Here is a 437,883-nt window from a genome sequence, read left to right on the forward strand (position 1 = left end):
TTTGCAAAAAAATGTCACATCCCTGATCAATGACTTTCAAATGCCACCGTCCATGCATTCAAATAATAATTCTTTGAATGTTTAATGAATAAATACATTGACAAACAGATTACTTTCTAATCATTTCTCCCATGTTGCCACTTCTCCCAGACACTCAGACCCAAAACAAGCCCATCTGTACTGGAAAATCGCTCCCGTCTCCATCAAGCAGGTGCTGTGAACATCGTCCTGCTCCTGGCCAGTGCGAGAGGCTCCCGGGACGGTCCCTCATTCTACGGAGCATCAAAACGCTCGCGCTTTCATGAGCATTCAAAAGGCTTCTCGTCAGCTGCGATATCGTGCTTTCCTCTGGGCTTCAAGTGTGTGTGTTTTTACCTTACCCATATGTTGCCGGGACATGAAAGACAAAAGCAACTGACACATGTGTCCTGAGAAATCGTCTGCATTCCTTACGCAATTTGCACAGATTGCAAATGCAACAGAGCAGCTGCCGCGGGCTGGCGACTAGCTACCTCCGCGGAAAGGACCCCACACGTCCCCTCCGTCTTGCATTTCAGGCAGATAAACTTTGCACGCCCACAAGCCCAGAACAGGAACTGGCCCGAAGGAGTTTTGTTCGAATCCCATTGACGTTGGGGGGACTCCCCCCCCCCAAATTAGGAGATGCCACATCTTATTTTTTAGGTTGACCAAAGTCCAAAGGACCAGACTTTAGAGTCTGGTCTGGGTCGGGAGGGGCTGTGGGGACACAAGGTCACTCACCCCTGGCAGGAATAAAACTGATAATTTGGAAAACCCATCCAAAACTAATGTGCACATGGCCCAGGATTGAGTTGGCACCACATGTCAGGATTTATCCCACTGATATGCCCGCACGCGTGTGAAATGACACAAGGCCCTTCTTGGAGGTGAGTGAACCAGCCTGTGTGCCAGGCACTGTCTAAGCGCCCTCCGTGTGCTAGCTCATTCCAGACTCTCCAGACTCTCCGTAGATGGAAGAAGGCATTGCTGCCCTCAGCCCCCCTGAAAGACTAGGGGACTGCGAGGCACGGGGAAGCGAAGTCATTTGCCCAAGCACTTCTGTAGTGACCGAAGCCTGGAACCAAGCCAGGTGCCCATCAGGAGAGCAGTGACCACGTCGGTCGTGAGCCATCACACGATAGAACGTGAAATGGCGTCATGTGAGAGACACCGATCTCCACGATGGCCCCCGTGTGGAGTGAGAAACAAGGTGCCAACAGTCTTCGTCGTTTACCACGATTTGAGAGGGAAAACGCAAAGTATATGCAGCACTTTTTTACCCATAGAAAAATACAGTGACATGTTTTTGCAAGCGTGAGGTCTCTCTCAACACCTGGGGGTGGGGATGGGGGGGTGGGGGGGCACCTATGGGCTGCCTGCACAAAAGGAAAGTGGATTACTGGATTGCCAAAAGGTAGGGTGGGATTTTTTTTTTATTATTACAACCGTTACAATCACTTTTTGTTTTCATCAGAATCATTCTGAGAACGTACCTCGCCTTCCCCTATTTGAACAGTTTCGTTGAGGCATACTTTGCCTACCCTAAAATGCACCCATTTGAAGTGTACGATTCGACGTGAGTTTATACGGTGGTGCAACCATCCCGGCCATCATCCCCTTTTAGAACGCTTCCGTCACCCCCAAAGAGTTCGTCGGCAGCCGACCCCCACTCCCACCCGCAGCCCCGGGCAACTGCCAATCTGCAGTGTCTCTGGAGTCCGGCCTGTTCTAGAAATGCCTGCACATATGTAGTCACCCGATACACAGACTTCTGTGTCTGGCTTGTTCACTCAGCACGATTGTAGGCAAGTCAACCACGTCACTGAGGCAGAAGCACCACCTTCTCTTTTCTCCCACGGTCTACACTGGCCCTACAACTAGGCTGCTTCCTGTTTGGGGCAACGATGAATAAAGGTGTTGTGAACGTCTATACCCAAGTCTGTTTCTCTTAGGTAGACACCTAAGGCCGGAAGAGCTGAGTCATAAAATGGGGGTATGCTTAACCGTTTCCCAAAGCGACCACACTGCCAACAGCCGTGTGAGCAGGTTCCAGTCTCTCCACGTCCTCACCAACACTTGGTTTCGTCAGCCTTTTCTTTTTTTTTTTTTATTCTAGCTATTCCATTGCTCGTGTAACCGTAACCCGCTAGGGTTTTCATTTGCATTTCCCCAGTGACTCATCATGTTGAGGATATGTTCTGCCACCGGGAAAACTAACTTTCAAAAAAGTCTGAGGGGCACCTGGGCGGCTCCGTCGGTTAACGTCCAACTCTTGACTTCAGCTCAGGTCATGATCTCATGGTTCATGAGTTCAAGCCCTGCATCAGGCTCTGCACTGACAGTCCAGAGCCTGCTTGGGATTCTTTCTTCTTCTCTCTCTGCCCCTCACCTCTCTCTCTCTCTCTCTCTCAAAATAAACAAACTTTTTTTTTTAAAAAAAGTGTGAATCCGAAATCAACATATAGAAACTGAGAAATCTCACATAAAAATCAGGAACTCTGGTTTCTCTCCCCAAAATCAGAAAAATCTGACAATCCTGGGTGGGCATTCCATGCAGACCCCACACCTCTCGTCCAGAACTCCTGGCTTCTGACTCTTCTGACTTAGAAAGGCAATACAGAGCATACGATGCCTATGAGCAAAATCCTTAGTGGGGTCTGGGGTGCCTTTAATCAAACACGTCAATGGTTCTAAAGTCAAAGATGTGAACATTCGGGGCGCCTGGGTGGCTCAGTCAGTTACGGGTCCAACTCTTGATTTCAGTTCAGGTCATGATCTCACGGTTCATGATCTCCAGCCCCACACTGGGCTCTGTGCCAACAGCACGGAGCCTGCTTGGATTCTCTCTCTCCCTCTCTCTCTGCCCCTCCCCTGCTCTTGCTTTCTCTCTGTCTCTCAAGATCAATAAATAAATTTTAAAAATAAGAAGATATGAAATTCATCCTTAGTGGAATAAAGTTATTAAATGAGTTCAGGTAAGTTCTATCACCAAACGAGTCTGTTGAAAGTTTACCCAAAACATGCTAGTTTTTAGCGCTTTTAGGATGTGGAGTTGCAAATAAGAAACGATGGGTTGAAATGCCTGCTCTCCCCCCAGCGGGGGTGTGCCATCCAGTCCCCAAAACCATGGGTTTTCTCATGTCCCACCGAGGCACACCGTGTTATTCAAGCAGGCTTGTGATTCGTTCGCGCACATCTATTTTCTATTTACGTTGGTCAGAGATGCCGAGATCCGCTCAGCTCCCGGGAGTCGGAACATTCCCTGAACTTGAAGCCAGGAAGGAGAACACGCCCGAACTCTTTACAGAGCAAACACACCCGTCCCCTTTCCTGGCTGAGCTCACCCTGGCAATCCCGCCCGGACCCCCTCGCCTCCTATCCAGCCCCACAGGCGGCTCCACGCGCTAATGAAAGCTGACTGCTTCAAAGCCTACTGGCAAATCTTATTAAAGTAATCCCCCTCCCTGAACCCAGATTATTACAGCCACCTTTATGGTAGAATAAAAATTAATTTTCTCAGCTATAATAAGAACGATAAGAATGAATCACTTGGGACCAAATAAAGATTACAATTAGCTCAACAGAATAAATCTAAATTTAACACAGGCCAGCGATTTCTCTGCTCCTATCTCCTCTACGGCGCCTGTATGAATGAGACCGTGGGGTTAGACTCCCTCACCGGCTGAGCCGTTGTCGATACGGTTCCAGCGCGGGGCTCCAGGAGGAAGGCCAGGACCCAAGTTCTGGAGGCTGAGTTCAGGACTCAGACGGAAACAATGAGTTGTGCTGCCCCAAGACCAGGAGCTCCCTTCTGGACCGCTGCGGACAGGTGGGATTATCAGCCCCTCGGTATCCATACCCCATCTGGTAACCACACTCCGGTTTTCTGTAGGGAAATACCTCCTCCCTCGTCCCCCCTTTCAGGTAGTGACAATTCCACTGTCTTGGCATTTGACCCACGCCTGGACGATCAGAGAGCCAGGGCAGGCCAGAGCTAATGAGGCACAGGACTTCTGTTTTAAATATTTGGCAAGGACTCTTTCTTCTCTCCAGGCTTGAGTGAGGCCATCTCACGCCTAGAAGGATGCATAGAATAAAGCCCATTCTCAGAGGACACCCAAGACAAGGAGAGATATTAGGTCCTGGGAACACTATTTGAACTGCTGAATCAAGCCGTACCTGAAGCTTGACCCCTCTGCTTTTCAGCTACATGAGCCAATGCATTCCTCCTGTCCCTGTTTAATGATGTCTTGAACCCCAAAGATGTTCTTACTGATATCATCACTTCCCAGTACTGCATAGGAAAATGAGCCCATCATTAAACTGGGCCCTCTGTGATAATAAAGAGGGCCTTCTGTGCATCCTCAGAGGGCTGGGGGAAACAGGATTTCACCCACCAGGACACACACCCAGATCTAGGTCCCAGGCAAACGAGAAAGCAAGGGAGCCTGGCTGTCCGCTGGACACGGTGGGTGGGCACTCAGGGCTACCTAGACAGTAAGCCCGGCCTCCTGCCGGACCAGGGGTTCTGCTCTCCGGCAGAAGGGAGCCCCAGCTTCCCAGGTGTGGGCTGTTGGCATTCCCAGGCAATTCTGATCAACATCTGGCACTCCAGGGCCACCCTACCTGGTACCAAACAGCCTGACGATTCCCCCACTAACAAGGCTTCCCTCTCCGACCAGCAAACCTGGGCAGCATCCCTCCATGCGATGCAAACCCCACACTGCCTGATGGCCAGGACCCTGCACATCCCGCCACAGGACCCACGGGAAGACGGGGCCTGGTCTTTATCTCCCTTCTTCCTCTCCAGCTTTTAAGTCTCCTCTTTCCCCCAAAAACCCTGTGACCTTGGAGAACTCATCTTATACCCTAGTGGACAACAGGTGGCCAGACAGACAGATCCAGCCTGAGTGACGAAGAACACACGAGGTTCTGAAAGCCCTTCCTCTGGGGAATCTCAGGCCCAGGCTGTTCCAGTGGACAACAATCCCACCCTCCTGCTCTTTTGTGGCTTGAACAGAGCTCCTGTCTCAGGGTCCAGCCTCTCTGCCTTCAGAGAGAAAGCCCACCCGCGAGCAGTGGTGAACAGGAGGGCAGCCCAGCCCCACCCTGGGTGGCACAGGGTGAGTGCCATCTTGGCAGGAAGAGAGGTCTGAGGTCCCCAGTAGCCGCAGGATCTATGATGGGTCAAGGTCAGCCTGTGGCCAGGAGAAAAGAGGCAGGGAGTGTGACCAAACCAGAAGAGAAGCAGTGTGATTCAGAACCAAATGGTCCTCATGGGGCTTTGGACCTCAGACGGCAGCCTCTTCAACAGGGAAGAGTTAGGAACTACGAAAGCAGAGGGGTCTATTGGGGGGCCTCATTATTTCCCCCTTTCCTTCCCTCCACCGTCCTTCTCGCTTTGTGGATGGCACTGCCTGTCGTCGCCATCACTAACGGCCCCTACTGCGCGCTGCTGTCCCCATGCACCCAGCTGAGCCAAATCCTCACCGCCTCGGCAGAGTCTGCATCAACCCGGGAGGTTCGGTCATGGGAACTGAACTCTCCCCAGCTGACAGGTGAGGACACCGACACCAGAGAGGGGCTGGCTCTTGTCCAAGGTCATCAGCTGTCAGATTCCCTAGCCCGCGCCCCTCCCCGACTGCCTGGAAAACCAGGGTCACTGATGGCCGCTGGGGACACTCAGGGGGCCCTGGAGGGTCAGGGCCGGGGGGGACGTCAAGGACGTCCCGCCCAGTGCCGTTCCGGCATTCCCTTCTTGACCCCAGAAGCAACCCCTTTCCTGAACTTGGGAGTTAATCAGAGCTGCTGCGTCTGTCTTTACTTGGATTACAGGATATAATGTCTCCTTACGCTGGGATATGTTGTCCCACATCCAGAATTTTAAGCTTCGTATAAATAATATCATGCTCTGCTCCTTTCCCATCTGCATCATCCTCACAATACATTCGTGAAGTTCACATGCACTGATGCACGTTGCGTCACCCACCCACTCGGCTACAATATAGCATTCCATTGTATGGAAATGCCATATGGACCCATTCTCCTGCGGGATATTTAAGTCGGTTCCAAGTTTCTGCGATGATACACATTGTTTTCAGAAACAATTCTTGTAGATGTCTCCTTGTTTACCTCTGCATTTCCACTTCCTGGAAGGGGTGTTCTGAGTTGTTTAGGGAAAGAACAACTTCCTCACAGGGAAAGCCAATGACGCGAACCACTAAGAACTCTCTAGGTCAGCCAGGCAGACTGCAGCCCTTGTGTCACGCCTACCCACCCCTCTCAGCAGCCCCAGAAGGTCAAGGCTCCCAGGGCACAGCCGGCAGGCGAGGTGACTGGCCAACAGCCATCCCGGAAATGTGAGGACCCGGACACAAACCCAGTGCCCTGCTCTCAGCCCAAGGAAGGCAAGGGCGAGGGCTGAGAGAGAACGTTACCCACTTGGTTCCTGCCAGCCAGCAAGCCCCGTGAGTGCTTCTGCACATCAGTGACTCATGGGAGGAGGAGACAGGGAGCCTGTTTCCGCGCAGGTACATGCGAGGCGATGGAACATTCCAGAAGAATTTGAGTATATAAGCATTGAATATTCACCTGGCGCTCACTCTGTGCTAGGTTCCATTCCTGCACCCATCCCTACAGCCTGAGGTTCATGGCCAAGTCCGATGCGGGAGGAAACGCAGACACAGAGAGGTAAAGGCCACACAGCGGGCAGGGGTGGAGCCAGAATCTAAACCCCGGCAGGTGTAGGACACACATGCTCTAAGCCTCCACTGGCTTCTGTGAGATGTGGTTTGAGAACCACGTCTGGGACTCCCCCTGGGGGGGGACAGAAAACAACCCAGGGATAACTGGGAAGCAGGGACCGCAAACCCAGGCAGGAGCCGGGCCGGTAGGCGGTACAGAGTTAAGTGAGCAGAGGGCAAGGGGGAGGGGCTTGGTCACGGCCAGGGCGCCAACCCCACCTGCAAACACAGCGCCCACCCGTGCCCACGCCGCCCGTGTCACCTCTCCCAGAGCCGTGTCCCCTCGCTGGCTCTGCAGACCTCCCAGCCAGCACCGAGCCACGGAGAAGCCACTTCGCACAAAGATGTTTCTCAGTTCATTTTGATTCTAATCTAATGAAAGGACAGGCGGGCGACCTAGTCATTAGCGCCGAAGAAAGAAAAGTTCATCCCAACTCCTAACCCCTCGGACTGAGCTGAAAAATGGCAACAGCCTCTGGCAATTCCGCTAATTTGGGCTGGAAGAAGAGATCTTTGTGCCTCCCTTGCAAGGGTTCGCGACCCCGCTGTTCCCAGCTTCGAGAATTTGCTGGCTCAGGCGCCCGCAGGAAGAGGCTGAGACCCCGTGAGCCTGTGTGCAGGAGGCACCCACTCAGTGCAGGCAGTGTGGAGCCAGACGCCCACAGAGAGGGCGAGCAGTCCCACCCACAGGGTCACCGGTGCCCTGCCCCCGCCACCAGGGCAGAGGCAGGGTCTACACAAGGAGGGAGCCTTCCCCCCTCCGCCGACCCCACCGCTGTCCAGGGTGGGTACCAGACTGTAGCAAAGCCTCCAGTTACACTGAGGCTGCTGATTCTTGTCAAAATACGGGGGTCCCAAGAACGCAAGCCCCCCGGGACTGCTTCAAATGCCCACCTGGCACGTGCAGGCAGCTTCACAAAGGGCCGGAGGCCGCCAACTGGAGGAAAACTCGGAGAAACAGGAGAATCGAGTCCCCTCGGCAGGCTGGGACAAAGTCCTCTGTGCACCATCCCGCACAGGCTCACACACTGCCTAGGCCGATGCTGGATGAAGAGACGGAGAGGACAACAGATGCCCGGGTCTCGGTGGGTGAGAATTCCACGCAATCAGCATTTACTCAGGATGCACCATGCGTTAGGAGACGGAGAAACAGAGACACCCCAGCGACCAGCAACACCTTGGTGACCAGCCACACACTTGGCGGGGACTAGTACAGAGTGAAAATACAGGAGTCCTTGTTCAAAAACTAAGAGTTTCAAGACAGTGACAACAAAGCATTACAGAAAGCGTGAGATCCTTCTGTTGTGTCTCTACAACTGCACAGGCCCCCGGCCATGAAGCCAGCCCGGGCTCCGAATGGCGGAAAGATACTTCTAACTAACGGAAGAAGGGAGGGGGGGGACTCAAAAAAGAGAGGAAAGCCAAGAAGAAAGGAAAGGGGGAAAGAGGAATGTATACCGGCCCCTGCACCTCACCATCCAGGAACCGTCTACGCCTGCCTAGACACAGAGATTCCAATAAGCGTAAATGTCAATGTTTATTGAGCCTCGCTGTGTTTTCGGCCGCCGTTGCAAGGGACTTACATGCATTAACGCGTTTGTGCGTCATTGCAACCCTGTGCGGTAGATGCTCCTACCGTCTCCACCTTCAAGGGAAGGAAACCGAGGCACCGGAAGGCGAGGCAGCTTGCCCGAGCTTCCCGGTCCGGTGCGTAGCCAAGCCAGGACTACAGCACGCCGGCGATCTGACCTCGAGCTCGCACTGCAGGTGGAAGAGAGAAACCATACGTGGCCTTCGTGCCCACAGCATGGACAGTCTTCTCGATAAACACAGGAAGCACCAGAGGCTCGTGTGGCCGAGAGACGGGCAGTGGCTGCCAGGAGACACAGAGGGTTTAGAGGAAGATGTCTCTGTCAATTGAAGGTCTAATTGGGGACGACCCCTTCCAGACACATAGCTCCATGATGGTGGACAATGGGATGGGGAGACCAACACGGTCCGCGGAACCTGCACCCGGCCTCGGAATCCACACCTGAGTCTTGGCAGATTTCAAGATGAAGCCTGTGAGGGCAGCTCCCCGGGAAAGTGCATTTCAGACAGTTTTTGGGTGGTTGCCCCGAGCAGAATGCAACCGTCCGGACGCATTAGCTGGGCTGTTCATCAGCCCCGCAGGCCCCGGGAGCAGGGGCCAGTCTCTCCGGAGATGGTGGCATTCAGCCTGGGGCTCTCCCCATGGTACCGAAACAGCGACCTGGAGACCGCGGAGGGCCACCCCCGGGAACAGAGCAGGCTGTGGCCGCACTTTCATCCTGAACGGGGGCTTACCGCCAGCCTTTAAAAACAGAGCTCAAATCCAGGCTTCTCGGAGAAATGGTTGGCTCCCCTTCCGGAGCAGGAAATGTACCAGATAAACCTGGCGTAGCTTGTGCCAGGAACCGGGAAAGCACTCCAGAACTGACAGGGACGTGTCAAAAGGACACATGAGCCAGCCTGAAGGCGTGCTTGCTGGCCAAAGCTGCGGATCTGGGATGACTGAGAGCATCCAAACAACGGATGGCAACAGCTGAACCACGTCACGTCCGTTAAAACCCATGAGCTCATCGGGTTACGCAAAACCAAAAGCAGGCAGCGGCCACGAGGCGGGACTGCTGGCTTCTCTTGAGAAAACCGCCGATCTGGAAGCATCAGACCTGCACTGTCATGTGACCACACTGGGCTGGGGCCAGGTTGTCTCTTACAGACAGAGCACACGGTCCTCCTTTGCCACACTCCCTACCGCTCCCTATTACCTGACCCAGAGAGCACGCCAGGGGCCCTTTCGTTTCCATATAAGCACCCGTTTCACTCCTTTACGCCATGTGCCTGTCACTCCAGTCTGAAATGGCTGCGGGCACCTGCGGGCTCAGTCGGGTAAGCGTCCAACTTCGACTCGGGTCATGATCTCGCGGTCCGTGGGTTCGAGCCCCGTGTCGGGCTCTGTGCTGACAGCTCAGAGCCTGGAGCCTGCTTCGGGTTCTGTGTCTCCCCCTCTGTCTGCCCCTCCCCTGCTCGCGCTCTGTCTCTCTCTCTCAAAAATAAACAAACGTTTCCCAGCTGTAATGGTGGCCCAGATCCCCTGTGACTCACGCACAGAGATGCCACACAGGGTAACATCCTCATGTAAGAACTTCCCTTTCAAAGGGCCCCCGGCTACAGAACTCTTCTGCGAACACAAACACACACACACACCCCTTTTGATGCTCAATTCTGTCTAAGAAAATGTGAGTATGCCTTATCCCATCGTCCCGAGATAGCCCAGAAGAGAAAGCAAGAAAAAATTCCACCCTGAAAGGTCTTTTATTGATGAGTTTGGAAGCCCTGGAAACAGGTGTAGATAATTGAATGGTCTCAGACACCGGAACTTGGTGATGGGCCGCCTGACATGACATCGTATTTCATGTTTATAATTGCCCAGCCTGTGCCTTGAGTCAAGGAGACATCCTAAGACCATTTCTCAAATCAACAAGCCCATCAGTGGGCGGATAGGAGGTGCCCTTCTGAAGCCTCTAAATGCATCGCGTCCCTCTGTCCGCTAAGAGCCAGAACCTCCGAGTGTGGGGGGTGGGGGAAAGGAAGAAAGGTCAAAAGTGTCTCTCCGTGTGTGCGGCCACCGTCACCATGGTAACCAGAGGCCTAGCAGACCAAGTGGCCACTGAGAGACGGCCCCACGGAGCCCCACGACGGAGAGCTTCCTGAGCAAACAGAAGCCTTACCTCCCTGGAGGGAGGGGACGGTGATGCTGACGGAGACAGGGAGCCTCGCAAGCGTCTGGGTTCCAACCCAAGCTTCCCTGCTCCTTAACTGTGTGGATTCTGGAGCTGGCTCACGTCTCCGGGCCTCAGTGTCCTCATCCCCAGTGAAATGAGAGGGACGGCGGATGTTGTGGGGAGTTAACTGGATGCATCCAGTCGGCCTCCAAGATTCTGCTGCAATCCCAACCAGTGTCCACACAGCCTCCTCCGTGCGGGTCTCACACAAGCCAGGCCACCTCCCACTGGAAGTTGGGGCCGACCACGTGTACTGGACTAAGGACAGCTTTGCACAGCTTGCGTGGATGGTATTTTCCAGTGCACAAATGTACCCATCCCACGTGCCCTTTTTTTTTTTATTTTTTTAATGTTTATTTATTTTTGAGAGAGAGAGAGAGTGAGAGACAGAGTATGAGCAGGGGAGGGGCAGAGAGAGAGGAAGACACAGAATCCGAAGCAGGCTCCAGGCTCCCAGCGGTCAGCACAGGGCCCAATGGGGGACTCGAACCCACAAACTGAGAGATCACGACCTGAGCCAAAGTCAGAAATGCAACCGACTGAGCCACCCAGGCGCTCCCCACGTGCCCTTCTTACAGAGGACATCAACACACCTCCATGGATAGGAGGTCCCCCACCGTTGAGTCTCCTCAGCAGTAGTGACTCCGTGGGACTTCTGAGACTGAGTCATACAAGGCACCGCAGCTCCTGACTGGCCCCCTGGGATGCTCAGCCTTGCAACCTGCCACGCTACTGTAAGGAACTCGGGCAGGCACACTGGAAGGCCACATGGAGGCCACATGGAAGCATTCCGGCCACAGGGGAGCTGAGGTCCCAGTGACAGCCAGCGTCAACCGCCAGACACGCGAATAATTGATTCTTCAGAGGGTTCCTCCCACCTGCCCCAGGTGATGGCAAACGTTGCAGAGAAAGCTGTCCCTGCCAAGCCCCATCGCAACTGTAGATCAGCAAGCAAAAAAAAAAAAAAAAAAAAAAAAAAAATGCCATCACTGTTTTAAGCCACTGCGTTTTGGGGTGGTTTGTTATGCAGCGATAGATAATCAGAACACGACTCTTGGAAATTTTGGGTTTAGTCCTGCTCCAACCACTCACTATAAATCACCTTGAGGGCTGAGCCAGGGAGCAGACCTTGCCAAAGAAACACACCTCCTTTGCTCTTCAGTAATGAACTCTGGAACGGGAAAAGAAGATGCTGACTTGTGCCTGTTGTATTGTCCATTTCCCCCCAGAATGGAAATCCGTGATGAAAAGGACCACCGAGAACGGTGCCTGGCAGACGAGGTACTCCTCAAGTCCCGGTTGAATGAAGAATGTCCAACAGGAAAAGATTCAAATAATTAAGATCCTAGAGTGTAAAAGTTTTCCATCTTTTTTTTAATGTTTATTTATTTTTGAGAGACAGAGAGACAAGAGTGCGAGCAGGGGAAGGGCAGAGAGAGAGGGAGACACAGAATCCGAAGCAGGCTCCAGGCTCTGAGCTGTCAGCACAGAGCCCAACACAGGGCTCGAACCCACAAACTGAGAGATCATGACTTGAGCCGAAGTCGGACGCTTAACCGACTGAGCCACCCAGGAGCCCCTAGAAATTTTCCATCTTGAGGTACATTAGTAACAACAATAACCAAACTAATCCTGCAAGCTACAAATAGCCAACCTTCCCATCCTTGAAAGAACAGGCATCTGACACGTAGGAAAAAAAGATAGAATTGTATTTTTCTTTTCAAGGTTGTTTCTGTGTCTATGAAAAGATAACACCTCGTCCTGTATAGTATACAAAACCAAAATGTTATAAAAATACATAAAGAAGAATCTGGATGTTTCCTGACTAGGATGTTGATCTCAGCACTGGCTCATGGCGGACCACTGGAATTCAGCCTAAATGCCCATCATTTGGAGAAGAGCTAAGTAAACTGAGACCCGATGGAATATTACATAGCAGGTAAAAAGACCGAGGCAGGTCTACAAAATGTACTGTTGGCTGAAAGAAAGCAAGTTGCAGAATCCTATGGCCAGTACAACACTTAGATAGAAAAATTTTAAACACTCAAAAATAGTATGTTGTTCAGACTTCTACAGATAAGCAAAATATGTAAGTGGCTTGCAAGGATGCATGATAAATTCATAACAGTGATTGCCTCTAGGGAAAGGGATGAAATTGTGCAAAGGAGAACTTTGCCCGTAATGTTCGGACATTTGTTAAGTTACATTACAAAAGATTTGTGGCAAATGTGATGAAATGTTAAAAGCTGACATTTCTAGGTGCTAAGTACACTGATATTTGTTATGTTATTATACTTTGTACTTTTCATATTTTTTTTTTATTTCTCCAAATAAAAATTACAATTCGAAAAAAAGAAAGTAAAGGCTTTTCACATCCCGCTGGCGAGAACCGTAAGCGGCAACACCACTGGAGAGGGCGACATGCGGTCTCTGTTAAACTGGCAGGTGCAGAATAAACCCCTGAATACAACCTCATGCCCTGGGGACCGCCCTGAAGAAGGGCGTAAGTCCTCATGGGGCAGATACCCAGATACTGCGGGAGCACTGTCCGTGGTAGCAGAACCTTGGAAAGAGGTTAGCGGTCCGCCCGTGGGGAATAGCCACAGAATCGAGAGCGGTTCCATAGCCTGGAGCCACACAGAGCAGCGGCAAAGGATAAAGTCAACCATCTCCACAATGTATTGTTGAGAGAGAGAGAGAGAGAGAAAAAAAGCAACTTGCCAAAAATTTACGTGGTGTACTATTCATTTTTTTAAGTACTATATTTTTCTATGGGTTTATATATTTATACTTAACTGCACAGAAGGGATCTGAAATAAAGAAAAAAGGGTAATAACCAGTTACCTCTGAGGAGAACGTGGGGAGAAGCGTGGTTGGTGGTGTTGATCACAATAGACGTTAGCCCCATTTGTAATATTTTAATTTTTGGATAAATAGTCACAATAATCGTAGTACAAACCTTTATGTAGTGTTTCCTATTTGCCAGATACTGTTCTAAGTGCTTTTCATATGTTAATCCATTTAATCCAACCACAGCCCTGTGAGGCTGGGTGCTATCATTATCCCTGTTATACAGGAAGGATCCCAAGGTACAGAGGTTAAGAAGCTTACCTAAATCAAAAAGAGTAACAAATGTGATAGACTGAAACATATTAACTACATATAAATCCGGGAGTTTGTAATAATAATGCACAAAACCTCTCTAAATCTACACCATTCATTCACTCTTTAAAAATGAGCCCTGGGGTGGCTCAGTCGTTTAAGTGTCTGACTTCGGCTCAGGTCATGATCTCGCGGTCCGTGAGTTCGAGCCCCGCGTCGGGCTCTGTGCTGACAGCTCGGAGCCGGGAGCCTGCTTCGGATTCTGTGTCTCCCTCTCTCTCTGCCCCTCCCCCGTTCATGCTCTGTCTCTCTCTGTCTCAGAAATAAATTTTAAAAATGTTTAAAAAAAAAAATTTTAAATAAGAATGGTGAGGGGTGCCTGGGTGGCTCCGTCGGTTGAGGGTCCGACTTCGGCTCAGGTCATGATCTCCCGGTTCGTGGGTTCGAGCCCCGTGTCGGGCTCTGTGCTGACAGCTCAGAGCCGGGAGCCTGCTTCGGATTCTGTGTCTCCCTCTCTCTGCCCCTCTCCCACTCATGCTTTGTCTCTCTCTCTCTCAAAAATAAACATTTAAAAAAATTTTTTTAATTTTTTTAAATTTTTCAAAATAAAAAACATTTAAAAATGAGCCCTCTCTAGATGCCAGGCAGAAATCCCTGGGCCCGTAGAGCTGACATTTTAGTGGGAAAAATGAAGGGCGCCACAGGATAAAGAAACGAAATGTGTAGCATGTTTGCAGCAACAAGTGCCAGGAGGAGAAACAAAGATGGGGAGGGGGACATAGAACGTCAGCAGGAGTGATACGAGTGGTCACAGTCTTGGATGGGATGGCCAGGAACCTTCTCTGAGCAAGGGCCATTGGGATCAAAGTCTGAGGCGGTGAGAAAGCAGGAGGAAAGAGGTTCCAGGCAGACAGAGCAGCAGGTACAAATGTCCTGAGGTAGGAGCGTGCCTAAAAGTGCCAAGGACAGCAAGAGTGAGGAGGTCACAGAGGTAATGGGGAAGCCTGCTTATTTAGGACTTTCTGGCCCATTTTAACAACATCGGCTTTTACTTGGAAGGAGATGACAGCCATTGAAACAATTTGAGCGAGGGGGCAGGGGGTCCGATTCACCTTTAGCAGGGCTGCTCTGGTTGCTGCGGGGAGAAAGGATGAGGGAGAAGTGAGGGCAGGGAGCAGGGAGGCCGGAGAGGAAGCTCCTGTAATAGTCCAGGCAAGAATGAGGGCAGCCGGGAGCACAGTGGGGCAGTAGAGGTGGGAAGAAGGGCCCAGATTCTGGAGAGACTTGGAAGGTAGAACCTCAACGTTTGCTGACGGCTTGGTTATGACAGAACCAGAGGAATTAAGGAGGGTCCCAGGCCCTTCCACCTAATGGAGTTGCCATCCTCAGCAACAGGGAAGGGCTGCCAGGAGAACAGGGTCAGGGCACAGACCAGGGAAGTAGGAGATGCCCCAGAGACACCCAGGGAGAGATGTCACGTGGACCATCAGAGAAGTCTCAAGCCCTGGGGAGTCCCGACTGCAGATCCAATGAATAAGCCTCACGTACCGTCCGCTAAAACCTAAGCTTCCAAAAGCCAATGAGGCTTACAGGTGTGTTTTCCTAAGCCTGCAGAGTATGTTTTCATCTAGACTTATTTCCTCTATCTCTCCAAAGAGTCCATATTTCCAACCCCAGTGGAAAAATCGGAAGTTCTGCCACGGCAGTTCCCCCATCGCCACTGGCCACAGCCCCCGGGGGGCCAGCCGGCCTCCTGGCCTCACCTGCCTGGCCACCCCCCACCAGGCATCTGAGTTTACACGCCCGGCACCAGACTCTAAGAAATGACTCTCCATGGAGTCGACAGCTGTGGCACAAAGCTAGGGAAGCCTAGAACTTTTGACTTTTTCTCCTTCTCTGTCCCAAAAGCCCATTATGAGGCTCTCTCACACCAAACAGCCTAGCATGAGCCCTAACGTCAGTGCAACTGTTAAATACGGCAACAGCAGACGACAGAAACTCAGCCCCGGCCAGCTACGAATAAACACAAACAGCCCGTCGGTCCCCATGTGCCTCTTCTAGATTGCCTCCTCTCTGCGGCTTGAGATCCTCACCAGAGCAACAAGCAGGCCCGCAAAGTGTCAGGAAGTTGTCTGCCGTCCCACAGCACGGAGATTCCCATTACCTGTCCCGGATTAGCCAAATGGAGATCAATGTATCTATAAAATGCAATGACATGTTAACGCAAACCTTAAAAAGGATAAAACGCTTTTTATCTCAGTCTTAGGAAAACCTAATAAAGAATTAACTGTCCGCAACACCATGGAATTTCACTCAAGGTTTTACTTTATATCAGGACTTCTTACATCATTAACTTTTAACAGACAAGCTTCCCTCGGCTTTGGGACATGTGGCTGCCATCACGCACCGCGCAGATAAGTCATTAAAATGGGACTCCTGCTTCCCGTCAGGTCTTGCGACGGCTCCCGCTGGTGCTTCCGCACAAAGACAAATCCCAGACTCGGTATGGCATGCTGAGGTTCAGAGGTGTCGGTGACATCCCATCACACGGGCCTTGAAGAAATGTAGCGGCACTCCTGGGTCCTACCCGTGCCTGACCACCAAGACAGTGAGTTCCGGGACAAAGTCGGAGGATGGACTGAAAAGTGGGCAAGTGACGCTTGTGAGGCTTCAGAAGCACCCACCATATTCGCAGCCCTGGGGAGTTCTCCAACCCCATGAAGAGGGCTGTCTAGCCTCTCCCGGAGCTGCCAGAAAAAAGCAACAGGTCCCACATCCTGCAACAGCAAAGCCTATGTCCTACTTCCAAAAAGGCGACAGTTCCCACGGGGTGGCGGTCACAGAGACAATGACTTACAATACTGTGTTCTCAAGTGTGATAAGCATACCAAGTAACTGTAGGCGATACATGAATGAACTTCAACAGATTTTGTAGCAGTATTTATCTTAACGTCTATTAGAAAAATATATAACCAGCCTATTGCAAAAAATATATAACCACCCTACTGCGATTGAAACTACCAAATATCTCCCCTCTCTCCCCTTCCTGGATATCAACAGAAGCCCCAAAATTTAGCCTCCCCAAATCCATGCTTCCCTTGCAGCTAGGTATGGCCATGTGATTGAGTTCTGGCCAAAGGAATGTGAACAGAAGTGATGGCAAGAGAGGGTGTGCCCTCATATTCTCCTTGTGCCTTCCCATTGGCTGGACTGACACGGAGGCGGGCCATCTTGGACTGCGTGGTTGAGGGCACTACTTAGCGATGGGAGAATAAGATAAGAGCATAGGTCCCTGGCTGCCCACCAACGATGGACTGCCTCCACCAGACTTTCACATAAGAGAAAAGTAAGTGCCTGTATTTATTTAAGCCATCGTTAACAGTAGAGCTATTTGGGACAACGTCTCTCTGACTGCAGTCAACCTATAGTCTAACTGAAGTCATGATTTCACAGAGATGACTGCTTAGGGTGGAGAAGGATTCGGTTATCAATAAAAAAGTGACTTGAGGGGCACCCGGGTGGCTGAGTAGGTTAAGCGTCCGACTTTGGCTCAGGTCATGATCTTACAGATAGTGAGTTCGAGCCCCACGTCGGGCTCTGTGCCGACAACTCAGAGCCTGGAACCTACTTTGGATTCTGTGTCTCCCTCTCTCTCTGGCCCTCCCCTGCTTGTACTCTATCTCTGTCTCTCAAAAATAAATAAACATTAAAAAAAAACACTTTAAAATAAAGTGAGTTGAGTTGCTTTAAAGAAATATACAGAAAAGACTGGCCTCGGATTAGCAGGTGTGCTGTCCCAGATTCACTGAGCACAATGTGGGAACAGCATCCTTCACTGGGAGGATTCCCAAAAGCTACCACAGATGTAAATTTTGTCATCAACAGAAACATGACCCAAAAATACTGTACTTTTAGGAGTTGGAAGTTTTCTTAAAGCATTCCTAGATATCAAGGTCATTTTAACTTTTAAACAGAAAGTGACTGCCTGCATTTTTAGGTCATTCTAGAATGATGCTGTAGCTATGAAATATTCCACACCAGGTCTTATCTCTTGGTGAATAGAGTGCAAAGGAGCTAGGAAATCTCATGACGGCCCTAAGTAAACCATAAGTACACGTAGTGTTTGGATAAAGTGGAAATCATGATGGGAGATACAACAGTCATCAGCTGGATGTTTTGGGGGTGCAGAAGAATCCCCCACTCCCAAATAGCTTCTACTTTCAGGAGGCTTAGTGTGTATGCCCCAACATCACTGGCTTTAGCATTGCCCTCTGCAGCCTTTTAAAGATGCAAATACAGGGGCGCCTGGGTGGCGCAGTCAGTTAAGCGTCCGACTTCAGCCAGGTCACGATCTTGCGGTCCGTGAGTTCGAGCCCCACGTCAGGCTCTGGGCTGATGGCTCGGAGCCTGGAGCCTGTTTCCAATTCTGTGTCTCCCTCTCTCTCTGCCCCTCCCCCGTTCATCCTCTGTCTCTCTCTGTCCCAAAAATAAATAAACTTTGAAAAAAAAAATAAAGATGCAAATACACAAAGCACTCTCCTTAAAGTCGGCTGTCATTGGGTTGAACAAATGACCTCCTCAACCACCAGAAAGATGTAGAAAGCAGTGAGAACTGTGGGCATTGGGAGAAGGAACACTTGAAAGATGGGAAGACCATCAGACAGGTAAGGGGGGCTTCTTGGAGAGACACGTCTGCCCCAGGAGTTTGCTGGAAAGAGTCTCGGGGGCCCAGCAGAAACAGGAACGGAGCAGAACAGAGAGGCATCATGGTTGGAAGTGAAATGTATTCTCTCTACTGCCAGGACCATGGGGTGACACTGTGGCTTCTGTGAACTTTCCTCCATGTCCCCATCCTCAACTGCTAGATCCCAGGATGGACACTCCAACTCTCAGAACCAAGCTCCTCCATGCTGTGGCTCTGGACACAAGGCTGGGGTTCAGATCCCAGCCTGGCCCCTCCCCGCTGTGTGACCTTGAGCAAGTACCCTCACCTCTCTGCGCCTTACTGTCCTCGTCTGTACCTCCTCCTACCTCGTGGAGTTGCCGTGAGGATTTAATGAGCCTTAAGTGCTTAGAACGAGTCGTGATGTACACAAATCACTCCATAAATGATAGTTTATGTGGATTTTGTTGTTACAGAGATTATTCCCTTTGTTGTAAAGAGTCTCGGCGTCACATAGGATGGGGACAAGGAGTGGGTAATGGAATCCCTGGGTCACTCCTCTTGGACCACACATGGGGGTCAAGGTGCTGTCTGATGCCAGCTGGGGGCTGACTCAGCTTCCCCACAGCTCCTGGCTCTGGAAGGGTATCAGGCTATTGGGCTTGACAAGGGACAGGAAGGAAACAGAGCAGGCTAAGAGAGGGAGCATGGCTGGGGAAGGAAGGGGGGCACTCTGGGGGGCGTGGCCAACGAAGTCCTCCTAGAGAGGGTGACATCCGAGCAGAGATGTAAAAAAGAGAGGGAGGGAGTCATGCCAATATCCAGAGGAAAGGTGTTCCTGGCAGAGAAATAGCAAGCTCAGACCCTGAGGTGGGGACACGCCTGTCACGCTGGAGGAACAGGCAGACGAGAGGCCAGACCCTGCAGGGCCTCGAGGGCCTTGACCAGGGCTTGGGCTCCTGGCTCTGAGCGAGACCAGAAGCCAGCAGGGAGTTGGGAGAGGGCCTCCCGACACGATGTGACTGGCAACTAACAAGACACTCTCCTCTTGAAGAATCTAACTGCCCCCGTCCCGGGGTGGGAGGCGTCACCTAGGCCCCGGGGAGAAGACGCTGCATCCTGCACGTATTTTGGAAGCAGAGAGGCAGATGTGCTGGCGGACTGCACCCGACGTGTGCTCATGAGGCTGGAGTGGCGACGGGGGCTTGGAAGAGAGACGCTGAGAATGACCCCAGGGTCTGGGGTGAAGGTGAAGGTGCCACCTTCGGAGACGGAGAAGGCCAAAGGGAGAGGAGGTGGCGGAGAGTTAGAGGCGGCTCCAGGAAGCCTCCGAGGGGCTGCTGAGCAGGTACATGGTGGGTGCACAGGTCAGGGAAGGGCAAGGGCCCTGGGGATAAACGGGCGTCAGCAGCACCGAGCGCACCTATAGCCCCTCGGCTGGAAGACACGGCCTGGGGTGGGAGCGTGGACAAGGCAGGCTCGAGCACCAGGGGCTGGGCTGCTCCCAGATCCGGGGGTCGGGAGATGAACAGAGAGCTACAAGGAGACTGGGGATGGGCGGCCAGGGGAAGAACGTGACCGGGAGGCAGGGAGCTGGTGACCGAGTCGAATGTTAGAGAAATGGCAACGGACAGCTTCAGGTGAGCTTGACGGGAGCTGCTCCATGTAGCAAGAGAAAAAGTGAGACCAAAGTGGGTTCGGGAGAGAACGAGATCAAAGAAATGAGGGCCGAAAAGTATGGGAAGAGCCCAAATATCCATCGACGGGTGAACGGAGTAAGAAGACGTGGTATATACATACGATGGAGTATTACTCGGCAGTCAAAAAGAATGCAACCTTGCCATTTGCAACTACGTGGATGGAACCAGAGGGTATTATGCTAAGTGAAATTAGATAGACAAAGACAAATTATCATGCAACTTCACTCATATGAGGAATTTAAGACACAAAACAGATGAACATAAGGGAAAGGAAGAAAAAATAATATAAAAACAGGGAGGGGGACAAAACATAAGAGACTCTTAAATATAGAGAACACACTGAGGGTTGCTGGAAGGGTTATGGATGGGGGGGGGCTAAATGAGTGACAGGCATTAAGGAATCTACTCCCGAAATCACTGTTGCACTATATGCTAACTAACTTGGATGTAAATTAAAAAGAAGTAAATAAATAAACAGACAAATGAGGGCCGAGAGAAGAGGCGACATTGTCATGGAATGTTTCCTATGACACGGAGTAGAGCAATTCAGGCAGTAGCTGGTTGGGGGTGGGGGTGGCCCTAGCTAGGTATTTCTTTAAGATGGAGCCTGTTGGCTGCTGGGGATCAATAACGTAGGAGAAAGAACTAATGAGAAGGATCACCGGATACGTGGGAGGGGATGGGAGCCAACACGTGAGACTTGCTTGACACTCACCACATTGGTGAGTCTGACCGCCTCTGGAAGACCTCATCCCTAGCCCTTCCAGGGCTCACATTCCTGAAACCACACTAGGTGCTTAAGGACACGTCATTCTGATAGGCTAGTGCCCAGGCTGAACTGGTTGCTAAACATTTTGGATCTCACCATTGAGCATCTCGATTCCTGATCCTACATCTGGCAGCACTAAGTGAGGGCAGAAACTACAACTGGGCCATCTGGTAAGCCCGGCGGCGAGCACAATGCATGATGCGTGGCAGGTGTCCCTACTTGCTGATGTGATGAATAGCCAGCACAGGTGACCACCAAACGGTCCTGCTCTGCTTCTTAAGATGTGGAGGATGGACAGATGGGGCAGCAGCCAAGCTGAAAGGCTGGCCGTCCCCCCAGCCCACTGCTCTGCATGCCGAGGATCCCGGCAGAAGGCCATCTAGTGACAGCAGACCAAGGAAAGTACTCAGAGGAGGGACCTCATCAACGCCTTGGCACATGTCAGCTCTACATCTGTGGCAGGAAGCCTGAAACAACAATGCCATCCATGCACCTGCTCAAGACAGGAAATAATCCCCTTCCAAGGGGAGGCAGGTCCCCCCTCCCATCCACCCTGTGATAGAAGGATGCTTGCTCCATTGGCTGAGAAAAGCCATCCAGCACTGACCCAGGCGGCACTGAAGAGGGGACCCAAATGTTCTGAGTTGTTTCTAGCACAGCGACGTCCAGCCCCACCACCCTCTTTTCAAACCCCTCCAATGGGTCGACATCACAGAGACCAAGTAAGGCCCTTCCTCCCGCTCCTCCCGCTCCCCATCCCCAGAAGAGCTGAACAACAGTCAGGCCAATCACAAGGACCAAGGAGGGACAAACGCACATTCTCCACAGCAGCTGGTAATCTGTGGGGCCTCCTGTGCACAGTTAAGAGACTTCCCAGCCCAGAGTGCCAGCTTAACGCCTTTCCTTGGCTCCTTTTGCTCTGATTCCTGCCTTAGCACAGGGCCCTGGTGAGTCTTGGTGTCCTCCAAACAGCCTGGTCCTGATTCTATGATTCTTGGCACAGTACTAAAGGATGTGTTTACAAAGACACTTTGCAGCCAATACTCACCTGTGTGCTCATTCATTTGACAAACAGCTATGAGCACCTGCGAAGGGTCAGGTTCGGGGCCAAGTATTGGGGACACAACAGAGAACAAGACCCACACTGTCCCTGCCTCGTGGGGTGAACATTCACATGTGGGGAGATGGACAGCATACCATACACACAGCAAGGAAATTACATAGGTTGTCAGAAGGTGGCATGAGCAATGGAGAAAATAGGGGAGGATCAAGAAAGATCCATGCAGTTAAGGGGCAGGTTGTGTGGCCATGTGGAGAGAGAGGTCACCAAAGGCCATACTTGAGTGGCAGGATCTGAGCAAAGGCTGGAAGGGGGTGAGGGAGTTGGCCAAACAAATATCTGGAAGGAGCCCTCCTGGTGGAGGGAATAGGTAGATCAAAGGCTTGGAGATAGGAGGTGCCTTGTAGTTTTGAAGAAAAGCAAGGAGGCCAGTGTGACTACAGCAAGAAGGCAGAGGGAGGAGATGCTCTCAGAGAGGTCCAGAGCCAGATGGTAAGGAATTGAGCCTGCCAGAAGGACTTTCATCTGAGTGCGATGTGGGTTCTGAGCAGAAGGAGATGATCTGACTTTGGCTTTAAAAGGCTCCTTCTGAGTTGGAGTGGCTAGAACTTAGATTTCAAACTCAAAGGCAACCACAAAGTAAAAAAAACACTATGACTGATCTCTAAGGAGAAAAACTGGAATCATATAAAATGTTCAAGTAAAACAAGAGAAACAGAAAAGAGTGGATGACCAACATAAACAAACAAAAAACAAGGGCAACAAATAGAAACAGTAACAAATATGGTAGATGCTACCAAACTTGAAAGCAACCAACATGTCCTTCAGTGGGTAAATGATAAACAAACTGTGGTATGCCCACAAAATGGAATATTACTCATCAATAAAAATGAGCTGGAGAAAAAAAGACATGGAGAAACCTTAAATGCACCCTGCTAAGTGAAAGAACCAACCCAAGAAGGCTACATACAGTATGCCATTCTGAAAAATGCAGAACTATGGAGATAACAAAAAGATCAGTGGTTGCAGTTTGGCAGGAAGGAGGTCTGAATAGGCAGAGCACAGAGGATCTGTGCATGAAACCATTCTGTAAGACACTGTCACGATGGATACCGGACATTATGCATTTGTCAAAACCCACAAAATGCACAACACAAAGAGCAAACTCTGAACTATGAACTTCAGTTAATAATAAGGTTTCACCATTGGTTCACCAATTGTAACAAATGTTCCACTAATGCAAGGTGTTAGTAATAGCGCAAGGATGCATGGGAATTCTCTGTGCTTTCTGCTCATTTGTCTGTAAACACGAAACAAGATCTAAAAAAAAATTAAGTATGTTAATTTCTTTCCCAAGTATTCCTCTGGCTGCTGTGTTGAGAACAGGCCAGGGGACACAGAGGAAGCAGGAGGCAGTTGGGGGAGAAATAAAGGATTCTGGACATATTTTGAAGGTACAGCCAAGAAGATGTGGGATAAAAGATCAAGAGAGGTCGCAGATGACTGCAGGATTCTGGGGGATAGAACTGGCACCGCGATGAGAATGTCTGGGACAGACTGTAGGCCAGGAAGCCTGTGCTGTCACGGACAATGAGGCAAAAGGGAGTAGCGAGGACTGTGGTTAATAGCAGATCTCACCTCCCCCCATCAAGGTGGGGCAGCTCATCAGCTCCAGCCCATTGTTGCCAAGTGGAAAGACCAGCCCCAGCTGGCTTACACTCATGATATTTCAAGAGAAATCCTAGAAATCTGGATTTTTACTCGATATCTCTCTTACTTTTAAAGTTCGGCAACTAGTTCCACTTTTCATTCTCTGTGGGCCAAACAGGAAGCAAGCGACACAAATCACATCCACAGGCAGAATTAGGCACATTCCCACCCATTGCAACTTCGTTCTAAAGGTTCCAAAGAGGGGCGCCTGGGTGGCTCAGGCGGTTCAGTGTCTGACTTCAGCTCAGGTCATGATCTAGAGGTCTGTGAGTTCGAGCCCCGTGTCGTGCTCTGCGCTAACGGCTCGGATCCTGGAGCCTGCTTCGGATTCTGTGTGTGTGTGTCTCTCTCTCTGCCCCTCCCCGACTCATGCTCGCCCCTCTCTCTCTCTCAAAAATAAACATTAAAAAAAAATTAAAAATAAATACATAAAGGTTCCAAAGACTGTTGTGGTTCTAAAGGGCTTCGTATCTGAATTACCTCATTATCTGAATAGTAATAGGTTGAGAGAATGACTTTTGATAATAGTATAAACAATGAAGCCACAGTATATACAACATCTCCCAGGTACCAGGTGTTGACATGTATGTTCCCTTAAATCTTCCGCAATCAGCTAGCCCCATTTTACAAATGAAGATCAAGACACAGAGATTATGTCCCCAGGGTCACACCGATATTAAGTAGCAAAGCAGGGATCGGAACACTGAAAACCCAGGTCTACAATCTGTGCCCTTAGTCACTATACTGCGCTGCCCTAGACACAGCTGCTGTCTGTAGATCTATGAACACTGGCTCTTTTTGGTACTTAAAAACTAAGTCAAAGCTGGGCCCGGGGGTGCCTGTGCAGCTCAGTCAAGCCTCTGACCCTTTATCTCGGCTCAGGTCGTGATCTCATGTTTCCGTGGGTTTGAGCCTAGTGTCAGGCTCTAAGCACTGGCCAGCCGCATGCAACCTGCTTGGGATTCCCTCTCTCTCTCTCTCTCTCTCTCTCTCTCTCTTTCTCTCTCTCTCTCTCTCTCTCTCTCTCTCCCCCTCCCCCACTTGCACTCTGTCTCCCTCAAAATAAATAAACTTAATTTAAAAAAAAAAGCTAGACCAATATTTGACCCATTCAATTTGACCCATATTTTGCAACATACTGGTGCAGCCCAGCTAATAAACAACATATTCTGATTGAATCGTGTGTCAGGCACCGCTCCTAGGGCTGATGTTCAGGAATTATTGTCATGATCCCCATTTGACAGATAGGAAACAGGCACAGACAGGTTAAGTAACTCGCCCACAACCACACAGCTGGAAAGTGGTACAGACTGGAAGCCAGGCAGACTGGTTTCACGCAGGGGTAATCTGCACCCGTGTGCTGTCTGACACGGTCCCCACCAGCCACACGGGGGTTCAGGAAACCCAAACTTGTGGCTGCTACAGCGAAGGGGCTGAAATTTTAATTTTATTTCATTTCAGCTAATTCAAATCTACAACCCAATACCCGATTCAGTTACTGGAGCTGCTTGGGTGGAAATCTCTTTTTTCAATGACACATTTTATGAAATCTAAACAGAGATCAAGCATTTCCGATGAAAACCGAACGTCCAAATTGAGAGGTTCTATAAATGTAAAATCCTCACCAGAGTTCAAACACAGAGTCCGTGAAATATCTCATAAATAGGATGTTTATATTGACTACATGCTGGAAAAATAACGCTTTGGATAGATTGGGTTAATAAAATTTCACCTGTTTCTTTTTACTTTTTTAATGTGGCTACAAGAAAACATTAAACTACACGCACAGGTCTCGGGGAGTGTTAGTTTCTTATCGGACCACGCTGCTCCGGGTGACTGCCGCCATCTGCAATCATAATCATCATAACTCTCAGTGCCGACATCCGCACAGGGCTGAGTGCCTCCCGCCTGGATGATGCATCATTTGATTTCACCCCAGAGATGAACCCAGAAGAAGGCACCATTCTTGTTCCCACTTCACAGAAGGCAAAACTAAAGCTCTATCTTGCCCAAGGCCAAGCCACTGATTTGTGATGGAGTCAAGTCTCAGATTCAAATCTAAGCTGTACACATAATGCAGACTGGCCTCCTATACTTTGCGCCTTACCGGCAACTCCTGGGCCTCTATTAAGAATCAATCCGGGATGGGGCGCCTGGGTGGCGCAGTCGGTTAAGCGTCCGACTTCAGTTAGGTCACGATCTCGCGGTCCGTGGGTTCGAGCCCCGCATCGGGCTCTGGGCTGATGGCTCAGAGCCTGGAGCTTGTTTCCGATTCTGTGTGTCTCCCTCTCTCTCTGCCCCTCCCCCGTTCATGCTCTGTCTCTCTCTGTCCCAAAAATAAATAAAAAACGTTGAAAAAAAAATTTTGTAAAAAAAGAATCAATCCGGGGGTGGCCTGGGTGGTTCAGGGGGTTGGGCATCCGACTTCAACTCAGGTCTCGATCTCGCATTTCATGGGTTCGAGCCCCGTGTCAGGCTCTGTGCTGACAGCTTGGAGCCTGGAGACTGCTTCGGATTCTGTGTCTTCCTCTCTCTTTGCCCCTCCCCTGCTCATGCTCTGTCTGTCTCTCTCTCTCTCTCTCTCTCAAAAATAAACATTTTTTTAATTTAAAAAAATAAGGCTCAGTCAATTAAGCACCTGGCTCTTGATTTCAGCTCAAGTAATGACCTCCTGGTTCATGAGTTCGAGCCCTGCATTGGACTCTGTGCTGACAGAGCAGAGCCTGTTAAGAATTCTCTCTCTCACTCTCTCTCTCTGTCCCTCCCCTGCTCATGCACTTTCTCTCTAAATAAATAAACTTTAAAAAAGACAGAAGTAATCGAATGGAGAAGTCTAAAGAGACACAGACACTAAATGAGCACATCAGCCTGTCCGAAACACCCAGGTCTGTCCCTAACACACACGTGCACAAGGCCCATGACCAGGATCTGCTCAGACCCCCTCCTCCGGCAATCCGCGATGCGTGTTTCTGTTCTATTATCTCATCACTTCCCTCCCAGCTCCTGTCCGGACGAGCTGGATCCCCGCCTGAGTCACGGCAGGCAATACCAGCGAACGTCCCGCGTGGAACCCCGGCTGGGGAACGTGACTCTGCCCAGCCACTAAGAGCGCCCCCAGGTGACTTATCAGAACGGAGCACAATAACTGTCAGCGTAGGGGGCCTTTTTTTTTTTTTTAAACTAACAAGCAACTTTAGTTCTCTTTTGTCATTTCATTGTTTAATTATGCTTGACTATGGTTGCCTTCGGTTCACTTCCTTTTTGTGTATTTTTCTTCTGCAGCATTTGCTTATGGTAGAAAAGCTGAAAATGCAGAAAGGCTCAGGGTGGCCCATACATCCACAATGCTCCCACACACGGCTCACGCTTTGCACGCTTCTTTTTTTTCTGTGCCTGGCTTTAATCAGCCGATAATCTTATTGTATATGCAGCTTTCTTGCTGCATTTTCCTCCCACTTACTTAGCAAAAACACTTTCTCCTATTATTAAGAATTCCTGACACACGTCACTTACAAAGACTACCTGATACGCTGCCGAATGGCTCCGCCACAGACTTCTTTAAATCATTCTCCTGCCTTCAATCAGATCACATCTAGTTTGAACAGCATGGCTCTTGGGTCAGCAGGGCGGCTCCTTGCAAACTTGGGCAAGTGACAAGCTTTCTAAGCCTCACTTTCTGCTTTCGTACGGTGAGGCGATTGGAATCGTGATTCCTACCTCAAAGATTGCTGGAAGGATGAAGAGATGATATACGGGCAGCCCTTCCACACAGACCATCGTGTACCAAACGCTCAGTGGTAACCGTGATTATTTTATCAAGGAATCCTATCCCCTTCGTTGGAAAATAGGTTGTTTTAAATTTCTTCTTCTTATAGATAGCACTGTCATAAACATGTCTGTGTATATAGTGTTGGATCTGTGCTCCACATCTGAGATTATTTCCTTTTGATACGTTCCCAGCAGAACTACTGGGTCAGACGGTACACGGGTAACACTTAGATCTCTGCCATTTCTGGCTTGCTTTGTCCAACAGATCTTGCCAGCAACGCGAGCATGACTGTTCCACTTATCTGCTGTGTAAGGAAGAACCCCACATTCCGTGCTGCGGACTGACATCATTTTATGATAGTTCACGGGTTCTGTGGACCGGGAATTCGGACCAGGCACAGAGGGGATGGCTGTCGGCTCCAAAGAGCAAGCCTCGGTCGGGAGACTTGAATGGCTGGGCTGACCTCCAGATTTGGACTCGATGCATCTGGAGGCTTGTAGTCACATGTCTACAACCTGGCTTGGATGGCTGGGTGACTGGGCTCAGCTGACAACCAGTGCCCCTGTACGTGGCCTCTCCACGCAGCCCGGGCATCCTCACTGCCTGGCGACGAGGCTCGGAGAGGAAAGAGTCTTGCGAGGGAAGTTTCAACGAGACTCAAGAGTGTGGCCTTCGAGGACCCAGCCTCAGAAGTCACACAGTGTCACTAGCACCACACTCTAGAGGTCAGAGCGGACACAGGTCAGCTCAGACTCAAGGGGAGGAGACACAGACCCCACACCCCCCAGTGGAAGGAATATCAAGAACTTGTGGCCAGTTTTTAAACAGCTGCACTATCGTTGACTGTGAAATGGCTCAATAAAGAAATACAAGGCAAACGTCTCTCATCCATGATGAGCAGCCAAAGGGCAGTCTGGCAGATCTGGCCAGTAGCGAGGAAGAGTCTCCCCACCACCTTCACCTTCTCCCCCTCTCTCCATCGCAGCGATGCGTGTTCATAAGAAGGCTGGCCCAGCCAGAGTCCAGCTGGAGGCCTCAGTGCAGAGCTCCCCAGCTCTCCAAAGAAGCAAACCCATGACCTTGGCTTAAGAACCTACGGCTCAATCACACACCTGTTGTCCTCGCCCCTTGCCCAGGAACCAACCCCCGGACATTCATGAGCAACACCTCAGTCTTCCTTTGATTTGGTTGGGCATGGGACCCAGACCTGGCCAATCAGCATCGTCTAAACTTCCGTCCACAGTAATGAGCCCCCAAAATCCATTCAGAGTCAGTCCTGTGACTTCCGCTAAAATAACTGGACGACAGAAGCTATCTTCCCACCAGCAGCTGTAAGGATGACATGAACCTTCACTCCCACAGGCTACTCCTTGAAGGAGCAACTGAGAAAGAGACCAATAGAGAGTCAATGGATGGAAAGGGACCAAGTCCTGATGGCCTCATTTGAGCCCCTGGATCCAGCCATGCCTGAAGCTGTTCCTCCCAGATACTACAGTTTTCTGAGCCAATGTTCTTCTTTCCTTAGGACAGTTTTGTGTTGAGTCTCTGTCACTTGCCGACAAAAGATTCCTAGCTACTACACTGAGTGTCTCATAGTCATTTTCTTGACCCTGCTCTTATGCCCGGAGCCCACTGGTTCCAAAACAAGAGAAACGGAAACATTTCACATTTGTTCCAGTTCATAAAACCTTTCAAGCTAACACCTAACATCTCCTTCCCATACGCTCTATTACAGAAATTTAAAAAATAAATGGGGAATAAAAGCGTTTCTAAGCAACAAATTATATATGTAATGGGGGAGGGGGAGGAGAATTAGAAGGTTTAATCTAGTTGGGAACTATTTCCATTTCTTCCTGAAGTCACTACCTGCGTGAAACCTCCACCGGAGAATGAAACAGAGGTGAAGCTATTTCAGTTCTTTGATACAACGGGAATAAATGCACCCTGTGCATTTAGATATTCAGATATTCAAAATATCTGAATAGTGATACTCAGCATACGCAAATGAGTGACACTTCACGGATAAAATGCTTTCTTTTTTTTTTATTTTTTTCATGTTTTTATTTATTTTTGAGAGGGAGGGACGGAGCAGGGAGCAGGGGAGGGGCAGAGAGAGGGAGACACAGAATCTGAAGCAGGCTCCAGGCTCTGAGCTCTCAGCACAGAGCCCAACACGGGGCTTGAACCCATAAGACATGAGATCATGACCTGAGCCGAAGTCAGAGGCTCAACCGACTGAGCCACGCAGGTGCCCCTGATAAAATGCTTTCTGTTAAAAAACAAAAAAAGAAACAAAACACTATGGCTTTGGATTGTATTCATTTTGTGTGGCTGTTTACCAATTACCACAAACACAGCAACCGAAAACAGTGCACATTTTAATAGGTCCAGGATCTCGGTCTGGAAGGATGAAAAAGTTCTGGTGACGGACGGTGACGGCGGTTGTACAACCATGTGAATGTACTTGATGTCCCTGAACCGGACGCCCGCAAACAGCCCGTTTTGCCGCCATTCAAAAATGCAGATGGACTTTACGGTTTCTGTAGGGCAGACGTCCAGGCGTGGCACGTCTGGGTTCCCTACTCGGGCTCTCAGCTCTCACAAGGATGGGATCAAGGTGTCCTCTGGCTTTGTCTGGGGCTCAAGATCTTTCGCACGTCCACTCGGGCTGCTGGCAGAGTCCAGCTCTGTGCAACAGTGGGACTCGGGTCCCCACGTCCTTGCTGGTGGTGAGCCAGGCCCCGCAAGGCCAGCCGGGTTACTTCCTACGTGCCCCCCCCCCCCCCGCCATTTTCAAACCAGCAAGAGGGAATCTCCCTGCTAGGAAACCCCTCTGACACCTCAAATCTCTCAAACCTCTCAGTCTCTCACCCACAGACCTTGGTTTAGAGGGTTCACTCTTTAGATCACGCCCACCTGGATCCACACTTGGCACTTCTTAGCTGTGTGACCTTGATCAAGTTCCTTCGCCTCTCTGAGCCTTGGGTTCTCTGTCTGCAAAATGCGGACGATGAAAGTAACTGCTTCGCAGGGCTGCTCGGGGCTTGAACGTGTTAACACGCGTATAGCACCTGGAAGAGTCCCGGCCTGTGGCGGACACGTGTGGGTGCCAGCCTCTGCTACTGTCTGTCCGAGGTTCCTTGTAAAACAGTGTAGTCCTCACCCAATGACTGAGGGCAGTGGCGCCAGAGCCAGACTCCTTGGGCTCAAAGGGGCCCAGGGCAAATCGCCTGCCCTCTCGAGCCTCAGTTACTCCCCTGTAACTAGGGATGGTGATTAACAGCAGGATTAAATAAATTAGTACAAGTAAAGCCCACACAAGGGTGCCTAGTGCCACTGCTTTTGGGAGCTCTAGTCTATCCTGATCTCAAAAAGGAGGAAAAAAAAAAAAAAAACCCCTCTCAAAGGGCCTAGCTTTATCATGTTTGTTTGGGGTTGTTTATTACATAAAGCTAGTATACAAATACATCAAGTTCAGAGGGGCTCGGCTGGGGCAGGTGGAGAGAAGGTGGATTCCTGAGCTGGGAGTGTGGGAAACATCACCCACAGAACATTCCAGATCAAGCCAGACACAGTCTGAACAAATTCTCTCGGGAACAGGCAAGGTGCCAGTAACTGCCTGTCTCCCGGCAGCCAGGTGAAAGAGGCTCAGCATCATACCCCCGGCAACTCCAAGCAGATCTCCCTTCCAAACTTCCTGCTGACTCTGAACGGCCCCACCTGCCCTGTGGGCTCGCCCACCTGGCCACCTGCCGTCCGCAGCTTGGGGCAGGTTTACGACACTGACTCCCCTCTAGCACCCTCTTGGAGGAATGCCCGCCCCTAAGACAGCGGTTCTCAAAGGGGGTGACTTCTGCCCAGGAGACAGTGGCACTCAATGTCAGAGACATCTTTAGTTGTCACAGTGGGGGGGAAGGGGGGGCAATGCTACTGGTCCTGGTGAGTTCAGTCCAGGGATGTTGCTTAACACCCTCCAAAGCCCAGGACGGTCCCTGCAACCGAGAAGTATCCTGCCCCAACAGCTGAGAAACCCGAAATGCTAAAAATATAATCACAGACGTCGTCTTAGATGTGGGATTCAAAGATCCTCATACAGCATCGTCTGTATTAACAGGCCAGGACGAGCCAAAGTAACCAACGATAGGGGACTCGTTACAAAAACGATAAATAAATACATTTTATGATTAATGAATTACTTAATTAATTAATGGGGCTCTGTCCCTCCAGGGAAATGCCGAGAATTCTTTCGAAGAGAAAGAAGCCGTACGTGCTGGGACGAAAGGATCTCAAAGGTAGCAAAGCCTGTAAAAAGGGAGAAACGTTGATGGTGTGAATAATGTAGTCTGTTCATTCTGGTTTGTGCGTTTGTGGTGTTTTTCTGGAAGGACTCCTCTAGAACTGTGAGGGGCTTGGTTACCTGGGGGAGGAGGGAGGACAGTGTTACTTCGTATCCTGCATGGTTCCGTCATTCACACCCTCTACCCTTCTACTAACATAACCTGCATTTTGTTCAAATGTCAAAACAGGAGCGGGGCGCCTGGGTGGCGGAGTCGGTTGGGCGTCCGACTTCAGCCAGGTCACGATCTCGCGAGATCTCGCGAGATCTCGCGTGATCTCGCGTGAGTTCGAGCCCCGCGTCGGGCTCTGGGCTGATGGCTCGGAGCCTGGAGCCCGTTTCCGATTCTGTGTCTCCCTCTCTCTCTGCCCCTCCCCCGTTCATGCTCTGTCTCTCTCTGTCCCAAAAATAAATAAACGTTGAAAAAAAAAAATTTTTTTTTAAATAAATGTCAAAACAGGAGAAATTATCCCCTGGGGTTATCTGGGCAGGGAGATGAAGGCCTGTTTTTGTTTTCTTCTGAGTATCAATCTACATGTGTCTTAAAAGCCTGAAAAATGGTACACTTGGATGACACATGGACCAGACAATGATATAATTGAGATTAGCAAGTGTCCCGTGGTAAACAGAATAAAATGCCTCTCGAAGTTGTCCACATCCTTATCCCCAGAACCTGTGAATATTTTCATGGCAAAGGGGGCTTTGCAGGCATGATTAAATTAAATTAAGAAAAGGTTCCCCTGCCAAATACTTCACTTGATTCTTAAAGAACCTTGGGTCCGGCTGACACCCGACTCTGCATGTGTGGAAACTGAGGCACCAGACTATTAAAGAGAGAGAGAGGTCAGTAGCCATGCAGCTTGGCACCACGGCCAGCACCGGAGCTCAATCCCCTGCCTACAGCCCTCTCCCCGATACACAGACTGGAACAGAGACAGAGCACGGCTATATGCGCGGGACGGTTCCAGGGCCAGACCGCCTGGGCTCGTGTGCTGGCTCTGCCCCTCACGGGCTGTGTGATCTTGGACAAGTTAATTAATCTCTCTGTGGCTCTTTTCGCCTCCAAAAATGAATTCATGCCTGTGAAGTCCCAGCACTAAAATGATCTCAATAAAAGTGAATAGCATTACTATAATTAATTTCAGGTAATGCAGCCTTTTAGCGTGGTCTTTTCCCGTGACTGCTACCCCATAAATGGGTGCCGAAGGGAATATTCTTGGCATAAGCAAGTGTGAATAATGGTGAATGCACCCAAGGAGATGGACGAGAACACCCCGAGACTCCCCTTCCAGGATGTTTATCGTCTGTAAGGTCTAAGGATCCCCAATCCCGGCCTTCTCCACCTCCCTAGGCCCCACACAATAAGCAGAAAAGGCCTGGTCTGAGCTCCTGTGCAGAGACACAGCGCTGGCTTCTCCCCCTTCTGGCTCTCTTTGTGGGGTTTCAGCCGTCTTTGCATATTATCTGCCACTGCGGCGAACATGGTACCCCGCCCCGGGAAAGTACTGCCCTCCTTCTGATAACCGAGCCTCTTTGCTTCGAGGAACCCGCTGCCCAGGCCCAGTCCACATGGTCTCTCCTGAACAGAACTCCAGCCCCTCTCTCCCAGAGCCAGGCCTGGCCAATCACTGTGTTCCACCCACCCCAGCCAATAGGATTGGGCTAGAAACTGTCACATGACACAAACCGGTCCAATGAGATTTGATCCTGATACTTGTTCCTGTTGGAAGGAAGGAGGTTTCTTCTTCCAACACGTGGGAGAATAGAAACTTTTGATGGTGGCGGAGTATCTTGGCGATATCAGCTCCCTAAGGCTGGGATGTCAGTGTTTTCTTCCCTGCTGTATCCCCAGGGCCTAGGACACCTGGAGGCGTGCAACTGACACTACTGAATAAAAATTTCACAAGGCTTATTTCCGAGGATGAAGCGTCAACTTAAGCAGAGAAGACCGAGAGAACAGCTCCAAACGGTCTGCGCACCTGGGTTTAGCCGTGCCTGAATACCAACCCCTTGGGACATTATGGCCACATCGGTCGATAAATTGCCAGATGTGCTCCCACATGTGCAAATCGAAACACGTGTACAAGGACTCTACCGTACTGCTTACAGTAGCGAAAAAACAACAGAGGCCACGTAAATGTCTCAATCAGGGGCGGACTGAAAAAAGTACCATAAATCCATAGGATGAAATGCAACACCATGGTTAAAAAGAGGGAGATAACTTGCCATGAACCGGTATGGAATACGCTCTTTTTTTTTTTTTTTTAACATTTATTTATTATTGAGAGACAGAGAGAGACAGAGCATGAGCATGGGAGGGGCAGACAGAGAGGGAGACATAGAGTCTGAAGCAGGCTCCAGGCTCTGAGCTGTCAGCACAGAGCCCGACGCGGGGCTCGAACTCAAGAACTGTGAGATCACGACCTGAGCCGAAATCGGACGCTCAGCCGACTGAGCCACCCAGGCGCCCCTAATATGGAATACTCTCAAAGCTATAAAGTTACGGGGTAATAAAAGCACAGAACTCTGTGTACATGTGTATGCTACAATGAGCGAGACGGCAGGGCAGGGGTGGCAGGGGGCGCGGACATTTTGAGGTCTAGTGTCAGCATCATGGCAACAAAGTCTTTGTTTGAGGCTGCAGCCTGGCACGTGGAAGGTACTCACGAGATACCTGTTGAATGAGTGAATGAACCAGCCAACATGCGTGTGTCCATATATGCAACAGAAAGTCTCAGAAAGGATACATAAAACATCTGATCATACTCGCTGCCTCTGAGAAGGGGACCGGGCTGGCTGGGCAACAGAGATGGGAGCGAGGGAGACCCAATTTTCAACATACACCTTTCTTTCGACTTTTGAACCATGTCCATGGACATCTAGCCAGAGAAATTAGCTAAGGAAATAACGAGACAAAATGCCATCTATTCGTGGAAGGGAAAAATCCCGTCTCTCCCTAGAGATCGACGTCCCCTAGGAAACGGGGTTGTGAGCCAAGCTTGGTCTGGGCTCCGCATCCTTGGGAGGAGGGTGGAACAGTGCGGGCGGTGCAGGCAAACCACAGCCAAAGGAGGGGAGTTCGGGACCAACGGTGGCTGCTGACTCCCTGGGAGATGTTGGCAGTTCCACCCCCCTCTGTAGGCCTCAGTTTCCTCATCCGTAAAATGAGACAGACCGTGATCTCAGGGTCTGTCCTAAAAACCTAGCATCTCCCCGGAAGGGAGCAGCAGTCTGGGTGGGCTCCCTGGGAGGTGGGGAGCTCTGAATCTCTGCATTGTGACGCTGGCCTTGGTCTGCACCGGGCGCATTACAGGACTGCTGTCGGGAGCTAGTCAGAGGCTAAATCGTTGTCCTTGACGTATTACCTCGCCCCCTTCCCCGGGAACTTGGGCTCTGGACTGGGCCCTATCAATGCTTCATTATGGAGACTGACACTCGTGGTAATTATGTGTTTCCTCAGCCAGATTATTCATCCACAGCCTCTTCCTGGGTTGTTTTGTTTTTTTTTATCGCCCCTGCTCCTTTATCAAGGACAGCCAAGCATCTGCCAGTAATGCCCCAGCGAGAGTCAGCACATAGCGGGGACGCAAGACGAACCCTGCTAACTCTAGTTTTCTCACTTAATTTTCCTGAGTTGGAAATATCTTTCCGGAATATACATATTCAACGGGTCGAAATAAATACTAATTTTGACTGCTGAAGCTCAAAAACTTGGCTGGAATTCGATAAGGAAGCTTTGCTGCTAAAACGGTACCTGCACTAAGAAAAACCTAATACATACGAATCCAGGATCACAAAGCAGAACAATGTGTCGACTCTGGAGTTTACAAAAGGACCTGTCAGACAAGTCTCTAATTGGCAAGTCGGAAAAGGGGCTCATGGTGAAGCCAGTCAAACCGAAACTGCACACGGTTGTCCGAGAACACAGTGCAGCTGCTGCCCACGGCAGGGGACGCCAGTGCCCTGGACTTGGGGACAAAACATCCTCCTTCTCCCGCACCAAGCCCCCCATGACACCCAGGCTGTACCAGCTGGACTCCGGCGATGCCCAAGCGATCCTTGCAGGACCAGCCGCACAGAAGATGAAAAGACCACATTCAAATGGTTGTCCTAGAACAGGGCTCAGGAGGGAGCAGAGGGAAGGCGAGAGACGAGAGAAGAGCCGTGGCTGATACCATTAGGCAGGCACCTGCTACGTGCCCAGAAGGGAGAAAGCACCAGACACACAGGATCTCACCGAACGCTCCTGACGACGCTCAGTGTTATTAGAAGAGGAAGCTGAGGGGGCGCCTGGGCGGCTCAGTCGGCGAAGCATCTGACTCTTGATTTCGGCCCAGGTCGTGATCTCACGGTTCACAAGTTCGAGCCCTACGTGGGGTTCTGCGCTGACGGTGAGGAAGCCCGCTTAGGATTCTCTCCCTCGCTCTCTGCCCCTCCCCCACTTCTCTCTGTCTCAAAATAAATAAACTTAAAAGAAAAAAAAGGGGGAGCTGAGGCTGAGAGAGGTCAAGGAACTTCTCTAAGGTCACACAGCCCTAAAGTAGCAGTGCTCAGAGTCCTCACCAGAATCTCTGACGGCCAAACCCGGGTCCTCCTATACTTCCAGACTCTGCCAGCGCAATGGCCCAAATCGCATCCCCTGAACAGGGAGGGGAAGGGAGTCCGTGGGCGTGGGGCATGGGGATGAGGGAGGACCAGCAACAACGGGGTTGCCCTGGGGGGCTTACAGTCAAGAGGGGCCAGCCACACTCACGAGGAAAGGACAGCACTGCCCACATGGGAGGCTGTGAGGGTGTCTGTGCACAGACCAAGGAAGAGGCGAGCGTTAACACGAACGTGTTGGTCCTGGGATGACTAGAGCAGGGGTTGGGTGGGAAAAAGCTTCCCTGGGGAGGAGTCTGAGCTGATCCTTGAAGGGAAGGACACCTCGGGATGGGATGGGGAGGAAGAGAGAGTGGCTCCAGGCCAGAGAAGGCAGGGGCACCAGGGCCCGGAGGCCAGGAGTCAGTCGGCACACAGCTTGCTGGGGGGCAGGGGGGCACCGAGTGGCCCACCGCCCACTTTGCGGCACAGGGTGCGTGGAAGGAGGCGGTGAGGATAAGGCTCAGAGGGAGAGGCAGCTAAACCAAGGACGGCGACTCCGCGGCACACAGGCCACCATCTCCCGTCCCCGGTGCCCGAGAGGGACATCAACACTGGTGCCCCCTCTCCCAGCGAGCTTCATTGTCCTGCCGAACACAGGCTCCGGGGAGCCCACTACTGAAGGGTGGGAGCCTGCACCGGAGTCGGGATCTCTCCGACGTCACCCCCCATCAAAGAGAGGGAAGCAGGCGCACGGCACACACGGGACCTACTGTGCGCCTGGGCATCATCCTACTAACAGGCATATTTAGCTCAGAGGATTAGGCTCAGGAGCTTGACGTCCAACACAGAAAGCAAAAGAAAACGCGGATTCCACACCGCAAGGGTGGGACTGATTGCAAAGCACGGTTCTTCCCACCCCAGCCTGGGGCCTCGTTCGCTTTCCCCCACCCCACCCCCGAGTCTGAATTTTAATTCTATGGGGAAACATTTCAACACCTATTCTGCAACCCTCCCAGCCCAGCCATATGCCGGAGCCACCCCACTTTTCGTCAAAAGCGAAACGCAGGTGACCCCCCCCCAGTCGCCCACCCCTCCCAGCCCTCTCCGCCCCCCTCCTTCTCGCCCCCTCTCCCATTTGCTTCTTTTGGCCAACGCCCCTCCCCTCTCCCTCGGAGCGCCCGGGCCTCTTCCTCGGTGACGGTGACGGGGGTGGCTTCCCAAAGAAGGGGTGGGGGCGGGGAGGGGGGGGGCGTGTCCCGCATCCGGGACCCTGGGGGGGGAACCCTGCTGGGGCCCTTTCTCTCCCCACTCCACCCCCAGGGTTCATTGTGGCGATAATTCCTCCGTGTTCCCTTACAGAGGAGAACTTCACGTCGCTCTCTAATTGAATTGTTGTCATGGAAATCACTTTCATTTGCTCTCAAAGGACTTAACTATCTGGCCCCCTGTTTTCTCACTTCTGCCTTTGACAATACCCAGCTTCCTCCCACCCCTCTGCTCTCAACTCTGGCTCTCCCTTCGGTGAGTAATGTTCCCCCAACCCGGTGGCAGGGGGAAGAGCCTCTCTCGGGCTCGCTGGAGTCTGGCACGTGCTGTTTGTTGCTCACCAAACGCTTCTTTCTGCCTCCGGGTCCGGGCAGGACTCACTTCCTGGCTCCCTTGCGTGGGGGCAGCATCCTGGGCCTCGTCCGGCCAGTGGGGCAGGAGCGGTCCCTGCTGGCCTGGAGCAGCCTGGCAGATGGGAGACCTTCTTTCTGCCAGGGCACCGGCAGCGAGGGAGGACGGCACGCGCTCCAGCAGCCTGGGTCCCTGAGTGACGGCGGCCCACGGCAGAGTCCCCAGCCAGCCCCGGGACGGACAGACAACCTCAGCGCTGCCGTTTTATACCACTGAAATTCTGAGATGCCTGGTTATCCCAGCTTGTCCCCACCGATACGTCCCCCACCCCCAATCAAAGAAGGAAGAGAAAAAGGTATTTAGTCCCCTTAGACTGGGGCTTGCTTCCAAGGAGGCACTGGCCCCAGGTACCATGCCGAGGAGGGTCCTGTGTTTCCGGGGGCTCCCAAGCGATCTGCCAAACACCGTCTGGGGGCTTTAGGCTGAGCTCTGCCACTTATGAGCTAGGTGATAAAGGGCAGGCTGCTTAGCCCCTCTGTGCCGCACACCTCCCATCTGTCAACTGGGGAGAAAAGGCGTTATCTACAGTCTGAGGATGATTCAGTTAACCTGTGGCTCCAACAGCAGCTGGCACCCTGTGACGTTACGTAAGTATTGGCTATTAGGATAATCACTGGTCCTTCTCATCATTATCGTTATCATCGAGGCATGCACTAAGTTTTGTTTTTTCATCCTGCACCGACTTCACAATGAGACACCCTGTTTGGGAGAACACACGTACATTTCGCGATACGCTAGAGGGACTCGCGGGACTCGGCCTATCACCGCACTGGTGGCCAAGGTTTATTATACAGCAGGACGGGCAAGGGGAAAAGACACAGGCAGGGTCTGCAGGCATTTCCTCAAACTCTCTCCCTCCAGCGGGCATCACACACCGCACCCTTCTCTAGCCGCAAAAACACAGCCTGACACACGTGATGCTTTGCCCACAGTAGTCCCCTGGAGACTCAGGACCTCAGGTTTTGGCTGGGCGCTGGGCCCGGAGGCACTCTGCCTAGCACGCGCCCAAATTCCAGATGCTCGCAAGGAAAGCAAGCGTCCACCACAACTCCGTTGTCTGTGTGGTCTAGGATCACGACCACACTTAGCACTTAGGGAACAGCTCAAGTGCCAAGTTCCCTGAGGCCGGCCAACGGCCCAACCTGCAAGCAGGCCCTTCTAAGGATATGGCCTCAGGTCTGCAGTGCTGGCCCTTGTCTGCTGGCACTCACACCCTCTCAACAGCCACACAGCCTGGAGTGGACCTAACTGGCCTTGTACAGAGGGACGGAGCCAGCCGACCAAGGTGAGGAGCCCAGAGGTCAGAAGGACACGGCCTCCGCTGAGCTAGCCGCTACCCTCCAATCAAAGGACGCCGTGACGGCATGCCCGGATGTTCCCACCTCCAGTGACCCGGGTCTCTAACCGGCGCGGCTCTCCCTCCTGGTGGGCGAGTCAAGCCGCAGCCTTCTGCCCGGTGCTGGGCTGCTGGCAGCCTTCTGTGCCAACCACACCTTCCAGCCTTGGGCTCTATCCAGACTGGACAGAGCTCTCTCGTCTTAGAAGGTCTCCAGAGAGGGGCGCCTGGGTGGCCCAGTCGGTTAAGCATCCGACTCCTGACTCAGGGCACGATCTCAGGGTTCGTGAGGTCGAGCCCCACGTGGGGCTCTGTGCTGACAGCATGGAGCCTGGCTCCATGCCAGCAGGCTCCAGGCTCCGAGCTGTCAGCACAGAGCCTGATGCTGGGCTCGAACTCATGAACCGCGAGATCATGACCTGAGCCAAAGTCAGACGCTCAACCGACTGAGCCACCCAGGCACCCCCAGAAATCCCACTTTTTACATGAAATCTCTGCTTTCAAATTAGTCCAATTTTTTTTAAAACCACTGTATTTGTTTCCTAAGGGCGACCACAAAAAATCACCACAAACTGGGTGAAAACAACCGGCATTCGTTTTCTCGGTGTTCTGGAAGTCCCAAAGCAAGATGGCAGCAGGACCTTCTGCCTCTGAAGGCTGCAGGGGAGAATCTGTCCCGTGCTTTTCTCTGACTCCCCGCGGTGCTCCTGGTCTTGTGGCCGCGTCATTCCAACCGAGCTCTGTCTCCTTCAGACTTCCTCCCTGTGCTTCTGTCCTCTTCCTATAAGGAGCCCAGCCGTATGGATCAGGGCCACCCTAACGATCGCACGGCAACCTGACCACATCTGCAAAAACCCCATTTCCAAAGAGGGTCGCATTTCCAGGTACCGGGGATTAGGGCTTGGACGCAGCTCTTTGGGGGAGACACAATTCAACTCACAACGCCTGCAAACCTAGTTCAGGGTTTTCCAGTTTGCAACCTCTACATTAAAATCTAGGGGCGCCTGGGTGGCTCACTCGGTTAAGCAACCGACTCTTGACCTCGGCTCAGGTCATGATCTCATGGTTGATGGGGCTGATGGTTGATCTCACGGTTGATGGTCGCGCCGGGCTCTGTGCTGACCGCTCAGAGCCTGCAGCCTGCTTCGGAATCTTTGTCGTCCTCTCTCTGCCCCTCCCCCACTTGCCCTCTGTCTCTCTTTCTCTCTCTCTCTCCCCCTCGAAAATGAATAAATGTTTTTAAAAAGTAATAAATTTTTAAAAATCTAATGTGGGAAGCCAGACTTTACTAGAACCCTAAATTGTGCCCAGATTGCACCTGCACCCCTGCCTGCTCTCCACCAGTCCAATCCCTCAGTCGGTCCTGTTTCCAGATTTAAACACCACACGAGCCTTTTAGAAGGCAAGCCGACGTCCCCAGCTCTCTGACAGTCGTTACTGCGCCAGCTGTCAGGGGACATGCCGGTGCTTCTATTTATTTGACTGACAGCTGCACCAAGGGTCAGGTCAAGGCCAAGGACGCAGCAAGCCCTGCTTCACAGACAGGCAGCCCCCAAAGGCCTGAGGGACTCAACACCCATCCAGACGTTCTCTCGAAGCTTCCCCGCTGAGAAAAAACCTCTCCTTCCCAACTCCTGCCCAGCCGTTCAGGCTTGACTAACACCCCCAAAGAGCCTTGGGACGCCCAGAACCAAGCACAGCCCAGGGCCAGCTCATCAGAAATCCTGTCTAATGATCATTAGAACAAAGTCTGGGACAAGTAGTTCATTTCACCTGATGGTTTCATTCTAATTAGCCAAACGCCCAGAATGACTGTGTGCAATCCCGGCCACTGCAATCAGACCCACAGTCTGATCTAAATGGCTGCAAATGCTGGGAGAAGCCACCTCGGTGGTGACAGCTGCCACCACCGGCTGGAGTCATCGGACCCCAGTGAGGTCAGAGCAGAAGCGGGAGCACTCACAGTTCTGAGAATGTGGTTCCTTCTCTTTTCCTTGATCTTTTTTTTTCCTAATGTTTATTTATTTTTTTGAGAGAGAGACAGAGTGCGAGTGGGAGAGAGGCAGAAAGGGAGACACAGAATCAGAAGTGGGCTTCAGGTTCTGAGCTGTCAGCACAGAGCCCGACGCGGGGCTCGAACTCATGGACAGAGAGATCATGACCTGAGCCGAAGTCGGACACCTAACCGACTGAGCCACCCAGGCGCCCCTCTTTTCCTTGATCTTTTATTCAAACATGCAACAGATGCAAAGTCTGCATTCAGGTAAAGGAATGAGTGAATGAAAGTCACCACCAGCAACCGATTTCTTACCTCATTTCCGTTGCATTAATGGCCAGAGTCAAGACCCCACGGATCCTGAAAGGACAGCCTTCCGTTTTCATTAATATTTATCTTTAAAAGGACTTTCCAGCCAAAGGTTTTCAAGGGTGCAAAGTCACAGAACCACGATAATCCCCAAAGCTGGGGAGGCGGGACATGCTTAACTTACCAATGCAGATTCCTGCCAGCTATCTGGCCATCTGTTCAACTCCCACTCATCCTTCAAAACCTACTTCCGAGTTCCCCTTCATCTGGGAAACTTCACCCAACTTCTCTGGGCAACGTAAGAGTCTCCTTAATAATCTGGATACTCCTCCTGCCCAAAGTCACATCATATTGCCCCAGTTTGTTTCTTTCATTTCTTCTGGAAAGCATGTCCCTGACAAGGGCAAGGAATTCAGTTGCTTTATCTTTGACCACTTAGCCACCGTCAGCAGCACACAGCGGGCTGTGCCAAACATTTCCTAGAAGAATGAGCCTGGACAAAACACTGTGTGAGTCTCAGAGGGAAGTGTCAAGACAAGGAAAACTTAGGAAGACCTCAAATTAGGGAAGAGCAGCCCACAAAGGGCCAACAGAGCATGATGAAATAGGACAAACAAGTCCACAAACGAGTCCTACAAATGCAGAGTGCAGGGTCCGCTTTGTGAGTTGGAGTAGCTGGAGTCCACGAAGCCCCACGCAGGGGGTGAAGACGCCAGCTGGAGCTCCAGGCCAGCTAGGTCTGGGACAGGTGGCTCAGAGGCACGGGAAAATTTTAGTGACAAGAGACAGTGCTCTTAGTTGTGTGTGGTGTCTCTGGGACACCTGCGACGTCATCTACAATAAGATATATACATTTGGTCTTCTTCCCCATTTCTGGTACGAAGCTCCTAAAGTCCTTGTAACTTTTTTAAGTATATTTATTTATTTTGAGATGGAGATAGAGTATAAGTGGGAGAGGGCAGAGAGACAGCTCCAAGCAGGCTCCGCACTGTCACGGCAGAGCCCGACACGGGGCTCGAACCCACGCACCGTGAGATCATGACCTGAGCTGAAGTCGGACGCTTAACCCACTGAGCCACCCGGGCGCCCCGAGCCCTTGGAATTCTTGAGCGCTAAGAGCATCAAGGTGAGAGTCTTGGTAAAGAAGACAAGCCCCTTTCAGCCACACCTGAGTTTATGTTAATGAGGTGGAAAGCTCTAGAACCACCACTGGATGGGGGCCGGTTGCCAAGGGAACCAACCAAGTGATCAGAGGGTTGGATCTTGCAGCCCCACCGCTGACCCCCAGGGAGGAGAGGGGGCTGGAGGGTGAATTCACCTCCAGTGGCCAATGATTTCATCTGCATCTACACAATGAAGCCTCCATAAAAATGCAAAAGGACAGGGTTCCGGGAACTCCTGGGGGGGGGGGGGGGCGGGTGGCATGCCCAGCACAGGTCGGGAAGCTCCTCGCCCCTTCCCACAGACCCTGGCCTCTGCATCTCTGCATCCGGCTGTTCGTGAGCCATTTTACAACTGGCAGGCTAATCGCCAAACTGGCTCCCTGGGTTCCGGGAGCCATTCCAGCCGACAGCGGAACCCAAGGAGGGGCTCGGGGGACCCTCCAATCAGTCAGTCAGAAGCACGGGGGACCATCTGAGTTTGTGACTGGAACCTGCAGTGGGGACAGTCTTGTGGGGCTGAGTCCTTAACCTGTGGGATCTGACGCCATCCCTGGTGGCCAGGGTCAGAACGGAGTTCAAGTGCAGGATACCCAGAGCGTGTCAGAGAGGCGGTTAGCAGGAAAAAGTCCCAAACATCAGATGTCAGAAGTGCTCTGAAAGTAGGGGCGCCTGGGGGGCTCAGTCGGTCGAGCGGCCGACTTCGGCTCAGGTCATGATCTCGCGGTTCGTGGGTTCGAGCCCCGCATCGGGCTCTGTGCTGACAGCTCGGAGCCTGGAGCTGCGTCGGATTCTGTGTCTCCCTCTCTCTCCGCCCCTCCCCTCCCCTCTCAAAAATATATAACTACAGTAAAAAAAATTTAGAAGTGCTCTGGGAGTATGAAGGAAAAGAAAAACGAAAGCTTTTCCTTCTCAACACCTGTAAACGCACCCCCCTTTCCCACCCATGTTTTCAAGAGTAAAGCTGGTTAGATCCAAACAACTTCACTGCTATAAAGGTAACATTGGAGAATGCTGGGCTCCTATTTACAGGAGGGCGAACGTTGTCATCGGAACCCCGGAGCTGGGCAAGCTGGCGACAGCTTGTACTCGTGCTGGAGATGTAAACGCACAACGAGACACCACTTTGCACCCACGAGAACGGGAAAAGTTGCCCAGGCCGGAGCCAAGCACAGAGCAACCGCCACACCTCCACGTGGACGGCGGGGACACAAACCCATGCAGCCACTTGGGAAAACAGTTCGGCGTCACCCAGGCAAGTTGAAGAAGCGGCAAACACACGACGCGGCAATTCTGGACACGGAGCCGAGAAGAGGCGCACAGGAGTGCCCGAGGACTCGCGCACAAAAACGGTCACAGCGGCTTTGTTCACCGGAGCAAAACGCGAGAAGCCACCAGAACGACTGCCAGCAGCAAAATGGACGAGTTGGGCTGCGTCAGTACCCGTGGAGTAGTACACGGCTGTACACGCGGATGAGCTACCGTTACCCATGGCCACGTGGGTGAATCTCCCAAGCGCGAGGGCTCAGTGAGCGAGAAGTGACACGAGAGAACACGCGGGGTACGACACAGTAACGCGTCCGTGAGGGATGCAAACACAGAACGGCAAAGGAAGGAGAAAGCAACACTTGGCAGGTAGAGAGGTTCTTTGTGGGGGGGAAAGAGGGAACAAGACTGGGGGGAAACACAGAGGAGGCTTCAAAGGACAGCAGACGCACATTCTATCACCCCAAGTTGAATACGCTTTTTGAGGGCGCAAAGGGCTGTAATCAAGGAGTCTGGTAAGACCAGAGAGAGCTGGGAGTGCCTGGGGGAATCAAGAGACAGTCACTCTTCTACCCTGTGAGGTAGGAATGGTTGTATTTCTTGCAAATAATTTGCACATATGATTCCGTATGTATTCCAGTGCACCAAGAAACGCGCACGCGCGCACAAACGCATCGAGAATGACATCTTCCCAAATGTTCTTTGGCAGAGAGCATCTCCCGATGAGGTCGCTGGTGACCCACCTGACCCGGAGCATCTGGCCGCATCTGAGCTAAGAGTGACATTCAAATGCAAACAGATGAGCCACACTCTGTTCAGAACACTCTGGAAATAGAAATGCCAACATCTGCAGCAGGGACGGGTAACGACCCACCAGGCAAGGCCACGACGTTAAATTGATCCTTAATGTGTTGGAGGGCTTTTTTTCCTTTCATTGGGTCATTTAATAATGTGGCGAATGACTTCTTCCCTCAGCCTTCGGCTCCCCCATTGCCATGGAGACACGATCATGAATCAGCTGTCACAAATAAAAATAATCCAAGTGCACACACCCTTGCCACATGCCACTGGCACGGGGTGCCAACTCGCTTCTGTTCTTTTTTTTTCGGAGCTCAAGCAACATGGGACACCTCCAGCGGAACGGATGCTATCTGGTGCCTGTTTGAAGACAGGTGTACGTCCATCGGGCGGGCCTTCCTCTCACCAACCGCTGGACCAAAGGGGGAGCCATCTGCCAGAATGGGAACATCCCCACCGTGGGACAGGGGAGCCTTATCCATCGATAATGTGGTATTGAAACAAACTACTCCCGTGCCCCCACACGATCCCCCAAAAGTATCCCAGAAGACTCTGTGCCAGCACCCCACTCTCTTTTGGCTTGGCTTCCAATGTCCTCCCCAATCTGCCCTCCCCGGCCCTTACCAAGGCCCCTCCACCAGTGCAGAGGGCTACTTATCAAATGTTTTCAGGAACAGGGAACCCCACAATTAGAAAGTCACTCCCTCCTTCATTCTGCAACCCTTCCCCTAAAGAGAGAAAGCCTCGTGCTAATGAGTCTCTAACACGTGGCTTATCGCCCTTGTCAGCCAAGAGACAGCACGCCTCTGTCTGAGCTGAAAGCTTTTGACAAGCAACCATATCTAGTTGGAATTTACGACCATTGTTTTGTTGTCATTGTCATTGTTTTGAAGGTTTTCATCTGTTTATGGCCAGTCACACTGGCTTTCTGCTTGTGTGAGTGATAGAGACTGCTTTTTAAAAGACACGTATTTAAGTAAAATCCGTGCGTCCAGTTTAGGATGACACGTTAAACTTAAAAATAGCACAGGACTACCCCAACCAACAACAAGAAGAAAAATCACAAAGGTAATACATCAAAGACCAAAGTTGGAGAAACAGAGCCTCCTCGGTGCACCCTCTGTCCTTTCTACCTACCCCCGTGCCGACTGTGCACACAGTAGGTCTGCAGCTCAAGACTTGAAAATATAAAGGAGGACCAGAGACATTAGAAAAAAGAGGTACAGCTCGGGGTCTCTTACCACTTCACTCTGACCAATTTTGTAAACTTTCTTCACTCCAAGCTGATGAGCTGTGAGTGGCTGCATTCGGCCACGGGCACCACCAGCAGACTCTCCACACAACCTTTACCCCCCACCCCCACCCCCACCCCCAACGGCCACACCTGTGGCAGACATTGCCAATCAATCACGGAGCCCCTTCCCACACCAGCCACCCATCACACCAGCGTGTATGTGACTATTTCTCACACCCCGAAACGTTTTCATAAAATGTGAAGTGAACCATCATGCCATAGCTCTGTATTTTTGCTGTGGACTACTGTCCCTCCTGTTTTGGAAACAGGTGACATACAAGCACTTTAATAAGGAGAGAAAACAGCCTTATTCACAACTGATCAGAGCTCCATGGAAACCCATCCAATCCTGGAGGTTTAGAAGGTAATTTGGAGACTATCAAGTTGACTTTGTTTTCAATTTATAATAATCACTATTGCTGAAGGTGCAGTTTTAAAGAAGAAAAAACACATTGTTGGTGGATGTCAACAGATAATCCTTCTAAAGATTAATTTGGCAACATGAATCGAAAGACTGAAAAATAATTATACCCTTAACCTAGGAACTATATTCTTAAGCATCTATAAGAAACACTCAGAGATAACGAGACAATTCGTCACAATCAAGCCACGGCAGTGAGGGAAAGCCCACAGCAACCTAACTGCTCAAAAACACAGGGTGGTTAAGTTTTGAAGGGTATGTCCCTACACAGAAGTACTCTGCAATCTTCAAAAGTCATTCCTGAAGGAAAGAAGTCATTCTTGAAGAATATTTCAAAATCTCATGAAAAGCGAAAAAAAAAATCAAGGTATAAACCTCTACATTTAGGATAATCATCTCAGGGTGTGTGAGTAAGTGTGTGTGTGTGTGTGTGTGTGTGTGTGTGTGTTTACATGAGATTGGAGAAGTACATTAATGGTGACTTTCCCTGGATGACTTTTATTTTTACTCCAGATTTTTCTGTATTCTCTACATTTTCTTTTTTCTTTTCTTCCTTTTATTCTTTATTTATTTTGAGAGAGAGAGACAGAATGACTGGGGGAGAGGGGCGACAGGGGAGAGGGGGGAGAGGGGAGAGAGGGAGAGGGAGAGGGAGAGGGAGACGGAGAGGGAGAGAGGGAGAGAGGGGGAGAGGGAGAGAGAGAGAGAGAGAGAGAGAGAGAGAGAGAGAGAGAGAGAATCTCAAGCAGGTCTCATGCCCAACACAGGGCCCAACTCGGGGCTCAATCAAACAGCTGTGAGATCATGACCTGAGCCGAAATCAAGGCTCAGACACTTAACTGACTAGCCACCCAGGTGCCCCTCTCTAAATTTTCAATACTAGTTTCGAAACCAGGATTGAGAGGAAGAATGTTTTCTACAAATTTTAGCTTTAATATTCACCGGGCTTGTTTTCTATTTGGGGGGAAATAGCTTAAGTTTGTGGATATTTTTAAATGAAAGCAAACGAAATGGCAGTAAGAACTGAAGAAACCCCGCTTTGCAAACGCCCAGCACCTTGGTCGCCAACACGCCCAAGAGCCAGTAGGAGGCAGTGTCCCACTTTGAGTCCCACTGACTTGCTAGGTAATTGACTCCTGCTCTGAGCTCCCTCTTGTGTCAATCTGTGTGGAGCCCTGGGTACCAGGAGCAACTAAGGACAGTTCCAACAGAGAGCCACACACTGGCCTTTCAGCGCCCCCCCCCACCCCACCCCCGCAATAAAGCATGAGCTCAGAATGGCACCCCAACAGTAGGAGAGGCTTGGCATGAACTCTAACACCCTCTGTCACCCAGGAATCAAGGGCACACACTGGAAAGAGATATAGTGTGTTTCCATCCACTCCACAGAGACTCACGGGCACCAACTGTGTGCAGGGTCCTGGAAATACAGCAATGAACAGGACAGACACAGCTTCATCCCTGCCTTCACAGAGCACACAGTCCAGCCGAGTGGAAAGACCACTGAACAAGAAATAATGATTGAGTATGTGCCATCAGAGCCTGTGCTGGAAGGGCCTAGCCGATCTAATTCTCAGCAGAAAACTGAAGGATGATATGGAGTGGCCAGGGGGCAGGATGGGGAAGAAGAGTCTGGACAAGAGGAAACGCGACGTGCGGAGGGCAGTGGAAGACGTGAAATTCTGCACGGAGCGTGGCTCCAAGGGAGAAAGACAAGAGAGCGGAGACGGCAAGCACCCAAGGGCACTGAGAAGTTTTCAAGGAAGAAGTGACACCTGCCATTCTAGAAGTCACAAAGGACGGAGAGGAGCTGGAGGGAGATGCTAGCGTCCCTCCGCGGACAGACCCCCAGGAAGCTGCCCGAGTCAATCCGCTCCCACGTGCTGCCCCCGGGCAGACAGACCACGATGCCCGTCAGAACTGTGTCCGAAGTAAGAATAGGCCTCAAGCAGGGTCTGGGAGGCCACCCTGTGAACACGTGCATCAGAACCTGGACGGCTACGCTGGCCACTCGGGGCTTCTGTCTACCCCCAGCTGAGTTCCCGACCACTGAGAATGACAAATCCCTAACTCACGGACAAATACAGATCGCGGTGCGCTGGCTTCTACTGCTTATTCTCCAACACCCTCTCGACAATAATCACCCCCCCCCCCCCCGTTGCTGGGGTCGGGTGGAGGCTCGTGACCACTACGAGCAAAAACTACATTTCCCAGGTTCCTCTGCAGCTGAGGGAGGCACATACACCCCGTCACGCATCCGCGCGGCCACAGGTGAGCACACAGGTAGCGTGACAGACCCCAGTGGCATCGCGGATCCCTCGCTGGCCAGTGTCTCAGGAGAGGCTCTTTCCAGGCATTCTGCACGTGCATGGAACTGCGGGTACAAGGGAATCAGCCATCTGGGAGCAGCCCTCCACCAGGGGGGTAAATATTCTCCTCCACTGCATCTCAGGCAAACAGCCCAAGGTGTCCCCCACGCGGCTCTCAGAAGCCATCTCCACAGGGCCGAGCCCCACCTGCTCAGGTGGTGAGCAGCTAAGTAGGGGGCCCTGCCTCGGTTGTCCCCGCCTTCCCTGTTTCCTCTTCCCAGGTACCGCATGGCGCTTCCCCCCGAATCCATTCCCAAAATAGGTCACCTGCTCCTCAGCCCTTCTATCAGGTTCTACTTTCAAGGGGAAGCCAAGTTAACATAACTAAGTTCTGGAAAGGGGACACGAGGAAGGGTCTGCCAGCAAGTTCCGAAAAAGTGACGGGCGTACGGCCTTTCCCTGTCCTGCTGCCCGGAATATGGGAGGGATGGCTGGGGCTCGGACCATGCAGAGAGACCCATCCCTCAGGAAGGGTGAACAGAAGGGAACTTGAACTTGACGGCTGTACCAGTTCTGGATGCTTATTTATGCCCTTTTATATGAGAGAGAAATACGCTTCTATTGTGTTTAAACCACTGCTATTTAAGGCCCCAGTTATTTGTGGCCAAACTCATATTCTAGCTAACGCACACAATGTGAGTGATCAATCATGCTCCACGCTGGGTCCCAGCGCACTAGGGAAATTTAAGGTGACAGTACATCCCCAGACACCTGGATTTCTCGCTTTGTTTAAACAAGAAGTACATTCTAATTCATGTTGGGTCAGAACACAATACATCCTCTCCCCAGATCCCCTGACAAGCGACTGGGCTGAGAATCCTCAGGACACAGGTAAGGAGCTAATTAGCAGGCTCCGGTCCCAATGCAGCTCCCAACATCTCTCTCTAATCTCCGAGACACATGTCACTTAAACCGCGCCCCTACCAGGAACCAGCAAGGCTGCCCGCCTCACTTCACAAAGGCCCTGCATTTGTCCCCCCGCCTTCCGCGGCCGAGAAATCACTCTTTTTCCTGGCACCACTGGAAGAAGGTGAAGGGGCAGAGAGAGACCCTCCAAGGTACTGGAATTCTAACACTCAGCGGCGCCCGACCCCCTAGTCGGCTGCTACGGCGGCTGGCACTCGGGTGGTGAAGGCAACACAGAGACCCTGGCTCAGGTCTGTTCTGTGAACGGCAGAGTAGCTGTGGATAAAATCTGAGGGGTTCCTGGGAGCCCGAGATCCTGAAGAAGACAGTCTTGCTTCAAGACTGTTCTTATGGAGGCAGAGGCAAAGAGCAGCTCCAGCACAGAACCAAATGAATTATATAGACTGGCGAACAAAACTGCAACTTGCTAGTTAATACGGTAGAGATTCTTCTGAACAGCCTGGAAGGGCAGGAACCAGCAGCTTGGGAAGATTGCCAGGGAAACAAGACACATGTGGAGAGACATAGAAATGGATGCAGATTCCAAGTCCAACCTGCTGTCGTCTGCGTGACATTCGGCACATTGTCTCGCCCTCCCTGGGCCCCACTAATCTTGCTGGTTTGGCGATCTTAGCTTTTTTTTATTGATTAACTAAGTAAAACATTTACTTGGTTCAAACTTCAAAAGGTCCGAGATTCTCGAGTGAAACATCTCCCTCCACTGCTGTCTGACAGCCTTTCGAATTTCCAGTTTCTAATGAAACTTCCAGAAATATTTTATACATACAGAAGCATGCACGTACAACACACACATCCCTGTATTTTTTTTTTTTACACAAATAGCAGCATACTATACCTCCCTGCTGAGTCTTGTTCTGTTTTGGTCTTCACTTAGCAATATCCCATGGTTACAGCCAATGTAGAGCGTTTTCACTCTTTTGTTTTTTAATGTTTTTATTTATTTTTGAGAGAGAGAGAGAGACAGAGCATGAGCAGGGGAGGGGCAGAGAGAGAGGGAGATACAGAATCGGAAGCAGGCTCCAGGCTCCAACCTGTCAGCACAGAGCACGACGTGGGGCTTGAACTCGTGAACTGCGAGATCATGACCTGAGCCGAAGTAGGAGGCTCAATCGACTGAGCCACCCAGGCGCCCCGCGCTCTTTTTTATGCTGCATATCACTCCATCGTACGCATGCACCGACATTTACTTAACCAGTCCCTCCTGATGGACATTCGGGTAGCTTCCAGCCCATTTGCTACTGCAGGATTGCAATGAATCACCTCGTACGTAAGTTCATGTACATATGTACAGTCTCCCTGAATGATATGTTCCCAGGAGAGGAACTGATCGGTCCAAGAGTATGCACATGTGTAATTTTGATAGACAATATCAAATTGCCCTTTCTTAGAAAGTGAACCAGCACGGCCATCACTGGCGTGTAAAAGTCTCAACTTCCCCACTTATGGAGCTGAGAGTCCTAGGGCATCCCCAGGTTCTGCCGGTCCAGATGACCGTACTGTCTGGACTTGGCATAGTTGGGGCAGAAATCCTAAATCGGAGGTCCGGAGGCCAAATGTGTCTCACATACCTATATTGATTGGTCAACACAGCATTTCTTAAATGGAACTAAGATTGAAAAATCAAGCAACTTCTCATTTAAAAACAAAAGTCCGATGTCTGGCGTCTCTTGAAAAATCAAACCTGTTAACTCTAAACTTGCATTCCCGCAGGGCAAAAAGCAGCAGAGGCTGGTTGGCAGAGGCCAGCCCCCACCCCATGCTCAAGCTCTCCGAGGAGATACAACGGCCACCGCTCCCAACTGCGTCCCTAACTACAAGTGCAAGTTTCAGTAACCTCTCATCACCCCACCTGTAGAGCTACTTTCCTTACAGAAACACTCCTCTATACCTGTGTGCCTATCAGAAAGAGCGAAAAAGAGAGAGGATAGGGCAGAAAATGGCTAATGCCAGTTTCCTGTCTCCCCTTCTTCCTTGTGGTGATAGAACCCCTGAAGCTTGGGCTGTGCACGAGGCCAGAAGTTACTTTCCCCAGTCTCCCAACCGAGGCCACGTGACTCAGGTCCAAGCTCTGGGACATAAGGGACATAAGCTGACGGGATGTGCGTAATTCCTACGCCACAACCTTGAAAAGGAAATTTCCCACACTCCACTTCCGATTTCTTTTCCCCTCCCTACATGGAATGTTGGTGGGGGGGAGGGATGGCAAACTCCACCATGAGATACAGACACCATCCTGGCAGATGACGGAACAGGGATAGGAAATCCTTGGATCGTAGGATGACCTCAGAGACCAGAGCAACTGTCTACCCAGGACCTCCCGCCTACATCAGGATGGTTAAATGAAAAGAAAAAACTCCATCTTGTTTGAGCCACTGGACTTGAAGTCTCCATGATTTGGCAGCTTTTCCTATTCCCAAAGACAGAGAGAAAGCATGCTTCTGGGAACAGGTAGAATATTCCAGAGCACTGAACCTGCGAATACCCAGCCTGCTTCACCGTTTAGGTTGCCTGCCTGGCCTCTGCAGGCCCCTGGGTTTGTAGGGCGTCTGTCCATCCCCAGGCCTGATTACAGACTTCCTCGCCAGTGTGGGCCTCACGAGGTAGCTCATTCCAAGTGCCGTGTGCACATTCAACTGCAGATTAAATGACCAATTCGAAACAGAAAAGGCTGATTTGATCATTCACATTGACACAACTGATGAGCTATAGGGATTCAGACATGGAGCCCTGCCTAATTCACCCTAACACTAAAATAAATTCCAAATATCAAATATGTTAATAAGAAACCATAGAGGGGCACCTAGGTGGCTCATTCGGTTAAGTGTCCGACTCTTGGTTTGGGCTCAGGTCATGATCTCATGGTTTGTGGGTTCGGGCCCCACACTGGGCTCTGTGCTGACAGTGCAGAGCCTGCTTGGAATTCTCTCTCTCCCTCTCTCTCTGCCCCCCCCCCCCCCATTCTCTCTCTCTCTCTCTCAAAATAAATAAAGTAAAAGCCAGGGCAACTGGCTCAGTGGGTTGAGCATCCAACTTCGGCTCAGGTCATGATCTCACAGCTCGTTTGAACAAGCCTTGCGTCAGGCTCTGGGCTGACAGCTCAGAGCCTGGAGCCTGCTTCGGATTCTGTGTCTCCCTCCCTCTCTGCCCCTCCCTCACTTGCACTGTCTCACTCTGTCTCAAAAATAAATATACATTTAATAAATTTAAAAATAATAAAAACAAATTAAAAAGTAAAAGCCATTCTTAGCTCACAAGGTCATAGTTTGCAAACCTCTGTTCTGTAGCAGAGAGAATGAATGGACCACAGCTATAATGGGTAACGCTGTGGACAGGTCCCACAGACATAAAGTTGAGCAAAAGAGGCCCTACTGCATGATTTCATGTATATGAAGTTCAAAAACAGGCAAAAGCAATCAATGCTGTTAGAAATCAGAATAGTGGTCACCTGGGGTTGGAGTCACCGGGGCTTGGGGACAGGGCATTGTAGTGGTTAGGAGCAGGCTGCAGAGGATTCTAGGGAGGTGGACACATCTATGTGTCACTTTGTACAAGCTATAGAGAGAGCCACGTGCTTTTGATCTGTGTATTCTGTATACATATTAGAGTTCAGCAAAAATAATAAGAAGAATCAATGCACTTCACAGGGAAAGATGTGAGTTCATTATGTGCATATGCATGTGGGTACATGCATTCACACAGGACAAAAGGATCAGAAAGGACAAAGACACCATAAGTGGTTATCTCTAGGATTTTGAGTGTTGGATGACTTTTATTTTCTTCTTTCTACTTTGCTGCAGTTTCTAAATTTCTACAATGGATGCAGATGGCCTTTACAATCAAAGGGGGAAAAACAGACTGGAAGATGAATTAGGCCGTTTAACACCATGTTTTGAGAATAAGGTGTGCAGCTTTTATTAAAAATGTGCTTGGCACCCATCAAGTTTGCCCTGGCTGTCACTGCTTCCCTTTCCTTGTTCCTCAGACCCCCGCAGACCCGGGCTGGGAATGACCGACGACCTTCCGCCTGCCCAAGATAGCTCACCCCCTGCGTGCTTCTGCACCACTCGCTCGGGCAGTGCGTGCAGAGGGTGAACATTCCCCGGCTTGGGGAAAGGTGCTGCGTCAGGACTCCTACGCCAGCAGCCACCATCGGAGCCCTCACCTGGCACCTGTGGATGTGCACCCGGATCCTGGGCCTGGCACCCCACCTGCAAGAATGGTCCCCCTGGCTTTGCATGGGCCCCTCCTGACTGCAACAACTCCACCAGAGCACCATACCCTCACTAACTCCCCAGGGCCCCATCTAGCATGGCAGACAGAATAATGGCCCCCAAAATGCCCACATTCTAACCTGTGAATGTTACTATATAGGACAAAAGGGATTTTGCAGATGTGGTTAAAGTTAAGGATTTTTGAGATGGAAAGATTATCCTGGATTACCAGGAGCGCCCAATGTAGTCACAAGGGTCCTTCCAAGAGGGAGGCAGGGGGGTCAGAGTCAGAGAGATTTGAGAGTGATGTGCCCTCAAGTTGGAGGAATGAGCCACGAACCAAGGAAAATGCAGGTGTCTCTGGAAGTGGAAAAGGCAGGGAAACAGATTCTTCCCCAGAGCCTGTCAGCGGGTAGAAGAAACTAATACACGAGACTAGGGTCCCCAAACATCAGCACTCAGGGCCACGTCTGGGGCAAACCTACCCCACAATTTTCTGGAAAAAGTCCCATCTCCCCATAAAACATGAATACACCCAAATTCGCATCCAAATTATATGTCCCTGGCCACCTCTTGTATCTGGAAGGGACATCCAAATCCCTTTTGGTCTGACTTCTGGTTTGGAGGCTGTGTCTTGGTACCCATATCTCAGATGCACACTGGCTTCAAAAACTATCCTGAAACCATGCATCCATTCTTTCTTGTGGTAGTTATTGATGGACCAGGAACCAAGGGTTGGGAACTGTTCAAGGTGCTGAAGTTACACAGAGAACAAAGCGCTCCGAGTGCCAGGGTTACCGCCGCGAACCGTGTTCTTGCTGAGCACCAGGCACTTAAGTACTTTACACGTAAGAACTTACCACCGATCTTAGGAAGGCAAGTGTCGCCATTATTACGCCTACACACATGAGGGAAACTGAGGCCCAGAAAGGTTAGAGAGCTTGCCTAATGTCCCGAGCAGTCTGCCTTCATTCCCCTCTCTACACAGTCCGGCAGGAAAGGACCTGCTCACATCAGCTTCTCGTTCCTCTCTGTGCTGCCTTCTGCATTAGGTGAAGCAGAGGGTACAGAGACATGATGGAAGGAAAATCTGACTTCAAACTGGGGAGATGAGTGTCCCCACAGACGTAAAACTAACACCTCCAATACCACGGGATAATATACAAAAGCAAGCTCAGTTGTTTAGCTGAGGAGAGAAGGAAAGAATAGTTCTAAGTGGAAAACTGCTGGGTAAAAGCTTCCCCCTGCTGTGAGCTATTCAATTCACTCATTAAGGATGAAACAGACTCCAATCCGCTCCATCCCCAAGGGGCACGGAGACCAGTTTACTGCATGTGGGGGCACCAGACACTGCAAGGGGCTTCCCAACAGACTGTCTGCCTCCAAGGGCTCCTCCCTGACCCCTTGGCTGGATGCAGGGGTCAGAAAGTCAAATGCCTGCAGGGACCAGCCAGCAACAGTAAATGAACAGAGGCGGCCAATGCCACTTTGCTTGTGTATTAAGTATGCAGGAATGCTCTCCACTTCTGCAAAGATGTTCTCTTCTATTGTTCTCGAAACACACAAACAACCCTCTGGGATTATCTCCCATTTTTTACAGTGTCTGAGAATTACTGTCCACCCTAAGAAAAACTATAGTTCCAGGAGGATTATAAATGGTCACTGACAGCCTTGGTGTGTGTGTACAAGAGGAGAGATGGTACCTATGGCAAAGTGGCCTTGTCTAAAGGGGGCATGCACTCATCGGCCTCATTCCAAGAGTCTATGCCCAAGTGGGAATCCAGGGCCAACATCTCCAGCCACTTCTGTTTTCAAGACAGACCAAAAATCCAGCTGCTTATAAGCAACCGTCCAATATTTTATGGTGGCCCCCATTTTTCCCAAGTGCTCCTTGAGCAAAACAAAATATATCTATCTGCTGGCCAGATTCAGCCCAAGAAGCATCATTTTGCATCCTTTGCCTGGGAGAAATAGGAGCTATGATGACAGAAACAAATTTCAGTGTCTAGGAGCACACAGGACCCTCCCTCCCTGGCCTCCTGGTTTGACAAATCCTCCATTCGGTCTACATTCAGAATATACATTCTGAATGTACATTACATTTTCGTGTAATGTCATGCTTCCAATAAAATCCATTGGTTAAAGCACACAGCTGATGATGATTTGGTTTTCCAACTGTCATGGGGCATTACATGCTAATAAATTCAGATAATAAACCCTGAAAATATCACGGGTCTGTCTAGAAAACATAGCCATGATGTATACTAGTTCACGTCTTCACCAAATATCACCAGTAAGCAGCATTTCTACCTTTCAGTTGACTATTAGTCTGCTCCCCCAGACCTTTAAATCGGACAATGATATTAGAGCAACAAAGACCATCTAGTACACGGTCCCATTCTAAGCACTAGGAAAGAAGCATGAAGAAGGTAATACTGCATCTCGGGTCCATGAAAACCGATCTGTCATTTGGGAAGAATCACTCTGAATTTTCTGGAGGTCAGTAGTCAGCACTGACCTGAGAAGGTATTTCTTTTATATGCCCTTCCGTCGTTTTGCAGAAAAAGAAACAGAAAACGGGCAATGAAAACCATCACATAACTTAAGGCCTATCCTTGCCCCAAAACACCTTGGGCCACAAACCTCACTGGGGATAGGTATTAGTGTTCTCCAGAGAAACAGAACCAGAAGGAAACAAACAGATATACAGAAAGGGATTTATCATAAGAAATTGGCTCGCATGATTATTGAGACTGAGCCATCACAATCTGCCACCAGCAAGCCAGAGGCCCGGGGAAGTTGGTGGTAGGGTTCTGGTCCAAGCCCAAAGGCCTGGGAACCAGGAGAGCCAACACTGTAAGTCCCAGTCTGATCTAAACACCTGAGAACCATCCATGTCCCAGAGCAGAAAAAGCTGGATGTCCCAGCTCAAGCAGAGAGGGAGGATTCACCCTTCCTCCACCTTCTGTCCTATTCAGGCCCTCAATGGATGAAATGATGCCTGCCCACACTGGGAAGGGCAAAATCTTTACTCAGTTCACCCAATCAAATGTTAACTTCTTCTAGAAACACCCTCACAGACACATCTGAAAATAATGTTTTACCACCTATCGGGACATCCCATAGCCTCAGTCAAGGTGATGCATAAAATCAGCCATCCCAGGAAACAAAGGGTAGAAGTTACACGTTTCACGGAGTTGCCAAAAATAAGACATTCAGCCAAAGCAAACATTTTGTTTCTGGAAGTGAGGTATGCAAACTACCCTCACTAGGGAAGGTTGGCTAGGTGAGACACAACATCTTAGGTGGGAAACAAGGGAAATTTTTAACACTTACATTTATTGTAATAGGAGCTAGAAAGAAATAGACCTGACAGAACAGACTGTGTGAACAAACCAGTAGGATCTGCAACTTTGGACAAAGCTAAACGTGGCACTTACGTTTCCAAACAGGTAGGTCAACTTAAAGGTAAATGTTAAGAAGTCACAGTAACGTGAGTACTTGCTGCCAAGGCGGCTGGGAAGTAACAGCAGTTTGGGGAATCGCCAGACGCAATCTGAGGAAGGAGGCACTCCCCAGACCCAAACAGGACTTCCGGCTCCCTCCATCTTGACCTCAAACTTTTTATTGGGCTCTTCTTCCCAACTTGTCTCTTGGTCGAGACAGAAGACCTTGAGGGCAAAGCATTCCCTGATGGTTTGAGCCAAAACTACTCCCTCAAGCAACAAGGAGCTCTCCGAGCCAGCAAGACCCCGCCCGTGATGGACTCCAAGACGGGGACAGATTTGAGCTTCACGTACCCACCTTTGTCCCACATTTTCCTTATGGAAACCTGGAGGTATCTGCAGCATTCTGGAGACAGTCTTTGAGACGCTAGTCCGCCGTCTTCCCAGGGTTGGCCTCCCTGAAATAAATGCCTTTTTTGTTTTGCCAGCACTCATTTCTCTGTCTTTGGGTTTTATCAGAGGCGCGTGGCCGAGTCTGGTCTGTTTGCGACCCCCGGACTCAGGGGCTCCTGCGTGTGTCTCAGCTACAAGACCAACACCCACTCTAAAGGAACTGTAGCATCCGGCATGAGGCTTGCGCAGAGCAGGAATTCAGTAAATACCGATCGGCATGTAAATGTGTGATGGCTGATGACCAAACAAAACACGTCCCCGGACACCCACATCCACTCTGATCCCTATCACAGCTCCGTCCTGATTAACACCGTGTCTTCCATGGGTATCCACAGCTCTACCAAATTAGCCTGCATCCACGGCTCACTCACAAGCAAAACGTAATTCCTGTGGCTCCAAGAAGTCCTTCCTAAGGACAGAGGCGCCGCAGAGAACTCGGACTGAAGCCACCAGAGTGGCTGGACACGCCCATCCTTTCTTGTAACATTCCAAGTCTCCGCTCCTACCAGTCTGCGTGTTCTCATAAATCGAAAGGAACCTGGATCACAGTGACACGTCTTCGTGGGTTGCCTTCCCCCATAAACAAGCGAGATTTATACCTTCCCAGGGCTATTATCCAGCCACATTTATCTTTATTTCTGTGCGTAAGTAATGGACGCGATGCTATTGCCGACGAGTCCCAGGGGATTAATTACAGGAACCGTTTATGAGGGGCTCCTTAGGCTGGGTTCACTCCCGATTCTTGGAGTATTTTTCAAACCAAGGAAAGAGAATTTCATTTAAAAGACCAATGGCCCATACAAGTAGCATCATTACTGGCTCCAATTCGACCCAATGACAAATTTCCATTGTCCAGAAGGTTGATGACATTCTCGGGCTTTTCTCTAATTACTTAATCTTGAGACAATTACTGCAGCTACCGACATCAAAACCAAGGAGACACTCTGTGCCAGGCAGCCCGTGCCTAGGAGATGAGCCCCCTCTGAAACACGCCATTCACTCAACGAGTTTTTACCTGACACCTTATTTTTGCCACGCACTCAGGTCCCAAGACGGACAAGGAATCCATTCTCATGGAGCTTTAATTTAGTGGGGAAAACAAAGCATCGACAAGACGAAAATTAAGATAATTTCAGCGGAGCCTGGCTGGCTCAGTGGTAGAGCATGTGACGACTCTTGACCTCAGGGTCGTGAGTTCAAGCCCCATGTTGGGTGTGACGCCTTCCTAAAAAGCGCAAAAATAAATACTATCGGGAAGTGGATAATTTCAGAAAGTGGACTGCGTAGACGGCAATCACAACAGGACGACAGAGGTGATTAGGTAGAGCGAGGGGGAGCAGAGCTCATCGCCATGGCAGGGACTTTGCCTGTGGTCTTCTCTCTGCATGGGACACTGTCTGCAGTCACCCTACAGCACACGGCGGGCGTCCAATCCAAATGGCCAAGGTGTTCCTGCCGATTGGCCAATGCCCATACCATACCATACCTTTGGCAAGGGTACGAATATGTCCCCTGGCCGGGACAAGTCCTCCTCCTGGACCCTGCCAAGGCTGGTTCCTTCTCCCCATTCGGAACTCAAGCTAAACATCACCTTCTAGAGAGGCTGAAGTGCTGACCATCCAACAATCTACAGCAGCCCCCACATCCCAGCCACTATTTTTCCCATTTCCTGTTTTATCACCTACACATTGTTTTCCAAAGATGGCAGCAACACCATTTCCCCACATGCTCGCCTACAATGTAATCTTGTCACTCCTTCTATGTCCGCCCCTCCCCTTCAAGCTGGGTGGGCTCGTATCTGCTTCGACCACACAGTGCAGGACAAGTGACGCTGTGTGACTTTGGAGGCAGGGTCCTCAAAGGCCATTCATGCAGCTTCTCACGCATGGACGCTGGAGGCTGCCATGTCGTAAGGAGGCCCCGTCACAGGCAGAGGCCGCATGACTATGTTCTGTCCAGCAGTCCTGGTCTTCAGGTTATTGCAGCCCAGGGGCCAGACGTGTGACTGAGCGAGCCGTCGGTGACTCCTGCCCAGCCAGAGTCACCCACAACCTTTGAGCCTCCTCCCCTGAGGCCACAGACACTGTGGGACAGAGCGGTCACCCCCACTGCGCTCTGCGCAAGTTCCCAACCTGCAGAAGCTGCTAACGTAACGAAACGGTTGTTGCTAAGGCACGGAGTGTGGGGCAATTTCTTATGCAGCAACGTCCCTGGAACACGGCACTTACCGCTATGCGAAATCACCTCATTTATTTGTTGATTCTCTGCCTTGTGCACTGGGTGCAGCATTCCACAAAACAGGAACTGTGCACTTAGTACACGCCCCTTGAACAGTGCTTGGCACACACAGGGCTCTCAGTGCCTATTTCTCGAACAACTAGAGAGGGAAGCAATGGCCAACACAGGCCATTTCAAACACAGTTTGAAAACCATAGTATTAATGTCCTACGGCCGCTGGGACAAACTGTGGCAAGACAAACTTAAAATAACACACATTTATTCTCCTAATTCCAAAGGCCAAAAGCCCCAAATTAGCATCACTACACCGAAATCGAGGTATCAGCAGAGCCCCACTCTCTCCAGAAGCTCTTGGGGGAAAGTCCATCCAATTTCAGACGGCTGCCTGCATTCCTTGGCTTGTGGCCACACCACCCCAGGCTCTGCTTCCGGGGTCACACTGCCTTCTCTTCTATGTCCAACCTCTCTCGGCCTCCCTCTTCTAAGGACGCTTGTGCTGGGATTGAGGGCCCACCCACATGACCCAGGATAATCTCACCACGTCAAAATCCTTCACTGCATCACATCTCTAAAGTCTCCGTTGGGTAAAGGAACGTTCACAGGTCCCAAGAGCTAGAATCACCTCGGGAGGGAGGGGGATCATTCAGCCCGCCACAACACCCAAGGAAGCAGATCCAGACCCCCGGCAACACAGCGCCCCCGGAGCACCCCCACGCGACCACCAGCACCACACCTGCTGGCAGATACCACACCCAGAAACACGGAACCCCTGGTGTTTGCAGAAGCAGGGCGGGGACTAAATAGCGCAGAGAAAGCCAGCTCGGAGGCTTATTCTCCCTCCACCCACCTCTGGCAAAAATGGGAGCCTCTAGGTATAAAATGCACAAGCATAAGCTCGAACCATGTGAAAAGGCTGCTATCTGACCAATTTTTTTACCTACAAATACCGCACTTTCTCATCGACCCCAGGCCCGACGACCACAAAGACGTCCAACGTCTGCCCCAGACGCTTCTTGTCAGAACCGCTACCAAGAAGCAGAAATCCCTGTAAAAGAGTGTCCCGTTTTGTCACCTGCTCCCCCCTTGGGAGAAGAGAAAAGTTGCCCGAAGAGGTGAAACAAAGGTAAGTGAGCAGGTCCTCATCAGCCCTGGGCGGACTGCACCACCTAACTGCCGCTGCCTTCATTTTCACCTTGGGGAAGGTTCGCGCATGTGAATCCCCTAACAGAGGGGAGGGTGAACGTTTTGCGGTTGAGTACCAGGTAGGAAGTATTGTAGCCTTTGCATGTCGCATCCATTTAACTCTGCCCCGGGGTTAACTGGAAAGCAACTGCAGATAATATGTAAATGATGGGCATGGCTGTGTTCCAATAAAACTTTATTTACAAACCCAGGCTGGGGGCCAGATTTGAGTCTGCCAACCTCAGCCCTAAGTCAAAGTTTTTGTCTTCCAACCTAACTGACAGACAATAAAACCTAAAAACAAGTTCTGCGGCAACCCCACACGCTGACGCTTCTGCATTTCCTTCGAGAGGTTGTATTAAATATTCGTGAATCCTGGGGGTCGACACACCCCCTCTTTTACAGACGCTACTGTGATTTCAAACCACCTCTGTTTCCTAGCAGGGCTGTTGGGAGAAAAAAGAGCAGCGAATTCCTGAAACTGGCCTCTGCCTCCTTGCACAGGAAGCTCATCATTTTTCAGCTGCAGGAAGATCTTCAGGGTTTGATGACAGGTGCCAGGACATGAATGAACCGACTGACCCAGAATCACTTCTGTGAAATCCAAGAGAGGAGAAATTCAAACGCAGCTTTAAACACACACACACACACACACACACACACACACACACACACACAACCCCGGATGACTTAAAACTCAGTGATTAAGGTCGACAACAGACGCCTGAAACAGAGCCCAGGTGAATCTGCTAATTGTTCCCCAGCATTAGACACGAGTCCCATCAAATTCACCATCAGCCTCTGTGACAACTTCAACCAGAACATGTGCTATCACAGCCGTCTTTTCATCTTTACTTGTTGAAAGATGTTATTTTTCCCTCAGATAGATCTACTCTCGAGAACATCTCAGCTCACCTGCATTCAGACCGCTTTGTAAGATAAAATAAAAAAAAATAAATGAAACAAAAAAGGGAAAGGAAGAAACAGGGCGAGACCTCACTCCAGGCCCCCAGTCCCCGCCGGCCAACCTCCAAAATCCAGACTCCAGAAAGCACATGAGGTGGACTGTTTCCACTAATTGTCGAACAAGAAAAGACCCTTTAATATCATGAAGCTGAACCTCGGGGAACAATTATTAGGAGATAAAAAGAAAAGGCATCTGTATGCAGGAGGATAAATTTGCACACTTTTCCATTTCATTAGGAGAGTCTTCTGTGGCTTTCTGACAGTCACCTTGAACAGAATTAGAGAGAGAACTGGTAATTGCCTAAAGCATACAGCACAGCCATGCCGCCCCCGTGGGCAACTGTGGCTTGACTACCTACGCGCACACGCTCACACACTCACAATCCCACACCCAATCACAAACCCCCCCACACGCGCGCTCAAGCTGCCGGCCCTCTCCGCGGCCGCCCCCGCGGTTCTGAGCCGGGGCTGGGGGTGGCCAGGGTCTCCCCAAGACGCCCCCTGGTGTCGCCCGCCAGCTTTGGGTCTTGCCCTTCCTCCCAAAGTGACTTCTGCTTCCCCTTGCTCCTCCCCTTCACCTACTTCCCTCCGGCGCCTCCTTGTGGCCCAAGACCCACAGCAACGAGGACGAACACAAAGTGGCAGGAGAGCCACCCGCGCCAGGAGCACACGCCCGAGTCAGACCCGGGTTCAAATCCCAGCCCCACCACTCCCTGGCTGGGTGACCTGGAGTGCATTCTTTTATCTTTCTGGGGCTCTAGAATGGAGAGAGTAATTCAACCCCGGGAGGTTACCGCGAGGGGAGAGAAAATGAAGTGACGTGAGAAATGCGCTTGGCACCGTGTTCGAAAAATTGTCGCTCTTGCTACAAATATCTGATTAGCACATTTTGGCCAAGAAACCAGCCACTCCTTGAGAGGGACAGAGCACGGGGCCCGGCTCACGGTGAACGCTCCATAACCGTGACCGCGAACGGCCACGCTTCCACGGGATCACAGCTACCCTAACACGGGGTTCATTCTGCCTGGGGAGGAGAGGGTCAGAGATGGCCTCCGCCAGAGGGTCACTTCCTCTGCCAAGCTCCTTGGCGATGACAGATGGGTTCTTCAGACTCGGCTCACATTCCCAGCTCGCAGGGGAGGCAGGCGGCTCCCTCCTAGCTCCACAGGCTCCAGACACAGAGCAGGGGATTTTTTTTTTTTTTTTTTTTTTTGAGCTGCTTTCATCTACTGGTTACCCCTCTGAGTTCTTAGGAATCTTGCTATTTTTACAACTGTACCCGGGGCTGGAATGGGACAACACAGTTGAAGAAAATTTGGGGGGGAGGGGGGCTGGTGGCTCAGTTGGTTAAGCATCTGACTTCGGCTCAGGTCATGATCTCAGCGTTCGTGGGTTCGAGCCCCACATCGGGCTCTGTGCTGACAGCTTGGAGCCCGGAGCCTGCTTCGGATTCTGTGTCGCCCTCTCTCTCTTCCCCTTCCCCACTCGCACTCTGTCTCTCTCTCTCTCAAAAATAAATAATAAACATTTTTTTAAAGAAAAGACTGTTTTGACCAATGAAAGCTTTTCCTGAGGGGGCGCCCAGGGCAGAGGAGGACCTTGGGACCTCACTGGGGCACAGGTGGAAAGGCCACGAACATCAAGCCAGGAGGCAAACATTCGGGGGAGACGCGGGTCCTCGGCAACAGGCAGGTGCATCTCTGGGAGCCTACCTGGGAGGCGGTACTAAGAAGATCACCCCGAAACTAAGTTCAGCTCCACAGAATCATATGGACACGTTCTGGGCCTCCTGGCCATTCTGAAAAGCAGCTCTATGAGGCTTGAAACCATCCTGGCCATTCTGGGAGTCACAAATATGATCCCGCCATGGAGTTGGCCAGCTCTGTGCCGGAGCCTTCTTTGTTCTGTGCCACCTGGCCCTGCCCATAGCTGATGGGACCAGCACCGGACAGCTGACTCCAGGCGGGCCAATCAGATTCCCTCGCCCAGGCCTGCGGCACTGAGAAGCGGAGATTGTGTGGGTCTCTACAGAAGGCTGGAACAGGAGTGCCTAAGAGAAGAAGCTAGGAGGCGACCACATCGCACCATGGGGACTGCAGAGCGTTCCCCAGAGAGAAGAGAAGAGGAAAGCAAGTGTGGAGAGAAGTAAGGCAAAGAGACAAGGGATTCTGAGGATTTCCCATTTCCTGACTCCAGTCCCTTCCGGCTGGCTGCATTCTACCCTGTGGTTTTCCAAGACTCGTTTTGGTTTGCCTTGGTTTCCATTCCTTTCCACCCAAGAGAATTTCTTCCAACTCTGGCCAGGCAATGGGGGGAAATCACATCTCATTAGGCGGTGGGTCCACCAGGAGTCAGAACACCTCTGTGTAAGAAGGCCACACAAATAATTCTCCTCCATTAGGTGGGAGGTTGAATTCAGTGTGCCTTAGAAACCCTCCCCTTTCAAAGTTTAGAAAACTTGAGATCATATATAGAGACCTTAGATCAGGGGCCCCTGGCTGGCTCGGTCAGTACGGCATGTGGTTCTTGAGCCTGGGGCCCTGAGTTCAAGTCCCACACGGGGCATAGAGATCACACACAGACATGCACACATACAGGTCTCAGATCAGATGTGGTATACAGATGTGTTCCGAATGTTGTTGCTATTCCTTTGTTTTGCCCACCTATTTTTTTTTTTTTTACATTTTGGAACTGTTAATATTATGTATCATTAGGAAGTTCCTCCTGAAAACCCAAAGGCAGGGCCATTCTCGGAAAATCAGGTCTGACAACATCGGGCCCTTATGTCCACGTGAATCCAATCAGCTAGGGCTGACCTGTCACCATCTCCCTTGTCTGGAGCATGTAGACTGCAGTTTGCCACAATCCTCTCTACTCCCTGTTGCCCCATCGACCCTGCCTCTGGGTATCAGTTGCCGAGTCACGCTGGCAATGTTGTTCTTCCTCTGGCAATCGTTCCCTGCACCCAAGCCCCGAGCAAAAGAAGAATTAAAAGATACGCAGAGTATAGCAAATGTCTTACACTGAGCTTCATTCCCTCCAGCGAACCCTTCTTCTCTAAGCCCTGCAGGTTCTACTGTTGCAATTCCTGGTTTAAAGGCTCACAGAACCACTTCCAGCAAGGGACCCAGGCCCATCCCTGACCAAAAACTCTCAAGTCCCTCCTCTGTGTCACTGAATCCTGATTCTTCCAGGCCAGGCCCAGGAAGACACCTCCGCCCGAGTGAAATCCGTTGAAACCGGCAATGTGGAATTAAAGAAATCAAAGGGGGCCCCCTCACTCCTGAGCATTGCCGCTTTACTTAGTACTAAATTAGCAGTAGTTGGAAATGATCTCTTCTTCGTAGATGGAGAAATCTCATTAAATGTCACTACAAAATCAAATAAGGGTATGGAGGCGTTCAAGTAGGAAATGCTGAAGGTCACCCTGGGAGTTGCTGGCAAGTGTGGGCTTCTCAGGGGAACGGATGGAGACCCAGATTTCCAGGAAGGAAGGGGTGAGGACAGCCACCCAGCAGACGCTCTCCCAGCAGACCTCAGGCAGGGTCCTTCCGGATCATGAGTGCAGGTGGGTTTAACTCAGATCCTGTCTCTGTCTACTTGGCATCCATTTCATTACAGAGCCACTGATATTAACTACCTTTTCCTATATTCTAGATTTTTCATGCTCTGGATTTGGGAGTCCTACAGACCCAGGGAGAGGCTGTCCTCCCCAGGACTAGCTGATTCCTAAAGAGAACCACAGCCTGCCCAGCAGCACCCCTTTCACACCCAAAGCAACCAATCCCTGATCCATAACCCCAGCCACCTCATCATCTGCCTCCCACACACCCAGCCAATGCCGTCCCTGCCCTAAGTAATCCCAGGACCATGTGCCAGGCCATGAGAGCCCCCCCTGGAGTTCGTCAAACTAGCCAGTGCTAAGCTGTTTACTGGTTCACCTTGCCCTTTCCCACGGAAATCCTAATAAAGGCTTGGCCTAGGCCCTCTCCCTGCTCCTGACTGCCTCCTGAGCACCCTGGTCTCCCCCACACACACACCCCCACCCCCTGGCCCCGCAAGGCATGAGGTGAGCCCCTCTCTGGAGCCTGTGAGCATTTCCAAGCCTCGTCCTTGTCTCTTCCCATGGCCCCAATTTTGATATTACCACGCCACACCCAACACCTACATTCCTAGGAAAAGCTGGGATGGTATTTTTGAAATGGAAATCATGCGCTCACCAGGCCCAGCGCGTTCTCTGCGCTCTCAGCCCCTCTCCCATCCAGTCCTCTGGGCCTTCTGTGTTCACTGCCTCGGGGAAGGAGGGACCCAGAGAGAGCTGAAAAAAGAATGGAGGCTTGGCTTCTGAGTTTCAAAGCCTGAGCCTCGGGGGGCGCACTAAGTACTCCTGCATTTAGACAGGAGATTTGAAGGAATAGGTAATGAGCAGGAGCGAAGCTTCCCTCCCGGAGACGGCACAAGGTCCCCAGACGTGGGGACAAGAGAGGGGGAGGGCGCAGGACGAGGGCGGAGGCGAGCCGGGCCCAAGACCAGCGCATCAGAGGGTCCAGAGAAGGTCTGATGAGCACAAGACAGAACTTCCAGGTAACTATTTCCATCTAAAGCAGAGGAACTTGACGTTTTCCTTATCCAGTGGGGAGTCACTGCAGGCAAATGAGCCAGTTTCCTGCAGGCTTCTGAAATATCAAGACCAGCTCATCAAAGACCTCGTCTAAGGCTCTCACATGGGAATGCACCACCCGGGTGCCCCCCTCTGTATGGGCCCTGTTGCCCCAGCTGCTGTGCATGTGGGGTGCGCACTCCATTAGGCCAAAGAGCCTGAGGTCATGCCCACTCTCGGGGTGGGCCCCTGCCAACGACTGATGGAGTTCAGGGAGTGAAGGCCCAGCCATCCCGGCCCAAAGGGAGACGCTCCCAACCAGACATCCCATACTCTAACCTCGACCTCCAAGAGTCTTCCTCCTAAGAACCCAACCTCAACACCTCCCGTTTTCACAAACTGAATGTCTGTGTCTCCCCGAAATTCATATGCTGAAATCCGAACTCCCAGTGTGCTATTAGGCGGCGGGGCTTTGGGAGGTGATCGCACCATGGGGTGGAGCCGTCCCGAATGGGATCAGCATGCATAGAAGAGCTTGCCTCTTCCCTCTGCTCACCATCCTCTGAGGATAAATGAGAAGGTGGCCCTCTGCAAGCCAGAAGGGCCTTCGCCAAGAACCCGGCTGTGCTGGCACACTGACCTTAGGCACCCAGTCTCCACGAGTGTGAGAAATGCATGTTTGCTGTTGGAGCCAACAGCAGCCTGAGCTGAAGACATCTCCCTCTTAGGGGCGCCTGGGTGGCTCAGTCGGTTAAGCATCCGACTTCGGCTCAGGTCCTGACCTCTCAGTTCGTGGGTTCAAGCCCTGTGTCAGGCTCTGTGCTGACAGCTCGGAGCCCGGAGCCTGCTTCGGATTCTGTGTCTCCCTCTCTCTCTCTCTCTCTCTGCCCCTTCCCCGCCTGTGCTCTGTCTCTCTTTCGCTCAAAAATAAATGTTAAAAAAAAAAAAAAAAAAAAAAAGATTAAACAAAAAGAGATCTCCCTCTTATTAACCACTGGCCTGGCCCCCAGACTGGTAACCACTGGTTTAGGGCAAGGGTGAGGTCTGGGTGCTAATGAGCTCCCTATGAGCTGTGTGGCCCAGGGCCAGGGGGTCCCCCGCAACCTCTCTGGTTTGTTTCTCTAATTGTGACATGGGCATCATGGCACCTGTCCCACTTCTTCCTGTTTTCAGGCCACAGGGTGTGAGGGGTTCTTGCAGGTTCCTGACCCGATAAACCAGTCGCCCAATGCTTGAAGACAGCGGTCAAACTGCCTCAAAACGTCAGGGACAGTTCCGTTTGGAAAAGCAAGTCTGAAAGACCTCGAAATCATTACACCCTCTTTCGTCTCCATCACCATCTCACAGCAAAAGGAGCCTCTTGTGGCATCTGGCTGACGGTGACGTGGCAGAGCATTCTGTGGCCCCTCCCAACCGCATCACGTTCAATGGGTCAACCTTCTAGACAATTCCTCAACAACACGGTTCAAAGAAAGGCCAAACAGCTCCTGCCCTTGTGTGGATCTTCCTTCTGTTTAACTCAGTGGTTCTCCATGGATGGTCCTCAAACCAGCAGCATCTGGGAACTTGCCAGAAATGCAGATTCTCAGGTCTACCCCAGACCCACTGAATCCGAACGCCTAGGGCGGGGCCCAGCAGATGCGCTTTGACGAGCCCCCCAGGTGACTCTGATGCCAGTGTGAGAACCACTGAGCTGATGGAGGCCTCACCGCTGTCCCTTACCTGCTAAGACCCTTTCAGATCCTGGGGTCCGAGGATGGGAAAGGGTGGGCACGTATATTAATCCCCACGGTACCAGAAACACAGCTGTGAGGGGTTATGGACCCCCCCCCCTCCCTTTGCTCTACCTCGAAGGCACGCAGCTCAAGGGACTCAGTGGCGCCCAGACCTCACCTCTGCCCTAAACCAGTGATTACCAGTCTGGGGGCTAAGCAGGTGGTTAACAAGAGGGAGGTGTCCCAGGAAGGAGGCAGAGGCAGACATGGGAGTACAGGACATTTGCACACACCCTTGGCACAGCGCTGGGGAAGGAAGGGAGGGAGGGAGGGAGGGGAAGCAGGAACGGGCAGAGGCAGGGGTGAATGGCAGTACAAGCCCACGACCACCTATAACTTCTGCAGATGTTCCCCTACTTCAGCAGCCCCCCCCACAGTCAGATGCCTTCCCACAAAACAACAGTCTAGAGCACAAGCCAACACATAAATAAAGCAGCCTGAGTCAACTGGGTTTATAACTTTAAGCGGAATTGATAGATTGCTTTATAATTTATCGGCCCTTCCACGGGGCACACTCAGATACAAAGCTGTGAACACATTCAAATGTTTTTTATGCATCTGGCGATATAAACTCTATCAAACGCTATATAAACCCAGATAAAGGTAATAAAGTTAGTATAGTAAAAGGACCAAAGGCGATGTAATAATTGCTGCCCCCTGGTAACCCACCTAAAATATTACAGTAACTCAGGTTTCCACACAGAGAGTTCATTCTCTTTTTCTCCCCTGAGATAAACCTGTTCTGAGCTTTAAGATATTTAAATAAGGCTAGATTGAATTAATCTGGTTTACACTCATAAAGATGCTTCTTCAGGCGTTTCTAAGGCTCCGTCTTCCTGGATGTGTCTCTCACGGCTTCTAATCCCCCCCCCCCCCGCCCCCCGGTGGAAGATAAGATCGGGAGACCCTGGAACTCCAAAATCCTTGCTCAAACTAGCAGCGAGTATCAATCAGCACGCCCGCGGGGGGTAGTTACATTCTCCTTCCGGATCCCCTTCCCTGGCCACCACCTCCAAGATGTGCCTCTGGGAATCCAAATCATGCTGGTTGGGATTTTATTTAAAGTCTTCTGCTGTGCGTCTCGGCTGCACAGAGTCTATGTGCAAATCCAAAGTAACTCTGAAGGATGTGCCCTGAAGCATTAAGTGTCTCAGGATGTTTCTTAGTTACAAATCTCAGAAAACTAACTCGAGGTGGCTTATGTGGAAAAGGGGAGTTTCTTGGCTGAAGGAAATGAGAAGGTAAGGGGGAGGTCCTACATGATGCCCCCTGGAGGCGGAGGACCACATTCTCACATCGTCCCAGCAACAGTGGGGAGATTAGGACCAACGTCAGTCAGGCCCGTCCCAGACACAGCCAAGGACAGCAAGAGGAGACGATGCTCTGATTGGCCAGGATGTTCTCTCTGACTGGTCACCTGCCTCTCTGGGGCTAAAGGTAGGTCAGCAGCCCCTGAACCAAAAAATGAGAGCTGGGGAGGGGGCCAAGTGTATCAGGGCTGGGACCCAACCATATGGCAAAATCTTAAAGGAATGTCTATTAACAGAGTGCAGACAGGAGGGAACTGGCCGAGGCACAGAAGATTAGCTCCTATCCCACCTTCTGTGAACAGGCAGGATTCTGAAGGGATCCCCCAAAACCTATCTCTGAGAAGGTTCTGGACTAGTTAAAGCCTTTGGTATGACATGACCCTGGCAAGCTGTCATCAAACTACAGGCAGAAGGAACAGAGAATGTTTAGCCTGAAGACGTAACGTAGTATTTGTTTGTCAGACAGGTGAGCATACTTAGACTTGTGGGTGAGAAGAGACACAAAGGAAGCAGAAAAAAACTCTTAACAATCAGACCTGAGCTTTGATGCAATGGGTTACCTTTTTAAGTAGTGAGTGCCTCATCACCGGGAGTAATCAAACAGCACACAGAAGGCACATCGCTGCACAGGGGGAGGGTCACTCGTATTTCTTTCACTGGATTTAATGCGTCCTAAAAACACGCATCCTTGGGGTGCCTGGGTGGCTCAGTCAGTGAAGCATCTGACTCTCGATTTCAGCTCAGGTCATGATCTCATGGTTCATGAGATCGAGCCCCACAGCGGGCTCTGTGCTGACAGTGTGGAGCCTGCTTGGGATTCTCTTTCTCCCTCTCTCTCTGCCCCTCCCCCCTGCTCATGCGCGCACTCTCTCGCAAAATAAATAAATAAAACCTTTAAAAATAATAAAATAAATAAATAAAATTATGCATCCCAAGCCCAAGACTGTAATAACTTTAAACACGTGGAAAATCCTGCCCCCTTTGTCTTGCCATCCAGCCAGGCTCTCCCAGTGGGAGCCGTGATGAAACGCTAAAACCCCAGTGTCACGTCAGAGACCCTGGCGACGCCTTAACAAGCAGATGGAGCGAAAGTGACAGACAGACCACTCCAGACGGACTCCCCCAGACTGCAAAATCCATCACTCCTACCCACGAACAAAGGGCAAGATGCAGCACGCCTGGGCCATCTCTGGTTTAAGAATCAAAGGGCTCCAACGTGTCACAAAAGGGTCCAAAATGCAAAAATCAGGATGCACACCAAGGAATGGAATCTGGGGCTTCCTCCTCCAGTGTGACACTGGAGACACTGTGTCCTAACGTCCCCAGTGTTGTGGGTTCATGCCGAGGTAATTGGGAATCACTTAATAAGAATCATCCAAATGCCGTACAAATAATAACAGCAATCACAACTGTAACACTGGCGTCCTGTTTCGAAACACGGCATCCGAGCTGGTGTGGCGTCGTTCATAAACAGGGCACGAGACGCAGCCCAGGAAGCAGGCTTCCTCACGAATCTAATGAGCCCTAATCCTATCCGTAACCCTACACACTGTCCACACGGACCAACTTTCTCCCTAACTCCAAACCGCTCTCAGCCCCTGTGGGGGGCAAGGGCAGGGGGTGGGGTACCTACCGCCCAGGCTCGTGCTGACAGCCGCACATGCTTCATGGTATATATAACACGGTCGACGTTCCATTCGGCACAGAGCAATTTCCAATCGATACTGAGCTATCGCCTGTTGCCAAGCAGAAAGCCACAAGGATCACAGGAGAGGGGCCGCTGGTCACTGCCAGGAGCAGGGGCCCCCCGCCGGCCAGCGCCCTTGCCTGTGGTCAGTGGGATGCCTGGCCCGCCTCGCGGAGGAAGCACTCAAGCATCCTACTTGGTATTACCTCGATCACTGTTATGGCTACCCCAAGCTGCGTCGGGTTGCAGAGGGGTCTGGGTGAGTCGACTCAGGCACCCCGGGGCAGGCCTGGACCCGGAGCCGATGACCCCCCATCAGAGCCGAGACCTTGAGGTGCAGCTGGGGGGCAGGGCAGTGGGATGGACACGACGTGGAACGAGCCAGAGGCTGAGCTGGTCCGTGGCACACTGCCCACCGTCCCCAGGCCCGCCGCCGGAGCCGTCCACGCACCTGGCGAAGCAACATTAAGGCCGCGTCCCCCAGACATCCCGAGTAAGCAGGATGCCAGTGCACTTGAACTCACAAGCTCGGACCAGCCAATCAGATGCTGGCCTTTCACGCTGCGGGGCCGGTTACCACCCTCCAAGTCTGGTCACACAGACCTGCACCAGCTCCCAGTAAGGCCCCCGTCCAGGCCCAGAGACCGGCCTCGGGCAGCGAGCTGCCAGGGGGTCCCTAGCTGTGCCCCGGGCCCATGCCTTCCTGGGGAGAACTCCGACAGACCCCGGTTCTTGCCACGGCCTCCCGTAACCAGGATTAACCTGCAGACAGGAGGCAAGGGCCAGGGGTGGCTCGGGGGGCTGTGGGGAGGGGCCTTTCCCTGGCAAGCACGTGGGGGGTAAGAGGAGCAAGGCTTCCGCCCGCATAACTGCACGGTGGCCCAGCTGGGGGAGGGGCAGGGCTCCTGGGAATAAGAAAGGGTCCGCTCCCTCTTTCCATCCTCTTCCCAGGGCCTAGATTTTCAACATTGTTCGTCCGTAACAGGATTCTGCAGAGAAGTCAACAAAATGAGAGGATAAAAATGAAATCCAGCGAAACAAAAGGAAGCCAACAAAAGGACTGTAGTGGCTGCCTTTGAATCATTTCGGGGGGGGACTCGTTTTCCATCAGTGCTGGCACCGTAAGTTGTTGTTGTCAGTAAATACATTTAAGTGAAAAACTGGTCGGGACAGCTGGCGCTCACTGTTGTTTGGGAAACACTGATCTCGCTCCACCCCCTCGCTGCACAAACGGGGAAACTGAGGGAGGAGCCCCGAGAGGGCAGAAACTTGGTGCGGACGTCAGGCGCGAGCCTGGGTTGGCAGCTGGCTGGCGGGGCATTTGGGGGCTCCCCGGAGCCTCCCTCAGCAGTTTAGGAGCTGTAGCCAGCGCTCTCATCCAGGAAGGGAGCCCCCAGTCTAAAGCCATCCCGCAGTCCCTGCGGCGTTGAACGTGTTCTTCAAGGGGGGCTCAACGGCGATCCTGGATGGCCTGACCTCTGTTCAGGGAGGTGGGGGAGGGAGGTCTTCAGCGGCCCCAGGCTGGCGGAGAGGACGCACAGCGCTGGGGACAGATGCGGCCTGGGACCGGGAGCCAGCCCACCGACTCAGCGCCCGAGGGAGCTCGCCGGGCAAGAGCGGCTGGCGGGCAGACCAGGGCTTCGAAGGCCTCTCACCTTCTAGAGACCGAAGCCACCTCGGCCCACACCCGCCCTCACCTCGGAGGCAGGCGGCGCCCCCGGGGAAGTTCAGCGGCTCTGTGCCTGCGTACGCGCCCCGAGGAACCGTGGTCCGTCAGTACAAGAGAACACGGTCCGGCCACGCAGAGAACCGATACGCCACGGATAAACCTTGGAAACGTGACGCTCGGTGAGAGAACCCAGAGGACAAGGGACTGACTGACACTCTGTAGGAAAGCCCAGAAGAGGCGGATCCACAGCGAGCAGATGGCTGTCAAGAGGCCGGGCGGAGCGGGGGACGACGAGGGAGTCCTTGATGGCCTCTGGGGCGATGAGAAATTCTGGACCTGGACGGTGGCGATGGTTACGCAACAAGTGAGGATGCAGTGTCGCTAGTGTTAAATTTTGTTACGTATATTTTGCCATGATTTTTTTTTTTTAAAGCACGTTGACAGGGTGGAGCGTTGGAAAGGCCTCTGGGACAGGCAGCAGAGGACCAGGGCCTTTTGGTGGCACCTGGGACCACCTACCCGGGAACGCTGAAGGACAAAGAAGCTGCTGGAGGTCCCTCTGATGCCTCCCCTGTCCGGTGCAGATGCCCCAGACAGACACCCTCCCATGCTCTGAGTTCTTCCTCAAAGTGAGGGCAGGGGGAGGAAGGAGACGGGAGACCCCAGCCCTGGCGTGGCCTTAGACTTTACGTCTCCACCAAAACGGAGCTGGGTTCCGCAGCTGACCTAACCAGGCCGAGCTCTGACATCTACCGGCTGTGTGATTTGGGGCAAATTACTCAGCCTCTCTGGGCCTCCGTCTCCTGAAGAGTCAAGTGGGGACGATAACAGAACCGACTTGGCCAGGTTGTTATGAGGATTAAAAGAGGAAATTCTTGGGCACCCGGGTGGTTCAGCTGGTTAAGCGTCCGACTCTTGGTTTTGGCTCAGGTCATGACCTCATAGTTAGTGACTTCGAGTGCCGCGTCGGGCTCAGCACTGACAGCGCAGAGCCTGCTTGGGATTCTCTCTCTCTCACTCTCTCTCTCTCTCTGTCCTCTCAAAATAAATAAATAAACTTAAAAAAAAAAAGAGGGAATTCTTGTAGAACCCAGCACTGCACTTGGCATCTAACGGTATCTCAACAAACGTCTGTTGTCGCTATGTTCACGGACAATGAATATCGTGAGGACCTACTGCACGTTAAAGAGAAGGTCACACTGGAGCTTGTAGACCTTCTGATGCTCCTCACACGTCTGCCCTCTAGTTCAGTCTCGTGTTCTGTTTTGTTTTTAATGTTTATTGAGAGACAGACACAGAGCATGAGCAGGGGAGGGGCAGAGACAGAGGGAGACACAGAATCTGAAACAGGCTCCAGGCTCTGGGCTGTCAGCACAGAGCCCGATGTGGGGCTTGAACTCACGGACGGTGAGATCATGACCTGAGCCGAAGTCGGATCCTTAACCGACTGAGCCACCCAGGCTCCCCGAGTCTCATGTTTCAGGAAGGAGATTGACAGGCCACAGATAGGCCCAAGTGCAGCCAACTTTAGAAAAGCGTGCAAGCCTCAGTCATCAATCTCTGCTCGTCAACGCTGAGAGCCAGAAGGACCTGGAGATGGCAAGTCCCCTGGGGCGGCCGCGGCAAGTCCCCTGGGGCGGCCGCAGCAAATCACCAGGAACTGGGTGGCTCCGAACAGAAAGGCGTCCTCTCCTGATGCTGAGGGCAGAAGTCCAAGATCCGCGTGTGGGCAGGCCGGGCTCCCTGCAGAGACTCTGGGGAGCCGTCCTGCCCCTTCCAGCTCCCCGGCACACGGTTCCTGGGCTCGTAGGTGTTACCCCAGTCTCTGCCTCTGTCCTCGCACGGCCTCCTCCCGAGCCTTCACATCTTCTTCCCTCCGTGTGTCTCTGTGTCCAAATCTCACTCTTTTTTTTTTTAATGTTTATTTTTGAGAGCAAGAACGAACAGGGGAGCAGAGGACAAGGGGAACAGAAGATCCGAAGCAGGCTCAGCACTGATGGCAGGGAGCCGATGTGGGACTTGAACCTACAAACCTCGAGATCATGACCAGAGCTGAAGTCAGACACTCAACCGACTGAGCTACCCAGGTGCCCCCAAATCTCGCTTTTATAAGGACACTTGTCACAGGATTCGGGGCCACCCTGTTCCACAAAAGCCTCATCCATTCGTCCAAATAAGGTCGCACTCTCAGGTTCCTGGTAGACATGAATTTTCCGGGGGGCTGGGGACAACCCAGTACAGAGATCATCCAGTGCCCAGGTGGGCAGGTGGGAACACTGACACCCAGAGGAGCCCCCTCCCTCGGGAAACAGGCATCATCCCCGGATGACTGGGTCCACAGCAGTGACTTTTAACTATTCGGTTTAGCAGCAAATTCTTTTCATCAAACTAACTCTTAGGAACCGCCCCCCATTTATCAAAGAGATCAGGGGAGAGGGGTGCACGCAGACGCCTCCCAGCAGCCCCTGGAACAGCCTCCAGAGAAGAGACTGAGCGGGAAGGGTAGGTCCAGGCAACGTCCCTGCAGACAGGGAGAGCAGGGCGGGGTGCATGGATGGACACAGAGCCAGGAACACGGCTGGGAAAACCTCACAGCACGCGAAGCCCCAACGGAAACAGAGCACCACCATCCACCATGACGTACGTGACGGAGCCCACGTGCCCCTGCCCCCGAGAGAGTCACAGGGATTTCCAAACGGTGTCCCCACGATCCCGAAGTATCATTTACGCGTCCACTGACTTCAGAAGTATGGTACATATTACATCCGCACTTCAGTATTTAACATGTCAGAGAGGCAAAGTACCAGAACACAAAAGTCTTTGCCCTTATATTTTGGTATCTGGATTTCAATAAAACTGGTTCCTTTGTGTTCGCGTCTATTTTATTATGTGTGTTTATAAAACGTTCTCCTTCTTTAAGTTTATTTATTTATTTTGAAAGAGAGGGAGAGGGAGGGAGGGGCGGAGGGAGGGAGAGACAGAATCCCAAGCAGGCTCCGCGCTGTCAGCACAGAGCCCTACGTGGGGCTCGAGCTCACAAACCGTCAGAAGGTGACCGAAGCCCAAACCAAGAGTCGAACGCTTAACCCACGGAGCCACCCGGGCGCCCCTATTGTGTGCACTTAAAGAGACTGTCCTGGGACAGCTCTGACAAGCCACTGATGGGTTAAGACATCCTGCTTTAAAGGAAGGGCCACCCCATCCAGCCCACCACCACCCGCCTGCTTCTGGGGCTCTGCACAGGTTCGCACCCACCCGTTCGCTCGTGTGATCACTCGTTCGACAAACATGCACACACTCTGCCTCGAGTCAGCATCAAGGGCCTGGCAATTCAGAGCCTCCAGCCCGGTGGGAGTGGCAGACATTTACCAAGCCATCCCACTAAGCGCTCCCTAATTGCGAACTACAGTGAGCGTATGAATACAAAGTACAGAGGGGCCAAGGGAGATTGCCGTATAGAAACCGAACGCAGTCTGGGAGAGGGATGATGGACAGTCCAGGATGTGGCTTCTGAACTGAAAAGATCTGCCTTCAGTTTCCCGGGAACACGCCTTTATAAAAGTGAGGCACAAGGGCACCCGGGCGGCTCGGTTGGTTGAGCGTCCCAATCTTGATTTGGGCTTGTGGGATCAAACCCCCGCATCAGGCTCTGCGCGGAGTGTGGAGCCTGCTTGGGATTTTCTCTCTCTCGCTCTGCCCCTCTCCCCTGCTGGTTCTCTCTCTATATATAAAAGGTAAAACAAAATAAATAAGTCAGCCTGAGGTGCAAGTGCTTTGTTTTCTTTTCTTTTTTAAGGGGTGGGGAGGAGCAGAGAAAGGGAGAATCTTAGCGGGGCTGGATCCCTGGGATCATGACCTGAGCCGAAGTCAAGAGTTTTGGCTCAACCGACTGAGCCACCCAGGCGCCCCGAGCTGGAGCCCTTACACGGGAAGCAAAGGGCTGGGGGATCACTTGGGAGGCTGGAGAAACAAGCTCCATAGGTAAATATTTCATAACGGGTCGTCCGGGTGCCGTGCACAGCCAGGCCACAAAGGACCGGTTGTCTCCGGCGGGATCGGGAAGCCGCCAGCTGAACTGGGAAGCTGCCATCACAGCTGCTGACTCCACACCATCTGGAAGGCAGCGCCGTAGGAAAGCCACCACCATCCACGGAAAGCCACCATCTACGCGCCTCCTCTAAGGTGCCACGCCTGCCACAGTCCACCCCATCCGAGCCGGTACTCCACGGCCCGCCCCTCCACCCCGCAAAGCCACAAGCAGGACAGCAGCAGACTCCGCCCCTAAAACCCAGCACCTCCACAACAGAAACGGCAGTAGGGGGGCCAGGCCTCACCTCCACTTTCCAAATGTGTGTGTGTGAACCTGGGCCAACTCGCTCTCAATGCTGGGGCTTTGGCACCATCGAGGAAGAGGAATGCCGTTCTGTTGGGCCTATGGAAACGCAAGAACGTGAGCTCAGACTGCTGACAACCGTCCTGCCACTGTGAGAAGAACAAAGGGAAAAGCACAGCCAAGAGACTAAAACAAAGAAACTAAGCTCCAACGGAAGGCCCTGAGCTCCTGGATCCAACTGTGCCTGAAGCCAGAACTCTGAACTTCTCCTTTAAATACACCCAAAAGGAAAGACTTTGTTTTTCTTTTTTTCAATTTTTTTTTTAACGTTTATTTATTTTTGAGACAGAGAGAGAGCATGAATGGGGGAGGGTCAGAGAGAGAGGGAGACACAGAATCGGAAGCAGGCTCCAGGCTCTGAGCCATCAGCACAGAGCCCAATGCGGGGCTCCAACTCGTGAGCTGCAAGATCATGACCTGAGCCGAAGTTGGACGCCCAACCGACTGAACCAAGCAGATGCCCCACACTCAGCACTTTTAAATGTAAGCAGCCTGAGGTTTGAGAGGAAACCAATCAATTCTGGCCTGTGAAACCGTAAAGCCCCCACGTGGGCCCAGCCCTGCGTCTCTCTTAACCGTCTCCGTCACCTTTCCTCATCCCTTCCTTCCAGTCATTTCTCTGACTTTCAGAGCTTCCCAAACAAAAATCTTTGTCAAAAATGAGGCCCAGAAAACAGAACCACCAGACTCCACCAGACTTATAAAAATAGCTCTTTGAATGCACTGTAATAAATGAACAAATACAAAATCAACACCTAATGCTCCTGAGAATTAACTCCGGCGGTACAGCCCGGAGCTTGAAGGAGAAAGAACAGGGAGAGAAAACCAAATTGCGTGAAGCAGAGAAAGCAAAAGCTTGAATCTGAGATGGTTTTGACAAACACAGGCGGCCGCGTGAGAGAAAACATGTAATAACCTCCCAGAAATTCCCCCGCGTCGTTCCTCTTAGACCTGTCGTTCCTCCACCAGCCCCTTCAGGAGAAACAAGAAGATGAACAAAATCCAAACACGATCAAGTCTGGTTTCGAAAAATAAACACGAGCAGTCGCTCTATGGTCTTTGCATCTCAGCCTCTTGTGGCATCCTCGGGTGAACGGCGCCCAAGAGGTGGCCCTCGGGGCCCCCACACTCCTGGAGCCACGCCCTCCCGGAGAACTGAAGGGGGAGGGCAACGGGCAGGTGCAGCACGGGTTCGTCCACCAGACAGGACACGCTGAGCATCTTCCGTGCGCACGACGGTGGCAAAGCCTCACCGGCAAACGGTGGGCACCGCCCTGCAAGGGTGAAGTTCACCACGCGGGACGTGAGGTGAACTTGAAGGAAGTGCGCCAGCTTTGCACTGACAAGCTGAGATGATGTCTGTGCAGGAGATGGACAGGGTCCTCAGAGAGAGAACGTCCGGGTGGCCCAAGAAAGCCTGTCTGAAATGGGGACATCGAAGAAAAGCCCCATCCCCTGGGTGCCCCCGGAGGTCACCTGCAGCATTGATGGCCGGCTCCTGGACACGGACAACTTCCACGGGAAGCTGCACCTCTCTCTCTCTGCCCGAGGCGCTCCCTCGCCACTGGAGCAAGCCCTACCTGATGCAGGCACTGCCAGAGAGTCAGCGCCACCGAGAGGGGCCGACAGGCGGTGATGAAGACCCCCGCTTCCTCGTGCCTGTGGGACTGTGTGGAGATGCGTTCCAGCCAGCCACTCAGGGGCAGTGAGCCCCAGGGACCTGCCCTCTGACACGGCTGTGACTGCTGTTCTCACCTCCCTTCTCTGTGCCCCCACTGCCTGCCACCTACCCACACCCAAACCTTTGTCTTGGGTCGGCTCTGGGGGGACCCAAACCCGGGCAGCCATGCAAAGAAGAGCGGAAAGGAACAGCCTATCCAAAGGCCTCTAGGGCGGAGAGCTCACCTTTTCAAAGGACAGAAAGGCCACATGCAGACAAGGAGTGAGCCGGGGTGGTGGCACAAGGGGGACTTAGATGGGTCACCTGGGGTCAGGCTGGTCAGGCTTCTTGGCGAAGGATCAGGACAATGGAGGAGAGCACCGTGGTAACATGAGGGGGGTGGGGCAGGGAGGGGGACACGATCCAACTACCTCTTCAAACTATCCCAATGCAGGGGGCGCCTGGGTGGCTCAGTCGGTTGAGCGACCGACTTCGGCTCAGGTCACGATCTCACGAACTCTGTGAGTTCGAGCCCCGCGTCGGGCTCTGTGCCGACAGCTCGGAGCCTGGAGCCCGCTTCGGATTCTGTGTCTCCCTCTCTCTCTCTGCCCCTCCCTCACTCGTGCTCTCTCTCTCTCTTTCTCACAGATAAATAAACATTAAAAAAAAAATTAATAAAAAAAGTTTTTAAATGCCCCACTGGCCCCAGGTCTGCATCCACAGACAGATGGGCAGAAAGGGGCCCGTCCACACAATGAAATGCTATTCGGCCAAAAGAAGGAACAAGGCTCACACACGCTACAACATGGACCTCGAAACCCGTGACGTCAGCTGAAAGAACAAAGAGCCACTTATCTGTAGGACCCCTCGCGTGAAAGGTCCAGGGCAGGCAAATCCACGGCGACAGAGAGCAGACGGTGGCCGCCCGCAACCGGGGGGAGGGAACAGGGAGGGACAGCTAACAGGTACGGGGTTTCCTTTTGGACTGATGACAGCGTTTGGAACGAGACGGAGGTGGTGGCCGCACAATGCTGCGCACGAATCAAACGCCACTGAGTTGTTCAGTGTGACATGTTTAGCCTCACGTGGATTTCAGAGGAGGAGGAGGAGGAGGAGGAGGGCACGGGGGCCCCGCTGGCTCCCCGGTGGACGAGGGAAGCGGGGAGGCAGGGACAGGAGCTCCAGGCCCGACATGGTGCCAGCCGGGGTGCAGCCGGCAGCCGGGAACCGGCGAACGGGCCACCGAGATGCGCCGCGCCAGTGCCGGGCCAGCCTCGGACGTGGGCAGAACGCGGGTGAGGGGGCAGGGCGCTCTCTCCCAAGCCGAACTTCCTGTTAACTCCTTACCATTAACTCCTTACCGGGCGGGGGAGAGACCCAACGTCCCCGCCCCCGGGGGCACCACCGCTGCCACTGTCGCGCGGCTGCAGCCTCCCGGGAGCCCGGGGGCTCGGAATGAGGCCGCGTCCGTCACCGTAACAGCCCACACCCCGTGATACAGCAACGGGAACCCATAACATCAAGACTCCAAGGGGAGCCTCGTCTCCCACGGAGCGGGAAAGTCTCCCCAGAGGCCGCCTTTCGGGGGATCCTGGCATCACGCAGCTCGTGGAACCCTCTCCTGAACGTCGCAGGGGTCCGTATGATCCCTCCTCAAGACCAAAGACTCCACCGGGATAGGTGTCCCTCGGGCTGTCGGCCGCCAGACCACCTGCGTCAGAATCACCTGTGCTGCTGCTTGAAAATACAGATTCCCGGGCCTAACCCTTCCGAGTCAGACGGGCTGGCCCCCCAGAATCTGCATTTTTTTTTTAATATTTTTTTTTCAACGTTTATTTATTTTTGGGACAGAGAGAGACAGAGCATGAACGGGGGAGGGGCAGAGAGAGGGAGACACAGAATCGGAAACAGGCTCCAGGCTCCGAGCCATCAGCCCAGAGCCTGACGCGGGGCTCGAACTCACGGACCACGAGATCGTGACCTGGCTGAAGTCGGACGCTCGACCGACTGCGCCACCCAGGCGCCCCGTGAGAATCTGCATTTTTTAGCAGGTACCTCAGAGAAGACACTGCACAACAAAGCTTGAGAACCACAGGCCTGATCACAAAGCTCCCTCCCCGATGTGCAGATTCAGCAGCTGAGGCAAGACCAAAACGATACAAATCCACGGATTTATTATGAGAACGATGCAAATAATCCCAGCTCCGAGCCAAAAGGGAAGCACTGTTGTCACCTGTCCACAAATGTTGCCCAACGGTGGAAATTCTTGCCCGGGAGTACCCGGGCAGGGGAGCACAGATCAGCACTGCTTGAAAAACAGCCTGCTGGCCACGCTCGTCCCCTAAACAGCTCATCAGTGCCCACATCCCGCTGCCAGGCTCCCAGAGTGACAGGTGGTCCTAGAAGCCATCCAGTTCTCACACCTGAGCACCAGAATCCCCTGAAGGTCTTGTTACAACACTCGTCGCTGGGTCCCAGCCCCAGCGTTCCTGATTCAGCAGGTGGGGCCCGAGATTCTGCATTTCTAATAGGCTCCCCAGAGAAGCTAAAGCTGCTGGCTTTGGAGGGCAGCGCTTTGAGAAAGCCCTGTGCTATATTATCAGGAGTCGGAACCAGCAGGAGGCGGAGGGGGTGGGGGCTGGGGGCTGCGGAGAGGGGAGGGGAAGGCCCTGGGCAGGGGGGGGGGGGGGGGGGGAACCCACCTTCTCCTATTCACACGGATGAAGTCATCGGGTTGATGTAATCGGGTTGGTGAGTGAGCTCCACAGAATACAGAGTGTTGGTCCTCTGGAGTGAAGACACAGAATGAAGTATTTCTTTCTTTTTTTTTTTAAATGTTTATTTATTTTTGAAAGCGAGCGAGAGAGAGAGAGAGAGAGAGAGAGAGCATGAGCAGGGGAGGGGGGGTTGGACAGAAGATCAGAAGCGGGCTCTGTGCTGACAGCAGAGAGCCCGATGTGGGGCTCGAACTCACGAGCTGTGAAATCATGACCTCAGCCATAGTCGGAAGCTCAACCGCCTGGGGCCCCCAGGCCTCCCAGAATGCAGGATTTCAACTAGAGCAGCACGAATCGCGTGATCAGGAGAAGCAAAGCAATGGAGGTAGCAAAGGCTGAGATCCAAGAGGAGGGCACACAAGACACGTCACCCACTTGACAGGTGGCCCAGACTGTCCCTGATCACAGTCATTCACCCCAAACAGAATCCAATCCGAGCAATTTTTACAAAGGACTCGCCATGGGCCGGGAACTGTGCTAAGGGATTGCCGGGGAAAGGGTCCACATCCCTGACTACAAAGATCCTTTGGTCTCCCGTGAGTGAAAAGACCCTTCCACATACTTCTGCGACAATGTCAGTAAAAGACGTTCCTAGCCACTGTAACACGAGCAGAAATTCAATTATCGAACCATAAGTGCTCCCTACATGGCTGCTGCTGGCCAGCACCGTGCCTAATTCTGTAGGGAGACCATTGTTCCCTGACCTGGAGATACGAGCTTATGTCTGCTTGAAGACGATCCTTAGCATTAAACGCAATCAGCTCAGGGTGACGCTTCTCAGAACTCAAAGAGAGTTCAAACAGCTAGTGGGGACACCTGCTTCCCACAGCTGCCGCCTGGAAGGTGGAGGTGACAGCTGGAGCTGGGGGAGCCACCTGGGACCACGAGGTGACCATATGGACAGAGGTCACAAGCTGAGGAAGGCAAAGCAAAAACACAGAGGAGCCCCTGGTTTTTTGACAGATGGAGTCACTACACCAGTGGTAAGAGACGAAAATGAACTGCTGTCTCGTTTAGCCCCCTTTCTTTGTCTTCTCTGTTCTACATAGCCAAGCCTACTCCTGGATGACTCCTGAGGGCCAATTAACCAATTTTAGCAGACACTCTGGTTAAGTAAGAATCCCAGTCCTGGCCTGGATAAGTCTCCTTTCCCAAGATTAACACGCTGACCCAACAGAGACAAAAAACACCTAAAGCTGGTGATATCACAGACACGTACTAGCGAGGGGGATCCCCAAAGAGCTATGGAATTGGAAAAGTCTTGCAGACGTTCTGATCCTAGCAACTCATTTGACAGATGAGGAAGAAGTCGAGACCCTCAGCAGGAAAAGAGTTCTTCCCAACCTCTCCAGGCGAGGACTTTTTATACTAATGTAACTTTCATCAGAAAGATCTGCTCACTGACTAAAGGAGTCCACCTCGTACTTTCGCCAGATCTAAAAACAGAAAAGAACAACAAAACAATTTCACAGAACATCTCAATTCATTAATTGCCCAAAGAAGTCAAGCTCGGGTCCTTAGGAACAACATGGAATCTATTTATATATTTATGAGAAGGGAAAAAAGGCATAATGTGACTTTGCACATTTAACCCTGTCCCAATATTTACAGCGTGCTCCTGTCTGTCTTGGCAAGCAGGTGTCAATTCTATATTTGTGCCTAAAACTTTCTCCTACAGCCAATTTATCATTCACCTAATCAGGAGATGTTTATTGGCTGGGAATTCATCAGGAAAATTCCATGACCAGGGGTAGTCTATTGCAGGCAGCTGTCTAGAAAAAAAAAAAAAGTTAGAAGTTTAAAAAGCAAGTTGGGTTTTTTTGTTTGTTTGTTTGTTTGTTTGTTTTTGTTTTTGAGAAGACATCCTTGGAAGAGGAAATTTTTCAAAAATCAAGTGCCTGGACTCTTTCCAATTCCCATCCCCTTCTAACGGGAAACACCCTTATGGGGAAGCCCCAGACAGAATTAAGACAGGATCTAGGCAAGGGACTGTGGAGATGATAATGCATGAGAAATGCAAATACGTTCACACCAGCATTGTTTATAATGGACCAACAAAATGGAAACATAATTACCCATCCACAGGGAGAATTTTTAGTAAATTATGATCTATGCAGGCAGTGGAATATGACGTAGCTACGCCGAAGGATGGGGCAGATCTTTATGTGCATTCGTGGAAAGAGCCCTAGAATATAAACCAATTTTTTTAATCAAAGTACAAAAGAGTGTATTGCATGCACTATGCCTTCCTCCACATAGTTAAAAAGAAGACACACACAGAGAGTAGGATGTGCACATAAGATCTTTCTGGCAAGACAGACAGCTGGTATCTTTAGAGGGAAAGACCAAGTTTCGGTTGAGGGAGGGGGACACAAAAGACGTTTCATTTTGTAACTTTACGGACTATTTGAACTGTTTTTACCAAACACATGTATTTTTTTTTAAGCATGAACAGGGTTTGGTGCAAGAGTTATAAGCCTTTTTTCTTTGAACTTGTTTTTTGAGGGAAAAAAATGTATCAGCAACTGCTTTCAAACTCTGTTCTCTGGAATCCTAGAATTTTAAAAATATGTCGGGCAAGGCGTGGGCAGGACTGCTAACCTGGTTCCAGTTGGAGCAGCTGTGTTTTACAGCCTATGTTCCTGAGCAATATATCTTGCAGGAATAAAAGAGTTCCACCACTAAAAAATACATTTCAAAAACCACTGGGACAAGGGCAGCGTTAACGTGCAAGGTTATTTACATTGTTTTTATTGAGAAAAATGTGCCCAAGTTTTCCAGCACAGACTTCAAATAAGGCTGTTTATTCAATTCTCAGGAACTGCTGTCCACATATCTGAAATCCACATGGCTAGAATCACCGAGGTTTATCCAGTAGTAAGACGAACAGCGTCTCTCCCTCGCACGCATGCATTCGCGAGCACACACACACCCTTCATGTGTACCTGGAACCTCGGAACGTGGCCTTGTTTGGATATATGGCCTTTGCAGATGCAATTGGTTACGATGAGGTCCTACGGGATGAGCGTGGACCCTGAACGTAAGGACCTCACGAGAAGAGGAGAGGACACGACCCAGAAACACACAAAGGGAGAAAGCCAGGTGACAACAGAGGCAGAGATGGGGGCCATGCGTCAACAAGTGAAGAGACCCCAGTTTTAGAGGCACCAGATTTGTCACAACTGGTTGTGTTGGAAGCGAAGCCGCTCGCGAGGGGAAGAGGGAAGGAAAAGAACCATGCGGACGGGCCACGAACCGACGTCCAAACCAAAAGAGGTTTCCACCTTTACGTTCTCTATCGCAGAGTTGTCAAAGAGTCACCTGGAGGGCTTGTTAACACACAGATTCCTGGGCCCCACCTGCAGGGTTTCTGCTTGCCTGGGTGTGGGGAGGGGGCCCGAGACCCTGCACGGGTCTCCAGGGGCATAAGCTGCAGGCCCAGGCCCCTTTAAGAGGCCCAGCTCTGTGGCTGCAAACAGATGAGAGCCCAGGGCGACCCTCCCGGAAGCTGCCGCCTGAGAATCGCCACTTCCTTCTCCTTTACAGGTTAGCCTCACGTGCAAGGTTTTTTTTTTTTAACAAAAGGTTCTACAACCAGCAATTTAAAAAAGAAACCTCAGGAAATCTACAGTGTCTCCTCTCCTCCCAAAATACCTTAGACTGCGTAGGAGACATCTGTTGTTTTTGCCTGCACGGGCTCCAGGCCTCCTTCTGTTCATCTCTCCCGGCTTTCCTTTGGGCTGCCTTCCTCCCTCCACCCCTACCCCACGGGGGACGATGGATGCCACCTAGCACGTGATCCGGGCCAACAGAACAGAGCGACTGGTTCCAGGATGGGCACTTGGTGAGCCCCTGAGATGAGACTCTGGGAGAAAGATGACACTTTTGAAAAAAAGCAGTTCTCTTTCCCCTAGGATTGCAACGCTGGGCAGACGGGAGTATAGCAAGCTGGGGACAGCAGCAGCTTCTGTGACACCTCATGAGGGAAGCCTGCCCAGGAACGCCGTCAACACAGGACAGCAAAGCCAGGAGCCGTGGAGGAAATTCCCAGGGCTGCCGTCTGAGCCCCTGGATGCAGCTACACCTGAAGCTGCATCCTAGAAAATCTGTGCCCTGATTTTTCCATGGCAGACCCAGTCAAATCTTTTGATTCCTAGACAGACAGACAGGGAATTTACTTCACTGGTTGGACTGGCGTTTCTCTCCATGGCAACCACAGGATTCCGAATACAGATTTCAACACGGTCTTCCAAGAAGCAGGGGACCTCAAGAGGGGTGATGAACCAAGTGACATCAAGGGCCCTTTAGGTCAGGGCTCCATGCACTTACACATCACAGGAGCAAAGTGTTAAGTAAGTTCTTACTTGGAAAAGTCGTCAGAATTCAAAAGCAGGTCCTGGATCGGGAGTTAAAATAGCAAAGGCTTTTCGGACACGGCGACCTTCATGCCTCCGGCTGAAATAACAGAAGTCCACCTGCAAGGGGCTTGAGCCAGCAGGACACGTGTTCCTACGAGAGGCCGAGGCGCGGGCGGCAGCGGGGCTGCCTCGGAGGGCCACTCGCGTCATCTGGGCCCCGATGGCCACTCCTCGAGTCCTCACGCGACTGCGTCCCAAGCGGGAGAGAAGCGAGGGCACAAGGATTTTCTCCACCACACTGCTCTCCTCTCGCGGGAACATTTCTAAAAACACCACTCTTTCGTCTCATTGGCCAGACCCTTGTCACATGGCCGCGTCTAGGCCAATCGCTGGCAAAGATGGAGCTGATTGACATCCGCGAGAACCAATCACCGCTGGAGCCAGGCCCGGCGCCTCCAGGACGAATGTAGTTACTTTAGCGAAGCCGCCACCTGGCTGCTGGGCGGGGGGACCAGTGACGGCTGCTGTCGAGAATGTTCCTTCTGTCCTTCCATCCCTCCGCGCACCGCGTACCCACCACAGATTTCCCACCACGGAAGTGATCCTTCCGAGCTCGAAACGGTTCCGCCCTGACCACGAGCCCGGTTGCAAAAGCAGCTGAGCTCCATTCCGCCTGAGCGGCAGCGGTGGACACGGGAGATGTCAGAAATGCTGAGGTCGGGAGGGCGTCGTGACCCAAACTGTTCGACTTTTCCCCCAGATCTCTTCGGGGTCAGCAGCTGAGAGAGCTGCCGCTGCCTTCCCGCCCCAGGGGTGCCCACCTCCACAACTCTCCATTAATCACGATCCAGAAGCAAAATCCCTCCTCAACCCGCCGACCATCTGCAGTTGTTCGCACACACGTGTTCCGGTCCCGGGAGCCCCCGACGCGCTAATGAAGGCAGCAGGCCGGGGACAGGGCCGTGCAAATCCTGGCCAGTCCGGCTCAACGAAGTTTCACAGTCCGTGTCATGAGGCTCAGAAACCAAGGGCAGGGAGAAGTGGGCCTCCTGTGTCCCTGGCTCCAGATGACCAGGTGGCAGATCCCAGACGAGGAGGGGGGGGGGGGGGGGGGAGGGGGCCAGAAACAGATCTGAAAAGAACTAGAGTGCAGGTAACTGATTTGGGAGGTGACCCCAGGAAACATCAGGCAGGGAGTGGAGGAGAGAAGCAGGCAAGGAGTCCACAGAGGGTGTGTGATCAAGCCAGGGCACCCCTGCGGCACACAACACGGGGGGGCCACCCCGTTTCATCCTGCCGGACAGCCCCGGGACCGGTGGACAAAACATGGGGAGTTATCCCACCCCAAGGAGAAGTCAAGGACTCCTGGAATTCCTGTCACTTTAGTTCAGCCCTGCACACAAGCACGGTGGCTCCAATGGCCCACAGGTGTCAGCAGTGGGACGCTGGGCAGCACAGAAACGGCGAGGGGTGGGGGCAGGGCATAGAGTGCCTTCTACACTCGCGGAATCTGCCTTGGTGCCCAAGCTGCTGACTCTGCATGATCCTGTGAGAAGGGCACCATGGGATCAAGAAGAACCCACCGTGGAAGGGGCCCCCGCAGCACCCACAACGCCACTTGCACTGGCCTAGAAGGAGTTTGCCCTTTGCTGCCTGGAAGCCATCTCTGACCCTCCCCCAGGGATGGGGTCCCGGCATCTCCGGCCCCATCACAGGAGCCCCACAGAGCAACGATTAAAAACACACGCTCTAGGGGCGCCTGGGTGGCTCAGTCGGTTAAGCATGCGACTCTTGATTACAGCAATTTTGGCTCAGGTCATGATCTCACGGCTCATGAGTTGGAGCCCTGCATGGGGCTCTGAGCTGACAGCAAGGAGCCTGCCTGGGAGTCTCTCTCCTCTCTCTCTGCCCCTCCCCCATGCCCTCTCACGTGCTCACGCTCTCTCTCTCTCTCTCTCTCGCTCTCTCTCTCTCTCTCAAATAAAATTTTTTTAAATGTTAAACAGAATTAAAAAAAACACAAGCTCTAGATGAGGCGCCTGGGTGATCAGTTGGTTAAGCATCCGACCCTTGATTTCGGCTCAGGTCATGATTTCACGGTTTGTGAGTTTGGGCCCCGCGTCAGGCTCTAACAGTTTACGATGCATATGATGATCCATTATTATGACTACCAGTCCCCAAAGGCCTGCAGAGCACTGGGCACAGTCAGGCATCAAACACACGTTCACTCTAACCCTAGAGAACCTTCCCTCTAGACTGGACCCTGAGAGCCAGGACCTTGTTGGAATGATTCTCCATGACCTTCCAACGCTAAATGGAGTGTAGGACTGGCTAAATAAATAGAGGAATGACTAATCCAAGGAACCCGAATAGGTAGGTCTCACTCCCATTTTACAGAGGGGAAAACTGAGACTGGGGGAAGGGCAGACCTGATTCCAAAGTCTGGCTGTTCCTACTGCACCCATGTGGCCTTCTTACGGGACCCTCCCAATCACCCTACCAGATAGAGAGCACTTTCACTAACTACATAATCTCAGGCGAGTTGCTGAGCTTTTCTGTGACTGTCTCCTTATCTGCAAAATGTCAGGGACGACAGCGCCTCCCTCAGGACGTGGTTCCGAGGGTTTAATGCGTGGATGTGCACCAGAGCTTCAAGCAGAGCCTGACGCAGCAGGTATAAGAAACGTCAGCTCATGTTCCATCGATCCCATTAAACGTGAAGAGGTTAAGTAGCTGGTCTAAGGAGGAGCTGGTTCTGGAAGCCAGGGCATGAACTCCCAGGTCTGGGCCCTTTATGTGGTCCGACAGAACTCTGTGGGACTCCACGGTCACGTGCAACTTTGACACCCTGAGCTGGGAGCAAGCTACGAAACGGGTGGAGAGTTGACCCTATTGCGTTACAATCAAAACCAAATAGGTATATTTGAACTTGCACACAGAGATGCACATACTAGGACTCTCACACTGCTACATTTTTTCCCATAAGGCAAAGACTAGAAACCGCCCAAATGTCCATCACAGGATAAAGTGGGATCTTTGGACTGACAGCAAGCTAAGAGCAGAAATATTGTACTGGAGGGGTGCCTGGCTGGCTCAGTCGGTAGAGTATGCAACTCTTGATCTTGGGGTTGTGAGTTCAAGCCCCACACTGGGTGTAGAGATCACTTAAAAACAAAATCTAGGGGCACCTGGGTGGCTCAGTCAGTTGAGCGTCCGACTTTGGCTCAGGTCATGATCTCACAGTCTGTGAGTTCAAGCCCCGCGTCGGGCTCTGTGCTGACAGCTCAGAGCCTGGAGCCTGATTCAGAGTCTGTGTCTCCCTCTCTCTCTGCCCCTCCCCTGCTCATGCTCTGTCTCTCTCTCTCTCTGTCAAAAATAAATAAGCATTAAAAAATTTTTTAAGAAATAAAATTAATAAAAACAAAATCTATATTGTACTGGAAAACCCAGACCCTGTGTGCATTTTCTCCCCCGAGATGGGGATTTGGCCACACGAACCCTGAGTCTGGTGTAAAACCAGGGGAGCCCAGTCTTTGTAGGCATCGCCCGAGAAAAAAGTGCATAGTGCTACTGTAATTTTGCTATAGATAAGCTAGCTGTTCCCTGCTGCGTTGGTCCTTTGTGCTGGGTCCACAGCTGGACTACATTTCCCAGCCTCCCCTGCAGCTAGGAGTGGCCACATGACTGAATTCCAGCTAATAATATACCAGTAGAAGAGAGGTGAGTTCCCGCCAGGGCTTGCCCCCTAAAAACTCCCTGTGATGGTCTCGTGCTCTCTTTTCCCCGTTGCGGAGACTGAGGGTGGTAAATGAGCCATAGGTTGTAATCGCCACATGGAAGGCCGGCTTCGTACCTGGCTGAACCCTCACACAGGAAAGAGATCAAGTTCTACTGGCCTAAGCCCACCCTAATAGAGTAAGTTCTTCCGGAAACGTGATAGAAATCCAAAATATAGGGGCGCCGGGGTGGCTCAGTCGGTTAAGCACCCAACTTCGGCTCAAGTCACGATCTCGCGGTCCGTGGGTTCGAGCCCCGCGTCGGGCTCTGCGCTGACAGCTCGGAGTCTGGAGCCTGCTTCGGATTCTGTGTCTCCCTCTCTCTCTGCCCCTCCCCCACTCATGCTCTGTCTCTCTGTCTCTCAAAAATAAAGATTTTTTAAAAATTCCTTTTTTAAAAATAAAGAAATCCAAAATATAAAAAAGGCATAGCACAGCCAGAAGGCATGGGGGAAGTAGGAGTCAAGGATTGGAGGAAGAACCTACCTTCTGGTAAATACCTCTTTTATACATTTGGCCTATTAAAATTTTGTTATTATTTATTTATTTTTGAGAGAGAGAGAGGCAGACAGACACAGACATGAGCAGGGGTGGGGATGGGGGCAGAGGGAGAGGGAGACACAGAATCCGAGGCAGGCTCCAGGCTCCGAGCTGTCAGCACAGAGCCCGACGTGGGGCTCGAACCCACGAACCGTGAGATCATGACCTGGGCCGAAGTCGGACGCCCAACCGACTGAGCCTCCCAGGCGCCCCGACCACAGTTTTAAAAAGGCAACACTTAGGGGCGCCTGGGGGGCTCAGTCGGTTGAGTGTCCGACTCCTGATTTCAGCTCCCGTCATGATCCCAGGATTGTGGGATCAAGCCTCGCGTCAGGCTCCACGCTGAGCCTGCTTGGGATTTTCTCTCCCCTCTCACACACTCTCACCTCTCCCCTCTCACACACTCTCTCTCTCTCAAATAAATAAAATGGGGGAAAAAAACTTTTTAAAGGCATGACTTAGAATTATTGTAGCCTCACCCCATTATAATAAACACACAGTTAACACAGCACATGATTCACAAAGAGTTACTATATGACCCAGCAACTCTTCTCCTAGGGATACGCCCAAGAGAAGTGAAAACAAGTGTTTACACAAAACATTGTGCACAAATGTTCCTGGCAACATTGACCGCAATGGCCGAAAAGGTAGAAACAACTCAAATGTCTGTCAACGGATGAATGAATAAATAAGGCTATGGTCCGTCCATGGAATGGGATATTATTCAGCCACAGAAAGGAATGAAGCTCTGACCCACGTTACAACATGAATCAACTTGCAAACACACTGAGTGAAGGAAGCTTGTCACAAAAGACTACATAGCGTATGATCTCAGCCATATGAAATATGGAACAGGCGAATCTAGAGAGACAGAAAGTCTAGAGACTAGTGGTTGCCTGGGGCTGGAGGGAAGGGGAAATATGGGTATGGTCTTATTTTGGGGGTGATGAGAATGTTTTGGTGACCATAGATAGAGGTGACGTTGCACGACAGGGTAAATCTAAATGCCACTGAACTGTATGCTTTAAAATGATTTAAATGGTGAATTTTAGGTTATGTGAATTTTACCACCAAAAAAAAATTTTTTTGTTAATAAAGGCACAACGAGGATTTGATCTAGAAAAGTAAAATAAAAATTTTGCAAATAAGACTTGCTTACCGTTCACAAAACACAAATTAGAGCCGTGACTGTATCCCAATCCTTAGATGAAAGGCGAATAAAATGTTGGGGCGCCTGGGTGGCGCAGTCGGTTAAGCGTCCGACTTCAGCCAGGTCACGATCTCGCGGTCCGTGAGTTCGAGCCCCGCGTCGGGCTCTGGGCTGATGGCTCAGAGCCTGGAGCCTGTTTCCGATTCTGTGTCTCCGTCTCTCTCTGCCCCTCCCCCATTCATGCTCTGTCTCTCTCTGTCCCAAAAATAAATAAACGTTGAAAGGCGAATAAAATGTTGAGAGTAACCATGTAATTCATCCAACAAAATCATTAGGAACAGGAAGCAATGTCCTTCCCTCCTCGTCTGACTTCAGGAACATGACCATAAAGATGCACAGTTTTTGCTAAAATATATCAGGGCATCATTGATTTCGCCAAGGTCATCTCCTAATCCTTTGATATTCAAATCATTCTATTTTGAGGCATCCATTAAATTAGCAGTGTGGTCGATTTCCTTTTCCTCAAGTGCTAACTGCTCTAACTCTAGAGAGGCCGTCCTCGGTCAATGGTCTTGCCGTGGGTCCGGCAGGTTGCCAACATCACTTTCATTGACTTCCCGAAACCCTACATTTCTTGCAAGACCCGCGATTTCGCTTTATGATCTGCACTGAAGTTACAGTTCGTTATAATTTATTGAATCCACGGTTCCTGCCCGGTCTTTCAAAAATATCAATAAAATGGGATGGACAGGGATAGACATTACCTTTCACTGTGGTTCTCAAATGGGGACTAATTTTGCCCCCCAGGAAACCCTGGTCACCGTCTGGAGACATTTTTAGCTGTCACAGCTTGGGGGGTCGGGGCAGCGGGAGATCACGGCTGGCCTCTGGAAGACAGAGTCCCCGGATGCCGCGAACATCTTCCGGTGCAAAGAACGGACCCCCCAACAAAGAATTATCCAGCTCGCGATGTCAGCAGCACCGAGGCTGAGAAACACTCCTACAAGGACGGTGGGGTGGGAACCAAATATACAGATGGTCAGTTCGTTGGAGAGCACTTCATGTTGCGACAATTTTGAATTTCCAGACGGCCACATAACACCAGGAATTCGATAACGAATATTCCCATGTCATGGGACCCCCAAGTTGCTCTACTGGCTCGCCATCTATGGAAAGCCTGGTTGCTGTGACACTTTCCTTACTTGCTCTGGCTGCCAGGATGCCCGGGGCCAAATTTACAGTCAGTCCCTTGGAATACGGTCCTGACATGGCCCCACCCCACCATTACACTAACTATGCAACGGTCCCTTGTTTTCCTTTCTCCCCAGTTGTTTTCACCTTATTCGTGTGCACCGCCTTGAGACCACGATGGAGGAAAGCGGGATACGTAAACAACGAGAAGCAGCTCGGAATAAGAGAAGCACATTCCCCCTTGGAATCACAAACACCAGCGCCCCCTTCACCCCCACCCCGGTAGAGGCTGTGTGCTGTGGCTTCCTCCCCCTCTGCCCGAAAGAGCAGGTGCCCGGTTACAGAATAACAGCGAGGCTTTGGCAACAGTCCGGTTTTTCTTACACAGCTGTTCAGAGGGAAGGTGTTAGGGGGGTCCACCTCAAGGCAGTTTCACTCACCTCAAAAGACTGCGTCGCCCCGTAAGCCCGAGCCACAGCCCTTGGTGGACTCAGTGAGCTCTCAGGGAGGGCCCCATGTTCCCAACCTCCCTGGATTGCTCCCAGGATCGTACCATAGTCAGGAAACCGAGCCTTCTTTCCAGTCTCCCCTCCCACCGCAAGTTTCCAAATTCTACCAGACTTCCGTGGCCCAAATCAAGTCACACCTCCTCCAGGAAGTCTTCCCAGAATTGCCCACGGCTCTCCCTTCTCTGAATCGCTACTGTTCCCCCTCCTGTGGAATCGCCTTGTTTCTGGCAATCCAGTCTTGTCCACATCAGTGTTAGGAGCTTCCCAGGTCCCGGGCAATCTTCCTTTTACAGGCTTCCACGCTACCAAACATATAGAAACGCTCCTACCATTCACATGACATCGAATTATTTTATAAGAGAGTTAAGGCAAATTGAGGTTGGCTGGTCAACATTATATTTTATTGTGCGGTTTCCTGAACACTAGTCTCGGGATTACCACTTTCTTTCACTGTTTGGGAACTAATAACTTTCTCAGATCTCAAACTTTTTTTTTCTCTTTACTTTTTTAACTGCAATTTTTGTTAATGTTTATTTATATTTGAGAGAAACAGTATGAGTGGGGGAGGGGCAGAGAGAGGGAGAGACAGATAGTGAAGCAGGCACCAGGCTCCGAGCCGTCGGCACAGAGCCCGACGCGGGGCTCGAACCCACCAACCGTGAGATCACGACCTGAGCCGAAGTCGGACGCTCAACCGACTGAGCCACCCAGGCGCCCCATGTGGCTCTTTATTTCTAATTTATCTCCAGGCAGTTATTTCCAGCTCTGCATGCAGGATAGCAGAAAGTTGGAAAGAACCTTGATGTCCACCGATTCATTAAATGAAGGAGGGTGGATTACAAGGACAACGCGTCTACCAAGGGTAAGATTTGAATACGCACTTTGCAAGATTTTTTCTCCAGCTTTACTGAGGTATAATCTCAGATACACTCACGGGCCCTAAACACTATACCTTGAAAACCTAATGGACAAAATGACCTCATTCGTCTCTCCGAGTAGATCTGGTGCTTCTTGAAGAGAGGGAACATGCCTTATTCTCCCTGAATCCCTATGTGCCAAGTACAGAACAGAGTAAGTGCTCATTAAACATTCACCCAACTGGCATTTAATGAGCACTTCCTCTGTGCCAGGCAGCGTACCAGGCCCTGGGGACACATCCATGAATCAGCCAAAGGAGACCACTGCTCTTCCTGAAGCTAATATTCCAGGGCAAAACACAGATAAGCGGATAATTATATCCCTACGTGAGGTGGCCGTCGATGCTATGAGAAAAAACAAAGCAGGGACAAAGGCAGAAAGGGTGTTGGGTGCTATGACAGGCAGGATGGCCAGAAACGCCCTCTGGTGTGACGACAGATGGTGACAATCATGTTGCCTTGAGGAAGTGAGCCATACAAACCTCAGGGAAGAGCATTCCAGACATATGGAATAGCACGTGCAAAGGCCTTGTGGTAGGTGTGTGCTCGGCCTCTCAGGGCCAGGAAGGAAGCCAGGGGGACCAGGTAAGGGGATTTTTACTCTGAATGATCTGAATGAGCTGGGAGCCACGGGAGGGCCTAGAGCCGAGGAGGGACAGGAGCGGGTTTAATATCTTAAAAGGCTCACTCTGGCTATATCCTGAAAAACAGATACAGGAGGACAAGGGAAAAGGCATGGAGACCCACTAGGAGACTGCTGCAGCTTCCAGAACCTGCTGATCGACCAGTCAACCAAGAAAACATCAAAGCCGGGAGCCCAGTGGTGCCCCCGCCCACTGTCAGAAAACACGAGCCCGGGCAGCTTTGACTCCTAGACCTCTCGGAGGTGCCGGGACTGAAGAGTCTGCGTCCCCATCGTGGCCTTCTCCAAGACTGGCAGGACGCCCAGACCGAATCGATACTGAACGCACAGGGATTTGCTCTGCACTTGTTTAAGCAGCGGCTGGGCCTCCATGAAACAGCGTCATCGTGGGCGCGTGGGAAAGGTTCACTGCCAAACAAAATCCCACAGACTTCTTTCCGTACCTCCAGGCGGTGAGGCTGGGTCACCCCTGGTGCCCACACCGACCTGGTCTAGCGCAAAGAGCGGCCTCCGTCCCTAACAGGTGATCTGAGGAAGGAAGGAGGCCGCTTCCCGAACCTTGATGCAAAACACCGCCATCTGCCAAGACGTATGGCTAAGCACGCCAAGGACAACGCGTAAAGTCTACTGCTTTTCCTAGAAGAAAAGTAAATAAAAATATGCATCAGTAGCTGCTTGGATGGGCATAAACGCTACGGGGAAACAGAAGTGACAAACACCCTCGACCACATACGACGGAGCAAAGACTGTAACGTGCTGCCAAGGCCATCCAGGACATTTGTTCCAACTCTGAGAATGTGTTTCACATCGGTGCTACAAGTCCCTGGGACATTGCTGGAAACCTCACCATTCACGACACGTATTTAAAAAGAAAAAAGGGGGGGGGCGGTGCCAGGGTGGCTCAGTCAGTTGAGCGTCCAACTTCGGCTCAGGTCATGATCTCACAGTCTGTGGGTTCGAGCCCCGCGTCGGGCTCTGTGCTGACGGCTCAGAGCCTGGAGCCTGTTTCAGATTCTGTGTCTCCCTCTCTCTCCACCCCTCTCCCGCTCATGCTCTCTCTCTCTCTCTCAAAAATAAGTAAACATTAAAAAAAAAAATTTTTTTACAGTTCAATTTATCACAACATGCCAAATATTGATCTCTTGAACAATGACTGAATAATCAAAAGGGTCAGGACCTGTCACTACAGATGGCTTTCGGTTTTTTTTAATTGAGGTGAAATGCACATTACATACAGTTAAGCATTTTAAAGTGAACATTTCAGTGTCATTTAGTGCGTCCAGTGTCTTGGAATCACCAGGGCATTTTCATCAGCCCGAAAGTAAACCCCACGCCCATTCGCTGTCGCTCCCCACGTAGCTGCCCCCCCCCCAGCCCCTGGCACCCCCCGCCCCCCGCCCCGATCTAGGTTCTGGCTCTAGAGATTTGCCTGTCGTGGACGTTTCATATAAATGAAATTCTACAGTATGTGGCCTTTTGGCTCTGGCTTCTTTCACTCGGTGATATGCTTCCGAGGTTCATCCGTGGCATAACGTGCGTCTACTTCATTCTTCTTAAGGCTCAGTAATATTGCTTTGTGTGGACAGACCACGATTTGTTTATCTATCCATCGGCTGATGGACACCTGGGTCGTTTCCGACTTTGGACGTTGTGAGTGGTGCCACTGTGACTATCCACAGACAGGGTTCTGTTTAAGCACCTGTTTGCAATTCTCTTGGGTATAAACCTACACGTGGAAATGCTGAGTAATTCTAATTTTAAAAAAAAAGCTCTGTAGAGCGTCGCCCTGGTCCTCAGGGACCCAGCTGCACAGGCTGATGCAAAAGGTCAGGATGAGCTTTCGATAATCACGGTCTCAGTCTCTGCCCAAATCCAGGGCACAGCCGACCAGGAGGGACACGGTCAGGGCGAGGGCTCCTTCTCTCCCGCCCCAGAACGCCATGGCGTGGGTGCTTGAGATTTCTAGACTTCATTTCTGCACCAGAAATCTAGAAGCCAGCTACAAAATGCCACAACAGCCCAGCAGAGAAAAATCACTCTAGAAGCTCTCAGTCACAAGGTCTACATGAGAAAGAATTTATACAAAGTGCGACACCAGGCTCTTTTTTCCCCTTTTTTAAGGGTGGGTAAGGTGGGTGGGGCGGCTGCCTTTTTTATTGTTCTTTTCAAAGATTTTGAAGGGAGTCTCAGTGGCTCAGTCGGTTGATCATCCAACTCTTGATTTCAGCTCAGGTCATGATCCCAGGGCTGTGGGATCGAGCCCCACATCAGGCTCTGCAGTGAGTATGGAAACTGCTTAAGACTCTCCCTCTCCTGAGGCACCTGGGGGGCTCAGTCAGTTGAGCATCCGACTTCCGCTCAGGTCATGATCTCCTGGTTCATGGATTCGAGCCCCGCGTCGGGCTCTGTGCAGACGGCTCAGAGCCTGGAGCCTGCTTCAGATTCCGTGTCTCCCTGTCTCTCTGCCCCTCCCCTGCTCACACTCTGTCTCTGACTCTCTCCAAAAAGTAAACATTAAAAAAAAATTTTTTTTTAATTCTCTCTCTCCCTCCCTCTGCCCCTCATCCTCCTCAATCTCTCCCTCTCTCTAAGCTAATTAATTAAAAAATAAAACTTTTTTTTAAGTTTATTTATTTTGAGAGAGAGACAGAGCAACCACAAGCGGGGTAGAGGCAGAGACAGAGAAGGAGAGAGAGAGAGAGAGAGAGAGAGAGAGAGAGAGAGAGAGAGGGAATCCCAAGCAGGCACCACACTGTCCACGCGCAGAGCCTGGTGCAGGGCTCCAACTCACAAACCGTGAGATCATGACCTGAGCCAAAATCAAGAGTCGGACCCTTCACCGACTGAGTCACCCAGATGCCCCTAAACAATAAGATATTTTTAAGTTAAACTATTTAAATAAATAATAAACGCACGTGGCACAAAACGAGAAAGGCACAAATGACCACCCCCATCCTGTCCCCCAGCCAAGAGGACCTGCCAGGGTCACAGGAACCCCTGACGGCACATCTGCAAACAGACAGATGTTTTCTCCTTTTGTCCACACACCCCTTGTGCTCCATTTCTTTATCCACCTACCAGCTCACCCTTAGGGCTTTATCACTATAAATAGATCTGCCTCTTTTGTTTTTTTGTTTTTTTTTTTTTACCAGCTGCAAAATATTTCCTTACTTGAATACATCATAATTTATGTAATCAGCTTAGACCTATCCCAAATCTCTCCTAGTAGGAACAATGACTGCACTGGCACATTTTGCACACATGGAAAATGTATTTAGATGATAAATATCTCCGGGTGGGATCCTGGGTCAAAGGTATGTATGGGGTTAGTTATAATAGATAATAACCTTCAGTGCATTTTGTGTTTTTTGTTTGTTTTTTAATTAGAGAGAGAGAGACTCAGGGAGGGGAGCAGAGGGAGGGAGAGAGGGAGAGAGAGAGAGAGAAAGAGAACTTCACGCAGGCTATTCGCTGAGCTCAGAGCCTGACGCGGGGCTCGATCCCACTACCCGGGGATCATGTCCTGAGCCAAAATCAAGAGTCGGACGCTCGATTGAGCCATCCAGGCACCCCTTCAGCCCACTTTGGAATTAAGGGAAGGGAATGGAGAGCCTGTGGGGGAAAGAGATTAACTACATGTAAAATATATCCCCAGCACTGAAACTCAGAACCATCTGAGAGGCAAGTGCTGATACCCCCATTTTCAGGACAGGGAAACTGAGGTTCAGAGATGTCGGCGAGTAACCCAGTCGGGTACCCGACCCCCAGGCTGGGCTCTCCTCTCCATCCCAGCGGCCCAGCCAGGATGCACAGAAGTCAGACAGCGCCGGGCCGGGCCACAGCTGGCAGCCTGCCTTCCAGCCCATGAACTCCAAGTGCCCAGAATCTGTTGATTTATGGTTCTGCTCTGATACCCGTATTAATCACCATAACTTTTAATTGCGCTAATACAAGCATCATATGTTGCTAATTACACAATGCGGATGAAAAACTCTTCCAGATGAACTTCACCACTCAATCTAATCAGAATGGCAAGTCATGTTTTAATTACAAACCGGAGCGCACAGGGAAGGCATCTGCATGGCGGCTCAGGGGCCCGATGGCTGCAGCTTGTGAAATGCCAGGACCACAGCCAGCGGCCACGCCAGGACCACAGCCAGCGGCCACGGCGCCGAGGCAGGCCCCTGTGGGTGATGGGGCAGGGAGGGTGGGCAGGCGATGGCTCCCGTGGGCTCCGGGCTGGGGGTGGCCCAGCTGGGCCGCCCCTGTGCAGACACCTGTGCGGTCCCCGGGCCGCACCCTTCATTCCCGTCCAGGGAAGGAATCACCGGCTCCTTTTCGCGGGAACTAATCAAAGAAAGGCGTGTTACCGGTGACCTTTTCTGGAACATCCTTTAACATCCTGTCAATTTGCCCACACTCACAGAGCAGAGAGAATCCGGCTGCGATAATAGAGTAATTTCGGGGGCGACGCAGGACGGAGAAAAGGATCTCAGCTCTCGTCTTCTCGGCAAAGACACAAAGAGGCCTTCGAGACTGAGGGCTAGAGAAGGAAGCCGGGGGGTGGGGGGTGCTAAGAGCTGACTTCTGTGTCCCCAAAATCCAGATGTGGGAGCCCCAGCCCCAGTGTTAAGCATTTGGCGACAACAGCTTTTACACCGCCGCTTAGGGGGGATGACGCTGAAAGGGTGGGATGCGAGCGAACAGGACGCGTGTCCTTGTAAGAGGATGCACTGCAGCTCTTCTGTGTCTCACTCTCTCTCCCCCGTACGAGGGATGGAGGGCAAGTGTCCGCCCGCAGGCCAGAGAGAGTCCTCACCGCAAACCAGACCTTGATCTCTAACACCCGGCTTCCAGAAGGGAACGTCTGCGGCTTAAACCACCCTCCGTGGTGTTTTGTTAAGGCGGCCCAAGTCGACTAACGGGGCAGGCAGGTGGCATCAGGCTTCCAGGGAAGCCCAAGGTCAGAGGTCAGAGAGGTCTTTAAGAAGTGGACGAGGGGGGGGTGCGGCGTGCAGAGTGATCGCCTCCCGCAACGACGTCCACCCCTCCTCCCTGGGACCGGGGAACGTGACCTCATGGAGGGAAAGGGATCCTGAGGTGGGGAGAATGTCCCGGATTATCAGGGTGGCCGTGTGACCACAGGGGTCCCTGTTAGAGGGAGGCAGGAGGTCAGCCAGAGAATGGAGATGCAAGGACAGAAGCAGAGGTCGGAAGGGGCTGCCTCTGAAGGTGGAGGACAGCGCCTCCGGCCACGGAACGCGGGCTCCAGTGCAGGGCAGAGGAGACGAGGAAGCTCCCCCAGAGAACCCCCCGGCGCCTCCGGAAGGAACACAGAGCGGCCCACACCTCGACCCTAGCCCAGCAGGACCCACCTTGGCCTTCTGACCTCCGGAACCATGAGCTAGTAAATCCGTGTTGGGCCAAACCACTAGGCTGGTGCTCAGCAGTTGCCGAGGCAATAAAGAGACCAACGCAGTGGCAAACGTGGCCTCTGTGGCAGGAAGGGCCGTGGCAGGACGGAGCATTCGCCCTCCAGGGTGGTTCCCCTGGAGAGACTTCAATGGGCGGGAGGAGGGGGCGGCAAGGAAGGCCGAAGAATGGTTCTGGGTGGAAGAAAAGTGACAACTCCCCAGCACATCCTCCTTTAGACACAATAAGCTCTTTCAGGCTCTTTGCTCCTCGAGGGGGCACCCGTGGGTTGGGCCTGACGGGCAATCGTTGCCCCTTCCCCCGGTCGCCCATGCCCCCAGCCCCGCTTTCCTTGGCGGGACCCCCCTCCCCCCTCTGGCCCGGTGGCACGGGCACAGCGATTACACCCCCTTCTCACCCCAGAAGCAGTGGGACTCAGACCTGGCCAGGCAGAGACAGGCAGCAGAGCCACGTGTTGTCACGTGACCCAATCCTAGCCAGTGAGAGCCGGACCCGAGCACTTTGAAAAAGCACCCAGGGTGGGTGGGGGGGGAGGGGGCCCCAAAATAATCGAAAACGGGGAAACAGCCCGGCTGTCTGGCAACAGATGAATGGATACACCAACGGGGGTCTGGCATCGGCCGGAGTAGGGAGTCAGCCGTAAGAAGGAACCCTGGGCACCTGCTCCAACGTGGATGCGCCTCAGGGACGTTGTGTCAGTGAAAGAGGCCAGACACGAAGGGTTACACAGCGTACGATTCTCTTTATAGGAAAAGTCCAGAATAGAGGCAAAGAGGAGACGGCGGGGGGGGGGGGGGGGGGGGGGCGGGGGGGGGGAACCGGGAAAACGTTCTGGAACTAGACAGAAGCTGTGGATGCACGCCACTGTGCGTGTCCTGGGAAACACAGGATTGTAATGTATACTTTGAAATGGTTAATCTTGCGCGACGTGAATTTCACCTCGATTTTAAGAACAATAGTGGAGGAAGAGCGCCTTGGGGAGGGGCTTCCCCCGAGAGGAAGAGGGAGGACCAAATCCGTGAATCCGCTCTCCTGTTGAAACGAGCGAGTGATTCGCGCGTTCCTCTGTGCGTCGTTACTGGCCGTGAATGAAGGAAGCGGCCGCATTTCACCGAGGCGCCCCCACCCCCGGGGCTCGCTTTGCAGGGGAACCCAGCTCGCTCAGATTCCCAGAGACGATGGTGACCTAAAGCGGGACGGGGGCCGGCACAGGAAAGAGAGAGGCCATCCCTCACGCATCCCCGCCGGCTAGAAGCCAGGAAAACAAGACGTTGGTTCATAGTTGGAGACAGAGGAAGCCAGGCCGAGCGCTCAGAAGGTGGATAGTGCGGGGCAGTTTCAAGGGAGGGCCGAGGGTGGAGTGCATGCTGCCCTCCTGTTTTTTGGATCCCCTGGTTTCCCATCCTGTTCCTCAGAGTTCTCCCAGCAGGACTCAGCCTCCAGGCCACTGGACCAACGGGCTGTGCACTGGCGGCAGCTCGGAAACCCAGACAAGAGGAACTTCAGGGAACAGGTCTTCAGGGAACAGGTGCACTCCCGGGGGCTGGGATGGGCACACGGAATGCTGAGCTCAGGGAAGTCTGGGGAGTTTGAGGCTGTCTTTGGGGAAGGGGCAGGGGACAGGAACACGGTGGACAGCTGATTGGGGACGAATATTTGGAGCAGGAGGCATTTGAAATTCCCAACAAAGACCCAGAAATCCAGCCGGGCACTTGAGATCCCCACTGAAAGCAAGCGTCGCAAGTCAAACATGCCCTCGCACCCGTTCTTGGGCCACCCCGGAAGGGCTGGTGCAAATCAGCCCTTCTAAGAGCTCAGGCCAAAATTCTGGCCCCTCCCTCCTCCCCACCTCCACCGCCCCAGATCCAAGTCCCCAGCACTGGCCTGGCCTCCTCTCTGGTCTCTACCCTGACCCCCCATCCTACCCCACCAGGCACTGCTCTGTCTTCGACACTATGGGAAATGAACCTTTTAGAATGGGAATCGGTCCAGACCACTCGCTGCTCAACCCCTCCGGTGGTCATTCTACTCACGGTAAAAGCCAAAAGCAGTGCAGCGACCCACTGAGCCCTTTGTGATCTGCCCTCATCACCAACAGGGTCTCCTCGGCCCGAGTGTGTCCTCCTCAGGCCACACCAGCTTCTCTGCTGTTCCATTAACACACCCCTGTTCCCACCCCAGGGCCTTTGCACTTGCTGCTGCCACAGCCTAGAGCACCCCTCCCCCTAGGAAGCCTCGAGATTTGCTCCTGGGATCTCTGCTCAAGCACCGTCTTCTCAGCCAGCTCTCCTCTGACCATGACCACCCTCCGTACAAAGTCAGCTCCCCGACCCAGAATTCCCAACACCCTCCCTGTCTAATCTTCCCTCACAGCACTCGCTTCCTCCATGAGAATCTCTACCCCGCAAGAGAGCCAAGATTTCTGTCTACGTCATTCACTGATATGTCCCCAGAGCCTAGAACGGTGCCTGACATGGATAGGAGACACTCAGTAAATTACTACGTGTTGAATGAAAAAAATGGGTGTTCAAACAAGCGAGCAGGTACAGATTAAATCCACAGAAAGAAGTCTGGAAAGACCCTCACGACAGTTCTAGGGGTAGTTCGCTCCAGGGAAGGAGAGGAGAATTCAGTACTGGGGAACGTTTCAATTTTCTACTAGGAGAGAATATATATGTACAACGTGTATCATTACATTTTTTTAAATAAAATCAATAGCCGTTGTATTCCATAGTATAAAAGAGGAAAGAAAACCCGTGGAACAAAGAGCTGCCACAAAACAGAAGCCTGTCTGAGTCACTGGGACTCAGCTCTGCCAAATGGTTCAGGCCAATGACCGACAGGGCTTGAGAAACAAGGGACGAGTGTCTCCACGCTCCCGGGCGTGTCCGGAACAGTGGTGGCCGGGAGGAGCAGGCTACGAGAGGGGCCCCAGAGGAGATGGCCGTCCTTGCTCCTGGCCCTGCGGTCAGACCCTGGAGCACAGCACAGCAAACCAAGTAAATGCCCCTCCCGGGGCCACCCACAGCATAGGTGACAAGGGACAGAAACAGGACAGCCTCCCATACCCTGGGCAGCACTGCCCCAGTGACCAGGCTGCTCTTCTGCCTGGCCGGCACCTGCTGTCCAGGCTGGGACAACAGAGCCCAGCTGGCCACTGGGCCAACCCCCTGCCCCGGAGACAAGCAGTCCCCGAGCCCGGACCCTGCTGAGAGATGGCCGCTGCCCTGAGCGAGCCAGCCTGGCACTGAGTCAGACAGAGACGCTGCAGCCTGGACGGGGATCCTCCCCCCAGAGACCAAATTAATTCGGAGGGTGCTCACGGCCATGGCAGGCAGGGGCATCGAGTACCTGGTGCGGCAGGTGGGGCAGCCGGCGCCCTGAACCCCCACACGAAGCCGAAAAACAGCTTTGTGGCAGCCAGAGGAGGAGACCCTGTTTACCACTGGGCTGCGGAAGGGGGCCTTCCTTCCAGCGACGCTCAGAAAGGAGACCCTGCACGGCTCCCCACTGCTCTTAGGTACGATCCAAAGTCCTGATGCGTGCCGTGGAATACAATTCAGCCATGAAAAAGGGAAGAGCCACGGACACCTGCTACAACATGGGCGAACCTCAAAACACCATGCGGGGTGAAAGCCAGACATAGAAGGCCACGAAGGGTATGATTCCATTATGGGAAATGTCCAGAACGGGCAACCCACAGGCAGAAAGTAAACCAGAGGTGGCCAGGGAATGGGCGGGGGGGGGGGGGGGGCCTGCATAATGGGTACGGGGTCTCCTTTGGGGGATGAAAATGTTCTGCCATTCAACAGGGGTGTGGTTGCGCGGCACTGAATGTGCGAAATGCCACTGACTTGTGAAGATGGTTCATCTGTGTGTGAATCTCACCTCCGTTCATTTTTTCTTAAGTTTATTTAATTTTGAGAGAGCGCGCAAGTGGGGGAGGGGCAGAGAGAGAGAGAAGAGAGAGAATCCCAAGCAGGCTCCACACTGCCAGCACAGAGCCCGACGCGGGGCTTGAACCCACGAAACCGCGAGATCACGACCTGAGCCGAAGTCAGACGCTCAACCGACCGAGCCACCCAGGCGCCCCATAGGTTTGTTTTAATCCAAATTCCTTCCCTCGGTCTGCGAGGCCCTGCATAACCCGAGCCCTGTCCATCTCTCCGGCCACATCTAACGTCACCTCGGCCCATTTGCTCCCTCGCTGATATTGGTTACACTGGACATCCCAGGTGAGCCATCAAGGAGTTCCAGTCCTGGGTCTGCACAATGCACATACCTCAGTTTCCCCAACTGTTCAATGAGGGCATTGGCTTAGCTGGTACATGGGAGATGCAGATTCACGTATCTTGATCTCCCCTGTCCAACACTTTAGCTAGTAGCCACGTGTAGCTGTGGCTGCAAATATAAACTGAAACTTATATTTCAATATACATGGGGGCACCTGGGTGGCTCAGTCTGTTGAACATCCGACTTCGGCTCAGGTCATGATCTCGCGGTCCGTGAGTTCGAGCCCCGCGTCGGGCTCTGTGCTGACAGCTCGGAGCCTGGAGCCTGCTTCGGGTTCTGTCTCTCTCTCTCTCTCTCTCTTCCCTCCCCCGCTCATGCTCTGTCTCTCGCTCTGTCAAAAATAAATAAACATTAAAAATAATAATAATAAATGAAACAAACAAAGAAACAAACAAACCTGAATCAGGGGCACCCGGCTGGCTCAGTCAACCGGTTCAGCACCAGACTCTTGATTTCGGCTCAGCCCACGATCTCACAGTTCATGAATTTGAGCCCCGCATCAGGCTCTGCTCGGGCAGTACGGAGCCTGCTTGGGATTCTCCCTCCCTCTCTCTCTCTCACCCTCCCCCACTTGCTCTCTCCCTGAAAATAAACAAAAACTTTTAAAAAATTAAATATATGTGAATCAAAATGAATTGGAATCGTAAGTTCAGATCCTTAGTTTCGCTGGCCACATCTCAGATGCTCCACAGTAGCCTGTGGCTAGTGGCTACCCCAGTGAAGAACACACATAGCAAACGTCCCCGTGGTCATAGAAAGTTGGACAGCGCTGGTCCGGAGGGCTGGACAGGCAACACGTTCTAGATGGAATGTTGTAAGCCCCTTGACAGGAAGGGCTATAAACTCAGGCCCTACAACAGCACCGGGCACATAGTGGGCGCTCACTGACTATCTTATGCATAAACTAGAGATCACGTCGCTGCAAACCAGTGGTCCCAGCCCTGCGGTTCTTCAAGAAGAAGCCACACCCCCAAATTATAACACTAAATCTTCTATATCTCTGGAATATGAGCTCAAAAATTATCACGGCACTGCGCTGGCCAAACGGGTCTGCGTGGGCAGGATATGGCCACGAGACAGGTGCTGGTTGTCAACCACTGCATTAGGAGGTGGCCAAGGTCCCCTCCCTCCACCTGTGCGCATCAGGAGAGGGGCTCGCGGGCACAGAGAACCCAGCAGGTCACAGAAACTCTAAAACTTCCCACTGACCTCCCCAGGAGCATCCAGAAGAGACACGGGAGGAAGAAGCCAGCGCAGAAACAATGTGCCCAAGCCCCGGGTGAAATTAACATTCTAATTCCAGTGTCTCACATCTCATATCGATGAAGGCAGCCACTGCCGCTGTCCTGGAATGCTGACTCCCCGCGATGACCCTTTTCAAGGGAGTAAAGGAGCAAATACACGGAGGCGGGGGCTGTGGGTAAGGAGTATCCGGGTACCAAGGCCAGTGGCAGGACCCGATGCCAGGAGGAGCCCACGTCGAACCTGCTGTCCAGGAGTCAGGTCGGACTGTGTGACAGACCACGTTTAAACCATAGGGCCCCAGGGGCGCCTGGGTGGTTCCATCAGCTGAACATCCGACTTTGGCTCAGATCGTGATCTCACGGTTTGTCGGTTCAAGTCCCACATCAGGCTCTGTGCTGACAGCTCAGAGCCTGGAGCCTGCTTCAGATTCTGTGTGCGTGTGTGTGTGTGTGTGTGCCCCTCCCCCACTCACACTCAGTCTCTCTCTCTCTCTCTCTCTCTCTCTCTCTCTCTCAAAAATAAACATTAAAAAACATTTTTTTAAATCCTTGGGCCCTGGGGCACCTGGGTGGCCCAGTCGGTCGAACATCCAACTCTTGGTTTCGCTCAAGTCATGACCTCACAGTTCGTGGGTTCAAGCCCTGTGTCAGGCTCTGTGTGCAAAGTCTGCTTGAGATTCTCTCTCTCTCTCAAAATAAATCACTTCTTTAAAAAGCCACAGGGCCCCAAGGCCAGGCACCAGAAAAGGGCCTGGGGCATCCGGTGCCCCTGAGGAAGACAAGTAGGAAGGACATCACTACATTTGGAAGAAACTAAAGGGAAAGTGAACCAGGCCCACGAGACCCCCACCTGCCAGCTGGGGGGTCGGCCATCCTTCACCAGCATTCACAGCCTTCCTGACGAATCCTGGAGCCAAGAAGCTCCTCCCTCCCCACCCCCTCCACTCTGTCCTTGGTCAGAGGACCTTGAAAACATGTCTGCAAATTCTTTGACACTTCTCTGATCAAGAGAGGGAGTCAAATTCCCCTTCCCTTGATTATGGGCTGACATCTGATGAATAAAATGCAGTGAAGTCACCCCAAGTGACTTCGGAGGCTAGGTCATTGCAGGCGACTGAATGCATTAATGAAAAGCGTTTTAAAGTGGCTTGGTGGAGAAAACTTTTTTTTTTTTTTTTTCCGGTACATATTGGCGTCCGAGAGATCATAAGTTCCGGAGAAGCAACAAAACTCCACTAAGCCTAGAAAAAAACTATAAAGCCCTGTCACCAAAGAGAAATATGTTGGTCTCAGCAAATGCTTCCAAAGGGCAGGGCTGTCATAGAAGTGTTGGATTAAAATCGAGAATGTTAAGGCAATTAGGCCAGCACCACCTCCGATCAGGTCTGTCGCTTGTGACCCGTCGTTTCTGTTAGGATGACCCCCACCCAACGTTGTGGAATGCACCCTTCGGCTAAGATTTCTGTGCGCAGCTGTGTGCTACCTCTCGTGGGTGGCATCGACGTTTTCGTCTTTGACATTCAGCGTTCCAACCCTACGCCAGGTGCAGGAGATTGAGATCATTTTTGAAACACTTTTGATTGGCAAGGGGAGGGGGAGACGGAGGCACAAGGAAGAACCTCTCATACCAGTAATTACTGGCAGATGGCATCTACTGTGTCTGACGGCATTCTAGGCACTGTAAGGAAAGCAAGGAAGGAAGGTTTAAAAAAATATGTATCCATACAACTCTGTCCTCGATGAGCTCAGTCTGGAGGGGGAGGTGAGGTATGTGCAGACTTTCTAGAGCACACAGAATGCCAAAGGCTTTCCAAGGAGGACGGTCACTGCCAGGCAAGGGAATCTGAGAAGCCTCCGCGGGACTTCCGTTGGGACGCTTCCGGTTGGAAGCGAGAAAAACCCGACTCAAAGTAGCTTAAGGGGAAAAAAAGTACCCTGGGTCACGTACCGGGGAAGTTCAAGATCAAGCTCATCTCAGAAATAGCTACTTCTAGGCACTCGGCTATGGCCCCCAGGAAAGCTTCCTGCTCTGTCTCTCGGTTTCATCTCTGCCCTGTGGCGCCTCATTCCCACGCAGATCCAGAACAGTCGGTAGCTTCTAAGACGGCCTGCTGGCATGCACAGCTTTGTACAGTCCTCTCCCCTTGAGTAAATGCCTTCTGACCGATAGAATACTTCCATGATTAGGCTTCAAGAGATGGTCATGTAGTGGCTTTGATAAAGCAAACTGCCATATGGAGAGAGGGCCACGTGGCAAGGAACTGAGGACCAGGGTCCAAGAACCCACAAAAAGTGAATCCTGCCAACAACCATGTGAACATGGAAACAGGACACTGCCCCCGCCCCAGGCAAGCTTTCAGATGAGACCCCAGCCCTGGCCAACATCTTACCTGCAGCCTTGCGACAGATCTGGAGGCAGAAGAGACCCCACACGCAGGTCCCTAACCAATAATAAAGGTGTATTGTTTTGAACCACTAGCTTACGATAATTTGTTACACAGCAATACTAACCGATACCGCCAGGCTCACCTCCTACGAGCTTAGCAACTGCAGCAGAAAAGAAGGACCTCTTACCCAAACATCCCAGGGCCAGCCCTCATTGGCCCAGCTTGGGTCATGTGCCCAAGCGTGATCCAATCCATGAGGCCTTGCTGAGATGCTCTGATGGGTCAGAAAGTCAGAAGCCAGCCCCTGAAGGAGGAGGAGGAAATTGGCAGGATCCAAACCACATGGCCTCAAAGCAGGGAAGCCATAGTTTTTCCCAAATGAAAACCAGGGTGTTCTAACAAATTGGACAACCTAGAAAAATGGATACATTCCTCAAAAGCATACAATCTTCCGAGATTAAGTCATGTACAGAAATAGAATATCTGAACAGACTGATTACTAGCAATGAAATTAAATCGGCAATTAAAATAAAACTCCCCGTGGGGCACATGGGTGCCTCAATCAGTTAAACATCCAACCTCAGCTCAGGTCACAGTCTCACGGTTCTTGAGTTCAGGTCCCGCATCGGGCTCTCTGCTCTCAGCACAGAGCCCGCTTCTGTCCTCTGTCCCCCTCTCTCTCTGCACCTCTCCCGCTCATGTTCATACTCTCTCTCAAAAATAAATAAACATTAAAAAAAATTAAAATAAAATAAAATAAAAATGACTTGAACTGAGTTAAATTAAGTAAAATTTAATTTAATTTAATTATTTAATTTAATTTAAAAAAACAAAACTCCAAACAAACAGAAGTCCAGGACAAGATAGCTTCACAGGTAAATTCTACCAAATATTTACTTACTTACTTATTTTTATTGAAATACAGTTGGCACAGTGTGACATTAGCTTCAGGTTGCACAACCTAGAAATTCAACACGTCTATACATTATGCTATACTCGCAAGAGTAACCATCTGTCACCCTACAATGCTATCACGATACTATTAACTCTGTTTCCTATGTTGTACCTTTCACCCCTGTGACTTATTCATTCCACAGCCAGGAGCCTGTACCTGCCACTTCCCCTCACCCATTTTGCTCATCCCCCCAGCCCTCCTCCCCTCTAGCAACTATCAGTTTGTTCCCTGTATTTACGGGTCTGTTTCTGCTTTGGGTTTGTCTTGATTGGTTTTCCAGTCTACCAGACATTTAAAGAATAGTTAATACCTATCCTTCTCAAGTTACTCTAAACAAAATTGAAGGCATATGAATGCTTCCAGATTCGTTCTACAAGGCTAGCATTACCCTGATACTAAAACCAGACAAAGACACCACACAAAAAAAAAAAAAAAAGAAAGAAAGAAAGAAAATTACAGGTCAGTATCTCCGATGAACATAGATGCAAAAATCCTCACCAAAGTATTAGCAACCCAAATTCAACAAGACATTAAAAAGATCATACACCATGATCAACTGGGATATATTGCAGGGATATGAGGTTGGTTTAACATCTGCAAATCAATCAACATATAATACACCACATTAACAAAACAAAGGATAAAAATCATATGATTAGGGGTACCTGGGTGGCTCAGTCAGTTGAGCGGCGACGACTTTGGCTCAGGTCATGATCTCGCGGTTTGTGAGTTCAAGTCCCACATCGGGCTAGCTGCTGTTAGCACAAAGCCCACTTCAGATCCTTGTCCCCCTCTCACTGCCCCTCCCCCACTTGTACTCTCTCAAAAATAAATAAAACATTTAAAAAAATCATATGATCATCTCAACAGATGCAGAAAAAGCATCTGACAAGGTTCAACATCTATTTGTGATAAAACTCTCAACAAACTCAGTGCAGAGGAAACACACATACCTCAACATAATAGAGGCCATATATGACAAACCCAGAGCTAACATCTTACTCAACAGTGAAAAGCTGAACATTTTTCCTATAAAATCTGGAACAAGACAAGGATCTCCACTCCTCCCACTTTCACTCAACGTAGTCGTAGAAGTCCCCGCCACAGCAATTAGGCAAGAAAAAGAAATAAAAGGGATCCAAATTGGAAAGGAAGAAATAAACTGCCACTATCTGCGGATGACACGGTACAATAAATAGAAAACCCAAAAGACCCCACCGAACAACGATTGGAATAAGTGTGAATTCAATAAAGTTGCAAGATACAAACTTAGTATACAGAAATGTGTTGCGTTTCTACACACAAATAGTGAACTGTCAGAAAGAGAAATTTTAAGATAAAATTTACAACTGCATCAAAAAGAATAAAACACCTAGGAATAAATTTAACCAAGGAGGTGACAGATCTGTGCTCTGAAAACTAGATATGACATTGATGAAAGAAATCGAAGACAACACAAATAAACAGAAAGATACACTGTGCTCGTGATTTAGAAGAATAAATAGCGTCAGGGTGCATGGGTGGCTCAGTCGGTTAAGCGTCCAACTTCGGCTCAGGTCATGATCTAGCTGTTTGAGAGTTCGAGCCCCGCGTTGGGCTCTGTGCTGACAGCTCGGAGCCTGGAGCCTGCTTCAGATTCTGTGTCTCCTCTTCTCTCTGCCCCTCCCATGCTCGTGCTCTCTCTCTGTCTCTCAGTAATAAATAAACGTTAAAAAATTAAAAAAAAAAAGAATAAATAGCATCAAAATGTCCATAGTACCCAAAGCAACCTACAGATTCAAGGCAATCTCTATCAAAATACCACTGGTATTTTTCATAGAACTAGAACAAATAATCCTAAAATTTGTATGGAACCTCTAAAGACCCCAAATAACCAAAGCAATCTTGAGAAATTAGAACAAAGTCGGGGGTATCATGTTCCCAGAGTTCACGCTATGCTTCAAAATTATAGTAATCAAAACAGTACGGAACTGGCCCCAAAACAGACATATAGAGGGGCGCCTGGGTGGCGCAGTCGGTTAAGCGTCCGACTTCAGCCAGGTCACGATCTCGCCGTCCGTGAGTTCGAGCCCCGCGTCAGGCTCAGGGCTGATGGCTCAGAGCCTGGAGCCTGTTTCGGATTCTGTGTCTCCCTCTCTCTCTGCCCCTCCCCCGTTCATGCTCCGTCTCTCTCTGTCCCCAAAATAAATAAACGTTGAAAAAAAAATTTTTTTAAAAAAAAAACAGACATATAGATCAATGGAACAGAGCAGAGATCCCAGAAACAAACCCACACTTATACGGTCACTTAATCTATAGCAAAGGAGGCAAGAACATACAATGGGGAAAAGACAGTCCTTTCCATAAATGGTGCTGTAAAACTAGACAGCTACACGCATCTGAATGAAAGTGGACCACTTCCTTACATCAAGGATATTCAACGTGGATTAAAGACTTAAAGATACGACCTGACACCATAAAAATCCTAGAAGAAAACATAGGTGGTAAGCTCTTTGGTACTGGTCTTAGCAATAATTTTTTAGATCTGTCTCCTCAGGCACGGATAACTAAAGCAAAAATAAACTCCTGAGGTTACACCAATATACAAAGCCTCTGCACAGCAAAGGAAACCACCAACAACATGAAATGGCAATCTACTGGATGAGATAAGATATTTGCAAATGACATATACGCTAAGGGGTTAACATCCAGAACATATAAAGAACTCCTACCACTCGGTATCAAAAAACCAAAGATCCGATTTCAAAATGGGCAGAGGACCTGAATTGATGTTTCTCCAAAGAAGACATACAGATGGCCAGTAGACACACAAGAAGATGCTCAACATCTTCATTCATCATCAAATAAATTCAAGTAAAAACCACAATGAGATATCAACTCCCACCTGTCAGCATGGCTACTATCAGAAAGACAAGAAATAATGACATGTTGGCGAGGACGTGGAGGAAAGGAAACCCCCATGCACGGCTGGCTGTAATGTAAATGGGTGGAGGCCACTGTTAGAAACAGTACAGAGGGTCCTCTGAAAATTAAAAATAGAAATACCATATGATCCAGCAATCCCACTTCTGGGTATTTATCCAAAGAAAACAAAAACACTAATTGGAAAAGATATATATGCGCCCCTATGTTCACTGTAGCATTATTTACGATAGCCAAGGTGTGGAAGCAACTTAAGGGTCCATTGATAGATGAATAGATGGATGTGGTATGCACACACACACACACACACACACACACACTGGAATATTACTCGACAATCAGAGTGAAATCTTACCACTTACAGCAACATGGGTGGGGCTAAGAGGTGCTGTGCTAAGTGAAATAAGTCAAAGACCAACACCATACGATTTCACCCATCTGCGGAATCTTCACTTCTACGTGGAATCTAAAAAAAGGAAACAAACAAACAAAACAGAAACAGGCTCACAGATACAGAGAACAAACTGATGGTGGCCAGAGGGGAGAGGGACAGAGGGTGGACCAAATAGGTGAAGGGCATTACGAGGTACAATCCCCTATAAAATAAATAAGACACATGTACACCATACACAGCATAGAGAAGACAGTCGATAATGTTGTGAAAACTTTGCACGGTGACAGATGGTAACTGCAGCGGTCATGGCGATCGTTTCATGATGTATATAAATAAGGAATCGCTATGCTGTACACCTGAAACTAATATAATATTGTTTGCCAATTACATCTTAATTTTTCAAAATAAATTTGAAAAGATGGGTGTTATTCTCCGAGGAAGGCAAAGATAGCAGACCACCACTCTCACGCGACAGGATTCGGAGATGAAATGATGTCGGAGCAGAGATGAGCCAAACCACAAAAAGGAGCACCAGAGCACATAGTAGGTGTTCAATTAAACATTCAGTAAATGGAGAGACAAGTAAAGCCGTGCGAACATTCGTTAAGGAATCCTGGGAATTCAAGCACTGTGTCGAGTTCTTACGCAACATCTCTCTTCGTCTTCACAGCAGCATAAGGAGTAGGAGCCCCTGCCTCCCATTTCACGGAAGAGAATGTTATATAGCACAGAGAGGCTAAGCAACCAACCCAAGGTCACAGAGCTATCAAGTGGTGGGGCTGGGATTCAAACCCAGGCAGTGAGTCTGCGTGAGCTCATGCCCTAAGTTTCGGTGAGGTACTTTGAAACGGTTAGCAAGAAGAAAGCAGCTGGGAAAGCCACAAACGGTACATAACTAAGCAGTGAAAGACGTGATACACGTCCACCCCCTGATTCGAACACGTATTAAAAACTCACAAAGCGAGATGCCGAACGAGAGGAGGGAGGGACCCTCGAGGGACGGGAAATATTGGGAAAAGAATCCCAGCACCTTCCTCCCTCACGGTGTCCCTATGCCACGGTGACAGAGAAGCAGAATGCAGTCGCCCTCCCAAAACGATCTGAGCTGACAGGCAAATTGGTCCAGTGGGAAGACGAGGCCACTTCAGAGCTTGCGTGAGTGAGGCTGGTGCGAACAGCAAGGCTGACACCTCCTCCCCCGATACCTTTCCTCCTGAAACACGCAGACCCTCCCAACAGCTCAGCCCATAAACTTAAGAGAAAAACACTTCAACGGCCTGGGCGTAGGGGGTGGTGGGTGGAAAGAGAAGAAGATATCGTAAGGAAATAAAAATCTCATCATAAATCCATGGGGCTTTCTCAAGAGCCTTTCCCATTAGAGACAAATGGCTCTGCATCACGGGCCGCAGAGGCAGACACCAGAGAACGGGAGGACGTCCCTCTTCTGAGACTGAAGCTCCCAGGACCTGGAGAAATGCCGTGAGTAGATGGGCTGGCATTCCAAGTCCTCGGGAATCACCCACAGTGGGAGCCACTGGGAACAGGACGCTGGGAAGCTTCGGCAGGTCTCCAACAACCAGTCCCCCACCGTCCCCATTGCTGTGTTAACTCCACTTCCTCAGGTGTCAGCTCTTTTGTCTGCTCTCCCCCAGTCCCACCCTGGCTTTGTTTGAATGTCTGCAGATCCTGATTGGGTGCTGATCACTGCACAGTGTTGTTCCTGGTGGGTGAACGCCTACTTTCTCACCCCCTTTTCTGTGTTTGGAGACTCCCCATTTCATGAGGCAGCGGGAAATCACCAAATACTCCTTGATATTTCTATACCATGGACTACTGTGCAACAATTCAAAAAAATAGTTCTATATGCAGGTCAATATTGGGGAAGAGACAAAGAAGTAGATGTTTTTAAAATTTTTTAATGTTTATTTATTTTGGGAGGGGGCAGGGGCAGAGAGAGAGGGAGACAGAGGATCTGAAGCAGGCTCCGTGCTGATAGCAGACAGCCTGATGCAGGGCTCGAACTCACAAACCGCGAGATCATGACCCGAGCCAAAGTTGGATGCTTAACCGACTGAGCCACCCAGGCGCCCCAGAAGTATGTTTTCAAAACAAACTTAAAACTATGTTATAACATATTTATTTCTGGGGTGCCTGGGTAGCTCAGTAGGTTGTGAATCTGACTCTTGATTTCAGCTCACAGTTCGTGGGATTGAGCCACGTCGGGGCTCTGCTTGGGGATTCTCTCCCATCTCTCTCTGCCCCTCCCCGACGCGTGTGTATTCTTTCTCCCTCTCTCTCTCAAAATAAATAAACATTTAAGTGTGTGTGTGTGTGTGTGTGTGTGTGTGTGTGTGTGTATTTCCTACAGGAAAAATACACAGCAAACTGATATGGATGGTCACCTTTGGGGAGGATATGAAATTGTTCAAAAGACACTTCAGATTTATCCGTAATATTTCTTCAAGCCATATTTATATCTTTGACAGAGATGGTGTTACACACTCATCAAACTGCTTTCTTTTCCTCCTGGCACCCAGAAAAACTATGTCTCCCAGGCCCCCCCTTAAGAGGCAGAATAAAATCAATCTCTCTCTCTCTCTCTCTCTCTCTCTCACACACACACACACACACACACACACGATTATAAAGGATCCTGATGCTTCATGCCTTCTCTCCAAACACTGTGTTATCCCTGCTAAGGTATTTATCACCAACTACTAATTATTCCCCTGGCATCCATTCTGTCCTTCCACAGTAACAGAACTCTTGATTTTTGGCGATCTAAAATGAAGACTTCCCAGATTCTCTCGCAGCGAGATGGGGCCATGTGATTTAGTCACAGCCAATGGGACACAAGCGGAGGCATCGTGGGACGACCAGGACTCTTCCACAAAAGACAACTGATCCTTTACCCTCTCTTTGTCTGCACCCCCATACTCGTGCCTGGAATGGAGACGAAACTGCTGTACCCACAGCTGCCATCTTGGGCCATGAGGACAAAGACCACAAACTGGAAATGGCAGAAGAGAGCAAAGGGCCATGGGGACTCCACGGAACAGAGCCAGCCTACAGTCCTGAAGTACAGAGCACCAGAATCTGATTTGGGACAGAAACCATCTCCTACTTTTTAAGCCACCGCCACGTAAGGGTGTGCTACTCAGTGATGAACCCATTCTCCACAGATGCCCATCACACCACACAGCCAGGATTCCCTTCCCCCAGTGAACCACAAAGCAGCTTCCGTCCCGGGTGACCCGAGTTCCATGCACCACAGCCCCCGGCACCAGAAAAGCCCAGCAGCAAATTCAGAGGATCCCCACTAAGGCACTCTCACCAGCCCCAACAGGGCCCCAGAAACCCTACAGGAAAGAGTGGGGCTCTCTACATAAGACTCTGCATTGGTGTGGCTAAAATACCTCGAACATTCCAGATGTCCTGCCTTTCCTGCCCCCTCCTTTCCCACCACCCACCACCCCACCCCCTTCACTCCTTCATTCAGGTCATGTAACTCTGGTTAACCTCTCAGTGCCTCGATGTTCCTTTCTTTAAAAGGGGTATAGTAATAACACCCACACACCCAGACTCGTAAGTATTAGGTGAGCTGACACACGCAAATTACTTAAAGTTGTGACTGGCACATAGAAAGCACCATGTAAGTACTAACTATTTTATACACAGAGGGGACTTTTCGTTCATTGTTGTTGTTGTTTTAATGTTTCTTTTTATTTTTGAGAGAGAGAGAGAGAGAGAGAGGAGGGGCAGAGAGAGAGGGAGACACAGAATCCCAAGCAGGCTCCAGGCTCCGAGCTGTCAGCACAGAGCCTGATGCGGGGCTCGAACTCACGAGCCACGAGATCGCTACCCGAGCCGAAGTCGGACGCCAAACCGACTGAGCCCCCCAGGCGCCCCAGGTTCACGGTTGTTATTGAAATGGCATCGCACAGCGTAAGTTACCACGCAACTCACTCTTCTCTCTTGGCGAGCCCACGTCATCCTTCCAGGGGAAGAGAATATACGTCCAAGCTGCTCTCTTTAACAGTTACACGGTCGTGCGCGTGGAAATACCACGCAGTCAAGAGCTACTTTACCGATGGGGCAGTCGGGCCGCTCGGTTCTCTTTTTTGACGCTAGCGAAGACGCTGCTATAAACGCCCCTGAACCTACAACCTTGTACGGTGGTGCTCTCACTTCGAAAACCACTGGTGGTCCAGAAGTGGGATGGCTGGGTCAGAGACCCGCTTCTCTCTTCAGAGCTATGCGCAGAGCACACCCCAAATGTTCCGTGTTTTCGATCAAAGCAACCGGAAGACGCGTGAAATCACCGGCCTGAAATCACAAGGACGCAGCCCAGCGGTTCCAGCGGCGGCCAAGGGCACGCACAAGGATGCCAGGGAGTGTTCGGCTCCCTGCGGGACAGGCACCAGAGGTCTCAGCCCACAGGTGAGGGCTCTCCCGGCCTGGGAGGCTTCTCCCCACGTCCCTTGCTTGGTAGGCTGCTGAGGCAATTCTTTCTTCTTCCTGGTGGGAGCACCAGGATTCTCCTTGGGGAAATCATCTCCTGTCTCTCTCTGGCAACGTGCTTCCAATTCCAACTCCAGAGACGAGCTTCTGCCTTAAGTGTGGCTCATCACATAAAGGATTCCATCCACAGTCACAGTCCCTGGGTGAGGGCTCCGTACGTGATGCAAGTGAGTGCAGGGGTCCTTGCTGGTACAATGAGAGAAGAGACAAGCGATTTTGGAGGAAAGCCTGGGGCTGACGGTGGCCAGATTTGCCATCAGGTGGAGAAAGGCTGTCTGAGAATTAAATGAACACAGAGGGAAAGAGAACCAAGAGACAGAGTGAGAGAGCAGAAGCGCTCACTCATTGGGAGTGTCAAGCACCTGGATCTAGCCATGCCTGAAGGCGTTGCTTCCTTGAACTTCCTAGCTCCAGAGTCCAGCAAATGCCCAGTTTTGTCCCTTGCGATGATAAGAATCCAGACGACTATAGGGACATACACGCTGCGCTGCATTTGGCACATTCATCTCCGTAAGTGAACTCAAAATCTTAGCATTGAAAACTTAATGCATCACGGACCTGAGTGTCACAAGTAAATATACAGAAGGTTATGTTCATCTTTTTGTTTTAATTTTTGTTAACGTTTATTTATTTTTGAGAGGCAGAGAGAAACGGAGCGTGAGTGTGGGAGGGATAGAGAGAGAGGGAGACACAGAATCCGAAGCAGGCTCTGGGCTCTGAGCTGTCAGCACAGAGCCCGACACGGGGCTCGAATTCACAGACCGTGAGATCATGACCTGAGCCGAAGTCGGACGCCCAACCGACTGAGCCATCCAGGCGCCCCCTTTTGGACTGTTTTAAAGATGAACTTCTGACTTCGGCTCAGGTCATGATCTCATGATCCCTGAGTTCGAGCCCCGTGTCGGGCTCTGTGCCATCAGTTCAGAGCCTAGAGCTTGCATCGGATTCTATGCCTCCCTCTCTCTCTCTCTGCCCCTCCCCCACTCACTCCCTGTCTGCCTCTCAAAAAATGAATAAACGTTAAAAAAAAAAATTTTTTTTTTACAACCCAAAAAGAAAAAACACAAGGCCACAAAAGAGATCCACTGATCAGCACCATTCCAAGTATAAAATAATTAACCAGTGGGCTCCTTTAATCCTGGCTATCTCCAACAGCATCCCTACAAGGGTCTCCTGAGCTGTAAGCTACCCAGCTTTGTCTACAGAGTAAAAATATCTTGCACACACATGTGCTACTATTTTTAAAATGTTACATAAATGCTACTGTAATTACCCAAACCCACTCGTTCAAAAGCATCACTGAATTGATGGCAATTTTCAATCAATATGTTTTGTGTCGTTTTTTCCAACCAAGAGATACCATACCCACAACTCTTCTCGTTCAGATGAGCTGGACAATTTCCCTGACATGACGAAGGGATACTTGTTCTTGACCACAAATGTGTGCTATTAACACACACTTACGGAGCGTTCCCTGCTTGACCTTCATTTAAGGCAAGCTTTGTCTGCAAAAGGACTAGGTGGTGCATCGTTGATTTCAGCTTTGCAGGCAAGATGATCTCTGACAGCACTCAATTCTCACTGTCGTGAGAAAGCAGCCACGAGCAGTAGGTAAACAAATGGACGCAGCCCTGTTGTAATAAAACTTTATTTACAAACACAAGTGGAGGGCCAGATTTAGCCCACGGGCCATAGTTTGGCGATGCCGCTTTAAGGGCTGCAGAAACCAGCCAGCAACCTGCCAGGAGCCAAAGCCAGCCCGGGGTCGGATCGAGCTTCAACACATCTCCAAACTGCAGCGGACGTGGATGAAGAAGACAGAATTTGACTGACACACGTTTCACCTACACATCACCAGGTAAAGCGAGTGTACCCATACTGGCCACGGACAATAAACTGTGCCAGAAGGAAACTTTTTTTCTTTTAATGTTGCTGGTTCCGGAAGGAAAGATGAACACCAAAGTGGCTCTGATAGATCATAGGTCAAATCCAACCTCCACCAACTGTCCTAACGGCGTTCTTAATAACTGCCGCCATTTACTGAGCGTTCAGTAAAACTGTGCTGTAAGCATTTTGCATCCAGGGTCGTCCTCGGATCCCCTTAACTGTATTCTCGCCAGTCGTGTGCATCATCTCACACGTGCAGGAACACGGGGTCGTCCACCCCAACCTTCTTCCCCGGGGCCGTCGGGGAAGAACTCACAAAAGGCAAAGGCCCAACCCACAGATGTAAGTTCTGTTTGTTAATTTCATCGCTGACAAATACTGATTTGGCCCCAGTTCCAAGAACAGTGTTACGCATGGAGTCGGCACCCAGTAAATATTTACCGAACGAATCTATCAGTCAGCCGGTCCTGCGGCATAACTTTCCAACTGCACCCGAATCCCACTTCCGACCTCGTCTACAGCCACCACTCGTGATCCAAGCCCGGACTAGTGCAGTAGACCTTCTCAGCTCTCCCTGCTTCTGCTCCTGGGAGTCAGAGCACAGCCCTCTTCTGTCAAACCTGGACCAGCTGCCTCCTCATGCAGAGGAAACAGTCCTTAGCACCTCAGGGCCTTTGCACTGGCTGTTCCCTCTGCTCGGAACACCCTTCCCCAAGAAAGCCACCCAATAGCTTACTCCTTTACTTGCTCAGGTCTTTGCTCAAATGTCACCTTTCCAGATGCTGCTATTGAGAATTGCAGGGGCGCCTGGCTGGCTGTTGATGGAGCGTGAGACTCTTGATCTCGGGGCTGTGAGTTCGAGCCCCACGCTGGGTGTAGAGATTACTTAATAAAGAAAAAATATTTGAAAAACTAAGATAAAACAAAACTGCAAAACACCCCTTCCCGACGCTCCCTCTCTGCTGCCCTGTTCCGTGCTTCTCTGTAGCACTCACTACCATTTAAGAAACTGCATTTCGATTATTTGTTTACTTCAGGATTTGTCTGTCTCCACCTTAACGCTGATCCCACGAGGACGGGGACCTTTGTCTGTCTTGTCCTTGCTGTGTCACCAGCTCTGAGAACAGTGCCATCGCAGCACAGGCGCACAAGAAAAATGTGTTAGAATAAGCAAAGGCAGGCAAGGAGGAAGGAAGCAGACTGGGGTGGAGTTTCCAGGAAGGAAATCGGCAGGAGGGGGGATGGAGACCTGTTTCACACGTGGGGAAACAGAGTCTCAGAGAGCTCAAGGAGCTAGACGGGGGTCCCGGACCTCCCGATTTCTTGCGAGGAGCCAGAAACCTGGATACTGACATCTGCTACTTTTTAAACGCTGGCAACGAACGAGACGAGTCCGCAGGCCAGTTATGGCCCAAAGGCAGCCAGAGGCTCCCTGCTGGCCTGGAAAAGTTCCGAGTCACCGCCACCCCAGAAAACTCATTTGGCGAAATGGCATTTTCCACGCACACCGTGCCCCTCCCCTTCCACTGCCCCTGCCCCATATTTCGGCCCGAGGACAGGGTCCCCTCCCGCCTGGCCACCCCCTCCAGCCTCATCTCCCGCAGAGCCCCCATCCCTGTGCCCGGGCGCCCCCCAGCCCCCCCAACCTGGCCCCCCGGCTCCCCCGGGGGAACCGGCAACGGCGGACGGCACAACCACAGAAGGGGAAAATACCGAGCCAAGGATATAAATACGTCGACAGCACACAACACGAAGAGAACCAGGCAAACAAAGGAAGCCACGGAATCCGAGAGCCGGGGGACCAGGCAGAGCCAGCCTGCCGCTCCGGAGTTCTGGAAGGAACGACAGGACCCTGCAGCAGGCCCGCGGGGTCGGCCCCGGGAGCGCTGGCTGCAGCCACAGCGCTATTTTTATGTGTCCATTTGTCCGGTGCGTTAGGAGCCCTGGTGGGAGACATTCCGAGCACAGAGCAGACGTTAGAGGTGCGTTATTTACTGAGTCACCCTTCCTGGGCGCTGCGTTCTGGGCACCAAAGCACAGCCACGATGAGTTAGGTCCCCCAACGGGTTAATTTAGGTTAACACCGCAAAACAACCACGCTCAGAAGCACCAGGAGGCTCCAGACACTCCATCACCCTCGGTAATAAAATACAGCAAATCAAATTGGACTCTATTGATTTTTTATGTAACTATTTTGGGACTGGAGTGTAAGGAGAGGGTATTGATCAGGTAAGGAGCCAGGTGTCAGGGAAGGGAGTTCGGAGCAGCCTGACTGCGGACCCAGGTGGTTTAAGCAAGGGAGGACGTCGGAATTCAAGTCCAAAGAACCTAGGCTTTTTTCTCTCCTTCCCTTGGCAGGCAGCGGGCATCACGGGTCCATCCTGCACTCAAGTAGCAAAACAAGTGTGTGGATGGGGAAAAGGGGACAAGGGCGGCTCTGTCTCTCCCCTTGGCACCTATCACCGCCTGCCATTAAATTATGTATTTGTTTGTCTGTTGTTTTCCTACTGTCTCACGCCACCCGAATGACAGTCCTCGGAATGGGGAATGTGTCTCCTTTGTTCCATGCTGTGTCCCCAGAGCTTAGAGCTGAGGAACAGATGTTTGCTGAATGAATGAATGAACGAATGAAGAACGAGTGAATGAACAAGTGGTCCGTGAGCACCTGCTGTGTGCCAGGCACTGAGCAAACCACCTTGCAAGTATTCCCACTCCCGCCTGGAACACCCTTCTCCAGGTGGGCTCCTTCTGATCATGTAGGTCTTTGGACAAGATGACTGCCACCTCCTCCAGGAAGTCTTCCTGGATCACCCAGTCACTCCCCATCCCATAGCCTTGTGTTGAACATGAGGGGCACAAATTAGTGGCTAGGACTTTCCTGTTTGTGAATTTGCTGGCTCCCTGTCTCTCCATCACACGAACCTGTCCGAGAATGCAAGCCCCTGAGATCGCAGGTACCTAAGCCGGAGAGATTGGGAAATGAGAGAAAACTCCAGGGTAAGTAGGCACCGTAGAGGCAGGAAAGACAGGAGTCAGGCTCGTTGGGGAGGAGACCCCACCCTGCCACTCACAATCTGCATTGTCTTGATCGGGTCCCTGCGTTCCTCTGAACCTTAGTATCCCCACCGGGGATACATCTGAGCCCCTAACCTCTCCCTGGGCAGCCGCCCAAGAATCCAGGGAAATCCGAAGTGAGTAGCCACATGGTAAGCACCAAGGCTCCGTTAACCTTCACTTCACAGCTTTGACTGTTACAGCCAAGAGCCCATCTGGCCTTCCTAGGTTGAAACCGCACCCCCGATGTGATATCAGGAGGTGGGGCCTTTGGGAGGTGATGAGGTCACGATGGGGGAGCCTCAGGAGTGGAGTGGGTGCCCTCATAGAAGAGACCCCCCTCCCCCCGCGCCCGCCGCGGGCTCCTGCATCCTTCCACCACACGAGAACACGGGGAGAGGAGAAGAGGGCTCTCACCAGAACGTGGCCATGCCGGGGCCTTGGTCTTGGACTTCCCAGCTTCCAGAACTGCGAGAAACAGAGGTCTGTTGTTCACAAAGCACCCATCCTGGGGTCTTTGGCTACAGCAGCCCGAGTGGACTGAGACAGGGCCCATTTTACAGATGGGGAGACTGAGTCTCAGAGCGGTCAAGGGTTAGACGAGATCCCCCAATTTCTTGAGAGAAGCCAGAAACCTGGATCGTGATACTGACACGTCCCACTTTTTAAATGCTGGCAACTAACGAGGGAAGTCTGCAGGCCAGACGTGCCACAAGGGCGACAGAAGTCGTCCTCCACTGGATTTCCACGCAGGCTCAGTTACCCAAAACGCCAAACCCTCCCTGCAGATACACCCCAGGGCTCCTGACTGAGCGGGGCAGCTTTAGAGCTGCCAACACTTCCCAGAACGATTTTCTCAAAAAAGAACCAAATCCCTGAATCCCCTGGGCCCAAATGAGCCTCAAAATCCAATCCATCGCCCACAAACCCTGGTGCCAGGAACACGCAGAAGGTAACAGTTTCAAGAGCACTGACTCTGAACCAGGCCCGCTGTGGGTTCACATCCGTCCCCCTTCCCTCTGTGTGACCTCACATAAGCCACGGCCTCAGTCTCCTCATCTGTAAAATGGGACAAGTACCAGTCCTTACCCCCACGGGGTTGTTGAGGGTCAATGAAGCAAAATCCGCGAAGGGCTCAGAACACACAGACAGCTGTCGACCGGGGTTAGTTACGGAGCTGTTCCAGACTCCCAGGTTCACTGAAATGGAAGGACCAGGGCAGGAGACCAAAGGGAAAAGAGGGGGAGTCTCTCTGCCCAAGTCTCGGCCTTGAACGTAACCATCCAATCCCTCGAGGGCACCAAACGTAAAGGATTCCCAGGCGCCTGCAGAGTTGACCCCCCAGTCTGGTCGATTCCTACGGCTCGCAACCTTAGTTCCCCTTCACAGACACATGTGTTGCAGGACAGAAGTGCAAGCCCCCAGCAGAGGCTGGCACTTGGACGGGGCTCGATCACCACCCCCCAGCTTGGCCCGCGGAGGCCCGTCCACACCACTCTGTGTGAGCCTGCGCGGGGGAACCTGGTTGCATCAGGTGGTAGGTAAGGCACAGACCAGCACCTGGGCTACAATCTGACGCTGTGTGGCCTCAGGCAAGTTACTTGGCATCTCTGGATCTCGATATCCTCACCTATAAACGGTGAATAGTGAGAGTGTCCACCTCCCTGGCGGGAGGTGGGTGTCTCCCACTGTGTTCACACAAGGCAAGGCCTGGGCCGGGGCCTGCAACACGGGGGGGGCGCCTTCAGAAGCTCTCCCTTCTATCACCCCGTCCCCATCAGCACCACTGGGATGATTCACTGCTTTTGTGAGCATCACCAAACCGCTGTCTTCTCCTGACCTTGGGCTCCTTAAATGGAGCCACAGTCCCTCAAAGGCCCATCCAGTAGGGCTAAGCCTCCCCTGAGCACAGTGAGAAACCCCCGGGGCACGTTCTTTACAAAGAACAATTGTGTGAGCCCCGCGCCTGACCTGACACCAATTCACTCCCCTCCCCTGGTCTGGGTCTCCTTTTTCCCATCTGCACAGGGGGCGGTTGGGCCAGGTGCTCCGAGACGCCTTCTTGCTCTGCGAGACCACTCACTTACTCCAAGAAAGATCTGGGGGGACCAAGCTCCCCACGAAGCCGTCCATGGCGCCCGGGTGCCTCCACATCCCCAAGGGGACGGGCCGCGTGCATTTGCTCAACCCCACAGCAACAAAGGGAAAGTCCCGCCTCTGTGCCCATTCGATGTCAGACCCAGGAGAGAAGAAAGGAGCCCCCCAGCCGCGTACAACCGGGGGGGGGGGGGGCTCATCCAGGAACAAGGCCGCTGGAAGGGCTCCGCCAGCCCAGAGACCACCCTCCTGGACTTCACATCGACAAGCGAGGGGTTCCTTTTGCTCCCTTGGGTCATGGCAATCACTGTGCTCATTGTTGGCTGTGACTGCCGCAGCTCACACAGAAGCCTCCCGCCTCCCAAGTCCCCCGCATCCGGTAGTGGGGGGGGGGGGGGTGCTGAAATGATTTACTCTGGGAACCTCCACCGTACCGCCACTAAATCACTCAGGGGAGGTGACAGCAGTTGCATCCCACCCCCACCACCTCCGGACGACACTTCTCTGCAGAGCAACACCATAGACAGGCAAGCCCCCCCCCCCAAATCACTATTGTCATGAGAAAGAAATATACCACATTGCATGCCAAGGTGCCAGGCAGGGCGAAGAGTATCTCCGCTTTGGGGCCAAAGCCACCCCACACACACACACACACAAGTCACTGCCAGTCACAAGGCCCCTCTGTTGGGGGCTCTCCACCCACCCCAATTTTATAGACCCTGAGCACAATGGGTCAATGAAGCAAGGCGCGTCCATTTTCCCCAGCAGGGACTGTAACAGCGCTGCTAATTTGCAAAGCCGTAGCTCGCACAAAAGTGCCTTGAATAATGGGGGCCCCCTAGTCGCCAAGCTGGGGGATTTGTGCTGACTCTTACCAAGTGCAGGTCCATATGTTTAAGCGCTTACAAGGCTGAGTACGCCCACCACGCTCTTTACCATGGCAGCTGCCCACACGGGGGGGGGCGGGGGGGGCACAGAGCAGAAAGTCCCTGCGTGTGACGGGGGAGAGGGCGTCCTTCCTTCCCTCAGCACCCTTCCAGCCCCTCTCCCAAACCTCAGCCACATGCGATCGCTAAATCATGCCAGAAATGACCCAGAAGATCCAACCAGCTCCGAAGGAAACTGTAGCTAATTCCTCTGAACCTTTCAACCGACAGTAGGCAGCTAAGTATCTTTCAAGAATCGCAGCCTTGTTTTTTTCCTAGCTCTCCTAACTGGTGCTAAATATAGAGTTATCAAACTGTCTCTCTTTATGTCCCTGGTAGGGACCGGTGAAAAGACTTACATGTGCTCCCAAGAACCTGACGATGGCACGGGGGGTGGGGGTGGGGGGGTCCTCTGCCTCATGGCACCTGCATTAGGAATTGCCCAGCTGAGACCCTCGGGGAGCGGCAGGGACAGCACGGCTAGGAGCCGGGGCCAACAGCAGGTTTCAGAGGTGGTACACCTTCCCTGCCAGGACCCGGCCTCCTCCCAGAGCCAGGCACAAGCTCTTCCGTTGCTAGGGGATGGGAGGGGGGGCGGGGGGGGGGGGTTTCCATGTTCTCCTACAAGCGACAGGCAGGCAGCTTCTCTGAGAGACTTCCAACACCGGCTTCCGAGCACATCCAGGCAAAGGCTGACCCCCGTGGAGAAACAAAATAGAGACAAAACTGTAATTTTCAAGTCCAGGGAACTGCACTTTGGGGAACAGGTCCTCAGGAGGGCTTCAGCTAAGAGGAAACAGCCCTGACCCTGGCAACAGCCCCCCCCTTATGAACCACGGAAGGACACCGAGAGCAGGCGACACGGCCGGTATAGCTGCTCATTAGCCCAGCAGAGGGAAGACCCATCCACACGCGAAGCCAAAGCTGAACGCCGATGGGGATCTCTGGCACCAGGTTTTTTCCGAGTGGAAGGTTTTATGAAATATTCTGGGTCACTTCAGGGCATCTCGAAGGCAGACAATGTTTACTTTTTCCACGCAAATACATCACCCGTTAAGTTGGCGTACAAGGTTTGTTCCTAAATGCAACCTCCCTGAGGCAGTTGCAGCTGAAAAGTTAAAGTTCTATTTTTCTCCTGCATTCTGGGTGTCTGTGCGGTTTGTTTGTTAAGAAAAGGAGCAGAATTTTTCTCTAAAGAGAACGCTCTCTGCTCCCCCAATCATGGGTCCTGATTTTGAAAGGGCTGGAGGAGAACCGAGCTCTCCAAATGCACACGCAGGTTGCTCGTGACGGTTCCGGGTTCATCGGAGCCTTCAGGACGGTCTCTACTGCTTGGGGTGGGGGAAGGGGAGGGGACGGACTGGCATTTTAGGGTGGCCTTCCTCTAGAACCAACATGTAGCCACGCCAAGGCGGTAAAAGCGTTCCAAACTCCAGCAGAGAGAGAAAATACATGACTGTTCTGCCTTTCCCACTCACTAGGTTTTGGCGACAGCTGCACCGGTGCCAGCAGGGAGCCCGGCTCCATGGTACCCAGGCAATGGCTCTGGGCATCACCACGTTCCAGGCGGCCCTGCGCGCGCGGGGCTGCCCGGCCGCCTTGGGGTCAGGGCGCTGGGGCAGCACGCGTCTCCAGAAAGCGAGCAGCAGGCTGCGCCTGGGCTAAGGGGAGGCCACTCGGGGAGGGGACATGTTCGGGGAAGGGGGGGTGGGGTGTAAAAGCAGGAGGGTGCGGCGGGGAGCGGGGAGAGGCTGCGGACGAGCCAGACAGACTGCGCCGACCGAGACGACCTCAAGGCTGGGGCCCCGCAGGTGTCCTGGGAACGCGCGGCCGTGCGTCGTCCGCGGGCAGCAGGAGACGGGGAGAAGGGGGTCCACCGACGCCCCGTCACAGCGAAACCCCGGGGAAACCAGGACCAGGCGGGGTGGCGGGGGGGTGGGGGGGGGCTAGATTCCTGGAGGCGCGCCCCCACCCGCCTCGAGACGCTGAGCGCCTCCGGTCTGTTGCCCCCGTGCGCCCTGCAGGGATCCGCAGGGGAGCTGGCGCGGAAGGCTGGCGGGCTCTCGCGCCGGGCAGAGAGGTACGTGCCGGGGACCCCTGGGTTCCCGGGGTCTCCCCAGACCCGAGTCCGGGAGGTGCGAGCTGCCGGGGACTTGCGAAGGAGGTGGCCGCCCCGCGCGGGAGCCAACTTTGTGCGCCGCGGCCGGGGTCGGGGATGGGGTCCGGGGACGCGTTACCTGGGCACTGGAGCGCAGTCAGCGCCAGCAGGAGCCCGAGCGGCGGCGCCCGGCCCGGGGGCGGCATGGTCCTCGGCGCGCGGTGGGCGCGGCGCGGGGCTGCTCCTGTCGCGCGCCCGGCCCGGCCCGCGGCTCCCGGGGGCGGGGGTGGGGGGCAGCCCCCGGCGGCTACGCTCGGGCGCCGGGCATGGCTCGCCCCCGGGGCGCCGCTCTTCCCCAGACGCAGGCGGCCGGCGCTGGCGGCGCTTCCTCCGCTCGCCCCTGCGCGCTCTCCGGGGCTCGGCAGTGCGCGGCCCGGGAGCTGGGGGCCGCGGGGGGCTCAGCGCCCCGCGCCCGCGCCGGCGGCCCAGCACTTGGCCCGAGTTGCGCGGGCCCCGCCGCCGCCGCCGCCGCCGCCGCCGCCGCCGCGGCTCCTGCGCCCCAGCGCCCGTCCCATCGCCGTGGCGCCGCCGCCGCCGCCGCCGCCGCCGCCTCTGCCCGCGCCAGCTGCCGGCCGCCCCGCAGCCCGCGAGAGAGTGAGCGAGCGGCGAGCGCCGGGCGGAGGGCGGGGCGGCGGCGGGAGGGCGGGGCCGGGGAGGGGGCGGGCCCGCCGCGGAGACGGGGCCCCAGGCGGCCGCCCAGCCATAGGCGGCGGGACGTGCCACTCCCGGGCGTCCCTGGGGGAGGGCGCCCGGCGGCACAGGCCCAGAGAGCCCCGCGGGGGCGGTCTGGGGCGGGCGCGCGGACGGGGCCGCGGGAGGGGGCACCTGCCGGCCGAAAGCAGATAGATGGGGCGGATTCGGGCCAAGTGGCGGGAGTTCCCAAGGTCGCGCGCGGGGGGGGGCGGGGGGGGAATGGATGGTCCTCGGAATGGGGGGAGGGGTGTCCGCGGGGGACAGGGACGGCGAGGCTGAGTGCGGACGAGAGGTCCTGGGATACTTTCGGCCCAGCTTGGGGGTCCCCGTGGGGTCGCCTCGGGGAGTCGGGGGGGAGGGGGGGCTACCTGAGGAATTTCCACCAAGCACTGGGACAGGGATGGGGGTGCCCTGGCTGGGCGCGGTCAGGGGCCCTGAAAGAAAGCGAAGGCGTCTTGGGGTTGTCTACCCAGGTGTGAGGCGGGGGCCCTTATTTACTTGAGCGGGAGGACGCCCAGGCGTCAGGCATACACGACCAGGCCCAGGCGAGGGACGGCTCTGGGGGCAGGGTCACAGCGACTGCGCCAGGGTGTAATGGAGGCAGGGACAGGGACTGGGTGGGGACTGGGTGGGCGGTCGGATTCCTCCAGCCTGGGAGACGGGCCTCACTGGGGGGTCACAGTAGCTATTATCCCCCCGGGGGCACCTCTCACCCCAACCCCGGGGCCGGGCGACGGGGGCTCAGCAAACTGAATGAATCAGGCTGGGGTCACGTGGGGGCTCCTGCAGTCGTCAGATGCCCGGACACTTGCCCTACACAGCTGGGGGGGCCGGTGGGGAGGCACCTGAGATGGGAGTCCCCACCCACCCACCCCCGGTCCCAGCTCCCATATACCAGCCACTGGCTCCAGTGTCTAGGTTTCCCATAAAAAAAAGTGGGTCAAACTATTTAGAAACGTCAATAAGGCAGCAGTGGGGTGAGCAAACCGAGTCCCAGAGTCTTGGCTGAGAACCCGGCCCGGCCACCCCAGTTGTGCCACCTGGGCCCCGTCATTTAGGCTCCACAGCCTCAGTGTCCCCATCTGACAAATGGAAGCCACCTCACCGTCCCCTTGGGGGCCCGTATAAGGCGTATAAAGCCCCTGACCTATGAAGGGAGAGCTCATTTAAAGGGATCCACTGTCCACATGATCATTCTCATCATTATGGTCATTATTCTCATGTATCTGATTTTCCTCTGTGGGCCCAGAGCTCACATCTGAAGAACAGCCCTCCCCCTCCCAGCTGGCGAGGGGGGCCGGCGGGGGACAGGGCACCTGCTTCATTAGTACAGACAAGCTCATTAGCAGAGGCAGCGCTCAGCTCTTCTTAGATAAAGGAAGGAAGAAGGAGCCGGGGGCAGGTGACGAGTCTCTAGGCCAGGTTAATTGCGAGACAGAAAGGGAATTTCCCGTCGCAACTAACAGCTTCCTTTTCAAGGGACCCAAGTGCTGGCCAAACCCCTTTGGGCTCCCCGGCAAGGCCTGCGATCCAAACGTGGAGAACCAAATACCAGGATGGACAAGGGGTGGTCTCCTCGGGTCTGGGGTGGCCCTTGGGAAGGGCCCCTCTGCCCGCCCCATGACGGTTCCCCCGACTGGGAGCATGATCCCCAGATGCTGTCAGCATGGCCTGAGATCCTCTGAGCCCAGATGCGTCCTCTGTGTCTTCTCTTTCCCACTCACTCATTCGTAAGTGTTTGCTGAGCTGAGCACCTACTATGTGCCAGGCCTTGGGGACTGGGGAGGGAGATGCGGAAACAAAAAATGAATGGAATGCAGGTCCTGCCCGCCCCCAAAAGGAGGAAAAGGAGGAAATGCATACAGAGCTGATCTCTGGGGAGCTCACAGCAGGGAGACCTGGGGTGTTCTAGGCAAGGTGCCCACGTGTTTGGCTGCTGACAGGTGGGGGGGGGGGGGGGAGTGGGGGATGGTCTGTGACCAAAGACAACAAGTCATTTTCTGGCCGGGATGCACGGGGAGGGGGTGAGTAGGTCTGGTGAGTCCCTCACATCCTCAGAGAGGCCTTCCCAGACCAGACCAGCCATCTAAAACAGACCCCCTCCCCGGGGCGCCTGGCCGGCTCCATTGGAAGAGCAGGAGACTCTAGATCTCGGGGTCCTGAGTTCGAGCCCCATGTTGGGTGTAGAGGTTACTTTAAAAAGTAAATTTAAAAAACTTCTAGAAGTAATTAAAAATTATTGAAAAATAAAATGGACCCCTCCCTAGCTCTCCATTCTGGTCATATATCGTTCTAAGTACTGCTGTTACAAAGCTAAAGTAGAGACAGGCATAGTTCTGTTCCCCCCCCCCCCCAGCGGATCGCTGCTAATGATGGCTGTGGAGAGGGATCTGTTTTTGGAGGGTGGCTTTTCCACACGGCTGTGTGACTTTGGACAAGCCCCTAAACCCCTCTGAGGTCCTTATGTGAGATGAGAATTCCAGCCCTCCCTCAACCTGTCCTGTGGCTGGGTAAGGACTCCCGCATATTAACCAGGCCCCAGAGTCTATATTATAATCGGTGTATTTCCAGCATTATTCTGGGCACGGAAAGGGACTTCCTGAAGGGGTCAGAGAAGGTAGGAGGGACCCGCAGCAGTGACCTAGAAGACCACTGCCCCCCCCCCAGCTCGGCAGAGCCCTCCTCTCAAGCCTACCCCACAGCCCCACTCAGCAAACCTAGAATCTCACCCCCAGTCTGCTGGCCTCAGAGCCTGGGACAAGATCGTAAGAATTACGCAGCCAAACCCCCGCCCCCACGCCCCCACCCCCCGCCGTGTGCAGATGGGGAAACTGAGGCCAATCCAATTAAAAGCGAGCCCAAGGCCCTCTGCTCCGAGCTAGCTTCGCCCAGGTCCCGCACCCCCTACCCGCCAGGCAGGTGCCCCCACGCGGGCCCTCTCGCGCGCTTCCCCGCCCCCATCTCTGCTAAACTCAGCCCACGCGCCCGCCCGGCCGCAAGCGTAGAGCGACACTGCCATCTCGTGGCTATGCTGGCACTGCGGGCCTGGCCCGAACCGCAGAAGGAAGGGGGATACGAGGGGCCCTGGGCAGAGGGGCTTCCCCACCCCTGCCCCGGCTTTGGAACGCCACCCCCCCTTATCCTTGGCACCGCCAACGTTTCCAGCACCCATGCAGCGACCCCCGTCGTGACCCATCCATCGTCAGTTAAGATGTTCTTGGCCAAGACGGACTGTCCTTTTCCAATGCAAATACTCGCGTTCAGCTGGGATGGTCCGGGGAACACCCTCAAAGCCACCCTCCCGTTTCCACCACCTCGGGCCGCGTGGTGGGTGAGGAGGGCCTCTCAGAATAGCAGCTGGGCTCCCTTGAATAGGAAGTCAAGAAGAATACAATTGCTAGCACACCTCGATATATGGACAAGTGACGGAAGGAAGGGGGTCCCTTTCCCGGGACCCCCCCCCCCATGCAAGTACCTCGCATCTCTCTGTCCCATTTCCGTATTTTCTGCACAGCAGCTGTTACTACCTGGCATCATGCGTCCAGGAGGACGAACTCCATTAGTGCTGGTCTCCCCCACTGGAAGGTCAGCCCCTGTCTTGTTCACCAAATGGCTGGTGACAGAACAGGGCTGGGCACAAGGGGAGAAAGTCCAGGAAATGGTGGTGAAATTGGTGAGCGAGTGAAAGGGCACCCAATTAAGAGCTGAGCCCTCGGGAGGCGGCAGAAACCCCAAAAAGCCGGTGAAAATTGAGGACGGAAGGGGCTCGAGTCCACTTTCAGATAGAGCCCCAATGGGTGGGGAGGCCCCGGGGAAGAGTGGCTTCCAGGGGTGGTTCGGCCCCCCCCCCTCCCCGAGCCGCCCTCCCCCACCCCCCAGCAGGGGATTTTGGAACAAGTTTTAACCGCTCTGGGGCAGAACAAACATTTAACACACACCAGGCAGGCACTGCTCTAAGGGCTTTCCACAGTTCGGGTTTTTTAATTTATTTTTTATTTGCTTATATTTATTGCTGTAAAGTAAATGTTTTCTAATTTATAGCTGTGAAGTACACATAACATAAAACTGACCCTTTTGACCATTTCAAAACGTACAATTCCACGGCATTTCGGACATTCGTGGTGCTGTGCACCCATCACCCATATCCGGTTCCAGAACTTTCTCGTCACCCCAAAGCGAAACCCTGTGCCCAGCTACTCCCCCGCTCCCCTCAGCCTCCGGCCAGCACGGAACTACTTTCTGCCTTTATGGCTTTGCCCCTTCTGGACATCTCATCCAAGCGGGATCTCACCACGCGCCGTCTTTCGCGCCCGGCTTCCGCACCCAGAGCAGGCCCATCCACCGTTGTGGCATGAATCAGTACCTCACTCCTTGTTTCTAACTGAAGAATGCTCCATTGTGTGGGTAGGACACATTTTTGTATCCATTCATCCGCTGTTGGGCGTTTGGGTTGTCGGCACCTTTTGCTACTGTGAATAGAGCTAGGCTGAACACTTGTCTACAACCTTTTGTCACCTTTTTCAGTCCAGGTTTGGGCTGAAACCCATTTTTAGTTCATCGGACCCTCACAACCATCTGCTCCACAAACCATAAAAGGCTGAGGAAACTGAGGCACGGAAAGCTTAAGCAATTTACCTGTGGGCACACTGCCGGCCAGCTAGGGGCACGATCAGATTTGACCCAGTCTGACTCTGGGGTCTGTTAGCCGCCAGGGTGGGTGGGATGTGTCTTTCCCACCCACTGTTGCCTCAGCACAGCCCAAGACCCCCAGAACTGCCAGACGCAGCCTACTCTCCTTCCCAGCAAGCTCCCAACTGGCTTAAGTGGCAACCTCAGCCCTTTGGGGGGGGGGGGGGGGGGAGTCCTGATAGGTGTCAGCCAATCACCTTCGCTCCTGGCAAGGGACCACGCTAGAGGAGGCCTGTGACCCAGTGCCGACCAATGCGATCCATGTAGAAGGTAGTTGTGGGAAGCTTGCTTTCCTAGAACAGATGAGAGAGGCAAAGGGCCTGTTTTGCCCTCCACCCCTTCCTTCTTGCCATCTTAGAAAGTGAAGGTGCGATAGGAGGGCCCTGGCAGCCTCTTTTGGCCTTGAGGCACCACAGGACTACAGATGGCGGAACAGAAAGAGAGCTCCTGACAACATCTTTGAGCCATAGCGCCAGCCTCCAGGCCAGGCTTTCTGTTCACTGAGGTGATAAGCTGAATTGTTTAAACACAGCACCTCGGATATTAACTACCGGTAACCAAAAGCAGCCTCATGGATAGAAGTAGGTCTGGGAAAAGCCCTGAGTGGACCGTGATATGTATTTAGCACTCAACAAAATATCTCAAGTCAACAGGTGGAAAATGCAAATATATAAATATATATATAATTAAATATTAGAATATTATAAATATAAATATAAATTATATAAAATATATAAATATATTATATATATTTATATATAATATATATTTTTATATATTTATATAATATATAAATATATATTATATATATATAAATATATAAATATATATATATAAAACACATTGGGTGTTAGACATCACCTAACAAAATAAACCCTTTTTTCAAAAAGCAACAGTCTTGTCCCTGCACCTTCATACGTGTAGTTCTTCAAGGTAGGTCCCTGAAGAACGGATCACCAAGTGAAAGCAGGTACAATTCAGGAATTTTCGCATCAAGGGCCTCTCGGAAAAGTTGTGCCAATTCAAATTCCTGGGAGTGCGTAGCGGTTCGCGCAAATCTTAACTTGAGGTCTATGAATTCAACCTCATTTGTTTTATTCATTTTTAATATACAATCTGGTTTATGCAATTAATAAAAGATTTCCCATTTGGGTTAGTCCATTATACATTATGAATTTGTAAATATCCAGGAGACTGTCACAATGAAATTTAGAAATTCAATGAAATCGTCACTAGTTATAATCTTTTCGTCACTTACTGTAATTGTTTGGCCCTTCGGTAAACCAGGGGTGTGAGGGATGGCATTGTGCCATTGTCAGCAAAACGGGGGGGGGGGGGGGGGCTTTTCCCATCTGCAGAGCGCTTTCTCCTGAGCACATCTGCCTTTACAGTTTTAAATGTTTTTTATTTATCTCACAAATTACATTTATTCTTTGGTCTTTGTTTAGGGGAGCTTCCTGTGGGAAAATGGGGGGGCATTCCAGATCACGCTGGGATTAGTGTGCATTAGCTTCTCCGCTTTTGCAAAGCTCCTGAGGAGGTACAGAAAATGATAAAACACGGGACAGGGTGAGGTACCCAAGCTGGAGTTGATCACTTGTTAAATCACTGCATTTAGCTACAAAGGACCAAGAGATGTCTGTCTTCTTGTCTGGAACCACAGGGCTCAGAACAGTGTTATAGTTGATAATGACAAAAACCAAAGCCAAGAGGGATGATTGGTTTGCATGACCGCAGTGTTTGTGGCTTCAGGCTTGGCTGCTTCCAGGAACCCAATGTCCTCAGGACTCCGTGTCAGAAGAAGAACGGCAGGGGCGCCTGGGTGGCTCAGTCTCAGTCGGTTGAACTTGAACGTCCGACTTCAGCTCAGGTCATCTCGCAGTTCGTGGGTTTGAGCCCCACGTTGGGGTCTGTGCTGAGAGCCCGGAGCCTGCTTTGGAATCTGTGACTCCCCCTCCCTCTCTGTCCCCTCCCCCACTCATACTCGCTCGCTCGCTCTCTCTCTCTCTCTCTCTCTCTGTCAAAAATAAACATTAAAAACATTTTTTTAAAGAATGTCAGAAAGAAAGTATTACTGGCCTCGGAGAGGTCATATGCCCATCCCTGAACCAATCACTGGGCTCAAGGGATGGGATAAGCTAATTGGCCAGGCTGGAGTCACGTGCCCAACCCCAGCGCGGGGAGAGCATCAGCCCTGCCCAAACTGCACAGCCTGAGAGCCGGGTACACGGGGAGTCAAGGGCAGACTCCAGGGTAAGTGGATTCAATGTTAAGAACAGACCCAGAAAGAACACTGCTCCACCGGTGAGAGAGCGCCCTCCTCGCCCTTGGACATTCCCAAAACACACTTTTTTTTTTTTAATGTTTATTTATTTTTGACAGAGAGAGACACAGAGCATGAGCGGGGGAGGGGCAGAGAGAGAGGGAGACACAGGATCGGAAGCAGACTCCAGGCTCCAAGCTGTCCGCACAGAGCCCAATGCGGGGCTCGAACTCACAGACTGTGAGATCATGACCTGAGCCGAAGTCGGACGCTCAAGCTCAACCGACTGAGCCACCCAGGAGCCCCAAAACACACTTTCATTCAGCAAGCAGAAGATACAGATGATGCTTATGCCTTTAAGAATGTAAATTAGGGCTCCTGGGTGGCTCAGTCGGACTTCGGCTCAGGTCACGATCTCACGGTTTGTGGGTTCGAGCCCCGCGTCGGGCTCTGTGCCGACAGCTGGGAGCCTGGAGCTGCTTTGGATTCTGTGTCTCCCTCTCTCTCTGCCCCTCCCCTGCTTGCACGCTCTCTCTCTCTCTCTCTCTCTCTCTCAAAAATAAAAACATTTTTAAAAAAGAATATAAATTAAAATTTTTCATGCAATCACGTTTCCTCAAGCATGTTTGCACTGAACGAATCCCTGCACTTTGGACCCTAGAGCCGGGGCACCCCAGCATCTCACCGTCGACACCTCTAAGTAAGGCGGCAGAAGCCCAACGCGGAGCATCACTAATGGGTCCTCAGCATGTCCAGGCGCCGACGTTACGCTCCCGCCTTAGAGAAGGACACGCCGCGGCGTCCACTCCGGTCCCCGGCTACGGGCGCCCCTGAACACCTGATCGACTGAATGTGAGCCTCTTTCTCCTACTGCTTAAGACCCTCCGGTGTGTGATGGGCCACTGAACCATCCCAGTAAAATCAGAGGGGGTGCTTTCACCCCCATTTCACAAATGAGGAGACTGAGGCTCAGGGGGTGAATCCACGTGCTTTAAATCACGAAAAATGGCACCGCTGGGGTTGGAGGCAAGACTACCTGTCCCCAAAGCCCTCTCCGAGTTCTTCCTCGGGCCCCTCAGAGGGCCATTCCTGACGGAGAGATGCCGAGCTGCCTGCCACTGGGAAGCCGCGGCCTCTGTCACATCCTCCCCGGAGAGGCTGCTCCCAGACGAGGGGCCTGGCTGGCACGGCCACACGGCTGTGGGGACAACCAACTGCCCGGCTTCTCCCACCAGCGCCGGGCTGGAACTTGGGGGTGAGACCTGGGCTCTCAGGACCAGCAGACAGAGCCTCCCGTACAGAAACCCACTGTCTGGGAGGGCAGGGGCCCCAAAGCATTCGGATCCCTGCCATGGAAATTCATGTGCGGTCGAGATGCCACAGTGCTGAGCTCCGCGGCAGCCCCCAGGCAGCCCGCACCTGTTCGGGGGGGGGGGGGGGGGGGGGCAGGGGTACCGCTGAGCTTATTAAATGCAGCGGTTAAAGGCCCCCTGGGTATCGCCGCCTTGGAACCACACCATCTAAATTTCACCGTGATCGTCTTGACATTTGCAAATTCATAACGTATAATGAGCTCACCTGAAGTGGAAATCTTTTATTAATTGGAGACTATATAATAACAGTGAATAAATACAACAAACCAGGCTGACTTTGTGGCCGACCTCCAAGAAACTTGGGCCGCGGAGGCAGGCTTCGCACTCGTGACCCTTGGGGCCTGAGGACCGGGCGGGCGGCTGAGGCCAGCGCCCACCCTCCTGCCCGGGTGGGTCCCCAGGCAGGGTGCACGCGTTCCCCACCGAGACAGAAGGCGCTTTTCGGCGGGATGCTGTGCTACCTGAATCCCCTAGGGGCGCTGGGACACTTTGGGACGCGTGGCTCACAGGTGGCAGAGCCCAGAGGGCAACGCTTGTCAGTCTCTTTCTGCGCCCACCCTCGGCTTCTCCTCTCTCTGTGATTTACGGAACAAAGCTACGCTTCCGTCCCGAGACGTGGGTGCCCAGAGCGGGACACCGGCCACGGGCCCACCCTGAGGTCCACCGCCGCCCGCAGGTGCCCCATCGGCCCCGGGGGCCTCCTCACGCCGTGTCAGGACCCCTCTGTCCCATCTGAAGCGAGGCCTTATTTCCAGGGCTCTTCTGGAGAGCTTGCGCACGCAGCTAAGAGGAGAAGCTATAAACACTAAGTAAAACCGTTTGAAGCTGTGCTGACAGCTCCTTGCAGAACGAAGGCCTTGGTTATGTAACGAGGCCGCCTGGGGAAGGAACGCTTGTGCCTGCTCAGGGTTTGCAAAAAAAAGAAAAACAGGTTAAAAAAAAAAAAAAAAAGGTAAACCTGCCCTCCTCAAGCCTCACTCATTCGTTATTCTCTGGACGGATCTTTCCTGAGCCCCTCGTAGGCGCCAGGCACCGCCATACGTTCCGGGGCTGTGCCAGAGAACCAGACCAAATTCTGGAAAGCGCGTGGAAAAGTGGACATTCTAGTGTGGGGAGAAAGATCGTAAACCGAGTAAGCAGGCAAAACCTATAAGCGGGTCAGACGAAACTCGGTGCGAAGAAAAGTAAAACAAAAGTTGTTTGTGTTTTTTTTGTAATGTGTTGTTTTGATTGTTTTTTTAATTAAAAATTTTTAAAGTAAACTCTACCCCCAATGTGGGGCCCAAACTCACGACCCTGTGATCAAGAGATGCGTGTTCTACTGACTGAGCCCTAACAAAGTATCTTTAAAGGTTTTTGTGGGGTTTTTTTTAATGTTTATTTATTTTTGAGAGAGAGAGCCTGAGCTGGGGAGGGGCAGAGAGAGAGGAAGACAGACTCTGTGCCGTCAGCATAGAGCCCACTGCAGGACTTGAACTCCCAAATCACGAGATCATGGCCTGAGCCAACATCAGATGCTTAACTGACTAAAGTTATCTAGGTACCCCCGAAGAAAATATGTTTAGAGTGGAAGAAAAAAGAGTCAGAAAAGGCTCCCCTGAAAAGGCTCCATTTCTCTCAGCCTGAAAGGATGAGAGAAAGAGCCACACCGGGGAGACAGACAGTAAGAACAGCAAGTGCAAAGGCCCTGGGGTTGGATGGTGCCACAGGCAGAAAGGCATAAATGGAGACCCACGACCCGGACTGGGAACTTCGCAGACTCCGTGGCCAGAAGACAACAGCTCCTGACGACAGGAAGCAAACTAAGCAGCTGCCAGGAAGCAGATGTGCTGGGCTGGCAGGGCAGGGAGACAGCTTCCGGGGGAGGAGGGATGGGGGTGAGAGCGGATTCATCCCTGCAGTGTCTGGCAGGCAGAATTCTCAGATGGCCGGAGATTCCCACCCTGCACAGTCCCAGGCCTGTGAATATGGTGGGTTTTGTTCCTGGACAGGTTATGTTACATAGTGCCCTTGACGTTAAGAAAGGCACGTGGTATCACGTGATCCCTTGGAAGAGACTGGGCTCTTCCCAGAGTCAGATATTTGAAACAAGAGCCGTTCTCCATCGCCGGCTGTGAAGCTGGACGGGGTGGCCCCAGAAGGGATGCGGGTGGTCTCTAACCGCCACGAGCTGCTCCCAGGTAACGGTCAGCCAGGAAGGGGGATCTCAGGCCTACCGCCGCTGGAACTGAACTTCACCACCACCGCTTAAGCTTGGAAGAGGGTCCGAGGTCCCGATGCGCACCCAGGCATGTTGTGTCTGGTTCCTGACCTGCAGAGCTGTGAGTGAGGAAGTCATTTGAGCCCTAAGTCTGGGGTAATTTGTAATGCGGCAACAGGAGACCAAGGAACACTCATGAAATGTTTTTGAGGACCCACCTACTATGTGCTGGAGACACGGGCATGGACAAGACAGATAAGGTCCCTCCCCAGATGGGGCTTATATTCAAATTAGGGAAACAGACGGCGAGCAAGGAAACAAACCAGATGATGTCGGATGGCGGCAACGCTGATCCCTGAAAGATGGGGGGCCCTGGGACCCGGACCGTGGGCGAGGCTTCCAGCCAGTGGGGCCCGTGCCACAAACCAGCCCCCACCAGGCAGAAGCCTTAGCCACGTGGCCGCTCCAAAGCCCTGTGGGATTGGCCCGCCCCTCCAGCCTCGTCTCCCGCCGCTCTCTTCCTCTCTCCTTGTGCGGAAGCCTCTAGCCCTCCTCTTCCGCCAACACACCACGCTTGGTCCCACCTCAGGGCCTTTGCACCTGCTACTTCCTTCATCACACGCCTGGCCTCTCATGTATCCAGTTTCTCCCGCAGGATCGCCTCCTCAGAGCCCTCTGCCAGCCACCCCCCCCCCCCAAGAAGCCCACCCCACCCGCACGTCTATTTGCCCGCCATGTTTTATTGCCTTCTTCGCAGGTATCGCTCTCAAAAATTATCTCCCTTATTAATTTACGTGTCGCCGGTCTCCCCCACCGGAATGTAAGCTCCAATACTGCAGACACCATGCCTTTCGCTGCCATTTCCCAGAACCGAAAACAGCTCCCGGTACGTAAGAGACGTTCAATAAATATCCACTGACTGAATGATTGGAAAATTCCTCTGATCAGTCAGAGGTTGTTTTTATTTCTTCCCAGAGATGGGGGGGGGGGGGGGGGGGGAGGAGGGTGGAAAGCAGCGAAGAAGGAATAATTCATAGAAAAATGAAAATCCTAAGCTATAGCGAGACATCCATTTGCATAATGACAAGCATCTGATTTTTAATATAATTCCACCTCCAAAGTAAATGCGAGCTATTCATTCAAATGGAGCTGGGCCCCAGGAAAGGGCTCAGCTAAACAGGGGGCAGCAGTCACAGGGGCGCAGATCAAAACCTCCCTGGAGGTTTCGGGGGTTGCTCTGCAACCCTCCGTTGCAGAACAATCTCCGTTTGTGCCCGGCCTAACCCAACACTCATTATTACCAGCTTCCCTCTGCCTTGCCGCCTCACCGCCTACAGACGGGAAGGCTGAACACTTATTTTCCCGGCCCTTCTTGAAGACCTACTTCTGTCCGGTGAGACGAATGGTCTGGAAATGGTCTGGGAGTGCCTCTGCCTACCAGAAAGGGAACGGGGGAGCCTAATCGGGCCCCAGCCCTTCTTCTGGCCTTAACCAGTGCTGTGATGGCTGGAGTTACGGCAGCCATCTTGTGACTGTGAAGAGAAGACCAGGAGAGTCACAGAGACTTTTGGCCCTTCCTTGAGCAGCTTTATCATCACCCAAAGATGACCACTTCTGGAATACACATTGTGGTGGGTGTGTGTGTATACATATATATGTGTGTGTATGTGTATATATATATATACGTATATATGTGTGTGTGTGTATATATATATGTGTGTGTATATATATATATATATATATATATATATTCTTTTTTTTTTTAAGTAAATCCTTCTTAAGCCACAAGAGTGAAGTTTCCTGTTACCTGCAAGCAAAAACCATTTCGTACCAATAGGTATGGTTTCAGGTAGCGCAACAGAACCGAACAAAGTTTTGTCTCTTGTCAAAGCAACTTCATGGCCGCGACCTCATCTCATCGACTCAACAGCCCTGAGAGACTGGATGGGCAGACTTCAGTTTCCCCACTTGTCAGATGAGAACTCTGAGACTCAGAGAGAGGTCAAGGGGCCTGCCGAGCCTCACACGGCTTTGTGGCGACAGCTGGAACTCAGGACTAAAACTGGGCTTCCAGATTCCCAGTCCGACACACGGAAAGACAAGAACCCGTGATATAAAACAGGCTCCCTACAACAACAACAACAACAAGCACAAAACAAACCAGAGAACCCCAGCCATCATTACAAACCTCTATTCTATGGCTTTAGACTAAGAGAAAACCGTTGGGATTCACGTACCGACCCGGGATCCGGTGGCCCGGGCTCAGAAACGAGCGGGACCCCAGCGCGGAAAGCCAGCAGCAGCTCTCGACGACCGCAGACGGTGTGAGCCCGTCTGCCACACAGAGCAGCGGGACGTGCCTTGGTCTGCAGGGGTCTTTGGCAGGGACAAATCGTCCCAGGGCCCCTGGGAATCACATAGATGGGAAGCCTGCCGGAGTACAGCTTAGCACCTCAGTTCACAGCAAAGGAGAGGCAGCCCAAGGCATTCGCTGCAAGGACGAGGAAAACGTCAGCGGCCCCGAGAGGGGCAGAGACAAGAAACCGGTGGCAGAGACAACGGCGGCCATGACCGCGCGGGGCCCACGGAGCCAACCCCACGCCCTGCATTCGGGGCCCAGGAGAGGCCCCTGTATCCACAGGGGGCTGGATGGTTCTGCGTACTTGCCTTACCCTCTCCGCCCCACCTAACAGACCGTAGTCCCTGGGTCTACAATTTCAGGGCGGAACGTGCCTTCCATGAAAAGAGAGGCAAAAGTGTGAACTTTTCATGTTTTGTCTTCCTAAACCCCCGGCTCTATGGTTCTGGGATCATAAACACAGATGTCCACGGGGGCCAAGCTAAGTCGCGTAAAGGAGGGAGACAGGGCAGGTGTGGGGCAGCAGGGAGTGGTGCAGACTGCAGCCAAATGGAAGAACACACACACACACTATATACAGACACTCAGGTTTCTTTTTTTTTTTTTTTTTAATGTTTCTCAACGTTTTCTTTATTTTTGAGAGAGAGACAGACAGAGAGACAGAGCGCAAGCTGGGGAGGGGCAGAGAGAAAGGAAGACCCAGAATCTAAAGCAGGCTCCAGGCTCTGAGCTGTCAGCACAGAGCCCCCAATGCAGGGCTCGAACCCACGAACCGTGAGATCATGACCCGAGCCGAAGTCGGACGCTTAAACGACCGAGCCACGCGGGCACCCCCAGGTTTCATTTTTAAGAAGTGGTCCTGGCGAGCAGGCGGGTGCATCCCAGGACTGAACGAGATTTCGGGAAACCACAGGGGAATCGGGGCTCCGGTCAAAAGGAAATTTGAGTAGAAAGAGGCACGTGAATTGTCGTGGTAGACGCCTGTCCTGTGAGCCCCCCGTGCGCATGTGGGGGATTCCCCGCTGGGTGCATCCTCACGAAAAACAGCAGCTGCCTCACCCCAATAAATGCTAATTGATCGTTTTATTTTATTTTTTAAGTTTTGTTAATCTAAGCAATCTCTACACCCAACGTGGGGCTCGAACTCACAACCCTGAGATCAAGTCACGCATTCCGCCAACAGAGCCAGCCAGGTGCCCCGTGATCAGTTTAAAATAAGAATGGTGAGGGGCGCCTGGGTGGCGCAGTCGGTTAAGCGTCCGACTTCGGCTCGGGTCATGATCTCGCGGTCCGTGAGTTCGAGCCCCGTGTCGGGCTCTGGGCTGATGATGGCTCAGAGCCTGGAGCCTGCTTCCGATTCTGTGTCTCCCCGTCTCTCTGCCCCTCCCCCGTTCATGCTCTGTCTCTCTCTGTCTCAAAAATAAATTTTAAAAATGTTAAAAAAAAAATTTTAGGGGCGCCTGGGTGGCGCAGTCGGTTAAGCGTCCGACTTCAGCCAGGTCACGATCTCGCGGTCCGGGAGTTCGAGCCCCGCGTCGGGCTCTGGGCTGATGGCTCGGAGCCTGGAGCCTGTTTCCGATTCTGTGTCTCCCTCTCTCTCTGCCCCTCCCCCGTTCATGCTCTGTCTCTCTCTGTCCCAAAAATAAATAAATGTTTTAAAAAAAAAAAAATTTTTAAATAAGAATGGTGAGGGGTGCCTGGGCGGCTCAGTCGGTTGAGCGTCCGACTTCGGCTCAGGTCATGATCTCCCGGTTCGTGGGTTCGAGCCCCGTGTCGGGCTCTGTGCTGACAGGTGGGAGCCTGGAGCCTGCTTGGGATTCTGTCTCCCTCTCTCTCTGCTTCTCCTCCGCTCACTCTCTGTCTGTCTGTCTGTCTCTCTCTCTCTCTCTCAAAAATAAACGTTAAAAAACTTTTTTAAACAAAGAATGGTGAGAGCTAAAACTCGGAATGCTTGAGCTCCTTCAACATGTTTCGCACATACTGTCATTTACACAGCCCTGCAGGGGTGGACACAGTTGTGTTAATGCAACTGAGCAAACTGGGGCACACGTGTTGCCCCAGGTCGCACAGACACTGCCCGGCCGAGCCGGGGGTCGAGGCCACGCGGTCTGGCTCTGGAGCCCGCGGGCTGAATCCCCCGCCTCCCCTCCCCGCCCCCCATGGCAAGGGCGTGACAGTGCTGGGCACCTGGGCCGACCTGACGGCAGAGAGACAGGGAGACGCGACCCCGGGGACGGAGCCGTGTCCGCTGTCCGGGGATTCAGGGGCCGGCGGCCTCAGCAGGCTAATTCTGTGCCTGCTTCTCCGTCTGGACGTCCTCCATCTACCGGTTCGGGGAGCGTCTTTTTTTGCCACTTCCCAACGGCACCGTCATCACCCCCGGTATCGTTTCCGTAAAGCCCTTTTCGGCCTGAGGCCACGACTCGGTCTCTTCGTGCACGTCCGGGCGTCCTGGTGGACACAGCTCTGTCCGAGGCACCGCTGCATCTGTGACCCGAGCCCTCCGGCCACTGTGCTGACAATAAGCTAGCTCCCTTGTGACTTGATCCCTAAGATCCGGGGGGTCTGGTCTTCGCAACTCGCCAGTCCTGGATTCAGATAACCCTGGCTTTCTGAAGTCTGAGGCCTTACCGGGAGGGGACCAAGGCCGCAGCTAAACCCCCGTTCCGCAATGATCGCACCCGTCCTGGTGACAGCGGCCAGGACCGCAGCAGGCAGTACGGTCTGACCAGGGATCTCGATCTGACCCAGACGCAGGTTTTACTGCCTTTCATCATTATTAAGAATTAGCTCTGTGTCATTAGCACACCGAGCCATCAACTTAAACCTGTCCGGCCATCTGGACAAGGCTCTTGCTAACAGCACGGAGCCCAGATGGACGCTGTTAGGAGAGCTGTGAGCGGAGACCAGCTAAGAGGAAGAGAGAGAAAGACACAAAGGCGGAGCGACAGAGACAGAATGAGATCCGCGTGCCATATGCCCATTTCCCAGATGTGGACACTGAGTCCCACGGGACAAGCTGGCTAAGGGCCAGGCCCTCTGAACTCACGGCCTTCCAAGGCAGGTCTGCTATCTGAGCCCGACCAGAAGCGTTTCCCCTTCCCTTCCGCGCAGAGGGCCCAGGCTTTCCTCGGGGGAGCTACATTCTCTCCTGGAGTCAAGCTGCAGACCCACAAGGGGCCACATGACCCGAGCCTGGCCAATCCTCCACAGGGAGGGCTCCCGCAATATCAAGCCCTGGGAGTCAGGCCCACGGACTTTGCTGGAACTCTTGGGAAAGGCCCTGCGAAGACCAGCTTCCTAGATAACAAGGATGCACGTCGGGCGACCCGGGAATCGGGCGCTGACATGAAATCAGGCGTTTCCACATGACTTGATGGAAAGCAAGAGATTGACTGGGGGGCCCCTGCGGAAGGTATGGGGGGAGAGGCGGAGCTGGGTGGGGGCTTCGAGCCCCCCATGTGGACATGACTGCACAAGACACCTGCACAGGTGCTGAGCAGAGGTGCCCACACCCCGACCACCCTCCCCTCTGCTGCCCCATCCTGTCCAAGTCCCGGTCCCTGGCGGGCTGCAGCTCAGAGGCACAGGGAGACCCCACAGGTTGCCCACTGACCTGTCGCTTGCCACGGAAGGTCTCCTCGCAGAGAGCCACAGCAGTGGCCCCAGGGCAGGGCACACGGAACATCGGTGGCCTCTTGCTACCTGGCAAGGACAGTGGCCTGACAGTGACTGGACACAGAGGGCGGCAGCACCCTTGGTAGGACAGAGGAGATGCACCCAGGACCTGGTCTGAGGTCCCGGATACAGCCATGCTTGAAATCCATACCCAGACTTCTTGGTGGCATTAGCCAATAGAGCATCCCTTGTTTGTGTTTGTTTGTTTGTTTGTTTGTTTGTTTTGAGAGTGCATGAGCAGAGGAGGGGCAGGGACAGAGAGAATCCCAAGCAGGCTCTGCACTGCCAGCACAGTGCCCAACGCAGGGCTCAATCTCAGGAACCATGAGATCCTGACCCACCTGATCCGAAACCAAGAGTCGGATACTTAACCGCTTAGCCGACTGAGCCGCCCAGGCTCCCCAGATCTTCCCTTTTCTAAAGCCAGATGGGTTGGGTGTTTTCACTTGCTCTCCAAAGAATCTAAAGTTCTTGGTCAAGCCCGCTCCTTTAAGTTTGATAAGTGAATATTTTAGTTAATGGAATCCTGTGGAAACTTTCACAGGTCAAAGTGAGCAGGGGACAGAGGCTGCAGACACAGCCCGGTCCATCCCCTCAGCCACAGCCGCTGGGTCAAGGGCAGCTACGGGAGACAGCGTGCGACTCGTTCTAGGACACACGGTAGAGGGCTGCATTCATATTCCTCTAAAATACACTCAGACATTAACAATTATGCGGCTAAAATTCAGTGTCGCTTTTTTTCTCGCTGATGGTCTCCTATCGGAGAAAGTGGGTAACCAACATTTTTCCAAGTATACGATTTTTTCTGAGACTCAATAACCAATAGAAAGTCGTCGTCAAGACTACAGACCCTGGAGCTGGAGGCACTTCCCGGCTGTGTGACCTCGGGCAAGTGGCCCAGACTCTGTGCCTCGATTTCACCATCTGTGTAATGGGGAAATCACAGCACTCACCCTCAGGCACCTGACAGGAAGATTCGACGAATTCTTGAATATAGACGTGCCTAAAACAGTGACTGCCACGTAATGTCATATAAAGCTCGTCATCGATGATATAATCATCATCGATAACGTAATATAATAGAACGTTCTCTGGAACATTTTGAGCACCGTCCCTATACATCGCCGTTTTCCCAAACTTGACCTTTGTACAAAAGAAAAGGCCGCTCCCACCCCTGACAGCTTGGACGAAGCTGATGAGCGGACAGACGGCCACCCATCACCTTCCGTCAGTCTGTCTTCCCCTGGGGAGAAAACACACAGGCAAAAACAACGCTCTATAACCCAATTTGAGTGCCTCGTTACAATTATATAATGCTAATTGCCGGCTTTGTGTTCCATTTGGCAACTTGTTAAAGTAATTGAACAAAATATAACTAATGAACAATTATAATGAAGTTCATAATTAGGTCCTTGAAGCACTTGATATGGAAAATAGTTCAGATGCTTTTAAAAAAAAAAAAAAACTGTACTCAAGTGAGGTGAGGCAGATTGAGAAATCGGGGAAGCTGTGAATGGTTTCTCTGGTTCTCGAAATGAATCAAGCCCCCCCCCCCCATCACTACTCAGTACCAGCCCTTAGAGCTGAGATGCTAATCTCAACGAGAGAGTGGATGTGAGCGCCTCACCCAAAGTGTGGCCCATAGTAGGTGTGCAAGAAATATTAGCTCCCTCCCTCCCATGGGGTCTTGCCCAGGAGACTGCCACACAGTAGGTCCTCAGAAGCGTAGCTAAGAGGAGAGAACGTAACTCTGCGTCTCCTGAGGACCTCCTTCCTCCCCGTCAACTCAAGATCCGCAATGACTGGGGGGGGGTGGGGGGGGGGCAGTTCACAAAGTCAGACGCGCAAGACCGTGGTCATCTCACGCGCTGGCCACCCCCACACCCATTCCCACTCTCGAGGTGGAAAGCCTACCGCTACAAGAGCACGTTCATAGCGGGGCCCCCTGGCAGACCCAGCCTCACACTGGGCCAAAGGCTAACGCTGCCAGAAATGGGACCAGTCCACAGCACGCGGCCCCAGATACGACGCGGCAAGAAGCGTCCAGCATCACCTCCATGCGGTCCTGCTGCAAGCTCCCGACCGAATCACACCAGGCAGCTCCATCCAAGGGGCCCCGCTGCCAAGCGGCTGGCCTGGCCTCTTCAACGGACGAGTGTCGCGGAAGGCAAAGGAAGTTTCCGGCAGTGCGTGCAATTAACAGAGGCTCAGGAGGCATGACAACTGCGTGTGAGGTGTGATACGGGGTTTTGTTCTGCCGTGAAGGACATTACGGGGACAACGGGCGAAATCTGCAAAAAGGTCGACAGATTGGATCATAGCATTGTTTCTATGTTAATTCCCCGAGTTTGATCATGGCGCCGCAGTTACGTAAGAGAATGCCTTTGTTTTTCGGAAACACACAATGGAGTATTTAGGGATAAAGGGACATTATGTCTGCAACTGACTCACGCAATTCAGAAGAAATACACGTGTGTGTGTGTGTGTGTGTGTGTGTGTGTGTGTGTGTGTGCATGTGCGCGCGCGCCCACGTGAGGGGAGAGAAAAAAGAGAGGATAAAGCAAAGGTTAACATTTGGAGAATGTGAGTCGAGGATATGGGTATTTTTTGTGTGTGCAATGCTTGCAACTCTTCTTCTGGTGAGATTATGTCAAAGCAAAAATGAGGGGAGAAAAGAAGGATTGCAGTACCTGCTTCCCAGCCTCCTTCGTAGCTGGGGGTGGCCCTGAGAAACGGCCCTGGCCGATGAATTAGAGGGGAAGACTGCTGGGGAACTTTCTGGGGAAAACATTCCCACAGGGAGGGCCACGAACATTCTTCTCGCTGCACTGGCCGCCCCACAGCCCCGCATCCTGCCATTGACACAGATGTGTGAGGACGTGATGCCGACGCCATGGCAGCCACCTTGTGACCGCGAGGAGAAGGCCAAGTAACTCGCAAAGACGGTGCCCAGAGAGCCTCATAGTGATCCCGGCTTAGGAGGTTACAGGAGATCATTAAATGCCTGTGCTCGTTAAATCCCTACTCTCGGGGCGTTCTGTTCCTTGCTGCCGAAGCATCCCAGCTCTCCTACCGCTTGCTACCCACCCAGGCCGTCCCTCAGGAAACCAGAGCCCCTCTGCTCTTAGAACCAATGAGGAATCTGGGGACTTTGCTGCCAGAGGAGTCGCCCGGGGAGCCAGGCTCCCCTCACCCCATGCCCAGCAATGTCTCCTCTCTCGGCTTCTCCTCCAGTCCAGAGAATCTTCTGGTCTGCTGGGGGTGGGGCAGGGAAACCCCGCTCCTCATCATGCTTTTTTTCCCTATTTTTTGTCTGTCTTCCTGTACACCCAGCTCTAGACTTCAAAAAGTAAAAGCTATAGGGGCGCCTGGGTGGCTCAGTCGGTTGGGCGTCCGACTTCAGCTCAGGTCATGATCTCGCGGTCCGTGAGTTCGAGCCCCGCGTCGGGCTCTGTGCTGACAGCTCGGAGCCCGGAGCCGGCTTCGGATTCTGTCTCCCTCTCTCTGCCCCTCCCCTGCTCACACTCTGTGTCTGTCTGTCTCTCAAAAATAAAAAAAGATTAAAAAAAAACATAAAGAGTAAAAGCTATAAAAATTAAAAAAGTAAAAGCTATAAAAAATTTAAATAGTAAAAAAATTTTAAGTAAAAGTTATAAAATAACGCTTCTCTCTGCCCCCCGCCCCCCAAGCTCCCTTTCCCTTTCTGCCTCTCTCCTTCTTCGTTCACCGTTCTGGTTCACACAGACCCCAGCTGCCCGGGGGGGCAGGAAAGGGTCAAGGAAAGAGTGAAATAAATGAAGAAAAAGATCACTTCATCTGGCAAATATTAATCCCTCCACCCAACGACCTTTCACCAAGCACTGAGGTCCTCGCCACTCTGCCCCTCCCCCTCGGAGGCCTCCTCCCCTTCCTCCCCTACTAGGCTCTGCCTGTCCCCATCAAGCGCACACAGTCCCAGGCCCCAGGTTTGTCAGCTTCCGGCCCTCGAAAGGCCTCCCCTCCTCCGCCTGTGGGAGGCCCAACCCTCGTTCAAGTTCAAGTCCGACAGGGGGCCCCCCTACCGGCCAGGGCAGACTTTTCCGCTGCGCCCACCTGTCGGTGTTCATTTCGCTCCGCAGGCCCGCCGCAAGCTGGAGGGCGGAGGCTCTGTCCATCATAACCACCCAGGACCCGCCCGCTGACTGACGGGCCCGCCGCCCGATGAGAGGGGGCGGGGGGCTGGGTGGGGGGGGCCCTACAGCAGCAAACCGCCCTGGACGTGACCTACTGGCCTTTACAGACGGCGCAGCCTCAACCTGGATCGCTCCGTCCTTTTCTTGAGGGCTTTCTACGCCTGGGTTTTGCCCTTTTTCCAGATCAAATTTTTCACGGCAAGTCTTCCTTAAATCATCAACGCCTGCGGACGCCTGGGTAGCTCAGTCAGTTGAGTGTCTTGATTTTGGCTCAGGCCCCAGGGTCGTGGGATCGAGCCCCACATCGGGGTCCACACTGGGCCTCGAGCCTGCTTGGGATTCTCTCTCTCTCCCCCTCGGCCCCTCTCTCCTGCTCGTGCTCTCTAGCAAAAATAAAAACATCAATGCGTTTTCTGCAGACCGTGAAAAGCAGAATCGCTAGGGGTAGGACCTGGGAATCAGGTTTTTTTTTTAAGTTTTATTTATGTATTTATTTTGAGAGAGACAGGGGGGCAGAGGATCCAAAGCGGGCTCTGTGCTGACAGAGCAGGGAGCCCAACGTGAGACTCAAACTCACGAACAGCGAGACGGTGACCTGAGCCGCAGTCAGACGCTTAACTGACCGAGCCCCCCAGGCGCCCCTCCAGCATCCAGATCTCAGTTATATCTTTGCTGTGGGAAAATACACGTAACGCAGAGTTTTCCACTTAACCCGTACGAGCGTGCAGTTCGGTGGCACCACGGCCACGCTGCCGTGCGGCCATCGCCACCACCCGCCCGCAGAACTTCTCATCCTCCCAAACAGAATCTCATGTTAACACTCACTCCCCCTGCCCTCTCCTCCAGCCCCAGTGAGCTCTGTCCCACTTTGGCCCTCTGAATTTGCGTGCCTCATGCGAGTGGCATCCGACGACGTCTGGCCTCTCTCACTTAGCGTGTTTTCAACGTGTGTCCACGCTGTAGGGTGGGTCAGTTTCACTTCCTTTTACGGCTGAATCGGACTCCAGTGTGTGGACGGACCACAACCCGTTCTTTCCCGGCATCTGCCGATGGCCACGCGGGCTGTTTCCACCTTGCGGCTGCTCTGAGCGGTGCTACTCTGAACACGTGTGCAAATGTCTGGGTAAGTTCCCGATTTCAAGTCTTTTGGAAAATATAGCTAGGACTGGACTCACCGGGTCACACGGTAGACCTACAGTTACCTTTTTTTTTTCTTAATGTTTATTATTTTTGAGAGACAGAGAGAGAGCATGAGCGGGGAAGGGGCAGAGAGAGGGAGACACAGAATCCGAAGCAGGCTCCAGGCTCCGAGCTGTCGGCGCAGAGCCCGACCGGGGCTCGAACTCACGAGCCTTAGGTTCCTGGCCTGAGCTGAAGTCAGACGCTCAACTGATGAACCCCCCCCAGGCGCCCCTGCGCTTACTTTTTTGAGGACCTGCCAAACTATTTCGACGGCGGCCACACATGTCATATTCCCGCCAGCAACGCAAAAGGCTTGGTTTCCCCACATCCTCACCGAAGCTCAACTTTTGGGACACATACATAAGCTCAAGCAACCACCCCACGGATCAAAATATGGAACACTTCCTGCACCCCGAAGGCATCTTTATGGGCATGGGTATTGTGTAAAAGCTCCCCAGCATCCAGGGTCAGGGACTGTGCCCTAAACTTCTTGCGGTTCTCTCTCTGGAAAGGCTGGCTGACTCCCAACTTCAAAATAAACCTCAGGTCTGAAGAGGCAGTGTTAAAAATGACACTGTCACTTTGACGGAGCGGCTGGTGATGCCACGGCAGGCACGAGCCCATCGATCACCGGCCACTGCCTTCTGTTTGGGGCGCAGAGGAAGACCCCAGGACGTGAGGCGGGGGGTGTGGGATGGGAAGGGTCAGAGTGGCCGCCTGGGCTCTCCCCAAACTGTGGACATCTCAGCCTGCACCTGCCAGGCCCTCTCCCCAAACTGTGGACGTGAAATCTAGCAGCCAGGAGGTAGGGCTGACCTCCCCGAATTCAATTTGCAAGGTCAACCATGCAAGAACCCAGGCCTAATAGAATTGTCACATCTGTGTCTCAGCCATTTACGACGTGCTCTTGCCGGGGTCTGAACACGAAAGCAATTATGTGATACACGCTTTGGCAAGAACCCTGAGGTTCCCGTCGGGGGGAGAGAGACACTGCTGTCTCCGGTTATTAAAAAAACAAAACCAAAAAAAAAGAAAAAGAAAGAAAAGAAGGGAAACCACAAAAACACTTCATTCTGAAAATTTGAAAATTTCCACTTCCCTAGAAATCACATACGAAGACCTAGGAATCGAATCCTTTTGAAAGCTCCATTGTCTTAAGAGTATAAATAGCATCGTCTTAAAAACCCACAATTTCAATCAAGCTGGAATAATGGGAAATACCACTCATGGAACGCTTTCTTTTGAAATTTCGTGACACTTGAATTCATTCCCCTCCAAATCTAATTAGAGCCTCCAACATGCGAGAGGGTTTTTGACGGCATCCAAGTGACTTGGAAACCATACACGGCAACTGATCTTTTTCACTGGGGCGTCATTTTTTTTTTTTAATCAACCTAGACATTCAAGAACCACCCCAAAACGGGACCACACAATGAGGCTCATCACAAGGGGGGATCGTCTCCGTCCTTCTGGGAGCGACGCCTGACAGGTTCGGCAGGTCAAGGCCGGCGTCCGGAACCCACGCATCCGTGCCCCCTCGTGGCCAGTTCCTTGGACCCGGCGCCTCGGTCCGCGTCTGCGAAATGGGGGTAACGATGGCGTGTCTGTCCCAGGCTTGTCGTCAGGACGAGCCTCGGCACGACGTCCGGCACGCTGCGAGTGCCACGGCTATGCTGGCTGTTGTTAGCTCCGGCCCAGCGTCGGGCCCGGACGACCGGCGCCAGCCCCTGCGGCCTGTGGTCCCGAGCCTGCCCACGGTAGGAGGGCGGTCCGGCAGGCCCCCCAGTGGGAGCCACGAGCCCCGGCTCCCAGGACAGCCCCCGCTGACACAAACGAGCTTGCCGCCTGCGGCCAGTGGCACCTGGCCCAGCAGTCAGTGCCCGGAGGGGACTGGCAGTCATCACCGAAACCGCGGGGACCGCGGCCAGCCCGAGGCTGTGTGACGTGGGGGGTCAGCTCCTGCAGCCCAGGCTGGGTGGGAGAGCACAGCCGTCAGCTCCCTCCCGCAGACGCCTTTTCTGTCTCTGGTCCCCATCGGCTGCAGGCAGAGAGCCACGCGCCGGGCCGCCCGGGCTTCCTTTCTGCACGGGGCCCCGCCGTCTGGGCCACGGAGGACACCGGTCCGGCTCTCCCCGGGAAGGGGGCCATGGCGGGGGGGGGGGGGGGGGGGGGTACACAGAGGCAGCACGGCAGCCAGACTGCCTGGGGCCTAACGCCACGTGCGTCCCGCATGCTAACGCGTGGCCCCAGGCAAGTCTACACCTCGGTCTCCCTTCTGTGAAAACAGGGACCGTTTCGGCATCTTCTCCGGCATCTTCTCCGTGCGGACCTGGGAGGATCCAACGAGTTGCTCGCTCAGGCGTCGCCACCGGCCTGGGCGCTCCGGGAGGGCTCGCTCAACGGGCAGCTTCTGTTCAGGCTCAGCCCACACACGCTCGGCTTGGCAGAAACCGACTTCATTCTTCCGTGACCGAGAGGAAGGTCTCCCGCGAACCCGCCTCTCCTGGGGACACGACATCGACGTCAGTCACGTGTGGGGTCCCCCCTCCCCCCAGGGCTGTGCCTAAATCCGGGCAGGGGCCGGAGGGAACGTCTTCTCATGGTCCTCTCTCCCGCCGTGGCTCCCGCTTGGGCGGCCCCCTTGCTCGCTGGATCACTTCTGGCAGAGCCCCGGGGAGGATGACGATGAGACAGAGGTCAGAGGAATCGCGCGTGCAAAGCCGCGGAATGGCGTCCAGCCTGTGCAGGCGGTCACACTATGCCAGCTGTTATGACCACGTGATTGCAAGAAAAGCTTGTGGAATCTCCCAGTGTCTATACTGGATCCAAATAATAAACAAGTAGAGTCTAGACAGACACGCTCGCAGGCTAGAGTCGAGCCCCTGGCCGTCGGCTGGAGACAGCTCTTCCTTGTTGCCAAATTTGCAGTTCGCAGAAACCCCATTTTATAGACGGGAGAGCTGAGGCCGCGTGGTCGAGAAACCCACACCGTTGTGACCCAGCTGGCCGAGGCCGGACTTGAACCCGGAGCGTCTGCTTCAGATTCACAGCCTCTTATGCCTGTGCGTCCCAATAACGGCTGTCGCCTGGACACAGAGCAGGCTCCTGCTGTCCCACGTTTCCCCAGGCTGCACCCGACCCTCTTCGAGTATTATGCCACCAGCTCGGCCCTACGTTAAAGGAGCCGCGTTCTGAAGACTATTGCTACATAACTAACCCAAAGTTAGCACAGACGAAAATAATTTTATTATATTTCACGGATTCCACAGTTAGAAATTCAGGCAGAGCCCAACTGGGTAATTCTTCTGTTCCACGTAGCGTCAGCTGAGGTCGCTCAATGATATTCAGCTGGCAGACGGCTGGTCTGGAGGGTCAGAGATGGCCCTACTCGTGAGCGGGGGACCTCGGCAGGGATGGCTGGAAGGCTGGGCTCCACGGGACCTTTGGACCAGAGCGCCCCCATGTGGCTGCTCCAGCCTGGTGACCTCAAAGGAAGCCAGGCGTTTTTTTTTGTTTCTGGCATAATTTACACGTAACAGCGGGTACATTTCGGAGGTACGATACGGGTACGGACGTAGGTAGAAACACAGACACAGACATAAAACACCTTCATCCACGCACGCACTGATGGGCACGGAGGTGCCTTCCGTACCTCGGTAGTTGTGAATAACGCGGCACTGAACACAGGAATGCGAGCATCTCTTTGACATCCTGTTTTCATCGTCTTTGCCTACATGCCCAGACTTCTCACGTGGTCAGGGGCTCCCACCCGAGCGGGCAACCCCAAAGGGACGAGGCCGAGCTCCAGGGCTTTCCCGGCCAAGCCTATGAAACCACGGGCACCACCTGTCCTACTCGGTAGACCGAACCAGTCACCGGCCCACCCAGGTTCAAGGAGAGGGACACAGACACACCCCTCCCCACCAGAACGCCCGTCAAAAACTGTCCCGCCGGTCTCCTTCAGCCGCGGCCACCGCGAGGCACTGCTCCTCCCAGAGGAAATGCTAGCTGCGACAAGCCACAATTTGAGAGACAGGGTTACCCCAGATGGAGCTGCTGCCCCTCAAAAGGTGACCCGTCTCGGGTTAAATCTGGCTGATCCTCAAAACCCAAGTCTGCATTTGCGGTCTGCGCTTGCGAGGCTCACTTGCGTTCGTTACAGGTGAACATCCAGAACCAGAAAAACCAATTTTCTTCAGGAATTCTGTTGGGGAACTCTTGCGGGCGAGATCCAGGCCATGCTCCCTCCCCGCTCCCTCCCGAAACAAGGCCTCCAGGGGCCTTCACGGGCACCATCGCCCAAGGTGGAGCCGGTGAGGTGGGGAGAAGGCGGTACCCTAGGCTCCAAGTTCAACAGCACTTCCCCTCCATCCGGCCGTTTCACGGATGCCCCCAAACGGTGCCGAGGACCCGCGGCCTTGGGAACCAGTCCTTGCAGACCCCCTCTGCCGTCAGCAGGCTCCCCGAATCACCTGGGAGGGACCTCCCCTCTCCCACTCTCACTGCAGGGGCTGGCGGGGGACGGGCCCACAGGCCACCTGCAGGGGTGGTCACATGACCCGGCTGTGGCCAATCAGAACTTCCCGTTCCCCTGGTCAACGTGATTGGGTCTGAGATGGGTACATGACCTTGGCCAGGCCAATGGGATTCCTCCCCAGGCCTTAGGGGAAGGAAAAACAACAACAACAACAACAAAAAAAACCTGAGACTGAAGCTTACACAGAAGGAAGGACTAGGGGCTGTAAGGTAACTAGCTAATGTTTATTCAGCATCTACCAGATGCCTGGCTCTATTCCTAGGCCATGGGATTACTTCGCCCTCATCACAACCCTTTAAGATGCAGTCTTTTAACCGCCACTTTTATAGTGAGGAAAATGAGGCTCAGAGAGGTTAAGGAACTTCTCTATGGTCACACAGACAACCATACTCCAGATCCAAGTACTTGGGTTCAGAACAGGGTTGCCGGGTTTAGCAAAACTACAGGACAGCTAACTTTGAATTTCGGATAAACAGTGAACACTTTTTTTTTTTTTTTGGTGTAATTATGTCCCAGGTAGTATTTGGGATCTATTACACTAAAAAGCTATTCACGGCCTGAAAAAATTCAAATTTAACTGAACATCCTATATTTTTTTACGTATTTTATTTTTACGTATTTATTTTTTGAAGTAGGCTTCATGCCCGGCACGGAGCCCAATGCAGGGACTTGAACTCACAACCCTAAGATCAAGACCTGAGTTGAGAGCCAGAGTCAGACGCTCAACCGACTGAGCCACACAGGCGCCCCTTTATTTTATTTTTTTAAGTAGGCTCCACACCCAACGTGTGGCTCAGACTCACGACCACAAGATCAAGAGTCGCTCACTCCACTGACTGAGCCAGCCAGGCGTCCCCTGAACATCCTTCATTTCACCTGGCAACCCAATTCCAGAGTCCACACCCCTAACCACCACACTGCACTGCCCTTAGAGATTCCAGGAGAGATACCGAATCGTGATGATATGGTCTCAGCCCCTGGGCCCCGCTAAGCCTGAAGCCACCGTTAAGAGATGGCTTCCTGTCACAGTGCCAGCTCCAACCTTGACCACGGTGGGGACCAAGGGGTAGAGAGACAGGAAAGAGGTGAAGGAGGAAGAGTCCAATCCTCAAGGACCTGGGCAGGACAAAGGAGACAGGACTCAAACACAGAAAGGGGCTAAGTGGAGCGTGATCCTACTTGCTGAGGCCCGGACGACTGCGACTGTCTACGCACTTTCCACTGCTGCATAATAAGCTATAATAAATTATCACAAACACAGTAGCTCAAACAACACTTGTGTATTACCTCTGTGGGCCAGGAGGCTACGCATGGCCTAGACTGTGCCCAGCTCAGGACCTCACAGGCTCAATCAAGGTGAAGGTCAGGCTGTGTTCTCATCTGGAAGCCCGACTCGGGAAGGATCCCCTGCCAAACTTCTTCAGGTTTATGGCAGAACTCATTCCTTTGAGGCTCTAGAAGTCACAGTAGCTTGCTTCTCCAAAGCCGTGAGTCTCTGCTGTTTGATTTCAGGGGAGGCCCAGAGCCTCATATAAAGGACTCGCCTGATTAGGTCAGGCCCACCAGCATAGTCTTCCTTTTGATCAATGCAAAGTCAACCGATTAGGGACCTTAACTGCATCTGCAAAATCTCTTCACCTTTGCCATCTTCTGTTGGTCGGAAGCAGGCCACAGGTCCCACCCCCATCCAAGAGCAGGGGGTAATGCAAAACTATGGGTGCTAAGAGCAGGAATTATGGGGGCCACTGTAGAGTGGTATCCACCACAGATGGGAACAAGTCAGTCCAGATTGGCACAACAGGTGTCCCAGGGAGAAAGGATGTGAGCCCAGCTCTGACGGACTGGTGGTGAGCAGCGGGTGAGGCGTGAAGGGGGAAGGAGAGGGGAAGGAGGAGAGAGGTGATTGGGGGGGAGGAGGAGCAAGCCCCCCCCCCCCCCCCGCAGGAGCCCTTCTGTCCAGCCAGTCCTGGCCCAGCACGGGGGGCTGCAGCTGTGGAGGGCGGAGGCAGCTAAACGTTCATCCGGAGTCTCGCAGGCTTTTGAAAGCCAAATGGGACTTCAAGGCTTTGCTTTCCAGAGTTTGTGTCACGGAAAAACAGGGCACTTCCCTCCCGCCCCGATTTTCTCATCTGGAAATCCATCCTAATAGTCACCAGGCCACGGCTTGTAGCTGGGCTGGGGCTGGGGAGCAGAGAGACAGAGGGTGTTAGAGAGGAGCAAGGGAGGGAGGAGGACGGGCCAGCACCTGTGAACAGATGAGAAGAAAGAGAGGGGCTGGTCGCTGCCCCCCACTCCCAAAAAGAAACCCACGCGCTCCTCCCGGACCCCCCACCCAACCCGCCCCAGCAACCAAGGAGAGCCGCTTCCACACCTGGGAGGGATCACATGACCCAGGCCTGGCCAATCAGCACGTGCTCTCCTCCTGATCTAAATGGTCCAATGACCTTCAACATGGGAACTCAGGTTGGAAGCACCAGGGAGCAGATCTCTCTCCCCTCCCAGCGCTGAGACGACACCATCCTGGAGCCGTAAGTATCCAGGCTGCCATTGTGAGGGGAGAAGCCATCCGAGAATGCAGTCAACACAGGGGAAGGCGAAGCTGACGCATGGAGACAGGGAACCCCGACCACGCCAGAGCCCCTGGATCCAGCCACACCTGAAGCTACTCCTAGCACTGCAGTTTTCAAACTCGTGCTTTTTGTCTGCTGGAGCCAGTCTGGGGTGGGGTCTCTGTTACTTGTAGCCAACAAAATCCCGAGTCACGGTTCGAGAAAGGAAGCGGAGACGGCAAAGAAGGGGACCACGCCAAGCAGGTAAATGGTCAGCGGCAATGCGAGAATGATAAAGTCAGAGCCCGGAAAACGGAACCCAGGTCCAGGCCGTGTGGTGCCGCTGGACCACCACCCCTGTTCACTCTCCTCAAACCCACTCTGACTTGTGATTTAGCCGTTGGGGTCAAGGAAAGAAGGAAGCCGCAGGAAGAACAGGAAGGCATCCCAACGAACAGAAGTTTGGAAACTCCTCCAGCACGTGAGTCCACTAACAACTGTCTCTCCCCTGGAAGTCGTCTAATGAAATCACGAGGCCATCCGCTTACCGCTGTGACGGTCAAGGGTGCGCTCCAACACGACCACCCGTGCCAGTGGAGTCGGTGCTTAGCTCGTGATGTATTTTCAGCATCATCTCAACAGGCCTTTACTTACTTGCTTACGACCGTCTCGAAGACTTGGGGACACGGCGGCAGCAGGCTTCTAGAACGGACGTAAAAGGCAGCCGTGGCTCGGAGAGCAAGAACAGCAGCTCGTCAAAGCCGGAGCCAACACGAATCCTGCCTGTCCCGGCTGTGTGTTCGACACCGATTGGCTTGCTGGACCGGAAGGGTTCTCGTGTTTTGCGCACAAGCGGTGCCGGGGCCGTAGCGAGAGGAGAGAGGAGGCGAGAGGAAGCTGGGAAGAAGTCTCGCCACCGGGCGCCCTTCCCGCTGCCCTCCCCCCCCCCGCCCCACCACGCTCTGAATGCACGTCCACTGGTGTCACTGCTGGGCTCAACACCGTCACGGCTTCCTCGTGGCTCTCGGGACACGACCCGCACCCCACATTCTGCACCGCGGCCCCTCCCCTGCTTGGCTCGGTACCCTACCTTCTCCAAACCACCTCCCCCTGTTGCCCCGGGTCCGTCCGTTCCCTTCTCGGGACCTGGACGCAGGCTCGCTCTCCTCCGCCCACGGGCCGCCCCCCGTCTCCTCATGGTGGCATCTTCCCTCCGAGGCCGTGCTCGGCGCCGTGTGCCGGGAGAGGCCTTGACCGTGGTGTCCGGTCAGACCACCTCTCCCTTCCTTGCTGACCACGGGCCCTGCCGGACACGCTCACTCCATGGCGCCTCTAGAGGCTCACCACCCTTGGTGACCACCGGCCCCGGGGACAAACACAGGGGCACCGGGTGAGAGCAGCTCAGTGCCTGGTACCTGGCTCTGCGGAATACCCAGGGAAAGCCGCTCGGCCTGCACACAGAGAAAACCATCCCCTAACTGGAATCTGTTCAGGGCCGAGGCTGAGGCGGTGGGGCCGTGAGCAGCCACAGTCGGACGAGGCAGGCGCGACAGGGGAAGAGTCCCGCTGGCCCGTCCACGAGCGGGCGCTAGGCTTGCGTCCCTCACCCTGGATTAGAACAGAAATACCAGGGGAGCCCGGGGGGCTCGGTCGGTTAAGCATCTGACTTGGGCTCAGGTCATGACCTCAAGTTCGTGAGTTCGAGCCCCGCATCCCGGCTCTGTGCTGACAGCTCGGAGCCTGGAGCCCGATTTGGATTCTGTGTCTCCCTCTCTCTCTGACCCTCCCCCATTCATGCTCTCTCTCTGTCTCAAAAATAAATAAACATTTTTAAAAAACCGTTAAGCAGAAATACCTGACGTGTTGCCTGCCCTGCTCTTCTGGGTTTTGACAAGGGTGTGAGGTCAGCACACGCACACCTGCACACTCCACATACACGTGTTCACACGTAAATACACGCCCTCCCGCACACGCGGACGTTTGCACACCCACAAACGTGCACACACACGGCCAGAATGTTGATGAAAGCCAAGTCTGTCTCACGAACCTCACAGTCTAGCTTCGAGATGCAGACACAGAAACACAAGCACGCACACACGCGCTCTACCCCAGGCTGACCCTCCAGCTGCAGGCCAGGTGTGACCCAGCTGAAGTGCACCTGCCCAGCCCCGCTGCGTGCACCTGCGGGCTGAAGGGGCCGCGGGGCCGGAAGCAGAGCGGATGGGGCTGCGGTGTGAGCGGAGCGAGCCAGTGCCGGTCACGTGCACGGGACTGCCGTGCGGGGGAGGGCCCAGCAACCAGACGGAAGAAACTCGGGTCACTTGGGTGACCCTGCAGAGCAAAGCCACCTACCCAGCCCCCCCCCCACCCCCACCCCACCCAGTCCACCCATTTACTTCAAAGCTGTTGTAGGGGAAAAACTCTTTCCAACCGAGCCAGATTTGGGGACGCTCATCAGAACAGATGAGCCCGTACCCCAACGACACAACTTATCCCCGGTACACGTGTGCGCGACTGTCCCTGTGAAGGCAGAGCCCAGGGCTAGGGGACACGGCTGGGCCCTCAAAGGGAGTTTATTCCCCATGAGACGTTGCCCTGGGACCTCGAAGCCCGAGGGGAGTGGAGGGTCTCTCCTGGTCACACACGCCCACAGTGATGGCGGGTGAGAAGGCCAGGGAGACCCCTTTCCCAAGCCTTGGTGGGTTCAGCCATTTGCTAGGGGGCTCGCCAGGGGCCGGGGAGCCAGACGAGGCAGCAAATCTGGGGTCCCCCAGGGCTCATATGCAGGGAGGTGGGCCAGCAGGCCGGTACCCACAGCAAGAGGGGTCATTTTGGGGCCAGTGCAGAGGAAGCACGGCACAAAAGGGGGACGGGTCAGGGATCAAGTGACCCCGACACGGTGTTCCAACATCTCTAGGATCGTCTGCACAGGCCAGGAGGTGGGGGTGGGCACAGTGTGAGTGGGAAGGGGCCGTCCCCCTACAGAAGGTTCCCGGAGGTGGGAAGACAGACCCAGAGAAGGGACAGCTGCCTGGGGGCCCGCAGGCCGTGGGAACACCCCACCCCCACCCCAGCCAGGCCACGCTGCAGGCCCCGTGCTTCTGGAGGGGTGGGGGCGAGCACAGTGGGGATCAAGGAGGAGGAGGGAGGGGCCGCTGGCTGGCGGGGTGGCAAAGGCAGAGGCAGCTGGCCGGCAGGTGCTCGCAGGGCGACGCCCAGGCCAAGGCACCTCAGGGGAGGGTTGGGCCCCACGGGCGCTAGATGGCTGTCGTTCAGACCATCTGTCTCTCATTAATGAAGTTGTCCAGCGTGGCTTGTTCATGAGGACGCGTGGGCTCAGCCAGCCTGGGGGGTCCTGCTGGAACTCAAAGGGCACAGCAGGTAAGCTCTCACCAACTCCTCAGGCACAGTCGGTCTGAAGGGTCGGGCCCGAGTCCTGGGAGGGAGGGGGCCGGCAGGCCGGTCCCACAGGGAGGATGCGCCCAGCCTGGGGTCAGTCAACCGCCAGGGCTCCCGACGGCCCACACCGCCTGGGGACCGCTCGCCGTCTTCCTCAGCGGCGGGACCCGGCCAGGTGGGCAAAGTGAGGCAGGCAGGACGAGGCCCCAGACGTGCCGGGTGGAAACGTGAGGTTCCGTGGTCAGGGGCGTTAAGGCTGCACGTGGAATTAGGCTTTGCTCATCAGTAGATGTTACAATAGGGGGATTATCCTGGATTATTCGAGTGGAGCCACCGTATCTCAGAGGTCTCCTGTGTGGCAGAGGGAGGCAGGAGCCGCCACAGGCTCTGGGGACGGAGGGAGGGATGAGCCACCGGCCAAGGACGAGGGCGCCTCTGGCGGTTGGAAAAGGCAAGGAAGGGAGTCTCTCCTGGAGCCTCCAGAAGGAACGCAGCCTGCCTGCACCTTGACTTTCCCTCAGTGACACCTGCATCGGGCTTCTGACCTCCAGAACTGTAATACATTTGTGTTTTAAGCCACTGGCTTTGTGGTAATTTGTTACAGCAGCAACAGGAAACGAATAGGAAAAAGGTAACAGGTCCTGTTTAAAATGCTCAGACCTCCAGAGTCCTCTGCAGCGAGGGGTGGCCGTGTATGGCCCACCTCTGGTCACTCAGGCACAAGCAGATGTGCAAAGGGTGGGTTTTCCAGAAAACCCACCGTTTGGCCGATTGAAAGGGGACAGGCTGGGGGTGGGGGTGGTTTCTGCCCCTCACCCAGCCCTCCCGTCACTTCCTCCTTCCTGCCTGGAACACGATGGGAGCTGGGAGGCAGGCGGAGACGGAGGGCGGGCAGGGCACGGACGCGCGCTGGCCATCCGGCAGCTACCGCACGGCCCCGGGCACACACCTGCCTCCAGCTTCCCGGGACAGGAGAAAAGGAAGCCCCGCTGGGCTGAGCCCAGGTTCGGTGACACGCGGCCAGACCCACAGCTCCTGCAACGACAAGGGCTGTTATCCAGACACCTGGCTTCCTGGGACCGTGGGCGAGTCCGGGGTAAGGACAGCGCCCTCCTCTGGGGTGCCGGCTCCACGCGGAGAAGTCCTCGCTGGCCATCTGGTCACCCCGGACGGGTGCTAAATACCAGGGGCGCGGGAAGGCTCCAACCACGTGGCCAAACGTCTCCCCCAAGGCAGGGCTCCCAGCTGGTTCTGCGGCACAGGCAGCATCGGGACCTCGGATCCAGTCACCCCCTCCAGAGAAAACGTACCGGCCCGCCGCACGTGAACAGATTTGTGCACGCATGTGTATATGCGCGTGTGTGCATGTGTTTATTGTATAAATTCTTCATGGCGCTTTTTCCCCGTGTTTTTGTCATCCAGAAGAAAAGGGATTCGAGAAAGGTTTTCGTTGCGCTCAGTTTTCACAAGTACAGAAACAAACGTTAGGATTACAGGAATCAACACGCTGAACCAAAAGTGCGTACCAGCCACCCGGCTGTGGCACCCGGCACTCGATTCACAAGTGTGGGTATCACAGCTGCGACTTGAGGCTCCCAGGGCTCCGGGTGGAGGGCGCGGCGAGGCCGTGTCCCCCGAGGCCAGGCAGCTCCGTCTGGGGAGGACCCCGTGACGGCCGCCCGGGCGGCCCGCCAACTCCCCGAGAGCACCGCCACCCCGCAGGGCGCACGGCCAGTTCCGCGAATGCCCCCGCACGGCAGACAACGGACGTTAAAACGTTCTGAAACCATTCAAAGTCCACAAGATAAAGGGACCCAGTTAAAGCACAGAACCCCCGTGTCCTCCAGAGGGAGCTTCCACCTACGGGTCAGAGCACACGGCCCCGCCAGGAACCGCAGGGACCCGGTGCGATGCACACAGACACAGACGCGCAGGGGTGGTCGGCCGCGGGGGGCAGTTCACGGGCGACAGCAGACGGACGGGCCCTGAGCCAGGAGAACACACAGCTTCACACGTTAAGAGAGCAAAAGAAAGCAACAGGTGCAAGGCTGCAGCGGGGGTGTGCCGTCGCCAGAAAGCCAGCCGGTGCCCGGAGCGTGGCCGTGGCCGTGGCCGTCGGCCGTGACCACCCCCACACGGGCGAGCCCCGGCGCCCGGCAGCGCGTGCCAGGGCGCAGGTGGGAAGACACACACACCCTCGAAGCCTTGCCACACGCACAACCAAACGCTCCTCCCTCTCAGCCTCTGGTCCGGGGAGACTCGGGCCCCCGCCGGATGCAGCTGCAGATCAGAGACGATCTTCCCCAAGCCCGCAGACGCTTGCCTTCCCAAGGGCTAAAGGTGTCTAAGCGCTTTCTGGAAGCCACGGAAGTCACAGCACAGGCACGTGTGGCCGAGTGTGGTGCGAGCCGGTCCCACTCAGAAGTCCCGCAGCTCGGGGATGTCCCTGTACAAGTCCAGGGTGTCGGGGTTCGAGAAGGCCCCTCGGTGCTCCACGGCCTTTCCAGCAATGACCTGCTTCACCGCCGTTTCCACCTTCTTGCCGTTGAGGGTGTACTGCCAGGGCGGGCAGAGAAAACAGACAGAAAGGGACCTGAGCCCTCAGGGGAAAAGACCCCTCGGGCTCCGACGTCTGGCTGTCCCGACCAAGACCGAATGGCCTCCACCTGCAGCCAGACCGAGGGCGACCCGGCAGCCGGGCAGGCGTGCCCAGGAAGGCGGCTTTCCACCACGGCCGGCGTCTGGGGGGCTGAGGGCCGATCCCTCAACCCGGGTCTGTACCCTCGGGCGTGAAGTCGGGGGTGCCAGCGCCCCTCCCCGCACTGCGGGTGGGGTTCTCGGCGCTCGCCGCTAGACTATTTCTACTTGGTTACTTTTCCTGACGTCACGACACCTCCCTGTGTCGTCCGACCCAGCCGTCACTTCCGTGCAAGCGGCGAGCGGCTCCCTGCCCCTCGTCACCGATCCCCTCGCCAGGGAGCTCGTCCGGGAGCCTCCCGACACCTCCCCAGATCCCTCCTCAGAACCCTCGTCTGGGCCGGCCAGGGCACTACATTCCTCGCAGTCAGAAGCCTCCCAAACGTTCAAAGCTCCCTCTCGAATCCACGCCTCGTGGGCCCGGCCCGTGGTCCCAACAGGCTTCTGGTGGCAGTGTGGGCGTCAGGCCAAGAGACGGCAGGACAGAGCCCGTGAATAACACCGCCGGTGCCCTCGACTCTCCTCCACGGGCACCACTTTTTTAAACCTGAGATGTAATTAAAATTCATCCACTTGAAAGACTCAGGCGACGTGTGAACTAATTAAGGATCTAAGTGCTGGCTTCCGGGGGAATGCCTGTCACTCGGGCGTCAGCCCCGCTCACCCCGAAAAGCAGGAGTCTCACCTGCTTCGTGTGCGTGTAAGCTTTCTACGACAGGTCCAAGAACGACTCGGGGGAGCTAATAATTTATACCCTCCGTCAGCTGACAAAACAAAGAAGGCCTCGTTTCGGAAAAATCCCGCTACTGTGTCCTCTGGCGAGAAGGGTGGCAGGGAGGCAGAAACTGCCCAGCTCCAGCTCGGGCCTCCCTGAGAGATAACCGCCATCTGCCTCCCATCGGGACGGGCCAGGCTTCTCCACCGAGAGCGGCCGCCTGGCACCCACCAGCCTCGCCGTGCCCCCAGGGCCCCGAGTCTCCGTGGCTGGGCCGCCCCTCCCCAGCTCGGCAACGCACAGGGCCAACCCGGTCCGTCAGGGCAGAGCACGAGGACCGGAAAACACGGGGCCTTGAAAAACCTCGAGGAACCCTTGCAATGACTCCCCAGCCCAACCAGAGGGGACAGCACCTGGGGAGAGCGAGCAGAGACAGAGCTGGGCTGACAGGGACCCGGGCGCCAGGCTGAGGACAAAAGACGGTCACCACGTCCCGTGTCTCCACTGAATCCCCGTGAGCGGACACGGCTGGGGAATAACCCTCCCGGCAGCAAAGGACACACTTTCCGTCTCAACAAGAGAAAGCCAAGGGGAAGATCAAACTCTAGTCACTCAGAATGTGCCCGAAGCACACAGAACCGGTTCACCGAAGGAAAGCCTTAGGCCCTCATCGGGAGAAGGCAGTAAGTGTCCCTCCCTCCCTGAGAGAGCCACCGTCTCCGGAGTCATCAGGAGTCACCGACCGGGAGAGACAGACAGACAGACAGACAGAACTCCCGAGCTGTGCCTTAACCAAAATGTGACAACTGCACGGACGGTGTAGCAAGTCCCAGCCCTGCCCGCACCCCACGTATGCATCCCTGCTCGTGGCAACATCAGGGCCCTGCTTCAGCTGCCCCCCACCCCCAGCCCCACCCCCTCAGCGAACAGCTACTCGGCAGGCCTCGGAGACAGGCCAGCCCGGTGCGATCGGCGGGCTCCGTGCACGCGCGCGGACGCACGCACTCGGCAGTTTCTGCTGTGGGCTGACGGACGCGTTCGCCGCGTCGGCGGTCCGAGTGAACGCTGAGATCCCATCTGGGCACGCCTCCTCCCCCACTCAGAGCCTGAACAAAGTGCAAGGGGGGGACGAGCCTCTAAATAGACTCGGGTCTTCTTTCCACGGGCACAACTCAAAATGCAAAGGCAAGGGCAGCAGCCGCCAGCGGCTCTTCGTACCGTCAAAATTCATTTTCTCGTTAATAATTCCGAGAACACCGAGCCTGCCCGGGGCGGGGGGGGGGAAGCCAGGTGGATGCGCAGGGCCCGGCCCGCCTACCTTCCCAACACAGGCACTGAGCACAAGTTACTCGAAAGGCAAGTCGGGAAGGGTTAAAAAGAGAGAGAGAGAGAGAGAGAGAGATGGTGGGAGAGAAAAAAAAGATGGCGTTGCCAGGCAACGCGGACAAACGACACACAGAGCGTGAGCTCGCTCCTCGGGAGAGGCCGGGCCGCGTGGGGGGCGCCCGGGGCGCGGCTGCCGGGGGCGGGGGCGGGGCGGAGCCCGGCGGGGCACCTACCGGGATGCCCTTGGTCTCCAGGATGACGCTGGGCACGTGCCGCGCGGAGAGGCCGCGGCGGATGGCGTGGCGGATACTCTTCACCAGGTCGGGCCCGAAGGCGTGGCCGGACGCCATCTTCAGGAACAGAAGCACCCTCTCCTCCCCGTCCTTGTTGTACTGGGGGACACAGAGGCTGTCCATCACCTCCTCGAAGGCCTCCACTGCAGAGACAGGGGAAGGGGCCACACGCTCGCACCGGCCCCCCTCCCCCCTCCCCGGGGAACAGCCCCCCGGGGGACAAGCAGAACGCCCATCGCTGGTGACAGGCACAGCTGCAGCTCGAGCTGAACGGTTCCAAGAAGCCAAACTCAGGCCTGACTTACTTAACTACAAATGAATTTAAAAATAAAAAGGAAGCAAAGGCCCGTGGTGGGGGCTCCACTGGTGGGGGGACCAAAGGCTGGGAGCAGACAGATCAGGACTTCTCCGCCCCGGCTGCGCAAACAACCTTGATGTGACAGCGGCAGGAAGCCACCTCCTCGGAAGGCTGATTTTATGGCCTTGGTGGGCATTTTAAAGGCCCACGGATGACTGTGCAGCTGTCCTTATTTAGTGTGCTGAATGGTGCTGTGTGACCTCCAGCAATCACACAACCTCTCTGTGCTTCTTCTTCACCCATAAAAAGCAGACACAACTACGCAACCCAAGGAAGCTCGCTGTGAAAATACAAGGTGACGGAACAGGGATGGGACCCTGTGACCTCAAGAATACCGCTCTGGGATCTTACGGCTATAAGCAACGTGGACCAGGTAAGTTCACAACTGTCCATTCCCACGGCTGAGGCAAACGGGCTAGAGTTATGCCAAAAGGTGGGGTCTTTGTAAAACGGGCCCCGGGGCTCCCCGCTAGGACAGGCTGCCCCCCTCTGGGATGACCTAAGAACGATTTCAGGAGCAAGGGAAAATGCGTACCAATGTTATAGATTTCCGAACTGCCGAATCGCACTCCGTTGGGGTTGAGCGTGCCGTCACTGGAAAGAGAGACGCGGTCACAAACACAGGAGCTCCTGAGTGAGGCTCGTCGCACGGGGATCGGGGGTGGGGGCCACCACCGCCTTGCCACATGGCAACACCGGGCCCCGTCACGAAGGCTCCCTCCCCTGCTCTTTATCCCCACCAGCCACCTTCTCTCTCTCTCTCTCTCTCTCTCTCTCTCTCAACCAAAAGCCAGACAACAAGGGAGTCCCCTTTGTGTGGACACACCTGTCCCCTCACTGTCCCTTCCCACCTGCACAGGTGTGGCATGTGGCCAATACCCACACATCCCAGGTCTGAAAGGGCGGCTGCTACTGTGGACGGACGCTGGCCGCACCTTGGCCACAGGCCTCCCACCCCACCCTGGGGCACGGAAACGTGGATCGGGCCCGGCCCCGGCCCTCGGGCAGCAGACGCAGGCTGCCTCCTGTCCCTGCCTCGATGCCTCGGGAAGACCCCTCACCTCCGGCCCAGCATGACGATGCCCCCGGTCTTGGGGTTGATTCTGCAGTAGTCACCATGTGCCCAGACACCTGCAGGGAGGCAGACGTACTCAGTCACCCTGAGGAGAAGGGGTCCCGACTGGCTGCCCGGACAGATGCCCACGCGGGCCTGACGGCAACACGATTCGCATGGTTCCCCAACGTTAATGCCCGTCTGCAGACGCGGCTGAGGCTCAGAAACCAGGAAGAGGGGCGGCTCTGGGGAGCCAGGGGCAGATGTGACCTAGACAGCGCCCGCCCCAGGAGCACCTCTTCCAGTGGGGGCCCCGTGCACCCGGCTCCGACCCGCACCAGCAGGCAAGAAACACCACTCCTGCAGGGCCCACCCGACAGGGACCCCGGGAAGTCAGGGGCGCCGACCCCAGCAGTGAGGATGCCGGAGGGGCCGGGGAAGGTCAGTGGGAGCTTCGGGGGAAGGCCCTCTGACTGAACGGTAGGAACCACAGGCCACGCTTTAGGAGGACGGGGTGGTCCAGGACAGCCGAGAAAGACGGTCCGGAGGGGTCCGGGCCGCTCTTCAATGAGAAAAACAGAGGCAGCACGACCAGTGGCAGAAAACTGCGACAGTCCTAGCAACGGAGGCCTGAGCTAAGGCACCAGCCGTGTGGACAGAGCTGAGTAGCTGGTGAAACCCGGGGGACGTGCAAGGCGGTGGGGGCGGGCGGATCAGAGGTGACCCTGAAACCAGGCAGCTACCTCCCCCTGTGTGGCGGGGTCCCGGGCTGGCCCTCGCCCTGGGGTGCAGCAAAGCTAATACCCCAAGGGATCAAGGCCCCAGCCTCGGCCACGCCCTCCCCCCACGCCGCCGGCCATCTAAGGCGATTGCCAAGGGAGCGGCTGAACCAGCCAAAGGCCTCCTCCCGCCGCCGGCAGATGCGGTGACCCCCCACCAGCCACACAAACGGAGGAGGCCGGACGGGTGTGAATAATCACAAGCACGTGCCGCTCCCTGCAGCCACCAGGGGCAGCCTCGCCTCCCGAAACGAGGGGGCCCCTGCGGCCCGGAAGGGAAAATGCCAACTAAAACCAGCCGTGGCATCTTCACCGAGAGCACCCCTCCCCCTCCAATCCTACAGAAGCTTCCGGACCCAAGGGGCTAACCCAATCAGCTCACAACCGTCCGGGAGGCGCCACCCCAACAACACACTCTGCTGCTGCTCGTTCACCGTCATGGCCACACGCTGCCAGTAGCGTGGATTAAGGCCCATTGAGAGGGAAGTCAGGGCGCCTGTCCGTCCGTCCGTCCGTCCGTCCGTCCACAGGGAGGGTGGTCCCTGGGAGGCGGTTTGAGACCAAAGGACCCCCGAGGTCACTTATTCTGACGCAGAAGAGGACCGTAGGCCTCAAGGTCCTTCTTCCCTCCTCCCCAAGGTGAAGAACGAACCCCCCCCCCCCCGACCGCACTGGCAAAAGATTCACCCCCACAAACAGGGAAAACTTCCCGGGACTGCAGGTGCTACGTGTGGGGTGTTGGCAGGAACACACGGGTTGGCCACTCAGGGGACCAGCTTTGTACGCGCAGTCCCGGGACACAGAAAGCCGCAGACACAGCAGCAGGGCCTGTCCTGCTCATGTGGGGACTCGGGCGCCCGTGCTGGCACACGGTCTGGTTTATGTGGAGCCCGGTGTCCCAGGAGTTTGATAATTAACGCACGGCCCCGGAAATGGAGACAAAACGGAAGACGCAAATGCACCCTGAAGGAGCGGTCATTTGTGACAGCGAAATGGGTCCGCCTCGTACAAAACAAAGTCGGGAGGAGGAATTCACAAGGGGCTGGTGGCTCTGGTGCCAGGCTGTCGCAGGCTTCCTCGTGGGCTTCCGCAGGCCTGCAGCTCCCCCTGTGTCCACGGCAGACTGGCTTTGCTTCTGCGCCGCCCCCCCCCCCCCCCCCCGTGAGCGATGGTGCCTGGGGACAAGCATGCCAGCGTGAAGGGGGAGACCCGGCCTTCTCCTGCTTTCCCCCCTGGAGATCCAGCGCGGGGAACCTCTTACAGTGAGCACATACTTTTGTACATTAAAGAACAGTGGCACAGCTTTCCACGTACACAGACGCGCCATCACGGACAAATCGCACAGTCACACCCTTCTCTTACTGGACTCGGGACCTCCGTCCGCTTTGGACTCTTTTGCTGACGAGGGCTGAGGGACACTGGCCGTCTCCCTGTCATCAAGCCCAACATCCTGGCAGCTCGTGGGCAGGCCTACTGTCCCGTGTCCTCTACACTTCCCTGTGCCCATTTTGTTTCCATTTTTGCCTTGGCTGCCAGGAAACTCAGAGCTGAAGTCATTGCTCTGTAGAATCAGAACGGTCTGAATCTTTCTTCGGTCTGTTTTTCATTTCTCTTTAAGTTTTTACTAGGCTTTTAAAAACAGTAAGATGTTGGGGCGCCTGGGTGGCGCAGTCGGTTAAGCGTCCGACTTCGGCCAGGTCACGATCTCGCGGTCCATGAGTTCGAGCCCCGCGTCAGGCTCAGGGCTGATGGCTCAGAGCCTGGAGCCTGTTTCGGATTCTGTGTTTCCCTCTCTCTCTGCCCCTCCCGCGTTCATGCTCTGTCTCTCTCTGTCCCAAAAATAAATAAACGTTGAAAAAAAAAATTTAAAAAATAAATAAATAAAAACAGTAAGATGTCATGAAGAAAACCAAAACGACTCATAATTCCCCCACTCAGACAACCCTTTGTCGTGCATTTATTCACAGACTTACACACATAGACTTCCTTTCCAAACACAAAAGAGATACTACGCCCTCTGTGCTGAACTTCTGCTCTTCGCTCGCTGATTTCTTGGATATCACTGCCTGCTTACATTCTCACCCAGCCCAAGGGTGTCTGGGAGTCTCCTTCCGGCTACAGCAAGGACCACCTTGCCTTCCAACCATTTTCTTTAACCATCAATTCCAATACAGTGTAAGAATCTCCCAGTGCTGGGGAGTGGAGAGACGGTCAGGTTCAACCCGTGTTCACCCGGTCCATGACCAACAGCTGCAGGGTCCCACTGTCTTCACTGCCTTCCTCTGTGCATACTGGTTCCTAGTCTGCACCTACTCGCAGGAAGTACTTGAGGCATCTGCTTACAAAACTGACTATATGATGAGATTCTTTAAGGAGAATCAGAACTTCTGTCCTGGGGATAAGCGGAATCCTATGATCAAGCAATGATTTCAAGTCCGATTCTCCTGGCAGCCAAGGCAAAAATGGAGACGCAACGGCGACTCCCGAGTGGGAAGTGTGGCGCCAGGACGGTGGTCCTACGCAGGTTGTGCCAACACGCAAGGCCAAGCAGGAAATGGGAGAGGTCCACGGCAAATTCTGCCACCAACGGTCACCTGCCCTTCTCAGACCGTCCACACGTGGTTAATGCAAAATCGGGTCACTTTTTAGACACCAAAGCAAGTACTTGGACTAAACCGCTCTGGGACAGAGGGCTTGCTGAACCGCGAATGGCGCAGCTGCGGGAGCTCAGCAGTGCTTCTGAGACAAGGGGGGGGGGGGGGGGGGGGGGCAGGAAGCAGAGCTCTAAATAAAACACCTCCGGGCTCTGGGACAAGGCGTCGCTCAGAAGACGAACCGAGAGGGCGTCAGGCTGCGCCAGAGTGACCAGCGGGTTGTAAACCACCCCACTGTCCAGCCCCTCGGTGAGGACCAGGTGAGGGTGCGTGGGGCAGAAGGAAGAGTCCGGGCCAGAATCCGCTTGCACACGCCCTTTCCCCCTGAGCGGGCCGCACAGTCCTGGGTAAGCGTGCGCGTCCGCAGCCCTCCCGCGGGCAAACCACTGGCTCGTGCCGGCTCCCGGCAGCAGCGACTGGGGCGCAGGGGCTCTGCGCACACGGGCCGGTTAAGGGTAAGTTAAACCCGGACGCCGGTTTCCCGTGACGGCGTCGAGCTGAAGGTGACAAGAATCTGAGCAGACGCTCACCATCGCCCCTCTGGCGGAAGGGGCTGTGAGCCGCTCCCCAGCGCGCGGGCGGAGGGCACATCCAGAAGCGGAGCCCGCGGGCCCGGCCAGGCCGAGTCTGCGCCCGCAGCCCACGTACCTGGGAACCTGGAGAAATAGGCCTTCCTGTACTTGCTCCCGTTCTCATCGTTCCAGAAGTGCGTGGGCTGGCAGGGGATCGGCTTGGTGCACACCAGCTCCCCGCTCTCTCCCCACACCGCCTTTCCTGGTTTGGGAAGAATGCAAAATAACCTCAGCACCCACGGCAGCCACGCCCCCTGGGGTTCTCCCCGCCCCCTCGCTAGCCGCCCCTTACGCGCCGCGCCGTGCGCGTGCGTGGGACCCACGGGAAGGCACAGCGCGCCCCTGGTCACGTCAGCGCCCCTGGAAGCCGCGCTCACTCCTCCCCTGAAGACCTTCCTTCCCGGCGCGTTCCCCCCCACCTCTCCTCGATAGGTGATTTGTTTTTCCCACACGGGGGTCAATACTTTCACTCCACCGACACTGTCCTGTGTGTTTCCGAACCACGTAACCGGCCTCACGCGGCGCGTGTCCAGCGCCGCTCCCAGTGTGGCACCGGGGGGACTCATCTACTACGTGGTGTTCCAATCGGGTCGTTCGGGGCTTGTGATTTCCCGTGTGCAATCACGAGCATTTATTCCTCCAGAGACGCACCTCTCTGTCGTTCCCAGCTCTGCTCCCTAGCTCACAAACACACCACGGGGAGCACCCACACGCACACAATGGGGAGCACGCACACATCAAGGGGAGCACCTGCGCCCACCCCAGGGGGAGCACCGACGCCCATACCAGTGAGAGCACTCGTGTGCACACCACGCGGAGCACAAGCACATCACGGGGAGCACCCGCGCCCACCCCAGGGGGAGCACTCGCGTGCACACCACGCGGAGCACTCCCACGCACCCTGGGGGGGAGCACCCGCACTCACACCATGGGGAGCACTTCCACGCACACCACGGGGAGCGTGCACACATCACGGGGAGCACCCACACACACACACACCATGGGGAGCACTCCCACGCACACCACGAGAAGCACCCGCACATACCCCAGGGGGAGCACCTACACGCACACTTCGGGGAGCACCCGCGCCCACACTAGTGAGAGCACTCGTGTGCACACCACGCGGAGAACGCACACATCAAGGGGAGCACCCGCGCCCACACCAGGGCAAGCACCTGCGCACACCCCAGGGGGAGCACCCACACCACGCGGAGCACCCGCACCCACACCAGGGGGAGCCCCCACGCCACACCAGGGGGAGCCCCCGCACACACACCACGGGGGGCACCTGCGCACACACCACGGGAGCACCCTCACACAGGTCTCCTTGCTCACAGGTGCAAATGCTTCTCCAGGGGTAGAATTCCGGCATCACGGGGTACCCACCTTCACCCTCTCTCTCTATCGCCACATTGTGAGCTCAACAGGTGGCACTGAGGCACACGTGCTGCCACAAGGGCAGCCTGGATTCCAGCCCCAGGCACAGCACAGGCCATGGAGGCCACGGAGACAGGGCCAGGCCGCGTCCCTCCCACTCCCACTGAGTGGGCCTGCGGAAAGCCGGCTGGTGCCCGTCTATCCAGCACCTTCCACAGTGCAGCAGGGCGGGACTTGCACTGAGAAGCCATCACCCCCCACGCATCCACGGAGGCTCCCGGGTTATCGCGTGTCCATCACCTCGCCTAGCTCATGTCATCCCACCGAAGCCCCGAGACAGAAGACGGGCAGACAGGTAAGCGTGTGCCTCTGGAAGCGTCGGTTTCTCTCTGCCAGGAGCATCTCCTCCCGAGCAGGCCACCGGACGCGGCGGCAGCCAGAGCCAAGAGAAATGGCTGGACGGTGGGGAGGAAAACAGATGTACGGAACCAAGAACTTTTGTGAGCAATGACCCCAGGCAGCACCAGGGAAAAGCCTTCTTCTGAGGATAAGAACGGATTTTCAGAAAGGTCTCTGGCAACACTCTCTGTGAACTTCAGGAGAGACCCTTCCTGCACTCCCCAGGCTCGCAGCCTGGTGTGGGCACGACTGCTGCTGTGTCTCCCTCTCCCTCGTGCAAACGGGAGCGGGCACAACCTGCCCGTGCACTCCGCCAGGTCGAAATAATGGTGGCTGCGGTGCAAATTTGTGCAGTGCACATACCACACGCCAGGCCCTGTTTGGTGCTGGAGACACAAACAGGCTTTGCTGATTTATAGCCAGTGGCTGCTAACAGGCTACAAAGCAACCCAGAGAGGCCAACCCCCAGCTCCCTCACTGGGTCCTCGTCAAGGTCAGGGTGTCGGACTAGCAAGGCAGTACGGCAGCCTCAGCAGCATCTCCGACGTTTGGATGCCGGGGGAACGTCCGCCTTCCTGCTATTCCTGAACACACAGCTCTCCACTGTGATCCGGCCCAACACCGACTTCCCAGGCAGGCAGGCTGAAGGGGGTTGGGGCAGGGCCGGGCGAGAAGCTGCATCACTCTGCAGGCGAGCAGGGCCTCCCCGCTCCGGGAGGTTCTGCAGAACTGACACCAAGCATCCAGGTCACGCCCGTGCACAGAAAGAAAAGTGGTCAGTGAAGCCGTCACCTTCCTCGTTCCAGGCTTCCACGGCCATGCCCAGGTTCCGGGCCTGAATCTCCCCTCGGTACACAGGAACAGAAAAGTTCTGGCCCATGAAGCAGGAGATGATGTCGGTGCCACCTGCAGACACGACAAAAGGAGATCCACATTCAGAAGACGGGGACAAACGGCCGTGTTTATTACTGGGGAACACCCCACGAGGGAGACCCCAAAGGACAGCTAGTCCCACTCTTTCTCGAGATGAATACAGAAAAACCCCCGGATGGTTCCGGCTTCCAAAGGAAGAAACGGAATTGCAGCAAACCGCCCGTGTCTGGGGGATTTATTCTGTGACCAAGGCTTCCTGCCGTAGGATGCACAAAATAGATGACCTCTCGTGGTCACCTCGAAATTCAAGACGCGGGCTCAGGGAAAACGGAAGCTTCGCCCGTCAGATCTACGGCACGGGCACCGTCTCGCGGACGGTCACGCACAGAGGCCCTTTGCTGGCGTGTGCACGCACGCGGCCGCTGGGAGAGCAGAAACCCCGAGGTCCGTGCAGCGAGGGCCTCCCACACGAGGCAGCGTGGGACGGGAAACACTCCAGTTTCAGGAAGGAACTCGAAAGGGAGTCCAGCCCCAAGAGCCACGGAGACAGGAGCGGCAGGAACCCCCGAAGCCGGACCCACCGCTGCCGACAACTGTCCCCTTGCTCCCCTCCCCATGAAAACGAGGATCGCGTTCATCTCAGCGCCCCGGGCCCCGGGGGGGGGGGGGGGGGGGGGTGCCAGCACGGCCCCCGGATGAGCACCAGATGCTCTCAGGGGACGCTGTGACACACACAGCGCTGGCCCGGCGCCGAGAGGCTCTGAGCCGCAACGCCCCGCTGTTAGAATGTCACCGAATCGCCCAGCAGTACCGTGGAAATCCACTTCCCGAAGCTTCCACAAACCAGCATTTGGGGCAGGGAACGTGGGTGGCTCAAGGCCCACAACTCTCAGGAGGGTAAGGAGCGGACGTGAGTCTCCCGACACCTGGCTCCCCTCCCAGCGGCCAGAGACCCTCCACGCAGACAACCTGCTCATACAGACAGGAGCTCCTCAAGCCTATTCCTGCTTCTCCCGAGGACCGCCTTGTCTCAGGACGCACGGCTGTTGTGTCTCAGGGCTTCACGGCACCCCACCGAGTGGTACGCGGGCAGCAGCCATGTACGGAGGTCGCCTGTCGTGAGGCCAATGACTCCACGAAATAAGGGACCGGAGCCCCGGCGTGCCCACCCAGTCGGCCCCTGGAGATCCCACACCACAGTCCACTCCTCGTGAGGGAAAACTGAGGCCCAGAGGGGAAAGGGAGGTCCCAAGACCACTCTCGGATGTTGGCAGGATCCCTGCTCGCCCCAGCGGCCCAAGACCCCCAGCCTCAAGCCAAGGGTCCAGCTGGAAGGAGGAGGGCTGGCGGGGGCGTCCTCAGCCTCGGGCTTCCGGCAAATCAAATGGCGTCTTTGAAAGATGTGCTTTCAGAAGAACACAGTCACCTAAAGATTTTGATGAGCTGCGGGAGAACGAAGCCCGGGTCGGACCGTTAAGGGGGAAACGTGGGACAGCGGGAACCCTACGTCAAATGCCCCCCCCCCAACACTGCTGTGCCACCTACGCACAGACAGACGGCCTCTGACAGAAACCGGCACGGGCTTCCTTGGGGAAGGAGGATGGGGGGGGGGGGGGCGGGGTCACCACCCTATTTCCTTTTGGATTCTGAATATACAAATTATCTTCACACAACTTTATGTTAGGAAAAAAGTAAGGGGAGAAAAAGCCACTTGAAATCCCAACGCCCATACGCACACGCGGGCGTCCACGCACCTGCACACGTGCCTTTCTCCAATCTACAAAGGCGCCCACGCTTGATAACTCTGGAGTCTGCTTTTCTGAACACATCACGACCCCCTCTCAATTATAGTAAGTAAGTTTCCATCTAAATAAAAATCGTCATCATCTCCCTTCTAACAGCTGCAAAAACGAAGGGTGCCCCATAAATGATTCCATCAATCCCCTTCTGCTGGGCACACAGGTCATTTCCGGCTTTCAATGAACATACGCAACGTTGCAGCGACTGTTCTCATACGCGGCCAATTCTTAGTATTTACAGATTCTGTAGTTACAAATTCTCCTACTCGCTAATTTTGTAACCCGAAAATCAACACTCAGGGTGCTTTCAAGGTCGTCTGAGAACGTGACCCGAGAACCAAGCGGTGAAAATCTCGAGATGCCCAACACGCACATTCCCGGCTGAGGTCCAACAAGGCAGAGGGCCCTGCCCTCTGGCTCCAGCTCCCGTCACCGCGAGGACCGGAGGACCGCGAGGGGAGGAGCTCAGGCTCCGGGGCGGCTGCGCCGGGTTAGAATCTCTCCACCGTGCCCCGTTAGTGGGGCAGCTCCAGCAAGCCGGTCAACACTCCTGAACCTGTCTTCCCTTTTGTAAAATAAAGAAAACAGAATCTACCAGAAAAAACCGTTTCCGGGACATGAGATTGTAACTGACGTGAGACACGTAGGTGCATTATCTCCCCCAGGAGCCACGGTTCAGCATCTGCCAACTCGGCGACTTTCTCGAACTTGACGACCAGGGACAAGAAGAGCCGACGTGCACAGAGGCGTGTGGGTCAGAGGCTGTGCGCGCTGGGGGGCGACCGGCCCGGTCGTGTCCCGTGTCCTGACTCCTCCAGCACCCCCTCCCCACAAGCACACAGACGGGAGCGTACCTGAGATGGAACCCAGAAGGACGCTGCTCTTAATGCACCTGTAGACATAGTCATAGCTTTGGGCTTTCAGCGGGGAGCCGGTGGACAGGACTGTATGAAGCGTCTGGAGACTGTGGGTTTCCACTAGGGCGAAGGACCACGGAAAGATTAAAACTAAGTCCGACACCTGTAGCCTGGCCTGCGTGCAGGAAACAGGTAACGGAGCAGCTCTGAATTGCCTGGCTGGCAAGACGGGGAACGGGCCGGGAGCTGTGAGAGGCACGCTTTACTCACTTGGCTTCAGGTCTTTCTCTTCGAGCACAGCCAGCCACTTGGCACCCGTTCCAAGGATGGTGATGCTAAGGGCACGGGAGGGAAAGAAAACAAACTCTCGGGCTCCTGCATAGGCCATGCACCGAAGCCTTCTAAAATTAGTGACTCATTGCTGACAAGTCTGCAAAATCCAAGATACGTCACTTTCCTGGGCTGAACTGCTGCTCGCTATTGAGTTCAGAGTGAGTCACGACACTGTGTTTACCGTCGGGGTACAGCAGGGACAGGTCTGCACGCTGACTCTTAACATGCCCAGAACCCTGGGTCCCCGGACCATGAGGCTCCGTGGAAGATAACGACCCACACGACAACCCGCTATCCTCCCGATTACGGGATAATTTTCTCTTTTTCGGCCAAAGGAAGCCATAAAATCAAGACCCCTCGGCCGGCCCCACATCGACTTCGCGCTCAGGCCACCACGGTCTCCTTCCCCGGCACACCTATCTCAGTCCCGCTCAGGGCCTGGGCTCTCGTATTCCCTCTGCCTGAACGTGTCGTGGCCCCTCCCCAGGTCTGGAGGTTCAAGTCCCAGCCCCAGTGCCCTTGCCTCCGAGGGTCTCCCTGACCCCAGGGCACCAGTGGCACTTCTTTGTCTCTCTCCTTCCCCCATTCGGGTGCCAGCCCCTCGAGGACAGGGACCTGTCCACCTCCACCACCGTGCACGCCCCGGGGCCCGGCGGGGGACACGGCACAGAGCGCACACCCAGATACGCGCGGGTGCACAAACGATACCGGCAAAGGGCCGTCCAGCAAGTGCACTTTGCAAGGTGAGCTTGTCGGCCCGTCACCAGGCTCCACCGAGAACTCTCGCACTCAGAGACAGGCGACACGGGGTAATCCGGGTGGCTTTGATGCAGGCCCAGTTACTGGCGCAGCCCACACAGAAGACCCCAGACTTCTGGCCCCAGCCCTCACCCGAGTTTTCCCCGAGCCAGACTCCCAGAGCCCAGAAATACACCCCAAATGACGAAGAAAGCCCGTCCTTTGAAAGAACCTTGTCTGTGCCGACACAGCAAGCGCCCAGTCACCAACCGAGGGGGCGAGTCCGTGCGCCGGCACGTTATCAGTCGGCGAGGATTTCATTCCTACATTTATCGACGTTATTTTAAAAACCAGACGCCCTGAAACGGCCCCACAAGATCCCTGCCGTTCAGCCGCTCGGAAGGGCCGCAGCTCGTGCTATAAACCGGCAGGATCTGACGTGACCACATGCGACTCAGTTTTTAATTTTCGCCTCACCTGACACGCACCCCCCTTTCGATCGCCGCTGGCAGTGGGAGCAGGCGGCAGAGGCCTGAGGCCCTTGCACTCTCCCCGCCCCTCGGCTCCCGCCGGGGCCGTGCAGCCGCACCAGCCTCTGCGAACCCAGTGGGCAGGCTCTCCCGGCCGGGTCCAGGGCAGCCAAGGCCACGTCTCTGGCAACATCTGGGGCACGAGCCAACCAGGGCTCAGGACATGCCTACCACGTGGGCCCAGACCACAGACCTGTGAGTGTCAGACCCGCACCTACACGCACACACAGGCACACCCACATATACACTCACTCTTGCTCACGCACACTTACACACGGTCGCTCACCCTCGTGCACACGTGCACACACATACACATGTGCACGTACACAGACACACACACAGAGCTGGGTTTTCCTGGGGCTCTTCATCCTTCAAATTCTTTAGCATCGAACCCCAATAATGCACATTTTCTGACCCCCCTCCTGTCACACACACACACACACACACACGCACGCACACACCAGAAAGTGTCCCCACCTGGAGCCTGGTTCACAGGTATTAAGGGTAAAGCTCTTAAAACCATCTATGTTCCCAGAGATTCGATTAACCTTTCGTTGGAAAACAGTCTCATTAGGAAATAACCTTCCTCACCAATATCGGGAGCCAAATGTCAGGATTTAAATATTACCCAGGCCAGGCAAAGCTGTATTTGAAATATTAATGGCCAAGGATGTAAAAACGTTAGTGGCTCCTCTGTTTCCCCACAGTGAACGGATTCAGACTTAAAGTAACGAGCACATTTCAGAGCACGGCTGCTTCCGGGCCCCCAGGGTCTGCTGGTTCTATATTCTCACTCCTGGAACCACGATCATTAGGCCAACAGTGACCACGCAGCACAGTGGTGAGGACACCTCGGTCGGTTACGATTAACTCATTAGCAGAGGAAGCACTCCCACGCGGTCGGTCTCCTGACCATTTCCCACGGAGATGAGGAGGAGGGGAATTAGGAGAGGGGGCCCCGCGTCCTTCCCCATGTTCTGCCTCTGCTCCTCAGGATTCCCGCGTATCACTCGATCAAGGAACGAGCCAGGACCGCACGGAGGACAGACCCCCTCACACAGCGTCTGCGGGAGCATTGTGGAGCAATCTCCTGACGGGCTCGAGGAGACCCAGGGGACAGCAGGCCAGCACCGCGGGACGGCTGGCAAAGGCAGGACTCCCCTCTCGCCATCGGGCCCAGAAGGCCGGCGGTGGGAAGCCCAGACCCTGCGCCCGCCCCCTTCCCGTACGCGTCCACGCCGTCCCCCGAGCCGCCTGTTTCACACCCCACCTCAGCCTTGAGCTGGAGGAGCCCTGCGTGAGCCAGAACCCTCGCTGGCCCCGTGGCCCTGTCTCCCTTCCTCCTGAGCTTTCCCACCAGTTCTTGGATTCCAGAGTCCTGGAAACAGGATCACGTTCCCTCTCCTGATATCCTGATTGTTTCAGACCCACTCCTGGCCCTGGGGGGTGGCCCCCCAACTCTACACGAAGACTCCCCATCTCCTTGCTGGGCTCCGGTCAGGACTGCCTGCCCCTTCGCACCTTCCTTGGCAACTTCAACCTCCCACACCCCCCCTCGCCCCCCGAGGGGCGCCACGCACCCCGGAGAAGGTACCTCCTCTACGGCAGCCGACCGCAGGGTGGCTCTGTGGCCCGGCGTGCTGTCTCGGGTACCTACCCCAGCCGGTCAACCAGGTCCCAGAGCACGTTGGGCGTGGGCACCAAGGGGGAGCCGTCGTACAAGACCAGGGCCGCTCCCGTGGCCAGAGCGGACACCATCCAGTTCCACATCATCCAGCCGACCTGGAACAGAAGGAGCACAGTGCCAACCGAGCGCCGGGCCAGCCGCCCCCGCCTCACCGTTCGGCTCCTCACGTCCCTAGAAATCCTCCCGAAGCCGAGCCAACGGTTGCTGCGAACAGCCCCTCTCAGATGCACGAGGCTTCGCCCCGGGAATTTCACGCCAAGAGCTGACCGCGCACATCAGATCCACGCACACACATGAGCTAAGAGAGGTCGAAGAACGTCTGCCGCGGCCTTCCCGGGGACAACGGGAGACGGACGGCAGCGAGACGCCGGCCAACGCAAATGTGGTCCCACACGGGCACAAACTACGGAACACCACACACCGAGTCCGTGAACCCGCGTCCGACGTCTGCACCCGGATGGCCGCCCGCCGTGGCCGCCGAGAGGAACGAGGTCTGGGTGGATGCGGACAGGTGTCTGAGACGAGCTTAAGTGTGAAACACGCCAGCAGAGGGCACGCGCATGACCCCATCCACACCTGGGGGGGGGGGGGGCGGTGCACAAACCCAGAGGCCCGCGGGGCACGCACGCTGCATGTGAGAACGACCGCCACGGCTGCCCTGGACCCCGGAGGACGCCGACATCTCATGTGCACTCGGGCGTGCTGTGTGAAAGGGTTCCCACACGCAAGACGTGCCTTTTCCGTTATCTATGAACGAAGTTTAAGGCACAAAGGTGCTGCCAAACCCACTGACAACAGCTTTCCCGTCCACGCGGGGGATCTGTGGGCGGTTCCAGAGCAGGGCAGCCAGAGGGAAGCTCCGGCAGGAATCTGCCCGCACCGAGGGCCAGGAGCACACCCCACCAGCAAGACGGCCTCGCCCGGCACCCCTGCGGCAGATCCCACGGGGGGACCGGGTGGCCACGAGGCGCCCCAGGCCGCCCGCGGGCACAGCCCGGCAGAGAAGCCCAGACGAGGGCTTAGAAGACACGACTGGCACACGGCCTCGGCAAGTTCCCTGCCGTCAAGAACCCAGCGGCCCCCGGAGCCCCCCGTCCTTCCCCTCGGCACCACCAGGGTCGCACAAAAATCTCAAGTTAGGTGAGCTGCCTTAATATCCCTAGCTGAGTTTCTTTCACTAAGGAACCCGTCTCCAGAAAACAGCACAGCAGCCCCCGCAGCTCGCGGCCCGGCCGACCCGCTGTCCAAAAAAGCTGCTAAAGTGGGTCACTAAGTGACACGGCGCAGGCCTGGCTCCACAGGACAAGCCAACCGCCTGTCCTTCGTGGGCAGGACGCTGCCGGAGAAAGCGAAAAGCCTCCGGGAGGACCGCTCCAGATCTGCCACGTTGCGGGCACTTCCCTCGATGCAAAACCCTGTCATTTGAAACCACGTGGCCCCGGGAGGCCGCTGAGTTGGACGTGGTCGGGGCTGCGGGGGTCTTCGCGCCATTCAAACACGACGCCCCGTCAACCCTGCTGGGCTGGGCTCCCGCGTGGAAAGGGCCCGGAGGCTGGCACTGCCTGGCGCCACTGGCCTGCCTGGGGACGCGGTGAGCAGGGCTCTGGGATACATGCCTGCAGCTGACAGAGACCCAAATCATTTGCTCCGAGCCCTTGACTTGCAGCAGGACACCCTGAGCAGTGAGGCAGCCGTGAGCAGCACACACCCAGGCTCCCAGGCTCCCAGGCTCCCGTCCTGTGACTGCCGTGGAGTCCTGGCTCCGTCCCGGCAGCGAAGCCACAGCCCTGGGCCCCAATCTCGCGGGCCGGGAATGTGCCTCCAGCCCGGTTTCCTTCAAAACCCGGCACAGAATCATCATCCGGGAAACGGAGCTGAATCCCTCCGAGACCTCCTGGTATTCGCAGGCTGAGAGAAAGCCCACCTGGAGCGCTCCTCCCTTGGGATAAAATGCTTCTTTTACCTCGTCCTCGCTCGCCTTCCAGAGTTCAACCAGGACAGGAGCGTCTCCAACTGCTCAAACCCAAGCCTCGCTTTAGTGATGCGTATCCTGAACTAAACCACGGAAACGTCCACCCCACGTCCCAGTGACGCCTGACCCAGAGGACGCTGACTTCTGTTGCTCTGTCTGCTTTTCCTTGGCCCCTGGGCCCCCTTCCTCGAGGCACGCCGCAGCCTTTACGGGATCCTAGCGCAAATACCACAGTGAGGAGCGAGGCGACCGAGCATCTAACTGCCCAGCTTCCGGGGCAGCTGGGGCAGGTGCCCTGGGTTCAGCCACAAAACGCACTGGCAAGGACTTGGGGCAGAAAAGAACTTCCGTGAGGGCAGCGGCAGCCAGTGCCTGGGCTTGGCGTGGTGGCTGCCTGAGCCGCACGCCCACTCCCGGGGCAGGGACAGGGGCCTCCTGGCCAGGTTCTGGGCTGGCAGGCGGCTCTGGTCCCCAGGGTGGCCTCTCTCAGGCCCAGCCTGGCCTCCGCACCGGACCCCCAGCTGTCACACTCATTGGGAGAGCCACCTGGAAACACTTCCTATTACCGCCCAAGGGACTTAGTGGCCTCAAACGCCACCAATTTACTATCTCCGAGTTCTGCAGGTCCAAAGTCCAAAGTCAAGGTGTCTGCAGGACCGCATTCCTTCTGGAAACCTCTGGGGAGAATCTCTTTCTCGGCGTCTACCAGCTTCCAAAGGTCACACACGTCCCTTGGCTCCTAAGCCCACTCACTCTGACCTCTGCTTCCCTCAGAACAGCTCCTTCTCTGACACTGACCCGTCCACCTCCCTCTTACAAGGACCCTTGTGCTCCCGGCAGGCCCGCCCGGCTAGCGCAAGTGAAGGCCCCGGCACAAAACCCCCGGCTGAACCGCATCCACCCTGAAGGAAGCAAAGCGAGCGACGGGAGGGACGCAGAGGGCAGGAGGGCACCCCGCGGACACACACACTCGACTCACCGTGGTGTAATACAGGAGGGTGTCGCTGCTGTTCATGTTGCCGTGGAGAATGTGTTCCTTCAGGTGCTGGATGAGGGTGCCCTGGGGAGAGGCGGGGGACACGGCGTGAGCGGGGCGCCCCTGCGCCGACGGCATGGGGGCACAGGCACAGAGCCCCGGGGAGAAGCCGACCTCTTGCCCCTCGCCCAGAGGAAGCAGACCGCCGAGCAAGCCGGGCTGGATGCTCTGCCAGCTGACCCGGGGTTCTCCGGGGGCCGGTGGGGGCAGCCTCGGACCGGCCTGTGAGCTCCGGGTGCCAGAGAGACAGGGAGCACCGTGGGACCCCAACCCCAGGCAGAAAGCAGGAGAGGGAAAGTCAGAGATACGAGAAAACAGAACAGGGGCCCACGTGACAACATGCACCTCCAGGGCGGGCGCCAGCCAGGCAACACAGGGACGCTTCGCGAGTCTTGGACCAGAGCTCGCGCGACCCTTGGCCAAGGGAGAGCACGAGGCCCTGTTTGCAGCCCAAAGGCCCAGTCAGACCTCCCGACCTCCACGCCCGGTCCATTATTTCTCTCTGTGAACATTTAACGGGCAGGACGTGCACTGGGCCCAGCACTCCGAGGCACAGGCCACGATGGGCCCCCTCCCCGGCCCCAGGTCTCCGGGCAGCCGCTCCCTGTGTCTATGGCCAGGGACCCTGTAGGTTCCTTCATGCTGGTTTTCTTATCCGGACGCACGGCCCTGCCCTTTGCTTTTTCCACGTAACGTGCCCTGGGGCTCCTTCTCGGGGCACGGAGCTTCCTCGAGTCTGATGTTCAGCTCTGTAATACTCCAGTGCCCACGCCCCCTCGTTCCCAACTTGCTCTGCCCGTCCTGCTGTGAGCCGCGGGAAAGGGAGCACCGGGTGGACGGCCGAGCAGGGGCCCTGCACCAGCCCCTTCTCTCTCCCGGCCTCAGTGCTCCCATTCTGCATGGATCTCACACACGATCCCGAGGCCACACGGAGCACTGCCCCTCGGAAGCCCCTGAAGAGGGCTGGCCCCACACTTCACTCTGGTAAGCGGACGGGAGCACCTGGCCGATGTCAGTGGGTCCCCAATGTTTAGGGACTATCGGGGCTGAAGCGAGGACCCCTTATCACGAGCAGCCTTGACAACCGACCCTCTTTGTATCCAAGAGAAGTAAAAATGAGCCAGGAAGGGGAGATGATCCCTCTCGAAGCTCAACGGAAACCCTCCTGCCCAACAAGTTCTCCAGCTCAAGAGTCAGAGCTCCCGTTCCAGAGCGTGTCCAGAGCGGCGCCCCTCGCCAGGCCCTTGAGGAGCAGCAGGGACCTGAGCCACTTGGGGGCCAGGCAGACCGCAGCACAAAGACTTCTGCTGGGTGGGGGGGACAGGTCCTTTCTGAGGGTCCCCAAGGCCCCCTGCAGATTCCTGGAGCGGGCCTCCCGTGGCTTTATCGAGCATGCATCACGGGGCTCAGAGACAGCCCCCTACCCCGGGGTCAGGAGCTTCTGTGCAAAGTTCTGTGCACTGTTCTCCCTCAGACTGGGTGGGCACCTGCTAGGGGACAACAATCACTTCAGGAACTCTCTCAGTCAGCACAAAACATCCCCACGGCAAATCCACAGACAGGGCCAGGGGCTCCCTGACAACGGCAGCGTGTGGCAAATCCCCCTCCCATTTACTTAAAATGGGCATTTAGGGGCACCTAGGTGGCTGTCAGTTGAGCATCCGACTCTTGATTTCAGTTCAGGTCATGATCTCATGGTTCGTGGGTTCAAGCCCCGCGTCGGGCTCTGTGCTAACAGCTCAGAGCCTGGAGCCTGCTTCGGATTCCGTGTCTCCCTCTCTCTCCTTCTGTCCCTCCCCCACTCATGCTCCCTCTCTTTCAAAAAAAAAAAAAATTTAAAAAAAATTCTTTTCAAAAAATAAAATAGGGGCGCCTGGGTGGCTCAGTCGGTTAAGCGGCCGACTTCGGCTCAGGTCACAATGTCGTGGTCCATGGGTTCGAGCCCCGCATCAGGCTCTGTGCTGACTGCTCAGAGCCTGGAGCCTGCTTCGGATTCTGTGTCTCCCTCTCTCTCTCTGCCCCTCCCCCGTTCATGCTCTGTCTCTCTCTGTCTCAAAAATAAATAAACGTTAAAAAAAATTAAAAATAAAATAAAATAAAATAAATAAAATAGAATAATAAAATAGAATAATAAAATAAAATAAAATAAAATAAAATAAAATAAAATAAAATAAAATAAAATAAAATAAAATAAAATAAAACCAGCGTTCAGTTTACACCTGTATGTTCGCCCCGCGGTCTGCTCCAAGCCTGGCCTGTGTATAACCCCACACGGGCTTGCTGGGGCCTGTCCTCCTCCTCTCAGGTGGCACAAAACACACCAGGCTTTGCTTCCCACTCGAGAATCTCTCTGAGTGAATCTTAATTCACAGCAACGGTTCTGCTCTTAATTTTTAAATATTTATGGGTGAGTCTGAGGGGAAGGACGAACAACATGACTTCGTGCGTCTCAACCAGGAAGAGGAATTTAATATCACAGGAAGAAGAGGGAAGCGGCTTTCTGACACCTCTTGTGGACGTAGAAACCACAGCCTGCAGACCAAGCATGGCCCGGCACCCCCGCGCGCCCGGGGCACGGCCAGCGGTCCCCACGCCGCGGCCCTCTGCCCGGCTGCCTCCGAGCCTCTGGCGGAGACAACGCTCACAACAGGCAAGACGCTTCGTCACTTCTCTGGAGATGCGACAGCCCGGCGGAGAGAGAAGGAGTGTAATTTTTCCTGGCTTTTCCACACTCTAAATATACCAGGCATGATGATTTTATGAGCAAGCTACATTATATCAAATACATTTTTATGTTCCTCTCCTAAAAAAGTGACATTCGCTATGCAAAAAGCACTAAAAATAAAAACGCAGTGAGACATTTTGGTTTTTCCTAAAATGTCTGTTGTTTTGCCACGCAGACCCCACCCTTGTCTACAAGGTTTCTAAAAATGCTCCCCTCTATAGCTCGTTAACGGGCCCGTGACCAGGCCGACCAGGGCTCTCCTCTCCAGGGAGGATGTGATTCAAGCAACCACAGCAAATGACATCTCCCGACTTGATTTAATAAACTAGGAAGGCTTGAACAACAGGGTCAACTCACTCTTAGAAAAAGGCGACTCAACTCTGGCCAACGTCACTTCTAGAAATAAAGCCTTGGGCCCCCGGACTCCCCCCTCCCTCCTGCCCTGTGGTTTCCTGCGAAGTCACCAGGGGCTCTCGGTGTTCATCTGGAGGCTCTACATCATAACCTGCGATCAGACCTCCAGCGAATCCAAAACCAGGTAATAATGAAGCCACTGCTAACTGCTTTCCCCATTCTGATGAAAGCACTCTGTGAAAAGCTGCAGAAGGCTTTAAAATGATTCAAATGTAAATGTTCCCTTTGTACAGAAGGGATTCAAACTGCTTCGAGGCAGAGGGAACATCTGTAAAAGCCAAATGCACTAGAAGAGAAACTTTATGTTTAATTTTCAAATACCACCATCTTGTCAAGCAAAGGCTGGAAAGCGGTCGGCAAACAGGACGTTTCTCCTCTCGAATAACCCCCTTCTTCTGAGCAGCGGGAGAAAAGGCGGCCACAACAAGGTTTGACCAAGAGACCGCAGGCTTTTCTCCTCCCCACAGGCCAAGCCGACTGAGGGAGAAGCTAGGAAGAGGGTCCAGAGAGAAGCTGTGGAACCGACCAGGCACGCAGCCCCTGTGCCCCCCGAGACCAGCCCAGGAGGGGTCCGAGTTCCAGGAGGGGACCGATTGTGCCAGAGTCAAAAAGAAGCTCTCCCATCAAGGCCAGAGGCGGGGTAGGAGGAGATGAGGCCAGGAGGGCTCACAGTCACAGACGAGGAACTGTACCTCGGGAGAGTGACCCACTTAGATGGCCACCATGAAATAAACTGACATCAGGGGCCTCCTGAACATCACTTCCAAAAGGCATCGCCCCAAATCTGACCCGCAGGAAACCTCGACCGAACCCAGACAGCCGTTCTGCCAGACCAGAGGCTGGGAATCCAAAAATGCCAAGGTCGTGAAAGGTGAAGGCAGGGGAAGGACACCAGAGGCGCGACAGCAGGCGGCTGCGAAGGATGTCATGGGGAGAGTGGAAGCACCCGAGCGGTGACGGTATCACATCAACACTGACTTTCCTGAACGTCACGACGATACCAGGGTTTTGTGAGAGAACGTTCTCGTTCTCGGGAGGTGTGCGCTGAAGCACTCAGGGAGAAGGGCCGGGACTCCCCAGTTTGTTCTCGAGGGGTCAGCAAAAAGCTAAAGAATAACAACGTGTGTGTGTGTGTGTGTGTGTGTGTGTGTGTGTGTGTGTGTGTGTTCAGAGAGAGAGAGAAGCAAAGCAAGAGTCCTTCAAGGAAACATTGAGAACGGACGCTGAGGACGTTAACGATATGGCGGAGTCCAGCTGACATGCCCCTTGTGCTCCCTCCCCCTGCACCTGTTCCACGGGCTTGGAACTGTTCCAAGAATGAACGGTTGAAGTCACTAACGTACGTGGATAAAATCTCACGCTTAGTGGGAAAGCGTTATTCCAGGTGCTTGAATATGGTTGGACTTTTGAGGAAATAAACAGGAAAATGAGAAGTATGTGTTCTGGGCTGAACTGTGTGTCCCCAGAGCCACACTGTGAGGCCCTAAGGCCCAGGACCTTGGAGGGTGACTCCATTTGGAGACGGGGCCTTGGAATTGGTGGAGAAGGTAGAGAGACCACCACAGCGGGTCCTAATCCAGTCTGGTGGATTTTTTTTACAAAAAGAGGAAATGTGGGCAAAAACGAGCCCCCGGGGAGGCCTGCACGGGGGGAAGACCGAGGGAGGACTTCCGAGTGAGACGGCGGCCTCTGCAAGCCAAGGCGACAGGCCTTGGGTCCAACCCCGGACCCCTCGATCTGACTCCAGCCCCGGAACTACAAGAAGGGCATGTCTCCCGTTCGAGCCGCCGGCCCGTGGTCCTCGGTCACGGCAGCCCGAGACGACGACCACAGTGCTGGAGCTGTGCCGGAACAGCTTCCTAACTGCACTTCAGAACGTAACCCAGCGGCTCTCCGTGCCAGACCACAGCCCGCGGTCGGCCCTGTTTCACCACACCACCGAGCGCGCACACACACACGCACTGTTCTCCCCTGCTCTGCTTCGCCCCTCCTAAAACGGGCCCACAGCGCGGAAGTCAGGGCTCACCCAGTGTGCGCCCTGCCTCGGACGCACCACGGGGCCTCCGCACCGGTCACTGTGGTGACGGGCGCCACGGCTGCGCCTGGAACAACAGCGCCTGGAACAGCAGCTCCGGGTGCCTGGGCTCAGTCTCCGATCTCCACACGGCCCCCCAACTCAAAGGGGGGCCGCGTGCCGCAGTTTCTGGGGAGGCGGTGTGGGTGCAGAGCCGGACGCCCACCTCCGCCAGCTGAGCCCCCAGGAGAGCACAGACGGTTGGAGAGACGTACCCCCGCGGAATGCACCATGCACTTGGGCGCTCCGGTCGTGCCCGACGAAAACATGATGAAGAGCGGGTGGCTGAAGGGCAGCTGCTCGAACTCCAGCTGTGGGGCCTGCTCGCCCCTCCCGGTGGCAAGAAAATCGTCCAGAAACACACTGGGGGCAAAACACACAGACGCAAACGGTGAACGTTCCAGAATGCTGGGTTGTATCCCGAGGCCTCCCAGGCTAGACCTGGCCGCTCGCTGCCCTCTACTGCTTCCGTGAAGGATTTCCTGGGAAAACTAACCTTGTTTGCAGAAGACCCACCTAAGGGATCCACGCTAATTGAGGGAAGGCTGACAGAGTGAAAATTCCATGTTGCTTTATTAGCACACTCACAGGGCCCGGGGGGGGGGGGTCTCGTCTGAGAACCTGCTAAGTGCTTTAGCAAGCATGTGGAGAAGGACCACTCACAATTAACGCATCCTGTCTGTGTGCAAACTCAGGGGAAGAGCGTGTGACTCCGACACCCGGCCGCCCCAGCAAGGAGCAGGGAGAGGAGACACCAGATTCCCGAGCTTCTCCACAGACGGTCAAGAGCAAGAAGGTGGGGCCAAGATCTGAAAACTACAGTTTCTGAGACAGAAACACTTTTAGGCAGGGGCGCCTGGGGGGGCTCAGTCGGTTAGGCATCTGACTTCGGCTCAGGTCATGATCTCGCAGTTCGTGGGTTCGAGCCCCACGTCGGGCTCTGGGCTGACAACACGGAACCTGCTTGGGATCCTCTCTCTCTCCCTCCTTCTCCGCCCCTCCCCTGTTCCTCCCCTCTTTCTTTCTCTCTCAAAATAAATAAACTTTAAAAAAAAAAAAAGAAGAAGCCCAAACTGCCCTACGACCCAGCAATTGCACTACTAGGTATTTATCCAAGGGATACAGTTGTGCTGTTTCGAAGGGGCACATGCACCCCAACGTTCACAGCAGCGCTATCAATAGCCAAAGTATCCCAAATGTCCATCGATGGATGAACGAATAAAGAAGATGCGGTATGTATGTGTGTATACACACAAACACACACACACACACACACACACACACAAATGGAGTATTACTCAGCAATCAAAAAGAACGAAATCTTGCCATTTGCAACTACGTGCATGGAACTACAGAGTATTACGCTAAGCGAAATTAGTCAAAGACAAATATTATGACTTCACTCATATGTAGAATTTAAGATACAAAACAGATGAACATAGGGGCGCCTGGGTGGCTCAGTCCATTGGGCATCTGACTTCGGCTCAGGTCATGATCTCGCAGTCCGTGGGTTCGAGCCCCGCGTCAGGCTCTGCGCTGACAGCTCGGAGCCCGGAGCCTGCTTCGGATTCTGTGTCTCCCTCTCTCTCTGACCCTCCCCCACTTGTGCTCCGTCTCTCTCCGTCTCTCAAAAATAAATAAGTGTGAAAAAAAATGAAAAAAAAAAACCCAGATGAACATGGGGAAGGTGATCAAAAATAAAATAAAAACAGGGAGGGGGGCAAAACATAAGAGACTCTTAAATACAGAGAACAAATTAAGGGTTGCCGGAGGGGTTGTGGGGGGGGGGGGTGGGCTAAATGGGCAAGGGGCATTGAGGAAGACACTTGCTGGGATGAGCACTGGATGTTACACGTGGGGATGAGTGACTGGAATCTACTCCTGAAATCATTATTGTACTCTACACTAACTTGGACGTAAATTAAAAAAAAAAAAAAAAAAAGCCCCGCTCTTGACTACTGCCTAAGAAACCCACCCCCAAAGCTGACATAAAGAACCAATGCACGTGGCCAAAAACCAGCAAAGCAGGCACAGACCTGTGTTCTGAGCAGAAACAGGGCTGCTGAAGCTGCAAAGCCATCTTGGGAGAGGTGCCTTCTCTACTTTGAGACCAGCAGGAACATTGATCCTGGCCTATCCTTCCATTGGCTCGAAAGGGAGAAGGGAGGGGGGAACAAACCTGCTGTTTTGACAAATGGAACTTTCTCTCTTTCAGGGAAGGGGGAGAACCAGTTACACTGAGCCCGCAGCGATTTGCTAAGAATAATTACTGTGAAACACAAATGCACACACTCTAAAGCAGTCCTTGAGGACAAGCACGTCTCCTGGGGGCGGCACGGAGGTTTACAAAGGGCATCCAGAATGATTCCACTCTGAGCGGTAAACAAACAAAGCCTTCTGCTCCACAGTGTCCGGGAAATTATTCGCTGTGGAACTTTCCAGCCAACGAGAGCCCCACTCCTCCTCCACCTCCCATCCCAGGCCCACTTACACAAAGCGCCCAATCTAATCGGATACCGCGCACAAAGAAAAGCCTTTTCTTCCCAACGGTCTACGAATCACAGTAAATGGCAATTACTTGTGTTGCTCTTCTAAAAATGAAAACCCCGAAGGGCGGTCCCCCCACCGGCCCGGTCTCCGACACAGGCACGTCTGTGTGCTCAGTTGATCTGCGGATCCGGCAGTCGAGGTGCGACTCCCAGGGGGGGGCAGGGGGGGGGGCTGTGATGCTGCAGGGCGCTCTCGTCTCACACCAATCGCTGACCAACACGTTCAGAGGGATAAAAGCTGGGCCACCGTGGGGCCAGGAAGCCTGCCAGGCTCTCCTCCGGCCTCTGGGCGCGATGGCCCCCAACATAAAGCAGGGAGCTGTGTCTGCCGTGTGAACGGGGACCGGGGCTCTGTCATCGGGCTGCAATGTATCCCGGCGGGCAGGGTTCCCGCGGCACAAGGGTCAAGTGCAAGCCCCGGGCCGGCCCGTAAGGCCCTGCACGCTCTGACCCGGATGCTCCACGGAACAGAGCCCCCCGCGGCCTGTGGCTGTCGCCTGCTCCCCGCGACAGACAGCACTGCTGAGGGCTCACAACCGAGCGCGCCTGCCCAGCCCTCACTCATCTGACGCTCACAGCAATTCCGGGACGAAGGTGCTGTTCTGCCCATTCTACAGGCGGGGAACCCAGGGCCCACACAGGTGAACCCCTCACGCAGGGCCACACAGCGGCTGTCTGGACCTGAGCGGTCCGGCCTGAGACCACAGCCCGCAGGGAAGAGGCACCCTGCTGACAAGCACCCTGCTGCCACCTCTGGAATCCGGACACACGCAGGCGTCCCCAAACCCTGCCCGTCTCTCAAGGTCGCCTTAGGTGCCACCTCCCCCAGATCCCACACCCTTCTCCCAGGCCCTGGGCACTTCCTGCCCCCCCCCCCCCCCCGCCGATTCAAGGAGCAGGCTATGTCTACTGGGCCCGATGCTCATGGCTCACCCTCCCTGCAGGTGTGGCCCGTCTGCCTGCCTGCAGGGGGCGCCTAGGTGTTTCAGGCCGGTGAGCGTCCAACTCTTGATTTCACTCAGGTCAAGATCCCAGGGTCATGAGATCAAGCCCCACATCAGACTCTGCGCTGGGCTTGGAGCCTGTTTGAGAGCCTCTCTCTGTCTCTCTCTCTCCCTCCTCCTCTGCCCCTCATTCCCCTCTAAAGAAAAGCCCTCCCTGTCCCCCCCCCCCCCCACGGGACACAAGGACCCCACCGTGCACCTGTGTGATGCTTCCCACGCGGCCTCAAGGGGCCGCCCTCCAGGCTCCTGCCAGGGCCCCACACGGGGCTAGAGGGAGAGGTCCGCCCATACAGGTAAACACACCTGGTGGCTGAACTCTCCCCACAGCTGTTTCAAGGAGGAGGAAAGGGGTACAGCGCCAAGAATCTGGAGACAAACCATGACCCCTTTCCTAACTCCTAGTCCAAACTAACCCGCTCACAATACTATTTGCTACTTAGGGTGCGTGTTGCACCAGCTTATAAATGTCAGAGGAACAGAGGGAGACACTCCTAGCGATAAGGACAAAAATCGGTTTCGGAAGGGAAATTTATGTATGTGTGCACATTCAGGTGTGCGTATAGATGCAGTCACATACATATACGCATGCATGCACCTGTGGGCACGTGCGTACGTTCATTTCCATTGAGTCGGGGAGCGGGGCTTGACCTTCCACTGGGAAGGGACGGCAGAGAGAAAGTATTCCTGGGGCTGTTCTGATACTACGTGGCTCTGTGGCTTGGGGAATTCACTCTGGGGCCTCAGGTGCCTCTCTACAAGAGTGATTTTTATTTTTAATTTTGAAGTTGATTTATTTTGAGAGAGAGAGAGAGAGAGAAAGAATCTCAAACAGGCCCCGAGCTGTCAGCACAGAGTCCGATGCGGGGCTCGAACCCGTGAACGGTGAGATCAGGACCTGAGTGGAAATCAAGACGTGGACGCCTAACTGGCTGAGCCCCCCAGATGCCCCTACAAGAAGTGATTTTTCACTGAAACCTGCACTTCTAAAATGAATGAGTCACAGAATCGACTTCCCAGGGGGACTCCCGGTAGGCTCCACACGGACGCAGCGATCCGCTGGCTTACCTATTTGGAATCTTGGAAATGTCTATCTTCTCTCTTGAGGCAAGGTATGGAATCAGCACCACCCTCTCCAAGTCGGGGAGTCCTGGAGGAGGCGCAGGCTCGCTGAACGACACACGCGGTGGATGTGGTTCCCACCAAGCGTAACACAACCAAGAGATGGGGGCTTCCCGGGGTTTTGCCGCTCGCGGTTCGGGGGCCCTCGCGCCTCCTCTCTCTGCACCCCGCCCCAGCCCTGCCGGCCCCCACTCGGGCGAGCCACGCACCTTTGACCACCTGCTGCAGCTTCTCCATGTGGCTGAACTCCTTGCCGTTGTACCTGACCGCCTCCACGGAGAAGATGAGCTTGGGCTGGATTTGAGAGAAGCGGTCCAGAACACCCTGGAAGGGGAAGGGAAGGTCGTCGCCATCAGTCACGCCAAAGGCAAAAACCTTATGCAACCAACGCGACCGCCTCAAGGGAAAGGAACAGCACTAGGCGCGTTCCTGCGACCCCGCCAACCCGTGGCCCATACAGAAAACCGAGAAGCCACGACTTGCCCCTGAGAAATGAACGTCACTTTGAGGAAAGGGTCAACGTAGACTTACAGACGTGCTGAGACAGCAAAGCACAAGTGTATGAGACGGGGAGCCTACGGGGGGAGTATCTGCACCCCCAGGGAGATGCCCCACTTTGCGGAAAGAGCCCTGAATACAGCCCCTCCGGCACCTGGCGCACACCAAAGGAGCTTCGCCGGCGTGTCCGTATCTTGGTCCCTCCTGATCTTCAGTTACGAGGTACGCGAATCCTCCAAAAGGCACTTTCTGCCAACCAAACGCACGCCCCTACAAACGTGTATCCTCGTAAATAAGCCCCATTTCCAAGGCAGGCCCACCACGCACGGAGTCGGGTCCTGGCAAGCACACCTCTTTCTCTGAAAGCAGCACGCCTCCGTGTGCGTAATGACTCGTTTGGGACACTGACGTGGACAGACACGCTCACTACAACTGGAGTGTGAGCCCAGGGGCGACAGGGAAGCACTCCCGGGTCCAGACCTCGGTGGAGCCCTCTTCATCCACAAGCACGGCACCTGGGGAGGCACCACCCGGAACGGCGCTTCCGTCCAGGGCCAGAGCCCCACGATCGGCAGCCGGGTCACTCCCAGGGCACACGCAGTGACGCCAGGATTTCCCAAGAACGTCCCAGTCTCTGATGCCGCTGGGCGGCGGGAACCAGAAGGGAAAGGCACAAGGACCAGGCGGTTCGTCAGCACAGGCAACGGCAAGACTGATGCAGAGAATTCGGGAGAATCACCAGGAAAACGGTTCGGCTGATGACAGGCATAGTGGTGATGTAGAAACGTGATACAGCAAAATACAGAGTATTCTTAAACTTCAGGATTCTTTTTTTAAATTTTTTTTAGCGTTTATTTTTTTGAGAGAGAGACAGAACACAAGTAGGGGAGGGGCAGAGAGAGAGGGAGACACAGAATCCGAAGCAGCTCCAGGCCCTGAGCCATCAGCACAGAGCCCGACGCGGGGCTCGAACCCGTGAACCGTGAGATCATGACCCGAGCCGAGGTCGGACGCTCAACCGACTGAGCCCCCCAGGCGCCCCGCAAAGCTCAGGATTCTAAGCAGGGCTGAGAGTTGCCGCTTTATGTGGGAAGAAAACCTTTGCCACTAAAAATCCCAACACGCACTGAGCGCTCACCGTGCCAGGCACGGCTCCGGCTTGCTCCAGGCATGCGCGCATCTGGCCTGCGCAGCCCCGGGAGCAAGGCAGTACTGTTCGCCCACGTCCTTGCAGAAGCGTGAGGAGGCTGAGCAACTGGGCCACGGTAACAAGCGGCCAATGGCAGAGCCAGGGGTGCAGGCCGGTGCTCTTAACCACACGCAGCCTCTGGGAGAGACTAGCCTGAGCGACAAGGAAACCAAAGGGCAGCAGCAGAGAACAGGGCCGGGTCCCAGGCCGACTGAAGCAGGACCAGGAAGAGGCAGCGGGGGCTGGAGCCACGGAGCGGGAGGGGGTCCCCTCGGGGGCGGCCGCTGGAGCAGGTTCCACAGCGGGGCAGGAGGGGAGAGGCTGTCCCCAGGCAGAGGGCACCTCGGGAGACGCTCAGGGAACGGAAGGCCTGCGGGAGGGCCTCAGATCGGGGAGGGGCTGCCGGAGTCGGGCTGGGGGCGCCCCTGAAGGCAGCAGAGACATCTCTGTGACACCCCGCGCCTCCCCTGCTCTCCCCTGCGCAAGGCGCCAACACTCAGGATGGAAGGACCCAGCCCGCCAGGGACCCGGGCCTCACATGTCACAGAGCTCCCGGCCATGGTGACGGCCAACAGACAGCGAAGACCACAGTGTTTCTGAATCAGAGGTCTGGGCCTGGCCACGGACAGACCCAGAGGCCCCAGGGGAAGCTGTTGGCTCTGTCGCTTTCCGACCCCCCGGAGGGCTCTCCCCTGAGACTCAGGCCACAAGACCAGAGAGAACTCCCAGAAGCCGGGAGCCGAAGCCCGGAGACGGCAGAGCCATGCTGCCATCTAGCGTGCAGCAGGGTCAGCAGCGCAGGCTGGAGAGCCATCTGCTGGGGACACGTGGCACGGGACGTGGCAACAGCAGAGTGGGAGGCGGCTGGACGCTGGCCTGCGTCCCAGCCTCCCACCCTGTACCCGGAGGCACGATGAGCCGCCCGGTGCCATCAGGGGCTCTGCTCTCCGTGAGGTCTCCAGGCAGGGGCTTCCTTCCAGCCCCAGAAGGCCACGACCACTGCCCTGTGCCACGCCCAGCTCTCCCAACACCTTCGTGACCGGCTCAAAACACCCACGTCACTTTTAAAGGCTGACACGCGGTGACTTTGGGGGGCAGTGAGTCGAGCGTGGCCCCCAACCCCACGCAAGCATCCATTCTGCGGTCCCCGTGGGGTGACCGGGCACAGGCACAGGAAAGCCCCAGGAGGAAAACGACCGCCAAGCCGGGAGGCCCAGGCGGCCACCTGCTTCCTGAACTCGGCAGAGCCCGGTCCTCACCGCAGCCCCAGCCGGCCACTTCACTGCCCCCGCGCCTCCGCACGGCATGGGGCAGAGGAGACCTACTTGGACCACCTTTACCAGAACAGCAAGCCTCAAGGTAGACGCGAGTTCCAAGCTCGTACCCGAAAACCAGCCCTGCGGCCGAGACCAGCCCGACCACAGGGCGCCGAGCTCGAACGTCACCAGCGGCTGCAGCCGGAGCCGAGGTGCGCCAATCTCGCCTCGCGGGCCCAGCCTCCTATGCTCATTTCACGGCCCGCTCTTCCCACCGTCCCTGTTTCGCCCAGGGGTGCAGGGTCGGCAAAGTCGGGACAGCCTCAGCCGCTGAGCTGTGCTGGCCGGCGCCCGGAACAGGGGCCGGGCCAGGAGCGAAGCACCTGATGCCATGGAGAGCGGCCGGGGTCCCGGATGCCCACCGTGTCCCCTAACTGGGGTCTGTCCTCATGGCTCCCAAGGGACCCACATCGCCAAGGCTCTGCAAGCAGGAAAGGCCCCGGGCCGGCGAGTGGAGGCCCCGGGGACATCCTGTTCTGCCGCCACTTCCTTCTCCACAGCGGGGCTGAGCACGCGCCTCCTGCCCCTGCCTGGGCCCCTCTGGCGGCTGGCTGCACCCTGGGTCCTTGGTCCCCTCGGCTCCGCGGAGATAAAGAGGCCCACCCTCTTCCCACGCAGAGCACAGATCCAAAGTAAGAGATCAGAAACGGCAGGGAAAGACCCAAGCGCAAGAGACCTCGTGGGAGCCTCTGTGAGCAAACCCAGATGACGGTCTGCAGAGCAGAAACATCAGAAAGTCTCCCGCGGTCACGAGTGCAGAGATGACAGACACCTCCCGTGAGATCCCCCAGCGCCATCTGCCACATGAGGACGGGACGTTAGCAACGCCAGAAAAGAGGAGGGTTCGTTGGCGTGTAGATTTAAAACCAAGGCTCAGCTCACTCTCGATCCTTCTCTCCCATCGTTCCGGTGTCACCGGCCGGTGAGACAGGAGGCCGTCGTGACATCGTCTCCTTCCCGGCCTGCCAGTCCTGGGCCACAGCTGCCCACGCCCCTGCCCGAGACGCCGGGTGGGCAGAGCCCTCCCCTTGGGAAATCACACAGGAATGTTTCTGTGGCCAGTGGCTGCACCCCCAGGGCACTCAGGGGCACACGGGCGCCCCTCACTGGGGACCCCAACTCACGTTCACACCGAAGTCTGGGGACGTGGAGCTCCAGATGGCACCGATGCTCGCTGCAGCCAGCATGGCCTCCACGGCATGCACACCATTGGGTAAATAACCTGTCGTCGGGCACAGGGAGAAAGCCTTGGGTTCAGGGTACGTGGGATGCAGTGGACTACCAAGAGGGACCTCTGAGAGCCAGGCAAGCAGTGGGGAGAGCAGCTGGCTTTGACCAGCCCAAGGAGCATGGCCAGCCCCACCCCATCCCAGCTGCCTTGACATCCCCATTCAGACGGCCCCACCGCTTACCCCCAGCCTGTCCACTCCTTACGGTCACCCCCTCCAACCCATACTAACCAGAATGATCCCCACAGCCCTGCATGATCCGGCCCTGGCCTCCTCTTCCTCTGCTCTGCCTCCTTTTCCAGTTTTCCAGTTGTTCTAAGCTCCTCCTGCCCCAGGGCCTTTGCACAGGCTCTCTGTTCTGCCTGAACACTCTTCCACACACACCAGTTGTTCCAAACTCCTCCTACCCCGGGGCCTTTGCACAGGATGTCCGTTCTGCCTCAATACTCTTTCACACACAGCAGCCTTCCTGACTCTGCAAATTCATTATTTAACTCTTAATGTAAATGAGACTTTCTCAGAGACTTTCTCAGAGACTTTCTCAGAGAGGCCTTCTCCGAGGCCCCCCGATAAACTCAGATTCCCTGGCCGGTCCCCACAAAGCACACTCTATTTTTCCGTCACCAAATTTACCATAATAATCACCTGCATCTGATAATATAACTGTCAATTTCACAGCTGGTTCCCACAGGAGGGCAGGGACTTTGCCTGTCTTGTCCTTTCCTTTACCAAACGCCTTTTACCATGCCCTGCATATCAAGGCCCTGAGATATGGGTGCTCTGGCTGGTGGATGGACGGATAAATAGACAGACAGGTGGACAGATGGAAGGGGGAAGGAGAGGCAATAAGGGAATCGAGCAAGAGTCAAGAGACCCAGAAAAGCCTGGAAGGAACACAGCAGAGGCAAGAGGCTGGGCTGTAATGACAACAGAGGCAGAGCAACTTTGTGGCCAGAGGGACTCCGGTCAATTAGACAGATGGTCCTAAATGTCCCAGAGGAAAGGAGCAGACACATAAGGCACTGGGGAGCAGGGGCGGTGGCCCAATGCCGCCCCTGCACGGCCCCCAGGCGACCACAGAAGCCCCTGAGTCCCGGCACCCGGAGCTCTGAGCCTGTACAGCTCTCTCCCTGCTTCCTCCCCCAAGGCGCTCACTCTCCGCTTCTTCAAGTTCACTGTACCTCCCTGGCAGCCAGCCAGGAGCGCCCCCAAAGGGCGAGGCTCAGCCGGGGATGCGCCCAGCATCTGGCACAGGCAGGCCTGCGGTCTCCTGAGTTTACCATGTAAACTGCAATGTCCCCGGGGCAGGGCAGGACCCACGCCCGGGGGGCCCGCACACCCAGGCTTGCTGTCACGGCAGTGAGCACGCACGCGTCAGGGACAAGAGAAACCCACAAGAGCAGCCCCGACGGGTGTCTGAAGCCCCTCAAGCATCTTCCCGCGTCCTCCTCCCCCCTCGGGAGTCATTCCCTGGTGCCCTCTTCCGGGAACCACAGCCCCCAGTCCTGGAACTGTGGTCGGGTCAAGTTAGCGTCCAGGCTGAGACCCTCACGAGCATGGGTCACCAGGCACCCGCATGAGTTTGCACAGTCGGGACATCACCCACGAAAGCACGGCCCGGAGGGGGTCTCGACCGTCTTCCCCAACACACCCTGGTCTCCACTTCTCCTTCTCTCGGAAACTGTTTGCTTCAAAAAGAGACTTGTTTTAACGAAAATGGGAGGAAAGAGAACACTTAGAGGGAAGAAAAAAACCAGAGGCAATAAGAACCTTCTGAATTCCTTTTCTAGACCTCGGAAGGGTGGCTTACACCAGAGGAAGAACCACAGATATGGAGGCTTCAAGCACACGTGCCTGCTACGACCAGGGCCCCACGCTCACACACACTCACCCACAAGAACCCGTCACACACCCGCTGCGCCCCGGCCGCCCTGCGGACAGAGACGCGGCCGTGCACAGAGGACACAGCCCCTGTCCTCCAGTGGGAGGACAGACAGACGGACACATGCGCACGCACACACAAACGATCCCAAGATTTCAGATGGGCGATGAGCACCACAAAGGAACGTAAAGCAGGCTGCATTCAGGGAGGGCCGACAGTTTCCCATGGGACAACAGGGACCTCGCTGAAGCGTGCGAACCCCGGAGGTCAGTACAGCCCATCCAGGGCCGAGACAGGGGGCGACGGCTGAGGTGACCCCCGTCTGCTTCCTTCCCAGTCAACTGACATGCCAGCAGGGCCTCCGTGCCCAGCTGCCATGGGAGGAGACACGGGGTACAGCCCTTACTCGGTTTACAATGATAAGGCCGCCCTCTTAGCAAACACGCTGAATGCCCACTTGCGGTGGGTGAGTTCCCCCAGGAGAGGCGGCTTCTCCCACTGCCACCTGCCCTGTGGCCCTGTCCCATGGCCATGGGGGTGGGGAGGCAGACCAGCACCCCGGCCACCCCGCCTGCACAAGGATAAGTCCTCTTATCTCCCCCTGCTCGCCCTGGGAGCACGCCCACCCACACCTAAATTAACTAAAGGTCCTTGGGGCGGAGAACAGGTCCACATACAGGCCCGGAAACCTTCCCCAGGAGTCAAGGTGAAAGGAAAACTGTGTAAGAAGACACCTGAATGTGCTCGGTGGGAAATCAAGACTCACTGCCAGATGCAGAGAGAACAAAGGAAGGCAGGAACTGGGGAGAGGGCTTGGGAGGGAGAGGGAGCCAGGCCTCCCTTTGCCCTCTGGAGACACCAACCCTGGTTCCTTCTGGAAGGAGGGCCCCTGCCTGCCCTACCACCTGTGGTGCATGCCCAGCCCACCGTGCTCCTGTCACCCCTGCAGGTGCCCTGCCCCATGAACCTCCGGGCCTTTGCACAGGCTGTCCCTGCCCTCTCGGGGCACCATGACCTTCCTTGGTCATCTGTCCTCCACCAAGCGTGCATCGCTGAGGTCCTACAGGGTTGCTCGCAATCTGCCATTGTCCAAAAGTCGCCTCAACCTTCCAAGCTGGTCACTCCACCTCGTCTCTCCCCCAGACCACAAGAGCCCGAAACACTTACCAACGACCCGGTCTCCTTGCTTCACACCCATTTTCCTCATTGCTGCTGCAAACAAAGCCACCTGCTGCCTCAACTCTTCAAAAGTCACCTTCACAATTTCCTCTTTGCCTTCCCCTGGGAAGAGAACAGGGACACACAGTGGAGACGAGCCTAACACAAAAGTTCCGAGTCGTAGACTTGTCCAAACATAGGTTAGAAATGTGTCACACATCAGGGCGCCTGGGGGGCTCAGTCGGTTAGTGTTCGACTTCGGCTTGGGTCATGATCTCACGGTTTGTGGGTTTGAGCCCCGCGTCAGGCTCTGTGCTGACGGCTCAGAGCCTGGACCCTGCTTCGGATTCTGTGCCTCCCTCTCTCTCTGCCCCTCCCCTGCTCATGCGCTCTCTCTTTCTCAAAAATAAACATTAAAAAAAAAGTTTTCTCACAAACTAAATAAATTTGCATTTAAAAATTTAAAAAAAGTTTTTTTTTAAATCATGTTTAAAAAAAAAATGTCACACGGACACAGGTTTACTCAACTTCCCGGGACGTGCGTGTGGCCATCAGCCGAGGACAGAAAAATGATCAAGCTCGCTGTGGAAGACAGGTCCGTGACAAGGGTGAGATATGAATTTCCACCTAACAGACGGCGACGACAGGGGAAGACGGTGTGCTCGCCGGCCTCCGCAGCGGCCCCCAGTGACCCCCGCCCCCCGTGCTGGTGCTCTCATGCGGCTCCCCCCACAGCGAAGGGGCCCCGAGCCGGGTGAGTGACAGGACACTGGAGACAACGGGGACCCGTGAGCCTTGGTCACAGAAGACACGGCGGCTCCCACCCCGCTCCCTCTAGGGGAATCCAGCTGCCGTGTTGTGAGGACACTCAAGCAGCCCCCGAGAGGCCCACGCGGGGGGAAACTGAGGCCTCCCGCCGGCAGCCACGGCAGTGCACCATCCTGGACCCGGACCCGCCCGCCTCGGTCAGTCCTTCGGATGACGCAGCCCCCGCCAACGTCCTTGCCGCAACTTCGTGAGAGGCTCCCGAGCCAGAACCCCCCAGCGAAGCCACTTCTGAACGCGCAACCCACAGAAACCGTGAGACGCTCTGTTCGCTATCTGCGGCCGCGGTTTTCGGGAAATTTGCTCCACGGCGACAGGAAATGAACACGGCCGACACTCGATGTTGCGTGGCTGTGGGAAAACTATCTGGCCGTACTTTCCACGTGGAAGAGGTGAATCCCGGCCGTTATCTTTGACGCAGACACGTTACTCCTGACTGCCAACTGCTGTTCGATTCTGCCGCACGGGGCACCTCCCTTCCAAAGTGAAGAAATGTCCTGATTTCTGTTTGGTGTCGACCTGGCTTTTCCCATCGCCTTCAAGTTACCTACGCCCGCCCCTGGTTCTTCTCCCCCCTCGCCAGACGGCCTTCGAAGTCCCTCCCCGTGCTCCCCTCCCCCCTCCCAGATCATTTCCGACCCTGTAAAAACAGTCAGCAACCTGAAACCCACTGTTTGGAGACAGAGCGTGCTGCACACGCAGCTGTTCTCGGAACTCCGACGCGGGCGGCACGGATGCACGCGGTTGCACTCTGCTCGCTGGAGCGCCAAGGGCCCGGCGCACGCCTGCCTTTGGTGGCACCTCCTGGCCTCGGCAGGGACCGTCCCTGGGAGGGACGGACTCGGCAGAGAATGCCGGAGCAGAACTCCACCCCGCACGAAGCAGCCGCACGCAGCCGGCAGAGTAGGAACAAATCAGGAGAACACGCAGAAAACGAAACACGGCTGCCTTGAAATCCCCAAGCCAGTAACCAGCCGATCTAGGACGCTGCTTAGGAAAGTACCCCACTGGGGGGCTGGCGTGGCTCCGTCCGTTAAGCGTCCGATTCTTGGTTTCAGCTCGGGTCATGAGCTCACGGTTCATGAGATCGAGCCCCACGTCGGGCTCCACACTGATGGTGCAGAGCCTGCTGGGGATTCTCTCCCTCTCTCTGCCCCTCCCTCCCGCGAATGCGCTCTCTGTCTCTCTCTCTCAAGATAAATAAATAAACTTAAAAAAAAACAAAGGTACCCTATTTATAAACTAAATACGATCCCTGGCTTGATGGCATTTGTTTGCCCCGCAAATACAAGAGGGAGCTCCTTAATGGAAGACGTTCACATATTTACAGGGAAGGGATGGGCAGGAGAGGGGGTGTGGAGGGAGAGGGTGAAACGGACACAGCACACCCAAAATTACAACCATGCCTCCCTAACCCACCTCAACATGGAGCTAGGCTTAAGGAAAAAGGGGCTGGGTTCAGCCAGTGCACACGAGAGGGGCGGGGCGGGGGGGGGGGGGGGGTTGCTGGGAAGAGAGAGTGAACGAACGTGCACGGCCAGTTCAGTCCAAACCCAGCCACCCAGAAGACTGGCGTGTTTCACCACCTTTACTGGTCTTCGGTTCTGTTTTTCCAAAAGATTCACGTCTGACCTTTCCCGCTTTCCAGAGGGGGAAACCAGGACCTCGTGCAGTGCCCGAGACCTTGGGTCAAAGTACAGACACATCCAACGAGAGCAGGAAAAGAAGATGAGGGAGAGGCCCAGGGTTCCCACTCCTCAGGCTTCAGGCTCGTAAGAGGCGCTGAGCGGTGTTCACAAAGGGACCCCGGCACCCGGGGCAGGACGGCCCTCGAAGGGTCTCTTAGGACACACAGGACGCGAAGTCTCCGCTCGGTGGAACGTTCCTGGGACAGAGAAAGGGTCGCTGACGCCAGCCGCGGCGAGGATGGGCTTTGAAACCTCGAGGCGGAGGGAGAGGCCAGACCCGAAAGGCCACGCCGTGTGTGACCCCCGCCTCCGCGAAGCGTCCAGACGGGCAAACCCGTGGAGACCGGAGAGAGCGAAGGGTGCCAGGGGCTGGGTCGGGGGTTCCTTCGGGGTCACAGGGCGGACGGACTCAGACAGGGCTGGTGGCTGACAACGCCGTGCACAGCTCAACGCCACAACGCGTGCGGCGTGAGGGTGAGGGCGGGGACGCCTCGCGTGGCTCGTGTCCCGCCTGAGGAAGGACCTCTCCCCCAGCCTCCGCTGCCCTCGGCACCGAGCGCCCCCAGCAACCCTGTGGCGTTCTGCGGTGACGCATCGCACGAGTGGCTCACTACCGACATCCTGTTTCCCCTCGAGGGTAAGGGGCCCAGGGGGAGGTCAGAGAGGGGGGAGGGGCAGAGAGAGAGGGAGACACAGAATCGGAAGCAGGCTCCAGGCTCTGAGCCGTCAGCCCAGAGCCCGACGCGGGGCTCGAACTCACGCGAGATCCCGCGAGATCACGCGAGATCTCGCGAGACCGTGACCTGAGCTGAAGTCAGATGTTTAACCGACTGCGCCACCCAGGCGCCCCCCTCCCTCATTCCTTGTACAAAGCGAGGACTCGGCGGGCCGCTTTCTGTCAGAGCCCGCCTGCGTCCAACACGCCTACCCTAGGGAACCCCGCAGCCTGGCCCGACCTGCCTTAGACGTGCTCCGAACACGGCCGGGAGCCTCCGGGTGGGCACAGCCACCCACCACAAAGCCAAGCCTGTTTTACGACGAGGTGTTGACGGTCGCGTGTAATTGAATCCTGTACCGCAAGTGACAAACGCGACAGCCGCGTGGGTGCAGGCAGCGGTCCGGGAGCTGCGGCCGCTGCCCAGCACCGCGAGAGAGGACGGGGACACGGATGGCTGGCCCGGGACGCGGCGAAGGCAATATTCCACGTACGATTCCTGCTGAAGGTACACTGCTTCCACCCCGTCGCGAAGTCGGACATTATCAAGCTGAACCGTCCTCAGTCAGGAATCGCCTATACGTCTTTTATTCCTTGTTTGCCTCACCAGAAAGTCAGCCCCTCGAGAGCAGGGGACCCTGTCCATCCTGTTCAACACCACGTCCGCAGCACCTTGCGCTGAGGAGACATTTGAGACCGAGGTGAGAACAAGCGAGAGAATGAACGGATGGACAACGCAAACACCTCCTGAGAGACGAAGGGAGAGATGCCAGGCCTGGTGTAGCTTCCCCGAGGCCACTATGCACTCGGCCCAAAGTGCACCCGGGCTGAGCAGGAAGCAGAGTAAAAGGCACAGCCCGAAGACGACATAAAGACAAGGCTCTGTGGTTCTTATCCGACAATGTGCATCAGAAGCGACCGTGGGCTTTAAAGTCATATGGAAGCCTGGGTACCGTCCCTGGGAGATGTGCTTAAGAAGCCACAGGAGGAACGGAACAGCCAGGATTCTACTTTTTTTTTTTTAATTTTTTTTTCATTTATTTAATTGTTGAGAGACAGAGTGCAAGCGGGGGAGGGGCAGAGAGAGAGAGAGAGAGAGATGCAGAATCCGAAGCAGGCTCTGGGCTCCCAGCTGTCAGCGCAGAGCCCGACGCGGGGCTCGAACCCACAGACGGTGAGTCAAAGCCGAAGTCGGACGCTTAACCGACTAAACCACCCAGGTGCCCCTGGACAGCCAGGATTTTAAAAGCCACGCAGGGGGGGATTTCAGAGGTACAACCTCAACTGAGAGCCACTCACGCTTCCCGTGGCAAGGTCTGCCATATGCCTACGCATCCGTGTTCACTCGCTTCAACCCTACTATATTCCTGAAGGCGGTACTATCAGCCTCTCCACGTGACAGAGGCAGAAACAGACCCAGGCACGTTGAGAGGCTGGCCCAAGGTCGCACAGCCACTAGACCTCACCCACCCCTACTTCGGGCACTGAAACAGCAGACAGAGCACGGTTATCTGACTTTGGGCACCACCGCTGACTACAAACAAGGAACGCTGCTACAGGCCAGGGCACTGGCATCCGCAGGGACTGAGAGCAGGCAGCAGGACACGAGGCTGGGGCAGGTGGTGGCAGAGGGCGCAGCTCTCCGGGCCCCCCCCACCCCCGAGGCATGGGCCGAGCGTCCCCCACACACGGACAGCTCGAGAGCATCGGGTTTTGCTGCCGTCTCGAAACCGAAGCCGTGAGTCACGAACACCAAAGGGCCAATGACGTTCAGTCTCTGCTGAAGCCCTATTTCCTCAAGACACGGCAGCACACGTGTGGAAAATGGGTAAATAAGGGGCGTCCGGGGGGCTCAGTCAGTTAAGCGTCTGACCCCCTTGATTTCAGCTCAGGCCCTGATGGCTGGTGGGTTCGAGCCCCGCACTAGGCTTTGGGACTCTCTCTCGCCCCCATGAGTACGCTCTTTTTCTCTCAAGATAAATAGACTTTAAAAAATAAATAAAATGGGTAAATAAAGCTTAATTACTCAAAGAAGAGAAATGTAGTCACCTGGAAAATTCGCTATGTAAAACACCTCAAACCCTACCAACAGCACATAATTCAATGTCACTTTTTACCAAAATTCAGATTTACCAAAAACCCAATTAATTAGAAGACTAACCACAGTGTCTCCTTACTAAGAAAACCCCTAGTGGGGCACCTGGGTGGCTCAGTCAGTTGGGCGTCCGACTTCAGCTCAGGTCATGATCTCACAGTCTGTGAGTTCGAGCCCCGCGTCGGGCTCTGTGCTGACAGCTCGGAGCCCGGAGCCTGCCTCGGATTCTGCGTCTCCCTCTCTCTCTGCCCCTCCCCCGCTCATACTCTGTCTCTCTCACTCTTTCTCAAAAATAAATAAAGATTTAAAAAAATGTTTTTTAATTAAAAAAAAAAAAAGAAAATTAAACACCGAATCACCACATGATCCACTTCTGGATGTATATCCAAGAGAATCCAAAGCGGGACCTCAGGGAGCTATTTGCACACCCATGTTCATTGTAGCCTTCCTCCCGACAGCCAGGACGTGGGAGCACCCCAAGGGCCCACTCACAGAGCAATGGACAAACAAAATGTGAGGCATCCCTACAAGGAAATATTATGCAGCCGTAAAGAAGAAGGAAATCCCATCACACCTGACTACCTGGCTGGACTCTGAGTTAGGATTCTCTCTCGCTCTCTCTCTGCCCCTCCCCTGCTCTCTAGCTCAAAACGAATAAATAAATCTGAATCCTTTTTTAAAAATGGTTAAGATGGTACACTTAACGTTCGCATTTTTTTGGCACAATAAAAAAGGGAAGAGGAGAACAGGGGCCAAGACACTGTCTGGAGACACACACTGCAGCCTGTGAACGTTTCGGAGCGTCTCTGACCACGCGGCCCTCTGGGTGGGTGGCCCCGAGGACACTAAAGGAGGAAAGTCCTGGAAACCAATTTGACAATCAACTTCACATATTGGGAAAAAAAAAAAATAAATAAAAATAAAAATAAAAATAGGTTAAAATAAGTAAATAAATACAAGAGGAAAACCCAAGTCGCAGTCGGGACTCACTCGCGGCATAGAGGGCGACTTTGTCATTCTCCTCATGGCGCAGGAGGTTTTCCGCATAGTTTAGCCGGCTGCCTCTGAACCACTCAGGGACGTCCGCGATCCCTTTTGAGGTGTCCACAACCTACAGGAGATGACGGCAAACGCGCACAATGAGATCCACAGGGGAGTAAACAAAAGACACTCTGCTTCCCAGGAAGCCCGCTAACCCGGCCCAAAGCATCATCAAACCGTTTCGTAGACTGAACACCGAACTGGCCTACAGGCTTGAAACTGAAAAGAGATCAGCGCCCTCTAGGTAATCGGGAAGAAGTTACACACCAAAGTTGCCAAGAGAGGTAATCTTTTTTTTTTTTTTTTTTTTTTAACGTTTATTTATTTTTGAGACAGAGAGAGGCAGAGCACGAACGGGGGAGGGTCAGAGAGAGGGAGACACAGAATCCGAAACAGGCTCCAGGCTCTGAGCTGTCAGCCCAGAGCCCGACGCGGGGCTCGAACTCACGGACCGCGAGATCATGACGTGAGCCTAAGTCGGCCGTCCAACCGACTGAGCCACCCAGGCGCCCCTAAGAGAGGTAATCTTAAGTGTCCTTACCACAAAGAGAAAGCAGGCGAGATGGTGGGCGTGTTAATTTCCACAATGTATCCCTACAGCAAATCATCACGCTGGATGCTTTAAATATATACAGTTTCATTGTTTATTCCTCAATAAAGTTTGAAAAAAAAGAGGGACGGTGGGGTTAAGCGTCTGACTTCGGCTCAGATCATGGTCTCACGGCTTGTGAGTTTGAGCCCCGCGTCGGGCTCTGTGCTGACGGCTCGGAGCCTGGAGCCTGCTTCGGATTCTGCGTCTCCCTCTCTCTGCCCCTCCCCTGCTTGCACTCTGTCTCTCTCTCAAGAAAATAAATAAACATTAAAAAAAAATTTTTTTTAAGAAATTAATGCCAAAGGGAAAGCACCATCCCCAGTAACGTACTCTTTCAACAAATACTTATGAAGCACCTACTTTATGAGAGCCGCTGACAAAAAGGGAATAAGACAGATGTGGCACCTGCCGAATGTCCCAGGCTCTGACCAGACACACGGAAAACCAGGAGATGGCGATGGCATGCGCCTGCCCCTCCCACAATTTCCCCGACCCGGGTCCCTCACCTCCTTCCTCGAAGGGCTCGAACCTCGACTTTCCTCCCCAGGTGCCGACAGATGAATCTTTCAGGATGGTTCACCCCACCATCAAACCCAATAAATTAAACTTTGAGTAACAGGAGACCCCCTTTCCCCAGATAGTCACTGACTGACAGCATAAGGAGTCGTAAAGGTCCCTAAACTCCAGGCTTAAGAAACGATAAACCTCCTGGCGGTTTCAAACACGACAGCGTAAATGGATTTAATAGCACCACTGAACTGGGCACTAAAATGGTGAAGGTGGTAAATTTTGTGGCGTGTATCTTACCACGATTAAAAATTTTTTAATAAAATAAAAATGAAACGATGTCCTGCCACGTAGGGTCGCCCGCGTTCCCAGGACGGGGCCTGGGGTCCACGCATCACGGAGTCTAGAAGGCATGCTCTCCGTGGAATCTGTGACCTCAACCCAACTTTCTGCCAACTCTCCAGAACAATGATTTTCTCCCCGTTGGTGTGAGGCTTGGAAAGAAGATAGGACTCGGTGTCCCCAAAAACAAACACTTCATTTTGGACCCACAACCGTAAGAAGACAATGTGTGTGCCAAGTCTCGACTCACCTCATCATACATGCGGGAGAAGATGACCCCACTGAATTTCCAGAACTTGGCCCAGAAGTCTGAATAGGATTCAACCGACCAGTGGTATAAGTCATCGTAATTTTCTAGAAAGAAAAGAAAACAGCACACAGCTCAAGTAACGCTTCGAAAGCCTTAGCAGTTCAGTAAGGAGATGGCCACGCCTAAGGAGTCACAGGTTTCTCAGAGGCATCTGATGGGAAACGGTCTGGGGGCGATGGCGTATCCTAACTTTTACCAGAGCGAACCTACCACCTCTGGCCCCTAACACGAACAAAAGCATGAGGCAGTGACTTCATACCCTGACTGGCAGTGCCTAAGAACATGGGCTCCAGAGCCAGAAGGCCTGACTTCACATCCCGCCTTGGCCACGTACTAGCCGTGCGACCCTGTGGAAGCTACTTGAGCACGCCGTATCTCGGTGTCCCCATCTGTCAAGTGGAGATGGTTCACAGCACCCCCTCTTCGTGGGGCTGTTGGGAGAACTCAAACGAACACAGGCACGAGATGCTGGAACGGGGCCTTGGACGTAGTCGGAGCTACGTTAGGCCTGCTATTATATCACACGAAATGAGGAAAGCCCCATCTGACAGATTCGAGGTCCCAGAAATGCAACCAGAAGCTCGGTGATGACCTCACATGCAGGTAACAGTGTTGGGGGTGGGGGGAGGTGACTCAGACTTTGGAACAGGCAAAGCGTGTGCGTCTTAACAGAGACTCCGTACGTGAGTAGACACATCCCCCTCTCTCTTCTCTACGCAAACGGAAGCAGGTTCTTCACACCAGGTTCTGATCCTGAGACCCTGGGCAAGTCCCTTGCCCTCACTGGGCGTTTTCAATCTCCACGTATTCCCAGCAAGCTACATGTTCCCATGCTGCTGCTCCTGGGACAGACGGGCAGAAAGGTGCCCAGCAGGTGTCAGGAAGAGGAAAACGGGGCATAAGGCAATGGCCGGGCTGAATTCCCTCAGTGCCAGCAAGGCCTAACGGTCTTCACTGCTCCCAGTCCTGGGGGGCACGGAGGGGGGGACACGATGATCCCTGCCCGTCGGCAATGCCCCTTCCCCCTGAGGCGTCCAGAACTGTCCTCGGGCACGCGGGACTCTGGAGCGGGAGGAAGAGACGTGTCCGAGAGCAGGGCAGGCTGCAGGAGGCAGGGGCGGCCCTGGCAGCAAGGGCAGGCTGGGGATGCCGGGGGGAAGCCCAGAGCCGAGGCGAAGAGCAGGGAGCGAGTGGTACAGCGTCCCCTCTGCGGCGGAGTGGAGAAGGATCCCCCAGACGAGGAGGGGAGAGTCAGCACAGAGGCCGCACAGCAAGCAGGGAACAGGGGCTTTAGAGCAGTTCGGGTTCGTGGCAGTGAGGCTTCCCCCCCCCCCCCCCGCCCCCTGCCTCCAAGCCCCGGGAGGCCTGCCCTCCAGTCCTGCCCCGTCGACTCAAGCCGGGGGCCACAGACCAGGTCAACCAGGCATGTGGGGGGGAAAACACCAGGGATGGCGTGTCTGGAACTCTGGGGCCGGCCCTGACTCTGGAGACCGGGCTTGGGGACCTGAGGTAGGCCACTGTGCCTCTCTGGACTCAGTGTCCTTATAGGTCACCTGGAAATTGACTGGAGAAGAGCACGGATCCTCCCGTGACAGTGGGGAGTTAACCCTGCGCTCCGGGCTGGGCTGGATGGCTGCGTTCGAGTCTCGGCCCTGCCACTTACTGCACAGGGACCATGGGCAAGCTGTGCCACCTCTCTGAGCCTCGGCACTCTCACCTGCAAGATGGGGATAACAGCAATGACCCCCGAGGACCAACAGAGCCTGGCTTCGAGACACAGGCTCCAGAGCTCGACCATCCGGGTCCAGGTCCTGCCGCTTTCCATGTGAGCTCAGACAAGTAAACAACCCTCTCTGGGCCTCAGCGTCTCCTCCATAAGTCGTCCTCCGTGACTCGCCACGGTCACTGCGAAGACCGAACGAGTCAAAACACACAAAGCACTGAGAGACCACAGCTTGGCAAAGGGAAAGGACCTGGTGCGCCAGCCATCGTCGTCCCTGCCCGTCACCTCGCGGGAGCAGGACACGCGCCAGGCTACCCGGCAGCGTGGGACGGGCCAGGACGTCGGGACAGGGCCATGCCAGCACAGGGACGCGTTCACGAGTAGGAGACGCCGGGCTCGCGGACCAGGAGGAGGGCAGCGCGGGCCCAGGGCGGTTCTGGCAGAGGGAGCCCCTGCCTGCCCACAGCGGGGAGGCTGGGCTAGTCCGCGGGGCCCCCGGTTCCGTCTCCTCCCGGGCCTTTCTGTTCGATGTCACGCCAGCCCTCACCAGTGGCCGAGGCTCCCAGCTCCGAGAGCTCCCCCAGGCCGACACAAGAGACGGACGGAGGCCCGACCCCGGGGCCTGCACCGAAAGCGAGCCCGTCAGAAAGCGAGGCTCTGGCAGCACCTGGAGGGAGGAAGATGCCACCCGCCTGCCGATGCGAGGGACGAGTGGTCTCGACGGCACCTTAACGTGACGAGGGCCCCAGAGGACAGCAGGGGGACGCGTGCCTCTGGGGGGGAGCTCGTCCACATGGACGACCCAGGCAAGTCCTGAGGGACGAGTCGTCAGCCGGGCCGGGCCCTGTGGCTTCTACCCACGCCCCGCTCGCAGCCTGCGCTCCCGAGGCCCAGATCGCCTACCACGGGCACGTCTGGTTCAGTCTGCACGACGTTCACAAAGAGCCCGAACTAGCTGCCAACGTACTAAACTCCCAGTTTTCAAACGAAATGCGGGGTTTGCACCTTCTCCTGAGAAACGAGAACGGCCGGCTGTGGCCAGCCAGGGACTCCCGCCTCCGGCACTCACATCCCCATGCTGTCCCCGCCCCACGCGGGGCAGGGGCCTGTGTCACCAACAGGATATTATGCAAATGACCAAGGGTGACTTCTGAGACTGGGTCCTAACAGCCACTGCAGCTCCCGCCTGGCTCTCCTGGGGCCCTAACCTAAGGCACCGTCACGCCACATAGCAACAAGCAGCTACAGAGCCCGGTGACAGCTGTCCCCCCCACCCCCACCCCCCGCCCTCACCCACACGCGAGAGGCAACGTCACCCGGCAGACGGTCATGACTCTGGAAACAGACAACAGGCCCGCCACTCACGGCTGCAGCATCCCGACCAAGACCTGTGTTTGCCCACCCGGGAAATGGGTACCAGCACCCGCCGGGCCAGGGCTCCACGGGTTAGGTCAGGGGATGCACGCCCACTGAGAGCCGACTACCACCCTTCCCTGCGTAGGCATCGGCTCTGAAAGCCACCCCCTCTTCCCGTCCACCCAGGAGAACCTGGACCAGCCTGCACCTCCGAGTCTCCGCTCATGATCCATCGGACAGCCCAGCACCCAGGGAACCGCTCGGGAGCCGACAGCCGGCTATCCCTACTCTGACGCTCCCTTGGCAAGCCCGTTCTGCACAAGCTCTCTCCCCCAGCCGCCGTGAGCAGTTTGAGAGCCGGGACCAAGCCTTCCATTTGCGGGCAAAGGCCATCCCAGCCGCCCGAAGGCTGCCGTGATTTGCGGCCTGCGGCACACAGAAAGGCACTCGGCACGGTCCACCGAAGGAGCGCGCACTTGAAAGCGGGTGTCGCTCCCCTGGTTACGGAGGGCCGGTATCCGCGGCGTGTCTCCTGGGGTCTCTCACACGCTGTCCACAGGACGGCTACAACCGCCCCCGCCCCCCCCCCGCCCCGAGGTCCACGCGGACGTGTGCGGAGTCCTCGGGTGAGGTCGGCTGGGAGCAGTCACAGGAACCAACCGACCCGAGGCCCTGGGAGTCGGAAAGAATACGGAAAGAATACGGGACCCCGCCAAGGCCCCGCCCAACCTCACGCCAGCCCTGGGCTGGGCTCGTGGAGAGGCGGTCAGGCTGGAGAAGGCCGCCCTCCCGCCCATCCCTCCTCGGGGACCGAGCACAGCTGCAGCCACCCGTGAGGATGTGTCCCTTGCTCTCCCTGCACACGTGGGCACAGCACTCTGCTCAACACCGCGTGCCAGCTACACAGAAAACACTGGGGGCGCAGAAGATACAAGTTCAAGGCTATAGTCTTTCAAGCGATCAGAATGCTCACAAGTTAACGAAAAAGCGAGGCAGGATGAAAGTCCAAATTACACGCGCCTGGAGAGCGGAGAAGGAGAAAATATTCGACGACAGTAATCAAAGAGGAGGAAACATCTGAGACGAATCTTAAAGCCCAGAAGTCCAGGGCCAGGCCTCTGGAAAGGCGAGAAGAGCAGGCTGGCTTAGCCATCAGGAGCAGAAGAGGACAAAAAGACAGACGCCAAGCTCTAAACCACCCCCAGACCAAGAGAGGAACCCCACCGGGGCCAGCTCACTGCCACCACGTGGGGATACAGGCCCAGCAACACAGGCCTTTAGGTTTTCAAAAGAAGATGGAAATTTCGCTTTTCCTGTGTGTCTCCCAGTGTGTGAGCCGTCCAAGTGAAGTCCTAAGTCCACAGCGCCAATCTGGCCCCGGGCACCCCCCTTCCCCCCCCCCCCCCCCCCCCCCCCCCGCAGCCCTGAGCAGGCCAACTGGGAGCTGCCAGTGCCCGGTGGTATTTACACAGCAACCCGCATGCCAGGTGCAAGTGACCGCTGGGCCGGATCACCTCCTGTCACCCTCGCACCACCACCCACTGACGCCGGCCCTCTCATCGTGCCCATTCTACAGGTGGGGAAAGTCTGTAAAGAGGCTTGCGAAGATCAGGTTAATTTTCTCCTAATCACGCAGCCAGTAAATGGTGGAGCCAGTTCAGAATCCAGGTCGTCAGGTTAGATGGGTCTCACCCACGCACAACCCGTGTGCGGTGGTTTCCTAGAGTGGCAGGGCTGGCTCGCCACGGGAGAGGTTGTTACTGCTGGCAGAGGAGACGCAGACGGGATCGAGGCGAAAACAAGAACGATGTCCCACCCCCAGCTCTTTGGAGCCTCGTCTGTTCGCCCCCAGCCTGACACACGGTCACTTACCAACTACACCCTGCAAGGCCCCGGAGGAATAAGCCACATCTGCCTCCAAGGTGCTCCCTGTCCAGTGTGCAGGAGACAGGGGCGCGACAGGGCTGGGCCTGCCAAGGACAGGGGCTCGGCAGAAGCTATGACACCCATCGCGCTGTGGGGAACGCGAAGCCGCCAGGTGGCCCTGTGTGCGATTCCATGGTCAACAAGGGGCCGTTGTGAACTCGCAGCCAAGGAGTGAAAAGTCAGACCTGTGCTCCGGGAAAGCAAGCAGGGTGCACCGAAGGGAGGAGGGAGGAAACGCAGGAAGCAGGAAAGCCAGCCAACGTTCAGGGCAGAGGGAACAAGGGCCCCAGGAAAAGGGGGGCACGTAAGGAGGCAGCGACTCCGCTAGGCAGAGCAGGTCTCCGTGCCTGTGACAAGGACTGAGAACACGGATGTGATGCCACCAGCAAAAACACAGGAGCCTCAGAAGTCAGCTGAGCTGCAGGGAGGCCCAGGCCAGAGTGCTTCTTGACCCAGAAAAAGGGCCTGGTGTGCCCAGCCCAAACCCAGCCAGGTGGTTTCTGAGAGCCGGGGTGGTGCCTGGATGGCACGCCTGGGACTGGGTTCTGCTGGGGCCTGGGAATGCCAACAGGCGGAGAAGGAGTCCTGCCCTAACCCCAAAGGTTCCTACCTGACCATCTTTCTCCCAGGAGCCTGAATGCCAGCCACACTGGCCCTTTAGTAAGGGGGGGTCGGGGGGGTTAGGACGAGACAGCAGGTGCTACTGGCTGGTGAGTGACCCCCACACACCCAGGAGAAGAGCCACAAGTCAGAAAGACCCTACATCTTACGTCTGGAAGGAAGCCCCCCCCCCCCCCACCAGGCCAGAGTGCAAGACCCCAGGGAGCGCCTGGCCTAACAAGGGATCTCTCAGTGCCCCCAGGTTCCAAGGCCGGGGGAGGGGCTGGGGGACCCTCCCAGGGACGCAGCTGCCACAGTCAGGAGTCCCACCACCCCCCCCGGAAAGGGGGCCCCCACTTCCAGGGGCTCCTCCAAGCCCCCCAAGAAGGAGACTGGAAATCAGGAGACCACTCCAACAGCTAGGGGGGCCCTGCCAGCAACGCCCGGGAGAAGGGGGCGCCCCGGTCCCCAGGAGCGGGCCCCTCTCCGAGGGGAAGCCGGGTTTCTGGAGGGCCCTGGCCCCGGGGACGGGGTGGCCGGGGAGCCCCCGGGCCGCGCGCCCGCACTCACCCAGCGCCAGGCCGCAGGCAGCGCCCACGGCCGCCCGGAAGCGGTCCATCTGCGTGTTCTTCTTGCCGTCAGGCTCCCACATCACCTGGCACTCCAGGATCTCCTCCCCGCCGGCTCGCGGCTGCTTGGACATGGCTGCGGCGGGGGCTGCGCGGGGACGGGCACGGGGACGCGGAGCGGCACTGGGACCGGGCCGGGGGGTCTGCAGGCGCGGCGGCGGGGTCGGAGGGCAGCTGCCGGGCGGCGGCGAGGACTGCGAGCGCGGCGCGACTGAGCGCGGCGCGGCCGCCGCCTGCGGGATCCCCGGCCGGCCCCGCCCCCCGGAGGTCCCGCCCCTCGCAGGCCACGCCCCCCCGCGTGTAACCCTCCGCGGGCGCCGAGCCTCGCAAAGGAGTACTCGCCGCCACGCCCAGCGGCCTCCGGGTCTGGAACCTGCTCGTGCTGTGGGTGGGGCTGCGCAGGCGCGTTGCCCCCGGGCTCCTAGTCCTCACCTGCGGCGGGAAGGGGTTAAAGCCGCGCGGGAGGGCAGAGGTCGCGGGCCGCTGGCTCGTTCTGTGTTCGTTCGGTCGCTATTGATTTGTTCCTCCTGCAGATATTGACCGAGCGCCTGCTGGGCACCAGGCACGGAGCGGGGCTTTGCGGTTACAGCAGCGAATGGAGCAAAATTCCTGACCTGTGTCAACAGAAGTGGGGGGGAATATATCACATTACGTCATACATAACACACTGTATACGGTAGAACACATAGTGTACCGATGAGTGTCATCGAGATGATAAGTATACGGTTATTCGTATAATACAAAGTATTAAGTACTATGGAAAGAAACAAAGCAGGGAAGGCTAGAGAGCACTGGTGGAGGAGTGTTTCTACTAAAGTGGGGTTGTTAGGGGATCCCTGGGTGGCTCAGTAGGTTGAGCATCGGACTCTTGGTTCCGCTCAGGTCATGATCTGGCGGTTTCATGGGTTCGAGTCCCACGTGGGGCTCTGCGCTGGCAGCGTGGAGCCTGCTTGGGATTCTCTCCGTCTCCCTCTCTGCCTCTGCCCCTCCCCGAATCACGCTCTCTGTCTCCAAGTAAACAAATAAATAAATAGGGTTGTCAGGGAAGGTCCCCTTGAAAAGGTGACCACTACCGTTGACTTGAAGCAGGTGACGGGAGTAATGAGCTATTCAGTCTCTGGGAGAAATGTTTCCAGGCAGCGATGACAGCACGTGCTAAGGCCCTGAGGTAGGAGTGCCGGGTGGGGTTAGAGAGCTACTCAAGTGCCCGGTGTTTTTCTTTGACTTGAGAGATCTGGGGTAGGAGACAAAGTCAATGGAGAGGGGCCAGCACAGGTGGCTCCTGGGGACCACTGAGGCCTGGCTTTTACCACGGGCGAGACGAGACCACTGAGAAGAGGGACATGTTGACTGGCTGTAAGAGGAAGGCCTCTGGCTGCTGAGCTGAGACTAGTCTTCAGGGAGCAAGTATGTAGGCAGGAAACCAGTTAGGATGATGCTGAAACAGATGATGGTGACTGAGCCAGGTGGCAGGTGTAGAAATGGAGAGACAGATGGGACCTGGGACATATTTTGAAGGTTTATTTCTTGGACTCCTTCCTGTATGCTGGTTAGCACGGTGCGAGGGACCTCACCACACTCCTTGTAATTTATTCTCGCAGCAACCCAGTCAGCCTCCCCCGGGCACAATTTTTTTGCAGTGTTGCAGTTTGATGAAGCAGCCCGCCACTAAATCATAAACAGCTTGCATCTCTCAAGCACCGCAAAGAAACATAGGTTCTAATTTAAAACAGGGTGAGCGGGGGCGCCTGGGTGGCTCGGTCGGTTAAGCGTCGGCTTTGGCTCAGGTCATGATCTCGCGGTTCGTGGTTTTAAGCCGGCATATCAGGTTCTGTGCTGTCAGCATGGAGCCTGCTTCAGACCCTCTGTCCCACCCCCTCGGCCCCTCCCGCCCTCCCTCTCTCTCTCTCTCTCTCAAAAATAAACATTTAATAATAATAATAATAATAATAAAACAGGCTGCTCGCTATATAAACATGACTTCCAGACTAGCCACCTCCCCTGATCTCCAAGTTGTAGGGCCAGCTCTGGCTCTTTGCATTATCCCCTTTGTGAAGGCGTGAGTTCATCTTGACCCCGAAGGAGGTTAATCTTTGAAGGATTCATATAATTCATGTTGATTTCCTTTGACACTGGAATGCAAATCCCACGGAAGCAAAATCTTTGTTTCACTGGTTCCCCGGGGTTCCCAGGGGTCCCGGAGCCTGATCCATAGTAGTGGCTCAAGAAACAGTCATTCAGAAATGCCAGGTGTGTGCCGTGGGCTAGGCAAGAGGGTTCTGCTATGGAAGACCTCCCTCACCTTCATGGGGCAGGCAAATCGGAGTTTGACCAGGGGACTGGCCAATTCTCGCGGAGCAGGCAGAGGGCTGGATTTCTTACACCTGACAGCTGCCTGATTCATCCTTTCCTTTTTTTTTTTTTTTTTAAATTAGAGAGAGAGAGAGAGCAGGAGACGGGCAGAGAGATGGACACAGAATCCGAAGCAGGCTCCAGGCTCCGAGCTGTCAGCACAGAGCCCGACGCGGGGCTCGAACTCACGGACTGTGAGATCATGACCTGACCCGAGGTCGGACGCTCAACCGACTGAGCTCCACCCCACCCCCAGGCTCCCCAACCACTTGATTCATTCTTAATCCCTTCAGCCTGGCCCACCCAACCAGACACGGCACCTGTAGGGGAACCCAAGGAAGAGGTAAAGTGTAGCCAGAATGACCGGTGCCTTGTCACCCCTTTGTCATTCTTCCAGACATACGAACATCGGGAGGTACCTTTTCGGGCCTCACCTTGCTGTGCCTTATCCTTCTGGACAAAATCAGAGAGGGGGACAAAGAAGAGGTTCAAGAAAGTTCTTCCCACTTAAAATGGGCACATTGCTAGAAGGGCGCTTCTTGACCAAGAACCTTAAAGTGTCTGTGGTCTGTGTGTAACCTTCCCCACGTCCCCTTGTACCTTTGCTTATCTCGGATTCAAGGATCTAGATTGGTACTGCGCGCACACCACACTTCCGATCTGTGCGTCCCCATCCTATTCTAGGTTCTTCAAAGCTTTGTAACGGAATCCAGAAACCTACCAGGCCACATGCATCAGAGGACTGACCTCCCCACCACATGTTTCGAATCCACGACCCTGCTGCTCCCTCGTGTACAAGCCCGTCGGAGTTCCTGCTGATTTCTCCCACGCTGCTGTGCAGTAAGTTAGGCTTTCCATCTTTCAAAGCTGTCACCATTATAAGATGACCATTAACTAACATAGGAAATTATGAAAACACACCGAGCCCTCTGGAATATGCTGAAAGCAGCTTCAAGGGAAAAAGCGTGAGTATTCGGAACTAGCAAAGAGTTTTCCCAAGAAGGCCCCAAACTGATGGCCTGGAAGAGGACTGGTCCCCACAGCTGGGGTACAAGTCAGGCTTATCCGAAAGTCCACGTGCTTTTGACGCTATGCATCTCAGTTTTCTCCTCTCTTCTCAAAGCATATTTCTTTGTACACACAGAATGCCATGATAAGGTGCAGCTGGTAAAGAGCCCAAAAGGTCCGTCCTCAGAGAGACAGCTGGACAATAACGTGACACGGACCCAGACAGCTACCCACCTACCGGGAGCGTCACAAAATCCAACTCCCGAGTCTCTCCTGGGAGGATTGTGCCCAAGCCAAGGGGTTGAATCCTGACCTAAGCTGACGTTAGAAAGTTTCATCATGGGCACGAGGCGCCTGGGTGGTTCGGACGGTGGAGGGTCCGACTTCAGCCAGGTCACGATCTCGCGATCCGGGAGTTCGAGCCCCGCGTCGGGCTCTGGGCTGACGGCTCGGAGCCTGGAGCCTGTTTCCGATTCTGTGTCTCCCTCTCTCTCTGCCCCTCCCCCGTTCATGCTCTGTCTCTCTCTGTCCCAAAAATAAATAAAAAACGTTGAAAAAAAATTTAAAAAAAAAAAACACATCTAAAAGTAAAAAGTTAATCAGTGCCGACAAATTTCACTGCTTTGGTTATTCTGCAATCAGTAGCTTTCAACCCAAGCCAAACTCCACCCTCAGGAGACCAGCCTAAGCCAGAGAGAGAAAGAGGGAAGGATGGTGTTTACTCGCTGAAGGAGGTTTTGCCATCGCGTTACTGTTTATTCCCCGGGGCAAGACACCACGGTAGGAACTGGGATGAGTTCACCGTAAGCATCTGTCACCTGAACCACAAGTGGGTTTGGGGAGATTACGAGAACGGATGCTTTCTCTGAGTAGGTATGGGGTTGAATATCCGTCAGTTCCTCGTGCGTAAGAAGCTGGCCCCCACCCCTGGTAAATGTCTGCCCCCGGGCATCAATCCCAGAGTTCCTTTGCCGGATTGGCTCACGGGTAGGCATATGACCGGCTTCCAGTGAGACCAAAGGGGCATATATGGGGGGCGGGGGGGTGCCCTCCCACACAGTTTCCTGGGGAGGAGCGAGGTCCCTCTGCAGGGGGCTGCGACAGGTGTTTCACAACCCCAAGAAACAGGGCCAGGGTGCAAGAAAACCCGCTAACAGAGGACGGCAGAGAGAAAGGGGGAAAGCCAAGTTCTCTCTCTGAGCTGCAGGGCAAGCCCGTGGCTAGCCCTGGGCGTCTGGCTGAATAATAGTAACTGTCCTCACGGATTAATCCCCGGGGAGTGGCGTCATCCTAGCTTGCTGCCAGAAGCATTCTACCTTAACGATCGCCAAAAGTCACTCCCCTTGCCCTCTCCCCCTGGAGGGGTTCCTGCTCACTTTGGTACATTCGGTACCCGCGTGGGATGGCCTAGAACGCCTGACGCAAAGATGGGCAGCCATCAGTAACAACTAGGATGGGTCGGATCCCCAAGTTAGTATCCCTCTATCACGACCTGAAGATGTCCCACCTTAGGAAAACAAAAGTGAAGCATCCGACCCAGGGCCGGATCTTTGGGAGGAACCTTCGAGAGACAGGATATAGCAAGTGCAAAGGCCCTGAGGCACGTTTGGCACAAAAGGGAATGACTAATACAGGACCTTGGGAGCCCGCAGGGTGAGAACTATGGGCTTTACTTAAAGTGTGATTAGAAGCCTTTCGGAAAGTTTTGAGTAGGAGGGTGACATGACATATATTTTGAAAGCATTATTCTAGCTGCTGTGCGGTAATAGAGTGAGCGGGGCTGAGTTTGGAGTGGGATAGAGGGAAATATTGCAAAGGTTCACATGGGATATCATGGTGGCTTAACTAGGGTGGAAGCGTGGGGGATAATGAGAAGGGGAGATATATATATTGAGAGAGAGAGAGAGAGGTGTTAATATACCTGTTTATGAATATAAGCTTAGATAGAGATACATTTTTTTAAGAAGGGGGAGAAGCAGAGAGAGAGAATCTTACGCAGACTCTACACTCAGCACGGACCCCAACGTGAGGCTCGATCCCACAACCGAGATCATGACCTGAGCCAGAATCAAAAGTTGGGTGCTTAACCGACTGCACCACCCAGGCACCCTGAGATACATCTTTAAATATTTATCGATACATAGAGATACTTTGGAAGACAGACCAAGAGCCTAGGGTGCTGGATTAGACATCAGGCGGCAGGGCGTGGGGGCCAGACGACTTGAGAACAGCTTCTCGCATAGAATTGACTTTCCCCAAGTCATGGCCAAAGGAGTGAGGTGTAGGACTTGATGGAGAGAAGGCCAGAAGGGACCAGAAGGTGACCTATTTCCATCGCCTGCAGCCCCTAGCATAGCCTCTCCCAGGCTGGTCCAGGAGGAAAGTGAAGGGTGAGTCCAAACGGGGACTCAGCCGAGTTCCTTGGGTTCATCAGGCAAAAGGGTCGTTAGAGGATTTGTTTTTCTGGCGTCTGTCGTGAGGTTGCCTCAAACATCCATCTCCACCCACAGGGCTGTGGAAATCGGATGGATGCCAGCTACCAAGGGCCAAATGTGCCTGAAGTGATGTCCCAAAGTTCAACCTCTCCGCCTCCTCTCCAGCCACAGGAGAAAGCAGAGGGGGGATAGGTGGCCACAACCCAAGAAAAGGGATACACAGGCGGTGGGACAGTCACCCAGTGAATACTACGCAGCAGTGAAAAGGCATGATCTACAGAAACGCCAGCACAATGAACCTCGAAACATGACGTTGAGCAAAAAGATCAAGGCTGAGAAGCGTACAGACTTTTACAGGAAGGGAAAAAGCAGCACAACCCAAAACGTCTGGCTGAGGAACACACACCTGTTAGAGAAACATAAGGAAAGGCAAAGAAAGGCTGTACGACATTCAGGGCACTGGTTTCTTCCAAGAGAAGAAGATGAATTTAGGGAGAGGCTCCCAAGACACTGGGCCATAGGAACATGGTGCACACTTAGTATTCTTTAAACTGCACACACACACACTATATTCAGTCTTCTTGTACGCTCATACCTGTCCCAATTAAAAGCAAAATAGGGCTACCACACGCTGCCCGAGTTTGCAACAAAAGCCGGGACACTGCAAAAAAAAAAAAAAAAAAAAAAAAAAGGTAAAATAGAGGTGCCTGGGTGGCCCAGTTAGTTAAGCATCCGACTTCAGCTCAGGTCACCGTCTCACGGTTCGTGAGTTTGAGCCCCGCATCGGGCTCTGTGCTGACAGCTCAGAACTTGCAGCCTGCTTCCGATTCTGTGTCTCCCTCTCTCTCTGTCCCTCCCCTGCTCATGCTCTGTCTCTCTCTCTCTCTCTCTCTCTCTCAAAAATAAATAAATGTCAAAAATTGGGGGTTTTTTTAAGTAAAATAAAAGCAGGGCCTTAAAACTCTGATAACATCTTACTTCGCCAAGCCTGGATGGAAAAATCGTAAACAAACTCAGAATCCGTCAGTAGGAAATGGCTAGTAAATTGCAGCCCAGTCCACATCTCGCGATGCTGTGTGCGTCAGCGAAAAGCAGTAGGATTGACCCACGAAGAGCATCATTCTCGAAGACATTGTTCAGGAGGAAAAGCAAGTTGTAGAATAATACATACGAAATACCATTTGTGTTAAAAAAAAATTTCTTCGTTGGCATACTTAATAACATATATTTTCTACCCGTTAATGTACATGTAGGGAAAGAACTGGAAAGATATTGTAGGGGGTTGAGTGATGCCCTCCCTCCCCCCCCCACAAGGTCCACCCGCAACCTGTAAACACGACCTTATTTGGAAAAAGCATCGTTGCAGATGTAATTAAGGCAAAGATCTCGAGATGAGATCATTCTAGATTACCCTCATAGCCCCCAAATCTAACAAGTGTCTTTATAACAAACACACAGAGGAGACACGAGGGAGGAGGTCATGTGACAATGGAGGGAGACCGGAGGGACCCAGCCACAAGCCAAGGAATGCTAGCAGCCCCAGGAGCCGGACAAGCCAAGGAGGACGTCTTCCCTGGAGACTTCAGAGGGAGCACAGCCCTGCCCACAGCTTCCAGAACTGCGCGAGAGTAAGTGTTTGTGGGTTCAAGTCAGCTTCCAGGTTTGTAGTAATTTATTAGGGCAGCCCCAGGAGACTGATACAGACGTTCATTACCCTACGAACAGTGGTTACCTCTGGGGAGGGAAGGCGGGACCCTGTGGTCCTGTCTGCCGTGTCTCCATTTTTCTGTAAGGGGGATGACTTCCTGGCAGTGTTAACACTTAGTAGCTTTGGGGGCACGGGGCTGGCTCAGTTGGTGGAACGGGCAACTCTTGATCTCAGGGTCGTGAGTTCTAAGCCCCATGTTGGGCGTAGAGTTTACTCAAAAGCTCTGCCTTTGGGGCGCCTGGGGGGCTCAGTCTGTTAAGCGTTTGACTCTTGATTTCAGCTCAGGTCATGATCTCATCCTTGGGGAGTTCGACCCCACAAGGGGCTCTGCATTGACAGCGGGGAACCTGCTTGGGATTCTCTCTTTCTCCCTCTCTCTGCCCCTCCTCTGCTCGAGCTCTTTCTCTCTCTCTCTCTCTCTCTCTTTTTTTTTTTTTTTTTTTTTTGAGAGAGAGAAAGAGCACGAGCAGAGGAGGGGCAGAAAGAGAGAGAGAGGGAGGGACACACAGAATCCGAAGCGGGCTCCAGGCCCTGTGCTGTCAGCACAGAGCCAGACGTGGGGCTCGAACCCACGACCCTGGAGCTCAGGCCCGGAGCCCAAGTCCGACGCTTAACCGCCGCAGCCACCCAGGCGCCCCTCTTCTTAGTGTATTCTTTAGGATGTCACGGGAGAGCGAGTATTTACGGCAGGGGTCCCGGGAAGCAAGGGAAAAACCCCGGCGGACGGGGCTGCCCCGCGCTGCTCGGTCCCCTCCCACTTGGCGCGCCCCCGGCCCCGCCCCGCTCCCAGCACTCCAGCGGCTCGCGCCCGCCCGCGGAAGGATCCGGGCCACCGGCCTCACCACACGCGGCACGCACTCTGATTGGCTGGCGGAGAGCTGACCTCACATCAGCCCAGGCGGCCGCGCGGCGGCGGGGCGGCCTGGACGCCAGCCAATCGCAAGACGCTCCGGTGCATGGGTTGCTCCTCTCAGCCAATCCAAAAGGAGAGCCGGAAAAGGGCGCGCCCAATCGGAGCCGGGTAGGTGGGCGGAGTCACCCTTCGACCGTGAAGGCCGACCGCTGTCACCTTGACAACCCTGCGGGTCCCCGGGCGAGTCCGTGGGGTCCGCCGGCTTGTCTCCCCTCCGGCCCGCAAATGGCGTGCGACTCACAGCCTCCCGCTCCGCTGCCGTGGGGCCGACGGGAGATTCGCGTGCGAAGCGTCTGGCACACGTTTATGTTCGCATTGCTGTATTCTGATGTGTGTGCTGGGGCGCCGGCCTGCGAGACTGGGGCACGTGGGGGATCGGAGGGAACCGGACCAAATCCATGGGGAGGAAGCGAACCAAATCCTCGGATAACTCACGTGCCTAACACTCGCTTGCACTCTAAATGCTTCTCTTAAATGTTCGCATTCGCTAAGGCAATGCTTTCAGTTAACGTCAACTATTTCAACATGTACAGTGTTGCAATAAGTACACAGTGCCTTGCTTTGTGCAAACGCAGAGGAAAATTTCAGGACTTCTCAAAGGTTTTAATTCACTGCACACGTAACCGCAGAGGGTGTAGGGTTAAAGTTGTCAAGTTGGGTGATGGGTATGGTGAGCCCCCAGAACTGTGGGCGCAATCTCTCAAAACTATGGAGAGAGAGAGAGAGATCAACGTTCTTAGAGTCTCTTGAGTTCTGAACGTCTAACTTGAAACATTTGTAAGGGTGGGAGCCAGAGCCAAGTGAAATAAATATTACAAAGTAACTACGACTGGAAGCCCTAAAATAGAACGGGAGAGGAATGGGACGCTCCAATCAGATAACCCTAGAAATGAAAACGTAATTGAACCTGCGGTGGTAGCTTCAGGTTGTGGATGGGCCGCATAACTGCTACATTTTCTTTGATGTTACTTTCTCCATTCTATTCACCCAGATGTTTTCTCAACATACAGCCGTGTCTAGAGTAATAGGTACAGCTCAGATATGAATTCTCAGCTGTCAAAAAACAGCTCTATTAAGATTTTTTTTAGTCTTTTTATTTTTTAATTTTTGTTCTGTTTTAGAGAGAAAGAGTGCGAGCGGGGGAGGGGCAGAGGTAGAGAGAGAGAATCCCAAGCAGGCTTCACACACAGCATGGAGCCTGACCCAGGGCTTGATCCCACTAGCCTGGGATCATGACCTGAGCTGCAATCAAGAGTCTGGCGCTCAACCAATGGAGCCACTCAGACGCCCCTTAAATTTTTATTTTTTTTTTTTTAATTTTTATTTTTAAGTAATCTTTCCTCCCAATGTGGGGCTTGAACTTACAACCCTGAGATCAAAAGTGGCATGCTCTACTGACGGAGGCAGCCAGGTGCCCCCCAAACCAACTCTTTTTAATGATGGTATTATTTTCCCACGATCCCTATCAATGGGGATCTGCAATTGATGAAGTTTGGGGCTGATGGCGGGGTGGTCTGGAGACAATGGCCAGGAAAGAATTCTTGAAGATGTGTTTGGTGCAAAAACAAATGATTTCGTGATTTTATGAAAGCACGGGGACAGGAAGAGCTGCACTGGGGTCGTGACAGGAACTGATTATATATCCTCTTGTTGGTAGGGGGTCAGGGGTAGAGTAAATCTCTAAGGAATTTTGGAAGCAAGGTTTCCAGGACCTTGAGGGGCCAGCTGTTGCTACACAAATGCCAATGATTGTCGTTTAGTAAAACCTCAGTCACGAGGAGACCCTTCCGATGTGTATCAGGGGCCATGAGCTTGGAGGATGATTGCCCGCGTATGTCTTGGGGCCGTTGAGATAAAGGAAGTTTCCAAAGGACTTTTTATCTGTGAGAGTAGACTTAGGGGATCCCGTGGGGGTCAGGACGATGTTAAGCCAAGATTCTCCTTTGCCCCCAGCAAGGCGTCCTCATCAGGACCGCTGAGCTCCCAGAGGGAGGTCAGTCTGCCGGTTTCCAGGACTTGTCAGTGGGCTTCAGGCAGTAAGGGGATGTAATTTCTCATTTGCCTTAGTTTCCCACATCACCATGGCCGGGACTTAGCCCCCTTCCCTTTGTCCTTGGGTAGCCAGGAGTGTCTGAGGAACATCATACATGTCCCACCTGGGGGCGGGGGGCTGTTAGCCTGCACTTTGCCCTCAGCCCACCCCACACTCCCTCATCCCAATCATCGAACTAAAACACTTTGAGAAAAACTTTGACACAGGAAAAAAAAAAAAAAGAGAGAGTTCAGAATTCGTTGTCATAATGTAGGTAAATTGCAGGTAACGTCTTAGCACTGGCGATGAAAACGTCATGTCGGCACTGACGGGAGTTTTTCTGACTTTTATCTAAGCTGGAAGCCGGTGCGATCCTTTCTTTAGGCTCCACGTCTCACTCCAACTGGTTTGACGTTTGGATGCGGATCACACATTGTATTATGAGATAACCACTTCGTAACTGTTTCCTCTGCTAATTCCGTGAGTATTCAGTTCCACGGCCCATGATTTACAGTTTCCCAAGGAGTATGTTTTATGATTTAATCCAGTTCCAGTCGACTCAATAGCAGACTCCCAATACTGAAGTGTGGATTTAAGAACGAAAATGTAATTCAGCAGTGATCGGGAGTAAGTATTGGACGTTACATTTTTAGAGATGGATGTCATAGCTGGCTGAGAGTGAATAGGGCCACACACCTTCGCCGCAAGACAGACAAAATCTTTCTGAAGGATAGCCCAAATCCCTAGGCCGGAAAGAAATTGCCCCTCCTTAAAAAGCCATAGGATTGAATACCAGCTAGGACAAAGAATGTGTTGGAAAAACAAAAGACAGGGGCGCCTGGGTGGTTCAGTCGGTGAAGCGTCCAGCTTCAGCTCAGGTCATGATCACGTGGTCCGTGAGTCCAAGCCGGGCGTCGGGCTCTGGGCTGATGGTTCAGAGCCTGGAGCCTGCTTCCGATTCTGTCTCCCTCTCTCTCTGCCCCTCCCCTGTTCATGCTCTGTCTCTCTGTCTCAAAAATAAAATAAACATTAAAAAAAAATTAAAAAAAAAAAGACAAAACGAGCTTATCTGTTAGACTAATGCCCATTTTTAATTCAGTCACCACAAGTTTGGTTTTAAATTTTCAACACTAATGGAAAGATGGAATGAAATTCGCAGCCCAGTTCCTAGGCAAAAAACTAGAGGCAAAACTGAATGCTTAATGTCATATTGTATATACCGTGTTACATTGTATAATGTTACATTGTGTTATAAGTTATACTGGGTCATTTGTACAATAATGCCGTACTGTTATTACATAATAATTCTATGTTGTCATCACATAATCATGTTATACAATAATGTTATGTTGTATCATTATTTAATAATGTTATATTGTGCCATGTTGTGTAATTAGGTTCTATGATATTATATGTTACATTGTGTTGTATAATGATGTTATATAGCATCGTATTTGTGCCAAGTACAACAACTTGCATCAAAGTCATAGAAACACGGGGCGCCTGGGTGGCTCAGTCGGCTGGGCGTCCGACTTCAGCTCAGGTCATGATCTCACAGCTCGTGAGTTCAAGCCCCACGTCGGGCTCTGTGCCGACAACTCAGAGCCCGGAGCCTGCTTCAGATTCTGCGTCTCCCTCTCTCTCTGCCCCTCCCCTGCTCATGCTCTGTCTCTCTCTGTCTCAGAAATAAATAAAAAAACATCAAAAAAAAAAAAAAGTCATAGAAACACATGGGGACTTAGGCTAAGTCAGTCAATTTAGGAAGTGCGGCTGTTGGTCAATACGGAAACGGTTAAATAAATTATGGCCTATCCACAAAATGGCCTTTCGTAGCCAAAGAATGGGACAGCTGGCTCAGCTATATGCACACAAATACCAGGTTCCAGAAAAGTGCAGACAATATAATGTGATTTGTGTTAAAGAATGGTGTATTTATATATCCTTGTTCAGTCACTGGCTACCCCTAGCAGGAGTCACAAGAAACTGGTCACAGGGGTCCCCTTAGGGGAGGAAACCGCGGTGGTGGGGAGATGGGGCAGGGGCGAGGTTTGGTGTTCACCAAACAGAGAGACGGCTGTCATCCATGAACCAGGAAACGGGGCCTGGGCTGAGAGGCTGACAGCAACGGGCCTGATGCGGGACTCAGACCCATGAACCGCGAGATCACGACCTGAGCCTAAGTCAGATGCCCAACCGACTGAGCCACCCAGGTGCCCCAGAAAACGAGAACATCTAGCGAGAAGAGTGGCAGTGTTCCACGTGCCTCCTAATCTGTAATATCTGACTTAAGGACCACTGGGTTCCTCCTGCCCGTGTCGCCGTTCATCAGTTGTGATGTCGTATCTCATACTCTCTGGAAAACCCCGTTGCACGTTCATGAAAGAATAAAGTGGAGAATGCAAACTCTCTAATATTAGTCTAACATTAGACTAATTATTAATAGTATTTTATGTAGCTGGAGGAACCCAGACCACAACGTGAGAGCCACAGGACTATCCAAATGAACGAAGAACATTTCTAAGCCTCCAAGGTTCCTTCATGCAAAAAAAAAAAAAAAAAAAAATTATATAGATGTATCTTTATCTATATATGCATGTGGGGGTAACATTCAAATAATTGTACACAATTCACACAGGGTGTTCTAAGCAATACGGGGAAAGGATCTGAACACAAAGGAAGGTAATTTTGCAGTCTTTTTTTTTTTAGTTTATTTATTTTTGAGAGAGAGAGAGACAGAGCGCAAGCGGGGGAGGGGCCAAGAGAGACACACACACAGAATCCGAAGCAGGCTCCAGGCTCTGAGCTGTCAGCACAGAGCCCAACGCAGGGCTCAATGTCACAAACTGCGAATCATGACCTGAGTTGACGTCGGCCACTTAACCAACTGAGCCACCCAGGCGCCCCATAAGGCTTAACTTTTTTAAACCTCAATAAGCCGTAAAACAAATATTATTTATCCTTGTTCCCGGCTGTCACCCTTCGGAAGAGAAAAGGTGGTTATTTCAGTTTTTTGATTGCCAGGCTTTGTAGTCATTATCTCATTAGGGTCGTCAATTAATAGCTCCGTTGATACAGGTTCAAAAAATAATAATAATAAAAATACCCATGAGAGGTACAGCTTCCCAGCAGGGAGATCCCGGAGCGGGTGACGGGACTTCTGACGCAAGGGACATAGCCTGCAAGGCTGGGCGCCCACCCAGGTTCCCCGAGCTGTAAGCATTTGACCTTGGGAGATGTTCTTTAACCTCTCCAAGCCTAGGTGTTCTCGTTTTATTACCCACATAATCCCTTCTTAGCAGAGTGGCTGTGTAATTCCAACAAGCTGGGGCAGGTACAGGGGAGCTGACCCACAGCAGGCTCTTAGCTCACACTGATGGCTGTCATTTATGGGGGCTGACGGCCACCGCCCCTCCCTCATCACCTCCCACGTCAACCTGCGGCGCTCTTGGTCCCGAAAACTCATCTAAAGGAAAATTGTTTCTCTGCTCCCAATGCTCTGACAGCAAACAATTTTCCCTCTCACTAAGCAATTCTGAGACCAGCTACCCAGAGCCAGTGCAGACCCCACAGGTTAAGAGCTGAGTCCCAGGAAACCATCCCCGGCCTTCAGATGTCAGTCGCAAGTTCGCCCCCCCCCCCAGGGTTGCCCTCACTTCTGTCCGACTTAGTGACAAATCAGGTTCATGACTGCCTCCTTGGAGTCAATAAATTGGTAGAATCAGGCTCACCGAACTCAGGGAAACACTATTTACTATTACTGGTTGACTACGCTTTAATTAGTGATGGCCAGCTTCCAGGGTGCCTGGGTGGCTCCATCGGTTAAGTGTCTGGCTCTTGATTTCAGCTCAGGTCATGATCTCGCTGTTTGTGGGTTCGAGCCCCGCGTCGGGCTCTGTGCTGACAGCTTGGAGCCTGCTTGGGATTCTGTGTCTCCCTTTGTCTGCCCCTCTCCTGCTCACACTGTCTCTCTCTCTCCCCAAAATAAATAAATGTTAAAAAAAATTAAGAAAAAGAAAATACCACCCATACGAAGTGTCAGTGGAGTCGTGGAGGAACTGGGGTTCTCATACGGAGCTGGTGAAAGTGTGGGTACAACCACCTCAGAGAGCAATGTTTTGGAAAACTAAACGTACGCCTGTTACATGATCTAGCCGTTGCACTCCTAAGTATTCACATAAGACAAACGGAAGACAATGTGGATACAAAGATCCGTGCCTACGTGTGGCTTTATTTGTAAGAGCCCCAGGCTGGGAACAGCCCCAACCCGCCGGCAGGTGAATGCAGAGCTACGGACACACACAACCTGGGTGAATTTCAGCATAATTACGCCGAGCCCAACGAAACGGTAGGAAAGCAAGCACATGCTGTTTGATTCCATTTGTGTGAAATGCTAGAAAACGCAGCCTAATGTGTAGGGACAGAGTACAGATGAGAGGTAGTCTGGAAGCAGGAGAGCCGGGAGGTCGAGAGGCCGGCACACTGAGGGTTTTGGAAGTGGCCAATGTGTTCCCTGTTCACCTGAAACACGCATGGTTCACCGTATGTCAGTTATACTTCGGGAAAGCTGGTGGTCAAAATGAAACAAGCGGGGGGCACCTGGGTGACCGGGTTGGTTGAGCGTCCGACTTTGGCTCAGGTCGTGATCTCGCGGTTTGTGGGTTCGAGCCCCGCGTCGGGCTCTGTGTCGACAGCTCGGAGCCTGGAGCCCGCTTCGGATTCTGGGTCCCCCTCTCTCTGCCCTTCCCCTGTTCACTCTCTGTCTCAAAAATAAATAAAACATTTAAAAAATTTTAAAAATATATATATAATAATGGGGCGCCTGGGTGGCTCAGTCGGTTGAGCGTTTGATGAGACTTTGGCTCAGGTCATGATCTCGCGGTTTGTGGGTTCGAGCCCCGCGTCGGGCTCTGTGTCGACAGCTCGGAGCCTGGAGCCCGCTTCGGATTCTGGGTCCCCCTCTCTCTGCCCTTCCCCAGCTTGTGTGCACTCTCTCTCTCTCTCTCGAAATAAATAAACGTTAAACAATTAAAAAAATATATTAAAAAAAAAAAGCGGCCAACAGCACAGCTCAGTCCAGACTGGGGACAGGTGCCGAGGTGCCCACGCACCACGTAGCTGCCCTGGGTATTAAGTAAACCACCTGCTGGCTGGCAGCATCTGGCGGCTTTGGCAGAGGGCAGTGAAAGCGAAGACGGTAAACGGAGGCTGGGTTGGGGGCGGGGACGTGTATTTGTGCCCTCCGCTCTGTCAGTCACACTCCTCAGCCTGGTGCAGCCTCACCGGGCGAGGCCTCACTCCCGTTTCGTTTAACACTTTCTTGGTCGCGGGACCTGCTTCCACCCTCCTTTTCCACCTGCTGTTTTTCACCGGGACGTTTTTGTTTTGTTTTGTTTTGTTTTTAACGTGCTCTCACAAAATGATTAATGGCTTATATTTAATTCACTCAAAGGGACAAGGCTTTCCTGTCTCAGCGTGGTTCCTATTTTCTCATCCGACGTGGCTGTTGTGGCTAACTTGCTGTTCTGTCCCCGGTGGTGTGGGTCCCCTACCTTTAGCCTGCTCCCTCTCCCAGGGGCCGGTCACCCAGGTGGCCTCCAAATAACTCACACGCCCAGGAGCAGTACTTTTGGGTCATAAGTGTGTTTCATCGGACTCTTCTGTTACAGCTCCTGAATATTTGCTAAGGAAATAATGTTTAGCACCCAGGAGAGCATCTCAGTTCGGGGTGGGGGGGGAAGGGTCTATATGTGTTGCAAAACCCTCCTGGGGTTGCCCCAATTAGCAAATAAAAATAGTTTTCCTGGTTAAATTTGAATTTCAGATAGCAACACATTTTTTGTATATGTGTATTCCTTGGGGCGCCTGGGTGGCTCAGGTGGTTAAGCGTCCGACTTCGGCTCAGGTCATGATCTCACGGTTCATGGGTTCGAGCCCCACGACGGGCTCTGTGCTGACAGCTCAGAGCCTGGAGCCCGCTTCTGAGTTTGTGTCTTCCTCTCTCTCTCTGCCCCTCCCCAACTCATGCCTTGTCTCTCTCTCTCTCTCTCTCAAAAATAAATAAACATTAAAAAAATTTTTTTAGTATATATATATCCCATACAGTGATTGGGATATATGTATACTTACAAAGTATTTGTTGTTTATCTGAAACTCAAATTTAACTGGGCATCCTATGTTTTATCTGGTGACCCTACCTACCTCCAACACGTTAAGATTATTTGATTTCTCAGACCGGGGAACGGAACCACAGAATCAGCCAACACAAAGTCAGGGAAATTCCACCAATGCTCGGTTAGGAGTGATGACATATATTTAGGAAGCCCGTACAACGAAATTACAATAAACGTTTATTGAGCCGCAATTTTCACAATATTTTCATTCTGTTCTGAAATCGGTCTACAAATATCTCTACAGAACACTAAAGCCAGTGATTTAATAAATAAGAGGAATGTATTTAGCATTTTGCAAATAAAAGAAGCCTTATACATTCGGGTCTCTATCCGACACTCACAGAATCAGTTTCCCAAGGCTTTAGGCAACGAAAATGTGCACACAGCACAGACACAGACACACACACACCAGCGTATTCAAATCCGATGGGTTTAGATTAAGCGGGAAATCAAATGCTGCGTAAAATCGATAACCAGATACACAAAGGATGAACTCAATCACGAACGCACTGTTTGATAATGGACACCGTTACCTCACTAGTATGATTTCCAGTTCAGAGGGAAATAAAGGGTTGCTTCGCTGGATTTTAAGTGACCACAAATCACCGTCACCATCACAAGAAATCAGTTGAATTGCACGGTACCCAGAGATTGAACACACATGCGACTGTTAAGCTGACACCACAATAAAACCTTGAAATCCGCGAAAAGACGTGGGGACATAGGGTCGATGACACCGTTAGCTGCCACAGGTTTCCCGTAAACGACGCAAGTGACCATCAGCTTTTTATGCCACCACAGGGGAAAAAACTGGTCCTGCTGTGTCTCGTGCAAAAAACTCAGGACGCTGAACAAAGCCTGCTTCTCCCAGAGACTGCAGATCATATCGACGGCTGTCCGTTACTAATTTTAAGGGTACTATGCTAGACCCCGCAAAAAATAGATGATTCTATCGCTCACCACTCACAAGCAAGGGGCAAAAAGTCCAAGACTCAAAGGACCGTAAACAAAACTTTGCGGAATGGAGATCTATTATCATTACTATTTTGATTTGGGGACGAGGGGGTGACACCTCAGGGCCTTAGGAATTCCTGCTAACACAAGCCAGCTGGATGGCCGGAGCTGGCTTTTGGGTTCAGTCAGGCAATTCGAACCCCGTCAGGGAGAAGTTGCCAGACGTCCTTCACCTAAAGCATCTTGGGGAGTACCAGGAAGCACAGAAACGAAACGGTTCAGAATTTCCGCTAACGACAAGGCGTATTAACCGTGTTTTGGATGCGTTGGCTTTGGCGTGTTTTTCCTAACCTCTCCGTGAGGCCGCTGAATCGGAGGCAGACCGGCAATCAAGGTGGTTTACACATTCCCCCCGAGCCAGCCCTCGCGGGCATCCAAAGTCACATCACAACCCTCCCGACCACTGCCCCCCAACCTGCACGTCCGCGCCTGGCACCGGTAAGGCGTGTTCAAACCCGTTGCTTCCTCCCACCGCGGTGACGGAGCCCAGACACACACCCAGTCCGCGTCCCGACCCCGTGTGAGGCTTCGCGAGGCCCTGCAAGGCATGCTGCGACCAGGTGCTTTAGGGAACCGTGCCGAGAACCTTCTCTCAACGGGATTAGCCCCCGTGCTGTCACCCAGGTCACCTTCGTAAATGAAGACCCCGGCACAATTCACAAGAGCAGCTTTCAAGAAATTCCGTTGCTGCGTTTTGCCCCCAGAAGTGATGTGGGTTATCACGGAAACATGAAGCCAAACCACCCCCCACCCCACCCCCCACCCCACCCCCCCCACCGGAAGCCAGGGGATGCTGATCTTGACCGGTACGGGGAATGCCTTTGTGGAGGGCTGACGTACCACGGAAGCGTCTTTGCTAGCACGTCAGGGAACAGGTCCCTCTGAACACAGACTCCAGAAGATCCACTCAAGTGCAGCAATTGTGAGACGGCTGGTTCTTTTCCTTTTCTGTCCTTGGCGTTGGTTGTTACTGAGGCACTGGAAAATAAAAACTAGTCGAGTTTAAGATCTCTAGAAAACAGAGTCTTAATTCGAACCCACCCACGGTCGTTTCTGTCAGGGTTTTTTAGATCACACTGAATATGAAGTGTCGCCCTAATAGGTCCTGCAACCCGGAAGACATTAAAAAAAGGTTTCTCTTCCAGGTATGAGATGTGGTACAAAAATACATTTTTTTTTTTTCCCGTGTACAAAAGAGAGAAAAAAGAAAAGACACGGGGAGTAGTGGGAAAGGCCCAATACCCTAAGAAGCTTCCGTGGAGCGGAGAGAGAGAAAACAAAATCCCCAACTATTTGGGGTTAAGACGAGGCCCCAAAACAAAAGTCAAATGGATGCGTTAAAAAGCAGGCGTTGTTCAGACCGAACGTCCACGGTTTCTACCAGAATTCCAAAGAATGTTCTGCCCCGAAGTGATACTCCTTTGTAACTGTAGGTGCTTTCATTAAAAATAAACCCATCTTTCATCGCAGTGCATGAAACCAAGGTTGGCCTCAGAGAGCCCAAGCCTTGGCTCATGGGGTGGAAACAGCGCATGTGACCAACAGCGATTTCTACCTGCTGCTTACGGCCTCCGCGCGCCAGCACCCAGGTGCACGCGCCTCCCTTGGTTTACCGGAAGTGAAAACGGTTTTCCCGTTGACCCCAACACAGCACGGTGCCTTTCAGGGTTCGCGGGGGAAGGCGGCCGGGGGAACAGAGTGGATATTCCATCCAGACCGGTGACAGTTTAGGACTTACAAGCTGTGTGCAGAGAAACGTCAGTTCTGCCCTGGCCAACACGAGCAAAGCAATGTTTTGGGATCTCAACGCGCCCGATGCACGAGAGCCAAACGCACAAGAGGAAGGCAGGCCGGGATGGCCTCCCCGGGGCTATTTTTTATACCCCTTGTGCTAAAAGAGATCGGCCTCCAAGATTCTGACTGCAACGGCTTCGGGCTCCAAATGCCCCCGGAGAGAGGTTTGCCCCGGGCAGACCCCGGAAAACACGTCTGCGTTTCAGGAAGCGAACCGAATGCTGCAAAGGTTGGGTCCCGTTACGTGCACCTCACACAGAGAGGTTTCGTAAACATTCTCAGAAACATCCCCTCTGGTTTTCCGGATACTTGCATCCAGCAGTAAAACTTCACGGAAACCGCACAGGAGTTAGCAGACAGCTGAGTGTTTCTCCGGAACGATGCGTGGACCGTGGGGGTCTTGGTTCTACCCGATCCAACTGGGGGGGGGGGGGTCTCTGCAAATCTGCGTACAGAGGCTCTGGCGGGGGGCCGCCGGGGCACGTAGGTGGGCAGGGAAGGATTGTGGCGGCCAGAACTCCCTTTCCTTGTTCATGTGTGGCCTGATGCTTACCAACAGGCCTGGGGGGGGGCGGGCCTACACTGGGCCGTGTGCATCGAGCCCTGATCCAGCCTCGCAAGGTGCCCCTGTCGAGGACCCCATCGCTGTCTGCCCGGTATGTCCCTCTCTGCCCCTAGGCACCGCCGGAAATGAGGGTACCACAGACTTCACACGGAAAGCACATAACACGTGTGTCGTAAACATTTCAGGAAAAAGAATTCGGATCTTCTCCAAGGCGTGTTTATTGCTGCTTACTGCTCCTGAGAATGCCTCATAAGCAGCAAGAGACTTGAAAATGTTATTAGCTGCTAGAGTTTGTTTTAATTCCGAGGTCCTGAGTCAACCCACCCTACAGTGACACAAACAAAAACCCTTGAGAGCGTACCTTTTCTCTACAGGTCTAGCTGGCGAATGGTGATACCGGGGCATCAGATAGACTCCGGACAGGGGGAGTTTTGGCACTCACCCAGGTAGCTCTCGGCATTGAACTCCAAAGACATCTCTTTGCTTGGCCCTTGGATCTTCCCTTACAAAACGCGGAGGTTAAAAACATCAAAGTTCAGAAAGGGAAGACAAAAACAGAAACAAACGATCTCCGGTTTTCTATGAATAACGATCTCTTTCTCCATTTAGAAAGATAATTGACGGGGGCCTGGCTGGGGTCACGAGGACCCAGAAGATGTTTAGTTTCGTCCTGGACCCCAACCACCCACATCCAGAAACAACGACATCCATCAGCTAAGTCACCGTCAACCAAAAATGACATAAAACGAAGCTCACGGTTTTGGAACATGAGAAGAACGCACACAGACCTCACCCACCCATCCCTATGCCGTGACAACAAACAGTGGCGCTGGAACTCTTCGTCTAAAATGTCCGATTAGCATATTCTCCCCCTCAGTGTAAAGTTTTATTAAACTTGACTCGATCTGCCTTTATTAAAAAACCTTACAAAAGATGTATTTAAGTGCTTGAAAAAATTAACTTTATGCACTATGCACAGATAAACTCTTACCATACAGCTAATATGGTTATATCCTTTGTTTTAAAAAATATTTCTCCCCCCCACTAACGACCCTTCGCGGGTAGTTCCGCGTAAACGATCCTGTCATTCCTCTGGGAACGTGTCCTAGGGGTTGACACGTGGCCGGAAATACCCTCGCGAAGCGCCCCGGTTCCCGCGCGGGAATGTTTATTAGGACTGTTTGGGCTTTGCTGTTCTTTTTTTCCTTCTTTTTTGCTTTCTGAGGCAGGGCGCTGGCACGGGGGGACCCGGCCGGCTGGCTGATTGTCACTTGCCGTTGGTGCGGTCGAGACTCTCCAGCACTTTGTTGAGGCGGATGTTGAGCAGTCGGACCTGGTTCTCCAGGTGCTCCAGCTTCTCCTCCACGCTGGGGCCACTGGGGCTGCTTCGCCAGTAGAAGCCCATGGGCCCGGTCATGAAGTAGATGGCCACCACGAAGCACAGGGGCAGGACTGCGCTCTCCGGCTCCCCCTCGTGCTTGTGCAGGACGTAGACGCAGGACATGGAAAACAGGATGACCCGGGCGATCCAGAAGAAGCGGCCGAACACCACGTGCAGGAGGCTGAAGGTGAAGCCCAGCGTCAGAGACAGGAACCAGTAGGCCAGGAGGACGACGCCCACCAGCAAGAGGGCGCGGGCCGGGCTGCTGGCCACCGAGGCCGGGCTGAAATACTGGGACAGGTTCGACACTGCGGAACAGAAAAGAGGGACAGTGGCGGGTCAGCACGAGCCGGGGCTTCTCTGCAAGTGGGGGGCGGGGGTGCGCTGGGTCTCCGCCCTACGCACGTCCAGTCCGCGGCCTGTTTATCCTTCACACGAAGCCCTGGGGGAAGGCAGGGCACCCTCCGAGGCCACCTGCCGCATCCTGAGTTGAAAACGCCTTTCATGGCAGGGCAGAGCTTACAAGCCCGTCCTCTATCTCCTTCCTTCCTGTCTCCCATGGTAGCAAACGCCCAGGTGTAGGCTGGGTGCGTGGCTGCCTAGGAGGAAGGCGTTTCCAGCCTCCCTTGGAGCTCCGAGACTAAGCTCTGGTCAAGGAGATATTTTGTGGTGGCTTTGCGGGGTCTTTCCCAAAAGTAGCAGGAATGTGCCCTTTCTCTCTTCTTCTGCCTGCTGCGATGGAGATGCGATGGCGGGAGTGGGAGCAGCTATTTTGGGCCATGAGGTAAGGGAAGGCACCTAAGCCATAAGACGGACGGTGCCTCGGTCCTGAGGCCCTCGTGCAGCAAAGCCACCTCCCTGCCTAATCACCTACCTGTGAACACTGACACAGCTTTATTGAGATATAACTGACAAAAAGCACTGTATAAGTTCAAGAGCATGACTCATTAGATTGTGAAATTATTAGCACAATAAATTTAATGAACATCCATCACCTCATATGGATACAAAAAAAAAAAAAAAGAGAAAAAAATGCTTTTTTTCTTGTCCTGAGAACTCTTAGGATCTACTCTTCTCTTAATAACTTTCATATATACCATAGAGCAGAGTTAACTGCAGTCTTCACTTTCTAAATTACACCCCCGGTGCTTACTTATCTTATAACTAGAAATTTGTACCTTGACCCTCTTATTCCAATTCCCGCACCCACTATCACCCACCTCTGACTACAAATCTGATCTCTTTTTCCATGAGTTGTTGTCGTTGCTGGTTTTTTTTTTTAAGTTTATTTTTATTTTTGACAGAGAGAGACAGGCAGAGCATGAGTGGGGGAGGGGCAGGGGGAGAGGGAGACCCAGAATCCGAAGCAGGCTCCGGGCTCCGAGCTGTCAGCACAGAGCCCGACGCGGGGCTCGAACTCACGGACCGCGAGATCGTGACCTGAGCCGAAGTCGGACGCTCAACTGACTGAGCCACCCAGGCGCCCCTGCTGGTTTTTTTTTTTTTAAGATTCTTCATATAAGTGAGATTATCAGGTATTTGTCTTTCTCTGACTTGTTTCACGTGCGATAACGCCCTCGAGGTCCATCCAAGTTGTCACAAATGGCAGGCAGGATTTCCTTCTCTTTTACGGCCGAATAACATTCCACGGTGTGTGTGTGTGTGTGTGTGTGTGACTTCTTCACTGCCTCAATTTACAATCCCACCACCAGTGCACAAGGAAGGGTTCCTTTCGGTCCGCATCCTTGCCAGCATTTGTAAACTCTTGTCTTTTTGATAATGGTCATTCCAGCACATGCGAGATAATGTGTGGTTTCGATTGGCATTGTCCTGATGAGTGATGTTGAACACCTTTTATGTAACTGTTGGCTATCTGTTCTTTTGGGTTTTTAAAAAATGTTTACTTATTTATTTTGAGAGAGCATGCACACGAGTTGGGGGGGGGGGGCCAGAAAGAGGAGAGAGAGAGGATCCCAAGCAGCCTCCACTCTGTCAGCACACGGCCCGACACGGAGCTCGGTCCCAACAACCGTGAGATCATAACCTGAGCCGAAATCGAGAGTCGGATGCTTCACTGACTGAGCCACCCAGGCACCCCATTAACTGTTGGCCATTTGGATATCTCCTTTGGAAAAACGTCTAATGGGTCCTCTGCTTATATTTTAATCACACTGTGGGTTTCTCGCTATTGAGTTGTAGGAGCTCTTTATAGATTTTGGTTATTAACCCCCTAATAGATACGTGGTGTACAAATAGTTTTTCCCATTCCATAGGTACTTTCTTTTTTTAAAAAAAATTTTTAAAATGTTTTTATTTATTTTCGAGACAGAAAGAGACAGAGCACAAGCGGGGGTGGGGGGGCGCAGAGAGAGAGGGAGACACAGAATCCGAAGCGGGCTCCAGGCTCCGAGGTGTCAGCACAGAGCCTGACGCGGGGCTCGACCTCACAAGCCGCGAGATCATGACCTGAGCCGAAGTCGGACGCTCAACCGACTGAGCCCCCCAGGTGCCCTGGTACTTTTCATTTTGTGATGGTTTCTTCTGCTGTGCAGAAGTTTCTTGGTTTGAGTAGTACTCCTTGTTTATTTTTGCTTTTGGTGTCAAATCCAGAAAATCATTGCCAAGACCGATGCCAAAGAGCTTTATGGAGTTTTATGGTTTCTGGCCTTACATTTATTTTTAAAATTTTTTTTTCAACATTTATTTATTTTTGGGACAGAGAGAGACAGAGCATGAATGCGGGAGGGGCAGAGAGAGAGAGGGAGACACAGAATCGGAAACAGGCTCCCGGCTCCGAGCCATCAGCCCAGAGCCTGACGCGGGGCTCGAACCCACGGACCGCGAGATCGTGACCCGAGCCGAAGTCGGACGCTTAACCGACTGCACCACCCAGGCGCCCCGGCCTTACATTTAATAAGTCTTTCATACATTTTGAGTTAATTTTTGTGAGTGGTGTAAGGTAGGGGCCTCGTTTCATTCTTTTACGTGTGGATGTCCAATTTTCCCAGCACCATCTACTAAGGTGACCGTCTTTTCTCCATTGAGTGTTCTTGGCTCCCTTGTCAAATTTCAGTTGACCACGTATCCCTGGGGTTTATTTCTGGCCTCTCAGTTCTCTTCCATTGGTCTGCGTGTCAGTTTTTATGCTGGCACTATACTGTTTGGGTTACTGTTTTGGTTCCTGAGGCTTTTAATACAACTTGAAATCGGGAAGTGTGGTGTTCTTTGGCTATTCCTTTGGCTTCTGCAGTTCCATGTAAATTTTAGGATTTCTTTTCCCCACATCTGTAAAAAAAAGCCATTGGAACCTTGACAGGGATTGCATTCAATCTGTAGATGGCTTTGGGTAAATAACAGACATTTTAACATTAATTCTTCCAATCCATGAACATGGGATAATTTTCCATTTATTCACGCTGTCTCCGATGCCTTTCGCCGATGTCTTACGATTTATCTTTCACCTCCTTGATTAAGGTTATTCCTAAGTATTTTATTGTTCTTGATGCTATTGTAAATGGCATCATTTTCTTTCTTTTTCGGATACATTCATCGTTAGGGTACAACAATACTGCTGATTTTTGTATGTTAATGTTGCACCCTGCAACTTTACTGAATTCATTGATCAGATCTAACAGTGTTTTCGTGGAGTCTCTAGGATTTTCTATGGATAAATCATGCCACCTGCAAACAGATAATTTTACTTCTTCTTTTCCAATTCTGATGGCTCTCGTGTTTTAAGAATAAACATTCTTCTCAAAGTCACAACACTATGGGGCACCTGGGTGGCTCAGTCAGTTAGGTGTCTGACTTCGGCTCAGGTCATGATCTTGCAGTTCATGAGTTCGAGCCCCGCGTCAGGCTCTGTGCTGACAGCTGACCGCTGGGAGCCTGGAGCCTGCTTCGGATTCTGTGTCTCCCTCTCCCTCTGCCCCTCCCCCACTCATACTCTGTCTCTCAAATGTTAAAAATTAAAAAAAAAAAACAACGGGGCACCTCGGTGGCTCAGTTGGGCTCTGTGCTGACAGCTCAGAGCCTGGAGACTGCCTCCCGTTCTGTGTCTCCCTCTCTCTCTGCCCATCCCCTGCTCACGCTCTGTCTCTCTCTGTAATAAATAAATGCTAAAAAAAAAAAAAAAAAATTGAAACAACAACAACAAATTTCATTATGATTTTGTACTTAAATATACCTCATACTTCCAGGCTAATTTTTCTTAAACAAATTTTTTTTTATAAATTATTTTTAATGTTTATTTATTATTGAGAGACAGAGAGACACAGAGTGTGAGCAGGGGAGGGGCAGAGAGAGAGAGGGAGACACAGAACCTGAAGCAGGCTCCAGGCTCTGAGCTGTCAGCAGAGCCCGACGTGGGGCTCGAACTCACAAACTGCGAGATCATGACCTGAGCCGAAGTCAGTCGCCTGACCAACTGAGCCACCCAGGGGCCCCAAACATTTTCTTTTTTTAAATAGTCTTAATTTTTCAGAGGGGTTTTGGGTTCATGGAAAAATTAAGCAAAAGATATAAATTAACTAATTAATTTATTTTTATTTATTTTTTTTATTTTAGAGAGAGAGAGCATTGTGTGCAGGTGGAGGGGGAGGGGCAGAGACAGAGAGAGAGGGAGAATCTTAGGCAAGCTCCATACTCAGCATGGGGTCTGACTTAGGGCTTGATCCCAGACCCTGGGATCATGATCTGAGTCAAATTCAAGAGTTGTACCCTTAACCAACTGAGCCACCCAGGCGCCCCAATATAAATTAATTTTTAAACATTGTTATTATTAACTCGTTTAGAAATAGCAATGAACCCAGGGAAGTGGGTGGGGGATGGGCTAAATGGGTGATCGGTACTAAGGAGGGTACTTGGTTTTTGTTTTTGTTTTTAATTTTTTTTAATGTTTATTTATTTTTGACAGAGAGAGAGAGAGAGAGAGAGAGAGACAGAGCATGAGTGGGGGAGGGGCAGAGAGAGAGGAGACACAGAATCCAAAGCAGCTCCAGGCTCCGAGCCATCAGCCCAGAGCCCGACGCGGGGCTCGAACTCACAGACCACGAAATCATGACCTGAGCCGAAGTCGGTGGCTCAACCGAGTGAGCCACCCAGGCGTCCCAGGAGGGTACTTGTTATAATGAGCACTGGGTATTACACGTGATGAATCACTAAATTCTACTGCTGAAACCAGTATTACAGACTATATGGTAACTAACTAGAATTTAAATAAAAATTTGGAAAAAAAAAAGCAACGGACCCATTACAGGCTAACACAAACAATATATTTTTCGAGAAGAATAACTGATCTCCAAAACAGAACCAAAAAATCCCGATGATGGAAACAGTGAGATGTTTTGCATTTTTACAACTCTTGTGTTTTTGGGTTTTTTTGTGTTTTGTTTTTTAATATCTGGGCTGTTAGGAGAGAGCTTGATCCTCAGATCTGGTTTTGAATTCACAGAAACAGAATGTCAGCCACAAACGTGGGGCACGGATAGATTTTAAACATTTCTCGGGGCGCCTGGCTGGCTCAGTCCATAGAGTATGCAACTGTTGATCTTGGGGCTGTGAGTTTGAGCCCTGTGTTGGGTGTAGAGATTACTTAATAATAAAATCTTTGTTTTATTTTATTTTTAAAGTTCATTTATTTATTTTGAGAGAGACAGCGAGCACAGGTCGGGGACGGTCAGAGAGGAGAGACAGAATCCCAAGCCGACGTCACACCATCAGCACAGAGCCCAACACGGGGCTCGAACTCACGAACAGTGAGATCATGACCTGAGCCGAAGTCAGACGCTTAACTGACTGAGCCACCCAGGCACGCTTAGAATACCTACTTTAAATAAATAAATGAATGAATAACAAAACAAACAAATATTTCTAGTAGCCACATTAAAAAGGGCAAAAAAGAAATAGGCAAAATTAACATTAAGATATTTAGCCCAACAGGGGCGCCTGGGTGGCTCAGTTGGTTAAGTGTCTGACTCTTGATTTCCACTCAGGTCACGATCTCACAGTTGGTGACCCTGAGCCCCGGCATGGGGCTTTCTGCTGCCAGCGAGGAGCCTGCTTGGGATTCTGTCTCTCCTCTCTCTCTGCCCCTCCCCCACTTACATGCACAGTTGGTGTGACCTCTCTCTCTCTCTCTCAAAATAAATGAATAAACTTAAAAAAAAAAAGATATTTAGCCCAACATATGCAACATTATTATCAACGTGCAATTGATACATTGAAGGATCCCTTGAATGCCTGGCCTCATACAGGTTGCTGGAGAAGGGGGGGACCTCACGGTTCCCCTGAGGGGCCTCAGGAACCCCCTCCAGGGTTCCTCAGAGCATACTTTGAGAACCACCGGACTAGCCTATGTATATCTGAAGCTACATACCACGTGTTATTATCAGGGTAACAAGGGGCTAAGTTAGGTGACCAGCGAGGACAAGGACCCTCGGTGGGGGTAGATCTAGGACTAGGGCAGAGAATGTTGACACAGGCACGGCCTCACTGAAACCCGCGCTGCAATCCAGCGAGGGGGGTAAGAAGCAGTGTGCCTCGCCGGAGGCCCTAAAAATCGCACCTAGAACATGAGCAACTCATCACTCCTGCCTGAACCCGCTTCCCGGAGCTGCCACAACAAAGCAGCACAGGCCGAAGGGCTTAGGCGACGGGAACGTATGTATTCGCACACAGTCTGAGGTCAAGGCGTCAGCAGGGTGGCGCCTTCTGAGGCCGCCGGGGGACGGCCCATCCCAGGCCTCTCCCCAGCCTCTGGGGGGTGTGGGCTATCCGTGGTCTTCTTGACTCGTGGGAGCATCCCCCTGACTCCGAGACCTTCGTCTTCAGGTGGCCTTCTCCCCGCGGCCGCTGGGCCCAAGCTCCCCGCGAGGTCACCGGTCCTACCGGATTAGGGGTCCACCCCGATTCAGAGCCAGGGGAAAGCCGGCTGCGTGTGCAGCCGGACACAGACGGCCCTCGGCGTGGGGAATCGGGCCTGGGTGGGTCCCACAGGGGCCTGACGAATGACTTTTCGGAGCGGATCCCCTCCGTAAGCCGTGAAGGGGTCACACGGTATTTACCGCGGGCCCACGCGCTGCTCTGATGGCTCCACACAAATTGTCATCTGGTCCTCACGACGTGCTGATGACACCTAGCGTTTTCCACACGGGGGGGGGGGGGGGGCGCTCAGGCACACAGCGTGACTTGCCCCGGGTCCCGCAGCGAGGACAGGGTGGAGCTGGGATCTCGAGGCAGGGAGTCTAGTTTTCGGACTGCGCTACCCTGATGCGTCTCACGAGCGTGCGTGTGTCAGAAGCGGCTCCCAAGGCTTCAGACAGAGTAAACAGCCTGATGAAGCGATGAGGCTTTAAGTGCATCCTTCCAACTCCTTCCCGGAAGAGTGACTTGAGCCACCGGGTCTAGAGCAGGCTAACGCCACGGTGTCCGTTATGGGAGCCATCGGCCACGTGTGGCCACTGAGCGCTTGAAACATGGCACGTCTGAACTGGGATGTGCTGTGTCAAATACGGGCTGGATCACGAAGGCTTCACCCCCCCCCAAAATGTAAAGACGCCTCATTCATAATTCCACACGCTTACCACAAGTTGAGATGACAGGAGTTTGAAGCTCTTGGGTTAACCGAAATACCTTATTAAGTTAGTGTCGCCGGTTTCTTTTCACTTTTTTTAACGTGGCAACTGGAGCATGTGGCATCATCGGGCGCTCTCTTTCTACTGGACGGCTCTGGCTAAGGAGGCTCCACTTTAACCGGTACCCCGAGAGATTCTGGAGACAGGAATTAGAGGATTGTGCTCATGGAGACCTTGTACACCAGAACATCCAACTTCGGAACGCTATTTCCCGTAAAGCCTCCGGCGTGCTCAGACTTCTAAGCAGAAGCTGAAAATCCCAAAGGCCTCTGGATGCTTTGAAGTTTATGCGCCAAATACAAGGGGAGAACATGACGTGGGAGGGGTTCTTTCACCTCCGGAATGTGCCAGCTGCCCTCCCCACGAACGCAAGCATGTGGGGCCTCTGCGGAATGACTCTGTTCTGGTCCCCTCCCAGGTAATCAGGAGGCTGTCTCCACCGCAGCTTTCCGCTCCAAGCTGCATGCAACTTTTTGCAATCAGGTTTGCTCCTCCAGGGCTCCTTGTTGGCCAGGGATGGAAATACCGAGAGTTTAACAATCTGGGCGGGTGGCGAATACGGACTCCGAGCGGGATTGCACACAGTTGCCGTATCTGGGTTGTGTGTTGGCTCAGCCCGACTCCCAGGAGGCTGCGAGTGGCATTGCTAGAGCATTGGGACTGTGTCGTCTTGCCCGCTGGGGGCCAGAATTCTGAAATCAAGGTGCGGGCAGGGCCGTGCTCCCTGAGCGCTCAGAGGGAGTCCCTCCTGCCTCTTGCAGCCCCCCGGGGGCTCCAGGCACCCTTGGCTTGTGGCCACGTCCCTCCAGTCTCTGCCTCCGTGTCCATAGGGCCATCTCCTCTCTGTGTGTTTGTCTCTGTGTCCAAATTTCCCTCTTTTACAAGGACACCAGACACTGTCTGGTGGGATTTAGGAGCCACTCTAATCCAGGACAGACCCCATCTTAACTTGATCACATCTGCAAAGACTCCATTCCCAAATAAGGTCACATTCATAGACACTGGAGCTTTTGGGGTACTTTTGGGGGGACGCAAGTGAACTCCCACCAGCAGCGAAGCAGAGGGGCCAAGAGTCCCCCAACTTTTATTAATGACGGGACCCTGTCCACCAGAGGCAGAGTGAGGTGGAGGGTGCAGCCTGGGGGAGATGGGCAAAACCCTGCTCACAGGAGCTGATTCCGGAAGAAATATGGGCAATAAACATATACACACACGTGTGCACGCTGCGGAACATTACAGCTGACAAGGGATTGTAGGCGTGAGAACAGGGTCCCTGTACATGGGGTAGTCAGGATGGGCCCCCTGGAGGAGGTGTCATGTACCAGAGACCCAAGGATGGGAAAGACCTGAGCAGGCAAAGGGCTGAGGGCCTGCTCCCAGCGGGGAACACCTAAAGGAAACAAACATGTGTCCGAGGATAGGACGGAGGCCGGTGCTGGGTGGGGAGGCTGGGCAGATCCTTGGAGCCGACGGTCCCCGTGGGATCCCTGTGTCAATTCCAAGAGCAACAGAAGTCACTGGGCAGTTTTAAGGTGAACGACTTAACCTGATTGATCCTTTTTTTTTTTTTTAATCACTCTGTGCAACAAAAGAACTAATAAAAACTAAAATCACCCTGGCTGGTTTGTTGAGAAGGAACCACAAGGGGCCAAGAGAGGACACGGAATTAGGAAGTGTGCAGGAACGGGTTAACACAGCAGGCCCGAGTCCGCTCTCTAGAAAGAGGTGCCGGAAAGGATTAATATGGCCCTTGGCTGACATCTGGGAACTTGGGTTTCTGGAGTGTGATATGGTGATTTATAAGAAGAAGTATATGTATGTGTAAATATATATATATATATTTGGTCTTTGTCCCCATTGCTGGCACAGAGCTCCTCCTAGAACCTTTGGATTAATTCTTAACAGGGTTCTTTCGGCCACACCTGAGTATGTGCTGACACAGTGACCTCTGGACAGGCCGTGAGGATGGGGGACCAGGAGAACCCATCGTGAGGAGAAGGTTGGAATTTCAGACCCATCCCCTGACCTCCAGGGAGGGGAGAGCGGCTGGAGGCTGAGTCAGTCACCGATGGCCAATGGCTTCATCAATCGTGCCCGTGTGACAGAGCCACCACAAAAACCCGACAGGAGCTTCTGGGATGGGGAGCTCGGGGAACATCAAAGCTCCGTGCATCTTCCTACAGAACGCACCCGAACATCTCCTCCATCGGGCTGGTCCTGAGTTACATCCTCCTGCAATAAACTGCTGAGCTAATAAGTGGTGTTCTGGAGTTCCGTGAGCCGCTCTGGCAAATTAATCCAACCCAAGGAGGGGGAACCTCCGAGCTAGAGCCACTTGCTTGGTCAGAAGCACAGGGGGGGCTTGCAGCTGGCATCTGAAGAGGGAGGGGCAGTCCTGTGGGATGAGCCCTGACCCCGTGGGCTCGCTCTGACATTATACCTCCAGGTAGCCGGGCTCAGAATTCAGTTCAATTCGTGGGACGCCTGGTCAACGCACGGAGAGTTGAGTTATCCGCTTGGGGGGTGGAAAGAACACGGGTAGTGGAGGGGCCTTCCCTCCATTCCCTGATAACGGGGGCTCCCTGTGCCTGAACTATTTGCACACATTCTGTGGTTTATGCTGACCACCTGCTTTCCCGCGGGGTGTAGGGAATTTTGGCAGGTGCCGGGCAGAAGGTGTCCACATGACCAGCCCCTAAGAAACACCCTGGGCGCAGAGACTTTACACGCGTCACCACAAATCGTTGCTGGTGGAATTAGGGTTTCCTGTGGGGCTCCCACCGGCCTGTCCCCTTTTGCTGAGGGTGCTTTGTGTCCTTGCACTGGAATAAATCACAGCCGTGAGCATGACGATAACACTGAGTCCTGAGTCCTCCTGGTGATTCGCCGAACCTGGCGGTGGTCTTGGGGCCTCAACACGGGCGGCTGCAGACTTCCTGGCGGGAGAGGTGGCAGCCTGGACCGGGGCCGAGTCCTTGAATTGAACCGTTCCAGCAGTAGCCTCCTGATTCCGCACACAGCAGCAACTCCCACAGCAGGCCAGTTCGGCAGCGTTCTAGGCACGGCTCTGGGACCGCCTCAAGCTCTGTATGAAATCCCTTTGTGCCTAAATAACTGTAGGTAGGAGTTTGTGATGGGTCCCAACACCCCGGAGGCCCCACCTCTGGTCTTTGCGGTTTGCCTGGGGGCCGACGAATCAGCCCTACCCACACGCACCTTACCCTAAACAGCATCTGTGAATCTCAGTTTTGACGGGCCATTTCTTTATGCAACTATCACAATAAAAAATGTTCATTTGTGGGGCACCTGGGTGGCTCAGTCAGGGAAGCATCCGACTCTTGATTTTGGCTCAGGTGACGTTCTCACGGTTCGTGAGTTCAAGCCCCACATCGGGCTCTGTGCTGACAGTGCAGAGCTGGCTTGGGATTCTCTCCCTCTCTCTCTCTGGCCCTCCCCCCGCTCACACTGTCTCTGTCTCTCTGTAAATAAATTAGCAAACCTTAAAAAAATTTTTTTAAGTGTTCATTTGTGTCCTCACTACCCCCCCCAAGGGGTCCTGTGTGCCACCCATTATGGGTACTGCGTCCACACTTTGATAACCACTCGAATAAAACAGCACCTTCAATGAATGCCTTCCCTCCCCACCCCCCCCCCCCCCCCGCCACGTACCATCAAGTCCAAGAACATCCAAGAGCTCCATCCAAACTTTCCACAGCGTTTCGATGAACATGTCCACCCCCAGCACGAACCTCTCGGTCAGCCTGGTCAGGAACTGCAAAAACAAGAGAGTGGTCACTACCACTGACTGGGACAACGCCCCCTTCTCCTGGTCCAGCCAGGCCCATTGGTTTACGCGTTAGTGGGAAAACAGAGCCGGCCAGTGATGAAGGAAGGACACAGCAGGAGTGGCCGAGTAGCCTGGGCACAGACATGAGCTTGGTGGGCCAGGAGCTGGGCGAAATCTGCTCAGGCCTCCTCCTCCACGGGCCGAGGGGGAGACAGGAGGTCCCCACAAAGCTGATCCACTCCACCTCTGACTTCTCCTGAAGCCCTCCTGCCCACGTCAAGCTCAAGGTCTCCTTCTTTTCTCTGCCTGATTTCTCACCTTTATCTTTTATTTATTTTTTTAATGTTTATTTTTGAAGGAGAGAGAGTGTGTGTGAGCATGAATGGGGGAGGGGCAGAGAGCGGGAGACACAGAATCGGAAGTGGGCTCCAGGCTCTGAGCGGTCAGTACAGAGCCCGAGGCGGGGCTCGAACTCACAAACCTCGAGATCATGACCTGAGCCGAAGGCAGACGCTTAACCGACTGAGCCACCCAGGCGCCCCTGGTTCCTCATTTTTAAATGGTGGGAGTTTCCACCCCCTCCCATTCCGCCTGGACGTTGGGTGCTGCCTCCTGGGACAGGAAGGGTGAGAGGGCGGTGGCTCTCACATGTGAGATGTATCACATCTCCTGGGCATGAGGGAAACACTAGAGACCCATGTCCACCTGGCTTTAAGGACCCAGTGCCTCGGAGGGCTTCCTGATCTCTACAGGTGATTCCAGAGAAAGACCAGGCTGGAGGGACAGCTCTATGAGGTGTAGTCTCATTCACCCGGTTATTACTTTTAATAAGTGCTATTCTGTACACATGGTATAAAACTCAAAGTTGCAAATGGGAAGTCAGTGAAAACTAACCCTCCCATCTCACTCCCCATAATGCAAATCTCCTTCTGGAGGCTCTGTCGTTATTCTGTGGCTTCCTTTTGATGCACCGGGGGACTAGCAGCAGACAAACGTTCTTCCTCCAAGCGCCAGTGACTATGCACGGTTTTCTCATGTGACACTCTGCCTCAGACCGTACAGAGCTGCCTTGTTCTCCTTAAAGATGTTTGAGCGATCCCCTACCCATGGACACCTAGGCTATTCCCACCCACGCTACTGCAGCAAAGGGGAGTGACACAGGGGAGCCCTGTACTTGTGCACTTTGGCTCACATGCGGGCGATCAATGCCTTGGAGTGAAATGGCTATTGTTTTTAAGTTATTTATTTATTTAGAGACAGAGGGCACAAGTGGGGGAGCGTCAGAGAGGGAGAGAGAGAGAGACTCTCAAGCAGGCTCTGCACTGTCAGTGCAGAGCCCGATGTGGGGCTCGAACCCACGAACCATGGGATCGTGACCTGTGCCGAAATCAAGAGTCGGGCACTTAACCGACTGAGCCACCCAGGAGCCCTGGCTACAGCATTTTGAATCAGACCTTATGGCTGGATCACTGCTCCAGGGCGCAAGGGGAAAGAGAGCAGGGTTGAATCAGCCACCAGGAGAGACAGGACTCCAGTAACCTCCGTGCTAGTTCTGTGGCTTGGCTGAGAGCACGTGTGGCTGAGTTTAAGGGCCTGGGTTCAAATCCCAGCTCTGTTTCTTACTGCTAGCTACGTAGCCACGGGTGTGTGTGTGTGTGTGTGTGTGCGTGTGTGCGTGTGTGCACGCGCGCGTATGTATACACACATATGATACGTATCAGAGCTCCCGCTAACTAAATGCATGTACTAGTATCTACCCCAACTGGGTATTTTAGCATTAAGTGGGATACTCATATGAAATGCCTCGAGCACATAGTAAATGGTCAAAATTCCCACCGACATCCCATACTCGCACTGAGCCCTGACCCCAGAGCACGTCCTGCAAGGAATCATCCTTTTCTCCGTAGGTCATCACACTAAAGGGATTTGCACACGTAAAGACTGCGTGGCCATCAGCTGACGGATGGAGAAACAAAGCCCGGTCCATCCATACAGCGGGATGTTGTGTGGCCATAAAACGGAATGAGTTACCATGAGCTTCCACGTCAGCGAACCTTGAAACACGATGCTAAGGGAAAGAAGCCGGACGCAAAAGACCACATGTCGTAGGATTCCATCTGTATGAAAAGTCCAGAGGAGGCAAACCCACAGAGGCAGAAAGTCGACTGCTGGTTGCCAGGGGCTGTGAGAGCTAAAATTTCTTTTAGCAGTGAGGAAATGTCCTAACATCGACTGTGGTAATGATTGCACAGCTCTGTGGTCGGACTAACGAGGACTGAACGGGACACCTTAAGGGGGTGAATTGTAGAACATGTGAATTATACCTCGATGAAGCTATTTTGAAATGGGAGGGTAAAAAACATACACAATGGAAGAGCTGGCATTAAAAACAAACACAAAAACAAAGACAGGGATGGGAATGCAAACTGGTGCAGCCACTCTAGAAAACAGCGTGGAGTGTCCTCAAAAAATTAAAAATAGAACTACTCTACGACCCAGCAATCGCACTACTGGGTATCTATCCAAGGGAAACAGATGTGCTGTTTTGAAGGGACACAGGCACCCCCGTGTTTATAGCGGCACTATCGACGATAGCCAAAGTATGGAAAGAGCCCAAATGGCCATCGATGGATGAATGGATAAAGATGTGATATATATACAATGGAGTATTACTCGGCAATCAAAGAGAATGAAATCTGGCCATTTGCAACTACGTGGATGGAACTGGAGGGTATTGTGCTAAGTGAAATTAGTCAGAGAAAGACAAAAGTCATATGACTTCACTCATATGAGAACAAAGAGAGGGTTGCTGGAGGGGTTGTGGGGGGGCGGGGAATGGGCTAATAAGTAAGAGGCATTAAGGAATCTATTATTGAAATCATTGTTGCACTATATGCTAACTTTGATGCAAATTAAAAATTTTTGAAAAACAAAAAACAAACAACAAAAAAGTCTGGCTGGCTCAGTCGGTAGAGCATGCGACTCTTGATCTTGGGGTCATGAGTTCGAGCCCCACGTTCTGAGTGGAGCCTGCTTAAAACAAAAAGTAAAATAAAATCAAATGTTTTTAAAAAGGGGGTGCCTGGCTGGCTCAGTCATTTAAGCGTCTGACTCTTGAATTCGGCTCAGGTCACGAATCTGACCTGTGGGATCGAGCCCCACGTTGGGCTCTGTGCTGACAGCGCGGAGCCTGCTTGGGATTCTCTCTCTCCCTCTCTCTGCCCCTCCCCTGCTCGATGGCTCTCTCCCAAAATAAATAAATAGTCTTAAAAAAAAAGAGAAAGAAAGAAAGAAAGAAACCCGTACTCAGCAGCAGCCAACCCCCATCCCTCCTCCCCAACCTAGGCAACCGCTAATCTGTCTGTCTCCACGGATTTGCCTCTCCTGGACTTTCTGTACAAACGGAATCATACGGCAGGTGACCTCTTGCGTCTGGCTTCTTTCTCTCAAAATAACATTTCCCGTGTTGTGCCAGGACTCAGTAGTTTCTTCCTTTTTATGGTGGCAGATAGCGTTCCACTTGACGGGCACCCCTGTTCTGTGCGTCCTCTCGCAGAAAGTATGCTCGATCTGTGCGTGTCTGTCGGTAAAACCAGGTAGCAGGCTTTACCATTTGTTCGGAAGGCGGAAGAAGGAAGGAACGCCAAGGCTTTTGTGAGAAAAGGGTATCGGGTCCTTCGGAGGGCACTGAGCCCCCCAGGAGGGGTGCGAGGAAACAGCTATTTTGGAAGGAAGAGACACGGCCGCTCAACGTTGCTGAACCTCTCTGTGCCTCAGCTTTGTCAGCTGTCAAATGGGGCAAAGACAGGATTGGACGTTCCGACCTGTAAAGGCCTCCGCGTGGTGCTGGCACAGACCGGGAGCCCGGGCGGCAGAAGGCTAAGGACGCTTCTGTCTCAGCGCCTACCCACGCTGGTCTCCAGGTAGGTGCTTGGAGACCTGCCATTCTTGGGAAACCCTCAGGCCCAAACACGACTGGCATTGCTCGGGAGAAAGAACAGACCCGTCCCGGAAACTGGTCTGGGCAGGAGAGGTTGAGAGCAGAGAAGGGCCCACTGCTGGCCTTCTAGCCAGGAGCAGGACAGACTGGCCCTGGGCCCTGGGGGCTGGCGCTGTTGCTTTGGATACAGCCCTGTGACACCTTGGCCCACTTCGCCCTGTGAAGGGCATCCGGGAGCCCTCAGGGGGATGAACCTTGTGCCTGCAGATTTCCTATGTCGAAGCCCTAATCGCCAGGCCCTCCGAATGTGACTGGAATTGACGACAGGGCCTTTGGAGAGGTAAGAAATGTAAAACCGGGGGCGCCTGGGTGGCGCAGTCAGTTAAGTGTCCGACTTCAGCCAGGTCACGATCTCGCGGTCCGTGAGTTCGAGCCCCGCGTCGGGCTCTGGGCTGACGGCTCAGAGCCTGGAGCCTGTTTCCGATTCTGTGTCTCCCTCTCTCTCTGCCCCTCCCCCGTTCATGCTCTGTCTCTCTCTGTCTCAGAAATAAATTAAAAGAGAAACGTGAAACGGGGTCACCAGGCTGAGCCCTCAGCCAACGGGACCTGTTGGGGAGGAGATGGGGACACAGACGCATACAGAGGAAAGACCCCGCGAGGACGCAGGGAGAAGACAGCTGCCCGCACACCATGGAGAGACGCCAGGGTCTCGGTTTTCTAGTAAATTCCTCCTGTTCGAGCTGCCCCGTATGTGGCACTGGGAGGGCGGCCCCAGCCACTAACAGGGGGTCACAACACGGCCAGGAGCCTGGAACGGTTCTCCCACCACCGGCCCGCGGGGGTCGAGCAACACACCCAGCCAAACGTGAACGTGGCCTTGCCTCCAGGGCAAGTCCCAACTTCGCCACAGAAGCCGCTGTGGACATAAAGAGCAGATGAAGAGCAGATGAAGAGGGGAGCCCGGGCGGCTCAGTGGGTAGAGCGTGTGACTCTTGATCTCGGCGCAGGTCCTGATCTCACGGTTCGGGAAAGGGAGCCCCGCGTCGGGCTCTGCGCTGACAGCGGGGAACCTGTTTGGGATTCTGTCTCTCCCCCCCCCCCAAAATAAATAAATAAGCTTTAAAAAGAATGGCAAAAGGCTGATTTGTGGAAGCAGTGGCTGGTGGGTCCAGGGTTCATTACAGGATTCTCTCTGCCTTTGAACCTGTTGGACAATGTTCAGTATGAAATACGAAAACAAGGGGGATTCAGGTGAATTAACTCGAGGCCGGCGGCCGTCACGGTGGGAGGGACAAAATTACTGAAGCCTGGATTTCGTTATCCCTTCTCTCTCTTGTAGCAGAGAAGCCTGCACGTCCATCTCCCGAGGGCACCTGCCTCCCTCCGCCCCAACCTTCCCTCGGCCCGTCACCCCCTGGCTTGTGCAAATGGGCTCCAGGGAAAATCAGCAAATGTGTCCTGACGAGCGAGTCAGAGGAGGAGTGGGGTTTCTGCCATTTCGAGTTTGCCCAAGCATGTGAAGAACACCCAGAAACGTAAAGATTGCACGAACAGGAAAGACTGGAACCGACGCCCGGATCACAAATGGGTCACAAAAGGGAAAGGCACCTCCAGGGCACAAGGCAGGGACACAAGACCCCTTCAGGGGAATTCTTGCCAGATCCGGACTGACGTGTGCCCTCATCCTAACCGCGAGGAAACAATCCGACCACACCATGGGACATTTCAAGAAATGACTGGTCTGCGGGCGACTGGCTGGCTGGGTCGGTGGAGCATGTGACTCTTGGTCTTGGGGTTGTGAGTTTGAGTCCCATGTTGGGTGTAGAGATTACTTAAAAATAAAATAAGAAAGAAAGGAAGGAAGGAAGGAAGGAAGGAAGGAAGGAAGGAAGGAAGGAAGGAAGGAAAGAACTGGTCTGTCAAAACCACAGTGAGGGGGCGCCTGGGTGGCGCAGTCGGTTGAGCGTCCGACTTCAGCCAGGTCACGATCTCGCGGTCCGTGAGTTCGAGCCCCGCGTCAGGCTCTGGGCTGATGGCTCGGAGCCTGGAGCCTGTTTCCGATTCTGTGTCTCCCTCTCTCTCTGCCCCTCCCCCGTTCATGCTCTGTCTCTCTCTGTCCCAAAAATAAATAAATGTTGAAAAAAAATTAAAAAAGAAAAAAACAACCACAGTGAGATACCATTCCAGCCTCACCCTGTGGACTATAATCAAAAAGACAACGATGAGACGACTGGGTGGCTCAGTGGGTTAAGCATCTGACTCAATTTCAGTTTACATCATGATCTCACAGTTCATGAGGTCGAGCCTCGCACTGGGCTTTGTGCTGACAGCACAGAGCCTGCTTGGGATTCTCTCTCTGCCCCTCCCCTGCTCTCTCTCCCTCAAAAACAAATAATGGGGTGCCTGGGTGGCTCAGTCAGTTAAGCGTCCGACTTTGGCTCAGGTCACGATCTCATGGTTTGTGAGTTCAAGCCCCAAGTCGGGCTCTGTGCTGACAGCTCAGAGCCTGGAGCCTGCTTCAGATTCAGTATCTCCCTTTCTCTGCCCCTCCTTAGCTTGTGCACTCTCTCTCTCTCTCTCAAAATAAATATTTTAAATCAATCAATCAATAAAAATAAAATTGACTGTGGTGAGGGCCGTGCAGCTGTCTGAATATACTCAAAACTACTGAACTTTCAGTAAAGCTGTTACCAAAACAAGAAAAGCAAAAAAGACAATTGGTCTGCACTATTCCAAAATGTCAATGTCAGAAAAGCTCTCCACACCCACACCCAAAAAGTGAGGGGACTCTGACAGACTAAAGGACATTAAAGAGACATGAAAACCAAATGCAATGAGCCATGGTTAATAAAGTGTTAGATTTTCTTTTTAAAGCTATGAAGGAAATGTGAATACAGACTGTACGGGACAAGTTTTTACTGTACTAAATGTAATTTGGGGGGATGGAGGGACCGTGGTATTGTGGTTCTGTAGGAGAAAGTGTCATGATGTTTGCAACTTACTCTTTTCTTTAACGTTTATTTGAGAGAGAGCGTGTGCGCACGTGAGCAGGGGAGGGGCAGAGAGAGGCTCCGTGCTGTGAGTTCAGAGCCTGACACAGGGCTCGATCTCACAAACCACAGACCACAAACCGTGAGATCATGACCTGAGCCAAAATCAAGAGTCAGATGCTTAACTGACTGAGCCACCCAGGCACCCGTGCAACTTACTTTCAAATGGTTCCGTGAAGAAAACGGTGTGTGTGTGTGTGTGTGTGTGTGTGTGTGTGTGTGTGTGTGTGTGTAAAGAAAAAGGGAGAAACCAGTTTGGGGAAAATGTGAAAATGTGGGTCCAGTGGGAAAGTTTCTAGCTGTTCTTCATTCCAGCCTTTCATCTGTTCCTTACTTCCAAAGTTCTCGTAATAAAAACGAGAAACGTTTTGATTGTGGTGGTGTTTACACGGGTGTGCACGCACATCGAAATTTATCAACTTGTACGCTTTCGGACACGTTTGTCCCACTTTAAATATGCGCTGTCTATCGACGCGTAATGTCAGTCACACCTCCAAAAAGCCGCTAAGACGGGCCGGAGGAAAAAAGGCTGGAAAAGCGTCAGAGTTATTTTTACCCCACAAGCTCGCCGGCGAACAGTGAAACGGGCCAGCATCTCAAAAAATCAAAAACAAAAGACAAAGAAAGAGCTCAAGAGGAAAAAATGGCAAAGAAAACAAAAGGCAGTCTCCAGACAGGAAAAGGCTGATGGAGTCTGCATATGTGAAAAGATGTAATAAAACCAATAAAACACGTAATAAAAAACTTAATGACGCACTTCGTCGGACAAGGTGCGGAAGGTAGAGCTCACACGTTCGGTAGGAGTGGAAACCCACAGAATTCTTTGGAAAACAATTCAGTTGTCTTTCACGGTATTGAAAGCGTATATGGAAGTGGGGGTAAACACGAAACTCACTTATGTTGCCACAAGTCAGGAGAGCGGTTGCCTTGGGGTGGGGGGCAGGGGAACTGGAACGATCCATTTCTAATTTTTTTTTTTCAACGTTTATTTATTTTTGGGACAGAGAGAGACAAAGCATGAACGCGGGAGGGGCAGAGAGAGAGGGAGACACAGAATCGGAAACAGGCTCCAGGCTCTGAGCCATCAGCCCAGAGCCCGACGCGGGGCTCGAACTCACGGACCGTGAGATCGTGACCTGGCTGAAGTCGGACGCTCACCTGACTGCACCACCCAGGCGCCCCAAGGAACAATCCATTTCTACATCCGCATGCCGGTGACACGGGTGTGTTCGGGGTGTGACAGTTCACGATGCTTTATACTTCTCATGGAGAAAAGCACACCGATTATATTCCAACTTGAAAATTTGTGAATGGGGGCATGGAGGGGGCTCCGTGGGTTGAGCGTCCGACTCTTGATTTCAGCTCAGGTCACGATCTCGCGTGTGTGGTCTCGAGTCCCACGGGGAGGGCTCTGCGTGGACAACACAGAGCGTGCTTGGGCTTCTCTCTTCGTCCGCCCCACCCTCCTCTCGAAATAAATAAACTTAAAAAAAAAAAAGTAAAAATAAACACTTGTGAACGCACAGACCCTTTGACTCAGCGATTCCATTTCTAACAACCTGCCCACAAAAATCTCTATAGAAAGACCTTTACTGCAGCCAGGTTTGGAGGGCACAAGAGGGGACGCTAACAAAATGTCAGCTGTTAGGCGTGGGTTCAATTATGGTACGTCCTGAATGATGGTTTGCTTTCTGCACTCCTCCAAAAGGAAGGAAGCAAAGCTTTATGTACCAATAAGATCTGGTTGCCAAAATTTGTCAAGAAGGAGAAGGAGAAGAAGGAGAAGAGGAGGAAGAGGAGGAAGAGGGGGAGGAGGGGAAGGGGGAGGGGGAGGGGGGGAGTGGAGCAGCATGCGTAATGAAAAACAGAGAACCCACAAAGGGGCAGGATCTGTACGGATGCTCAGAACACCAGGCTACTCTAGGAAGGAAAATGGGAGATGGGGTCAGAGTGGGCAAGCAGATTTATTTTTTTTTTACTCTTGAACTATGTGAAATGGCATTGCATGCAGCTACGGCCTTATTAAAAAAAAAAAAAAGTTAATCTTCTTAAAAACAAAACAACTAAGGAACAAAGGACTAATAAGAACACCAACTCTCAGCTTCTCATTCAAATGTTCCCACCATGTGGGTCCAGCTGTATTTTTTCCCCTGTGCTCCCCAAGATCCACACCCCAACGCAGCCGCCTGTGAAACAGACCCCAGCCTTGTCTCAGCCCTTCCCTCCCCTGCCAACCCATCTTCCCAGACCCAACTCACACCCCTTCCTCCACCCCCTGCCCAATGCCTCCAGGCAGGGCACCAGATCTCTTCCTCCTGGCTCTCCACAAGGCCTTTCTGGCATCACTATTGATGTCTTGTTAAACCCTAGGTCCTGTGTGACCTAGGTCTCAATCTCCCTCTGTCCCTTGTTCACTCTGCCACAGCCCTGCTACGGACCCTCTCTGGCCCTCACACACCAAACCTGTTCCTACCACAGGGCCTTTGCTCACACTGTTGCCTTTGCCTGGGATGTTCTGTCCCTCCAGCTCCTTCTCTTTCAGCTCACTTCCCTGGCCACTCTGTTCCAGTGATTTCCAATTCTGCAAAGGTGACAAGTGTGGGCACTCCCAGTCCTCCCCCCAACTGATTAGTGGAACTGGGGGCGAGAGGTTCAACCTTTCCATTGCCTTGCTTTCCTTCTCCGTAAAACAGGGCTGATAAGAGAGGCTCTCTCTCTTAGAACAGCGAGAGACACATCCTAAGCTTAAACAAAGATTACCTGTCATCATTAGCACATCATCTTCTCTTACCTCTTTAACGGCACTTAGTACTCCGAAATAATCTTGTTTTAAGTGTCTGACTTATCTATTGCCTATGAAAGGTCCTCGAGAGGGGACGATTTTGTCTGGCTTGTGCTCATATGGCAGGTGCTTAAGAAATTTTTGAAAATTGTCGTAATATACACATAGCATAACATTAACCGGTTGAACCATTTTAAAGTGTACGATTCAGTGCCGTATGGTACGTTCACAATGCTGTGCAAGTTCACCTCTGCCTAGTTCCGGAACATTTTCTGCCCGGAAGAGAAACCCCCGATCGATGAAACAGTCACTTTCCACCCCACCCCACCCCCTCCCCTTAGCAACCACTCATCTGCTTTCAGTCTCTATGGATTTGCTTGTCCTGGAACATTTCACACAAATGCCATTGTACAATATGTGGCCTTTTGTGTCTGGCTTCTTTCACCTGTTTGCAAGGTTCGTCCGCGTATCACCTATCCGTGCTCCACTCCTCTTTATGGCCGGATAATATTCCATGCTTGGACAGGCCACAGTTTATTCATTCATCAGCAGATAGACATTTGGGTTGTCTCCACCCTTTGGCTAACGTGAAAAGCACTCCGATGAACACTCATGTACAAGCCGCTTCATAATTTTTAATTGAATAAGTAAGTGAGTATATCACTTTCCTACCAGAGTCCCTTTCTTACATAAATATCTCCCACCATTTACTAAAAAATCATTCAGTACCTGGTATTATACAACCTAGTCGCATTCGGCCCTCCAATTCATCTCCTCTGGAGAGGAGACAGAGAGGTCAAGTCAACTGGCCCAGGATCAAAAGCTAGTAATTCCAATCCATGTCTGTTGGACAGCAAGGCCCATGCTCCAAACCAGAGCACCGCAGGTTTATTTCAGACGAGGCCTAGCTTAGACCATGGGGTGTTTCTTTTAAACACCCTCAAACCTCACAACCCACCAAGCCGGTCCGGCTCCGACTTAGTAACCCCAGGCATGCTGAGAACGACATCGCCAGCATACCCAGTTTTGGTGCTTAATCTTTTGATTAAGATTAACAAAACAGTCTCCCCCAAGCCCGGCCAGTCTGGGCGACGACGCTCGGCAGGAAATGTCAGGTCAGTCTCCTTCTAGATGCTGCGTTGATGGGGGGAGAGGAGGAACGGAAAGGCCCATGAAGGCACCAGCTGCCTGGGTTTAATTCCCGGCTCTGCCACTCAGTTTGACTTGGAGCCACTCACATCACCACTCTGTGCCTCAGTTTCCCTACCTACAAAATGAAAACATGAACAGTACCTACTCATAGGGTTTTTCTGAGAATGAATTGAGTGAGTCTATCTATAAAAGCACTCAGCACATTTTAAGCAAATAACAGATTTGTATTAGCCCCGTGGAAGGCACAAACCTTGGTCACCCCAGAAAGAGTTCTGATCTCGCCCAAGAAGAATGCCAGTCCGAGTTGGGTTTTGTTTTGTTTTATCTCAAGCACCAGAAAACTTTTTTTTTTTTTTTTTTTTTTTTTTAAATCCTGAAAGTCCTTCCAGCAGGGCTAAGCAAAGTGGATGTGTGCCTTGGCCGGAATGTCCGCAAAACGATGTAGTTGACACAGATTCAGTCATTACTCTGGGCCAGGAAAGCACCATAATTACAGGAAGCATTCATAATTACAACCGCATAATGAAGGGGATATTATTATTAGCCCCTTTTAGAGGATAAAGAAACTGAGGCTCAGGGAAATGAAGCCACACGTGGCCCAAAGCCGAGCAGCCCGTCAAGTGGTAGCCAGAACCTGAGTTCCCAAACCCCAGGGGTAGCCCGGAGCAAAGATATCAACAGGAGGAACAGCAAGGGCTGTCCTCAGGGAACCACGTTACCACATGCAACTGTCTTTCATTCACTTCCCCTTTCTCGGGCCCGAATGAAGCCTGTCCCACCGGGCTCCAGAGGGCAGCGCAGGGTGCGGACACACGTTCCCGCGCTCCTCCTGAGCGCTCGACACAGCAGCTCCAAAGTAAAAACGCTCCGAATCAAGGGACGGCACACAGTAGGAGCTCAGGAGGGTTACTGGGCCAAAGCAACAGAGGAGACTGCATCGGTCCCTTTCTTTTCTTGTAAAGTTTAAAAAAAAAAAAAAAAAAAAGCCGAGATATCTTCGCAGCAGAAGGAGGAGGGCCTAAGGTGCTCGGGGGAAGTGGGTCGGCGCGAGGCTGGCAGAAACGCAGGGGTTGCTGGGGAGAGGGCAGGGCGCCCCCTGGGCAGCGCGCGCGGCGCCTGGCTCACAGTAGGTGCTCATTCAAACGCGCTGAATGAATGAATGAGAGGCGCGGCCGGCGTGGGCGCAGCCCAGGGGCCGCGCCGCGCCCGCGGGCAAGGTCCAAGGAGAAGTGCGGCGCCGGGCAGAGGGCGCCCCGAGGCCCTGCGCCCGCCCCCCGCCCCCGGCCATGCGCCGCCACCGGCCGCCGGGCCCGACCCCGGCCGCGCGCGGGGGGCCGCAGGCGGCAGAGGCCCCGGGGCGCAGGCCGGCCTCCCCTCTCCCCGCCGCCCCGCGGCCCCGGAGGCCGCGCACGGCCCAGGCCGGCCCCGGGAGCCAGGTGCGCGTTGGCCCGGGCAAGGTGACCGCAGGCTCGAGCCCGGCGCCCACCTTGTGAGCGGCGCGCACGTTGTCCTCGCCGAACAGGCTGCTGACGCTCTGCGAGAAGGTGTTGACCGTGCGGCGGTAGCTGTTCTTCTCGGCGCCGCCGCGGCCCCGCGCCCCCTGCGCGCCCGGGGCCAGGAGCCCGAGCAGCAGCAGCAGGAGAAGCAGCAGGAGCCCGGGCCGGGCCCGGGGCCCGCCCGAGGCGCGCGCGCCCATCCTGGGGCCGGCGGGATGCGGGGTCGGGAGCGGGGCCGAGGGCCGCACCGGGGACGCCGCGGCTCCGGCGGGGACCGCGTTAGCGCGCTCGGGGGCCGCGCGCCGCGCCTCTGTCAGCCGCCGCCGCCGTCGCAGCGCCACCTGCCCCGCCCCGCGCGCAAAGCCGCGACGGCCCTGCCCACGCCTCGCCCCGCCCCCCGGACGCCGGGAGCGGGCCGAAGACCCCGCCGAGGACCCCGCGCGGGGCCGGTGCGGCCGGAGGCTGCTTCGTCTCCCCGCCCCCACCGAGCTGGAGGGGGGTGGGGGTGGGGGTGGGGGGGCGGTTGACCTTTAAAAAAAAAAAGTAATTGTTATTTTTAACTTTTCTGTAAAAAGGAGGCTGTGCTGGCAAAACTTGCAACGGCCTCAGCAGGGATGGTGACTGCGATTGATTGGAAAACCAGATACATGCATGTCCCTGAATTTCTACTGATCCCCAATACTTGGCCACCGTTGGCGATGGCAAGGGCAACCGCTCCTCCACCCATTCATTCATTCTGAGATTTTGAATTAAAGGGAAAGCATCAAGCATCCCTCCTGCCTTTCCTCACCTACTATTTCGGCCTCACAAAACGGGAGGAGGGAAACTTCTCTGAAGATAAGTCCAGCTGGTAAATGAGGAGGGAGCCAAGGAGCTAGAAAATCATTTTGGCCCTTAGGGGAACGATGGATCCAGGCGATGGTCACCAAGAGACTGAAACCAAGAGGTGAATGCTTGGTGGGGAACTTGAAAATGGAGGCGCCGAATTGTCCAGACCTGGACGCGGGACAAACCCTAGAAGCAGGAAGTACCTGCCCCACCTGGGATGGATTCTTGCCCGAACACTTTGAACCCTAACCGGATCTGGTCTCTACAGCTAACCAACAATTTACAGGAAATATGGGGGATGGAGGAGAAAATGAGAAAGCAGCAGAAGCAATCAGTCAAATCCAGAATGTACAGGGCAAGCGACCCAGTGTCTTCAATAAATTAAACGGTATACAAAGCGAAGGACGATTATTGATTTTAAAACACCCATGAGGGGCGCCTGGGTGGCGCAGTCGGTTAAGCGTCCGACTTCAGCCAGGTCACGATCTCGCGGTCTGTGAGTTCGAGCCCCGCGTCGGGCTCTGGGCTGATGCCTCAGAGCCTGGAGCCTGTTGCCGATTCTGTGTCTCCCTCTCTCTCTGCCCCTCCCCCGTTCATGCTCTGTCTCTCTCTGTCCCAAAAATAAATAAAGGTTGAAAAAAAAAATTAAAACAAAAACACCCATGAGCCATAATAGCCAAATGCAACCCAAGGGCCTAAAGCAAACGGTGTCCAACCATTTTTCTGAGATAACCAGGAAAACTAAACTTAACCTTTGCCAACCCAAAGAGTGAAAAATTGTATTTTATTTTTGAACTTACACTTCTCTGGATTCCTGATGAAGCTTTCACGTATTTAGTGGCCATATATTTTAAGTTCTTATTTTTTAAGAAAAGTTTTACTGAAGTAGAGCCTACACACAGAAAAATACCCAAATCGTAAGGTGCTTCTGTATGCATTTAAACAACACATGAGGTAACCAGCACCCACATGGAGAAATGGAACGTTACCAGCTTCCTGGGGAAACTCACTATTTTCCCTCCAAAATTTAGGGACTTAATTTTGCCTGTGTTTGAACTTTATGTATATGGGATCAGACAGTCTGCTGTTTTGTGATTGGTTTTTCAACATAGTTATGAGAGCCATGTTGTTGTATATACGTCTTGTCTTTTTTGTTTGTTTCCAGTGTATTTATTTTGAGAGAGAGAGAGAGAGAGAGGCAGACAGAAGAGAGACAGAATCCTAAGCAGGCTCTGCACTGTCAGCACGGAGCCAGATGCAGGGCTCAAACCCACAAATCGCAAGATCATGACCTGAGCTGAAGTCAAGAGTCAGATGCTCAACAGACTGAGCCACCCAGGCACCCCTATGTCTTTTCCTTCTTGTTTTACACAACGTTGTATTTTCTGGAGATAATACTTTGGTATATAAGGAAACTATAGAAGTTACTATTACCCACTTAATTTTAACATGGACACACCTTTTATTTACTTAAACATATTTAAAGGAAAAACTGCAGATCACTGTCATTCTAAGCAATAAGACCCCTGAAACCAGAGGTTTGATATGCTAATTATTCTCTCTCCTCCCCAAAATTCGTTTAAATCAGTATATAACTTTATAAACATGTTCATACATACATTATCTAAGTCCTCTCATGCACCACCTGTGTGTTTCTAGGGATGTTTTTGCTTTTGAATTTGGGGGGAAGGAGAAAGTGTATACAATCATGCTCTTCATTTATTCATTCAGTGATTATTACATTCAGTAACTCCTTATTGCTTACCTACTCTGCAGCAGATCTTGTTCTAGGTTCCTTTCTAAAATTCTAAACTAAGGGGTGCCTGGGTGGCTCAGTCGGTTAAGCCTCCGACTCATGATCCCACAGTTCCTGAATTTGGACTCACAGTTGGTGAGTTCGGCCCGCGCTGGATTCTGCACTGACAGCAAGGAGCCTGCTTGGCATTTTCTCTCTCTCTCTCTCTCTCTCTCTCTCTCTCTCGGCCCTTCTGCTCGAGCGCACTCTCTCTCAAATAAATAAACATTAAAATAAATACAATTCTAAAATAAATCCTAATGCCTTCACCTGGTTTTGTTATGTTATTTAAATGTCTGCCCTTAATGAACTCATGCTTTTTTTTTTTTTTTTCAACGTTTATTTATTTTTGGGACAGAGAGAGACAGAGCATGAACGGGGGAGGGGCAGAGAGAGAGGGAGACACAGAATCCGAAACAGGCTCCAGGCTCTGAGCGGTCAGCACAGAGCCCGACGCGGGGCTCAAACTCACAGACCGCGAGATCGTGACCTGGCTGAAGTCGGACGCTTAACCGACTGTGCCACCCAGGCGCCCCCAAAATTTTAATGTGTATTTAGTTTTGAGAGAGAAACAGAGACAGAGTGTGAGCTGGGGAGGGGCAGAGAGAGAGAGAGGGAGACACAGAATCGGAAGCAGGCTCCAGGCTCTGAGGCATCAGCCCAGAGCCCGACGCGGGGCTCGAACTCCCGGACCGCGAGATCGTGACCTGGCTGAAGTCGGACGCTTAACCGACTGCGCCACCCAGGCGCCCCCAAAATTTTAATGTGTATTTAGTTTTGAGAGAGAAACAGAGACAGAGTGTGAGCTGGGGAGGGGCAGAGAGAGAGAGGGAGAGAGAGGGAGACACAGAATCGGAAGCAGGCTCCAGGCTCTGAGCCATCAGCCCAGAGCCCGACGCGGGGCTCGAACTCACGGACCGCGAGATCGTGACCTGGCTGAAGTCGGACGCTTAACCGACTGCGCCACCCAGGCGCCCCAATGAACTCATGTTTTTAACAGGGAAAATGCCACATGATGTAACTGTTCTACACGCAACATAATTACAGGACTCACAAAGTACATTATTTCCGAATGTGTTACAGACAATGTGATATGGTAATGAGAGTTTAAAGCCGCCTAATAGATACTTTCTTCTTTTAGCTCTTCTGTCCCTGTAATGGAAATATTTCGTGCCTTTTTACTACACAACTAATTATGTTTCTTATCGGAGTAACAGAAACTGCAAATGAGCAAAAAAAAGAGAAGCAGTTTGCAATGGGGACGGGGTTATAGTTGGAAAGGTGACAACACAGCCCCACTCCCAGGTAGCCAAGTAAGTATTAGCAGGTAACTCCGATTTGGGGACTTTGCCTACACCACGTGCGAACTATCCCCAGTTTAAATTCAGGCCTCCCAGGAGACCTCAGGCCTCGGTCCCGCCTCCAACTTGGCCCCGCCCCGCCTCCCCGCAGGCCCCGCCCCCAGCCCCCTCTGGTTTCCCAGCTCTCGCGAGAGTGCAGCCCGGAAGTCTCGCGGCCTGAGCCTGGGGCCTGGGAGGGAACCCACGTGGGCTGGGTTTTGGGGTGCGCGGCTCCCGCAGCCGGCCGTTAACCCTGCCGGACCCAGCGCCATGGGGAAGCTGCGCCGGCGCTACAACGTCAAGGGGCGCCAGCAGGCGACCCCCGGCCCCTCGAAGGGCCCCCCGGAACCGCCCCCCGTCCTGCTGGAACTAGAGGGTAAGGCGTCCGGGACGGGGGCTGGGTTTCGGGGAGGGGCCGAAGAGCTCCGCGACTCTGGGGCGGGGGGCACCGGGAGGAACCTCCTCTCAGATGATCCGGGGAAGGGGAGACAGTGACACTATGGTTTTAACGGTGAATTTGGGACAGCCCCGGGGCTTGCTCCTTTATGGGAGTCCGGCCCTAGTTTATTACTTTCTAAAGTTTTTTTTAAGTAATCTCTGCACCCAGCGGTGGACTCGAACTGAGGACCTTAGCTGAGATCCAGAGTCGGGTGCTCTTCAGACTGAGCCGGCCAGGTGCCCCCACCCCTAGTTTAGTAGTATGGGGGAATGTGGGCAAGAAAATAAGGTAATTCCCTCTATTCCTATGGCTGTTTTATAATCTCCTTGCCAGCGACCCCCGAATAAGTAAGTATGTTTAGCCCAGACCTGTCTGCTCAGCTCCAGGCTGCTTGACGTTTCTGCTCAGACTCCTTTTTAGTAGGAGCTGCCAGGACTTTAGGAGACATAAGGGAAGAGGAGATTTAAGGGAAGGAAAAAAAAAAAAAAAAGAATCTGCCCTGCTGAGCCTATTAGATGCTTGTGGGAGGAAACAGGCAAAAGCAGACAGGTAAAATATACAGGATGTTGCGTGGGTATAAATACTGAGGAGATAAAGCAGAATGGGTGTTTGGGTGGGTTGCAGGGTCCCATCGGGTGGGCGGGGAAGGCCTCACTTAGAAGGCGTTGAGTCAAGGCCTGAAGGCAGCCAGAATGGCTGAGTGGAGGTGAAAGAAGAAATGGGGGCAGGATCATGTAGGGTCCGCGGGGTGGGGTCGTGGTGAGGACTGTGGCTGGGGCAGGGTTTAGAGCGCCAGCGGGACATAGGCTTATGCGGTAACAGCATCTCTGTGCCTGCTGCGTAGAGAAGCAGTAGAAAGTTAAGTAGAACCAGGGTGGTCGGTTAGGAGCTTGTTCATTCGTTCACGCAGGGAGCAGGTGAGCTGGTGGTGGTCAGGCCACGAGGAGCTCGCAGGATTTGCTGGCTGAGCGTGCACAAGAACACTGATGTCGAAAAGGACTCCCGGGCGCTGGGCCCAGCCGGTGGAGAAAAGGCAGGGTGGGCAGCTTGGGAGACCCAGAGCCATGTCTGGGATATGAGTGGTCTGGGGGGTCCTGTTCCATAACCCAGGCGGCCAGGGTAGGCAGGCAGGTGCTTGAGAGAGGCCGTTCCTGGGGGAGATGGCAGTTTGGAGTCATCTGTGAGTGGATGGGGTTTGTTCATTTCAAGTCCAGGCTGGATTAGCTCACTGAGGGGGTGAGTCCTGCCCTGGAGAAGGATATGGGGAGGAGAGCTCTGGGGCGTGTGGTTGTGGGTGCCGTGGAGGGGGACCCACCATCTGCATCAGATGTTCCCAAGGGGTCAGGGAGGGAGAGAGGGACCTCTGGATGTAACAGGGAAGCTGTCCATGACCTGGATGGGGCCCCTTGTGCAGGAGAGGTGAGATGAAGTGACTGAGTCCGTTCAGAGTTGTCTCGCAGGCTCCTGAAAAGGATGCGGTCCCAGGTCGGACTCACCCAGCTGAGTGCCCGTGCTCCCTGAGGTCCAGCCGAGTTAAACATCAGGAAACAGTGGGCCTAGGCTCTGGAGATGGACAGAGGGAGAGCAGGGCCGCTGGAAAGGCCTGTGTCCCTCGACCCACGACCTGGCCTTCTGTTCTGCACTCTCGTTGGGCCTGAAAGGCAGTGAGGTTACCAGACAGAATTTTAGGGTGGGAATCTGGAGCCTGAATTCCCTCCTGAGAAGTTGCACGGATAGGCTGGGGGCTGACCAAACCGCCTAACATCTCCATGCCTCAGTTTTCTCATCTGTAAAACGGATCCAGGAGGAGCAGTCGTCCTACCCCCGTCGGAGTTTTGGAGGAGGTGATTGGAGCAGGGGGGGCCTGAGGTCTCTTGGACCCAAAGATTGGGGAAGGTTCTTTCCCACCTCAGGACATCTCCAATTAATCCCCGCCTTCCTGAGGGGCCAAGAGGAGGCTTATAAAAACATCCATCACATCGCCTGCCTTCAAAGAGCCTTCCCCGACCACTGACCTAACATCGCCACCCGCTGCCTGATTTTTGTTTTTATCACTTCCCTTATTATTATTTTTTCTATAGTACTGTGGTTCTCAAATTTTTGGACCGAGGACCCTTTTACGTTCTTAAAAACTGAGGATCCCAAAGTGCTTTTGTTGGTGTGGCTTCTATCCAACAAAACCAAGAAATTTTGAAACCAGTATATACGAGCACACGCTTTTTCAGCTGTGAGAGCAGCTACATGTCCCACGATTTGGAGCCTCTGGAAAATGCTTGCTGTACGCTCTTTTTTTTTTTTTTTTTTTTTTCTTTCTCGCTTTTAATTCTATTTTATGCGAGAATTGCACAATGGATCACTTGCATTGCTTAAAATTGTCTCGTTCTCTCCTACGTTTTGTGATACAAGGCAAGATGGACGAAGCCAGAGGAACTACTGAAAGTCAGGGCCCCCACGGAACACGGGAGAGGGGGGGCCACAGCAGGTTGAGTTGAAGAGTAATGTATGTGGTAGCCGAATTTAGGTCTAGATTGTATACTTGCAGACTGTGACATTTATTTTTTTTTTTAATTTTATTTATTTATTTATTTATTTTACCATTTATTTATTTTTGAGACAGAGAGAGACAGAGCATGAGCAGAGGAGGGTCAGAGAGAGAGGGAGACACAGAATCCGAAACAGGTTCCAGGCTCCGAGCTGTCAGCCCAGAGCCCGACGCGGGGCTCGAACCCACGGACCGCGAGATCATGACCTGAGCCGAAGTCGGCCGTCCAACCGACTGAGCCCCCCAGGCGCCCCCAGACTGTGACATTTAAAAGTAGGTATGGTACATGGGGCGCCTGGGGGGCTCAGTTGGTTAAGGGTCTGACTTCGGCTCAGGTCCTGCGCACGGTTCGTGGGTTCCAGCCCCACGTCGGGTTCTGTGCTGACCGCTCAGAGCCTGGAGCCTGCTTCGGATCCTATTTCTCTGCCCTCCCCAGCTTGTGCTCTGCCCCCCTCCCCCCCAAATAAATAAACATAAACAATTTAAAAAATATAAAAATAAAAATAGATATGGTACAAACTCAGTACTTAGTCCCCTGCGTGTCTGAGGAGGACGTTGTACCAGTGCTCTGAAAATAGTTTTGACCTCACAGGTCTGCCGAAAGCAGGCCACATTCTGAGCGGAGCACTGCTGTCCCGTGTACCCTCCCTCCTGGCACCCGCTCTCCTCTGCCTTGACTGCTAGGGTGGAGGTGCCCTGACCCGCGTGGCGGGTGCTGGGTAGGCATGCTGAGTGAACGGTGGTGGGCCCGCACCCCCGGTCCTGTGGGGGTGCTCAGGGGGCTCACACAGGGGTGGGGAGGCCACATGGAGCCGCCCCGTACCGAGCCGGTGGCGTTAATGTTGACAGTTACTTGGCCTCCGGAGTCTCCGGTCCCTGGGCCAGGGTTCAGGCAGGTGTGTCTTTCCAGATCAGGGCACGCTGAAAGGAGTTGACGCAAGCAATGCGCTGGTTTTGCCGGGAAAGAAGAAAAAGAAGTCCAAGGCCCCTCCCCTGGCGAAGAAGGAGAAGAAGCCTCTGACCAAGAAAGAGCGGAAAATGCTGCAGAAGATCTTAGATCAGAAGGAGAAAAAGAGCCAGGTACGCCTGTTGTGGCAGGGTCTGAGCCCGGCCCCCCAGACTGCGGAGGGATGGGGTCTGTGTCCCCCAACTTGATCTCTTCCTTGGGACTGTCCCGTAGAACTTTCCGGAATGCGGGGCGTGCTTTGTGTCTACGCAATCCCATACAGTAGTCACTAGGCCTGTGTGGCTAGCAAGGTTGAGGAATTGAATTCTTTATGTGATTTAATTAATTTAAATTTGAATGGCCTCCCCTGGCTGGCCCTTGACTGACACCGCTCCAGCCGTCTCAGTCTCTGTCTGGGATAGACTGACGGGCCCAGGTTTGTTGAGACCAGCTGTCAGCGCAGAGCCGGATGTGGGGCTCGAACCCACAAACTTGAGATCATGACCTGAGTCGAAATCAAGAGTTGGACCCTTAACCAACTGAGCCACCAAACCTCTACAGAAGCAGAGAACCTAGTGTAATGGACTCATGTGTCCTTGTCACCAGTGCCAGCGGCTGCCAGCCCAGAGTCCCCTCGTCATCCCTCCTGCTGGCCAGTTTCCCACTTCCGGGGTCAAAGCCTGGGAAGCATAAGTCTGTATTGGTGTCCGGGGCTGCTGAAACAGGACCGCAAACTGAGCAGCTTAGGGTAGAGTTGTATTCTGTTGTGGTTCTGGAGGCCGGAGTCTGAAATCAAGGTGTCGGCAGGGCCTTGCTGCTTGTGAAGCCTCTAGGGGAGGGTCCACCAGCTTTGGGTGGCCCCCAGCGTTCTTGGCCTGTGGCCTCATCTGTCCAGTCTTGGCCCCTGTCTTCACATGGCTGTCCTCCGTGTGTGTCTTGTAAGGACATTTGCCTTGGGATTTAGGACCCACCTGGATAATCGAGATCTCATCCCAGGATCTTTAACTTAATTACATCTGAAGAGACCCTTTCCCGGAATAAGGTTGCATTCTGGGACAAGAGTTATCCTTTGAGAGGGCAGGACACCATTGTGTTTATACATAAACAGTTTCAATTGTATCTCTAAAATAAGGGCCATTTAGAATAACAGCAAGAGGGGCGCGAGCATCCGACTTTGGCTCAGGTCATGATCTCACGGCCAGTGAGTTCAGGCCAGTGAGTTCGAGCCCCGCGTCGGGCTCTGTGCTGACAGCTCGGAACCTGGAGCCTGCTTTGGATTCTGTGTCTCCCTCTTTCTCTCTGCCCCTCCCCTGCTCGTGCTCTCTCTCTCTGTCTCTCAAAAATAAATAAATGTAAAAAAAAAAAAAATTTTTTTTTTTAAATAACCCGCAAGGCCATTAGCCCACCTAAATTTTTTAAAAATATCAACTTTCCCTAAATGGTCGAATTTCCAATTGTTTCATAAATGCTCCCCTAGCCCACCTATTTATTTTTCTTTCTCTCCTCCGCCCCCTTGTCATTTATTTGTTGAGGGAAATCAGGTTGCTTGTCTGCGGTTTCCCACAGTCTGCGATTTTAAACCTTCATCTCTGTGGTGCAGTTAAACACACCCCTCTGCCTCCGAATGTCCTGGAAATGCTATTTGGATCTGAGGCAGGGATCTCACTGTTCTGTACATGCTTTTTCCTCTCGTTGATTGCAAAATACGTAGATGGGAGCACATATAAAATGCACGTTTATAATTTCAAGAAGAAAAACTCCTGAATGGTTCCTCAGCGGAAAGAGGCCAACTGTCCCCGCCTCCACATGCTGCTTTCTAGAAGGTGGCACAGGGACCGCTTGCCATATCACACAAGAGTCTCCCCTCCCTCTGACACAGCAGGGGAGCCCCGCTTTGTACACATAAACCCTCCTTTATTATACGGTCTCCCGCGGATGGGCATCTGGATGGTGGAGAATTGCTTATGACACACAGTGATGCAGAGAGAGCCTTGGGGTAGACAGCCACCCCAGCTCACGTGAATGTAAGGCCCCCGGCCTGTGATGCACTTATAATCGGACGTTTGGTTTAAAAAGCCTAGACGTTAGCGCAGCCGAAATCTGACGTACGGTCTCCCTTCCTTTTTTTTTTTTTAATTTAATGTTTTAAGTGATCTCTTTTTATAATTCTTAAATTTTTTTTAAAGTTTATCTTTGAGAGAGTGTGAGCAGGGGAGGGGCAGAGAGAGAGAGAATCCCAAGCAGGCTCCCTGCCGTCAGCACAGAGCCCGATGTGGGGTTCGATCTCACGAACCGCAAGATCACGACCTGAGCCCAAATCAACGGTCAGATGCTTCACCAACTAAGCCCCCCAGGCACTCCCCAGGTCTCCCTTCCCTTCTGAAGAGAGGGTCGCCCTGCCACATGTCTGACACTGTCATTTCCTTCCCCAGCGAGCGGAGATGCTACAGAAATTGAGTGAAGTCCAGGTCTCAGAAGCCGAGCTGAGACTCTTTTACACCACGTCCAAGCTGGGCACTGGGAACCGCATGTACCACGCCAAAGAGTGAGTCGGGTGCCCCTCCTGCCAGGGCCCCCGGGGGCGGCCTCACAGGTCACCGAGCCTTCCGGGTTGAGCGTTAGGAGGAAAGACGCCTGCAGTGGCCCCCGTGCTAACACGCCTCCGCCGCGTGGGGGCCTGGGCGCTGCTGATTCCCGCCCACACGCGCGGACCTCCTCACTCATGCGGGGTCCTGCGTGACCTGTTCTTCCAGCTCTGGCCCAGACGATTAGGCTAGACGTCGATTTCAGGTGATCAGGGATTCGGTTCAGCTTATTTCTGAGCGCAGAAGTGTGGCCTTCCGGGTGTCACAGGCTTGGTCCCTTCTGGAAGCTGGAGAAGCTGTTCCTCCCCTCTCCCCCGGCTTCGGGTGGCTGCCCGCCGTCCTGGGGTTTCCTTCCTTGTAGATGTGACACCGCGGTCCCCGTCTCTGCTGTGTCTCCCGGCACGTCTCTCTGTCTTCCGTGGCCTTCCTCTGTGTCTGCGTCTTTTCTTTTAAGGACACCCAGGCATTGGGATTGGGGCCCGCCCTGATCCAGGGTACCCTCATTTCACCTGAATTACATTTGCAAAGACCCTGTTTCCAAGAAGGTCACATTCTGAGTCTCTGGATGTGAATTCTAGGGAGACACTGTTCAAGCCAATACCACCCGCATTCCAAGATTTAGACCGCAGGAGTCGGGGTGCACCTGGGTGCGCTGAGCATCTGACTCTTGATTTGGGCTTTGGGATCGAGCCCTGCATTAGGCTCTGCTCTGAGCTTGAAGCCTGCTTAAGATCGTCCCTCTCCCCCTCCTCCTCCCTCCCTCTCTCCCTGTCCCTCTCCTTCTCCCTCTCCAATAAATAAACATTAAAAAAGAAAAGTTGATCTCATATTAAAATCCAGGTTCCCGCCTGGTCCTGTGCCACACCAGATGGCACTCTCACAGGGCAGCTGACCCTTAGATGGAGCCCATGCGCCTCCCTCCCCCCCCCCCCCACCCCGGCCACAGACCCACGGGACACGGCCGTCTTACTGTCAGCCTGCTCCCTGTAGGCCTTGTGCATTTATGGCTGCTCTGAGTGCAGACTGTCCCAGGCTCTTCTCTAGGCCCCGGGGATGGAGAGTGCACACAAGTAAAATAAGAAGTAAGCTTCCCTTAAGAAGCCTGCGTTCTCATCATGGGGAGATGGGCAATAATCAAACGAATACATACGTGTCTAGTGCTGGGAAGCACAAGGCACAAAGTAATGCAGGGAAAGAGGATGGAGGGAGATGGGAGAGTCTCCCTGATGGGTGACATTTGAGTGAAGTGAGGGAGCACTTCTGCATAGGGAGTGGGAACAGCATGTGCAAAGGCCCTGAGGTGGGAGAGGGGGGTGTCCTTTGAATCCCGGCTTCTGAGGGGTGTGTCGCAACACAGAGCTGCCTCAGGTCGACCGGCCCACCCTAGGGCTTTCGTGCCTGACTTCTGGCCGTGCTGGCAGGAGGTCTGACGAGATCGAAGCCCAGGGGCAGAAGATCAGCAGCCTCAGCGGGGCCCATCGGAAGCGCCCCCGCGAGAAGGCAGAAGATGAGTCATCCGAGTCCTCGGTGGAGTCTGAGCCCGATGAGGCCCCTGCCGCCGAGCCCGTGGAGGAGGCTGGTGCGGGGCCGCCGCCAGCTCCACCGGGGGCAGGGGCCGGGGGCCCCGGCTCCAGCGGCCAGCCCTCTCTGGCCGCGACATCATCGGTACCTCCCGCAGCAGCCCCCACCGTGGCCAGGCCCCCAGCGAAGCCCGCCGTCTTCATCCCTGTGAACCGCTCCCCCGAAGTGCAGGTTTGCTGCTCCGTGTCTGCGACGGGCTCTGAGGCTAGCGTGGTGGGGGGCTGGGGGTGCGGGGGCGGGGGGGGCGTCCTGTGCCTCGAGCGGGTGGGATCCCTCCCATGCGCCGGTGTCCTCGCCCAGAACGGGAGCAACTGTGCCCTCCTGTAGGGTCGGCGTGGAGACGTGGGCGGGTGCGTGTGTGGACGAGCCGACTGCAGGCCGGCACGGGGTGGGGGGGGAGGGCAGCAGACAGCGCCCCCGCTGTTGTGAACGGAGGAGGCTGGGTGCCAGGAAGGGGGAGAGCAGGAGGGCCTGGGGAGGCATCTGGGGCAGGAGCTGGGAGACCAGCAGGAGCGGAGGAGAGGGGGCTGTCCCACGCTGAGAACAGCAGGAGCTAAGGCCCTGAGGCAGGAGGCCTCCTGGGTCCTCGCGGGGCTGTGGCAGACCGCACGCTGTGTTGTAGAAACCGGAGGGATGCGACCAGCTCCTTTCTTTTAATAGAAAAAAGAAAAAGAACAGAAAATATCAGCACAGCATTCTAAGTAAGCATCAGTACTGTTTATTGAAACCGGGATTTCAGTTCGTGTGCTCGGGTATAATTGGGGCGAGCTGACGGCTCTGAGGAACCACCCGGTGTGCCCCTGGGTTCATGCTACAAAGATTTGCTCGTAGGTGCCATCACATGGCTGCTGCTGGTGTGAGAATCTCTTCACTCGGTCCCTGCGGGCCCCGGGCTGCCCCCGCCCCAGCTTCAGCCCCTTTCTTTCTCCGTGGCTTTTCTCCACACATGTTCCTAAGCTGTTATGACAGGTCAACCACCTGTTTTGATAAGTGACATCATATCACTCGTCTCCCTGCACTTTGATTTCTTGGTCAAGTCAGTTTCACGTTTCTGAGATTTATTCGTCCGTGTCGGTGCGGTAACCGAAGTCCCCCTTATTCTGGGTGGTTTTCCCCCGCTGCTCTCGAGTATTCCGGCGTGTGACTAGAGCACAGGGCACGTATTCTTGCGAGAATTCTTCACATGCACGCAACTTCCTCTCGGGCAGTGTCGGCAAACTGTAGGTCACAGCCATGACCGGGTCACGAGATGACCAGCACTCTTGGTTTTGAAACAAAATGGAATAGAATAGAAACGGAACAGAATGTTTTAAATCCGCACTTAGCATGCTTCACGTAATGAAAGTGTGAGCCGTGGGTCGTAAAACTTCTGCAGTATATGATAACACCAGATCCTTGAACAACGGGGGCTAGGGGCTCCGCCCCCCTCGCGGTCAGAAATCCACGTGCAGCTTTTGACTCCCCCCAAACTTAACGACTAATAGCGTACTGTTGACCGGAAGGCTCAGAACACAAAACAGTTGGTTCATACGTGGTTTGTATGTTACGTGTGTCATATGTTTTCTGTATCCTTAAAATAAAAGTAAGCTGGAGAAAGAAGATGTTACTGAGGAAATCGTAAGGAAAACATTTATAGCGTTGTACTTTTTTTTTTAAGTAATCTCTGCAGCCTCCATGTGTCTTGAACTCACGCCCGCGAGATCATGCTCTACTGACTGAGCCAGCCAGGCGCCCCTAGTCCTGTACTGTACCGAAAACAGTCCGTGCGTGAGGAAGCAGAGCCCCGCAGTTGTTCAGGGGCCGGCTTTGCGTGCTGGGCTGTCCCCCAGGACACCCGCTCTGGCACGGGAGGACCCCACAGGGTCTCTGTCCCCTGTAGCTGGGCTTCACTGGCTTTGCTAGGAGGGCTCACGGCATCCACATGCCCACGGCCACCTTTATAGAAACCACGTCACCCTTCGCAGTCTCGCCGATCCCCTCTGCTGTTCTGCGGGGCAGCCCCCCCCCCCCCCCCGACCGATTCCCCGAGCACTGACTTCCTCTCTTCGCCAGGAAGAACGGCTAAAGCTCCCAATTCTTGCTGAGGAGCAAGTGATCATGGAGGCGGTGGCCGAGCACCCCATCGTCATCGTGTGTGGTGAGACCGGCAGCGGGAAGACCACGCAGGTGCCACAGTTTCTCTACGAGGCAGGCTACACCAGGTGGGGGCTGGGGGCTGGCCCCTCGGGCGACCCCCGAAAGTTACTATGAGTGGGAGCTCCCAGGGCCCTAATCCAGGCTCCGCCGTTGGTATGCTGTGTGGCTTTGGGCAAGCTGCCTAACTTCTCTGGGCCTTGGTGTCCTCCCACAGTCGTTGCACCTACTTCACACGGGTGTCGTGTGCACGAAATGAGAGACTTTGTGTAAAATGCTTAGATCAGCCTCTGTCACGTGGGGCGGTGTGTTTATGAATGTCGCCTCCTGTCGGCACTTTTGACCCGGGCGTGTCACAGGTCCCCAAGACCACCCCGGGTTCATTGATTTGCGAGGAAGGCTCACGGGACCCAGCGTGTAGTTGTACATGTGAGTGCGATTTTTTAGAGCGAAAGAACACAAAACACGATCGGCAGAGGGAAGAGGTGCACGGGGTGAAGTCTGGGAGAACCGGGCACAGGCTTTCTGAGCCCTTTCCCGGGAGAGTGACACGGAAGCAGTCCGTGTAAAGAGCTGTCACCAGACGAGCCGAGTAGAAACTGAGCGCCCAAGGGTGTCTGTTGGGGTCGGACCCCCTCTCCCTGGCACCTACCCAAGTCCCAGGCGCCCAGAAGGAAAGCCGGTGGTCAGGATGAACCACGTTGTTGGTACAAACAGTCCAGGCACGGAGAGCCCCCCCTTATCAGGATCGGGAACCCTCCGGAAATTCGGATCCCAGACACCAGCCACCCCCGACCCAGTAAGCAGACCTTTCTAAGGGGACCGGCCGTGGGCTTCTGTGCTGCCTGTCGTCCACCGTCCCCTTGGCAGGTCCTGTGACTTGCAGAGCACTTGCTCTGGGCCAGCTCCAGCCCAGCCTCCCGTCCGCAGCTGGCTGCTTTCCCTTCCACTGTGACTCCCACGGCGTCTGTGTGCGGACCGCCAGGCTGTCCCCTTTTGCTGTCAGGCGGTGCCTTGTCACCTGTAGGGAGGGCCACTCCGTACGTGGAGTCCTGACGGGGAACCGTGTGTGACCGTGGGACTGACAGGTGGGGCCGAGCACTGCTGATGTGTCTTCTCTCCCTCCCACAGCGACGACAGCATCATCGGCATCACAGAGCCCCGCCGCGTGGCTGCTGTGGCCATGTCCCAGCGGGTGGCCAAGGAGATGAATCTGTCACAGCGGTGAGGGCTCTGCGTCCTGGAGGAGGGAAGGGGGTGGTCCCCCGGCTTGGCCCCGGGCGCGCTGACCAGGAGGAGCAGAGCAGCCTCGTGGGCGCTGTCCGTCTCGAGGGTGCTGGGTGGGAGCGTTGCTTCTGTGTCCGAGCGGAGGGGCTCCTCCCGCAAGAGGGCTTTCCGCCCTCTGGACGGCAGGAGCTTCCTGGGGAGGGGCCACAGGGCAAGGACGAGCCCGCCAGGCCCTCAGGCTCACTCCGTGCCCAGTGCCCTGAGGAGACCGCGGTCCTTTCTGGGGCTCGAGGGCGGAGCAGAGTGGCAGGTGGCCAGACGCCGGCAGGCAGTGATTACTGCTTGCCATGGTCCAGTAGTTCTGTCTAGGCAGGGCTCCCGAGTTCGGGCCCCTGCGGGCGGCGAGGCTTTAGGACTCCATGTGGAAAACCGAACAAAGCAGGCAGAGCGCCCGCTTGAGGGTGGCTGGGGCCGCGTTTATACCGCACACGCCTGGGCCTCGGCCCACACCGGGGCATCCAGGTTTGAGGGGGTAGCATGTCTACTGGGCCTAAAATTGAGAAAGTCTCCTTCATCTGCCCTCTCTCTGAATATTTACTGAGCGGCACCTGCTGTGGGCCGGCCCGGCCCCGGGTCTCGGGACACGGTGAGCGAGACAGAACGGCCCACCCTCCTGGGACTGGCGTGCGGGTCGGGGAGGCTTGTTGCGTGCGCGTGTTGTGGGGGCAGGGTGCCCCCAGCGCGTTTCCTGTGGATTGTTCCAGACAGTCACAGGCACAGACAAGCAACCGTGGGCATCTCTGTATTTCTCCTCTTCGACTTGTACGTAAACGATTCATATTGTTCACCCCTTCTGAATCTTTCCCGTTGTATTTGATGGTATGTGATGAAAATAATACCTACAAAGCTGTCCTTTTTGGTCACCATTTTTAACTTTTTTAAGGGAATGTTTATTTTGAGAGAGAGAGGGAGAGCAGGAGAGGGGCAGAGAGAAGGAGAGAGAGAATCCTAGGCAGGCCCCACGCTGTCAGCGCAGAGCCTGACGCAGGGCGCGATCACACAAACCGCGACATCGTGACATGAGCCGAAATCAAGAGTCGGACACTTAACTGACTGAGCCACCCAGGCGCCCCCTCTTTAACTTTTTGTGGAAGCTTTTAAGCACACACGAAAGTAGAAAGCGTAGCGAACGAGCCCCCGTGGACCCGAAACCCAGTTCGGTGATGGTCAGCTGGTGGCCAACTTGGTTCTGACCGTGTGCTCTGCACCCCAGGGGTGCAGAGCTGCTCTTGGAGAATTGCTTCCTCGGGGTTTCTCTGTTGGGCTGGAAGATCAAGGCTGTATTTCATTTCTGTGCGAGAAGACGCTAGAACAATTTCAGCGCCCTCACCGTGACCGAAGCCCTGTGACACGCTGGAGGGCCCTCCGGCCCCCGTTGTCTCTCTTCTGAACAGTTGTTCACCGTTGGTCGTTCAAATTGCGCTCCGACCGAGGTCCGCGTTCAGTCGACCCGTTTTTCAGAGGGCGGTGACGGCCCCTCCGCGTCACGCTGGCGACAGGCCTCCGTCGTCCGCCTCCGTGTGGCCACGTGGCTGCAACCGGTCGGGACCTTACCTGCCCTGAGCCGGAGTCTGTCCCTGCAGGGTCGTCTCCTATCAGATCCGATACGAGGGAAACGTGACCGAAGAGACCAGGATCAAGTTCATGACAGATGGCGTGTTGCTCAAGGAGATCCAGAAGGTTGGTTGCTCGTCTCGTCTCCGGACGCAAGGCCGGCGAGCATGGGGCGGGCAGCTCGAGTGCTTGTCATGCCACCCGCTGGCACGGCAGCACTGTGTCACCTTGGGCAAGTTCCTTCCCTTCTCTGAGCCTCGTCTTCTTGATCTGCAAGCCGGTACCTTCCTCACGCGGTTGTTTTGAAGCAGAAGTTGTACGACGCGTGAACGCGCCTCAGCGTAGCGCCTTGTAGGTGCTCGTTACGCGGGAACTCGTGTCGTTGGGATTTGGTTCACAGACTTTGTGCCTCGGCCACACGCGTGTTGCTCCTTGCTGGCTGTGTGGGCAGAGGTCTCTGGGAAGGGCAGAGGTGACGCCTGCCCCCTCTGCCATGAGGCCGGCCAGGGTCACCCAGGGAGGTGGCTGTGAATGCGGCTCCGGTGTGGTTGACTACGGCTCCTCTCTGTGTGGGAGACGCTGTCCCAGTGTCCTCGGTCCTACCCGCCACCCCCTCGTTCCCTTGTCCTGCGTGTCCTCTCTGCTCTTCAGGCGTCTGGATTTGGTAGCTCGCCTCTAATAAATGGTAGTTGCCCGTTCTCCAGCAATTTCTCTGCCAGGCACCAGCCCCCAGGCTGCGTACTTTACGGATGGTGTTTGTCACGGAAACCTCCCTGTGACCCCGTGAAGTGGGTCCTGTTGCCCCGTTTTACAGATGGAAAACAGACACGGGGAGGTGAAATAACTTGCCTGAGGTCACAAACCAGGATACCCCCCCACCCCCACCCGGGCCAGTGCTCCCGGATCCGTGCCAGCTGTGAAGGGGGCTCCTGGAGCGGGAATTCTGGGGTGTGAGTGATGCCAGAGTGGCTCGGGCCCAGGCTGGCGGGCCTCACCTCGCCCCCCCTCCCCAGGACTTCCTGCTGCGGAGGTACAAGGTGGTGCTCATTGACGAAGCCCACGAGAGGAGCGTGTACACGGACATCCTCATCGGCCTCCTGTCCCGCATCGTGTCTCTCCGGGCGAAGGTAGGGTGGCGGGGTGGTGGGGGTCAGGTGAGACCGGGTCTCCTGAGCACGGGGTCCCCCGGGCCCAGGGGCAGGGCTGTGACTCTCGGTGTGAGCGGCCCTCCTGTGATTCCTCCCCCTTGGAGTCCTGGGTCCGGCCGTGTTACCCTTCCGTCCGTCACCCCGTCTGCCCTCCTGCAGAGGCACCTGCCGCTGAAGCTGGTCATCATGTCGGCCACGCTGAGGGTGGAGGACTTCACGCAGAACCAGCGGCTCTTCGCCCGGCTGCCCCCGGTCATCAAGGTAGCGCCTGGGTCAGCGTCTCGGGCCGGCGAGGGGGGAGCGGGGCCCGTCAGCTCCCGCAGCGGGACGCCTGGTCTCGAGGCCGCTCCCGCAAGGCCCTGCTCTGCTGGTGGAGGCCGAGACCGGGAGGCCTTGGGGTCCTGCTCCCGCTGAGCGGAGAGCTCCGGGGTCGCAGGGGCCAGGGACGGAGGAGGCACCGAGCTCAGCCCACCGCCCCCGGTGCCTCTGTGGGCGTGTGTCCCAGGTGGAGTCCAGGCAGTTCCCGGTGACGGTGCATTTCAACAAGCGGACGCCGCTGGAAGACTACAGTGGCGAGTGCTTCCGGAAGGTCTGCAAAATCCACCGCATGCTGCCACCAGGTGAGGCCCCGGCGGCGGGCGAGGCCGAGTCTCCCCTCCGGACCCCGGGCCCCACCTCCCCGCCCTGGCTCTTTCCTGGTGGTGGAGCGTACACGAGTTGGACCATTTGAACCGTTTTTGAGTGTATAATCCGGAGGTGTTTAGCGCCTTCCCAAGTGCAGGCTCCCCTCGCTGGCTCGCTTCGCTTGATCGTACTTCGCGGCTTCTGCACTTTGACGAGTTAGGGTTCGTGGCGATCCTGCCTCAAGCCAGCCGATCGGGCCGCTTTTCCGACAGCACTTGCTCCCTTCAGCGTCCGTGTCATGCGCTGGCGATTTCCACGGTATTTCAGACTCTCCCCCTGTACGTTTCCAGTGGTCTGTGAGCAGCAGTCGCCACTCCTGAGAGCTCCGGTGACGGTTAGCAGTTTTTAGCGATATTTTAAATTGAGGTATCCGCGGCGTCTTTTAAGACAGTGACGCCATCGCGCGCTTAGTAGGTTACAGCGTAGCATAGGCGTAACTTCTGTGTGCACAGGGCAACCCAGCAACAACTGTGACACTCGCTTCTCGGTGGTCCGGGACCAGACCCGCGACATCTCTGAGGTGTGCCCGTGCTGTGCGGCCGTCCCCACCATCCACAAGGGAAACTCTGTCCCCATTAAACACTAACTCTCCATCCCCCTGTCCTGGCCCCTCCCCCCGTTCTGCTTCCTGTCCCGACGCATTTGTCTATTCCGGACATTCTGTACAGACGGACTCGTTCGATGTGTGGCTTTTGTGCCTGGCTTCTTTCACGTAGTATTGCTTTTTTGGGGTTCGTCTGTGTGTTTTCTGCCGTGTGGACGGACCACACTCTGGTTGTCCATCCACCAGCCGACGGACACTTGGATTGTTCCATCTCTCGGCTGTTGTCAGTGGAGCTGCCGTGGGTATCTGGGGACAGGTCTTGGGTTGCGTCCCTCTTTCCCGGTCTCCTGGGCTAATGCCCACGAGTGGAACAGCCAGGTCGTGCAGGGGCTCTGTCCAGCTCCGTCACATGTCCTCTGTGTGGGAGGCAGCTGCTGCTGCATGTCTCTGTGGCTGAGTCCTGCCGTGACTGGCTCTTCCTTACGCCCAGCTCCTGGCAGGTGGTAGTCGCTAAGTAGATGTTTCTCCATGAATGACCGGGTAGCCGAGGGATCTGGTTCTTTTCGCAGGGGGCATCCTGGTGTTCCTGACGGGGCAGGCAGAGGTGCACGCGCTGTGCCGCAGGCTGAGGAGAGCCTTCCCACACGCCAGACGCAGGCCTCCAGGTACCCCGGCGGCACTGGGCCCCGAGAGCCTCCCGTATGAGAGCCGGCGCCTCGCCCGCCCTGCCGTTCCCCAATAAATGGCCAGCAGTGCGGTGGCCTTGCTCTGGACGGTGAAGAACATAGCCCCGGTAACCCGCGTGTGGCCTCGAGACGTGTCCCTGCTGAATCTGCTCCTTCTTACAGAAAAGGAAGATCAGGAAGATTCAGTAGAGGAAGTGCGGAAGTTTAAGAAGTCAAGGACAAGAGCGAGGAAGGCCCGGGCAGCGGTATGTCGAGGCTCGTGGGCGCCTGGGGACTCTGAAGCTACCTTCTCTGGTGGCCAGTGGCCCCATGGCATGTAGATGCCAATGTAATTAAAACGAAATAAAAATAAGGTTGTTTTAATTGAATTCTATCAGACGCATTTCAGGTGCTCAGTAGCCACCTGGGGCTGCTGGCGACCGTGCTGGGTCCAGAACATTCCTACCGTGGAAGAGAGTTCTGTTGGGTGGTGCTGCCCTAGAGGCCTCAGGGTGGGCTGTGATTTGAAGGTTCCCTGTGCTGTGGGCCAGGAAGAAGTTTCTGGAAGGCCAGCCCTGAGGCCAGGAAGAAGCTTCTGGAAGGCTGGCCGTGAGGTCCTGAGCAGGGCCTGTGAGGATGTCTGGGAGGGCAGGCAGAGCAAGGGTGCGGAGTCCCACACAATGTCGTTGTGGTTCCGGGGGCGACGGCGTCCTTACTGGGGGGTCACTTGCCCCCGCCCGCTGCGTTTTGGACCTGCCGGGCGGCGTCATAAGTCCAAGTGTAGACTGGTCCTCACGGCAGCCCGTTGAGACAAGCTCTGTGGTCGTGCCGGCGTTGAGGCGAGGAAGCGGGCAGAATGGTTGTGAGGGCTCACAGGCAGTGCTGGGCCTCGTTCTTGGACGTGCTCGTCTTTCCTGCCTGTGACCATGTCTCCTGCAGCTGGGGTTCTGCTGTCTTCTTTGTCTAGACGTTGCCGCAGATCAGTCTGGACAGCTACTCGGTGTTGCCTGCAGGCGAAGGCGACGAGGACAGGGAGGCGGAAATGGACGACGAGGAGGAGGAGGAGGAGGCCCTGGGCTCCGACCTTGACCTGGACTTGGGGGACGACGGGGCAGACGGAGGTGTGCCCTGGGCAGGGCCCCTGCTCGCGCTCCCTGGGTCATTCACTCGGCAGGGGTCTGCAGGGCGCCCGCGGTGTGCCAGGCCCCGTGGTTAGGCCCAGACTTGTTGGTCTGGAGCTCAAGAGGGCCGGGCTTTGTGGCCACCTTGCGCCTGCTGTTTGCTGACTTCCTGTAGCTGCCTGCAGACAGACCCTCCGATGTCCGTAGTGTCGACTGTGATGGGCATGTCACCCCCGGGCTCAGCTTTGCTGGGTAAAGGCGGGCCTCAGGGCTGGCTAGGGGTGTTGCCCGGTCCCAGGGCCCCCTGTACGGAGATGGGCCCACGGCCTTGTGGGAGCCCCGGGGGCACCCAGCCGGCGGTAGGGCTCGTGGCCAGATTCTTCCCAGCAGACTCTCCAGCGGGGTGGGCGTCCCCCCCTTGGAGTTGGGTCGTGGGGCCTGAAGAGCCTCCAGGAGCCTCTTAGACTCAGCCCACACTGTGCTGGTCTGGGGGGGGTGGGGGGGGGGGCGGCGCCTGGTGGCGGGTGCCACAGGTAGGGGGACGCGGGGCAGCCTGAGGTGGGCTCCCGCGGGTGGCGGGGAGTACCAGCCGGCCCTGCTTTCCGTGCAGGTGCACAGCCGGATGCATCACTGCCCCTCCACGTGCTCCCGCTCTACTCCCTGCTGGCCCCGGAGAAGCAGGCGCAGGTAACTGTGGGCTCCTCCTGGCCTCTTGGGGACGCCTCCTAGGGGCACTGAGATAGGGGCAGGTCAGGCCCGGGGCTGTCCTCCTCCTCAGCAGTTAGGTCAGCGCCCCCAGATGGGAGAGGGTGTTGGGATCTCCTTGGAGGACAGGAACGCGTACCTGCGTTTGCACTGAGCAATGTCGCGGCCGGAGGCAAGGGGAGGGCTTGTCCACCTCGCCACCCGTGGGCCCCCCCCCAGCCTGGCCGATTTCTCTGGGGTCAAGAGCCCCACGTGTCTGTGCCACCAGCTCTTTCCTGATTCCGGTGTTTTCCGGCCTCTGCTCCCTGACAACCCCAGGTCTTCCAGCCTCCCCCGGAAGGGACACGGCTGTGCGTCGTGGCCACCAACGTGGCCGAGACGTCCCTCACCATCCCGGGCATCAAGTACGTGGTGGACTGTGGGAAAGTGAAGAGGCGTCACTATGACCGCGTCACTGGTGTGTCCTCCTTCCGAGTCACCTGGGTGTCACAGGCCTCAGCCGATCAGCGGGCGGGCCGAGCGGGCCGGACGGAGCCAGGCCACTGCTACAGGTGGGACTCCCCTGGGCTCTCCAGTGACGTTGGGGGTCCCTCTACGGCAGCCACCACTGAGGAGCAAGGAAGGGGGCCCCCGCCCCAGTCTGGAGCGAGTGCCGTGCCCCCCGGGGACGGTCCTTGGGGTGTCGTGCAAGCCCTTGTTGGCTCTCAAGCACTCAACGTGCTTTCTTTATTCTGACCCTTGAGCGATACTTATTTTTAGCTGTTTTATTTTCGTTTCATCTTGTTACGGCTTTGCGGAGGTACCGTTAACGTACCGGAACTTTTACAGTTTTGAAGCGTGCGCTTCTCTGGTATTGGGTGTTCTCAGAACCGTGCAGCGGTCCCCCAGTCCATCCCAGACGTTGTCACCCCAAAAGTAGCCCCCATCCGTTAGGCACTTTCCTCCCCTTCCCGTCCCCTTGCTCAGACTGGTGTTTCTTCTTCCCCTGGGTCTCTCCCTGGGGTGGGGGAGTTGGGGGCGTTGCTGGGTCACATAGTCACTCTTGCGCCTTCTGGGGCCCGTCAAGCGTCTTCCGCAGCGGCTGCCCCACTCTGACGTTCCCAGCAGCCGTGCTCGCAGGTTCCCATCTCCCCACATTCTCGCCAACGTTTGTTCCTTTCCGTTTTTTTAGACCTGCAAATGTGCGTGGTCGCTCGCTGTGCACTTGCTTTGCGTTTCCCCGACGGTCTTGAGCGTCTTTTCGTGTGCTGTTGGCTATTTGTCTGTGTTCTTGGGAGGAGTATTTGTTTCTTTTGCTTATTTCTTTTTAAATTTTTTTTTTTCAACGTTTATTTGTTTTTGGGACAGAGAGAGACAGAGCATGAACGGGGGAGGGGCAGAGAGAGAGGGAGACACAGAATCGGAAACAGGCTCCAAGCCATCAGCCCAGAGCCCGACGCGGGGCTCGAACTCACGGACCGCGAGATCGTGACCTGGCTGAAGTCGGACGCTTAACCGACTGCGCCACCCAGGCGCCCCTCTTTTGCTTATTTCTTTAACGGGGTTCTTTTTCCTTTACCGTTGAGTCGTAAAAGTTCTTTACCTAATCTGCGTATTAGCTCCGCCTCAGAGGCGTCATTGGCGAATATCTTTCCCGTCTGTGTTTTGTTATGGTTACTCGATCACTTTATAGCTGGGTTTTTTGGGGTGTGTTTGACATTGTTTTAAATCACGAGAAAAGGAAATTGGGAACCTGTGTAGAGAAAGCTAGTAAGGAGCGACAGTAGTCTCGGGGACTGTGTGCCAGGCACCGGTCCCCCTGCATGTGTGGCTTCGGACATCTGTGCCCCAGCCCCGGTGAGTCCCCTGCTGGCTTGGCCTGTCCCGCGGGAGAGGGAAAGAGGCACGAGGAGAGTCAGTGCCGGCCCTCGTAAGCGTCCTGGTTGCAATCCAGTGCCCGGTAGCTTGGTGGAGCTGCTCTTTTATTTATTTATAAAATGATGGTGTTCTCTCTGGTGCTTCCTCCCCCCCCAGGCTCTATTCATCTGCGGTTTTCGGTGACTTTGAGCCGTTTCCTCCTCCTGAAATCACCCGGAGGCCGGTTGAAGACTTGATCCTTCAGATGAAAGCACTCAACATTGAAAAGGTCAGTGGCGGCCCCCGGCCCTGCCAGCACCCCGCCGAGCCCCCAGCCCCCGCCGAGCCCCCAGCCCCCGCACGGGCCAGCTCCGGAGATGCGGGGGACCCAGGAGCGGAGCCCCGTGGTGCCGGCCCAGCCACCCGGAGCGCTCTCGTGGGACGCTGTGTCCACACGTGCCCACGCTGGGCCCTCCCACCTCTCGAGGCACCGCTTCCCCTGGGGCTGCACCCCTGGAGCACCCGGGGGACGAGTGCCTGGGACGGAAGCCACACAGGGAAGGCCTGCCCACTGCACAGAGACCTGTCGCTGTCCTTGGGGCTCACAGAGCGTTCTGTTGACACGGTCCTCACATGGCACCTGTCCGGGGGTCACCTGCCTTTCTGCTGCTCCACAAGGGGTTGTGCAGAGAGAGAGAGAGAGGGAGACCCTGGACCCATTAGTCCTTTCCCGTTCCTTCCACCTGACCCCCAGGGCAACCGTGCACCAGCTTTCTGTCCCCGTGGCTTTGTCCGTTTTGGACGTTTCGTATAAAAGGGATCATTCGCATAAACGTCCTCGGGGGTCACCCACGCGGTGGCACATGTCAGTACTTCGTTCCTCTGTACGGCTAAGTATCGCTCCGTTGTAGGGCCAGGCCACGTCCTGTCTGTCCCGCTGTTGTCGGGCACCTGGGGCGTCTCCACCTCTGGCTGCTACGCACAGAGCCGCTGTGAACGCGGCCGTGTACGGATTTGTTAGAACACTGGTTTTGGTCACGCTTTCTCAGGTGCCCCCATCCCCGAGCCCGGTCTGTCTGTCCCCTCCCTCACCCTTTTATTGCGTGAGGACGTCTGCTCCCGTTCACTTAATGCTTTTGCTCTGGTTGAAGGGGCCCCATGGAAGCGGAGCCCTTATCTGGTGCTTTCTCTGTCTCTGTTGCCAAGAATAGCCCCTAGGACGCACAAGATGCTCAGTGGATGCACCTGTGAGGTGCTCGGTCTGTGCTTTTGAGTCCGTGGGTTGTGTGAACGAAGGGGTCCCCCGGCACACCGCGCTGGAGTGTGCCTGGGGCTACTTCCTGAGTGCCCGGGGCTGTGCGCGGTGTCCGGACTGGTGCAGGAGGCGCCGTCCCCAGGCCAGGCCCTGTTGCCCCTTGTGGCCACCGTGCCTGCTTCTCCACATCTCACCGCTGCCCCTGCCGTGTCTCCCGTGCCCAGGTCATCAACTTCCCCTTTCCAACCCCTCCCTCCGCGGAGGCCCTCGTCGCCGCCGAGGAGCTGCTGGTGGCGCTGGGTGCCCTGCAGGCGCCCCAGAAGACAGAAAGGTAGGCAGGGCTGGGGGTGGGGGGAGCAGCGAGCCCCGGGGCCGCTTAGCCGTGCCCCCCCCCCCGCCCCCCGCCCACCGCACGCCTCCGTCCTCCAGGGTGAAGCAGCTGCAGAGGTCCCGGCTGAGCTGCCCCATCACCGCGCTGGGCAGGACCATGGCCACGTTCCCCGTGGCGCCCCGCTACGCCAAGATGCTGGCGCTGAGCAGACAACACGGCTGCCTGCCCTACGCCATCACCCTCGTGGCTGCCATGACGGTCCGGGAGCTGTTCGAGGAGCTGGACAGGTGGGCCTGCGGGGGCTGCCCTCCGGGGGTGGGGGGGTGACTGGCGTGTGGGGTGGCTTCGTGCTAGCTCAGGGCCTCCCTGAGCCGGCGGCGTCCCATCCCGGTTCCATCCCGGCAGAGCTCTGCCTTCACAGAACTTCCAGGGTAGTGCAGATGTCGAAGGTCGGTTGTGTGACGGCCAGCCCGCCGGGGTTCAGCTCTCCCTCTGCCACTTCCGGGCTGTGTGGCCTTGGGGAGACGACTTCACCTCTCTGTGAAGAGAGGGGGAAAGTGGGGATGAGGCCTTAATAACAGTTGAGCTGTCGTCAGGGTTAAAGTAGCGGACGCGAGGGGCGCCTGGGTGGCTCAGTCCGTTAAGCGTCCGACTTCGGCTCACGTCATGATGTTGTGGTTTGTGAGTTCGAGCCCCGCGTCGGGCTCTGGGCTGACGGCTCGGAGCCTGGAGCCTGCTTCGGATTCTGTGTCTCCCTCTCTCTCTGCCCCTCCCCTGCTCGCACTCTGTCTCTCTCTGTCTCAAAATAAATAAAAACATTTAAAAAAATAAAAATAAAGCAGCGGACGCGAGCAAAGCGCTCCAAACCGGGCCTGACGGGTGCCTTAACCTGCATGTCCGCTCTTCAGGCCGGGGAGCCAGGAGGGTAATTCATCCAGGCCACGCTCGGTGGTGGTCACAGCAGGGTTCAGGCTCTTGTCGCTTGTGAGCAGCTTGGCAACATGCGACGTCACTCGTTTGTTGGATCCTTTCTTCGTATCAGTCCCTAGACGCGGACTGGTCGGGTTAGGAAGCAGGCGTGTGTATCATCTCGTGGGCTGCTGGCAGTGAATTTTGATTCTGGGACCTCAGTTATGTTCGGCGGCGGCCCCACCAGGCATTTCCTCTGCCCCTGAGCCTCCCAGCCTGCCCTGATTAACTAATGGCGTTCCCTGCCCCTGTGGCCCGGAGGGCGGCTGGGCCAGTAACCCAGGTGGTACTTATGTTGGCAGACCCGCCACCAGTGACGAGGAGCTTGCCAGGCTGAAGGGCAAGCGGGCCCGGGTGGCCCAGATGAAAAGGATCTGGGCCGGGCAAGGCGCCTCTCTCCAGCTCGGGGACGTCATGGTGCTGCTGGGTGCGTGCCCGGTGCTGCGTGGAGGGGTCGGGGGGCAGGCGGGCCTGGGCGGAGTTCTGGGGTGGGGGGAGGGGACAGGCGGGTGGGGGGGGTGGTTAGGCTGGCCTGGGCGGGGTTCCGGGGGCGGGGAGGGCTAGGCGGGCCTGGGCGGGGCAGCAAGCCAGCGCCCGCCTCGTCCGCAGGTGCGGTGGGAGCCTGTGAGTACTCCGGCTGCTCGCCCCAGTTCTGCGAGGCCAACGGGCTTCGGTACAAGGCCATGATGGAGATCCGGCGCCTGCGGGGCCAGCTGACCACCGCAGGTACCACCCCCCCCCCTCCCCCCACGCCAGCCTCCCGTTCTCAGGCAGCCCGCGGCAGAGAACTTGACTGTTCTGAGGTTTCAGGTTGTTTTGGGCGACACCAGCCACGTACAGTCAATCCCCGTTACCCACGGATTCCACGTTTGCAAACCCACCTGCTTCCCGAGACTTTAACCCAAACCAGTACTGGGTGCTTCCTGGGCGTGCGCGCCAGCGGGGGGTGGGGGGTAACATGCACACTGGTTCCCATCAGGCTGTCTGTCCCTCGGTCTCCTCTTTTCCTTAGTGACATTCCTCTTGTCACCCTCTGTCCCCCACTGCTCACCATACCCCCTTCTCAGCGGCCCCTGTGCCCCCCCACAGTCTCACTCTGGGGCTCCCCACTCCTTGCTCCATGGCCAAGTGGAGAGCCCCTTTTTGCGAGTCGGGGAGCAGCCTCCCACTTTCTGCCCCTGGGCTGAGCCGGCAGAGACCAGACCTGTGTGAGGCCGCGTCGGGAGGCGGGGGCTCCAGGCACAGAGGCTGCCGGGCTTCTGTGTTCTGTCCTTGGGGCCTGTTTGTTTCCTATTTGTCCCCTTTTTTCTCTTTCTTCACCTCCAACGACATCCGTTTTGCCGAAGGCTTTGTAGAGAAGCAGGTTTACGGGGCAAATCTCAGAGCAGAAACAGTCCAGTCTGCGCCCACCTTCCTTCCTGGTCCTCATCCCCTGGTTCTCCACCCTGCCACGTCCCCCTCCGAGGTGCAGGGCCCGAAGCCCCCATCCCCTCTCTCCCCCTGCCAGGTACCCCCACAGCTTCAGACCCCCCCCTCCTCTGGTGCGGAAGCGTGAGGCCTCGCCTCGTGTCAGGCCTGCCTCAGCAGCACCCCCCCCCGCAGGAGCTCGAGAGGAGATGATCTCGCCCTACCGTGCACGCTTGTGGGGGGTGACCCGTTCACGGGTCCCTTCTGGGCACGTGTGCTCCGACACAGCCCATCGGGGAAGTTGCGTGCAGGCCGAGCAGGGTCTCCCTTGGTGCCTCACTCAGATGCCCACTAAGGCACTGGGGTCTTGTCCTAAGGGGAGGAGGCCGTGGATTTGGGGCAGGCAGCTGGTTGTGTCCTGCTGAGGACACCCCGGCAACCTCGGTGGAGAAGAGCCCCGGCGAGCAGGTGGCTGAGTCGGGAGCTTCACGCCGAGGGGCCTGAGGCCTTCCAGAAGGTCAGGGCGGAGGCAGCCCCGGGCCTCGCCGTCCCCACCACTGCCGTCCTCACACCCGGCTCTCCCCGCAGTCAATACCGTGTGCCCCGAGGCCGGGCTCTTCGTGGACCCCAAGATGCAGCCACCTTCCGAGAGCCAGGTGACCTACCTGCGGCAGATCGTGGTGGCCGGCCTGGGCGACCACCTGGCCCGCAGGGTCCAGAGCGAGGACCTGCTGGACGACAAGTGGAAGAACGCCTACAAGGTCAGCCCCGGGAAGCGTGCGGGCGGGTCGGTCGCTGCGCCAAGCTGGCCTCCGCCCTGCCCTCCCCACCCCCACCCGTCCCCCTCTGGGAAAGCCCCCGCCAAGGATCGGGGTGGGGTCACGGCGGGCTCCCATCTTCCTTTCGGCCTTGGCGTTGCCCCAGCTGCATTTTTGTAGCCGCTGAATTGAGAGAGAAATCACACACCGTACAATTCACCGTCTCGAGGTGTGCAGTCTGGAGGTGTTTAGTCTGGTCGCCCAGCGATGCAACCGTCCCCACAGCTGATTCCGAGACACATTCGGCGTCCCCAAAAGACGCACGTGCCCGCTAGCAGCGGCCCCTCGTTTTCTCCTGATCTGCCCACCCCTAACCCGCTCTGTGTCTGTGCCGGACTCTTGGTGCTGGCGGAGGCGACCGGTACGAGGCGCTTTGTGCCTTCTCTCGCTTGGCATCTCATCGTTCAGGTTCATCCGGGTGCTGGCACGGGTCGGTGCAGCATCCGCGGGGCGGATCCGCCCCGCGCACGTCTCCGTGGACAGACGCACGGAGAGCCACGCCGCGGCTGGCGGAACGCTCTCCTGTTCTCTGGGCTGAGCGTGGGATCCGGTTCACACGGGTCAGTCTCAGCTGCTGTGCGCGCGTCTCCTGGTCTCACGCCCGCTCGCCGTGTCTCCGCAGACGCCTCTCCTCGATGACCCCGTCTTCATCCACCCCAGTTCCGTCCTTTTCAGAGAACTCCCTGAATTTGTGGTCTACCAGGAAATCGTGGAGACGACCAAGATGTACATGAAAGGTAGCCAGGCCGGTGGCCGGCCCCTCGCCTGGCCCACCGCGGCTCTGCTGAGCTGTGTCACCGGGACCCTGTCGTGGGAGAACCCGGGAGGCCCTCCCGTGCGGAGGTGCCCGCTGCGACCCCCGGCCCTTCTCTTCCTGGCCCGCAGGCGTCTCGGCCGTGGAGGTCCAGTGGATCCCAGCCCTGCTGCCTTCCTACTGCCAGTTCGACAAGCCCCTGGAGACGCCGCCCCCTGCCTACTGCCCCGAGAAGGGGCGGGTCCAGTGCCACCGGGCCAGCGTGTTCTGTGAGTTGGGGCGACCTGCCACCGGTCCTGGTGGACACGTGGCCACACACCACGTGCCCTGGAAGCGTGTGGCGCGGGCAGTGTGGCCTCAGCCTTCTTCCTCTTTGGTGGGTGGGCCCAAGGGCTCGGGGCCAGGACGAGGGGCCTGCGGGAACCCATCCCAATCTCTCGCTCACGGGCCCCTGCCCTCCAGACCGTGTCGGCTGGCCGCTCCCCGCGGTCCAGGTGGATTTTCCAGAGGGCATTGACTGCTACAAGCACTTCGCCCGGTTTCTGCTGGAAGGGCAGGTAGGCGGCCCGGCGGCTCCCCCGGCCCCTGGTGTCGTGGGCAGAAGGGGAGCCGGACCCCTCACCCTGTCCTGTGCTGTCTCCTCAGGTCTTCCCTCAGCTGGCCTCACACCGGGGCTGTTTGCTGTCCAGTCCTGGCACGATGCTAAAGACGTGGGCCAGGTACGGGCTTGCCCGGGAGCGTCGGGCGGCAAGGGGAGCGGGACTGGCACCCTGGGACAGCCGGGACAGATCACCGCCCACCAACCGAGAGGCTTAAAACGACGGAAATGTGTTTCTCGTGGCCGTGGAGGCCAGAGGTTGGAAGTCAAGGCGTCCGCAGGGCTGTGCTCCCTTTGAAGGCTCTGGTGGGGTCCTTCCTGTCTCTTCCAGCTCCTGGTGCGTCCAGGCGTCCCTTGGCCTGTGACCACATCGCCCCCGTGTCTGCCTCTGTTTTCACGTGGCTGGCCCTCTCGGCCTCTGTGGCTTCTCTTCTCATAAGGACACCAGTCGTCGGATCTAGGGCCCGCCCCCAATCAGTACGACCTCCCCTTAAGTAATTGTACCCGCAAAGATTCTCTTCAAATAGGGTCACGGTCTGCGGTTTGAGGGAGACCGTGGTCAGCCCATCGTGAGGCTCCAGGTATCAGCAGGGAGCATCCTGGGGGCTGCCTGGCCGCTGAGCACAGACCCGCCTCCCTCCCATCAGCCTGCTCCTCCCTTCTGCTCTCTTCCTGCTCGTGGCCCCCACCGCCTTCCTAAGACTGGCGTCCCAGACGGCGCAGGGGGCCTGACACGTAGGAAGCAGGCAGGCGTGCCCACGCCCCGGCATTCCCGGGGACTCTGGGGAGGGGCAGGGGGCCGGGTGCCCCCTACCCCTCTGCCAGCCAAGTCACTCCCTCGGCAGACAGTTGTGAGCACCAGCTGTGTGCCGGGCACGTTCGCGTGCTGGGGCACGGGCACAACCCCGCCCCCTGTGGGGATGTCACAGTGCGGGGAGGCCAACACTGAGACCCAACGTGACTAGTGCAGATGGCGTGTGGGGACCGGGCGACAGAGGGACAGAGCAGCACGTTGGGGATGAGCGTCTGCGGGGCTGGGGTTGGTCGGGGGAGCCTGACTGAGCAGATGGAGATGAGGTGATGCTGGGAGCAGGGATGTGGAGGAAGGTTCCAGGCGGGAGGAACAGCCCGCGTGGGAGTGAGGAGAGCCAGGGTGCCGGATGAGGGTGTGAGAGGAGAGGCGGTCGGTGGGGCGCCAGGGTCTAGACCCTCCTCTCCGGCCAACACCGCCAGCACGACGGAGGGAGACCCTTCACCGGCCTCGGTCAGGCTGGCCTGGCGGGAGCGCCTGCCCCTTCGCACAGCTTCCGGGCGGAGTGACGCCACAGCGTGCGTCCCCCACCTGCAGGCTGCAGCCCAGGACAGAGAGCCTCCTGAGAGCCCTCGCTGCCGAGCGCGCCAGCTGCCGAGACGCCTTGCTCGCCGCTTGGAAGAAAAACCCCAAATGTGAGTTCCCCCGGGGCGAGCGACCCGTGGCCAGGGGGTTGGGAGCGGACAGGAGGGGACCCACCGAGGCAAGCCGGGGTCGGTGGGCGGATCTGCCCCAGCAGGCAGCCGGGTCCAGAGCCACCCTGACGCCGACCTCCCTCCTGCTTCCCGCAGACCTGCTGACCGAATACTGCCAGTGGCTCCCGCAGGCCATGCACGCCGACGTCGAGAAGGCCTGGCCCCCTGCCTGCGACCACTGACCTGAGGCCTGGCTGCAAGGCCAAGCACTTGTCTGGAGACCCAGGAGGCTGGCAGTGGCCACCCTGATAGGCGGGCTGCTCCCAGGAGGCGGGCCGAGCCCCCAGGAGCCGTCTCTCCTCTCGGACACGGGATGTCTGGACACAGCTCGCTGCTGTCCTGGGCAGTCTGACGTGGGCGGCTTCTTAGAACTATTTATTCCGTAGGGGGTAATGGTGTCTTCTCACACGCTGCTCTGTGGACTACGTTAGTCCCTTGTGGGGTGGCAGCCTGGAGGGCGGAGCGGCGGGGAGCGGGAGGGTGCGCGCGGGCCCTTCCCAGCGGGCTGGGCGCTCCCTTGCCGGGTTTGGTGCTGTAATAAATCTCAGCCGTGAGAACAACTGCGAGCGAGTCGAGTGAGTCTCTGAATGCGGGGGTGGTCGGAAACTAGTCTGGGTGGGGGCTCACCCAGGTGTTCACTGTGCCTGTAGGGGGTGTTGATTCCTTCCTTCAGCCGAATATTCGTCCTAAACCAGTTTGTGCTAATGCTGTGGTACAAATGCATAAATTCTAAAACGTAGATATGTAAATAAAATAACAGAGATACACGTTTAATATTCCAGAATTACTCTCTCTATAGCTTGGCCACTAATCCCAGTGTACCCCCAAACCAGGAGGTCCCCCCCTACTCTCCCCACATTCCAGCCAGCTGCAAGTTGGGTGGGCTCTACCCCCAGAGTTTGTCCAGAGCCCCCTCGTGCTCCCCAGCTCCACTCCGGCACGCCCACATACACGCCCCCAGTCCCTGAATCCCTAACAAGCCCCCACCAGCTCCTGCCTGCTCTCCCAGCGTCCACCTGCTGGCTCAGGGCGTATTCTCCACGTGGCAGCCAGAGGGAGCCTTTTTACACCTAAATCTGAACATGCCATGCCACATCAGGCCTTCTAGAATCTTCGATGATAAAATTCAAGCCCCTTATATAACCCTCATTCACCAAACTCCATGCACAGGGCTTGCTTTCAGTGTCTTCAGACAGAGCTCTCCTCCCCCTCCCAACCTGGAGCCTTAGCACCTGTCATTTCCCCTGCTTAGCCAGGCCTCCTGACGGCTCTTGCAGAGCAGCTTCCACACCCTCCCCCTCCAGTCTCCATCTTATCAGTATTACTGTCTTCCTAAAGCTTAACCGCTACCGGGTGAATGCTAGTCTCTAGAACTCAAACCTTGCTTGTCTTCTCCAAGGAATACTCAACTAACACTGTACCTGGGCACACAGTAGGAGCTCCATGCATGCGCATCACCGGCATTAGGCGCTCAGGAGCCACTGACTAAACGGCCACTTGCGAAACCCTCCTTAGAAATCACAAGCCGATGACTAGAATAGGAGTGTAGAAACGCAGATTCCTGGGTCCACCGCCCACCTATTCAATCTGAATCTCCGCGGGGGAGGGGGGTTCCCTGGGTAACCGTGTTTGGGACCAGGCCAGGGACGTTTCCTAGCGCTGCCGTGTCCATGGGGGCTTGTTTCCCAGACCCACTAATGCGGGGCATCTGGGTCACCTTCCCTGCTTTGCCTTCCGGTGGTGCGACGGCTTTCGGACAAAAAAAAAAAAAAGGAAAAAGTGGAGATGCCGGGGATTGAACCCGGGGCCTCATACATGCAAAGCATGCGCTCTACCACTGAGCTACATCCCCTTCCCGTGAGCCCTTTTTTTCGGGGCATAGGGATATCGGAAGCCACATCTTCGTCTCGTGCCCACGTTTTTCTCCTTCCCGGATGCTTAGTATCCCATCGTTTCCGAAAGGTCCCTCCGCGCCTCGGGAGGCCCACTGGCCAGGCGCACCGGCGCTGCGTCTGTGACAATCCCGGCTGGGGATGGATGCGCGCGGTAGCAGGTCGGCGCTGTATCTACATGGACCTACCCAGAAAAGCATTATCTTAACGTGTCCTCGTTAGTATAGTGGTGAGTATCCCCGCCTGTCACGCGGGAGACCGGGGTTCGATTCCCCGACGGGGAGGCTGGCAAACCGTTTTAAAAGCAGAAGAGGCTTTCCTTGGACGAAGACACCCTGCGCACTGGGCCTAGTAACGCGCCCCTTAGGGCCCTCGCAAAGATGAGCCGAGTCTTGGAGTCAACTACGCCTGAGAAGCACGCTACCCCATGTGTGCCCTGTTACGTATAGGAAATGTACACAGCCTGTCAGTGTGTTATTATTTCTACTTCTCATGGGCATCACAGTAACAAGAGCCAATGATTTTGTAGCTCTCACCACGTCCGGGGGCAATATTTACGGGTGTGCGCTCCTTCCGAGGCTGGCTGGGGCTATCTGGTCACCCAGGCGGGTGGGGAAGCAGCTCTGTAACCTGCCCAAGGTGGCGTCAGTCACAGTCTGCTGGAGACACCGGTTACCTCTGGGGGGAAGGACTGCAGTAGGGTGGGAGTGACTCTCACCTTCCATTCTGTACCCGTCTGCACCGTTTGAATTTTATTTTTCTCCCTCCCTCCCTCCCTCCCTTCCTTCCCTTCTTTCCTTCCTTATTCAATTTTTATCAAAATGATACACTTCAATGATTTCCAAAGAATGGTGTTTAAAGGACTATAGGTGATTGTTGCACCATCTTGCGAATATGCCACTAAACGGTTCGCTTTGAGATGGTTACTTTTATGTTACGCGAATCTCACCTGAATTTTTAAAAAATTGATTTTAACAAAAAAAATTAATTGTAACAACAGATCAAGACTTGTTTGGGGAAGGAAGGAATGGGATGGGCGGATGGGAGTGTAAATGGCTTCAGCCTATTCAGAAAGCGCCTGGAAACCCGTGTATTCCACCATCTAACTTGATAATCCCATGCATGGAATTTTGCCATTAGGGAGACAAACTTTAAATGCAAAATACAAATAACTTTGGTCTTTTTTGCTTATGAGCATTGCTATTATGCTGAATATCTGGTTAGTGCATTTGTGACTGGACCAGACGGTCATTAGGTGCTTAGCAAACACTTGTGAGATGACCTCACGTCGTGAAGGACCTCCCCACTCCCACCCCCCTCCCAGACAACACTCCTCTTCCATTTTCCAAAAGGAGGGGAAGTAGAGCCCGACTTGGACGCCAACCTGTTGACCTCTGCACGCCTTGAAGCTGAGCAGGTGCCACAGGAATGGTGGCCACGCGTGGAGGCCGGATCTGAGTCACTCACTGCCCCAAGGAAAGTCACAATCTGGCTGTTGCGTCCTCCACACGCCTTGACGTGGTCAGCATCTCTGCCACACCTTAGGCTGCTTGGGGAGTTGCACCCGAGACATGACTTTGTTCCTATGTACAAAGAAGGGGGCTTGAGAAAGTGGAGTTCTGAGCCAGGTACGATTCATTCATCCATTCACTTGTTCATTAATTCAACAGATATTTATCAAGCACCTATTAGGTGCCAGGCACTGTTCTAGACCTTGAAGGATACGGAGGTGACCAAGGCACGTGACTTCCCTGCCCTCAGGGGTCTGTCATTAGCGCTGGGGAGACAGAGGATGGACAAGGAAAAACAATACCTACCCTAACAGTAAACGGTAAGGGGCTGGGGTCAGGTTGGGAGGCGTGATCCGGGAGGGCTTCTCGGAGGCGGTGACCTTGAAGGACAAGAAGGAGTAGATGCCGGCGAGCCTGGTCGACGTGGGTTCCAGCTGGTTCCGGACTTTCCGCATCGGATGTCCCGGGCGGAGGACCCAGGGCCGGCACCACGACCAGGAGGATCTGAGCGAAGCGGCGCCTTACCAGCAGCCGAAATAGCTCAGTTGGGAGAGCGTTAGACTGAAGATCTAAAGGTCCCTGGTTCGATCCCGGGTTTCGGCAGTCGCTTTGTTTTGTTTTGTTTTTTTTCCCCTGCCGCGAAAGGCGGTTGGAAAAAACCGGAACGGGGAGGCTAATTCTCCGCAATTAATAAACAGTTTCGCTTTCTTTAAACCCGGCTCCGAGCGGTATCCACGGGAAATGGGAACGGAGGGAACCTTCCGCGCAATGTGGAGAACTCTAACGCGGCTGTGTTTCCCCTGCCTCCATTTCTCGCCTCTCGGAAACGTTTATTAACGTCTGTCACGTGTTTGTTGATGTCTGCTCGTTAATTTGGGCTTTCTGTGTATGAGTTTCTGTTCCCCGAAACCCGCGCAACTAAATCAAGGACCGAGCCGGGGACAGCTTCCCTAAGATGGAGTTTAAGTCACGTAGGACTTTTGTTCTTCGGTTTTGAACGGAAAGAATAAAAGAAAATATTGAACCCTTTGATGTACAGTGATACACAGGGGAACTTGAAAATGCTTAAAAGGCATACCTGAGAGCCCTGGCCAGAGCCGGTCCTCGTTAGTATAGTGGTGAGTATCCCCGCCTGTCACGCGGGAGACCGGGGTTCGATTCCCCGACGGGGAGGCACGCAGGTTTTTGCGTACATCCTGTTACTGTTTTCATTTCTCTTCCAAACAAATCAGATTCTCCCACTTTCACGGAAACTCTTTTCTACGAACGACTAAACCTGACCGGCGTGCGAGATTCGTTGTAGATTCTATCGACTGCCTGGTCAAAATCATGCCCCGGGTCCCCAGTGTCCCACAGTTAACACGAAAGAAAGAGCCCAAGGTCTCCCACCCCGGCTTCATTTCCCCCCTCACGCTCCCAGCGCTGCACGAAAGTGCTGAGTTTGCGCCATGCTGTCCGGGGACCAGAGGGTCAACCTCCAAGGCCAGGAAATGCGCCTTCTGCTGCAAATATTCCAATCTCTGTGGCTTGCTCCGGACCAGACTGGCCCTCGGAAAATGTTTATGGATTTAAGACAGGAAGTGTGGGGACGCTACCGTGAAGCGCTCTCTTGTCTTAACGTGGTTGCAGACTCCTTCCCGGGTGGCTATCAGCCTTCCCAGGCTCCTCTTCTTCCATTCGTTTTTTTGTCACATTCATTCTGCAAATATACACTGAGTACTTATTAGGGGCCAGGCACTGTTCTAGGCACTGGGGCTATAGCAGGAACCACGAGGCCCTGGCCCCTGCCCTACTGAGCTTATGACACCGGTGATAAACAAATAGTATTAAAAAAAAAAAAAAAAAAAGTCTCCCAGAGAGTAAATGCTGTGAAAGAAGAGAAAAAAAATGGGGGGGGGGGGGGCACGCCAGGGAGTGTGTGGGATTCGCAGGCCCCAATAGTGAGGCAGCCAGGAAGGCCCCTCCGAGGACCTGGACAAGGAGAAGGAGCCACTCACCAGAAGATCTGGGGAGCACCCTTGCAGGCAGAGGGAAGGGCAGGTGCAAAGGCCCTGAGGTGCAAAGGAGGGCAGCGTGCCTGCAGAACAGCAAGGAGGTAAGTGTGCATGTAAGAGGGGGAGAGGAGGAAGGGATAAGGTCACAGGCGAACCTAAGGAGGTTGGATTCCATTCTAGGGTTTTGTGCAGAGAGGCAACATAATCGGGCTTGTTTTGAGCAGAGCAGTCTGGCAAGAGAGCAAGCAGGGGCACCTGCTAAAAACCCAGCTCGTTCCCAAACTTCGTGCAAAATAACGCCGCGAACAGTGCCATCCGTCCATGCTGGGCCAAGGTCCGTCTGTCTTCGCCAGAGCTCATATAATAACAACTGCATTTGCCGTCCTGAGAACCCAGGCTCCGCCGGCCCTTGTACCAGGCGCTGTTCTAATCGCTCAATGGCCACACCCGCCCTGGGGAGGAGGTAGTACTCAGATCTCCATTTTATGAATGAGCTCCAGACAGGTGGGGATATGAATCACAACTGCCCGGCAGGTGTCCTGGGCACCAGCTCAGGTAGCCCTTTACCTGTGAAGGTTTCAGGGGGGTTGGAAGGGAGCTGACTGGGGACGAAGCGGACAAGGCAGGACAACTGGGGGTGTGTTCTCCCCATCAGGGTAAGTGACTGTTTCCTGCCAGGAAATCTCAAGCGCTGGTGGAAAGAGGCAGAGACTCAACTTTCTGCCCTCTCCCTGCCCTCAACCATTCCTCCACCACTGAGCGACCCCTTGATGACTGGAAGACACCTCGTATTGCCTCCCTAGGGCAGCTTCATAAGCACTCTGCACTCTGGAAGAGACGCGTGCCGACGGTGAGGAATGGTCCTTTTCGGTGGGCTATTGCAAAGTGATTCCTCCCTCAGAGCCCTGATTCTGGAGCTGGACCTATTTCTTTTTAATTTGCTTATTTTTATATTCAGAAGAGTGCTCTGGGAATGTGGGGGTGTGGGGGAGGGCGGGGAAGGTCTGCAAACCTCAGAAGTTACTGACGGTTGGAATATTTTTGTATTACGTCTTTAATTTTAATGCCAGTAGAGCTAACATACAGTGTTATCTTAGTTTCAGGTGTACAATACAGTGATTCAACAATTCTATGCGTTACTCAGTGCTCGTGATGATAAGTGTACTCTTAATTCCCATCGCCTGTTTCACCCTGGAATGGTTTTAAAGGACAGAGAAGCAGACATTGCTGGGTAGAGGTTCAGTCAAGGCAGTGCCCTTATTTATTGGAAATAAACTCATTTTCCTTCCTTTTTTTTTTTTTTTTTTTTTGCCCCCTGTGATGAGCAACATTCAAAACTAGATCTCTTTCCCTTTGTTCCTGGGTTCCGATATCAGCGAGCACTTCAATTGCAAGGCTATGTAGAACGGGCCTGTTTGGGGAGATTTATTTTTGGTTTGTTTATGCCAACCCCCAACACACATTTACTTAGACAAAACTTTAAATTAGAAAAATAGCAACCTCAAGAATAGCATACAGCAGAGAATTTCAGGAAGCCAGGGGAAGAGGGAGGGGGATGTAGCTCAGCGGTAGAGCGCATGCTTTGCATGTATGAGGCCCCGGGTTCGATCCCCGGCATCTCCACTGTTTTTTCTTCCCATGCTCCCCCTTCTTCATCATTAAAGTGCCATCCATGTATGTGATTACGACTCCTCTGGTCCCTACTTGCAGGTGGGATTTTCACAAGAGGAAGGATCCCCCCCTCTCTGAAACCTGTAACACTCCCGATGTGCTTTTGTTGCAAGAGGCTGAGGGCAGCTGCTGGCAGCAAAACGTAAAGGCAAAAACATCACCTGATGACTGAAACAGCCCGAGAAGGAGCAACGGGGGAGGCCACGGTCCTTTCTGTGGCACCGTGACTGCAGTAGAAGTCCCCAAGGACTGGCGACTGATGCCCCGCCATCGGAGGGCAAGTGTGGAAGCCATTCAAAGGTCTGACTGCTGGCCCTTGCCCTTTATTTGTGCTGTCACTAACCAACCAGTTTGGGCGTGACCCGAAGGGAAACCAGCATTCCTGGCAGGCAGGATTTTGCCTCCCACTTCATCAGCAACAGGTCACGCACGAACGAACGAACGAACGAATGACACTGATGCACATACGGTTCATGTTTATATTTATACACGATCTGTATTTTATCATTAAGGATCAAAGATGCACTTTATAGAGAGAAGGGATTCTCTTTATTGCCTTCTGTGGGTTCAATTCTTTCTCTGCGGTAGTAATGAATTCCTCACCCGGCAAATCCTGTCTCTCGCGTGACTTGACCTCATCTATTAAATCATAAAAGCATCTCATCTCAGATCTGGAGGGACGTGACTCTTTGCAAAGCCTTCGCTTTTGAGATGACATTGAAATCTGTGAAGTGACTCACCAGTTGGGCGGCGGAGTTTTGGTGACAGCTCCTGTGTCTAAATGAGCTGCTGTGAAGGTGATTTCTCCTCAAATGTCAACCAGGTGTTAAGGGAACAGAATGTCGAGGTGATTTCTTTTTTTTTTTTTTTAATTTTTTTTTCAACGTTTATTTTTATTTTTGGGACAGAGAGAGACAGAGCATGAACGGGGGAGGGGCAGAGAGAGAGGGAGACACAGAATCGGAAACAGGCTCCAGGCTCTGAGCCATCAGCCCAGAGCCTGACGCGGGGCTCGAACTCCCAGACCGCGAGATCGTGACCTGGCTGAAGTCGGACGCTTAACCGACTACGCCACCCAGGCGCCCCTCGAGGTGATTTCTAAAGGCATCAGGCCTAACACGCAGCTAATTATATGCTTCTGGTGTACTTTCTATCTTTAACTACTTCTGACAAGGCGAAACATACCATCAGGCTTGCTGGGGAATGTAGCTTCCTAGAAAAGCAGTTGTGAGTCTTTGAAAACTCTGCCTTTGTCAACTCTTCTTGCATTTTACTGTGCACTTAAAACGACAAAGCCCATCGTCGGACATGGCTGGAGCAGTCAAGTTCAGAGAGGCAGAAAGCGGAATGGTGGGTACCAGGCGCCGGCGGAAGGCGGATACGGGAGTTCTGTAAATGGGGGCAGAGGACCCGTTTTGCGAGATGGAAGAATTCTGGTGGGGACGGCTGCATGGCAGTGTGAATGCTGACGAGCACCCGGACATGCCATCTGAGATTATTTTGAGCTGAAGGCACTTGAAGACCAGCATATGCCGGGAGAGGCTGTCTCTGAACCCCCCCTTATGTGCCTAAATACAGACCTTCCCAAGGGACCCACTGGTCCAAGATCCCCCCTCCGGAGGTTCACCAACCGGGGCAGACTGGCACAAGGTCACACACTGTCCTACCTCCCATCTACTCTATGGTCTTTCCTAAAAACCACTGAATGGCCCCCCCAGGGGCCTATACCCCCCTCCTCTTTCCCTCTTCAGATGGTGTTTAGGCCTAAATTCTAAAACCACCTCTGACTTCGTTATTCATGTTGTCCTGGGGATCTCCCGTGTATATGTGTGACCTACATGTTAATAAACTGCTGGGGATTTTTCTCTCTGGTTAATGTCTTTCATCACAGAGGTCTCAGCTAAGACCTCAGGAGGGTAAAGGGAAAATTATTTTTCCTCCTCTTCCCCCCCGCCCCCCGCCCCGTGTACCTCACGATGTAGAAAATGTTGGCCTTTGGAGCCAACGGCCAAGAAAGAATTCTTGAGACGTCTTTGGTGCAAAAAGGTGGTTTTATTAAGGCACAGGGACAGGACGTGTTAGGGTCTTAAAGGGGGGCCGATGATATACTTTCAAGTCGGGAGGGGGTTAGGGACAGCACAAGCCTCCGAGGTATTTTGGAAACAAGATTTCCCACGGTTAGGAAAAGGTCATTTACTACCTTACTACCGTCTAGTAAAACCTCAGTCATGAGCCCCTTCAGATGTGTATCTGTGGGCTGTGAGTTTGGAGTCATTGCTAACATAGATCTTTGGGGGTGGGATAGAGACAAAGGAAGTTTCCAAAGGAATTTGTAAACAGTTTTATGTTATTAAGTTTTAAAATTTATTCATGAGAGAGAGAGACAGTGTGAGTAAAGGAGCGGCAGAGAGAGGAGAGAGAGAGAGAATCCCAAGCAAGCTCTGTGCTGCCAGCGAAGAGCCCAACGCAGGGCTCGAAACTCCTGGAACGGTGAGATCATGACCTGAGCCAAAACCGAGAGTCAGACACTTAACCCACGGAGCCACCCAGGTGCCCCCAAAGGCATTTTTATATGTTAAACTAGATTTACAGGATTAAGATTGCCTTTTGCCCTTAGCAAAGAAGGGAGCTGAGCTCCTAGAGGAAGGTCCCTCTGTTTCAAGGGCTTTTCAATAGGCTGGTAAGTTGTCAGGAAATTTCATTTTTTCCTTTGTCTTTGTTTCCCGCATCCTTAAAATGGTTAAGATGGTACATTTCGTTACGTGTGTATGTCGCCACAACTGCAACGAATTAAAAACAAACCAAATCTCCAACAGGCTAACTAACTTCTTAACCTTCCTAAAGCAGGCATATTTGAGGACTGGAACTTTTTAAAGTCTGATTGTCCCAGAGATAGGGCATGAAACTGGTTATTTTTAAACCGGGGCGGTCTGAGTTCGGCCACACGAGGCCACACGCAAGTCAACAGGAAAATGAAGAGTCCCTTGGGCTTCTCTCCACCCCCCCCCCCCCAAACTGCAGACGCCTGTGATTATTACCTTTTATGGTTACCTATGACATGACAATGACAAAGCAAGGCAAACGGTTCCCAGCCAGCCCTTGATCTCATCCTCTCTCTTGGGGGAAATGTTTGCTGATCGCTGTGCTCTTGGATTTTCTCATGATGCTGAGTTAAGTCCCAAACACGGTTATGACCTTCAGGGGAACCAAATCCTTTGGGGAAGGAGGAAGGGCAGGCAGACAGACGGGCACCAGTCCCACCAGCACGGCCCACCCCGCCCCCAGCAGCCCAACACCCCAGGCCCTTTGTGAGCTCAGCCCGTCACGTGCTCGCGTCCGCGCGCCAATCCCGCCGTGTTGCTGGGCCTCTGTCACTCTTCCATTGGTTCCACCTCCGAAGCGAGCTCTTCTGGGGCGTTTGCAAAGGACGGATCTGTGGGCGGAAGGAACTGAAAATGGATCCGGTGACTCACCCTGCATCTCGCACCTTCCAGCACATGACATTCTAGGTCAGGGGATCTGGGGTTTCAGGAAGGTGACTTGATACCCGAAGCCTGAGTCCAAGTGGGACATTTAGGTTTGGGGAGGCTGTCTCAGCAAATAGAACAGCCAGTTGTAAAGAGGACAACAGTCCTCCGTAGGGCAGGGTTTCTCAACCTCCTTGGTGTCGCTGACCTTCGGGGCTGGGTAATCGCGTGGGGGGGGGGGGGGGATGTGCCGCAGCGTCCCCGACCTCGGTGACCACACGCCAGTAGCAGGAACTCTTCCTCCCCACTCACGCCACAGTTGTGACAGCCAAAAATTGCCTCCAGACGTTGCCACGTGTCCTCGGAGGGGTCAGATCACTGGTGCTTGAGAATCCCCGCTCTGGGGAAACACCAGCCATCCCCTCTCCTTTTCTCTCCCTCTCCCTGTCACCCCCGTGCCCTTGGACGTTTACTTCTATACCCTCTGCTGGACTGAAGGAATGCAGCAGGGGTGTTGCAGAGAATTGTTTTTCTGCTCGAGACATCAGTGTTGTCAGCTCCCAAGAATGTTTTCTCTTTGGAGATAACCCTGGACCCCATTCCCACCCTCCGAGCCTCTCTTCTCCCTGCCGTCCTCCTCTTCCTCCTCCTCTCCCTTCCCTGCCCCTGAAACCAGGCCTGTTTTTCTCTGTACCTTTTGGACTCTGGAAAAAACTATGTCACAAAGCTCGTGACTCAGCCGTTAAACAACACGAATCACGAGGCTTCCAGAAAAAGCCACGGCCAACAGTGAACAGGGTGTGGTTTGAAGCTAAGCCTGATCCCCTCAGAAAGAACCTCAGCTTTTTGGTTCCCCGAAAACTGGGGAGAAACAACCCTACAAAGGGCCTCCGTGTTTTGTTCCTGTGAAACCTCTTTGCACGAATAACCTTCAGAAACATCTGGATTAGGAAGTTACTGGCGTCTCCTAACCGGAGACATGACATTTTGCTCTTAATACTCCTTTGAATTCCCCAGGCATAAATTCATTCTCTCTGAAAAATGTTAAAAATTACAAAGTCAATTCTGAACTCTCATCAGACCTTTTTCATAAACACCTACCTACACGGGTTATCAAAGAAAATACAGAACAGTTTCGTTTTGTCATTCTAAGTGGCTTAAAACAATACAATGATCATAATTTAAAACAAGAGTGAGTCTTTTTTTTTTTAATTTTTTTTTTCAACGTTTATTTATTTTTGGGACAGAGAGAGACAGAGCATGAACGGGGGAGGGGCAGAGAGAGAGGGAGATACGGAATTGGAAACAGGTTCCAGGATCAGCCCAGAACCTGACCTGGGGTTTGAACTCACGGACCGCGAGATTGTGACCTGGCTGAAGTCGGACGCTTAACCGACTGCGCCACCCAGGCGCCCCAACAAGAGTGAGTCTTAATGGCAGAACGTTTTTTAGGAATCTTTTCCCGTTTTTTTTTTAAGGCTTTGAGGATAGAAATTCAAACACCCTCTCCCCCTCCACATGGTGGAAATACTTCTGGAAGAGTCCAGAAGGGACAGTGACTGGGGAACTGAGTGTTTCTGAGGGAGACTTTTCACTGTAAACTTCTGAAAACCTCTTTTTTCAACATGTTCGTGCATTTTACAAACGCTTTAAAAAATATGTTGGGGGCACCTGGGTGGGCTCAGTCTGTTAAGCGTTGAGGACTCTTGACTTTGGCGCAGGTCATGGTCCCTGAGTCCTGGGATTGAGCCCCGTGTCTGGCTCTGTGCTGAGCCGGCAGCCTGCTAGGGATTCTCTCTGCCCTTCTCCCCCTCAAGTGAGCGAGCACTCTCAAAATAAAATAAAATAAAATAAAATAAAATAAAATATGCTAAGAAAGGACTCACAGAAATCACAAAATGGAGGATAGTAAAAATAAAAATATCTGGCTGGTAATCTTGTTCTCTTTTATCCAAATGGAATTTAGCGTACAATGAAATTTCATGTTTGGGATATCAAATTGCCCCCCCCCCCCCCAATATACAGGAACTCGGTCGGTGTTTTTGAAACTTCAGGCTTCAGTAGGTTCCACTTCCTGCTCCACTGAGTATCATCAACAAGAATGAAAACCTGAGGCCTTCCTGTCGGTATCTAAGTACAATCTTCTCAAACCCAAGGCCGTGCCCATGCAAAGGGCGGCTCAAGAACAATCTAGAAAGTTCTTTCGGTGTCCGGAGGCACCTCACGTAGGTTCACGAAGCGTGAGGGGCCAGCGGCGCTTCCCCGACGACCCCAGGCGGGGAGAGGGGGGGGGAAAGCAAGGGCAGCCCCGCCTCCGCCCGCGTAGGTGCCCCCCCCCCCCCCCCGCGCCCGATCTGTCGAGTCATCCGTCCTGTCACCGCGCCCGCGCGGGGGATGGGCGGCTGCCCCGGCGGGGGTGGGGTGGGTGGGGGAGGGGCACGGGGGTTCTGGTGACACGCGAACACGCTGCGATCCTCAACGTGGCCCCTCACGAAAACCCCTCTGTCCGCGGAGGGGGAGGGACGCGTGAGGCCTGAGCCCCCTGCGTCAGGGGCGGGTCTTGGCAGCGGCGGGGACCGTTGGGGCTGAGGGGACGGGGACGGGGGCGTCGGGGCCGAGCCCGCTCCGGGCGCCCGGGATAATCCAGGCCGGGTTTTCGCACCTCCCGCGGCCCCGCCCCGCCCCGTTCCGTAGGTCGAGCGCCGGCCACGTCCGCGGACGCCGCACTCAACAGTCGCGCTGATCCCTCCGCGAGGGCGCCGAGCACAGCGGCCCCCTCCTCCTCAGATTCTCCCCTGCCGCCGGGTCTCCACGGGAAACCACTACGCGGGGGGGGGCCTTCGATGATCTGGGGTACTGCCTTGTCTGTCCGGGGCGGGGTAGGAAGAGCGGAGAAAAGTAGTCCGTTCTCGGCGTTTCTGCGGAGGGATCCAGCGGAGCAGTTCCACCGAGTGCTATATAAGGCGGTGCCGGGTGCGGCGTAGGCAGTTCCGTGGGGGCCGGGAGTTCCGTTGCAGCTCTTCGGTGTGAGTCGCCGCCACAGCCGCTTGGTGAGGAGCGGGCCGCTACCCCGGCCCGGGGGGCTTGAGGTCGTGCGGCGCGCCGGCGGCGGAGCGGCAGCCGAGTCTTAGTCGACGCGGCCGGCGAGCAGGGCGGTTCTGAGGGGCAGGGACGAAGCAAAATGGCGGCCGTGCCCGCTGCCTGGGTGGGATAAGCGGGGCTGTGAGGTTGGAGGGAGAAGACGCGGGGAGGGGGTTGGGAGCGGAAGAGAGCGCGACGGGCCCGTGAGGCTTTAACGGCTCTTTGCTGGGGCTCCGCGCGGCGAGGGGCGGTTGGGGGGGGCGTTTAATGTCTGGCGGCCGCGCTGGCAAGAGACTGGGTTTCTGGTCGCAGTGAGGGGAAGCTACGGGGACGGTGCCACCCTGCGCGGCCCCGCGCCCGCTCCGTCGGTCACGTGATGTCACCCCCGCGTGGGCTCACAATCCAGGGTGGGGCCGCCCACTGCCGTTTGTGTGGCTCGCTTTTGTCACTCACGGGACACAAGGTTTGGGCCTGGGGGAGACCCTGCAGAATCGTCAGGGAACAGACATCAGTGGGGGGGAAGGGGGAGAGCAAGAGAAGTGAGACAGCACCTTCACTTGGCTGGGATCCTCTCTCTCAGGGCCTGAAACGGGGTTGTTGAGCTTTTTTTGTTCTGTTTCGTTTGTTTTTATGGTTATTTATTTATCTGGGGCCAGAGCATGTGGGGAGGGACCGAGGGAGGGAGAGCGAGAGCATCCCAAGCTGGCTCAGTGCTGGGGCTCAATCTCATGAAACCCTGAGTTCATGACGAGCTGAAACCAAGAGGCGGTGCTTAACGGTTTGAGTCACCGGCATCCCCCTGGTTGGGTTTCTTTTCTCAGGCAAGGTTTAGTTTAGTCACTGGGCTCTTGTAAGATGACCTATTACTTTTAACGCTATAGATGTGTTCACATGTGAGTTGTTTATTACAATCTTGGGTTTTTTGTATTCGTTTTGTTTTGGTTTTTTTTTTTGGTGACAGACCATGCAGATCTTCGTGAAGACCTTGACGGGCAAGACCATCACCCTGGAGGTGGAGCCCAGTGACACCATCGAGAATGTCAAAGGGAAGATCCAGGAGAAAGAGGGCATCCCCCCTGACCAGCAGAGGTTGATCTTTGCCGGGAAACAGCTGGAAGATGGGCGCACCCTTTCTGACTACAACATCCAGAAGGAGTCCACTCTGCACCTGGTCCTCCGCCTCAGAGGGGGCATGCAGATCTTCGTGAAGACCTTGACGGGCAAGACCATCACCCTGGAGGTGGAGCCCAGTGACACCATCGAGAATGTCAAGGCGAAGATCCAGGACAAAGAGGGCATCCCCCCTGACCAGCAGAGGTTGATCTTTGCCGGGAAACAGCTGGAAGATGGGCGCACCCTTTCTGACTACAACATCCAGAAGGAGTCCACTCTGCACCTGGTCCTCCGCCTCAGAGGGGGCATGCAGATCTTCGTGAAGACCTTGACGGGCAAGACCATCACCCTGGAGGTGGAGCCCAGTGACACCATCGAGAATGTCAAGGCGAAGATCCAGGACAAAGAGGGCATCCCCCCTGACCAGCAGAGGTTGATCTTTGCCGGGAAACAGCTGGAAGATGGGCGCACCCTGTCTGACTACAACATCCAGAAGGAGTCCACTCTGCACCTGGTCCTCCGCCTCAGAGGAGGCATGCAGATCTTCGTGAAGACCTTGACGGGCAAGACCATCACCCTGGAGGTGGAGCCCAGTGACACCATCGAGAATGTCAAGGCGAAGATCCAGGACAAAGAGGGCATCCCCCCTGACCAGCAGAGGTTGATCTTTGCCGGGAAACAGCTGGAAGATGGGCGCACCCTTTCTGACTACAACATCCAGAAGGAGTCCACTCTGCACCTGGTCCTCCGCCTCAGAGGGGGCATGCAGATCTTCGTGAAGACCTTGACGGGCAAGACCATCACCCTGGAGGTGGAGCCCAGTGACACCATCGAGAATGTCAAGGCGAAGATCCAGGACAAAGAGGGCATCCCCCCTGACCAGCAGAGGTTGATCTTTGCCGGGAAACAGCTGGAAGATGGGCGCACCCTGTCTGACTACAACATCCAGAAGGAGTCCACTCTGCACCTGGTCCTCCGCCTCAGAGGGGGCATGCAGATCTTCGTGAAGACCTTGACGGGCAAGACCATCACCCTGGAGGTGGAGCCCAGTGACACCATCGAGAATGTCAAGGCGAAGATCCAGGACAAAGAGGGCATCCCCCCTGACCAGCAGAGGTTGATCTTTGCCGGGAAACAGCTGGAAGATGGGCGCACCCTGTCTGACTACAACATCCAGAAGGAGTCCACTCTGCACCTGGTCCTCCGCCTCAGAGGAGGCATGCAGATCTTCGTGAAGACCTTGACGGGCAAGACCATCACCCTGGAGGTGGAGCCCAGTGACACCATCGAGAATGTCAAGGCGAAGATCCAGGACAAAGAGGGCATCCCCCCTGACCAGCAGAGGTTGATCTTTGCCGGGAAACAGCTGGAAGATGGGCGCACCCTTTCTGACTACAACATCCAGAAGGAGTCCACTCTGCACCTGGTCCTCCGCCTCAGAGGGGGCATGCAGATCTTCGTGAAGACCTTGACGGGCAAGACCATCACCCTGGAGGTGGAGCCCAGTGACACCATCGAGAATGTCAAGGCGAAGATCCAGGACAAAGAGGGCATCCCCCCTGACCAGCAGAGGTTGATCTTTGCCGGGAAACAGCTGGAAGATGGGCGCACCCTTTCTGACTACAACATCCAGAAGGAGTCCACTCTGCACCTGGTCCTCCGCCTCAGGGGGGGCATGCAGATCTTTGTGAAGACCTTGACGGGCAAGACCATCACCCTGGAGGTGGAGCCCAGTGACACCATCGAGAATGTCAAGGCGAAGATCCAGGACAAAGAGGGCATCCCCCCTGACCAGCAGAGGTTGATCTTTGCCGGGAAACAGCTGGAAGATGGGCGCACCCTGTCTGACTACAACATCCAGAAGGAGTCCACTCTGCACCTGGTCCTCCGCCTCAGAGGGGGCATGCAGATCTTTGTGAAGACCTTGACGGGCAAGACCATCACCCTGGAGGTGGAGCCCAGTGACACCATCGAGAATGTCAAGGCGAAGATTCAGGACAAAGAGGGCATCCCCCCTGACCAGCAGAGGTTGATCTTTGCCGGGAAACAGCTGGAAGATGGGCGCACCCTGTCTGACTACAACATCCAGAAGGAGTCCACTCTGCACCTGGTCCTCCGCCTCAGAGGGGGCATGCAGATCTTCGTGAAGACCTTGACGGGCAAGACCATCACCCTGGAGGTGGAGCCCAGTGACACCATCGAGAATGTCAAGGCGAAGATTCAGGACAAAGAGGGCATTCCCCCTGACCAGCAGAGGTTGATCTTTGCCGGGAAACAGCTGGAAGATGGGCGCACCCTGTCTGACTACAACATCCAGAAGGAGTCCACTCTGCACCTGGTCCTGCGCTTGAGGGGAGGTGTCTAAGTTCCTGCTGTAAGCTTTGACAAGATGCATTGCACTTTTCTTTCAATAAAGTTGTTGCATTCCCAAATGGTGTGAGTTTTTGGCCAGTGAGGGGTTCTTTTTATTTTGGATGGGGTTTGAGGGATCAAGAAATTTAATCTATCAAATGATTCTAGTAACCAGGAGGTAAGAAAGGTCAGTAAAAATGGAAGGTTGCAGTTAGAATTCTCCATGTGGAATGTCTATAGCTATATTTATACTTGTTTTAAAAATACAGAATTGGGGCTTGGTTTGTGAGATATCTGAGAATGGGAAAGTTCTGGGCTACCAGCAATCAGGTGATATTAAAAAGAAGGTGGTCATGGCAGAGCCTGTAGGTGGAATCTATAGAAGAGCCAGCTTTAATACATAGCTCTGTTTCACATGGAGTTACACAGAAAGTCGTTTGACTAGATGTTTTTAAATAATGGCAAGTAATGTGTAATAAAAAGCATGGCATCATGCTCAAAAGTTGAGGAATGCGTGGTTATTTAGATCATGAAAATTACTGATTGAAATATTAGCAGTTGCTGAGGTAAGTTGTCAAAGTGATCCTCAAATTCATGTGACTATAGATGAAGCTTTTATAGAAGAGTGTTAGAAGAGGCCACATTCTCTTGGTCTTCACTTAGGAAAGTTTATAGCAGTTTTTACCCAATCAGATCCTTGTGTCAACTGCAAACAAAGGTGGAAGTCCAGGGAAACTTGTTTAATGTAGGGAATTGACATTGGGTGGTAGGTGCCCCAGAAATCAGAACTATTAGAACTTTAAAGAAGGGACTATTCTCCAAAACACTACTGCCTTCCACTTCCCTGGTGTTTTAGGGTATCCGTATATAATCTTGGGTGTACAGGAGATTTTTGTGTTGTCTACCAAAAGTCACCAGTCTTCGCTTTAGGCACTAGAAAATGCCTTTTGAGAAACCTATTAAGTCTTAGGTAATTACATTAGTTGCAGTTTTTCACTTTGTTGATACAAGTGCACAAAATGTAGTTAAGTGTCCCATGACTCATTCATATAAGTTGACATCTATCAAGAAACAAGAAAGACCCAGGAACTCCACTAGCACCACTGTGGTGTAAATTAGGTGCTCATTCCAAACGTTATAGTGTAGGAAAACCCCAAAGCATCTTGAAAATCACCAGTCTGCAGAACAGGCAGTACATGGTTCATAAATAACCGTGAGAGTTAATTTTGAAGTAGGCTCTTGGCCTAGTGCAGGGCTTGAACTCAAGACCCTGATAATGAGACCTGAACTGAGATCAAGAGGTGCTTACCCGGCAGCCACTCAAACACCCCTGATGAGTTTTGTTTTGTTTTGTTTTAAATATTTTTGAGAGCACACAAATGGGGGTGGGGGGTGGGGAGGGGTAGAGAATGAGAGGGCAGAGGATCTGAAACGGGCCCTGTGCTGACATATAGCCGATGCAGCACTCCACTCACCATGAGATGGGGACCTGAGCTGAACTTGGACGCTTAATGGACTGAGCTGCTTAGGCACCCCATGAGTGGCTTTTAAAAATTTTCCAGGGGCATCTGTATGGCTCATTGGAATGTGCAACTCTTGATCTCAGGGTCGTGAGTTTGAGCTTCCAAATTAAGGTGTTGTAACTAAGAGGTTCAGGGGCTAACAATAGTTCTTGAGAACATGGGGCTGGATCATATTGTTACAGCCCAATGTCCCTTAAGACAGAGACCCTTAGTGCCTTGTGCAGAGCTAGAGGGGTCTTGGCATTGTAGCGTAAGAGCATCAGAGCACCAACCTAATAAAACTAACCCCTGGTGGGGATGCTCAATAATACTTGGTTCCTCGAACTAAAGTGCTGCCTGCCAAGTTTAATGAAAGGAATTGCTAATTAACAAGAGTAAGTACTAGAAAAGTTTTGAAAAACAATTATGAGCACAGGGGTGCCTAGGTGGCTCTTGATTTCCACTCAGATCATGATCTTCTGGTTTGTGGTTTGAGCCCCAGGTCAGGCTCTGCTTGGAATTGTCTCCCTTTTTCTCTGTCCCTCCCCACTCGTGCTCTCTCCCTCTCTCCCAAAATAAACATTAAAAAAAAATTTAAAAAGTTGAAGCACATTAAAATCAATGATGTGTAAAGTGAGAGTTCCATATAAGCCTACTCTTAGGAGTTTAGAATAGGTTTGCTGCTTATTTTAATTACAAGGTATACATTGTGTGTATCATAAAGTCCAAGATAGTCCACCTGAGTTCCTGATTATTTCCCGGTGATAGCTACTTCTAAGGTTTGGTCCTTTTTGGGGACTGTAAAATAAATACACCATAGTTACTTATATACATACATATGTATACACATGTGTGTACACATACAAATAGGACCATTTGCAATGCAGTGTTTCTCAGCTTTTTTTAAAGTTGTGTCGTTATGGACATTTTTTCATGCCACCGTATCTAGACCTGCGTTCTTTTTAACACTCTTGCTATTCCACTTATATGGATGCCCTGTAATTTCTTTAACCTTTCCACCAACATTTGTTTTTTGCTGTTACAGTGCTGTAGCAAAGTCATCTTTTACACATCTCTCTTTTATACTAATATTTTGAAAGTATAGCATAAATAATGAGATTTCTATGTAATAAGTTTCTCCAGGGTAATTAAAAATTGGCCTTAGAGCTTAACTTTTATAACTATTTGTTGTCCCATGATACTTTTCTATTTTAATTTTTTGAGTAGGTAATACCTTTCATGTGTTCCAGAGACATAAAAAGTTTAAAACTGTGTATAACAAGTCTCCACCCAGTTCTCCACCCCCCATCTTCCCCCGCCCCCACGAACTTTCAGAGTTTCTCTCTACACATACAGGCAACCGCTAATTTTTAATAACCCCTGCTACAAAAAGCAGCATACTGGTTTGCAGTCTCCTGCACCTTGCGTTTACACTTTACATCTTTTATAGTTTTGACAGAGTTCTAATATCTTTTCATTTTCTATGAAGGAAAAATGCCTTTTATCTCATTTTCTCAGGAATAAAACCACCTAGCCAGCACAATCCCTAGTGGAACATTTACAGGGTCCCCGCCAACAAATCCAGAACTGTAGTGACACAGTGATGAATAAGATGTGTTTCTGCCATTTAGGCGTCCTGAGTCGAGTTAAAGAACAGAGATCATAGACTTGTTCAGTTTCACCGAGTGATGTAATAGGTCAAAGCACCCCGAATTTTGCTTTCACACATGAATTAATGCTATGGAAGGATTCACCTACATAGATACAGTTGCAAGTCTAGAATAAACTAGAAGAAAAGCACATGGATCTCATTTATTTTTTTTTTAAATGTTTTGATTTTTGAGACAGACAGAGCATGAGTGGGGGACGGGCAGAGAGAGAGGGAGACACGGAATCCGAGGCAGGCCCCAGGCTCCAAGCTGTCAGCACAGAGGCGGAGGCGGGGCTCCAACTCAGACTGTGAGATCATGACCTGAGCTGAAGTCGGACGCTCCACCGACTGAGCCACCCGGGCGCCCTGGCTCCCATTTATTTTAAAGTAGTGTTCCTTTTCATGTTTTGTCTGAAAGCACAACAGAATCCTCGCCAAGTTATAAATATGACCCTCGCAGAGGTATGCTGTTTAGAGACTGGCAAGTGCCTTTCTTTCAATGATCCCCCATCTCAGTGTGCAGTGCTTATTTCTGCCGGAAGAGGGAACCCTAGGACAGGCTTCGGTTTAGTCGTGAGGCCCGCAGCGCCTCCAAGCGGTTGTGGTTGACCAAGCAATTTATGTTTTTGCCTTTCTCCCTGGTGAGGCTTTTAACTGTCTCACCCTTTCCGTCCTCCCACCCCCTTCACCCTCCCACCCCCGCCCCAATGCCTTATACGTTCTCCTTTTTCTTCCAGTCCTACAGCCACTTCCTTTTCCACCCCAGTTGGAATTACTCCGCAACATCTAATGTAGCCATTATTCAATGTAGGCCCTCTATTTCTGACTCTATCTCATCAGATGTAATCCCTCAAAATGCTCTCTTCCCTGCTTCCCTTATCTGCTGGCCACTTTCTTTTCTCCATATGCTTCCTGTCATTTTCCGCCTTTCTCCACTCAAGCTGCTCCTTGTTTCTAAAATACCACCAACCCCGACCTCAACAAATCAAATCGTATCCGTCCAGGCCGGCTTCAAAGGTTGGTTGCACAAAGCCTTCCTTGACTGTCCTGACTGGACATCATCTGAAGTCCCTGAAATCTAGCTCTTTCTAGTTTTGTATTGAAGTTCTTTATTCAAACGAGATAAATAAATAAGATAAATTTAAATTTAAGATAAATTGTTCCTTTATTTGAGAATAAATAATTACACACAGCAGCAGAGATGATCGGATTGAATGGGAGAAGTTTGGGATCCTACTTATGATCTGATGGTTAGGAGAGGCTTTCCGGGAGGAGACTCCTTAAGTGAGACCTGAAAGATGAGTGGAGGCAGCTTTGCAGAAGGTGGGGCAGCACAAGGTAGTTCAGGAGCCCCGGTATTGGCAGGGTTTGGCATATCTGAGGAACAGAGAGACCAGCATGGCTGGAGTGCAATAAGCGAGTGGAGAGATGGGGCCGGAGGGCTTTCAACAGATACACTAAATGCTTGGTCTGGAAGGGGGCCCAGGCATCAGCTTTAAAAAAACAAAAAACAAAACAAAACAAAAAAACCCTCTCCTAGTGGATCTAAAAGTGAAGCCAGGGTTGGGAACCACTGTTGTAAACTGTTGCTGTCATTTAATCGGTGGAATACCTTTTAATCAAACTGGTACCAAAGAATTGTATTAAGGAAGTTCAAATGTATTTAAAACATTTTTAAAATTATTTTATGAAAAAAATTTTTTTAAGATTTATTTTTGAGAGAGAGACAGAGTGCAAGCGGGAGAGGGGCAGAGAAAGAGAGGGAGACACAGAATCTGAAGCAGGCTGCAGGCTCTGAGCTGTCAGCACAGAGTCCAATGTGGGGCTTGAACCCACGAAATGCGAGATCATGACCTGAGCTGAAGTCTGGTGCTTAACCGACTGAGCCACGCAGGCACCCCTATTATTTTATTTTCTTAACTTTATTTACTTTGAGAGAGAAAGAGTGAGTGGGGGAGGGGCATGGGGGGGGGGCGGAGAGAGAAAATACCAAGCAGGTTCTGCACTGTCAGCACAGAGCCTGATGTGGGGCTTGAACCCATGAACCCTGAGATCATGACCTGGTCCAAAACCAAGAGTTGGATGGCTCAACCCACTGAGCCACTCAAGGTTCCCCCTCTACCAGTTACTATTGGGAATCCTATTTTTAGCAACTGTTGGTATCTACTCAATTAAAACTTTATTGAGCCCCTACTGTATCAGAATGTTTCCTATAATAGAAAACTCAACCAGCTGGTCTAAACCTTAGGGAAATACATTTATCTTTATAACAAGACACTCAGAGCCAGGACTCTGGCCTCCTCTGTGTTGCCTTTTTTTTCTCGGGTCGTCAGCAAGATGGCTGAGCGGTTCCGGACATCACATACAGATCAGACAATGTCCACAGGAAGAAAAAGTGACACATCTCGTTCCTGTGACTCTTATTAGAAACAAAACAAAACAAAAAAATCTTTCCTGGATGTCCCCATGGCAGACATGCCTTCATTGCCCAGAATAGGACTATCTGTTCATTCATTTTATTGTTGTTGAAACTGTAGAATCTATTTTTTAAGATTTTTAGTTGTTCTTATTGTGTTTCTTCTTCTTGTGGTTGGAATATAAACAATGATTAGGACACATTTATCTCTCAGAGATGGTTATAGTAAACAGGACATATTGGGGCACCTGGCTGGCTCAGTTGGTGGAGCGTGATACTCTTGATCTCAGGGTTGGAAGTTCAAGCCCCATGTTGGGTGTAGAGATTACTTTAAAAATAAAATCTTGGGGCGCCTGGGTGGCGCAGTCGGTTAAGCGTCTGACTTCAGCCAGGTCATGATCTTGCGGCCCGGAAGTTCGAGCCCCGCGTCGGGCTCTGGGCTGATGGCTCAGAGCCTGGAGCCTGTTTCTGATTCTGTGTCTCCCTCTCTCTCTGCCCCTCCCCCATTCATGCTCTGTCTCTCTCTGTCCCCAAAAAAATAAACGTTGAGAAAAATAAATAAATAAATAAATAAATAAATAAATAAATAAATAAAATAAAATCTTGGGGTGCTTGGGTGGCTTAGTTGTTTCAGCGTCTGACTCTTAATTTTGGCTCAGGTGATGATCTCACTATTTGTGAGATCGAGTCCCGTGTGGGACTCCACGCTGACAATGTGAAGCCTGCTTGGGATTCTCTCTCTCCCTCTCTCTCTGCCCCTCTCCTGCGCATTCTTTCCACCCTCCCCCAAATAAATAAACATTAAAAAAATTAAAATCTTTAAAAAAATAAACAGGACATATTTACAAACCATCAAATGAATCTTAAAATGTGTTGAAAACCCGAGCTCGGGGCGCCTGGGTGGCTCGGTCGGTTGAGCGTCCGACTTCAGCTCGGGTCATGATCTCACAGTCTGTGAGTTCGAGCCCCGCGTCGGGCTCTGTGCTGACAGCTCAGAGCCCAGGGCCTGTTTCAGATTCTGTGTCTCCCTCTCTCTCTGCCCCTCCCCCGTTCATGCTCTGTCTCTCTCTGTCTCAAAAATAAATAAACGTTAATAAAAAAAAAAAAAAAAAAGAAACCCCGAGCTCTATGGAATGAAGAGTGGAACCTATCAAGAGGGACTATGGCAGGGGAGTGGCCAATTCAGATGTAGGCAGGAGGGAGCAGGGAGGTGGACCCCAGAGTCTGGGTGAACCAATGTGGAAGGGTCAATATTTCCTTTAAGCCCATATGCCAATAGTCTGTGCTGCAATGTGTATGACTGCCTTGAGGAAGACCTTCCTAAGTTGCTTTTTAAAAAAAGGTTTGTTTAGAGAAAGCCATGAGTGGGGGAGAGGAGAGAGAGAGTGAGAGAGGGAATTCCAAGCAGGCTCTGCACGGCCAGCATGGAACCCGACTCAGGACATGATCCCTCGAACCGTGAGATCATGACCTGAGCCGAGTTCAAGTCAGACCAGTGGATCTGGTTTGAGTCTCTGATGATGTTGCAGGTCTTGCATGAAGGCTTGGTAAGCCAACATGGCTGCTGGCCTCCCCCAGAGTGAGTCATTCAAGCAAATAGTGGAGGAGGCGGTGTCTTTTATGATCTAGCCTTGGAAGTCACACACCTACATTTCTACAATATCCTATTGGTTACACAGGTCAGCCCTGCCCACTGTGGAAGGGGACAGCACGGTATAAATACCAGGAGGTGGGGGCCACTGGAATCATCTTGGAGGTAGACGCCATCCCCGTATTGAGCCCCTGATCGATTATTATCTGGCCTTGTTCAAAATCAATGAAATCAATTTCATATTGCCTTGGTCTTCAGTATTTTCTTTCGAAGAGATGTTACAAATTCCCAACTATCATTGCTTCTGTTTAAAGAAAACCTGGTTTGATACCTAATGATTTTTACGTTATGTATTTCACGTAGGACGTCATCAGAATTCATTTTTCTTTCTTTCCAGGGTCATATGGTCAATGAGATTCGATAGACCCAGTTGCTGGGGTTTTTAAGGCCTGCTACATTGCTTGAGCGTCTAAAAAAGTACACTGTATCCAATATATGAAAACTTGACTTTGAGAATTTTAGGATTGAGGAGGGGGGCCAGGCTGGCTCAGTCAGTGGAATGTGTGTGTGACTCTTGATCTCAGGGTTGTGGGTTCTAACTCCATGTTGGGTGTACAGATTACTTAAAAATAAAATCCTAAAATAAATAAATAAAGAAATAAACAAATAACTAAAAATTAAATAAAAACAGTAAAAGTTACCCACATTAGATACAATTCCCTACTTCAGACTTGAGGTGAGCATCACTTTGTGTCACCTTGTGTAGCTACTAAAATGTTTATTTATTTATTTTAAGATTTTATTTTTAAGTAATCTCTATGCCCCACATGGGGCTCAAACTCACAACCCTGAGTTCAAGAACTATATACTCTACACACTAAGCCAGCCCCGCACCCCAAAGGTGGGTACATTTTAATGTAAGATACAATATGGAATATTTAGTATTTGGTTGTGGCATCCGAAGTAAAACCGTCTAGCCCCCCTCCCCGTCTTGTTTTTCTTTCATTAAAAAACAATACTTGACAACAGATTAGACATTTTTGCCCCAAGGATTTCCTGGCCACGAGAGAATCCTGAAAGTTTGGGAATAAATGATTTACGGCACCCCCATGCTGAGTCGAGGCTGAAGGGAAGAAAAGTTCTGGGGAGATCACTTCGCGCGTCTGCCCAGGACACTGCCGTATTTATTAGGTGCGAGATGCAGTTCTTTCTTTCTTTCTTTCTTTCTTTCTTTCTTTCTTTCTGATTTTTTAAAATGTTTATTTATTTATTTTTGAGAGAGAGAGAGCACAAGCAGGGGAGGGGAAGAGAGAGAGGGAGACACAGAATCCGAAGCAGGCTCCAGACCGAGCTGTCAGCACAGAGCCCGATGCAGGGCTCGAACCCACGGGCCACGAGATCATGACCTGAGCCGAAGTCGGACGCTGAACCGACTGAGCCACCCGGGCGCCCCTATTTACCTTTAAATTAGTTAAAATTTAACGAAATGAGTTCCTCAATTGCACCAGCCACATTTCAAGTGTCCAGTAGAAAGGTTGGGTTTGGGCTAATATACTGGACAGCGCAGACAGAGACGAGTCCATGATCACAGAAGGTTCTGCTGGATGGGTGCCAGTGTAGACGAGCCGTAATTTAGTTAAGCAATCCCCTATTGTTGGACGTTCATGTTGCTTCCGATACTTTGGTTCTATCAACACTGCGACAAAGACTTGTTAGCACAGATCTCTGCCCACCTGTGCATGTATATCTGAAAAACCAACTTCTCAAGGCAACTTGCTGGGTCAAAGGGCATATACGTTTTAAATTTACACAGGCTTTGCCGAATCCCCCTGCAAAGAGGTGACAGAAATGTGCACTCCTGCCACCGATTGCCAAGAGCGCCGGGTTCCCCACATGTGAGCCAGCACGGGGCTTCTCGAACTTTGATCTTGGCTTGGTGAATGATGGGATCTTAGAACAGCTTGAATTCAGACGCTATTTTTAAGTTTCCCCCAACGCAAGAAGGACCTCATTCACGATTTCACGCGACAAAATCCACTCTCGAGGCGAAAAACGTTTCTCGAAGGCCTTTGTGGATCAGTTGGGGACTTTGGCCTTCAGGAGGGCGTTGGATGTTTATGTTGATTGCCTCACCTGTCATTAGGTGTTGAACTGTGTGCTAATTATTAGCTACGGTGGATGGAGAAGCAGAGGCAAGATCGGATATGGAGTGCTCGAAGCTATTGACCAACTATAAGGGTACCCGGGTGTCACTTTCAAAGAAAACGTGTGATGTTTCTCAGTGAGACTTAGTTTTCAGGTACAGCGTGTTCATTTGCCTGAAGCAGTAAAGGGCTGTCACCTGGCCCTCATCCGCAGCGACTGCTCGACTGATCTGCTCTGGGGACCCAAGATTTCTGCAGCCATGGCTACGCAGGACCCTTGACTTCGGCTAAACTGTGTAACACTTAAAGATAATTATGGTACGCCCGTGTTTACACCAGCACTGTTCCAGCAGCCAAAAGGTGGCAACAGCCCAGACTTCTATCAAGGGATGAACAGAGCAGCAAAACCTCATCTACCCATGCGACGGAATAGGAAACAGCCACCAAGGGGAAGGGGACTCCGACACCTGCTACAACATGGACGAATCCGGAGGGCATCACGCTAGGTGAAATATGCCAGTGACAAGGGGCAGCTACTGGCTGATTCCACGTACATGAGGTCCCCAGAGGAGTCACATTCACAGGGACAGAAAGCAGGATGGTGGGCACTAGGGGCTGGCGGGGGGCGGGTGGGGGGGGACTGGGGAGTCAGTGTTTCATGGGGACAGAGTCTGAGTTCGGGAAGATGAAAGAACTCTGGAGACGCACGGAGGTGACGGCCGCACAACAGCGGGCGTGTCCTTCGTGCCGTGAACCGTACGCTTAAAAATGCTCCAAGTGGGGGAAAAAAAATATACGTGCGGAGGCAAGACGTGGAACAGAGTTTAGGTAATAGGTGGAGAACCTGAGAGTGGTCACAGAGCCTTTCATGTGGGAAGATTTGTATTTGTATTTTTTAAGGCGTTTATTTCTTTTTGAGAGAGAGAGGGAGAGAGCGATCAAACAGGGGAGAGGCAGAGAGAGAGGGGGGACAGAGGAGCCGAAGCGGGCTCCACGCTGACAGCAGGGAGCCTGACCTGTGGCTCAAACTCACCAGCCGGGAGATCGTGACCTGAGCCAAAGTTGGACGCCTAACTCACTGAGCCACCCAGGCGCCCCAGATTTTTATTTATTTATTGTTACTATTATTTTAATGCTTTATTTATGTTTGAAAGGGCGCAAGCTGGAGAGGGGCAGAGAGAGAAGGGGACACAGGGTCTGAAGCAGGCTGTGCGCTGAGAGCCCTAAGCAGGGCTCGAACTCACCAACCGCGAGATCGCGATCTGAGCCACAAGGGGGCGCAAGGAGGCGGCCGAACACCCCAGAAAGGGGGTGAGCAAGGCCCGTCTCCCTTCCTCCGTTCCTCACTGCATTTCCTCCTGCTTTTTGTTTTCTTTTTGCTTTTGGTTTTGTTTTGTTAATAGCCCTTATTTTTTAGAGCAGTTTCAGGCTCACCGCAAAGTTTGACGGGAGGTACAGGGCGTTTCCATACACGCTGCCCACCCCCTCCCACCCCCCACCCCGCACCCCCCACAGCCTCGCCGTTATTCGCGTCCCCCAGCAGAGTGGTATCCCCCCCTTCTTAACCTTGGGGTGACATTCACGGGACATACAAAGCGCCGTTTCAACCGCGGTGGAGCGCACAACCCAGCGGGGTTTCATCCGTTCACGACATTGTGCAACCATCGCCTCTCTCTGGCTCCGGAACATTTCGTCACTCGGAAAGGAAACTTCGTACCCGCCAAGGGGTCACCTCTGCTGTCTCTCCCCCGGCTCCTGGCAGCACCAGCCTGGGCTTTCTTTTAAAAAAAAAAAAAAAAATTTTTTTTAATGTTTATTTATTTTTGAGAGAGAGTGTGAGTGGGGTGGGAGCAGAGGGAGAGGGAGACGCAGAATCAGAAGCCGGCTCCAGGCTCTGAGCGGTCAGCGCTGGGCCCGACCCGGGACTCGAACCGCCAGATCGTGACCTGAGCTGAAGCCCGACGCTTACCGCCAGGGCCACCCAGCCGCCCCGTTGTGTTTCCGTCTCTGTGGATGAACCTGGTCTGGACGCTTGACCTGCGGGGAGGCAGGGCTGGGTGGCCTGCTGCGTCTGGCTTCTCTCCTCGGGGGTCAGGCCTGCCTGGTGCATCGGAGGCCTGGTGTGTGCGTCCCTGCTTCTGCCTTGTGACGCCCGAACCCTATTCCCCGCTGTGGACGGCGGCCTTCTTTCTCCATTCAGCTGATGATAGACATTTTGTTTTAAATGTTTATTTATTCTGAGAGGGAGAGCAGAAGCAGGGAAGGGGCAGAGAGAAAGGGAGAGAGAGAATCCCGAGCAGGTTCCATGCTGTCAGCGCAGAGCTGGACGTGGGGTTCAGTCTCAGGACCCTGGGATCACGATCTGAGCCGAAGTCAAGAGTCAGACATTTAACCAACAGAGCCACCCAGGTGCCCCTAAGATTTTATTTTTTTAAGTAATTTCTAACATCCAACATGAGGCTTGAACTCCCGACCCTGGGATCAAGAATTGCACGCTCGGGGTGCCTGGGTGGCTGTCTGTTAAGCGTCCGACTTCGGCTCGGGTCATGATCTCACGGTTCGCGGGTTCGAGACCCCCATCGGGCTCTGTGCTGACGGCTCAGAGCCTGGAGCCTGCCTCGGATTCCGTGTCCCCCCCTCTCTCTGCCTCTCTCCCACTCAAGCTCCGTGTCTCTTTCTCTCCCAAAAATAAATAAACATTAAAAAAAATTTTTTTTTTTGTAAGAATTGCACGCTCTACCTACTGAGCCAACCAGGTGCCCCTCCACCGTTCTTTAAAAGCAAGGGCCTCAGGGTGCCTGGGGGGCTCGGTCGCTTAAGTCTCCAACCTTGACTTCCCCTGAGGTCACGATCTCATGGTTTTCGGTTTTGAGCCCCGCACTGGGCCCTGCCCTGAGAGTCCGGAGCCTGCTTGGGATTCTCTTTCTCTCTCTCTCTGCCCGTCCCCTGCCTGTGTGTGCTCTCACTTTCTCAAAATCGGTAAATAAACTTAAAAAATAAAAATAAAATCAGGAGCCTCACCTGCCTTTTCGTTGCCGTATCTCCGGGGCCACACACAGGGCTTGGCGATAGTAGTTGCTCAATTAAAGTCTGTGAAATAAGACCAAGTGGATAACAATAATTGGTTCCAACTTGGGGAGACGTTCTTACTACAACTTCAAGCCTTTTTTTTTTAAAGTTTTTATTTATTTAATGAGAGAGAGAGAGAGAGAGAGAGAGAGAGCATATGAGCAGGAGAGGGGCAGAGAGAGGGGGAGAGAGAATCCCAAGCAGGCTCCGCACCGTCAGCGCCTGACGTGGGGCTCGAACTCCCCAACCGCGAGATCAGGACCTGAGCCCAAATCAAGAGCTGGATACTTAACCGACCGAGCCACCCAGGCGTCCCTACAAGTTTGAGTCTTGTTATCATCCTGAAATACAGTTCTTCATTTCAAAAAATTCTTTATTAGTTATTAGAATAACGGGCATGGTACTGGACAGAGGCGTCGGTCAGTAATAATGTATTTTTTTTAAGGTCTTATTTTTAAATAATCTCCATACCCGACGTGGAGCTCGCACTCAGGACCCCCAGATCAGGAGTCACCTGCTCTACCGCGCAGCCAGCCGGGCGCCCCGATATTGCATTTCCCAAACAAGCAGAGACAGGGCGGCCACATGATGCCTGATCTGATTTATATGAAATGTCCAGAATCGGCAAATCCATCGGGACAGGAAGTAGCCTGGTGGGTGCCAGGGTCTGGGGTGGGGTGGGGTGGGGGTGGGGGTGGAGCAGGCAGTAACGTTAATGGGGGCGGGGTTTGATCTGGGGTGATGAAAAGTCTCGGAAATAGACAGAAATGGGGTGGCACAGCGTCGTGGAAGGACTGGATGCCCCCGAACTGTTCGTAGGAAAATGTTACTTTTCTGTCGTTTCACCTCAATTGAAAGAAAGAAAGAAGCCAATCACCAAAGGCAACCACCGCCTGATTCCACTTATATGAAGTGTCTAAAGTAGCCGAACTCATTGAAACAGAAAGCAGGCTGGCGGTTGCCAGGGGCTGGGGAAGGGAGGAAGCGGGGGATGTTGTTTATGGGGACAGAGCTTTACTTTTGTGAGATGCAGAAGTTCTGGACCTCCTGTCTAGCCACGTGAATGTACTTAACACCAGTGAACTGCGCGTTTAAAAAGAGTTAAGATGGTAAATTTATGTCTTTTTTTTTGGTACCATTTTCAAAAAAAAACAAGCAGAAAGAAATACGTCACAATAGGAAGACTTATTAGGTCTGGGTGCTAGGTACCCGGTGTGCATGATGCTATACTATAGAGTATACTTTTAAGGTATTTCACAATCAGGAAAAAAAAATCTGAAAGTATTTCCTTGAGATACAGGGGCAAAAACTGATCTAGAATTTTTTTTTGAGCTTTTGTGCCAATTTTTAGACTTGAACAGCAGCCGTAGGGCTTTACTTATCCTTTAAATTATATTTTTAAACGCTGATCTTTTTTTAAGTTTACTTATTTCATTTTGGAAGAGAGAGAAAGAGAGAGCATGCGTGGGAGAGGGGCAGAGAGGGAGGGAGAGAGTCCCAACAGGCTCAGCGCTGAGCTGTCAGGTCTGGAGCCCAACGCGGGGCTCGAACTCACAAACACTGAGATCGTGACCTGAGCCAAAATCAAGAGTCGGATGCTTGACCGACAGAACCAACCAGGCGCCCCCGTAAAAGATGGCCCTTTAATTCTGTTTGTGAGGTATTAAAAGCATACCTAATATACAGACATAATGAAAATGATTCCGCAGGATTGCTTAGTTATCTGTCGCTGCTTAATAAACCGTTCCAGACTTAGGGGCAGGAAAACACGCCGTCCGACGATTGTGTGGCTCGGCTCTGGGGGTGACCGGGCTCAGCAGGGCGGTCCCTGAGCAGTTTTGTCAGGTGCTTGGGTCAGAAGTGGCTGCGGAAATTAAGAAGCTCCCTCCCTCGCACTGCTGGCAGTTGGTGCTGGTTTGGGCTGGGTCCTCGCTGGCGGTTGTTGCTGGAACACAGCACAGAGCATCGGCACTTGGTCTGGGGTCCGAGAGCGAGCAGCCCCTGAGAGCCAGGCGGACCTCATCGCCTCTGCCACATCCTGTTCATTAGAAGCGAGCACAGCTAGAAGACGCAAGGTTAAGGCTATCTAGAACTTTTTCATCTTGGAAAACAGAAGCTCATTAAACATGAACTTCTCGCTCCCGCTCCCCCAGACCCTGGCGCCCCCCCCCCACCCCCCAGACTGTAAATCTGACTGCTCACGTAACGGGAATCCATATTTGACTTTTGTGACTGCCCTATTTCACTTAGCATAATGTTCTCGAGGTTCGTTCCTGTTGTAGGAGGTGACGGAATTTTATTCCCAACTTTTGAAAAATGTTTTATTTATTTCGGAGAGAGAGAGAGAGAGAGACAGAGCGCTAGCGGGGCTCGAACCCATGAACCGCGAGATCGTGACCTGGGCCGAAGTCGGACGCTTAACCGACTGAGCCCCCCCTCCGGGCGCCCCATTCCAAATTTCTAAGGCTGGATGATGTTCCACCGTATGGCTGGAACACGTCGTGTTGAGCCATTCGTCCGTCAGCGGGCACTGGGGTTGCTCCCACCTCTCAGCTATTGTGAATAACGCTGCTGTGAACACGCGTGTGTGACTATTTCTTTGAGATCCTGCTTTGAGTTCTTCGGGGTGTATACCTAGAAGTGGGATTGCTGGAGTCCCGATTTTTCCACGCCCTTGCCTGTGCTGGTTGTTTTCTGTCTTTTGGGTGGTACCATCCTGATGGGTGTGAGGTCAGATCTCACCGATTGGCATTTCGCCGATAACTAGCGATACGGAGAATCCTTCTTTGTGCTTGTCGACCCGCTTGTACATCATTTTTGGAGAAATTCCTACTCAAGTCCTTGGTTCATTTTTTGACCGGGTTCTTTGATTTGTTGTTGTTGAGTTGCAGGAGCTTTGTATATATTCTAGATATTAACCCCTTATCTGACACACGACTTGCAAACACCTTCTTCCATTCTGTGAGGTTGCCTTTTCACCCTGTTGACTATGTCCTTTCATACAAAACGGGCTTCGCTTTTTCTGGAGAACTGCCACAGGCTCCAGAGATATGTGTTAAAGCCACACAAGTATAAACAGGTTGGGGCAGAAAATAAGTCTTGCTCTGCCCTGGCTGCCCCCCTCGAAGGCAACGTCTAGTACCAGGTTCTTCTGTGGCTTTCCAGAAGCTTTCCTTGAGGCTTTGAGATGTAACATTACCATAGGGATTGTACAAGGCTCATATTCAGACGAACTGCAAAGTTGACCTTTCCTCACAGGGTTTGGAGAGCTTGCGTGCTTGGCTTGAAAGGTGCTTGCTTTCTTTTTTTCTTTTTTCTTTTGTTTGTTTTTAATGTTTATTTATTTTTGAGAGACAGAGAGACAGAGCACGAGTGGGGGAGGGGCAGAGAGAGACCAACAGACAGACACAGAACCCCAAGCAGGCTCCAGGCTCCGAGCTGTTCGCACAGAGCCCGACGCGGGGCTCGAACCCACGAACTGTGACATCGTGACCTGAGCCAAAGTGGGATGCTTCGCTGACCGAGCCCCCCGGGCGTCCCAAAAGGTGCTTTCTTAAAGGAGAGAGTGTTTGCTCGGAAGAGCGTCTGAGTTACTGTTCTGCAGGAAGATAAGGGTTTGTGTTTTGTTTTACTCGAACTCAGTTCCTCTTGTCAGTCCTGTGCTGGGGAAAACTCTCACTTCAGTTCTTTGTTTTTCAGAAATTCCAAGGAACATGAAACGTGCCAACAGGAAGACAGCAAAAGTGCTGACCTTCCCCCAGATTCTTCTTCAATCAGAAACCGGTAGGATATCAGCCATTGGGGCAGGGGGGCGGAAGGGAATACAGCGCGGGGAGATTAAGAATTAGCCTCCGGTTACCGTTTGCCGCTGTCCCTTTGAGCTCTGGAGGCACCTGAGTTTCAGGGGGCATCTGGCTGTCCAGCTAGAGCTGATGTGTCACAACAGAAGTTATTCCGTGTCTCTGGGGGCCAGAAGTGGGTAATCAAGGTGAGGGCAGGGCGGGTGCTGCTGGGGGCGGGGGGTGGGGGAGGGAAGACCCAATTCTGAAACCAGCGCAGACGGAGAGAAATCAAAGAATTCAAGACCTATCCGTGCAGGAGAAATCTTAGATTCGATGGGGAGGGGCCGTGGAAGGGGAAGGAGGAGAAAAAGAGCTCGACTCCCTGCTGTCACCCGCGCAGCAAAGCTCAGAGGGTGCGGGTGTCTTGTTTCTTTCCGTGGAGGCTCCTGAGGATTGAGTTTCAGGAGCTGGATTCCCATATGGTGGTAAACACGTTGCCGAAATGAACACCTTCCTACCTGACAACTTTCTTTCTCCCTTTCCGGTGCGGGGGCAGGGCCGGGACAGGGGGGCTGGAAGCAACATGCACTTTTCCCACGGAGCCAGATTGCACTAACCGCGGCTCGGGGCGGGGGCACTTGGGAGCCAACACCAAGTGCAAAATCAGGTGCCCGGCCGCCTTAGATCTCAGCCTCCTCAAGGAGAGGGTGGAAAGGGAGACAGCCTTGGGCTCGTCTCAGTGAGAAGGAGCTGGAGAATAGGTCAGCGTGGGAGTCCCTCCTGACATTTGGGCTTCTGGAAGATCCTTCTCCCCCCTCCCATGGCCTATCTGGAGTGTTCATCAGAAGCCTCTGGAAGGCGTGTGAAAACACAGATCCCTGGACCTTGCTCGGCATGCCTGAGAGCCCCCGGGATTCTGGTGTTCAGCCAGATTTAACAGCCCGGTTCCTCCTTGTCTATCAGAGGGCGACCCAGAACGCCTTCCCTGACCTCTCCCGCCGGGGTCAGGTCCCCTAGTCACTCACTCACTCACTCATCCATTCATTCCACAGACCATCATACCCCTCGCATGCTGTGGGCCCTGGTGTGAGGACAGGCATACTGGTGAAAGAGACAGACAGAATCAGGCAGGACAATATCCGGGTGTCGTGGAAATAAAACAGGACGACGTGATAAGGAGTGTTTCTTTAGATGCGCCGGCCAGGGGAAGCCTCTCTGAGGAGGTGACATTGGAGCTGGACCTCGAAGGAGCTGCTGTGGAGACCAGTGATGAGTGTTTAAAGCGGTGAGCCCAGCACATGCCAAGGTCCTGTGGTGGGTGCAAGCCGGACACATCAGAAGATCCACAAGAGGCTTAGGGTGGCTGCAGCTCAGGGAGTGAGGGGCGGCGACAGGTGGAGGAGGGAGGTGGCCCAGGCCCAGGGCCTTGTGGGCCCCAGGGAGGGCTGGAGGCTTTATCCCCGGGCAACGGGCACCGACGGGAAGCCAGGACGGGGTTCAGGCAGGAAGTAATTCGATCCTGCTTGCTTTGACAAAGGGCCACTCTGTCACCTCTGTAATACACCCTCACTGAAGCGGACTCCTTTCCCTGAGAGCGTTTTTCTTAGGTGCCAGTATAGACTCACCGGTGTGAGAGTAATATCTTTGCCCCTACGGGTCTGGAACCTGTACGAGGCCGCGGCTCATGGGCCCCGTGTCCCCCTTGCCCGTAAGAAATGCTCAGTAGACACAGTTAAACCGACGGCCCTGTGAGTGTCCAGTGGTCCCCCCCGCCCCCGCTGCCCCGGGCCCTCTCCCCTCCCCCCCTCCCCTCCCTCCCCTGCCCGGGCCTCTCTCTCCTCCCCCCGCTCCCCCCGCGGCCACCACCCTGTCCCTGGCAAAAAGCAGTTTCGGCTGCTGGCAGTTGTGTCCGGAATGGTGTTGCCATCCCTCGCTTGCTAGGTCATATTTTTGGAAGCTGCTTCTACCTAGGTTCCAGCCGCCTCCGACATACGGTCTGGTGGCCAAGGACAGTCTCCCCCTCGGGGAAGAAACAGGCAACTTTGCTGTTCTACGGTTGAGCGAATTTTTAAAGCAGGCGGTGCGCTTTTCCTGTCCCAAAGGATTCTCTGTCCCGACACTGGCCTGGCTGTGCCTGGCTGCCCAGTGACTGTCGTCTTGCCCTGATGCCTCAGCGGGCCCCGGGCAGAGGAGGGCAGGCTGCTGCCCTTTTCTGGGCGGGGCAGAAAATGTTGCTGCGGCAGGACAGACAGCGAGACAGACAAACAGACGGGGGCTGGGTGCAAATGAGCTGTTCAGTCAGGCCGAAGCACGAAAACTTGGCGATCGTTTAACAAGCCGGTGTGGGGTCAGGTCCCCCCCGACGGTGAGAGGTTAAGTGGTTCTCTTGAGTTAAAAAGAGAAGCCTGAAAACTCAGCCCAGAGTGTAACAAACCGGAGCTCATACGCTTTGGACCCTGGGAACACAAGCCCTAAGAAAGAGGGACAGGGAGAGAGAGAGGGAGAGGGAGAGAGAGAGAGAGAGAGAGAGAGAGAGAAGGAGGGGGCAGAGGGAGACTTGGACTGCGGGCCTTTTGTGCACTTCCAGATACTTCCCCGAAAGCCGCTACCACAACCACGCCACCCTCACGTTGTGCATTTCAGGTCCTTGGACACACGAAGTTCACTCTCACCTCAGGGCCTTTGCACCTGCTGTGCTCGCTTGCCTGGAACCCTTTCCCTGGGTCTTCACGCGGTCGGCTCTTCTTTATGCCGTTCTTTCCTCCTGTCTTACCTTCTCGGAGAAGCCCCACCCTCACTCTCTATCAAACTGCTCGATGCTGTCTCTTTCTCAGCCTTTAGCGTTGTCCGAAATGATGCTGTTTGCTCCTTCGTGGGCTTGCTTTTGTGTCTGCCCCCACCCGCTGGAATGCACCTCGAGGAGAGGAAGGACCTCTCCCATGAGCTCTCCGGTGCCCGGGACTGTTCTGCCACATAGAAGGCACTCAGTAAACATTCCCCGAACGAATCAATCAAGACCGCTGTTGATTGTGGCTGCTGGCTGCTTGCCAGAGAGTTTCGTATCTGTATCCACTGAGATGCTTTTGGCTTTTTGCTACTAGAAAGCACCAACCCAAACAGTCGGACAATCGAGGCATTTATTATTTCCAGAGGGGGAGAGTCCTGTGACGGGGCCGCTTTGGGGTTCTCAGTCTCAGTGGCCAAGGACGGGTATCGCTGAGGACCCAGGCTCTTGCCATCTCCCTGCTCCGGCATTTGCTACACGGCAAGATGACAGTCACCCACCCAGACGTCTGTCCCACCCAGACGGGATAACACCCGCCACCCTCTTGTCTCATTGGCCAGAATTTGGTCATGTGTCCGTCTCTAAGCCAGTCATAGCGAGGCGAATAGTATTCTCCAGACTGGCTCGGCACAATCGGGATCCCCTCCTAGGGGGGCGTGGGGTCCCCCTTGTTGGGCCTCGCGGCCACCCGGAAGAAGGTGGGCACTCTGCATTCAGCAGAGAGGGGGGTGGAGAGGAGTTTGGGGAAGGCGGCCAATGGTGCCTGTCACACGCAAGTTTAATGTTCCATTTCATTGTCACAAAGATCGTGTCAGCAATTGCCCCCTGAGTGTACCATTTTTTAGCACCCCACCCTTTAAGCGACAATTATTTTCAGTAAGAATAATTATTTTCCGGATTCCTTCTTTAGTTTCTTTCTTTTTTTAAAGATTTAATTGAAAAAAATTTTAATGTTTATTTTAGAGAGAGAGAGAGAGAGAGAGAACGCAAGCAGGGGAGGGGCAGAGAGAGAAGGAGACACAGAATCCGAAGCAGGATCCAGGCTCTGAGCCGTCGGCACAGAGCCCGACTCGGGGATTAAACTCGCAAACCATGAGATCATGGCCTGAGCCAAAACCTAGGTGCCCCAACTAACTAGAACTTAAAGAAAAATTTGGAAAAGAAAAAAAGAGTTGCATGCTCCACAGACTGAGCCAGCCAGGTACCTTCCTTTTTTAGTTTTAGATAAACAGAAAGAAGAGTACATTTCTATTTTAAAGACGTTTATTAAAATATTGTGTGTGTGTGTGTGTGTGTGTGTGTGTGTGTGGCATCTGAAGTTCTCTGGACTAAATTCTGTATAGAATACCGTACTTATTAAAGGGCAAATTGGGGCTCCTGGGTGGCTCAGTCAGTTAAGTGTCCGACTTTGGCTCTGGTCATGATCGCACGGTTCACGAGTTCGAGCCCCACGTCGGGCTCTGTGCGGACAGCTCGGAGCCTGGAGCCTGCTGCGGATTCTGGGTCTCCCTCTCTCTCTCTGCATGTGCTCTGTCTCTCTCTCTCTCTCCCCCCAAAATAAATTTAAACAAAGAAGTAAAGGGCAAGTAACACAAGGATGCTAATTTGAAGCTTCCGCAGATATTACTAAAACTCAGCGGTAAGGTAGCAATTGTTCAGCATGGGAATTGGTAAGCTTTTTCTGCAAAGGGCCAGAAGGTAAATATTGCAGGCTTTTTGGGCCATAGGGTTTCTGTCACAACTCAACTCTGCCATTGAGGCAAGACAGCAGCGGTCAATGACATGTAGTGAATGGGCTTGGCTGTGTTCCAATACAACTTCATTTACAAAAACAGGCTGGGGGTCAGATTTGGCTTATCGTTTGACAATTCCTGGTTTAGAAAACTTAAAGGTTTGTTTTTTTTTTTTTTCAGGGGCATATTTGATCACTGACTTTCTTAGAGTTAGTGTTGTGCCGTGATAATAAGCAGACTGAAGGGACGCCTGGGCGGCTCAGTTGGTTGAGCGTCCGACTCTTGATTTCAGCTCAGGTCATGATCCCGGGGTCGTGGGATCGAGCCCTGTGTTGGGCTTTGTGCTGAGCATGGAACCTACTTAAGATTCTCTCTCTCTCTCTCTCTCTCTCTCTCTCTCTCTCTTCCTGCTCCTCCCCTGCTCGCACATGCTCTCTGTCTCTCTAAAAAAAAGAAAAGAAAAGAAAAAGCTTGGGGCTCCTGGGTGGCTCAGTTGGTTAAGCATCCAACTCTTGATTTGGCCTCAGCTCACGATCTCAGGGGTCGAGCCCCGCATCAGGCTCTGCGTTGACAGGGCAGAGCTTATTTGGGATCCTCGCTCTCTCAAATTAATAAATAAACTTAAAAAAAGAAAAGAAGCAGATGGAGCGGGTTTTATTATTGTTTTTAAATTATCTAGAAGCAATGCATTGTGGGGGACTGCATCCAAGGTCTCAGCCTCCTCTTACAGAGGGGGCACTCGGGTCTTAGACGGGCGTCCTGGGCTTGGGGGGGGGGGATGCCTGGAAAGCAGCAAGCCCCCATCGCTGACTCGGGTCCCCTTCCTGCCCCCCTGCGTGGCGGGGTCCTCTTTCTGGGACGGTCGCTCAGGGGAGCTAGCGGGCTGCCCCCTCACACTTTGCAGGACTTCCCTCTCTGGCCCAGGAGGGGCCCGGGAGGGAGGCGGTCCCTCCAGGGTGGGCTTGGTGACAGTTGGGAGGCCCACGGCCCCTCACTCCCCTCGTCTGGAGGCTGCGGAGAACCCCCCCCTCCCCGCCTCCCCCCCGCTCCAAGCCCTTCCCACCATATCTTATCTGCGCCTCCCTCCCCAGTTCTTGATCAAAGATCGACTCTCGGGTCCCTCTTTACAGCTCAGTTTCCTGCCAGCCTCCTAGGACGCTCGGCAAAGCTCTAGGCCACCAGCCCTGCGCGTCGCGGGGCTCCTTTTCCATCCCTGTGCGGCTCAGACGTTTACCATCGTGTAGATGTGTAGATATCACCGCGTCGATATGAAGCGGGGTCCTCGGCGGTGAGCGGTGAGCTCACGTGTCTGCAGCGCCACCTCCGTCGACCTCCAGGGCTTTCTCACCCTCCTGATCGGAGACTCCGTGCCCCTGAAGCACTGACCCCCCGGTCCCCTCCCCCAGCCCCCGGGGCCCACCACCCCCCTTGCCGTCTCTGTGGACGCGACTCCTCCGGGCGCCTCACACACGTGGGATCATCCCGTATCCGTCCCTGGGCGGCCGGCGCCTTTCATCACGCGGCGCAAATGTCCTCAAGTTGCGTCCCGGGCGTAGCGGGGGTCAGCGCTGCCCTTGTTCTGAAGGCCGAATCATCTTCCGCTGCACGTTTGTCCTTCCTCTGTCGATGGACGCTCGGAGCGCTCCCGCCCCTTGGCTCTCGATGCCGTGGACGCGGGTGGGCCAGTGTCTCTTCTCTCCAAGCCCCGGCTCTCAGCTCCTCGGGGGATAGGCTGGGAAGGGGAGTTGCTGGGTCAGGTTTCATTTTCTGGAGGAGCCACTACGTTTTTCCCCCCACAGCGGCTGCAGCCTGCACAGTGGTCCCATTTTCTCTGTATCTTCTTTAATACTTATTTCCTGTTTTGCCGTGTTTGTTTGTTTGTTTACTTACATTTTCCACGTAGGCTCCACGCCCGATGTGGGGCTTGAACCCACACCCCCGAGATCGAGACTCCAATGCTCTACAGACTGAGCCAGGCAGGCGCCCCGTGCCTCATCCTTTTAGAGCCTGGTCCTGGTCAGGAGCCATCCTCTTGTCTGTAGCAGGCAGCAAACTACGGGAGGCTTCTGTCCCCGTGTGCGGTGGCAGAAATGGAGCAGAGTTCTTAGCTCACGGCTGCTGGCCCGGCTCTCCCCACGCGCTTCCTTCCACCTTTGTCCTGGAAAGTGGTTTTGTGTTGGAGAATTAGCCCCTGTCAGAGAGGCACTAGCTCAAGTCCTGAGAACCAGGGGCAAAGGTACTTTTCAGCTGCCAGCTTTTAGAGAAGGAAGGTGGCTGGAGACTGGCAAAGTGTTGAGTGATTCTGCAGGAAGCTGGGATTGCTTGGGGCTGGGCTAAGTCTCCAAGGGGAGGACTGGGCGTTCTGGGGACCTCCACGAATACTGACAAGATTGTAGGGGCATTTTCGCCCATTGACGAGAAACAGCTCTTCAGAAGTCATTTGCATCAGTGTGAGAAATTGGCATTTTCATGAAAATCTATCCAGGAACCCTTCTGCCTCAGGGCCTTTGCACTGGCTCTTCCCTCTGGGAAGCCCTTCTTTAGAAATCCGCATGGCTCCTTCCTGTACCTCCTTTAAGTCTTTGCTCAAATGCCACCTTCTCACAGAGGCCCTCCCAACCACCCCATTTAAATGCATTGCCCCCTCCTTACTGGGGGCACTTATGCTGCTCTCTTACCCCCCCCCGCCCAAGCACAGATCGTTCTTTAACACCGTGCTGTTCAACAGAAATGCAACGGGAGACAAATCTGCAATTTCAAAGTTTTCAGTAGCTGCTTTTGTTTTTTTTAAAGATTTTATTTTTAAATAGTCTCTACAGTCAGCGTGGGGCTCGAACTCCCAACCCTGAGATCAAGAGTTGCACACTCCTCTGACTGAGCCGGCCAGGCGCCCCTGCCTATATTTTAAAAGGTGAAAAGAGGCCCACCCGGGTGGTTCAGTCGGTTAAGCGTCTGACTTCGGCTGCGGTCATGACCTCACGGTTTGTGGGTTCGAGCCCCGCGTCGGGCTCTGGGCGGACAGCTCGGAGCCTGCTTCGGATTCTGTGTCTCCCCCTCCCCTGCTCACGCTCTGCCTCTTTCTCTCTGTCAGAAATACAATAAAGAGCGAAAAGAAACAGGTGACATTCGTTTTAATCGTGCATTTTATTTAACCCAACGTATCTGAATGTTTTCATTGCAACGTGTCATCAACATAAAGACATTGAGATAGTTTATGTGCTCTCCTTCATACCGAGTCTTTGCAACCCGGCATGTTTAGGACACATCTCGCTTGGGCTGAGCCCGTCTCGGGCGCCCGGGAGCCCGTGTGGCCTGCGGCTACCGTAGGGGACCGCACTTGTCTGACGCGTTGTACAATTTACCAATGATTCTGTTTATCGTTTATCAGTCTTGCTTGTCTGCTGGAACAGGAGTTGTGCAAGGCCAGCGAGCTTTGTCACGTACGCTGCTGGGTCCCCGGCGCCCAGCAGAGCGCCCAGCACAGAGCAGGTGCCCAGTCAGCAGCGGCTGCAGGGAGAAAGCAGATGGGATCTCTGGTTCCGCCCTCGCCCTTGCCCGGCAGCTGTGGCCAAACACGACTGCTTCCCCTTCCTCAAGAGATTTTTCTTTTTCTCCTGTCCTTGCCCTCACCCCTGTCTTGTCTCCGGCCGACTGCCTCTCTTTTCCCTTCCTCCACGAGTTCCTCTCCCTCAGCTGAGAGCCTCGTCCGCTATTCATCCCTCGGGGGCTCGGGAGGCGAGTGCCTTTGGTTCAGCCCCTGCTCCACTGGAAACCAGGACTCTTTGAAATCAAGGCCTTTCTTTCCACGCGATCCGGTTAGCGCTCTTGAGGATAATACCGAGACTTCCTGGGCTGGGGTGGGGCAGACGGCATGTGGCCGCTTGCACAGAGCGATGATTCCATCTGGCGCTGGCACCTTGCTGAGTGTGTAATCGGGATGAACTCATTTCAAGCTCATGACCACCCCCCGGAGGTGGGCGCAGTTGAGCTCATCACCATGGCACAGGTAAGGGGGCCAGGGTGCAGCGAGGATCGACGGCTTGCCCGAGGCCACCCAGCTACGCAGCCTGGCTGCAGACGTGGATTTTGAACCACCGGGCTCTGGTAGCTAGTGTTCATCAACACACATTGATTGAAAAAAAATCTTTGTTAACGTTTATTTATTATTGAGAGACCGAGAGAGACAGAGCACGAGCAGGGGAGGGGCGGAGAGAGAGGGAGACTCAGAATCCGAAGCAGGCTCCGGGCTCCTAGCTGTCCGCGCAGAGCCCGACGCGGGGCTCGAACCCACGAACCGCGAGAGCATGACCTGAGCCGAAGTCGGACACTTAACCGACTGAGCGACCGAGGCGCCCCAATACATATCGATTAAGGAGCGACTGTGGGCCAGGCGCTGTTGTAGGAGTTGGAGACACGGTCATGGGCAGAACAGACAGATTCCTGCCCTTGTGAAGTCTGCATTATGTAGTGTGTTGGAGATGATAAGTGCAGAAGTAAAGCAGGGAAGGGAGATAGGGAGCATTGTGGGGTGTGGTTTGTAATTTAAAAAGAGTGGATGGGAAGGAAGTTCTTGCAGCGATGACATTTGAGCAAGAACTCGAAGGGAGGCAGGGTGAGCTCTGTGGGCGTTTGAGAGAAGAGCAATCCAGGAAAGGGACCGGTAAGTGCAAAGGCCCCGAGGCAGAAGCAAGGTGGCAGGTTTGAGGAACACGAGGTCAGGGAGATGACGGTGACCTTGTGGGCCGTCATGTGAACTTCGGCTTTTATTTTTATTTTTCTTAATGTGTATTTATTTTTGAGACAGAGAGAGACAGAGCATGAGCAGGGGAGGGGCGGAGAGAGAGGGAGACACAGAATCCGAAGCAGGCTCCAGGCTCTGAGCTGTCAGCACAGAGCCGGACGCGGGGCTTGAACTCACGAACCGCGAGATCATGACCTGAGCCGAAGTCGGATGCTTAACCAACTGCGCCACCCAGGCACCCCAGGACTTTGGCTTTTAATCTGAGGTGGGGGCCGCGGGAAATGTTTGATTTTTTTTTTAATGACAGCTTTATTGACAGGTAGCTCATATAGCATACGATGCACTCATTTGATGGGCACAACTCACCAGATTTTAGTTTACTGCACGGGGTCGTGCAAACACCACCACAGTCAATCTTAGGACATTGTCATCATCCCAAAGATATCATCATCCCCCCCCACCACCTCCTCCTCCCCCCACCCCCCGATCCTAGACCACCACGAATCTGCTTGCTGTCTGGTGGAGTTGCCCCTTCTGGAAATTTCCTGCGAACGGAACCCAACACTATGGGGTCTTGCGGCTCGTAGCAGCACTGTTTTCCTTTTCACGCCAAATAACGTTCCGTGGGGTGAGACCGCCCCTTTCATTTACCTATTCGTCAGCTGAGGGACGCGGGGGCCACCTCCACCTTGGGGCTGTCGCGGGCAGCGCTGTAGGGGCCACTGGGGCGCGAGTGTTCGTGTGGACGCGGATCTCATTTCTCTTGTGTGTGCCCCAGACTGGAACAGCCGGGTCTTAAGGTGAGTCTGTGTCCAGCCTTTTGAGGGATGGCTTCCTCGGGGGGCCGCGCCATGTTACGCCCCCCTCCCCCAACAGTGTCTGAGGCCACCAGGGTCCCCGCCTCTTTGCCAACACTCACTCTCCGTCTTTTGGTCACGGGAGACTGTGGAGCGGAGCACGAACGTCATCTGACTTGGTTTTCACGGGATCCCTCCGGCATCCACGGTGAAAACATTTCACTCCTTTTCATCTTTCTTTCTCTTCTGCGTTTTTGCTGCCTTTCTTCATCCTGGCAAGGTCTTTCTCTCCAGTGCGATGAAGCTTTTTCTCCTGCTTCTCAGGTCGCCTTCGGTCACCCCCACAAACCTGCCCCCGGCCACCCCCCCCCCCGCCACCGGAAGTGACTCCCCTCGGGTGAGATCGCGGGTCACGGGTCTCAGATAGCCTTTCATCTCCTCTGCCTCTGGTCAGGTGACAGCCAGCCGTGACGCAAGGTCACTCCCGCCATGTCCTTGGGCCTGTCTTGGGTAAGCATCACGCACATTTGGACCTTGAGGAGTTCGTAATAAATGCAAGTTAGATCGGGTGAGATGGTCAAGGCGAATGAGCCTCTTTGAGGGAGGAGGGGTGTCGAGGAAGTGGGTGGGGGCATCCGGCCAGGGCAGACCCCAGGTTTTAGTTAACTGGTCAGTTGCCAAGAACCACAAAGTCAATAGGAATAAGACAGTCCACAAAGCTGATGGCTGTTGAAGACCTTTGGGAATTCGACGGAGTACATTCATTCCTCCATGAGAGACTTGATTAATTACTTAATGCTGTAGCGAGCGAGTTGATTACTTTGTCTTTAGTGCCTATGAAGTACGTGCGGGACACTGTCCCAGTGCTGGGGGTGCATCCGTTAGCAAGAACAGAAGGGCTTCTGCTCTAGAGCTGGGGGAGACAAAGTAAATAGAGAAACGAAGACAACAATTTCAGATAAAATGGGGTGACTTGGGAGAGCGACCGGTGGGTTGGTGTTCCCATTTTGGATATTTAACAGTAAAGGCCCCTCTGAGGAGTGGACTTTGAGCTGAAGCCTGGAGGAGGAGTGAGCCCCAGAAGGATCTGAGGGAAGAGTGTTGTAGGCCTGAGGTACAGCAGGTGCAAAGGCCCTGTGGCAGAAGAAAGCTGGGGCCATTCAAGGAACAGAAAGCAAGCCCAGGAGGCTGGGAGTAGCGTGAACATGGGGAGAGGCTGGGAGATGGGGACAGAAACGCGGACGGGAGCCAGGTGGGGCCGACCGAGGGACGGCACAGGGCTTATAGCTGTGTTCGCGCCTCCTGGGAGCTGGCATGAAGTGCCACCAGTTTTCCAAATCACTGAATCCTCACAACAGCCCTTGGAGAGAGGCTCTTATCCCATGTGACAAATGAGCAAACTGAGGCCCAGAGAGGGCCAAGCCACTTGCCCCCAGGACTCTGCCGTGGGGGAGCCCCGGAGCACGGGTTTCCCTGGACCTGTGCCCATCGGACAACACAGCCTTGCCCTGGCATCCCTCCTGCACGCACCCTGGACAAGGGCAGGTCTCCAGGCAAGGCTCTCTGGCCGGTATGCAGTGGATGCCCAATAAATATGGGCTCAGGCCAGGCCACGCTGCTTAAGGATGGGCCCGGGATAAGGCCGCTTCCCTCCAGGGTCAAGTGGGGGTTTCCGAAGAAGGCCCCTTTCTGAGCCATCAGGGGCTGGCTTGCCTTAGCCGGGTGCTGAGGACACTGCCTCCCATCCCGTGTAACCCCTGCCCGGCCCTTCCCCTCTCAGCAGCCCAGTCGGGGAATGAGGGGCTCGGCCTAGGTCAGGGCTCCGGAACCCAGTGTGAGGTGGGGGTTGGGGGTCGCAGGCACCCAGAGGCAGGCCAGGCGGGGTGGGGGTGGGGGGCTGCGGAGGACTGCCGGGGAGCCCATGGCCACCTGTTTCATTTCCTCCAACTCGTTACCTGCGATTATCCATCGTTCACTCGCTCGTCATCCGTCTCCGTCTTCGTTAGAAAGCACAAACGTGGATCGGTTGACTTCACCTCTCCGGGCGCCTTTCCGTGTCTGGGAAACGGAGCCCCGTGTGTCAGGCACTTAGCACAGCACCCAGCCTCCGTTCATTCTAAAGTGCTTGCCGAGAGCAACCATAACCTGCCAGGCAGTGTTCTAGCTGCTCTGGACGGGGCAGGACGGGGCAGGACGGGGCAGAGAGACAAAGCGTCCACCCCACAGCATCCCAGTTGGGGCGCAGGGGGGTGGGGGGTGTGTGTGTGTGTGGGGGGGGGCTCAGAACGCAAAGAACAAATGAACGTGTTACAGGCCGGGTGGTGCTCCGCGATAAGGGGGAGCGCGGCCCGGGAGAGCAGGCGCTATTTTATTTCGCACAAGGTGGCGGGGGAAGGCCTTTCTGATAAGGTGGCGGAGCAGTCGTCAAGGAAGGAGCCCGGCAGATATCCGGGGGAACAGAAATGCCAAGCGAGGGGGGGGTGGGGCGGTGTACCGGGCACTGAGGCGGGAGTCTGCGAGGCTGGTTCCGGGAAGAGCGAAGCTAAAATAGAAGGTGTGCGTGGTGGGGACTTGGGGGATGGGACTTGGGGGATGGGACGGGGGGGGGGCGGGGGGGGGGGGGCTCGGGGACAGAGGTGGGGGTGGCGGAGGGTTCTGGTGTTTCTGGTGCGTTGGGAAACTCCTACCCAATGTGACCAAAGACGTGGGCCGTGGCAGAGGAAGTGGGAGAGGAGGACGGGCAGGGGCGCAGGATGGGGGAAGGAGCAGCAGGGGGAGGGGAGCAGGGGGAGCTGGGGGAGACAGAAGAGGAGAAGGAGCAGGTCAAGGGGGGAGCAGGAGCCGGCAAAGGGAGGTGCGGGGCGGAGAGGGGAAGGGAAGCGAGCGGGGGAGCCGGGCACCGCCGACGCCCCTGCACGCGGACGGCGGAACTCCCCCGCCGCCACCCGCGGAAACGGAAGCGAGGGCGTGGGGCGCGAGACTCCCCCCACCCCACGGCGGGGCGTGTCCTCCGGACCGTCCGATCCGCGCCCCGCCCCGGCCCCGCCCCCTGGCCGCGCGGGCCCCGCCCCTCCGCCCCCGCCAGTGGGCGCGCGCCCGAATCCCGGCGCCCCGGGCGGCCCGGGGGGCGGTCCAGCGGCGCCGGCGATGGCTCATAAGACCGCGGGCCACCTGCCGGGCCGCTCCTCCGCGCGCCGCGCTCCGGGCCCCGTCGTGCCGCTGCGGGCCGCGTCCCCGGAGTCGGCGCCTCTGTCGCCTCGGTCCCCGTCCCCACCCAGGCGCGGAGCAGCGCGGGCTCCGGGCGGGCGCCAGGGCGCGCAGACATGGGCAGCCGCGCCAGGGCGCGCCGGGCGGCCGCGATGCTGGGCTTTCTCGGGCTGCTGTGCGCCGTGCTGGGCGCCGTCATGATCGTGATGGTGCCCACGCTCATCAAGCAGCAGGTGCTCAAGGTGGGTGAGGGGCGCCGGCCGGGGCCCGCGCCGGGTCGGGGGCTGGAGGGCGCGCAGCCGGAGGCCCGGCGAGCTGCGGCCGGGATCGGCGCCCTGGTTCCGGGCCCCCGAGCACGGCGGAGCCCAGAGCACATCGCCAGGGGCAGCTGGCCGCCTCCCCAGTACCCTCCGCGACCCAGGCCGAGGTGGGGGGCAAAGGAGGCTTCCAGGGACTTTCCTGGAGGCGCGGGCCAAGGTCCGGAAGGCCAGAATGAGAGACCACCCGGAGCCTGACCTCACCCTAAGGAGGTCGGGGGCGCAGGACGGGCCTGGAGTCTGGCCACGTTATGGTGCTACCCTCCTGCCTCTTTACTACAGCAGCCTGAGGCCGCGTCTACTAAAATTAGGGCCGCACTTTGCCTGTTTCCTGTGCGCCCAAGAGGACAGGAACCCTCCATTCATGTGCTTCTGTGACACTCACATGGGCGCCCCGGTCTCCCATTACCGTGCTCAGTAGAGCTTTCTCTGCTGTCGAGAATCCACACGGAAAGGCCTTCTCAGGGGCCGAATGCTCTGTCCTCCGCCAGCATTGCCTTCCCGATGCAGATTGGAAGCGATAAGCCGCTTTCTCCCCAGATTGACACAGAGGCAGCCACAAGCCCAAGGCTGCAGACGCAGAGGGTTTTCCTCTGTTCGTAACCTTAGGTACGATTGCCCTTTCAACCGTGGAGACAAATGAGCTGGCCTGGGACTAGACTCTGCCCTGGGTGTCTGGACAGCCTGTTTGAATGAGCTGGAGTTAAGGAAGGCCAGGGACACTGCAGAGAGGATCGCAGCTGAGCTAAAAGCGTTTCAGGGCTTCGAAGCCAGAGACAGCACCTGCAGTGTGGGGAGGGGAAACTGAGGCTTGCTTTGCCCAGACACTGAGCGGGGATACAGCTGTGGATAATGTCACTGGCTCGTTGATTTCTCTTTTCCCCCTTAGCCGGCTACTTTAAGTGGGATTCTTAAGAATGAGACTTGTCCTTAGGGCAGCTGGGTGGCTCAGTGGGTTAAGTGTCCCACTTGGGCTCAGGTCATGGCCTCGTGGTCCACGAGTTCAAGCCCCGAGTCGGGCTCTGTGCTGACAGCTCAGAGCCTGGAGCCTGCTTCAGAGTCTGTGTCTCCCTTTCTCTCTGGCCCTCCCCCGCTTGCACTCTGTCTGTCTCTCTCAAAAAAAAAAAAAAAAAAAAAAATGAGACTTGTCCACATTTCGTGTGTGTGTGTCCCATGCCCAGCACAGGATGCCTGGGAATGAATGAATCTGTGGATGAATGAAGGCTGCAATCTGCCTACACCTGCCTGTCCCTTCTTGGGACCTGGCCATCTTCAAACATGCTGCAACGTTTGGCTTTTACCACGGTCTCTGGGGAAGTAGTTGTCTGAGTTATACTGGCCACACTGTGTTTTTTGTTTTTGTTTTCTTTAGTTTTCAGATCTTTTCCCATTAAGCCCCGTAGCCTGATTCCAAGGCGATCCTGGCTGGCGGCGGCACTGAACGCCGAGTTCCTCTTCGTGTTTTTTGGCCTCTGGGGATGGCAGGGGAAGCTCCCCTCGAAGCATTAAAATTGCTTTGTTCTCTCCCGCAGTGGCCAAGGGGCTACGCTTTCCAGAGTAGCCGTGAGAGCTTTATCTCAGCGTGAGCCTTCCGTAGACGCCCGCCGATGTTATGGTTCCTGTACGGTGCGCATCCTGGAGACGCTGTCACCCCAGTGGTGGAGGGGGGAGTGTGAGGGCGGGTGGGGTTTAGAGCTGATGAAGAACCTCACCGGCCCCGTCCTTCTCGGACCGAACTTCGGGGTGATTTCCGTCTGTGGACGTTGGTCAGGTTCGGGATGTCGGTTCCACGTGTATCAGCCCACACGCGTGTGCCTCCTATTTCCCGACTCGAACGCTAGGCTTCCGAAGCGGAGAGTGACATTGTCCTCCCTTGTCCTGCAGCTAGAATTTCCGGGCTCAAAGTTGAGCGAGAGCCACCCAGCATCCTATGTGACTCTCCCAAAGGCGATTGGTTTGGGACTGAGTGGCGTGAGGGCGGGAAGGCAACGCCTGGCCCGTGAGAGCCACTTCTTGGGCAGCCCCGGCTGAGCGCTGGCCAAGTGCCTCCCGTGGAAGAAGACTGTCTGTGTTCAGGGGACCTGGCGGGTGGGACCCCAGGAGAGGGAGGAACTTCCTGCCCGCCAGTGTTTTCTTTGGCTGCGCAGGCCCCTGGACAGCTTGAATGGCGGGCCTTGTGCTTTTGATTTCCATGTTTTTATGCTTTTTGGTTCACTGAAGAAGTCCACATGTCAAAGGCATGAGCCCTTGCTTGCAAAAACAAAACAAAACAAAACAAAAAAAACCCCAAACCATTCAAATGGAGGAAAAAAGTTCCCTCCACTTTATTCCCTTCCTCAGATAATACCACTGTCATTGGCCTGTGTCTTTCTAGACTTTCATCAGTGCACGCATCATGAGCACGTATTTGTACACGTTGGTACATACTTGTTACGTATAGTGAGCTAAGCTATGTGTAAATATTCTGCAGTTTGCTTTTCACTTCCTGCGTACCTCTTGGAAGAAGTTTCCCTATCAGAACAGGTAGATCTATCCGGTCTTTGTTGTTGGTTTCACTGCTGCATAGCTTTCCTTCCAGTGGCTTATTTCCCTGTTTCTCTATTGACGGCTGATTTTCTCTGTCGCGGAGTAACCGAGCAGTGAATGTCCTGGCACGTGCCTCTCGGCGTCCAGGCACCAACGCCTCCGCCGGGTGGATTTTCAGGATAGAAGCCTCTAGACCGAGAAGTCTGTTCAGCTTGAGTTTTGACAGTTACCTCCGAATTGCCTTTCTGAAAAGCTCTAGCATTCATACGGCCACCAACAGCATGACAGTGCCCACTCCCCCCACATCCACACCAATTGAGTGTCATGTTATGTTGTTGTTAATCTGATGGGTTTGATTTACGTGTCTCAGGCTGCCGATAGGGTTGAGTTAGGGATGCGATGCATTTTGAAACCTGTGACGGTTTCCGGAGCCCGGGGGGTTGTAGACCTGGGCTCTGCCATTTGCTGGCTGGGGACCTCGCGCGTTACTTCACCTCTGAGTCAGGGGTCAGATGTAGTTTGCCTCCTGGCACGATCACAAAGCGCAAAGGTGATTACATGTGTGTGGAAATACCCTGGATGTGCCTGGTTTCTTACTTGAATCTGACCACTGCCTTGAGAAACAGGCTGAGACCGTGCTTTTGTTCCCACAGAGAAGGAAACGGAGGCACAGCAAAGATCGGCAACTTGCCGGGGTTTACACGGCTTGTGGCCGTGGTGGGCCGGCACCCCAGCCCCGAGTTGGGGTATCCACTTCTGGAGGGGCATAGGACATCGAGTGGGAGCCCTCCATCCCATCCGATGCGGGGCTCGAACTCACGAACTGTGAGATCGTGACCTGAGCCGAAGTCGGACACTCAGCCGACTGAGCCGCCCAGAAGCCCCAACTTTTTCTTTTTTTTAAACAAAGAGAATATTCGTGTATTATGTGTTTTATTAAACATTAGTAACGAACCCACAACTTTCCCCAGAGAATGGCCCAATGAATTAGAGACACAAATGGCAGAGGAGCCCTGTGGATTGAGGTCGCTGGGAGAGGTCCAGGGAAGGAAGTGAGACTCGTCCCTTCGTCCCCGCGGCAGGCAGGAGTGGACAAGAGGCGTTCGGCCGGACGGCGTGATCGTGAATTACCGAGTGCCGGGCAGTATTCAGGCCATCTTTGTAAATGTCCTTTTGTTTGGTCCTGGGGAATTCTGTGACACTTCTCATTCTCATCACCAACAGTTAGGGAAACAGAAGCTTCGGGGAGTAATTTGCCCCAGCTGACCTTGCCTGGTGCGTGTGTGTGTGTGTGTGTGTGTGTGTGTGTGTGTGTGCATGCACACGTGTGAAAATATCCTGGAAGAAAACTCCAGGAGAATGGGGACACTTGTATCCACTGCCTAGAACTGACCCTGGCATGCACAGTCGTCCCAAGTTTGAATGGGTGAGGAATGCACCGTCAAGGTCCCTAAGGGTACATTTCCGGGTGTCTCTGGTCCAACGGGGAAGGCCCAGCGGTGGGAAGGGCTCGTCTGCTGGGCCACCGTGTGTGTTGCTGGGCCCCTTAGCCTTCTTCACATCCCAGAGGGGAGCTGAGTCCCCTCTGCTGTCTTTAAGTTGGTTTTCTGGTTGGGATCAGTCTCAGGTGCTTTATGCACGAATTTTTCCAGCTGAGGCTGAAGGCTTCCCCCGTGTGTATTTCCATCTCGGTAAATGACGCCTCCATTTCCCCGAGCGCAGAGCTGAGAATCTTGGGTCATGCCTGATATGGTCTATCAGCAGATGCTATTGGCTTTATCTTCAAAACCTAGCTGTGTTTCAACTCCTCAATATCACCACGAAAGCCTTCTCCGTCCGCTGCTTGGACTGGTGCAGTAGTCTCCTCTCTGGTCTCCATAGACAGCCAGAGGGATCCTGACGAAACAGTCAGCAGACCATATGTCCCCTCGCTGACAACCCTGCAAGGTTCCCTGTGTTACTCTGAGTGAAGACCGAGGTCCTCTCGGTGGCCCAGAGGCCCCTGCAGTCTGGCCCTCCTTCCCTCTCTCACCTCACCCGCTCTTGGCCCCGCAGCTCACCTGCCATGCACATCTCCTGGGTGTCCTCGAGCCTGCCGAGCCTGGTGCCACCACAGAGTCTCTGGCTCGTGCTCCTCTCTGTCCGGAAGGCTCACTCTGAGGTATCTGTGTAGCTCGCCCCGCACGTCCCCGTAGGTAGCCTCCGTTATGCTGTGTGTTTATTTGTGTGTCCTCTTTCGCCCTCATGAGCGTGGACGTCTGCTGGGGCAGGGGCCGCGTTGTCGCTCCCACGGCAGTGTCCCCGAGGGCCAGAGCAGCGGTGGGTTCGGGGTACGGTGGGTGACGGAGAGGTGGTCAGGGCCGTGAGGTTGGGGTGTTTCCTCGCCCTCTCCCCTCGCCCGGGACTTGGACCCAGACTCTAGTTTGCTCCTTCTGCCCTCAGCGAGAGCCACCCGGAGAGCCTCAGGAACGCCGTGCCCTGCCCCTGGGTGGCCTTGTGCCCTTTGGCAAATGTCCTCTGCCCATCAGTTAAAAGGTGGTGGGGGGGGTGATGACAGGCAGTGAGTGTATTTGGCACACGCCATTTGAAGTGTGCACGTATTAAGTCATTTCGTTTCGCGTCCGAACAGCGACTGTTGCCTCTGGTTCCGGAGGGAAAGAGAAGCACAGAGGCGTGAAGTCCCTTGCCCCAGGTCACTCGGCTGAAATGGCAGAACCAGGATTTCAGTCCAGAGGGCCTCCGGCCCGGAGGCCCGGCCTCCCTGCTGTCTGTATTGACTGTATTTCGCCGTAGGGCAGGCCCCTCCCGGATTCCCCGCTTGGGTCGACCTCGCCTTTGCCTGCGGGGCCGGTGGGCAGCGGGTCCGCTCCCGCCTTCCTCCTTATCGGCACCTCCCCCGCACTGGCGGTACGGCGCGCCTTGTGGCTATCTCCCTCGCAGGCCGGTCTGATGGAGCGGGCTGTGTTCTAGAATCACAGATGCCCAGGCCAGCTGGGGAGGAGGGCGGCCCGTCTGGTGCCCGTCGTCCCAGCAACCCTCAGGGTGGGCTCGTGCCTCTGCCCCGGGGCCTGCTGGGCCAGCCCCGCCCGCCGGCCAGCGCCCCCTCCGGAGCTCCGGGAGGCCGCAGGTCAATCTTGGAGGGCATCGTGGTGTCACGGGCCGATCGCTCCTGGGCTGTTTCCTGCAGCCCCCCCCCCCCCCCCCCCCCCCCCCCCCCGTGCACCTGGCCGCGTGCGGCAAAGCGGTGGAATTGATCTGTGGTGGCCGATGGCGGGCGCCCGGGGTGGCTGGGATCGCAGGTGCTCGCCGGGTCTGTCCTGTTTTGCTTCCTCTTTCCCACAGCGGAACTCGGTTTCTCTCCCTGCGCACGAGAGACCTTCTTACTCCATGGTGACAGCTGGAAACCGGGGGCGATTTTGAGGCTCGCGGAGTCTGGTTTATTTTTGTTTTCCGCTCTGGCTTCACGAGTGTGTGTGTGTGTGCGCACGCGCAAATGCTGGCGTGTGCGTGCGTGCGCTGATGGCACACGCGTGACTGGTGATGCGCGAACACGCGTTGGCATGTGCAGCCCGGTCCCGGAGCACGTGGGTCAACAGGGATCGCGGTGTGGCCGTGTTGGCATAGATGTGCGCGCGCGTGTTGACGTGTGCGCGCATGGGGAGGCGTGGCACGCGCGGCCCTCACGCATCCGCACGTGCGCACATCGTCGCGGTCGCCTCGTGCGTATCGCGACGCGTGCGGGCACACTCGCGCACGCATGTTAACGCGTGTCCGCGCGTGCTGGGTGCACGCATACGCGTGTGGCCGCGCGTCCCGCCGCAGTCCGGCCTCCCCTCGGCCTGGCACCAGGGGCGTGTTCCGCGGGCCTCGCTCTTCCCGTTCCGTGAAATGTTCCCCGTCCCTTCCTGGAATGACTTAACACCTGCCAATACCTGCACCCAGTGAGTCAGTGTGATTAGCCAGAACGTGGTTACGTGCAGTTACCTGGAACCGCCTTGTGCCGGCCTTCGTCGGGCACAGCAAACGAGGCAGAGGCCAGTCCCGAGTGGGTGTCGAAGGCTTGCTCCGTCACGTCTCCCTGGGGCACGTCCTGGTCGCCCTGGAGACCCCGCACGAGCGCGTCTGCGCCATCAAAGTCTGTGGGTCGACCTGCTGTCCTGGGTCAGCGGCACAGAGGCCCCTGGCTCTTCGGCCACCCCCAGGGCTGGTTTCCGGCACGAGGCTGCCGCGGACAGGCTTCGGGTTCCCAGTCGTGGAGGAGTTGGTCCCCCTGCCCTTTGCCACAAAGATCTAGTCGCTTTGGCCCCGTAAACATGTTTATGGTGCAGAGAATTCAGTCGTACGGTTAGGGCCAAAATAAAAGAAAAAAACCACCCGAGAAACAAAAGAAGGTCTTTCCCGTACCTCGTTTTCCCTTGTCAAACGTGACCTTGGCCTCCACTGGCCCTGGGAATGGCTGGCAGGGGCAGAAACGCAAAGAGGAACAAAACAGTCCGTTCTTGGCTTTGGAGCTTTACAGGGCTCAGCAGCTGGCGATCACGGGGCGTCCCGGATGCTTCTGGTCCTGACGTGAAGCTGCTCGGCCTGCCCAGAACCTCCCTGAACCCAGAGGTCCGGGACCCTGGTGGTCCGAGGCCTGGCTCTCAGTCTCTTGCCCCTTCCCCTCCCCCGCCCCATGTCTTCCTGTCCCTGCTGGGGAGGGGGAAGGAACAGGAGTGGCCCGACCCTTGTTTGCTTCCTGGCATTTTGGGCGAAGTTCCTTCCACCTTTTCTGGAAGCTCCCAGAAGGACTCTTAAGACACTTGAAATGTCTGTTCCCTTACCTCCTGGCCAGCTGCTCCTTTGTCTTATGTGTTGGGGCCTCGGCCAGTCTCAAGCAGTGAGGGGCGTCTTTGTCCTGGCTGCTGATACCCCACGCCCAGACCTTTCTCCCGGATTCCAGCCTCCGGCAGCCAGGGGCCAACCGCGGATCTCAGTTCGGGTGGCCAGAGGCTGCTTGCACTACCCCGGGGTGGGGGGGGTGCCCGACCCCTCATCGCTGCCCCCATCCCCCGGCCTCAGGCCTCCGGCCGTACCCCTGTCTCTGTCGGTGGTTTTTCTCTCCCACGGCCGTCCAGGCCGAGAGCCTGAGCCCCAGCCTGGCTTCCCCCTTCTCTCTCTTACTTCCTACATTGAACCAGCGGGACGGTTATAGTTTCATCTTCACGATACGTCCGGGATCCCGCTGCTTCTCGCCGTGCCTGTGGCCACCGCCGCGGTCCAAGGCTCCGTCGCGTCTCCCTGTCTCTGCCTTTGCTCCCCGGCCGGGTTTGCTCCACGCAGCGGCCACACGGAGCCTCTGAAATCTGCAGCCGGACCACCGTTCTCCGTTCCAAACCCCCCCCCCCCCCCCGCAGGGGGCCTGGCTAATCCCCCTCCCCCCCACCTCCCTTGTTTGAATTTGCCAGCCCCCTCCCCATCCCCTGTGCTCCGGTCCCTCCTTCCTCTGCGGTCACTTCTGGAGCCCTGTCACCCCGTGAGATGCCGCACCACGCACCTGTGCGTCCTGTGTGTTGTTTATTGTCTGTGTCTCCCCAGGAAACCGTGGGGCCCGTGAGGGCAGGGACCTTGGTTTTGTTTTTTGCTGTGTCCCCAGCACCTGGAATGATGCCTAGCACGTAATCACAGGTTCTCAAGTATTTACTGAATGGCGGTTTAGAAGACAAGGGTGGTTCACAGGGCGGTTTGCGACCAGTGGCGGGTGGTGTTCCCGTGCGGGGACGTGGGGTTGGCTGCCCTTCCCCCCCTGCACGGCCCCTGCTGTAGCCCGAGCTGCCCCTGCCTCCTCACCGCGCCGCCCGCCCCTGCCTGTCTGTCCACCCTGCGGGCAGCTCTTTCTGCTGCGGCCAGAATGCCCTTCGGAAAATGCAAGTTGGATCATTTCACTGCCCTGATTACAAACAAAACTCGGGGGTGGTAGGAAGCCTGTCTGTCCCCACGGTGGCGCTTCTTCGGGGCCCCTGCCTGCTCCGACTCTCAGATTTCTTGCCCTTGCTCCAGCCCCACAGGCTTTGCTTTTCCTGCAGGGCACTGTGTTCTTTCCTGCCCCTGGGCCTTTGCATGTGCTTTTGTGTTTCAGCTCGAATGTGACCTCTCGAAGAAGATACCCCCTGACCACCAGCCCTCCCCGTGAGCCCCACTCCCACCGCGTCCCCCGTCTGCATTCGAGCCACCCGTGTCACTCCCTTCCGGGCCTCTGCCATTCTCCCAAGTTACAGTGTTCATTTGCCTCAGGTTCCGTGAGGCAGGGACCTCGTCTATCTTGTTCTTGACCGTATCCCACGGTTGGGGACCCTGGTCCAGGGCGGGGACCTGGCTGGCACGGGACTTTGGGCTGAGTCAGGGAAGGGATCCTACTGGGGATCCTCAAAAGCCTGGGCTTTGGAGCCTGACTCCTTAGATTCCGGTACCTTCTCCTCCACTCCTTTCTGTGTGACCGTGGCGAGTGACTTAACCTTGCGGTCCCTCACTTTCCCCAGGCCCGCCTCTGAGGGCTGTGCCACAGACAGTGCTGTAGAAAAGCCCTTATTAGCACAGTGCCTGGCACAGGGGAGCCCGGAGGAGCCACCGGGAGCCTGGTCTCTGAGATGCGTTCGTGGATTCAGGCGGGGGCCCTGGGACTTCTCTCTCATTCCGGTGACTGGGTGTTTCCCTTGGCCGATGTCTTCTGGTTGACCCCTTCTCCGTCCCGACATGACGACGGAGTGGCCAGGAGGGACACAGATTTACAAAGAGGTCATCAGGGCTGTCTGTGAGCGGCGGGTAACCACGCGGCACCTGTCCCGGCATCGTGGCCCCAGCGGGCGGCTCGCATGGCGGGGGGGGGGGGGGGGGGCTCCCTTCCCGCTGCATTTAAGCAGAAGTTGAGCGTTAAAGTGGAACCATTTGCGTGCCGTCTCTGGTCCTCACCCGCAGAAACTGTGTGAGGCGGGAGGGGAAGTGCCAGGCGCGTTCTGCTGCTGGTTTTACTTTGAAGGGCCCGGAGGCGCGGCTCACGGGCACTGTCACTGTCGTGCAAAGTCACGTGCCTGCACCCGGTGAGCCACCTGAGGGCGCAGGGAGAGGGCAGGGAGGGAGGCTTTGCTGGCCCTACCCTTCTGCCTGCGGGTCCCACAACGGAGCACCTGGTAGGCTGCATGCAGTCCCAGAGTTCAAGGTGGATGCCTTTGCCGTGTGCATCCCTCTCACTCACCAGCAGCTTTGTCGGGGGCTCGGGATTGGTCTCCTGCACTATGGGGGGGGGGCTGGAGTGGGGGAGAGCGGCTGCTTTGCAGAGGTCTCCCAAGGGAACGTTGCGGAGGGACCTTTCAGGGTAACCAGAGAATTTTCCCGGTGGCTTGGATCACATGCGCATCCCTGGAGCTGGGGAAGGAGTTTCCTTTTTCCCCAAACCGCAGGGAGTGGGGTGGGCAGGCGGTGCCCTAAATGAAAAGGAGGCTGGGTAGGGAGTAGGGGGCATGGAAGATGGGGACGCGTTAGCAGAAGGAGGAAAAGGAGACAGGCAGCAAAAAATGATTGAAGGGCCCTTTGCCCCAGAATAGCCCCCCTGCCCCCACTTCATCTCGTTGCTTCAGTGACATTGGCTGTTACAGTGTTAGAGATTATTTTGTTTGGCTCCACCTAAGACCTCTTGAGGAGGCGGTAGCTTATCAGCTAATTGTTTGTATCGGGGAAGGTTTCATAATCTCCCGGATCGTTAGATCTGGAACTTGGGTTTTACTCAATTGCACTTTTTTTATTTCTCCTTTGGGGAAAACCAAATCCAGAGGGAGCACGGATTTACGTAGAGCCACGGAGCAAATTGGCAGCGAGGGCCGCCGGCGGGGCCGATGGCCCCCGGTGAGCAGAGGAGGGGGGGTGCTGGGTGGAGGCCAGCTGGGCCAGGGGGGCAGGGCCACGGGGAGGCCAGACGGTTGCAGGAGCGAGGCCTTATAAACCGGGAGAGACGTCAGAGCTGGAATGTGCCGAAGTTCAGACGGCCTGCCCCACAGGTGGGCGTCTCCCCGGGCGTGCGGCAGATGGAGGGTGGCGAGCAAGGGATGAGCCCGGGACCCTGTGGCCTGTATCGCCGTCTGCCCGCATCCGTCAGAGGGGTGGTTGGTGTGAAATCCGTGTAGCCAGCAGGTATATTCCGCAGTGTGGCCGGGCACATCTGTCAGCGGCAACATCCAGAGGAGTGACTAGCAGCCTGCTGGCCCTTGCCCCGAGCCCTGGGGCACACCCTTCTTGATCCAGGACAGTGTGGGGGTGTGTGTGGGAGGGGCCTGCCTGGGCGGCCAGGCCCGGGGGGGCCTCCGGGAGCATCTCTGACGGAGTGCCCTGCGTGCCCACACGGTCACCTTCCATCTGGGTGAGAGGCCGAGTGCGGTGTGGGGGCTGGGAGGTGGTACCCGGGCCGCCAAGGCCGGTCAAGGTCAGTTCTCAAATCCCCAGCCCTTGGCCAGGGTTTTGGCGTCCAGGAGCTTAGGTGGGCCCAAGGGCGTGGACTCTGGAGCCAGACGGTCCGGGTTCAGATCCTGCCTTTCCCCCAGCGGTGTGCCTTTGGGCAAGCGACTCAACCGCTCTGTGCCCTGCTTCCTCCTCTGTGAAGTGGAGTCTAAAGTATCTTCTCTCTGGGGCTCTTCAACACTGGAGGAGCACTTGGGATAACAGCTTAGCGAGTGTTACGTGAGTGTTTGCTCTTGCCTCCCTCTAACCCTTATAGACACGTGCCTAGAGGGTCAGGCTGCCTTCATTTCCCGAGTGGGGCCGTGCCGTTTTCCTGGGTCTTGCTGTTCTCACTCCGTCGTCGCTCTCTTTTCTAAACCTCCCCGGCTCCCCCGGGTCGCTCTCGCCGGTCTGTCTGGAGGGCTGGGAAGGTTCCGGAGCGTGGACGTCCCAGCGGGCCCCACAAAGGGGCCCGTTCGGCCTCGTGAAACAACCACACCGCGGTCCGTGCGCCCTGTTCCCGGCCGAGGTTTTGCTTGGAGAAACTGCCAGGACCGTGCGGGGGACGGGCCTGAGCCCTGTCCCCAGCTCCCCTGAAGGCTTACAGTTTGTCCGCGAGGGGACCAGGCCCGCATTTTTGGCAGCTTGCCCCTCGGTTTGGATTTGTCTGATCGTTTCCTCATGAGCGCGCATTCTCTTCGGACAGATTTTGTCGTGTAGCAACACAAAAGCGGCCTTGTGTGAATCAGATGGGAGTAGGGCGCTTCTGGCCGAGCTGGGATGGGCGTCTCGACCCCCCCCCTCCCCTCCCCGCCTCCGGATTAACCCCAGAACTGCGGACGGGTGACTGCCCGCGGGACAGTCGCCTCCTCCTGTTGTGGGCTGGAGAGCGGGACGCTGGGGTGGGGGGTGGGGGCTCCCCTCCGTTCTGGAGCCCCCCCTCCCCCAGCCCTCTGAGTCCTGCAGGAATCTCGTGCCCCATCAGCCCGGCCCCATCTGGCCTGTTGGCCGGCGGTGGAGGTCATGGGCGTTACTCGGCAGAGAGCCGACTGCAGCCGGAATCCCTTGGCGGCTTCGAGAGCCTCTCCGGTCCCCGGGACTTCCTTCGACTGCGCGTTCCCAGGCTTCGTGGATTCCACCCATCAAAGCCTCCTGCTTCCTCGTGTCAGCCCCGGAGACTTTGATTTCTTTCTGCCGTGAAATAGCATGCGCTTCAAGGAAAGTGCCGGAGACACACGCGGTTAAATAGACACCGGAATCGAACACGTGTGTGATCACCCCCAGACGGAAAAGCGGGACCTCGGACGCCCTCCAGAAGCCCCCGGCGGACGAAACTGGGCTCGTGGCCGGCCCGCCATGCTTTTTATTCTGCTCCCCTAAGCACGACGCTCGGTTTCCTCTGATTCCGAACGCTGCTTGAAATCAGTCATACTGCCGTGGTCTGGATGTCTGTTTTCCCCAAACTCCTGTGTCGCAAACCTCGCGCCCAGAATGCTGGTGGGAGCGGGGGCCTCTGGGAGGTGACCGGAGGTGAGGGTGGGGCCTTTAGGAAAGTGTTAGTGCCCTTGTCAAAGAGTCCCCAGGGAGCTCACTTGCCACTTCGGCCACGCGAGGACGCAGCAGAAAGCCTACGACCCAGGAGAGGGCTCTCGCCTGCCCACGCCGGCACCCGGATCGCAGACTTGCAGCCTCCAGACGGTGAGAGACGCGTGTCCGTCGTTCGTAAGCTGGGGCGTTGTGTCCTCGCAGCCCGGATGGACTAAGGCAGGAACGGTACCCAGAGTGGGTTGCTGCTGTACAAACACGCCTACAACCGGGGAAGCGGCTTTGGAACTGGGTAGCGAGCAGCGTCTGGGAGAGTTTGGGGTGCACGCCGGAGGGAGCCCCCACTGCCACGAACGGACGGTTCCGGTCACTGCTGGTGAGGGCTCAGAAGGAGAAGAGGGGAGGGAGCCCCCATCTTTTTGCCCAGCTCTCACCCCCCCCGGGGCCTGGTTCGAAGCTGGAGGAAGGGCGATCCTTGGTCCAAAGCAGCTGCATTGTGTTTGCGTCCTCGTGTCGTGTGGAAGGCGGAGCTGGCGGGTGAGGAAACTGGGTACCTGGGAGGGCCGGGGCGGGGGGGGGGGGGGGGTCTGTAAGCGCAGCGTGGAAGGCGTGGCTTGTGTGAGCCCTTACAGGAGAGCGAGCGCACAGAAATGACACAGGGACCGTTCCTCAAAGGGAAGCAGAAGGTAAACATTTGGAAACGTCTCGGCCTCCCCGTACTGGAAACGAGAGAGCCAAGGAGGAGAAGGCCACGGGTGTGGCCAGTGGCCGTTTGATAAGGAGATACGTGTGGGTGTGAACCCCACTTCGTTCGCCCCGTGGGAAGGTAGCCAGCCTGACCCGAAAGGGAAGGACGGGGCAGTGGGAGAAGGCGGCTGGCACCCTTAGGTTTTAGGGCCCTGCAGGGGCACGTGCGTCGATCCTTCGGACAAGGGAAGGACCCCAGGAAGGACCGGAGGTCCTCAGGGCTCCCTCCTCGGGGCGGGGCGCCACCTGGGTTTCAGCAGGCCCGGCTGGCTTCTGCCCCAGGAGCTGTGGGCGCGCACCCCGGGCAGAGGGCGGCCGCCAGGTGAGGCGGCCGCCCACGCCCTGTTGGGGTGACGCCCGGCAGAGCCGTGGGGACGGGGCAGCCCCGGACCGCAGGCGGGTGGAGCCAGGGGCGCGCGTCTCCACCCGGGAGAACCGCCGAGTGCGCCGTGCCCAGCGAGCGTGGGGGGACCCCGACCCCAGCCACGGTGGGTCGGGGAGGCAGGGCGGCGGCCGAGGGGGCCTCTTCTTGAGGCTCGGGGCCCAGGGTTCTTTGCCGCGTTGGGTTTTGGGTTCCCCTTCGACCTGTTCCCCCTTTTCCCCCTTTCGGACCGGGAGTGTCAGGTGGGATGTCACAAGCCCTTGACGGTTGTGATTTCACAGGTGCACAGCTGGAATCTCACTCATGCCTGATTTTGATATGTAATTGTTTTTAAATTTTTAATTATTTTTTTGAGAGAGAGAGAGAGAGAGAGGGAGAGGGAGAGGAAGAGAGAGAACCCCAAGCAGGCTCTACACTCAGCACAGAGCCGGACGTGGGGCTTGATCCCACAACCGTGAGATCGTGACCTGGGTCGAAATCAAGAGTCGGACGCTCGACCGACCGAACCACCCAGGCGCCCCCCTGATTCAGATACTTAGATGGGGCTTTGGGCTCAGACTGGTGGGTGGATGCCACGTGAGAAGGGCGTAGATTTGGGGGGCCAGGGTCGCAATGCTGTGGTCGGCGTGTTCGTCGCCCCCCCTCCCCCGTCCCCCGCCAAATTCGTACATTGAAAACCTGATGCCCAGGGTGACGGTGCTGGAGGTGATTTGATCACGAGGGCAGAGCCATGAGGCGCCACGGATGGATTGGTGCCTTTAAAAAAGAGACCCCAGGGGCGCCTGGGTGGCGCAGTCGGTTAAGCGTCCGACTTCAGCTCAGGTCACGATCTCGCGGTCCGTGAGTTCGAGCCCCACGTCGGGCTCTGGGCTGATGGCTCAGAGCCTGGAGCCTGCTTCCCATTCTGTGTCTCCCTCTCTCTCTGCCCCTCCCCCGTTCATGCTCTGTCTCTCTCTGTCCCAAAAATAAATAAACGTTAAAAAAAAAAAAAAAAGAGACCCCAGGGAGTTCCCTGCCGCTTCAGAGGGGGGGCTCTTCCCCGACCACAGTGACGCCCTCAGACTTCCAGGCTCCCTACTCTGAGAAGCGAGTGTCTGTTGTCTATAAGCCACCCTGGCTGTGGCGTTTTGTGACAGCAGCCTCGCCCAGGCGGACCGAGACACACATAGGTATTTATTTTTTTTTTTTGGTCGGTTTTTCTTCTCATTATGTTTGTGAGATCTGACCTTTTTTTAAAAAAATTTTTTTATTTATTCTCGAGACAGAGAGACAGAGCATGAGCGGGGGAGGAGCAGTGAGAGAGAGGGAGACGCAGAGTCCCAAGCAGGCTCCAGGCTCCGAGCCGTCAGCACAGAGCCCGACGCGGGGCTCGAACTCACGAGCCTTGAGAGCGTGACCTGGGCCCAAGTCGGACGCTCAACGGACTGAGCCCCCCGGGCGCCCCGGGATATGCCCTCGTGGTTGCAAGAAGCACACTTCCTTTTTCGCGGCCGTGTAATATTCCACGAGGCCGTCCTGGGGTGTCGGTCTACTCATGGCGGCCGTGAGTCCCTGTGGTGCTGGCTCGTGCACGCTCGCGGCCCCCGCCCCCAGGGTGCACACACCAAGGTCGCTGAGGGTCCGGGTGTGTGCGGCCTCAGTTTGCCCGGACGTGCCGTGCTCATTTCCGGAGCGATTGCACCAGCTCCCACGCCCTCGTTAATTTTTTACTTAATAATTTATGGAGGCGAAATTCACATAACGTATAATTAGTCACTTCACTTATTAAAAAATTTTTTTTTAATTTGAGAGAGAGAGAGAGCGAGCGAGCGAGCATGTGCACAGGAAGAGAGGTGCAGAGGGAGAGAGAGAGCCTTCCAAGCAGGCTACGTGCTTAGTGCAGGGCCGGACACGGGGCCGAATCCCACGACCCTGGGATCATGACCCTAGGATCCCATGACCCTGGGATTGTGCGCAGCAATCAAGAGTCGGACGTTCAAGCGACTGAGCCACCCAGACGCCCCCGATTAGTCGCTTTAAAGTGATCCATTCGGTGGCATTGAGTACCTTCACGGAGTTGTGCGGCCGTGACCTCTGTCGGCTTCTAGAACATTTCCGTCCCTCCAAAGTGAAGCCTGCTCCCCCTGGGCCGTCACTCCCCGTTCTCTCCCCCCAGCCCCTGGAGCCACCGGTCCGCTTTCTGTGTCCACGGACTTGCCCACGTGCCTGTGTGGGGATGTGCGCGTGACCGTGCATCCTCGGGAGAGCGTGTGCACTCGTGTGTAGTCACGCGTAGCGCTGGGCGTCGGCACGCACGGCAGGGGTCAGGAGCACGCTTCTGGAGCCAGGCAGGAGGTGTGGGTTCAAATCCTGGCTCTGCCTCCGGTTCTCGGGGCCTCTGCAGGGACGTGCGGGGTCGTGGGGCGACGGGAGCCAGCTTCCTTAGCTGTGCCTCGCGGTCCCTCCCGCGGCCACGCCAGCGCCCCATCCCTCCAGGCCTTCTCCGGTGGCTGTGGTTACAACGGCTGCTGTTTTGATTCGCATCTGTGACTTGCAAGGTTGACTTGCCTTGCTTTCGTGCGTCAGTGGGCGTGCAGAGTCCGAGGCTCAGAGTTTGAGGGGCCTGTTGGGGAGGGGGGTCAAGCAGCAAACTGGGGCTCGGGCTCGGTTTAATCAGAAGTCTGGGGCCCCTGGGGGCGCCCGGGTGGCTCGCTGGGTTAAGCGCCTGACCCTGGGTTTCGGCTCGGGTCGTGACCTCGCGTTTTCGTGAGTTCGAGCCCCGCGTCGGGCTCTGCGCTGACATTGAGGAGCCTGCTGGTGATTCTCCCTCTCTCTCTGCCCCTCCCCTGCTTGCGCTCTCTCTGTTCCTGTCAAAATAAATCAACAACAACACAAGTCTCGGGCCCCTGATGACTAAGGGCAGCTAACCCTGGAGTGGCAGAGAACGTGAGGTTCTTCTCTGGTGGGAGCTCTGAGCGCGAGGTCGGCGTGTATCCAGGACGGGGAGAGAATGTGGGTGACCCCCCCCTTACCCCCCCATCCCCCCCCGCCCCGCCTCCCCAAACCAGCTTGGGCGTTCCTTGCCTGCTGATAATGCTGTGCACCTGTGTATGGGTGTATTTATTTTCTAGCGCCTTTGTTCCCACACGACCGTCCCCTCCGTGTCTCTGTGTCCTTTCCTCTTCCTTCAAGGGCACCTGTCATTGGATTTAGGGGCCCCCCCAATCCAGGACGACCTCATCTCCAGACCCTCAACTTGATTCCACCTGCAAAGACGCTATTTCCAAAGAAGGTCACGTTCTGAGGTTCCGGCCGGACGTGAATGCGGGGGGGCGGGGGGAACACCATTTATTTACCCCACCGCAGTGTGTGTGTGCCCGATGCCCCAGACCTGCAGATGCCCAGTTCACAGGCAGCCCCTGGGTCTCGGGTTCTCTGGGAACTCGATTTTCCCCTGAAAGCCACTTTCCACCCGTGCGGTGGGGGTGATTTTGTCAGCTCGCGTGGCCCCCGACGGTCATGTTCCTCGCGACAGCTGGACTGGCCGTGCCCTGCAGGGCCCACGCTTGCCCAGAAAGCCCCTGCTGGCATCGGAAAGAAGATAGAGAAAGAAGCGAATTTAAAAAGAAGGGGACGATTAAAAACGAAGCGAAAGCGTACAAAACACCGGCACAGCCTCAAAACGAAGGCACGACGTGCAAGCCGCCACTCCCAGGGCCGACGGTGGGTCCTCGCTGCCGCGGGTCCTTGCTGACTCGGGTCAGTAGTTGCTTCCTGAAAAACAATGTTTGTGTCCCCAGGGACCGGCACATCCTCCCTCCTCTCTCTCTGCCCCTCCCCTGCTCGTGCTCTGTCTCTGTCTCTGTCTCAAAAGTAAATAAATGTTAAAAAAAATAAAGCAACAGAAATACATCCTCTCACAGCTCTGGAGGCCGGAAGCCTGAAACCAAGGTGTTGGCTGGACCGCCTTCCATCCCGAGGCTCTCGGGGAGGAGCCTGCCTCGTTCTCCTGGTGGCTCCCGGTGGCCCTTGGCTGGTGGCCACATCACTCCAGTCTTTGCCTACCTTTCCACACGGCCCTTTTTTGTAACTTCTCTTCTGTGACGAGCACGCTCACCATGGGATTTGGGACCCACCCGCGTGACCCAGGGTAATCTCATTTTAAGATCCGTGATTGCCTCTGCAAAGGCCTTTTCTTCCAAACAGGGTCACGTTAAGGTTCCAGGTGGACAGGTCTTCGGAGGGGCCCCCGTTCAAGTGGCTGCAGGGATCCCGATGTTAACGGCAGTGGCGTCGATGGGGTGCCCCCTGTGAGCCAGGCTCCAAAGCCGCACAACAGCTTGTCACATCCTCACGACCCCTCAGGGGTGCGGTTATGCGTGTTTTCCAAGTGGAGGCACAGGGGCTCAGAGAGGTTGCCGGACCTGCCTGAGGTCACACAGCTGGTGGTGGGAATGGGCCGTCTACTTTTGTCCCAGGTTGTAGCCCAGCCGCTCCCGGACCCGGACCCGGCTGGAGAGGTGTTTTATGGGGCCCACACGGCAGTCAAAAAACAATTATTTAAATAAATTGGTCGCCAGCATTTAAAGACGGGCGGGTTTATACGGAAATCCAGGTTTCTGGACGCTCGTGGTAGTTAGTCGACGTCTGTTCTATAAGCAGCCTCACCTCGCCAGGACGATGCTTTCCGGCTGTGTGGCCGCGGGCGAGTGACTTGGCTTCTCCGGGCCTCGGTTTCCTCATCCTTAAAATGGGGCTAGCAGTAGGCCTGGCACGCAGGTGTTGCTTCGAGGGATAAACAGGTTGGTAAATAGGGCGCGGGTGTGCCCTGCCCCGTGCGTGTGCAACTGAGCAGTGGCTGCATCAGGCTGGCATCGTTGTGATCAATTCCCAGGCTCTTTCTGGAATAAATTCAGAGGCCACCGGGGTCCCGGGTGATGCAAGGGTTCCCAGGGGATATCCGGGCCATCGGCAGCCGCTGGGGGTTCTGATGCCGCCTAAGGTCTTAGGCGTGAGCCCCCTGCCTCAGTTTCCTCATCTGGGACAGCACCTTTCTGTCTCCCTGGGCAAGTATGGGAGGATTCAGAAAGTGGCCCCAATTCCTGGCCGTATGTGGGCAGTGACCTCAGATCCTCCTCGAGCCTCAGTTTCCCCAGCTGTGAGGTGGGATGGGGATGTGAGCTGTCGTGAGGACGGAGAGGCGGGGAGCAAAGTGCTCCCGGCGGGAGCCCAGGGATGGTGATGGGAGAGGCGGGCGATGCAGGGCGTGTCCACACGGCCCCGGGAGGTGGGAGCGGAGGGGCGGGGGCGGGGGGCCGGGAGGCTGTCCTTGGGGGGCAGCCTGGCCCTCAGCAGCCTCTCCCGCAAGACGCAAGGACTGACATTGCTGACCTCCACGCTCCCTTGTGGCCGGGGAGCGGAGATAAGTGTGGTGGGGCTGTCGGCCGTCACGGCCGCTTGTGTCCTGGTCGGAAAGGAAGGAAGGCCGGGGTCTGGGACAGAGTCCAGCTGAGGCCCGAGGCGACCTTCAACCCTGGGGGTCAGTGCCGGGAGGGGCTTCTTGAACCCTCTCGATGGTTTTGGACGTGACAGCAAGCAGCTTTGCGTTTCTGCAGCTTCTCTGACTTTTCGGGGAGCTCCCACACCTGTGGTCTGGTTGACCCGCCGCGGGGCAGGCTGGGAAAGTTCCGGGTGTCTCTGCCACGTGGTCAGGAGCGGCAGAGGGCCCCCTCCTCCAGCCGGGGGCGGGGGATGCTTTGCAATTCATCACCGGCTGCTCGCTTAGACACCCCGAAGGATTCGGGTGGTTGCAGTCCCCGTGGGCACGTGGGACAGGCGGGTGGAGAATCGGCTCCGGGCAGCCCGGCCCGAGGGAGCGGTACCGACAGGAGGGGGCTGGGCTCCCGGGTGGCCAGGAAGGTTGCTCGTTCCTTCAGCGTGCACCGTGTGCGGGGTGCTGTGCGGGGTGGGGGCTGCGGTTCTGGACGGAGCTGACCAGGCCCCATCTCAACGTCTGACATCGTGGCGGGAGGGGTGGCCCGTGAGTAAGCAAATAGAGACGCTCACGAGAGGCGTCCGAAGGGAGCAAGGTGGGGGAGTTGACATCGGAGACTGCCCGGGTGGTCGGGCGGGCCTTTCCGAGGAGGAAGGAGTCGGGTGCTGGAGTGGCTTCCCAGGCAGAGGGCACAGCACGTGCAAAGGCCCAGAGATGGGAAGTTGCCTCCTTAGTGGTGGGACAGCAAACAGGCCAGTGGGGCTGGGGCATGGGGGGAGAGGGGGGAGGGGGCGGTGATGAGGCAGGCTGGGGCTTTGTAGGACATGGTGAGGGGTTTAGATTTGGTTCTCAGTTCATTGGGATGCCTTTGGAAGACAGAAACAGATTCGAGATTTCTTCTGCAGGGAGAGCCACTGGGTTGTGCCGACGGGCTGTTCTAGGCGTGTGAGGGGAGGAGTCCAGGATAGCTCTCAGACTTTCCTGTGGGAGGGACTGTGAGTGCGGGGCTGTCTTCCAAAACAGAAAGACTGGGTTGGGGGGGTAGGGGCAACCAAGACCAGATGGAGAGCGTCGGCCTTCAATCTGGCCTCAAGTTCCTGGTGCGACAAAAATCGAATAAAATGGGCCAAGGACTTAATAGAGATTTCTCCGGAAAAAACGTACAAATGACCAAAAGCTCGGCATCACTGATCCCTAGGGGAATGCACATCAAAACCACAGAGATCCCACCTCCCGCCCATCGGGACGTGCTACCAAAAAAGCAGAGAATAGCCAGTGTTGACGAGGATGCGGAGAAATCGGAACCCTGTGCGCTGTTGGTGGGGACGTGAAATGGTACAGCCGCTGTGGAAAACAGTGCGGAGGCTCCTGAGAGAACCGAAGACAGCATTGCCCTGTGACCCAGCACCTCTGCCTGTGGGCCTATCCCCCGAGGAGCTGAGAGCCGGGGCTTGGAGAGAAGAGACACTGGCCCACCCGCGTCCACGGCATCGAGAGCCAAGGGGCGGGAGCGCTCCGAGCGTCCATCGACAGAGGAAGGACAAACGTGCAGCGGAAGATGATTCGGCCTTCAGAACAAGGGCAGCGCTGACCCCCGCTACGCCCGGGACGCAACTTGAGGACATTTGCGCCGCGTGATGAAAGGCGCCGGCCGCCCAGGGACGGATACGGGATGATCCCACGTGTGTGAGGCGCCCGGAGGAGTCGCGTCCACAGAGACGGCAAGGGGGGTGGTGGGCCCCGGGGGCTGGGGGAGGGGACCGGGGGGTCAGTGCTTCAGGGGCACGGAGTCTCCGATCAGGAGGGTGAGAAAGCCCTGGAGGTCGACGGTGGGCCTGGTTACGCAACGACGTGAATGCGTACCCTTCAACATGGCTGAGATGGTAAATTTTATGCCATTCACGCAAAAAATCGTGGTGGGGTTTAACCCGAGGGGAGCGGGTTTGTGGCTGTGGCCAGATGGCCCAGCCCACCGGCCGTGGTCAGGTTACAACATGCTGAGCCTCTTGCAACCGCTGGAGCCTTTGAAGGAGACAGTCGTGAGCTCCTGATTCAAACCACTGTTACCCCATTTTATGAGGCCTTGGCAAGTCTCACCATGTGTGCTTGAATCGCGGCCAAGGCGGGCTGAAGGAAGGCTCATTTAGTAATAGTCCTTGGGACGCGTGGACACCGGCTGCCTTCTCCAGAGCACGTCCTGGGTCACTTTATTCTCTCTGCACACGGCCAGCTCCAAGGAAGCGGGGGGAGGGATCCCTGTGGCCAGGGAGGGGGCTGGGGTGGGGAGGACGGGGCTCGGCAGGCCAAACAGGTTCTGTGTCAACCTCCGTCCTGCCACTGGGGCTCAGAAGCCATCACCAGGGATGGCCCGCCCCTGAGCGGGTGAGGCCGTGTGCATGAAGCTTTATTTGCGGGCCTGAGATGGGGATTTTGTGTAAATTTCATGCGTCCTGAAACAGAGTTCTTTCTGCTTTTCTTTCTTTCTTTCTTTCTTTCTTTCTTTCTTTCTTTCTTTCTTTCTTTCTTTTCTTTCTTTTTCTTCCTTTCTTTCTTTTTCTTTCTTTCTTTCTTTCTTTCTTTCTTTCTTTCTTTCTTTCTTTCTTTCTTTCTTTCCTTTCCTCCTCCAAACACCCAAACATTATTAGGAAATGTAAAAGCATCGTTAGCTCCCGGGATGCATGGAAGGAGGCATCCGGACAGATTTGGCTCTTGGGCTGCAGTTTACTTGAAAACACCCTGCTTTGTTATGGGAGTGAAGTTAAGGAATGGAAGGAATCGTTGTCCTCTGCCTGACTCGGTGGAAGAGCGGGGCCCTGGGCTGGTCTGTGCCTGCCAGAAAGAGTGTGGATGGGACTGCCCGATTCCATCATGGCGGCGGAATTAGGGGGCCCGGATGAGGTCCTGGGAAGTGGGATTGGGCTCGATCCCCGCCCCCCCACCCCGGGGACGGGGGTCAGGACGGTGCGTGCCTCCCAGCACTGTCCCCACTCAGCTGTGATCCTTACTCCCTCACACCTGGAGGGGGGGAGCCTGCGCTGAGGGCAGTGGGTGTAGTGGTCAGACCACAGGCTTTCAGGCGGACTGGAGTTCAAGACCCCTTGCCGCTGCTGGGTTTGTGCCCTTGGGCAACTAAATAGCTTAAAAAAAAATCTCACTGTGCCTCAGTTTCCTCATCCATAAGACAGAACATGTAATAGTATCTACCTCACAGACCAGTTGTCAGGTTTAAATGAAAGAGTGTTGATTCAGATGGGACGCCCTGGCCTGTAGCAACATCGAACCTGCTTCCTAGTGGCTGGTGCAATACAGATGTTTGTTATTGTGCTTCATAAGAGACTAGAGATGGTAGGTGTTTCTAGATGTGTTTGGCAGTTCAGTAATGTCAGGGCACTAGGTCAGTGTCTGTGTGATTTCTTAAGCCTTGACCTCATGGTCTCATGATGGCTGCCACAGCACCATACATCACGCAGGTACCTACGTCACTCAGAGCCAGAAGGAGGGATGGGGCAGTGGCAGGGTTCTGTTCTTTTATTGGGAGTGGGATTTTTTCCCCAGAAGGCCCCCTTTCTTTCTCATTGACTAGCATAAGGTCATGGGCCCGGACCAGAGCTGGACCCACCTTCCTGAAATTCAGGGCCGTGTACCTCAAACTGGAAGCAAGTCAGAGTTCTGTTAGTTGAGGGAGGGGAGAGAGGTGGGCTTTGGGTGAGCAGTACCACGCTCTTATTTAGCACATGGCCCAGCACCCAGATCAAGAAACAGCAGCACCCAGAATCCCCCTGTGTTTTCCCTCTAGTCGCCACCCACCCCAAGCGTGACCACCACCCTGATTTCTTAGCGCGTCGATTGGTTTTCTCTGGTTTTGTACTTTATCAAAATGAAATCACCCAGCAGACAATCCTGCCCGCTGGCTTCTTTTCTTCCCTTTTTTTTTTTTTCATTTTAATGGTTTAATGTTTATTTTTGAGAGAGAGAGCACGAGCTGGGGAGGGGCAGAGAGAGAGGGAGACACAGAATCGGAAGCAGGCTCCAGGCTCTGAGCTGGCAGCACGGAGCCCGACGCGTAGGGAGCGACGTTCGAGGACCCTGAGCTCCTCGGACTGGCTGTCTGAGCCCTTTCTGATCGACAGACCTTCTCTCTCACTTTGTGCTCGGCTCCTGATTGATGAACGTTCCCCCCCCATAACTAAGCACCAGCTTTGAGCATATGAGACGCTTAGACGGGGTCGGAGTGAGTGAATGAACGAACGAACGAACGAAGGCTGTTTTGTCATCCGCTGCTGCTGTGGATAGGACGGGGATTGTGGGTAGATTCAGATCCCCATGGGAGCCCTGCAGGTACCAGAGGCGGGGTTGGGGCGGGGGCGGGGGGGACAGGCTGGTGCGAACTGATTTGGGAGCCGCGGGCGGGAGCGCAAACCCGTCTGAGGAGTTCCGTCCCGACGGGCCGCCGCCTCTTAGGGATACAGGCGCCGGGCTGGCCCATCTCCCAGGTTGTCAGAAGTTGCCGGGAGTCCAGAACTTATCTTTGCCATTTAGAAAACACTGTTGACCCATTCACACGTTTTGAAATCCCGCGTGATGATCCGAAAGGCAGCCTCTGGCCGAAGCTGGCCCGTGGGTGGACAGCTGGTTTCGGGAAGACAGCTGTGGGGCCGGGCTGTGGGGTGTTTTCGGGGTGGGGAGGCGGGTGGGAGAGGGCAGCTAAGACATTCGGGGGGATTTTAATTTTTTTACTTATTGTATTTATTAACGAAGTTTTTTAATGTTTAGTTTTTGAGAGACGCAGAGACACAGAGTGTGAGCAAGGGAGGGGCAGAGAGAGAGAGGGAGACACAATCCGAAGCGGGTTCCAGGCTCTCCGCTCTCAGCACAGAGCCCGACGCGGGGCTCGAACCCACGAACCGTGAGATCGTGACCTGAGCGGAAATCAAGAGTCGCACGCTCCACCGACGGAGCCGCCGTGGGTGAATTTTTACTCGGGTCTGCACGCTTGCCGAGCGCCCCCAGCACCCGCGGGAGGGTCTCCTGCACCCTCAGTGTCCGCACCCCCCCCTCCCCGCGGCGCCCCCGCCTCTGTCACCGGAGCGCAGCTTGGCACGTCCGCCAGAACGTCGCCGACGCGGGCTCCCAGGGCACTCCTCCTGCGTGTTGAGCTTCTGCCGGTCGGCGCTGTGTTTGTGGTTCATCTGTGTCGTCGCAGGCATCCAGCATCCACTCCTCTTCCCCGGCGGGTGGCATCCCACTGTGTGACGTGCCCCCTCTTGTCCCTCGTTTGCGGACCTCTGTGTTTCCAGTTTGGGGTTTTCTGAGAGACGCTGCTGTGAGCGCTTGCTGGTGCTCATTCGTGTGCGGACGGACATAGGTTTTCGTTTCTCTGGGGAAAGCTCTAGAGTGGGTCGCTGTATCGGGGGGTAAGAGTCTGTTCCACGTGAGCAGATAATGCCACCCGTGTCCCAGCGACGGTCGGCCGTGCCTATTAGACTTCCCCCAGCGGTGTGTGAGCGTTCTGGGTGCTCCGGTCCTCATCAGCGTCGTTATCGCCGTCTTTTTTGTGTTAGCCGTTCTGGGGGAGGCTGTCGGGCCCCACCGTGAGGCTAATGGATACCTTCTCTGATGACCAGGCTGCCCGGGACTGGTGGGGTGCCTCCATGAAGTCGTGGGGATCTAGTCTCCCATCTTTCCGCTCCGCCGTGCTTTCTTTGCGGCTTCCATCCTCAGGGCAGCCTCACGATCCAAGGTGGCTGCTCTGGCTCCATCCCTCACGACTGCAGTCCAGGCAGCAGGGGGACTTGTCACCAAATACAAGAGAATTTCTGACGTCGATAATGCCAGGAAGGCAAAACGGGGTGATGGATAGAATGTGACTATGTTAGAAAGGATGGCCTTCTTCTCCTTTTCATTCACTGCTCTGTAGTCCCCAGACTTAGAACAGAGCCTGACGTGTGGTGGGGGAGCTCAGTAAATATTGTTGAGGGATGTAGAGCCCTCAGGGAAGGTTGCACGGAGAGCGTGAGTTTAGACTTAAGAAGCGAGGGGGTCACCAGGGAAGCTGTGGAAGGGAAGGAGCAAGCAGTCTGTGCAAAGGCCCTGTGGCAGAAGCTTGCCCGGTCGGCGGAGGAGCAGCGAGGCCAGTGTGGCTGGAGGGAGTTGATAAAGGGATAGCTGTGGGGAGCCCGGTTGCTCGAGATCTCGTAGGTCGCCGCCAGGGATTTGGATTCTCGTTCCGGGGTAAACCGGGAGCCACTTGGAGGCGTTTGAGCAGGGGAGTGCCGCGAGCCGACCTGTCTTTTAGGAGCGGAACCCTGAGCCCATGGGGAGAGCGGAGCAGCGGCAAGAGCTGAGGCAGGAGAGCCGGTGACCAAGGGAGTGCGGCGGTCCCGACGGTCCGTGGGGGGCGCGTCGCGGGGCGAGCGCGGCCCAGACACGCTGGCGCAAGGGCGTTGGGTGGGAGGGAAGCGGAGGCGTCAGAAATGGCTCAACTTCCGGGCTGAAGAAACCCGGCCGTGGTCTTGGCAAACCGCTCGGCTTTCCTCCGAAAAGCACCCTGAGAATCAAAGGAGGTCGGAACCCGAGCCAAGGGTGCGGCGTTCCCGGGTTCCGCGCTGACTCAGCCTGCGCCGGGGTCCTCCCTGAGCCCCCAGGCCGCCTGGGGCAGGGCGCGCCTGCGAGCCCGGGGTGCAGAGGTGGCAAGAGGCTCGCCTGCCGGGCCGATCCGGAGCGTGCAGGGGCCGGTCCCGTCGCAGGACTGGGCTCGGAGGTGTGTTTCCTCTGGAGCCTGTTTCCTCTCTTCTCGCCAGGGGAGGGATTCGATTTTGCAACTCGGGGGCCAGGTCAAGTTAATGGTTATTCTGCAGGGCTGCCCGGAGCCCAGTGGGTGAGAAGGCGTAAGGGTGCCGCGGGGATGTGATACGGGCCCCGCGGCCGATGGGTCTCCCCCCCCCCGCCGGGACTTGGGGGACGCGCTCGGCCTCCCCACCTCGATGTCTGTGTCTGTTAAGTGAGCCTTCGAGAACGTAATGGGGTGAAGCAGGCAGAAGGCTGTTGTTACCCGAATGGGGCCTTACGGGGAGCGTTGATACGATTCGCCTGCTCTCCCCTTGTCCCCCACCTCCTCGGGGGCAGCGCGGGGTGGGTGGTTGTGCACGGGACGAATGGGGTCCTGGGCAGGTCAGAGCGGGCTTGTTTTCGGCAGTTCCAAAGACTTCCTGGAGGAGGTGGCACCTAGGGAGCGGGGTTTTGGATTTGGGTGGCAAGGGCATCCTGGGGACCGGGGCAAGGGCCGTGGGAGGCGGTGAGCTGATCTGCCTTCCCGGAGTGCACTCGTGTGTGGGAGAACACGGCGAGGCCTTGAATGCCAAGGGCAGGAATTCGTATCTGAAGGTGGTCGGGAACCCAGCGATGGTCACGCTCACGCTGAGCGCCTGCTGTATGCGCTTGCCGTGCCCCGGGTCTAAATCTCATCCGCGGCTCTGCCCAGGAGGGGCTGTTAACTATTCCCATTGGACAGCTGAGCAAGCCGAGGCACCGAGGTGTCGCTGGAGGCCGCACAGCTAGGAAGCGACGGGCGTGGGGTCCAGTGAGGTCCGTCCACACCAGCGCTGCAAATCGTGAATGTGAACACCTTGTGTGATTTGAAATTTTCTGGGAGCCACGTTAAAAAAGAGCCACATGGGGCGCCTGGGTGGCTCAGTCGGTTTAAGCGTCCGACTTCGGCCCAGGTCATGATCTCACGGTCGGTGGGTTCGAGCCCCGCGTCTGGCTCTGTGCTGACAGCTCGGAGCCTGGAGCCTGCTTTGGATTCTGTGTCTCCCTCTCTCTCTGCCCCTCCCCTGCTCGTGCTCGATCTCTCTCTCTCTTTCAAAGATAAATAAACGTTAAAAAAAATTTTTTTTCTTAACACGCCAGGTGCTTCTGGAGACTGTAATTTCTCCTTCAGAGGAAGGAGAATATGGCCTCCTCCGAGAGGCCTTCCTGGACTGCCCTGTTTGACGTGACGGCCCTGTCACTCTCCACCTGGCTTTATTTTTCCCCAGTAAGCGTCAGGGCCTGAAGTATTTCCTGCAAGGATTTGTTTATCTGGTGCTCACCAGTGCCCTCTGCCCCGGGGCCATCACCTCCGCCAGTGCGGGGACCTTGCTGGCTTATTCTCTGCGCTCAGGATGCCGAGGGGCCCCTGCAGGTGCCCCGGGAGTTTTGGGGGGTGCTGGTGAATGGTTGGGGCGCGTGGTGCATCTTTCCACGATCGTCCGGGAGCCCCGACGTCGAGCCTGAGGAGCGCCGTGGGGTCCGCTGGGTGTGCCGAGGGGCGTGGAGGTGGGCCCACAGCCTCCCTGCCGGATGCTGTCCCCGTTCTCCCCGGTGCCAGGGGACCGAGGATGTGAGCTTTGGGCCAGGATGCCATCTGGATGGATGTGGGTTCCGGTGACACTCTGGTTGCTTAGCTTGGCCTTGGCCCCTGTATTGGGCTCCGTAAGTGTCCCCCCCCACCCCCCCACCAAAGACGTGTGAGTTCTAACCCCAGTTACCTGTGAATGTGACCTTATTTGAAAATAGGATTTTTGCCGATGAAATTAAGGTAAGGACCAGATGGGCCCTAAATCCAACGCGAGTTTTTTTTTTTAAGAGGAGAGGACACACAGGAAGGCGAGGCCACAACGGAGGCAGAGTTTGGAGGATCGCGGCCAACGGAGGCTGGGAAGCAAGTCGGGGCCCCCCTTCCAGATTCCAGAGCGCTCAGGGGCAGCCTGGCCCTGCCCACACCTTGGGGTCAGACTTTGGCCACCCCCCGCCACCATAAGAGAACAAATGTGTGTTGCTTCAAGTCCCCCCTCCCGCCCCCGGAGTGACTTCATCCGAGCAGCCGGGTCGGGGGGAGGGGGGCCAGCTGAGGCTTCCCGAGTGTGGTTTCGCGGGGGGTCTTGGATTCCCTGGCTCTTGGGATCTGGCGAGCAATGCTTTTCCGGCCTCCGGACTGAGGTCCCGAGCTTTCGCCACCGCCGGCCAAGGGTGACGGTGAAGTCCCTGGGAGCCGTGGGGCCTTCTCGGCCTCTGCCCACTCCTCAGCTCAGAGCTCATCCCGGCCGCGCGCTCGAGGCCAGGCTGGAGGTCTGAGGCCCTGGAACAACAGCCATGCGGCCCCTGGCCTCTTCCTGCCTTCCTTGGGCCTCCGGTGAAGCGCGGGGCTGGCCCAGGACCCCCCACCTCCCAGGCCCCTCTGGTGATGCCCGGGGCTGGCCCAGGACCCCCCACCTCCCAGGCCCCTCTGGTGATGCCCGGGGCTGGCCCAGGACCCCCCACCTCCCAGGCCCCTCTGGTGATGCCCGGGGCTGGCCCAGGACCCCCCACCTCCCAGGCCTCTCTGTGAAGCGCGGGGCTGGCCCAGGACCCCCCAGCCCATCCCCCGCCCGGCTGTCCCTCCCTGGGCAGCGTCTGGAGCACCTCCCCTCCTGGCCTGGGGAGGCGATGGGGGCCAATGGAGGAGCCCGTGGAGACCACCCTCGGGGTCTGTGACATCCACGTGTGACCTCCATCGGCCTCGGTCCCGGCGCTGCGGCCTGGCCCGTGAGGTGGCGGCTGGCTAAGCCTCAGAATGCGATCACGACTCTGATTTTACAGATTGACTTCACCGAAACAGAGACCGATAGCCGAAAGTCAGCGTGAACGAAACGTTCATTTTTGCCATCCCGCGTCCCCTGGGCCGCTGTCCCGGCCCAAGTTGGGCCCCAAGGAGGCCGTGCTGTGTACTTTAAAAAAAAAAAAATCTCGCTTAAGTAGGAGCTATTTGAAATATATACAAAGGAGGGGCGCCTGGCTGGCTCAGTCCGTTAAGGATCTGACTCTTGATTTCGGCTCTGGTCGTGATCTCACGCTTCGTGGGATCGAGCCGCGCCTCGGGCTGTGCGCTGACGGCTCAGAGCCTGCTTGGGATTTTCTCTCTCCCTCTCTCTATGCCCCCCCTCCTTCAAAATAAATAAATAAACTTAAAAAAAAATAGGTGTACGTACAAAGGAGGAAGCAGATAGCCGCTCTCTGGTAGACATTTCCATGTTCCAGGGCTCATGTTGCTTGTTGACTCAGCAAAAATTTGCTGAGTGTCCGCTGGGTGCCAAGCACTGTCCTAGGCCCTGGGGATACGTCAGTGAATCCATGAACAAAGCAGACAAGGATCCTGTCCTTGTGAGTTCATGACCTAGCGGGGAGACGGAGAAAGAACAGTGGACATAGAGTATGCTGGAAGGCGACAAGGGCCATGGGAAACACAGTTTCAGGGAGATCAGGCGAGAGATCTGACTATGTGGTCACCTTAGGAAGAACATTAGAGGCAGAATAGCCCGTGCAAAGGCCCTGGGGCAGAAGTGTCTGCCAGTCGGCCAGCATGACAGGGTTGAGTAAATGACAGGGACAGAACAGGACGTGAGTCCTGGAGAGGCCACAGGGTGGAGGGACTTGCCGGCTGGGGTGAAGACGACAGCTTTTAGGTTCATTTTATTTTCAAGAAATAAAAGCTTACACAGTATGTTGTATGTTTGACAAATCGCTGTGAAAAGGTCCCAACCGACTGTATCTTTCTGAGGCTCATCTTTTTTTCCCAAGTCGATCTGTTCGTGCTCTGTCTCTCAGAGATAAGCAAACATTAAAAAAAATTAGAGAAAAATATGTTTTAAAAACATATTCGCTGTCGATGGACGTTCAGGTAAGCCGTGGTCCTCAAGGCGTCCTGCCTGTACACGGGCTGCGTCCTCTGCTAGGAATGCCCTCTCCCGTCTTCCTTTCCCGGCAAAGCCCAGCTCACTCTTTCGGTACTGGGCTCACGTGTCTGTCCCCTGTTCCGGGCGGCCTCTCTGACCGTCCAGGAATGGGCTCCTGGCGGGTCTGGTTCGGTGAGAGGCGGTGGTGCCCGGCAAGGGCTCACCTTGGCCCTCTCTCCCAAGTCTTGGTGTTCCGGGCTGTGATCTTTGACCTTGGGGGGAGGGGGAGGGGGCTAGACTCTGTCATATCAGGCAAAAGGCCATGAGCTTGGCTAGCGCTGCTGTCTAATCAGCTGCTGGGTCCAGATGCCTCTGTCCCGATGCCGATCAAAACCAGTGCAAAGTCTGCCCCCTCCTGAGGGTGGGGGGTGGGGCAGCGACAGTGCCGGGGAGGAAGAAGGGTCGGTCACTTCATGCCGGGCGACTACTTGCCTGACCTTCCGGATGCCCCGGGCTCTGCCATACCCTGTTCTGAGCACTCTGCCTCTACAGACGCACGTACACCTCACCCCAGCTCTGCGAGGTGGACCCTACCCTCGTGCCCATTGTATGGATGTGGAGGTTGAGGGTTCACAGAGGAGCAATGACTTACCCCCCGTCACCCAGCCAGAAGGCAGAGCTGGGTCATCGAACGTTCCCTGTGAGTGAGCGGGTGAATGGGGTGGAACCCCAGAACCTGGAAGCCCCTTCTGCTGGAGAGAGAGAGGGAGGGACACGTGGCTTTGCCTGGAGGTTCATTTCTTGGGTCGTGATTTGTCCCCAGGGCAGGGTGAGCTGGACAGCGGACGAGGAACGTGGGGTGGGCTTCTGGGATGCTGGAGTTCCCAGGGCTTCTCCGGGTCCAGCTGAGAAACAGGGCTGGGGAGGGAGGGGAGGCAGGGACCGGAAACATTCTTCGTTTTTTAAAACCCCTCGATTGAGGTATGATTGGCGTTCTAAAGAGCTGTACATATTCAGTGTGTACAACTCGAGGAGTTTGCGGGAAGTGATCGCCCTCCGGCCCGTCGCCGCGGTGTGTGTGGAAAGACCCCCCCTCCACAACTTTGCGCGTGGCTGCTCTTCCTGTTTTCGTTTCGCAAGCCCAGCAAGCCCGGCGATCTCCCATACGCCACAGCGTTTGCAGTTAACAGGACTGCGTCCTCTCCTTAAATATTTGCTAAGAGGGTAGCTCTGCTGTTAACGTGTTTTTATCACACACACACGCACAGGAGGAAGGAGCTGGGACCGACGTCGCGTTCTCTCCTGGCGGAAGCCAGGACAGCCAGGGACCCCTGGTCACTAGCCCCGTGTGTGTCTTTTCCGTGTGGGGGAGGCGAGGGCTGAGACGGCCGCGTCGGGACTCCCTCCCTGTGGGCCTGTTGCAGATTTGAGGATTTCCACGCTGGGCGACCCCCTGCTCCCCACCCCCCCCAGCAGCCTCTCGCCCAGCCCACGCCCACAGGAGCTGTGGGGCCGCCCTCCTCCAGATGGTGCCCTGGCGGGCGTGGCACAGGGGTGGCCCGTGAGCCAGCGGTGGCCCGAGGTGTGTGATTTGGCTCCCAGGAGCGTTTGATTTTGAAAAAGAAATTGTCGCTATTGAGGCAGTTCGGAGATTCCACAGAACCCTTCGCTCAGATCACATTTGTGAGTCAGCTCTATTTGCGTGTATCAGATGTCGTGGTCCCTGTGGCTTCCGTGGCTGGTAGGGAAGATGTGTTTGTCAACAAGTGAGTACGACACCCTGAAATCCAGATTTTGTGGTCAGTCTTCCGGTTTTTTCTTCTTGGCAATGAATTCAACCCGTCTTCATTTCATTGCCATGTCGGTCAAACGCGACACAGCTGAGTCACTGGCACCCACTGTACAGATGGGAAGACCGAGGCTCAGAGATGACCGTCTTGCCCGCGTGGTCCTGGGATCGGGCTGCCTTCAAATCCGCTCCTCTCCCGAGTCTGCCTGTTGGGGACAGAGGGCGGGGCCTGGCTGGCCAACTCCTGCCTTCTGCCTCCTGGACCCGAACGTGCGGCTGTAGCCTCTGCCTGTTGGTTCTGGCTGTTTGGGCACAGTCGGGGGGTGGCTGTCCTTGCTCTGGAAGGCCATGTTCAAAGGAACGTGGAAGGTGACCCATGCTGTGTTGTACCTAACTTTGTGATATTGGGCATCTGTCTCATGGGCTGGCTCCCTGTGACAGACCCAGGCTCTGAGCCTTCAGGGGCCCGTGATGTGGCTGGGCCACGTTGGGGGGTGGGTTGGGTGGTCCTGGGGGGACCTCCCTGTGACACTAGAGCAGGGCTTGCAGAGCTGAGGAGGGAGGCAGGGATTAGAGGCCACTGTATCTGACAGACGGACTGCAGACCTGTTTTCTTCGGCTCTGTCTCGGCACCTCCCTGCCTCAGGGCCTTTGCACTGGACATTGCATCTGTGTGCCGCCCTCCTCCCACCAAATCCACGCGTTCCCCTCGCTGCCCTTTGTTTTTATTCTGTGCTTGTTTTTGTTCTATTTTTGCTGGCGTTTCACCTGTCTACTCCGCTTAAAGTTGCAATCCCCTTCCCTATCGCCGCCTCTCACACGGCCCACCTTTTACCCTCGTGTGCAATACCTGCCTTTCCCCGGCTAGGTTAAAGAGGCCACGACGCTGGGCATTGGGGTCTGTCTTGTTCTCTCTGGTATCCCCAGCTCTTAGAAGAGTGGCTGGTATGTAGCAGGTGCTCAGGAAAAGTTTGTTGAATGAATGAATGATGCCTTTGGCCACACGGAGCCCACGAGTCTGCAGCCCAGCAGCGGGCCCCTCCTGGCCTGTTACTAAAACACGTATGGAAAAATACCCGCAGGGGCTTCCTGGGGGGCTCAGTCGGTTAAGCCTCCGACTTCGGCTCAGGTCACGATCTTAACGGTTCATGGGTTCGAGCCCCGCGTCGGGCTCTGTGCTGACAGCTCGGAGCCTGAGCCTGCTTCGGATTCTGTGTGTGTGTGTGTGTGTGTGTGTGTGTGTCTCGCTCGCTCGCTCGCTCTGCCCTTCCCCCACTTGTGTCTGCTCTTCCTCTCTCTCAAAAACAAACAACTCAACGTTAACAAAAAAAAAATCTTTAAAAACGGAAAAAACAACAGTAAGAGCATCTCGCCGATGAGCGGACACTCCGGAGCAGTGCGTGTGCGGAGAGCGCCCTCCGGGTGCCCGGGTGCGGCCCGGCGGCGCAGCCTGGCTCCGGGCCGCGGTCCTAGCCGCCCGGTGGGGTGGGCACCTGCGGGGACCCGGGTCACGCTCCCCACGGACGTGTTCGTCTCGCCCCCACAGAACGTGCGCATCGACCCCAGCAGCCTGTCCTTTAACATGTGGAAGGACATCCCCGTCCCTTTCTACCTGTCCGTCTACTTCTTCGACGTGGTCAACCCCAGCGCCGTCCTCCTGGGCGAGAAGCCGCAGGTGCGGGAGCGCGGGCCCTACGTGTACAGGTGAGGACGGAGGGGACGCGGGCCCTACGTGTACAGGTGAGGACAGAGGGGACTGGGGGGGGGGGTCCGGTCGTCACCCCATTTTACAGTTGAGGAAACCGAGGCCCCCGGGAGCGGGGAGGCTTGCTTAAGGTCAGTCTGGCTTTCTCCAGGCCGTGCCCTCGTGGTTGAGACCGTGGACTCTGGGGAGAGACCTCCCGGCTTTAAAAACTGGCTTTCTGACTGCAGGACGGGGCGGTCTTTCCTCGTGCCTCAGTTTTGCCGTCTGTAAATGGACGGTAACCGTATCCACCCTGGGGTGGCTGTGAGGTTATGAGGACCGGAGGAGATCGCGGCTCTGCCCAGTAAACGTTAGTTGCTGGCGTATTGTTACGGTTGCTGCGTGACCCTCTTCCATGGGTCGTGGTCTTTGGGAGAGCGCGGCTCGTTGAATTGGCCGGAGCGGTTTTCCGAGAGACGAGGGAGGGCTGTTCCAGCGTGAGACCCAGTTCCCGGCTCCTGCCCGTCCTGCCTTCTGGGACGAGTCACGTCGCAGAACTGCCGACCGGGCTGGTCCGTGAAAGGCTTCGGGGCTGAGCCCGCTTTGCCAAAGTTCCTACTGATTTCTTCCTTCCGGAAGCATTTATTGAGCAGCCCCTGCGTGCTGGGCACCGTGCCAGTCGCTGTGAGAGGCAGACCCAAGCCCCTGCCTCGCAGAGCTGACGTCCAACGAGAGTAAACACGCGGGCCAATCAGGTGGCCGTAAGTGTGGTGAGAGGCACGCAGGGGAAGCCCGGAGAAGTGCTGGAGGGATGGGTGTGGGCGGGAGGTCTAACTGGAGGGTCACGGGGGGACCTCTACCAGTGGAGCGCTTCCCGAGGCCTGGGTGGTGAGAAGGGGGTGCCGCTATCTGAAGATCTGGGGAGAGGAGGGCCCCAAGCAGAGGCGGCGGCAGGTGCAAAGGCCCTGAGGCAGGCAGAGTCTGGTAGTCCGGGAAGGAGAAGGCCTGTGTGGCTGGCCTGGTGTGAGTGAGCGGGGGAGAGTGGCAGAGACAGGGCCAGAGCATTGGATGGGGTTGGGTGTCGGGGACCTTGGGGGCCACACTAGGGGCTTGATTTTATCTTGTCCTCAAAGAAGGCTTGTTGGGGAGAGGGTCTCCACTTTTCAGACTTTGTCCAGGTGCCTTGTAGAGAATGGGTTGAACGGGACAATAACGGATCGAAGCGGCTGAGACTTACGTAGCGTCTCCTGTGCTTTGGGCCGCTGTCGGGTGGCTTGATGTGCACCGACCCACTCAGCCCTCACACAGCCCTACGAAGCGGGGCTTGTCATCGCTCCCATTTTATAGACGGAAAAACCGAGGCCCCGGTAGTGAGGGACAGAGGCAGGGTTCGAGCCTGGACCCCGTGTCCCCAGAGTGCACATTCCTAACCACCGTGCCACGCCGCGTCCCTCGGAAAAGCAGCCGCCTGCCGGGGGCAGTGGGGGGAGGCTGTGAAGGGGGTGGCACTCGGCCAGGCGGGGGGGGGGTGTGTTGGGATCCGGGTGCCCTTCGGGGTGGCCCCGAGGAGCCCCGCGGAGGCTTGGGCGCCCGTTCTCACGGTGGGCTCAGGGAAGGCGGCTGGGGGCCCTTGGCTCCCGGCGGGTGCTGCGTCCCTGTGCGGCTGGGACCCGCTGACCCCGACTTCCCCACCCACAGGGAGTTCAGGCACAAGAGTAACATCACCTTCAATGACAATGACACCGTGTCATTCCTCGAGTACCGCAGTTTCCAGTTCCAACCTGACAGGTCCCACGGCCTGGAGAGTGACTACATCGTCATGCCCAACATCCTGGTCTTGGTAAGGCTGCCCCGGGCCGCGGCCACCCCCCCCCCCCCCCCCGCCCCGCTGGCCCTCATCCCGGTCCCTGCGGGTCTCCGTCTCTCTTCTCGCCTGCCCCCTCTGCAGGGCCGTCCTGCGTGGGGCCCGGCTCTCAGCCCATTGAGTTTCCCAGGTGCGTCCTTTCTTACTGGCTTGGGGGGCCCGGCCCAAGTCCTTGTGTGTCCTTTCTTCGTCTGCAAATCTAACATCTCCAAATGGAGGTGCTGGTGGGGGACTTCCTCGGGCGCCCCAGGTCGTGTCACTGTCTGCAGCGTTTGCAGGCGGGGCCTCCGTCCTCTGCAGCTGGGCCACAGTCGTCGCTGGGCTTGCTGACTGTGTGCCCGTGGGCTGGGGTTCCCGAGCCCGCCTCCAGGCTCGCCGACTCCCTGGGAGGGCTCGCGGGACCCCACTGTGATCTGTTACGGAGGAAGGGTGCGGCACAAAATCAGCAAAGGGAAAAAGGCGTGTGGGGTGGAGGCCAGGACTCCCCCACATCCCCCGGCAACAGGCTGTGACAGCGCACGCGAGTGAAGGCTTATCCCCCGGGAGACCTCTAGACACTCCGTCCCCAGGGCTTTAATCGGGGGCTGGTCACGGAGGCACCTTCTGCCTGGCACCCACCGAAATCCAGATCCCCGGAAGGAAAGCAGTGGTCGGGGTAAATCATACTGTTTGTAGGAGGAGTCCAGGCACAGAGAGCCCCCCACCCCCACCCCTTATCAGTCAGAGAGGGGTGGGAACCCCTGCAAACCCAAGTTCCCAGATGGCGGCCAAGGGCCAGTCTTGCCAGCAGGCCTTTCTAGAGACAGGGGGCTCACGCCTGTCGTGTTAATGCTCTGCTAACACGCTTAGTGTTGATGGGCCTTACACACGTTACTTTGTCTACTTGTCGGTGATCCGGGGCCGGCCCTCGGCTGGGCCCTGGATCCGAGGCGAACTCACCTGCTGAGTCCGTCGGCCGGCCGGGACAGGGGAACGAATGCATCCCGAAGCTTCACAGCTGCCTCCCCCAGAGTTCGATCCTTAAGCTTTGGCAGCGAAGACGCTTTGCCCCACCGATCAGGCGGGCACAGCCCTCCCGAGAAGTCCCAGGGTTCGTGAGCGTTCGTGGAAACGGACACGCTCACGTCCTGCCGGGAGGAACTGGGAGGGGCCGTCGGAGGGTAGTGACTTTAAATACAAATTGCACCTTGCCTCCGACCTCAGAAACTCCACGGGTAGGAATGTGTCCTCCTGATAGCCTAACACACACAGAAGATGTTTGTACCCGCGGATATTCATTTTGGCAACCGCGTCAGAGCAGGTTCCAGAAACAACCTAAATATTGTTCTACCGCGTGCAGTTTCGTTGCGGTGGTTTAGTGCAGCCAGGCGGTGCTAGGACCTGGCCCGGCAGTAGGGGGCGGGGATGCGCGCGGTGGGCGGGGCCGGGGGCCCGGGGGCGGGGGGCGGGGCCGGAGGTGGTGGCTCAGAGCCGTCCCTAAGGTACATCCAAGGGGGAGAAAGGCGGGTACGGAACACAAGCAGACGGCTATCAGCATTCATAAAGGAGCGGTCCTTGCGTGCACGCCCCACGTACACACGTGTGCTTTTACGTGTTTTGAACGGGGGAGCAAACTTCTGTAAGGGGCCAGATAGTAAATATTTTAGGCTCCGAGGGCCACGTAGTCTCTGTTGCAACCGTCCGGTTCTGCCTGCCAATCCACAAACAGCCAAAGACAACACAAATGGGTAGACGTGGCTACGTGCCAATGAAACTTTGTTTCATATGGACACCGAATGTGCGTTTCCTGTCACGTTCATTGTTTTGAATGCCCTTTTCTTCAACCGTTTGGAAACGTAAAATTGTGGGGCGCCCGGGTGGCTCGGCGGGTCGAGTCTCCCGACTCCAGCTCGGGCCGTGGTCTCGCGGCTTGTGAGTTCGAGCCCCGCGCCGGGCTCCCTGCGGTCAGCACAGAGCCTGCTTCGGAGTCTCTGTCTCCCTCTCTCTCTCTCTCTCTGCCCCTGCCCTGCGGTCTTTCTCTCAAAATTGAGTAAACGTGAAAAATATACAAAAGTGTTCTTGGCTCTCAGACCGTACGGGAACAGGTAGTGCGCTGGCCTGGGCCCGGCGTGACGCCCAGGGTGGACGGACCCGTGGCATCTAGCCTGTCGTGTCCCCGGGCTCTGCAGGGCGCGGCGATGATGATGGAGAACAAGCCCATGAGCCTGAAGCTGATCATGACCTTGGCGTTCAGCACCCTCGGAGAGCGTGCCTTCATGAACCGCACCGTGGGCGAGATCATGTGGGGCTACGAGGACCCTCTGGTCCACCTCGTCAACAAGTACCTGCCAAACATGTTTCCCTTCAAGGGCAAGTTTGGGCTCTTTGCGGAGGTAAGTGCGGCTCGTCGAGCAGTTCGGGGGCCTGGGTCGTGTCCTCGTTGCCACGGCCTGGAAGATGGGTCAGCGGCCTGCTTTTCGGGCTGGCCGGGGACCTGGGGGCATTGGGTGGTCAAGGGCAGAAAACCTAACTCAAAGTGGCTTAGGACAAGTAGAGAGTTTGCTGGCTCATCAGACTGGAAACTCCAGGCCTGTGCTCAGGTGCGGCTGGATGCTTGCGGCTGCCGGTGGACGAACGGAGACCGGCGGCCGGGCAGGCGGGTCACGAGTGTTGACCCCGACGTTGCCCCGGGCTGCCTGCTTCCTCTTGATCTCGACCCCTGATAGTCCGGTAGGGATTGGGCTCCTGAGCCCTGGGCCGACGGACAGCCTGACCTTGGCTCCCTCAACCGCAGGTTTCAGCGAGCCCTCCGAGTGGCTCCAGCCTCGGCCTCCCCTTTGGGCGCTGCTGCTCTGTGTTGGGGGGCGCGGGGGAGGCAGGCTGGGATTCCGCCCCCGGCACGTGATAGACACTCACTACGTTTTGGCAGGTTCTGAGTGGGTGGGTAAGCTGGCAAGTTTGGGGTTAAGTGACATGATTCCTTTCAAAGCGTCTTCCAGACTCGTAAACAAGTGAGAATTCTCGCAAAGCGAGTAGCAGCCGCGTAACCTATGTTTGCGTATAACGGAGACCCCGAAATAACATCCCAGCAGTGACGGTTCAGTGTTGGTGTGGTGTCTTCATATCCTTCAGGGATCCAGAGTGTTTTTCCACTACTCTGCTCTGCTCTCCTTACGGTGTGGTTTTTGTACTCTAGATTACCACATGGTCCCGTGTGGCTGCCAGAGCGCCCGCGGCCGCACCCACCTTCCGGGAAGCAGAATGGGAAGGAAGGAGCGGTTGGGGATGGAAATGGCAGGCAAGGGAGTGGAGGATGAAGCAACATGACCCAGCCGTCTCCTTCTTTGGGAGGGAGGAAACCAATTTCCACTTGCTTTCCCTTGGCCAGAACTTAGTCAAGTGGCCGCGCCTACCTGCAAGGGAAGTGGGGAAATGCAGCCGAGAAGGCTAAAGGCCGCAGCTGCTGTGCTGATGCCCTGAGTAAGGTTTGGGTTTTGTTACGAAGGAGGAAGGGGAGGCTTCTAGATTTCACCCCACGGTCCCTCATTTCTTTGTGTGCTTTGCGTGTCTTTGCTGTGAATTAGAAATCTGCTCCTAGGAAATCTCCTCAGAGTGCCAGAGCCTGGGGCTTTCTGTCCAGAACCTGCTCGATAACAAACATTAGGTCCTGTATCCGTTAGGATAGACCAGGTTATGCTGTGTAATAAGCAGCCCCAGAACCTCAGAGGCTCGAAACAGTAAGTTCTCTCCTGGCTTGTATGCTGTGTCCAGTGTGGGTGACCAGGGGGCCGTCTGCTCTTTTTGGCCACTTCAGGGACCCAGGCTGAGGGAGGCGGCAGCTTGACGCACGCTTCCATGACCCCTGCAGCAGCGGCAGAAAGCACGGTGACATGTGCATGTGCTAGCTCCTAAAACTTCCACGCGGAAGTGGCGTTTCCGTTGATTGGAGAGGTCCCATGACCTTGCTTTATTTTAAGTCTGGGGGGAGGGGGGCATTCTGCTATTCCCCCCGGGGAGGAAGAGCAGACTCTCCTTGAGTCAGGAAGGGAAGGTAGGACGCTTTCTAGGAGGGACGCTGGAATCGAGTGCCTCTTCTAGAAAGCCCTCTTCTGGAAATGCTCCCTCCTCTTGGTCCCCAGGCACCGGGATGCAGCGGTGAACAAGATATCGAGGCCCCTGTCCTCTGGGTGAAGCGGGGAACGGCCTCTAAATAAACGGGTGTGCTCGAGGGCCGGACCCCAGGGCCTTTGCCCCTGTCGCCAGGCTTAAAGACGCCGTTCTCTGTCGTTGTCCGCAGCTGAACAACTCCAATTCCGGGCTCTTCACCGTGTTCACGGGGGTCAAAGACTTCAGCAGGATCCATCTCGTGGACAAGTGGAACGGGCTTAGCAAGGTGAGGGCGAGGGGCGGTGCCCTCCTGCTCGGGGGCCGGGCGGGAGCCACAGAGGCCACCTGTGCTGGGGTCCTTGTTTCTCTTGGAACTCCGGAGGGTGTTCCCCTCTGGAGTGGAGACCGTTCTCGAAGTCGGGGATTTTGCCTGTGGTCGGGGTTCAACTAGCTCTTGGTTCTGAACGGGCGGGTGGGGAATAGAAGCTCTACTTATGTAGCACCTAGTGTATACCAGGAAGTGAGTTCTTTCTTTCCTTTTGTCGAATTTACAAAACCACTTCAAGAAGACGACGCTGATCCTATAACCACCCATTGCATTGAAAGATGTAATTACGCTAGGAACACAGGAAGACGCTCACATTAAAAGGATAAGACAACAGGGGCGCCTGGGTGGCTCGGTCGGTTAAGAGTCCGACTTCGGCTCCGGTCAGGATCTCACGGTTTGTGAGTTCGAGCCCCGCGTCGGGCTCTGGGCTGACAGCTGGGAGCCGGCTATAAAAATTAAAACAAAGAAACGAAAAACCAGTAGAGACAGATTAAGTGCCCCTTGCACCCCTCCACACGCCGGCCCCCCTGCACTGGGGCACAGCGGGGAGTCCACGGTGTGCAGTGGGGGGCCTTCCTGTCCTCCTCTGTCCCTTCCACGCCCGCGTGCGAGGTGGGTGTGCTCCTTCGAAGGTGACGAAATGCGTTGCCCTGCAACTTGCTGTTTTCCACCTTACTTGCCTTTTCTTGTTACGGATGCAAATGTTGTTCACACCTGCCAAGCGCTCACCGTGACCTGGGGGCCCCAGCGATCCCCCCCCGCCCCCCCCCCTCCGTGCCCGGAGCGGCCAGATCACCCTTTGCAGCCGGTAACAACCCTTCCCAGCGGAGGCTGTCCGCCTTCTCCGGCTTGTGTTTTCAATGCACAGATACGCGCGTGCACACCACAGAGGGCCAGAAGGGGAGGGGTCCGTTTTGTTCTTTCCAGGCCTCACTTCCCAGAGGCAGCTGCTGGGTTGAGATCGCCCCCTGGGGGACGGGGGCACCATTATGATTTTAAATATTTTGCTTACCGTAGATGTTTTACAGTAAATACGGCAAATGCTTCACTCACCCCCTCCCTTACCTGTGTTCTGGTGACGTCCTCTCTGAATGGTGAGGACGCCAGAGTCTCACCTCTCACCTCCCTCCTCTCCTGCTCACTGTGCCCCTTGGAGATGGGGGGGGTTCTACAGATAAAGTCACCGCGTCCCCGGGGCAAAGGTGCCCGTTCGAGGGTCCGTGTTCGCGAGCGGGGAGCCGCAGCCGACGCTCTCTGGCTGTCCGTGCGGCCGCCCGCTCGCCTCCCCGAGGGGACCGGCTTCTGGGATGGAGTGGTGGGTGTCCTTCTCCCCGGGGCCCCGTGCGGTGGCCGCCCCAGGTCGGGCGTGGTCATCGCCGAGAGCCGTCGCGGAGCTCAATGGGCGCGTCCGAACGCTTCCCCGCAGGTCAAATACTGGCATTCTGACCAGTGCAACATGATCAATGGGACGTCTGGACAGATGTGGGCGCCGTTCATGACTCCCGAGACCTCACTGCAATTCTACAGCCCCGAGGCCTGCCGGTAATCGCTGGGACATCCTGGGTCATCCTGGGCCTCCCCCGGGCAGCGAAAGTTGGCTTTGCGGACGCTCACGGCCTAACCGAGTGGCTTTTCGCGTGTGCTTGGGAAGGACGTTTGGCTCTTTGTGTGTTCGTGGGCCCTTGGCACGGTCCGGAACACTCTTCGGTTACACCGTGAAGGGCCACAGCCCTCCTGCACCCAGAGAGGCTGCGGGCAGGGGTCGGCATGCTGGTAAGGGGCAGGAAGCCATCGGGTCCCCAGGGCTGGGAACGGGGTGAGCACCGGCTCCCTGCGGCATCCGTCCAGCCGCCCACTTGTCCGGTTGGATGCTGAGATCTCTAGACGCGTGTCCGACAGCCTCTTTGGGCTCCAGAGTGTGGCCTTGGAGGCCCGGTGGACTCTGGGGGCCCCAGTGAGGGTGAGAATAGACAGAGCTCTCCTCTGAGAGACCCCTCTGCTGGAGCCGCCTTTGCTGTGCCTCTGTTTACTTTTTAAAATGAGAAATTTCAACCCAGAGAAAATGGCAGGTGCCATTTCCCTCAGTTTTGGAGGTCATTTCTCTCCTGCCCCATCCGCTCTCTGGTCACTGCTCAGCCCCCGGGACCGCCCGAGAGTAAGTTGGACGCCTCAATACCTCCGGGAGCGTTTTCTAAAAACAAGCACGTTTTCTTGTGCGAGCACATTACCGTCATGAAAATGAAGAAATCTAGCGTCCGCCTTAACACTGTTGTCTGGGCCGCCGCTGTCCCCTAACTAAGAACGCGAGTCCTGTCTGCAATTTTAGATTTTCTAGTGGCTGCGTTAAAAAAAGTAACAAGACGTACACGAAGTTAATTTTAACGATAGGTTTTATTTGACCCAACTGTATCCAGAACATTACCACATTGGCCTGTAAGCAATGTCAAATGTTGTTGAGATGTGTCACTTTAAAAAAAAAATTTTCTTTGTATCAAGCTGTAGAAATGTGGGATGTGTTTTAGCTTATGGCGGGCCACACCCAGACTCGCCCCATCGGAGGGGCGTGTGTGACAGGTGGCCTCCGTGGATGGCACGGTTGTAATCCAGAGTCCATATTCAAGTTCAGAAGTGCCTTTGAGAAACACGGCAGGGTGAACAGGGTGGGGGACACGGTGCCGCTGGCTGAGGCGGTGGCGGCTCAGTCACCACGTGTGTGCAGAACTGAAGCTGGATGTGCGATCAGCCCGGGGAGGCCGGACTGAGAAAAAGGACCAGGGGCAGGAGGGAGCACGTCTGAGCCACAGCCAGGGGGCCCGTGGGGGTGCTGCAGAGGGGCTGGACCCCAAAGAGGCTTTTGGGCCGTGGTGAGGACAATGGATCTTATTCTAGATAAGACTGGAAGCAATTGATGGGGCGCCTGGGCGGCTCAGGTGGTTAAATGTCCGATTTCGGCTCAGGTCATGGTCTCGCGGTCCGTGAGTTCGAGCCCCACGGGGGGCTCTGTGCTGACAGCCCGGAGCCTGGAACCTGCTTGGGATTCTGTGTCTCCCTCTCTCTCTGCCCTTCCCCTGCTCATGCTCTGTCTCTCTCTCTCTCTCAAAAATAAATAAATGTTAAAAAAAATTAGAAAAAAATACTGGAAGCAATTGCACTTTTTTAAATGTTTATTATTTATTTTTGAGAGAGAGTGTGAGAGGCGGAGGGGCAGAGAGAGGGGGAGACACAGAATCCGAAACAAGCTCCAGGCTCCGAGCTGTCAGCACAGGGCCCGACGCGGGGCTCGAACCCACGAACCGCGAGATCGTGACCTGAGCCGAAAGTCGGACGCTCAACCGACTGAGCCACCCGGGCGCCCCGGGAAGCAATTGCGACTTCACGTGGGGACACGACATACTGTGTTCTTATTTTAAACTGCCATCTGCTCGTGGAGACCAGATGGGTGTGGGTGGGGAGGCGGGGAGAGCGATTGGCAATCCCCCCCGGCTGAGAGACGGAGGCAGCTGCTGGGACCTGGGGGCTGGGGGGGGGGGGTGGCAGTGCAGGTGGAGACAGTGCAGTGAGGAGGGGCTCAGCTGGGGCCGCCTTCAGCGGGACCGGCCAGGCCGCCATGTGCGGGACGTCATCCTCTACCCCGTCTGCCCCCCACAGGTCCATGAACCTGGTCTACAAGGAGTCAGGGGTGTTCGAAGGCATCCCCACCTATCGCTTCGTGGCCCCCAGCACCTTGTTTGCCAACGGCTCCACCTACCCGCCCAACGAGGGCTTCTGCCCCTGCCTGGAGTCTGGGATTCAGAACATCAGCACCTGCAGGTTCAGTACGTGCCTCTCGTCCCCCCGGGAGGGTGGGCGGGAGGGTGTAGCCGGTCGCGACCAGGCATCTCTCTGTCCCTACGCGCCCCCGCCGTCTGTCTAATCTCTGGCCTCTTTACTCTTGCTAATTCCATTAATTGGCCAGAGATAAGGAGGGCAGCGGACCGATGATCTGAAAAAGCAATACGCCGCGTAGATTAGTGGCTGTCGCACGAATTCCCACAACCTTAGGGGCCGAGAGCGACAGCGTGAGACGCAGGCCTCCCCAGCCTCCCCAGGCGAGGGCCCAGATGCCCGCGGGCTGACACCTTCCTGGTGGACGCTCGAGGGCAGATCCACGGGCCGCTGTGCCCTTGGGGGGCCCCCGGAATCCCTTGGTTCCTGGCCCCTGTCTCCAGCCTCGCCGCCAGCGACACCACGTCTCTCTGGGCCCACGTCCACGATCATCTCTGATCCCACATCTCTCCTGCGTCCCTCTTCCAGTTTGAAGACCCCGGAGACCATCCCGGGCCCCCCCGGGGGGTAATCCGGGCCACACGCCCTGAGTTAAAGGCTAGCCGATTAGCAGCCTTAATTCCACCTGCGTCCTTCGGTCCCCTTGGCCGTGGGGAGGCTAACGTTTTCACGGGCTCCACGGACGTCTTTGGGGAGGGCCTCGTTGTGCCTGCCACACCAGGAGACGTGCCTTGAGGACGCGGCCTCGTGGGAAGGGCCCTTTGCCCCATGTGGGGAGGAGAGGGAGCCTCTGCTTGTGGATGGAGCGGTGAAGGGGGTCCGCCCTCCCTCCCGGGACCCCGCCTCCTCGCGGTCCGGGCCCCTCCCTTTGGCCCCCGCCACGTCGCACTGCCGTCACCCCACGTACCGTCTGTTCCCCAGTCTGCCCGGTGCGGTCACTCACCACTGGCCCCACGGGGCTACGTAAATCGAAACGGGTTTGAATGCAACCAGGTTGAAAAGGTGGTGCCTTAGTCGCACTGGCCGCCTTTCAGATGTTTACCACCCACGTGTGCCTGGTGACCTCCGTACGGGTCGGCCAGCACAGAAGGACATGTTCATCGTTGTAGAAAGGCGTGTCGCACGCTGTTCTAGAGAGCAGCCCGAGGGACCTTTCCAAAACACGGATTGCCAGCCAGCCCTTTGCTTCAAATGTCTAACAGCTCCCCCGGACGTATGCCGGAGCCCTGACCCTGGTCTCCGTGCTCTGCGTGATCTGGCCCGTGCCAGCTTCTCTGACATCGTTTCTTCCTCTGCTTCCCCCACCAGCTAGTCTTCAGCCCCATCGTCTTCTCCCTGTTTCTAGTGTCTGTCAAGCTTGGTCCTACCTCAGGCCCTTTGCATCAGCTGTCCCCCTGCCTGCAGCGTCCTTTCCCGAGATATCCATGTGGATCTATGTGGATCGTTCCCTCCTTTCCTTTTGGTCTGTTCAGATGCCACCTCCTCCAGGTGGCCTGCCCTGATTTGCATGCTGAAGTTGCCCCCGCCAGCCACTCTCTGTCACTTCACCCTTGGTGCTCGGCACTCCCTGAAATCCCTGACTGTGTTTTGTTTTATTTATTGTTTTTATTTTATTTTATTTTATTTTATTTTATTTATTTATTTATTTATTTTATTTATTTTATTTTTATTTATTTTATTTATTGTCTGTGTCCTTCACTAGACTGTAAGTGTTCTCGGCAGGGCTCTGTCCTCAGCTTCTAGAACTGTGGCTGGTATGGAGCATTTGAAGGTATGGGTGTGTGGGTGTATCCTGCACTTAGGACATTGGGGCTCAGGACTGGGACATGCCCGAGGTCACACGGTTGGTGGGACAAGAAACCACTCCTCACATGACTGGGTCTTGCCTCCTGGGGGCCTGTGGGGGGCCGAAGCCGCATTTCCAGCTGGAGATGGGGATCTGAGAGGGGTGGTTTGCAGCAGGGTTTGTGGGGGAGAAGGACTGTCTGCGGGTTGGACGACGTCCCCAAGCTCAGGCAGAATGGGGTGCTCGGTAGGTGACGGGTTTAGAGCTGGGGGCTGGAAATGCCCTCCGTCGTGGCCTTGTGTGAGCCCCCCTGGCCTTGCCCTCTGTTGAATTCTTCCTTCAGTGGGGTCTGTGGGCATGGCTCCAGAGATCAGCTGTCGTCGGAAGCTGCCTTCCGCCCCGTGTGCCAGCTCGGTTTTCTTCCGGGCTGGCTTTGCTGCCAGGCGGGCTCTCCGCTCGGGCCCCAGGCTCCCCTGCTCTCCTCTGGGGTCCTGCACAAAGGGGGGCCACATAAGACCTCCTCATCCTGCAAAAGCTCCCAGGGTTCACCCTGATTGGTCCACCTTGGATCCACGGCCAATCACCGTGGCCAAGGGTTATGCCGATTGGCCAGGCTGTGTCACATGCTCAGCCCCTGATTCCGTGGGTGGGGCCAGCACTCGCCTAGCCTGTGAGGGGCGGGCTGGTTCCAGGGTTGGGGTCTAGGTTGCAGAAAAAAGAGTGGGTGCCCGGCAGGCGCAGACCGTATGTCCATCCGCTCGGGAAGGCGAGGGACGAGGTTGGCACTGTCTCATCTTAGCACATCTGCCCAAACGACCTCAAAAGTGCAAGGGGATTTTAGGGGCATCCGGGTGGCTCAGTGGGTTCAGTGTCCCAGTCTTGATACGGGCTCAGGTCATGATCTCCCAGTTCGTGCGTCGGGGCCCCAGGTGGGGCTCTGTGCTGACAATGTGGAGCCTGCTTGGAATTCTCTCTCTTCCTCCGCCCCGCCCCCCACCAAATAAATAAATAAACTTTAAAAAAAAAGCGCAAGGGAATTAAAACATAGGTATAAATAAGATTTTTCCCTTTTGTGTTGAAATGAACACGTGGACCGAGAGGTCCCCAAGCAACACGTGCAGTTTGAAAGTCCACAAAGCGCACGGACCCGTGTAACCGGCACCCGGATCATGACTCTCGGCTCCTCAGACTTCCGTGCTGTGTAAGGTCCTCAGACTTGCTCAGCAGAGCCTCTTAGTCATAATCTGTGGCGATCCTGGGCTTCGGTCTGGCTGGGGGCACCACAAAGCTGTAAATGGCTGACCACTCATTGCCCGTGCCGTTTGGAAATCAAATAGAAAAGGGCTCGTGCGTGTGTGCTTGCTAGGAAAAATCAAGCGTGCTTAGCGTCCGAAGCAAGGGATGGCACGTTGGTCTCACCCACTTTAGGTTTCCCCAGGCTTGGATGCATGCGGGGGCTTGTTTGAGATTTGCGACCCTCAAGGGCCTGACGAGGTGACTGCCCCCCTTACTGAGGGTCTGTCTCGCTTCTGCCGTCTGTAAACATGGGGTCCTCGTGTTTGCTCTGGTGGTCTCCTTTCACGGCAGAGATGGGAGAATGGGAAATGAGGTTTTCCGAATTGTGGACGTTGTCTCTGGGGCTGGGGTGCTCAAGGTAGCTTCGAAGGTCCCAGGAGGTGGCTTTAAGTGACATTGACCGACTTGGGAGAGAGGCTTCGTGCTTTCCCAGTCCCTTACCCTCCTTCCAGGTACCCCCAGCAGAGTCTCTGTCGGTGCTAAGAGGCCTTTCCGGTGCCCATCTTTTTTTTTTTTTAATTTAATTTAAATTTTTTTTTTTTAACATTTATTTATTTTTGAGAGGCAGAGCACAAGTCAGGGAGGGGCAGAGAGAGAAGGAGACACAGAATGTGAAGCAGGCTCCAGGCTTCGAGCTGTCGGCACAGAGCCCGACGCGGCGCTCGAACTCACCAACCGTGAGTTCATGACCTGAGCCGAAGTCGGACGCTCAACCGACTGAGCCACCCAGGCGCCCCTCACCCATCTGTCTTTTTAAAAGATTTTTATTTTTTTTATTTTTTAAAAGTTTATTTATTTATATTGAGAGAGAGTGCCCCAGCAGGGGAGGGGCAGAGAGAGGGGGAGAGAGAATCCCAAGCAGCCTCTGCCCTGTCCGGACAGAGCCCACTTTGGGGCTCAAACTCACGAACCACGAGATCATGACCAGAGCCAAAATCAAGAGTCAGACACGTCACTAACTCAGCCACCCAGGAGCCCCTAAAATTAACCATTTAAAAATGTTCAGTCCAGGGCTGCCTGGGTGAGTCGGTTAAGTGTCCGACTTCGGTTCAGGCCATGATCTCACGTTTCGTGAGTTCGAGCCCCGCATCGGGCTCTCTGCCATCAGCACGGAGATCCTCTGTCTCCCTCTCTCTGCCCGTCCCCACCCCCCTGTCAAATTAATGAACATTTTTAAAAATGTAAAAAAAAAAAAATGCAGTTCAGTGGCATTTAGCACATTTACAATATTGTGCACCTACCGTCTCTGTCTAGTTCCAGAATGTTCTCATCCTTCCGAAAAGAGACCCAGACCCGTCACCAGCCACTCTCCATCTCCCCTCCCCCGGCCCCTGGTGAGCTCAGTCTGCATTCTGTCTCTAGGATTTGCCTCTTCTGGATCCTCGTGGGTTTTTGAGAGAGACTCATTCTTTTCCTCGTCAACTCATTGTCCGTCAGGCCCTTTGTACGTTGTCCTGAGCATACGAGGATGCGTTGGTGTTTGCCTTGCTCGCTCAGTTGATGGGGAGGTTCGGCCTCATGTTTCTGGGTGTGAATTGCTCACACGGAGGGGCCCGAGTCAGTCCCTGTTCACGCTTGCTGGCGTCCGTCCCCCACACCGGCTGCTGGGAGAGGAGAAGCGAAGCAGGTGCGTCTCCTTGCTTCCCATTACGTTAGGGAGACCTGGCCGCAGGCGTGCACCCCTCAGCGTCTCCGAAGATTGCCGCGTTGCCTGCGGAATACAGCCTGGGCTGCTTGGCTTGGCGATCGAGATACCCCTTCCCCACCCAAGTCCAGATCTGGCCTCGACTTACCTTTCTCTCCTCAACTCCTGTAATTCTCCTCCACGCCCTGTCTGCTCCACGTGCACCGTGCATTTCCCCACCTCCCTGCCTTTGCTTCTGCCAAACCCTCCCCCTGAAATGTCGTGCCCTGGCCTTCCCTGCCTGGCGTATTTGAGCCATCTTCCTTTCCTTCCTGTGATCTCCTTACCCGTGTCAGCAGCAACTCCGTTCCCATCCCTGGGACACAGGGCTCGTCTCTTCCCAGTGCCTGGCATCTCTTGGGCACTTGACAGGCATTTACAGGCCGGATGAAGGGAGTCTCTCTGTCTACTTATTGTCGTTTGCATTTTGTCATCGTCCGCGGGCTCTGCAGGCAGCGGCTCCGTTTCATCCCGTGAGCCTGGCACGAAGCAAGCCTTGGACGTGCTGACGCTCTCCCTCGTCTGATGCCCCCCCTTCTCTCCGCCCCTCTGCCTTCTAGATGCACCCTTGTTTCTCTCCCACCCTCACTTCTACAACGCCGACCCGATGCTGGCAGAGGCGGTGCTTGGCCTCCACCCCAACCCAGAGGAACATTCCTTATTCCTGGACGTCCACCCGGTGAGCCCTTGCCTGTCAGCCTGTGGGGGGCGGGATGCCAGCTTCTCCCCCTTCCCTCCCCCCAGGCACTGAGCTAGTCTGCTGGTGGGGTAGGGGGGTGACGGGAAGCCTGGCTTTCCTTGGCATTGATAGCTTCCGGAATGTCAAGCTGTCAGAGGTCCCTACTTTGCCCTGACTCCATAGTTCAAGGGATTCATTATTTCGTCACAGGGGAATTGTCTTTCTGAAAGGACCATAAGACAGTAAATCAGTTAGAATTATCAGCATACCAGTCAGCCAGAAGAGCCCTCTGACCGTGCCAATATATCATAAAGATCTCCAGGTCCAGACAAGAGCCTGGAATGTCTTGCAGATACATTGGGTTCTGGGGAATTTGTCCTCTGTGACATTCTGTCTGCAGGCGGGGACCAAGAGAAGAGGGTAGCAGGCCCACAGAGGTGGCCCTCCTGTGGGCCTATCTTTACCTGATTGCCTTATTTCCTAGTACCACTGTCACTGTAAAAGGTGCCCGTTTTGACCTGGTGGCCTTCGCTGTTGATTAAAAATCCCGCGGGGTTCTGTCTCCTGCATGGACACTCGTGGCCTTCCGCACAGGCCTTTTTCAAACCTCTTCTGCCTGACACCGTTCCACGTCACTTCTCTGCGTGCCCCTCAGATTTTCGGAGCTCCTGACTCCGTTCACCAGCCCCTGGCACTCCACCTTCTCCCCCTGCCCCGCCCCCCTCTCTTTTCACTAGGAACCCAGGCTGGTTAAGTCAACTGTGACTACGTGCACTTCAGCTCCAGCAAATGGTGCTTGCACACTCATTGTGGTCCAGACACCAGCCGGAGACTTTCACACGCAGTAACGCAGTAAATTTGCACAATTATCTGGGCAGTGAGCACTGCTCCTCCCATCGTACAGATGGGGAAACTGTGGCCCAGGTAGGTCACGTGATACAACTAATAAATGGGATCGTTGGAAAGATCCGTTCTGTTCCGTTCATCGCTTGACTTCTAGCCGTTCGCATAGAGGAACTCAGTAAGTAGGTACGGGTTTGATAAGTGGGCATAAGGAAGTGGCAAAGCTGAGTTCAAACACAGGCCTTCTGACGCCCCCACCTCATGTCCTGTGCTAATATCTAGTGAATTTTAATGAGGTTAATTTAATGGTATTCATTAATTAAATTGGTAGTAATTAGTATTAATATATTATGTGTTCCATTGAAGTTCTTTCTTGTTAGAAATGTTAAGGCTCGGGGCGTCTGGGTGGCTCAGTCGGTTAAGCGTCCGACTTCAGCTCAGGTCAGGATCCCACTGTTCTCGAGTTCGAGCCCCGCGTCGGGCCCCGTGCGGACCGCTCGGAGCCTGGAGCCTGCTTCGGATTCTGGGTCTCCCTCTCTCTCCGTCCCTTCCCCGCTCACGTTCTGCCTCTCTCTGTCTCGAAAATAAACATTAAAAAAAATGTAAAAAAAAAAAAAAGAAATGCTAAGGCTTTTCCACATCGTCTTAACATTTCGGGGTCTCCAAGACCACCCCCGAGTCTGACGATTTGCTAGCAGGACTCCCAGACTCAGCATATGGTGGAAATCACGGCTGTGATTTGTTGCAGAGAAAGGACACAGAGTACCGTCTCCCAGGGGGCCGCACAGGACACACTTAATTCCCCCAGCAGTGCGGTGAATCATCCCCCAGGGAAGCCCGTTAGAGACAGCGCCCTGGGTGCTCACCGGGGACTTTTCCAGTGGCACCCTCTGCCTGGTACCTTCCAAACTTCCAGACTCCCTGCGGGAAGACCGATGGTCGGCATAAATCACAATGTTTGTACAAACAGTCCAGGCACAGTGAGCCCCCCTTATCAGTTAGGGAGTGAGGGGGGGGCTCCCGAAATCCAGGTTCCCGGACCCCAGCCGCCGACCAGCCCGGCCAGCGGGCCTCTCTGAGGAGGACAGCCTCCGGCCTGCTGCCTTATCGCTTTTCCACCCGCGGGTGGACTCCCTCCCAGCCTGCCGGTTCTTGGGTCCAAGCTCTCCCTGGTCTTGGGAGCACGGCCTTTGCGCTGTCCCTCTGTGCCATCGGGGCCCGGAAGGCCTACTTTTCATGGAAGATATTTCCCTTTCCCCCAATGTGCGTGATCGTCACGCAAGCGTTTATGGCCCTGAGTGTGGCTGTTTTCCATCGCTCATTTCGCCCTGCAGTGAGGTGGCGGGAATGAGCCCCTTTTGCAGATGAAGAAACAGGCCTCAGCTAAGAGGCGACAGTTCCGGGCCTCCCGACCTCCAACCTGGGTCCCTTTCCTCTTCGGGAGCCACCTCCCTGAGTTGGGGCCTACGTGTGTGTCGCCTCTCCTGCTGTCTGCTTACCGCTTTAAAAACTCCTCTCCTAGAAGAAAAGGGTAGGTTTCGGCACAGAGGAAGTTTCCTGTCACCACCTCGCGTCGGAAATTACAAATTTCTCGAAAAAAACAAGGCGGCAGCCATAAAAGTGAACACAAGGGTAAAAAGATCATTAGGTTCGAGACAGTCAGGGCAAGTTGTGTGAGGGAGAGCGACTTTATCCACATGCAAATCTGTTTTGTTTGGTCTGGAGGAGGGGGGAGGGGCGGGCAACCAGTGGCAAATGTCGCTCTGCACTCAGAGAAGCGTCGTGGGCACCAGAGCCTTCGGGGAAGCGTGTGTCCCCCCGGAAGGGCCTGGAGCCAGCGGGGAGGCCCCCGTGTCCCGCCAGTTCAGCCCTGCCCTCCGAGCGGGCCCAGGGACGCGGGTTTGGGGCGTTTCCGGGGCGCGAACCCAGGCCCCTCACCGTGCTGTTCCTACAGGTCACCGGGATCCCCATGAACTGCTCTGTGAAACTACAGCTGAGCCTGTACGTCAAGGCCATCAAAGGCATCGGGTGAGTGGGTCCGGGAGGAGGGGCCGCGTGGCTTGTTTGGGGGCGGGGACTTGGGCCTCGGGGGGGATGTCCCCAGGGACCCGCACGTGGGGAGGGAGACGCTCCTCCCGGATGTGCCGGCTGGTCCCCCGCCCGGAACCCCCGCTTTTTCTGTCTTAACATCTGTCCCCCAGATGCAGCAGACTCTTCTGTCCAAGCGGTTTCCCACTCAACAGAAAACTGGAAAAAAAAAAAAAATTAAATCCTGGCAAAAGCAAGTCTTTGAAAATGGAAACTCACCCGACAGGCATTTTAAAGTGTGACTCTTCCCTTTGCGGGAGGAGTATTTTAAGCCCTGCTATTCCTTTGTGTTTTGCTTTATTTCCGTGTCGCATCGTGGCCTTGCCGAGATACAATTCACATACCGTTACGCTCACCCTTTTCAAACGTACAGCCCGGTGATTGGTGGCAGGTCCGTGGAGTCGCGCAGGGCCGTCGCAGTCGGTCACCCCCAAAGATACCCCGGGTCCGTTAGCAGCCGCCCCCCGCCTCCCCCAGCCCCTGCCAGGCCCTGATCTGCTTTCGGTGTCTCTGGATTTGCCTGTGCCGGAAACGTCCCATAAACAGAAGCGTAGGAGACGTGGCCTTTGCCGTCTGGCGTCGCGTCGTCAGGGCTCATCCGAGGCGTAGCAGGTGTCCGAGCGTCTTCCGTTTCATGGCCGAATCCTGTTCCGCTGGACGCACACGGCGTGTCTTCTCGCTCAGTTGAGGGGCATCTGGGTCTCTGTCGCTTTTGGCCGTCCTGAGTAGCGAACGTGCCCGTATATGTTTCTGGTGGGTGCACGCTGTCGATTCCCTTGGGCAGACACCTGGGGGCGGATCCCTCGCCGGGCGTCGCGGGAACTCTGCGTTCAGCGTTGGAGTTGCTGTTTTGCACGGCAGCTGCCCGGTTGGCCTTCCCGCCAGCACCGCGGGAGCCGTCGGGCCCCCACGATCCTCGCCAGCTGCCGTTGGAACGGGGTGCCGTGAGGGGGCTGGGCGAGGGGCTGCGCCGGTTTAGTCGTGGTGGTGGGGTCTGGCTTCTGTGTTGTGTTGTGTTTTGTTTTGTTTCTTTACGCATATTTGGAATAGTTTCATTTAAAAAAAGCTTCCCCTACAAAGATTCCTGGGCTGCAGGAATGTGAGCATCTCTCTCGCCGCCTTTGTAAAATGCCTTTCAGCTGGAAAGAACACGCTCCTCTCTTCCGCTCCCGCCCTGGCTTTTTATCTGTGTGTTTGGGGGCTGTCGGAGGGTGTGCTAGGTGGTGAAATGGCACAGGGGGTTCACCAGGCGCCTGCCTTCCCTCCCTCCCCCTGACCCCGGAGCTCTGGCTCTGGGGCCTGCATCACTTCGTGGGGGGCCAGCAGGTGACTAGGAGAAGCCGGGCAGGCCGGGTGGGGATGGGGCCCAGGACCCGCCCCTCCCCAGCACCAGGGGGCTGTGGGCCCCATCGGGTGCATTTTCAAAGGTGTTTCTCAAAATCTGCATTTTAACCAGCTCTCTCTTAACTTTCACCTGTGGGAAGTGAATTTGAATCCCTGACAAACGTTGCTCAAGTCAGCAGGACCCCCGGGGGCCGCTGGATTCTGCGTGGTGGGGACTCCCGGGCCTCTACCCTGACCTGACCTCTCTGGGCCTCTGGGTGCCGGGCGACCCGACAGGGCGACACAGCTGTCTGACAACCCCCCCCCCCCCCCCCCACTCCTTCTGGCCTCGAGGGAACCGGTCCAACAGCGGTGCCCCGAGGGCCAGTGGGCAGCGGCCGTGGGAAAAAGCCGGAGACACAGCTGCCCGCACGGAGAGCTGTTTCGCTGCGGCTGGTCCGGGGGACTCTGGCGCCCCATCCTCGCAAGATCCAGACAGCTGGGTTCCGTGGTCTTTGCCCTGAACTTACACCAGTTCTTACAAACTCAAATAAGAAGGGGCCAGCGTGGACTTCCTGTTGTGTTTCCGTAGTGTTTTCTGTGTGTCGCCTCCGTGGCGGATGCCGTATAAACTCGTTGCCCTGCACGACACTCTGTGTCTCAGGCGGCCCGAGAGAGTTCTGAGAGTGGTGATTGAAGGATTTGGGCCATTCGTGCCGACTCTGGTTCTGTCCCCCTGGTGGGTCCCCTTTCCCCTCCGTCCGGCTGTGCCTTCTTTAAGCAGACCCCAAAACGGTGAAGCTGAAGAATATTTTGGCCCGTTTGTTTGCTGGTAACGAACAACAGCGATGACAGTAACGAGCTTGGAGTAGTTTCTATAGGGTGGGTGTTCTTCTGAGCACTTTTCATGGGGCCGCATTCAGTGCCAGTGCAGTCCCCACTTGGCGGAGGAGACACAGAGAGGGTAGGTCGCGTGCCCAAGGTCACACAGCTAGTCAGTGTTGTGTCGGGGGGACCCCAAGACAGACCACCGTCCGGTTCGATGATTCAGTGGGGAGACACCCAGGACCCAGAACATAGTTGTACTCGTGGCTGTGATTGATTACGGGGAAGGATTCAAGCAAAATCAGCGAAGGAAAAGGTGCGCGGGGTGAAGTCTGGGGGAGCCAGGCAGAAGCTTCCAGAACCCTCTCCTGGGACAGTCACATAGGACGCCCTTAATTCCTCCAGCATTGAGTTGTGACAACGCATGCGAAGTGTCTTCTACCAGGGAAGTCCATTAGGGACTCAGCGCCCAGGGTATTTATTGGGGCCTGGTCACGTAGACACCCTCTGGCGTGGACCCAGCCTCCAGACTCTCCAAAGGAAAGCGGGCGGTGAGCATAGTGCTGGGTGCATTACCATCCTGAATTAGTGTGGGCTTTCGTTTCTAAAAGGAACCAGTGGGCATCAGCCAGGTCGCTGGCAGTCCCCCCGGCCCCCCACCGTGTAGGTGACGTGAGTTTTTAACCCAAAAAGATGTGAGCAGATCGCCGAGTTGCTCCCTGCCAGGAAATACCCCTCTCTCAAGCCGGCACCAATCCAGTCCTTGCAAAATCAAATCCCTGCTGATCTGGACCCTACGATCACATGTCCAAAGCTGCCTGACATAAAAAACATGCTGACAAAACTCACAATGTTTTGTTCTTATTTCCAGACAAACAGGGAAGATCGAGCCAGTAGTCCTGCCGTTGATGTGGTTTGAGGAGGTGAGAGGCTGTCTCACGTTGCCTGCGCGGGAACCGTTGGGCGTGGTGTCTGGGACCCCAGGGAGGGGCCGGTGTGGGCTTTGCAGGAGGGGGGCTGTTTGTGGAGGAGGGGAGGCTGGGCTGGGAGCTGGAAGGGGGGGGGGTGGCTATAAAACCATCTGTTAGAAGCTTCCTGAGGTCCAAGCGCTTTATATCAATTAAACCACGGAGTTGAAAGGATCACTTGAGGTGAGAAAGACAGACGCTGCATGAAAATGTGAAGCTCTGTCTGGCCCAGGGTGTAATTTTCTAAATGCACTTGACCACTTCTCCGGAGAGGGAGGAAGTTGCTTTTCAGAGTGTCAGCTTTTCTTTTTTAAAAAAAAACTTTTTAATGTTTATTTTTGAGAGAGAGAGAGAGAGAGAGAGGACGAGGGGGGGAGGAGCAGGGAGACAGGGGCACAGAATTCGAAGCAAGCGCCAGGGTTTAGGCCCTCGTCGGGTCTCGAACCCACGAACCTTGAGATCGTGCCCAGAGAGCCCAAGTTGGTTGCTTAACCAACTGAGCTCCCCAGCCGCCCCCCAGGGTATCAGCTTTTCCCTCGAACTTTCTTTCCTCCCAGCTTTTCAGGGTTCCTTCTGGCCAGCTTGTTTTCAAGCAGGCAGAGCTCACCTCTCAGGCTGGGCCGGTTGTGGGAGGCGGAGCTCTGCCTCATGGCCCCGCCCTCCCGGGGAGCCTCAGAGCCCGTCACCTTCAGGGAATTAGGACAGAGAACTAGAGAATCCGCGCGCCAGTGTCTATGGGTCGGGCCGGAAGTCGCAGCATACCGGGCCCGCCTCCTGTTGGCCGGAACACGATCACGTGGCCCTGTCCGGCTGCAAGGGAGTCTGGGAAATGTAGTCCCGCGTGGGGCCCCGAGGGAACGGAGGCCCCCACAGGCTCCATCACAAGCTCTGGGAGGGGGGCAGCCGTGAGACGGGTAAGGGGCGGGGGACCTGGAGGTGGCGTGGCGCGGCCTCCGTGCCCCGGGGCCTGCCGAGTGCGGCCCAGCCTGTTAGTCTGTTGTTCTCCGTCCCCAGAGCGGGGCAATGCAAGGTGAGCCCCTGCAGACCTTCTACACCCAGCTGGTGTTGGTGCCCAGTGTGTTACACTATGCGCAGTACGTCCTCGTCGGGCTGGGCTGCGTCCTGCTGTTCATCCCCATCATCCACCAGATCCGGAGCCAGGTAGGTGGCGGCTGGAGGGAGGCCCGGGCCGAACGGCCCCCCTGCTCGCCTGTCGGGGTAAGCGGGATTCGGATGGGCTCGCCCGGCCGTTCCTCCAGTCGCTCCCGCAGACGCCCTCAGCTTGGAGCCCGCCTTGGGCAGCGGTGCCATGTCTCTGCCTGGGGCAGGGGAGCTGCCCTGCGTCTCTGCCTCACTCGCGTCCCGCATTTACCACTTTTTTCTGCCTGTCCCGGGAGGCCTGGGGACCCTCCCTTGGAGGGGCTTTGGGTGGGCTCTGATCATGAGACCTGGTCTTTGAATGGTTTGCTCGTCAAGTCAGCACCTGCTGGGTGCCAGGTTCACGGCCGTGAACGAGACAGACACGGCCCCGCTCTGGGGGCACGTGGCTTCCCTGTTGGGGAGACAGAAGAAGACCAAGTAAATAGAAAAGATCACTCCGCCGATGATAAAGGTGGCGCGACACGTGACAGGTTAGTGCTGTCCGGTAGAAATCCGTGAGCCGCATCCGGGATTGGAAACTTAGATTTTTTAGTCGCCACATCCAGTAAAAAAAAAAATCGATTTTAATCCTAGATTTTGTTTAATCCGGATAGGCCCGAAATACGGCCGTATGAACATGCAATCAATATAAAAAATACAAATTTAACTGCATTTTACATTATTTTTTTTTTACGTTAAGTCTTTAAAATCTGCTGTGTGTTTTAACACGGCAGGTCTTGAATCGGACTCACCCCATTTATTTATTTATTTATTTTTAAATGTTTGTTTATTTTGAGAGAGCGAGAGCGAGCGAGCGAGAGAATCCCAAGTAGGCTCTGTGCCCAGAGCATGGAGCCTGACACGGGGCTCGATCTCTTGACAGTGAGACTGTGAACTGAGCCGATATCAAGATTTGGACACTTAACTGGCTGTGCCACTCGGGCGCCCCTAGACTCACCCCACTTAAAAGACCTAACAGCCCTATGTGGCTACTGGACCAGGGAGCATTGTATTCAAGAGGGCTGGGGACAGCTATAGAGAGCATCCGGAAAGCCTTCCCTGAAGAGGCAGAATTTAGGCTTAGATGTGAATGCTAATGAGGCAGTCAGCACAGAGTCACAGAAGGAGTGCTTCAAGCACAGGAATAGCCAGTGCAAAGGCCCTGAGGCTGGGATGGGCAAGCCGTGTGGGAGGGGCCTTGGGCCCCCGCAGCACCTGCTTTCTTGCTTCTGCTTTGGCAAACAACTCTTCTGCTTTCTCCTCTTTTTGGGGGGGCGGCTTGCACGCTTGCTTGCTCTCTGGGGGCAACGATAAACCTTCCCAGGCTCCTAACATAGGTTTCGGACCCTTAACCCGATGTGCTTTCCAAATTCCCCATCCTTTAGGGGGAAAGGTTGGCCCTGGTGCCAGGGTGCCAAGGCCCCGGAGCTCTCATCATGCCAGTGCTCTGGTGTTTGAGTCCCTGGTGATCGAGGGGTGTAAGCAGCCTGTTGGGGGCCCAGGGAGACCGGGCTGAGCAGACCTCGCGCTCTAGGGAGCGCAAGGAAACTCCCTATGGTTTTTTGCCTGATTTACGCTAGGAGGGTGGAGGGGACCAGAAGCCAAGGCTCCCAGCCTGTGGATCCCTCCTTGGGTGCTTCCAGCAGTGAAGGTGTACTGTCACAGCCAGGGGACCCAGTGGACTGGCTGGATCTGTCCTCTCTGTCTCCTAAGTGTCCGTCGAAAGCCAGAGGGGGAAGGAGAGTGAGGAAGCACGTGGGAAATTGCTGGCTAAAGCCCCTTCCCTCCAGGCCTCCAGGCCTCACCGCCCTCGGACCCAGTAAGGACGTCTGTTTTCACTGAGGACGCAGTCCCTACAGGTGTCACTGGAGGCCAAATAATGGAAATTTATCCCATTATGTATTTTTTTTGCGGGGGAACTTAGCAGGCGTTAGGCCTTATGTGTTTTTTTATTTTTTTAATGTTTATTTTCGAAGGAGAGAGAGACAGAGTATGAGCGGGGGAGGGGCAGAGAGAGAGGGAGACACGGAATCTGAAGCAGGCTCCGGGCTCTGAGCCGTCGGCACAGAGCCTGATGCGGGGATCGAACTCACAGACTCTGAGATCATGACCTGAGCTGAAGTCGGACGCTTAACCGACTGAGCCACCCAGGCGCCCCTAGGCCTTCCGTGGTTTTATGTGATTTGTCCTGATTTTAAGAAAACAATCATCATCACATGCTGGTGAACTCAGCACATTTTAATTGCCGAGAAATTTTTCTTCTCAAGTTGTTCTTTTCAAATAGCCAAGCTGTTTCTGGTCCCTTTAAAACGCCACCTGCTCAGCCCGCGGGTTCTTGGCCAATACGCCCTGTCCACCGTGGCCCGTCTCCCCACCCTGGCTCCCGTCCAAAGCCTGAATGTTCGGGCCGACAGCCGCCGTTCCTGCGTGGCTAGTCTGTCCGACCAGGCGTGTTTCCCGAAGATACCCGCATTTCTGTCTCTGGTGAAGGGCACCCACTCCCCGCCCCCCACCCCCGATCTCAGCCTCTCTGGTCGGTAACGGTTGTTGGACTTAACGCCCCACTCTTTGCTTTTCGGCGATTGAAGAACCTTTTGCGTTTGGCTGCAGAGTCAACTATAAATTAGCTTGGTTATCTTCTAGGAGAAATGCTTTTTATTTTGGAGTAGTAGTAAAAAGGGCTCAAAGGATAAGGAGGCCATTCAGGCCTATTCTGAATCCCTGATGACATCAGCACCCAAGGGCTCTGTGCTGCAAGAAGCAAGATTGTAGGTGGGTACCAGGTAACGCCCCCTCCCTTCCCCTCCCCTCCCCTCCCCTCCCCTCCCCTCCCCTCCCGTAGCAAATAGAACTCTGGCTGCTTGACCCACTTTGGACCTCACCCGTTTCTTCAGCCTAAACTTCTCCTGGGGTGTCTGCAGACCGTAAATTCGTACTTGTAGATTTTGCTCGTGGGGAACCCGCCCTTCTGACGTGAGGAGCAGTGCATGGCAGTTTCTTTGGCCCCCGGCGTGGTAGGGGACGGTGCAGGGCGATCGCGTTCCGCGGGCTGACGTGTTCGTTGCCCAGGTTGTCTTGGAAACGTAGGGCCCAGGTTCAGGCCACAGGTGCTTCTCAGACCTCTGGTGCAGTGGACTCCTCTGGGAATGTAAGCAGTTGGCTCAAAATTGAGACATTGAGACCCCTGCACATCCTTCTAGAACCCCCCCCCCCCCGCCCCCCTGCCCTGGAATAGAGTCACACGGAAGGAGCCCGGGGATCTGTATTTTCACGGACCCCTCCCTGCCCCCCCCCACCCCCACAACAAGGGGATTCTGATGCGGACGATCCAACGTTTGAGAAACACGAGTCTCAATACAACTGGGAGGACTGACCGAGAAAGAATCTAAGCACCAAGTGGGCACCCACCGGGTAGCCCGGATTCAGCCCGAGAGGGTAGCTTGGCCAGACGCAGCAAAAACAGACGCACAAACACGCCCCCCCGCCCCCACAGGAAGCAAGAACGACGAAGGGGTCCCGGTGAGAGGTGGACGTTCGGTAAACGGTGACAAGGGTTTAGGGTAGGTGTGTCCCGTGCAGTTCCTGGGACGCGCGTGGGTTTTGGACCTCTGATAACAGCTGTCACTTTGGCTTCTCAAAACCGCACCGCCCCCTCGAGCTTCTGGGGCTGCGCGGGCTCGGGTTGAAGTCGGCTTCTCGGGAGCCACAGAACGAGGGGGAGGCCGCCGCCCTGCTCTTTGGGGCCAGTTGGCTGCCTCCAGTCGGCGTCGTTTGCCAGGGCCGGAGGCGGAAAGAAAATAGAAAATGCGAAGTCGTGAGTGCAGGCCTGTTTGTGTTGACAGGTGCGAGGAGGCGGAGGGAGGGGCAGCTGTGTCCCCAGCCAGGCCCTGGGGGGCTCCTCCTGACAACTGGGGAGTAGGAGGCTGGGCCTGAGCACGTCAGGGTGTCCCAGGGCTGGACACCCAGGACACGGGGTGTCCTCCTGAGAACACGGCCCCCGGGCTTGGAGACGAGTCCCCCTTTCCTTCCAGTGTCCCCCCACCCTCTTCCCAATAACACAGAAACAAAACTGGGGTCTCCTCTGCATTTTGCCCCCAGAATCCAGTTTCCAAGTTGTTAGGGAAGTTTCTGACTTAGAGAGATTCTAGTGCCCTGCCTCGCGGAAGGCAGCTCCGCCTCCAGGCCGGATGACGCTGCCTCTGCCCCCGGTGGGGTACTTGGGGAAAGCAGTGCCCTGTAGGCTCTGGTTTGGGGGCCAGGCACCTGGGAAGTGACCATGGTCCTGGAGACCTGGAACCCTGGCATGGTGGCCCCAGCCTGCACAGAGCCTCAGCCTGGGTCCCTGGAGGAGGCCCCCCACCTTGCCTCGTACCTGGGCATGGGAGTGGTCTCGAGGGGTGGCCTTGCCTGGGAGAGAGCAGGACACGGGGCCTCCACTAGCCCGGAAGGGTGTTCTCATGTCGAGAAGGAAGATGGCCACTCTTGGGCAGACTTGGGCAGCTCTAGGGCAGAGGGCTTGGCAAACGGAACATGATAACCCATTTGCCGTGCCTTTGTGCAGTGAACATCTTAGACAACCGTACATAGAAACCCTTCAGGGAAATATTCCTGGACCTGTCCTACCTTCTCAGTGATTTCTCTCCCGTTCTAAGTCTTCATTCCTCAGCTAAATGAAAGTGGAAGGAAATAGGAAGAGGAGGAATGTGGTTCACCTTCTGGTTCCTTGCGGATCTGTTACATGTGTCTTCCTTGGGATGGACCAGGGCCCCTGTCACAGCCTGGGATTAGTTTCCCTTTGTACTTCTGAGCAAGGCTTTCTTAAGTTGTGACTCTTTGGGCCACGTTGCTGAGGTTCTGGGCACCCCTGGGTGTCCCCATGCGGTCTCTCTGTGGTGGAGGGGAGGGGTGCAAGGCTGGTCTCGCTCTGGCCTGGCCTCCCCGCCCCTCCCCCCATTCCTGCCCCTGGCTTGAATGTGGCTCAACCCTGGAAGCCTTAGATCCGTCCCAGAGGGAGGGAGAGGGACAGGGGTCCAAGCCTTCCCTGTGTCCTGCCCACCTGGGGGTGGTAGTCACGGGAGGGCGGGAAGGGGTTGATTTTCTTCACTGCCCGGAGAAGCAAGCCCTTGGGGTTTGGGAATGAGGCACAAGTGGCCACAGGCCCTCAGGGTGTCCTGGCCACACTGCTGGGTCCCGAGGCCTCTCCCTTCTTCAGGGCTCAGAGGGACGATAAGCCTCCTATCAACGTTGTTGTCTTTTCTTTTTAATGTTTATTTATTTTTGAGAGAGAGAAAGAGACAGACAGAGCACCAGCAGGGGAGGGGCAGAGAGAGAGGGAGACGCAGAATCCGAAGCAGGCTCCAGGCTCCGAGCTGTCAGCACAGAGCCCGATGCCGGGCTCGAACCCACGAACCATGAGATCATGACCTGAGCTGGAGTCGGACGCTTAGGCGACTGGGCCACCCAAGTGCTCCTCAGCATTGCTGTCTTTTTTTTTTTTTAATTTTATATTATTAATTTTTTTTTTTTTTTTTTTTACCATTTATTATTGGGAGACAGAGCATGAGCAGGGGAGGGGCAGAGGGAGAGGGAGACACAGAGACACTGACGTGGGGCTCGAACTCCCAAACCGCGAGCTTTGAGCTGAGCTGAAGTCGGACGCTTAACCGACGAGCCACCCAGGCGCCCCTCAACATCGCTGTCTTTAACAGATGTGTTGAGAAATCTTTTAAAAACGTAAAAGTAGATAAATTATAGTATGTGATGTTCCCTCTCACCCGGACTCAACAATATTAACTTTTTGAAAACAATTCCTTTTTTTTTTAAAGTTTATTTATTTTGAAAGAGAGGGCGAGCATGAGCAGGGGAGGGGCAGAGAGAGAGAGAGAGAGAGAGAGAGAGAGAGAGAGAATCCCAAGTAGGCCCCATGCTGTCAACGCAGAACCTGATTCGGGGCTCGAACTCACGACGGTGGGACCATGACCTGAGCCGAACTCAAGAGTCCGACGCTTACCCGGTTGACTGAGCCACGCAGGCGCCCCAACAGCATTAATTGTTAACATCTCGTCCTGGTTGTTGACCTTTTCCCCCAGAGGCAGCCGTTGCCGGGAAATTGGTGTGTGGGCTTTTCCCCTCTAAGTCTGTACACATATATCCACGAACAAGAGATGATTGACAAAGTTGTCCCCCTGCCGTCACGGCACATGGGTCACTCTGCCGCGGGCTGTCCTTTCCTCGGGTTTCTGTTCGTGAAAGCTGTCCAGGCTCAATGCCGTCCTGTGACTGTGTTTTAAAAGTGCGTTTCTTCTATCGGTGGACATTTAGGTGGTTTGCAGTTTGGGTTTAACAGTATCGCATATAAGCCCTGGGTTCCTGGCCTTGGCCTTCTCACTGTGTTGGGCAAGTCCCTTTGGGCCTCGGTTGTCCCACCTCTGAAATGGGGCGAGGGCAGTGTTCAGTGAGAGAGGGGGGCCCTCGTAACCGCGTTCCGGGGGGGGCGCTGTATGTCACTCCGGGCTTTTCTCCTCTCCGGCTTGATAAGTGGGCGCTGCGGAGGGGGACGCGGAGGGGGCTGTTTCGGTGCGGGAGGGTGTGGGGGCGGGGCCGGGGGTGTGGGCGGGGCTTGTGACCCAGCCCCCACCCCCCCTCTCTCCGCAGGGTCCCAGGGACGTCACCAGCCAGCCCAGCGTGGCCGCTGAGCCGGACCGGCTCCCCAGCCCCTGCACCCCACTTCTTCAGGACTCCCTCGGCGGACAGGCCACCAGTCCCAAAGCCTGAGCCCCCCAGTTGCCACATGCGTGTCCGCGCGCTGCACACCCCCGGCACGTGTCCACACGCGAGTACGCAGGCGTGCGCAGACACACTCAGGGATGGAGCCGCCGCTGAGGAGACTCAGGGCATCGTCAACCAGGGCCGTCTGGAACCTTCTGTCCGGGTGACCCACAGTGCCGCGGGCACCGGGTCCCCTCCCCCGAGTGAGCCCAGGCCGACCTGTGCGGCCTGAGGGCCCGGGCTCCTGACCACTCACGCCGCCTTCCCCCACCCCTCCCCCCCGGGGCCCCCTCCACCAGCCACGACACAGACGCCGCGGTCCCTGCTGGGTGGCTCGCCTGCAGGACACGCCTTTCACTACTGTCCCCAAACCCAGCCCCAAAGCCGTGCGGGCCGGGGGGGGGTGGGGGGGTGGGCAGGCGCCCGGCCGGGCCCCGGAGCTTTGGCCGCGCACGCGTCCCCCGGGCTGGGGGCCAGGCGGCGTCACGCGGGCCCCAGCAAGCGGCGTGACCGGGACCGGCCTGTCCTTGTTCCGCGGGCCGACCCCCATCTCCCCAGAGTTGCCGCGGGTGCCGCGCGGGATGCCTGGGGCCCCCTCCTCCCGCCGAAACTGACGTCATCCTGTGTACTGAGCCGGCCGCTCCCGGGTGGGGGTGGCGGGGGGCTCTGCCCCGAGTCGCCCCCCACGAGGGCCCTCCGCCCCGTCAGTGTGGGTGTCCCGTCTGGTCCCGGGCAGGCCTCTGCCTCTTTTCTACTGCCAGAGAAATGAGTTTTATCATCTTTTAAAAGTAATTCACTATTGAAGTAATAAACCTTTTTTAAAAGTTAAAGTGGGCGTCGGTGACAGCCTGTTTGTGGGGGGTGAGGGGCTTCTGGAAAATTCTGGGCTCTTCGTAGTCAATAGCCCCTTCCTGGTAGCTGTTCTCTAGGGGCCGGGCTGCTACCTGCCTGCCTCTTTCTCTTTCTCCCTTCCTTCCCTCCTCCTTTTCTCTTTTCTTTTCTTTTCTTCCTTTTCTTTCAATGTTTATTTATGTTTGGTGGGGGGAGTGGAGAGAGAGAACTCCAAGCAGGCTCTGCACTGCCAGCCCAGAGCCCAACGTGGGGCTCGGGCCCCACTAACTGTGACCTCATGACCTGAGCCAAAAATCAAGACTCGGACGCTTAACCCCCTGAGCCACCCAGGTGCTCCTCTTTGCTTTTTTATCTGAGAGACAGAGAGACAGAGAGAGAGAGTGATCGCAAGCAGGGGAAAGGGGCAGAGAAAGAATCTTATGCAGGCTCCGTGCTTAACGCAGAGCCCGACTCGGGCTCGATCTCGTGACCTGTGAGATCGTGACCTGAGCCGAAACCAAGGATCAGTTGCCGAACCCACTGAGCCGCCCAGGTATCCCCGGATGGGATCCATAGACGATACTCCCCCCTGAAAAACATTCACAAACGAGGTCTCCTTGTCAGATGCCTTTTTAATGTGTATCTCCTCCTCCCCCAGAAGTTCAGCGAAACATTATATAATACACGCCTTTAATCATTCTCTTGTACTTCTCTGCAACCCAAGTGTCTGTGGAAATGCAAACAGGTGTTCTAATTTCTTCTTGTGACCACAAAGGTTCACATTTTGGGGGGCTGGTCCGCCATTCCATTGTAGGTACACAACTGACCAGCAACATCGATGGGTCACATTCGTTATCTACCACAAAGCCATAAACCTTTATTGGAACGCATCTCCTTTTTTATACGTATTTTACGACGTTTTCAGTGTGCAGAGTGGAATTGACGTGTGTGTGCAGCTCTAGGAATTGTAACGCCTACACACACGTGAGTGACTACCACCAACCAGCTTAACGAACAACTTCATTTTCCCTCCCGATTCCCTCCTGCTTCTCTGCGTAAAACCTTCCCCTGAGGCCTAACCTCTGGCAACCAGGTAGCTTTGCCTTTTCGCGAATGTCCTATAAATGGAAGCGCACAGTATATGGTCTTTTAAGACCTCTGCTTTCTCTTGGCACAACGTCGTGGGATTCACGCAAAGCCTTGCACCGATCAGCGGTCTGTTTCTCTTTACTGCGGAGCAGAATCCCGCTGTTTGCATATGCCGCGGGGGATTTGGGCGAGTCAGGGACTCGCAGGGCATTTAGACGTGTTTCCAGTTTTGGGGCGGCTTGGATGACTCAGTCAGTTGAGCGCCCGACTTGGGCTCGGGTCGTGATCTTGCGGTTTGCGGGTTCGAGCCCCGCGTCGGGCTCTCTGCTGTCAGCGCAGAGCCCGCTTCGGGTCCTCTGTCCCCCTCTCTCGCTGCCCCAACCCGCTCGCACTCTGTCTCTGTCTCTCTCAAAAATAAAGAAACATTAAAAAAAAAAAAAAGTGTTTCCAGTTTTTGGCGATTAGGAACAACACTCTAGGAGTGGGGTTGGCAGGGGCCATACAGCAACTCTGGGGTTAGCCTCTTGACTTTCCGCCAGATAATTTTCGGAGCGGCAAGGCATGAGAGCGTCACCTGCTCTGCGTACTGGCCAGCCCCTTGGTATTTTAAAACCTTTTAGTCATTCGGAGTGGAATCTCCTTGTGGTTCTTATTTGCCCGGAAATACACCTCCTGAGGAGGCGAATAGGCTTCTGCGTCCTCCCCCATGAATTCATGTGTCCTTGACTGAGAAAAACTTTTTGCCAGCAGGGGACCACATTTAACATCATTTCCATTCTTATCTTCGGAGATGGAAGAGGGAGAAGCCCTGTTTACATGAATAAGCAGCCGGGGGGCAGAAGGAATGTCCTGATGGTGGTGTCACTCAATTCTTATGCTCTTGAGTAATGAGCAAAAGTCAGAGAGCCGTCTGTCATCAAAAAGTATTTTTGCTGATGTGTCAGCTGACCGGTCCATTCGACCTTCCTGCACATGTGCAGAAGGCAACAAAGGAGGTCACCCATTTGCAGCAGGATTGCTCAACCTTTAGATTAGTCCTGTAAACCAGTATTCGGTGTCCCTCCGGTGGGGACCCGAGGGCGCGGGGGACTCTGTCTGCCCGCCGCAGAGTGGGCGGTGGGGGGCGGGGCACTCACAAAGGGGCGGAGAGAATGTTCTCCACGGCCTGGGCCTGCTCTCGGGTAGACCTGCAGGCCGAAAGCTCGCGGGGAGTCCAGGCTTCCTAGATGGTTCCCTTCAAACCCCCATTTATTTATTCTCCTTGGGAAGCGGAGCTCAAGGACTCCCGAACCGGAGTGCGATGACCTTTGAGGACCGGACACTTGGGCCTGAGCCTCAACACAGACGCGTTTTTTTACACGTGTGCACGGAGCTCTACATGCTTGTAAAAAAGGGAAAAAAAAAGGCAACATCCAGAGGGCATTCCGGGGTGTGTGTGTGTGTGTGTGTGTGTGTGTGTGTGTCCCAAGGGAACAGGGGATGAAGAAGCAGATTTGCCCTCCACGTGGCTCATCGTGTGAACAACTTCCTTCTGAATGTCTTTGTCACGTTTCGGCCGATTCGTTTTTTGGGTGCAGCCGTGGAGCCCAAACACATCCGATGACTTCATCCAGGGCTCCGCGAGGGAAATGCCCCTGACCCTTTGCCAGCCTTCAGGGTGGCCTTGGTCTAAGGAATCCCCAAAAGCGTCCCTGGCTCAGACTTTTCCCTCACGCGCGCACTCGACACCCTAACCCCCACCTACCATGTGACCCTGTTAACTTCATGCTTTTCTAAAATTTGACTCATCTTTTAAAAACGAATTCTCTTTTGAAATAAAAAAAGCGATTGTATCTCAACTTGCGGGTCCAATGGGCAAGGTACCTGTTTTCCAGGATCCAGGAAAACAAATCACACAACTACTGAAGTTTAAAGATGTCCCTCCAGGGGCGCCTGGGTGGCTCAGTCGGTTAAGCGGCCGACTTCGGCTCAGGTCATGATCTCGCGGTTCGTGAGTTCGAGCTCTGCGTCGGGCTCTGGGCTGACAGCTCAGAGCCTGGAGCCTGTTTCCGATTCTGTGTTTCCCTCTCTCTCTGCCCCTCCCCCGTTCATGCTCTGTCTCTCTCTGTCTCAAAAATAAATAAACATTAAAAAAATTTAAAGAAAAGAAAGATGTTCCTCCAGGTACCACGAGACCTGCCGTATGTGGGAACTCTGCACTGTTCCTTACTGTTCCTTACTGTGTCCTGCATTCCCCCGTCTGCCCACTCTGCTCATGGAATAAACGTTACCCTTGTATGGAAGCTTTCCCTCCTGTCTCACTCACTCCTGGCATCACCCAAGGCTCCATTCCAGCCAGGCCCTCTCCTCCAGGAAGCCTCCCCGATCACTTCTGCTCACTCAGCTATCCCCCGCCTTGGAATTCCGGGGACACTGTGTCTGTACCCTAGATGATGCTAGAATGTTCTAGAATAGTAGAAGTCCCGATTCTACTTGCTGTAGCCCCAAACCCCAATGCCAACGGGCTGTGGTGTAACCCCCGGTCCCTACCATCGTGCAGGAACTGGAATATTCTTCACTGAGATGGTTGCACTCCTCTGCAATTCCTTTGTTTGCTCAGACGGTCTTTCTTTCAACCACAATTTATTGAGTGCTCGCAATGTTCTTGTGAATAAAATCCCGAGGGGGGCTTCCCTCATCTGAAAAAAAAAATGGGGATAATTTAATACTTGCCCTGCGGGGTCAAGTGTGGATCTCAAAAGAGTTGGTGGCGTCACGTGAAAGGCTCAGGGCTGGGGACGCTGCACTCAAGCCCACTGTTTTGGGGCCAACCTGACGGATGCCATCGGGGTCCCTCACCTGGAGGCTCGGCCGGCCGGGTCCAGGCTCCCATGCAGGTCCTGTGAGGTCCTTTCTCCATGCAGTGGCTCGAGAGGTCTTTCTGAGGTGTGAACTATCAGAAGGTTCATCCCTTGCTTAAGCCTGGACTGTTCTCCACACTGAGGATCAAGTCCCCCCTGCTGGGGGCTGCCCGGAAAATCCCTTCTCTCCTGCAGTGGCGCCGGCTTCTGGGCAATTCCAGGATCTGCCACTGGAGGGCGAGCTGTGCACACAGGTGGTTCGGAGGCCAGGGCTCTAAGAGGTGCTGCGGCTCGGTTCTCAGGGTGTTCCTTAAATTGGGGGAGTGTTACCTGGGGCCACAGCCTGGCTTCCGAAGCTTGCAACCTCGGGGCGCCTGGGGGGTTCGGTCGGTTAAACCTCTGACTTCAGCTCAGGGTATCGTCTCGTGGTTCGTGGGTTCGAGCCCCGCGTCGGGCTCTGTGCCTGCTTCGGATTCTGTGGCTCCCTCTCGCTCTCTGCCCCTCCCTCGCTTACGCTCCCTCTCTCGTTCTCTTAAAAATAAATAAACATAAGAAAAATTAAAAAAAACAAAGAAAAGAAACTTGTAACCTCAAGAAGTTGCATTTTATGAAAATGGGCATTTGGGGGCGCCTGGCTGGCTCAGTTGATGGAGCATACGACTCCTGACCTTGGGGTTGTGAGTTTGAGCCCCACATTGGGTGTGGAGATTACTTAAAAATAAATAAATAAATTAATTAATTAATAATTAAGGGCCTTTTTCTTTTTTCTTTTTTTCCTAGGAAGCTTTTCCTTAATATTCTTCACATTTTCAGCGGGGCCTTGACCCTTTCCAGGGGTGTTGGAGGCCAGCGTCACCCCTAAAACGAAAACCGGAGTCACGTGACGTTTGCTTTTCCTTTGTGCGTACTGCAGGGGGCACTGGCCTTGGAGGCAGCCCAACCGTGTGCCAACCTCTGTCGTGCTCCAGCGGCGGGGCGGCCTTAGAGAAAACCTGTGGCCTCTCTGAGCCTTGGGTTTCCCACCCGTGAAAGGGGAGGTACAGGTTCCCGCGCCGTGACTGTCTGGGAACCCCCGCGAGGGTGGAATAGAAGTGACGCGGGAACATTGCACTCATGTGTCTCCTGGGAGTTGTCTTTGGTTGGGTCCCTCAGTTGGAGCGGCTGAGACAAAGGGGTGTCCCGAGCCACGGGGCGTCCCAGGAGGACAAAGGGGGCTCTCGCAGCCCAAGGGTTTGGGCGTGGAAGTACACGGACTCCAGCGGTGCACAAAAGCAGTCAAGAGGGACCTATTTGGATCTGTCAGAGCACCGATGTGCTCTGCCTCAGAAGTGTGGGGGCAAATAAAGCGGGGAGCGGTCCCTGCCTTCCCAGGCTCGCGTTCTGGTGGGGGTGGGGGAGGGGCAGCAAACAAGTAAAGGAAAAAGCAAGATACCTCCAGAGAGTGATGAACGCCAGGAAAGACATAAAAACAAGGTGGCATGATGAGAAGTGTTTTAGAAGTGTCCCCTGAGAAGTGCCATTGATGCTAATTCCCGAGGGATTTGAAGGACTCAGGAAAAGAGCACTTTAGGAACTGGGGACCGCATGTGCAAAGGCCCTGAGGCAGCGACCTGCAGACCAGAGACCAGTGGGCTGTGGCTGCCGCTTGGTCAGCTGTGCGGGTGGGGGATGGGGAGGGAGATGAGATGGCGAGTTAGGCAGGGACTCAACCAGGCGGGGCCCTGTAGTTCGGATTTTAAGCACAGTGGGAACCACTGGCGGGGTTTAAGTTGGGAAGCGACAGGATTGCTGTTTCTGCTGCGTGGGAGTTGCAGTGGGGACAGGTGTGGGTGCAGAGGGATCCAGCAGGAGGCACTCTATACAGTAACACCTCCCCTGCCCCCTGCTCGTGCCCGGGGGCCCTCAAAGCACCCCTGCGATGTCTGGGGCAGGAGAACTCGGCCGGTTTTACAGGAGAGGAAACTGAGGCATGTTCCACGCCTCTCCTGCCCTCTAGCTTCCCAAGTGACTCCTCTAGGGGAGGGGGCATGCCCTCACTCTCACGAAGAGCGCTGGACCTCCTTCCTTAGACTCCGCGCTCCCGAGGGGAGGGTGGGCACCGGGTCTGTGGGGGTCCCCGCTGCGTCCGCAGCCCCTGGTCAGGCGTGTGTGCAAATGAGTCCCGGCTGAGAAAAGGAAGGAATGACCGAGGCTTAGTGGCCGGAGAGAGCGAGCGAGTGCCGGCCGCGGCCACCAGGGGGCGCTGCGGGACCGCCGTGCGCCTGGCGGCCCCGGTTCCCGCACCCGGGCCGCTCCGGCCGCCCGCGGCACCCCGCCACGTCTGTATTGTGACGTTCTGGATGAATCACACGTAAAAAATGAAAAGTTGACGGGCCGCGGCTGCACAATCCGTGTCCCTCTGTACGTTCACGTTGAACAAGCCAACCGTTTCCACACCTAAACATGCCCTGCAATCTACCTGTGTGAACTTAGTGGGGGAGGCTGAAAATACGAATTAGTCCTGTGGGCAGAAGGCAGGTTTGGGTAACGGGAAAGGAGTATGAATCTTTGGCTGTGGGTGTCGGGACCTGGCTTCCACAGCGGCCCCTGAGTCGGACTGTGGACCTCTGGCGAACTCAGGGCCCAGCCCCGCCCGGCTGCCCTTGGTCCCCCAGGGACGTTGGCCAGCAAGATCAAAACTTTGGATGCCCAGCAGATACAAAGTGTCAGACCAGAGGGGCGCCTGGGTGGCTGAGCTGGTTACGCGTCTGGCTCTTGGTTTCAGCTCAGGTCATGACCTCAGGGTTTGTGGGTTCGAGCCCCGCATGGGGCTCTGGGCTGACAGGCAGAACCCGCTTGGGATTCTTTCTCTCTCCCTCTCTCTGCCCCTGTTCTGCACACATGCTCTCTCTCTGTCTCTCTCTCAAAACAAATAAACTTAAAAACATTAAAAACTGGGGGCTCTTGGGTTAAGCGTCCGACTCCGGCTCGGGTCACGATCTCACAGTCCGTGGGTTCGAGCCCCGCGTCGGGCTCTGTGCGGACCGCTCGGAGCCCGGAGCCTGCTTCGGATTCTGGGTCTCCCTCTCTCTCTGCCCCTCCCCCTGCTCTCTCTGTCTCTCTCAAAAATAAGTAAACATTAAAAAAATAACATAACTGAAATAAAACGTCAGACCAGAGCTGGGCTCTGCGTGTTGCTAACGGTGGGTGAGCGTTCAGAGGGTGCTGTGTGTTTACTTTAAACCCTCAGCGTGAGCTCTCTTCATTTTCCTCACGATCCAGGTAGGTGCCCCCCTCATCATCACTCTGCTGTTACCGACGAGGAAACTGAGCCCAGAGAGGTGAAGTCAATGTCCAAGGTCTTACGGCTGGGAGTCCTCAGAGCCCAGATTGGAACCCCGGGCAGCTGGATCCAAGGCCTACGTGCTCGGCTGCTGCCCTACACGCCTCCTTGTCGTCCGGTTGACCAGGACTCATATCGGTGCCTGTAGCCAGAGACGGCTTTTTTCGTATCCCTCCTGGAATCCCACTGGGGAACTGGCTTCGTTTCCGACCCAAGGGACACACAGGTCCCGGTTCTGGAGACTCTGAGAAGCCAGGGGGCGGGGCGGATGGCAAGGCGCACTCCCCACAGAGACAACCCCAAGTCCGTCTAGAAGGAGGCTCTGTATGCCGCAGATGTGCCCGAGCCTCCGTGGAAGGGCTCCCGGGGGGGCGGGGGGGGGAACATCCAGGCTCCTTCCAAAAGAGGTTGAGGATGGAAGGGAAAGATGGGGAGTAAGAGTTAACATTTCTAGAAACAGTCCGTGGTCTCCAACCCCCAAAACAAAACTTGAACGAGAGGGCAGCAGATGGGGGGTGGGGAAGCAGCCGGGACTATTGAAAAAAAATTTTTTCTTTTTTTAGTGTTTATTTATTTTGGAGAGACAGAGAGAGACAGCATGAGCGGGAGAGGTCAGAGAGAGAGAGAGAGGGAGACGCAGAATCTGAAGCAGGCTCCAGGCTCTGAGCTGTCAGCACAGAGCCCAACGCGGGGCTCGAACTCACAGACCGCGAGATCATGACCTGAGCCAAAGTCGGATGCTCAACCGACTGAGCCACCCAGGCGCCCCGGGACTTTTGAATAAGGTCCACCGTTTCGTTTTCGGCTGGGGTCCCGCGTCGCGGACCTTCCTCCCTGTGGTTCAGGAGCTAGCTCCAGAAGGTTCCGGGCCCGGTGTGTCTCCCAGAGGGTGAAGGCCAAGTGGCAATATCTTGGAGTCTGGAGTCACGGACGCGTCCAGATTTCGCGGCACCTTGGCCACAAAGCCACAAAGCCTTAGGCACGGCCGACCTGACAAGATCCAGGCTGAGAAAGGAGGGGCCTTTGCGAGGGAGCCGTTTGAATTCGGCTCTAAGGAACAGATGTCCGAACAACGCTGGCCAGGAGGCACATTTCTGCAAACTAGGTCTCATTTACCTCCTCAATTTCCATCACGGAGTAGGACTTCCTCTCCCCTGGGAAAACATTCCGGCAGATGGGTTCGAATCACGTTGCTGTGGAAGGCACAAAAGTGGCGGCCGGGCCCGCGGCAGTTTTCCAGAGCTCTGGAACATTCTTCTGGTCCCTGGGATCTTCTGTCTGTTTCCATGACCCACCCCGTCTGCTTGTCCCCGGGCTGCAGGATGTCTCCCGTTTTGGGGGACGGAGGCTCTCTGAGGAGACACTCACGTGTCTGGGCCTGCTTCGTGGTACGTTCAGCTCTGTGGTCTCAGGCGGTGGCCACGGCAGCCGTCTGGCGGAGGGACATGATTTCTTCCATGAGCTCAGCCTTGGGGATCAGGCAGGCGGCAGGGTTTGGAGCTGTTTGCGTCACAGGCCTGATTCACCGTGTCCCTCGGGCAAGTCGCTGGGACCCCTGTGTGTCCCTGCCAACAGGAATTAGAACTCCTGCCCCCGTTCATTTCGCAGCTCCTCACGAGGGCTGTAAAGAAGGAGCTTTTACGCACTTGGGGCTGGAAATAGCGTAAGACTTTGACATCTGTTCGCGAAGCAGTCTGGGAACCGACCCTAGCACCCAGAATGCAGTTCACCTTAACGAGCGTCAGGTCTCGCGGGGCTGAGCTGTAATACCGGGCGCCACCAGGAGGTGTCACTGTCAAACACGCCCTGGGCATCCTCACACCGCTGTGTCTTTGGGCAGCTTTGTGTGTAAACCCGACTTCTTTAGATGATGGAGGTCAGTGCAGGCGAGTTCAAATGCCCACAGAACCACGCAGCAGTGGATGCTTGGCCTCCCTCAAAGCAACATTTTGACAACACTTAAAAAATTTTTTTAATTTATTTTTGAGACAGAGAGAGACAGAGCATGAACGGGGGAGGGGCAGAGAGAGAGGGAGACACAGAATCCGCAGCAGGCTCCAGGCTCCGAGCTGTCAGCACAGAGCCCCACGCGGGGCTCGAACCTACGGACCGCAAGATCGTGACCTGAGCCAAAGTCGGACGTTCAACCGACGGAGCCACCCAGGCACCCCCCCAAAAATTTATTTTTAAGTTTATTTACTTATTTATGTTCGAGAGAGGGAGCAAGCAGGAGAGGGGCAGAGAGAGAGGGGAGAGAGAGAATCCCAAGCGGGCTCTGCACCATCGGCCCAGAGCCCGATGCGGGGCTCGGACTCCTGAACCATGAGAGATCATGACCCGAGCCAAGACCGAGAGCTGGACGCTTAACCGACTGAGTTGCCAGGCTCCCCTAACACTTCTGAAGTGATACAGGCGACACCATTATGGAAGACGGATGACGTTTCACGAAAGCAAGACGGCTGGGATGTCAGATCCGAGCTCGAAGAGAGCGGTATTTTGCGGGCTGCGCTCTGGGCGAGTGACGCCCCTCCCTCCACCCGCGGGCCCAGGCTTCCTTCGTGTCACCTGAGAGCCTGGCTTTGCCTTCAGTCGCGCCCGCGGCCGCCTTGTTAGGCTGGATGCAGGCTATTGTGGCCAAGTCGTCTAATTTTTGGTTTAATTTTCAAAAGGAGACGGCTTTGAAGAAGGTGAAATTTCCCGATTTTTAATTATTGGCAACGAATCCCAATTAAATAAAGTACTACGTGGGCCAAACGAAACACAACTTGGACAAGACTCAGTCTGTCGGTTTCTGAGCAGGACTTGCCTTTGTGTGTTAGTTGTATAATTTAGGCATGCGTGTCTGTGGCTATAAACCCCTTTCTGGAGGCGTGTAGGTGGGTGCCTTCCATCAGCTGAAGTCATGGGATGCGTTTGTCTTCTGCACAAACCGGGGAAAATAGATCATACTCTGGCGTTTGTAAGTGGTAACAGCTGAGACCCTGGTTTTTGGAGTCAGAACCGGGTACGAATCCCGGATCTGCGAGTTGCTAGCTGTGTGACCTTGGGCAAGTCACTTGACCTCTCTGAACCTCAACATCCTCATCTGAAAAAACGGGGGCCATAAAAATCCCAGTGTCGTAGCCCCGAGTCGCGTGTCCACCACAGATTTCTAACTGTCACCTTCCGGGCACACGGAGAGGGCTGCTTTGCTGGCAGCCTCGTGGTTGGATTGGGGTTGTGAGATTCTCACGAGAGCGGACGGTTATCTGTAACACTCTGTGGACTGTGGCTTTTAACTGCTGCTGTGACAACCTTCAGAACTCCTCTTCCCTCTGCCCCGACGGCGGGCGGCGTCTGAGATGCGGACTCTTCCATCAGCGTGGGTCCTAGGATGAGGACTTCCCCAGGACACAGCCCCGAGCTGACTTGTATAGAATGAGCACAAAATAAACCTCGGTTGTCGGAAGCTGCGAAGATCCGGGGGACTGTTACCGCGGCATCCATAACCTAGACCATCTCGACTGTCACGACCCGCCTCCGGGAATGTCGTGGGGGGTTCAACGAAAGCACGGATCGGAGGGACTTAACACGGCACCTGGCACACAGTGACCAGGCGGGAACTGGTAGAGTTTTCTCTCTTTTCAACGTTTATTTATTTTTGGGACAGAGAGAGACAGAGCGTGAGCAGGGGAGGGTCAGAGAGAGAGGGAGACACAGAATCGGAAGCAGGCTCCAGGCTCCGAGCCATCAGCCCAGAGCCCGACGCGGGGCTCGAACTCACGGACCGCGAGATCGTGACCTGAGCTGAACTCGGACGCTCAACCGACTGCGCCACCCAGGCGCCCCTAGAGTTTTCTGTCTGAAGTCAACAAATATTTGTCGAGTGCTCACGTCTTGCCGGGTCCTGTTCGAGGCACGGGGCACAGAGTAGCGAGCAAAGCAGACCCAGATTCCTGACCCCCTGGGCTCCTGTGCTACTGACGTGGCGTTGTCTCCTCCCTCGGCTGGGTGCGCGAGGAAAATGGGGCCATTCGCTTTGTTCTGGGCCCACGGGGGGATGGAAAGCAGGTCTGGAGATACCATTGGTGGCAGGCAGACAGGGACTGGGGGAGCCCCTCCCTCCGAAGGAGGCAGCAGGCAGATTGTGACCGTTTCAGGCCAGGTCACCCCGGGCGGCCCGCGGTGACGTCAGTAACGGCGCCAGGCCTTGGGCAGAGGCCAGTATTGACTTTGCCTGGGGAGCACATCGAAACCTAAATCAGAGACTGCGCTGAAAAGGGGGGGGGTCTCGGGCATTTCTGAAAGGCCACCGACGTTTTTCAAATGCCTTTTTGCGAGCCCCTTATGTCTGCGAGTCCCTGCACATTCCTCCTGGGAGGAAGAATTGCCTGCATTTTACAGATGAGGAAGTTGAGGCTCAGAGAGGTTGAGTGAGCCGCTCCAAGCTGCACAGCCAGGTAGCGCAGGAGCCGGGATTCCAACGTAGCTCGTCTCCCCCAAATCCTGTGTGCGTCCCCTGTGCCGATCTCTCGTGACGCGCTTGGGAACCAGAGGAAGAAACACACAGTGCCGTCCCGGGCTTCCTTCCCTTCTCAAGGCGACTTCCGGCCAAGGCAAGCTTTGTGCCTTCTGGGTTTGATTATCTTCACCCTGTTGGCTGAGAACCTACTGTGTGCCCGGCCCCGCTAAACTAACCCCACCTGCGTCCCCTCGTCCCACGCTCACCATGGCCCGTGACGGAAACTATCCCCATTGTACAGGAGAAGCCCTCGAGGCTCGTGGATGTGACCTCCGTAGCCAGGTGGCCAGCTGGTCTAGGGCAGTTCTGTGGCACTGATGCGACACAGGGCTCTGGAGGCGAAGAGCGGGGTCAGCGGGAGGCGGAGGGTCATCGAGCTTCAGGTGCGTGTCCCCCGGGGGCCCATTGGCAGGGACCTGCCGTGGCTTGTTGTCTCTGGCCGTGACCCCAGGGCAGTGCAAGTTCTAGGGTAACTCCAGGTCGTGTCCCGGGGGGAAGGGATGGCCTTGGACCAGACCAGGGGGCGCACGCCAGTGGCCCACAGACATGTTGACTTTGGCTTACACCGTGTGCAGGGGGAAAACAAAAACTAAACTAGCGGCCGAAATTTCAAACTCGAGGGAGTTCGTACAAAACCTGCGCTTCGGCTACTTTTGCAAAATCAGAAGATCCGGGCACCCAGGGGCCTCGCGCCTGCCTGTCCGCGGTGCCCTGGGTGACTGCTGCTTTGAGAAAGGACGAATATTCTGTGTCACCGCCGGGCCGCCCTCGCTGCCGAAATGCTGCCACGCCCTGGTGGCATTGGAGCCCGCGACCCTGCGCCGAGCCTGACCTCTTGGGAACAGACGTCCAGAAGCTGGCGGAGGGCCGTCCTGGCCACGGCAAACACATCAGCAGTGTGTGGACCCCCCCGGACTGTCCCACGGCCCAGCAGCCCCTTGTTTCCTCCCTTCTGCCGCTCGAACGTTACCCCTCGAGTCCCAGAGCCGTATCTGGAGGAGCAACGTTGAGCGGCGGGACGCAAACCGCACGGCGAGGGGGAGACGGAAATCGTGAAGGTGACGACTGCGTCCCCCCACCCCCCCGCCGAAGCCTGGGGGGGTGGGGGGGGGCGAGGACCTGACCCGCAGACCCTGAGAATGTGTGACCTCACGTGGCAAAGCGGCTTCGCAGACGCGGCTCAGGGAAGCATCATGAAGCAGGTAGCTCAACCCAGGTCATGCGGGTGGCCCTCTGTGGTCACGAGGGTCCTTGCGAGAGGGAGGCCGGAGGGTCCGAGTCTGAGACGGAGGCCCGAGAGGACGGAAGCAGAGGATGCCGGGACGCACGGGAGCCAAGGGGTGCGGGCATCTCGAGAAACTGCAACAGGACCAGGTTCTGCCCCCCCGAAGGAGCACAGTCCTGCCGACGTCCTGATTTTGACGTCTGGCCTCCGGAACCGTAAGAGAACAAAGGGCGGCCGCTCGAAGCCGCTGACCGTGTGCTCGCTGGCTGCGGCAGCGACGGGAAACGAACACGGTGACGCGGGGCCGCGTGGCTCCGACAGGTCCCCGCCCTGGCCTAGTGTATGTGCCTCTCTCCGCGAAGTCATTCGGTCCCGGCAACGCGATGAGAAAGTGAGGCTCAGAGAGGGCGAGCCACTGGCCCCGGGTCGCACAGCCCGTGAGGGCTCAGTGTGCACTTGGAGCCCGTGGGGCTTCAGGTCTGCCTTTCCTGCTGTGCTGGGCATTCTTCAGTCGTCCTCCGGTCCCACCCCGTCCCTCTCCACTTTGCCCTTGTCCTGGAGGGCGACCGGGTGGCGGCCCCTCCTTGGGCTACCGGCCGGGTTCAGCCCGTGGGGGGCACTGGTGGCGGTGGGAGGCGGTGGGAGGAGGAGGGCCCTGCAGCCTCCAGGGCCCTCCCGGCTCCCACTGCCCCTGCCCGGCCCTGCCCGCCTCTCTGCCAATAGTTCCCCTGATTCAAACCTCTCCAACCACTGGTCCCGGATTCCACGTCTCGCTCCACGTTCGGGGGCCACCGCGGCCGGTCCACATGCCGCCCCGTGGGGTGGGTTTAAGAGCCCATTTTGCAGCAGAGGCAGAAAAAGGCCCAGAGAGGTTGAGTTGCTCCCCCAAGCTGACCAGCTGGCTAGTGACACGGCCAGGATCTGAGCCCAGGCCGCCCTCTGCCCTGCACCCCGTCTCCCTAACTGCGGCTGTGACTGGGCATGTCCCCTCCCCGCCAGCCCTGGGTTTCCTCCCCTGTTAAATAAAGAGAATTCTAGTAACTGCCCCAAAGGATGGATGGGAAGATTTCGCTCCTTCTCAGCTGTAGATACAGGGTCTGGTTTTGTACTTACCCGCCCCTCCCCCTTCCTCCACCCATCTAGAAACTATGGATTGTGTGCCAGTACCACACCGAGCCGGGTGTCCCCTGGGGGCAAAATCACCCCTGCTTGGGAACCATCGGGTTGAGTCTGAGCTTTGACTGTTTTTGAGTTTCGACTGTTTGAGTTTTGACTGTGTTTGGAGCGAGGAGGCTTTTCAAGATGTGACTCAACGTGGCCCGTCTCGCCCCAAAGTGTCCCCAGAAATGCCCATCGCGTGAGCCCCACTTGTGGTTGCCCCTCGAGTCTCCGAAAGCCCTTTCCGTCGGTGTCTGCTGTCTCTTTCTCCGCCCGTTCCAGAGCCCCTGGAACCCCTCCCGGAACCCCGTTCCCCGGGAACTCTGGCAAATGTTTCTTCTGTTCTTGAGGCCCCAGAGGGGCTGCAAGGGGGGATTTCCTCCAGACGCCCTTCCCTCGACCTCCCTGCCCCAAAGGGAATTAATTTCCGGGGGGGGGGGGGGATCACTGCCTGTCTCCTCTGTGCTAACCACACACCGTCTTTGCAAGACTAGAGTTAGTGGGTGTCACTGGGTGTGGGGAGGGTGGAGGCCCCCTGATTTGGGGAAGGGGGCGGGGGGGAGGGGGCTCGGGGTCGGCAGGAAGCCCGGCTGCCGCCCTGGAGTCCTCGCCTCCCTGCCACGTCCTGCCACCCTGCGAGCTTTGAGCTTTGTCATTGAAGAGGCAGGACACATACGGGGCCCCAAGATATCCATCTGTCTCCCTCATTTGCAAGCCCTGAATGAAATCCTTCAGCATTTCCCGACAGGGCAGAATGCGGCAACTCCCAACGAGCTATTTATGGGCCATTTTTTTCAGCATTACTTGCATATTATAATTAAGAGATAATGTCAGTGGAATAGAACATTGTCACCGGGTAATGGTCTCCCGCTGCTTCCGAAATGTCAAGGCAAAGTCACAGCATTTATCAAAAATAAATGTTGGCGGGAAGACGCGACGTTTGTTTTCACAGCAGGGACATTAATCCCGGGACAACGATATGGCAATGTCTTGATTTCTCTTTTCCGGAGTGATGGATGCCAGGGGACGGTCCCGGCTGATGGATGTAGGGTCTTGCCGGTGGGTGGGTGGGCGGGGGGGGAGGCTGGCTGGGGACAGAGGTGCCCGCTGCCTGGCCGGGTGCGGCTGGCGGGAGGGTGCTGGCTGGCTGTCCCCAGCCGCTGCCCAGAATCCGCAAACTCACGGGGCGCGGACCTGGCTCCCGATTGGGCAGGTGCGTCTCCTGCTGCTGGCGGCGGCCTGCTCATTGGGTAGGCAGAGGACGGACATTTGGCGGGGATCCTCCTTCCTGCCACCACGCCGGTCCCTGGGGAGTGGGCTCGGTGACGCAGAGGCCTACCCGGGGCGGCCTCCGTCTCCCCATCGCTGCCCACGAGGGGGCCCGGGGCTGCAAGGGGCAGCCAAGGCAGCCGGCCACCGGCCACCGCTGGCAATCGGGGACCCGCCCCGCCACACTTTGCCACGGGGACCTCTAACTGAAGTCGGCCTCCACGGCTGCCCCGAGGGATCTTTCCCAAGTGCACGGCCGGTCCTGCAGCATGAGGCTGAACTCCCCGTGGGCCCTCCGGACAGTCTCGCCCCCCTGAGGATTTCAGCACAGCCTTCCCAACGTCCTTGCCTACCGTCTGAGCAGCCCGGCTCTGTCCCCCCGCCGGCCCAGGCCTTCACCCTTTCCTTCCGCCTGGGACTCCCCTCCCCGCTCCTGCCTACACACAACCCCTAGCCTGGCTGTCTCTCACTTCTCCAGGCCTCCGTTTCATCGCCTCCTCCTCCAGGAAGCCTTCCCTGACTTCCCAACCTGGGACATGTGCTTTCCCTGCGGTCTCTAGGCTTCAGCCCTTCCCCGGATCATACCAGCATGAGTACTTGGGTCTGAGTCTGTCTCCCCCGCCTTCTCAACTGCGGGTGCCGCGAAGTCAGCTCTGTTCCTGGATACAGAGAGTAGGTGTTTAACGATAGGTATGTGCTGGAACAGTTGGATGGTTGGAGGCCTTTCACGTGAGTCCGTATGAGTTACCTACTGGCAGAATAACGCCGCGTAACAAGTGGCCCCAAATATCAGTGACCTCAACCAGGAAGCACGTATTCGAGCCGTGAGTCTGCGGGCCGGCAGCTGAGGCTGGGCGAGGGTGGAGGTCTCCTGTCTCAACTGGGCATATGCACGTGCCTGGGGTGGCCGGCCGGTGGCTGCTGGCGGGGCTCTGTGTCCCCTGGTCTCTCCTCCAGCCAGCTTGCCCGGGGCGAGAGCCTCGGTGACAGCAGAGGGGTGGGACGGCGGGCAGGAACACACCCCTGCTCTCATTGGCTGGAACCGGCCTCGAGGCCCGTGAAGGGCACGGAGACGGGTCGGGGTGTGGAATTGGGACCTTCAGGGCAATCTGGCACAGACTGAGTCAAGTTCTTACGACATCCAGCCGGCTGCTCACCTCTCACGGTGTGCGAACGGTCTCTCGGCGTTCGGTATGTTCGCATCATTGTCGCACGAGTCTCCGGAACTCTCAGCTGTCAAACCCACCTTCTGTCCCCGAGAAACACTGACTCCCCGGCCCCCTCCCCGGCCCCTGGCGCCCACCATCCTGCTTTCTGTCTCTATGAACGTGGCTCCTCTGGGCGCCTCGTGTAAGTGCGGTCAGGCCGTATCCGTCCTTCGGCGGCTGGCTTCGTTCACTCAGCATCGTGTCCTCCAGGCTCGTCCATGGGGGAGCAGGGGTCAGAAAAAGGTCTTCTTTTCTTTTCTTTTCTTTTCTTTTCTTTTCTTTTCTTTTCTTTTTTTTCCAACGGGTCTCCTTTTTCAAGGCTGAATAATACTCCATCGTGTGGCTAGACCACATTTTGCTTATCCATCCGTCCGCAGCTGGGCACTTGGACGGCTCCCGTGTTTTAGCTACCGCGAATCGCGCTGCTACGAACATAGAGCGTACAGATACCTCTTCAAGACCCTGCCCCGACCCTTCTGGGTATACGCCCAGAAGCAGGACTGCCGGACAAGAGGTAGTATGTTGTCGCCTGGCGGGGAAAGCCTCTGAGGCAAGAACCGTGATCACACGTTTGACAGGCGTCAACTGGGCAAGCTCCAGGGTCCCGGGGCCTGGTTTGGATCCCAGCTCTGCTGATTCCTAGTTGTGTTTTTGCACGTGAGTTGCCTGCGCTGAGCCTCAGGGTTCTCCTCTGTGAAATGGGGATAAGAATAGTATGGATCCGTGAAGGGAGAAGGGAGAATGAGGCACAGAGCCCACGCTCAGCAGATAAAACCCACGTGTTGTTTTAGGCAAAGTTCTTGTCTGATGATCATGCCTGTGACACCCCTCCCCCTTCTCCCCCGACCCCGGGGCGGGGTGGGGGGTGGGGAGGGGGAATGTGTTGTAGCTGACCTGCCTTTAAGCTCTATAGGAACACACCCTGAGTTTTTCTGCCCCGGGGAAGCCCGAGGGATGGGCTGGGCTGGGCTGCGGGAAGGGTGAGGGCTGGTGACAGTGTGGCCGTGGGCAGGGCAGGAGGGAGGTTTCCTGCCTTCACAGATGTTCAGCTTCCTGATTCAGAGGCCTCCCCAGCCAGGCCTCCTCCTCCCCTGTGCAGATTGCAATTTCGGCCCGGCAGGAAGAGAGAAATGAGCTTGCATAATAGAGGAACATTTGGTTCTTTCGGCTGGGCCTGGAGAGGGGGAAGGTTTTTGTGCTGAGCGCGGGGGCAGACTGGAGAGGTTTCCTGCGTGCTGGGCGGCCGTGGGGGAGGCCGGGCCACCAGGAGGGAGGGCTGTGCTGAGGGCCAGATGGACGTGGGGGGGTGTGGGGAGGCTTCCTCGGGGAAGAGCAGACAGGGAGGGGGCCGGGGGCTCCGCGACTTTGCTGTTTTCAAGAGATAGGAGAGAGCGCTCCGGGGAAACCACACGGGGCAGCACTGTGGCCTCGGGGACTCTCGGACAAGCACGCAGCCGTGGTAGGCTGTCCCTCTGTCCTGGGGCCCTTCGGGACACTTCCTCCTCAGCCCAGAGAGACCTGTGACCTCAGCAGGTCTCAGCCGAACCTGAACTTCCTGATCCAGGGGGATGGGTTTGAGCCGCCACGGTGGGGCCTCCCCAGGATCCCCAGGCCGGACGAGAACGAGAGACACAACTGAGCACAGGCTGGCCGAGGTCAGGAGGCAGGTCCCCAGATGTGACAGCCCCACCCGCAATTGGCTCTGTTGTTTACCAGGGGCCTGAGCTGGGACAATCCCCGAGTAGGGGGAGCAGATTCCGGGCCAGGGTATGGGGTACAGGATCGGGACGGACTCTCGGAAGGATCTTGTAATTCTCGACACGTCGTTCGCGTCCCTGACCTGGGTTTGTCCTCACGACGGTGCGGGGAGCTCAGTCTTTGCACAAGTATTTGCCTAGCATCTACTCTGTCCCAGGCCTGTTCCAGGTGCTGGAGCTTCCGCAGTGAGCAGAGCAGATACAGGGCCGTGCACCCCGGGAGGTTCCGTTCTGGGGGAAAAGGCAGGTGCGCAGCAAGGAAACACGTCGCGCCCGCGTGGAGGGCGCACGGCTGGCCTCCGCTCTTCTCCCTTCCCCACAAGAGCGGAAGTCCCCTGCTCTGACCTGCTTTAGCCGAACGAATGAAGTGTCCCTGATGCTGTGCCTGGCCCTCAAGGGACCTTGTCCTTTTCTGCACCTTTGCCATCGTGTGGGACAAACACTGATCCACGGGGGTTGAGAGACAGGTGGGCCAGCCAAGCCGGGCCTGGATCAGCCCCGGGTAGGGGTGTAACTGATAATGCGTGACGGTTTATTTTACAATTGTATTTTAAAGTAATCTCTACCCCCCACGTGGGGCTCGAACCCCAAGACAAGAGCCACACGCTCTACCAACTGAGCCAGCCAGGTGCCCCGCGTGATTGTTGTTTGAAGCCACTGAGTTGAGGGGCCGCTTGTTACGCAGCATACTGGTGACGACGGCTGGCTGACGAAACCTGCTATTGCTAAGTGCTGTTATTAACCTCATTCTGTAGACAAGGACGCTGAGGCCCAGAGTGGGGAGAAGAGCTTCTCAACATTACAGTTCACGTGTCTAAGCCCGGACAAGAACCCGGCTGCCTTGACTCCAGCTGGCTTACTCATTCCCTCAGCACGTTTTTATTGAGCACCTACTATGAGTGTATAATTGTATTGGGAGCTGGAGATACCACAGTGAAAAGGACATCCCTTCTGCAAGCAACGTTGGTTTAGAAGAACTTCTCCTGGGGCGCCTGGGTGGCCAGTCGGGTAAGCGTCCGACTCTTGATTTCGGCTCAGGTCATGATCTCACGGGTCATGAGTTCGAGCCCCGCACTGGGCTCTGCGCTGACAGTGTGGAGCCTGCTTGGGATTCTCTCTCTCCCTCCCGCTCTCTGCCCCTCCCCCGCTTGCGCTGTTTTTCTCTCTCTCTCTCTCCCTCTCTCAAAATAGATAAACATTTTGAAAAAAAAAACGACTACTCTTGTCTTAGGGTTTCAACAGAAGTAGAGACTTGATAAGCCCCATCACGTGGTACGTACACCCACCCAGAACTGCTCACGGCCGGGCCGGGGTGCGGGGCTCCAACTGGCCAGGCCGGATCATGTGTTCACCCTCTGTTGCTGGGGGAAGGGATGGCCTGACCTGAACCATATGGCCTGAGAGCCCAGGAGGGGGGGTTTTTCCCAAAGAAAAAGTGGGTGCTATTCACCCTTCAGGAGAGGAAGGAGATGCTGGGCAGAGAAGAAAGCAACGCTCACCCCAGACATCTGGGGTCCCGACCAAGACCCCCCCCCAGCAGGTCTGTGGTCCTCAGTGAAGACCGCCCCCTCCACCCCCGGGTCCACAGCTGCTCCAGACCTCCCCCTGCCTCTGACGTCCTCACGGGAGCTCTGCTCGGCTCTCGGAAGATCAGATGTGATTTATTCCTGGCATCTGTACCGCCACTCGCTGTGAGGTGCTTTGCAGTGGAATAATAAGTTACAGGGCCATTTATCTTGTTGGCGGCTTCTGATAAAATGCACAGCCCGAGCAGGCAGGGCCTTTAACGAACACGATCAGGGCTGTTCATTTAGAAACCAGGAGACCTTGAAATTGGCTTTAATTGAAGGGGTTAGCAGAGAGGGGTGTGGCTGGCTTTGTTCAGGCTGGAGCCACCTCGTCTCCAGAAAGGTCGCGATGGGCAGACCAGGCTGTGAGTCCTGGCCATGCCTCCACGTTTGACTCTGGGCAGGCTGCGTCACCGCTCCCAGACTCGGTTTCCGCATCTGTGAAATGGGCACGTACTGGTCGGCACCAGCTCAGTTACATGGTAGTAACAAGCGCCCCCCACCCCCCACCCCTTCAACTCTCGTGGCTTTTGACACAGCCACAACTCAGTTCTCCCTGCTGCTGCGTGTGTTCCGGGGGTCGGCTGTGGGCTCCGCGTTTCCTCACCCGGGGGGCCCAGGCTGACGGAGCAAGCATCCCGTCCACGACGTGCAGCGTTCCTGGGCACGGGGCGAATTGTGCCCCGGTTCTTACAGTGTCTTCTCGGGAGCAACTTAACTCACTTCCGCTCCTGTCTCCTTGGTCCGGGCCAGTCACGTGGCCTCGCCTCACTTCTGGGGGCGGGGCTGGGAGGACAGAAAAATCCTACTGTGTGACTATAAGCAGGAACGCCAGAGGCGTTGTTGTTGCTCAGGGAGCCATCCTAGAAGTCAGGACTTTTTTCCTCCCTCCTGGAGACGCTGATTTCTGCCTCTAATCCCCCCTCCCCCACTCGGCCCCCTCACTCCTCCCGCTACAGACTTCAGTGAACAGCAGTCGCCCTGTGTCTACCGCTAAATTTTAAAGCGGGTCAGGCTCGCAGGCAAAGGGCCCCTGGGGTGGCCACTCTCCAGGGACCCAACTCTGGCCCAGAGGGGGCTGGGGCCAGGCCTTGACTTCTGACTGTACCCTCAGAATCTGGAGGCATTACTCGCTGCAATTACGAAGCGATCGCGTGCCCTGGAGAAGGTCAGAGGCAGGATCCTCAGTGCTCCGTGCTGCTGGCCCCACGGGTCGCTGCCATTCACTGGGGATTCGCCGTGTGCCAGGCCTCCTGAGCCAGCTGTCCTGCGTGCATTAACCCCTTAACCCTCTACCCACCCCCCACTCCACCGTGGAGCAAGGGGGGCAGGGAGGGGTGCCCCGGCTCAGCGGCGATGGCCCCGTGGAAGTGTTCTCACAGCGGGACAGGCGGTGTCCTGAGCTGGTTCTGGAGGGGGGAGCGAGGGCGGGAGAGAGATTTCCACACGCTGGGGGCTGGGGTCGGCAGGAGGGAGGCAGTCCTTGCGACCTCATTCCGCGGGGCTGCCCCAGGGAGGCGTCAGGATCTAGAAGCTGCATCATGCACCAGGGAGGGGGTGCCCTAAGCAAAGCGGTCCCAGTGTAGACAAGCCCCTTCCTCCCGCGCAACATGGATGCTGAAGAGTTCCACACCAGATGGGGCCGCATGGTCCTGGATCCCAAGCGTCTCAGGGTCCTCGGTGGGGTGCGGCGGCCAGAGGGACCTCTCAGCCGTTCGGTGTCTGATGTCACGCAGCGTGGAGGAGCCCGAGTCTTGCAGCGGAGACAGAATTTTCTATCATCTTGGAAGAATGAGGGCTTGGAATGGGCTGTGTGTTGATTGGAAGGAAATAAGAATCGGATGTCCCTGTTTCACTGAGTGAGGAGATCTGCTCCGAGAGGCCAAGTCACCGGCCCCTGGTCGCACAGCACGTCCATGATAACGGTGGGATTTGGAACGGAGCCTGAGGTTTGCACCCCTCCCCCGCACACCATTCGCGCACCTTCCGGCCCCGCTCGGGGTGCAAGTACCGCTTGGGGCTTGGGTGTAGGGCAGCAGGGAGAAACTGGGGCGGGGGAGGATTCCGGGCGCCTGGTGGCCGTGACGTGTGATGTAGGTTTGCCAGGAGTTCTAGAAAGTTCAGCAGGCTGCCCCCCGGGAAGCCTCTCGGAGGCTCCACGAGTTAACGGCTGTTTTCCGAACAAGTTGTCACCCCCTGTCATCTCCCCATCCCAGGCTGGGCGGGAAGAGGCCGTGAATTACCCACCGCTTTTAGGCCAGGCCGGTTAATTCACCTCTCTGAGCCTCAGTGTCCCCGTCTCTGAAACGGACCCCACGACACGGTTGCAGGTACGGTTCGGTGAGAAGACCGGTGGGGACTTAGCCCCGGGCCCTGGAGCAAACAGAAAAAGCTCGACGTAACGCTGGCATCTTCTCGCAACGGCGAACCTTCCTGTTCCGCGCGACTCAGCGGCTCTTAGGGACACGCCAAAGTGACACTCGCGCGCGCGCCCCAGGCCACGCGTACAAGGAAGTGCGTCGCAGCCCTGTTCACCGTAGCGACAACTGGAGCCAACCGTTCCGCTCACCGGAAAGAAAACGGGTAAGCAAATCGTGGCTCGTTCACACAGAGGAATATTACACAGCAGTGGAAGTGAACGCGCGTCGTCTCGCTCGAGGGCAGAGCGTAGGCGGAGTTTCCAAACTTGGACGCTATTATTTTTTCCCCGTTGTCCTCTTCCAATAGCTTTAGTGAGACGTAATTCGCGTGTGATGCGATTCACCCGTCTAGAGCGTACAGTTCGATGGGTTTTACTGTCTCCACAGAGCCCTGCCATCACTTGTGGAACATGTTCAAAACCCTGAAAGGAAACCCCCAGAGCGCCGAGCCCTCTCGCACCGTTTTCCACCCGCATGGAGAGACCACAGTCTGTTTAGGTGCTCGTCGGTCGATGGGCGTTTGGGTTGTTCCCGCCTTTTTTTTCTTTTTTCATATTTTTCGAGAGCGAGAGGGAGACAGAGGAGGGGAGTCGGGGAGGGGCAGAGAGAGAGGGAGACACAGAATCCGAAGCAGGCCCCAGGCTCCCAGCCGTCAGCACAGAGCCTGACGCGGGGCTCGAACCCACGAACCGTGAGATCACGACCTGAGCCAAAGCTGGATGCTCAACCAACTGAGCCACCCAGGCGCCCCTGGGGTTGTTTCCATGTTTTGGCTTTTGTGAATAGTGCTATACTGTGAATATTTGCGTACGGAGTTCTGCGCGGACATATGCTTCCGTTTCTCCTGGGACAGGTTCACACTTGTTCCCTGGTGCGGGGGGGCTGTCCTGCAGGATGTTCATCAGCACCCCTGGCTCTCACCCACCAGGTGCCAGGAGCACACCCCCCCCCCCCGCCCCCGCCACTGGTGACCATCAAAACCGTCTCCAGACATTGCCCAGTGTTCCCCCGGGGAGGTGAAATCGCCCCTGCTTGAGAATCACTGCGGCAGGATGACAAAATCTGGTCAGGGAAGGCTACAAGGGACACCACACCCTTGGTAGGAATTTGAAAACAATCACAGCTCGGGTGCTGCAGTATTTAGGGCATTGGTTCGCAAAGTGTGGTCCCAAAGCAGCAGCATCCTCTGGGGAAACGTGTCAGAAATGCAGATTCCCGGGCCCTCTGGGGGGTGGGGCCTGGAATCTGTTCCCACAGGCTTCCCAGTGTTTCTGAGCACACGCGTGTGAGAACCACGTTAGGCACACACACACACACACACACACCTGCATGTAGAAATGCAGGGGAATGATGAATACCCATTCAGGATCGTGTTCCCGGCCCAGAGTGAGGACAATATAAATATACAGTAAATCAAGGAATCGTGCTCTCTTCTGGGGGGTGGGGGGACGCACGTGTACCTCCATGAGTCGTGTTCTTGTTCCGGAATGGGGGGAGGAGAGTCAGGAGTGTCCGTTATATTATGGAACAGGAAATTTAAAAGTACCAAAAAAAAAAAAAAAAAAAGGTACAAAGAGAAAGACAGACACAAAGCTGTGAAATAAGACCAGGCACCCATCCATGGTGGGACTGAGTCATGAGATTAGAATGGACCTGATCGTGTGCCCCTGACGCCCCGGAAGAACCAATGCTGGGCCCTACCGCTGCGTCCAAGTTCGTTTGCTGAAAGGGGGGGTGGGGGTCTCAAACAGCCCCCACGGGTAAGTCCTGGGTTCTGCTGCCTGGCCGGTCCCTGTGAGCTTTTCAGACCATCTCGGCTCTAGAAATCAGGAGTAGTTGCTACGGTTTATTGAGCAGCTACTGCGTGCCAAGTCGCTGTTGGCTTAAGCACACACAGTCACGCTGGAGTTCATGGTGTCCCGTTTTATAGATGGGGAAACCAAGTCTCAGAGATTAATTGACTTGCCTGGGTGTCCAACGGCTTTTGGAACTGGAGCCTCGGTGCAGGTCTGTCTTTTCCCTGGATCTTCAGGGCCTTGGGCAGGGTCACTCTGAACACCCAGGCCAAGGTCTCACTCCAACAAAAGCCAAGTTCAAGACATTTTGGTTTCTCTGTGAATGGCCCTAATCCTCTCCATTACAGGCCTGGCTGGCTGGGGCTGTTGTTTTCTTGAAGTCTCCAAAAGATGAGGTCACAAGGCCCAGAGAGGTGGATACATCACCCAAGATCCCCAGCAGAGGAAGGAGGCACACCTACCTCACCTCCTCCAGGAAGCCCTCCATGCCTGCTGCATTGTCTCAACTCCTCCGCCACTTGGGGGCTCAGGGACACATCCCCAGAGCCCGTTTGTCTTCTAACACAACTCAGGTGGTTGCCAGCCCCTCACAGGCAGAGCCCAAACCTTCCACTGCTTTGTATGTCTCTTCCCTTACCTTCCTGCTTCTCCCCCATCAACACAAGATGGGCTCACACCAGACCTTCAGTGGGTCCGCTGGATGTGAGTGGGCAGAGTAGGCACAGCCCTGGGGCTCATGAGAAGGCCCCCCCTTTTCTTCCCCACTTCAAAGTGGTCTGGGGCCGAGACACCCAACTCTGCAGAGTCAGCCGAGACCAGGAGGCTCTAACTCCCCAAACAATGACTCGAATGGCGTCCGTGCCCAGAACCCTGCCTGGATGAACAATCCTGAGCCGCCTACAGCCTTTCTCATCTGTTGTCTTCCCTGTTTTACAGGTGAGGAAACTGAGGCCCAGAGAGGGTGACAGACTGGTCCGAGGCCACACAGCTGCAGAGGAGCCCGGATGTGGGCGGAGAGACTCCAGTTAGGGCCACATTTATGGCTCCCATAGGAGAGGAGTGAACCGGGCCACAAGGCCCTTTACGCTGTTTTTAGGTGTCGGTCATGCAGATTCTCCCAGGTTATGCAGCCTGGGCCGGCAGCTCTAATCCGGCCAAGGAATGTCACAGCGGCTCAGCAGGGCCAGGATGGGGAGGGGGGCTGGGCAGAGGAGGGAGTGGAGTCTTGGCCGCGGTAACAAATAGAAAGCAGATTGTGTTTCCCTTTGCTTCCAGGGAGGGGATGTGCCGGAACCCAATTACCCCCTTACAATGGATGCTCTATTGTCGGATGAGGCAAGGTCAGGGGCAGGCGGGGCGGGGCAGGGCCCTGCCCGGGGCACAGTGTCCCTGGCACAGCCAGTTGGCTGCGCCCTGGCTGACCTGGCTTCCTCCCGCCAGCCCCACCTCCCCCCTCTCCTGGCTCACAAAGACCCAGCGTCTCTTTCCAAAGCTGAGTGCTCCCCTCCAAGTAACCCTGACGCTGTAGGTCCTCTCTGGGACCTTCCGTAGGAACCGAGGCTCCTTCGTCGCCCCCCCCTCCCCCCCGCCCTTCTCCATCTATCTTGTTAATGATCTGGAAATGTCATCCATCAGGCGGCTTTGGCTCCCGCTTGAGGTTCATTCATTTCTTCACCAGCTATTTGTTAAGCACCTACTATGTGTGGACACTAAGGCCATGCTCATTTACCAACTATTTGCGGAGCGCCTGCTATGTGCTAAATGCTAAGGCCGTGGGCATTCGTCTGCCAAGTGTCTGTGGAACACCTACCACGCGTCAGGCGTTCGGGATGCCGCGGTGAACAAGACAGACGTGGTCTCGGGCATCTTACAGTCCGCTGGGGGGCGGACACTCAACAACAGTTTGACTCGAGGGGCGTTTATTGCCCACCGACTGCATGCGGTGTTGCTGGGCTCTTGGAGGACGGGATTGGAAGTAAATGCATGACGGTCAGTGTGGGTAGCAGGAGAATGAGTCGACTTAGGACGGGAACGCTGCCTCCATCATGAACTAAGTTTGTAACTTTGAGAGACTGATTTTACCTCCAGGGTCTCAGTTTACCCGCCCGTGAAATGGGCGGTAAGGAGACTTAGCAAAGGGGCCTGCGAAATGTCCGTTTTCTGTGGGGGCAGCGGCTGCCTTTGATGGCTCAGTGTCTGTTCCTCCTTCTGGCAGTGGCCTCCTGATCTCGTTGGGGGAGAAAAGTTCTCTTCCTTCCTCTCAGCACCTGCAGACCAGGTGGGGCTGACTCCTCCCACCCCACTCCTGGGAGAGCACGTGACTAAGCCTGGCCAATGAGATCCTTTCATCCCCTGGCCCCAATCTCTGGGTAGAGGGGCGGTCAGTGATCCAGGAAGGGTGCGATGACATTCAGTTTGGGAACTATCGAGGACCCCACATCCTTCCGCCGAGGCTGGCACGCGGGGGAGACGCGGGCCCCTGGCGCCACTTGCCTCATGAGGGGGAGAGCCTCCCTGAGAACGAAACCAACCCAGAAGAAACAGAGGCAATGAGTCCTGATGGTGCCGTTTTGAGCCCCTGGATCCAGCTATGCCTGAAGGCTGTGCAAATTCTGGACTTTTCAGTAACACGAGCCACTCAAAAGTCTTTGTTGCTTTAGTCACCTTGAATTGGGATTCTGTCACTCGAAACCAAGAGCCCTGACTCATAAGTAGGCCTTTCCTCCCCCACTTATTTCATAGAACAGAAATCCCACTAATCCTGGCATACCGGAACAGGGAAAATTAATTCCCTTGCTTCCTAAAAAGCTGGTGAGAAATGGACAGCGAGAGAGGCCGCACGGGCACTCCTTTCTTTTTGGTGTGTGAGGACATCTATCCTCCCGTGGCCCCCGACCTCGCCTCGCTGAGCCAGAGCAGAAATCGCTTAACCTCCTGGGCCTTGGCTTTGAAAGGTTTGTGATGGATGGCGCTCAGCCTCGTGGGCAGAAATGGAAAATTCTCGGCTGTCTGGTCTGTCCCTTCATGCTGCATTTCCCAGCCGGCCCAGGCCAGGAAGGCTGTCGGTGAGCGAAACCTGGTGAGATTCCGAGGCCGCCGACTTTCTCCGTGAAGGGCCAGATAGTGAATGCGTCAGGCGTCGTGGGCCATAAAGGTCCCTGTTACACATTCTTCTTTGTTCTGTTTGTTTTCTTTTCTTACAGCCCTTTAAAAATGTAAGAAGTTAAAAAAAAATCCAAGAAATCATACGTGGGCTGCACAAAAACAGGCCACGGGGTGGACATGGCCCATGGTGATAGTTTGCCGACTCCTGGATTAGATTATAGTTATGGAGACCTATGGTCTCTTCCCTCCGTCCTTCCTTCTTTTCTTTTCTTTTCTCTCCTTTTCTTTTCTTTTCTTTTCTTTCCTTTTCTCCCAACAAAACCTCATTCCCCCCAAACCCAGGAAATATTCTGGAAATTCTAACACTTTGGTGTAAAAACTCAGATTTACGAGTAGCCCCTGTCTCCTTGGTCTGCCCCCTGTCTCCCTGGCACTTATCACAATTTGTAACTATACAGTTTATTTCTTTCATTATTTTGGGGTCCCCGCCTCCTTGTTCTGGATGGAACATAGGCTCCACGAAGAAGGAAAGCCCTGGGAGGCTCAAGGTCTGGGTTCCTGGCAATTTGGGACTGATTTCAGTGACCGGGGCCAGGCCAGAAGGTGTGGGGAACCCGACAAGAGCGGAGATGCTGGCTTTCTGCTGTGTGAGCAGAGCTGAGCAAGGAGGTGGCTGCTGGAGGGTCCTCTCTGCACACACTCAATCCAGCATCCTGTATCATGAACTCGGGGAGGAGTGAGCTCCCCGTCCCTGGAGGTAAGAAGCCAGCTGCCCGCCAGGGCCTGCTTGCAGATGGGATGCCTGTCTCCAAAGGCAGGCCTCTCCTCTGTCAGAAGATGCCCACGACGCCTCGGCCTCCTCGAGAACTCCTGGCTCTGATTTCTCGACATCCAGATTTGTTTCTTAGGGTGAGGTGGTGGCCGGGAGTCAGCCCGGGATCTCACGCTTGTCAAGCAGAAGCGGAGAGACGCGTGGGTTCGGAAGTCCTCTCTGGGCCCAGATCTCTGGGGGAGGGAGCCTGGGCTCGGGAAATTCCAGCAGCCTCAGAATGTACCCCCCCCCCCCCCCAGAGTGGGGAAGTCAAGGGTGCTCCCTTCCGTATTCTCTGGGCTTGGCAACCGCCTTCCAAGATCAGCAAGCTGTTCTAGTAACTCCCTCACCCTGGGCACCTGGTTTATGCCTGGAAGATCCGCCCCCAGCCCCCCAGCGGCGTTGACGCATCCATTCCACGATGGTGCTGGGGGTCGGAGGTGAATGAGGTGCCCCCACCCCACCCGACCCTTATCCTCACAGAGCACAGGGGCTTCCAGGGGCCGGGGGGGGGGCACAGCAGGAACTTGGTTAAAATCCGGGGGTCCAGGAAGCCTGCCCCGAGGACCCTAAGTCCCAAGTCGGCACCGCTCGGGGGCTAAGCAACCACCCTTGTGCACAGCTCCGGCTGCCATTTGCCAGTTGTGCGAGTTTTTTAGGCTTTGGGTGAAGATTAAGTAATTTATGCGTATCTAGAGCAGACGGAACAGAGCCTGGTACATACGGGGCAGAGAGAGAGAGAGAGAGACACAGATCAGAAGCAGGCTCCAGGCTCTGAGCGGTCAGCACAGAGCCCGACGCGGGGCTCGAACCCACGGACCGTAAGTAGGACGCTTAACCGACGGAGCCCCCCAGGCGCCCGCAAATCAGGCCCTTTCATGGGAGGCGGGAAAGGAACAGGTAGCCGTGTCTGGGGTGGGTGCAGAGGGGAGGGAAGGAAGCCTCCCTCGGGCCTCGTTTCTCGGGTGCGTGTGGACAACGGTCACGGGGGACCCTGTTGATTACAATGGTAGCTCGGTTCCGGGGACCAAGAGGCGCAGGTGTCCCTGGGAGATTTGTCTTCATTGCCTCTCCTCCCTCCACGGAAACCCTCCTTGCCGCGGCAGAAAATGAGGAGCCTGTCTCTTCCGGTGTGCAGAGGGGCCTGCCGTGACTCTCATGTAAGAGCGAGGTGCTTCCTGACCAGAAATGACTCAGAGAGATTTGTTGGCGGAAGCCTGCTGTTGCCATCCTGGGGTTAATTTGGGAGAGTGCTGGCTCAGGACGGCGGGGCCGCTGGCTGCCCACGGAGGTCAGGCCTTCTCTGAGCCTCCTGTCTGGGTCACTCTCGGGGCCTCTCTCTGAGGAAGTGGCCAGCTCCGGAGAGGAAACGACTGGCCTGCACTTCACCCTTGGAAAATTCTGCTGAGGCTCCTCTCCGCCCTCTTGTTCCAGCGATGGCCGCTGGGGGAGGGCGTCTACTGGATTGTTCACCCAGCCAATTGTTATCCCATCAACACACATTGGCTCAGCACCTCCGATGGGCCAGGCGCTGTGCTAGGTCTGGTGACACAGAGTTAAATAAGGGCTTGTCTCTGCTCTCAGAGGGTTTCACACGAGACAGAGACATGCAGGCTGGTAATTATTCATTGTGACATCCTTACTCGTTGAGACTTGTATCAGGCCCTCTTTCTGCGAGTAATAAAACAAAACAAAAGCCTCAAAGTAGCCGGGGCAAGAAAAGGTAATGCAATCGTCGTCAGGCAATCGAAAAGCTAAGTAGATCGCTTCAGGTACGGTTTGACTCAGGGGCTCAAAACATTGACCAGGATTTACTTTTTCTCCGCCTCAGCACCTGCTTTCCATGGTTTGGATGTCTGAATAATGGTCCCAAAGATACCTATGTCCCAATCCCAGCAGACCCGTGAATCTGTGACCTTCCATGGCAAAAGGGACTTGGCAGTTGTGATTCAGTTAAGGATCTTGAAATGGCGCGACTATCTTGGGTCGTTATAAGGGTAACGTAACACAGCAGTCCCCAGCAGTGAGACAGGCAGGAGAATCCAGGTCAGAGAGAGATGTGAGTACAGAGGTAGAGACCGAAGGGCTCCACAGGGGGAAGGGGACACGAGCCACAGAATGGGGACAGCCTCCAGAAGGGGCTGGGAAAGGCAAGGCGCGGATTCTCCCTTGACCCGCTGGGAGGAACACGACCCTGCTGACCTCTCCGATTTTAGCGCGGTAGAGGCCCGGTTCAGACTAGTGGAAAAGACGGGCTGTTTTCTCCCTGGTAACTCTTACGTAAGTCCTGATAACACTATGATTGGCCAGACCTGGGCTCCGCCCCTTGAGGGGGTGGAGCCCCACCTGACCTCCCCAGCGAAGAGTCTTGGTAGGTGGAGGAAATCCCAGGATTAAGCTGGTTGCAGAGGGGAATGAATGCAATGTAGCTAAAAATAGCCACGGGTCTGTACAGCAGAGGAGGGAGGAGCCTCACTCAGCTCCAAGGAAGGAGGGAAGAGCGCTGAAGGGCATCGGGAGATTGGGTGTTATTCCCAATTTCCTGCCTCATGAACTTCAGGCACGTGGTGCTACCTCTCCGGCCCTCTGTTTCCTCACCTGTAAAATGGGGCTGATGGCCGTGGCCTTGCAACTTCCGGGGGGTCGGGATCTTCCTTGAGTGACAGGCCAGCTTTGAGTCACTCCTGAGTTAGGGTCAAGCTAACCCCGGGATCATGGATGGTGGGCGTGTGTGTGTGTGTGTGCGCGCGCGCGCCAGGGTGGGTGGGGGGTGGAGGGGTCCTTGAGTTTTTCCCACTGGTTTTGCTTTATTAGGACATTAAATGGAATCTTCGGCTGGTGACTCAGACTTCAAAGGAGATTGAACTTCCGGGCAGATCCTCCCTCTGCTCTGTGGGTGGGGTGTGAGAAAGCAATGTGGCTCCTTCCTGTGGTGGTCTTGGGGCTCCCGACCTGGGTGCATGTATCTCTTGCCGACACGGTGGCAGCCGTGACAGCAAGGGGCAGGGCTTCCTGGCAGGGGAAGGCTGGGATTTAGCCCATTTTTTGAGAAGGAAGGGGCCAGTTTATCCCCTGGATGACTCAGAGTGGGTGCACACGGTCCCATGGCACCTTAATCAGGCCTTACTGGCGGCAAATGACAAAAGTCAAATCAAATGGGTTCAAATCCCAGCCCCACCTCTTACTAGCTGTGTGACCCTGGGCAAGTCACTTAACCTCTCTGAATGCCAGTTTCTTCACCTGTAAAATGGAGGTACCCTTTTGTGGGCAGCTGCATTTGCTTTCTATTCACAGGCCGCAGCCACTAGGAATCCCTGCGGATCCCCACATCCCGAGGGTGCTGGCGAGGGGACCCAGGCTCTTCCTTTTCTTTTCCAATACCATTCTTATCGCGGCTTCTAACTTTGTCTCTTGGTTACAACATGGCTGCTGTAGCTCCAGTCATCGTGTCCACATGTAGGCAGGAAGTGGGGGGGAAGGGGAAGGGGCAAGGGCAGATTCCATGGGTGACTGGATAAATACACCGAAATATATCCATATCCATGCAGTGAAATATTATTCAGCATTAAATAAGAACGAGCTTACGGCTGCATACGACCACATGGGTGAATCTCAGATTCATTTTGCTGTTTAGACATTTAGACGGATTCTTAACTGCTCTATCTGGCTCCACGACTTGGAGAAAAAAAGTGAAACTTCCCTACCAAAGCCCACAGAACCTTCCGGGCCTAGACTTAATATCCAGACTGAGACAGAGCCGAGTACGGCCGGCCTCGGCTGCAGCCTGCCCCTTTTTCCCTTGCGCTGGTTGGTGGGCTCGCACTTCCGGGCTTTTGCACGCTTTCTATCTGGAACCGGCTTCCCCGAGCTCTCTGCCCAGCTGCCTCCTTCCTACCCAGATTTCAGCTCCGATGGAGGCCGTTGTGGACGGCCCTTCCCTCGCCGCTCGGGCAGAGGAATCCACGCATCACCGGCTTTGCTTTCGTCCCAGCCTGGGGGTGTTATCTAAAAATCGGCCCCTGTGTTTGTTCCTGTTTCTTGTCTCTCTCCCCTGCAGAGCGCAGGCCCTGAGATGGGGGAGCTGCTGGGGACCTCAGGGGGCACCAGGCGGTGGGTGGGTCCTTCTCCGATCCCGGCCCAGTGAATGGGGGGCAGGCACAGGCACACACCTGTCACAGGTGTCCGTGCCCCCGGACACAGACCCACTCGCACACCCCTGAGCGGCGCAGCCGCAGGTGCAGACTGACCCCACCCCCCAACCCGGCTGTGCCCACGCCTCGGGCAGGGTGGGAGCCGGCATTGGATTAATCCTGTTCCAGGCTGGCTTTCCTCTTCAGGGCTGCTTCTGGGATCGCTGAGATGTTTCCCACAGGGGAGGGAAAAAAACAAAGGGCTTTGAAGGGGTTGGGGGGGCGGGCTGCTGGTTGAACGCCAGCCGGCTGGGCTGGGGCTGGTGCCAGGGAGGATCGGGGCTGTCACCAGCCCCCAGCTCTGGTCCGGATGTCTCAGTAGGGGTGGGGAGAGGGGGCCCGGGACCCTCACTCAGAAAGCCTCAGGGGTGGGCCTCCCCAAGCTCGTGCCTTGTTCCCAGCTGTGGCTTCCACCGGGCCCTCTCGCAGGGAGAGGGACATTTGAGAACTAAGGTTTGGAGTTTGAGATGAGGCCCCCTAGACTGCTGCTCGGCTTTTGCCCTGTCACCTCAGGTGACACAGCTAGGTAGTCCCAAGATGGTGGCCGATTCAGTTACACAGTAATCCGTGCGCCGGGCAGGCCCTGGGGGTCACCTTGCCAGACCACTGTTCCCTCCCTTTTCTTTCCAGCAAAGCCTGGGTTTTATTCGGAGGGTGAGCTGCCTTGTTCTGGGGGATTAATCAGATAGGTCTAAGGAGATCCTATTTTGGGGTCGACCAAGGTGAGCCTGCCTGAGATACAGCTCTAGCCAATGAGATGCTCAGGGAAGGTGCTGGGGGCCGATTTCCCCCCTTTTAGTAAGAGAGAGTGAGAAGAAAGTCCCTCTTACTGCCTCACCTTCCTTTCTGCATGGTTCACTGTTGTGTGAGGGAGTGTCGCCTGGAGCCACAGCAACCATTTTATGACTATGAGGCAAAACACAGCTGACCCCATTGAGGATGGTGGAGCGGGGAAGTCAATGAGCTCCGAGGTTTGTGGAGCCCGGATCATCTGGAGATCGGTGCTCTCCTGGCTTCTCATTTTATGAGATAAATTTCCGCACGGCTGTTACCTGCGGCCCACAGAGTCTTCACTCATTCGTCGGCATTTGTGTGTGGACTTCTTTTCCCTGCGTCCTCCCACTCAGCTAGGTAGTCCCTCAGTCATTCTGCAGAGCCTCGCTCACATGCCGCTTCCTCAGAGGAGCCTGCCCTGATTTCCTGCCCACCAAGAGTAGATCCCACTTTCCTGGTTCACACTCCCATCCGGCCTCCTTGCCTGTAAAGCCTCCGGAGTTCGCAGTTGACAAATGTCCGGCTCCTGCGGGAAACCGGAGCACGTCACACTCCACAGGACTCTCCCCCCATCCACTCCAGCCCCCCCCACCTCCCCCGGCCTCTGCCCTGCTTCCCAAACCTACCAGGCAGGTTCCCAAGCAGGCCTTTGCCCTGGCTGCTCCCTCTGCCTGGGACCCTGTCCCCCAGACCTAAACATGGCTCAGACCCCCTCGTCAGTCCTGCCTTAATGCTTGAACTTCCTCGTCGGCGCTTACCTCCATCTGGTGAAATGGCACGCGCACACACACAAACAGCAACGTGGATGGCTCTCAGAATAATTACGCTCAAATGAGAGAAGTCAGAGGAAAGAGACGTCCCGCGTGATCCCATTTACGTGAGACGATTTCATTCGTACAGATTTTGATCACCTCTCGCCTGCGTTCCGACCTGCATCGTCCCGAACGATAGCCAGTAGCCACGTGTGGAATGTGGCCGGCGAGACGGAGGAACTGAATTTTCAATTTTTACTTTATTTCAATTAATTTCAATTTAAAACGAAACACCAAAGCGGCTTTGAAGGTGTGGATGCAAATATGAAAGGGAAACGCTTTTTTTGATGTTCAGCGCCCGGAAGACTGGGTCTCTGTGGACTAACTCGGGGCAGGCCAGCCTACCTTTCCAGCTGTCGGCTTTATGAAATCTAAGTACAGATCAAGTGTTTCCGATGGGAATTTAGCAGCCACCGTGGGACGGGTTGCAGGCATAAGAGAAACAGTGGATTTCGAGGCGTGCGTGTGCAAAAAAAAAAAAAAAAAAAGAATGCAAATATCTCACTGATGGTTTTTTCATGTGGATACGATGCTAGAAATGATGACGCTTTGGGCCGAGTAGGTTAAATAAAATACGACACTTAATTTCATCTGTTTCTTTTTCCTTCATTTTTTTTTTAAATGTGGCTACTAGATTCTATTTATTTACTTACGTAAAAAAAATTTAAGCTTAGGGGCGCCTGGGTGGCTCAGTCGGTTAAGCGTCCGACTTCAGCTCAGGTCACGATCTCGCGGTCCACGAGGTTCGAGCCCCGCATCGGGCTCTGGGCTGATGGCTCAGAGCCTGGAGCCTGCTTCCGGTTCTGTGTCTCCCTCTCTCTCTGCCCCTCCCCTGTTCATGCTCTGTCTCTCTCTGTCTCAAAAATAAATAAACGTCAAAAAAAAATTAAAAAAGAAATTTAAGCTTATGTATTTATTTTGAGAGAAACAGAGACAGTGCGAGTGGGGGAGGGCAGAGAGAGAGAGAGAGAGAGAGAGAGAGACGGAGAATCCCAAGCAGGCTCCGTGCTGCCAGCACAGAGCGGGGCTCGAACTCACGAAACCGTGAGATCAGAACCTGAGCCGAAGACGAGAGTTGAAAGTTCGCCCGACCGAGCCCCCCCGGGCGTCCCCGAGGAGATTTTTAAAATTCCACACGCGGCTCGCTCGTGTCTCCCCGGAGCAGCGCTGACCCGGAATGCTGATGGGGACCGCCAGCTCGGGCCAAGCCCGCGTAGACCGCACACAGCCCTGCTCCGGGCGCACTTCATCGACGGCTCCTAGAAGCTGGCCCGCCGGGCCCGCCGGTCGAAGGGGATCATCCTCGATCTGCTGAGCGTGGGCTTCTGTGCACGGAACCGGGGCATTCCCACCCACAGGAGGTATGCCAGTTGCCGGGAGGGCCCGGGCAGGATGACTCAGTTTCCTGCCCCGGGAGGGGGGACCTTGGGCGTCTGCTCTTGCCCAGGTCATGAGTGTGCCAAGCGCCTTTCTCCCCCCGCCCGCCCCCGGCCGGCCTGGGAATGGTTTGTATCATTATGTATCCGAGGCCCGAGGGCATCTGAAGTTCAGACGTGCTGGAAGGACATCAGCCTGTGCCTTGTTCTCCCTGCGAAACACGAATCAATACGGCATTGATCCAGAGAAGCCCGCCTTCCCTTACCAAGTGCCTCTGAGCCGCAGGGTCCAGACCCCGGGGTGGGGGGAGCGGGGGTCAGAGATGGGCCGCTGCTTGGAGGAGGTTTGGGGCACAGTGGCTCTTGTTGGGTTTGGTTTTTTTTTTTCAACATTAAAAAATATCATGGCGAGAAAGAAACCGTAACGTAAAATTCACCCTTTTCATCGTTTGTATTTTTTAAAAACCTTTTTTAATGTTTATTTATTTTTGAGAGACAGAGCACAAGGTGGGGGTGGGGGGGGCGCAGAGAGAGAGGGAGACACAGAATCCGAAGCAGGTTCCAGGCTCTGAACTGTCAGCAAGGAGCCCCACGTGGGGCTCATGATCACGCACCGCGAGATCATGAGCTGAGCCGAACGTCGGACGCTTAGCCGACTGAGCCCCCCAGGCGCCCCCCTTTACATCATTTTGAAATGCACAGGTCAGTGGTAGTGAGCACATTCACATTCCGGCGCGACCATCCTTCCCCCACTCGGGGAAGGGCAAGGCGGGTGCCGGAGGGTCATGGGAGAAGGGCGAGTATCTCAGCCCGGACTGGATTTCCTCTCCGCATCTCTCTGGGGGCAAGACCCTCGGGAAATGTCACATCGGTCACGTAAGGGTAATTCCAGGAGGCCTTATAAAGAGGCTATTTGCAAAGATGTGGGCAGGCGTGTGGGGAAATCCTGGGCTAGAAATGGAGACGTTCCCACCCTGGGCTGGAAGGGGGGGAGGGGAGGGAGAGTTCCAGAAACCCAGCAGGAGAGAGGATGTAGGAGGAGGGGTGCCCTCGGGGTGGAGGGAAACAGCCCCAGGGACCCCTTGACCGCACTCTCCTCCAGGGCCCTGCAGGGGCTCCCCTTGGGGGGGAGTCCGTCCAGAAGGTGGACAGTGGCAGGCTGTGGAGGGCGTGGGGTCAGCCTCAGGGCAGAGAGCCGGGGCGGAAGGAGAGAGGTGGGCAAACAGAAAGTGCTGGGGACACGGGGCTGTTCCATTTCTCGGTGTAGTGTAGCCACACCGTCACCTCCAGGGACAATGACGGGATGTGGCAGAAAACCCCTGGCAGCCATCTTGCCAACGTGCGGCCTCTGTGAATAAATCCAACGTGGAGGAGAGAAACAGACCAGAGAGGGGGAGGGACAGACTCAGGCCTGATGATATTACCTAAGCCCCTGGATCCAGCTTTGCCTGAAGCTGAACTATTATTAGAATGTTAGTTACTTGAGCTAAAAATCCCC

At 54.9% G+C, this 437,883-nt stretch overlaps 5 protein-coding genes, 1 long non-coding RNA gene and 5 other non-coding genes across 18 annotated transcripts; 8 read left to right on the plus strand and 3 right to left on the minus strand.

Annotated features, from left to right (window-relative positions):
- Positions 1–161,982: 161,982 nt before the first annotated feature.
- Positions 161,983–214,404, minus strand: AACS (acetoacetyl-CoA synthetase). Of its 2 annotated transcripts, none has more exons than XM_047828181.1 (18): positions 214,129–214,404; positions 207,894–207,997; positions 206,152–206,272; positions 199,848–199,961; positions 196,694–196,791; positions 192,776–192,890; positions 192,513–192,594; positions 188,110–188,257; positions 182,625–182,705; positions 179,644–179,768; positions 176,656–176,720; positions 176,383–176,505; positions 173,649–173,762; positions 171,157–171,282; positions 167,083–167,152; positions 166,557–166,615; positions 165,604–165,762; positions 161,983–163,188 (listed from the first exon to the last, which is right to left on the minus strand). In XM_047828181.1, the coding sequence occupies exons 1-18, from the start codon at positions 214,259–214,261 to the stop codon at positions 163,004–163,006; spliced, it is 2,022 nt and encodes a 673-aa protein (XP_047684137.1). In that variant the 5' UTR covers positions 214,262–214,404; the 3' UTR covers positions 161,983–163,003. The 2 variants fall into 2 exon arrangements, with proteins under 2 accessions (XP_047684137.1, XP_047684138.1); XM_047828182.1 differs by having other exon boundaries at positions 165,604–165,806.
- A 16,498-nt stretch (positions 214,405–230,902) lies between these two features.
- On the minus strand, positions 230,903–259,702 carry BRI3BP (BRI3 binding protein). 2 transcript variants are annotated; one of them, XR_007145921.1, is made up of 4 exons: positions 259,391–259,702; positions 246,863–246,965; positions 234,540–235,867; positions 230,903–232,797 (listed from the first exon to the last, which is right to left on the minus strand). XR_007145921.1 is itself a non-coding variant. In XM_047828411.1 (3 exons), the coding sequence occupies exons 1-3, from the start codon at positions 259,598–259,600 to the stop codon at positions 235,446–235,448; spliced, it is 735 nt and encodes a 244-aa protein (XP_047684367.1). In that variant the 5' UTR covers positions 259,601–259,702; the 3' UTR covers positions 230,903–235,445. The 2 variants fall into 2 exon arrangements, 1 of the variants encoding a protein (XP_047684367.1); XM_047828411.1 differs by having other exon boundaries at positions 230,903–235,867.
- A 3,839-nt stretch (positions 259,703–263,541) lies between these two features.
- DHX37 (DEAH-box helicase 37) lies at positions 263,542–291,332 on the plus strand. 2 transcript variants are annotated; one of them, XM_047828804.1, is made up of 27 exons: positions 263,542–263,739; positions 267,255–267,424; positions 269,723–269,835; positions 271,297–271,627; positions 273,509–273,657; positions 274,721–274,813; positions 276,460–276,556; positions 277,444–277,557; positions 277,738–277,839; positions 278,084–278,198; positions 279,376–279,471; positions 279,655–279,737; positions 280,439–280,592; positions 281,203–281,279; positions 281,616–281,848; positions 283,311–283,422; positions 284,613–284,719; positions 284,818–285,006; positions 285,991–286,115; positions 286,298–286,414; positions 287,684–287,856; positions 288,536–288,650; positions 288,799–288,936; positions 289,130–289,224; positions 289,313–289,386; positions 290,614–290,711; positions 290,868–291,332. In XM_047828804.1, the coding sequence occupies exons 1-27, from the start codon at positions 263,634–263,636 to the stop codon at positions 290,951–290,953; spliced, it is 3,462 nt and encodes a 1,153-aa protein (XP_047684760.1). In that variant the 5' UTR covers positions 263,542–263,633; the 3' UTR covers positions 290,954–291,332. The 2 variants fall into 2 exon arrangements, with proteins under 2 accessions (XP_047684760.1, XP_047684761.1); XM_047828805.1 differs by lacking the exon at positions 263,542–263,739 and adding an exon at positions 266,526–266,621.
- Positions 291,333–292,551: 1,219 nt separating this feature from the next.
- On the minus strand, positions 292,552–292,623 carry TRNAA-UGC (transfer RNA alanine (anticodon UGC)). Its single transcript has one exon. It is a non-coding gene; the product is annotated as a tRNA-Ala (tRNA).
- A 252-nt stretch (positions 292,624–292,875) lies between these two features.
- Positions 292,876–292,947, plus strand: TRNAD-GUC (transfer RNA aspartic acid (anticodon GUC)). The gene has a single exon. It is a non-coding gene; the product is annotated as a tRNA-Asp (tRNA).
- Positions 292,948–294,704: 1,757 nt separating this feature from the next.
- TRNAF-GAA (transfer RNA phenylalanine (anticodon GAA)) lies at positions 294,705–294,777 on the plus strand. Its single transcript has one exon. It is a non-coding gene; the product is annotated as a tRNA-Phe (tRNA).
- A 498-nt stretch (positions 294,778–295,275) lies between these two features.
- Positions 295,276–295,347, plus strand: TRNAD-GUC (transfer RNA aspartic acid (anticodon GUC)). Its single transcript has one exon. It is a non-coding gene; the product is annotated as a tRNA-Asp (tRNA).
- Positions 295,348–297,719: 2,372 nt separating this feature from the next.
- Positions 297,720–297,791, plus strand: TRNAA-UGC (transfer RNA alanine (anticodon UGC)). The gene has a single exon. It is a non-coding gene; the product is annotated as a tRNA-Ala (tRNA).
- A 6,408-nt stretch (positions 297,792–304,199) lies between these two features.
- On the plus strand, positions 304,200–307,932 carry UBC (ubiquitin C). The gene is given in 3 exon segments (XM_047828807.1): positions 304,200–304,356; positions 305,349–307,818; positions 307,821–307,932. Coding segments are annotated over 2 exon segments (2,532 nt in total). The 5' UTR covers positions 304,200–304,356; positions 305,349–305,351; the 3' UTR covers positions 307,886–307,932.
- A 24,515-nt stretch (positions 307,933–332,447) lies between these two features.
- SCARB1 (scavenger receptor class B member 1) lies at positions 332,448–401,163 on the plus strand. Of its 5 annotated transcripts, none has more exons than XM_047826811.1 (13): positions 332,448–332,531; positions 370,753–370,910; positions 372,589–372,730; positions 374,923–375,126; positions 377,031–377,126; positions 378,595–378,710; positions 380,817–380,983; positions 386,260–386,378; positions 389,176–389,249; positions 392,329–392,380; positions 393,440–393,586; positions 396,209–396,337; positions 400,220–400,357. In XM_047826811.1, exons 1-12 carry the CDS (start codon positions 332,463–332,465, stop codon positions 396,335–396,337), a joined length of 1,473 nt encoding a protein of 490 aa, XP_047682767.1. In that variant the 5' UTR covers positions 332,448–332,462; the 3' UTR covers positions 400,220–400,357. The 5 variants fall into 5 exon arrangements, with proteins under 5 accessions (XP_047682767.1, XP_047682769.1, XP_047682765.1 ...); XM_047826813.1 differs by lacking the exon at positions 332,448–332,531 and adding an exon at positions 336,600–336,617; XM_047826809.1 differs by lacking the exon at positions 332,448–332,531 and adding an exon at positions 337,179–337,512.
- Positions 401,164–422,582: 21,419 nt separating this feature from the next.
- LOC125149712 (uncharacterized) lies at positions 422,583–428,858 on the plus strand. The gene is made up of 3 exons (XR_007146021.1): positions 422,583–423,684; positions 425,665–425,889; positions 426,254–428,858. It is a non-coding gene; the product is annotated as an uncharacterized LOC125149712 (long non-coding RNA).
- The last annotated feature ends 9,025 nt before the right edge of the window (positions 428,859–437,883 follow it).

The sequence above is a fragment of the Prionailurus viverrinus genome, chromosome D3 (genome assembly GCF_022837055.1).
Source record: "Prionailurus viverrinus isolate Anna chromosome D3, UM_Priviv_1.0, whole genome shotgun sequence".
Classification (NCBI taxonomy): domain Eukaryota; kingdom Metazoa; phylum Chordata; class Mammalia; order Carnivora; family Felidae; genus Prionailurus; species Prionailurus viverrinus.

Bases quoted from the DNA above. Each gene is read 5' to 3' on its own strand.
- AACS (XM_047828181.1), bottom strand. From the start codon at position 214,261: ATGTCCAAGCAGCCGCGAGCCGGCGGGGAGGAGATCCTGGAGTGCCAG. The intron at 176,506-176,655 runs GTGAGTAAAGCG...CCTTCGCCCTAG, and splicing joins AGAGAAAGACCTGAAGCCAA to TGGAAACCCACAGTCTCCAG. The intron at 166,616-167,082 runs GTGAGGGGTCTT...CTCTCTTTCCAG, and splicing joins ATCGTCATGCTGGGCCGGAG to TGACGGCACGCTCAACCCCA.
- BRI3BP (XM_047828411.1), bottom strand. From the start codon at position 259,600: ATGGGCGCGCGCGCCTCGGGCGGGCCCCGGGCCCGGCCCGGGCTCCTG. The intron at 246,966-259,390 runs GTGGGCGCCGGG...TTGTTTTTGCAG, and splicing joins ACGTGCGCGCCGCTCACAAG to TTCCTGACCAGGCTGACCGA. The intron at 235,868-246,862 runs GTACGTGGCGGG...TCTGTTCCGCAG, and splicing joins GGATGTTCTTGGACTTGATG to TGTCGAACCTGTCCCAGTAT.
- DHX37 (XM_047828804.1), top strand. From the start codon at position 263,634: ATGGGGAAGCTGCGCCGGCGCTACAACGTCAAGGGGCGCCAGCAGGCG. The intron at 285,007-285,990 runs GTGGGCCTGCGG...TTATGTTGGCAG, and splicing joins CTGTTCGAGGAGCTGGACAG to ACCCGCCACCAGTGACGAGG. The intron at 290,712-290,867 runs GTGAGTTCCCCC...TGCTTCCCGCAG, and splicing joins TTGGAAGAAAAACCCCAAAT to ACCTGCTGACCGAATACTGC.
- SCARB1 (XM_047826809.1), top strand. From the start codon at position 337,387: ATGGGCAGCCGCGCCAGGGCGCGCCGGGCGGCCGCGATGCTGGGCTTT. The intron at 378,711-380,816 runs GTAATCGCTGGG...TGCCCCCCACAG, and splicing joins TACAGCCCCGAGGCCTGCCG to GTCCATGAACCTGGTCTACA. The intron at 389,250-392,328 runs GTGAGTGGGTCC...TCTTATTTCCAG, and splicing joins AAGGCCATCAAAGGCATCGG to ACAAACAGGGAAGATCGAGC.